This window comes from Pelodiscus sinensis, chromosome 15 (assembly GCF_052426305.1).
Source record: "Pelodiscus sinensis isolate ZL-2025 chromosome 15, ASM5242630v1, whole genome shotgun sequence".
NCBI lineage: Eukaryota > Metazoa > Chordata > Testudines > Trionychidae > Pelodiscus > Pelodiscus sinensis.
Window position 1 is genome coordinate 40,986,645 of NC_143066.1, and position 567,110 is coordinate 41,553,754.

Here is a 567,110-nt window from a genome sequence, read left to right on the forward strand (position 1 = left end):
CTACCGATATAAATGGAGAGAGGAGTGGGTGGGACTTGCAGCCTTGGAGGGGGTGTTGTGATAGCAGGACTGGATGGTGGTGGTGGGGAGGAGGGCTGTGAAATAGGCAAAGAAGAGATGGAGAGGTCCCGTTTGGGTGCCAGAGCTCAGGAAAAAAGGGGAGGATAGGCGGGGTGTGTGGCAGGTATATGCCAATAAGTTTGGGGTTTTTTTTATGGAAATCAGAACCTTGTGGATCAGTTTGCCGATCAAATCAAGGTGGAAGAGATGCCCGTCAGGAGGTGGGCAGGATTATGCAAATCAGGGCTCCGGTGGGCGGGGCTGGGAGCACTGCAGCTTTGTCGCCGAGGACCAAACTATGCAAATAAACGGGAGGGGGGCGGGTTTGGGGTTTGTCTATTGGAATGAGTGGAGTGGGAGGGGCTGGCAGCCTTGCAGACGGGGCTGGGGCACGTCGTGGAAGTGAGGGGGGAGTCGGTGGGCGGAGCTAGGAGCTGCTGGTGCAGGGGGAGCGGCCATATAATTAAAGATCCGGGGCGGGGCTCACCCTGGGGAGGAGGGGGCGGGCTCTATGCAGATGAGTGGGCGGGGCGGGCAGAGTCTCTCGCGCTCCGTTCCCAGCTGCAGCCAGAGGTGCCTGGCGGCTGCATCCGGCTCGCGCGCAGCATCTGCACCAGCTGCGGCTCGGGCTCCGCTAGCGGGCGCAGGATGGCGGAGCCGCCGGCCGCCCCCAGCGAGGAGGGCGAGGAGGGCCCGGTTCGCTTCGCCCGAAAGGGGGCCCTGAGGCAGAAGAACGTGCACGAGGTGAAGAACCACAAGTTCACGGCCCGGTTCTTCAAGCAGCCCACCTTCTGCAGCCACTGCACCGACTTCATCTGGTGAGTCCCCCCCCGGATCCCCCAGCCCCCCCCTGCAGCCACTGCACCGACTTCATCTGGTGAGTCCCCCCCCGGATCCCCCAGCCCCCCTCCTGCAGCCACTGCACCGACTTCATCTGGTGAGTCCCCCCCAGCCCCCCTCCTGCAGCCACTGCACCGACTTCATCTGGTGAGTCCCCCCCCCCCGGGATCCCCCAGCCCCCCTCCTGCAGCCACTGCACCGACTTCATCTGGTGAGTCCCCCCCAGCCCCCCTCCTGCAGCCACTGCACCGACTTCATCTGGTGAGTCCCCCCCAGCCCCCCTCCTGCAGCCACTGCACCGACTTCATCTGGTGAGTCCCCCCCCGGATCCCCCAGCCCCCCTCCTGCAGCCACTGCACCGACTTCATCTGGTGAGTCCCCCAGCCCCCCTCCTGCAGCCACTGCACCGACTTCATCTGGTGAGTCCCCCCCAGCCCCCCTCCTGCAGCCACTGCACCGACTTCATCTGGTGAGTCCCCCCCAGCCCCCCCCGCAGCCACTGCACCGACTTCATCTGGTGAGTCCCCCCCCCCCGGGATCCCCCAGCCCCCCTCCTGCAGCCACTGCACCGACTTCATCTGGTGAGTCCCCCCCCGGATCCCCCAGCCCCCCTCCTGCAGCCACTGCACCGACTTCATCTGGTGAGTCCCCCCCCAGCCCCCCTCCTGCAGCCACTGCACCGACTTCATCTGGTGAGTCCCCCCCCGGATCCCCCAGCCCCCCTCCTGCAGCCACTGCACCGACTTCAGCTGATGAGTCCCCCCAGCCCCCCTCCAGCCCCCCTCCTGCAGCCACTGCACCGACTTCATCTGGTGAGTCCCCCAGCCCCCCTCCAGCCCCCCTCCTACAGCCACTGCACCGACTTCATCTGGTGAGTCCCCCCCCGGATCCCCCAGCCCCCCCCTGCAGCCACTGCACCGACTTCATCTGGTGAGTCCCCCCCCCCCGGATCCCCCAGCCCCCCTCCTGCAGCCACTGCACCGACTTCATCTGGTGAGTCCCCCCCCGGATCCCCCAGCCCCCCTCCTGCAGCCACTGCACCGACTTCATCTGGTGAGTCCCCCCCCTAGCCCCACAGAACCCCCCCCCCGCCCACCTTTTGAAGCCATTGCACCAACTTCATCGGGTGAGTGCCCCCTGGGTCCCCCCAAACCCTCCTCAGCCCATCTTCTGCAGCCACTGCACCGACTTCATCTGGTGAGTGCCCCCTAGCACCCCCCAGACTCCCCTCTGACCACCCTCTGCACCGACCTCATCTGGTGAATGCCTCCTAGCACCCCCCGGCCCGTGCACCACATCGGGGAGCTCTCCAGCATATACCCCCTGGCCTGTGTACCCCCTGGTCCCATGCATGCTGCACAGGGGACCCTCTGCATGCATTTCTAGGAACCCTATCAGCCGTGTCTCCCATGGAGTGCTCCCTGTATCTCTTGGCATACACTGCCATCCCCTCTCTGCCTTGCTTCCTGGGGGGGGACCCCGGCCGCCCCCCCTCTAGCTAGGTATCCCATGGGAGAACACTTTTACGCCCTGCAGGCATTGCCAGGCGCCCTGTGGCTTATCTGCTCTCCTAGGGATCTGTCTGTGTGACTCGGTGCCCCTTTTGCAGCCGTATGAACGCTGCGTATTCCCCCGCTACCCCTGCCTCCCAGGGGCAACCTCCTGTGTGCACCCCAGGCATGCCCGGCTCCCTGGCACATTCACTCTGCACCTCCCTGGACCCTCTCAGGGCAGGTGGGAGCCAGATTTCACCTGGCTCTCACTTGGGAGCCCCCCATGCCTCTGCTACCGACTGGTAAATCCACCCCTGCTGCTGGGGAGCAAATGGTTAAGCAAGAGCCTCCCTCTGCTCCCAGGCCACCCGCCTTCATTCCTGGTGCACCCAGCCTCCCCTCTGGCAGGGCACAGACCCCACAGAAGGTTGCTTGTGCAGCATTGAGCCAGCTGCTGGGCACTTTCTTGCCTGCATCCCCACGGGTGCCTTTGAATGTCCCCGTGGGCAGCTGCTGGCGGGGACAGGTTGCCAGCTGCTGTCATGCTGTTTCACCTCCCTAGATGTGAGCAGCTCTCCCCGGGGAGAAGGGCGGGGGCGAGAGCGTGGGCTGGTGCACCGGGAGGCTCATTGTGTGTCTCTTTCCCTTTGCAGGGGGTTTGGGAAGCAAGGATTCCAGTGTCAAGGTAGGGTGCTTCCCTTGCACTGCATTTCAGCCTGTGTGTGGGGGGGGTGGGGGTGGGCGTGGGCAGAGTCCCCTCCCATGCATGCCTAAGTGGCGGGGGTGGGTCCCTGCCATGCTCGGTAGCGGGTGCTGCCAATCTCCAGCCCTCCGTATAGATGATCGTTGAGGTTCTCATATATGGCTGGGAAAAGGCAGCTCAGGTTTTTATTGGGCTGATGGGAAGCCCGAGTGGCTCCCAGCTCCCCCAGGGCTTCCCTTCCTGGGGCGGGGGCAGGAGCGTCTCGGCCCAGGCCTGGAGAAACAAAACCAAGAGCCCCCTTGGTTGAAGAGGCTTGAAAGTACTGGCAGATACTGACGAAAGCCAGGAAGTGTGGGCGGATGGTGTGACTGGAGGGGAAGTGCAGTGACAGTGTCAGCTCAAACCCGCTGCTTCCCTGCTCGGTTATTCCTGTCTCTTGGGGGCGGAGTGGGGGGCACAGTTGTTCCTTTTTGTGAACAACGTTCATTGATGACTTAATGAGCGGTGACTTTCCCCAACATGCCATGGTGACTCTCGTGCAGCTGTGTCTGTATTCAGAGAGGGAGGAGGCCACGCTGCCGCAGTGAGGGGCGGGTGCGACCTGCGCCTCCATCCAGTGCAACCGTATTGACTGAAGGCTGAGCCCTCCCTAGGAATGTGCACGTGGGGGCAGCGTGGCACTAGGTGGCTAATGGTAGCTCTGGCAGTGGACTGACAGCTGCTGTGTGTCATCAGTAGCTTATTACAGCTTGAACCTCTCTAGTCCAGCACCCTCGGACCTGACCGGTGCCGAACCAGAGAATTTGCCTCTGGGAGGTCAATATGGTCTAGCAGCATCGCCAACCCTTCCACTGCTTGCTGGGCTCTCAGAAGACATTTTGGGGTCAATTAGAGCTAAAGAACAGCCCAGAACCCTGAGAGCCAGGACTGGGGGCTGGAAACAAACTTTATGGGAAGGCAGGAAACTTGGCCACACCCATGATAAGGGGACCCCCGGCTCACTGACATCATGCCGGACCACGGAGGTTGCCGGGCCAGAGTTCCGGACTAGAGAGGTTCAACCTGTATTGTGTTATGCCTAGTGCAGGGTGCAGAGAGCTTAGCCTGAGTATATGATATCCTGGCCGATGCCTTTCTCCTCCTTCCCCCAACCCTCTCAACAGGTGTGTGTCTCTGCAGACAGGTGGCTGGTCATGCTGAATATGTATTGGGTAAAGGAACAGCTTTGTTCTTGCCTCACATGTAAATAGCCACTTGAGGAATATTACTATTGAAAGGGGTGTGGGTTGCGGATTGATGGCGGAGTCAGGCATCCAGTCGAAGCGTATGCAGAAGCTTCAGCGTTGCCGTTGCAATGAACTAACCTAGTCATTTCCCCCCCCCCTCCATATCGAAGGGATTGGTCAGCGCTTTTAAACTGAGCGCTAGTCGTGTGTCATTTTGTGAAAATCAAATGAGGTTCAAGGAAAACATTGGCGATAGGTAAACGCGCTTTTTATGTACCTAACCTACTATGCAAACGTGTGTCTCGTAGGCTGTCTGGTTCAGGGATTATTGTTTTAATTGTACTGGCCTGAAAAACTTGAAGGGCGGAGTTAAACTACATAGAAAATAAGGCTTTATAACCAAAAACAAAACAAAAAACCCCTTAACTGCATAATCAGAACTCTTCGTGTATTGATAATGCTGGTGACTCTGTTTTCAGGGATGTATGACGTGTTCTTATTGCATGAAATCCATTTAACTGCTGATCACTAAATATAAAATCAGGGTGTCACTTTGTTTTTCATCCTTTGGCAGGGAATACTTCAGTGTATTTAAGTAACATACGTACCCACGCCCATTGTAAGTAGGCATTGGCTGAGGCGGCTTGATTCAGGTCTGCATCAAGCTGGAGTTATTTTTTGAGTTTGTCAGGGCTGAGGGTTTTTTTTTTAAATTTGTAATGGCACTGAAATCTTGCTGTCATGAAATCGTATCCCCCAAAGAGCTATTGTCACTGGTGGCTTTCTCCCAAGATCAGCCATTTTGCATGAGACGGATGGCTCTGTGGAGTGAAATCTCACAAGAACAGCTAGTCTTGGCAGACTTCACCCACCGAGCTCCAGCCGACTTTGGAAGTGGCACAGATGCAAAACTCGAGGCGTGAGCTCGCTATCTCAAGATCTGAATCTAAGCTGACACCTGCCTTTCCACCACCTCTAGAAGCCAGGGGATGACAGAGGAGATGTTTTATTATGGCCTGTTTCTGGAATGTAACAAAGGTTCCAAAACACCGTGGTGAGGCCAGTTCTATTGCCCAGATATACTCGATGGGATTCCCAGATGTGAGGGGCCTGGAGTGATCACAGAAGTCCCCTGGGGACTGTTCCATAATGTGGTGATCATGCCACTGATGCCTGCTTTCTTGCTCTCTGGGCTCCCCACCTCCCTGTCCTGTTGGATCAGAGCCTCTGGTCTCCCCTGGCCAAAGCCCAGAGTCTGGGTTTTACACCGAGAAAGCTCATAGGTTTGCTCCCTTTATCAATGAAAGAGAGAGATGCATAGGGGTTGCTCTTCCTCTTTCCCCCAGGTAACAATTATTTACACTGGGCCTGATAAATGAACAGAAGTGTTTTTATGAAGTATAATAAGCCGGATTTAAGTGGCTGCCAGTGAAAACAGACAGATCAAAGTAAGTTACTAAATTAAAATGACGAGAACACACCTAGCTAATTTTAATCCGCTAAGAAAGGTGTTGCCTGCACAGTCTTACTTTGAACAGCTGTTCTTGTTTCAGGTAAAAGCTTCAAATCAGAATAAAACATCTTTTACTCTGACTTGGGTCTCCAGCTCTTCAGTTCTTTTGTGCCCTCCTAGGGTGTGCCAGGCAGTTTCAAAAAGCCAGATGAAGATACAGGGCTAATTGCTTCCCCGTGCTTAAATAGACTTTCCTTCAGAGTGGGAACCTGTTGTTTGGCCTCCACCCCTTCCCATGGACAAACACTAGGCTCGAAATGGATCCCAGTATCAGGTGACATGGTTACATGTCTTTCTAGGATCAGCCACCTTCTGGGCTTACAGGACAAACAAGGCTGTTTCCAGATGCTTGAGTCGATCACCAAGCCGTTAGGGCAGTAGGAATGGCTCTCGTTAGCATATTTCAAACCATCAGCAGGTCCCCACTTTATATGTCTGACTTCACTTCCAAGAATGATACATGCACAAACATAGGAGCCACATATCCAGCAGCTTGTAACGGTAACATCGATAGGTCACGGGGCCTGTTTTGCAGAGAGCATCGTTGAGTTATGCATATTCATGTCCCTAAGCCAATTTTCATAGGGCATGGTGGGGGGAGGGCCACTCACAGCAAAGTTCTGGAGATCCCTGAGTCCGACAGGCTTCCCCCCGCTGCAGAACACTTGCCACGTGCATGGAGGGTCTGTCTGGCTTAAACTAGGAAAAGCAGAGACACAGAGCACTCCTGCTACAGGCTGGGCCGGATCTCGCGCCGGTTTTTCCTCCGCTTGCCAGCGTGGCCTAGCCCAGGCCAACCAGTGATCTGTAGCTTTTGCTCTGAGGCTTTGTACGTGGGGTATCTGCCCCTCCGCACCCCTGGCATGTGTGATACCGGGCAGTGAAATCAAATGTACCCCTTTTCCTCTGGGGAGCATGGGGTTTAGGTTCCTCTACCGACTTTGTTTTGCCGCACTACACCCCTGCCCATGCCCCGGTGGCGTGCCAGTGTCAAACGCTAATAGAAAAGAAATCGCTGGACCCATCGGATGCCAGTGCAGGACGTCTCGTGCTTTGCTGCGTCCTGCCTGTGCAGCTCTGCCGCTGCCGAACGCACGCCTCTCTTGGCGCCATGGGGAGCTGTTGAGCAAACCTGTCGCGGAGCACTTGCCCCATGGTGTGAGCTGTGTGGTGGTCACCGGGGTTCAGTTGGTCTGCAGCGTGGGGGCAGCAAACAGGCCATGTAAAGACTGCCTCAGGCTTGGGAGCGTGCCGCGGCTGACCTGCCGGTGTGGCAAACGACCCCTCTCCCCGGAGTTTCTGCGGCGCACTTGCAGCTGGGAGTCTGGGGCAATTGATTCGGGCTGAGGCTGCAGGGCTAAAGGCAGCGTGACGCTTCTGTTCAGGCTGCAGCCAGGGGGGCAAGGGGGAGCCTGGCATTTCGGAGTGGCCCAGGAGCTGCGTGGGAATTGCCATGGCAGTCATGGGGCTCTGAGGGTTGGTAGGGAGAGGACAACCCAGCATCGTGCTCTGGGCAGTGTTAAGGGCTGACTGCCCTTGGCTCCGCCCCTTCCATACTTGGCCCCGCCCCTTCCATGGGCGTGGAGCCATCCCCCCCACACCTAGCTCCTGTGGCCCTGGTGGCTGTCAGCCTCGCTGCCCTGTCCTCTAACATCTGGCAAAGGGCTCATGCGCCAACCCAAGTGGGAACATTTGCACTGCTCTTTCTAGCTCCACGAGCCCCGGGTGGTTGACGTGAGCTCTGAGATTTGGTGCCAGGGGTTTTTCTTCCCCGTGTCGATGTGCGACTGCATCACTTAGGGAACAAGTGCCATCGACTCAGAAGGGTTTAGCCTCCTGCGTCACCCGGTCATTCCTGACAATCCCACCCCCTCTGTAAAGGTACGCGCGGGAAGACCTTGTTTGGCATTCCCGTAGCCCCGAGCAGCTCCCGACCGGTCCCAGGCTTCCCTTGGCAGGGTGCAGCATAGACACAAGAGGCGCTGCTGTCCCCAGATAGCTTCCCAACCATCACAAGCTAAAATCCCAGAGAACTTTGTGTCCCTTGGCCAAGTGCTTTGAGATCTGTGGATGCAAAATAGTCTCAGAGCTTGCAGAGTTAAACGTAATGATTTCCCTGCTGTAATTTAATAAAAGTGATACTAATCTTTATAAGAGCCAAACCCCCTCATGCTATGCAGGCAGGAAGTTTAAAGAGAGGCAATCAATATGGAGTATTTTGAGGTTAGAGACTGAAGGCCTAGAATTAACTGCTGCTTTTAGACCACGGAGAGTCCATGAAAACTCCAGAAAGAGTTCTCATTTCTTCCATGGCTGTAAGAAACAACTGTGACTCCTAGGTCTAGAATCATAGGGGCCAGTCCCTCCCCGTCCCACTCCGGCCAGTATTAGATATTTATCATTCCTACCTTGTTACCTGTCAATGAAGTGCTACATTTTCTATCCTCTTGTTTCTGGAGGCTAGGATGTTGCCTGACAGGTGTTTTTTTGGGCAGGTTCTTGCATTTACTAAGTGCTTTATGTCTAAGTGGCAGGACCTATCTGTAACTCAGGTCTTGTGAGAGGCCTTTCCTACTCTAAAATTATTCCATGATGTCTCATTTTAGCATCAAACCAACTTGGACTCTCTAAAGAGCTTTAACTTCATGAAGCACCCCCTGCAATAGCTGAAGGGCGGTGTATGTCTCTCGTAGCCTGTCGGGGTACTGAAATCTCTCGTATCTCATTAGTGGCTGTCCATGGGGGTTCACTGTGCTAGGGGCCTGGAGCAGATGACCTGGTCCCCAAGAGTTGGCTTTCTTAGACAAGACACACCCAGGGCTGGAGGGTTTATACCCGTCTTACCAATGGTGAGCTGAGACCTGGAGGGAGTCTACGACTTGTCCACCGTGAAAGAATCGAGGCAGATTCAGTAGTTGAACCTAGATCTCTTGGGTCTTAGTCCAGGGTCTAACCACAAGCCCATTCTGTCCATCAGCCTCACTGCTTAAAAGCTAAAATGAGGAGCACTTGGTACTTTATTCTGCCTTGGCCATACGAAGTTGCACGTTCTATTGCTGTGTCTAGGCACTTTGCTTTGGAAATCGATCTTGTCTTCAATAAAATGAAATGCTTGTTTCTATGGAAGTGTCATACAGCTGATGGAATCCGTCCTTTGTCACTTACGACTTCATTATTGCATAGGCCTGCCGGTCGGGATCTTGGTCCTCTGGGCCCTTAGGAACAGCTTGCCTTATGTCAAATGTCTATGCTATAATGAGTTTCCACTTAGTTCTGTTTCCTTTCTCATAGGTCTAGGTGCCTTACAGTAAACTGCTATTGAGGTTTTGAGACTCTCCATTTACTTGATACAAATTCAGTTCCAGGTTAATATTTCCCAACTATTTTTATTCCATTGTTTAGGAAACTTGGCTGAAGTAGATGCCTTTCACATTTCTAAACTGCCTCCTCCTGCCTGTACCTGCTTAAATAGGCTTTCATTGTGCCTTGCTTTCTTCTAGGACATCTACAAGCATTAGCTTATTAATTGCTGTGACTCGTCCTGTATTAAGTTTGGGGAGACTGACTAGTAGTAATTTGAATGTCTAAGAGATCATTAATTCCACACTAATTGCGGATCTTTTTCTTGGGTGTCTTAAACTTACTGGGTAACTTCCCCTTTTAGATGACAGAAGAATATATATTCCTTTAGCCAGCAGGAGTCTTGCATTCATGCTGCATCCAAGAAAAGAACATGGCCCATCGATACAGAGGAGCTAAGAATAAAGTTGAGAAATGGAAATATTGGAAAAATGTAGCCCTCTCTTGGGGACTCTGGATGTGTTTGGAGCTGCCAGAACGTGGCCAAAGTTCAGCGTGCGCTGGTTGTGTATGAGCAAAGAGACGATACAGATGGATATTTTGAGGCTGTCTTAATCTGTCGTTACTGAAATGTAGGAAAGCTTTAATCTGGCCTAGATTGTGACTTTTTTAGCACTTTGTGTTCCCGTTGCTTCCGACAGAGCTGTAATGTGCCTTTCTTTCCATGCCATGGCGATGGTGTAGGACGGGCTTGGAGGGGGGTGGAAAGGATCTTGTCACTGGTTTATTGATCCAGTGAGACCATCGGGAAGGGCCTTTCATTTGTGTTGAGTGGTTCGCGGCGTTGCCTTCAGGGATTCCTAACGGAATGGTCTGAAAGAGGTCACGTTAAGTGCATGGGGGTAGGCGCTCCCATATGCAAGTGGCTGAACCAAAAATTAAAAACAGGCGCCCGAAGTCAGGTGTATTTAGGCATCAGAGTTTAGGTTCCTATTTTTGGAAAGTTTTGGCCAGTGGTTTTTCTGGTAGCGCGGAGTTCTGCTAGTGAAACCGAGCTCCTCTTCTGACGGGGGCCGGCTCACATCACTCAGGGCAACGGTATCTGTGCCATGCAGAGTACGAGGCCCCGCCCCTTTGTTGGAGTTGCTAGGCCGTACCATAACATGCACGGAAACCCCGGTACAGTGAAAGCTTTGTTATCCGGCACTCGTGGGGAATTGGGGGTGGCCGGTGAATGGCATGTGCTGGATAAAAAAGCTTATTTCTCTGTCTCCACCTCCTACTGGCAGCTCCGGCTCCCGGCTGCTCGCAGCAGGCTGAGGGGGAAGGAGGCACCGGCTGTTGAAGCCCCGGGACAGCTGGCTGGACAGGCGGGAGTCAGGTGCGCGCATTTAATGATGCGGTGGTATTGTGGCCAGGAGCAATGAGTGGCGGGTCACCAAGCTTTCTCTGTGCTTCTATAGAGCTCGCTTGTAACACGGCTTCCCAGAAATTGCTGTCTTGCTACGGACGTTTCTCTTTCTGCCGAGAGTCAGATCTTCATCCCTTTTCAATTAAAAGAAACCTGGGGCTGGTTTGAAAGCCCTGGAGGACCAAACCTCTGTTTGTTCCCAGAGCGCCAGTGGCCTGGGCAGTGGCGTCTGGTTTGCTCTGCGTCTGTTTAGCTCACAAGTCTCAGATCTGGCGTGGAGAAATTGGAGAGGGTCCAAAGAAGAGCAACACAAACGATTAAAGGTCTAGAGGACATGACCTCTGAGGGGAGACTGAACATAACATCAGAACGGCCAGACTGGGTCAGACCAAGGGTCCATCCAGCCCCGTGTCCTGTCTGCTGACAGTGGCCAATGCCAGGTGCCCCAGGGGAGGGAACGCAACAGGGAATCCTCACGTGATCCCTCCCTTGTCGCCCATTTCCAGACAGACAGAGGCTAGGGACAGCATTCCTACCCATCCTGGCTCACAGCCGCAGATGGACCTAACCTCCATGAATCTATCGAGCTGTTTTTGAACCCTGTTAAAGGCCTGGCCTTCACCACGTTCTCTGGCAAGGGGTTCCAGAAAGAAAGAAAGAATTGAGCTTGCTTAGTTTGGAAAAAAGCAGACTGAGAGGGGCCATGATAGCTGCTTTCAAGTACCTAAAAGGGGGTTACAAGGAGGAGGGAGAAACATTATTCTCCTTGATCTTTGATGGAAGGACAAGAAGCAGTGGGCTTAAATTGTAGCCATGGAGATTGAGGTTGGACATTAGGAAAAACTTCCTCACTGTCAAGGTGGTGAAACACTGGAATAAATCGCCGGGGGAGGTTGTGGAATCTCCATCACTGGGGATATTTCAGAGCAGGCTAGACCGACACCTGGCAGGGATGGGCTAGACGGTGCTGGGTCCTGCTGTGGGGGCAGGGGACTGGACTCGATGACCTCTCAAGGTCCTTTCCAGGTCTATTATTCTGTGAGTCTGACTCGGTTGGTGCCCATGGCCCATTCAATCCTTGGTACCTCTGCTGAGACTGCTCACAGAAGTTGCCAGTTGTGCTGGTAGCCTCTAGGAACTGGACTTGCCTAGCAGCTGGCTTGTTGCCAGCCAATATGGAGCCATGTTTCTGTTGCTGCTGACCCCGGCAAGAATCAAACCACTGACCTAGAGCTGAAGAGCCAGGCAGGGGGGCTCTTGTTCACTTGTGGAGGTTAAATAACTTGCTCCATTTATTGCTTGCAGCCTTTGACTGTACAGAGCAGTTTAGGAAAGAAGAATCTCGATTCTTCTAAAACCAACAAAGCGCCTTAGTTACTCATAGAAGTTTAGCTCTGAGGCGGCAATTTTATTTTTCGGTGATTTTCTGTGACTGTGTAATTAGGCTGTCTGAGGTGTGCTCACTGAGTGTTTCACCTAGGCCAAGTTTGGAAGCAAAATATTCACTCTTCTTACCATTCAGCTTTCTCCTTTTGGCTTCGTTTTCAAACTGAGCACTTGGTTCAAAACCGAAGAAGCCAGATCGGACACGGAAGAGCTTACCTTCTCAGCGAGTGTTTCTCTCTCGTTATCTGCCTTTTAAAACCCACCCTTTCCTTCCCCCCTCTCCTCCGCTGCCCTCCAAACGGAAGTGAAACCCATAGTGTGTTCTAAATTTGCAGATCATACCGGCGCTATAGTCTGCCTTGTTTCTGTCTCTCTTAACTCCACGTCGCTACTCAAAATGTGTCTTTATTGACTGCGAGCGAGAAATAAAGCAAAACAAACTCCAATCATACAGAGCTGTCTTGAAACCAGCAATTTAGTTGTAGGCTGGAGAAATGTTAGTGATCATAAAGACTAATTAAAAATGGTACGACAATTACTTTTGCCACACAAACGATGGTAATTATGTAATGCTGCAGACACTGAAAACATCATTTTGAAGACTGTTGGGATGCCTCTGTAGTGGAACAATTCTTAATAGGCTGGGATCTTGCAACAAGGAAGTCGGCTTGTGCAGAAAGGGGGCCAACTTTTTTTGCTGCTAGGGTGCAGTTGAGCAGGTAGAAATAGAAAGGGGAAGCTGGTCTAGTCCGCTGCCTGCTTCTCCAGATGGCGCTTAGTTTTTTTTTGCAGCATTTTGAATAAAAATATGGTTGACAGACCCAAAAGCAGAAGATAACCTTCTGAATTTAGGTCACAGAGCGAGGCCTTCTCCAAAGTCAGCTTTAGAACAGGCGACAAATGGGGGTTCTTTCTAATTCTCCCCTATTTTTGCCGTGGTTCTTGTGCTCCCTAATTGCCTTCGTTTTGGGATGTTTTGGGATGGGGAGGGAATTCTGGACCTTCAAGCGTCTGCAGATGCCTTGTCGAAATGCTCCTTTTGTTGCGGTATATATCACTTGGGTACATTAAGAGGCTGTGACTTAATTAGCACCTTTCATCTTACAAAGGCACAAAAATCCATTAAGTTCATCAAGGAAATCTATTTTTCCCCCCCTGTTGCAATTTAATGGTGATGGATTTTGCTTTCTACTCTCCTGAGAACAGATAGCTGTCACTTTAAAAAAATGATTTTAGCTGCAGTAATCGGGTATTCCTGCTGGAGCAGGGGGCGGTAATAGGACTGAGATAAGGTCCATTGAAAGCAACAGGAAAAACTCGCCTTGCTGTCCATGGGTAGTGGGTCGGGCATATCCTCTGTTTCTTTGTTTCTTGCTGCTCTGTCCCAGTAGGGATAATTTCCCATTCCCTGAACCGTCCCCGATTGCTGAGTATGACCACTAGTTTGGCGATTAAATTCTTCTACAGTTACGAATGCTGGCGGACGGATAATCGAATGTTTCATGTAGGCTCAAACCTTACGTCTCAACGTTTGGGATGTTGATGCCCTGGTTCTGTTTTCTCTGAGCTGTTCCGAAATGTACTTACTAAACAAGAAAAATACAAATGCCTTGAAATCAAAACTCTTCCTGGCCACAGGTCAGCTTTGATGACACGCTTCCTGCAATTGGGGTACTTCCTCAGGTGGAATGTCAAGAGGGACGTCTCTGGAGTCTGGTGTTCTGTGGACGCACCTCCGAGACCATCCTTGCTCCAAATCGGTTGGAGTAAGGACTTGAGGTTGGGTGTCCCACATCCTAGTGCCGCCCCAAACCACCAGGCTGTTCTGTGGTGGGTCTGTTGCTTTCTCGGTGCTTTTTCAAATAGAAGGGGAAAATGTTGGAAACCTCAAATGTTAGTGGAACAATAAAAACGTGATCCTAGGAACAACTTTCGTGTGTCAGGCCTGGTCTACACTAGGACCTTCATCTGAAATAACCCCCCAAGGTCGAATTGTCCACACTACCAAGCCCGTTATTCTGGAATAAAGGGTTGTGGAATTCGAACTCTGCAGTCCTGCTTTTCACAAGGAGTAATGCTATTCCCCAAATTGTCTGTCCAAAATAATCTTAGTGTGGATGCTCTGGTGTTGCTAATTTGAACTAATTGGTCTCTAGGAGGCCTCCTGCAGCTCCCCAGTGTGCTTCCTGGGGCTCTGAGTCTGAGGTAGCACGTCTGCATGAACAGAGCCTGCCTCGGACTGCATTTGATTCGTCCCCGTAGGGGGGACACAGAAGTTTGAATTTGTAAAATCGAGTGCCCAGAAGTCGAATGTAGTAAATTCGAAATAATCTCCTACTGTAAACATGGCGTCAGGGAACTGGCGCAGGGACATAGAGTAACATCTTGCTCACTTCCGGGGTCAGTTTGTCTCCAGCTTCTAGCTCGTCTGAAGGAAGTGAGTTTTGCCCACAAAAGCTCCCAATACTAAATATCTATATTTGTTAGTCTCTACGGTGCCACAGGACTCCTCTTTTTTTTTTTCACCCTTCCTGTTGAATAGGGAAAGCCAGAACCCTAGTCACCAGGTGTGTTGAAGTTAATACTTCTGAAAACAAGCATTTACACACACACAAAACGCTTGATTTTTAGACCAGTAGAGTGTTGTGTATCTTTGCAGAAACACAGTTTTGTATTAGCATTTAGTCTTCCAACTTACTGTGCCTGCCAGCAAATCGAGTAGCTATTATCTCAGGCCTGGATCTTGCAATCTGATCTGGGTGGGTGGATGTTTGCGCCTACCCTGGCTCTTGTCAAGGTCTGTGGGGCTCCACAGGGTACAAGGCAGGGGTGGGGAAACTTTGTTTGGGTCGAGGGCCACTGACCCATGGAAAAATCAGTCAGGGGCTGCACAAAGGTGAAAAGCAAAAAATACCCCCCCCAACTTCACTGACGTGGCCCCCAACTGAGAAACAAAGACACTTCCCTCGCACACCGTTGCCTAAGGGGGGCTTGAGCTGGTGGATTTTATGGACCTCCTTAGCGGGGGTGGACTGGCCTGGCGGGAGACCGGGAATTTCCCGGTGGGCTGTCGTCTCCGCACGCCGTTGCCCTTCACGCCGAGTGGCTCCGCATCCACGGTGTATGTGGCACGCAGAGCCCGACCTGCCGCCTGTGCTGGAGATGATACGGGGGCGGGGCTTGAGGGGCACGCAGGGGTGATGTCATGGGGAGGGCCATTCTCAGCCCATTTCCCGGGCCTATTTTGAGTGCCAGTACGTTCCTGCGCCTTAGGCTCTGGGATGGGGCCAAAATTGAGGGGCTCGGTGTGTGGGATGGGGCTGTTGGGAAGCGAGCTTGGGATGTGGGGCCTGGGCAGGAGGGAGGGTGCAGAAGTGGGTTGGTGGGTCTGGTAGGGTACAGGAGCAGTGTGTGTGTGTGGGGGGGGGGGTCTGGGCAGGAGGGAGGATGCAGAAGTGGGTTGGTGGGTCTGGTAGGGTACAGGAGCAATGTGTGTGTGTGGGGGGGGGGGTCTGGGCAGGAGGGAGGATGCAGAAGTGGGTTGGTGGGTCTGGTAGGGTACAGGAGCAATGTGTGTGTGTGGGGGGGGTCTGGGCAGGAGGGAGGATGCAGAAGTGGGTTGGTGGGTCTGGTAGGGTACAGGAGCAATGTGTGTGTGGGGGGGGGTCTGGGCAGGAGGGAGGGTGCAGAAGTGGGTTGGTGGGTCTGGTAGGGTACAGGAGCAGTGTGTGTGTGGGGGGGTCTGGGCAGGAGGGAGGGTGCAGAAGTGGGTTGGTGGGTCTGGTAGGGTACAGGAGCTGTGTGTGTGGGGGGGCTGGGCAGGAGGGAGGGTGCAGAAGTGGGTTGGTGGGTCTGGTAGGGTACAGGAGCAGTGTGTGTGTGTGGGGGGGGTCTGGGCAGGAGGGAGGGTGCAGAAGTGGGTTGGTGGGTCTGGTAGGGTACAGGAGCAGTGTGTGTGTGTGGGGGGGGTCTGGGCAGGAGGGAGGGTGCAGAAGTGGGTTGGTGGGTCTGGTAGGGTACAGGAGCAGTGTGTGTGTGGGGGGGTCTGGGCAGGAGGGAGGGTGCATGAATGGACTGCGGGTGAGGGGTGTGCTCTGGGGGTAGGGTGCAGGAGCAAAGTGGGGGTGTGAGCAGGATGAAGGGGCGCAGGATTGGCGCGCCAACACCGATTCTCTGACGCTGGAGTGGGGAAGCCCCAAGCCTCGGGCTGGATCCAGGCAAGCCGGGGGCCACATCTGGTCCCCGGGCCTTTGGCTCCCTACCCCTGGTGTAAGGCTTGAGCTGTGTGGATCGGATGCCAGGAGTGGAGGCTGGGCCATATCTCTTCTTAAAGCCCGAACCAAGTTCTGTTGGGAGCCTTCATGCAAATGAGCGTTGGATGACGGGTGACTTGGATCCAGTCTTGCCTTCGCCCAGCCAGTCAGGGCAGCGTTGTTTTTTCTAACGTTTGGCCCAGATCAACTTTCACTGCCCCCTGCTTGTGAAATGCTCAGAACCTGCCTTCTCTGCAGCTTCACCCTTGACCCAGGGCCCTCCTCCGGCCCGTGCTCCCGGCGAGTGCCCTTACCTTTTAATTCTGCCCCTCCGTCTTGCCCCACAAGAGCTGGAGTGACATGCGGAGCATTTATTTAAGAAGTGCACAGTCGAAATTAAAATGTTACTAGGCCACCTCCTGTTCCTGCCTGCGGAGATGTGCCGTAGCGAGAAGGGACATTTTGCTAGTGGTGGGTGGGATGGGATTGTGCCAAAGATAAATGTTTGGGTGTATTTCTCTGCAAAAGCCAGCTGCGAGAAGAATGAAAATGTTGCACGGGAACATAAACACAGCTCGCGACCTGCCAAGGTCCCGACGTGGGCTCGGAGACGTGGGCCAGGGCTCCGGCGGGAGGGACAACACAATCGCAGCGGAGGCTGAGGGAAGCGCTGCGCAGCTAAAGCCTGCCACGCTGGAAGTCGGTGAAGTCGAGACGGTTTGAAAAAGGGGAATAACGAGCCTGAGGGGAGAGGGGGAACGTTAGGTCTTGTGTGCAGCGCGTTCCTCGTTGGTTCACAAAATGCAATGCCAGGCGGAGCTGGGATGGCTCATAGCACTGGCAGCAGTAAAATGTCAAGGCAAAAGTCTGAGGGAAGTCGTGTGAGTCCGTGGCTAAAAAAACGAGTGGTCCTGTGGCACCTAAGAGACTAACACAAATACCCGTGTCGTATCATGAGCTTTCGTGGGCACCACCCACTTCTTCTGGCCAAAATAGAACTTCTGAAGGCCACAAAGACTTTCTGTGGTGCCACCATCCCAGCAGACCTGGCCCCTGGCGTGTCTGGAGAGCTCAAGAGTGACTTTTCTATTGTGCCTGTAATAACCAAAGGGGAGGAAAGTCATTCTTCACGGATCCTCTTCCGTTCAGCGTTGGCATCACGACCGACAAAGCCAGTGAGGTCGCTGATGGGCACATCTTGAGCCTGGAGGTTGCGCTCCCCCTGGGTGTGGCAGAAATCTCTCTTTGAGCGCCAAACCACTGGGCTCGCAAGAGCAGGAGCTAAGAGGGAGGAGCAGACTTGAGGTGTTGCTCTCTGGGATGGGAGCATCGCCTCTCCGGCTCTGGCATATCTGAGGGGGCTTGTGAGGAGAGCGCTCCTCTCGCTTCACCACAGTCGCAGCGGAGGAGGAGGAGGGGAATCTTGTGGGGGATGTTGTTGACCCAGGCCAGGGACATGCAGGTGAGCACCCCTCTGCTGTTAGAAGGGGACAGGGTGTCGTCTTCGCTGTAGCCTCTTGAGCCTTGTGCGGGGCCATGGAGACTGCTTGCTTAGCCCAGTGGAAGGAAGAGCAGGTCCTACCTCACCACCGACTCCCCACATTGCACGCTGCCCTTAGCCGACATGGAGTCGGTCTCGGTGGCTTTCCAAGTCAGCAGTGGCTCTCTTCCCCAGGCAGACTGGCCAGGGGACAGAGCAGATGGGGGTCAAGCGGAGAAGGGTTAGGAGGCAGCGAAGTCAAACAAACTGAGGTAAATTAAACGTTCTCCAAAGAGTGACCCTGTGAGTGAATTTCCCTGCTCGCACCTCGCACGGTGCACCTCACGGTCCCTGGGATGTGCCTGTGCTGGCTTCCCGGTCTTGGGGAGGGCTTAGGGGTGAATGATCCCGGGGTGTGGAGACGCTCGGAGACAGAACACCCGGGTCTCCCCGGCCTTGGCACTGTGCTGGTTCCCCACAGATGCCCAAGGGCCTGAGTGAGACGACTCACGGCGCTAGCGCCACACGTGTGCGTGGCATTCTACAGTAGGCAAAACTGGGCCCTACAAATACTCCTTGCCCTGGAGATAAGGGCCTAAAGCAGGGGGGAGGGGAGGGGGAATAATTTTTGGTGGGAGCCACTCCCAAGATTTTGGGCTGCACTTTTCTGTGGCGGGGGCGGGGAGGGGTGCGGGGTTTAGGGTGGAGGTTGGGCACACGGGGTAAGGGACTGGGGTGCAGGAGACGGCGTGAGGTCTGAGGGAGTTTGGGTGAAGGAGGGGTTGTGACCTGACTGGGGGGCAGGCTCTGGGAGAGTGTTTGGGTGCAGGAGAGGATTCTGGCCTGGGGGAGGGGTGCAAGAGGGGGTAACAGGGAGGTATGATCTGGGGCAGGGGGGTGCAGAGGGTTTGGATGGACCTGGGGGAGGGAGTTGGGATGCAGGAGGGGGCGGGGTGTCAGAGGCAGGCTCTGGCTGGGAGGTACTTACCTAAGTGTCTCCTGGCCAGCAGGCTGCAGCCCTCCTCCCCCCTCCCCCCAAGGCAGGCTGGGCTCCCTGCCTGCTACAGCCCCAGCCCGCTTGAAACTGCAGGCTGCTCCCTCCACGTGGCTCTCCGCTTCGGGAGGGGGAAGAGTCTTGCACTGCCCCCACCTGCCCAGCCAATCTCTCAGCTCCTATTGGATGGTAGTTTCCAGCCAATAGGAACTGAGAAATTAGCTGGGATCAGTTCCTATTGGCTGGTTCTTTCCAGCCAACAGGAGCTGAGGATTGGGGTGGGGAGATCACATGAAGCCTCTGACTCCCTGCAAAGTGCATGGACTGAACTTTAAACTGCAACAGCTGCATGGCTGAGGGTCCCGGCAGGGTGGGCCTGATCTGGTGGCTTGGAGGGCCGGATCCAGCCCCTCGGCTGGTTTTTGCCCAGCCCTGCCCACGTTCAGCCAGTGGTTGCACAAATTCAACGCTCACCCCAGCCTGGGTCCCCAGAGAGCTTCACAAACTCTCTGTGGCTTTCTGTACCGTGCTCCTAGGAGCCAAACAGCCAAACATCCACGGGGCCCAGGTCTCTCACAATACAGGCAGCCTCCGCTCAGGGCGCTAAACTCAAACAAGAAGTGACTGGCAGGAATTGAGTAGAAGCAGCTGCCGTCCGCGTGCTGTGAAATATTTGTACCTACGCTTTTTGGGCCACATCCTCAAATTGTGTCGTTCTCCACCTTCGGCAAAGTCAGCTGTCATGGGATAAGAGGGAAGGTTCTCCCATGGATTGACAACTGGTTACAAGATAGGGAATAAATGGTCAGTTTTCAGACTGGAGAGAGGCAACTAGTGGTGTCCTGCAGCGGTCCATACTGGGGCCAGTCCTATTCAACATATTCATGATCTGGAGAAAGGGGTAAGCCAGCGTGTGGCAAAATTTGCAGATGATACTAAACTGCTCGAGATCGTTAAATCCAAAGCAGACTGTGAAGAGCTTCAAAAGAATCGCCCCAAACTAGGTGATTAAGGCAACAAAATGGCAGAAGAATTTTAATGTGAATAAAATACAAAGTAATGCACATTGGGAAACATAATCGCAACTATATGTATGAAATGATGGACTAAATTAGCGGTTGCCACTCGAGAGATGTCGGAGGCATTGTGGCCCGTTCTCTGAAAACATCCACTCAATGTGCAGTGACAGTCAAAAAAGCAAATAGAATGTTAGGATTCATTAAGAAAGGATAGTCTTGGTTTTATTCTCTAGCTCATTGCCTCTCTCTCTATCCATGGCATGCCCACATCTTGAATACTGCCTACAGATGTGGTCACCTCATCTCAGAAAAGATATGGTGGCATTGGAAAAAGTTCAAAAAAGGACAACAGAAATGATTAGGGATATGGAACAGCTTCCGTATGAGGACAGATTAATAAAATCAGGACTTTTCAGCTTGGAAAAGAGATGACTGATGCAGGATATGATAGAGAGCTATAAAATCATGACTGGTGTGGAATAAATGAATAAAGAAGAGCTATTTACTCCTTCCCATAAACCAAGAACGAGGGATCAGCAAATTAAATTAATCAGTAGCAGGTTTAAAACAAACAAAAGGAAGTACTTCTTCCCACAACACACAATGAACCTGCGGAACTCCTTGCCAGAGGATGTTGTGAAGACCAGGTCTTTAACAGGGTTAAAAAAAGAGCTAGATAAATTCATGGAGGACAGGTGGATCAATGGCGATTAGCCAGGATGGGCGGGTTGTGTGTCCCTAGCCTCTGTTTGTGACATGATGGTTCCCTGTTCTGTTCCCCTCCTCTGGGACATCTGGCATTGGCCACTGTGGGAAGACAAGACACTAGGATGGATGGAGCATTGTTCTGACCCAGCGTGGCCGTTCTTATGTTCATCACTGACTTAAAATCCACAGAGCTACAACCAAGTCCGTGAGCTTCTGACCCTTCCTCTTTAATCCTTCTGGAGGCCATCTCCTTGGATTGTCTTTCTGTCCTCTGCTCTCCTCACTCATTGCCTGCTCTTCATGCTCAGCACCTGCCCTGGGCAGGATGGAACCCTGAAAGGCCCTTCCTTCCCCACACAACTTCTAATGCCCTAAGAGGCATATGTGGAATATCTTGAGGAGGAGACTATTTCCGCATGCACGTGTCCTATTAAAAGGCAGGCGTAGGGTGGGGTCACTCGGGCTGTGTCCTCACTGGAGAAGTTGGGCAACACAAGTGTTGTTGACAGGCAAAAGTTGCCAAAAGTGAAAACCGGTCAAACTGGTATTTCTGCCTCTCATGGCCACATTGCTAGCCCCCCTGGTGACAGAGCAAAGTATTGTGGGGGAGCATCCCACAGGGCAGTGCAGTGGGAAGGCAGAGCTGATCCCTGCATCTCTTGGGATCCCCTCCTAGCTCTGGGAGCTCTCTGTGCTAGGGAATGTCACAGCAGCCTCACCAGCCCTCCCCCGGCAGCAGCAGCTGGCCTGCTGGGTTCCTAGCTGGGCAGAACAGGAGCGCTCCAATTATTTGCTCTTTGTTTGTTCCCCAAATGGAGCAGCTCACTCAGCTGTCAGATATTTCCCAGAGCTTTGAAAGGGGCGGGGTGCATGCCTGCAGGGAAGCAGAGATCACCGAACACTGAGCAGAGCCATCAGAACAGGCATTGTGGGAAACTGGCGGAAGCCAGTTCTCTCAATAGAACCAATAGCAGAGTCCACGCTGGCTTTTTGCCGACAATAAAGGGAGGGGCAAAGACAAAAGTCTCTTGCAGGGGTGGAAGTGTTTTGTTGCCAAAACTGGGTGTTTTTCTCGACAAAAGTCAAATTGTGCTGTGAACGCTCTCACTGCTTTGCCGCCAAAAGGCAGGTGAAGGTCTTTGTTTTCCTTGGAGGTCCGTAGGAAACGACGGGGTGTCTGCCAGTGTAAAATGAGTAGCTGTTCAGGACTTGGCAGCTTTGGCTATTGGAACTTCCGAGGTGGTGGGATGGGCCCTTGTGAAGGGGAAGCAGGTGCACCCTTCTACGTGACTGTTCAACGCTAATTGTTCTTTTTCAACATCTTCATTGGTGAACCTGAGTGCAGGTGGCAACTGATTTCTTGGCTGGGGAAAGTGAGTTGACACTTTACACTTCTCTCTTGTTCAAACACAGCCCTTGCAAACACTTGCTTTTAGGATGTGGAAGTTCTGATGTTCTGGGCATTCATGTGCTTGGGTCCTGTGTGGTACAAACAATGCCTACTGCTTATAAGCGATCCACATTTTATAAAGCTAGGATTCCTTGTTGACTATTTGCTGGGATGGTAGGAAGTTACTTCCACCTGTCCTGCTGGGTTAAGTCAGCGGAGGTGTCCTGCAATGCCTTAGCTCTTTCGATTGCGTACCGGGGTGACCAGCTCGCTGCTTACATGGAAAATTTGTTCCATGAAACAATGCCTCGCATCTGTGTTCGGTTTCGCTGTGCAAATTCAGCTGTCAGTGACCTTCTGCCTTGTGTCTGCTTGCTGCCTGTGACGGGCATTGTCTATTGGCTGCACGCTGAACTGCAGTCTATAAATCACTCCAGGACCATTCTTCCTGCAGCTCCTTCATCTGCAGTTTTTTAACTCTCTCCCTGCAAAAGACAATTGGACTTCGCCGTTAAGGATGCAGCTCTTCCGTGTATTGTCTAAGCCCGTTAGCGTCTGTCCAGCTCTCGCATGCTCCGTGCAGTACAGTCTCCTTTCCAGGTCTTTCTAAATCTATTGAAGGCTTCTTCCCTTCTTTTAAAAGGCGCCTCTGTTTCCAAATGTACAAGGTTGCAGTCAGCAAATCTCATATGAAAAGATGCTTCCTCCAGATTCTGCCTGATGCAGAGACTCTCCCGGAAGATGATTTGGAGTCAGTGCACTGAGTTACTATTACTACCGCAGGGCAAGTCTGCACCACCGGGAGGAACGACACTGCTGTGGTTGATTTTTCCAGGGTTTGATTTAGCAGGTCTAGTGAAGTCCTGCTAAATTGAACCCAGAGGACGCCCCCCCCCCCCCGTTGATGTCAGTATTCCTGCTCCTCATGAGGAGTAAGAGAAGTCAACAGGCGCAAATGCTCTTGTCGACCTCCCACTGCGTGGACGGCATTTTAAGATACATCGACTTCAGCTCTGCAATTAACGTAGCTGAGGTCAATCTTCTGCTCCAGTGTAGACCAGGCCTCAGAGTATTGAGTTACGGGAATCAAAGAGCGTAGGAGAATGGGAACTGGCCATAGTGCATGTTTACATATAGTCAGACACCTTGTGCATTGCAGCTGGTTGGCTCCATGTGATCATAGCTGAGCGTAGGCTATATTCATGTCTGCACGTGGAATTCTTGGCTTTGGAGGGATTCCGATGGACTTATTAGGCTGCCGTTATGGCCACAGCTGTCCCCATGGTGCTGAAAACTGATCTGGGAGAGTAAGGTAAGAGTTCCCGGAGCTTGCCTCAGCCTGCGTGAGCTCCGCTCTCCACGGTGTGACCGCTGACAGGGCATGAACTCTGTTTCGAGAGTGTATTTCCTTGGCATCGAGAGGCGTGGATGAATTCCTCACACAGAAGCTAAATGGTATCGATTTGAGTATTCTAGTGGGTTTGGCCTGTATTTTTCTCTGTTTAAATGCCCTGCTTTCATGTCTGGCTTCTCAGCCAAGTTTGTGTTTCTTGTCTGTTCGGCTGGCGGCATTTAGATGCAGGCTTCCTGTTTAGACTCCTATTGCAGGCTATGCGAGCTGAAAGGCTGGAGGGATGTGGCAGCTAGTGGACTTCCTAGCCTGCTGTGCATGAAAATACATCTTGCCAATTCAATCGGCTGTGTGCATTCAGATGCTGTCCCGAATACCCTGACCACCTTGAACTTCTAGACCATAGGTTCCCAAACTGGGGGGCGTGACCCCCTGAGTGGGGGCATGTAGAAATTCCAGGGGCGGGGGGGCGTGAAGCATCCTGGGCAGATTTCAAAATGGCCGTCTTAAAAGGGCAATGCCTGCTCGGCTCTTAAAGGGCAACTTTTTTTTCTCAAGTTTTGCTGCTATTTTTTGGGGGGGAGGGAGGAGTGGAGCATGAGGGTTTCTCAAAAATCAAAAAGGTGTGATGCCAAAAAGTTTGGAAACCACTGTCCTAGACTAACGTGTGGGCCGGGCACACCTGGCCTTTCGGGCAGGTAGGTCTTGCTAGCAGAAAGCAGGATCTGAGAGGATTGAGGCTGCCTGGGTTCGTGGCTCAGACAGCGCATGCTCTTTTGCAACACTTGCTGCGAGGGGAATGACAAGATGTTGGAGTTACTGGTAAAGCCAAACCCGAGGAAGGGCAGGAGAAGCTTGTGCTTCTGTACAGCTGGGGCATGTTCTGTCTGGGGCTGAGTGGGGTTGTGGTCAGCCTCTCGTTGGCGGGCAGGGTCTGGTGACAATTCCCATGCTGTTTTCACAGACCCCTTACCTGCCTTCTGAACTGGGCTGCTTGGGTTTAGTCAGTCCCCGGGTCGCCAAAAAGGCTCACGTGCTCAGAGTCCTGGCTCGAAAGTGAGTGAGGTGCAAACCCCTCCCCCCCCGGCCGAGCTGCAGGCCTCCTTTGGCCAAGGGTGCCGGTGGCGCGCTTGTCGGTCGGCGTTGTGTTTCAGCAGAGCCCGCCAGCGATAGCGGCCTCGCCACAGAGAACGACTCCCTGCCTCCGCGGGGGAGGTCTGAACAGTCTGCGGTGCCGAGGTGGCTGATGCTCTGCCGCACGCGCCTTCGTGAATTCCGGGCCTAGCGGCGGAGGGCAGGCGTCTTCAAGAGGAGCAGAGCCCCCGTCCGGGCGTGCTCGAGTGGCTCACTAATGTTCTCCAGGGGCACACGCCCCTGCCGTCCAGAGCCAGCCTGGGCCTTGTTCCTGTCTGGAGTCAGAGCTCCCGGTTCGGCGCGCGTGGACTTTCATCCTGCTCTGGTGCTCGGTGCGAGTCGAGCTGGAGCCCCACGCCCTGCTGGGGAGCTCCCGGAGCTGTTGGGCTGCCGTGAGAGCTACAGCAGCTGTCCCAGGGTGGGGGAAATGCCGACCCATCCCTCCATCCCCGCTGCGTGTGGACCTTGAAGTCGCAGGATCCCCCACGGTGGCTGCCTTTGAGAAGCGCTGTCCCAGGGCATCGAACGCTCCTCCTTTGCTCCTGGGGCCCTTTTATCAATGCATTGCTGGGCAGACGTGATTCCGAGATCATCCCCTTTTCATTTGCTTGGCTTCATGATACTCCCACCTCAGCAAACCGGTCGTCCTGCTGCGGTCGTGAGACTCGTATGCCTGACGTGCGCCGCCTCTGGAGAAGGTGGCGGATTCGTTTTAGCTTTCCCAGCCAGTGCGCTTTGGTTGATTTGCATTCGCCCAAGGAGAAGCATTCGCTCTTGCCACCTGAAAATCCCGCATGACTCAGTATTCACGCATGTCGTATAGGAGAGAAACATAGGAGTCTTGTCCAAACAATCAAAATAATAGCGCACACGTGCTCCCCTCAGTACCCGCTGAAAGAGCGAAATTGAGCGTTGCCTCCCTACATTAGAAACTGTCATCGCTTGGCAGTCAGGGTGATGGGCTCCCTGTAAAAGACGAACCATCTCCCGGATGCTTGCTGCTTTGCATCTAAGGCTGCGTCTATATTTCCTTGTGGATCGACAGTCGCGTGGCTGATTTTTCCGGTGTTCAATTTAGTGGGTCTAGTGAGGATGCACTAAATCGAATTCAGTGGGCACCCCATTGATGCTGGTACTCCTCCTCCTCGTGAGGGGTCAGGAAGTCAATGGGAACGTTTCTCCCACCAACCTCCCACTGTGGGGATGGTGTCAAAGTTTGAATTAAGCTGTCTTGACTCCAGCTATGAAATTAAGGTAGCTGGTGTTGAATATCTTAATTTGAACGTATTTTAAATTAGACCCTTCCTCTCTCAGCTGCCAGGAGTTACCATTGAACAGCACCTGGCGAATGTTAGAACAAAAGACAGAACTATGTAGCACTTTAAAGACTAACAAGATGGTTTATTAGGTAGAGCGCCTTTATGTTTAATACGTCTAGGTCAATGTATTGTGATTTCTTCCCATGTTCCTGCTTAGCCTAGAACAATCCTCTAGATTCCGTTGTAATTCCTGGTTGGCGCAATGAGCTGGAATGGCGTGGAGAGGCAGGGAGAAACCAGTCACGTTGTGGATCTGTAGCCGCTATGTTGTTATCCAGTTGAATAGCTTACGCTTAATTTGACACACCTGTTCCAACTTGTGCACGAGCTGCTCCTTCAGGAAAACCATTCTGAAGGGGGAGAATCTGGCATTTATTGAACAAAGAGCTTGAGATCAGGACAGCTGGCTAAAATTTTCCCGACAGGGGTTTTTAAAGAGAAAATAGCTTCTTTTTTTTTAATCAGAATTATTATTTAATTGAAATGCTCAGGGTTTTTTGGGGCGTATGTAAGAAATGGAGATTGGGTGGGAGAAATGGGGAATAAACGGATTTAAAACCCCCAAAATGTCTTTGGGGTTTTTCATCAAAATTTGGACTTCGATAGGAAATATTGACAGTAGAATTGTTCAGATTCTCCATGGAAAACAGCAGAGTAAGTTTTGAACTGCTCTACAGCTCTGCATGCCCACTTTACATTCCCGAGTACCTGCATTCGTAGATGTGGGTGTGGATAGCTGCGGCTCATTTTCGCAGGTGCAGATGTGGATACAAACGTTGCATCTGTGCAGGGCTCCAGAGCTCCGTTTGAAATGGCCCGGCGACCCACTGTCGCTTTTAAATGCCAGCCTAAACAGCGCATTCTGGTCACGTCCCTCGTCCGCTCGTGTGTCTCTGGGATGGGAAGGCTCCTCAGGATGACAATCTCCGGGAAGTCTGGTTAGTTCTTAACCTGCATCTTGTCGCAGAAAAGTCCAACCCAACTCCACCTGCCACAGGGCTGGAGAGAGACGCTGCCTCGGGGCTTCCCCGGCAGTCAAACCTGTTTGGGCCTGTCGGAGTTTCTCTCCCAATGAGCTGCCTCGTTGGAAGTGCCGGAGACAATCCGCTGGGATTGGTAACCCTGCGTGTCCCCAGCAGCCCGGGGAGTGCTTGCCTTCCTGTAGGTGCTGGCTGTTGAAGTCTGGAACAAAATGGCTTTAGTTCCTCTGGCCAAACTTCAGTATGTCTGTCCTGCCCCCTTTCCCTGCCAGATGCGGGTTTCAGACACACACACTCACTCTCGCTCTCTCTCTGTAGCAGAAGCAGAGCTCCGGTCAGACTCCGGTTCTACTGGAGCGGGTGAAACCCTGGCCCCGTTGGTGTGAATGGGCCATTGACTCAGTGAGGCCAGGATTAGCCCCATGCATCCTGGGACATGGGTCTGCCTGATTCCCTGTCCGCTCCGAGAACAGAGGCTGCCATGGAGAAAGAGTTGGTTCTGTTCGTGCTTCGCGTACCAGCGCTTCCCGTTCGGTGCCGAGGCCTGTACGCTGGCAGTGGGTACAGGGCAGGCGGGGGTGCGATGCTCCCTCTTGCATGCACTCCGGAGCTGGCATGGGTCTGGCAAGTTCACTAACAATCGCCCTGACATGGCGACAGCCGCCTAAGGGTGTACGGAGGGTTGTACTTGAGTGGCCAATGTGTGCCGCCTGCTCCCCACGCCGCAGTGGCTCTCCTGCTGTCTCGAGCTATGCTAGTTCCCAGATGTGTGGGTTGTAATTGCGCCTCCTCACTGCCGTGTGGACACGGTTGCTATAGCCTGTCCCCAGGAGACTGGCGCCTCTGAGTGGTATTGCGGGAGGGGGCCAGGTTTATTTTGGAGGGATTTGCTTTCTGAATCTGTCGTGCATCCCTGCTTCCTGGCCTCACCCCCACTCCAGAAGGGCCCTGGCTGGAATGAGGAAGTTCAGAGTCACACAGAGAGCTACTGGAGCTGGTGGGGAACCTCTGATCCTCTGCAGTTTTTAAGCTTTGCCGGTTTTCTAGCCTCATTAACCGCACCCGCGGAGGCCATCAGCTCGGCAGGAGCAGGGCGAGAAATGCAAAGTTTATGCCATAACTCCCGCAGCGCTGATGAGCACCATCGCGGTGACTTCGCATTCAAGTAGCGAGTTTCTTATTTCAGGCTGACGAGAAGCAGCCAGAAACTGTATCTACACGGGGAAACACAATCATCAGTGCTGCCGGGTAGCATTTAATCTTGTCCTATAACCTGCCCTCTTGCAGCACGTCTGTGATGGGCAGGACTCATTTCATTCCACCTCGGTTTTTTGGCTGCAAAGAGCCTTTAATTAGCCTCCACTCAGTCGGGAGGCTGCTCAGTGTTGAGATGAGATGTTACTGGATTTTAAAAAAACCGTCAGGAAAGGTTGTCTTGCTGGGTGGAACTGTTCCGGCGATTAGCATTTGTGGGGTTATGAAACCCTTTCAGATATTTAAATATGTTTTATAAAAAGCACGTTTCTCAGCCGGGGGATTCAGAGACTTTCCCCTTCCCGAAAGCCCGTCTGTTCAGCTCTCTCTCACACAACGCTGCAGAGCGTCAGGTTTTTTATTGGAGGTTCAGAGACTCCTAGAAGCATAGAGCTGGCAGAGACCTCAGAAGGTCAAGTCCAGCCCCCTGCTCTAGGCAGGACCAATCCCAACTAAATCAACCCGGCCAGGGCTTTGTCAAGCCGAGACTTAAACACCTCTAGGGATGGAGACTCCACTACTTCCCTAGGGAACCCATTCCAGTGCTTCACCACCCGCTAGTGAAATAGTTTTTCCTAATACCCAACCTGGACCTCTCCCACCACAACTTGAGGCCATTGCTCCTTGTTCTGCCACCTGTCACTACTGAGAACAGCCTCTCTCCAGCCTCTTTGGAACCTCCCTTCAGGAAGTTGAAGGCTGCTCTCAAATCCCCCCTCACCCTTCTCTTCTGCAGACTAAACAGACCCAAATCCCTCAGCCTCTCCTCATAGGTCATGTGCTCCAGCCCCCTAATCATTTTGGTTGCCCTCCGCTGGACCCTCTCCAATGCGTCCACATCCTTTTTGTAGTGGGGGGCCCAGAACTGGACACAATACTCCAGATGTGGCCTCACCAAAGCCGAATAAAGGGGAATGATGACATCTCTGGATCTGCTGGCAATGCTCCTCTTAATGCATCCTAATATGCCATTAGCCTTCTTGGCTACAAGGGCGCCTGTTGACTCATCTCCAGCTTCTCATCCACTGTAACCCCCAAGTCCTTTTCTGCAGAACTACTAGGTTTTGCTGCTCCAGTTCGGTTCTGGTGAAGAGAACACGCACTCCAGCCATGGACGCGGTCCATCATCAAATGCTGCATGAGAAATAACTTCTCTTCCCAAGCTGGGAGTGGAACCAAGCCCTCAAATGGCAGGACGTTAAAAGTCGTTCTGTTAAACAACAGCTGCTCTAAGAAGTTGAATGTTTAATAAACACACTTCTCGCTATGGAGGGCTTCTGGCCGGTTGCAAGCCAGAAGATTCCTGTCTCCTCTGCAGTCTAGTTTTGCCGTTGCTCTGATCCTTGCAGATTTCAAACCTATTCTTTCAAACTCTCTCTTGTCCCCCGAAAACAAGAAGATCCCCTTGGCTTTGCCGTACAAGCCAGCTGATGCGTTTGCCACCCCTCTGAAATCTCGTGCGGGGGGCGGGGTCAGGGGTTGCAGGCCTTGAATGAGTACGCTGATTTGTGCCAGGCCTATGAAAAAGTTAACTGACTCGCAGCAGTTGCCGGGTAACAACCGGAAGGCAATCCCGGAGGCTAGCCGTGGCCGTGCATTGTGACTTTTGCCCTGTGTGTCATTGCTGGGGCGGGTTGTCACTTCGTGCTCTGGGCGAGCAGCGTTGCTGTAGCAAAATGAGTGTGCGGTGTTTTCCCATGTTATTGAACCCATGCGTGAATGTTTGCCTAGAATCGTCCCTCTCCAAATCCAGTTGTTCTCCGTGTGCTCGTGGAGCTGAATTTGGTGTTTCATATAAGGAAAAATTTCTCTGTCTAACCTGCAAAAATGGGCTGATTTGCTTCAGGGACCTGCTCCAGATCAGCCCCATGTTGTTGGGATCAATGCAGGGATGGACGTCTCGGGCCTGTGTCCTGCGGCACGTCTGACGAACTGATCCTAGTGGTCCTGTCCAACTTCCAAAAGCTGCTCCTGGAGAAGCCACGAAAACACTCTTCCTGAGGGGCAGTGGGTTGGCTCCGATCAGTCCCTGGCCTGCTGTGTGAGGGAGGCCTGCCCTTGTCGGCGAACGGGGCTAGCGAGAGTCTGGGCTCCGTTACCTTCCAGGGCAGCGCAGTGGGTTATCAGGGTGGATTTGTTTTGGGAGTAGCTGGGCCTTCCAAAAGAAGGAAATGAGAGTTGCCAGGGGGAACTCAAGGTAGAGAAACCAGGACCGAGGCGCTAGGGAATTCCCATTCTCCGGGAGGGGTCTGGGGGAGGCAGAGGAAAGGGATGGAATTAATCCCGGTGACGGGCCTTGGAAGCAGGTGGAGGCACAGAGGTGGCCGAGAGAGGCTGCTGTTCCCGTGGAGAATGGAGGAGCTAGGAGGCCCTGAGCAGAGGACAGAGAACCCCAGGAGAGGCTGTGTTAAGCACAGGCTGCAAAGGGCTTTGAGGCTAGGAAGAGGCCTGGGAAACAGCCGCGTGTCTGAAGGGGAAGGCCTAGCCTATGAACGTAAGGCCGCTGGGCAAAATCCAGAGCACAGGGCAGATCTGAATTGTCTTGGATCCCTGAGGAATGGGCGTCCGCGCCCGCCGTTCAGATGGTGGAGTCCAGGGTGGGCAGAAGCATCATTTGTGGGGGAACGTTTTGGGGCGTCGAGCTGTCTTGTGACCCTGGAAGGGGGTGGAGCTAAATTGTGACCCTAAAGAAGGGCTGAATCACGAGAGAGGTGGCCCACCGTGGGCCGCTTGGAGCAGCAGTCTGTGAGGGCACTAGAGAGAAGAGAGCATGCTCCCCCAAACCCAGCCCTGAGGGGGCACTTCACTGATGAGTCTGCTCTTCACGCTCTGTTTTCCCCCTTCTCCCAGGCTTTTTCTGGTGTGAGCCTCTCTTAGTGTGAGAGCAAGTGGAGGCAAAGGGATGAACTGCCTTTACAGCTGAAAGGGTTAACTTTATAACCAGATTCCCCTTTCGCAAGTGAAAAAACAGACTTGGGGAGTGATCTTTATTTTTTACCTTTCCCCTTGGAGTAGGGTTGCCAGATACCTTCACAAAAAATCCTGAATAGGCAGGGAAAAATTGGTTGAGCAAAAAAAAAAAAAAAAAAAAAAAAAAAGAGGTCACTGTGCCTTTAAATTACCACACTCCTCGCTCCCCCACCCTCGCAGACACCGCCGACCTTCCGTCCAAGAAAAACAGAAAATACTGGATTCTTTTTTTATTTACTGGACGGAAGGCCAAAATACTGAATTCTCCAGGCAAAAACCAGACACCTGGCAACCCTACCTTGGAGTTAAGTTGCTTTAACGTGGCTTGATTTAGCGGCTAGTAAAGTTACGCTAACTTCACCATCCTTGTTTGCGGCCCTCCGCTGCAGGCTGAGTTAGTGGCGCTTTATCTCTTCTGACTTGTGGGCAAACGACTTTCCCCCTTTCTGGAGAGTCCCATTCTGGAGTTGTTAGTCAGGGAAAATTGATTTCTCTAGCTTCAGTATTAGCTGAATTAGACCCAAAAGGCTCCATTCGACTGTTGAAAGACTAAGACTACCCATTGCAAAGAACAGACTGACTTTCATTCTAGCCATTCTGTAGCTTTTTCTATGCAAGTTTTAATTCCTGCTCTGGTAGCAGGGGACATGGCTAGTAATAAAAAGAGATTATGCGGAGGCTGACACAGATCTCTGCCTCTCTAATGTGTAGGTCTACAGCTTTAATTCTCGTGAAGGGACAGGCCATAAAAATCTCTCCTTTCCTTTTGGATGATCTATTTCAAAACATCCCTAAAAACTTGTTGGCTTTCAGATCAGTTTGAGGTGTTACCCAGGGCTTAACTGTATTACATAACTCTCTTTAATCTTCCATGTGCATGTACCAATAAAGATCTGTAACCAGGGCAACACTGAGATGGTGGGTGTCTGATAGATTGAACGGGCTCTGCTACCCAAAGTTGGAGCTAGGGAGAAAGGTGAAGAATTAAATAATTAAACCCCAAGAGTGCGTTGGCCTGCAGGAGATTTGCATCCCCAAGTATGTAACGACCAGCGATGGAGATAAAAGATCAGTGCAGAAACAAGGGCAGTTATTTCGAAGTAAGAAACCCTGAAAGAACTATTTTGAAATGAGCTTATTCCCTGAAGAAAGCAGGAGGACAGATTTTGAAAGAACCAGCCAACTATTTGGAAAGAATGGGCTTGGTTGTGTGGGTGCTTCATTTAGTATTTTGAAATAAGGGGGGTTATTTCACGGTACGGGGTGTTGCATGAGAGCCTACATGGCTAGGTAAGATGTGGCCCGGGGGCCAGATCCGGTCCATCTAATGCTTGGATCCGGCCCGCAGACAGCATCTGGCTGCTTTCTGTTTGTATCCTGCTGCCCGAGCCCCTGGATTTCCAGGCGGTGGTTCGGACAGCAGGATCCTATTGAAATGGTTCCTGGCTTCCGGTCATGGGGCTGGGGCTGGAGCCATGAGCCCTTTAAATACCTGGCAGCCGCCCGGGTGTGCTGCAGCTAACGCAGTAGCAGTGGGGCTGGGAACTGCGAGTCCTTTGCTGTGTTTTTAATTCAAAATTTCTGGCCCCAGACAACTCTGGGGGAAAGCTAGTCCCCAGGCCCCGCCCCTTCCAGGGAGGGGGAGTGTGGAGCCAGCCGGTGATGACCCACCAAAATTGATCATGGCCCCTCTGTGAAAATGATTGCCCACCCCGGGCTATATGATCATTTCTGCTCTGGGACTGCATTGGGAGTCTCCAGGTTTCCATAGTAGCTGAACAGTTGAAGGTGGCTCCTAGAAAGGTAACTTTTTTTTTTTTCTGGATACAACCAAGCTGCTTTGTCACAGGATCCTCAAGTCCTGGCCAATCAAGCTGATCCCAGCAAAGGGGGCTGGATCCATGGGAGCCAGTGGCCTCCAATCCACGTGGGGTAGCCCAGATGGCTCTGCACCCGAAAGTGGGCGGGGCGTTTTGGTTTTGAACACGACCCCTGATGGTTCCAGGTGATGCACGAACAGGCCTGCCTGTAGGACGGAGCACCCTGGAGGCGAGCCTTTGAGAGGCACGCGGGGTACGTCCTGCGACGCTGCCAGACTAGGTGCCCAGCGCCTCATGCCTCAGTTTCTTAGTGTTGTTAAGAGGTATTGGAAGGGTCAACATGTGCTCAGACTCCATGGAGGCCTGGTGAATTGCCCTGATCTCTCAAGCCATAGTTTGGCTTGCCAGCTGTCTAATCCACCAGCCCAAGGGCCCTTGCTCTGCCCCATCCCACCCCTTCCGCAAGGCCCTGTGTCTTTTCTCCACATGCAGTCAGGGGGCGCAGCAGGGCTTGGGAGGGAGTTTGCTGGCTGCTTTGGGGAGGGTGCACGGCCAGAATGGGGGTGAGCCTGCCTTAGCCCCACTGCACCACCACCCAGGGGCCACCGGAGGTAAGCAGGGCCCAGCTGGAGCCCACATCCCAAACTCCTACCCCAGTGGTGAACCCCCTCCTGCGCCCCAAGCCCCTACCCTACCCAGAGCGTCCCTGCAGCCAAACGCCCCCCCAGGCCCTCCACCTAGAACCCCCTCCTGCGCCCCAAGCCCCTACCCTACCCAGAGCGTCCCTGCAGCCAAACGCCCCCCCAGGCCCTCCACCTAGAACCCCCTCCTGCGCCCCAAGCCCCTACCCTACCCAGAGCGTCCCTGCAGCCAAACGCCCCCCCAGGCCCTCCACCTAGAACCCCCTCCTGCGCCCCAAGCCCCTACCCTACCCAGAGCGTCCCTGCAGCCAAACGCCCCCCCAGGCCCTCCACCTAGAACCCCCTCCTGCGCCCCAAGCCCCTACCCTACCCAGAGCGTTCCTGCAGCCAAACGCCCCCCCAAGCCCTCCACCTAGAACCCCCTCCTGCGCCCCAAGCCCCTACCCTACCCAGAGCGTCCCTGCAGCCAAACGCCCCCCCAGGCCCTCCACCTAGAACCCCCTCCTGCGCCCCAAGCCCCACCCTACCCAGAGCGTCCCTGCATCCAAACGCCCCCCCAGGCCCTCCACCTAGAACCCCCTCCTGCGCCCCAATCCCCTACCCTACCCAGAGCGTCCCTGCATCCAAACGCCCCCCCAAGCCCTCCACCTAGAACCCCCTCCTGCGCCCCAAGCCCCTACCCTACCCAGAGCGTCCCTGCAGCCAAACGCCCCCCCAGGCCCTCCACCTAGAACCCCCTCCTGCGCCCCAAGCCCCTACCCTACCCAGAGCGTCCCTGCATCCAAATGCCCCCCCAAGCCCTCCACCTAGAACCCCCTCCTGCGCCCCAATCCCCTACCCTACCCAGAGCGTCCCTGCATCCAAACGCCCCCCCCAGGCCCTCCACCTAGAACCCCCTCCTGCGCCCCAAGCCCCTACCCTACCCAGAGCATCCCTGCATCCAAACGCCCCCCCAGGCCCTCCACCTAGAACCCCCTCCTGCGCCCCAAGCCCCTACCCTACCCAGAGCGTCCCTGCATCCAAACGCCCCCCCAGGCCCTCCACCTAGAACCCCCTCCTGCGCCCCAAGCCCCTACCCTACCCAGAGCGTCCCTGCATCCAAACGCCCCCCCCAGGCCCTCCACCTAGAACCCCCTCCTGCACCCCAACTGCCTGGCCCAGGCTCAGCTCAGTGCCCCTCACCTCTCTAAATCCCTTAACCCAAGACCAGAACCTGCCCCCAACCCTCTGCCCCAGCCTGGTGACAGTGAGCGAGGATGGGCAAGAGAAGGGGGATGGAGTGAGCAGGGGCGGGGCCTCGGGGAAGGGGAGGGAAGGAGGCGGGGCCAGGGGATTTATATTTGAGGTAGATCTTGAATTGCACTTAAAATCAAAAAGTGATCTCGTGCTTAAAAAGGTTGGAGAGCCCTGCTGTAAAGTAACCTCTCAGCCGGTGTGTCGGCCTCTGTGGCTGTGTAAATCGCTAGACAGGAGAGAGCTGCTGACTAGTGTAATGTGCTGCCCGCCAGCAAGGGGCCTTATGTGCTGGCCACCAGCAGAGGCCCATGGGCAGCAGACGGTCTAGAGGGGAATGGTGGAGGACGAAAGACTTAGTTACTCACTACCGTTTCTTCCTCCCCCCGACCCCACTCCCGATGAGTCTCAGTGAATTCCGCCCACCTGCTGAGTTTGCAGCTCAAAGCAGAAGGGGGAAACCGAGGAAAAAACCTAGTAAGGAGGAACTGCATTTGTATGCTACTTGGAATCTAGAGGACATGGTGTTCCTGGCATAAGCAAGAGATCCCCAGTGCTTAGCCTGGGTTAGCCCTAAAGAACACATCCATCTTGCTTATAGAAGCTTCTGGTTTTTGAAACACAAGACGGAATTATCACTGTAATTCCTTGTGTAAGGGCCATTTCGCACACAGGCCAGCCCAGCTGAGTGGCAAGACACACCGGAGTACCCCGGGGACTGTCTGTGATTTTATCACTCTCACAGCCTAACCACAAAGTCATTTTGTGTGGATTACACTTTTAGGAAAGTTCAAGAAATTAAATATATGCAATAGAATTTTTTATTCATGTGCTTGCAAAAAGCAAGTAAAAAAAAAAAGGGTTTAAATCTGTAGGATTTCAACTTCAAATATGATTCATTGTATTGAATAATTACCACACAGAGGACATTTGAATCAGAAACTCAGTAAAGCTTCCATTACTCTTTCCGTAACTAATTTGAATGACTTTGTGATTTGTAACTGTAAAGATGTTCTTTGCCCTAAAATGACAGTTGTATAGGCGAGTCGATTTTAATTTGGTTAGCAAATATTTTTTTATGAACTCTAATCATCATCGTCATGGCTTTTTTTCCCCGATGAAAAATAAAAATGATTTAAACCTTTCACCTGGCATAGTCCGGTGCAAAAAGTAGTTCACTCAGCTGCATTAAGTGGCAGCATGGTTTATGCAATATTTGGTATCTGTAGGTAATCGGGAAGTAGGACTTCGTTTTGTACAAACAAATCCACATACAAACAAACTCTTCAAAATAGATACACGCGAAGGCCGGTCACACCACTTGTGTACAGAGCCAGGAAAAGGTTCCTAAACAGATGCCCAGGATCTCTGCTTAGACTTGATTTATGGAAATGGATCTAGTTGCCTGTGCAAAAGCAAAGAAATACTAATAGTAAGGCCTTGTTCCCATCTGCCCCTCTATTTTCCCTCACAGGGGCCTAGTTAACTGATCTATCTACTTGTGGTTCCTCTTTAATCCTTGAGTGCTCGGCTTGGCCTCTCGGGCGGGAGGAGACGGGCTGGGGGGTTCCAGACCAGCCAAAGGCAAAGGCCCTTTCAAACAGGTCATTGCCGCGGTGTTCCGAGTTAGCGGCGTAGGCGAACGTTTTAAGCTCTTGGGCATGTTTTGTTTCCACCCCCGAGGATGGGACTCCTTTGATGGGTTCCAGCACATCTGGAAGCGAGTGGTACTTACGGGCCCCCCGGGCTTACATGATTTCAGTGCGACAGGCCTCATTACATTCAAGAGCAACGGGAAGATTAAAAATTAAACTGGGTAATAAAGGCCCTTTCTGCAGAGCGGTTAGACAGCTTTCCCAGAACACGCTGCCTAAGAACTCGCCCTTGTGTCTAACAGGGACTCCAGGTTAAGTGATGTTACGGCTTCTCTCCGAGGAGATGGATGTATAGAGGGAAGGCAACTTGGCAACATTTGGTTAAAATGTTGACTGATAATATTGATTATTTTAAAGCATTTTTCTGATCTTGATTGACTTCAAAAGTTCACCGTTGTGGGAACTGGGGGCGGAGGTCTGACAGTCATTACGACTGACAGGACACACTGAGATTCGAAAGGTTAGATTTATAACTGGTAATGTACACATGGAATATTTTGACCTCTGTTGCTGACAGAATAAATATCCTCACATCGAAACCCAATAAGCTCTCAAGCCGCAGTTTTCTTATTTTGCCTAGCTGTAAATAAATGTTGATGATCACTGGAAATATTTTTTGTTGGCTTGGGGGTGTACAGTGAAATCCGTGTTTATTGACACTTACCGATAAAAATCTAATCTTTCTCTGTGTGTGAATGGGGGGGAAAAAGGGTGTTTTTGTTTGGAAAATGAACAATGGTTAAAAAAATCATAGGATCACACCTAATTACACCCCACTTTCTGCATAACAGTCTAGTTGGAGAGCGCTGCTTTTAGTGTTTGTATTGAAGTAACAGCTAGAGGCTTCTCATACTCAGTGCGCTACTAAGATCTTGTCTACAGTGGCACATTTTGTGACCACAAACTGCCTTTTGCTCCTACCCCCCCCCCCCCCGTGCTTGCAGATAGATGAGAGATTCTTCCCTTCAGATGAGATTTGTGAAGGCCGTGGAGAAAAGCCCTCAGTGAGCTGGCAGGAAAGTCACTCCTGTCTCTAGAGGAAAAGTGTCTACCGCCAAACGCACCATCTTGCCTGTGGCTTCTGACTGTCTGTCTAGCCCAAGGAGCAGTGAGCTGTAGCTGGCTGTTGTATAGTGCACCCCCGGGGAAACTCTTAGTGGCCTAGTGTTTGATTCTGGCTCCCCGGGGAAGGGTCCTAGTTCAGAGATGAGAGTGCTGCGCCTATGGAAAACCTGAGCGCTCGGCAGGGAGGGCTTTGCTTGCGGCATGCACCAGACGGGGTGCCTGTCAGGATGCTGGGGTGCTCCTCTTGGGCAGGCTGGGGACCCTTGGCAGGGAGAGGAGGGCCCAGTCTGAGAGCGACAGGACATGACCCCAGCGATTCAGCAGGCGCCATTTCAAATCGGCACACTTGTGGCACGGTACCATGACCTGTGGGGGGAGGGGTAGCTCAGTGATTTGAGCATTGGCCTGCTAAACCCAGGGTTGTGAGTTTGATCCTTGAGGGGGCCGTGTAGGGATTTGGGGCAAATCTGTCAGGGATGGTGCTTGGTCCTGCTGTGAGGGCAGAGGACTGGACTCAATGATCTTGCAAGGTCCCTTCCAGTTTTATGAGATGGTATAATCACCCCTAATCTTTGCCACTTGCGTGGTGTATGCAGGGAAGGGAGCGGCATCTCGTTGTGGTATGGGGTAGACAAACCACCCCCCAGAGGTGTCAGGTCAGCACTCAATGGCAGTGTTGTGTGGGTTTTTTTTTTCTTTTAATTCTTTTTTTCCTCTGCAAAGAAACAAACCCCCTTGAATCTATGGAATCGTCTGTCTCATTAAGAGGTGCGTTGTTTGGAGTGCGATGTTTTGTGTTTTGCACACTCTCAATGAAGCACTGGGGGGTGGTAAAAGGGAAATCCAGACGTTAGAGCTTTTGCAACAGTAAACTGCTGAATACCCTGCTGCGCAAGGCTCTGTTGTTTATCGAGCATGGAGGAAGAGAAATTCCCCTTCTCCTCAGCCCAGCCGGGTTGAGGAGCTGAGCCCAAGCTATCAGCCAAGATGTCCTCTGCCCTACCCCCCTGTGGTGATTTACCCCGTTAACGGATGCTCTGGGAGTCCGAAATGACACATCGGCTGTGGTGGGGAGGGTTGCATGACTGCTCTCGTGGCTTATCTTTGTGTCACTGTCCACGTAATTTTGCTGCGGGGAAGCCAAGGAATCTGCAGGAGCCATGAATTCTGTGCACGCCCAGTGGTACAGAATTCCCCCAGGAGTACGTGACTGAGCACTGTTGGTGTTTGGACCCGATTCAGGAAAGCACATATGTGCACGCTTAACTTGAAACATTTGCTTTTGGCCCAGTGATGTCAACGTGCCTCATAAAGCTAAGCACGTGCTTTCCTGAATCGGGGCCTAATCTCTGGGTGTTTTGGGCCACATACAGATGTATGCACAGAATCCTTGTCCTCCCCCCCCCCCCCCCCCCCCGGAGAACCTGGGACTCGAGTTACTCTGCAGCCACCTTTTGGAGGTTTGCTGCAGGAGGCCACAGTTCCAATTAAATTGCTACAGTGAGTTTCGGTCCTGTCCCAATTAGGTTTTATTTGCTTCCTTGGGCTCTATTGTATTCCACCTGCCTGGCCATTCTATGGAAAGTGGGCAGCTTAATTGAGAAGGCGGGTGGCCCAGCATTTCAAGTAACCCCTGTGGTGCTTCTATCAATAGAATCCACAGCTACAATCAGCTGTTTTTGTCCTTTAATAGAACAGGCTGGGCTTGTGCCTGGTGCAAACATCTGTGTTGCCCTTGTAGTCAGACCAGGATCCGTTCTTCGCTGCGCTCGTTCGATACCCTAACAATACCGTCACACCTACAGCCATGGGGCACGGCAGAGACTGAACGGCTTCCAACGACCCTCGTCTCTTCGGATGAAATGATTTAACCTCTTGGTTTTTGCATTTGGGGGACGTGGCTGCCCGTTCCCTGCCCAGCTGGAGAGAGTCCGCTCCGGGTTGGGAGACGTTGCAGAACGTACGTTTGGCGAATTCTTCGCGTGGGGGCTCTGTGCGAAGCCCGCCCGGCGGCCTCGCGGCCCGTTTGGATGAGCTGTGACAGGGAGGCTCGACAGCGGCCGTACGGGGTTGCTGAAACGTTGTAGCGAGGCTCAGCCATTTTGTAAAAGCCACGAGGAGCCCCGTGGCGCCTTGGAGACTTACAGATTAGGGCTCTCGGTTGTTTTCTGCAGATGCAGACTCGCACGGCAACCTCTCGGAGACGTCGCCCCTGCTCTGGGTGTTGGCGTTTTAAGGCAAACTCAACTCTGGCCGGGAGTCGCGGAGTTCTGGGCATGCAGGCCTCGCTTCCCAGCACCTTTCCGTTAACCCGGCTCCTCCTCTTTGGCCCACTTGCTGCAACAGGCCCTGACCTAGCTTGTAGACTCCTGGGGTCTGTCTAGACTGCATCCCTCTGTCGGCAGAGGGATACAGATTGGGCAGGTCGACATCGCAAATAAAGCGGGGATTTAAATATCCCGTGCCTAATTTGCATAAAAATGGCCGCCGTGTTTGCCGACTCAGCACTTTGTCCGCAAAAAGAGGTAGTGTAGAGGGGGATCTGTCGAGAAAATGGCGGCCACTTTGATGCAAATTAAACACGGGATATTTAAATCCCCGCTTCATTTGCCATGTCGACCTGCCTAATCTGCATCCCTCTCCCGACAGAGGGATGCAGTCTAGACAGACCCCGTGGGACGGGAGCTCTCACTCCGTTTGCACCTACTCCAGACCGTGATGGAGAGACTCCAGGTGCCAGCGGAGCATTGATGATGGGTACTGCTTTATCCCCATCAGACTGGCTTCCTGGGCAGCTTTGTGGGCACTAAAAGGACATGACTGTCACTTTTCCCTGTAAGCAGAGTGCTTGTGTGCACCCAGCTAATTGGCAGAGCACCCACAGCTGGCAGCATGGGTTTCTCCTGGTGGTGCACATCAGCACATGCCTTGGTGCACACAACAAAAATTATTCTGCACCAGGGTGAAAAATAACCAGAGGGGACATCGGTGTGCGGGGGCAGAGCTCAAGACCTGCTGTCCGTTATGTAATTACTTTGAGGTAACTAATCTGTCCCTGCTACGGAGCTGAGTCTAGCACTTTTTCCCCAAGGAGAACCTCTGGCGGGGAAGGTAGATCTGTCGGTTATCCAGGTAGGCGAAGAGAGCTACGGGAACCCCTCTCACTCCGAAGGGGCTGGGTCCCTTACATCGGAGCTCAAGGTGCTGCCGGGGGTTTGCCTGGAAACACTCTCCTCCCGGGACGGAGGGCACTTTACCTGCTGCCTAGAAACTGACAGTCTGGCCCCCTGCGTGTGGATAATGCATGAGCGGGTGGTTGACAGTCGCTCTATGGAGCTTGTTCAGAGCAGTGGCCTACGTGGTCCTCCTGTCTGTGGGTTGTCGTGGTCCCTTCTCCTTTTCTCTCTGCGCGTCCCCAGATCCCCCTCCCCCGGATACCAGCAACAGTTCCTTACTAAGGACATGAATTGCATTCCAAAGGTTGCTGCTTTTGCTGCTATCCCACTTCATGGTGCTGGGTCGACTGGCCGACCTGTTCAGCACAGTATTGCTGGCCTGGGGCACACATCTGAGAAACGTGCACGAGCGGTGACTCCAAACGGACGTCACCAGCAAACGCATCCACCGCCTCATGCTGCAGCCCTCTCCCTGCGGTCTGATGGTGTCTCTGCCGTAGCCTGTGAAGTTCCTCTGTTGCTTTCACTTCTCAATACCAGCTTCCCCTGCTCTCCCGCTGTGTCTCTGCCCGGGGCGGTGCATTAGGGAACATCCGTGTTCTGTTTCAAAGCTGTCCCCTCGTGCCTCCGGGCTGGGCTCTTCCTTCCTGGCGATGGGGTGAAGGGAGGTTTGAAAGAAAGCCCCAAACTTTTGAGGTTTGCCCCTCACTTCCTCATTGAAAAGGAAGTGAAAGTGGCTTCACTCTTCTTTCTGACCAGGTTTTGCATAGAGGGCCGTCTTCGGGATGGGGGGACGGAGCTTGGCCTTATGAAAAGAAAATAGTCTCGTTTTTCTCTCTCTCCTGGTTCCAGGCAATACTTTAAAGCGGCCTCTTTACAGAAAGCACGGTGTTTAGCGGCTCAGGCATGCTGCTAGCTTCTGATGAGCGTCCAGATGGAACTAGTGAGGCTTAAAAAAGCGAGTGGTCCTATAGCACCTTAGAGACTAACAAAAATGTGTAGCTGGTATCATGAGTTTGGGTGGGCACAGCCCACTTCGTCAGATGGGTGGAGCAAGAGGCACAGAGAGGTACAGAAATCCCAAACTTTAAAGCAGAAAGAGAGGGGAGAAAGGGAGGAGAAGCGGGGGGGGGGGAGGGGGTGTCGGACCCCTGTCAGTTACAGTGCCTGTGCTAAATGAGGCTAATTGAGTGGGTTGTAAGCATCTGATACTTTGATGTCATTTGGATGCTGACTAGAACGGCCCATCCAGTTCATGTCTTTGTTCAGGCCCTGTGGGAAGGTGTCAGATTTGCATCTGAAGGCCAGTTCCGGGTTTCTCTCTCTAGTTGGTTCCTGAAATGACTTTGCCAAAGACTGGCCACTTTGAAATCCATTGCTGAGGGCCCAGGCAGGTTAAAATGCTGCCCAACCGGTTCCCATGTCTGGTGTCTGATCGGTGCCCATGTGTCCGTTGGCGCAGAGACTGTCCGGTGTGGCCGATATCCCTGGCAGAGGGGTGTTGCTGGCACTTGCTGGCATAGATCCTATTGGAGGCCATGCAGTGGTACGCGCCCATGATGTGGTTCTGTCTTGCGCTGGTGTCGCTTTTGTAGCTGTGTGGACAGGGTTGACACCAGAGTGTATTGCAGGGGGGCTCTTGGGGGAGTGTGTTTGAGGTGTGGGGCGCGGTTGCTAGTGAGATACGTAGTTTGTGGACGTGCTCTTCCATATGCTGCTGCTTTTGCAGGCTCCAGCCCGGCAGCCACACTTGGCCTGAGGGTCTCTGCCCTTGACAACAGGCTGCCAACGATTGGCAGAATTCGGTTTGTGTTTGGACCTTGCGACTCTTCTCTCAAGCTTAGGAATGCAGATTCGAGAGCCCCCTCTCTGGTCCCAGCTCCTGTTTTCTGGTGCTGCAGTAGGTTGGGTCTCCACACTCCTCCTCGGTGGCAGGAGAGGGGGCCCGCTCCTCTCTAAGGAACTGTGGTCTAGTGGTTAAATGACTGGACCCAGACTCAGGACGTTTCGCTTGGCTCTGTCGGACTCCATGCCTCCTCGTGGGCAAGTCGCTTCCTCGGCAAAAGGGGGATGATCAGTTGGGTCTGCTTAGACTAACTTCATTAGGGCAGGGAGTGTCGTTTACATCTGGCCTGGACAGATTCGGGTGCCAGGGGGCCGCTATCCTGGGTTGAGCCCCTTAGGGGCTACTGTAATGCAAACCACGGAATGACGGCACTCCGCTTGGATTTTAAGCTCTCGTGGTTGTGGGAAAACACCAGAGTTGTTGACTCGAGTCCCACAACTTGAACTCGAGTCCGACTTAAGTCGCCGAGGTGACTCGACTTGAGACTCGACTCGGGTTCGTTGTTTGTGACTTGAGACTCGTTAATTTTGTTAAATCGTCTCGGTAAAAAAATTGTCCGAAAATGCCGATATTGATGGCTTGTACAAAAGTGACTTGACATTTTTGAAATTAAGACTTGAGACTCGACTTGGGGCTTGACTCGAAAGGGACTTAGGGACTCGAGACTCGACTTGAGACTTGAACTGTAGTGACTTGAGACTCGACAATGATGACTTGAAGACAACACTGGGAAACACGTTCCAAATATGATCCCTAAAGTCTCAAGCCGGAAGGGGGGAATTCCCGCCTGCTCCGTTTGTGTTGTTGGAGCCTGACTCAGGCTTTTGCATGTTTGCAATTGGCAACACGGGTTGAACCTCTCTACACGGGTTGACCCTCCTATGGGAGGTCAATGTTGTCTAGCAGCATCACCGACACTTCCCCTGATGCTGGACTCTTAGACGACATTTCGGGGTCAATCAGAGCCAAAGAACAGCCCAGAACTCTGAGCGCCAGGATTGGGGGCTGGAAACACTTTATGGGACTGTGGGAAACTTGGCCACACCCATGATAAGTGGACATCTGGCTAACTCAAATGTCGCTGGACCACGGATGTTGCCAGGCCAGAGTGTGCCGGACTAGAGAGGTTCCACCTGCACTCATTTTCAAGAGTAAGTTCTCCCCTGTTTTGTGCTGTGAATACTACAGAGATTTAGTACTCTTGATACCTGGGTAACTTACTGGCTGTGTCTAGACTGGCCGCTTGAATTTCCGCAAGAACACTGACGATCTCATGTAAGAAATCAGTGCTTCTTGCGGAAATACTACTCTGCTCCCGTTCGGGCAAAAGTCCTTTTGCGCAAAAGGGCCAGCTGAGATTTGTTTTCCGCAAAAAAGCCCCGATCGCGAAAATGGCTATCGGGGCTTTTTTGCGCAAAAGCGCGTCTAGATTGGCCATGGACGCTTTTCCGCAAAAAGTGCTTTTGTGGAAAAGCATCCGTGCCAATCTAGACGCTCTTTTCCGCAAATGCTTTTAACGGAAAACTTTTCCGTTAAAAGCATTTGCCAAAAATCATGCCAGTCTAGATGTACCACTATGTTTTCTAGAACCGGTCTCTTTGGCCATGGCGCGTTTGCCAGTTCGCGCCGTGCTCTTTGAGTTCAGTGTAATGATGCGTTTGGTTCCCGACAGACCCTCGGAACTGGAAGGGCTTTTTGCAAAGGGCAGGGTGAAGGTGAGCTTTATAAAAGCAAGGCGGTGAGGAGCGGAGACGCAGCCTACAGCACGTACGTTCTGTGAAACCTTGGAAGCGATTGTCCCTTTCAAGGGCAACTTGCTTCTGAGCTGCATGGCTCTTGTCGGCTTGTTCCGAGCCTGGGGAGAGAAAGCAGGGTTTGATGTGTAGGTTATCGGCATGGCTTTTTGGGGGTGCTCTGTATGGCAGTCGGGTATCAAGTGCCTGTTCGCTGCCAGGCTGGTGTGGATACAGCTGCTACGTTTCATTCTGCTGTAACGTGGTACTGTGCGGGCGCCACAGTGTGTCCTAAGGAACCTGGTCCCGTGCAGTGTGTTGTGATGTGTAACTCTGTCCTTTGTACGCTGCCCAGCAATGTGAGCCATAGGACGCGCAGTGTAAAGTGGGGGGCCTTTCTGCAAGGCACTTATACCTTCCTGTCTTGTGCATGGAGGTCACAGTCCAGGTAGCTAGTTATGGGAGCGCGCAGGTCTTGAAGGGCCACTGCCGTTATTCTTTCTTAGCTCAGTCAACCTGTGGAACTCCTTGCCAGAGGATGTGGTGCAGGCCAGGACTTGAACAGGGTTCAAAAAAGAACTAGATACATTCATAGAGGTTAGGTCCATCAATGGTTATTAGCCAGGATGGGCAGGAATGGTGTCCCTAGTCTGTTTGTCAGGGGCTGGGAATGGGTGACGGGAGGGATCACGTGAGGATTCCCTGTTCTGTTCCCTCCCTCTGGGGCACCTGGCCTTGGCCACTGTGGGCCGACAGGACACTGGGCTGCATGGCCCTTTGGTCTGCCCCCATCTTGCCATTCTGATGTCCTGAAGCCCCTAGTCTTTCCCTAACCCATCACTGCCTGGCCTGCAACGGAGCCACTTTCATGCCCCAGACTGCTTGGATTAGGGCACTTGCTCCAACTCCAGTGGCTCCGATCCAGAGGCGTCCAGGCCGAGCTGTGAGCCAGCGGCCGTGCCCTGTCTCCATGCCGGTCGGGGGGTGTAAGATTGTGGAGCCCTGTTGAGGATCTCGTGACGTTAGCGAAGCTCCAGTTCTAAGTGGTGCGTTTTTGGGGGGACTCCGGTGCCTGGGTGCTCCCATTCGCTAGACCCGTGGGGGACTGTGGAGTCCCAGCGTCAGCCTCGTTCACTTGCACGCAGGGCAACGCGTTCGGAAGCCGCCCGCCGGGGGGTGTTTTGAAGAAGACCAAAGAAACGCTGCTGAATCCGTCCGTGTTGCAGGGATTCCCCTCCCCCCCTTGTGTCTTCAGACCTTTTGCCCAGCAGCGTTTTTGGTCCTGTGGGACTCGTTGGATGGAACCGTGGAAAAGCCATTTCCTGGCAATATCTGCCACTCTCCCTGTCCTGTCCCATCTCGCTCGCGCCAGCTGCGAGTGCTTCCGCTCATCCATGCTTCGTCCCCGGCGGGCAGCAGGGCATCGAATGAGCCGGAACGTCCCAGAGCAGAAACACGACCCTTCAACTAGATGCTGTGTTTCCCCCGGCACTGGCGCTCCCTGAAAGACTCCCTGGGCAAGCCCCCTCATTTCCTGCCGTTTGGTGCAATTGCTCTGTTCCCGAAGCCCGTCGCTGTTCCATTCCAGGTGGCATCGATCCCCTGTCGGCCGCGCGTGGAAGGAGGCGATTGCTGTGGATGTTCGTGTTCTCGCTGCTTCGCCCAGGTCTTTGACGTCATGCAGGGGGTGATGGAGCTTGCCTTCCACAAGGCAGTCTCTCCCCCGGGGGTGACCGTTGGGAGGAACTCCCAGCCTTCATTAGGAAAACGTTTCGTTTTTATTCTCTGCACCAGTTCTAAGCGCGGAACTCCTCTTTTATCTAGGCCAGTGTTTCTTAAACTTTTTAAGATCGAGGAACACCAAAGAAAAATATTTTTAATGAGGAACACCAAGGATTTTTTGTTGAGGGGGGAAAAAAGTGGGGGAGGGCTGGGAAAAGTTATTGAGGGGGAAAAATAAAAGAAAAAAGTCGCCTGCCCCTTTAAGGGTGGCCATTTTGAACTGTGTGGTTCTCCGCAGCGCACCTCCGACTGCCTCAGAGGGGGAAGCATCTTTCTCCTTTTCACTCAGGCGCTTCTCACTTGTGTGTGGGCCCCCAACTAATTTTTCTGTGGGGCAGCGGTCCCCGACCCAAAACAGATTCCCTACACCTGGTCTAGCAGCTAGGACACTGGGCCACTCATGTTCAATTCCTTGCAATGCTACAGACTCCCTGTGTGATCTTGGTGGGGGTACACCGGGCCTCAGTTTCCCATCTATGCTGCGGGATAGCGGTGCTTCCTTGCCTCTGGCGTGCTGAGCGTAGAACTGCCATGCCACCCATGAGGGGGCAGATACTCAAGCCATGTAATGGCTAGAGGGGGCCCTACATTTGATGCTTGCTTGCTTTATGTGCTGCGTGTGAACAAGTCACTGATGTATTCAGTACAGGACAGGCTAGTCCTTCCCCCTTCCCAAATCCTGCTTCCTCGACCATTTCTGCCCAGCGGGCTTTGTTTCTGCAGCGATTCTCAACTCGGCAAGACTGCAGCCAAATTGCCCTGCGGCTCTATTTCAGCCCCGCTTAGGAGATACTCGGGGGATGTGGTTCCTCACTGTCCGAACCCTGCTTTTATTAGTGAGGTCTGGCCCCCCCAGTGTGCACAACACCCGCAGTGCTGTAGCCGTGCATGGCCGTCGTGTTTCTGGATTAGCGGCTGCCTCCCGCCTATGCCAACGGATTGCTTTGAGACCCGCAGCCGGGAATATTTTGGCGCACGCCGCAGGTCGGAGCGCATGTCTTGCACTCGGAAACGCAGCCCTCGTTGCACGCCTGGCCTGCGGTTAACTTCTCTGCTGACTCACTTCCAGGGCCAATTGCTTGAGCACGTGACTCCTATCAAAGGGCCGAGCTGGAGAAGCCAGAGGCGTGAGATTACTAAGTTGGCTCGGTAACGCTGACTTCTGGGGAGCAGCTGTTTTCAAGTGTAGAGTCATGTGTGGCCTGGGCTTCCCCCCAGCCTGCGGTGAGGAATGGAGGCAGGTTTGAAGTCGGGCGGCGTGGAGCACTTGTGTAGGGGCGATGCACTTCAGACAAGCCCCGACCCGAGAGCCCCCGGCATGAGCGGCTGCAATCCAAGATAGCAGAGGCTGCCTAAACCTGCCCCCAGCTCTAGCTCGGGGGCAACTAGAGTGGGTCTCTTCCCCCACCCCATGCTCCTAGAAGCTTCTTAAATTTGTTAGCTGCCTGCAAGGCAAACCCATGTTGGAGGCTTGGTGCTGTAAGTCCCCGGGGAACTGAATTTTTGAGCTTCTGGACTGTCCTACGTAGGAGCTGCCCAATGGAGCAACCCTCCAATCCAAGCTTGTGTCTTGGACAGGGGTGTAATTGTGTAGTCGATTAACCGATAAGCAAAAGCTCATAGGTTAGTGCTATAGACTGCATGCATCCTCCCACCAGGACATTTTTAGCAGACGGGCCAGCAGCCCGGCTCAGTCCTGGCTTGTGCCGGGTCCGGGTCCGGGACCTACCCCTGCTGCGGCTCTGCATTTAAAGTGTATGATGACCCCGGCTGTTTCGTGGGGCACAAGAGCGGCTTGGGAAGAAGTGGAGAAGGCTCTCCGCGGAGTCTCCAAAGAGGAGGCTGGATATGAACCTCATGTCCAGCAAAATGGGAAGCCAGAGGAGGAGCTGGGAAGGGGGAGGGCAGGAGACCAGCTTGTAGGAGTCAGGCCCCCACTCCCGGGGCCAATCTCTGCAGTTCCCATTGTCCGGAGCGGGGCCTGGAAGGAGTCTCCAGCTGTTTTCAGCAGCCTGGGGCTGCGGCAGGAGGGCCGGGAGCCTGCCTCGGGGTCCTGCAGGGCTGCTGGTTGGGAGCCACCTAAGATAAGAGCCTCCCAGCCGGAGCCTGCCTCTGGCACCTGCCTCCTGCTCCCCCCAACTCCCTGCCCCGTGTCACCACCCAAACCCTCTGCACTCCTCCTCCCCTGCCCCACCTCATAACTCCCTCCGAGAACCTGCACCCCCCTCCTACACTCCTCCCCAAAATCCACTGCTGCACCCCAAGCTCCCGGCGCAGGTCACAACCCCTCCTTCACCCAAGCTCCCTCTCAGACCGTCCCTTGCATCTCAGTCCCCTACCCTGAGCTCCCTTCTGCACCCAGCCCTGTCCCCGACCCCGCACCCCCTCCATAGAAACGTGTGGCCCTTCACCACTTTCCAAAATCTCGGGGTGGCCCCCCCCATAAAAATGATTGCCCCCTCCTGCCCTAGAACACGGGGTAGGGAGCCGTCCTGCCCTCGGCCCGGGGAGGGTGGCACTGGGCTTGCTGTGGCTACCTTGGCCCGCGGAAGGAACGCTGAGGAAATGCCACACGTGTCGCCGAGAGCGCTCATGACACACCCGTGCGGCTGGGAGCGTGGCTCCAACCGGCCTTTTCGCTTTCTGGGCGGCGTGTACCTCGGGCTGCTCGGCCGGAGCCGGCGGCTCGGATTCTCGGGGTGCCAGTGGCTGTAGCTCCGCCGCCGCTCCCTGTTGGCCTCAGTGGAGCTTTGCCAGGCGAGGGCGTGGTGCTCTGTCTGAGACTGGCTCGTGGGGCACAGAGATGGCGTGGTAACTCCTTCCCTCCCCCCCACGGACCATCAGCAGGGCTTGTGCCCGGCGCCCTTAGCCGCACGGCGTGGCACGCCGGTCCCTGGGCCTCCAGGGCAGTGCCAAAGGGCTGATCTCTAGTGCCCTGTAAATCTGCAGGTGTCGGCTTAATACCCTCGGTGCTCACAGCTCGTTGGTGCGGGCATCAATTGTGTAGCCGTGCGGGACGCTACTAGTATCTAGTAAGGCCAGCCGCCGGCCTGGGCCAAAGCACACAGGCGCCGTTAGGCGGATGGGGCCGCAGAGGGGGATTTGGAGTTGGGACCACGCCCTTCGCCTCCCATCCCCCCCCGCCAGGATTCTGTGACCCCAGAAATGACTTTTGTGACCCCATGCTGGTCTGTGTAGAAGTCACACGGGGACAGCAAATCTTTGTGTTGGTCTTCAGCACTGCCCAGGCCGGCATCATGAACTTCTCCAGAGAGGACCAACCTGCTGGAACCACCTGTTTTAAGCTCGTTCGGAGTTTGGCTCCCTCTTGCTTTCGTTGCCCAACATTCTCGTGGGCAAAGGTGTAGGGTAAAAGTTAGGCCTGGTCTACGTGGGCAGAGAAAATCGATGTAAGATATGCGATTCCAGCTATGACGTTTGCGTCGCTGGAGTCAATGTACCTTACATCGATTTTTTTTTTCAGGGGTGGCCCCGTAGTGGGAGGTCAGTGGGAGAAACTCTCCCATCGACTTCCCTTACTCCTTGTAAGGAGTACTGTGGTCAATGGGGGCGCCCTCTGCATTCGATTTAGCGGGTCTTTACTAGACCTGCTAAATGGAACCCGGAGGATCGAGTGCCAGAGCCGAGCCTCAATCCTCAGGAAAATGGAGACGTAGCCTTAGCGAATGTACTGTTCTTTCCTCTCAGTGTGAATGCTTCAGCTGATGGGATTCAGAGCCTCATTTTTCAAATGTTAATGCTCCAGTTGGTTTCAGGGTGTTTTTTTCAGAGGATTCCAAGCAATCACACCATAATGTACGTTAATGGCCTGTCAGTGTGTTCTAATTTTTAAATCTCAAATGTCTAGTTAAACTCGTGTCACGAATTCCTCTGTGGCTTCCCAGCCTCTTGAGTGAATAAATGGATTTAAAAAAAACCTTGCAAGCTAGGAGTGGAGGCGGAGAAGAACACTTTCTCCTGGTCAGAAACACGCAGTGCCAGTGTCTGTTCTCGGTCCCTACCTGGGTGAAATGGGGAGGCTAAAGGTGTTATAAGAGGAGTGCGAGGCCTTTTTCTACCTGCTGGGACAGGTTCCCGTGCTCTGTATGCTGAAATTGCATGTCTGTATTTAGGAACGATGGAATCAGCCCCAATATCCAGCTAGTTCAGTATCCTGTCTGATCCTGGCCAGCACCAGCTGCATCAGAGGAAGGTGTAACTACTCTGTGGTAAGCAGAGCTGGGGTAATCTGTGAGGACAACCCTGAAAGCTGAGGCTGAGTAGCCCTACCAACAGCCTTATCGCTAATTGATAACTGTCCAAGCCCTTACTGAATCTTCCTGATCGGTTTTCCCTCTTGTTGTCCAGTGGCAATGAGTTCCACTGTCCCAGTTCCCTGGCAATCAAGGCCATTTCATGGAACTTGCCTTGCTTGCCCATGGGAGGTGAGGATGGGTGCTTAGGTGATACATTTGAGGACCTAACTGTTGGAAAACAAGGCGGAGAGACCCCATCACAAGAGCAGAGCCCATGGTTGGCATAGATGTGGAGGAGGAAGGTGGAAAATATATAGGATCCTCCTGTCCAATTTAACCTAGCTGTCAGTTAGGGGTACCTTTTCCTCGGGCAGAAACAACATTACAGCCACCCGAAGGCAAGCAAAGTGAGCCCAAAAGAAAGAGGCACTAATCTTTGGGGGGGAGGGGGCATCTGACAGCGGGCTGGTACCCCCGTAGTGCTGGGGAGAGAGAACTTCTGTGAAGACGTGGTAATGGAGTCCGAGAGAACCCAGGGGAGGAGGAGCCTCGTTCAGTGGTCCGTGTAGTAATAGGACGACTTGAGCCAAGGGAAGACTTGGAGAGACAGGATGGTTCTGTGGTGAAAGCACTGGACTGGGATATGGGAGAGTCGTTCGGTTTGCAGTGCCACCACGCTCCCATATGTGGCTTTTAGCTCTGGCCACGTCTTCACTCTGCGGAAGATTGCCGTTGCTGCGATCGATCTTCCGGAGTTTGATTTAGTGAGTCTAGTTGAGACTCGCTAAATCAGACTCAGAGGGCTCTCCTAGCCGTATCTGGAGTAAGGGAAGCTGACAGGAGTGTTTTCTCCTGTGGGCCTTCCACTGTCGGACACCGCCAAGCTCAGCTGAAGAGAAGCCGCCTCCAGATACGTATTCTATGTAGCTGGAGTTGCGTACCTTAAGCCGAGCTGCCAGGGCCTCGTGTAGCCGTGGCCCCTGTGTGCTTCAGTTCTCCCCATCTCTAAAACGTCAGTCCTATTGCTTTGTCTGCTTGGAGTTGGGTTTGTTTAGTCTGCAGAAGGGAAGAGTGAGGGGGGATTTGAGAGCAGCCTTCAACTCCCTGCAGGGGGGTTCCGAAGAGGCTGGCGAGAGGCTGGTCTCAGGGATGGCAGGTGGCAGAACAAGGAGCAATGGGCTCAAGTTGCAGTGGTGGGGTTTCTAGGTTGGAGATTAGGAAAATCGATTTCCCGAGGCGGGTGGGGAAGCGCTGGGCTGGGTTCCCGAGGGAGGGGGTGGAATCTCCATCCCTAGAGGTTTTGAAGTCTCAGCTTGACAAAGCCCTGGCTGGGCTGATTGACTTGGGGTTGGTCCTGCCTTGGGCAGGGGGCCGGACTTGATGACCCCTGAGGTCTCTTCCAGCTCTAGGATCTGGGACGTGGCATGCCCAGTTTTTAGCCCCGTGGGGCGCCTGGTTGCTGCTTGTTGGTACCATACCCCTGTGGGAGCCAAGGTGATCAGGAAACGCTTCCCTGCCCAAAGGCCGACTGGACTGTGTCACAGGCTGGCAAAGGAAGTCATGGAGATGCCGTCGCTTGGAGCTGTAACACAACGAGCAGGGACAGAGCTCTGTGATCAGTTTCTTTTCATTGCTAACTCGTGTGCTTCTATCCAGGGTAACTCTCCGAACACAGCGGGGAGTCCTAAGAACATCAGAGAAGTTCACCTAGCCCAGTGCCCTGTCTGCCAGCTGTGGCCAAGGCCAGGTGCCCCAGAGGGAGGGAACAGAGCAGGGAATCCTCAAGTCACCCATTCCCAGCATCTGGCAAACAGAGGTTAGGGACACCATTCCTACCCATCCTGCTAATAAATATTGATGTCCCTAACCTCCATGAATTTATCTAGCTCTTTTTTGAACCCTGTTAAAGTCCCGGCCTTCATCCTCCAGCAAGGAGTTCCACAGGTTAACTGCATGCCGTGTGAAGAAAAACTTCCTTTTGTTTGTTTTAAACCTGCTATCTATTCATTTCACTTGGGGTGTGTCTAGACTACATGCCTCCGTCGACGGAGGCATGTAGATTAGCCAGATCGGCAGAGGGAAATGAAGCCGCGATTAAAATAATCGCGGCTTCATTTAAATTTAAATGGCTGCCCCGCTCTGCCGATCAGCTGTTTGTCGGCAGATCGGGGCAGTCTGGACGCGAGCGCCGACAAAGAAGCCTTTCTTGATCAGCACAGGTATGCCTCGTGAAACCAGGTTTACCTGTGCCGATCAAGAAAGGCTTCTTTGTCGGCGCGGCGCGTCCAGACTGCCCCGATCTGCCGACAAACAGCTGATCGGCAGAGCGGGGCAGCCATTTAAATTTAAATGAAGCCGCGATTATTTTAATCGCGGCTTCATTTCCCTCTGCCGATCTGGCTAATCTACATGCCTCCATCGACGGAGGCATGTAGTTTAGACGTACCCTTGGTGACCCCCGGTTCTTATGTTATGGGAACACGTAAATAACTTTTCCTTGTTCACTTTTTCCACGCCAGTCATGATTGTATAAACCGCTATCCTATCCCCCCTTAGTCGCCTCTTTTCTAAGCTGAAAAGTCCCCGTCTTTTTTCATCTCTCTTCACATGGGACCCGTTCCAAACCCCTCTTCTGAGCCTGACTAGAGCGAATAGGGGCTGGGAATGCAAGTGTCACTTTTGACTTCTGGAAGAAATGCACTGACTGTTGGCTTGTTTTCGGGGCCTATCCCACTTGGGCGGTACAGTTGCTGTCAGGTAGAGGCTATAAACCCCCCTCCCCCTGCACCCCAGGAAGTGAAGAAGTGAAGTGAATTTGTATTTCTCTTTTGACACTAATGGACCAATTTAAGGCAATTTCCAAGAGAAATGAAGCCTCTGGTTTAAATCGGGAAGCTTCCGAGCACAGCCCATCCCACCGTGAGTGGGAGCTGGGAACGCAGAGAGCCGGGTGGGCTCCGGGCGGGGGGGAGGAGTGGGAGAGAGCCAAAGTTGCCGCTCGGAGCAATTGCTCAGCGTTTGAAGTGGTGGAAGGCGGCTGCGAGGGAGCGGGCTTTGGGAAACAGGCTCAAACGGCGCCTCCTAATTAATCTCTCTCTTCAGTGTGCTGATTGGCAAAGCACTCCCTGGAGCTGCCATCCCTGGGGGAGCTTTCTCCATCCCTCCAGCTGTTACGACTTTATCAACCGCTCCCTTCCTGAGGCCTCGTTCACGCCAGGTCTTTTGCTCCTCGGATGGCCAGTTTCCATCCGGCGGATTGGGGCAGCCCCGCTCTCCAGCCAGCTCGGAGCCTGTCTCCGGCCCTGGCCAGCACCAGCTGCGTCCGAGGCAGCTGTAACTACAGGGGTTGAACCTCCTTAGTCCGGCCTGACCGGTGCCAAACCAGAGAATCTTCCAGACTATGGGAGGTCAGTTTTGTCTGGCAGCATCACCAACCTTTCCCTTGCCTGCTGGGCACCTAGGAATAAATGAGAGGGAAAGAGCAGCACAGAACACGGCGCGCCAGAACTGGTGGCTGGAAACACACTTGCCAGGACTGCAGGAAACGTGGCCACGCGCCTGCTAAGTGGACATCCGGCGAACTCCAGTCGTGCCGGACCATGGATGTTTCTGGACCAGAGAGTTCTGGACTAGACTGAACCTGTACTCCATAGCAAGCAGATCTGGGGCAGTTCTGGGGCCTGGCACGTCTCAACAGCCTTCGGGGGGGTCTGGAGAGGTCTCCTCTGACCAGCTCCAAGAGGAAAGCCGGGTGGGTTTGGCGATAGGAGCGATTCCCCAGACGCCCTTCGCTTGCTGCGTGACTCTAGTCACTAGACACTGAGGCCAGAGCCTTGGGAACTGACCGCTGAGCTTCTTTCACGAGCCCTGAGGCCTTGTAACGCACCCCCGGACTGCAGAGGGCCTTAACGAGGGGCTGTCCAGGGATGCGAATGCTCTTGCTCCAGGCAGGAGACTCTGCAAGAAGCCACAACTTCTGTGGGGTTGGACACGCCTTGCAGTAGTATTACAGGGGTGCGACTGGAGGCTGAGGTAATTGCCCCCCCCCTTTTTTTGAAGATGAAGCAGCAGTTAAAATGTGGCTCCCCCCCTCCCGCCACACCACCCCTTGCGAGCACTGAGTTAGCTGAGACTCACAGGGTTTCTTTGTGGTTTCTTCTTACGTGAGCTTGGGAGTCAGAAGCTGACTCGTGAAACAAAACTTCCGTGGCTGAGCGAGGCTGCGTGTCTGACAGTAGCTTTGTCTTCGAATCAGCCAGAACCAGACCCTGTCGTCCCATTTCTCAGTTGCTGTGGCTTCTTCCTCCAGCCGCAGGTCCGTCTGGCCTAGTCGGCCGGGAGTATCTCAAAGGCTTCATTGGGGGCTCGGTGTCCAGCGCCGGAGGGGCTGCGGGACTTGACCTCTTCTGAATGAGATGCAAATGGATGGTCTCCACCGCATCGCGATCCTGTGACGTGATGCAAGAGTGAGGTGTCCGCTCTGTGTCCCGGATACAATTCCAGGTGGATAAGTCCCCCCTCCGCAGCGCAGGGAAATCTGTCCCTCGCCCCCACGTTGTGTTCACCGGGACTTTGAGTTTTGAGGTAAACAAACCAAAATGCATGTCCTTGTCTGCCTTCGCCCGTCCAAAATGCATTTCGTCAAGGAGCTGCTGCTGTTGAAAACCAACGTCCTCCGTGGGTCTGGGTGAGCTCGAAACGATGACGCGTTAGAACCTAAAGAGAGGCTTTCAAACAAGCAGGGATTCGTTCGCAACCCGCGCGTTACTGTACCCTTGGGAACGACTCTTACCCCTCTCGAGTTTTCTGCTGTCCACCGGAAAAAAAAAGTCTCCTGGACTGAAGGCTGGTTTAAAACTCCCCCCTCGGTGTCCTTCTCCCGCCTTCTCGCTATGGTGGTCTCTGTGACTGTCAATTTGCAACACTTCAAATGCTCACTGAGTCTGTAGGAGGCCAGGGTGGCGGTCCCTGCAGGTTTTGTGGCATGGGCAGACTCTGGGTTAATTTCTCTCTTCCTGTCTCTTGCTGTACCATGCCCAGCTTGCCATCTCTGTTAGGTGACTCTTCCCAGGGCATTAGCAAAAACCTCTGTGCAGAACACCACGGCCATCTCCACGGTGCGAGGAACGGTGGGGTGGGAGACCGCTGTCATTGGTGGGGTTCCAAAATAGCCATTCTTCTACCAAGGAATTTTACTAACTAATTCCAGAGAGAGGCTGCAGAACTGGAATTCACCCCCCGATTTGACACCCTTACCCTGGGCTTGAACAGAGACATGAACTGGTTGGCGCATTACAAAGCCAATTTCTCCTGCCTTCAATACCTGCATTTCCACATGAAGAGCTATGTATGGGACCCATCCGGCCCCTTAATTAGCCCCGGTTCCACGGGTCCTACAATTGGCAGGTACTTCGCTGTTCTATGGATCTTAGTTTCTGTTGTTTCCACTCCAACTCATCTGAGGAAGTTCGTTTTGCCCACAACAACTGGTGTTTCTATACATTTTGGTTAGTTTCTAAGGTGCCACAGGACCACTGGTTCTTTTTAAAGTTACAAACTAACACGGCTCGTCTTCCGAGACGGGTGGGTCGGATGCCACCGTGCATCCAGAGGGCAATGCATTTCTTTTCCACACAGGTAACTCCCGATGCATTGATGTTATGAATATGGTGGTGTCCTTCAAACTGTGTATGGAACTGGGACACACCTTCCGTTTAGATCAGCCCAGGAGGCCTCTAAATCCCATAGATGGCATGAGATTTTTTCAAAGCTTAGTGTCTTCAGACCAGGTTGAACTGCTCCGTATTTTAGTCTCCTTGTGGTGGGGGGGCCCACAGCTACCTGGGGCCAAGGGCAATTCTGCCTTTTACCCCATCAGCTATGAAGGCACTGTCAGGTTGGAGGTATGACTTTAGGAGTTATTTTACTGCACCTTCCCGTGCCGATTGACTTTATATTTGGAAGGTTTTCTTCATCACCACTACGGCTGGAAGCTTCGTCTTTATAATGTATGGATGTACAGGTTGAACCTCTCTAGTCCAGAACTCTCTGGTCTGGAAACCTCCATTATCCGGAATGCTTTTAGTTCGCTGGAGGTCCACTTATCATGGGTGTGGCCAAGTTTCCCGTGATCCCATAAAGTTTGTTTCCAGTCCTGGCGCTCAGGGGTCTGGGCTGTTCTTTAGCTCTAATCGACCCCTACATGTCTTCTCAGAGCCCAGCCAGCAGGGGACATGTTGGTGATGCTGCCAGAGAATGTTGACCTCCCGTGGTCCAGAAAACTCTCTTGTTCGGAACCGGTCTCGTCCGGAGGGTGCCGGACTAGGGAGGTTCAATCCGTAGTAATCAAACTACATGGAGAGACTTCAAATCTGTTGACAGTTATGGTTCAAAGAAGCCCCTGATCCTAGAAGGCAAGAGCATTTGGCACATCTCTTCTTACAAGCTGGTAAAATCTCGCTGATTCCTCCAGCTCCCTAGGGCTTGAATATCGAGTTATAACGCCCCCCCGTTACTTCCTGCCTGGTGAAGGGGACTTCCCCTAGCTGTGCTGCTCAGACCAAGTGCTGGTGGGTTTTCAGGGCAGTGTGCGATGTGACTACCCTGCTGCCGTAAAGTGCCAAGTGCACCAGCTCCCAGGACTGTGTTCAGGGCCGCCTTGAGGCCCAGGGCTGTATGTAAATGGGACTGTGCTGAGGCTGTGGGAAAGGTCTGGAGTTTCTCGCTGCAAGCGCAGTGGGGCTGGGGTGCCCATCATGCTCTGACTGATCCCCGTGTGCAGCAGCCCTGGACTGTGCTCCCTGGGAAAACGCGCCATCTGTCCCGGCCCAGGGCGCGTCTCTATCAAGTGAGGCAACCAATTGCCATCCTGAAACCCTGGAATCACAGACTGCTAGGGCTGGAGGGGACCTCGGGAGGTTGTCCAGTCCCCTGCCCTCACCACAGGACCACGCACCATCTAGATCGGGGGTGGGCAACAATTTTTAATGGGGGGGGGGCGCTCCAAGAATTTGGTAAGTGATCAAAGGGCCACAGTCGTCCATGATATTAATAGAGGAGGTGCAAGGCCTGGGAATGAGGTTGGGTGAAGGAGGGAGCATGGGGGAGGGGTTTGGGGTGCAGGCGGGGGTGAGCTCTAGGATGGTTGGGTGAAGGAGGGAGTGTGGGGGAGGGGTTTGGGGTGCAGGCAGGAGGGTGAGCTCTAGGATGGTTGGGTGAAGGAGGGAGCGTGGGGGAGGGGTTTGGGGTGCAGGCGGGGGGGATGAGCTCTAGGATGGTTGGGTGAAGGAGGGAGCGTGGGAGCGGGGAGCAGGAGAGGGTGTGGGTCTGGGGGCCAGTGCCTAATCCTCCCGCCATAGGGGCTCGTGGTGTGCAGAGCACACGTCTCCTGCAGCTGGCTGCTTTTCAGCAGCGTGTGGGGTGTGGAAGGCAGGGAGCCTGCCCAAGGCACATGCTGGGCTGCAGGATGGTGGGGGCCGTCCAGATCTGGCGGTTTGATGGGTCAGATCTGGTCCATTTTGCCTACCCCTGATCTAGAGCATCCCTGCCAGGTGTGTGTCCAACCTGCTCTTCAATATCTCCAGCGATGGAGACTCCACAACCCCCCTGGGCAATTTATTCCAGTGTTTCACCCCCCTGACAGGCAGGAAGTTTTTCCTAATGTCCAACCTAAACCTCCCTGGCTGCAGTTTAAGCCCATTGCTCCGTGTCCTGTCCTCAGAGGCCAAGGAGAATGATTTCTCTCTCAGTCGTACATAGCGACATGTGTTTTGCCTAGGATCTGACACAGCACCACTTTGACACCGTCCGTTCCCTTCGAAAAGTTACATAAAAGCTTGATGAATGTCATCTGCTGGTAAGTGGCAGGTTCGGCTATTTAACGTGACTGTTTGTCACATTGTTTCAAGGGCCTAAAATTAGATAGCCCCCTGTAACCTCTGCAGCACTGCTAGATCTGGGGCAGTCCCTCGCCTCGCTCTGAAAGTCACTGCAACCTTGTACGTAAAAGGGGAAGTGATTCTCCTACCGTGATGGGCAAAGTGGAGGAGAGTTTCTAGTCTTCAGGTATTCATAGGCACTTGAGTACTGTGTGTGTGTGTGTGTGTGTGTGTGTGTGTGTGTGTGTGTTTAAACGCTAACTTTGCTGAACAATGTTCTTTTTTTTCTTTCGAAGACCGAAAAGCAAGTGTCCGAGGATGAATCCAATATGCCATTGTAGGGCCAAATTCTGCGCTCTCTCGATGTAAATGGAATTCGGCCACGGTTGCAGTGATGTAGCTGAAAACCGCTGTACTAGAAACAACATTTTCTCAGATCCTAGGAGGGATCCCCCCCCTCGCCCCAGCCTGTCTTACTTCCCTTCCCTGGCTTTCGGACAGTTTGGGTTGCGATTTCTCTAAAACCGCTTTACGACTGAGCATTGCCGCCTGTGACGCTAGTGGTGGCAGATCAGCCGCTGCAACACGGTCTGGGGTGCCAGAACCCTACAGTGAGATGCAAAGCTCCGTCTGCTGACTTGCCCCATCAGCCAGACCTGCTGACAGCTAGTCAGCTCCAATCCAAGAGTTCGAAAAGCACGGCCGAGGGACACGTTTCCATGGAAGCATTTTTATGGCAAAGGACTTTTTAATGACATGATGGTCTTGTGCCCATAATTGCTTTATATCTGTCCCCCAAAAAAAGTTTTCCATGTTCACTGAAAGTTTTTGGGCTTTCCTGAATGTCTTTCAATGAAAACGAGAACTTCCTGCAAAACCCATTAAAACCGTTTTCCTACCCAGCTCTAAGAAGAGGTCTGAGGCAGCGGGACAGGAAAACAGGGCTCCCTCAAGCTGCAGCTCCTCAAACAGCTGACCTCAGGTGGAAGCGTAGGTTGCGGATTTTGTTAGGCGGGTTTAGCGTGGGGGGAGGAGGGTTGGTACTGCACCCTGTGTGAGAGGGGAAGGGCAATAGAACCAAACGAGTCCCCCGGCAGCTGCTCGCCGGCCTCAACGAAGTTCTGCTCCTGGTGCTGGCCTGCGCTGTTAGGCAAGGGGAGTAGGAAATGGATCGGCACTGGAAAAGGTTCAGAAAAGGGCGACCAAAATGAAGAGGGAGGGTTTTGGAACAGGTCCCATGCGAGGAGAGATTAAAGAGACTGGGACTTTTCAGCTTAGAGAAGAGAAGACTAAGGGGGGATAGGAGAGAGGTCTGTAAAATCATCAGAGGCGTGGAGAAAGTGAATAAGGAAAAGTTGTTTGTTTGTTCCCACAACACAAGAACTAGGGGTCACCAAACGAAATGAGTAGGTGGCAGGTTTAAAACAAACCAAAGGAAGTTTTTCTTCACGCAGCGCACAGTCAACCTGTGGAACTCCTTGCCAGAGGATGTGGTGAAGAGGAGGACTTTAATAGGGTCCAAAAAAGAACTAGATACATGCATGGAGGTTAGGTCCATCAATATTTATTAGCAGGCTGGGCAGGGATGGTGTCGCTAGCCTCAGTTTGTCACAGGCTGGGAATGGGCGACAGGGGAGGGATCACGTGAGGATTCCCTGTTCTGTTCCCTCCCTCTGGGGCACCTGGCACTGGCCACTGTGGGCAGACAGGACACTGGGTGCATGGCCCTTTGGTCTGACCCCGTCTGGCCGTTCTGATGTGCTTATGAAATGGATTTTAATTGCTCTTTCCTGGTGCTTTGGTTTCCCCTCTGGAGAGACATCGGAGCCCTTTGTGGCAGAAGTGAGGGGCTGCCTGTATTGCCTCTCTTGAGGGGCAATAGCTTAGCTATTCACAGCTGGTTTAGCGTGCGTCCTCTCCTTTCTGATGCTCTTGCTGTCTTGTCCTGAAACTGCTCCTTCTCTGCCACGAATCAGATTCTTGTAGGAGAGGCCAGCCCTGCCTTCAGCCCTGTGTCCGTGTCTATCTGCTGGTCCGCACCAAACCTTGTCTAACGCACGAGTCGGGCTACCCCACAGCCTCCTTCTCGCCGCGGCTTACCTTTGAGTGGCGCATTTCAAGCTAGGGATGGGCTTTGTACCTGGGCTAACGGTGTACTGTGCGGCCGGGGGGCTGGCCCGCCGCTCCAGGCAGTCAGCGGCGGGCACGGAGGGTGCCGATGGGCTAGCAGAGAGCAGGCGAAGGATTCAGCAGCTTGCAGTGGGGAACGGGGCTGCGTGGTGAACCCTGCCGAGTTGGCTGAGGAAGAAGGCGGTGGGCGGTGAGGTGGCCGGTGCACAAGTCGGGGTGCAGGGGGTAACGTGGAAGAAGTGGTGCAGATGAGACTTAAAATTGGAAAATGCAAGCTGCAAGTCGTGGGGAGCGGGGAGGAGGGGACGCCGCCTCCCCACACGCCCCCGTGCAGGTGAAACCTTGCCGTTCCTTTTTTTTGTGTTGGTGCAGGAAATTTCAAAAGCAGCTGTGACGCAGCCACAGTGCAAAACCAGACGCCTTCCCGGTGACCTTCCCAGTCAGCAGGGACCCCGTGCAACATTTTTGCCACAGGAACTAGGTGTTTTGGCCCCAAATCCCACTTTTTATCTGGAACGTTTCTGATGTGCAACCAGCTCCATAAGTGAGCATCCTGAAAGCCCCTCCCTCTCCGCCCCCCATGCCTGTGTGTGTGTGTGTGTGTGTGTGTGTCTGCTTCTAAAAGCAGCGTGGACTTGTTTTTGGTACGCTCCCAGAACCACTCTTCCTTCTGCCAGGGCCCATCAGAGGCTGCTAGACAAAGTCACTTTTGTGACACTTCTGCTTTTCCCCGGGGCCCTGTGCAGCGCGTTCTCCGGTGTGTCTGCGGGGTGGGGGATGAGCAATGCAGACGCTCTGTTCTACAGCTCCATGGCTCTTCTGCGTGCTGCTCGGAGGTGGCGCGGTGTCCTAGAGGGAAGCCAAAAAACACCGTCTGGTAGCATCCTTTGGTCTGGTGACAAGCCCTGCCTGCTGCCTCTTCTGCCTGCCCCAGCCAGGCAAGCAAGCAGGCGATTGCTCAGCTGTAGGTGGCGGACTCAGAGAAGCAGAGCTGAGTCCAGGAGGTCTGTTTGCAAACATTCCGTATTTAGCGGGTGCAATCAAGAAAGCAGAAGTATCGCCAGGCTGGGAGTTCATGGAGTCATTCTACCTAAGCAACACAGGCACCTTGAGAAGGTTGCTGTTTACTGGATGGGCCGGTGATGCGAATGTAACCGCTGCATAATGCAGCCCAAGTGGATTCCAGAAAGAATGGTTCAAGGAGGTGTAATGAATCTGTTTTACCGCTTTCTTTTCCCAGAGAAGTAGGCACTTGAGTGCATTAAGCAACGCGACGGTTGCATGGCTGTTCGAGACGGCGGGTTTAAAAAAAAGGACAAGCCATTTTTGTGTTCATTTACAAGCGGGCAGGGAAAAGTGGCATAAAAGAGAGCAGTCAGGTTTGAATTAGACTCTTCAAACCTGAGTTCCAAGAAGCCTCTGGTAATTCTGCTGCTCTTGAGTCCTGGTTCTACCTTCCCGGACTCCACAATGAACCTTTTCCAGCTTCATTAAAAATGTATTTTTTTCCCTCCTTCTCCTCCCTTGTTGCGGTGGGAAAGACCAGAATGAACAGGGGGAACAAGGAGACCTTGCACAAAGCAAACGGAAACAGACAGCTGTGTGTGACGGTGACAGTCCCCTTAGGTGTAATGACAGGTGATGGCATTTCATGCGGAAATGAGGTTTTCTTTACAGTGGTTTTTTTGTTGCTTTAAAGGTGCCCTTTTTTCCTTCCCTGCTTTTATTCTAAGGAAGAGACCTAAATGCAAAGGCTGTCTCTGGGGTTTCCGAGGATGGCCTGCGTTTGTCTTGTAGAAGAAACAATCGATGGAAACCATGCCAACGACAGCAATACAAACATGATTCAAAATTGTGTCCCTCGGCCGACAGGCTGCGGCGTCCGACACCTTCAGTGGCTTAAAAGATAAATGAAGGCACTGCTCATAGATGTTCCTGCAGGACGCAGATTGTCTGCAAGGATTACACGGGCTAGGAAGCTGGAGGGATGGGTAGAGCTGCCTATCAAACCTCCATTAAAAATGCAAATGGACTCTTTCACCGGGACAGCGATGCATTAAAGAAGTAGGCCAGATCATAAACAGGAATCAAGTCGTATTGCCCAGCAGGGACACAGCTCTGGAAAGCAAGCCAAGAAAGCTCTCTGCATCGCTCTGTGTCACTAAAATGAAACTCTTCCCCCTCCCCTCCTCCCCGCCTAGGAAGGCTGGCAGCCTTGGCAGCGTTCTAATTAAACACCGTAGCATGTAATTATATGGAACCGTTGCCCCAGACGAACAAACCCAATCCGTACCATGCCGACATTTTATTAACCAAGCAGAAGCTGAATGCGCTGGGCACTTATGGGTTTTTTTTTTTTAAAAAGGTGCTAAAACAAAATTCACTTGAGCAGTAATTGTTAAAAACCAAGTCGAACTGATTTCTCCTCCCAGTAGAATATGCCTTCAGCTGCCTCACTTAAAGGGGGGACATTAGATACTGGATGATTCACACCCTTTATACGGACCATGAAGAAGTACTTGAGGTAACAGTGCTCAGTACCGATCCCCTGGGCATCTTGGCTTATTGCAGGATTTCTGGTTGAAGGGGAGAACTTTACCCAAAGTGCCCACTTTTGAATTGGTTGGTTTTTAAGTTTAGAACTGGGCTTGTTTAGTTTGGAAAAGAGCAGGCTGAGAGGGGACATGGGAGCAGCTTTCAAGTATCTAAAAGGGTGTTACAAGGAGGAGGGAGAAAACTTGTTCTCCTTGGCCTCTGAGGATAGGACAAGAAGCAATGGGCTTAAACTGCAGCAAGGGAGGTTGAGGTTGGACATTAGGAAAAGCCCCGCAGGGTTTCCTGTAAGCTGGGCACTTGGGCGGCTGCCCTGGGGAGATTCAAATGCCACCCAGCTGACTGGCAGAGCACTCTCAGCCGGCAGCATTTGTTTCTACTGGTGGTGCACATCCGCACGTGGCTCGGTGCAGGTGACAAAATGTATTCTGCACCTGGATGGAAAAAATTAGAACGGGGGGGTCTCCCTCCCAGCCTGTGGGCCATCCCCCTGGCTGGAGCCATTGTGCAATCCCGTGTGTGTGTGTAGGGGTAGCCGGGGGAGCGTGACTGCTACTGCTGCAGTGTGCCAAGCCCCTCCCCCCCGTTGATCCCCAAAGGTGCTTCCCTCGGGCACAGGGTGCCATGGGAGGAGAGTGCGGGGCAATGGCAGGAAGGGGCGGGGTGCGGGGACAGTAACGCAGGCCTGCCCCCGCCGTGGATTGTGCAGTCGCTCTGGCCGGGGGTGGCCTGCGGGCTGGGCGTGTGAGATCCCTGAATTAGCAGGAACATGTGCCCTGGTCTCCTCCATGGACGTTAGGAACTGGCCGCCGTGTGTGTGTGTGTGTGTGCGCGCGTGCGTGCGCTCCAGGATCTAAATGGTGAAACTGATTCTTGGCCATGCCTTTATTAAGGAAACTGACAGGGCGAGTCATGCAAATGGCTTCATGGAGCAGCCCTGTCACGAAATTGGCAGGTTCCGCAGAACGCGTCTCAGTGAGACGTGGCTGGAATCGGAATGCGGCGTGGCGTCCCCGTTCTTCCGAGGAGAGGGGAGTGAGGCGTGGGCCCAGAGCGCGTGGCGGAGAACTGTGCACGTGGCTTTTCGGCCTGTGAAACGTCCTGTTCTGAGAACTCAAACGGAATCTCAGTCCTTGTTTCAGATGATTTCTCTTCCTGGCCCGCGCCAGTGACGTGTGTGCGCACGTGTGTGAGGGGGATCTTCGGAGATTGTTACTAAGAGCTAAACCCATCAAATGAAGATGGTCTAGTGGGAAACCCGATGGAACACTTGAGTGCGAGTGAAATGAGATGGAAGAGGATGAAAAGCAAACTGCTCCCCCCCGTCCATCTCTCCTATCCCAGTGCACGCCGCCGTTCTTCTGGTGGTACAAGGTTAAGCCCCTGGCTGGTTGCTGCAATGGATTAGTCTGAAGAGCACTCATCAGTTAAATACATTTATACATCTTTAAAGGGACGCTGATTAGTGATTGCAGCTGTTAGTTGCTGGGCTGGGTTTCTGCGCTTTCTCCTTCATGCTTCTGTTTGCGTTGTATGATCTGGCAGCAGTCTCGCGTCTGCGCCTGCAGGGAAAAGGATCCCTAGTAGGCAATTTCGTCCACCCGTGTGCGGAATAAATTTTTCCATGTGCACCAGAGCATGTGCAGATGTGCATCACCAGTAGAAACGCACGCTGCCAGCTCTGCTAATCAGCTGGGTGGCATTTGAATCTCTCCTGGGGGGTCGCCCAAGGGAACACGGCTAGTAGGGAAGCCATAGATACTCCCACAGATGCAAATTGCATACCCCTATGAGATCCTGGACCAAAGCTGTTTAAAAGAAGGGAAGACTTTTTTTGTCCACAAAGACTTGACTTCACATTCTCTCCTGTCTCTTCCTCCTTGTTTCACGGTTGGGACCAGAGGTGTTTAGATGCCTAACGCCTGTTGGAATCAGCGAAGATTTGGAGCCTAAGTACTGTTAACAGGCTGATTGGCACCGTAATTTTGTCCCCCCCCCCACCTTTTCCCAGAGCCTAACTTGGGTTGTGTTTGGATGCCTCTTTCTCTGCTTAAGCCCCCCCGCCTGCCGCCGTTTCATCCGTGAACCAGTTAACCGAAATGTTTAACCGGGTAGCTGGTTTTCCGTCGCTAACGGTGCCTAGCTGTTGTGCAGCAGCACTGGCCCCGCGGTGCTCAGGGACACGTCCCGGTGCGCTAGGGGCGGGGCGGGGCGTGACGGCTCTTCCACGGGAATCTTCGGAAGGACCCTGGGAAGCGGGGGTCTTGCAGGAGCACCTGGACCCCCACGGGCTGGCGGGCGGTTCTTCAGCCGCACCCACTGGCTGATCTGGCCAGTCTGCCCCCCGGGCCCCTTTCTCTCCTGGCGCCAGAGGGCAGCGCGGAGCCCGTCGGGGAGCATGTCGGCTCTGATGGGCCACAGTGGGGGTGGGTGGGCCGCTGGAGGGCAAGTCCTCGCCTGCCGGTCTGAAATCCTTGGGTCTGCAGCAGCCCCACAGCTGCCCTCTCCCAGGGTGCCAGGGGTCGCTGGCCCTTGTTCAGCCATTCCCAGCTGTTTGCTAGCGGCCCGTGTGCCGTCAAGGCTGCCTCCAGTGCATGGTGGTGCTGGAATCCCTGTGCCAGGGCATCATGGGCCTCTACCTCCTTTGTCTCCCTGTGCTTGTTCGTAAGCGTCAGGCGGTGGGGGACTCTACCCCGCCCCCCTTCGTTTGACAACCGCCGGAGGGAGTCAGCGAGCGTCAATGAAAAAGGAAACACCTGCTGCTCTCTAGATTTGTGTTCGATCAACCTGCTGTGCTGCCAGCAGTCGACAACAGGAAGCGGTGCACAAGAGAGGCCATCGCACGTTTTTCTTCCCCCGGGGGAAGGGGGACCAGGCATCTTCCTCAGCTGAGCTGGACTTGCGGGGCCGGCGCGGCGCGGCCAGGGCCAGGGCCAGCGGTGGGATCACGAGGTGCCCTCCTCTCGTCCCACCTGGCAGAAGGCCAGTAGATGGCCCAGTTGTCTCTTCCCTCTCTTCGTCTGCCAGGCCCGGCGCCCTGGGGTGGCTTTTATAGGCTGATTAAACTCAGAAGAACATGCTGGGTGACCGGGGTGATGAATCTCGACATGGAGGTGCCAGCACGTTCATGGGGGGGAGCGCGACCATTGCAAGCCACGGCTCTGAGAAACGCCTCTTCAGCAACGTGACAACCGCCCTTGGAGCAGGCTGGTGAAGAGGCAGGGCACAAGCTCCAAGCTGACTGCGAGTTCCAGCCTTGGGTGTAAATGGGCTTAAACTGCAGCCAGGAAGGTTGAGGTTGGACATTAGGAAAAAGTTCTTTCCTATCGGTGAAACACTGGGATAAGTTGCCTGGGAGGTTGTGGAATCTCCATCCCCGGAGAGATTTAAGGGCAGGTTGGACAGACACCGGCCAGGGATGGTCTAGACCGGGGGTGGGCAAAAGGCCCTTAGTGAGGCAGTTCCAGGCCCCGCCCCGGCACGTTGCTTCGGAGTGGGAGGGGGCACGTCTATTGACAGGGCTTGTGTGGTCCCCGCGGCCGCTAGACAAGGTGCGGGGAAGACGCCAGCCCTTGAAATAGAAGCGGTCGGAAGGGCTGGCGTCTTTTTCTCCCTAGCAGCGCGCTAGAGGCGCGGGGAGCTCCGAGCCCTTCCAAGTGCTTCTTGTTAAAGGGCTGGCGCCTTCCCTGCACCTGTCCCTGTTCAAAATAGAGCTGGATACATTCCTGGAGGCCAGGTCCATCAGAGGCGATGAGCCAGGCTGGGCAGGGATGGAGTCCCTGGTCTCTGTCTGTCAGACGCTGGGAATGGGCGACGGGAGGGATCCCGTGAGGATTCCCTGCTCTGTTCCTTCCCTCTGGGGCACCTGGCCTTGGCCACCATCGGCAGACAGGCCCCCGGGCTGCATGGCCCTTTGGTCTGACTGAGTCTGGCCCTACGGCTACAACTGCTCAAATATTCCCGCACAACGTGGGATGTGGCTGTCCTAAGTTCCATTAATACAGGCAGAAACTCGCCCGCAGTCAACAAAACCTAAACCCAAACCACGTCCGTAAAATGTGAATTCCTGTTCTCTCCCACCTCGCTAGGGAGGTGGGCCAGAGCGAGTCCAGCTGCTTAGTGTCCATCTGAGACGCAGGGGCCTTGATGCGAGCTGGCATCCGGCCTGCCGGCCTCACACATGGTCCAGCTGATTCCTTCCCGACCCTCCACTAAGGCACTTTCCCACGGGGCAGATTGGCAGTGACCGGGGGAGGGTTTTGCCTTCCTCTGCAAGGCGTGGGTACCGTGTCTCTTGCTAGGTTCATCAGGGCATCGCTCGCTCTATTCCCCACTGACACGGGATCTCAGGACCTCATGCATCTCTGCCTGCAGCAGCCATTGGGTGAGTCCCCTGCAGGGGGTCTGATCCCGGTTCTGGGCTTGGCGCTGAAGGGGTGGGGTGGGGTTTGGTGGCCTGGGATATACAGGAGGCCAGATCATGGGGTCGCTTCTGGCCCTAAACTCTGCCTGTTCTCAAAGGGTCTAACTGGCCCCTTCCCATCCGTGACCTTCCTGTGGGCCTTGCCCCCACCTGCCAGGAAAACAACCTCGGATGCTTAGACGCCCGTCCGGCCCCCATGTTAAGCACCTGGAGTAAGACGAGGCTCCCCTCAGCTCTGGATGGGTCCTGCGTACAGCAGGTATGCTCGGTAGTGCCTGCCTTTGACCGCATCGCCGGCATGACCTGGTGCTTTTTTGGTGCCTTTGACATGGATGGACGCCGGAGAACATTCTGTTCCGGATCAGGGGTTACTCGGGGAAGCGTTGTGCTTCTGAGAGACCAGCAGAGAGCTGAGGGCAGACTGGAGAAATGCTCCGAATTCTGACCATGGGAAACCTGGAACCAGCCCCCCTTGTTCCCCCCTGGCACAGCAGCGCAATAATGTGAAACTTCCTCCTTCCGAGTGAGTTCAGCAGGGGCTGGCTAACCTCGTCACCTCCGAGTGCACTGACAGTTGCTCTTTCTTTTTCATGCAAGAAACCTCAAATATTTTTACAGCCAAGATCAAACGCCACCAAAATGCAGCACACCAAAAATAAACCACAAGCAGTAACAGGGAAGCCAGGAGTTCTTTGTAGCTATAAAAAATACCAAGTGACACATTTTTGGAGCTTAGTCTCCTCTTAACATGCCTTGAAAGCCAAAAAGGACCCAGGAACACTTCTGATGCGCTCAGTCGTGCTGTTAGCCGGCTGCTTTGATCGCCGGCCACTGCTGGCCGAGTGGCTCCCTGGCAGGGTGGGTCACTTACACTAACGAGGGGATGTGTGGTGAAGCCTGGTTTGCATACAGAAGGCTGCCCAGGCCTGGGGTATCTTTAGTAGCTGGAGGACGGGGTGAGGATGTTATGTTCCTTTGCTCAGGCTGACTTTATGAATGGTTCTGTCTTTGAGGTTTGTCTCCTCGTGTGTGTCTAGACTACAGGGTTTTATCGACAAAAGTGGACTTTTGTCAACAAAACTATCCCTGCATCTACGCTACCGCCGAGTTCTGTTGACATAACGTTGACAGAACTCGGCAGTTTTGTCGATGGCGGTAAACCTCATTCTACGAGGAATAACGCCGTTTGTCGACAGAATTCTGTCTCCAGAAGGCGGTATTGCATCTCCACTGTCCTTTGCGTCTACACTCCTGTGTCGACAAAGCGGCTTGCTCCATCGACAGAACTGGACGTTGTCTAGATGCTCTTTGTCGACAGAAGCTTTGTCGGCAGTATCTGTCGACAGAAGCCTGTCGTCTAGATGTACCCCTAGAGAAGGAGCTTAGTAGTTAATAGGCAGAAATGACCCTTTGATGTTTTATTCTCTGTAAGTACCTGGACGCCCATTGTGCTCGGGGCTGTCCAAACCTATAACCAAGACCATCCCTGCCCAAAGGAGCTAGGTCTGGAATACAAGGTGCCATGTCAGGCCTCGTGACAGCAGGACACACCGGGAAGCAGTGAGAGAGTCGACTGGTGGAAGGAGCCTTCTCGGGACCTAGGCGGGTGGGGCGTGAAAGCTACACGCGCAGCGTGGCACATGCCGTGGGCGCTCAGCTGGCTGAGGTGAGTTCCGTGCCCGCTGTCGCCATTTGACTCTCGTGGCTCCTGAAGACCAAGGCGATTTGGGGAGACGGTGTGGACAGGGACTCTGAAGTTGCTCCAGAGCTGTTATGGCGCCATGGCCTGGGTTTGGCCACCCACCATCTTGCCTCCCTGCACCGGGCCTTGTGCACTAGCGTTGCCAGGCTGCCTCCATAGTGAGCCAGACAGCCTGAGATTTTTCCCTCCTGGCCAGGAAAAAATCAGAAAGTACCGGACATTTCAGGACGTTTCAGGTGTTGGGTATTTTCTGAATTTTTTACCAGACAAGAGGAGAAAATCCCGGACTGTCCGGGTCAAGGCCGGACACCTGGCAACCCTAATCCATACTGAGTTTACCAGGGGTTCCAGGTTTGGAGCCAGCTCCCTTTGCTTTGGCCTCCGGTGGGTGCTTCGTGTCACTGGTTTTAACACAGGCCCAGCGCCCTCGCGAGCGCCTCTCGGCGTCTGGGTGAGCGTACGGGTGCGCTGAGCACAGATCCGTCATCCTAGTGGCGTGGCGCTGTTACCGCGATCGGGGCCAACTGCAGCGAGGAAGAGAGGCCAGCAAGTCGGCTACTTCAGCCACGTGCTTCACACAGCCTGCCCCGGGACCGATTCCTGGGGACGTGGCCCATCCTTTACCTAGTGGCACCTTCTCCAAATCGAGCTCGTGTTGCCCTCAGTGAAACCCTAATTTGCATCGTCTTGAAAAGGCATTTCCACCGAACATGTTGGATCAATAGGAAAAGGCCCAGGGCTCTGTATCGTGGGGCAGACGTTCCCGGTTGGCGATTAGGCCTTGAATTTTGCAGCTGGTTCCACGCCGTGTGCCTCCCGATGAGGGTGTGCAAATGGGGAGGGGTCAGACAACAGGAGGTCACTCCCTGTCCCCGAAACGTTCATCCTGAAAAGGATCGGGATATTTCCCTATTGCTTTTCGAACGGCCAGCACTGTGGGTGGGGGTCTGGAGTCCTGGGTGCTGTTTCCTGTCCTTGGGCAAGCCACTTCCTTGCCTCAGTTTCTCCACTGCCAAAAGTAAAATAATGACAGTGGCCTCGTTTGCAAAGTGCGTTGGGATCAGGGGGGAAGAGCACTAGGCGAGAGTTAGGGACTCTTATTGTCACGGCTCCAGGCACGAACCGCGGCACACATCCCTTGGAGATCAAGGCCTGTAGGAAAGGCACAAAAAAACCCAGAGCCCCTCGACCCTGTGCTCACAATGGGATGCCTGCTCCGCTGCCAGCTAATGGCTGATCCTAATTACAGATCCTAGGAAACGGCTGCTTTTGAATCCCACCTGGGAAAGCCGCCCGGAAGGTTACTTCTGGCTGTTGCAGGCAAATCTTCACCTTGCTGGGGGTTTCAAATACTGTCAGGCCGGGGGGGGGGGGAGGGGAAGGGGCAAAGCCAGGGTGCAGGGAGGCTCGGAGGGGCAACGCTCTGCAATTTGTCTTTTCCGAATCCGCCAGCGGCGTGGTCAATCGCACACGAGCCAACCCAAAAAGAAGCGGCGGGAATGGAATGACAGTGGGGCGGCGGCGCGAGGGGTAACCAAGTGTTTTCCTTGTCGGGAACTGAAAAGCCAACACCTGTTCATTGCTGTGAGCTCTGGATGGCAGTCTAAGGCCTTCCCCCGCCCCCGCCCCGCCGCTTTGGGGGCTCTGCCGGGCAAGGCTCTGTACCGCTGCCTAGCCAGACTCTGCGCCTTCCCTAAGGAGTTCACAGCTGAAACCAAGACCTGCTGCAAGCAGGGCGTGTAGAGTTGCCGTACATGGTTACACAGTTGCGCCGTGTGTGTAACTTGCAACTTCGGGATCATTTACAGATAGCTGAAAGTCCCCCGTCCCCCCCCCCCAACTAGAATCCCCTGTAGTCTCCTCATATTTTCTTTCACCTCCTCCAAAAAGTGCCAGGGAGGGCTGGCTGTTTGGCATACGTTATTTATCATCCCTCTCTCTGGAGAGCAGGGCTCTCCAACCTTTTCAAGCAGGAGATCACTTTTGGAATTTAAGTGCAATCCAGGAAACACCTCAAACCCAAATACCCTGCCCCGCCTCCTTCCCACCCCTTCTCCCAGGCCCCGCCCCTGCTCACGCCATCCTCCCTTCCCCATCCTCACACACTTTTATCCGGCTGGGGCAGGAATTTGGAGTGCCGGAGGGGCTCAGGACGGGGGCCGGGGTTTGGAATGCTGGCTCCAGCTGGGCACCGCTTACCACAGGTGGCTTCTGAGTGGTAGTGGAGGGGTCCAAGGCAGGGGGCTCACCCTGGCCCTGCACTACCCCCAAAAGCAGCCAGCAAACTCTCCATCCCTGCCCCCCTCTGCTCAGGGTAGAGGGAGGGGCACCCTGAGATCAGTGTCCCTCTTTCCTGTGCACAGCAAGCAGTGGGGGACAGAACGGCGATGCTGAGAGGGGCAACTGACGTGCCGGTACTAGATAGTCTCCCGGCCAAACCTCTCAGGATCTACTGGTTGGTGACCTCTGCTGTAGAGGCTATGCCCCACCCCCATGAGGCTGACCAGAAATGCAGCATTCACATACTTTGTGACATGGAAGTGTGTTTGCCCAAATTTGATAGCCTTAATCCGGGTCTGCGGTGGCAGAGCAAACCAATGCAAGATACACAACTCCAGCTACGTAAATGGCGTAGCTGGAGTCGACATACCTTGCACCGATTTTGCTGGGGCAGTCCCCCAGCAGGAGGTTGATGGGAGAAACGTCCCTTTCGACTTTTCGTACTCCTCATGACAGCGAGGAGTACTGGCGCTGATGGGGGGCACCCTCAAAGTTTGATTTAGTGGGTCCTTACTAGACCCGCTAAATCAAACCCTGGAGGATGGATCATTGGAGCGTTGATCCTCCAGCGGGTGGCGACGTGGCCTTAACCCCATGCTGACTGGCGTGGAAGCACACTTCTCGGATCACTAGTTTTCTTGGAAATTTGAAGATGCAGAAGTGTAAAAGAGGCCAGGATGACAATCAAGGTGAAAATGATTTGTACCTGGATACCTCGCTCTTTCATTTTCAACCTGTTCTTTGTGCAGGGTGGCACCTCCAGAGACGCCTTTTTATATTTTTACCTGTTCTCAGGAGGTCAACCCGGAGGTAATTTGACATCGTAATTGAAACCTGATCACTTGAGTTAAAAGTAGACCTGCAAAGGTTTTAATGATCTTCTTTATGTGCCCCGTGGGGCTTCCTTCTTTTCTCCAAGCCTCCTTTCAGTCTATTAGGTTTTAATTGAACCATCTGTAACTTAACACATTGTGACAGTGAGACCGAGAAATGAGCAAATGGGTTAGTTGTGTAACTTCTGCTGGGAAGGTGCAGTGTATTCTAGATGACAACAGGACTTGGCGTTCAATTAGCCATCTCAGGTGGCAGGTTTTCCAGTGCCCTGCAATGTCTGCCTGGGAGAGCCAGAAGTAATTTACAACCCCCTCTGATTAAACCAGTCCTTAAGAACCCTAATACAATAGAGAGTGTTTTATTTTCAAGGCCTTGCTAGTGACAGGGAGAGACAGGGTCTGAGTTCTAGGTGGAGTGGGGGGGGGGGGGGAAGGGGCCTGTTTTGAGCTACCTAAAGCAAATACATTTACAAGTTCCTGGCCTGCGGTGATATTTGGCCCCTTTTGGTAGTCCTGGAAAATAATCTCTGATGCTTTGGCCTATGGGAGAGTAGCCCAGGGAGCTGCCTGATAGAAATTGGGGCTGACTAGGAGCCCTTGCAGCCTGGACGGAGGGTTGGGTGAGCGCTGACGACTGAAGAAGCATGTTTTGTTTTGTTTTTCGTTTCGTTGATGAGGCGGCTCGTTCAGATCGAGGCAGGGGAGCGTCTGTGCTGGGGATCCATCCACAGGCCTGTCAGTCCTGCACGTCCCGCTGCCTCCACGCTCAGTTCAACTTCAGAAGAAACCTCAATCTTTTGCCGTTTTGAGAAAACATCCCCCGCGGTGTCTAACGTGAGCGGCTGAAAGTGCGGTCTCCCTGGCAGCGGGTCATTTTGTCACTCTCATCCTATGCCCCTGAGTCCCTCTGGCACTTAAAATACGAGGAATAGGAACCAGATTAGGATGGGGTTGGATTTGGAGACTTCTCTGCACCTGATGACCTCACTTAAATACTTGCACAGGGTACCACCTTCTCTCCCGAGACAGGTTTAAAGGGACACAGTCAATTGGTCTGAAAAATTACCTTCTGCTGTTTCAATTACAGCCGCCTTAGGCACTTGTAAGAGCCTCGAGGAAAAGCTGCTTCCTTTTCAGTGTGTTTAGGGTCCCTGAGACACTCGTGTGTGACCAGTTTCCTTGGCTTCCCCAGTCTTCCAAGCCATCCGGGGAGAAGTGACCTCTTGGGGGCAGGAAGGGGGGGAAGAGATGGTTGTAAAGCTCAGAGATTGGCAGGGCAGGTTCAGTGCTAGAAACGCCTCTAAACGGCCCGTGTGAAATTGACCGGGGTCCGCGTTGCTTTTCACCGGTGTCTCTTGTGAATGGCTCCGTAAGTTTCCTTTCGGTGTTTACACTTGGGATGTAGCCAGAGGATGCTCTTTTATGTCCTAGCACTAATTCAGGTCCGTAGCAGAGCTTGATTCCTTCTCCCTGAGTCCGAAAGGGAGCCTGCTGCCGTTCCAGGAGTGACTTACCCTCTGGAGCACTGAATGCAGAGACGGCGTAAAGCAGGCCGGAGCCGTTCCAATACTCGGCGCAGTGAGCTGTGTGTGTCTCTGCAGACCCGGCCCTAGTGGCTCACTGTGCTTTTTTAACTAATACATTTTCTAGTGTTACATAATTTACACTCCTCCCATTCCCCCCTGCAAGGGCTCGGCTGAAAACCAGATTTCTTGCCATCTAGGTACATCTGGCCCTGGGCCCAATTCACTCTTGTTGGTTCCGAAAGTGGGGAACTGCTCCCTTCCCGGGGCCAGTGGGGTCTTTGGCACCCCAGTGAGCACTCACATCCAGCCCAAGGGAACTAAGAACGGCCACACGGGGTCCAGCCCAGTGTCCTGCCTGCCCACAGTGGCCAGATGCCCCAGGGAGAATGAACAGAACAGAGACTCAAGTGGTCCCTCCCCTGTGGCCCATTCCCAGCTTCTGACAAACAGAGACCAGGGACTCCATCTGTGCCCAGCCTGGCTAATACGTACTGATGGACCTAACCTCCATGAATGTATCTAGTTCTTTTTTGGACCCTGTTGAAGTCCTGGCCTTCACCACATCCTGTGGCAAGGAGTTCCACAGGTTGACTCTGCACTTTGTGAAGAAAAACTTCCTTTTGTTAGTTTAAAAGCTGCTACCTATTCATGCCCTAGGCTACCCTGGCGAGGGACAAAGGAGCAGGAATTCCAGTGGTAAAGGCTGCTGAGGGCACTCCGTGATGAGGGCCTGCCATCTTCTCTGGCCCAGACACTTCTGAGAGGAAGCAAGAGCTGGATCGTTGCTGGAGCGGAAGTTCGAGCCGCTTGCAAGGACTGAGCAGTGTCCCGGACCAGGCGGTTCCAAGGGGAGTTTGGTGTGTACCTCTGCAGCACACTGGGGATGGAGTTCTGACCACCCCCCCCCCCCCCCCCCGTCTCTGAGTTCTAATGCTGTTCTCCTTCCCTTCCCCTCCCACACACCTTATACTTCTATGAATGATTGATGGCCCTGCTCTCGCTGGCGGTGTTCATTGTCATGCAGAATACATTGTCAACCCCTTACTACATTTAAAAGCTGCAGGCTATTTTTTGAATGTTTTGTTCACATGTTCTCAAACCCTGGCAATCTGATGCATAATTATTTTGCGCAGAAATATTCCCCCTGTTTCAGAAAGTGAATATTCAGAGGAGCTGAAGGGTGAACTGCTGGAGCACAAGACAACTTTTGCCCTTCACTGACTGCATAGGATCCCCCTCCCCTGTACACACGTGGATGTGTGTAGGTGTATCTTGGTCATAAAACTTGTACAATAATATGGGAGCGGTGGGATGAAGAGTTGCTGTGCACTGGGGGAAGAGTTAAGGTGAACTTTTTTTTCCAGCCTTAACGCCAGTGCTGGTTGAAAAACGGCAGAAGAGTTTTCCATCAGAAATGTGGTTTCGCTGCAATTGAAATGTTTCCCTGGAATGATCAGCCGTAGATGGGGGAGAAGTTGGAAATGATCTGTTTTTTGACTCCCTTGTTTCAATGTCAAAACATTTCAAGAACATCAAAATGACGGTTTTGAATATAAATTGTATCGTGTTTTAGGTACATAATATCAAAATAACATGTTTGGCGTTATCCAAATTATGCGCTTCTGAATCAGTATTTTTATGAGCTTCCGATCCAGGGGAAACTTCAGCTTTTGCCTCCCGATGCGAGAGGAGAAAACCATAAAAATGTCAGAATGTCTCGGGGCGTAGAAATTGTGTGTTCCAACCAGCCTCGTCTAACGTTGCTCTCACTCCTTCTGAATGTCTGTCTCTATAACTTAATATTGCATTAGCATTACAAAGCATTGGGGGGGGGGTGTGAATAGTTAATGAGCGTTTGGGGGTTTTTTGCACTAGTTACACGGCTGATGCATCAATGCATGAAGGAGGTACCAAGTAACCAGGTCTTTGCTGAGTTTGTCCCAGTGCAACTAGAAATGTATCCCAGGTTGGGCAGGCGTTTGCTGGAGGTAGAACTTGTGCAGACACAAGGTATCTGACATGTTAGGGAACAGGGGAGTTATGAGTCTCCAAAGCCCCTTGAAGAAGCAATGGGTGGGAAGGCTATTGTGCCGTGTGGCCTTTGCTCTCGGCGAATAGCTGCACGGCTTGGACGTAGGCTAGTGCTGGGTCCCAGCAGGTCTTTCGAATGCCCTGTAATGCTATACGGAACCGTTCCGCTTTCTGCCGTCACCGAGAGTGAAACAATACTTAATTTAAACTCTTTAAAGTAATGCTATACGCCTGGCCGTGGTGGGGCGGGAGCGGGCATCCTTCCCTCTAGAAAACTAGCCCTGAAAGCCGACGGTTGTGCAGCTTCCTTGTAACCCTGTCAGCATCGAGCAAGCGAGGGTTTCTCCTCAGGAATGGGGAACAGACCAGTCTCTCTCTGTCGCCGGGATGGCAGCGAGAGGGGCGGGGGCGCTTGGGACAACGAGCTCGGGACCCCGCGCTCTCAGAAAGCTGTTAACGCGCCGGAGGGAGCTCGGAGCGGCGTGACAGAAATGAACTGGCTGAGGAGGGGAGGTTAGGAGAGTGGAATCTGCCCGGCGGTGGCTAAGCAGCGCTGAAGCGGGTGCTCGCGACGCGGCCTCCCGTTATTAGACGCCAGGGAAAGGCATTATCAAGGAGGCATTCAGGCTACGTCTAAGCTACACCCCTCTCTTGGCAGAGGGATGTAAATTAGACGTATCGAAAGTGCAAAGGAAGCTGGGATTTAAATATCCTGCACTACATTTGCATAATGGCGGCCGCCGCTTTTTTTTCCGAAACGGGGCTTTTTGAAAAAAACCCGGCAGTTTAGACGGGGCATACGGGACTGGGAGTACAGGATCTTTCGAAATGGGGAATTTCTGCCAAAAATGCCCCATCTAAACTGCTGATTTCTTTCGAAAAGCCCCGTTTCGGGGAAAAAAGCGGTGGCCACCGTTATGCAAATGAAGCACGGGATATTTAAATCCCGGCTTCATTTGCCCTTTCAATATGTCTAATTGACATCCCTCTGCCAACAGAGGGGTGTAGTTTAGACACAGCCTCAGGGAGCAGCTAGGAGGGAAGGGAGGAAATTTAGAAAAATAAACTTTGTAGGTTGTATGTTGCGGAGGAGGGGGGAGGGGCTGAGTGGGGGCGTGGCCTTAGCCTCTCTGTGCCTCGGGTCCCATGTGGCAACAGCACTGCCCTGCTTTACAGGAGGGAGATGAGGAGGCTAAATACACTAACGGCTGCGACGTGCCCAGATATTACAGTAACAGGGACCCAGGGGCGGATGAGAGTGCCGCAGGGCCCAGGGCAGCACCGCGGGGGCCTGGGCAGCGAAATTTTGCGGGGCCCCGTCTTTGACACGGCGCATGCGCAGGGCCTCAGGAAGCGCGGGGCCCGGGGCAGCCGCCCCGCTCGCCCTGCCCTAAATCCGCCGCTGCAGGGGCCACTTAGGTACCTGAGAGTTCTTGAGGGTCTGGGTCCTGTCTTCAGTGTGTGGAGGAGAATCACGTGTCTTCTCCTTGCCATACCTATCAGAACAGCTGAAGCATCTAAACATCGGGTCTCCCTCTTCCAGACTGATAGTCGCCTGGAAACTCTTCTTTTGACCGGTCCTGTGACGGCTCTGACTCATTTGTGTCCAAGTCTCCATGTACAACGTGGCCATGTGTGGGTCCGACTGCACCAGGCCTTGCCTAAGGATATCCCGTCTGGGGGGGGTCTCCTTCTCCTGAGCTGAGCTGTCCACCACAGAGCTCATTCATGTGCTGGGCGAAGGGCACCATTCCCTGTTGAGCCTGGGTGTCCTATCCTCCGCGAGTGCCCTCAAGCTTGAGTCCCTGCTCAACAGCACGACTGAGGCCAGATCTACACTTCCCCTGAGAGAAACATTCTGGAGATCGATCTTGCAGAGTTTGATTTAGCAGGTCTAGTAAGGACCTGCTAAATCAATGACTGCTGGTGTCCCCATTGATCCTTGAACTCCATAGGATTGTGAGGAGTAAGGGAAGTTGACAAGCGACCTCCCACAAGGAGGATGCCACAGAAATTCAACTTTCTGGCATGGTGTAGACCTGGCCTTGGACACAACTGTGCTGGCTTTTGGCTTGAATACCTCCACATGGTGTGACTCAGACGAATACCCTAATAATGTCCAGGATCCCTGCATTGGCCAGACGGCGTTAGTCAAACGTGCTGGTGAAGTAATTGCTGGTAACGCTTGAGCGCACGGAGTATTCCGTGTGCATGGAGCCTGGATGTGGCTGAATTATTCAGTTTATAAAAGTGAAAGCTCCATTCACGCTTGAGACGTATGGGATCATGGTGAAGTACTTGAAATTCTGCGCTGTGTTCCTCCGAGCTAGGGCGAGTCTCACTGGTGTCAAATTAACATCTTTCCACCTCTTTAAATATAGCTTGCTGTCTTGGCTCCTGAAATAGCACAGCTCGCTGGTCCCACCTGCTCCCCTGTGTCTTTGCTGTAGGAGTGGAACACAAACTCCTTGAGAATGGTCGGCTTGCTTCAAAAAGCTGCCTTTGCCCATTGGCTGTTCAGAGAGTTAAAAAGCTCTGCTTCCAAGTGACCATGCAAGGTCAAATTTACCGTTACTCCTCGTGAGAGCAGGAGTACCGAAATTGACTTTACCGGCTCTTAAAGTTGATGGAACGGGCTTGGTGGTGTGGACTCCATGGCCAGGTCTATGCTAGATCCGGAAGGTCGGGTTAAGGTACCAACTCCAGCTATGTAAAATATGTAGCTGGAGTCAACTTACCTTAAGCTGAGCTTGGCGCCGTCTTCACAGTGGGATGCCGATGGGAGCAAAAGCTCCTGTTGGCTTCCCTTACTCCTTGCGACGGCTGGGAGTACGGGTGCCAACCGGAGCCACTCTCAGCATTCCATTTAGTGGGTCTTAACTAGACCTGCTAAATCGAACACCAGAAGATCAATCTCCAGTGGGGCAAGTGGACACGTGGCCCTTATTTAGAAATTCGATCTAGTGTGTCTAAGTTCGACCTACTCTCCCAGTGTAGCCCAGGCCACTTAAGATCAGGAGAGAAGGTGGATGGTAGTGAGCGGTCTGCAGGGGGGTGGCCCAACATCTCAGCTAATTGGAGCAAAGAGGAGTGCTGCAAATGGCTGTGAGCTGGCAGAGCAGAAGGGTTTCTACAGACAGGGGAAGGTTTCAGTCTTCCCTCCGTGGCTTTTTAGGGTATGTGCACGCAACCAGCATCCCCCTTTCTTCGGCGTTTAATCTTCTGCCACGTCCTTCTCACTTGAAATGCTAAGCCTTTCTCTTGACACCGCGGAGGTGAAAGCGCCTTCAGGCGAGGGGAAGAGCGGCAGACTCCGGGGGCAGGGTGCGACGGGGAGAGTGAGACAGAGTCTGACTTTGGGAAACTGACAAATGTTAAAAAGAGCCACGCGATTAGGCGGCTCTTGCAGACCCGGGGGATCGCTCGGGAGGGCCGTGGCGCACGTTTGCGGGAGAGTGAGTCCATCAACACGGAACAAACTGCTCTGAGAAGGTCATGACTTGGCCTTGTGCATTCGTGGTGCTGTGAGCGTCTTCGTGTGATGCTCTTCCTCCCCAGCGTCACTTCCGTCAGACTGTTTACTTTCTGGCTGTAGCATGAGAGGTGCAAAACCAGCAACGAAGCGAAGGGCCTGAGCCTGAAATGAGCGTCGCTTTGAAGGTGGGAGAAGAGTCCAGACTCAGCTTGGGGAGGTGTTGGGTCCTGGGAGCCAGATTAGCACCATAACAAGGACAACTTTAGGTACAGCAGTTTTGCTTCAAAATCAATAGCATACAGCTCCTGTATTTCTCCACCATGCTGCGTTTTGAGGGTGACATACAGGCAGGGCAAGGTGATAAGGGGAGTATGTTATGTGGCAATGGATTTTTCCTCCTTTTAAAATAAATTGAAACAAAACCCCTGTGTGCCTTCCACGGAGCAGCACAGAAAACAGACTCTTATCTGCCTAAACCAACATCTGATGCTGCAGCAAAATCAACGGGTGTCAATGGAGCTCTGTGAATTGAATTATTGCTGCCAGAGCCCTGCAGGGGAAGCACATAAATATTTTTGCAGGACCTATTGAATTCAGCTGAGGAAACAACATTCTAGCAAGTGTCAGAGGGGACTCCGGGCGCGTCGGTTTCAGCCCCTGAAGGACTGGCACGTTTACGAGGGCATCGGCTTTCCTTGCTGGGAGCTCATTTGCATCTTGCCTCTGAGGAGGTGCGTGGCGGCCCTGGTACCCGGATAAACGTGTGGGTCTTTCAGGTGGCCCCGGATCCCTGGTTGGTTTAATCCCTTGTGAGAATTTGAGTCCTTTTAGCCAGAGCCGGGGGTTCGACCCACAGAGCTGCTGCCAGTAAATTCTGAGGTTGCCTCTGTCCTAGTTGTTAAAAGAACCGCGAAGGGTTGGGAGGAATCTGAGACGTCCCTTCCCACGCAATGGCCCCTGGCTCCCACCTCAAAGATTCTCACGCCCAGCTGGTTTTGTGTGCGACGGGCATGGGAACGGGTAACCGGTTAACCTTACGGGGGGATGGTTTACCGGCTCCCTGGGGTGGAGGGCTGCTCTTACCTTGTGGCGTTGGTGGCTGGGGCCAGGAGCAGGCAGGCAGCTCCCGCCCCAGTGAGGCTGGAGGGGGAGCCGGCAGAGCCAGCGTGTGACCCTAGTGTGGGCGCTGGAGACCGGCATCCAGCAAAGCCGGACCTAGCTCCACCAGAGTGTGGGAGCCGAGAGCAGGCCACGGCTGGAGCCATGAGTCCCTGTTAATGTTTAACCCGGGGTGGGGAACTTCAGGCTCTGAATCCGGCCCCTGGGTTGCCTAGATCTAGCACCCGAGGCTCAGGGCTGCCCCCCCCCCCCGCATTGGGGGGCTTGCATTGATGCTCCAGGCCCCCACTGCTGGGCTGCAGTACACAAAATCTACAAGGCTGGTGTGCAAGGGGAATGTGCGGAGTGTCTGCTTCTCACTCGTATGTGCTCCCCCCGACTGGTTTTTCTGTGGCTCAGCAGCCCCCGACTCAAAGAAGGTTCCCGCCCCTGGTTTAACTGGTTAACCGGGTTTTCCATCCCTTCTCAGACCTGCCAGGCGGGATGGGCAGCGCCAGGTGTGTGCCGGAGTATTGCGCAGTGCCACTGGTTCTCCAGCGGGGCCTCGTCTAGAGCGATCCACCTACTCGTTAACCCAGCCCAGCTCGCCGGCCTGGCGCCAGTCCCGAAACCCAAAGTTACTCCCTGCCCAGCCCGATCTTTCTCCCTTTTTATTTCTCCCCATCCTGGTACTTTTTATTCATTCCTCCAGTCTCGCTGCTTGAATTGGCCTTTGGCATTTTATGGCCGGGAGACCATCGCTGATTACATGGGAGTGGCAAAACCAGCGCTAAGGTGTCTCATTGTCCATGAAATTAACTAGGTTTTCAAAGGACCCCCCTGCACCTGCCTGGCTTCTCCCTATGCCACGCTGCTCGAAGGGCCGTGTCAAACAATTCATCTGCTGCCACAGGAGGAGCGCAGGGTCCAAATGTCGGTGACATCGTCTTGAAAACTTGTGACTAGTCCAGCGAAGGACATGAAGAGAGGGCGCGGGGCTTTCATCTAAGCCCCTGAGAGCGGCCAGACGGGGTCAGACCAAAGGCCCATGCCCCCAGTGTCCTGTCTGCCCACAGTGGCCAGGGCCAGGTGCCCCAGAGGGAGGGAACAGAACAGGGAATCCTCACGTGATCCCGCCCGTCATAGAATCCCAGGGCCGGCAGAACCCTCAGGAGGCATCGAGTCCAGCCCCTGCCCAAAGCAGGACCGACCCCAACTCCATCCGCCCAGCCAGGGCTTTGTGAAGCCGGGACTTAAACACCTCTAGGCTGCGTCTACACTCGCGGCTTCTTGGGCCAGAAATATGCCAACGAGGCTGTGTGGAATATTGCCAAGCCTCATTTGCATACCTAATGAGCCACCATTTTTGCAGAAGAGGCTCGCTGTCTACCCTGCCCCTTCTTGCGCAAGAAAACCCCTCTTCTGCAATGCCGTTATTCCCGAAAATAATGGGCGTAGCGGCCTTGCGCAAGAGGGCTTTTGCTGCGCGAGAAGGGGCCGTCTGGCGCAAGAGCCTCTTCTGCAAAAATGACAGCTCATTAGGTATGCAAATGAGGCGTGTCGATATTCCACGCTTAGCCTCATTTGCATATTTCTGGCGCAAGAAGCCGCGAGTGTAGACATAGCCCTAGGGATCAAGATTCCACCCCCTCCCCCAGGGAACCCATCCCAGAGCTTCCCCACCCGCCTAGGGAAATCGTTTTTCCTGATCTCCAACCTAGACCTCCCCCCCTGCAACTTGAGCCCATTGCTCCTTGTTCTGCCACCTGCCCCCACTGAGAACAGCCTCTCGCCAGCCTCTCTGGACCCCCCCTGCAGGGAGTTGAAGGCTGCTCTCAAATCCCCCCTCACTCTTCTCTTCTGCAGACTGAACAAGCCCAAATCCCTCAGCCTCTCCTCATAGGTCCTGTGCTCCAGCCCCCTCAGCATTTTGGTTGCCCCCATTCCCAGCCCCTGGCACACAGTCTAGGGACACCGTTCCCACCCGTGCTGGCTAATGGCCACCGATGGACCTGTCCTCCAGGGGTGTCTAGCTCCTTTTTGACCCGTGTTGGCGTCCTGGCCTTCGCAGCCGCCTCCGGCGAATGGCTGGGGACAGGGAGAGTCCGAGGGGACTCGGTGGAGCTGCCCGTCCGTTTGCGAGGGGCCCAGTGCAAACCGAGCCGCGCCTCTGTGGCGTCCTCTCCCGGCGTACCAGCGCGGGCGTCAGGCAGGGCAGGCGAAGAGGACGCGCTGGGGATGGAGTCGGCAGCGCTGCCGTCGCTTGCAGCTTTCAGACAGCGGGCAGGGCTTGCTCTCCCGGGCAGTGAGCGGGCACGGGGCTGGATTTTTAAGGGGGGCCGATGACTTCCTGCCGGCTAAGGGCATTTGTCCGGGCGAGGGGCCAGGCGACGCTCGCCCCGCAGGCGCCAAGTGGCAGTGCCCGGGGAAGGATTCTTGTCGAGGCGCAGCGCATCGTAGGGTCGGGCTCCCCGGTAGTTCTGCTGCGCTGGGCGTCGGACGGTTCTGTGGGCAGCGTACAGGAGGGCCGGGATACTGGTTGTGAGTAATCGAAGTGCGTCTCCAGGCTCTTCTGCCTCCACCCCCGTAGTGCTGCCTCCGTCTCTGCGGCTGCGTATGTGGGGGCGGCCTGCCCGCGAGGCGGCCCACGTCGGAGGCTCTGCGTGCTCTGCACAGCAAGGGCAGCCTGTGCTGGTTCGCGAGTGGAGAAACCGAGGCCCGGAGTGGCTCTCCTGGGGCACGCGGAAAGTGTGGTCCGACCGCTCCTGCTGGCCCAAGCCCTGCCTGGGAGCGCTCTCGCCCCCCGCTACTACCCACTGGAGCAGCCCCAGAGCGAGTGCAGTCATGGGGGGGCCCCCTCCCACGCCCCCAAATGCTCCGTGGCCAGCACCCAGTAGCAGGGAGGCGGCCCTGAGGCTCCCGCAGGGGTCTGCTGTGGGATGAATGCCAGAGGCGCTTGGCTTCCGGCCTGGACGGGTGTTTCCGCTTCCGAAGGGGAGAGCGCGCACTGGTAGCTAACGCTCCTGAGCTTGGCGCTGGGTTTTCGCTAGTTGTAGTGCAGTGGGGAGAGATTTCCCGAGGAAGCGTAAATCCCCCCCCAGCAGCTCCCCTAGTAGGGTTGCCAGGTGTCTGGTTTTCGCCTGGACTGTCCGTTACTCGGGTCTCCCGGCCGATTAAAAAAACCAGAAAATACCGGACATGTGAAATGTCTGTTATTTCCCGTTTCCCTCGGATGGAAGCCCGGCAGGGACAATTTTCCCCTTCTGCGTCAGGCGGGGGAGTGAGGAATGCAGGGATATTTAAAGGCACAGTGCCCCCCCCCTTTTTTTAACAACTTTGGTCTCCCCTCCCCCTTTTTTTTTTACCAACAGAATTTTTTCCCAGTGGTTTTTTTTGGGGGGGCGGGGTGGGAAGGTGTTTGGTATGTTTTGTTAAACCATCTGGCAACTCTGTGCCCCAGTGCCTGTGTCCATGGTAGCCTCAGGAGCAAATGGGTTTGCTATTTTTAAAAAAATGCGCTCCCAAATATCAGTCCGACCCACCTGGAACCTTGCGTTTCAGAACCTCTCCTGGGAGGAAATCAACGAGGAGTCCCAGGGCATGTGACAGGCTAACTCCTGTAGCAGGGTGTTGGAGCGTACGCTTTCGTGAGCTCCAATTAGGGATATGTCAGTATACCGGGTGTAACAGTGCATGCAAGGCTTCCTCCCACATTGCTGCCTCTGATACAGAGGCAGCAGTGCGGGGGTGGGGGGAGGTGGGAGCTGGCTTTTAAGCACATGCCGGTTTTCACCTGCCTCCCCACGCCACTGCCTCTGATAGAGAGGCGGGAGGGGGGGGCATTGCTTGCAGGAAACTGGCTTAAAAGCCAGCTCTCTGCTAACACTGGCTTCTTCCCCCCTCTCCCCGCAGGTAATGGTGTAACTGCTGAAAATTTCCAAATTTCCAAAATGACCCTCTTTTTCCCCATCCTGAGCTTGACTATCTTGGGAAATGTGTTAGTCTTGAAAGTGCCACCGGACTCCTTGCTGCTTCTGCTGAAACAGACTCATGCGGCGGCTACTTTTCCTGGGAGGCTACGTTTTGATTTCCCTGGGGGTGCCCCTTTCCTCGGGGAGGCTGCCAAATTGCTCGTGCTGCTGAAGGGGAAGGGTGTCTTGGGGGATTTTCCCCCGCGCGGGAGCCTTTGGAGAGTAGAAACATTTTGAAAGAAAAGCTTAGGAAAAATCCCAGGTTCCTGGTGTTTTTGGGCATGTTGCCCAAACTCTCTGCTTTCAGAAGAGCATCCGAACTGAGACAATGCCTGCATCTGGTGGGGGAATTCCTTTGTGTTGGTTTACACTATGCAACTGAGAGAACAAATATTGGGAGCCAGCACTAAGGGGTGTGGGGGGGGGGCGGTGAGGATGGGTGTCCCATTTGCTGTGTATAAATCTGGATTAGGTTTGCGGTAAACTGAGGTGCTGCCTTGCAGAGCTCCTGCCCTATGTCTTTGAGGGGCAGGGTGCTGGCTGCCGCACCATGCTGGCCAGGCAGGAGCAGTATGCTTGGAACAAGATCTAACCGCGGCCTCTTGCCGAGGGTCGCCACGCGCCAACAGCCGTCCAGCAGGAATGGGTTGCGCCCGCCCTGCTGCGCTTGCCATCTCTGCCAGCCACCCAGCAAGAACCCTAAAGGAGTCACGACAACACTCACCCGATCAGGCCCGTTTCATGCAGCGGCACCGTCTTCTCCCAAGGTGGCCCCTCACGGGAAGCGTTGATGTGACTGATTTCTGGCCAGACACGCAGGACGTGTCGAAGCTGCCTGACCTTCCGACAGTCCTTCAGGGGAGGCCGGGGGGAATGGGCTTACCTTGCTTCCAAAAGACCCTGCAGAAGAATTTCCTTCCACCCCTGTTGGTTAGGGTCATGGCAGAGGGATGGGCCAGCTGTGCCGGGAGCCATGAAGCTGTGAAGATCACAAAGGAAGCCACAGTGCATATTGCTGAGGGGTTGTGTGACACACACACCGCCTGGGGGTGCGTCGCGGGGCCGCCTAGTGGCACCAAAGCCACTTAGAGAATCGTGAGTCTGCTCTCCAGTGTTAGCACCCAGGCAGCTGCCTTGGAGCTCATGCACTAGACGTCAGTGGTCCAAGATGACCAGGGTCTGGCGGTGTTCTGTCTGCAGGGTGCCCCGCCAGCCTAGAACCTCGGCATCTGCAGGGTGCCCCGCCAGCCTAGAACCTCGGCATCTGCAGGGTGCCCCGCCAGCCTAGAACCTCGGCATCTGCAGGGTGCCCCGCCAGCCTAGAACCTCGGCATCTGCAGGGTGACCCGCCAGCCTAGAACCTCCGCATCTGCAGGGTGACCCGCCAGCCTAGAACCTCCGCATCGGCAGGGTGCCCTACCAGCCTAGAACCTCAGGTTGGACCCCATATCAACTAACAACTTCTAGTTAGTTGGCTCTAGCGCGTCCTACAAGATCCACAGTGACATCTGCCGAGACCTGGGAGAGGTGCGCGAGTCTGTTCAAAACCGGATCTCACCCGCCCTGCACCTATGCCGGGTGTAGCTGGATTTAGCTCATCAGTCCTAAAAGAACGTTAATCTTTTGTACTCTGAGCCACAAAATAATCTCCCAGAATCAGCATCGTCGCCGTTCCCACGCTGCTCGGTCTGGGGGCAAATGGCTCTTTTGGTTGCCAGGACATTGTCTTTTCTGGATTGGAGCTTAAACGTTTCCTGCTTCATCTGTCCGTGGTCTGTGTCTCTGCTGAGGGTAATTGTTCTAATTCACTTAGTCCAGAGGAGACCTGGTGGCTGTGGAGAAGCAGAGTCTGTTTGGAGGACGCAGCGTCTGACCTGGAGGAAGGAAATCGATGCTCTGCCGCTGCCTTGTGCAATGAGCACGAGCTGTGTCGCGAACGTGGGCATTTGGCTTTGACTCTGAAAGGGCTCCCGTGGCCCTGGGTTCTCTCGCCGGGGCGGGGCAGCGCGTCGCTGCAGACAGATGCGATTAAGCCCAGGGCCTGTCTCTAGGCTTGGAAGATACAGTGCGTGTTGTGTTCCTTAGGGGTATTGTTGCACGTTAGTGGACGCCTGTGCTCGGGCTGGTGCCCAGTCTGGCATGCCGAATGCAGAAGGTGGGGAGGCCCGAAACCTTGCCCCTCCAGGCGCTGGTTACAAAAACTTCCCCCCAGAACAGGGGCATAGCAAGGGGGAACGGGGACGGGCACCACACTCATCCCCCTCTGCTTCCCCGTCATCCCTCGGCTCGCCTGCTCCTCCTCCGCCCGCCACTGGCTGGAGCCGCCGAGCCGCCCCCAGCCCAACCCCTCCATCTCCGCCGGCGGGTTAGTGCGTGCAGGGGCCTGGCCTCAAACTGAAAGGGGCGGGGGAAGATGCGGTACAAGCTCCTCCCGCCCCCAGGGTCGGGCTCAGCCGGGCACCAAGTTCGGGTCCCCGCCGCCAGACGCAAATTTAGCCTTTGCCCCCAGGTGCATAACACCCTTGATCACAATACACAGATTTTGGGGACTTCACTGCCACCAGCAAGTGCTTTTTGATCCCTACAAAACCCAGGGGTGAACACTTGAAACCACCCCGGGTACCCCGAGCTCTTTTGCCCAATAGAGCTTGAAAAAGAAAAGAGAAAAAACAAGCTGCAGTCTCTGGTAGCTGACCCCTCTGTCCAAGGCCTGCGGACACGCACAGCCAGACCCTCCAGGACACAGGAATCCACCCCTTACCTTAATACAAGCGATTTGCAGTGTTGTTTTCAAGTCGTCATCATCAAATCCAAGTTGAGTCTCGAGTCCCTAAAGTCACTTTCGGTCAAGTCCCAAGTCGAGTCTCAAGTCTTAATTTAAAAACCGTCAAGTCACTTTTGTACAAGCCGTCACTATCGGCCTTTTTGGACAATTTTTTCACCAAGTCGATTTAACAAAATTAGCAAGTCTCAAGTTGAGTCTCGAGTCACAAACAATGAACCCGTGTTGAGTCTTGAGTCACGACACCTCGGCGACTTAAGTCGGACTCGAGTTCAAGTCGTGGGACTCGAGTCAACTACTCTGGTGATTTGTATTACAAAACAAGAGATGAACTTGATAAAGCAGCCTTGGTTGCTAGATGCTACAGAGCAACTAAGGAAAACAAATTAAAAACCAGAGAAAAGTCTCGGCACAATGCTTAGATGGCAGTAAAGGGGGAGGGGAGACAGATTCACACGGAGGAATTCAAACCAAGCTACAAAAGAAAGAAAAATGACCCTGAAAATGACTGGACCCATTTCCCAGGTCGTCACTTCTTATGTTCTCTTGGTTCACTCCGCTCCCAGGCCCTGAATTCCGGGGTGGGGGTGGGAAGCGGGTTGGGGGGGAAGAGGGCATGGCTGTCCTGCATCATTCTGTGCATCTCGACTCCTGGTTTAACTGTCCCCACAAAGAAAGCAGGCAGGGAACCTGTATCCAATTCAAATGTCAACCCTCTCCTGGCCACCTTTGCTAGGTACCTGAGTTAACCCCTTAGTCACTGGGGGCTGGTCAGTCCTCTGCCTGTTCACGACAGCCTGTCACCATCTGACTTCTCCCCTCATCTGGCTAACTCTTTACAGCAGGGTTTCTTCAACGTTTTAAGACCGCGGAACACCAAACAATCTTCTTTTGTATGCAGAACTCCGGGGGAAAGTTGTTGAGCCAAAAAAAAAAAGGGGTGTGTGTGGGGGGTTGTGGCCCCTTTAATTGCCACATGTGTTGTCCCAATCGAGCTTCCGCCTCCACTGGGGGAACGAGGGGGGAGTTAAGAGGCCTCCGCCGCACCTCCGACTGTCTCGAGGCACACCGCTGTGGTGCTGCGGCACACGGTTTAAGAAACATTGCTTTCCAAGCTTCCAGGAAAGCAGCGTCTGCGTGTCTGTGGGCGCTGGCCCTCGCTAATGCCGTGTGTTGATGGATGATGGCAGGCTGAGCGGGCCCTCCCAGCAAAGTCCCGCCTCACTGGCTACACTACTGGCCTTTCCGACTTCCTAAAATTCGTCCTCCTGGAACACGTTGTCGTGTGTTCCTTGGCCGCCCAGCCCGGGAGTTGCTTGGGAAACTGCTCCTCCGCTTTCTTGGGAATTGTTACGGGCTCGTCTTAGGCTGAGGGGCTTGGGAGGGAGTTTACTGCTTTCCACGCTTGCCGTCTTCCCTAGCACCAGAGTGACACAGGCTTGCACAACCCGGGGGCCTTGCTGCTGCTGCATGAGGGCCTTCTGCTGGGGAGCAGGACCTTGGCCCATGTGCTTTCTGGGCTAAAACCTTCGCTCTAGGGAAGCGGTCGGATGGATTACCGTGTTCTTGCTGTGTGTGAATAAACTGGCTGTGTGTGTGTGTGTGTGTGTGTGTGTGTGTGTGTGTGTGTGTGTGTTTTGTGAGTTTCATCTCAGTTCCATCTCCTTCTTGGCCTGCAGGCTTTTCCTGGAGCTGCTCATCTAACTCCTCACGGATGAAGCCCCCAGTGTTGCTTGTCTGTGGCTACCTGACACTGGCCCTGCAGCTGGCCAGGAAGGATCAGATGGAGTGGGGGTTAGGGGGCGGGGCTTGGCTCCAGGGGTGGGGCCTTGGGCAGAAGGGGCGGGGCTAGGGCTTGCCTTCCCCAGCTGGGCCTTCACCCACCACCCCTGGGGGCTCCCTTTCCTGCCCAGCTGACCTGGCCAGGCTTGGTCCTGTTGGGAGTGGGTACCAGCCCGCTGTCCGTCCTGAGCACATGGTGGTTCCTGCGCGTGATCCCCAAGCCTGCAGCTGGGCTGAAGTTGCCTCCAGTCCCCAGGAGCGACTTGAGCTGCTGGTTTGGGCCAAGGGGGCGTGGCTCCCGGCTTTCCGGAGCCTCCAGTGCGTCTCAGTCCACTGATATTCGGTCAGGGCCAGACGATGCAGCGGCTCAGATACACCTCCCGTGGCAGGCGCTGAGCTTGGCGGGTAGCCCGTTCAGTGCCAGGGATTGCCAGTCTATAGTGTGGCCACCTGAGCCAGGGCCACCTGAGCCAGAGCCCCCTGGCCCCCTCTGCGAGGCAGGCTCTGCGTTCAGAAACCGCGCCTGACGCTGCTGGGCTCCAGGGTTAACGCGATGGCCCTGCTACAGGGAAAGGCTCTTCCCTCCCGTCTCTCAGTACTGCACATGTGCAGGGCGGTGGCTTTTATCTTCTCACGAAGCCAGATGGAGAGGCTGGGGTGTGGGCTGGTACGGAAAACGGCCAGTTTCCGAAACACGATTTCTTAAAGCCCCTTGGGGAAGGGCGAGTGAGTGGGAGACGGCGTTTGCTGCCCCGAATGGCGGGATTCAAGATAACCGATGTTCCTTGAACGGGGATTCCAGACCAGCAAACATCCCTGCCTTGAGCAGCGGCAAGCGACAAGGAAACGTTCAGTGCGTGTTTGGTGTGGATTGTACAAACGGCTCTCGAGCTGTGCCGCTTCTCTCTGGGATTTGATGACTTATTCGCCATAGAAGAGCTGCAAATTAACGGCCTCATTAGAGGCCTGGGGAAGCCATTTCCTGAGCTGCAATTTCTAACCTGCCAAAGAAGCAACCTGACAGCGCCGAAGGGTAATGAAATTAACACACTGGCGCCACGGCTGTGCCTCCCAGTGGCACCAGCTCATCAGTAAAGATGGTGAGTTGCCGGGTTGGGCTTTGCGCTTGCGAAATGCTGGTGCCGAAAGCCAGCCCTTGGATTTTGCCCGGCACAGTGGAGACTGAGTAATTCCTGTCCGGTGTAAAGCTCTGGGTGAAGCCAGAGGGAAGAGCTGCTGATTCTCCGTCCTCCCGGCAGGGCGCAGCTGTGTAAGAATTCTGGCACAACTTGCAAAGGCATTAGCACCTGCATAACTTGCGGGGTGCGAGTAATCCCGCTCAGCAGAGCGGACTGGTCACCTAACGAGTCCCATTTAACAAGCAGGCCTGCCCGTCGACCGGTGCAGGTTTGGACCAAAGGGCTTTGGAAGGCAATGGAAAGCTTCCCATTTGCTGACTTTGGGTCGGGCGCTAGATAGGACGATGAGGGTTGGTAGGTCTTTTTCCCAATGGATTTCCATTCCTGCAGCCGGTGTTAGGGAGGCAACACTCGCTGTTCCCGTTGGAGAGCCTTGTACCGCCGCGTGCGACGCAGACGACGTCTCTGTTTCTCTGCACTGGGCTTCATGGAGCTGTGACATGCGCCGTGTGGAAGGCGCTGCGATTCCTTTTCTGCCCTTGCTCATGTGCCCTGCGGGGTTCCCGGACAGGCCAGGAGGGTGAGCGGTGCATGTGTATTTCATGACTTGCTTGCTGTGTAAACGCTGGGAGCAGGCTGACACGCCACCCTTGGGAGGCCTTGAACATCGGCGCAGACGGTGGCTCCCTCGTTTCTCGTGTCACTTGAAGAGGGTGTTTCGACCCGGCTGCCGGACGTGCAGGAAGAACTTAAAGCAAAGACATGGTGCTTTCCTGCGTGGCTTCCCAGGAGTAAGGGGCACAGGCCAAGGTGAGCCCCAGGTTTGCGTGCCTCAGTTTCCCTTCTGCTCGGGTCGGCTGGCTCCAGCCCGTCACAGTCTTTGCCCCGTAACCATCATTCTGCCTTCCGTCCATGATTCTATTCCTCTTGTGCGCTTTTCCCCAGGAAGCTGGCCCCTTTGTCTCCCCCCCTCGCCCAGCCGTGTCATAGTGTACGTTTGTAGAGGCCTTCTCGGTCCCGTATTTCCAAGGAAATGTCACCAAACCTTACATGTCGGGTTTCCATTCTTCACGTGGTTTGAACCCGGTTTCTGTCCTCCATTGTATCTGGCGTGTTCTGATGCTGCCGCTGGTGTTCCGCCATGGTTGGGGGGTCCGAAATGGGTTCCGGCAAACCTCTGTTGGCCCGGGGGAGTGGCGTGTCTCAGAAGATCGGCTTGCGAGGAGGAACGGCTTTGGACTGGCCTGGCTTGACCATTTGTTTTCATTTGTTCTTCGAAGACGGGCATAAAAGCGGGTAGTGATCAATGGCTCGATGTCAGGATGGCGGTCGGTTTCTAGCGGAGTGCCCCAAGGTTCGGTTCTAGGACCGGTTTTGTTCAATATCTTTATTAATGATCTAGATGAGGGGATGGATTGCACCCTCAGCAAGTTTGCGGATGACACTAAGCTGGGGGGAGAGGTAGATACGCTTGAGGGCAGAGAGAGGGTACAGAATGACTTAGACAAATTGGAGGATTGGGCCACAAGAAATTTGATGAGGTTCAACAAGGACAAGTGCAGAGTCCTGCCCTTGGGACGGAAGAATCCCAAGTATTGGTACAGGCTGGGGACCAACCGGTTAAGTAGTAGTTCTGCAGAAAAGGACCTGGGGGTTACAGTGGATGAGAAGCTGGAGATGAGTCAACAGGGGCCCTTGTAGCCAAGAAGGCTAATGGCATATTAGGTTGCATTAAGAGGAGCATTGCCAGCAGATCCAGAGATGTCATTATTCCCCTTTATTCGGCTTTGGTGAGGCCACATCTGGAGTATTGTGTCCAGTTCTGGGCCCCCCACTACAAAAAGGATGCGGAAGCATTGGAGAGGGTCCAGCGGAGGGCAACCAAAATGATTAGGGGGCTGGAGCATATGACCTATAAGGAGAGGCTGAGGGACTTGGATCTGTTTAGTCTGCAGAAGCGAAGAGTGAGGGGGGATTTGAGAGCAGCCTTCAACTTCCTGAAGGGAGGTTCCAAAGAGGCTGGAGAGAGGCTGTTCTCAGTAGTGACAGATGGCAGAACAAGGAGCAATGGGCTCAAGTTGTGGTGGGAGAGGTCCAGGTTGGATATTAGGAAAAACTATTTTACTAGGAGGGTGGTGAAGCACTGGAATGGGTTCCCTAGGGAAGTAGTGGAGTCTCCATCCCTAGAGGTGTTTAAGTCTCGGCTTGACAACGCCCTGGCCGGGTTGATTTAGTTGGGATTGGTCCTGCCTAGAGCAGGGGGCTGGACTTGACCTTCTGAGGTCTCTTCCAGCTCTATGATTCTATGATAAAAGGGACCGTCCTAAAGGATGCACTCAACTAGTGAACTTGCCTTCTCTTTCTTAAACTAAAGAAGCCTTTCACTATCGGTGGTAAATAAGCCAATGGAGGGATGTTAGGAGTTACTGTAGAGAACTTTTCCTGGGTGTCTGGCTGGTGAGTCTTGCCCACATGCTCAGGGTTTAGCTGATCGCCATATTTGGGGTCGGGAAGGAATTTTCCTCCAGGGTAGATTGGCAGAGGCCCTGGAGGTTTTTCTCCTTCCTCTGTAGCATGGGGCATGGGTCACTGCTGGAGGATTCTCTGCATCTTGGGGTCTTTAAACCATCCTTTGAGGACTTCAATATCTGAGATCTAGGTGAGAGGATTATTCTAGGAGGGGTGGGTGAGATTCTGTGGCCTGCACTGTGCAGGGGGTCAGACTAGATGATCATAATGGTCCCTTCTGACCTTAAAGTCTGAGTCTAAGCCCAGTTCCTTCAGCCTTCCCTCCTAGCTCATGTTCTCTAGACCTTGCCTCCTCTACGTTGCTCTTCTCTGCACCTTCTCCGATTTCTCCCCATCCTTCTTCAAATGTGGGGCCCAGAACTGGACACAAGACTCCAGCTGGGGCCTAATCGGTGCAGAGTAGAGTGGAGGGATGTCTGCTCGCGTATCGCTCACCATGCTCCCGTTCACGCCGCCCAGACTCGTGTTGGCTTTTTTTGCCACAGTGTCACACGGCTGACTCCTATTGTCACAGGGAAACTTGCATTCAAGTGCAGAGGTGGCTTTTTTTTTTTAAACTTGCCTTCATATTTGGGCTGCCGGCTGGGGAGGAAAGCAATCCAGCGAAGGGCCACTCAGTCCAGTGACCGTGTCACTTGTGATGGTCCCAGCACAAATTAATGAAACCACCCTGGGATTTGCTTTTCATCATGCGACATCCTGAGGCTGCCTGCCCTTGAGGGGGTGTGTCTAAACTACATGGCTCCGTCGACGGAGCCCTGTAGATTTGTTTATTCGGCAAAGGGAAATGAAGCGGCGATTTAAATAATCGCAGCTTCTGTGACCCGCCAACCAATCGCAGTCCCGGGGGTGCCGGTTCAGATGCATCGTTCGAGATGAGTGTGGGCACTGCCTTTGGAAGAACTTGCCGTAGGCACGTGAGTGTCTCCTCTGGCTTTGTGTGACCAGGGCCCAGAACAATCCTAGAACTCTGGGACTGGAAGGGCCCTCGAGAGCCCTCGACTCCAGTCCCCCAGCTCCCGTCAGGACCAAGCACCATCTAGTCCAGGGGTTCCCAACCTGGGGTACACGTACCCCCAAGGGGTACGAGCAGCTTGGCAAGGGGGTCCGGGGAATATTTGGTAAATAACTAGATTATCCTCATTGAAATATTCCAAAAGTAGTCGTGTGAGTGAAAAAAGTTGTGGATCCTAGAGTCTAGAATGTATTTCCTTTCATATTGAATAGGGGGTACGGGAAGCTTTACTAAAAGCCAAGCAGGTACGAGGACCAAAAAAGGTTGGGAACCCCGATCTAGCCCATCCCTGGCTGGTGTCTGTCCAACCTGCTCTGAAATCTCTCCAGGGATGGAGATTCCACAACCCCCCAGGCAACTTATCCCAGCGTTTCACCCCCTGACAGGCAGGAAGTTTTCCTCACGTCCGACCTCAACCTCCCTGGCTGCAGCTTAAGAGCTTGCCACTGACTCCAACCTTAGCGACTTTGCCGTTAGCTCCCGGGGAGAAGCCTGGGAATTCAGGGCTCACTGTCCTTGGTTGCATCCCTGCTGGCAGCTATTAGTGCAGGTTGAAGATTCGGCCCTGGGGAGGCCACATCTGGAGTGTTGCATCCAGTTCTGGGCCCCCCATTACAGAAAGGACGTGGGCGCATTGGAGAGGGGCCAGCGGAGGGCGACCAAAATGCTGAGGGGGCTGGAGCACATGGCCGATGAGGAGAGGCTGAGGGACTTGGGCTTGTTTAGTCTGCAGCAGAGAAGAGTGAGGGGGGATTTGAGAGCAGCCTGCAACTCCCTGCAGGGGGGGTCCAGAGAGGCTGGCGAGAGGCTGTTCTCAGTGGGGGCAGAACAAGGAGCAATGGGCTCAAGTTGCAGGGGGAGGTCTAGGTTGGAGACCAGGAAAATCGATTTCCCGAGGCGGGTGGGGAAGTGCTGGGCTGGGTTCCCGAGGGAGGGGGAATCTCCATCCCTGGAGGTGTCTAAGTCCCGGCTGGACAAAGCCCTGGCTGGGCTGATGGAGTTGGGTCGGTCCTGCCTTGGGCAGGGGGTGGACTCGGTGCCTCCTGAGGTCTCTGCCGGCCCTGGGAGTCGAGGATTCACAGCCCTCTGTGCCACGCGTCTCATAGAGCCCCCTGCAGAGCCTGGGCCTCTCCTCTCAGTCTGCAGCAGCTGGGGGTTGTACCTCCCCGGACCCTGGATTGTCCGCCCCGGGGGGGGGGGGGGGGTTTAGTGCTCATTCTACTCAGCCGAGAAGCCCGGGTCACAGTCCTCCCTTGACGCTCGCCCTGAGCGCCGCTGCGCCAATCGGAAACGTGCGTGAGCAGCCTCCACGGAGCCTCGAATGAAAACGCGGCTCTGAAGAAAGGCGAGACGACTGCAGCCTGGCAGCCGAAGGCGGCTGCGTCGCCGTGCCTGCTGGAGTCCTAGTAGGGGCCTGCTCGTGTTGCTCAGGCAGGAGAGGGCTTGCGTCTCAAAGCGCCTTCTGTGTCCATGGGGGGCCCAGACGCACAAGCCGCGCCCCTCCTGCGAGCGCCCACTCCTCAACGTGCCATCTGCGCCGGAGCCAAGCGCGCGGAGGCCGTGGCGGGGCTGCCCCGTGTCCCCAGGCGCATTGGCTGGTAACAGTACAGCCACACACTCCCAAGCCTGCTGTTTTCCAGCCCTCCCTCCATCCCGCCGCCTTGTTTGCCGTAGTAAATTAAACTCTGCCCTTAACGCCTTGTGATATCTCGGTTTCTTTTCCTTTGTGATCTGCCCGTGTTAGCACCTTGGGTCTCTGACTCAGCATCCCCGTAAGTCTCTGTTTCTCTTCCAGCCGTGCCGGTGTGAATGGTTAGTAAGAGGGGAGTAAAGATCCGTTATCTTCAGTCAGCCAGCGTAAAGGTTGGAGCTGTACAGAAAACCTTAGGCTATGACTACAGTTCAGTTAGTATTGCCTAAATCAAAGCAGCATTCAGCACGTTGGCCAGGGCACTTTCGGTTAGCTGCCTAGATGCAGCCCAGATCCAGCACCCCATATAAGTATAAAATCATGACGGGTGGGGAGAAAGTGAATAAGGAAGGTTGTTCTTGTTCTCATAACACACGAACTAGGGGGTCACCAAATGAAATGAGTAGGTGGCAGGTTTATAACAAACCAAAGGAAGTTTTTCTTCACACAGCGCACAGGCAACCTGTGGAACTCCTTGCCAGAGGATGTGGTGAAGGCTAGGGTGTTAACAGTTCAAAAAAGAACTAGATAAATTCATGAAGGCGTGGTCCGTCAGTGGCTGTTAGCCAGGCTGAGCAGGGAGGGTGTCCTAGCCTCTGTTTGTCACAGGCTGGGAATGGGCGACAGGGGAGGGATCACGTGAGGATTCCCTGTTCTGTTCCCTCCCTCTGCGGCACCTGGGCTTGGCCACTGTGGGCCGACAGGACACTGGGCTGCATGGCCCTTTGGTCTGCCCCAGTCTGGCTGTCCTGATGTCCTTATGCTATTTGCCTTCGCCTTTGAAGCTAAATCTCCATTATATTGTCCAACCCTCTTGCCTATCTACCGATGCTCTTTCTGTGCTGCGCATTCCCCTGGCAGAGGTGGAAGTTGGAGCATGGCAGGACGGTTTATACCCGAGGTAACTCCAGAGACTCCAGCATCAATGATGCCCAAGTGAATTGGATGTAGCCTACCCAGGCGCTTCGGGATGCTCGTCCATGAAGTAGTTCTGAGAGGTGACCTCCGTTGATACCACGCGGCAGGTTGTTCTCAAGTTCCACCGCGTCTCATTGAAACGCGACCTACCGTGGGAGTTGTGGGCGGCTTTTCGGGGAGACGTAACCGCCAAGGGCTGTTCCTTCTGACCGATGAGCGGGAGTGCAATTTTTGCGAGGCTTCCTTAATGAGCTAATTAGCCTGTCACACACAGGCAGGAAACGAAGTGTAACGAGCCAGCACAGTTCAGTGCCCCGGTGGAAAAGCCCTTCACTCCTGATGTAGCGAGGTGCAAGTCTTTGATTTACCTTTTGATTGACATGTTCACTGCGTTCTCTTTGCAGTTTGCTGCTTCGTCGTGCACAAGCGGTGCCATGAATTTGTTACTTTCACCTGCCCGGGTGCTGATAAGGGTCCTGCTTCTGATGTAAGTAAATTCAGCGGCCGATCTCCTGGGGGGAGGAGGGGGGGAGGTTACAATGTCAAGTCGCTGGTGAGCCAGCTTGCCTGTCAACATTTCAACCTCTGCTTGAAACTGGTAATTGTGCAGGCCAAGCCTGAAGATCTCCCCTCTGCAGCTATTCCCCTTGTCTCTGGCATGTGCAACAATGCTTTGGAGACGACCCCCCTCTCTCCCCCACCTTTGGTTGGGATTGGTTTAGCCCGGGAAGCAGGAACTGTGAATTTTGCCTCCGTGACGGTCGGGTGAGCCATCGGTGTATGTTGGAGGGTTTATTATAGAGACTTCCAGATTGGCAACCTCTCGAGCAAAAACCACCCGAGTGTCCCCAAAGAAGTGTTGAGGCTTGAGCAGCGGAGTCCAACCTGAGCTCTCCCCCCAGCTCCGCTCCCAGCTGCCTCTGGGACCTTGACTCCATCACAGCCTCAGTTTCTCCATTTGTCAAAGGTTCATATTTAATCGCGCTCCTGCCTTGGCTAACTTGTTCCTGGGGGGGCACGTCTAGACTTGCTTTCACTTTCGAAAGAAGATATGCACATTGGGCACAAATTTGCATATCTTTTTCCGATCACTTTTTCGAAAGAGGTTCTTTCGAAAATGAAAGTAGTCTAGACACGGTTCTTTTGAGAACAAAGCCCTTTTTCAAAAGAACCATGTAAACCTCATTTTTTTTAGGAAGAACATTTCTTTTGAAGAGGGTTTTTTTTTCTTGAAAGAACCGCGTCTAGACGACTTTCTTTTTTGAAAGAGCCTCTTTCAAAAAAGCGATCGGAAGAAGTTATGCAAATCGGCACGAATTTGCGTATCTTCTTTCGAAAGTGAAAGCAAGTCTAGACGTGCCGTGGGTAGGCTTGCCAGATGCTTTTACCAAAAATCCCAAACATGGGGAAAAAAACAACCGGGAGATAGGAGACCAGACTTGGTTGAGACCAAAAAAAAAAAAAAAGGTCGCTGTACCTTTAAGAATCCCCGTGCTCCTCGCTTCCCCACGCCAAATGCAGCAGGGGAAGAATGTCCCTGCCAGCCTTCCGGCCAAGAGGGACAGAAAATACTGGGACATTTTACATATCCAGTATTTTCTGGGTTTTTTTAACCGGACGGGGCAGAAAAAATGGACTGTCCGGGAGAAAACCGGACACCTGGTAACCCTAGCGCTTGCTGAAATAACTGGTCCTTTTATCTTTTGTCACATGGATGAAATAACAACGAGGGAGGAGAGTGATTTTTAAAACTACCAGTTGGTTGTTAATTGATAGGGTTTTCTCTGAATAATCTACTGGTCGCTACCCTTCTTCAGCATCATGTCTCAGAGGGGGGAGCTGTGTTAATCTGTAACTTTAAAAACAGCAAGTGGTCCTGTGGCACCTTAGAGACTCACAAACTACGTAGGAGCTTTTGTGGGTAAAACCCACTTCATCAGATGAGCTGGAGTGGAAATAACAGAATCTAAGACTCGTGTGTGTGTGTGTGTTATGTTCGTATATAGATATATAGCAGCAGAAGTACCTGTCAATTGTAGGACCTGTATTAATTAAGTGGGCTGGATGTGTCCTCTTTATCATGTTAATCATCATGCTACAGTCCAGTCTGTCTTACAAATGCTCGCCCTGTCCACGACACCCCTATTTGATGAGAATTAACCTTTAATACTATTTAGATTCTCTTGGTCATGAATAGACAAAATCATCCCAGATTATTTTAACTTCATGGATATTAGCAGCAAAACAAATAAACAAAAAACAGAAAAAAACCCAACTTGTTTTTTCGAGAATCTCAATCACAGTATTAGCTCTCAGATTTAATTAAATGTATGCATCTATTTGTCAAGCCTTCTTCTGCCTGGAGAAGAAAACGTTTGAATCAATTTCACACTCCCCTTTTGCTTTGCGCGGTCAGCCTTGCACCAAATCCTTGAGCATTCCCAGGAAGCAATGACATGAAATTAACAAGGCAACGATATCACATATAATTACTGACTGAACTACATCCGGGCAAGCACGATGCTGCACTGGGATGGTGCACGAGTCTGCCGCGTTTAAAGTCAGCCGTTCTGAAAAGCCGGAGTGCTGGGTGAATCCCGACTTCCATATTGTTCTTGTTCAGTCCTGGTGTGTCCAAGGAAGACAGGCCGGGCAGGGCACAGCCAGGCACGGTGCCATCATGTTAGATCCCCTGCAATGATTTTACCTTCTGGCCTGTCTGGAATGTTTAACCTTTTTACCGTGGAAGTTGATTAATTTCAGCAACTGCTACAGGAAACTAGGATGCACCAGGATGCTAGTTAAAAATAGAAACTGTGGTGGCTACAGTGTAACCAAATGGGGTGGCTAACCGTGTGTTCGGCCGCCGCTATAATCGTAGGTCACGTGCACGGATTTATAAAGGGCATCGTTCTGCATCGTGTCCTGGGGCTTTTCCAGTGAAGGGCTCTGTCTCTGCTTCTAACAGAGCCGTGTGCCCAGAGCACCTAGGTGGGTTACAGTCGGGCGTGGTAGTGACAGGTGGCATGCTGCTTTCTAGCTGTTCAGCTCCCCTGCTGTTTAATCGGAGGAGAAAAAAACCGTGCCGGGGGTGGGGCTGGCAGCCAGTGTGCTCCGGCCTTACTTTCGGGTAGCCCCTTGCCACGCTGGGCTGCTGTCTCTGTATCAGAAGCAGCAGCGCGGGGTACCAGGCGGGAGCTGGTCTGCGAGGGGAGACAGTTTAAAAACCAGCTCCCCTCGCGGACCGGCTGCCCATCACCCCACACTGCTGCCTCTGACACAGAGGCAGCAGCGTGGGGTGGCAGCAGGGGTGGGGGGGAGGGCTGAGCTCCCAGACCCGGTGCAAGACAGAACTGAGCCGGGCTGCTGGCCAGCCTGCTAAAAATGTCCTGGCAAGGAAGGCGGGGGAGGGAAATGCATGTAGGTGAGATGCATGTAGGTGAGTTACTCGGTTAATGCACGACACTGGCACATCCCTAGCTGGGAGAGGAGGCGGGTCTCTTGGCGCTTTATCAGGTTTCTGGAAACAACAGGATGAAATTCAATCATGGCAAATGCAAAGCACTTCACTTTGGAAGGAAAACCCAACTACACAGCTACGCAGTGGGGAGTGGCAGGCTAGGAGGTAGCACTGCTGTGTCACACATGGGAATGAGGCAGCCAGGTAAAGCAGCTGCGAAAAAAGTTCCAGTCGTTCCGGGGTGTATTCCTAGGAAGGTCGTGTGTATAAAGCAGGTGGTGAAAGTCCTGCCCTACTCTGCACTGTGGAGGCCTCAGCGGAGGATTGTCCAGGGTTGGGTGCCGCACTTTGGGGGAGAGGCACACAGATCGGAGAGAGTCCAGAGAAGAGCAACAAAAAGTAGAGGAGGTTTGAAAAATGGGACCAGTGAGGGAAGGTTAAAGAACGGGGCATGTTCCGTCTTGAGAACAGAAGACTGAAGGGGGATGTTAAGGGCTTTCGCAAAGAAGATTGTGATCGAGTGTTCCCCACCGAGAAAACTCCAAGACAAGCCATCCTGGGCCTAATTGCCAGCAAGGGAGATTTAGGTTAGAAAGCAGGAAAACTTGCAAGGTAGTTAAGCTATGGAGCAGGCTTCTAAGCGAAGGAGGAGGTTAAGAGCAGGTTAGACAAACACCTGTCAGGGTTGAAGCAGGTTTACTTGGTCCGGCCTCAGCAGGACTTGGTGACCTCGCCAGACCCCTTCCAGTCCTACATGAATATGTTCTGATGCTCATCCAAAGGAGTTCATATCTCTTTGGCTTTTTGTAATGCTTTGATATTGGCCTGCGCGCACAGTCGGACAAGCCCTAACCGTGCACAAAGCAATGTCATAGTTGTGCGCTTACTTTACATCTCGAATTGGGTTGCGTGGGCATAAAAGCCTCCTCTTTCCATTTCAGAACAGTGTCATAACACTTGTATTTAGTTTCCACCATTCGAATGATCCAGTGAATCATATTCATGATCGCTTCACAGAAGGGCGACAAAAAGACACGTGTCTAAGAAGACACACGAGATCTTTGTTAGAGATGGAAAAGACTTCTGGCTAATGGAGCGGTGGACCTTGTCAGGCTTTCTCATCAAAATGTTGCTCATCAGAAAGGCGCTGTTGGTCAAAATCTGAACATTGAGAAAAATGTATCAACTTTGACTGCAGGTTGAATGTGTCTAAGAACATAAGAACGGCCGTACTGAGTCAGACCAAAAGTCCATCTAGCCCAGTAGCCTGTCTGCCGACAGTGGCCAGTGCCAGGTGCCCCGGAGGGGGTGGACTGAAGACAATGATCAAACGATTTATCTCGTGCTATCCATCTCCAGCCTCTGACAAACAGAGGCCAGGGACACCCTGGCTAATTGCCTTTTATGGACCTAACCTCCATGAATGTATCTAGCTTCTCTTTAAACTCTGTTATACTTCTAGCCTTCACAGCCTCCTCTGGCAAGGAGTTCCACAGGTTGACTAGTCCGACACTCTCTGGTCCGGCAACATCTGTGGTCCGCAATGGTGTTAGTGAGCCAGAGGTCCACTTTATCATGGGGGTGGCCAAGTTTCCGATGGTCTCATGAAGTTTGTTTACAGCCACCAGACCTGGCTCTCAGGGTTCTGTGCTGTTATTTAGCTCTAACTGACCCCAAAATATCTTCTAAGAGCCCACAAGCAGTGGAAGTGTCAGTGATGCTGCTAGACAATATTGACCTCCCATGGTTCAGCAAATTCTCTGGTTTGGCACCGGCAGGTCCCGCGGGTGCCAGACGAGAAAAGTTCAACCTGTATTTCATATTAAAACTCCCAAGAACCACTTTCCAATAACGTCAAAAGTCCTGTTCTGACATTTTGGAATAGCACGTTTTCAAATACACTCTTGAAATAGAATTCATTGTTTTTCTGTGGAACACCCGTAAAACCAAAATGTTAAAAAGTCAGACCGAAGGGGGTGGGCTGACCTGAAATACAATTCTTTCAGGACTTCGCTTCCTGCGACGTTTCCAAATGTTGTTTTCATTCCACGCAAAACGTGAAAATGTGAAAACAAGTCAAATCACAGAATTTCCTGCGAAATAGAAAGTCCCGTTCCCGCTCCGGCCTCCCTAACCCTGTCTCCTCTGCCACTGCAGGCGTGTCCAGCCTGGCTTTCTTGTCCCTGGTGAGCAGACCACTTTTCCTTCTGCCTGTGGAATTTTCTCCCCGCTGTCTGGAAGTGACCTTCAACTCCCTGAAGTTAACTAAACTCTTACTTTTGTTTAACTTCATCCCCTTCCTTTCAACTCTTCTCCTCTTTGATATGGAGGCCGTTCAGATCCCTGCCTATTAACATGGGACTCGAGGAAGGAGAACTAGCGCGAGCGTGGGCAGTCGCCGATAACGTGTGTATTAAAATGATATTTGACATTTTTGCCCAGCATGAAAGTGACTCCTAATGGAATTCAGTCATCCGAGCAGCCTCACACAAACCTGCTCAGTTTCCTTTTAATTTTAGATTTAAGCAATGGGCAGATGAAATTGACCAGATATCTGCCACCAGCTTTTCTGTTCGTCTGCCTGCCTGATCCCATGGGCAGGGGAAGGCACCCGGTCACCAGCTAAATGCTTTGCCGTTGCATATCCAGTGCATCTCTAGCCAAAGCGGCGAGGAGTCCTGTGGCACCTTATAGACTAACCGAAGTGTTGGAGCAGAAGCTTTCGTGGGCAAAGACCCACTTCGTCAGATGCATGTAGTGGAAATTTCCAGAGGCAGGAATAAATATGCAGGCCAGGATCAGGCTGGAGATGATGAGGTGGATCCAATCAAGGAGGATGAGGCCCACTTCTAGTAGCTGATCTGGAGGTATGAATTCCAAGAGAGGAGAAGCTGCTTTTGTAGTTAGCGAGCCATTCACAGTCTTTGTTTAATCCAGAGTTGATTGTGTCAAACTTGAAGATGAACTGTAGCTCAGCAGTTTCTCTTTGAAGTCTGGTCCTGAAGTTTTTTTGCTGCAGGATGGCTACTTTTAGATCTGCAATTGTGTGTCCAGGGAGACTGAAGTGTTCCCCTACAGGTTTTTGTATGTTGCCATTCCTAATATCTGATTTGTGTCCATTGATTCTTTTACGTAGGGACTGTCCAGTTTGGCCGATGTATATAGCAGTGGGGCATTGTTGGCACATGATGGCATATATTACGTTGGTAGATGTGCAGGAGAATGTACCAGTGACAGTATGGCTGATCTGGTTAGGTCCTGTGATGGTGTTGCTGGTGTATATATGTGGGCACTTTCTAGCCAAGTGTAAATCTTTCCGTCTTCTGATCTCCTTGCGCTCGGTCAACCCAGAAGGCACCGGGAGGCACAGGGCCTATGTATTCTAACTCCCTGGCAGCCCCAACTGAGCAGGAGTCCTGTAAACAGGGAGAGTTTTACATATAAAATTAACTTTCAATGTACCTAGAGCAAAATCTTCAAAGGATTTTTGCCCATCTCACGTGCGGAGAAGCAGCTTCTTTTCCGTACAGAAAAGGACTTTACATGCACAGTATGGTACAGGTTGGACTCTCTAGTTCAGCACCCTCAGGGCCTGACTGGTGCCGAGCCAGAGAATTTGCTGGACCACAGGAGGTCAATATTGTCTAGCAGAATTAGCAACACGTGCATTGTTTACTGGGATCTTAGGGTGCATCTACACAGCAAGGTTTAACTGGAAATAAGCAACGCAAACTGAGCTATGTCAATGGCGTAGCTTATTTCGAACTAGCTTATTATCGGAGTGTCTACACAGCACTTATTTCAAAATAGAGCACTCTTCCTCCGCCATCTCTTGCTCCTCATACGATGAGGGTTACAGGAGTCGGAGTAAGAAGTCCTCCACTTTGACACCATTTCGATATTATTTCGAAATCACTGCCTGCTGTGTGGACATGGACTATGTTATTTTGAAATCATGTTGCTGTGTAGACATACCGTTAGAAGGCATTTCGGCGTCAATCAGAGCTAAAGAACAGCCCAGAACCCTGAGAGCTAGGACCGGCGGCTGTCAGCAAGCTTTATGGGACCGCAGGAAACTTGGCCACCCCCATGATAAGTGGATGTCCGGCTCACTAACATCATGCTGGACCATGCACGTTTGTAGGTTGCATCCCAGTAGGTAACGGCTGTCCCAGCTCGGATGCCAAGGACATCAATGCAATAGCTGCCGTATACAAATCAGTCAACATTTAGCACTTAATGGACCTTTACTTTTAAGCAGAAAGTGTTGCCGGACTAGAGAGGTTCAACCCATCTGCGGTGGGACAGCCGTTACCTACTGGGATGCAACCGACAAAAACATCTGTTGTGTAGCTCTTATCCTAAGGGGCTGTTGGCTAATTCCAACACCCGGAGTTGTTTGGAGCAGTCATATAGACAATGACCATATGCTTTTAAAAGAATTTGGAAACAAAGGCAAAATATTTGCCTCAAAATAACCTAGGAGGAAAACGTTGCAATCTGTGGCTTTTGTTGTTGGGATTTGATTTGAGAACAACAAGGCAATTTGAGCTTCCAGTCCCACGCTGCAAATCAAAATGGAGTTGCCCAACAAAGGGCCGCGATGGGGGAGGACGAGGCGTGAGAAGAACAGACGTAGGGTGCGCTGCCAAAGCGTGCGATTGTGTGGTTGGTAGGGTTTGCTGTTCTGGCAACCAGCAACTTGGCGCTGCTGACAGACAACAGCTGAGTCTTTGTGATCTCTGGAAGAGGAGCGAAGGTGGTAGAGCCCTTCTGTCGGGAGGCAGAAATCAGTGAACGTAGCCAGAGATGAATGGAAGGATTCGGAAGGGGGCGGTGAGGTTTGGCAATGGGAGAGCTGTGACTGCGTCAGGCCGGCTCCTGCTCATGAGCAAGGCCAAGGTGCATAATGTTCCCGCTGACGTTTTCCATGCATGTGCAGAATAAATTTTCTGTGCACCAAGATGTGCAGATGTGCACCACCAGAGAAGCACATACCGTTCACTGTGGGTGCTCTGCTAATCAGTTGGGCGGCACCCGAATCTCTCCTGGGAACCCTGCCATGAGCTGACCTATATGCACCAGGGAAGAGGGAGAAAGCAAACAGTGGAGAGCTCCTGGTTCCCACCTGGACACTGGGCATGGGCTGGGCCTTGGCTGCCTCTCCCCAGCCGGTGCTGCGGAGCCAGGGTGCAAGTTGACCAAGCGGTAGCAGGGAAAAGGTTCATGCAGCTTCCCTCTCCACCGGCCCTACCCGAGGCCCACCCTGCAGCGAAGGGGAAGGAGCAGTCCGGTCGGCCGACTGACCGCCCGGTTTGGTCTGAGGCAGCCTGGCGACAGGCCTCTTTACTCGGGGCTGGTACCAAGGTGCCAGTTTTCCCATGGGACGGCCCCTTGCTGTCGAAGTAGCCCCGTTGCTTTCATTTCGGGAGAGCTAGAGAGGGCTTGGGTGGAGGGGAAGCCGATACAGGCCCGGTCTGCTCTGAGGTGGAAGGGGGAGGTGTGGACACTGCGCGTGTGGAGAGCCTGGCCCTCCCCGGTAGGGGCGGGCAGCAGAATCGGCACAGCTAGCCGGTGAGGAAGAGGGAGGAAAAAGCGGCGTTTAAAGAGTCGCTCCAGGTTCTCCTGCAATTCCCGTCTGTCCCGACCTTGCCCGTCCTCCCCGCTCTTCTCCAGCCCCTCTCTCGCTTCCTCAGGGGCGTCTTGCTGCAGCGGCCCTTTGGCAAGTCGAAGCCGGGGGACTAGATGGTTCCCCGAGGTGCTTTCCTCACATTTGCCGAGGGAGGAGTCGGAGCAGCCGATTGCCGGCTGGCCGTGGCCTGTGTTTCCGCGCGTCGGGACGAAAACAAAACGGCTACATTTCGAGAGTCGCTGCTTCGGGCCAGGGTGACGGTGGCGAACGTTGCCCAAGTCTTCGGCTGCCTCCCAGACGGGGCCGTCCTATCGGGATCGCTGCCCCAGAGAGCGCAGTGGGCACATCGTCACGGAGAAGCCGGCCCGGCCAGCACGAAGTGCTATTTCCGGCGTTATTTCTGCAAAGGAAGAGCTGACGACGTCCGCGCGGGCTCTTCCAAAGGAAGTGACACTTCTCCTTTTGCAGCTGAGTTTTGTCCCGCGTGGAGCAGCCGTCGAGCAGGCTGCGCTGTCTGGTGTGTGCGTCCTGCCAGCTGGCACGGGGGGATGGGGAAGACACAGGGGGCAAACTTTCTGTTCCTTGTGCAGCCGGGAACCACGCTGCTGTGACAGCAGTTTCGTTTTGAAGGAGACGGGAGGTGGAGAAATCCTTCCGCAGCTGGAAACATCCCAGACTGGCCGGGAATCGGAGGAGGGCACCGGGTTCGTTTTGAGCCAGGGAAAAGCGAAAGATTTCCTCTTCCCTAACGATGTTGCCGATGGGCCTGGCATCGGTCTAGTGCAACCGACGATTGTCAGACAATAAGGGCTCCGTTGTACAGGTTGCACCTCTCTAAACCCGGACTCTCTGGTCCAGCAACATCCGTGGGCCAGCAGGACCATAGATGTTCCAGGATCAGCGTCCTGGCATGCGGTGGTTGGGAGGGGGGTCTGGTGCGAGATGAGGGGAGGGGCAGGGAGCCCGGCGCACGGCTCAGCTGGTCTTGGGAGCAGGGGCAGGGTGAGTGGCTTGTGGCCCCAGCTTCCCCCCAGCCCTGGAGGGTGAGCCATGTGCAGACCATCTGGCCCTGGAGCATGGCCCCAGTATGGGGGGCTGAAGCCCAGCCAGCCCTAGGAGACTGGGGGTGCCGTGGTGAGTGGAGGAGGGCGTGGGGGGCGGAGTGTAGGTGGGGCCAGCTGGGCAGTGTGGGAAGGCATTGCCTTCCCTCGCCTCTTATACCTGCCACCCTTGATAATCTGGGATGGAAAATCCCCATGACCCTGCGGAGATCGGTCCTGGCTTGAATTGCGTTCTCTGTCAAAAATGTGGCCTTATACCCAGCCGGAATGGATGTAGCTTAAACTTCCCGCGTTGGATCCTGTAAGATCCGTTTCTGCTAGACTTAGGAGCCCATAAATCAATATTTGTTCTCCAGGTCGGTACTTGCGGTGTGGGCTCCGCTCACCCCTGAAACGTCCCTCTGGCGAGCTAAAGGGCTGAGCGCCTTGAGCTGGTCGCGGGAAGGCAGGGTTCCGAACCCTTTAATCCGTCTTGTGGCTTTTCTCGGAACCCTCCTCAAATGCTCCATCCGGGCAGCGGGTATCACAGGCAGGGGGAGGCGTGGCCTTCCCAAACCCCGCCCAGACTCCACCCCCAGGGCGCCTGCTGTAGGCAGATGGGGGCAGAGTGTTGCTGTCTCCGAGCGTCCGTGCTCTGCGGTCGGGGAAGCTGGGGCCGCACACCGTCCTCCCTCCCCATGGAGTGCCGGGAGGAGGGGGTGGTCCTTGGCTCCCGTGGGGGGGCGGAGCCTGGAGCAGAAGGGGCAGGGTTGGGGCTGGTGGTTTGCCCCAACCCACCATCCTTCTGGAACAGAGCGGGACACCATATTCCAGCAGTGCCGAATACAGAGGCAACGTAAACTTACTCCTCCTCGAGGTTCCCAGGCTCCCGTTAGCTCCTTTGGCTACAGCAGCACATTGGAAGGCCACGTTCAGCTGCTTATCCACCACGGCCCCCCAATCTTTTCAGAGTCACTCGCTGCAGCACCCCTCCTCTTCCTGCTGGGACACGCAACGTACTTGGTTTGCTGCAGCAAAGCCAAACAAAAGCCTAAAACCTTTTGCTGCACCTGAGCCCAGATTTAGGGAACAAACAACATTGACAAGCAATTAAAATGGGTTGAAATGCCGTAACAAAACGACTAGCTCAGCAAAACACGTCGCCTTTTCCTTTGTGTACGATGCAGCTGGGAAGAATAAGTAGGTTAATTCTCCGGGAATTTGAATCTCGTCCCCTTTTCCATCAAGTTGTAGCTGCTTCTGCTTGTCTGAACCTCGTCTTTCTTCTTCCCAGCCTATCCAAAGCTAGCGTCCTTCTCCCACTCTCTTGCCTGCTGCCTTTTGCGATAATGGCAGCATGTTCCAGCGCCAAATGTTCTTTCTCTCCACTCAAACCCTTTCTTAAAACACGTTTTTTTCCTGATGCAGTTCAATTGTAGTGCCCCCCGAAGAGAGTCTGCACGTCCGTTTGTTTTTCTATCTAACGGGTGCGTGCGCACATTTCTTTGGGAGATTGGTGTGTGAGATTCTTATATTAATGGATCTGCACTAGGATGACTGTTGAACTGTATTTTCCGCTGGCTTTTAGATCTGCTGGAGGCTCGTGGGGGCCAAGAATTGTTTCCTCTGTGGCGCATGCAGGTCTGAGCAGAGACGGACTGAGAACAAACAGCAGAAGCCATGCCGATGAAAACAGCCCTCGGTTTAACCATTAGTCGACAGTGGTGGTGTGTTTTGTGTCCCAAATGCTTTTTGCATGTGGTTGGCCCGCTGCATTTTCATATTCGGTAGCAAACTCTGCCCGCGGTTTTGGATCTAGTGACAAATCTTAATCCTAAGAAGATTTCTCCGAAATCGGAAAGAGTTTGTTGGGATAAGAGCATGGAGGCCAGATGGGAGCATATGTAACCCAACGGAGTGACCAGCGCCGGAGAAGTGGGGAGGGCTTTAGAAGATGCTGCCTCTACCTAGGGATGTGAGTGGTTAACTGGTATACTGGTTAACTGATAAGTATCACCCTTACTAGGTGACCCAGTTAACCAGTGACCTAGCTGGGTTGAACAGATCCCTGCCTGCCCCCATCTGAGTGGTTAACCAGTTAACTGATTAAACATCCCTACCTCTAACAATACAGCGACATGTGCGTGCGAGTGTGTGTACGTGCGTGCGAGTGCACAAGTGTGTGTGTGTGTGTGTGTGTGTACTGTGTCGTGTTGCTTAGACCATATAGCTTACAACTGTGGTTCTCAGTGGCAAAGGTGACAGTGCCACATTGAATCCGTGAGGGTTTGTGTCTCTTTCCCGGTGTACGTTATGTGGGGTTTGGTGAAATGAGTAGAACACGTCCTTATATTTAGGATCCCAGTACCGAAGACCTTACAGATCGTCTCCTGCTGCGTGGTGCCCCCACGTGGTTCTACGCACGATGCTCTTGCAAACGGGTTCTCCGGGGACCATGTGTGTCACAGAGGCTCGTGCGAGGCTGGTAGCAGAGCTGGGTGCCAGAGAGATGCGTGATTTATGGCGAGTCCGCCCTTTAGAGGAGGAGGGGCCTCGTTTCCAGCACAGTACGTGATGCTGTCTTTCCGTTGACGCTAGGAAAACTTTTAGACGTGAATTTTTGCTTCTCTTGGTTCTGAACTCCCCGACCCTTCTGAATGGAAGAGGCAGTCCATTTTCTTGACGGATTTATGTATGGGTGTGGAGGGGGGTGGAAGTCGGCAGGAGGGCTCCTCTAGGGATATTTTACTATGCTGGCGGTTTGTATATCGTGGCTGCATGCAGAAGAGCAGACGCTGAACGCTCCCATCAGCGGTTCCTTCATGCTGTTACCAGCACTGGACGGAGGGATGTTGTGATGGTGGAGAGGGTCAGTATTTACCAGGGCAAGGTTCTTAAAAAGGCCTTTTTTGGGTCAGATCCCTCTGTCGTGGATCCCCTTCACCCCGGGACTTAACTCAGAGCTAACGAGGTCGGTGGGTTTGCTCTTAGAACCTGCTGCATCTCTCTGGGAAAGCAGCATTTTGGTAGTTACAGCTTCCGGGGAGGGGTGGTGGAGTTGTGTGTGTTTGTGGTTGACTCTCCCTGGCAGTTTTATACAGTAGCTCTAAACATGCATAAAACGCCTGACGAGTCGGCAGTGCACTACAGCCGAACAGTAACAAAACATTCATGAAGATTTGATCAAGATATTTGCAAACAGACCAGACCTAGAGCAAACTATTTCCTCTGGGCATGCTCCAGATCACAGAACTATAGGGCTGGACGAAACCTCGAGGGGCAATCTAGTCCAGTCTCCTGTATTCCTGGCAGGACCAAGCACCATCTAGACCATCCCTGACAGGTGTCTGTCTGATCTGCTCTTAAATATCTCCAGTGATGGAGATTCCACAACCCCCCTAGGCAATTTATTCCAATTTGTAACCACTCTGCCAGCTAGGAATTTTTCTCTAATTCTAACCTAAACCTCCCTTGTTGCAATTTAATCCCATTGCTGCTTCTCCTATCCTCAAGGTTAAGGAGAATAACTTTTCTCCCTCCTCCTTGTAACAACCATTGATGTATGGACTTGAAAACTGCTGTCATGTCCCCTCCTTCTTCTCTTTTCCAGACTAAACAACCCCATTTTTTTCAATGTTCCTTTATAGCTCATGTTTTCTAGACCTTTGATCATTTTTGCTGCTCTTCTCTGGATCTTCTCCAGTCTGTCCACCTCTTTCCTGAAATGTGGCACCCAGACTTGGACACTGGAGGCCTAATCAGTGCAGAGTGGAGTGGAAAAATTGTATCTTGCGTACAAAACTCTTGTTAATGCATCCCAGAATCACGTTTGCTTTTTTTTGCAAGTGTCGCACTATTGGCTCGTATTTAGCATGTGGTCCACTATGACCCCTAGATCCCTTTCTGTAGTGCTCCTCCTTCTCCCATGTTGCATGTGCATCTCTGATTGTTCCTTCCAAAGGGGAGTACTTTACGTTTGTCCTTATTGAATTTCATCCTGTTTCTTTCAGACCAGTTCTCCAGTTTGTCCGGATCGTTCTGAGTCATAGCCCTCTCCTCCAAAGCGGTGCCACCCCTCCCAGCTAGTACTGTCTGCAAACTTTGCTAGGCTCTTTGTCAGAGAGGGTCTGACAAAGAACCCTCTAAATCATGATTCTTTTAATGCCCTGCACCAATAAGGTGTCCTAGCCAATTACTACTTTAGCCAATAACTCATTTGAGACCGTTCCTCCTAATTTTCAATTTTAATTCACGTATGTTTGACAACCACCTTTCTCCCCGAGATCTTTCCTCTTTATCCCGTCCCCTCCTTCCCGCTGCTCAGCACCTGGCTCACATACACTTTACTTTTAAGAGAACACTGATACGTGGGGTAGGAAGGGTCTTGCTGGCTCCTTTAGAAGACAAATTCTTTTTTTTTGGTCTTATTTAAAACCATCTGCACTCACCCGGATGAGTCAGATGCCGTCTTTTTTAGAAACTTTCTCTTTTCTTGTTAATTATTTTTTGAGCCAGACAGCCGATCCTCCTCCATTGCTTCTAGCCTTGTAACTCGTTAGTTTCAAAGCCTTCCTTCAACTCAGGGTTTTTCTTTACAACACACATTTACTTGCCGAAACTGAAGCAAACTCTTTAATTTCATATTTATTCTACAGCTCGTGGGAGACTCACAGAGCCCCATCTGCTGCCTTAACAAAGAGGAGGTGAAGGAGTGACTTGATTACAGGGTTAAGTGTCTCCATGGGGAACAAATATTGAATAATGGGCTCTTCAGTCTATTGGAGGACGGTCTAATATGATCCAGTGGTTGGAAGTTGAAGCTAGACAAGCACAGACTGGAAATTAGGTGACATGTTTGACACTGGGGATGATGAACCTTGGGGCCAGTTTGCCAAGGGTTAGAATGGATTCTCCACCACTGACAACTTTTAAATCAAAGGAGTAAATCAAGATTGGATTTTTTTTCTCCCTAAAATATCTGCTGTGGGATTGTTGGAGGGAGGAACTTGAGGGCCGGTGCGGTACAGCAACGAGATGACCGCAAAGGTCCCTTCAGCCTCCAATCTGTGCTGAGGTTTGAAATCTGGGTCTGACCAGGGATTTTGCCAGCCCCTGGGAAATGCGGCCAGTGGATGGGGATGCAGTCTGGGGCTGGTGGGGAGCGTCGATTTTTCGCTCAATTGTCTCCTTAAAGAAATGCAGGTGCGGGAAAGACAGCGTGCCGGAAGGCATCAATGAGTCCATGGGTGGGCAGCTATTCCGGTACCGAGATCACATGGGACGGGTTGAACCTCTCTAGTCTGGCACCCTCCGGACCTGACTGGTGCCGAACCAGAGAATTTGCTGGACCATGGGAGGTCAATATGGCCTAGCAGCATGATCAACCCTTCCACTGCTTGCTGGGCTCTGAGAAGACATTTTGGGGTCAATTAGAGCCAAACAACAGCCCAGAACCCTGAGAGCCAGGACTGGGGACTGGAAACAAACCTTATGGGACCGTGGGAAACTTGGCCGCCCCCATGCTAAGTGGCCCTCCGGCTAAGTAAAATCATGCCGGACCATGGATGTTGCCGGATTAGAGAGGTCCAACCTGTAGTGCGTTTTCAGGCCTCTTCCCAGGTGGCCTCTCTAGTACACATTGGACTTACTTTCAGCTAGCCCTTCATTCTTCATGTAATGAAGTAAAGTAACAGAGGCACAAGTCTTGATTTTTAAATCCTTTCCCTGCATCTAACCAGAGATGGAAAGTGCACCCCTCCCATGTTGCGGGACGCGGGGCTGTTACGCTTCAAAGTCCTTCTGACATTTACTTTTTAAACGCTCTGCATGCGAGCGGCGTTAACTCTTCAAACGGCAGCGTGCCACACGATCCACCCAAAGAACTGGGGGATCGTTTCAAAGGAAACCTCTGCTGCCCTTTGCTGCGTTCCGCAAATTGGAACGTGCTGAAGATTAAAATCTCTCAGCCGGTCGACACGCGCTGGAACGGCACTAGCTTCCTCCACGCCAATTACGAGGGGAGGCAGACGGCTGGGAAAGGCCAGCGAGGACGCCTGCCGCGAGGGGTGAAGCGCTGGAAGCTCAGGGCGAACCTGCTTTAATAATAGAAGAAGCAGCAGAGAAATGTCAGTGTCTTTTAATATGTAATTTTGTGTTACTATAACCCGGGGGTGAAATCTGCAGACTACCTTAGACTCCTACTTTCCAGTGTTTCTGGTGAGTCTTGGGCGCATCTGGAAACCTGACCTAGATCGGGGCTGGGCAAGATGCAGCCCGGAGGCCGGATCCGGCCCACCTAACACTTGGATCCGGCCCGCGGACGGCGTCTGGCTGCTTTCTGTTTCTGTCCTGCTGCCTGTGCCACCGGATTTCCAGGCAGTGGCTCAGGGAGCAGGCTCCTATTCAAACGGCTCACGGCTCCTGGTCATGGCGCTACCCCGGCAGACGTCGGAGCCGCGAGCCCTTTCAATAGCCGCAGCAACCCTGGGCGGTTGCCAGGCAACGTGGAGCCGGGAGCCCTTTGCTCTGTGTTTAATTCAGAGCCTCCGGCCCCAGATCACCCTGGTGGGAGGTGAGTCCCTAGCCCCGCCCCTTCTATCCCAAACTCCGCCCCTTCTGGGTGGAGCCAGCCCACGACAAAATACCAACGTTCATTCGGCGGTCCCCTTGTGACCACGATTACCGGTGCCTACCCTAGGTGATCTCCAAGAATCAGAAAGTCGGAGGTTGGCGACTTGACACGTTGTGAGGAAGGTTTCGTTTTGGCACCGTGCCAACGCTAGTGCTGATGCCAGTCTCTGCCGCGGGCTGAGAGGTCCATGGCAGGGGCGTTCTGGGGACGGAGCGAACGCAAAGGCGCCGGCGTTGCACGGAGCGGTACGGAACAGCCTGCGCTCTGGGGAACTAGCTCATGGGTCCCGAGACCCGGGCTCTAGCGCGCTGCGGGGGTTGTGTGGGGGGGAGGTGGGGACGGGGATTCCTTGCCCGGTGGGGTGCCGCAGGAAATCCACGCGTCCTTGTCGTGTGCATCTGTGAAAAGCCTGCGGGGCGAGGAGCAGGCTGCAGGGATGATGACAGCCGGTCCCTTTTTACCTGGCTAGCCGGACGGCTGTCGTTACACCGTTAGGAGCTTGTGCTCCGGTTCTCTGCTTCCCACCCCAGCTTGCTGCTTGGCTGCGTAGGGCTTCAGTTAACGTAATAAATCAGGCACTCTCCTTAATGCCCCCTTCCCTGTTGCCCCGGTGGCATGGCGGCCTCCCCCCTTTCTTGCAGGGTGCCCAGCTAAACCACCCACGGCGGTGTCAATGCTTTGGAGGGGGCATTAAATACAGTGGAGGAGAGCCTCGCCCCAAAGACGGGCCATTTTCATCCCACAGTGCAACCACGGGGGTTCTGGGGTAGGGGCGGGGCTGTGAGCTGGGGCGAGCCCCTCCCCCTCGCGATCACGTTGCCACGGGCCGAGTTGCATGGAATCTAGCTGGGGAAGCCTCTCGCTCATCCCAGAACCCGGCAGCGTAAGGCCGGAGGAGGATCCTGCTTTCCGGACGCCCGCGTCTCGCCCTCCGACGAGGAGGAAGGTTCCCAGTGTGTGTTCAAGCGACGTGAGCAGCCAGGGAGCCATCCGCTTGCAAAGGCGCGCCCGTCCCGGAGCAGCGCTGCCCCGTTGGAGATGCGCTGCCAGACGCCCTGTCCTCGGGGTGAGTCCTGACCAGGAGGTTGATCAGAATAAAGGAGCGGGGTGGCAAAGAGCTGCCACTCGCGTTTGCTGGCTGAGCAGGGCTCGTGACCTTGCTGGGAGCGTCGCGGAACAGCCAGCGCCTCTTGTCGGTGTCTGTGGAGCCTGCAGCCTCCACCAAAGGAGCTGGGGTTCTGCAAGCCAGGCCTGCCCCTCGGCCAGGGAAAAGGGGACTCGGCGTTCCTCTTCCAAGCGGACGGCCCCGGGGCAGGATTCAGATATCTGCAGGGTTCGTTGGTGGCTGAAGCCCATGGTAACACTCCCCTGGGCTGCAGTAGTGCGGGCGTGGGGCCTAGCTTGTGGTAACCAGCCATGCCGGCGTCCTCGTGTGTCGCTGTCGAGAGGAACCCGGGCTGACGTGGTGGCTCGGGGGAGGGGGATGGGGATGGTCGCTACGGAAGAGACAATATCTAGCTGGGGGCCATGTCGACGGGGGCCTTGGTTGGGTGTGGCTGGTTCTGCTGGACCTTCCCGGGATGCGGTTGTGGCGCTATGCCTGCCTAGGGCCCGTGAGCTGTGAGGATGCTCCCCTCTCCTCCCCTGCATCCACACAGGTGTAACCGTCACTGGGCGGATTCGAACCTGGGACCTCTGGAGCTTAGTACAGGAGCCTCTACCCTCTGAGCTAAAAGCCAGCCGCTTCTCCCGCCCACGCTGTAGAGCTCTCTTGTTCTCCTCTGTTGCTGTGGCCTAGGTGCCACTGGATGGTATAGTGAACCACCCTAGATGTGTGGGTTACACAGCCCCCTCCTCAGCCCCCTCCCGGGTGACTGGAGCATCAGAGCCACAGTGGGGCGCCTGCCAGAGGCGTGCTCAGCATTGTGAGGCCCCAGTCTTGCTGTCCTGCTCCGGCAGGCCGGCCTTCATGCCCGGGCAGAGCTCCGCATTGCCAGCTCCACGTGCTCCAAACGTCGGGAGACGAGCCCTTGGAACCGAGAGAGGCGTGGAAGTGGTTGACACGTGGGGTTCGCCTTTGACCTTCCTGGTGTGTGAGCCAGCCCGGTGCCCTGCTGCCGTCTCCCCCCGCTTTCCTCTGCGATGCGGAGTCCGGACGGGGGAGCAATGAAATCCAAGGTTCTGATGAACTACCAGGACTCCAGGAGCTGGGTCTTTATGGAGAACACCAACTACAGCAAGACCCCCCACCTGGCAGCTGGGAACAAGCAGCGCCCCAATGACTGAGTGAGTCTCCATGCAGGCCTAGGGCTCGGTCCAGGAAAATACGACCGGTTGCACTTCTCTGGTCCAGCGTCCCCAGGACCTGACCTGTCCCAAAGGAGGGAGTTTGCTGGACCAGGGGAGGTCAGCCCCTCTGTGGGTGGACTCCAGGCTCTCCTGGGGTCTGTCAGCAGATGGCCAGGCCTCGCTACCCCCGGCCGCTGGGCTCCTGGCTTCACAACCAGACCCGGGGCCGCCGGGACTCCGTAGCCAGCTGTTCCCTGCCGGAGCTCTCTGGTCCCGGGGCGCCCTGCTCCAGCAACATCTGTGGTCCGGACCAGAGGGGTTCCACCTGGACCCCCCTTCAGTGCGGGTCAGCTCAGATCTGTGGTGAGTTCCTCCCCTCAGCGTGAGCAGGATCCGCCGCTCGCCAGAGGCCTCTTATTGTACTTACAGACGCCGCGTGAAGCTCAATTTTTTTATTAGCTGCAGCGGCTCATTTTTTAATTTACAGTATTTACCCTCCGGAGCGGCTGGCGGGAGCTGCTTTCCGCCGGCGGCTGCTTCCGAAAGAGGGTTTTTTACAGTCTGTTTGACCATGCTAAAAACGTCCCTTCTGTCAATAGCTGCTGTAGGCGTGAGCCTGGCCCCGCGGGTCAGCGGCACGGCTTCTCCGCCCCGGCCGATGAAAAGCGCACGCCGCAGCGTTAATTACTGCCCGCAGCAGGCCTTGGCTGAGAGCCCCGCGCCTGCCCTTTGTTCCCGAAGCCCTTCCAGAGGTTGGCAGGAATTGAAACGGGATCAAAAGATGAGGCCTCGCTTCCATGCTGCCACTGGCAACATGGAAACCAGCGGCATGGGGACGAGGCTTCCCGTGGGTGAGGGTCACGGTCCGTGCAACAGATGAGCAGTTATCCTCCTATTGCCGCTGACTCCGGCGACGTCTCCTGCCGTTCCGCAAATGGCTTTGCGGGCAGTGGGCTGGAATGCTACAGGCTGCCGGGCCGGGCTCTGAATCCAGTCCCGGCTCGGAGGCATTTTGCAGGGGAGGGAGCCTTCTGCGTGTTTGGCCCACGGCTCTGACTGCTTCCTCCAGGACTTGGGGATGGGCCCGTCTGGTGTGTGTCCTGGGGGTCTCTTTGATGGGTCCGTCCACTTGTGTTTCCGGGGCGAGCTCTGGTGAGGAAGCTATGGCACTGCGAGCGCTGTGCTGTCAGGAAGCTTTTCCTCAGCCCAAATATTCTTTGTGAAAATTCTTCCCCTGCACTTCTAGCGATTAGAGCTCGCCCTTTCTCAAGCCGTTCCCCCTCGGCGCCTGGGTTCATAGGATCCTAGAATCCCAGGGCAGGCGGAGACCTCAGGAGCCATGGAGTCCAGCCTGGGCCCAAAGCAGGACCAACCCAACTCAATCAGCCCAGCCCCGGTTCCTTATCCGCCCCCTCTGGAATCGCTGCTCAGTTCGCGGTGGCCTCACTGTTCAGTGCAAGGACCCGATAGGTCCTTGTTGTTTAAAATGAGGGATGTAAAAAGTTACCCAGTTAAATGTTACGTGTAACCGGTTAACCTGGCATCCTGCGGGCGGGCGGCTTGCTCCAACCTGGCTGGGTTAGAGTGCTCCTGCTCCCCACATCGTGGTGGGTCCCCCCAGCCTGCTGGGTGGGGGCTGTTCCTTCTGGGCTGCCGGTTAACTAGTTACCCCGGTAAGCATGATGCTTACTGGGTCACGGGTTAACCCTTTACATCCCTATTTCAAATGATGGTTTTTCCTCTCGTGTTTCTTTGGTTGCCTGATAATGGAAACGTACCGTGGGCCAAACCAGAATTCTCGTGTTGGTTTTGCATCTGAGAGCGGGGGCCTGGAGCTTTTCAGGGTGCCCTGCTGGCATTCCCTTACTCGTGTCTTCGGTTTCCTTGTGTGTATTGAGGAAGGACTAGCTTTGCCCTACAGACCTGAGTGAGGAGAGCAAGAGGCCGTTTGGTGGGCCCGATAAAGAGCGCCAGACTGAGACCAGAGTAACTCAGTAAATCTGGCTCAGACGGTAGCTACTCTGGATTCCCCCCCAGATGTCTGAGATTAGAAGCTGGCTCGCGAGCGGTGTTAAAAGGCTCCTGTGCTCCGAAAGATTCAGTCTTGCGCGGTATTTCGGGAGCTATTGCATTGACGACACGCAGAATCGAACCTAGGACCTCTGGAACTTAGTGCATGCGCCTCTACTGCAGGGGTTCCCAACCTGGGGTATGCATACTCCCAGGGGGTACGAGCAGCTTGGCAAGGGGGTACGGGGAATATTTGGTAAATAACTAGATTATCCTCATTGAAATATTCCAAAAGTAGTCGTGTGAGTGAAAAAACGTGTGGATTCTAGAGTCTAGAATGTATTTCCTTTCATACTGAAGAGGAGGTGCGGGAAGGTTTACTAAAAGCCAAACTGCACGTGGTTCCTGCCCCGGCCCGGTATGTTGCTCCTGGTCACGCTACTCATGGATGTTTCAAGGCTTTTTCCCTGCCAGCGTCCCTCTGAGCCTGAAGGCTGGCGTGCTCCCGGGTGGCGCCGTGGGTCTCCTCTAACTGCCTGGCATTGTCACTTCCCATGTGGCTGCTCATCCCTCCCCCGCATTGCTCCCATCCCCACCTTTAACAAAGAAGTTTGTCACCGTGAAATGCACGGCGCAGCTTCCAGCCGCAGGCCACGCATGGCTCACTCCTGCTTGCACAGGGCCGGATTCGTGGCAGCCCTCGAGCTAAAGCATCCACGACCCACCTGCCGTCATGCTAGAAGCCTCTGCAGCGTCAGCCCCCCGGGGCGCACAGCTCTGGCCTACTGAAAAGAGCCGCTTTGCCTTTAAAGGCACCTCCCCTTCTTTTGGATTACTCTTCCTGTTGCCATGGCATCTTGGTGCCATTTGCATAACGAGGCCAAGAAAATGCTTCTGAAAGCTGGCGACAACACAGGGCTGCCTGGTCCAGCCTCCTCCAAAGGGACCCCACCAGGGATAAGCAGCCAGGAGACCGCTTGGCCCAGGGATTCCCACGCCCACTGCTGCAGCGGAGGGAGGGGGCCCTAGAAGATTTAGAGCTCTGATGAATTACCAAGAAGTTTGCGCAGCACCTCTAAGGGGCCTGGCAGCCCAAGCAGAGCAGCTGAATACGTCCTCAGTTTGTCCTGCGTGAAGGGGGCTAGAAAACCCGGGTGGCGTGGAGAAGAACCAAATAAAGTAGGTCATGGTGGAGGTGACTGATACGGACCTGACCATATGTCGCCTTTCATCCTTGTGTGGAATACATTTTGTTATATGCACTGAGGCATGTGTGGATGTGTACCACCAGGAGAAACCCATGCTGCCGGTGCAGGTTGGGAGCCTGGGGCTAGGACTGGGAATTAGAAGCAGGAGACAAAGCTGAGTCAGAAACCAGGTATTGGAGCCAGGAGGCCAAGTGAGGTCAGGAATCGGGGATCGGAAGCAGCAGAGGAAGCCGGATTCGTAGCAGCAGCTAGCTGGGGGTGCAACTAGAGGTGGATCCAGGGTGTTCCCTGAGTCCCCTGCAGGCTTAAAGGGAACGTTTGGGCCCATCCACAGCTAGGGCTCCCAGCTGATTTCAACAAAAATACCAGACGCACTTGACATTCCATCACAATCGACATCACGTCGTAGTTAGAAAATCCCCGACCGTTCTATTTTCTCCGTGTGTTTCCCGCACAGAAAGCTCAAACACTGGACTGTCTGGTTCAAACCACAGATGTTAGGGATGCTGGCGGAGGGGGGGGGCTGCTGTACCCCCAGTTTGAAGTGGTTTCCTTCCTAGCCAGGGTTTAGCTTGGTTCCGTGGCTCCCAGCACCCCGCCCCACGCACATATTGTACCAGGACCATGGGCGGTGGGTGAACGTCGGGCTGGGGGAGACAAACCCCCGCCCTGCCCCTTCTGCCCAAGGCCCCACCTCCAGGGAAGCCACCCCCACCCCTTTTGAAGGGGCAAGCCTCCAGCCCCCCCACAGGAACCTGGGGAGGGAGCAGTGCTGCAGCATCAGTGTGGCTGATGCCTGGGTGGCGAGTGGCGCACGGCCCGAACCTTCCCGGCTCCAGAGCATGGGCAGGGAGGAAGACATGTGACCCCAGCCTCCCAGGCCCTGGAGCACGGGGAAGGCGGGTGCTCGGGGCAGCAAGACTCCGCCCACAGTTCACCTACAGCAGGTGTTCCAGGGGCGGAGTGTGGGCGGGGCCAGGCTGGTGCCTTGCAGACAATGACGCACAAGGGCCGGAACTGAGGGCGTGCGGGCGCCGCAGGAGGCAAGTGACCCCCCAGGAGATGTCGGGGGCTGGAGAGGGAAACGGGCACTAACCAACCTTCAGCCGAACAAGTCCTAGGAAAGTCGGTGTGTGGGGTTTCTCCTTCTCCCTGTGGGAACAACCCCCGGAGGGGAGAGAACTAGCCTGTGACTTAGATGATGAAGCTTTGGGAAAAGCACAGCAATCCTTGCCTATCCGTTTAACATCCGTGACAGGCCGGCATGGCTCACTGCCTCCCCTCTGCCCCCGGCTGCTGAGGAGACAAGGAGCACAACGGTACAGACATACGAATTTACGATGGCTGGCATCAGACCAAATCAGGCGAATGCGAGTGCCAGCCGCTGGGGGCAGAGGCGTGGTGACAAGGCGAGGACCCACCAGACGCTCATTGCAACCCAAAACCCAGCCCGCAAGAGGGCAACCTCTTCTCCCCCATGGCAAGGGGCGCTCGTTTCCTGCCGCAGCCGCTGTGCCAGCGAGCCCATCCGCGATAAGCGGGACTGCCTTTCCTTTCTCAGAAGATGTAGAAACAGCGCGGGAGTGGGCAGGGGTTTGAAGCCAGGAACACCACCCGGGCAGTTGCAGCTTGTGGTTTGAAATGTCACGTGCTAGTCAAGAGACGCTGTTTCCTTGCGTTGCCAGAGCCGGGGTCATTCAGCGGCAGAAATACGGCAAATCCTCCATTTCTGACTCTCTTCCAGACCCTGTTTGTTTCCTCTGCCTGGGGACTTAGAGCTTTAATGGGGGAGTGGGATTGGATCCTGCCAGAAGGTTGATGGGGGGGGGGCGGATTACAATTTTCCCCCTCCATTTCCTGGAGCAAGTGAAAATCAGACGTGCATAGGCCATCCTGGGAAACAAGGGGAGAGATTCAGCAAAGCCGGGTGTTGCGAGATGCAGGTGACACACAGGTCGACGTATGAGCAATATCTGACCAATTCCTTATCCTGGGGCTGGGCCAGAGCTCCGATGGCTTCAGCTCGTGGAAGAGCAGCTGCTTGGAGGGGAACCGAAGCAAGTTGGGGATGATGCGGGTAGCAGATGAAACACCCTCGGCTAGTCAGTTCAGGAGACGCCTGGATTTCTCCCCCGCACTGAGCTCTCACATGGCAGAGGTTTGCTGCCTTCTCTAGTTGGCTGGGAGACTCTGACCCATCCTGGTGGCAGATGAACTGGCCTTGGATCTCCATGCCCCGTCATCGGCCATCTGGCAGTGGAATGTGCCCGGGCGTGAAGTGGCCCGTGCGCTGCTCCAGCCTGCTCTCGCCAACGCAACCCCGAGCACCGGGGCCGGGGAAGTTGCCGTTTTTCAATCACCACCCTCCCTACAACATGGTCCTTGGGCAGCAGAAGAGAGACAGGCCTGTGGGTGACAGCCCCCTCACTTCACACATGGCTGAAAGGCACACGGCTGTCCTGGTAGGGTTGCCAGGTGTCCGGTATTGACCCGGCCAGTCCGGTATTTTCGCCTCCTGGCTGGTAAAAAAATTCAGAAAATACCGAATACCTAAAATGTCGAGTACTTTCTGAATTTTTCCTGGCCAGGAGGCGAAAATCCCGGCTGTTTGGCTCAATATGGAGACAGCCTGGGAACCCTAGTGCTTACCAGGTTCCGCAAGGGACGTGTCCGGCCCTGCGCAGGGAGGCAAGATGGTGGGCGGCCGCTGGCAGCCTGTTAGGCCCAAAAAGCCTCCCCACGTGTTCTTTAAAGGGGCCACACTTTTTTTTTTTTTCGGTATTTTTTCAGAAGCCGTCTGGCAACCCTATATCCTGGTGCCAGAGCTCCTATACCAATAAATGACGTGTCCTGTGGGCTGCAGCGGCCGCCCCTAGAAACCACCTCCTGGAGCGTGGCAGAGACCTCGGCACAGGCCGGCAGTGTGGCGGGGAATCCGAGCGGGGCTGGGGGCTGCTCTCCCTTCTCTCGCCCTGCCTGAGAGGGGGAGCCCCACATAGCACTGGCGGGTGGGCTTCCCTGGGGAAGCAGCTCTGTCTGTGCGGGGTGCCGCAGTGCCCGTGCCAGGCAGGGGCGGGTGCAGGCTGCCTGAGTACAAAGGAGGTGGCGTTCCTCCTGCCCCCACCTAGATACTGTCCCCGTCCAGCTCCCGCCAGGGATTCTGTCCCCACAGGGAAGCCGCCGTTCAGGGATTTGGGAGGCGCCTGGGTGGGCCTAGGCAGCCCCCGCTGAGGGGCAGCATGTGCCCGGGGCGCTCTGTGGGTGAGGGGTGCAGTACGTACCCGCGGGGTCCCGGCCTTGGCCTGCGTTCCTCAGGGGAACTCACAGGGCGTTTTAGCGTTCTCAAGTGCCTTGTCTCTCAGAGACGTTCTGTGCTCCTCTGGCTGTCGCAGGCTCTGCCTAACCCCGCACGGCGAGTGGCCGAGGGGTAGACGTCGTCAAGCAACCCTGTCAATCAGCTCGGCAAGGGCTCGCTCTCCAGCACGCGCACCCCAGCGGGGGCTGAGTGCTCGGGGGCAAGCTGGAGGAGGGGCTAGCGCAGCTCTCAGCTGCAGGCCCGAGGGGCGTGTGCGCCTTGCGCGGAGAGTGCGGGGGCGGGATCTCTCCCTGGAGTGGGCCTGTAAGTGGCCATTGTGCGGTGCTGCTCTGGCTCTTTCAGTGCAGCGTGCACAGCGCGTGTCCTGCTGCTCCTCCGGCTGTTCTCTTCCAGCAAGTCTCTCGGAAATAACGTCTGCAAGGCTCCTGCTCTCCCTGCGGTGTGTTAATGACAATGTACGAGCCTCCAGACGGCGTCACACCAACGGCCCATCCAGCCCAGTGTCCTGTCTGCCGACAGTGGCCAATGCCAGATGCCCCAGAAGGAGGGAACAGAGCAGGGATTCATTAAGTGATCTCACTCCGTCATCCATTCCCAGCTTCCGACAGAAGCTAGGGACACCATCCCTGCCCATTCCTGGCTAATAGCCATTGATGAACCTGTCCTCCGTGAATGTATCTAGTTCTTTTTTGAACCCTGTTAAAGTCCTGGCCTTCACCACATCCTCTGGCAAGGAGTTCCACAGGTTAACAGGGTGTTGCATGAAGAAAAATTTCCTTTTGTTTGTTTTAAACTTGCAATCTATTGATTTCATTTGGTGACCCCTAGTTCTGATGTTATGGGAGCAAATAAATAACTTTTCCTTATTCACTTCTTCCATACCAGTCATGATTTTATAGACCTCTGTCATATCCCCCTTGGTCTCCTCTTTTCTAAGATAAAAAGTCACAGTCTTTTTAATCTCTCTTCTTATGGGACCCGTTCCAAACCCCTCGTCATTTTTGTTGCCCTTTTCTGAACCTTTTCCAATGCTAAGATCTCTTTTTTGAGACGGGCGACCACATCTGTCCACAGGATTCAAGATGTGGGCGTACCAGGGTTTTACAGAGGGAATCTGTTATTCTGTCTTATTCTCTGTCCCTTTTTGAATGACTCCCAACATTCTATTTGCTTTTTTGACGGCCGCTGCGCACGGAGTGGATGTTTTCAGACAACTGCTTTCTGTCCTGACCACGGACAGTGAAGAGCGAGATCTGCGGCTTCTCGGGAACCGAACACCCCCACACCACCGCCGGCGCTCGATAAGTAATAGATTCCAGGTTCTTTGCTTGGAGAACTCACTCCCGTGATTGCCAGCCGTCTCCGTTCCGTCGCTCAGATGGACATGCGGGTTCTCAGCCCCGACCCCTCGCCCTGATGCTGACAAGTGTTGGTCCCTGCATGGTGCACACACAGGTATATAGGAACTGGAATGACCCAGAAATAGAGCCCCTTTTGGGGCAGGCCAAAGCTGATTACAGTGATTATTTTGAGCTTTTGCACAAATAGAGCTGAGATTAGGAAAATCAAATACGGGTCACTTGTAAGGACTTCGTGCAGGGGAAAGTTGGAGCTGACTAAATCCATAAGCTTCTTTACACAGTAAATGGATTTTTCAGGGTATTTTTTCTCTCCTCCATATTTTTGAGGGCCGTGGCTTGTGTTTACCCATTCATAGTCCTAGATTTATGGCCTGAAGGGACCGTCTAGTCTGCCCGGTACAACGTGTACCACATAATGTCACCTAGTTACTCCTCGATTGAGCCCAGTTACTTGGATTCGACCAAAGCTCGGCATCCCAAGAGGCTGCCTTTGCTGTTTCGTGGCCTACTTTCTCTTAAGCCATCCAGCCGCTCTGCTGTGAATTCGGAGTGGAAGGCGCGTGGTGTTTTCCTGTTGGCCGAGTTGTGCTGTAGGTACAGCATGGCTGGGGCAGGGGCAGAGGAGGCGTGTGAGAGAGACGGGAGCTGCCAGCTGGATTTTTTTGGTTTAATTTTCCCATCGCTAAGCTTTCACAAACATGTAAGTTTCCCCTTTCCCCTCTTTTGTGCTAAAATCCGGGTTTGACGTTCTCTCTGAAATCTTATTGCCTCTCCTGGCATGCGGCAGGGTTGCTTCATGAACGAGCTTCCTTGGTGGCAGGAGGTTAATTGCTGCTAACCCTCGTCCTCCCAGCCTTGCTTTTATCTAGACGACGAGCCTGGCTATTAAAAGGAAACGTCTCTTGTTATGCGTCTAAAAACGGTTTTCTTCGGCTAATGTCAGAGACCTGCAATCGGATTTGCCCAAGCAGGCACCCAATAGCTTGCACTGAAGCCGGCTGAATTACATGTCGTTCGGTTCTTGCCCGTCTCTGCGACGTCACTGGAGTTGTCTGGGATATCGGGGAAGGAAACTGGGACCAGCGTGATCAGTGCAACGGAAAGATTAACTGGCAGAAAGCAGAGAACATTACGTTAAGGCGCTCGGGCCGTGTTGACAGCCCCGCTTGGCTGAGGCAGGTTCTTGACTCCAGGCGTTTCTCTTGGGCGGTTATTGGAAGTGGCACTTAACAGTAACGGGGCCTCTCTTAGAGGCCGGGTGCTTTGCCCATCCGTTAGAAACAGGCTGGGTCAGGAGGTAGAGCCAAGGGCAGCTCCACACCCAGCCAGCAAACAATGAACCAATAATTCAGTCAGCCCCGTCTCTCCAGGAATGCTGCCCTTGCCCCTGAAATCCAGGAAACAGGGCTTGGAACAGGTCCCTGAGTGTTAACAGCGTCTGGGCTGTTTCAGAGCAGAGCAGGGGGTGGGTCCCAGCCTGGAGGACCCCTCCTGGGTGTAGTAGTCAGGTATCACCGGTGACACATCTCCGGCTCAGCTGGTGGTGATGACTGTTTGGCTGTGTGTGTGTGCGGGCTGTCCTGTGGGCGGTGTTGATTTTGTGCAAGCGTCAACACGGCAGACTCCAAGAGAGCCCCAAAGACCATAAAATCAGAGAAGGATCGAAGGCGCCGGCCAGGTTTTCCGTCAAACGAAGTACAGCAACGGTCGTCAGTAGACTGTACGGGACTGTACGATGGACGTGACTCAGTGGGAGGCCCCGCTGCCCCCTCAGCCGGGCAAAGACAGCCCCTCCACGACTCCGCTTTATAGGCAGGAACGAAGACCTGTTGCACCTCGCTCCTGACGTCGTCAGGTTCCCACCCTCTGACGGTACCTAGATACCACCCTGCGCCTGGTGGGTGGGTAGGACATCTCCATCCCGAGCTGTCGTTATTGACCCTGTCCTGACCCCGTGGGGGCGTGGCCCTTTGTAACGAGGGGGTGTTACCATCCGTCTGCAATGGGTCTGTGCCCAGGGCCAATTAGCGCTTCACAGCCGCCACCTGGTCCCCGTTGCTGTCCTGCCCCCGGGCCTAGGGCCAGTGAGTGTGTCACACTCTCAGCCCTGTTCCCGCCAGCTCCCGTGAGCTGGGCCTGCCTCTTGCCCACCGCTTAGCCAGGTGCTAGCCACTGTTAGCCAGGCCTCAGGCCTTGCACCCGGCCTGTGCTACGTGGGCTTCTGTTTACCCCACTGGGGACCCCGGCAGAGAGCTCCCCCCGGAGCCCTGCTGGGGAGCATTGGGGATGGCTGCCCAGAATCAGCCGGGCTCAGTGCAGCCCCGAGCAGGGCAGAGGGGGGTGCGCGTGCTGCCCCCAGACCCGGAGTTGTCCAGCCAGGCTGAGGTACCTGCAGCCACTGGGGCAGATGGCACAGAGGGCCTGTGTGTCATCCCTGCTGGCACTCCCACCAGGCCCTCTTCCCCTGGTGGTCACACGGCCGCCACGCGTCCAGGCCCTGCTCACTGGCCATGGGCTGGGTCCCCCCTCGAGATCTCACCGAGCCACCCTGGCATAGCGGTGCCTCAGTTTCCCTATGTGAGCTCGTTTGGGGTCGAGGGAGGCCAGTACGACCAGCCCGGTCCTTTTGCTGCTCAGCTCCATGCTAAGCCAGTAAGCAAAAGATGCTGGGAGCAGCATATAAAGTCTTGAGCAGCGTGGAGAAGACGGGGGAGAACACCCTGGAAATCGAAGTGGAGCAGCTGGCTTTCTCCAAGGGGAAACCAGCGCACAATACGGTTTCTTGTGGGATCGCGGAGTCCGGGGTTGGGGAGGGGGGGGAGACACGCAGCCATGCCAGGAAGGCAACTGCTGACCTTTTAGTGGGGGTTGCCAGTTGTAGATCCGGTGCCCCCCCCATCTCCCCTGGAGGGAAGCAGAGAAATACTTCCCAGCAAAGTGAGACAAGCAGGGAGGAGAGGCCATGAGCAGGGTTCCCTGTAAGCTGGGCGCTTGGGCAGCCATCCAGGAGAGAGCCACATGCCGCCCATCTCTCTAGCAGAGCGCCCCCAGCCGGCAGCCTGTGTTTCTGTGGGTGGTGCCCATCTGCACTTGCCTCGGTGCACAGAACACAAGTTATTGCGCACATGGGTGTTAGACATGAGAGGGGACATTGGCCATGAGTTGCATCTCGGCGAGGTGCAGCAAAGCCCCCAGCTCTGGCAGCGAGGCTCCGGGAGCAGTGACGCGGAGCCCGGTCCCAGCCGATGGAAAGGGGGGCGTGGCGGAGGGCGGGGGGCGGGGGGCAGGCTGCCAGCTGAGGAGGGTTGACACTGGTGCTCGGCAGGATACTCGCCATGGTAACAAGGGGGGTGGGGCTGGCTGCATCCAGAGATGCAGAGACTTGGCTGGGCTCCCCTCCGGGAGTCTCTGCTAAGTTCCCAGCCAAGGGTGCTGGGGGCGCTAGGCGGGGGAAGGAACTGACCAGCCTGGCCCCCCCATGCTCCGCCTCCTGTAGGCACACTGGGGACAGAGGGTTGCTGCCCCCGAGCATCCACCCTCCCCGTGCGCTGGGCTGGGGAAGCTGGGGCCATGTGCCTGCCTGCCCTCCCCGTGCTGGGAGGGGGGTGTTGCAGTGCGCTGCCCCGCCTCCCTGTGGTGCGTGGGGGAGGCGGGGCCTTGACCGAAGGGGCGGGGCTGGGGGTTTGCTTCCCTCTGTGCTATCTTCACCCCCCACCCATGTTTCCAGCAGTGGAACATGCTCCCTCTCCCCGCTCCTGCACCGTGGTGCCTCGGTGCAGGGACAATGCCTAGCAGGGTTGGCCACGGAGCATGGTTTGGATCCCTGGATTTGGAGGGGCGCACTGAGCTCTGGCTCTCAATCGGGGGGGAGGGGGAGCGCTCTCGCGCTTACCGTGCTAATACTAAGAGTTCACAAAGGGCTAGTGAGTGACACGTCTCCAGGACGGATTGCCGCTAAATAAAACTTACCAAGTGGGCTGGTTAATCAAGCGTCAATTACCCAGGAGGAGGCTGCAGAAAACCCGCCCTTTGTGCCGCCAGCGCTTGCTTTTTGTTTGCCAGTTGCTCTTGTTCTGTTCTTTGTTCTTGTTGACCTCAGGCCTCCTGCGGTGGGAGCCCAGGCAGGGAAGGGGGGGCCGGAGGCAGGGAGAACACAAGGCCCAGCCACAATTGGCTTGCACCGGGGTCCTCGCCCAAACGTGGGCACAGACCGACAATGGGCAGCGTGATGTGTAACGACTCAAGCCGTGGGAAGAATTCCAGCAACACATTTTCCTGTTGCCGTGGCAAATTTCTGCCTTTCGTTGACAACAAAACATTTTGGGGGGATTTTGCAGCGAAAGTCCGACAGAGCCAGGACAAATCTCCCTGCTAGCTCACCCACCTGGCTCCTGGGCATTTCAAATGCAGGTTCCCCTGACCTGGGTACCACAAGCACTGTGGGTTTGGGGATCCCGCCAGGGGACTGCTCCGGGGTCTGGGCTCCGTTCCCCGGTGGGCGAGAATCTCACCCGTTTGGTTCTCACGCCAAATTGGAACAAAACCAAACTTGGAATTGTCAGAAACTTGTGTGAAATGCGATTGCGAGTGCGACTCGTGATTTACCTTAGAGACGTCCACGTCTCCTGATTGGGGGGCCGTGAGCCACGCGAGTGCTGCTCCTGCCCCATTCCTGCCCCACCCGCTCAGAGCCTCCACCCTCATGATTTTGGCCTCCCTGGTCACAATTTGTGCCTTATTTCTAGCTGGATTTTGTCTGGCCTTAGCTTCCATAAGAACATCAGAACGGCCAGACTGGGTCAGACCAAGGGTCCATCCAGCCCAGTGTCCTGTCTGCTCACAGTGGCCAAGGCCAGATGCCCCAGAGGGAGGGAACACAACAGCTAATCCTCACGTGATCCCTCCCCTGTCACCCTTTTCCAGTGAAACAGAGGCTAGGGACACCATTCCTACCCAGCCTGGCGAATAGCCATTGATGGACCTAACCTCCAGGAATCGATCTAGCTTTTTTTTGAACCCTGGTAAAGTTCTAGCCTTCACCACATCCTCTGGCAAGGAGTTCCACAGGTTGACTGTGCACTGAGTGAAGAAAACCTTCTTTGTGTGTGTTTTAAACCTTCTGCCTATTCATTTCATTGGATGACCCCTAGTTCTTATATTGTGGGAACAAGTAAATAACTTTTCCTTAGTCACTTTTTCCACATCACCCATTGGTTGGAGTTCTGCCCATCTCTGCTTGATAGAAGAGCTCCTCCAGCCCCAGAATTGGAGTCCAGAGTGGATGAGAATATCTGTCTGTCTGTCTGTCTTTGTGCGGTTACTGGCTGTTGGGGAAAGTGGGTACAAACCTCCAGTTGCTAGAAGGAATCAGGCTGCGTCTTCGTTTAAGTTACGTGACTCCCTAAGAGGAGACGGGCGGCTCGTTGGCATCAGCACCTAAGGATGCTTATTGCTTGATTGTGACACGGACAGAGATCTTGAATCTCTTTCTCCATCTTGCTCCTAATAATTCACTCGGCCTAGCGGGTGCCGTGTACGAACCTGCAGCCGAGAGGACGGGCGTTGTGCTGGCTGTCTGCACGGGGGTGAGTTGCACCCTCCTGGCTCCCAGACTAAGATCTCAGATGTCAAATAACACACGTTGCTGCTTTTAATGAACTGTTACTGGGTTGTTGTGGATCAATGGGGAGGGGGGGGTGGAGGCGGTCTTGAAGCCCCTGTCTCTGCCGAGCCAGGTGGCCCATGAAATGCTGGGCTGGGGGCTACAGGCGGATGTTTGGAAGTCCATGCACTACCTGGCTTTCTCCTTTCTTTCCCTTCTAGGATCCCAGGAGCAAGCACAAATTTAAAATCCACACCTACTCCAGTCCCACCTTCTGCGACCACTGTGGCTCGTTGCTGTACGGACTCATCCACCAGGGGATGAAATGTGACAGTAAGTGCAGCTCTGTGTCCAGCCACGCCTGCGATAGAGGGGCAGGGCCGGTCCCGGTGATCCGGGGCACATGTCAGGGATGAACGCCTGCTCTCATTGGTGTCCGAAGGGCCACACTTGCGCTGCCTTCCGTGGGGCTGGGAGTCTGTGGCCTGTGTCCGCTCCCAGTGGGACCGCGGCGTAGCCGGGAGAAATGCTGGTTGCCGTAGACGCCGGGATGCTGGCCGGGCTCTTTCCTGACCTTCGGGGGGGTCGCTCTTGCCGCTGAGAGCTCGGGCTCGTCGACACACAGAGGGCAGAGCAGACAGGGGGCTACACCTCAGGGTCTCTCCCCCTCCCCCCGACTTTTCAGAATGGGAGGTGACCTCTGACACGGGGGGGGGGGGGGGGGAGTTTTTCCCAGTCCTGGTCAAAGCAAAGATCCAGGAGGGGCAGGCCCAAAACTCCCGCCCTGGCCCCGAGAGTCAGGCTCACGGTGTCACCCGGCTCCCACCCAGTGGCCCTGCCTCGCTGCGGGATGGGAAGGGGGGCATCGCCTCGGGCTCTGGAAGGGAGAGAAATGACCGAGCTCTCTTGCCTCCTCCAGCCTTTGAACTGGACCAGCGGCGAGAGAGAATTTCCCTTCCTCGTCCCCTTTCCCCGCTGCCGAGGGGGGCTGGTGTGCAGGCCCCACGGCGCAGCCTCCCCGGAGCGGGGTGGTTCAGGGGCATTGTGAAGTGCGGGGGAGGGGCTTTTGGGGCGAGGCCGTGGGTTCGAATCCCTCCCAGTGTGGAGTAACTAGAGGCTTGTCGTGAGAGAAGCTGGGAGGCTTTTAGAATTCCCTGGGGGTGGGGTGGGGGGTCTCTGTCCCCCAGGGCACTAATCAGCCCCCTTGTCTGCCTCCAAAGAGACTGAACTGCCCCGACCCTGAGGCATGTGCCGGCCGCTGGCAGGGCCAACGTGAGGCCCTGTGGGGCTCTGTGCTTTGTGTGGGTGCCGGGGAAGCGAGAGGGAAACCCGGGATAACGCCAAATCCTCGCAGCCGAGACCAGCTCCTTCATAGGCTGCCCTTTGGCGCCATCTTGTGGCGGTCCCAGGGTGGCAACAAAATGCGCTCTGCGTTACGCCAAGCCGAGGAGGAGTCCGCTGGCACCTTAAGGACCAAGGCCAGGTCTACACTAAAGGGGAAGGTCGAATCAAGATAGGCAACTCCAGCTGTGTTAATTCTGCAGCTAGTCGACGTACCTTGTTTTGAGTTTCCCCGCCGTTCCCGCAGCAAGAGGCCAACAGGAGCAAACGCTCCCATCAACTTCCCTTTCTCCTTGGAGAAGCAGGAGTACCGGCCGCCAGCGGGGGGGCGCTCTCTGAGTTTGACTTAGCAGGTCTTAACTAGACTCGCAAAATCAAACTCCAGAAGATCAATTGCAGCAGCGCCAATTTTCCGTTTAATGAAGACATGGACTAACAGATTTGTTTGGACATAAGCTTTCGTGGGTAAAAAACACTTCATCAGATGCAGCTGACAAAGTGGTTTTTACTTACAAAAACCGATGCCCAAATAAATCGGTTTGTCTTTAAGGTTCCCCAGGATGACTCCTTGTTTTTGCAGATGCAGACTCACACGGCTACCCCTATACATTAAATTAATGGAGGTTGCCTATCTCCTAGAACTGGACGGGACCTTGAAAGGTCATTGAGTCCAGTCCCCTGCCTTCACAGCAGGACCAAGTACCATCCCTGACAATTTTTGCCCTAAATGGCTTTCTCAAGGATTGAATTCATAACCCTGGGTTTAAGCAGGCCAGTGCTCAAACCACTGGGCTATTCCTACCCCTCTGTGCCCTGTCTTTATGATGTTTGCCACTTCCATGCCCCCCTTCTGGAGCGCATTTTCTCTGCGCTCCTGCGGATGTTCAGGTGCAGTTGTTGGAAGTTGTCAGAGAGGAATGACAGGAGAGCGTTTCATTGCTCGGATGCTAATTAAGTAAATGGCACGTCTGTTACGATGGGGAAATGCCGTAACTAATCGAACTGCTGATGAATACTGACAATCTGCTCTAGCGGGAAACCCGTCCAGCCGCTGGGGGATTGCACACTCCCATGGTTCTGATGTGCCAGTTTCCCTATAAATACAGAAACCTGCTGACAGGTGCAGGCACGGCTAAGCAATTCCCCCTTCTAGATGTCACCAGGTAGAAGTCATTTTTTTATACACGTTCCACACACCTGCACAACCTCTCTGCCTTCCTGCTGTTCGTGTGTAATGTTGCAAGATGGGCATTGTGGGGGAAGAAGCCGATCAGCTGATCGAAGTCCCACCACGGTGATTAAAGCCAGCAGAAAAGCACGACGATGTTTCTGGCCCCGATCCTGAGGACAGATCCCTGTGCACATGCTGAAGCTACCTGGTGGGGCACCACCCAAAGGTCTCTGTGCCGAACCGGAGCCTGGCTCTGTAGCGGGTTCCCCCACAATCAGCTTTCGGCCCTGGGAGGCGGCTGAGGGGAGTGTGATCTCGCAGTCTCCTCGCTGGGGGGTAAATGTTGCTCTTTCCTGCTCTGCAGCCTGCATGATGAACGTCCACAAGCGCTGCGTGATGAATGTCCCGAGCCTGTGCGGAACGGACCACACCGAGCGCCGGGGCCGGATACACATCAAGGCGGATATCGACAAAGAGGTTCTCACCGTTGTAGGTAGGTGCCTGGCTGAGGATGCGGACGCCGTCAGCCACTTTGTAACTTGCTGCTCTGGAAGCTTGGCCTGCACATCTTCTGGGCGCGTGCTTTTTAAGGGGGGAAGGTGCTGGAGCGGCTCATGCCCGTGCTAGTGCCCCTTAGGGAGCTGGGGAGACGCGCCCTCTCGATTCTCTGGTGAGCATTCGGCCTTTTCTTCCTGAGCCAGCGTCTTTAATAAACAATAATCAACTCCCAGCCTTCCCCCATCCGCTGGTCCTGCTGCTGGCTCTCAGACTTAGGCCACGGGCCGGGGGTGGTGGGTATACTAGGCAGGGGAAACCATCAGCCTGGCCCCGCCCACACCCCACCCAAGCTCCGCCTACTGTAGGCATACTGGGGGCGGAGTGTTCTGTCCGCGAGTGCCTGCTCTCCCCATGGTGCTGGGGGCAGGGAGGCTGTGGCCATGTGTTGCTACACCTCCCCGTGGTGCTATGAGGAGGGGCGGGGGGGCCTGGCTCCTGTGGGAGGGGTGGGGCCTGGGCAGAAGGGGCAGGGCTGTGGGTTCCCTCCCCCCCCCCCCACCCCTACTTTCACCCCCCACTCATGCCACGTAGGCCTCTAAGCATTAACACAAAGCAAATAAGTCTGCTAGTCCACTGGCTGCTTCCCAGGGCCAGCGGCAGCCTGCCAGGACAATCCGGTAACCTGGGTGGGTGCCAGATCTTCAAAGCCGTGCAGGTGCATTGTGGTCTGGCTCCGGGATCCACAGAGGGCCATGTATGTTCACAGAGCGGTTCCCAAAGACAGCGGGGAAAATACAGGTAGAAAACGTGAAGCACCATCGCCCCCTTGCGGTGCCGTGCACACAGGACACGTGCAAAGGCAGCCAGCGTGGGAGAGAAGAAAGGCATTTGGGCTTCAGACTGGGTTGTGTTCTGCCGCCAGTGAGCACCTGGGAAAACATTGGCTGAGTCTCCGATTCTCATCACAGAAGGCACCCAAATGTGTGTAAGGGCTCCTCAGTCCTGTGTGTCTGGTAGCTGTGGGAGAGAGACTAAGCGAGGGGGAGAGGTGGATACGCTGGGGGGCAGGGAGAGGGTCCAGAGTGACCTGGACACATTGGAGGATTGGGCCAAAAGAAACCGGATGAGGTTCAACAAGGACAAGTGTAGAGTCCTGCCCTTGGGATGGAAGAATCCCAAACATTGGTACAGGCTGGGGACCGACTGGCTAAGCAGCAGCTTGACAGAAAAGGCCCTGGGGGTTACAGTGGATGAGAAGCTGGATCTGAGTCAACAGGCGCCCTTGTAGCCAAGAAGGCTAATGGCAGATTAGGTTGCATTAGGAGGAGCATTGCCAGCAGATCCAGAGAAGTGATTATTCCCCTTTATTTGCCTCTGGTGAGGCCACATCTGGAGTATTGTGTCCAGTTCTGGGCCCCCCGCTACAGAAAGGACGTGGACGCATTGGAGAGGGGCCAGCGGAGGGCAACTAAAATGCTGAGGGGGCTGGAGCACATGACTTATGAGGAGAGGCGGAGGGAGTTGGATCTGTTTAGTCTGCAGAAGCGAAGAGTGAGGGGGGATTTGAGAGCAGCCTGCAACTCCCGGCAGGGGGTTCCAAGGAGGCTGGAGAGAGGCTGGTCTCAGTGGGGATGGATGGCAGAACAAGGAGCAATGGGCTCAATTTGCATGGGGGAGGTCTAGGTGAATCCTGCCCGTCAGGCTCCCCGGGCAGAAATCCAGTGGACTGGTCCCTGCCGTGCGGATCTGCCTTCCGGGCGTTTGTGCTGCTCAGAAACGTTGGGTCCATGGTCGGGCGGGAACCCCCAGCACGGGGGGCTGGATTTGAAGTGGATGGGGCTGGCTCTGGGGGCGCTCGGCCCATTGTTCCAGAGAATGGGGCCCTTCGTTTCTTGCTGGAGCCTTCGCACTGACTCCAGCTGGTGGGAGTCGTCTCTGTGCTGGGAGACTGAGATCACACAGGTCTGAAAAGACAAACTCTCTGCAGTGGAGAGAACCTCTCTCCTGCCTCCTGCACCCCAGTCCTGCCCTCCTTTCCCCACCCCCACACTTCCAGTTACCAGCATCTGTCATCAGAACAGCCAGACGGGGTCAGACCAAAGGGCCATCCCGCCCACCGTGCCGTCTGCCGACAGTGGCCAACGCCAGGTGCCCCAGAGGGAGGGAACAGAGCAGGGAATCATCAAGTGATCACTGTCACCCATTTCCAGCCTCTGACAAACAGAGGCTGGGGACACCATTCCTACCCATCCTGGCTAAAAGCCATTGATGGACCTAACCTCCATCAATGTATCTTGTTCTTTTTTGAACCCTGTTAAAGTCCTGGTCTTTAAACATCCTCTGGCAAGGAGTTCCACAGATTGGCTGTGTGAAGAAAAACTTCCTTTTGCTTGTTTTAAACCTGCTACCTATCCCTAATTCTTATGTTATGGGAACAAGTAAATAACTTTTCCTTATTCACTTTTTCCACACCAGTGATGATTTTATAAAGCTCTATCATAGCCCCCCTCAGTCTCCTCTTTTCTAAGATGGAAAGTCCCTGTCTTTTTAATCTCTCTTCATATGGGACCCGTTCCAAAGCCCTTATCGTTTTTGTTGCCCTTTTCTGAACCTTTTCCAGTGCCAAGAGATCTCTCTTGAGAAGAGGCGATCACATGTGTACGCAGTATTCAAGATGTGGGTTTGACGGGGATTTATACAAAGGCCGTAAGAGATTCTCTGTCTCATTCTCTATCCCCTTTTTAATGACTCCTAACAGTCTGTTTGCTTTTTGGACTGCCTCTGCGCCTGGAGGGGTTGTTTTCAGAGCTGTGCGCGGAGAGTTTTCTAAGACATTCAGGGAGCCCTGTTTGGGAAGCTTCCGGTGACTACTGAGTCTTGCTGTTTGTAAGTAAGAGGGCGTTACAACGAAGCAATTAGAAATCCCCCGTGTTCTAGAGTGTATGGAGGGGCACAGAAAAGCAGCCCTCTTTCCCCCGGTGGATATGCCTAAATAATGAGGTGGGAATTTTGACAGTGAATGGGAGCGGATGGGCGCCTCCTATGGAATAAAATGGGAAAGGGCCCTAGGAATGATTCATGGTTGGGGAAACCTGCCTTCAAGTGAGAAACTTCGGAAGCTCACTCCATTGACTTGTCCAAGAGGAGGCAGAGAGATGTCTGGGTGATGGTCCCCTGGTACTGCCAGGGAGAGTATTTCTGGCAGCAGTGGGTTCTTTAATCTACCGAGGTCACAACAGGATCTGGTGGGTGGACGCTGAAGCTGGAGAATTCAGATGGCGTGTTTCTAACCGGGAGCATAATGACCCATGGGAAGAATTTGGCTAGGGGTGGGGGGGACGTTTTGCCACTTGTCGCCTTTAAATCCGGGCCAGGGGCTTTCTCGAGGATCTGCTGTAGCTCCGCTCGAAGAGGCGGCTTTGAATCACAGGCTGAGTTCTCCAACCTGCATTGTACAGCAGGTCGAGCCGTGGTCCCATGAGTAAAGACTTGAATTCACCATGTCCCATTGCGTTTGAAGATGTTCAGGGTTATTGATTTATTCTTTTTTAGGACATCCCAGGTAGGTTTTGGGGGGCGGGTGCTTTTCAGTGAAACTGTAACGATTCAGGGAAAACTTTCGAAAAAATCTAGGAGGAAAAAGTCTCCTTCTCCGTGCGGCTACTCCAGAGCCTTGGGATGCAGGGGGTATACATTCCTCGATTTTACACTGGGGCGGGCTAGAAGAAAGAGAAATCTGTGGCCCTGTGCTCAGGGAAGCCTTTGACCCCCACCGTTCCGGAAATCTGTCCAAGGCTTTGGTGGACCCACCTCCGGCTCTTGCAGCCCTTTCAGCTGGTGCCGAGGAGACAGTCAATGGCATTTCTTTCAAACTGGTTGGAAAGAGGGTTTTATTTATAGCCCTTTCTGGAGGTACCAGCAGAAACCTCTCCTCGGCTGGCTCTGTTCTCTGGCGCTGCCACGTAGCCAGCGAAGGAGAGGAGCCCGTGGAGAGGGGTGGGGATTTCTGCCTGTCCTGCCGGCGCCTGACCTCCTGCCTTTGATGCAAGGGATTTTTGAACTTTTGGGGCTGTACTCGAGCCTTTCAGACCCCAGGCCATGCCTGAATGGGCCTGCATGAGGCGGGGGGACCCGAGCTGGCGGAGCGAGCGCTGCCGTGTGCAGAAGCTGGGGGGCGCGCTGTAATTTTCCCCACTATCGCCTGTGCTGGGCCCGCTCCCTAGCAGTGTCTGACCCTCCCCCGTGGCTGTTTGCTCAGGGCTTGGAAAGCCGCAGCGTGTCGCTGTTCCCGACAGAGCCTCGCCGGAACCCGAGGGACATGGCTACAGCCAAGGAGCGCCTGGCCCTCCGAGACCGCGACTGGGCTTTGGAGGCTGGGCGGGCTGAATTGGGGGCAGAGAGGTACGTAGAGGAGGCTTTCCAGGACACTGGAGAACTGTCCCTCCTCCAGTCAGACAGTCTCTGTGCTGATGAGGAGGAACTTCCATATCCTAGGGTGTGTCTAGACTACAGGGTTTTGTCTACAAAATGATACCAGCGTCTACACTGCCGCTGAGTCCTGTCGACATAACGTCGATAGAACTCGGCAGTTTTGTCGACGGCTGTAAACCTCTTTCTCTGAGGAATAACGCCGTTTGTGGACAGAGTTCTGTCGACAGAGGGTGTTATTGCGTCTACACTGTGCTTGGTATCTACACTGTCATGTCGACAAAGTGGCTTGTTTTATCGACAGAACTGGATGTCGTCTAGACGTTCTTTGTCAACAGAAGCTTTGTCAACAGTATCTGTCGACAAAACCTCTGTCGACAAAGCCTGTAGTCTAGACGCAACCCTAATGACTTAACCAACCAACCAATGGAGGTGGTAAGTGTTCTCCTCAGTCTCTTGTAACTTGAACAGTCTATTCACTGTCTTTTTTCTCCTCCCTCCTCTCCTCTTCCCTTATTTATACTTGGGTCAGGACTTCCAGTACTCCAGTCATCAGAAGAAGTGGGTTGTGCCCACGAAACCTCATGATCCCATCTCCATGTTTTGTTAGTCTCTAAGTGCTACTAGACTATTCGTTGTTGTTGACGTTTTTCAGGGAAGGAGAACAGAGGGAAATGATCCCGCAGTTGGGACCCTCCTTCCGGATGATGTTATGGTATCTTCTCACACTGAGGATACCTCTCCGGGCGAGGGAACGCCAGGCATTAGGAAAAGGCAGGTGTTCGTAATGGGGGATTCGATCATTAGAAACATAGACAGCTGGGTTTGCGATGACCGGGAGAACAGTGTGGTGACTTTCCTGCCCGGTGTGAAGGTTGCGGATCTCGCGAGACATCTAGATAGACTTATGCGTCGTGCTGGGGAGGAGCGGGTGGTCATGGTACATGTAGGTACCACTGACACAGAGAAGGAGAAGAGAGAGGTCCTGGAGGCTAAATTTAGGCTTCTCGAAAAGAGATTGAGATCCAGGACCTTGTATGTTAGAAGGGACCATTGAGTGTAACCCCCTGCCGGCTTTGAGCCATCTAAACCAGGCAAGACCGACTGTTCTCTGGCCTCCTTTTGAAAGCCTCCCATGAAGGACCTTCTGGGGCGTCTTCTCCGCTCTCTGACTGGTCTCCCAGTTAGGAAGTGTCTCCTGAGATTTCATCTAAATCCACCTTGTCTTAGTGTGAGCCCGTTGTCTGTGGTCCTGCCCTCCTTCCTGCTAGACGTGACCGGCTGGGAGGCAGCTCCAGGCTGCGGAGCAGCCAAGTAAGCACGTTTTGCCAGGAAGGCAAGTCCGCACCATTGAACAAGTCTCCTGAAAAATCTGCCAGCCCGCTGGGCCCAGCGGTGCTCCCCTGAGAACCTTGCTAGCTGTCTGCCTCTGTTCCCCGATCCGCAGGCTTCCTGGACCCTATTTTTCAGAGGCCAGAGCCTTGGGCTCCTTTAGAATGTCCCATGGGAATGATTTCTTTGTCACACAACTGAATGTTTTCAGAGAAACGGGTTTTATTTCCTCCAAAACCTTGCTGTGTCCAGCACGAAACTGGAAGTTTCGCTGTGGTTGTCTCCACCCAGAATTGAACTGGAAATCCGTTCCCGTAAAAAGTGCTGTGTGTCTGACTCTTTCCTCTTGATTTGACTTGATTTCCCCCCCAAAAACGCAACGTTTTTCACCAGAAGGGATTTCTATCTTCTGCTCCCATTGGGAGTGTTCCCTCGGTCTGGCACCCCAGGCCCAAATGTGTGTGCGGCGGCGCGAGTTGAACATCCCAGATGCTTAGGCTTGCCAGATAGTTTCACAAAAAATACCGAACACGGTGGGGAAAAAATTGATTGAGGAGGGAAAAAAAGAGCCAAAAGTTGTTGAGCAAAAAACGAAAACCTGCACCAAAAAAAAAAAAAGAGTCACGGCTCCTTTAAGTCCCCTCCACACTTCCCCCACCAAATGCAGCAGGTGGTCTTCCGTCTGAGAAAAATAGGAAATACCGGATATTTTACATGTCCGGTATTTTCTGTTTTTTTTACCGGACACATGCCACAAATGCCAGGCTGCCCGGTCCAACAGTGGACACCTGGCAGCCCTACGAGATGGTCCCCACTGTGGGGTGAACATTTGTGATCAAGACGGGCGTGGCCTCAGCACACTTATCGGTGCAGCGTGGGCCTATGGGCAGGCGGGGTGGTAAATTGCATGTTGCCCACTAGGTGGCAGTGCAGCCCTGCCGATAGCCTGTAACGTCTGTCATCATGGGCAGCATTAGGTGCCGGTTTCATCCGAGCTCTGCGGGGAGCAGCCAAGCGGCTCTTGTCGCCACCCGGAGCTGCCCCACCCTGCCATGATGGACGTGCCCAAGGCACGGGGAGCAGCTGGTGCCTGTAGAGAACGGGCGGAGCTGGCATGGCTGAGTTCGGGGAGCCGTGCGACTGGGAAACTGAGGCATGAGCCAGGGTGGGCACGGCTGCTCGTGGCTGTGATAAGAGTTGAGGAACGCTGCTGCTAAGCCCCCCTCCCCAGGCCTCTTCCCCTCCCGCTGGGCTCCCTCCTTTGCCCAGGGCTTGGGAGAGCCCCCTTTTCGGGCCTGGCTTTGCGGCTCCATCTGGGCAGAGCAGCCGCTGAATCCCCCTAAGCCGCACGGCCACGCAGCTTCTCGGGGCTGCCGCGGGGAAGGGAGGCCTCTCCCCACGCCCCGAAGCTGTTGCAGCTGTCTGTGGGGAGCCCTCCCTGCTGGCCCCAGCACGCCGCTGCCGGGGGACAGGGGCCCCAGCAGGGATGGAAGTGTCGTGGGAGCAGGAGAGTGGCGGTGAACTGTGCAGCACCCCTTCTTGGGGGGAGCACTTCCATCGCCAGCAGCATGGGCTGGGGTCGAGCGCTGCCCCTCCAGTGTAGTCAGCAGCCATTGAATTGCCAGTAGCTCTATCCGCTTGGGGGCCAGACAGAGCCCCTGCCGCCCTGTACGGCACCCGAGGGAGCTAGTGCAGGCTGCTCAGGCGAGGCAGGGGGCTGGCAGAGTTGCTGGGCCCCGGGCCAGGTTGGGTAGTGTCTCTGTGCTCCCAGAAGGGGCGGGGCTTCGACAGAAGGGGCGGGGCTTCGGCAGAAGGGGTGGGGCTAGAGCTAGTCTCTCCAGCAAGTCTGCAGAGTGCCTACCCGGGCTCCGGTGGCAATTTAAAGGGCCGGGGGCTGCAGCGGTGGTGGCTGGTAGCCCCAGATCTGAATTGCTAGTCACTGGGGCAGTTGCCCCCTTTGGTGGAGGTCCTGTTGGTGGGCCTCAGGGCAGGGCACCGAGGGCTGTTGAATCATTGCCATATTTCCACTGCTTGTTTTTCCTGCGGATCTAACTGCTCCCAGCAAATCTGACCCCAGCTTTTGCCTGCTCCCGTGATGTTGTGCAATTCCCCAAGGACTGAGGCTTGGGTAGCTCTTTATACATGTTAGAACCAGTGGGAAAAATTAGTTCTTCATTAGAAAAATGGCTCTGCCCCAGATCTAAGTATTCATGAAACCTCTTTGTTTTGGGAGTGTTCCTCTGAACGTGTGGGCTATGCCTACACTGGCAGCTACTTGTGCAAAAACTGTTTTGCGGAAGAGTTCTTGTGCAAAACGTCTTCCACAAGAGCGTGTCTACACTGGCATGTGCTTTTGCGCAAGAACGTCTATGGCAGTGTGGACGCGCTCTTGTGCAAGAAAGCTCTGATGGCCATTTTAGCCATAGGGGTTTCTTGCACAAGAAATTCATGTTGCCTGTCTACACTGCCTTCTTTTGGAAGAATAGTGATAGAAATGTAGCCGTGTTAGTCTTCTTTTGGAAGAGCTCTTGTGCAAAAGGGCTTATTCCTCATGGGGAGAGGAATAACTCTTCCGGAAGAAGCCCTGTTTTCCGACGCTGAACGGTAAATTTCCTTGCGCAAGAACGCGCATGCAGTGTAGACACCCGGTAAGTTTTTGCACAAGAACAGGTTTTCTTGCGCAAAAGTCCTGCAGTGTAGACGTAGACGTGTTGTTCCTGAAAAGCCATTGGTTTTTTATCGGTGTCTGTTCTCCAGGATGCCGAGTATTTTGATTTTTTTTTTTTAAATTGCAAACAATTTTGGAAACCCAAGAGCCGGGCCGGTTTCACAGTCTGTCCACGAGAAGCGCTGTGGATGGATTTCTGACCTTTCTCCTTGTAGTCCGCTCTGCAGTGCTATGTGCTATTGGAACCAGGGGGCTGTGCTGTTGTGTCTCAAATCCCAGATTCCAGCCAAACTCTCCCGCCCCCCAAATGCACGTGCTAGAAACCTGGCGCGGTGGGATCGGGCCTGCTTTCTGGATGTTCGCACCACACAGAGAAGAGAGCGTTGCAATGTGTTCTTTGTTCACACTGCCACGGTACAGGAGAGGAGCCACGGTGGGGAATACCTGCCTACCATGTTAGGCCGGGTAACCCCGGAAGGGCTCCGTCGCTACCATTTCTGGCGCGGTGCTAGGCCGGCTGTCTGGGTCGGGAGGCTGCCCCTCTGCTCCCGTTGTACCTACAGCCGCGAGCAGTTGGCGCGTGGGCTGTCGCCGGCACGGCAGCTCTTGAGCGAGCGAAACTCGAGCCCTTTGCTGCCAGCAGGACTTGACGGCGCTTATTCAGCATTTACACTTGTCACCGTAAGCAGAGCCGCAGCAGCAACCCGCGGAGCTGCCTCTCCTATGCAGTCGCCCCAGCAGGGCGAGTCTTTGCGTTTGTTCTGCTCATCGGTGGAGCTGGGGCTCTGTTACCGCTCCCCTTGTGCTGTAGTCTCGATGTAATTGGATAATGGGCATGCCCAGGCGTGGGGCGCTATCGAGTCTGGTTCGCTCTGGCGCCTGCTACGGCGTAGGCGGCTAGGAGGACAATGGTTTTCTGGAGTTCCCAGCGTACGCTCACTCTTCACTGTGCTGCTTTCTCTAATAATACAGCCCCCTGCATGCACCAATGGCCCCATCCTGATGCTGCTGCTCGATGAATCTCCCCAGTTCTCAGGAATGATTCGGGGCAGCGGGTGGGGAGAGACTGGGAAGTCCACGACCAGGGAAGCCCTTGAAGCAGCAGCCGGAGGGAAGCTCCAAAGTGTCGAGGGGTTTTGACGACCTGCTCCCGTCCGGCGCTGAGCTTTCTGGTCCTGCAGCTCACGAAGGCTCAGGGCAGCGGCCGACCCTTTGGACGCGGTGATGCTGCTGTGAGTTGTTTGGGGGTCGATCGGGCCCCAGAAGGGGATGAGGGAGAAGGGTCCCGAAAGGCAGCCTGGGCGTAAAGCAGGCCCCCAAGGAGCGGGGCGTCTGTCGGCTGAGCAGTGACCTGTTCCATGCGTTTGGTGCCCAGTAGAGCTGCGTTTGCCCTGTGCTGGCCCTTTAAGGGCAAAACCCCAGCCCTGAGCAAGGGCGGGGAGCGAAGCCCCAGCTGAGGCAGCTCTGCTAATGAGGGCCAAGCTGGGGGGTGTCTAAAGAACTCCTGGAGGCAGGGCCGGCCTGTGCCCTTTTGGTGCCCTGGGCCAGGGCACGTGGCGCTGCCTCCAGGCCCGCTTGTGGGGCACGGGCCTGGCCCCTCCCCCAGAGCGTATGGCGCATGCGTGGGCTGGCCAAGGTCGCCGGCGTGCAGCCCAGGGCCCGCTCCCAGGACGCAAGGTGCATGCGCTGCCCAGCCCGGCCCGGCTAGTGCTGCTGGCGCGCACCGGGCCGTGCAGGGCCCCGCGACCGTGGGGGAAGGGCGCTGCCAGTCGGCATTGCGGGGCCAGCGCTGCGGGAGCCGGGCGCACGGCGTCTGATGGCAGCTGTAAGGGACACCGTGCACCCCTTACAGCTGCCGTCAGGTGCCCCCCATCGGTTGGCGCCCTGGGCAGCTGCCCGGCTCGCCCATGCCTGGAGGGAGGGGAGAACTGACGGCTGCTCTGGACAGAGAGCAGGAGGGACCTGGATGCCAGGGAAGCTGGAGGTAGAGCAGAGCTGTGGGAGGCTCCGGCCAAGCAGCCAGGTCTGAAGCGGCCAGGGCTGTAAAGAGGCAGCCGTGGTGGGCAGGGGCAGCAGGTCCACACCCCTTTGCCCGTGACGAGTGGCCATTCCAGACGGCAGTGTGCCCTGAGGCAGGGGCTAGATGGAGACTGGTCGTGGGCCACTGAGGGGGGTCCGGGGGGACTGAGTGTTCCCCGGGGGGAGAACAGGGGGCCCTGGGGAGGGGAGGACCCTGGAGTGCAAGCAGGATAAACACCCCCAGAAGGGGGCTCAGACACTGGCATGGGCCCTCCGGGGGCCGTGTCCTGAAGAGGGCGCCGTGGTCAAGGAGAACACGGGGAGACACCAGCGAGAGGGAGGCGTCCCGCGAGTCAACAGCGAATTCCCAGAGCCACCAGCTGGAGGCGCCATGGGGGCGGGGCGGCCCCCTGACAAGCTGGTTGCAAGTTTTCCAGTGGAAACCGGAAATGTGCAGCTTCTGCTTTTCCAAAGTTTCCAGTGGAATGTGGGAGATTAAATCAAGCTGCTTGACGGGGGGTGATTGACGGGGGATGATTGACGGGGGATGATTGGCGGGGGTGCTTGGCGGGGGGTGATTGGTGGGGGTGCTTGGGGGGGATGATTGGCGGGGGGTGCTTGGCGGGGGGTGCTTGGCGGGGGGTGATTGGCGGGGGATGATTGGTGGGGGATGATTGGCGGGGGGTGATTGGTGGGGGATGATTGGCGGGGGGTGATTTCCTTTCCCCTTTGTTGTGTCGCTGGAATATGAAAACAAACCCAAATGGCCCCGTTTCGATGAGGCTGCTTTGCTCTTTCTTCTGACGTTTTGACTTTTCTTTCTGATTGGCAATGAAAACACATTTTAAAATGTCAGACTTTCCTGCCCTACAGAAGTTCTGATTTCTGGTCTGCTCTAGTTCTTAGCTCCGTTGGGGGCGTTATTAATGGCTTCTCTTTCAGCTAGTGTTAGCGTCACTCGTAGCTAAGAAACGCCCCCCCCCCCCAATTTCCAAGTGTAATGTTGCTTCTGCTTTTTCAGTGTCCGTTGTGGTGGTGGCATTTCAGCAGCGGCTAGAGCTGCAGCACAGATCAGACACGTTGTGTTAAGCACAGCCAGACTGGGTCAGACCAAAGGCCCATCTAGCCTGGTGTCCTGCCTGCCCACAGTGGCCAAGGCCAGGTGCCCCAGAGGGAATGAACAGAACAGGGAATCCTCACGTGATCCCTCCCCTGTCGCCCATTCCCAGCTTCTGGCAAGCGGAGGTTAGGGATAGTCGGAGCATGGGCGTAGGTACTATACATGTATGTAGCACAGGTTGAACCTCTCTAGTCCAGCACCCTCAGGACCGGACTGGTGCCGAACCAGAGAATTTGCCGGACCATGGAGGTCAAAATTTTCTAGCAGCATCAAAAACCCATCCACTGCTTGCTGGGCTGTGAGAAGACATTCGGGGTTAATTAGACTCAGAGAACAGCCCAGAACCCTGAGCACCAGGACTGGGAGCTGGAAACAAATGTTAAGGGAAACTTGGCCACCTCCGGCTCACTGACATCATGCCGGACCACAGATGTTGGTAGAGCCCCATTGCAGTAAGAGGTGTGAATACTTGAGTCTGTGGGTGGCGGGGCAAGAGGATGGGAAGCGAGGTCATTGGCTTGCCTTGAAGCCCATTAGTACTTCGCAGCTTCTGCTTTTCGAAGACAGCGAGTTGCACCCCGCGTGGAACCGGCTTTCTGGGAAAGAGCTATTAATGTGCAGCTATTAATGTGCGGCCCTATGCCGCTAACTTAGTTGCAATGGGATTTGCCTGCTGTTCGTGACGGTGTGGTCTCCAGTTCCCTTGGAGAGGGCTTTCTCCCCAGGGGTTGTTCACAAGTGGGGAAGGTCTAGGTTGGAGATTAGGAAAAACTGTTTCCCATGGCGGGTGGAGAAGCGCTGGGATGGGTTCCCTAGGGAGGGGGTGGAGTCTCCATCCCTAGAGGTGTTTAAGGCCCGGCTGGACAAAGCCCTGGCTGGGTTGATTGAGTTGGGCTGGTCCTGCTTTGGGCGGGGGCTGGACTTGGTGCCTCCTGAGGTCTCTGCCGGCCCTGGGGTTCTCTGATTCTATGGCAAGGCTGTGCTGGAGACGGGGTGATCTGCCCGGAGCGGTGGCAGCCCCCGAGAATGAAGGTGGCACCGATGTACGTGGGCTTGAAACGAAGAAGCCAGTTTTGCTGTGTGTAATGTGGGGAGTGTGGCACAGAGCGGGAACCAACAGGGCCTCTGGGTACCTTGTCCGACGAGTCTTAGTATCCACCCCCCTTTTGGGTAAACCCACATAAAACTTCCATTGGTAAACTGGCCCGATAGGCAACGTGTGTAGGGCTTGGATCCGGGCTTCCCCGTCTGCTGGGTGGGGCTTCGGAGCTTGGCAGGGTCTAACGTCCTCGCCAGGCCCGGCCTTTGGGCAAGGCAAACGAGGCGGTTGCCTAGGGCCCCGGCTGCCCAGCTCCCGGCCTCGCCCACCCGGCTGCTCACTCGCGGCCGTGCAGCTCAGCCATGCTGCCTTGGGCCCCGCACACGCTTTGGCCGGGCCTGATTCTCACCGTGTGGTGGTTGGGCTAGAACATGCGACGGAGGTGCACGGTGCGGTGCGCTGAGCCGAGGCCCATGCTCGCAGTCTGCTTTAGTGGTGCCAGAGCTCCTTTGGCCTGGGGTCCTTGTGGCCAGCCCCTGGGGATTCCCTCTCCGCCTTGGAAAGCCCTGGGTGCCCCTGGCCAGTGAGGCAGGAACAAAGCCAGTCGTTCAAAGCTGACCCTAGGCCGGGGCCAGGAAAATTGGAGGCTTTGCAAGTGTTGTGGGTTTTTTGTTTTCTTGTTGTGACAGGGGGTTGTTTTGAGGTTTTTGAATTTTTGTGATGGTGGCAAGAACGTAAGAACGTAAGAATGGCCATTTTGGGTCTGACCAAAGGCTCGTCCAGCCCAGCGTCCTGTCTGCCCACAGTGGCCAATGCCAGGTGCCCCAGAGGGAGTGAACAGAAACTGGTAATCATCAAGTTATGCCAGCCCCGTACTCCATTTCCAGTCCCTGACAGAGGCTAGGGACACCATTCCTACCCATCCTGGCTAATAAGTATTGATGGACTTAACCTCCTTGAATCTATCTAGCTCTTTTTTGAACCCTGTTAATGTCCTTCACCACATCCTCTGGCAAGGAGTTCCACAGGTTGACTGTGCGCTGCATGAAGAAAAACTTCCTATTGATTTCATTTGGTGACCCCTGGTTCTTATGTTATGGGAACAAGTAAATAACTTTTCCTTATTCGCTTTCTGCACGCCAGTCATGATTTTATAGACCTCGATCATATCTCCCTTTAGTCTCCTCTATTCTAAGGTGAAAAGTCTCAGTCTTTTAATCTCTCCATATGGCACCGATTCCACACCGCTAATAATTTTTGTTGTCCTTTTCTGAACCTTTTCCAATGCCAAGAGATCTTTCTTGAGATCTGGCGACCACATCTGTACGCAATATTGAAGATGTGGGCGTCCCAGGGATTTAGTCAGAGGCAGCAAGATATTCTCTGTCTTATTCTTTATCCCTTTTTTAATGATTCTCAACATTCTATTTGCTTTTACAACGGCCACTGCACACTGAGTGGATGTTTTCAGAGAACTAGCCACAATGACTCCAAGATCTCTCTTGAGTGGATACAGCTAGGTTATATTGTATGCATAGTTGGGATTATTTTTTCCAATGTGCATCACTTTACATTGATCAGGATTAAAATTCATTTGCCATTGTGTTGTCTAATCACCTAGTTCTGTGAGATCCATTTGAAGCTCTTCACGGTTTGCTTTATTCTTAACGATCTTGAGCAGTTTAGTACCATCCGCAAATTTTGCCACCTCACTGTTTACCCCTTTCTCCAGATGATTTATAAATAAGTTGAATAGGATGGGTCCCAGGACAGCCCCTTGGAGTACCCCTCTAGTTACCTCTCTCCACTCTGAAAACTTACCATTTAGTCTGATCCTTTGTTTCCTGTCTTTTAACCAGTTCTCAATCCATGAGAGGACCTGCCCTTTTATCCCATCTTACTTTACTTAAGAGCCTTGTGGAAATCTAAGTACACTATATCCTATGAATCCCCCTTATCCACATGTTTGTTGACCCCCTCAAAGAACGCTAGTAGATTAGTAAGGCAGGATTTCCCTTTGCAGAAACCATGTTGACTTTTCCCCAACAATTTATGTTCATCCATGTGTCTGACAATTCTGTTCTTAACTATAGTTCCAACTAATTTGCCTAGTACTGTTGTTAGACCTATCGGTCTGTAATTGCCAGGATCACCTCTAGAGCCCTTTTCAAATATTGGTGTCACGTTAGCTACCGTCCAGTCATGAGCTAATTTTAAGGCTAGGTTACAAGCGACAGTAAATAGTTCTGTGGTTTCCGATGTGAGTTCTTTCAGAACTCTTGGGTGAATGCCATCTGGGACTTGTTACTGTTACGTTTATCAATGGATCTGACCCGCCTAACACAGTGCTTCTCAACCAGTGGTACAAGTATCCTCAGGGGTACGTCAACACAACTGAAATTTAGAGAACTTCAAACAAAAATTAAGTTTTACAGAACTTTATTATTTTTGTACTTTTTACACCCAAAAATGTCATCGGCCACCTGGCTACGATTAAGTTGTTTAAACAAATGTGTTGCAATGGCAGAAAAAAATTGTGTCTGAAAACTGTAGGCACGGGGGGTACTTATAATGTTTTTTTTTAAGGGGTACCTTATTAAAAAAGGTTGAGAAACACTGGCCTAACGGACTGCACCTGGCCGCTTTCTACTTCTATCCTGCTGTCATCGAATTTCTAGGCAGTGGCTCAGGCAGCAGGATCTTATTTAAATGGCTCCCGCTGCCCAGTCGCGGTGCTTCCCTGGCAGGGTCTGGTGCCGCAAGCCCTTTAAATATCCACAGCAACCTCAGGCGGTTGCCTGGCAACACGGTAGCAGGGGGGCCGGGAGCCCTTGGCTGTGTTTTTACGGCAAAACCTCTGGCCCCAGCCAACTCTAGGGAGAGGCTAGCCCCTTGCCCCGCCCCTTCTGCCCCAGTAGGATTGCCGATACTTTCACAAAAAGTACTGGCCATGGCAGGGGAAAAAATTGGTTGAGCAAAAAAAAAAGATCAAAGTTGTTGAGAAAAAAAAAACGCACAAAAAAGAGTCACTGTGCCTTTAAATTCCCCACACTCCCCCCGCCACCGCCAGACGCAGCAGAGGAGGAATGTCCCAAGCGGCCTTCTGTCCGAGAAAAACAGAAAATCCCGGACATTTTCTGGGTTTTTTTACCGGATCGAGGCCACAAATAACCAGAACCGGCCCAAGCTACAGGCTGACCCATTGTAGGAGGCGCCGCATGGGGCTGCCAGGCCAGGTGGGGGTGGGGCCGCGCATGCGCCGTGCGCCCAGGGGTGGGGGGCACCGCGTGCGCCTGGGGCGGGATTGCGCATGCGTCGCACTCCCGGGGCCTGGGGCGCACGAATGGCTCGGGCTGGCCCTGAAAATAATGGACTGTCTGGACCAATACTGGACACCTGGCAACCCTAGCCCTGCCCCTTCTTCCCCTAGCTCCGCCCCTTCCGCCCCAGGCCACACCCCTTCCAGGGAGGAGGTGGAGTCTGCCGATGACCAGTGCCAACATTCATTAAGTGCCCCTCCCCCCGAGAAAATTATTGCCTCCCGCTGCCCTAGGCCCCCTGTTCGGACCGGACACCCTTCCATACTGCTTCACGGCTGGGTAGACACTGCCCTGGCTGCTGAGGTCTGCGGCTCCCTCCCAACCGCGCATGGTTTCTCCCCGAACTCGCCACATCTCCCTGCCTTGGCATTGGATTCTCGGCTGTGCGGCGGGGGTGCAGCTCACGAGGGACCGCTCTGAACCCGGTCTCCTGGCTTCCGTCCCCAGCGCCGGTTTCTCTGGGGCCAGGAACTGGCTCCTGACAGACGTATGTTCCTAGTCGGCTGCTTTGAGTCTCCGTCCCGGGCTGAGAGACCCCCCTTGGGGCTGGTCCCCAGTGAGTATGGTGGAGGTGTGTAAGACACACTTGAGAAGTGGGGTGGGAGGCTGTGGGCGACAGGGCTGGCTTGTCCCTGCTGCCACAGGCAGACCTGGCTAACGCAGCGCTAGGCCAAGTGGCTGGCCACCTGCCCTTCTGGGGGTGACTTTGAGAGTGGCAGCAACCCGCTGCATCCTCCTGAAGGTATTTTCTTTCGCTGTCTCCTTGGAGCCGGCGCGTGCTGTGGGGACGCAGCCCTTGCTATTTACCGAGTTGATGAAGTAGAACATTGACCACAACTGGAACCAATTATGCCGTGATTAGATAAACGAGCTGGAAGCGCATTAATTAATAACCACCCGCCCAAGAAAATGCAACCTTAATGAGTCCTGTGCTCCCCCTCTATTGTGTGGAAATGTAGTCTTCTGCAGCATATTAACTCAATGTTTCCTGCACTGGGGTGTTAATCGGATGCTGTAGACGTGCTGGGCGGCAGCCATTTGGGGTGCGCCTGCATGGAGGGGCGAGAAGCCTGCGGCAGTGAATGTCGGAGCCCGGGTCAACCCTGTGGATGCTCAGGCCCTGGCTGGCACCTGGGTTGTGAAATCTGGCAAGGCAGGAGGGTCGCGGGGCCCTGAGCCGCAGGTTTAGCTCCACGCAGCCTGAGCCAAATTGGTCAGCCCAGGCTCTGAGACGCGCTGCCCATGCTCTGTGCATGTCCTATTTGGGGTGGGAACAGGGGCCCATGCAGGAGATCAGCCTCTAAGCATTCCCCCACCCCCCACCCAAATCCTGTCCAGGGAGGCTTGTGAAGCAGCATCATGTGTTTCATGCTCAGCAGGTCAGTGGGCAGGAAAGTCCTGCTGAGTCGGGGCCAGAGTCTGCGAGGCCTGGGCAGCTCTGGCCAGGGAGTAGTTACAAGCCTCCCAAGCCGGGGAGCTGACATAACATCAGAGCGGCCACACTGGGTCAGAGCAATGGTCTCTGACACCTTTCCTGCCATGCCTGCCATGCCTGGCTAACAGTCATTGATGGACCTGTCTTCCATGAACGTATCTAGTTCTTTTTTAACCCTGTTAAAGTGCTAACCTTCACAACATCCTCTGGCAAGGAGTTCCACAGGTTGACTATGCGCTGGGTGAAGAAATGCTGCCTTTTGTTGGTTTTAAATCTGCTGCCTGTTCATTTCATTGGGTGAGCCCTCCTTCCTGTCTTATGGGAACGAGAAAATGGCTTTGCGTCTCCTTCTGCATCTGGATTTCCATGGACGTGCCAGCTCTTGTGTGTTTGTCTAAGGGGAAGAGCCCTTCGGATTCCAGCTGGGAGACAGTGGCCTGGCCCAGGACAGATGGAGATGGACCAAGAACCGGGCAGCTTACATTGCCGCTCCCACCGACCTTCACCTCCTGTCATGCGGGTTTCTCAAAAAGTGATTTTCCTTTTCGGCCGTTTTTTTTACCGGAGACGCAAGCGTTTGAAATCCGGGCCTGCTCCGGAGCCTTCTCTGCCACGGCCGCTGGCTGAGTAATTAAAAGATACCGGCTGAATAATTCATAGGGAAACGATTGCAAATTTTGCGGAATAAATTATTCACGTGCCCTTCGACCACCTCTACCTGCCCTGGCTCTGCGCGAGCGAACTGGGAACGTCTCTCCCCTTCCCGGGGCTACGGAGCGGGGCGCCGAGGTCAGGACTCTGTTTAACCCTGTGCCTCCCTGTCCCAGGGCAGAGCCTAACTGCCGAGAGCGCGCCCGCCCCCCCAGCTCCTGCTGCCATGCCACGCGCCTCACCCCGGGGTAGGTTTGGGCGTGGTTCCTCTGCAGAGCAAAGATGCATGGCAGCATGGGGTGGGGGAATGTGCCAAGTCATTTGCTGCTTAAAACAGCTGGCAGTTCCCTCCCCCAGCCAGGGGTGCGGCGCCTAGAGGAAGCCAACAGCCCTTTTGAACAGCGAATGACTTCGCACACACCCCCACCCACAGACCCTGATCGGCCTGGGGACGGGGAAAGCGTGTGAACTCTCCTCCCACCCACCAGGGTCACACGGCATCTAGAGAGAACCGCCCCTTTCCCCCAAGGCCCCGCCCATTCTGCACGAGGTCCCGCCCCTTCTGGGGCTGAGCCAGCCCATGACTACAATTTGTGAAGTGGTCCCCCTGCAGAAATGGTTGCCCACCCCAGTGTAAGGAATACAGGGCCAGCGGGGGACGCTCGTCAGCCTGGCAGGGTGTTTGCTCGCTGGGCGTCCCGAGTTCAGTGCTGATTCTCTCTGCTGCAGCAGGGCTACGTATGGCTGTAGACTGAGTGACGGGAGGGTGTGTCGGGAGCCCTCGTTCCAGAGCCATCCAGGAGCACACACTCGCGTCCCGCGGTGGTCCAGCAGGTGCCGACTGAACCGTAGCAGCGCTGTGATTGGCTGCAGAGGGAGCGCCCGGCTCTCCGTCAGCGTCGGGTGCGATCTACACGCACCTCCCTCCACAGAGCCTGGCTTTTGTGTATGTCACTGGAGTAACACCAGTAGGACCAAAACTACGCGGGTGAACACCAGCGGAATCTGATCATTCTGTGCACGAGCAGCAGTAAACAAAATGTCTCCCGGGCCACACGTGGAACCCCCATGGGCCACACGTGTACTTTGGGCCACAGTTTGCCCACCCCTGCTGTAGAGAAACCTCCTAAGTATGGCCCTAATGCCCTGGCTGGGAATGATTCGCTGTGGAAGGGTTTTTGCCTCGAGGCACGTAGCTGTCACAATTTGCAAGAGAGAAATAGTTTGTAATGGAATTTAATAATCTAAGCGGTGCTATAAATTTCCAGCACAAAGTACGTTGCTTCTCTGCAAATGCTACTCCAGTCCTGGTGGGATTGTATAGTGTGTCTTGCTAGGGGTGTGTGTGTGAGAGATATTCTTAAGAACGCTTTTCTCTTTAGTTCAATCACTGATTTCTGCTTGAAGTAGAAAGTTACTTAAGGTCAAAGGAGGAGCATTATGCAAAGGATTTTTTTTTATCATTTCATTTCAGCTAATAACATTTCTAGCTGTGCACACTGAAGTAATGACATTGGGGTAATCAAATCTTGAGCTTCCGGGCATACGCTGATTGACTGTAAGGGTCAGGCGTTGTATTTGCCTCTCCTGTAAAGCATTGTGCAGCGGCCCCGAGAAATGCAGCAGGGGTTTTGACTTGCCTGCCTGCGGAGGGTGTTGTGGTGGCTGGCGCTGGATGCCGGACTGGGAGCAGCATTGGTCTGGTCCCCTGGGGCGTGTCTGTTTTTTTCTTCCCGTGGCTGGAAGGCACGTGGGGAGCGTGGCTGGCGGGTGAAAGGAGGGGGGACGTTACCAGTGCCGGATACGCAAGTGAGCTCGTCACGACAGGTGTTAGCGGGGCTACTGTGCCAGCGCAGACACCACACAATAGGCGAAGCAACCCAGGGACATGGGGGTCTCCCTTGTGTTTTGGTGCATCTCCTCTTTACGGGTGGTGGGAAGCGCTCTCCCCAGTCATTACCCCATTGCCGAATGCAGCGGCGGCTTAGTAATACACCTCTGAGCTGGGGCAAGAGGCTGCAGCACGCCAGGAGTCTGGGATGAGGATGGGAGGCAGCGGGAGCGAATGCAGCCAGGACCCCATAGGCACTCAGGTTTGCTTGGTCTGGGAGGGCACTTTGGGGGCTGAGTGGGCGTCCCTTGCTCCTGTGGGTTGCACAGATGGAACCAGCCAGGGTAGGGCTGTCCTGGACCAAGTGAAGGGATAGAATACTGGCGCAGAGCGGAAGGAGGAAATTCGAGTGGGGAGCATTTCCATAAACACGTGGCCAGAGCCTGATTTGACCTCGGGAGGTAACATCCTGTTTTATCAGTGAGTCAGCTACACGTTAGGTCGACCCAGCATTTAACCGGTTAACTGACTCCATGGATCCCGGGCGGGAGATGTCTGTGGGGCTCTTAGCCCTGCCTCTGGCAGGCTGTGGGCAGGGGGCTGTTCCTGGGCATGGGTTAACCATTACCCAGGAAGCATCACCAGGTAAGGACCATGCTTCACGGGTAACTGATTACCCGTTCGCATCCCTAGTTTGACCCCATGATTTAAATCAGCGCTGGGCCACGTGACTGGCCTTCCTTCATCTCCGTGGGCCAGAAGATTGAAATTGGTCATGTGCCCTGTGCCCAATGAACACTATTGACCCCTTGCTGAGTGTTTCAGAACAAGTTCCAGAAATGCTTAATCATTCATTAACGGAACTGCCATCGACTTCCAGCAGTAAGTTACCTTACACCCTAGTCACATGAAATTACCAGCAAACGTAACACAAAAAGGAACAGCTGCTCAGGTCCGCTGGCGTCGCAGCCCAGATAACTCCCCCGGGATCGGGCAGCATTGCTCACTTGCGCGAGCGTCCCTCGAGTTTGCGGGCGGTGTGGATTGAACCGGAGCAGCGCTATGAAGGGACACAGAGGGAGCACACGGCTCTCACGGTCAGCGCTGTGTGCAGTCAGCACACACCTCCCTTCACGGGCCCTGGCTTTTACGTGCGTGTCACTGCAGTAACACCAGTAAGAAAAATCCTACACGGACAGAAACCAGTGGTATTTGGCAATCGAAGGCTTTGGCAGCGCTGAACAAAATGCCTCATGGGCCACACTGAGAACCCGGCTGGGCCCACGGATTTAAATGGTTGTAAATATTACAGCACAACACCGTGCTACTAATGCCCGCACCAAATAACCCTTCCCCTAGCCTTCTCGTGTGACCCCGTCTAGTCAGGGAAGGAAGCCGGCCTGGACAACTAAATTGACCTGGAAGCCCCCAGTTCAGCAAAGTACATGGCTACATTTGTTTTGCTGGAAACGTTTGTCCTTCCCGAAATATACGTTCTCTGGCTGGGACTGCATTGCACAGAGCACAGCTTGCTTTTGCCACCAAGTCCTGATCACAGGGGCTATCGTATTTGGGGCATCTCTCACTCAGAATTGTGACAAGTATTTGTTGGAAAAAATGTTATAGACCAGTGGGTCCCTCACTCTTCGGCATCACGCCCCCCTTTTTGATTTTTGAGAAACCCGCACACCCCCCCTCCCAAAAAAATAGTGGCAAAACTTGGGGTGGGAGTGAAGGGGGGGGTGTCAGGATCGCCTCACGCCCCCCCCTGGAATTTCTTCACACCCCCCAGTTTGGGAACCTATGTTATAGATCATGGCTGAATTATCTAATGGTAGAGTAATAGGTCAAAACCAAGGGCAGAGGGTGTGTGTGTGTGTGTGTGTGTGTGTGTTTGAGGGAGCGAATACAAGTGATCAAATTAACTGAGAAATTAATAACTGAGGAAAGGCACCAGGCTAAGGGAAGCCTCAGAGAAGAGATTCTTAGCTGTATGGGATTGGACAGTGCCACTTTTTTACTTGGCTTTTAATACAAAACACTTTCATTTTAGGAACCAGCATTTAGCAAATAGTTGGGTTTTTACGAATACGATAAAGCTTGCTTTCTTTAGACTTGTCTTTATTAGTCAGGTAATGGCTTGTTGGGACCTAGTTTTGGATTTTTCTTTTTTTTAAAATACATTTTGTGTTTCATTATTCAAGAATGTGGTTATAACAATAGGTTTTTTCCCCATCAAAAAAGCACATCACAATGATGAGAAAATATGTATTCTTCTCCCCAGATACGGGTGGGGTGGCGGAGAGGGAAAATCATTCTGGCTGTATTGGGGCCAAGCCTTTTTATGGCCCTTGGAAATTAAACTCATTACTTAGACTTCACATAGCAGATTTCCAGTACTCAAGCCATTTTCATGGGGTTGGTACAAAGCCTCCTCCAGAAGATTTTGACGGAGAGTCCAAATTAAGCCACGGAATAGCTACTGTGTATCTTCGGAGGCGCAGAGCTCGTATTAGTATTGGCTTAACAAAATGATTCATTTACTTAATGGCGTATGAAAGGAAATGTCTGAATGAGCATTGTCAAATAAATACAGTCTCGCTGTTTGTGTGCCTTGGTGAGCTGTTCTTGAGGGGAATATGGCCCTGCAATTAATAACTGCCCACCGTATTAAATCCCGACCCAGGTCTGTATTGCTACATACCCCCTACGTGTCCATGTGGATTATGTGCCCACAGTATTCAGACGGAGCCTCACCAGGTCAGTGTAAACGGACACAGACCATGCTCGGTTCCTTTCAGCTCTCCGGAGCCACCGTACACGCCACTTGAAAGGGGTGGACTCTGGCATGGCCCCCCGTGTCCCTGGGATGCTGGCAGTAGTTTGGAGAAGAACTTTTGCAATGATGTAACAGTCCTGAGCCACAAAGCTTCTTTAGAGTGCACTTTGGGGCTCGATTGACGGGCTGTTACTGGCAGCATGGTGGAGAGATTGCCCCGCAAGGACTGGTGCCCGTCTCTGGAGAAGTTATTCTGTTCGTGGTTAAGTCCATGCATGGACACCCTTGTTCCAGAATGAGGTTGGGATGTTAAAGACTAGTCGATTCCCCCCCCCTTGTTGCCTCTATCAGAGGCAGCAAAGGGCGGGGGGGGGGGGGAAGAGAGGGTACTTGAAAGCAGCAGCGCTGCACAGCTGATCCAAGGATCAGCTGTGCAGGACTGCGCACAAGGAGCCCGGCGTCAGCTGACTCCCCAGCTGATCCTGGGCTCCAGCGCGGCATTTCCATGGAACCCGGGATCAGCTGGGGAGTCCCCATTGACCCCGGCTCTGCGTGGCATTTCAAATATGCAGTGCAGCATGGAGTCTGGGGTCAGTGGGGGACTCTGAGTCCCCAGCTAACCCCGGGCTCCACGCTGCGCTGCCTCTTTGAAATGTACAAGAGCCCCCTCTGGGGACTCGTGTGCATTTCAAAGCTGGCACTTGCACGCAGCCCGGAGTCAGCAGGACTTCCCGCTGGCCCCAGGCTGCACACGGAGTTCCACATTCCTTCCCGTGGGGGCTCTTGGAATTTCCATTGACTAGTCGATAGGCATTTCCGCATTCCTCCTTGGAAATGTACATCGACTAATCAATTAACAGCCTTAGAATGAGGGTGCCTTATTCCAAATTGGTTTAATCCTCATTGGAAGTGGATTAAGCTAAGGATACGTCTACACTAGACGCTTGAGTTGATGGGCGATGGGTTGATGTACAGCCACTGCATTGGGGACAGAGTCACAGCAGGGGTGCCTGCCCCTTGGGTTGGTGACGTGCATCCTGGGCAGGAGCACTTCCACTGACCTAAGCTGGCAGGATGGGGAGCCGAGAGCCTGGTCTCAGTGCTCCACTGGCAGTCCCCAGAGCTGCCAGGCTCCTGACGGGCTGCCTGCCCACCTCCACTCCCTGTTCCCAGGCAGGAGAGGGGTACAGCCACCGTGGCTTCTTGCTCCAGCTCTCAGCCAGGAGTGGGATTCAACTGCCCCGCATGAAATTGACGAGACAACCAGCGTAAGGGACGCGGTGCCCTACAGAGTCTACACAGCCCTAACTAGAGATGTCAAATCCTGTTTGTTTAATTAACTGATTCAAACGGGGTAGGCAGGCGGCCCCTCTGCACGGGTTAAGAATCAGCATCTTTGCGGGACGAGGGGGGGGGGATCGGAAGTGGCAGCAGTGGGAAGGGGAAGGGCTGCCAACTCCCAGCCTACCCATGTGGGCTGGACAGCCCTCCGCCCGCCATGGGCTGCTCCCGGTTAACCATTACCCAGTAATTAACACCCATTAAGGGTGATTCTTCTTGGTTACCCACTCACATCCCTACCCCTAACTGCACCGATCTCAGCCCACACCTCTCTCAAAGGTAGGGTTATTTTGTCAGTGTAGTAGGTCTCTTCCATTAGCAGGAGCCAGCCTATCACGTCTACACAGACATCGTTAGCTCGACCTAAGCTGTCTTACACTGACCTAACGGTGCAGTGTAGACCAGGCCTCATTCAGAGTATGTCCTTATTCTGCAAGGGCGCGTCTACACTGCAACACTATTTGGAAATAACTAGCGCTATTCCGCTAGCGCTATTAGTCTGCATCTACACAACCGGCAGTTATTTCAAAATAGTGTCAAAATACTGTCAAGCTGGAGGACTTCTTACTCTGACTCCTGTAACCCTCATTGGTCGGAGGAAGAGGGCTCTATTTCGAAATAAGAGCTGTGTAGACGCTCCCTATTTCGAAAGAAGCTCCACAATTGACGTAGCTCAATTTGCGTAGCTCATTTCGAGTTAAGCCCTGCAGTGTAGACCCACCCCAATAAGAGCATCAGCATGGGGACTTGCTCAGGAATAGCCAATCTGCTTTGCGTTCACTTTAATGTGGATTCATTTGTGTGTGTAGACAAGTCCGTAGCCGGCTTCCTTACGCAAGGGATGGGATGGTGCGTTCGCAAGGGCAGAATTTGACTTGTATGTTTCTTATCCCTTTCCCGTTCCATTCCCCAAATCCGCCCAAAAGAAGCCATTGGAATAATACTGTCGAATTCTCAGGTGTTGAAATACCAGACTGTCTGATAGCTACAGGTTAAAAAACAAAAAACAAAACACACAAAGCCACACAAAAAAAAATCCGGCTGGATTTTGGAAAATATTTCAGTGCCAGTGTCCATCTGGTTCCCTGTGGGGGCGCTGGCTGGGTTTAAGGGGAACAGGCATGTCTGAATTTGTATTAAAGCATTTTTCTTTGATCATTTGTTCAATTAGCATTTAGCATCTATGCTAATGGAAGGCAACATGGCGAGAGAGAACGGGAAGTGGCATCCTAATGCTCCTGTATGAAGGGAAATGGCGCAGGCATTCCTCTGTCTACCTGCCCTTGCCCTAGGGAAGGTGAGGTTGGCCATCTGATCTCTAACCCATGCCGAGCGCTCTTTCTGCACAGGCTCATCTCCAGCGGTGATCAGGAGTTGCTGCAGATGGATCACATCTGGGAGCATCTTTTTTGCAGATGCTGGATTTGGGTGTTTTCTGAACTAGTAGCTGGAAGACTGTCTTTACAGTCACAGGAAGCTCCCTTCCCTTAATCAGAGAAATCATCATTAGTCTGCAGAAGAGAAAAGTGAGGGAGGATTTGATCACAGCCTTCAACTCCCTCCAGGGAGGTTCCAAAGAGGATGGAGAGAGGCTGTTCTCAGTGGGGGCAGAACGGGGAGCAATGGTCTGCCGTTGCAGGGGGGGAGGTCTAGGTTGGAGATTAGGAAAAACGATTTCCCTAGGGGGGTTGGGAAGCACTGGGCTGGGTTCCTGAGGGAGGAGTTGGCACCTCCATCCCTCGGGGTGTTAAGTCCTGGCCTGACAAAGCCCTGGCTGGGATGATTGATTTGGGGTTGGTCCTGCTTTGGGCAGGGGGCTGGACTTGATGACTCCTGAGGGCTCTTCCAGCCCTAGATCCATATTCTGCATCCATGGGAAAACAAAGCGGTTGTCTTGGCCAGCACCTGCCAAGAGATACTACACTGTAATATCTTGAATGCCCACCACGTTTCTTTCCACCTCTTCGGAAATACCTATGCAGAACCAAACAGTGCGGTGCAAACATTATTGGTGAGTGTTGAATGGCACCTACTCAACTTTGGTCTTTGACATGAGCACTTGTAACAAGGTGACACTCACCTCCCCCAAGCACCGCTGTCTGGCCAAGTGGGTATGCCTGCACTCCCTTAGTCCGTCAGCTGACAGCCTCTTTGGCAGCTCAGCCCTCCAGCTGGTCACACACGTGTGTGAATCACTCAAAACCCCTTCCGAGGTTCACCTTTACCAGGGGCCCATCTTGGTGCCCTCTGTATAATCTCTCGGTCTGTTTCTCCACTCTGGATTAGACTGGTGCCTCTAGCGCAGGGCTACTCAACTTTGGAAGCTCCGGGGGCCACAATAATACTTACAGCACATGCCGAGGGCCGCAACTTAAGCATGGTTGCATAGACATGCAAATATATATGCAAAGATATGCAAATAGCTTCTTTCACACTGACTGGCATGAATACAAAGATTAAGGCAAGACTCCACAACACGCAGGCCTCATATAAGACAGTCTGTTCATATTAATAAAATACAGTATTTACCCGACTTCCATCCATATCACAGAGCTTTTAATGATCAATGACAATCCAGGAATTTAACTGCTAAAATTCATCTCAGCATTAATGGCTATTAGCCAGGATGGGTAAGGAACGGTGTCCCTAGCTTCTGTTTGTCAGAGGGTGGAGATCGCTTGATCATTACCTGTTCGGTTCACTCCCTTTGGGGCACCTGGCGTTGGCCACTGTGGGCAGACAGGACACTGGGCTAGATGGACCTTTGGTCTGACCCAGTCTGGCTGTTCTGATGACCATTATAGCGACTACTTTTTTGTTTTGGCTTCCACCCACAGGCCATGTGTTGAGCCCCACGTAAACCGGGCCGCATGTTGAGTAGTTGTGCTCTAGAGCTTCCCCTCCTGAAGACAGCTCCTTGCAGGTTATTCAGGGCTTTACCTCAGTTCATGAGTCCCTCCATAGGCCACAATCTTTAACCAGCTCTCCCCTCAGAGCTGTCCGTGGTGCTGCTCCCTCAGCCGGCCAGTCATCCTGGTCTTCTCTCCTTGAGGTTTGCACTGCAACTGATTACTACGATGCTTTGCAGCCCCTTTTGTAGGCCTTCCTGGCCCCTGATTGGCCAGCTCCTCCATAGATGCTCTAGCCTGCCTGGAGGACTTCTCTATGGCTCCTCTTCTGTAGGAGGCTATAGCAAGACCACAAGGCTCCAGCAGGGGGCTCTGGGGCCTACTCCATTGTGTCACAGCCCTGTTGGCCTATAATCCTGCAGTAAAAAGGAACAACTTGAATTCTGGCCCTCTGTAGGTGCATGCCCACTATATAGTTTTCTTATCTGGCTGTCCATAATGGAGACCGTCCTCTCCCCCTCTCTGTCAAAGGTGCGGGAAGGCTCCTTGATTTGCATGGCTTGGTCATCTTCTGACTTTGATGAATATTTGGTGCTATGGAATCAATGCTGCTGCTCAGGTATCCGTGATTGGATTGCAGGCTGGTCCCTCACAGCTTTGCCTTTCAGTATCTCGCCGGCTGCCGTTGAAGGTGTCATGTTTGATGAATGAGCTCGTTTATAAATGGAGATTTGATTTTTGGCTATGAGTTGGAGTCCACAGAGCCGGAAATTGGGCTGTGCTTCAGGAGGACAACGCTAGATTGCAGAGCTGGAAGCAGTAATCCCCTTTGAAAAACAAACCGGCTCCCAGGCCTGCACTAAGAAGGCTTTGCAGGAGACTAGCGAGGCATATTTTAAAATGACTCGTGTCGGTACAAGTAATCCCGAATGCTTTGCATTAGCGTACAACAGAGCAAGTAGAATCCTGGGGGAAATCCTGGTGCCGCGTTAATGCATGGCCAGGATTTCACACATTGCTTTTTCTTTCCCCCCATCTGGATTTCTGGGGCCCGTCTCCTTTGATTCCATAATAGGCAGATCAGATGATCATGCTGCACAAGAACCTAAAAGGGTGGTACAGTAAAACTCCAATAGTCCGGCATCCAATAGTCCGGCACTCCTGATAGTCCGGCATCAAAATGGCAAGAGCCTAGTGAGTGAGCTTTGGCAAAAAATGAGTCACAAGGTAACAGTGGCAGCAGCTGAACTGAGCAAAAAGGGTAAAAAAGGCTTAAAAAAACTAAAACATTACAGTATACTGTATACAGTATGTACAATAAAAAGGGTTAAGATCACTTTATATACAGTATATAATGTATACAGTATATATATATATAAAACCAGTTTACAGTACCTCCTGATAGTCCGGCATATTTGATAATCCGGCACCACCTAGGTCCCATAGGTTCCGGATTATCGGAAGCCTGCTGTACAAGGAGGAAGGAGGAAAAATTGTTCTACTTGGCCTCTGAGGATCGGACAAGAAGCAATGGGCTTACATTGCCGCAAGAGAGGGAGGTTGAGGTTGGACATTAGGAAAAACTTCCTACCTGTCAGGGTGGTTAAACACTGGGATAAGTTGCCGGGGGGGGGGGGTGTGGAATCTCCATCGCTGGAGATATTGAAGAGCAGGTTAGACAGACATCTCTCAGGGATGGTCTACTCTAGATGGTGCTTGGTCCTGCCGTGTGGACAGGGGGCTGGATTTGCTGACCTCTCGAGGTCCCTTCCTGTTCTAGGATTCTGAGTGTCTATGGCTTATGGTGTGGCTGGGCGCTTGTTAGACAGCTGGAGGAGAGAGAGATCCCTGACCTTCCTTCGCAACCCATCGTCCCCGGCAGGAAATGAAGCAATGCACCATTCCGGCTCTGACATGTCGACTAGCAGCGTGGCTGCCTCATCATGATGGCTTAGCCCCTGCGCCCAGGATGCCGTGGGAGTCGCGTCTGACGTTCCAAGTTCACCCTTTCACTGGCATCCCCTGCGGTCCACGTTAGCCCCTGATGGAGCCTCTTGCTGAGGTTGTGTCCAGGGGTTGCAGTAGGTCGGAAGGGGAGGTGTGCTTCCGCTGGGTGGGTAGCTGCCGTCTCCTCCATATCTGTGACTCCTTGTGATCAGTGTGCAAGCCATAGGCACCGAGACCACCGACGGGCCGGGTGGCCGCCACTCCGCAGCCTTAGCGAAGGGCCAGTGTGTCTCCTCTGGAATACCTCCTCCTTGGCCCTGCAGCCAGAGCGCATGTGCGATCGTGCTTGGAATGCTCTGGCAGCTCTTCCGCATTGAGTGATCTAATCTGTTTCCCCAGACTCATTTTATTCTCTCATGCTGCAATCCAATTAGAAGCACTGGAGATCCCTCGCACACCTCCCCTCCCCCTCCTGCGTTATCTCCCCTGATGAATTCGTTTGGAATTCAGTTAGAATGATCTGTAGCCCAGGCTCGCCGCGCACCGGGGCTGGGACGGCGGGAGGCGATAGTTATCTAGGCGCTCCAGGAAATTGGCTGGTTCCAGAGATTATGTAACCTCGCTTTGTTCTGCAGCAGGTTCCCTGCACAGCCCCCCAGGAAGGCGAGAGGCCTGGTCTCGTTGCAGAGCTTAGAAACGACGTCCCTGCAGGCTGATTCCCGCGGCTGCCCTTAGCAAAATGACCTTGAGTGTTTGGTTGACAAAGAAGGTCAAAGGAGATGGGCCCTTTCAACCCTCCCTGTGTGTGTGGAACGCAGCTGCTCTCCCAGCGTACGCAGGGAGTAGACGGGTTACAGTTACGAAGGCAACTCAACGCCACCACCATGGAAACCTTTGCGGCCGCTTCCTCCCAGAACGTAGCGATTCATCGTGTTTCCCTCCAGCTCTCCTCTCCTCTGGCCCAAGGAGAGGGCCCCGCCCCCCTTTTGATGATCTGGCTCCCTTTGCAGCATGACTCAGTGTAATTATCCTTCAAAAACAACCAACAGTCTGGTAGCACTTTAAAGACGAACAAAATATATAGCTGGGATGATGAGCTTTCCTGGGCACAGCCCACTTCTTCAGATGACTGGAGTGTGGGAAATCCAGAACCAAGAATAAATAAGGGAAGGGGGAGGGGAGGAAAAACTTGGAGGGAGGCGGGAAGAGGACATTGGGTAGATACGTTTAAAAGGGATAGCCGAGCCAGTCTGTAACAGGAAAAACTTAAAAAACAACTAATAGTCTCTTAGCATCTTAAAGACTAAATAGTTACAAGAGGCTGATAAGAACCATTAGTTTGCAGTAGGAAAGGAAGAGTATTACACCAGATTCTACACGGACATCAAGAACCATTGGCATCTTCATTGGTTGGTTGGTAGATAATGTGCGAGCCGTCTGATATCGCGATTTAGACCATAGCATGAGAGTTAAATGTGAGAATGACGTGGAGTTCCAATCCTTCTCTGGGTATTTGGCTTGTGGAATTGGTCAGAAACGAAACAGCAACTCGGAGATCCCTGAATGAGTGTCCAGGCAGGTTAAAGTGTTCCCCAACAGGTTTCTGTGTGTTGCCTTTTCGGAGATCTGGTCTGTGTCCATTAATTCTTTCCCGACGGGACTGTCCAATGTATATTGCAGTGGGGCATGGCTGGCATTTGAGCATTTGTAATTATCCCGCAACTGAATGCAGCTGACCCTCGAGTGACTCCGCAGAAGAGCCCTGCATTAGAATTTGCCACTCTGATTAAACTTCCCTGATGTCTAATTTACCCTAGCAGCAGTCATCATCTTGCTAGTCTCCTGATCCTTCTTAGATAGTAGGGGCATCTGCTGCCCATGCGCTAATCTATATCCCGAACCTGTTTCCTGGTCCTCTTGTTCTTCAAGGGAAATCTGAAATTCAAGTAAATGCTGTTCTCTTCTACACTCCCCTGACTCTCGTTTCTCTGTGGTGTTTTACTGTTTGCAAGGTGTGGTTTTTCGTGACCTATTCCCAACACTAACATGTTCCCAGTGACTGAAGGGCCAGCTTTCTGCAGTGGTGTAGACCCGCAAGATGCTCGAAGGCAGTGGGTGGTAGCTACAAATGGACCTAAACAGATTCGGCGACAAACTCCCTCTGAAGTCAATGGGAACGGGTCTGTGTTTTGTAGAGTTCACTAACTGAGTAATTGTATCTGTAGGTGTCTAATTGCCTTTACACATCTAGCCCTAATTAGTTGAGGAGCGTGTGTGCCATCGATTGTTTTAAATGGGACGGGTGTTCATAAATCACATGTGCACTCTTGAAAATCTCTCCCTAACTATTTGTTTTTATTTAGACTGTTGGCAGGGAATCCTCGTATTGTGTCTGAATGTCAGACCCCAGGCTTGTACTTAAGTCCATCACGTTCTCGGGAAGCGGCCTGGGCCCTTGTCTCACACCAACTCATTGATGTACCAGGGAATTCATAGACCCGGTGGGCTAACTTTCCGGGGTTCCATGTCCTGCTTCCTATTGGCCACATGGTCTTGACTCTGATTGGCTGGTGACCATATATACATTGCCTGCTTCCTGTCTGGCCCTGCCTTCTGGTTGCTACTTAGACCATACTCGACTGCCTTGCTGCCTCACCTGAGCCTACCAGCAGCCTTGCTCTGCCTTCCCCTTGGCTTGCGTCTCCTGGCAGCTGGCCCACTTGTGTGAACTGTGACCACTGACCTGCACTGCCCTTCAACCTGCCGGACTCCTGGGTGTTGCTATTTAAGCAAAACAATAATAAAATGAAATCCTTCCTCTGAAAGGTGACGTAGAGTTGGCATGTGGGACTCATTGCCACATGAAGTCATTGAGGCTAAGGATTTAGCAAAATTCCGGTGTGGATTATATATTGATGTGGATGGCAAGAATAGCCACAGCTAGCTAATAGTTATTGCTAATGAAAGTTCTGAAAAGGGAAGTTAAACCTGGTGCTTCAGGACTTTAGCCAATCTCTAACGATTCGAAAGCTGGATAAGGCTTAATGTAGGTGGCAGATTATTCCATATCAGCTGCTGCATGCTTCTTCTACCTGAAGCTTGCAGCATTCAGGACAAGATGCTGGACTACACGGACCACTGTTGTGATCTGGGCTGTTCTTAACCAGACAAGGGAAGAGAGGGAGATTGCAGATGTTCATTGCAGGTGTATTTGCTTTGTATTAGCAATTCCTATTTTGATAAATGTCTCTCTTAGCGCCATTTTGGTGAGTGTTTCAATGCCATGTCAGTCATGTATGCAATGTCATAAGCATAATGCAACAGAAATATTTTTACGGAAGCTGAGCAGGGTTGCAGATATTTTTGTATTTTCCACATTGCATTTACTCTTTTATTTTTTTCCCTAGTAAGAGATGCTAAAAATCTAGTTCCTATGGACCCTAATGGCTTGTCAGACCCTTATGTGAAACTTAAACTAATCCCCGACCCGAAAAGCGAAAGCAAACAGAAGACCAAAACTATAAAGTGCTCTCTGAACCCTGAGTGGAATGAGACTTTTAAATTGTGAGTAACACCTATTTAATATTGAAAAGTAGCCGCTCTCGTCTCCAGGATGATTGCAAATGTGTTTTGCTGTGCGTTAATCCTCTGAAATATTCAGCTGATTCAATGGCAAATAACTTTTTTTTCCCCCCTGTCATCACAAATGTCTCGGAAATGCTTTAACTTCTGCTCCGTGCCCGGATCAAAGTCTTGCATTTCCATGAAAGAACTTTACATTCGCCGCATGAAATGTGCGCTATCAGCAAATGAAACATTAAAGGGACGCATTGTCCCCGAAGACCATCACTTCATTTCATATTCATGTATTTATTGAATGCACGCGCGGAGCATGTGGAATTCTGGAGATAACTCCCACGACAGACATTTTGCTTCTTCCCTTCCTTTCTTGCAGTCAGCTGAAAGAGTCAGACAAAGACAGAAGGTTGTCGGTGGAGATTTGGGACTGGGATCTGACCAGCAGAAATGATTTTATGGGGTCTTTGTCATTTGGAATTTCTGAGCTGCAGAAAGCGGGCGTCGACGGATGGTAAGACTCCATTTGTCCTAAAGCCACAGAGCTCTGCACGCAGCAACGTCACCTGGTACCCGGGAGGAACGGTCTGGCTAACTTGTCATTCGGGGGGGGGGCGGGATTTACCAGACTGCTCACACATCTTGAAGGGGGAGTCAACTAAAGTCCCCCGTGCGCCTCTCTCATTGTTGGCCACAATTTGCATCCACGATTAAGTGAAGGGGGAAATTCCCACCACTTTTTCCGTCCTGGTCACTGGGTTACTTACGTTGTATCCCCTTCGTTCTAAGGTTTTTTTTTTTATTGACCACTCTTGTTGTGTTTCACATTTGGGCTCTGGCGGGTTGTGAGCTCTGAGGGTTTCTCAGTTGTATAGATGGGGCAGCCAAACTTAGTGACGGCCCAAGCTGCCTACGACAGTCTTCGGAAGTTTGAGATCCTGCTTGCACCTGGCAGGGCCCGGGGCATCAGCCTGGCGGGAGGTGTCTGCTGGGGTCCAGGGCATCCACAAAAGTGCGGCCCTTGACCACTTACCAAAATCTTGCAGTGCCCCACCCAATGAAAACTATTACCCACCCCTGGGGTAACACCTCAAGGTGTTAAGAAGTGCTTAATGGCTTCTTTGGTTCAGTTTTTGTTAAGAAGATGGATGGTGACAGGTTGCCTAACATAGTGAATGCTAGTGGAAATGGGGTACGGTTAGAAGTTAAAACAAAAGAACAAGTTAAAAATTACTTAGAGAAGTTAGATGTCTGCAAGTCACCAGACCCTGATGAAATGCATCCCAGGATACTCAAGGAACTGGTAGAGGAAGTATCCGAGCCTTTAGCTCTAATCTTTGAAAAGTCATGGAATTCGGGAGAGATTCCAGAAGACTGGAAAAGGGAAAATCTAGTGTCCATCTGTAAAAAGGGAAATAAGAACAACCCAGGGAACTACAGAGCAGTCAGTTTCACTTCTGTGCCAGGGAAGATAATGGAGCAAGTAATTAAGGAATCCATCTGCAAACATCTGGAAGATAATAAGGTGACAGGTAACAGCCAGCATGGATTTGTAAAGAACAAAGCATGTCAAACCAATCGGATAGCTTTCTTTGATAGGATACCAAGCCTTGTGGCTAAGGGAGAAGCAGTGGTTGTGGTATACCTAGACTTTAGCAAGGCATTTGACATGGTCTCACATGACCTTCTTCTCCCAGGGGCAGCTCTGGCTCCATGTGACCGAGTGCTGTGGTGTCCTGAGTGTGGGCACTCAAAGACAGGACTGCTTTGCTGTCCCTCATTGAGGTAGACAAGCAAGTGGGGAACCCTGAGAACTGTCTGTCCGGGGTGGGGGTAGGGTCCCTTTAAGCACGGAGCTCAGTTAGCTTCAGGCGGCAGCCCCACACAGTAAGTCCTAACCTGATGCCCTGCCGGCACTGGTTCTGGCCAGCCTTAACTTTGGTTCAGGGTCCACTCAGTGTGGACGCGCTATTTCGAAATAGCAAAACGGTATTTCAAAATAGTTTTGTGTGTAGATGCATTAATTTGAATTAGCTTACTTCGAATTAAATATTTCGAATTAAGTTAACCCGAATTAACGCTGTACTGTAGACATACCCTCAGAGAGTAGTTATTAATGGTTCACAGTCATGCTGGAAGGGCATAACAAGTGAAGTTCCACAGGGGTCTGTTTTGAGACCGGTTCTGTTCAATATCTTCATCAACGATTTGGGTGATGGCATAGAGAGTATGCTTATTAAGTTTGCAGATGATACCAAGCTAGGAAGGGTTGCAAGTGCTTTGGAGGACAGGATCATAGTTCAAAAGGATCTGGACAAACTAGAGAAAGGGTGTGAGGTAAATAGGATGAAGTTTAATAAGGACAAATGCAAAGTGCTCCACTTAGGAAGGAACAATCCGTTTCACACATACAGAATGGGAAGCGACTGTCTAGGAAGGAGTACGGCAGAAAGGGATGGTGGAATCATAGTGGATCACAAGCTAAATCTGTGTCAACAATGTGACACTGTTGGAAAAAAAGGAAATGTGATTCTGGGCTGCATTAACAGGAGTGACTTCTCGTGTCTTGCTCACAACATTCTTCCGCTCTACTCCGTGCTGATTGGAGTATTGTGTCTAGTTCTGACCCAACCTTTCTTGACACAAGTCAAGAAAGATGTGGAGAAATTGGAGAAGGTCCAGAGAAGAGCAACAAGAATGATGAAAGGTCTAGAGAACATGAGCTAGACTGAAGACTGAAAGAATTGGGCTTGTTTAGTTTAGAAGAGAGAAGACTGAGAGGGGACATGATAGTGGTTTTCAAGTACCTAAAAGGGTGTTACAAGGAAGAGGGAGAAAACTTGTTCTCCTTGGCCTCTGAGGACAGGACAAGAAGCAATGGGCTGAAATTGTAGCAAGGGAGGTTTAGGTTGGACATTTGGAAAAACTTCCTCCCTGTCAGGGGGGTGAAACACTGGAATAAGTTGCCTAGGGAGGTTGTGGAATCTCCATCCCTGGAGATATTTCAGAGCAGGTTGGACAGACACCTGCCAGGGATGATCTAGATGGTGCTTGGTCCTGCCGTGAGTGCAGGGGACTGGACTTGATGACCTCTCGAGAGCCCTTCCAGTTCTACTCTCTGATCTATGACCTGGGGACTGTAGGGAGGGGATTCTGAGGTGCATGGGGGGGCATGACTCAAGCTGTTGGGGGTGGAGCAAACCTTTAAAATGTGCCCCCCCACCCCCGTCTCAGCAGGCACCAATCATCTCTGGCAGAAGCCCCTAACCCCACCGCCCTGCCGCAGGGCAGAAGCCCCAAGCCCCAGTCCCGTGTAGTAGATGGAGAATGGGTGGAGATGTGGGAGACTCCAGGAGCCGTTCTTTCACTGTGAAAGAGACACATGTGACTCACGAAGCACAATTTGGCCTCCCTTGGCAAGGCCCATATCAAAATGAGCCGGCGCGGAATTCACAGTCTCAAATTCCAGCATGTGTCCCAGTTAGCACCTAGGTTTCAAAACAGCAGCTGTGTTGGGTTGCCAGGGAGCAATGGGAGTGTGATCTGGGGTGATTTTCACCGTCGCCTCTCAGCTTTGCTTACCCAGCATGGAGCCGCTGTGTGGATCCCAAAGCGCGCGGGCCACGGAGAGCCAGCGCGGCCGCTAGTCCAGAGAGAGTAGAGAAGAATTATGACGGCGGCTGCAGCCCGTGGCCCAGCAGAAACGATGATTAGAGGTTTCCTTCGACAAAATGAGAACTCCTGCCCAAAGCGTGTCATTATTGTCACTTGTAACCGTACGAAAGATGAACACGCTGGGTTCGTACAAATCGTGGGGTCTGTTCATTTCCCTGTTATCTCCCCCACCAGGTTTCATGCCGTTTTAATTTCCTTTTGTAGTCTCTGAGGCGTGAGAGATCTGTTACCTTACCTTGTGAAAGAGAGTCATTTCCACTGCTATTGTGTGTGTCTTGGAAGCCAAAAGCCACGCGGGAGCGCTTATTAAAGGAGGCAAAGAGCTCCTCTGGATCCTCCCCTTTTTCCTTGAAGAAACTGCCGTGTGGCTAGACAGAGGGAATCATAGAATTCTAGAACTGGAAGGGACCTCGAGAGGTCATCGAGTCCAGTCCCCTGCCCTCATGGCAGGGCCAAATACTGTCTAGACCATCCCTGATAGACATTTATCTAACCTGCTCTTAAATCTCTCCACAGATGGGGATTCCACAACCTCCCTGGGCAACTTATTCCAGTGTCTGACCATCCTGACAGTTAGGAAGTTTTTCCTAATGTCCAACCTAAACCTCCCTTGCTGCAGTTTAAGCCCATTACTCCTTGTCCTATCCTCAGAGGCCAAGATGAACAAGTTTTCTCCCTCCTCCTTATGACACCCTTTTAGATACCTGAAAACAGCTCTCATGTCCCCCCCTCAATCTTCTCTTTTCTAAACTAAACAAACCCAGTTCCTTCAGCCGTCTCTCATAGCTCATGTTCTCTAGACCTTTAATCATTCTCATTGCTCTTCTATGGACCCTCTCCAATTTTTCCACATCTTTCTTGAAATGTGGTGCCCAGAACTGGACACAATACTCCAATTGAGGTCTAACCAGTGCAGAGTAGAGCGGAAGAATGACTTCTCGTGTGTTGCTCACAACACACCTGTTAATACATCCCAGAATCATGTTTGCTTTCTTTGCAACAGCATCACACTGCTGACTCATTTTTAACTTGTGGTCCATTATAACCCCTAGATCCCTTTCTGCCGTACTGCTTCCTAGACCGTCGCTTCCCATTCTGTATGTGTGAAATTGATTGTTCCTTCCTAAGTGGATGGGTTATATTTCTGATTTAACTCGGAATGGTTAGAGACGGAAGGGTTAGAAAGCAGGAGAATTGACATGTGGTCTACAACTTTAAAAATCGAGTAGTCTGTCTCGTGAGCTTTCGTGGGCCAAACCCACTTCCTCTGCCCACGGAAGCTCGTGCGATATAACTGTGTATTGGTTAGCCTCTAAGGCGCTACCGGACTACTCATTTTTGTAAAGGTTCAGACTAACACAGCGCCCCCTCTGAGCTGTCCTACAACTGTCATCTGTTCTTTCCAACTGGGGGGGCATGCCAGAAAAATACGCCTGGACATGCTTCTTAATCCCCCGTCTTGTCCACGATCCCACTTGATGTCTGCAGAAGGGCAGAGAGAGTGTCAAGAATCCTGGTAAATATTAAGCAGATCCCTGCCCTGGTTAAGGCTGAGGAGTGGGACACCCCCTTTTCCACCTTGGGAATCTGGGTTTCTGGAGAAAGATTCTGTCGGCTTGAACGGGGCATCCAGAGCAGCTCCCGGAAATGCCAGCCCCAGCCCCACCCCGCTCCGTGCTGCTCCGTGTTGGGTAACGCACCTCGCTCGCGGCGCGCCTGGCTGTTCAGCGGAGCAGCCAGCTGCATTAGTCCCTGCGCCTGGCAGGTGTTTCTGCTCATGAATCAGTCGTCCCAACTCCCCGCCTCTCGCTCGGGGCCAGGCGAGCATCAGCGATGTTAAGAGCTTCCTCGTGCAACTGGGGAAGCGCAGGGGTAGGGGCTGCATGCAAAGATGAGAACAGGAGCTAGGGGTCCCATCCCATGAAGCCCTGGTCAGGCCCCCAGGGCCTCACTCCCTTCCCATGTGCCGGAAGTGAGACCGGGTCTCTCTCCTGCAAGGAAACTACAGGTCAGATCCCTCCAGGGTGGAGTCCCCCGCAGCATAGTGTGTGCTGGGAGCGGGCCATGGCCCCGTCTAGTGCCAGAGAACGCACGAGACATCGCTTCCCACTGTTAAAAATCACGTAGCTGGAGATTGAAGTCATTTTCCTTGCCGGCGCATGTGGCTCGAGAGAAGGCGCTGCTGCATGTTTCATAGCTACGCAGCGGCAGCGCATGGAGGAGGAGGGGTCCTTCCCTGTATTATGCAAACGCCACTTCGTTCCTTCACTATAGACGCAAACCTCCCCACGGAGCATCCAGCTGGCTGCTGGGGAGATGCCCGGGCTCGCTAAAACCCCTCCAGTCTGAATGACAGCTCCGTGATCTCTCTTCTTGCTGGTTAAGCTCCCTCCCGCTACCACCCCAGTTTTGTGAAAATGTTTGCTTTCCCCTTGCTGGCTGGGGCTGTGTGAACGTAGTGGGGGCGCGGTCTGCTCTATAACCCAGTGTGGTATGGGGGGGCCTTGCTGGTTGCTGGGCTTGGGCAGTGCGTGACTCCACTGGTGGCTATTTGTAGCACGGCCCAGCAGGACTGTGGATGAGTCACTAGGCAAGGGGCTCCCGACCTGTCCGACAGGTCGCCTCCCAGGGAGACAAAGGCAGGAAGGCGGAGACCAACCCCTGTCTGGTGGGCAGGTCTGGAAGAGAGTCAGTTTCTGTCAGGGAAGCAGGGGAGAAGAGGCTAGGGAGGGGGGCTGGGATTGTAGGGCCCAGACACCCCCCATCTAAAGGGGGGGCCCCTGAGGCCTCCTAGCCCCAGCTCCTGTAACCAGATTACATCTGTGCTGTGCTGGATCCTGGAGAAGCAATAAACTCCCTCTGTTCTACTGGCTGGGGGAGTCTGTTCGTGCCACTACGGGGGTGCAGGAGGCGGGGGAACCCCGACGTGCTGCCACACTGTTCTCAGAGGCGGTGGAAGCTGGCTTTGAGTGGGGCGCCGAGCAGTGTTCCCTGAAAGCTGGGCACTTCTGCAGCCTCTCAGGAGAGAGTCCAGCACCACCCAGCTGATTAGCAGAGCGCCCACAGTGAGGGTTTTTTTCTACTTGTGGTGCACATTCACACGTGTCAGTGCGCACTCAATTTATTCCGCACACGGATGGAGAAGTTGTGAGGGAGCGTTGGTGCAGAGGAAACGGTGGGTTTCGGGGGGTAATGGGCATGCGGAGCTACTGACACTTGAGTGGGTGGGTAGCTGGCTTCAGGCTGGGGAGGCAGGTCTCAGCCATTTGCCTCCCTCACCATCTGCATCCCATTTGCATCCCTGCACCCAGCCCTGGCCTGGTCACTTCCCAGCCCGACTTCAGAAGCTTCAGCATGTGCTCGGGCGCCTCTGGGTCCTGCATTGCCTGCAGGCCGCTTGCAGGGAGCACAGGTTCCCAGACTATGCAGCAGAACAACACGCCGGAGCACACCCACCGGCAGGCCCTCCCTATCCCTCTGCAGCAGCGCTAGCCCCCGGCCTCCTGGGTTGCTACGGCGACAGGCCGCTGGCCTGGTTCTGCCCCCGCCCCCCGGAGGAGATAGAGACAGCAGTGCCAGCGTCGGGGTCATTGGGGTTGGGGGACTTTCCGGCGGGTCCCACCCCAGGTTTCAGTGCCGGGGTTGGCAGGGTTCAGCGCCCGTTGAAGTCAGTGGAAAGATTAACGAGCCGTCCTGTGGCACCGCCAGGACCCTCCGATGTGTCTGGGCACCCGCATGCGAGGGGACGTGGAATGGGAAGATTGACTTCAGTGGACTTTGAGCGGGGCCCTCGGTTAGACCTGGCTCCAGTGGCTCTGGGTGTCTCTACCGCTGGGCAAGCCCTCCCCCCATGAAGGGGCCCTGTTGAAGAGCACGGTGCTGTTGTCTGTGTGCATGGAGGGGGTGGGGGGCAGCCAAGCCTCAGAGGATGCCAGCTTGGGTTAGAGAGAACACTGCCGGCCTGTGTGGTGGGCCGGGGGCACCGCTGGGTAGCCGCGGATGGGGGCAGTGTAAGTATAAAGTGCTGGGCTCTTTCCAACCACGGGGATCATCGTAGGCGTGAGCCCGGAGCAGGACCGTTGTGTTACCAGCCACGCCAGAAAGGGGCTGGATCGTGCTCTGTCTTGGATGGCTCAGGCCCAGTGAGTCCTGCCACTTGGCGGGAGCTGAGACTCGCCGGCCCTTACGGTCCCGGTGAACTCTGGCTCCAGGCGTCTGTGCTTAGTGTCCGCGGCTCAGGCCTGCCTTCCTGAATGTGCTGTTCTTGCTCCGTCCACCTAGGTTCAAACTGCTGAGCCAAGAGGAGGGGGAGTACTTCAACGTCCCCGTGCCGCCGGAGGGAGAAGAAGGAAATGAGGAACTGCGGCAGAAATTTGAGGTGATTCGAGTTTTCTCCGATACCCTCAGAGCCAGTGCTGGGTGGGCCTCCTGGAGCCCTGTGGCGAAACAGCATTTCCTGCCTGCCTTGCGTTAGCGAGGAGGGAGGGAGGGAATATCAGTGAGAGCTCCGCTTCAGACCCAGGCTGTGCCCCGTCCCCCTTCCTGTCTGTGTTGCCATGGGGTGGGGCCTTGTTTGCTCGTGGGGGCAGCCCGCCCGCGTCCCTCGCACCCAGAGCCGTGCACGCGGCTTGTGGGGGGAAGTGATTTCTTCTGCATTTAATTACAACTCACTTCAGAGACTTGAAGCTGTTTTTTTGCGGGGGGCCAGGGGTGGCGGCATCCCCGTCTAGGGGGTGGCCTGAGCTCCTGGACCCGGCGTAAACCTGAACTGAGCTGGCTGCCTGCCCGCCCAGCTCCTAATACATTTGAAATGCCGAGCCGCAGCAGGGGTAGGTCCCAGACCCATCACAAGCAAGGACAGAGCTGTGCTGCTGGCCAGCCTGCTAAAAAATGTACTGGGGGAATGTGTGTAATGTATAGTATTAACCGATAAGCTTTTGCTTATCGACTACACTTTTACATCCCTAGTGCCACTAGATTGGACCATGCACCGCACCAGCAGGCATGTGGGTGACACATGCACAACATCCCAGCCTCGAGTTAGTGAGACTGAGGCCTGATCTTTAGAGCCCTGCAAATCCGCGGATATCTGCTTTACATCCCCAGGGATCCACCTCCACTGCCAGGGCTGCAGATAACTGCAGCTCATTTTTTGCAGGTGTGGATGTGGATACCAATTTTGCCTCCGCGCAGGACTCAACAGATCGTTGCGGGTGTAGATCGCCCAAGCCCCTGGTGATCGCCCCCTTTCCGACAGCTGAGTGGTACGCTGCAGCGAGCCCTTGGCTCAATTTTGCTTCAGCCGTGAGTGATGGCTGTGGAGCTGTGCTGGTACGCCCGCCTTTTCTCCATCAGAGCACGCAGCCCGTCTGAATTTTAACTAGGCACCGAGGACACTCAATACGGTTTTTACTCGACAACCTTTAATTAAATTCTGCACGTTGCTTCAAAGAGAGCTTCCGATCGCTATTGTTTGGCCCAGGAGTGCTAATGTTTGTCTTCACAAGAGCACTTAGCCTCTGTGGGTATTAAGGGTTGTCATTAGTAAAGCATACTGTGAATCCCATTTGATCTGAACAGAACCGTTTAGACCCTGCAGACTCGGGGACGCTGTGCGTGTCGACCCCCTTCGTGTGTTGCAAATAGCCGTTCAGATTTGTGGAGCCAACTGCAGTGGATTATTTCACAAATGAGATGGGAAGGCTGCAGAAGATATAGATCCAGTGTGTAGCGTGGGCAGGATGTTGTACTGGAGGGCATCAGCTATACATTCCCCACTGGGGACTGATGGGAGTTATTTCTCATTCATTGCACACGTTAGCCCCGTCGCTTCCCTAGAATATTGTAATTTAAACTGAAAAGACAGCCGCGCGGGTGTCTGGTTTTAACTTTTTTTTGGGCACCATGGGTTGGTCACCCATTGGAGAAGCTAGCTGTGCGGCTGAGATACAGGCGCAGGTTCTTTATGCTAACAGTGTCATTTGCAGTTCATCTAGAAAAGCATTTCAGCAAAGTAAAGTTTTGGATAGCTTTGGTGTGTAGTAGTTTGTGCGCTGCTGACCGTTCAATCCAGAGCCACAGATCTACAGGTTACAGGAGGCATGAAGCTGTGTGCCACTCAAGTTGTGTGTTTTGGTTTGGTTTTAATTGTTGGCAGCTTCTCTGTGTCTTACACACACCGCTTTATAATAAACTCGGCTTTATCGTTTCGTTCTCAACTTCTGAGGTTAGATCTGTGTAAGGATTTGGGATTCGACAATTTTTATGGTTGCCAGAATGTATATACGTGTAGCAGGAAAAGGAAATCCCAGAATCAAAGGACTGGAAAGGACCTCAAGAGGTCATCAAGTCCAGTCTCCTGCCCTCAGGGCAGGACCAAATCGTTACATGCTTTCTTTTCATTTAAGAAAGACAAAGGTCATGCCCTTTGATGGCCGAACACACACTTGATGTCAGAACAATGGAAGTGTTGTTTGAAATCGCAATTTTGCTCTGAGTTTTGTTAGTCTGTTTTATCTGTAGTCTGTGTGGACAGCTTCATTACCTAGAGTAATTTATAAACTAAGACATTGATATAATTGTGTTGGAGACCTAACTCAGAGAGGAATCCTTACGTTAATCTGCACCCGTTCCGTTTCCTATTTTGGGAATCTCCAGTATATGATGTAACATATTTAGGATAGGGAACTCTTTCATCTTTGAGAGGATGAGGTTCCTGTGAATTGACACTTGTTAGAAATTGATCCTTAATGGGCATGTTGTATGAAATTGTTAACTGACAGAAAATGCAGACAGAATTCTTGTCAGAGCGACAGGTCCCTCTCCGCAAGCTAATGAGTCACCCTTTAATACTGGAGCTAGCACTTCCCTTCCCTCTTGCTTGGGGTGCAGAACAGTTGCTCGAGTCTGCACAATGACGCAGTCTCGCATGTTAAGATCTGGAACTAAGTTAATTGGGCAGTAGACTGATTGGCAAGGCCAAGCGGCAGTGCAGGTTGCATTGGTTGTGGTGCCTTTGTACAAAATGTGCAGGCCAAGTGCAGTGGAAAACGGCCTAATGCGTCTGGCGGGAAGAGCCGGAAGGGAGGAAAGTCCCTCTTCAGAGAGAGGCCCCGGAGACGTATCTGAGAATCCTAGAATCCCAGGGATGGCAGAGACCTCAGGCGGTCGAGTCCAACCCCCTGCCCAAAGCAGGACCAACCTCAGCTCAATCATCTCAGCCAGGGCTTGGTTAAGCTGGGATTTAAACACCCCTAGGGATGGAGATTCCACCTCCTCCCTAGGGAACCCAGCCCAGAGCTTCCCCACCCGCCTAGGGAAATCGTTTTTCCAAATCTCCAACCTAGACCTCCCCCCTGCAACCTGAGCCCATTGCGCCTCGTTCTGCCACCTGCCCCCACTGAGAACAGCCTCTCTCCAGTCTCCATGGAACCCCCCTTCAGGGCGTTGAAGGCTGCTGTCAAATCCCCCCTCACTCCTCTCTGCTGGACCCTGGCGTGACACGCTGACTTGGCAGCATCCGGACTCTCTTCTGCAGCATTTGTTCCTTCACTGGGCCTTGCCAGTTCTTAGTCCCATCCAAAAGCTTCTTTGCAGCGTTGTGGGCGGGGGCATGTTCCCGTCCCGGGATGCGAATGCACCCCGCGCATTGGTGACTGTGTGGGGCAAAAGAAGGGGAAAGAAAACCTGATCATTCCGCAAGATCCCTGTGTCCTCCCAGCTGCTCCGTTAGTGCTGCGGGACCGGGTGCCGCTTGCTGTGCTGCTCCCAACTCAAACTTGTGCTCAGCACCTCCCAGAGGAGACGGGCTTTCCGCTGAATCGCCGCTCACGTGCTGGAAGCAAACATGCCGGGAAGTGCTGCCTAACCTCCCTCGAAGGTCCCCGCGGTTCCTGGAGCTGGAACGTGCACCAGGAGCCTTGCCTCATGGGTGACTTAGTCTGGCTTAGCCAGGCTTCCTGATGGGGGCGGGGAGGGAGAAGAGGAAGGGGGCGATTGCCCAGGGGACTGGGCGATTTAAAACAGTCCGGGGGCCCCAGTCACGGCCATGATCACAGCAACCGGGAACTTGGCCTGGCCCTTTTAAATTGCATGCCCACTCCAGCAGCCCGGGGACCTCCTTGTTAGTTGGTTTGTGGGCAGGTTACAGGCCTAGGTGCGTGGGCGGGGGCTGGAGTCCACATCCCCCTCCCGGCTCCATTCCTTCCACCTGCAGCCTCCCCCCATGGCCAGAGCCGTGAGAAACCCCCTGCCCCTCCCTTGACTGGAGCCACAAGCCCCACCCCCAGAAGCATCCAGCGCCCCCCTCTTGCAGAGAAGCCCCAGGCCAGCCGCAGCTGCCCCTCTCCTCCTTGCTCTGAGCAGTGTGTGGGGCTTGGCTGTAGCTGGATGCGGAGGTGGTGCAGTCGGATAGCTCGCAGGTCCCGACCCCCTCTCCAGGCTGCGGCGTTTCAGCATGCGGGCAGGGTGATCCGCCGGCTGGCAACAGAAGAAAAACGCGTGTAGGCAGATCGGGCTTGTACGAGGTTGGATCTGGCCCATGGGGGGCCCTTGTATTCGGGTGATTCTAGAGCCATATGGAATCCCGGGAGACTTTCCAATCTTTCCTGAACACAATGGACGTTTGCTATGGCAAGTTGATCGGATTCATCGATTCTTAAAAAGTCTAAGAGCAATTTCTGCAGGACTCCTGTGCCAAAAGTGGGGGAGGTCTAGGTTGGAGATGAGGAAAAACGATTTCCCGAGGCGGGTGGGGAAGCGCTGGGATGGGTTCCCCAGGGAGGGGGTGGAATCTCCATCCCTAGAGGTGTTTAAGTCCCAGCATGACACAGCCCTGGCTGGGCTGATTGAGTTGGGTCCTTCCTGCTTTGGGCAGGGGGCTGGACTCGGTGCCTCCTGAGGTCTCTGCCAACTGTGAAAGGTCATGGTGGGAATAGAGAAAAGCAAACTGCCGCTGGTTCCCTGGATGTGTTACAAGCAGGTTTCCTGATCGTCTGAATTTTCTTTTTGTCTCTACCTGGGAGGCGGATTTTCTAGAAGAAAACCAACGTTTCCAGCGGAAGAAGCAAAGCACGATGTTAAAGGATATTTTGTAATGTATCGAATGGTGAAATGTCAAACCCAGCTGTGAGCTCGGAGCCTATTGATTTCGGTCAGGTCTCCGATGTAATATAAAAACCAGAGGCGTGGTCATGCCGGGCAGCGACCCAGCCCTTTTCCGGCTACATGCCTCGTGGTGTTTTCTTTGACCGTACTTGGCTCTGACCTGCTGTCTCCTCCTCTTTCGGATTTTACGTGGCATCGGTGTGAGAGGTATTGTCCTGCTTGGAATGCAAGCCGCACCGGCTTGGTGGGTTCACCTCTCCAGCCCCCAGGCTTATGGGTGTCTGGCCTCATACCAGGGACACTTGCGCTGAAGCCAGTTTCTGATTGGTCGCTGTTACAAATGGATACGTGCTAGCCTCGTTACGTTAAGCGTCCTGGGACACAGAACTGATCTGTTTGGACACAGAAGAAACTCGAAAACTATCAAATCTTAGCTCTGGAAACTTAAAAAAAAATAGTTCTAGGGAGGTTGTGGAATCTCCATCACAGGAGATAGCTAAGAGCAGCTTAATCGAACACGTCAGGGATGATCTCGGTGGGGCTGGGTCCTGCCGGGAGGACTCGATGAGCTGTCGAGGTCCCTTTCAGCTCCATCACTCTGTCCTTGCTGGTCCGGCACCCTCAGGACCTGAGTGGTCCCAGACCACAGAGTTTGCCGGACCAGGGGAGGTCAAGGCTCCCCCTCCGGCCCTGTCGCCGGTCCCGCTGCCCCCACCCCTGCCAGGGCCAGGCTCCTCACCGCCAGTGGTGCCAGTCCAGCTGCTCTCCCGGCTTCCAGCCCGTTGCCTCCAGCCCGCCTGGGGCTCCACTTCCCACTGCGTTGGCCCTGGTGGGGCTGCACTCCTGCCCCTGTTGGCTGGAGCTGAGCTCCTCTGTGCCGGTCCCATTGCTTTCAGCCCGGGCGGGGCTGCGCTTCCTGCTGTGCCCACCCAGCTGGGGCTGTGCTCCCCTCCATGCCAGCCTCGCTGCCACCAGGGCTGCACTCCCACTGCCAGCCCAGCCCTCAGCCTGGCTAGATAGGCTCTCTGGACCAGCAATATCTGGTCCTGCTGGGCCATGGGTGTTGCTGGACCAGAGAGTCCTGGATTGTCGAGGTTTAACCTGTACTGTGGATTGGGGAAGGGAGGGGAGGTGCAGCTGCAACTGATGTGGGGATCCTCTGGGCAGGTGGGGGACGAGAGAGTCCCGCAACACACGGGACCTGCTCCGAAGCCCAGTGCAGTCTGTGGGCGTCTTTCTGCTGTATTTCCCGTGGGTATATAAGAGCTTCCTAGGGGAGAATCGTTAATTTTGTGGCTGGCAATGCCCCCGGGGTTCTCCAGAATGGGAGCTGACTTGGTCTCCTCCTTGTTTCTCATCCTCGTCGGAGCCTCCTGGAGGTTATGACCTACAAGGAGAGACTGAGGGATTTGGGTCCGTTTAGTCTGCAGAAGCGAAGAGTGAGGGGTATTTGAGAGCAGCCTTCAACTTCCTGAAGGGAGGTTCCAAAGAGGCTGTAGAGAGGCTGTTCTCAGTAGTGACAGGTGGCAGAACAAGGAGCAATGGTCTCAAGTTGTGGTGGGAGAGGTCCAGGTTGGATATTAGGAAAAACTATTTCACTGGGAGGGTGGTGAAGCACTGGGATGGTTCCCTAGGGAAGTGGTGGAGTCTCCATCCCTAGAGGCGTTTAAGTCTCGGCTTGACAAAGCCCTGGCTGGGATGATTTAGTTGGAATTGGTCCTGCCTAGAGCAGGGGGCTGGACTTGACCTTCTGAGGTCTCTTCCAGTTCTATGGTTCTATGATTCTATGAGGTGTGTGTGACACCTGGAGAGCTGTAATTTCTCCTGCCCTTGGGCGTGAAATGAAACGGCTGCTCGAGTGGACCTCGGTTTAAATGACACAGCTGTTGTCCGTGGCCTTGTTATTTCTCTGCTTGGATGTGCCGTGTCTCATCATGCTCCTACATGTAACTTGCCTGCACAGCCACGAGGAAAAGAACGCAGCTTTCCTTGGCGCTGGTTGACTACCGCGCTGCAGATGAGTAACACTGTCCTACACGTCAGACCTAGCGTAATTAACGATCTTCCTCCTGCTCTTGGCTTTGTTGACAGTTCAATGGGATCACATTAACGTTCAGTCCTGGATGTGTCGAGCATATAGATCAGAAATAAATCGGAAGAATCTCATTTCAGTGTGCGAGTCCATGAGGACCTCCTGTCTTTCTTCCATGCATCCTTACAAGGTAGATTTGCTAGGGACCGAAAATGTGATTTCAGACCGAAATCGCTAACTCGCCTGTCTGTTCCGCAAGAGCCTTCCTAGGGTGTCCGGAAAGGTCACGGGAATGCTCCGTGCCGCTAATTGTCATGCAGCTGGCAAGAGGCCTGTCATTGCATTTAAAATGATAAGGGATAAAAAGAATCCACCAATCGATTTGCATTAGGGCTGCTTGATCCTGCCTCTTTCTGGGCAGCACAAATCAATAAGACAAAGTTTCAGGCTTATGGTTTGCGATGCTGTGGAAAGCATTGCCTATGCGGAGCAACACGGAGCGCTGCACACTAGGGAAGACATGTTAAAATGCTCGTCAACATGCCTTTTTTCAGCAACCTATAGCCCCTCTGTCCTGCTTAGCAGACAGAGTTCTTACTTGCTGATCACCACGTGCCTTTCTATGGGCTTCCTCCAGACTCACTCCAGCTGTAAGTATCCCTTAATAAAGAGTTCTGAAACAGGCCTGGAGAGAAGCTTGCATTGCATGCTTTGCCAATTTTCCTTATCGCTTGCCAGCCACTTCCTGGGACACCTTGATTGATGGGAACATCAGCTGGCACGAGGTAGTGTCGGGTACAGTAAATTAACGATGACAGATTGGATTGGATGATGATGGGTAAGGGCTTTTTTATTTGTGTGACAACATTTGCAGTGATTTAGTTATAAACCAGAGAGAGAACATGAGCATCAAGAGGGCATTAAAAATACGTTAAAGGACTTTTCAGACTCGCTCCGACATGGGAACATGAGCACAATGAGAGAGAAAGCCAAGTCACCTCGAGGAGTGGTCAACTGTGGTCTATTATTGCAGGCTCTTGCTTGGAAGGGCTTTCTCCCATCTGGTTTTGCTAAACACTGGGGCTATGTCTAGACTATGTAGAATTTTCAAAAGAGGACATGCAAATTCCGATCTCACTCTCAAAAGAGGATCTTTCGAAAGTGAAAGTAGTCTGGGTGTGGGGGTTTCTTGGGGGAAAAAAACCCGTTTTTGAAAAAACCACTCTTCCTTAAAAAGGAGGTTTTTTTCGAAAAAGGGTTTTTTTCCCGGAAAAAACCTCGTCCAGACTACTTTCACTTTCGAAAGATCCTCTTTCGAAAATGAGATCGGAAGAAGATATGCAAATTCTGCGGGAATTTGCATATCCTATTTCAAAAAAAAACCCCAGTAAGTTTAGATGTGCCCTAAGCCTGGTCTTTCAGGAAAGTCATCCTGTATGTATAACCGCATTATCCGCTGTCCAAAAAGTGATGTGGCACCACAAATTCAGTATACACACTAGATGAAATGGGATGTGGGGGTCCTGCAAGCTTCAGTTATTAGCAACGTTGGTGTGGCCAGCAGCGAAAGAAAAGGCCTGCCACTCTCACCATTAAGGAGATAGTTGGGCGACGCGTTGTATTGATTTTCTAATAATACTTGAGACCATTAAAACAGAGCAAATTAAACCCCTTTGATTTGCTTTTTACTCTTTATGTTGTTGGCTTGTTCATTGCATTCTCCTCAGCCGTGAAAATCTCGCGTAGCCTGGGTCACGGTCGGGTTCTCCTGCACTGGCGTAAGGCTGCAGGGGTCAGACTGAAGGCATCACAAGGGAATACGGGTATTGTTTAAACGATGTTAAAACATCTTTTCAGCTGTGTCTAGACTGGCAAGTTTTTCCAGAAAATCAGCCGCTTTTCCGGAAAAACTTGCCAGCTGTCTACACTGGCCGCTTGAATTTCCAGAAAAGCACTGACGATCTCATGTAAGATTGTCAGTGCTTTCCCGGAAATACTCCTATGCTGCTCCCGTTCGGGCAAAAGTCTTTTTCCGAAAGACTTTGCGCAAAAGGGCCAGAGCAGACAGCACAGCACTGTTTTCCGCAAAAAAGCCCCGATCGCGAAAATGGCCATCGGGGCTTTTTTGCGGAAAAGCGTCCTGCCAATCTAGACGCGCTTTTCTGAAAATGCTTTTAACGGAAAAGTTTTCCATGAAAAGCATTTTCGGAAAATCATGCCAGTGTAGACGTAGCCTTCATGTTTTTTAAATGCCGTGGAATCTTCACAACTGGTCTAAATTGTGTAACCGCTTCTGTTCACAGACCTTACCGAGGCGTCAAGGTTGACTTTTAGGACTGCCCCCTGCTAGTTGGACAAGTTTTCCCCTAATCTGAATATGCCCCTTTATTGTGCCTATTTTTTAACCTCTATTCAAATGGCTGTGGAATGCGACGTTTTCTTTCCTTTCCGGCACGCGGCCTTCTGTCCGGCACTGGTAGGGGCTGCCGGTGACCTTGAGTGGGGAATTTTCCAGCAGGGAGAGCCTTACAAGAACCAATTAGCACCGGCAAGGTCTCGGTGATTACTCGTGAGCCTCCTATCTGGAGGAGCGGCGCGCGGCACTCCAATTGAACTGCGGGGATGGGGCTAATGGAATTTCATGCTAGACTGAGCCTTGGGCATGCTCTGCAGCGTGGCGCATTGCTAAAAATTAAAACGGAATAAATTGGGAGATGGCTCTGACTGATTCTGGTTCAGTACGTTCGACAGCGCTGGAGCCAGGAGGAGGCACCGAGCCAGCGATGAGCAGCGGGGCTTAAAAATGTCCTTTGCAGGGCTTCTTAATAAGCAGCTGGGATCCGACCGGCCTGCGTGATGGCGGGGGGGTGGGTCTGTTCTAGGAAGGTAGTGCGGTCTCATGCACACGGCTGGAGAGAGGCGCCCGGGTCTCGTCCAGATCAGATGTGACTCAAGGCTGAGCTGGCTACAATTTCCCAGCATGTTTGTATTGAACAGCCCTTTGCCCATCAGGGCCGGTGCACACGGCTTGCCTTTGTCAAAGAAGCAGATCAGCTAAGCCCATGTGGTTTGGTTTTTTTATTCCCTAGTAGGCTATGTCTACACTCCAGGGTTTTTGCGCAAAAACGGGCGGAGCGTCCACACCTCAAGCGTGTTTTTGCAGAAAAAAAATAACTTGACAGGAGAGAGGGCTTTTGCCGGTAGAGTGATTCCTTTCCCCACGAGGAAAAACTCCTTCTTGCGCTACAGCTCTTGCGCAAAAAGGCAGGTGTGGACGCTGCGCAGGGCTTCTTGCGCAAAAAGAGCCTATCCGAAAAAGTACAGATGCTTTTCAAAGAATGGCCATCAGAGCTTTCTTGCACAGGAGTGTCCATGCAGTGTGCTTTTGAGGTCTGGACGCGCTTTTGCACAAGAAGTTTTTGCGGAAGATCTCTTCTACAAAAAGCTTTTTTGCACAAAAACCCTGCAGTGTAGACAAAGCCTAGATGTTCGCAAATGTCTGGTGTTATTACTGGGCATTTCCTCGTGCGTCTGAGGGCAAGAACAGACCTAGGATGTTTGGTTCTCCCCACCCGCACCCCGGCGTGCTTGGAGATGAATTGTCGAGAGGCCCAGTTCTAAGGGAAGGCCTGTCCGGGGGGAATGGTGGAACAAAGGCATTTTAAGAGAGACGGAAGAAGCGGAACATCTGCCCTGTAGTGTCCCTGGGGGAGAGATCGAGGTGGAATGTTTCTTATTAAGTTTCGGGCACCTTCCCCAGTCGAGTTCGATTTCCCCGTGTCCCGAAGGCTGCAGGAGAGGAGGGAGGTGGCTAGGAGCTACCTGGGAGCTCACAGCGGAAGGTTGCCTTCCAAAGAGATTGGTTTGAAACCAGTGCGTGCCTAGAAATAATCCCTGTGGCGTACATTCGCCCGTGAAAATCGGTCTGCCTCGCCGTTTCACTTGATTTCTCCCCCTCCCCCCTCTTCTCCTTCCAGAGAGCCAGGATCGGGCCGGGCGCCAAGGCGGCCGAGGAGCGGACGATGAACGCCATTTCTAAATTTGACAACAACGGGAACCGAGACCGGATGAAGCTGTCGGATTTTAATTTCCTCATGGTGCTGGGGAAAGGCAGCTTTGGCAAGGTGCGGTGGGAGGCGGCCCACGGCTTCGTCCAGCCGGGAATGATGGCGGGGAGCGCTGGACACGCCTGCGCTCCCTTCTCGCTGGATGGCAGGCCTCGGGAGGGGGGTTGGCAGCCGCACGGAGCTCGGGGAGCACAGCTCGTGGCAAGGCTCTGCAGTCAGATCGCCAGGGCGGAGGAGAACGGGCCCAGCCAAAAACTGCCGAATCAGCAGGGATTCTTCTCCCTCTCGTGTGCCGCGCTGGGTGGAGCCGGCCCCTTGGAAACGTCGGCTCCTGCCTTTGAAGGGGACCGTGCCCAAACCAGCAAAGTACTTCTTGCTCCCTCAGGGGTGACAGTCACGTCAGGTCCTGTCCAATCACCCCCCCCCCCCAAGCGGGGCCGTAGGGCCGGGTTTGCGATAGGACCGTACCTGTAAGAAATGGTCAGTATCGGGTGGAGGGGGGCTCAGGGCAGGGTGTTGGGGTGTGTGAGAGTGGGGAGCGGCTCAGAGCGGGGGTGGGGATGTGGGGGTGTAGGAAAGTCAGGGTTGGGGGTTTGAGGAGGGGCTCAGAGCAAAGGGTTGGGGGTGCAGGAATCCAAGTAGACTGTTCCTCCACCTCCGTATAAACCTCTTGGCTGAGGCTGGGATCAAACCGGTGTCCTGCAGGATTCATCTGGTATTTCCCCTCCTGTTCTCACCCTGATGGGGAAGGGCTCTGTCCGGGCTAGCGCAGCGCGCTGCGAGCCCTGAGCTCTGCTCCTGCTTGGGCACCGACTCGCCCTCAAAGGCGCCACAGCCTCTGTTGTGCTATCTGGAAATGGAAGTGCTCCGCAGAGTAACTCATGTTGGGAGGGGGGGTTACCGCGTCGCTCTCCCTCCACCCTTCGATCCCCTCAAACCCTCCAGCGCGCCGCAAAGCCCTGGTCTGCGCCAGGGAGTTCTTTCGAAATAGCAAGCGGGCGTCCCCACGCTCACTCCTGTTATTTTGAACCAAGGGGCCGGTGAGTCCGAAATCGGCGTTCCTGCTTTCCTCGGGGAAGAAGCTTAGTTGGAAGTAGCAGCGGCATGTCCCACGGCCGCTGCCGTTTCTAAATAACGACTCCCCAGAGTCACTCGAGGTCATTACTCCCCAGCGCCGCCTGGGGCTAAAGGCGAGGAAGCGTGTCCACGTTCCTGGAGCCTGCCTCGGTCTCCTTTTGAGGCTCCCCTGTAGCGGGGACGGGCTAGTTCGGTTTTGTGACTCTGGGAGTTATTGAATCGATATTGGTTATTTTGAGAGAATTTGCTAGTGTAGACGTGTCCCAAATGACAGCTCTGGAGTTGGGTGTTCTGGGCAGTACGGCTAATAGCAGCGAAGATGCATGCAGGGTTGTGCTGCTGCTTTGGCTTTAAACAGCCCCCCCATAACAAGCTCTGGGCCCCCCAGCAATGAATTAGTGCCTGCCCAGCGGTATGAAATGATCGCCTGCAGATTAACGCGGACAGTCAATCCGTCGAAATCTCTCCCACACCCTGGAACAGTGGAACACGTCTCCACCTGTCCCGTGGACCCCGTCCACTCGATACGAAATGCAGACACCGAACTGCGCTCCGCCAGCTGGGCCATCTAAAAAACGCCTTCTCTTGCCTGGTCGGAGACCCAAGCAAACGGCAGTTCCGAACAACAGCCCTAGAGCCTTGCCAATGAAAACTAGCCGCTGCGTTTGCCCACCCCCTGCCCAAAAGTCAGCGCTTCGTCTCCTGCGCTGGCATCTGGGAATTTGGGAGGGTTTTCTTCCTCCTCTTCTCTTTATTTTGAGAAACGTTCGCAAGCCCCTCCGTTGGAATGGTGGCTTATGTAAAGGAATGCGACAGCAACTGTGCCTAGGAACAGACTGTTATAAATATGCTAATTAGAGCTTGTTAAAACAGAACATTGGGCTGTGCAATTAGCTCCTGCCCGGCTCTCGGGGCTCCTGCGATTCCCCGGGGGGGGGGGGGGGGGGCGTTTCCCTGCTAGTCTCCTCTCATCCCTCCTTCCCCTTTGTTCCTCTGCCACCCAGGCCTCCTGCTGCACGCGTCTCTGCCCGAGGAGAAGCGTGGAAACTGCTGCAGAGGCTCCAAGGCCTTTGCGGGGTTGGTGAAGAGAGAGTCGTTTCCTATTATGTATTTTCCACTGGGATGGAGCCGTTGGACAGTCCAGAATTAACCCTGGAGATCATGACAGCCAACCCGTCCCGGCTGCTTGCTAGCCAGTGAGGTGGGCATGTTGGCAGGGACGGACGGGGGCCAAGTCGACACCGGCACGTTCCTGAGCTGCAAATCGGCCCCGGCGCCATATCTTTCATGGTGTCCATGCTGGCTGGGCGTGTGTGCGCTCTGGACACAGCGCTGGGGGCTGGTGTGGCCTGGCTGGCCTCCGGCACCCTTCCCACCATGCCCGTCTGGCCTCTCTGGTCAGCGTTTGAACTCTTCTGCCCTGCTGTCCGGTGCCCAACCCGCAAACCCGCCCCGGGTTCTTTCTGAAATGGGAAAGTCCCCTGCTTGCTCGGCGCCGCACGGGGTGTTCCGGGGGCCTCTCTCCAGCCGGCCACGCCTGCTCCACGCCCCACGAGATCCCAGCTGGGAGCCGTGCCATGGGGCTGGACCTCAGCCACGCTTGGGGAGAGGAGGCCGCTGTCCAGCCGTTGGAATTCCAATCTCTACGTCTCGAGATGGGTCCAAGGTGACATCAGCACAAAACAATCATTTTCCCCACAATGGGCCCTCGTTTCCTGAGCGACATCCAGGCTCCATCGCTTGTTCCCCGGAGCTGCCCGGGGCGCATGTTGCGATGGCCGAGCTCTGCGGTGCAGATCTGAGAAACACATCCCGTCCTGGCCATGTGCCGCCCGTCCACCCATCCTTTGTAGCCGTCCCCGAAGCCTCCTCCCACAGCCTGGAACGGCCGCTCACGCTTTCTAGCTCCATCTTTCACAGTGCAGGGTCAACCTCCGATCCAGCCTTGGTTTTTAAAACAGCCGGTCGGAGCTGTTTGAGTTTCTTTGAACTTCTTCTAGTGAATCCTTGTCTGGCTAATAAGCCTGGTAGCTCCTTGGGACCCGGCGCCAGCTGCTACTGCTTAGTATTCTGCTCACTCGCAGGCTGTGCCTGGCAGGCATCTGGAAACCCTAGATATTGGCCTCGGTGGAGTTTAACAAACCTGTTCTCGCCTCATCCCGCCTTGGACGGCCTCCAGCTGTGAGGCTGGAACCCTCCCAAGCCCATCCAGTATATTACAGGAATAAATCAAGTTAAATATCAACCTCCCGTGTGCCAGCAAGGGAGCTGCAGTCCCTCTTCCCGAGAGCGCCTGCCGGGGCGGAGCCATTGCAGAGACTGGCGCGAGGCTCTGCATGGAACAGGTCTCCGCTGGTTTTGTTACTCGCGGGGAGCCTCCCATTTCGTGGAGAGGGGGCTTGGTCTCCACTTTAACGGGACCCCGGCTGAAATGGGCTTAGCAAGAACTTCAGGCCACCCACAGGCAGCGGGTATCATAGGCAGGGGGAGGCGTTAGCTTCGCAAACCGCCAGCCTGGCCCCGCCCACAGAGCGCCTGCTGTTGGCATACTGGGGGCGGAGTGTTGCTGCCCCCAGCACCCACCCTCCTTATGCTCCGGGGCCGGGGAGACTAGGGCCGCGTGCTGCCCACCCTCCCCGTGGTGCTGGGGGGCAGCTGGTGCTGTGTGCTGCCCCATCTCCCCATAGTGCTGAGGGCAGGGCCTGGGCAGAAGGGCTGGGGCTGGGGGCTTGCTCCCCCACTCCTACCTTCACCCACTGCCCAGGAGGGCACCCCTCGCTAAATCCAGGCATCTTGGCCCATTCCTGGGCTGGGCCCAGACCCACGCGCTCCCCCCAGGCTGTGCTGGTACCCAGGACCAGGGCAGACCCAAGCAGCTACCCATTCTAGCATGTCTCCTTGAGCTTGGGCCAGTGGCAGGGAGATGGGACCCATAATTCCCTGGGCCCATTTTCCACTGGCCGGTGTCATGTTGGCAAAGGCCTGCTCCGGTCTCCCCAAATTATGGGGAGCTAAAGGTAAACTGAGGCAGCTCGTTCGTATTTTGCAGCTCCCCAGCCTGTCACCCTCGGGAGCAGGAGTTTTATGCTCCTCTGAGTGTTTGGCTGCTGCCGCTTGGCGGGCTGGCAGGACCCCGGCTGGACGAGCTGGGCCGACTTACTCTTCTGCAGGTCTGGGGTTGATTGCTTCCCTGGCGTGGGGCGGGGCCTTCGTTTCGAATCCATCGCCCTGTGGTGCACAGCGGCCGCAGGCTGCTCGCCGGCGGCGGTTTTTCATCTTGGAACTGAGTCACGGCAGTGCCGGGAGACACGCAGCTGCCGGGTGGGGCGGGTCACGGAAGCGGGGAGCTAGATCCGTGTTAAGAGCAGGCCGCCGTACAATGGCACTGGGGACAATCGGATAAACCGCCGCAGGGGTTTCCGCTCCGGTGGCTGTAGGGCTTGAGTTGCTGTGGGTGCCGCTAGCGCGACGCAGGCGAGTGTAGCTACATCTGCAGGCTCCTCCATGGGCTGATTTCCCCAGGCCTTTCGCCAGCAGTCGGGAGAGGACCTTCCCAGACCCTCTGTGCAATGTGGCCGGCCTGAATCCAGAGTGGCTCCACTGACCGAAGGGGAATAAATCCACATTTGCGCTTGGGTGACCCCACGTGCCCGTCAGCCCGGATGTCCCCCCCAAGCCTCCTAGCATCCGCGCCGTGTGCGCCCCCTGATTTCTCAGGCAGCGGCAGAGGAGAAACTCGGCTCCTCTCCCCAGTGAGGTGGCGCTGCCTGGCTCGTGGTCTCGGTGCCGGCTCCCCAAGAGACACTCCGCCGCTTTCCGCCTGGGCACGCCATTGGAGAACCACGGACTCCACTAGCCGCAGCCCAAGTTAACTCCGGGGCAGCTTCTTCCCATGGAGTTGTGTGCGCCGGGAACCTGTCGCCTCTCGGCCCATCGCAGACACACAACACTGAGGTGGCCACCGCTGGGCCCTCCAGCTTGCGGAGAGAGGGATGCTGGCAGCGTCGGTCCCCTCTCCATCGGCGGGGGGTTCATCCTTGGGGGGCAGGCTAAGCAGAGGCTGAATCCACCATCCTGAGCCCTGCGCTCCCGTGGCATTTTATCTTGAAATGCAATCAGGGTTGGTGTTTGTCGCTCGGGGATAACGTCCCCGTGTGTGCATCCCTCGGTGAGCGCTCTTCCCCACAGAGGCGAACACGCTTTCCCGCAGGCTTCCAGGCACAGAATGGTTTGAAAAAAGCAGCCAGACACTCTCCAGCTTGGTAACGCCCCAGGAGTCCTCTGCTTGCTGCTGGGGCCACGCCAGGAGCCCCGTCGCGGCCTGACCGCTGAGACGCCAGGTGTGGAGATGGCCTTTCACAAAGGGGTGGCCTGACCCTTCCTGGTGGGAACCGCGCGGGTTAGCGCTCGCTGGCTTCCAGATAATCTCTCCTCTTCAGCTGGCTTTCGGGAGCCCAAGCCCAGATGAATGAGAACTCCACTCTGTCGATGAAAACCCAGTGGGGGTGCCTTGTAAGCCTGACGTGACAACAGGAAAACGTTCAGGGGAAACGTCACCGATCGGTGAAAACTGTTCCTCGGGCGGGGTGGACTTGTCGCGCGGGCACCGGATGAAGCGGTAACGCGATCGTGACGGCGCGCTGCTGTCGCCCTGGCCGCGGTCAGAGCACTTCCCGTTCAGTCCCCAGCTGGTAGAACGGTCCCAGTCGTGTAGATGGGGAGCCTGAGACGCAGAGGGGGAGAAGGCTTGTGGAAGTCCTGCAGCCAGCTGGCAGGACAGCTCTGCCTGAAGGCACCGAGGTTGCGGCTTATGGCACCTTGCTAAGGTGGTCTTGGGCCAACAGCTTCTGCTTCATTAAGAAGACAAGCTCAGCTCCTCACCCTGTGAAGCGATGGCCGCCTGGCGTGCCGAGCAGCAGTGTCTGCCTGAGTTTGCCAAGAGCCCTGAACTTGGCCTGTGCCCAGACAGTGGTAACACCCTAACCATTCCCTCTGCCTCCTGTTGGACACCTGACGCCACTCGGGAGCAGGCTGTCAAGGGAAAGTCCCTCTGAGGCTGCCAAGCAATGGCTGTAAAGATACTAGAGGCTGAATTGGTCTTTCCGCTACAAGCCACTGGGTGCAGGACAGTCACAAAATCCCAGGGCTGGCAGAGACCTCAGGAGTCATCAAGTCCAGCCCCCTGCCCAAGGCAGGACCAACCCAACTCAATCATCCCAGCCAGGATGTTGTCAAACCAGGACTTAAACACCTCTAGGGATGGAGATTCCAACTGCCCCCCCCCCCAGGGAACCCATCCCAGCGCTTCCCCACCCGCCTAAGGAAATCATTTTTCCTAATCTCCAACCTAGACCTCCCCCTGCAATGTGAGCCCATTGCTCCTCGTTCTGCCCCCACTGAGACCAGCCTCTCTCCATCCTCTCTGGAACCCCCCTGCAGGGAGTTGCAGGCTGCTCTCAAATCCCCCCTCGCTCTTCTCTTCTGCAGACTAAACAAGCCCAAGTCCCTCAGCCTCTCCTCATAGGTCATGTGCTCCAGTCTCCGGACACTTCCCTGAACCCTCTCCAATGTGTCCACACCCTTTCTGTAGCATTGTCCCTCGTAAGAAAGGGCACCTGCTGGTTGTCTTCTCCATGTTCTTGGCCTCCTGGCCCAATGAGTGCCTGTCTCCGTACACCCCTGACTGTCCGGCTGCTGAGGGTATTTGAACTTCAGTGTGAAAACTGGGGTCTCACGGCCACACACGCGCTGTCTGGCCAAGCACTGAGGTTCGTCCTTAGTTGGAAGCGCAGACCTGTTGATGTGACGCCGGCTGATGAGGTGGGACCAGCGCTGGGTCCGGCCAGGTGCCTGCAGCCATTGCTCGGTCAGGAGACCGAACCGTGGTCATCTGGTCAGAGCATGCAACACTGCGGTTCGTGTCCCAGCTGGGGTGAAGCCGTCTGCCCCCGTGCCACGCTTCCCCCATTAGCCTGCCCCGTGGGGAGCAGTGGGGCGCTGGATGGACCAGCCAGGTGGTGGAGTTACAGTAGCTAATCGGAGTAATCAGGATCGGCCTCCCCAGCCACGATTCTCATTTTAATGGGCAAATATTTGCCAAACCGCTTGACCGATGCTCCGTTGTCAGGGTTTTATCCATTAATCCTAGACGCCCAGTCTGCTCTGTTAGGCTTATTTGCATTGAAAACGGCGCACCGATGGAAATAGTCTGGATTTATGCCGCTGTCACGCAGCAGAATTCGACCCCGTGGATCCTCCTTAACCCCACCGTCAAACAAAGATATTGCCACTGGGTTTCATCTGCTTCCTGGGACTCTCCCTCGCGGGGCACCAGCCCTGCTTCCCCTTGGAGAACACTTGCTCTGAGTCCATGCCTGAGCCCCTTAAAGAGCACTGACTTGCTGTGGCTAGCCCAGAACCAGACACTCACCGGGTACCGGTCGCCGGCTCCAGAGAGACAATACCCGCCGGCCCCTTGGCTCAGCCGAGGAGTCGCACTGGAATATATTGTCCTGAGAGGAATGTAGAGTAAAGCCAAGCGCAAGCTTATTAGTAAAGAATAGGGATTCAAGTGATGCTAAGGGAGGCCAATAGGAACAGAAAATGGTTCTAACTAAAACGCAAGGCTGCCTGCTAAACACAACAGGCTAAAACTGCCTCGGACAAGGGTTGTTCACCAAAAGCCTCCTGTGGGCCCTCCAGCCCGGATAAATCTTTTGTGACTGTTAAAAAGTGCTGCTCTTTTCTAGCTCCTGCAGGGTTTGTGTTCCCTCTTTTTATAATCCGATACATCTATGAAATATATCTTAGGAAATGCACCCCTAGAAAATGTTCATCTCCCTCCCTGTCTGTCTGTTCTTCAGGACACACACCTCATGCTGTTCTCCTCCTGCTGCTGTTAATTTGCTCTGCTTGCTGACTCAATATGCAAATGTAATCCCCAGTGTTTGTGGCAAACCCTGCTCTGTTTACTTGTGAGGATGGGGTAGACAGCTTTATCTTTATCAACCTTGCCTGATTTAAACATATTTTCAGGATACACATGCAGCTTCTTAATTGTTATTCATACAGCCATCATGCAAGGATCATGATGATCAGCATGTTATGAGTTTTCATTTGATACCTTACACCGTATTTCTTGTAGATAAATCCCATGGCAGCAATGCGTTAGGTGTGGTGAGTTGCTTAGGCCAAGTAGGAAGTGCTGTGATAGATAATGGACCCTCTGCTGGTGCATTGTGGTTCTCTTATGGTCAATCTTCTATCGCCCAAACATCAGTATTTTTGCTGGAATTCCGTTTTCTTGCCTTTCAAAAATCCACGAGGTGCTGCCTCGCCATTTTTTTGCAACTCTGCGATGGTACTAAATTATTTCTGTTCCACTCTATGGCTGTTCATTTCCCCTAATTTATTTTCAAAACATCCTAGCGTATGTTCTCAGTGTGACTAAGGATTTTAATAGTCTCTTTTAAATGTAAAGTAATTCCGTTCCACTGCAGATTTGAATTTAACACAACGAGAAGGAGAGAAAATGGGAAGCAAAATGTGGCTGCTGTTGAGCGGTGTTTGTTTCGGAAGCAGTCCCATGCCAAATTGAAGCAATGTATTTTAATAATCGGTGGGGTGTCGGCTGGATTTTCAGGATGCCTCGATTGGGTTGATTTGATTAATGAGACAAAAATCACACTAGCAGGAGACTGCGGCCTTGTTTATTATAATAAATAAATCTGCAGATTGACACAACGGGCTTTAAAATATTAGGTGAGCAAATTAGGCTGCATGAAGCAAAGCAGTTGCTGAGTGATGGGTCGGCTGAATAATTGTGTTTGCAGTTTACCCTGGGGATATGAAGAGCGCCGTCTTTCATTCACTGCCAAGCAAAGTGGAAGAACATTGAGGAGAGTTGCGTAACTTTTTACTGCTGTGGTATTTGATGGGGACTGAATCAGAGCTCGTCCACTTGGGCTGCTTCCGTTCCGAGAGCCCCAAATATGGATGGGCACTGAAAGAAGCAGCCTTAGTCTTGCGGTTAAGTCCTGGACCGAGACTTGGATTTTTTCCTGACCTGGGTAAAGCACGTGGGGCCAGATGTTTAATGATACAGCTAGAACCTCTCTAGTCTGGCACTCTCTGGACCAGCATCATCCATGGTGCGGCACAATTGTAGTGAGCCGGATTCCCACTTGTCATGGGTGTGGCCACGTTTCTTGCAATCCCAAAAAGTTTACAGCCCCCAGTCCTGTCTCTCCATGTTCGGTGCTGTTATTTAGCTCTAATTTACCCCCAAATAGCCCAGCAAGCAGTGGAAGTGTAGGCAATGCTACGAGACAGTATTGACCTCCTGTGGTCTGGAAAATTCTCTGGTTCGGAACAGGTTGGGTCCCAACGGTGCCGGACTAGAGAGATTCAACCAGTGTTAGGCGCTTAAAGAAATGGCTTGATGCCTATTTGTATCTTTTGGGTGCAGAAATACCTTTGCAAATCTGACCCCTCGTGTCTCTGCACCCCAATTCCCCATTTGTGACACGAGGATTGAAGTACTCAACTACCTCGGTGGCTTTTTGGGAGGGGCGCTGTCCTGGAAGCCCCAGTAAAACAAAGGGCCCTCCAGGGGCTCGCCTGACTGCAGCAATGACAAGGTGGAAACGAGGGGTGCACGCGCCGTGTGAACCGTTCTCCCTTCCCCCCACAGGTCATGCTCTCGGAAAGGAAAGGCACGGACGAGCTCTACGCGGTGAAGATCCTGAAGAAGGACGTCGTTATTCAGGATGACGACGTGGAGTGCACGATGGTGGAGAAGCGGGTGCTGGCGCTAGCTGGGAAGCCCCCGTTCCTAACACAGCTTCACTCCTGCTTTCAGACAATGGTACGTGGCCGACCCTTCCCTTGCCACCTGCCTTGGGCAACGTGGCCCTCCGCGGAGCCGGGGGGACGTGGAGGTTTGTATCCGAAGCGCAAGTGAGGGGGGTGAGTTCCGGCCTGGAACGGCTGGGGGTGGCGGGAAGGAGGTGGCAGTCACTTCAGGCGGGAGGGGACACTAGAGACCAACCCCAGAGATACCTCGTCCTCTCCAGAATCCAAGGAGTAGCCCTGCCCCCGCTCCCCCCCGCCACGTTCTCTGCAGGCCCCCGGGACAGGGTCCAGAGAAGAGCAAAAGAAACAATTCAAGGTCTAGAAAACGAGCTGTGAGGGGAGACTGAAAGAACTGGGCTTGTTGAGTTTGGAAAGGAGAGGAGCGAGAGGGGACATGAGAGTGATTTTCAGGTGCCACAAAGAGAAGGTAGAAAAATTGTTCCCCTTGGCCTCCGAGGACAGGACAAGAAGCAAGGGGCTTAAACTGCAGCCAGGGAGGTTTAGGTTGGTGTGACGTAGTGGGGGTGCCTTGCTAGGGCTGTGGCGACCTCTGCTGTCTGTGACAGGAGTCATTATGCAAAGGGGGCTCCAAACCTGTCTGACCAGCTACCCCCCATGGGGAGGAACAAAGGAAGGTGGATGCCGCCCCTGGCTGGGGCATATGGGTGGTGCCACTGGGTGCACGGCGCATGGGCGCTGCTGGCTCTTGGGCGTGTGACACAGGCGCCGGCTCTGGGCATGCAGCGTATGGGCTGGAGGAGAGTTAGTTAGTTTTTCTGTCTGGGAGCATGGAGGAAGCATCCTCAGCAACAGGCTGGGGGGTTTAGAAGCCGAGACCCCCCCCATCTCAAGGGGGGCTGAGGCATCCTAGGCCTGCCCTGTAACCTGGTGACATCTGTGCTGTGCTGTATTCTGGAGGGCAATAAACTCCCTCTGTTCTACCGGCTGGTGGAGTCTGTTTGTGCCCTTTCAGGGGTGCAGGAGGCGGGGGACCCCAACGCGCCGTCACAGTTGGACATTAAGAAAAACTTCCTATCGGTCAGGGTGGTGAGACACTGGGATAAGTTGCCCAGGGAGGTTGTGGAATCTCCATCCCTGGAGATATTTCAGAGCAGGTTGGACGGACACCTGTCAGGGATGGGCTAGATCAGTGATCCTCAACGCAGCGCCCGCGGGTGCCATGGCGCCCACCGGGCCATTTCTGTGTGCCCGCTGAGTGATCCGGGCTGGCCCCGCCCCCAGGCGCGTGGCGCATGGGCAGCGCCAGCCCCGGGTGTGCAGCACATGATCAGTGCCGGACCTGGGCGCATGGCGGTTAGGCGGCCCCACCCCTGGGTGCACGGCGTAAGGTCTGTGCTGGCTTCGGGTGTGCGGCATATGGGCAGTGGTGGCCCCGCCCCCAAGGGCACGGGACATGGGCTGTTCCGGCCCCGGGTGCGTGGCACATGGGCAGCCTCACCCCTGGGCGTGCAGCACAGTTTCGGCGCCAGCCCCGGGAGTGTGGCACATGGGTGGTGCCAGCTCTGGGCACACAGCGTATGGGTGGCCCCGCCCCCAGGCGCGTGCATGGCCCCGCCCCGGCCGCATGTGTGGCCCCGCCCCCAGATGCCTGGCGTGTGAGCAACCCCACCCCTGGCGCTTGGTAGCTCCAAAAGATTGGGGACAACTGATCTAGATGGTGTTTGTCCTGCCCTGGGGGCAGGGAGCTGGACCCCATGACCTCTCGAGTTCTAGTGTTCTAGGAGTCTCTGAATATCGAGACACTGCCGGGTGATTTGGAGCACGATAGACATGCCTGTAAATAAATAGAGTAACTGAATGTGGGGCCAGATTTTCAGCCCCTGGATCTAGACTGCGCTCTCTGCACCACCCGTGACTCATGGTAGCACTCGGTAGGTGCACACCCCCGGGCCTCCCCCAAAATCTCAATTGCTAAATGGGGTGCCCCCACATGCTCCTTCCTATTCTCCTGGGTGCCCCTTCCAACCTATGCTCTGAGTGCACAGATAACTGCCTAGAGAAGGGCTCAGCTGTTTTCCCCTTGCCAGCTTCAAAACTTCCATGCAGAGATGGCTGCCGCCACCCAATATATGTACTCCGGGGTACGTGTTCAAACAAGGAGCAGGCAGGCAGCCTGGCAAATTTAGCAGCCACCTACCTCTTGGTCGAATTAGACCTCGTCCTTCAGCCTTTGGGAAAGACCCTGGTCTAGGACGGACGTTCCAGGCCAGGTAGCAACACACCCCTGTTGTCCGTGTTTGCAACTTGGAATGAAGAAGCTGAGCAGATGGTGAAACCTAATAAAAATCTGGACATTTCAGATTGAAATAGGCATTCTATTAACGTGTGTAAACAGTAAGTGTGGGGGGGAAGGGGAGCTTTTTTAAAGCCATCTCTGGCCGGCGGTTGAGCAACTTGAAAACGAAAAGGCCCAGGCACTTGTCAGCAGGAGCAAGGAACAGTAATGGGTACAGGCCTTTCGCCGGACGACCGTGACGTCCGGGAGGATTACGCTCCAGTGTCATCCCAGCAATTGGATTTGCCGAACACATTCAGTGTATGTAGAGCGTGTGGCCCAGCTTTGCACAACAGTCATCAAACTGCGGCAGGGAAAGCGCCTTCAAACAGCATCTTTGTGGCATGTGAAGTGAGTCCCGCGGGATTATTTCAAGGAGCGCTACAGCAGCTAAACAGGAATCCTGTTTGTAATGTAACGGAAACGCGTAGCCGAGTGGATTATCAAACGCAGGCACGAGCGCTCTCCCAGCCTGCGCGGGGAGTTCAGCTGACTCACTCTCAGATCCACCCCTGAAAGGAGGAGAGAATTACTGTGCAGGCATCACAAGGGGAAGAATTGCCAAATTTTGCACCATCAGCTACAAGCTGGTGGGTGTGAGTGTAGCATCTTTATACAGCAGTCCTAGAGCCTGGCTGCTACTGCCCACAAAGTGTAGAGGCCCCTCTTGGTCCATGTGAGCCAGGGTGGAGAGGTCCACTACCGGGATACAGGCTGAACCTCTCTAGTCCAGAATACTGGTCCAGCAACCTCTGTGGTCTGGCATGATGTCAGTGAGCCAGAGGTCACTTATCATGGGGGTGGCCAAGTTTCCTGCAGGCCCATAAAGTTTGTTTCCAGCCCCCAGTCCTGGCTCTGTGCTGTTATTTGGCTCTAATTGACCCCTAAGGGTGTGTCTAGACTACAGGGTTTTTTCAAAAAAAGTGGCCTTTTTTTGAAAAACCTTCCCGTGTCTAGATTGCTAAAGTAAATGGAAAGAACGCGGCAGTTTTTTTGACTGTGGAAAACCTCGTTTTACGAGGAAGAACGCCTTTTTTTGAGAGTGCTCTTTCGAAAAGCGCTATGTAATGGAAATGGCTTTTTCGGAAGTACTGGTTGTAGTCTAGACGCTCTTTTTCGAAAGAGGCGTGCAGTCTAGACACGGCCTAAATGTCTTCTCAGAGCCCAGCAAGCAGGGGAAGTGTTGGTCATGCTGCTAGACAGTATTGATCTCCCGTGGTCTGGCAAATTCTCTGGTTTGGCCCCGGTCAGGTGCCTGGACTAGAGAGGTTCAACCTGTAGTGAGCAGTAAGAACAGGGATCGTTCTGGCTTTACCTCCACGTTGCAGTGCGGAGCGAGGCAGAAGAAATGGTCAATAAAACCAGCAGGACCCCAACAATTGCACTGTTCCTGCCTCAGCCGCCGGGGGGGGGGGGCATGCCTGGTTTAGCAGGCTCCTCGAGACGTCTCGGCAGGCAACGAGCGGACGTCCGTGGCAGAGGCTGGCTCTCCGTGAGCTCAGTGAGTCTCCTGTCCCGGCACCGTCCTGGCTCTGCTCTCCCAGACTGCGCATGGGACTTGCTTTTGCTCGGCGAAGGTGCAGCTGTCTGTGCCAGCTGGCATGTAGGGTAACGCCCGCGTAAAGCACAAACATGCTGGTTTTCTAAGAATGACGGAGGCGCACGGCCTGGTTTCTAGCCCTGGCCGGGCTGTCCTGAGTAGGCACCTTGGTCATGCTCTTCCCCGCCGAGGCTGAGGACTTTTGGGGAGCCGCGCTGAACACTTACCTTGTGTTTCTTACACCACAGTTGTTTCACAAGGGGGCCGTGCTGGCAATGGGGCTGTCCCTGCGGCACATGCGTGGAGGGGCGTGTGCTGACCTTCCGGACCTCAGCCAGGTCTATACACATTTTAAACCCCTGCCGGGTCGTGTTTCATGTCACCGGCCAGGCCCACAGTTATCCTGTTTCCTTAGCCTCCAGGTGGCCCGTGTGCCACGGGGAGTTTGAGCGCAGAGGGCGTGTTCCCTGCTTACGGTTGGCACTGAATGGAGCCAGTAGGAGAGGGTAAGATGGGGGCGGTGAGGTCTACGCAGCTTCCTGTTGGCTCAGCTGAGAGGCCGGCTGTTTCTGGGCCAGGCCTGGGCTGGGAATCTCGGCTGAGGTGCTGCTGCGCTCCCAGAGTCGTGTTCGCAGGGCGGCGGCTGGTGCCAATTCCCGCCGGGCGGCTGCTCCCCAGCATGGCCGGGAACGTTGTATTTCAAGTGAGGACTTAGCAGGCAGGCGGGGTGGGGACCCAGGCAAGCCAGTCCCAGATGGGGGCGGTACTGAGCAGGCATGTGGGAGGACAGAGGTTCGGCTGCCTTTGCCGCGGGGCCGTTGGCTGTTCCGGGGCTGGTCGCTCACTTGCCTTTTGCAATATTTTTGCAAGGGCCGATGTTTCTTCCAAGGCGAACAAACCCAAACTACAAACCCCCCGCTGTTCCGATGGCTGGGTTCTCCCCTTGCACTCCTCCCTGTAATCCTTGTTCTTTCCCTCCCCAGTAATGGGACTGGAGTGTGGGCGCCGCGGTGGGGCTGAGGAGGAGAGGTTTGGGGTGCAGGAGGGGGCTCTGGCTTGGGGGGGGGGGTCAGGGCTGCAGCAGGAGAGGTTGACCCTGAGTGGGGGGGCTAAGGCAGCTTCCTGCCTCTCCTGGCCCCGCAGACCATGCTGTGCAACAATGGGAGTGCAGAGCTAGTGCTGGGGTAGGGGGCAGAGCCCTGTGCGCTTCCCCCCTGCCCCGTTGCGGGCTGCTTCTGGGGCGCAGCACAGTCTGTGATGCCAGGACAGGCAAGGGGCTGCCTTAGACCCCCCCCCCCTCCACTGCTCACCTGATCCCCCTGGAGCCCCGAGTCCCGGGGCCCGACAGTCCACAGCTCAGGGCTGGGGTGCACCCCGTCGAGTGAAGCCCGCAGCTCTGTGTAATAGAGCTGGGTAGAAGAGCCCCCCCTTAATCTTCACCCCCACTGACTTCCCAGCACGCCCAGCGCTGCTGCAGTTCTCAATTGTCACCTTTTTCTTTTTTTTAGGATCGCCTGTATTTTGTGATGGAATACGTGAACGGAGGGGACTTAATGTACCAGATTCAGCAGGTTGGCAGGTTTAAGGAGCCCCACGCCGTGTAAGTCCAGCAGCTGGGGCCCGTTGGGGGGCGGTGCTTCATGGGGCTGTGGCGGGTATCTGTGGGTTCAGCGCTGGCAGGTGTTGAGGTCGGAGACATGGGGCGGGGGTGCAGGATGCAAAGAGGAAACGTTCTCGAGCCAGCCTGACGGTCAGAAGCCGTTTCCCAGGGCTTGTTTTTTGCCTCGCGGCCTGAAAAAGCACCAGGGAGTGCTTGTCAATTTCTCTCCAATTAACCGTTGCGCGAGGCTGCAGACAGGATGCCTGGCCATCTCCCCGAGGTTTGCACACCAGCTGCAGACATGCTGCCGGGCCCAGGCCTCGCCTTGATCCTGGCCCACAAGCCAGAGAGCTGCCGAGCGTCTCACGGCGCCAGTCGATTTCCCACGTGCGTCCGAGGCCAGCCCACCTGCAGTTCTGTGCTGGAATCCCTCCATCTGTGGAACCTCCCAGCTGGAGGCTCCGTTCCGGAAGCTCGTGTCTACTGAGAGGATTTGGCTTTAAGCTGTGGCACAAGGTGTCCCTGGCACGGCGCTGCATCCCACTCCTGTCTCTGCCTTTCCGTCGCTGCTCCCAGGAGGCCCGGGGGGGAGCTAGCGTGCCGTCTGTGGTCGGCGTGCACCTCGCCCGCCTGCTGCTCCCGCCAGAGGCGCTACAGCCGGGGTCTGGTCCCACCTGTCGGTGGTTTCTGGCTGGGATCCCGCGAGGAGGAGCAGCACAGCGTGGCTTCCCACCGGCAACCTGGGTCAGGGCTCTCCACAATGGGTTGCTGTAGTTCAGGGGTGGGCGAGATACGGCCCGCGGGCTGGATCCGGCCTGCCAAGCCATTTGATCCAACCTGTAGCCGTCGCCCTGTCCCTGGGTCAGTCGAGACCCGGGGGCGGGGGAGTGCGCCAAGTCATTCACTCTTCAAAGCACAGCACCTAGAGGGAGCCACCAGCCATATTGAACAGCGAATGACTTCGTGTGCTCCCCTGGCCCCGATTGGCCCTGGGGGCGGGGGAGCGCTTGAAGTCTCCTTTCTCCACCAGCGGCACACAGCCCTTAGCGGGAACCACCCCTTCCTCCGGAGGCCCCGCCCCTTCCTCTGGAGGCCCCGCCTCTTCCCTGGAGCCCCCGCCCCTTCCTCCTGAGGCCCCGCCCTTTCTGGGAGTGGAGCCAGCCCACTACCCGCAATTCGTGAAGTGGCCCTCCTGAAAAAATTATTGCCAGCCCTGCTGTAGTTACTAGGGATGTGACGGTTTAACCGGTTAATGGGTGGGGCTTACAGGTTAAGGTTAACCGGGGGGCCTGAGCAGCCCCTGGCTGGAGTGGCCTCCCGCTCGCCCCTCTTTAACTGGTTACACAGTATGCTAAACGGTTAGCCAGTGAAATGGGATTTAACATCTCTAGTGGCACGTCAGTCACAGGCCTGAGTCTCCGAAGTGCGGAGTGTGCAGCAATCCCTCTTGGCTCCAGGGGGAGGCGCACTTTTGGGACGCAGCCCCTCTTACGTGCCTGCTTTTCTGTGGGCTCCGAGGCCTCACTTTCAGCCCCTGGCTCTAGCACATACCCTATAAAACCTCCTTGTAGGTAATTCGAGCTAGGTAGGCAAATGAGGCGACTGGATTGCAAATGAAGCCTGGAATTTAAATATCCTGGGCTTTATTTGCATGTTCCCGTCCGGTCTCCATTTTGAAATTTCACTAGCCCGAACTCACTGGCGCGCAGCTACACGTGACAGTAAAACATTAATTCGAACTACATCCTTAGTTAGTCCTTAGTTAATACTTCCATAAGGACTTAGTTCGAATTAATGTTTCACTGCCATGTGTAGCCGCGCGGCAGTGAATTCGGGCTAGTGAAATTTCAAAATGGCGACCGGACGGGAACATGCAAATAAAGCCCAGGATATTTAAATCCCGGGCTTCATTTGCAATCCAGTCGCCTCATTTGCCTACCTAGCTGGAATTAACGAGCTAGTGTAGACATACCCGTAGCGAGTCCTCCCTGCCTCACGTTTCAGCTGCCTGTCCCGCCCTGGCGCCACGTTTCCATCCAGACACGTGCCCGGGGCTTCTCTCTGGCTCGCCCGCAGGGCAGCACCCGGGATCCTTTGTTTGAGGTGAAGATGCTGCCTGGGCAGGCCTGCCCCTCGTCTGGGGCCACCGTTGGATTCTTCCCCTTTGAACCCACTGGCGAGGCCACAGTCCTTCCTGGGAGTCAGCAGGGAAGCTGTTTTGTCAAGTGGCACAAGCCTTTCCTTTAGGGCGGGTTGTTGCCATGGGCCGGCTTGAGAGACCCTCCGCTTTGGGACGCTGGTAAAAGGTGCCGGGCCTGGAAGACTGTCGATTCAGCAGGGCGCAGGCGGCAGGAACGGGAGCTTCCCCTCGCCCCGCCAAGCAAAGGCGCCTCAAACCCTGCCCTGCAGGGCTGTCCCCGGACACACAAGAGGAACGTTCAGTCTTTGGCCGCATCACTGTCTGCCGGCCAGGTGCTGATCGGGGCTTTGGCACCCGCGGATTGTAATTTAGTCCATGGATCGGATAAACGGACGGTAAGACGGATAGAAAGCTGGCTAGACTGTCGGGCCCAGCGGGGAGTGATCAACGGCGCCATGTCAGCTTGGCGGTCGGTGTCTAGCGGAGTGCCCCGAGGATCGGTTCTAGGGCCGGTTTTGTTCAACAGCTTTATTCGTGACCTGGCTGAGGGGATGGGTTGCACCCTCAGCAAGTTGGAGGATGACACTAAGCTGGGGGGAGAGGTAGATACACTGGGGGGCAGGGAGAGGGTCCAGAGTGACCTGGACAGATTAGAGGATTGGGCCACAAGAAACTGGATGAAGTTCAACAAGGACAAGTGCAGAGTCCTGCCCTTGGGAGGGAAGAATCCCAAACATTGGTACAGGCTGGGGACCGACTGGGTAAGTAGCAGTTCAGCAGAAAAGGCCCCGGGGGTTACAGTGGACGAGAAGCTGGATACGAGTCAACAGGGCGCCTGGTAGCCAAGAAGGCTAATGGCAGATTAGGTGCATTAGCAGGAGCATTGCCAGCAGATCCAGAGAAGTCATTATTCCCCTTTATTCAGCTCTGGTGAAGCCACATTTGCAGTATTGTGTCCAGTTCTGGGCCCCCCACTACAGAAAGGATGCGGACACATTGGAGAGGGTCCAGCAGAGGGCAACCAAAATGCTGCGGGGGCTGGAGCACATGACCTGCGAGGAGAGGCTGAGGGATTTGGGTCTGTTTAGTCTGCAGACGGGAAGAGTGAGGGGGGATTTGAGAGCAGCCTTCAACTCCCTGCAGGGGGGTTCCGAAGAGGCTGGAGAGAGGCTGTTCTCAGTGGGGGCAGAACAAGGAGCAATGGTTTCAAGTTGCAGGGGGGGAGGTCTAGGTTGAATATTAGGAAAAGCTGTTTCCCTAGGCGGGTGGGGAAGTGCTGGGCTGGGTTCCCTAGGGAGGGGGTGGAATCTCCATCCCTAGAGGTGTTTAAGTCCCGGTGTGACGGAGCCCTGGCTGGGCTGATTGAGTTGGGGCTGGTCCTGCTTTGGGCAGGGGGCTGGACTCAACGACTCCTGAGGTCTCTTCCGGCTCTAGGATTCTCCGATTCTAGCAGCTGGGCTGAGGATAACAAATCGTTTCACAGGGCCCCCCAAAAGCGCTTTTCCTTCACCAGCCTCTGTAGACAGCGGCTGGGTTTAAAGCAGCATCGTTTCCGAGGGCAGCTGCAAACCTCACACGCAATCCCCTGAGCACCGAATCTTCCTTCCCACATTACCGCCGGTTCCTCTATCTTCTTGGCCTCCCCATGCTGCCGTGGAACGTCATGTGTCATGGTCAATCACCCCCCAGTAGCAAACTGCCATAGATCTGGCCTCTTTTTTTTTTAAATGGGGATCTGTGTAATCCCAAGTGACAGTCCCACACTTGCCCACAGCAGCCTGATCGTGTTATTCCCCCAGCTCTGGCCGAGGGAAGCGACGTCGCTTTTGCGGGATACTTGTCCAGTGGTTTTCCAGCGCAATTGCCTTTATCTTTCGGTGCCGGCTGCCCTGTGTGTTTCATTCGGTGTAATTAGATTTCAAAGCTTTTCATTTTAATTTATCTGCTTTAATTATCAGCGTATTCCTGTTCAAATTTTCATTTCAGATTCTACGCAGCTGAAATTGCCATCGGTCTCTTCTTCTTACAAAGCAAAGGCATCATTTATCGGTAGGTGAGCAGTTCCTCTCTTACTAAAGAACGGGTGCAAAAATACGAGCCTATTCCTTACAGCGACTGGGCTTTGTGCTACAGGTTCAAGGAATCTTTTTTTTGTCAGCTAAGTGACATAGTACTCAGCCGCTGTCCCTGCCGGTGCAGCCCGCTCCACTGACTTGCAGGGCTGATTGGCAGCTGTCCATTCATACCCCCCCTAAATAGAACCAGAGGCCTGTTAATGTTAGTGCGGTAGAAGCCTGTAATTGTACTTTACTCCACTTTTGTAAGGAAGAGCGTGCAGAAAACAAACGTTTTGGTTAAAACAAACAAAAGATAGTGTTTTTCACTCGGCAACCTATGGAACTCCTTGCCAGAGGAGACTAAGGGGGAATATGAGAGAGGTCTATAGAATCATGACTGGGATGGAAAAATGAATAAGGAAAAGTTATTTATATGTTCCCATAACATAAGAACTAGGGGTCACCAAATGAAATGAAGAGGCAGCAGATTTAAAACAAACAAAAGGAAGTTTTTCTTCATGCAGCGCACAGTCAACCTGTGGAACTCCTTGCCAGAGGATGTGGTGAAGACTAGGACTTTAACAGGGTTCAAAAAAGAGCTAGATGGATTCCTGGAGGTTAGGTCCATCAATGGCTATTCGCCAGGATGGGTAGGAATGGTGTCCCTAGCCTCTGTCTGGAAATGGGTAACACGGGAGGGATCAGGTGAGGATTACCTGTTGTGATCCATCCCTCTGGGGCACCTGGCATTGGCCGCTGTCAGAAGACAGGACACTGGGCTGGATGGACCGTTGGTCTGACCCCGTCTGGTTGTATGTTAAAAGCAGTTTTGACTCTCCTCGTGCCTCCCTGTTTTACGTGTCTGTTTGCACAGCATGTATCCCGGTGGCGAGGGGGGGGGGGGAAGGGGATTGATGGGGAGATGCGTATTTTACTAGGGAGCATTGTCTTCTCCTCTTTGAGACTTAACCTGCTTGCTTAGGGGCGGCTTGTGCTGGGATTTGCAGTTCAAACCTGGCACGTCCAGCCCCGGTGCTTGCAATCTGAGAACTAGCAAGCTAGGTTAGCGAGGGAGGCGTCTGGCCAGGCACCGAACCTGCTGCTGCTTTGTAACATGCCGGGGTGTTCACGAGGCCCAGGGTAAAGCAGAACATGAGCCATGAGTGTCCGATGTCGTGAACTGCCCGGCGCAGTCCCGGGCTACCGCCCTCGCGGCTCCAAAGACGAAAGCAGCTGGGGGAACCTGCCGTGGGGGATTTTTGCCATTAGCTGTTGCAGAGAGACATTGAGCGCGCTCTGGTACCGTGTGCCTCTTCCCCCTGTAACACGGCACGCCGCCTTTGGCTCCTCTGCCCTTGGCCAAGCTGAGTTCCAAGCGCTGTTGCCAGAGAGAGCGAAGTCCTGAAAACAGTCCGCAGCTGCAGACGGTGCTGCTCCTGCGACTGCACGGCACAGCCGCCCGTGCTGATCTGGGGGCGTTGTCTTTGCCTGTGCGGTGACCCTGGCTCACAGAGTGATCGCTCCAGGGAGTCCGCGCCGCTGCGGGAGTAACCCAGTATCACCCCAACCGCCCCCTGGCTCTGTGCGCTCCCCAAAGGGTTCGGTGCTTACGCCAGGGAAAGCGGTCCATGCCACCTTTGTCCGCTTCAGAGCGGTCGTCATACGTGGGAACCGGGGGGTTGGTGGTCCAGAGTGCTTGGCTTGACACCTCCCCATCCTTCTGATGCATCCCTGTCGGAGGAGAGGTGAACCTTTGTCCCTGCCCCAGAGGCGCCGGCGCTGTGACACACGGTAGCCCAGCGGGTTTCACACGGCGGGGCGGCCCCAGCACTGGGGTGGGCGGGTGTCGGGCGCTGGGGCTCGGTGCTGCAGGGGGATCAGGTGAGCAGCGGGGGGACTAAGGCAGCTCCCTGCCTGGCCTAGCCTTGCTGCCTGCACTTCACCTTAAAAGCAGCGGGCAGCAGGCCTGGCTCTGGGTGTGGGGGAGAAGAGGCAGGAAGCCGCCTTAGCCCCATTGCTGCCCGGGAGCCACTCCAGGTCAGCGCCTCTGCCCCTGCCCCGACCCCCCCAAGCCAGAGCCTCCTCCTGCTCCCCAAAGCTCCACCCTCAGCCCCACCCCGGAGCCCACGCGCCAGCCCCCTTCTGTTGGGTCGCGGCACCAGCAACTGTCTTCATGAGAGAAGGAGTTGGAAGCCCGCCCAGTTAGCCGATGCGACATGACGGGTGCTCTGGGGGGCGGGCGGCTGCTGGGTGCCACGTCCAAGAGGCGGAGGAGGTTCCATGCGGCTACTAAACGTTAGCTGGAGGGAAACTGAGGCGGGGCAAAGGGTTTATTTCCACCCTTCCCAGGAACCCGAGGGGAGCTGGGGCTAGAGCGGGCTCTAGGCTGGGCGATTCAGCACACGGGACAGAGGCTTTGCGCGAAGGGGCAACCAAACCAAAGCACCTTTGCAGAAAGCGAGGGGAGCCTGCGTCCGGGCGCGGTGCAGCGCCTCTGGGCCAGGTCTGTGGCTGCCTCGCTCCCCAGAGCTCTGAGGCCCGTTTCCACGAGCTGGGACCCTGGCCCGCTCTGCAGGGCTGGTTGGCCTGAACATCTCGATGTGCCCTCCACCCGAGCCCCACGGCATCAGATTTGCATCCCAGCCCGTTAGCCCTGAGGCTGGTTGGCAGCTGTGGGCACCGCTGCACGGACCCTGACAGCAGCTGGCTCGAAGTTCATAGTTTGCTCAGTGACAAACGTGCCACGAGACGGCCTGCGTGGCGGCCCTGCTGTGGTCCTTGGGTAGAGGTGCAGCCCTGACCCGAGATGGAGACCTTGGGTTACTGTACCGCACCTAAACAAAGAAGGAATGACACCGCTACATAGCTGCTTGGCAATTACATGGGGAGGTAAAAACCAAGCGTTCCCTGAAAGGCAAGGCAAGGCAAGGCAAGCCTCCAACTGCTTTTTAGCATAATCCACTGGCCACATTTGGGCCAACACTGGAGAACTGACCTGACCCCGACCAAGATCATGGGCCACTCCAGCTTGGTCCAACAAGCCCTGGATAGGAGTCTCACATCTCTGTAGGCCAGGCACACACACAGGCTCAGTGGTTTGAGCATTAGCCTGCTGAAGGCCAGGGTTGTGAGTTCAATCCTTGAGGGGGCCATTTTGAGATCTGGGGCAAATCATAGACCATTAGAACTGGAAGAGTCCTTGAGAGGTCATCACATCCAGTCTCCTCCCCTCCTGGCAGGACCAAGTACCATCCCTGACAGATTTGCCCCACATCCCTAAATGGCCCCCCTCAAGGATTGAGCTCACAACCCTGGGTTTAGCAAGCCAAGGCTCAAACCGCAGAGCTATCCCTCCCCGCAGGGATGGTATTTGGTCCTGTCATGAGGGCAGGGGACTAGACTTGATGACTCTCGAGGTCCCTTCCAGATCTATGAGATATATGGACATATACCTTTTATTATTATTATTATTATTAGGAAGAGAAGTTTGGATAAGGCTTGAACCTTTTCTGACTTGGTACCATTTAGGGATGTGAAATGTAACTGTGTTCATGGCTAACTGATGAGCCAACATGTTCACAGTTACATACAGGCTCCTGGTTCACACGGGGAGCCCACTGAAAAGCCAGCCCAGTGTGCACCAGCTCCCAGGGAGCTGCCTCCACCCCCTCTCTCCCGCTGCTGCTGCTTCTGTATCAGAGGCAGCAGTACTGGGGGGAGGCGGGAGTCAGTATGCACAGGGAGCCGACTGCTGCCCCCTGTGGAACCACATAACCGCTGAAAACATCAGCGGTCACACGGTTACTTATTTAAACCCATTTTAACATCCCTAGTACCATTTACCTTTTGGTTACGTGTCAACGCCAAATGCAGTTGAGGTGCACAGATGTGAAAGATGAAAAACGACCTATTAAGTCGATCTCCCTGCTAGGGCAAGGTTGTACATATAGTATATTTCCCAGTGCCTTGTCCAGCCTGATATTCCTGTGGAATAAAACATTTAGAGCATTGGGCTCTGATGCTCCTGGATTTCATTCTGTTGGCTGGCTTGACCACCGCCTTTTCACGTGACCCTTTTGTGTAACTGTTTGTTTACTGTCCTGCTGCAGAGACCTCAAGCTGGACAACGTGATGCTGGATAGCGAAGGGCACATCAAGATTGCAGACTTCGGCATGTGCAAGGAGAACATCTGGGACGGGGCGACCACCAAGACCTTTTGCGGCACTCCTGACTACATCGCCCCCGAGGTGAGAGGACGTGACGCGCAGCCGACGCGCCGCGGCAACGGGCTTGCAAGGATAAACATCGCTTATGGGGACGTGTGCGCCATAAAACACCTTTTGCTTCTGGGACCAGTGGGGAGAGGCAGAGAAAACACAGTAGCTTTGGTGGCTTTTATCGCTCAGCAGAAGTACCGACTAATTTTTGTCGTAACCCTCTGACAAGAATTGCCAGTCGACAGCGTTTCCTGTGTGTCTGAGTCTGGGGGTAGCGCACGTTTTTGAAGCCAGACCTAAGGGAGATCCCTTTAGAGCCAGGCGAAGAATGCACGCAAAGCAACATGGGCAGTAGAGAGCATGGGGAGTTCTCCATGGAATGACTTTGCAACAGAAAAGGTAGTTTCTACCAACTTGAAATTTTGGGCGGAAAAATTTTAATTTTGCCAAAAAATAAAATTGATTTTTTTTTTGCCATTTCGAAAATCAAAATACAAGATTTCCTTTGGGGTTGGTTTGGCCTGGATTGAAATATTTCACTTTTTGTAGCTGACCCAAAATGATTGCTTTCAAATAACGTCATTAAAACAGAAATGACATTTTCTTATCGGGACACATTGCCTTAGTGGAGTTGTAGTTCTGTCCCTCTTCTCTCCAAAAGGTGTATATATGGTTGTGACAATTTTCTTCCACTATTTGATCTGAGGAAGTGGGTCAGGCCCACGAAAGCTCGTCACCTATTAAACCATCTTAGTCTTTAAAGTGCTCCACAGTCCTGTTTTTTGTTTCAGCTCCACTAGGACTACCTCTCCCATAAGGCAGTGTGCTGGTTTCATTCTGCCCAAGATGTGTGGTGCATCCTGGGAGTCACGTGACCCTGGAAATGTCATGTGGCCGGGAGCCAGGGGAGAAGGTGAAAAGTCTTGTGCTCCCAAACTACGACTCCCACAAGGCAGTGCACCCAACGTAAGAAAATACAGCTCCATGGTGAAACGACTCACGACAACGCAGTTTTGTGTCCTTTCCGGAGGCTGAAATGAAACATTTTGACTTGGGGAAGGTCTGTGTTTTGTTTCACAAACTTTTCAACACTTTTCCAAGTCAACATTTTTTCTTTAGAATTTCCTGCACCAGGAAAGTTTCAGCTTCCTGTCTCACGGCGGGATGAACGCCACTGCCGCAAGGTCGGGCATTCTCCGTTTTGCTTAGCTCCCGTCGCTGTAGCTGCCAGGGTCAAAGTGGCAGGCGGGTGAGGGAAGCCCCCCCCCTTGCTGCAAAACCCCCCATTGCCCTGCTCACAAACCGCCAGGCAGGAGGAAGATTCTCTTCTGCTTCCGCCAAACACCTGGCTCCAAATCAATCTTCTTCCTAGCCGCAGAGGGCTGATGCCTGCTCCACTTCCCTGCAGCATGGCTGGGTTTCCGTGCCTGCTGGCCAGCCGGCCTGGCCGCTCCCCCTCTGGCGAGGCCCCGCTGGAGGCTGCGGGTCTCGAGGCCCAACAGATGCCAGAGCCTGCTGACTAAGCCAAGTTCTGCTGCCCTCCCCGGGGTTCTGGCTTGGGCATCAGGACACGGGGTGCAGGCTCTGCCCTTTCTCTGGCAGCCCCCGTTTGTTTCCCCCACTCTGTCCCAGTGGAATGGGGTGTCTAGTGGAGTCCCCCTTGCTGCTGGAGATATGGGCATTGACCCGCCTAGGAATGTGGTCTCTGCCCCTCTCTCCAGCACCCCATGAGCCCTTCTCCCCACATCCAGGCTCCCTGGCTGGGGCAGCCGGGTTCCTCTCCTCCATCTTCCCTGCCTCAGGTGCCTTCTCCTGCTGGGCCTTGTCTCCGGGTCTTCCTCCTCTCCCAGGACCACCCCGCGTAGGGACCCGCCTCTGCCCCGATTCCCGAGCGGCGCCGCCGCTGCGTGAGCGAGAGACCTCCTGTTCCCACGCCCCAATCTTCCACGGAGGGGACCCCGTCCCCATCATCTCAGCTCCTGCCCGTTGGTTCCCGGCCGAGAGCCAGTAGCAGGGCTGGGTTCCTGTCTCACGAATGCCCCCTGACCAGGAAGGCAGGTGCCCCTTGGTTGACTCCCGCTGTTCTTCAGGGAGCCTGATGCAGGCATCTGTAGGGAAACTCAGTCGGCCCCCAAGGCCGGGCCCCTGTCGGGAGGCTGGCGAGGTCTCTGTCCTTTCGCGGCGTTGGCTCAGCTGCAGACGATGGAAGCCAAGAGACTTCGGCCTGCACAAGGGCCAGCGGACAAGGTGTGACGTCTGCAGCAATCCCCGCTCCGTTCGCTCTGTGGCCAGGCTCTTCTAGGCCCCCTTCTTATGGGGCTGCACTGACCAGCCTCAGGGACGGGGCATTCATAAGCTGCCAATCTTTGCGTCTATCCCCATGGCCTTGGGCAGCCGATTACATTGTCTCTGTCTCCAGCCAGCTGATGTTACTTTGCCGCCACGTCTCTGGGCGAGCGCTTCCTTCGCCCGGCTCCTTTCTTTCCGTCGGCAATGCCTCCCTGAGTACGCGCACAAAGGCCCAGGCCTCGTGGCCAGTCCCTTCCAGCTGGGGCATCCACGTGCTGTGTTTTCCTAGCCGGGGGTGATGCTCTTTCTGCCCCCCCCCCCCCGAGTCTTCGGAGCCAAACTCTACTCAAAGGTCTGTGCCCCTCTTAGATCGTGGCTTGGACACAGCTCCACCTGTCACCCTCTCCTGGGAATTTTCACTGGAGCTTGTGGCAGAAGCATCCATTTCTGAAATCTCTAAGGTGGCCACCCTGGTCCCTTCTTCATCTTCGTGTGCCCTGACCTGTTGGAAAGAGAAGACAACCCCCGCCCTCTCTCACCAGAGCGGGGGAGAAGCACCACTCCGTGGTCGCTGCAGCGGGGGTGGGGTGCATGTCCCCAGGCTGGGGGGCAGCCAGACGGACAGACCGACTCTCTGCAATGTATAGCTGATAGCTGTCCCTTTCTCCGCGGCATCTGATCGTGGGAGTCCTCCCGCACCGAAAGGAAGGAAGAACCGTCCCTGACTCGACGCGCCATGCGCCCGATTTGAAGCACACGGCTCGTTTGTTTGTAGTCAGGCATGCGTGTAAGGATTTAGCGGAATCCAGGCTCCTGTGACATTCGGGACAAGATCTCAGCCTCCGCGTTCGATGTCACGGACTGTCACTGCTTTTGCAGGTTTCAGATGGGCTGCGAAGAGGTCGTTCGATGAGGCCTGTGATTGACAGGCTGAAAAGACGTGATTGTCCTGCTGGGGCAGTAGTGGGCTATGGTAAGAGGCCAGAATTAGACTTTGTGTAGCAGACCAGAGAGGATTGTTGGTCTAAACCCTGCCCCATAGCCGGGTCTTGTCCAGCCTATCGGAAGAGAGAAGCTCCTGTTAGAACCTGCTCCCTTTCGTGGCTGGAAGCCAATGCAAGTGGCTCTTTGCACATGGCAGATTGACAGAGTCATCTGAAACCCAACCAGTTTCCTTTGCTTCTGCAGGGAAATTGTTCTCCGAGGGAGGGGGAGATTTCTGTTTAAGTAGGAGAGAAATGGGGCTCTGTGGGGCCCGGATGTCTGCCAGCGAGGATCAGATTCCAGGATTGGGGCCTCGGCTGAAGGTGGGGAGGTGGAAATCAACAGAAAAACCGCTTAGAGTTGAACAGAATCACCGTGTGTATTTTTCACTGTCATTAGCATGTGATTTGCATTCGTATTTGAATATACGAATCTATTCAGAATAGAATTCTGTAATTAGGATGAATAAATTGTGTAATTGTTCTGCGTTAAGTAACAGATGGCGCAGCCTCAGGCCTGTCAAACGCTGAACGCTGCCACGAGGCCCGGCAGCAGCCACGCACGCACATCAACTAGGTCTTGCAAGAGCCCTTCGGAGCCCACATCGGCTCTCTGCCGAGGCCGGATCCTTTGATTCCGGTGGCCAACCCTGGCTACAGCTCCGTGTGCACGGTTGCGCTCCGGCTGCCTTCCTGCTTCCTCTCTGATCCTTTGCAGATGCGGCTAGAGTGACGTTCTCGCTTGAAAATGGGGAAATAAAATGCCAGACACGTGCCCACGCCCACATGGGCCCGTATGCACCGTCATCGTCGGCCGTGGCCGGGCGAGGTGACGCAGCAGCTGTGCACAGTGCGGACGTTCCTCGTCTGCCCGGCACTCGCAGGAGGGCTGATCACTGGAGGAATTTCTTTCCGAGAGGTAGCTGGGAAATCCAAACACAGCTGAGCTGGGAACATCCCAGTGCTGCAGTGGGGTGTGAGCTTTTTCAGTGATCAAGCTACCGTGGGTTTATAAGCCATGTGGAGGTGTCTAAAAGTTTCCCTTCAGCAAGCGAGGCGCTTTGCTCATCCCGGACTCCGTCTGACGCTGAGCCAGCAAAACTCTGGCAGTGTGCGCTTACGTGTAAGTGCACGCGCAACCCCGTTGTCTGCGGGAACCTGGACCCCTAGTCAAGACACTGCAAAGTCACATAAACAGTCTGGAAACAAGCCTGAAGTCTGCTCGCAATGATGCAGATTGTTCGTGCTCAGAATGCTGAGCCCCTCTCCTTCCTGGAAATAATCTCTGGTCCGCTCCGGTGGCAAGGATGCTTCGCGGCAAAGTGTCTGCATGCTTCAAGCAGGCCCGACGGTGCGGTTGTAACTGCCGGTGGTTTCACAGACCGTGAAGTGGAGAAGACTTATTTAGGGAACGTGGGACATTCCCACGGGCTGGGCCTTTTTTTTCTCTGCTGAGCAACGTCTTTGGGAGAAGAATTGTACCTGGACCCGTGCGATGCGCCGGAACGATTTTGGAGCGTTCAGTTGATTACGCTAGGAGAGTTTCTCTGTGCTGGACAGTTCTCCGGTCGGGTTCAGTGGTTCTCTGCCCTGTCTGATGGCTGTTCGTGGACATAGGAGGAATGAAACCAAGCCATGTGCAAAGCTGGCAAACGATCTTGCCAGTTTCCCAGCATGGTGGTGCAGACTGGTATTTCACAGCCACAAATTTTCCCAAAAAGTGCCGTGCAAAAATGTGAAATTTCACGGTTTGAGGCAAGCAGTTGCCCCTGGTTCCAGTCAAATTTTGACTCTTGACATTTCAAAAACACAATGGCTTTCTGTTGACAATTTTCTGGGAGTTTGAGCTATTTTCGTCAAATAACAAGGCAGTCTAATCGCATCAAATGTTGAGATTTTTAATTACTAAAGCCCTTTGAAAGGCACACCTCTACAGAGGGTCACATTCTATACTGACACACCAGTGCAACTGAAGAGAGATCAGTATAATTAATCCAGTTTTACATCGGGGTGAGAGAGACGAATTTGGCCCAACTTTTCTAATTAAAACAACTATATACTGCTGGATTGGGGAGGAGGGTGCCGAGGGTCCTGTGCAGTTGTGAGCGAATCTGATCACATTATTGTTCTTTCTTCTCGTGCATTGATTTTTCAGCCAATATCTTGATTTACCTGGCTTCTTAGAGTTGATGCTCGTAACAGACTGTATTATAGACGCCACATGCTAGGTATGTTTTTTAAATATGTGCCACTTGAAAAATCCGAGTGAATGTTCTGGTTTTCCTGACGTCCTACCATGTGGACAAGGACCTGACTTTCCAACGTTCTGAACCTCGGCCGCTCTGTGCTATTTCAGCAGCGGCTGTGAGCGCTCCTCGCGTCTGAAAAATCCAACCACAAATACATATGCCTCTGCTTTGGCCCTGGCCTGGGGCTCGGAATTGCTTTGCATTGTCGTAATCCCGCTGTTTTGGTTGTTTTTAGATAATTGCTTATCAGCCCTATGGGAAGTCCGTGGATTGGTGGGCATTTGGAGTTCTGCTCTACGAGATGCTAGCTGGCCAGGTAATTGCATTTTAATTGGTTCCCATGGGATTGTGTGAGTTCCATCGGGAGCGGCTGTCGAGGCGCAGACGTGGGGAGCAGTGGGCGGGGCGGGGTTCCAGTCGGGGTCACAGGCCGGGGGAGGGGTGGCACATCTGGAAGAGATCCACCATGAAGCAGCCAGAGAAATGAAAGGGCCGGACGGCGACGGGCTGCCTAGCGGAAGATCAGAGGCCCGGCCGTTACGCCCAAGGCAAGGAGGCTGCCCCTTAACCGGTCTCCTTTCTGCCCCACAGGCGCCCTTCGAAGGGGAAGATGAAGACGAGCTTTTCCAGTCCATTATGGAGCACAACGTCGCCTACCCCAAGTCCATGTCCAAGGAGGCCGTGGCGATTTGCAAAGGGGTAAGGGGCAGAGCTTGCTTGCTGGGTGGGGCAGCGCGGGGGGGTTAGGGGCTCTGTGCAGAATTACACGTGCAGCCGCCTGCCTCATTCAGGGGGGTCACATTGCGGGACCACCCGCAGAGGTGGCTAATCCTAGTGATCGGCGAGAACTTGTGTTACTGCGGTGGGGCAGAGTCTGGGGCGACTGGACGCCAGGCAGGAGTGTCTGGGGGAATTTCCTTGGCCTCTTTCGTACAGGAAGTCGGACCAGACGAGCCCTGGGGCCTGTTCTGGCCTTTAAAATCTCCGAGTAAGTGCATGCACCAAGAGGCTGCAAAAGGGCCATTCTGCTTGCTTGCCCCTCAGGTGGGGGTTTTGCAGCTCACAGGTGCTGCCTCCATTCGTGTTCCGGGGCTGGAGCACCCACAGGGGAAAATTAGTGGGTGCCAAACACCCACCGGCAGCCAAGCGCCTCTTCCCCCCGGCCTCTCGTGCATGGGTGGCCCTGCTCATCAGTTCCTCCTCCGCTGCCTCAGCGCTTCCGGAGTGCCATGAACAGCTGACTCGGGGCATTCAGGAAGCTCCAGGAAGGCGGGAGAGAAGGGGGATGAGGTGTGCTCCAGGGAGGAGGAGGGTGGGGATGAAGCAGGGACAGGGCATGGGATAAGGGGGGCGGGTCTGGGGCTGACCAGGGACAGGAAGGGGGGGCAGAGGCCTGGGGGAAGCAGGGCTCGAGCAGCCCCCAGCTAGAGGGGAAGTCGGTGCCTGTGTTGCACACTGCTGGAGATTTGCACCGTCTGCTCAGTGAGCGTTCTGCGCTGGAGCGGCGTTCCTTCCGACCCCAGAAGCGCCAGGGCTCGAGCCTTTCCCTAGCGCTGAGGGCATGAGCGCTAGGTATGACACGGCCACGAGGCAGCCCCCTCGGGAAGGCCGGCAGCGGGAGTCCAGCCGCACACGGCTCCGGATGGAAGCGCCGGTGAGCGAGTGCCCGCCCCGTGCAGGAGGGGGAGCGCGCCTCAGAGCGCCGCTTTCCCCTTCCCTCCCCGGCTGCATCGCTTCTCCCACGCCGACTTCCTGCACGATCCTCGGAGGAGCCCTGGCACCTCCTTGGGAAAAGGCAGATTCCTCAGGCCGCTGCATTGGATGGATGAGGCGAAGCAGCGCCGTGCGGTGGGGGACCCGTTCCTACAGCACCTCTCTGATGTGGGGGTGCTGCAGGCTCGCCTCTTCCACGCAAGGGCCTCTTCGGGACTTCATACCTGTCTCAACGTGTCTTAACTACCTGCCGCCTTGTTTGTTCCGCACCCTTGTGCTGCTGCTGTCGCAGCAACGCTGGTGTGGGGACGCCTGGGGTCTAGATTCAGCACCCGGGTGTGGGGGGGTTTGCAGGATCTAGGCTTCATTTTACCGTAACAAATGCGCTTTTTAAAATGAGCCTCAGTATGAAGCAGTGAACTGAGAGCCAGCCCGGCAAAGACTCAAGCGCATGCCTCGCTTGAATTGGCCCTAAGCAATAAAAGAACATCAGAACGGCCACGCTGAGTCAAACCAAAGTCCAGTGTCCTGTCTGCTGACAGTGGCCAAGGCCAGGTGCCCCAGAGGGAGGGAACACAACACAGAATCACCAAGTGATCCCTCCCCTGTCACCCATTTCCAGCCTCTGACAAACAGACACCATCCCTGCCCCTCCTGGCTAATAGGTATTGATGGATCTAACCTCTATGAATTTTTCTAGCTCTTTTTTGAAACCTTTTCAAGTCTTCCTCTTCACAGCATCTTCTGGCAAGGAGTTCCACAGGTTGTCTGTGCACTGCATGAAGAAAAATTTCCTTTTGTTTGTTTTAAATCTGCTACCTGTTGATTTCATTTGGTGACCCCTGGTTCTTCTGTTATGGGAACAAGTAAATAACTTTTCCTTAATTACTTTTTCCGCACCAGTCATGATTTTATAGACCTCTAGCATATCCCCTCTTTTCTAAGCTGAAAAGTCCCCGTCTTTTTAATCTCTCTTCACATGGGACCTGTTCCAAACCCCTCATTTTTGTTGCCCTTTCCTGAACCTTTTCCAACACCAATATATCTTTTTTGACATCTGTACGCAGTATTCAAGATGTGGGCGTCTCATGGTTTTATATAAAGGCCATAAGCTATTTTCTGTGTTATTCACTAACCCTCTTTAAATGACTCCTAACATTCTATTTGCTTTTGTGACGGCCGCTGCACACTGAGTGGATGTTTTCAGAGAACTATCCACAATGACTCCAAGATCTCTCTCTCAAGTAGTTGTAGCTAAATTAGCCTCCATCATATTGTACGTATAGTTGGGATTATTTTTTCCAATGTGCATCACTTTACGTTGATCAATGTGAAATGTCTTTGCCATTTTGTTGCCCAATCACTTAGTTTGTTGAGAGTCTTGAGATGGAAGTTTTATTCAGGTTTGACCCATTCTTCGGTCAGCCAAAACGCAGCTGGAACCCAGACCATGAGAGCTGAGTGTCGAGCGGATTTTTTAAAACTCGGTTGTTATTTTAAAAAATGTCAAATGTCTGTCACGGGGACGTTGGCATGTGCACTGGCTGGCGCATAACAACACAACTTGCAGGTGCATTGCTGCGACAGCCTTGCATAGCCTGCTTTCCCGTTGCTGCAGGACTCGTAGCATGGGTGACAAATAGGCGGGCGGGCAGCTCTTTGGAGGGGAAAAGTTGAAGCGTTCAAGGGTTTAAATGGGTCACAGGGAGGCGGTTGTTTTCCAGGTCACTTGGCAGTCAGTTTCAGTACAAAGCAGCAGTAAAGTCTCCGTGTTAATTTAGAAGCCATCGTATTAATCTGAGTGGGAGTTAATTGTGCCAACTTTCGGGGGGGCGGGTGGATTGGAGGCTACCTCTCCACATCTACCATAAACGAAGTGAGGAAGATGGTTTCTAGTGTTATGCTAAACATCGTTGTCCCCGCCGTGCCCCAGGGCATGACACTGGCAGTGCTTAGAGAGGGGAGCCGTGATAAATCAAGCTGTCTGCTTTGTTTTCGGTCGCATCCGTCAAACCCTGAATGCTGTAAATCGACAAGAAGAGACCATGATTGAAACAGCTGCTGGATAGAGCCGTTGCGGCTTTTCTCACTTCTGGCAAATCGGAGGTTGCATGAAAGGGAATTTAGCTCTGTCTGTGCGTCCTGGTTTCCTTTGGAAATTCTCCTCTTTTTGTCCCAAGTATGTTGTGTAGACAACACGGTGGTGGTTCAATCTATATATTTTTCTGAACGAAAAAGATGCAGGAGGGGACATGGCATTTTGCTTGCTTGCCCTCCACATCCTGCCCCCCACAACCTGACTGCAATTTTAAGAAGCCCAGTAAGCAAAAAAAGACACAGAGGTAGGGATCTTCAAGTGCAGGAGAATCTAAGTCTTGTTTGTGGTGGCAAGTCATGCATTTTGCAGGAAAAAGTTTTGTGAGCTAAGTTCAATTCAGTGAAATTCAATTCAATGAAAACAGCAACCAGGAAAAGCTCTGCCTGTCAACACGAAAGGTTTTGTGTGTCTCAGGCAGGTTTTCCAGGAAAAATTGAAGGGCGATTTTGTTGCCCTACACAATTTTATTCCTATGTTCTGGCGCCCATCATTATTGAGTGTGGTTTTAAATCTTGCATTGGACAGCCTGGAGATGGGCAGTGATTCGGCACAGAGGGCCGTGTATCTGCACAGGCAAAATGGTAAATGTTCCCCAAAGATGCACTCACTAGGAAGCAAATGGGATACTTACCGGAATCTGCATTTTTCACTCCGCATTAAAAGCTACATACTAGATCAAATGCCATAATGCTTTCCTCAATTAGGGCATGTCTACACGAGGGAACGCTTTCAAAATTACTTAAATTGACTTAACAACTCTCGATTTAACAAAATCGGAATAGCATGTCCTCATTACGGGGAAGCCTTGAAATTAGTCCGAGGCAGGCTCTGTTAATGTAGACGCGCCGCCTCAATGTAGAGCCCTGCTACTGGGGAGTAATTACTTTGAATGACCTTGAGGAGTCGTTATTTCGAAATAACAGCAGTGAAGCGTCCACACGACGGCGATTTCGAAATAACTATTTTGAAATTAGCGTTATTTCTCGGGGAAAGCGGGAGGACAGATTTTGAAATAAGCGGCCCGTTATTTCGAAATAACAGGCTTGGTCGTGTGGACGCTCCACTTACAAATTCGACCTACGGGTGGGTTATTTTGAAATGAAGCCCTAGTGTAGACCAGGCCGTTGGAGTATCCGCTCTGTCTGGTGGGGGTGTTTGGGGAGGAGAAATCCGAGTTGTTTTGCAGCGGGAGGGGGGATGCAGATGTAGTAATTACCGGTTTTATTGTGCATAGCTTTCTTTGTGCCGTCCATTCATGAGAAATGCTGGTTCAGCTGCCAAAAGCAGGCGCTCACGTTGCACAAGCTCCGGAAATTAGGCTGGTGTCCGAATGACTCCCCGGCATGTGACAGCTAAAGTACTGTCCCATCTCTTCGTGAGGGGCACTTTCTTGTTTGTGACCTAACTGGGTTTCCTAACGCCTGTGAGTACCAGGTCCTCCCTCAATCTCTGTGGATAGCAGAGACAGGCAGTGCCGGGGCTGTCTCCATCACGGCGACGGGGATTTGGAAAGGCCATTTTCAACCGCTGAGATGCCGGGGAAGGAAAAGATCAGAGAGCAGGTTGTTTTAGGCCAGTTCAGTGGTGTGACTGACACGCCCCATGCCCCCTGGGATCTAGTGGTGACACAAGTGTCGAAGGAGCAGCCGGAGCTGATGTTTCCAGCAAATTCTTTATTTTTCTTAATTGAAAAGCAGAGAACTTTTAAAATTTTGTTTGGGGGTTAATAATCTCAGGGTTAAGTGGCCAATGGGCAGACGGCTTGGTAGGATGTGCCATCAGGGAGATGTGCAGAGCCATGCCAGAACCTGCCCTGCCAGTTTACCTTCGCGGCACCCTTTATCCCACCTCTCCCAGCGGGAGAAGGGGGGGACTTGAACCCCCCCCCTTTGCTCGCTCCAGATGAATGCCTTATCCCCTAAGCCATGCCAGCCCACCTTATCCACTATGCCACTGGGGGAGCCCCCCAACCTCCCTACATTCTGGGCCCCCCTTATCAGTCCTATGTCCCAAGGGTACCTGGTCCATCCATCACCGGTACATCCATCACCAAGCTTGTGGTGGCTGTCCTGGGAGGAGGCGGGGCTTGAGCCCTCGACCTCTGGCTCCATCGGCACCATATGCAGAATAGCCAGCTGAGTCAGGCACCCAAAAATTTGGGGCACTGCTGGGCCTTAATGTCCACCGACCCTTCCTGTCCTGGTTCTGAGGCTCTGCTTCCTCCAGGGAGGAGCGAGTTCCCTTACAAGCGAAGAAGCCGGCCAGAGCTCTTAGCAGATGCTGACCCTGCAAAAGAGCCATGCGAGTGGTAACGAAGCCGTTTCTGGGCATTTGCCAACCCCAGGTCCATACTGTCTGTTTCTGACTTTCCAGTCTGCGGGACCTTCTTTGTGTTAAAACTATTCCATGAGTGTGTTGCTGAAGATTATAAAATCACATCTCTAAAAAATCACACACGCAGCTCCTGGCTGCCTTCGGGCACAGTGTGCTAGCCCCACGTAGGGCCCCCTACGTCCTAAGGCCGGCCCTGGGGACGTGTGCGCGCCATGCTCTGGTGATTGGCTGAATGCCGCGGCACACCATAGCAGTGACATGTCTAATACAGGTTGGATCTCCCTAGTCCAGCACCCTTGGGACCTGATTGGCTGAACCAGGTGAAGTCAGTGCACCAGGATCTCCACTTTTCCAGCTGGCCACCCCGCTGCTGCATGAGGCTCTGCTCTCCCCCTCCCCCACGGCTCTGCCTGCACCCTGGGCTCTGCTTTTGCCCTACGGCACTGCTGCTGCCATGGGGCGGGGAGGGCTCAGCGCACTGTCCGGCCGCCCCACTTCCATGAGCGGCTCTCCCCAGTGCCCCCGCTAACTTTAGAGAGGCTCAGAGATCTGTTGGGGGCATTTCCACCTCCTGTGGCAGAATAATCTGCTTTAAAGAAAGCCCCTGGAGATGTAGCTGCATCTCCACGGGACAGTCCCATTGTAACTCGAGAAGTTACGCCCCAGATCTGGCACACGGGTAAGGACTTTGCTGCACTAGAATCTGAATCAATGGAAGCTGATCACATATTCAAGATGAGAAATTCTGGTTTTCCTGCACTACGCTACATAGCTGCTGTTTGACTTACCGTGTTAGTGTATATAACCCACACTCGTGTATAACCCGCAGTTTTTCTTTGCTGTGTAAAAAAAAAACACGTAGATTATCCGTGGACGTGTATAACCCGTGGGTTCTATAGGCTAATTCACGGTAATTGCACATACCGGGGGGAACGGAAAGCGCAGTGCATGCAAGCTGGCCGGCCTGCGGGAAGGGAGCCGCACTTGCACCCAGGCCCTGCGCAGCCGCAGCCAGGTGCAACCCACCCTCCTCCGGGCAGGGGAATGGAGAGTGCAGCGCAGGCAAGCTGGCCGGCCTGCAGGAGGGGAGCCCTCCCTGCAGCGGATCGGCGCTCACCCAATTCTAATGGGTAAAAATAAACTTGTATACCGTGCGGACATGTATACCCTGCGGGGGGCGAGGGCGGTGTTTGTAAAAACGTGTATAACCCGCCGGTTATATACGCTCATTTATGGTAACTCTTGAAATGTAGTATTGGCGTTGAACATGGGCTGGGCTCATGCAGGCCTCTTCATACAGTGTTGTGTTGTCTTCCCGGCATTAGTGTAGAACTTGTTCCTATGTGATACAAACAATGGCAAACGAGTCCCTTCTGCAAGCAGGGAGAATCAATCTGTAGGCTTCATGGGCTTCTGTCGAACCATAGCAGATGGTGCCTTCATGCTCACGCGAATACAAGCACAAAGATTTCGTTTCTGGGGGCACGTGCCAGCGATACAGGAGAATAGCTGCACCACGGTATTGGCCCTGCAGTGCAGCCGTGCAGACAGGTACCTCGAGTAGAAAATGAATCTGTTGTAATTGATTACTGAGGGGGAGCTGTGCAGAATGCGGTGTGGATTTGTGTTAACGCTGGGAAATTGTGGGGTTTAACAGTGAAACGTATGAGTGTGGATGTTTGTGTGTGTGTGTGTGTGTTTTGAAACAACCATCACAAAAGAAACCAGCAGCTAAACTAAGATTCTGGCCAGTAAAACCTATTTAAAGTTGGATATATGTTCTGCTGCATATGAGACGCTGACAGTCAAACAGCTGTAGGTGCAATGTCCATCTCTGCAATAATCGAACGTCTCTCTTAACACAAAGATCTGTCTGGAAGGAACACCCGTGTCCCAAGCTACAGAAACTTGAGCCCCATCAACTGTTTTGCTGATGTTCATGCATTGGGGAACGCTAGCTGGAGTTGTAGTACCCGGCATTCGGTCTAATACTTGCTGTGGAAACAAATCCGCTATCCCTCTGTCATGTATCGGCCACACCGGACAGTCTCTGCGCCAAAGGATAAATGGACACAAATCAGACACCAGACATGGGAATACACACAGATGTGGAGGGGAACCAGTTCACCTGCCCAGGCGCTCAAAAAGGCATTTCACTAACCCATTCCCAAGAGAGACTGCAGATCCGGAGTTCCTCTTGGGCTACGTCTACACTGGCATGATTTGCCGGAAATGCTTTTAACGGAAAAGTTTTCCGTTAAAAGCATTTTCGGAAAAGCGCGTCTAGATTGGCCAGGGACGCTTGTCCGCAAAAACACTTTTTGCGGAAAAGCGTCCATGGCCAATCTAGACGCGCTTTTCCGCAAAAAAGCCCCAATCGCCATTTTCGCGATTGGGGCTTTTTTGCGGAAAACAAATCTCTGCTGTCTACACTGGCCCTTTTGCGCAAAAGTTTTTCGGAAAAAGACTTTTGCCCAAACGGGAGCAGCACAGTATTTCCGCAAGAACACTGACAATCTTACATGAGATCGTCAGTGCTTTTGTGGAAATTCAAGCGGCCAGTGTAGACAGCTGGCAAGTTTTTCCAGAAAAGCAGATGATTTTGCGGAAAAACTTGCCAGTCTAGACACAGGCTTGGAGTTTGACACCATTATCCTGCACTTGAATAAAGACATTATGGGGGTTGATGCATTACAAAGCCATTTTCTCCTGCCTTTAACATCCTCATTTTCACATCAAAAGCTATGAATGGGACCCATCCAGCCCACTTAATTAGCCTCATTAACATGGGTCCTACAATTGACAGGCACTTCTCCTGCTATAGATAGCTCTTGGTTTCTGTTATTTCCACTCCAGTTCATCTGATGAAGTGGGTTTTGCCCACGAATGCTCAGGATTATATATGTATTTTTAGACTCTAAGGTGCCTGTGATGGAGTAGACTAGGCCCAGTGCCCCCTGCTGGAGGCTAGAGGCCTTGCCGCACCCCGCCCCAGGGAGAAGAGCAGAAAATAGGTCCTCCAAGCAGACTAGAGTGGCTGCTTCTCCAGCAGCCAATCAGGGCCCAGAAGGCTGGTATAAAAGAAGCTGCAGGGCCAGGGCCTGGCAGTTCCTCACTGGAGTGCGACCTAGCCAGGTCTAGCGACTGACTGGGACGACAGCAGCACCTGGGACAGCTCCGAGTGTAGCTGAACTTCAGACCTGGTTGAGACCCACGTCCAGTGGCAGAAGACCAGCCACAACCCACTACAGCACTTCACCGAACCCTGGCCGTGGTGTGCTGAGAGGCTGGTCTCAAAGCCCCGAAAGAGAGGGCTGGACGGAGCAGCCCAGGGAGCAGCAGACAGCAGAGACAGCTAGTAGGCAACTGCTACTTACAGGGTCCCTGGCCAGGACCCAGAGGAGTGGGTGGGCCTGGGTCCTCCCTAACCCCCCAGCAGCTACAGCAAGGGGGTAAGAAGGCTGGTCCCAAGCAACCGACCAGAAAGCCATCTGGCAGCCAGCCGGGGCGGAGACGTGCCGCCGGCCACACGGGTGGGCAACGAGAGGGTGACCCCTTCACAGTGCCACAGACCCACTTGTTTGTAAAGTTCCATACTAACAACCCCCTCCCCCCCCCCGAGCCTACTCATATCAGTTATTAGCTAGAACTACAGGAGAGCCAGTCAGTGAAGTGGAAAATCCCAGCCCCCTGTAAATGGTAAATTTGCTTGTGTGGGGAGCGCACGGGGCCTTGGTGTGAGAGGAAGGCGACGGGGGGCTCCGGTGACTGCTGCGTGGCAGGAGTGATGTTGAAAGGCGAGCAAGGTTGCCAGACAAACCCAGGGAGGTGTGGAGCCAGGAGATTTTTGTCCAATCTGAACGAGAAGCAGACTCCCTCGGTTCCTCGGCAGGGTGCCGCGTTGCTGCCATCCTGCCTCCACAGCATCTGATCCAACTCCGTGGGCGCCGCGTAGGCTTGCAGGTCTTCAGGGGAGCCACGTGGCTGAAACGTGGCTCGTTGCTAATTCAGTATTTCAAGTGACTCATCCCGCTGGGCATTTGCGCTGCTGAAGTGTACGTGTGGGAGTCCGGGTGCTAGATGTTTCGATCTCATCGTGCCAACGCACACGTTGCAGGGGCGGGTCCATTGACTTCAGGGACGTTAAACTTGGACATAAGCGTCTGCAGGATCCGGGTCTCAGCAAGAAGAGCGGCCATCTAGCTCTTTGTGTGTTGGCTGGGTGTAACCCAACTCCTATTGCAGGTGAAAATCAAATGCCAGCATGGCAAGAGGCAACCACTCGACTGACCAAAACAGGTGAATGGTTCTCAGAGGACGTGTTAGCGTCTCCAGTGGTTGTAGAGGGGGAATTAAGCGTCTGTGGCGTGTAGGCATTCGATGGCAGAGCACTGGACCTTTCTAGACCTTGCCCGCACCCCCTTCCCACTGCGCGGTCCCCAGCCTTTCCAAGAAGTGCCATGGGATCGCATATCTCAGGGGCAGAAGGGTCGATTTTGATCATCTAATTTGACCTCCCCCGCTGGCCAGGGGTTGGAGCCTGTGGTTCCTGCCTGGAGCCCAGTAATTTGAGCAGTGGCATGTGGCATGGCCTAGTGCCGAGAGGGAAGGGTGGTGCCCTTTTGCAACCCCCCGTGTGGTTCTCATTACCTGGCCAGCTGCTAACACAGCAGTCCTTGGTTGCAGGAAAGCTGCTCGTATTCTCCCTGCTTATCACCACTCTATAAACCTCTGCTAGCTGCATCTTGTGTCCAGACACGACCCAAACAAAACCCCCTGGACATTAACGTCTGCATGGCCTCTCCTGCTTCAGTTACGCTTCTCTGCTTTCCTTTTGGGTCTGTGAAAAGGAGACGTTTAAGGTGGCTACAGTCCATCCCTCCTCGCACCTTCCTCTTGGAACCAGATAGCTGTTGAATTCTAAGTCTTGGAGCTGTGTCTCTGGTCCCATGCCAAGGAGCGACTTTCTGGCGTAGACTGGTCATCTCTGCCCTGGGCGTGGCTTACCTGGCGGGGGGTGCTATGTAGCGTCGCACGTTCTCGTTCTCCCTCGTGGCCATAGCCCGATCCAGAATGACTGCTGTCCGGTTTGGGCGGCACCTGCTGCATGTCACTTCAGCCCAGCCGCCCCAGCCCAGCCCTCCTGGGATGAGCGCAGCCCCTCGCCCGTGGACTTCGACAGGCTCTGAGTGTACAGGCCAGGGCCCTGGGAAGCTAAGCTGGGGTCCCGTCCGTGTGGATCCCCCTCTTGGTTCTGCTAGTGCCCACCTGCCAATGTTCCCTCGGTTTTTTCCCACCCGTGTGCAGAATAAGTGTTGTGTGTGTGCACCAAGGCATGTACGGAAGTGCACCACCTGCAGAAGCACATGCTGCCGGCTGTGGGCGCGCTGCTAACCGGCCGGGTGGCATTTGAATGTCTATGGGGTAGCCGCCCAAGCGCTCAGCTTCCAGGGAACACTGGCACTTCCCCAGCAGAGCACTGCTTGCCCCTGCGTCGCCGAGGGCGCTCCCAGGGAGCAGGATGCCGTGAGGGGGGATGGAGCCTGGAGGGGGCGGGGGCCTAAGGCCCTGTGTGCTGTGTACGGAGCTTCCTTTTCCTGACGCCGGGGCTGTCCGGGGAGAGCCGAGCCGTGCGGGGGGAGGGCTTGGCGGGGCGATGGGGCAGGGGCACGAGGCCGCCATATTTCATGCTTAGGGCTTTCCACAAGGCCTCACTCGCTCTGTCCCTGAGGGGCAGCAGCCCAGCCCTGTGGACGGCAAAGCGGGGTGCCCGGGGGAGCGTTGCCGGGCCCGGACGTGGGGCTCTCTGTGAGGAGGGCGATGGCTCCACTCCAGGTTGCAGGGCCGCAGCGTAGCGCTGGCCTCAGCCGACTCGTGCGCCCCGACGGGGGAAGGGGAGTTGTTTGGCCGTTTGGCTCCCTGGCAACGACGGTCTCTTCTTTTGCTCTCTCTCAGCTAATGACCAAGCACCCGGGGAAACGCCTGGGCTGCGGCCCGGAGGGGGAGCGGGATATCAAGGAGCACGCCTTCTTCCGCTACATCGACTGGGAGAAGCTTGAGCGCAAAGAGGTCCAGCCGCCGTTCAAGCCCAAGGCGGTAAGTGTGGCCGGCCGGCCGCGCGGGTGGGGCTCTCTCCCTCCCGCTCCGACACGCGCTTTCTCGCACACGCAGGCACACGTGCAGCGGCTCCGGCCCTCAGCCGCCCGCGGACGGAGCCCGCCTCTCCGGTATATTTAGGCGCTCCCCCGCCCAGAGAGCTGGCACACGGCCAGCAGCCCTCCGGAGGGAAGCAGCCCACTTCCTCGCGAGGCCCCTCAGCCTGCCTGCAGCACAGAGGCGGACGCCCGTGTGCTTTGGCTCTGACTGCCTTGCCGTCCCTCTCCCCGCGGTGCTGCCCGGGTCCCTCCCTGTGCCGGGGGAAAGGTCTCTGTCTAAACGGCACTTTCACCTCCCGTTCAGCAGCCAGCCCCGCCCCGGGGAAGCCCAGCAAGTCTGTAGCCTGAATTGTGTCGGCGCATTAGCAGAAAGCCAAAGGGGAATCTGAGCTTCTCCCGCTGGGTCTGCGAGTGTTCACGGTGGACTGGGCTGGCTGGGGGTGTGGGTGTTAAATATCGGTCCATTGAATAGTCGAGTAACCTCACGAATTCTAATCGGTTAGTCGACTGTTCTGTAGTCCCCGGGGGTCTATTCTATAGTCCCCAGTGTGCTCCGGCCTCACTCCCCAGGAGCCCCCCCGTCACCCGCGCTGCTGCCTCTGTATCAGGGCAGCAGCGCGGGGCACCAGGTGGGAGCTGGTCCACGAGGGGAGCCGGTTTAAAAACCAGCTCCCCTCGTGGACCAGCTGCCTGTCGCCCCATGCTGCTGCCTCTGTATCAGAGACAGCACTGCGGGGTGGCAGCAGCCCCTGCCTGGGGGAGGAGGTCTAGGATCCCAGACCTGGCATAAGCCAGGACTGAGCCGAGCTGCCCGCCTGGCTCCTAACACACTTTAAAAGCCGAGGCGCAGCAGGGGTAGGTCCCGGAACTGAGCTAGGCTGCTGGCCAGCCTGCTGAAGAACGTACTGTCGGGGAAGGGGGGTATGCATGTAGTCTATAGCATTAACCTAGGAGCTTTTCCTTATCGGTTAATCGGCTACACGATTACATCCCGAGCTCCAGGTGCTTCCCTGGGGGCAACATGCGGCGTAGACAGCTCCTTTGTGGGGTGTGAGCTCTGAGAGGTGGGGCGGAGGTGGGCGTGCTCGTGGCCTGCAGACGGTTTAGCGATGGTGGGTAAGAGGAGCCCTCTCTCGGCTAGCCCGGGGCTGGCTTTGTGCGGCACGGCGGGCAGCCAGGAAGGTGGGATAGCTTCTCGCCAGTGTAGCACTCTGAGTGAGGTACGCGAGTGAGAAATCGGAGGAGGGAGGAGACAGTTTGACTCCTAGATCCGATAGTTAGAGCAGTACCCTAGCTCTCGGGGGACCTGCCGTGGTGTTCCTGTAGGGCCCTGGGCACAGCTCAGTCTCTCTGTTTCCCACCGTACAAGGGGGCCGACAGCAAGGCCCTGCCTGAGAAGAGCTGCGAGAATAAAACCGTCAGGATTTCGGGAGGGACTTGACTACAGTGCTGAGGGCCCCTCAGTGACGGTATCAGAGACGGACGAATCTCCCTGCCCCTCTGTCCCTTTCGGCAGTGACCGCCGACACTCACTGAGCCTAGGCCCTCGGTGTGGTGCCGAGAACCTAGCCGCAGAACAGCCCGGTGACCTGCCGTCTCCAGCTTGGTCCTTTCGGTGCTCGCTTCTCTCCCTGTGTGTGTGTCCGTGTGCCCTGCTCCTCACTCATCTGTCATTCCGGGGTCAGATACCAGCCCTCAGTATGGCCCTATTGGCTCAGAGCTCAAGCTGGTTTGCAGGCCTGGGGATTTGCTTAGTCACCTCATGTTGAGCCAGCAGGAAGCCGGCGTTCCTTCTCACCCTTTCCATCCATGTGCGGAATAATGTGCGCGTGCACCGAGGCATGTGCAAACGTGCACCACCAGCAGAAACGAAAGCTAGCGGTGGGCGCACAGCTGGGTGGAATTGGGACCTCTCCTGAGCGGCCGCCCCCGCGCCCGGCTTACGGGGAACCCTGCAGAAAGCGCCACTTGCTAGCTAGCCCGCCCCCTGCATCACGGCAGAAGTGATTCCATCCTCCCTGGCCAGCTCCGGACACGTGGGCATCTGGCTCTGGCGCGCGCCCGCAAAGGAGGGGCCCAGACTCCTTGGGCCATCCCCGTTTCAAAGGCTTTCCCCACGGTTGGCCCCGTTTTCCTCCCTGCTGCCGAGGGCCGTGTTGATCATTGTCCCCAGGGATGGAGCATCGGGACTCTCTGCTCTGGGAGGAACTCCCCCCGGTATCTGTGCACTGCCCTCCTAGCTCGCCCCCTGCCCCGGCCCGTGCCCTCTCCTCCGAGGTCCTGCTCTCCAGACTGCTGCCTATTCCTGCTCGTTGCACTGTCCCTGCCCCCGTTCTCGGCACAGCTGCCTCCTCCGGGGCCTGTTTCTTGAACTGAAATGCCCAGACTGGCTTTCCCCAGACTTCCTCCTAGAACTGGCTCCCTCGGAGGAGAGCAAAGGCAGCATGCCCACGCCTGGGACCCTGCACTCAGATAGCAAAGGCAGCTCACGTACGGGGGGACCGTTCACCTAGCTAGATGGTGCCGAGCATAAGGTCCCTATAGCATCACAGAACACTAGGACTGGAAGGGACCTCAAGAGGCATCGAGTCCAGTCTCCTGCCCTCACAGCAGGACCCAGCACCCTCTAGACCATCCCTGGCAGGTGTGTGTCCAACCTGCTCTTCAGTATCTCCAGGGATGGGGATTCCACAACCCCCCTGGGCAATTTATTCCAGTGTTTCTCCCCCCTGACAGGTAGGAAGTTTTCCTCACGTCCGACCTAAACCTCCCTTGCTGCAGTTTAAGCCCATTGCTGCTTGTCCTGTCCTCAGAGGCCAAGGGGAACAATTTTTCTCCCTCCTCGTGACACCCTGTTAGGTACTTGAAAACTGCTCTCCTGTCCCCTCTCAATCTGCTCTTTTCTAAACAAAACAATCCCAGTTCTTTCCGTCTTCCCTCACGGGCCACGTTCTCTAGGCCTTTCATCATTCTCTGGACCCTGTCGGTAGCCTGAGTAACAAATGGTGCACGTCCCCTGGAAGACTCTTGAGCGTTCTGGGTCTTTGCTAGAGAAGACTGGTGCTTAACCAGCCTCGTCCCCTTGAAAGCCCCTTGCCTGACTGTTCTGAAATGGAGACGTTGGCCCTCAGGTGGGCCAAGGTAGCACCTCCTCGGCTTGTCTGGCTCTGGACCCTCGTCGCTCCCTGGGTCTGCAGTGTCCATTTCAGGACACCGCCTGCCACTCCGTGCTCTCCCATTCCGGGGCGTCAGCCCCCCTCAATCCTGGCATAGCCCCTTGCCTCAGGTGCAAGCGTCAGCCTGTAATGGCCACGCTCCGTGGTGGCAAGGGGCAGGACAAGAGGCGGGACCCAGGCCCTCTCACTACTCTGAGTCCCGACCCAGGGACCCCCTGGTCCTGCCCTTCTTCTGCCCCTTTGACTGCTCCCAGTCCTGGGGCCACTTCTCCGTGACCCTTGCACCTTCGCAGCCCTTGTCTCAGGCCACAGCCTGGGAGGCATCTGGCTGGAGCGTCTCTCTGGCTCCCCATAGCCTGCCCGGCACTTCTTTCTCTAAGGTGCCGGGGACCCGGCTCCTTCTCCCTGGCCAGGGAAGGTGAGAATGAGCTCCCTCAGCCCTGCAGCCTTTTTATAGGGCCCAGCCTGGCCCTGATTGGCTGACAGCTCCTCACTCCGATAGGTTCATTTTGTGCAGGCTTCCTCTGCCCGGCTTTAACCCTCGCCCTGCTGAGTTAGGACACAGCAGTGGTTCCTGGGAGATGGGGTTCTGGTCCCGGCTCTGCCAGAAGCCCTGCCGCTTGTATAGTCTGCAGAAGGGAAGAGCGAGGGGGGATTTGAGAGCAGCCTGCAACTCCCTGAAGGGGGGGTCCAGAGAGGCTGGCGAGAGGCTGTTCTCAGTGGGGCAGAACGAGGAGCAATGGGCTCAGGTTGCAGGGGGGAGGTCTAGGTTGGAGATGAGGACAAACGATTTCCCTAGGCGGGTGGGGAAGCGCTGGGATTGGTTCCCTAGGGAGCGGGGGGAATCTCCATCCCTGGAAGCTTTTAAGTCCTGGCTTGACCAAGCCTGGCTGGGATGATGGCGTTGGGTCGGTCCTGCTTTGGGCAGGGGCTGGACTCGACGACTCCTGAGGTCTCTGCCAGCTCTGATCCCATGACCTGCGCTGACTCCGGAAACATCCCGGGAGCTGGGCACATTTCCCGGAGCTCCCTCCCGCTGCGGGTTCGCCGTTCCCGTCTCACGACCGTGCGAGCGCTGAAGCGCATAACTCACAGGCTCACCAGGGGCCTAACCTCCCCCTCTTCTGCACAGACAAAATAACCCCTGGCTGCCCCTCCCCCCAGCTCCGTCACCGCTCTGCACTGTCCCTGGGGCTGAAATGGGTCCCCTGGGGTGTCCAGGACCCTCCCCTTCTCCCCCACAGCCTTGCTTTCTGCCCCTCTCTTTAAAACCACGGGGGTAGAGTCCTCCCTTTGCCCGGTGTCTCCCTTCCCCCCACCCCACCGTCAGCCTCATCAGATGTTCAGAACGCCCCTGCCCGCTGATTCGGTTGCATGATTCCTATGCCCGGGTGAGCTGTTTTCCTGGGTCTGGCTGCCTGCTTTGTCCAAGGGGGCTTCCATTTGAGTAGAAGACGATCAACGTTTAACAACCCTCCCTTCCTGGCCTTGAGTCACCCCCTCCTTGGGGGGTGCCCCTAGGTGCAGGGGGAAAGACAGCAGGGAAGGCAGAATCAAAATGGAGTTGGGCATTTGCTCGAGAGGCAAACAGCGAGCTCATCATCTCAAGCTGGAATTGACACGTTGTACAGATTCCCCAAATCATCCCAGCTGCTGACTCATTTGGGGCGGTTTGTAAAGCCAGACCCTGATTTGCATGCGCAGGACAGGAGAGATTTCCGTGAATTGTGCTAATGTTCGACAATGAGAAGGCGGGCGGGGCCGCGAACGTGAGGCGAGGTGGGGGCCGGCCATTTTAACGTGTGTCCGGAAGCGGCAGCATCTAGCGCAGAGCCCCTTGCGCCCGTTTGGCAACGATCCATTGTTCCTGACATGTGGAGCTGCTGCTTTTCACCCTTTGTGCTCATTTGCTAACCAGACCTGTTTCTTCCTCTCTTGTGCCGTTTCCAGCTCCTTCCTGAGCCAGCGGTCCCGTGGCTGCCTCGGCTACGGGTTGTGTCTTTGGTTTGTTTGAATGCAAAAAGTTTTATTCTGTCAACCCCCCCTCTCACTGTGTTTGTTTTAAAAGTGTTGGCAATGTGTCCTGCTGTCGATGTGTTGTTTCTTGAAAATTCCCTTTGAGCGTGGACCTTGCAATGGAGAACGGTGAGCTATTGCCGGCTGGGCCTCATCTTCCCAGCTTGCCCGAGGAAATCTTTTACCATTTGATACGAAAGGGAGATTAGCATTAAGGTGGGTTCAGTAGATTTTTGGATTAGTGGGGATTAAGATAACCTCCTGATGGTTTACATTTCAACCGCCACGCATCTGTGCTGAAAAATGCATATTCGTTTCATGCCATCTGCCCAAAGGAAATCAAAGGAAAGGTACATTTTTTTTAAAAACAAATTGTTGTCTGCTTATCAAAATGCCCATTCGTAGTCACAGGGCTGCAGCAAATCTGGGTTTATACGACTTAAAATACCCTTGGGGAAGGAAGAGTTTGTGATCACTTTGAAAAGTTCACCTGCCATCTAGGGGCTTTAATAGCCGTGTTTTGGGGCATGTGGAGCAAGGTGCAGGCAGCCACAGCTTGTGCGAACGGGGTCTTGTTCACGGCCTCAGAAATCTTTCCAGTTTGCCACTGGCCAGTCGACGCCACGGCTGTCAAACCCCGCTGTGTCCGTAGGGCTATGTGCGGGCACGCGCCCAGAGAGCTAGTCTGCCTGCGCCGTTTGGCCATGTTCCAACCCGCATGTAACCAGCTGCTTGCAATTCGGTGGCCAGCCCAGAGCAGGGGCAATTGAGTTCAGCCTCTCGTCGGCCAGGTTAGATGGTTGGGGGCTTTGCCCGACCATGGTAAAATGGGTGCGTTGTCCACGAGGCCATCGGCTAAGACAAGTGCTACTTAAGGAGCTAACGGGAGCAGGCTGGCACGGGGCTGGGTCGGGTCAGGTCCTCACCTGCTGCCTTTCAGCTCCGGGGGCATCTTTACCACACTGGAGGGTTGTCTCTCTCAAATGATTCGGGGGCTGGAGCATTTGACCTATGAGGAGAGGCTGAGGGATCTGGGCTTGTTCAGTCTGCAGAAGAGAAGAGTGAGGGGGGATTTGGGAGCAGCCTTCAGCTCCCTGCAGGGGGGCTCCGAAGAGGCTGGCGAGAGGCTGTTCTCAGTGGTGAGGGATGGCAGAACGAGGAGCAATGGGCTCACGTTGCGGGGGGGGCGGGTCTAGGTTGGAGATTAGGAAAAGCGATTTCCCTAGGCGGGTGGGGAAGCGCTGGGCTGGGTTCCCTAGGGAGGGGGTGGAATCTCCATCCCCAGGGGGTTTTGACAGAGCCCTGGCTGGGCTGATGGAGTCGGGGTCGGTCCTGCTTTGGGCAGGGGGCTGGACTCGGTTCCTCCTGAGGTCTCTGCCAATCTTCTGCTTCTATGATTCTCCCGAGCTCTTTCTGGGATCTACCCTCACTAACCTCATCTGCATAAAACCCAAGAGCTCCTGGCAGTGTCTTCCCAGTTCTGCAGCAGCTCCGCACACACCGGGGCTGGATCCTAGCGAAGCTTTTGTTTGCTCTGCCCACGTCTGGCTGCCCGCAATGGCTGTGCTTCACTGCATGGAAAATTCTGTCATTTGAAAATGGACACAAGCGGCCGGTTAATTGTTCAGCCTGACTTGGGTCTGTTCTGTCCTTGGTGCTGAAAATACCTTCTCGAGCGCTTGCAGTCCGGTCTGCTTGCTGCTTGATTAACCTTTATCACAGTGACTGTAACGAGAGATGGGGGGGCAACTTGTCTTTGATATGCCGAAAGTCAGCCGTTCTGACAAAGGGCTGTGCTTCATAGCTCTCAGGTTTGGTCTCTGCATACCAATTCCCTGCCTGGCGGCACTTACCCTGGGCAGGGTGTTTACACTCGCGTGCTGTCTCTCATTGAGATAATGATTGTTTTGGGTGTCTAATTACTCCTTTACTTTCCATAAAGCCTGGTGATTTAAAAAATCTTCTCGTTCTGCAAGCGTAGAAATGAAATGGCAGACGTGCTGACAGCAAGTCAGTGAGGTTGTTGGGTTTTTAAAAAAAATCTTAATATAATAATTATCTAATTGCATAAATGAGGCCTTATTGGAGTCACTTTGAGTTAATGACTACTGAACTATTATGGACAGGCCCAGGGTGTTACGAAATCAGTCGGTTAATATGAGTCATTTTTGTCGCGGTGGCGAGGTGAGGCCAGGAGCCGTTTCCTAGTCAGAAAAGGTTTAGCGGGCCGGTCGTACATAGGCAAGCACAGGGACATGTGCAGTGTGACCGTATGTGCCCACTCAACAGTGCAGTACGGCTCAGGCACGTGGAGAACGGTTTTCTAGCTGTAATCCCCAGCTAGTCAATGTTTACAATTATTTCCCCCTAACAGAATGGACAGGCAGGAAACCTATAGTGAGGGGAAACGATGAGCTCTTCTACGTCCGTCTCAAAATCATTGTCTGATTTTGTTGTAATTATTTCGGGGATAGAAACGAGTTAGCAGCTCGGATTCAGCAAAACATTTCAGGAAGTGCCTAAGGGCCAGTGAAGTCCATGAGACTTAAGCACATGCCTAAAATTAAGGATACGCTATGCCAGATGGGAACCTCTATGATTAACCAGTGTTTTTACATACCGAAAATATTTACTCGGTCAGTAGAGAATCCTAGAATCATAGAATACTAGGACTGGAAGGGACCTCGAGAGGTCATCAAGTCCAGTCCCCTGCCCTCATGGCAGGACCAAATACTGTCTAGACCATCCCTGTTAGACATTTCTCTAACCTACTCTGAAATATCTCCACAGATGGAGATTCCACAACCTCCCTGGGCCATTTATTCCAGGGTACGTCTGTACTTGCCCCCTACTTCGAAGTAGGGAGGCAAATGAAGGCGACCGAAGTTGCAAATCAAGCACGGGATTTAAATATCCCACACTTGATTCGCATAGTCGCGTCCGGTCGCCATGTTGGAAATTGACTAGCCCGAATTAACTTGCCACGTGTACGGTAATGAGGAGTACAGTTAATTCAAAGTACGGGGTTTTCCCTCGGAGTACTGCGTCTACATGCGGCGAGTTAATTCGGGCTTGTCAATTTCCAACATGGCGACCGGACGCGACTATGCTAATCAAGCGCAGGATATTTAAATCCCGCACTTGATTTGCAACTTCAGTCGCCTTCATTTGCCTCCCTACTTTGACGTAGAGGGCAAGTGTAGACATACCCCCAGTGTTTGACCACCCTGACAGTTAGGAACTTTTTCCTAATGTCCAGCCTAAACCTCCCTTGCTGCAGTGTAAGCCCATTGCTTCTTGTTCTATCCTCAGAGGCCAAGATGAACAAGTTTTCTCCCTCCTCCTTCTGACACCCTTTTAGATCCCTGAAAACGGCTCTCGTGTCCCCCCTCAATCTTCTCTTTTCTAAACTAAACAAACCCAGTTCCTTCAGCCTTCCCTCATAGCTCATGTTCTCTAGACCTTTAATCATTCTTGTTGCTCTTCTCTGGACCCTCTCCAATTTCTGCAGAAGTGTCCCCAGTAGATCCCTCGATCTAGATCTGGAGGGAGAGGAGTTATCTAAGACTCATTTTCAAAGTGACTTAGGAATCTTAGGGTATGTCTACACTACCACCCTAGTTCAAACTAGGAGGGTAATGTAGGCAACTGGAGTTGCAAATGAAGCCCGGGATTTGAATTTCCCGGGCTTCATTTGCATATTGCCGGGCGCCGCCATTTTTAAATGTCCACTACTGCGGACTAGGGTGGTAGTGCGGACTAGGGTAGTTCGAACTAGGGTGGTAGTGTAGACATGCCCTTTGTTCTGACTTGGGCTCCTCATGGTCACTTATTCTAAGGTCCGTATACACCCCTCCATTAATATCTTCTGAGCCCGAGTCACTTTTGCAAATGAAATTTTGGCTACCAAGTCACTTAAGTCTTCAAGGCTTTTGAAAACATTCCCCTCTCCAGCATTTGCCCCAGGTTGGAAAGGGCACGTTTCAATCTTCTCTCCTGCAAAAATCCCAACTTAAATGGGGCGCTGGCCATTAGCAATTTGTAACAAACGCCTCTTCGGGGTAGGCTGAGAGCTGTGTGGTTTGTGTGCTTGCTAGGGGCCCTTTAGGAAAGAGCACCCCTGCTTCTCCCCCCCAACACCCTGCAGGGCCCCTCTTTGAAGGCCAGGCAGGAGAGAGGAAAGTCCACTCTGGGGAGTAAAGGGTTAGCAGCGCCCGGGGGGGGGGGGGGGGGTGTCTCTGTAATTCTCCATGACTGTCTCTGCTTCTCCTGACTGTGAAAAGGGGACGAGGCATGGGATCTGTTGCATCCAAACACTTCTCTGTCCCTGCATCGTTTCCACCCCACCCCCCCCCAATGCTTCGTATAATTTTTAGAAGTGAAGGAGACAGCACCATCCATACGGCATCTTGGCAGCCCTCGCCGCTGTCTCGTTCCCAAGCTGCTCACTTTCCTGCTCGGTGCAGAGCAGCCCTGGGCACGTGCCAGAGAACAGAGCACCATGGCTCTCGCACACCCCCTCGTCCTGCTGCGTGGCCCCACGGAGCTAGGGAGGTGCTAGGTCCGGCCGGTGGGAGCGTTTGCAGAACCGGGGCCAGCTGAGGACTCCTCCTCTCTTGGCGCTTCGTGTGTGCCAAGCAGGGGGCGGGTGCTTTGCCGTCTCCCGACGACGGGTGCGCCGAGGGGTCTGACGCAGAAGCAGCTGTTGGAGCGGGACTCGGCGCCGAGCCAGAACGCACCTGCCTGTTTGTTTTCAGGAGGCGCGGAGGTGATGGAATCGGGCAGGCTGTCGGGAAGCGAGGCGTCCCAGAGCCGCTGCAGGGGGGAACCCTTGCAAGCTCTGGTCCCTTCTCCCAGCACTGTGAAACAGCACTTTCAGTGTCAGCTCCCCCCGGCCCCCTCCCGAGCAAGTCCCTGCCCAAGGGGGCAAATCTGCCGCTGCTGTTGTAAGAGATCCCTGCTCCATTAAAATCAACAATGTGATCCCCAGCCAGCTGCCCAGAAGTCCCTGCCTGTGGCCGGCCTCGCAGAGCTGGAGCAGCCCCCCGGTGGGGTGTGGGCAGGGGGCTGCTCCAGCCCCTACTGGTTAACCAGACCTGGGGTGAACCGGTTACGTCCCTAGTCAGAGCTAAATACAAGCTTGAACAGATCGCGTCGCAGAAGTAGTTGGTGCATATTCTCAGGGTTCGTTCAGGGCCATTAACACCCCTGTTGCTAGAGGAGAAGAAGGGGGGGCTAGTGGGGTGCAGTTTGCCATCCCGCACCGTCAATCCAGTGTCTTTATCAAGACTGATTGGGGGGTGGGGCTAGCGATGTTATGAATGAAAGCGCCTCGGTTCACCTTCCAGAAGCATTGGGCAGGCTTCCTTTGCAGGTGAGAGCTGTTCGGCTACGTCTACACCGTAGCGTTGTCAGAGTCACTGACGTTGTTCCGAAATGACAACGTCTGCGTCTACGCTATGAGCAGTTATTTCAACACAATGTCTTCTCACTCCAACTCCCTTAACCCTCCCGGTAGGAGGAGGAAGGGGAGTTGGGGGAAGGGAGCTTTGGCTCAGACGTCCTGCTGTGTCGACGCAGTCAGACGCAGAGCGATCGCTTTGTGCAAAGTGGGCCTTCGAGGCCATTTGGTCATGAGCTGTAACCGCATCGGAGACCAAAATATCGGGGAGAGATAGAGGGGGCTGTCCAAAGCACCACCTGAGCCTGGGACTTCAGGGATAGGGGAATATGTTTGTCCTAAAAATGAAAATAGCCGTAATCAGCTTGATGGTTTTTTCATTGCATTTCAGGGATCAATGGGAAAACAGTTTTATGTCGTTGCTGTCTCTATTGGAAATCAAGCTAGCAATTGGTAAAAGAAAAGGGCTATCTTCTAAACTGGCAGTTTCATTTCTGCAGCTGTAAAAAAAAAGCTATTCTGCAGTGGTGATAAATACTAGACAGGCTACTTTGAGGGTTTGTGTAAAATAGCTTCCTACTTTCTCAGTTCAGGATGGAGTTTGTGCTCGCTGCATGTTCCTTTCTCGGGAATGTCTTTCTCTTCTTAACGAGCAGCTGTTACAGCCGAGAGCAATGTGAATCCTTCTCCAGTGGAGTACGGCTGTCTCGTTCCTCAACAGAGAAACCTGTTAAAGTGTTACTTGTCAGTCTGTTTGGAAAGGAATTGGCCTGTGCTCATTACCATGCACAGCTGCCTGCTGTATTAATTAGCGAAATGGCAGGAGATGGTGCATCAGGGGGCTAAGGTAGCTGGGGCTGGGATTGCTGGCTTGCTCATAAGCGCCTCTGTAACCTTTAAAGAAAGAAGGCGCAATTGTCACATCTCATTCATACAAGCGTGAAAGTTGCATTCGGATCCATGGAGAACACGGACCCTGAAGGCACAATTCTGTTATATGACTTTGACCTATTGGCCAGGAAACTTCCTTACATTTTTACAAACCACGGGAACAAAGTCACCTATTCAGAAACGTGGAACACAAAGTCTTAGTGTCTACACAGCTTTTCAGATAGAGGGGTCTTTAGAGAGCGGCTAGTATTACAGCAGGGTTGCTGAGACGGGTTCGATGAAATACACGCATCAAACACAAAACTTTGTTTTCCCATAGAACTTTTCATCCCAGGGTCTGAGAGAACTCCACAAATGTTAATTATTTTCAAACCTTGTCCAGTTAATCCTAAAGTAACCGATACTATGTGTTTAAAAGAACATGCGGCATATCTGAGGGTAGGACAAGACGCAGTGGGTTCAAATTGTGCAAGGGAGGTTTAGGTTGGACATTAGGGAAAAACTTCCTGCCTGTCAGGGTGGTGAAACACTGGAATAAGTTGCCTGGGGGGGGTTGTGGAGTCTCCATCCCTGGAGATATTCAAGAGCAGGCTAGACAGACACCTGGCAGGGATGGGCTAGATGAGGTCTGGTCCTGCCGTGGGGGCAAGGGACTGGACTTGATGACTTCTCAAGATCCTTTCCAGTTCTAGGATTCTATCGCTTCGAAGCAATTCAGGTCCAGTGCCCTCAGATGTTTCACCTGCGCTACCTAGCATCTCTCCACCGAGAACGTGTGATGCTAATGGGTAGTGACAGCTGTATTTTCCAAGCACTGCAAAACTTCCAATATTGAGAGTGGATGGCATGTGCAGGCAAGTGGCTTATTGGCAGGTCGCTCTCATTATGCTGTGTGTTCCGAGCTTTTTTAGTGACTTTCCTGATGCTTTGTTCCATCTTGTTGCTAAGGAGGAAAGCTAGTGACAATATGGCCTAACAAAGCCCAGGTCTCAGCTTTCCAAGGCAGGAGCCTCCAGGCGTTGGGTGGCTGGCAGCTTGGTGTTGGTGACTTGATTTTCCATTTGTGATGTTAATCTGATGGCTGTCAGGCAGCCAGCTTTCAGAATGGAAGCGTTTTCTCTGCTGGCACCAACGTGTCTGCCATCTAACACATCTTTTGTAAGAGTGCAGACCTGATGTTCCACAGCATGGCTTGGGATAGCTACCAGCTCCTGCCAGAGACACGGGAAGTCTGGATGGCTGTGGTTTATATGTTGGGGGATTGTCAGATCAGCATGAGACAATCTCTGGACAGCTGTGGCCTCTCCAGCGGCATCAGAGAGGCTGTGTGTCCGCGGGTTTTCTTCTGCTCCCTGGTTCGTTTGCACACGCAGCATCCTCCCACAGCCGCCTACAGTGCCTCTACAGCTAAGGTCCCACTCCAGCCGTGGCTGCAACCTTCTCTCTTTCCGGGAAGAGTCGGAGTGTGGCTGCTTGTGTAAAACAGCTGAGTCTTAGCAGAGATGACGGGGGCCAGCAGTCGTATGGACCCAGTCGGGGAGATGGTTTAACTGGGGAGGGAGGCCGAGAGGGCAGAGCAAACAGGAGGTCCACTAGCCACAAAAGAAGCCACGTCTCCTGCAGACGGACTCCCCCTCCTGGCTGCTCTCAGCTCTGTCTTCCCGAAGGCGCGTTGTGGGAGCTGGGGAAGAGGTTTCTCTCTGCCGAGCGGCGTGTTGGGAAGGAAGCACGTGAGGCCCTCGGATAGGAGGCCAGGAGTTGTGCGGGGATGGGGGACGGGCTCTGGTGGGTCCTCCATCCCTTGGAGCCTCTCATGGAATCACAGCAGATTTCTCCCCCTCCCCCCCCCCTCGTGCTGAGCTGCCTCCTCTCCCTCCCCCACACGGCTCCTGGGGTCGCTCCGGGGAGTCAGTGAAACAGGCAGGATTCGCACCAGTGCCTGCCTGGCTCCCAGCCCCACGCCGGCCCCCCGGAGCCTTTCGCCCGAGGGGGTGGGCTCCCGCCCGTGTCCAGGTGCTGCTTGTTCTCAAGGAGGCGCCTCGCTACCCAGGCTGGGGGGTTGCTCTGCTTGCCAGGTGACGCTCCTAGAGCAGGCCTGACACGCGGCGAGAAGCTACCCTGTGGGTTCGCCAGGCCACGCTCACTAAGAGACACCCGCGTGCAGCACCGGGCCGTTCCCAGACCTCAGAGCATGGGGGGCACAAGGACCGTTTGCAGCCCGGGTGCTGTTACCCCAGGGGTCGCTGTGCACCCTGTGCTGACGCAGGGCTTAGCTTTGCGGGGAGACTCTCTGCCCTGGGCAGCCTTTGGCACGTGTGGGGGGGCACTGGGTGTCCAGCAGGGGCGCTGGGGGGGGGCTGTACATCTCTCCAGGGGCACCAGGGCCTTGTCTGCACTAGCAGACAGGAGCGGTTCCCTGCCGCAGCGGAGGGGGCGCTGCTTAAGCATGGACGAGTAGCAACATCCAAGCTGTTGGTTCGTGGCCAAACCATCTAGTTCCCGGGCGGCGGAGGGGACGGCTGAGCAGGCCCTGCCGTGCCGGTTGGTAGACGCCAGTGCTCTTTGGTAGCAGCTGCCTGGTGCTTAGCCGCACAGTTCAAACAGACCCAGTATTGCTGTGTGCGAGTAGGGACAGTAACTGCACTTCATCTCATCCTGCTCCAGCAATCACTCGCCAGGCCGATGGCTGGTCGGTCTCTGGCTCCTCCCACACCGCAGCTTTGCAATGACCAAAGCTCATGAATATTTTGCATCTTTTCCTTTCTCTCATTTTCCTCATTGAAATAATCCGCCCTGCCAGCTGGGGGATGGGAGGGGATTGCTGCTGACCCCATCCGGTTTGTTTTGTTTTCTCCACCCACCACGAGTTCTTTTTTTCCCTCTCATAGTGCGGACGGAATGCTGAAAACTTCGACCGATTTTTCACCCGCCATCCACCCGTCTTAACTCCACCTGACCAGGAAGTCATCAGGAATATTGACCAATCAGAATTCGAAGGATTTTCCTTTGTTAACTCTGAATTTTTAAAACCTGAAGTCAAGAGCTAAGTAGCTGTGTAGATCTCATTCCTGCATCTATATCACCCAGTCCCGGGAGCTGTCGTGGTGACATTCTTCATTGCAAAAGTTGCATTCATGGTTTTTCTTTTGTAATGATACTAGAGTGACCAGGTTTCAAAGCCGGAAGTGTCTTCACAGAAGGTGGGACCACTCTGAATGACAGATGCGGTGTGAAAAGTACTGCAATTTCGTTAGGTTTGAATCCAATTTAATCATAGTTAATGGTATCCGGGCATTGGCCAACAGATCATGAAATGGTGTCTAAGAACACACCAGTCACAGCCCACGACAATTGGGAGAAATCGACGTGTGTGCCTAGCTTTCCTGTTCCTTCACTTATCTTGCCCTTCAATGTAAGCACGTGAAAGTAGCTGCTGTCATTTCAGTCTGCCAGTGGCAAAGAAAGTGGTTTTTACTGAAACTTTACTTGGGGATTAAGCGTGGAACACTGAACTTTGCAGGCTTCTAATTAATCTTTAGCCCCACCCCTAACCTCTAAGCAAATAAAACAGCAAGTGGTCCTGTAGCACCTTAAAGACTAACAAAAATATCGGCACAGTATCATGAGCATTCATGGGCACGACCCACTTCCTATTAGCAGACCCGGCCAAAGCCCAAGGCAGCTCGCTTCCCAGTCAGGGCAGAGAGTGAGCGGCCGAGTAGGCGAGGCCGGGCCTGCCTGTTAGTTTGTCCAAAGATTGGACGTGGGTCCTCTCGTCTCACGTGAGACCCTAAGTCCTTGTTTATTTAAATACATTGCAAAACCTCTTGCCTTTAAAAAAAAAAATTTCATCAAACACAGCGCTCCCTGCTAGCAGTAATAAATTACTGGGGAAACCAAATCCATTGCTCACGCAGATTTCTCCTGATTGTGCAGTTTCTTAGTAACTTCTTTTTATTAAAAGAAAGCGTGTCAGCCAGGAATCAAATGAAAGTTAGAAAAGAATCCTTGTAAATGCTTTCAAATCTATGGTCACCCTAGTAAACTCCATACATGACATGGTTTTCCATTATTTCATATCAAACCTTTTGTTTGTTCGTTTGTTTGTTCGGGGTTTTATTTTCAAATGCCAAAATGATGAACTCAGTTTGTTACATGCGCTTTGAATGTGTCAAAAATGATATTAATGGAAATGAGCTGATATTGAAAGTCGAGCCGTATTGTGAACTCTGATGAAGCCTGTAAAGGATTTTGTTTTCACTAATATTCCTACCTTAACTAATGTTGCTGGATATTTAAATAGTCTGACGTTTGTGTTCCTAGCATCCAAAACGGAGAAGGAAAAAAAAAAGCTTTGGGAAAGATGAGCTCCCTTCCTTTGTAGTGCTCTGCCAGATGTCTGTGGGCTGTCCCCTTGAACCAAGCTGCTTGGAGCTGTAATGTGCCAATCTTTTTCCAATACTGATTATAAAATAAAAAATAAGAAATCCTATGTCAAAGCAACCAACCCTGCATTTTTTTGTGAATGGTGACTTGCCTCACGGTTCTGCACTCGGATTGCCAGGGACAGGGAAGCGAGGCTCAGTCGGGACGGAGTAGCATTGGGAGTCAGACAGCTGCAGACACGTCGTCGCTGGGTGCGGACGGGGTTTGAGTCTCACCCGCACGACTCCTGGGTTTCCAGGTTGGCTCTAAGGCGAGAGGAGGTAGTAGCCCACATCACAATACCGTCTCCTCCGCTTTGGCTCCGCCCACGGTGCTGCCCCTGGGGTGTGGCCATAGGCCCAAGCTAAATTACCCCTTTCGCTCCCGCATGTGTCCCTCGAGGCATGAAGCTGTCATCTGACAACCGTCAGCAGCCTCACCAGTCTGCGGTCTGTATAGAACCATGCCTGTTCTCCCACCCTCATCAGAACGGCCACGCTGGGTCAGCCCAAAGTTCCATCTAGTCCTGTGTCCTGTCGGCCGACAGTGGCCAAGGCCAGGTGCGCCAGAGGGAGTGAACAGAAAAGGGAACCATCCAGTGATTCTTCTCCTGTCGCCCATTTCCAGCCTCTGACCAACAGAGGCGAGGGACACCCTCCCTGCTCAGCCTGGCTAATTGCCATTAAGGGATCTCTCCTACATGAATTTATCTCTTTTTTGAACCCTGTTACTGTCTCGGCCTTCACAACATCCTCTGGCAAGGAGTTCCACAGGTGTGCTGTGTGAGGAAATACTTCCTTTGGTTTGTTTTAAACCTATTCATTTCTTCTGGTGACCCCTAGCTCTTTTGTCAGGAGGAATGAGATCCAAGATCTCAACCGCTGATTGAGGAGAGGGCTTCCTTGTTCTGAAATCCAAGTCAAATTCCATCCTTTCTCTAGCGAGAGCTCAGGGAACCCCGTCCTCCTTGGCACCCTCCAGGTTGGCAGTGTCAGGAACTCCGGTTTTTGGTTCACTCTTTCACTGACTTGAACAGTAAGCAGTGATTATAGAAGAAGGCTTTGAAGCTTCCAGAACATTTTAAGCGACGCTATCTCCATCAGACAGTGCATGGTGAGCCGGTGACTCATTACTGCCTGTGTTCACTCCTGAGGAGCCGTTGTTCAAAGCCGTCGGTCGGCTTTCAGCTAAAGAGAGATCACAGGCGCCTGCTAATCTCGTTCTCCCAAATGCAGGCCGAATTCTTTTGCTTGCTCTGGAATGCCGCCGCCGCTGCTGCTGCGTTATTATCGGCGCGTTGGAACTCTGTGGGATTAAGCCGGGGGTGCCAAATGAAGTACTAATGCAGCAGGGGCTTCCTGCCAGCCCCCGCGTCTGTTCCGTCCCACCTCACGGAGCACGCTGCTCCGTGTGGAACGCTGCCAGGATGTCGGAAAGGGGCCCGGGCAGGCGCGGCTGCAGAAGGAATTGCCACCACCCCTCCAGCGGTAAGGGCGATGCAGCGGAGGGAGCGGTTTGCTTGTAGGAAGAAGGTGCCCACGTCTGACGAGACCTCTGTGCAAGACTCTGTGTGTGGCACGTGCCAGCGGGCGGCCGAGCGTTCGAGACATTCCCGTTGGAATACGCACGGGAGACTAAACAGGCTCCTCCGCCCCCGGAACTGAACATGAGGCGGCCAGCTCCCTCTTGGCCCAGAGTCACCGACATGCACCGTCAGAAATGCCAGCCCCCCCACCTGGCACACGTCTCCCGAGGGTCAGCCCCACTTCTTGTGCCCTGGCCGGCCAAGCTCTGTGCATCCCAAGGAACGGGGCTCCCCGGCCTTCCCTTAGCCAGGCGATTCCACAGCCTTCTGCACCCCACTGCCAGGAAGCTTTTCCTAAGGCTGCCTCAGTTTCCCTTTCCTTAATTCATTCCAGTGCCCACTTACAGCTTGCTCCACAAACCAGGAATCTTCCAGAGCAGAGGCCTAACTAGCGCATGGGTGCACACCCCGCTCCGTGTACACTCCCCTGTGCACATACACTTGTGCGTGCACACCCTTGCACGCGCAGGCCTGCACGTACACACCCCTCGAGCGAGAAGTTCAAGGCGAGTTCTACTTTTGCTCGTCGCTTTGCTGCTCTCACCGTCTGGGGGTTCTCTTACCGAATTTCTCTCGCAAGCCCCCGGGGTGAAGGAGAGGCAGCTGCCAAACGTCACAGGAGGCGAGACCCGCACAAGAGAGCGCCCTCTTGCTCCCGCGGCGTCGCCAAAGGCACGGCCGGGTCTCTGCTCTCAAGCAGCCAGCGCTCCTTAGGCAGGTGCCGCGGAGTCGTTCTGCGCAGGCCCTGGTTTTCCTTTCCCGCCCTCCCTCCCCCCTGGGCCGTTAGCGAACCCCATCTCTTGGCGGAGAGGCCGGTTTCCTGGGAGGGCCCCATGGCTTCTGGACCCGTCCATCAAGTCAGCTCCTCCCAGCTCTCCCCTCTTGGGGTCTGTCTACACTACCCCCTTAGTTCGAACTAGGGGGGTAATGTAGTCATACAGAGTTGCAAATGAAGCCCGGGATTTGAATTTCCCAGGCTTCATTTGCATGAAGCCGGCCGGCGCCATTTTTAAATGCCGGCTAGGTCGGACCCCGTGCCGCGCGGCTACACGCGGCACAGACTAGCTAGTTCGGATTAGGCTTCCTATTCTGAACTAGCTGTACGCCTCGTGGAACGAGGTGAGGTGGGGGGGGACACGTTCACCCAGCCCCCCACTTCTCTCAGCTGACCAAAGGCAAACGTGGGCGGTCCAGACTTCTGGAGGGGGAACGGGGAGGGGCAGAGTGTCTGGTCACTCGAAGGGTGCAGGACGCGTTGGAGCATCTGCTCGCCTGGGGCGGGGACAGACACGCGGTCGCCGTCTTCTCCGTTCGAGCCCTGACCTCTTGCCCCTCTTCAGCTGCCCCCGCCCCCGGCCTCTCTTGCGCCCGGCCACGTTCATCCCTCGTGTCCCTCCCCTCCTCTGTTCTCACTCCCCTCCCCCCCGCCGCCCCACGACTTTGTGTGGGCAGAGGCTGCCCTCTCCCCTTCAAGCGTCTCCTCCTAAGCTGGCTGCCCCCCCGTCGCCGGCATCGCTGGCACTTCCCATCCCAGGAGAAAGCCGCCTTCCCGGTAAGCGCTGGCTGGACGCGCCGGCGACGATGCGAGGTCAAGGAGCCGGCTGAGCTCAGGCACAGGGCAGCCTAGGCACAGGGCAGACTGTGTGGACCCAGGCCCAGGCATTTCCCATAAACTCCCCCCCCCCCCCACCACTCTGGGGGTACGTCTACACTACAGCGCTAGTTCGAACTAACTTAGTTCGAATTAGTTAATTCGAACTAAGCAAGTTCGAACTAACGCATCTAGAACTAAAAACTAGTTCGAACTAGCGTTTTGCTAGTTCGAACTAGTAAGTCCACATTGAGTGGACTCTGAACAGGGCTTAAGGATGGCCGGAAGCAGTGCCGGCAGGGCATAAAAGGAGGACTTAGAGCATGGAGATGCTGTCTCAGGCTAGCCGAGGGCTGTGCTTAAAGGGTCCCGACCCCCACCCCGGACACACAGTTCTAAGGGGTGCCCCGCTTGCAAAGAAGTTCTGGCTTGGAGTGCCCTGAGTGCCCACACTGGGCACATCACACCACTCGGCCATCAGCCCGGCTGCACTTGCCGCAGGCTGCCATCTGGGGAGAGGGGGCAATTGGGGGGCTGCAGGAGAGCTTCCACCCCCAGAAGCCTGCAGAGCCAGCCCAGTCCTCCCCATCGGGGGCTCGTACCCCATTCCTCCCTCACCTCCTTCCACTTACCCTTCCCTAGCCCCCCTTCTTATTGATGTACAAAATAAAGATAACGTTTCTTCCAACATTGACTCTGTCTTTATTGAACAAAACTGGGGGAGACTGGGAAAAGGAGGTGGGAGAGGGGAAGAGAAAGGCTGGGAGAGGGGAGGGCAACTAACATGATCAGGGGTTGGGAACAGGTCCCAGATGAAGAGAGGCTACAGAGACTGGGACTGTTCAGCTTAGAAAAGAGGAGACGGAGGGGGGACAGGATAGAGGTCTCTAAAAGCAGGGGTTGGGTGGAGAGGGTGCATTCAGAAAAGTTCTTCCTGAGTTCCCATAAAGAAGGACTAGAGGACACCAAAGGAAAGGAATGGGTAGCAGGCTTGAAACTAGTAAGAGAAAGTTGTTGTTCTTGACAAAGCAAATAGTTAACCTGTGGAACTCCTTGCTGCAGGAGGCTGTGAAGGCTACAACTAGAACAGAGTTGAAAGGGAAGTGAGATCAAGTCATGGAGGTTGGGTCCATGGAGTCCTATTAGCCAGAGGGTAGGAGTGGTGTCCCTGCCCAAAGTTTGTGGAAGGCTGGAGAGGGATGGCACGAGACAAATGGCTTGGTCACTGTCTTCGGTCCATCCCCTCCAGGGTCCCTAGGGTTGGCCGCTGTTGGCAGACAGGCTACTGGGCTAGATGGACCTTTGGTCTGACCCAGGACGGCCATTGTAAGCTCAGGGCTCAGTGTCGGGGGTCTCAGTGGACCCCCTTGATTTTCATGCACACCTGGTCCTGGGTGGCCAGGCTGGCAGCTCTCCTGCCCTAGACGGCCACTTTCCTGTGCCTAGTGCGGAGATCGTGGACGAGGTCCACGATGTCCGCACTAGCCCAGGAAGGTGCCCGCCTCTTGCAGTCCAGGGCAAGCTCCCGGGAGCCGCCAGCCTGGTCCCGGGAAGAGGGGGTGGGCTGGGGGGCATCGGGTGGGTGGCTCTGTGCCGTGCCAGGTGCAGGGTCTGCTAGCTGGGTGCTGGCAGGCTTGCACCTGGCACGGGCACCGTAGCCAGCCCGTGCCCCTTTAAGGGGTCCGGGGCCGGGAGGGGGGCATAGAGTTTCCCTGGTGTTGGCCAGAGTGGCCACCAGGGAAACCTGGGGAGGGCTAGCCTCCCACTAGTTCGAACTAAAGGGCTACACAGCCCTTAGTTCGAACTAGCTAGTTCGAACTAGGCGTTAGTCCTCGTAAAATGAGGTTTTCCTAGTTCGAACTAAGCGCTCCGCTAGTTCGATTCAAATTCGAACTAGCGGAGCGCTAGTGTAGCACCTATTAAAGTTAGTTCGAACTAACGTCCGTTAGTTCGAACTAACTTTGTAGTGTAGACATACCCTGACTGGAAAGCTGGCCTGGGGCCGGCTCACGGGCCCCTGGGGAGCGGGATTGTGATGTGGTGCTCCTGTCCTGCCTGGGGCGGCTGCTTGCTGGGCGGGCTTGGCGGAGGGCGGCTGTGGGGTTCACACGCTGACCTGGGGCTTCCTTTTGGCTTGCAGTAGGCTGCTGCCCCATCCCCCGCGCGGCCTGTGCGCCCGGCAGAACCAGCCCGCGGACGCAATCGAAAGCCTTCCTGGTACTTCATCAGTAAAGACAATATGAAGGCGAGTGGCCGGGGGAGGGGAATCCCCCTGGTCGGCACAGCCTGGCCAGTGCGTTTTCATCCAGGGAGGTTTCCGCCCCGAAGGGACGAGGCTCCTCCGGGTGCGACTGAGGGGCTGCGTCCCGCGCCGTGGAGTCGCAGCCCCGAAGGAGCGATGGGCCCCTCTGTGGCCTGAGCGGCCAGGAGAATTTAACCAGAGCTGCCAAAAAGGCCACGAGCCAGGAGAGCGGGCGGGTCCCGACCTGAGGAACCTGCCGAGGCAGGGAGACCCAGTTGGAAGGGGTTCAGCGCAGTCTGCACGACACCTGGTCCCGCCCCGAGCCCTCCGGTGGCCAACTGAGCCAGCGCGGCTGAGCACAGCACGGGAGGGAGTGCAGGGTCTGTCTCTCTCCAGCCCAGTCCCCGCTAGGCATCTCCAGGGCTCCTGCCACCCCAGACCTTCCTAGCGTGGCTCCCTGTGTGCCCATGGGCTTCCCACGTCCCCCTCTGCCGGGCCAGCTGTACGGGAGCGTGCAGCCACGCTGTGCTGAGGTTGGCGGTAGCTCAGGGTCAGGCTGAAGGGGAGGGCGTGCCCACTGGGCAACCCAGGCCAGGGTGTCCTGGGACAGCGGGAAAGTCCAGCCTGAAGTACGATGGACTCAATAGTATCTAGTCCTCGCTGGGCCTTAGACGCCTTCCAGCCCCCGGGCGCACCCTGGGACGAATGACCCCCCCCCCCCCATTCCCTTACTCCCGTATTTTGATACTGATGCAAAGTGCGATGTAAGAGCTAAACCTGATCACTCCAAGGCGTGGAAGGAGCTGTGGCAGGTACCCGTCTGCATCCCGTTTTCAGTCTCATAAGGTTCCTCCGCCTTGGATCGACACTGCTAGTCAGACCGCAGCTTCGGCTGCCGTTAGCCACCACCCGAGTCCCCTCTGGCTGTGTCTTTACTGATGAGGTATTTCAGGAGCCTATATTGCGTTTATTGATTGCTCTGTTGCGTTTTCACAGCCTACACCAGCTACGCTTTTTAAATGCAGTACATCTAAGATGTACCTAGTTTACACAGGTACGAGCCATTCCATAATGAGTATAAACACCGCATATATGTTTTTGTTTGATGAACTGGGTCTTACATGCCAATAGAATGCCAGCCTACCTGAGACTGTATAGATCTATGTACATATATATTTGCTTTGGCCTATAGGTTTGTGATCATCTGGATTTGGAAAAGGTTGCCTGTGTGTCGTTTTATTTTTCCGCCAGGTTTTTGGTCCCACTGTATATTTTGTACGTGACCCTGGAGAAAATCGCATACTCCTCTCAAATTAAATAGCTGAAACAGTGGGGAAGTCAAGAAGACGTAGCGGCTCATCTGAAAATGTCAGACTGTTAACAGAAAAAAAAAGGGGGGGTGGGACTTATCCATCACCAAACTTTGATGGCTGATCAGGTTTTTGTGTGTGCCGAAATCATAGGAAATGGTTTACTTCCAATATTGTGGCTTGTTGCTTTCTCCAGGGCTCTCTTTCTGTAGAGAACAAATCGGTGTTTCCAGTAAAAACTGTGTATGCTGAGAAACAGTTGAGTTTTCTTTAAAGCTGCCAGGTTGGTGGGTGAAGGGAGACTTTTCCATTTGTGAATGCCACGTCCTTCCTGTACCATACTGTGCGGATACCCTGTCACTGTGCAACTTTGGGGTATTTTACAGTGAGTGAGATAGCGGCTTTCCTCTTTTGCACACTGCACCCACCCTGATTTATGTGTATAAAGGCTGCTTCTGAGTATTTGAAAGTAGTGTATCTATTCTAATGTGTCATTCCAGAAAAGAAATCAGAATATATGTGTATGTACCATGTACAAATCCAAAAGAATGGGCAGCGTCGGCCGCTGTGAACACGCATATGGTATCACAGGCCTCCACCATGCTGGGATTTCTCTTGGATTTTTTCTCCCTTTTACTCGTGTTTAATTTTGTGCTTTCCGTTTGACAGAAAGATAAACGCGACACTTCCAACTTCGACAAAGAGTTCACCCGGCAGCCGGTAGAACTCACGCCTACTGACAAACTCTTCATCATGAACTTGGATCAAAATGAGTTTACTGGATTCTCCTACACTAATCCAGAGTTTGTCATTAATGTTTAGACAAGGTGCCAACGTCGCCTCCTGTGCTCGCAATCCACACCGTCCGATCGCCTTGTAAATATCGACACTAGTCTTCCGGGATTTACGGTGCATACATGCAGACATCCCCTCATTCGAAATGTGGAGATAACTTGTCTTAGGAGGCGTTGATATGTGTGTGTCACTAGCTAGCCTGGTTCCTCCACCTGGAAATATTTAGTTTGTGAGGTAACAGCAAGAGGTAATACTTCTAGACGCTACCAATAATGGTAACCAGTAGGATTTTTAAACAGGTCTGAATGTTGTCTCTCAATACCAAATTGCTTCAGTCTTTGTAATTTTTGAAATCAGATACTGAGATGCTGGTAAACGTCTAGTTATTCAAAAAATTGTTTTCTTGGAATGCCAAGCATGGTTGTTGATATTTTAAACTGTTGTGCTGCGGCTTGCGATGACTGTGACAATGTCTTAGATGCACCTTTTGTTCCAGACTTGAAACCCTGAAACCTGATCGGTGTGAAGACGTCGGCGTAGAGACATATTTCTATTTTTAAATGCATTGTATATATAGTCCAACGGGTTCGGCGAAGCGGTCTTCCTCTTTAGCCTACTGTAAAAGTGTGCATCCCAATACAACAGTCATTTCTGTGTCTTATTCCTCAGGCATACCGCTGCAAAATGAATTTCATTCCCGCTCTAGTAAATCGGAACAAGTCCTTTTTCTAAGTAAAAGGTGGGGATTTTTTTAAAACATCTGGACCAGTTTGCAGTTTTGATATACTCTGACAACACTCTTACAAATCTTTCTCTTGTTTTTTCACAGACACTCTTGCAAGTTAACAGCTCTGTGAAGGATATTAATAAACACACACATTTGCAAGCTCAGTTTACAGTTTTGCAACCCAAAACACGCCCGTTAAGAGGGCATTATTGAGGGCTATTTCTAAAGGTAACTTTTTTATACTGTACACCCTTTGCTATTATCAAGTTACGTACTCTAATTCATCTTCCAAACGCCCTGGTTAGCTTAGTTTTATTCCAAAATTCTGGTTCAAAATTCAACCCAGGACCATATATTATATCGTTAGAAATTCTACATTTTACAAGAATATTCCAGCTGATATTTTTAATAAACAGTTTCAGCTTGCATGTAGCACGGTGCCACACGGAAGACCAAAGCCAGCCACGGTCCACTGCTTGTCTTTCGGCTGGCTAGCTATTCTAACTCTTTATTTGGGCACAAACACGGGAATTTAATGTGCGTATATTGAGAAACACTGGCTCGTACTCCTCTCTCTGTATGCAAGTTGGGTTGGTTTCCAATAATTTTTTTGTTTTTAAACAGGACCGATTTTAATGTAAATACATATGAATTCATGAATATCGTGAAAAGTAGAGGAGGGACGCTTACGAGTGCTGTGGAACCCTCCAGAGAAAATAGTGGTTTGTTGGCCTTTTATAAACCTCAAACTTTACCTTTGGAATGTTTTTTTTAAAACAAGGATTTAAGGGGGAAAAAGCTGCTCGCCACTGATACCAGTTGGCTGCAGCGTACCCGTGGGCCACGAAAAGTGTCCAACCAAACCTAGGTTACTCTGTTCCATTCCATACCTGCTGCTTCTTTGGAGCAGAGCGCATTCCTGATCTCCGCGAGCGTGCAGCGGTCTGTATCCAAGGAAGCAAAATTTTTAAAAAAATTAAAACTGCAAATTGTGCCAGATGAGTTAAGAGGTACACGGGGAACTTGGCATCATGCCACGACCAGGGAAGGTTTGGTTTGAATGTATGAGAGAAGCCTCATCACCCCAGCATAGTTTTCAGAAGACGCCTCCGTTTCTTCTGCAGGTCACAGCTGACTTTTGAAGCCAGGGTGTTACTGCAACTGTCAAGTCTCTTGCTACAGAGTTAGCATTACGTGAATGGTGAATATTCTTTGCTTTGTTTCACATGTCTCTCTATTGCATTATAAAAATGTAATACCCTGCCCTGACCTAGTCAATAGTGGAATATCGCGGTTTACCTTACGACAAGAACCAGACCAGGGTAACTTTACTGTCACCGGCTTTTTTATGCACAGCCTAGAGAAGAGCCTTCTGGTTTAGATATTTCTGTTCGTTTGAGTGACAATTCGGCATGGAGTAAAATTGGCTTAAATGCTAAAAAAACACAGTCACCTCCTACCAGACCCCCTGCCCTTCTACAGACCCCTTGCTCTTCTACCAGACCCCCTGCTCTTCTACAGACCCCCTGCCCTTCTACAGACCCCCTGCCCTTCTACCAGACCCCCTGCTCTTCTACAGACCCCCTGCCCTTCTACCAGACCCCCTGCCCTTCTACCAGACCCCCTGCTCTTCTACAGACCCCCTGCCCTTCTACCAGACCCCCTGCTCTTCTACCAGACCCCCTGCTCTTCTACAGACCCCTTGCCCTGCAGACAGCTTAGCTGTGCTCAGGGATTGCAGGCATGCGTACAGCTGTGCCCCTGTATCCGTGTCTGCAAGACTCCCAGTTTGGGTCCCTTAAGACAAGGCCTGGTCCGGTCCAGTCAAGGCGTAAAGCCACCATCCACTGTGGCCTTTGTGTTTGCTCTGCCTCTCCTGCCGCTTCCCACCTATTGGGTCAAGGTTTGTTTTCTGGACAGCTGGGCAACGGGAAAACCTGCCCAGCCCCGGCACGGAGAGGAGGAAGGACGCTGGCCCGGAAGGACTGAGGGACAGGCCTCGACGTGGTGGATCACCGCTAGCTGCCTTGAGCTTTCTGGAGGAAGGGCGAAGGAAGCACGTTGGGAAGAGCTTCTCCTGGAGGGTTCAGCCCAGCCTGTCGGCTCTCGCGGGGGCTGGTGTCGGCAAAGCACTTTGTAAAAGCGGCGGCTGGACGTGCCACACCCCCGTGCACGTCAGGGGCGCTCAGAGAGCCGGGGGGAGAGAGAAGAGGCTCTCACCTGATGCTCCCACAGACAAACGGAGCAGAGGCCCACGACACCCTGAGACCAAAGGGAGACTCCCACGCTGCAGGCCCCTCAGGCAGTGGGAGAATTCGCCTGGGGAATTTGCTACAGCAAAGGAAGAGCCGCTTGTGCCTCCGCTGCAGGGCTGCCGCAGCGCGTCTGGGCCACGCCCGCCTTTCTAGTGCAGGCCCCAGTCTGGGCCCCGGGGTTGGATTTCACACGTCAGACTGGCAGAGGCAGGGCTCAAACAGAGTCGCCCCGGCGCTCAGAGGGCCCGATTCTGGCCTCACACTGGATTTACACCAGTGTACCTGGTGGGTTCGCGTCAAATCCCATTTACTTGGCTCACCGGTTGAATGTGTTGTGTGACCGCTTAGCTGACGACATATAGTGTGTCGTCTTCACACAGCACGTAGTCAACCTGTGGAACTCCTCGCCAGAGGAGGCTGTGAAGGCTAGAACTATAACAGAGTTTAAAGAGAAGCTAGATAATTTCCTGGAGGTTAGGTCCATAAAAGGCTATTAGCCAGGGGATAAAATGGTGTCCTTGGCCTCTGTTTGTCAGAGGCTGGAGAGGGATGGCAGGAGACAAATCGCTTGATCATTGTCTTCGGTCCACCCTCTCTGGGGCACCTGGTGCTGGCCACTGTCGGCAGACAGGCTACTGGGCTAGATGGACCTTTGGTCTGACCCAGTACGGCCGTTCTTATGTTCTTATGGTGACGGGGCAGGGGAGGGCGGGCAGAGCTAGACGGGTCTAAAGCTGGCAGCCAGGCTGAGCCGACGGCGGTGTGAGCTGCGACCGTGTTCAAAGGCTGATTCCGTGCGGGAGGTGAGCGTGCGCAGTGCCCACAGCCCTGAATGTCGCAGGCCCGGGCACGTCTAGGGCACTCGCCTGCTTTCTCTGGGCGCGCCTTATGCTGGTCTACGGCCCCTGGGTCAGCATCGCCGTAATGGGCACAGAGCTGTCCCAGAACGGAGCCCGGGGCAGTCAAGCGAGGTTTTAGGTTGGGAGACAGCTGCAGAAAATTGCCTGGCCTCGTGTAGCGGCCCCCCCAGGAGAAATGGGTCTGTAGCCCCCCTGCTTTTCCCTAGCCCCCAGGGCGCACTGCGATTCCATTGTCACTGTTGGTTGTTTCGTCGGAGAAGCAAGAACAGGGCCCCCTTGTGCTTGGAGCTGTACGACCCCAGAGCGCTCACCCTGCGGATAATCGCCACGGGAGGCAGAACCGAGGCACAGAGCAGCAACGTGCCTAAGGCCCGGGAAGGGGGGAGGAGACCTCAGCTCCCTGGTGTCTAGCTCAGGGCCCTGGCTACTCGGCCTCCGGTCTCGGCAGCCGAACTCTGAGACGTCATTCGGAGGAGCTACAGTCGGAACGCCGAGGCATTCGGCTCGGCTCATGGGCTCCCCCATCGCTGGGGGGCTGAATGTGCCCGGGCCAGCGCTCACGCGACCCTTCGCATCACCTCCGTGCAGCAGAGAGAGCTGGCGTGAGGTTAGCCAGCGGCAAAGGAGCCTTGCGTCCAAGTCTGGGGCCCCGTTGCAGAAAGGACGTGGGCGCATTGGAGAGGGGCCAGCGGAGGGCGACCAAAATGCTGCGGGGGCTGGAGCACATGGCCTACGAGGAGAGGCTGAGGGATTTGGGCTTGTTCAGTCTGCAGATGAGAAGAGCGAGGGGGGATTTGAGAGCAGCCTGCAACTCCCTGCAGGGGGGTTCCAGAGAGGCTGGCGAGAGGCTGGTCTCAGTGGAGGCAGGTGGCAGAACGAGGAGCAATGGGCTCAGGTTGCAGTGGGGGAGGTCTAGGTGGGATATTAGGAAAATCGATTTCCCTAGGCGGGTGGGGAAGCGCTGGGCTGGGTTCCCGAGGGAGGGGGTGGAATCTCCATCCCTAGGGGTGTTTAAGTCCCGGCTGGACAAAGCCCTGGCTGGGCTGATGGAGTCGGGTTGGTCCTGCCTTGGGTAGGGGCTGGACTCGGTGCCTCCTGAGGTCTCTGCCGGCCCTGGGGTTCAATGAAAGGGCCACGACCACCCATTTAATTCAGGGGTGGGCAAAAGGGCCTCCGTGGGCTGGATCCGGCTCGCAGACGCCCTGCCGCTCCCCCACCCCCAGGCCCCTGGCTGGGAGGAGACATCCCACACTCCCCTGTCCCCAGGCCAATCCGTGCCTGGAGGTGGGGGAGCGTGCAAAGTTTCCTCCACTCGGGCCTGTCCACCGGGCAGGAGAAGACCTGATTGGCTTGGGGACAGGGGAGTGTGGGAAGTCTCCTCCCAGCCAGGGGCCTGGGCACCTACGGGGAAAGGGGGGGCAGGTGGACAAAGGCACTCCCCCACCCCCCAGACCAATCATGGTCAGGAAGTAGGGAACCCAGAAGTACCCCAGCCCCGCCCCTTCTACTCGAGGCCCCACCCCTTCTGGTGCGGCCTGGGGCCACTTCCGAAATGTTTGAAGTGGCCCCCGGCAAAACCCCTGATTGAATTCCTGCTAGAAATCCGAGAGAGTCCCCTTCCCAGTGAGACGGCCCAGTGAAATTGGCGACTGATCGCAGCTTGCTGGGGTGAGCTAAGCAGCCAAACCGACCCAGAGGACCCGGCGCGGGGAGTGGAGCTGTGTTGCAGCCAGGTGCAGCTTTTGCAAAGTGCTTTGCCTCGCCAGATCCAATGCCTGCCAGGCCGGAGTCTCCGCTGCCGGTTTGCAGCATCCTTGGCACCTGTGCAAATCGGATGTAAATGCTGCCAGAGCAGAAATGGTGCTGCCCACCGCACCTGGGCGCCCTTGCGTACATCCCGCCCGGGGCGGAGAAGACCTGGGCACCGTGTGAGGGCCTTCATCTGCAGCGGTCCCGGGATCCTTCCTTTGCTTCGGAGCTCAGCCTCGTAGTGCCACCCATTTAATCCCAATTGGGGTTTTTTTAAAGTTACACCAGGGCACTGGGTGTCGGGGTAGCACATTTGGTTTACATGACACCTGTTCCTAACCCACTGAAGCGAATTGATGAGAAGCCGTTTGTAAACCGGAATAAAAGCATCCCTGTAGCCTTTTGCACGGGTTTAGCTACATCACATTTAAATTGCACCTTTAATTGAACTCAGGCGACCGTGTGTGCCCCCAGATTCGTAGCAGGTGTGAGAGCTAACGGGCTGTTGGCAGGAACTAGTCTGTGACAGGCATGCAGAAGCCAGGGACCCCTGTGCCAATGGGACCCAGTGCCAGTGTGATCGTGGCCTTTCCCGTAGGATAGATCCTGGGCAAATGACCATGCTTATGTTGGTCAAGCATCTAGAATTCCCTCCAACAAACAAATGCTTCAGCTTTTCTTGTGCTTGGTGGGAGAAGCTTCATGCATGGAAATGCCCCAGAGTCCACGCTGGTTTGGTTTAGACTCTTGTTCCCAGCGGCAATTTAAAATCACTTGTGGGGGAGGGGGGAGGTATTTTAATTTCACCTGCAAGTATTTGACAAGTTTTCTACACCGTGTAATACCTGCTGTGTGCTTGTCAGAGGATCCTCCTGAATACCCACTTTTAGATGGACATGTCATCTTTATCCTATTGGCTGCATGTACGAAACAAACAAATAAAATCTGTCATTTTAAAGAAACCCATGTGGCTTGGTTTGCTTTGCTGTTGGAGGACGTGTCGGGGGCGGGTTATTTTGCAGGAATTTGTGGAAAAGCGGCCGCTGTGTCACGGGGCGGATGCTCGTTGGACAGGAGGGTGAGGTGACTGTCCTGTCGAGAGCTAACTCCCGTGAATCAGAGCGGAGTCTCGCTGCACAGGTAACATTGGCCTGATCTAGGCCATTTCTGTAAAGAATACGTGTCCGGGTTATTGGGTTTCTAACAAACAGCCTCTTGCGCAGACACCAGCGGCCCCTCAGCCACTAGGTAGGTGGAAGTAAGAGGTTGGCCGGGGCTTGGCTGGGGGGGAGGTTGTGAAAGGGTGTGGTCTCGGGGGAAGGGGTGTGGCTTCGGGCAGAAGGGGTGGAGCTTCAGCTTCCTTTCCCAGCTGGGCCTTCCCCCCCCCCCGCCCCCCGCCCATGATGATGATTCTTTCTAGCAGGCGGCTGATGTCGGACGTGGAGTCAGGGAGTTTTTCCAACCCCATTTTTGTGCGTTAGCGAAGGGGCGGGTCTGGTGATGTTCATGCCAGCCTGTCTTCTAGTCTCCTGTGCCTCAGCTGGCTGAAACACAACATGCTGCAACCGAAGCCTCTTTTTCAACCCTGTAACGTACGAACAAGACCACTCTTTAAACGGAAATTGTGCAAAGAACGTTAATGAGCTAATCCCCCGACATCTTCAACTTCAGTGCGCTCCTTGGGTCGCCCAGACATTTCTCTTTTATGAACAGTTAGCCTGGTTCACGCTGGGCCACGATAGATAGCCAACGGGCTATCGATAGATAGTTGTCACTGTTGCTACATGTATGACCACAGCACCAGCAACCCTATTGTGGTGGATGCGGGACAAACCTCTTACACAAATACATCCCCGCATTTGGGAAGTGCTACCCCACAAAGAAGGGAAGTGAGGATGTGGTGGAATGGGGACTACCTGAGCTACTTAATTCTCCTCTGTTGCTTTAAAAATCAGCTATGTCCCCAGGTTGGAAGTCTGAGCTTGCAGAAGTGCCTGTTGGATGGGGCTGTGTAGACAAGGATCATGGGTTGTGACTAGAGCTAATTCCAGTTGAGTTAAATAAGAGCTAAAGAGGCCCCAGGTGTTTATTCCTGGGCTTGCAGCCCTGCATGGGGGTTTCCTGAGGATAAAGGATAGGCGAGGTGCATAGATGCTGCGGTGAACCTAAGGGGATGTCTAGTAGGCGAGGTGCGCAGATGCTGCGGTGAACCTAAGGGGATGTCTAGTAGGCGAGGTGCGCAGATGCTGCGGTGAACCTATGGGGGTGTCTAGTAGGTGAGGTGCGCAGATGCTGCGGTGAACCTAAGGGGGTGTCTAGTAGGCGAGGTGCACAGATGCTGCGGTGAACCTAAGGGGGTGTCTAGTAGGCGAGGTGCGCAGATGCTGCGGTGAACCTAAGGGGATGTCTAGTAGGCTAGGTGCGCAGATGCTGCGGTGAACCTAAGGGGGTGTTTAGTAGGCGAGGTGCACAGATGCTGCGGTGAACCTAAGGGGGTGTCTAGTAGGCGAGGTGCGCAGATGCTGCGGTGAACCTATGGAGGTGTCTAGTAGGTTAGGTGCACAGATGCTGCGGTGAACCTAAGGGGATGTCTAGTAGGCGAGGTGCGCAGATGCTGCGGTGAACCTATGGAGGTGTCTAGTAGGTTAGGTGCACAGATGCTGCGGTGAACCTAAGGGGATGTCTAGTAGGCGAGGTGCGCAGATGCTGCGGTGAACCTAAGGGGATGTCTAGTAGGCGAGGTGCACAGATGCTGCGGTGAACCTCTGGGGGTGTCTAGTAGGCGAGGTGCGCAGATGCTGCGGTGAACCTCTGGGGGTGTCTAGTAGGTGAGGTGTGCAGATGCTGCGGTGAACCTATGGGGGTGTCTAGTAGGTTAGGTGCACAGATGCTGCGGTGAACCTAAGGGGATGTCTAGTAGGCGAGGTGCACAGATGCTGCGGTGAACCTCTGGGGATGTCTAGTAGGCGAGGTGCACAGATGCTGCGGTGAACCTATGGGGATGTCTAGTAGGCGAGGTGCACAGATGCTGCGGTGAACCTAAGGGGGTGTCTAGTAGGCGAGGTGCGCAGATGCTGCGGTGAACCTAAGGGGGTGTCTAGTAGGCGAGGTGCGCAGATGCTGCGGTGAACCTCTGGGGGTGTCTAGTAGGCGAGGTGCACAGATGCTGCGGTGAACCTATGGGGGTGTCTAGTAGGCGAGGTGCACAGATGCTGCGGTGAACCTAAGGGGGTGTCTAGTAGGCGAGGTGCGCAGATGCTGCGGTGAACCTCTGGGGGTGTCTAGTAGGCGAGGTGCGCAGATGCTGCGGTGAACCTCTGGGGGTGTCTAGTAGGCGAGGTGCGCAGATGCTGCGGTGAACCTCTGGGGGTGTCTAGTAGGCGAGGTGCGCAGATGCTGCGGTGAACCTCTGGGGGTGTCTAGTAGGCGAGGTGCGCAGATGCTGCGGTGAACCTCTGGGGGTGTCTAGTAGGCGAGGTGCGCAGATGCTGCGGTGAACCTCTCGGGGTGTCTAGTAGGCGAGGTGCGCAGATGCTGCGGTGAGATCTCCAGTGGCCATGTGACACCTCTCTGAACGGGGGTGGGAGGGAGAGGCTGGGGGCCAAGGCGGAGGTTGGGCCAGGCCTGGACTGCGCAGGTGGGCCGTGGGCCGCAGGGCTATATATAGCCACATGGACATTCCCTCACAGGTGGGAGCCTGGGACTGGAACCTGGTGTGGGGAGCGGGGCGGGTAGCCCAGGTCAGAGACCCTCCCCCTCGCTGGGTTTCTGAGCCCGGAGCCCCGCCCGGGTGGGAATGACTGAGCAGCCCTGCAGCCAAGCCCCACGCCGCACAGTCAGTGGCCCTGGGCTGTGATTCGTGGCACCAGGGGTTCCCTCGGCAGCAGGGACGTAGCCATGGATACGGAGCCACGCCGCCTGGCTGGCTAGACGCACCGCTGGCCTCCTGCTGGTGCAACCTGAGCCCGACACCCGACATCAGCCTCCCGCAACCCCCGGCTGAGACCTGCACAGACACCCCCGTCTCCCACCCCGTCTCGAGAAGTGTCGGGTGGCCCCTGGATTGCGGGGGGCCAGCCGGAGTGAGGCAAACGCTCTGTCTCCCGCTTGGCCTATTCAGCAGAGGCTGAAGGAAGCCCCATTGGCATGGGGGTCTCTCTGGGTCCCCAGTATCTGGCCCTGCACTTTCCTATGCTCAGGAGAGGCAGTCACACTTGTCCTCCTTCCTGCAGACCCCTGACTCTGGGCCACCCCCAGGGAGCCGCTGGAGGACAAGCCACGGGGAAGGCCACGTTCCCGGAGCTCCCCAGGAAGGCTGCAGGCCCCACTGTGCTTGTAGGGCACGTGAGTAGCCAGGCAGGGTCACGCAGGGGCACCCGTGCTCGTCCCATGGCCCTGCTGGGCTCCACGGCCCTGTGGTGGCTTCATTGAACCACGAGCTGGGAGAAGGGTGCAGCCATGAAGTGTGGTGTGCCAGGCCAGGCCCAGCGCCTGGAACGGGCTGGGAAGCATCCCCTGTTAAGGACGATCACCCAGGGGCAGCCCCCCCACCCACAGCCCAGCTCTGTGGGGCTGCTGCCTTCCAACCTGCAGTGCTGGGAGCCAGTGGCCTCATGGGGCAGCAGTGGCAGCAGGGGAGGGGTGGGCCGGCCTGCTTCCCTCACACTCTCCGGGGAGCCACCTCCCCCACATGTGAATATGGAACCCCTGACGGGTTCAGCAGTTGCACATTTACACAAATGCCCACATTTCACCATCCCGCGCCTCCGCTGGAGGCCTGTGCCCAGGTCTGGGCCCCACAGTTCAGGTAAGATGTGGAGAAACTGGAGAGGGCCCAGAGAAGAGCAGCAAGAACGATGAAAGGTCTAGAGCAGAGTTTCTGAAACTTTTCAAGACTAAGGAAGACTAAACAATCATTTTTTTTGAAGGGGAACACCAAGGATTTTTTGTTGAGGAAAAAAAAAAGGTCGGGGAGGGGGAAGGATGGGGGGGGGGAAATTATTGAGAAAAAAAGGTTGCCTGTCTGCCTGTCCCTTTAAGCGCGGCCATTTTTAATTTGGTTGTTCTCTGCGGCACACCTCCAACTGCATCATGGCACACCGGGGTGCCACGGAACACAGTTTAAGAAACACTGGTCTAGAGAACATGGCCTCTGAGGGAAGGCTGAAGGAATTGGGCTTGTTTAGTTGGTAAAAGAGCAGACTGAGAGGGGATGTGACAGCAGCTTCAAGTACCTAAAAGGGTGTCACACGGAGGAGGGTGAAAAATTGTTCCCCTTGGCCTCTGAGGACAGGACAAGGAGCAATGCAATGGGCTTAAACTGCAGCCAGGGAGGTTGAGGTCGGACGTGAGGAAAACGTCCTGCCTGTCAGGGGGGTGAAACACTGGGATAAGTTGCCTGGGGGGTTGTGGAATCTCCATCTCTGGAGAGATTTAAGAGCAGGTTGGACACACACCTGCCAGGGATGGGCTAGATGGTGCTGGACCTGCCGTGGGGGCCGGGGACTGGACTCGATGCCTCTTGAGGGCCCTTCAGTCCGAGTGCTCTGTGATTAGATCTAGCCCCCCCCAACTCAGCTCAGTGCCCCTTGTGCCCCGTGCTGCTCAGACGCGGAGCAGAGACAAGCCCCGGCTCACGGTGCAGCCAGCAGCAGCGCGGCGAAGCCAAAGCAGCGTTATTGACAGGTGGAGTCTCAGGCATCACGCGCCTTTCCCAAGCTCTCCCAAAGAGTCGGTGGCAGAGCTGGGGCCTGACGGGATCTCGGCCTAGCGCACGAGGCACACGGCCAGCCGCCCTGTCCGTCCAGGAGCGCGGGGCCACGGGAGGGGGAGGGGGAGGGGAAGGGGGGGCGTGCATCCCCCCGCACAGGCTGTAGCCTATAAAGTGCATTTCCCGCCAGTTCCGGGCAAATCCCTTTCCCTAACCCATGGGCCCCAAAGCCTCCTGGGAGCCATTCTGCCCACAAACAGGCCCCCGGCGGGGCAAGGGGCTTATTCTGCCCTTTGGCACAGGGGGCCGTGGCCGGGCCGTGGCAGAGCAGCTCTGCTTTCCAGCGTGGGGCCGAGCCGCTTTTCAAGCCGGTCCCCAGCGGCATGCAGACCCTGGCCGAAGGTGCGGCTGCGGCTGCCGGCAGGGCCCAGCATGTGACGGCGCCATCAGGGCTCCAGGACGGACGACATTCCACCCACTTCCGCCCTCGGCCCGTCCTCTGAGCAGCGGTGACGCCCGCCCCTCTCTGTGGGGCTGAATTAGCACTAATTATCCAGCAGTGAGCATGCCCATAGGCCATGCATTTAATACCCAATGTGCCTCTGGCAGGACTTGCAACCTCTCTTGGGATAGAACTTTTTCCACACCTTGTGTAGGCTAAAATGTTGCTCCAAGCCTGAGAGCGCTCTCTCTCTCTCTCTCTCTCTCTTTGCCCCAGGCCTTATTATTGTCATTGCTTTTTAAATTGAAGTGTCTAATTACAGTTGCTAAGCTAGCTCCAGGCTTTGCGAGTGTGCCGCCGTTCTCCGGGTTTTGCCGTTGCTCCGATTCAGACTGCTCTGCTGAGAACTAGCCGTGGCTCGGATTAAATCACTCGGTTGTAGCTCTTCGGAAAGGTTTTCGCCTTAGCCCATCAACCAGCCCGCCTCTGATACGTCCATGTTTTGCATTCCCAAAACCACAGTGCTCCGCCAGTGTAGCCAGACATCCTATAAAACATTCCGCATTGTCCACCTGGGGCTTGATTTCTCTAGTGGAAACCACATTTCTCCGAAATATGAGGGATGCGTCTCACAGACCCTGAACTCTTTGACAGTAATCTGTGTGACTGTCTTCAGTAAAGTCAAAGGCTTCAAAGATATTTTCTGCTTGCTTGCCCGGAGCATCAATTAAAGAAGATATGAGGATCTCTCCAGTTTCTTTGTGGCACTTTCTAGCAAAGCGGTTCACAAGCCGTCCTTCCTGAAGGTTTGTCAAAAGTGAAGTTCTCTGGAGCACTGAAGAATGACATATTGATGAGATCCTGCCATGTGTGTTGCTTTGTTCCTTCTGTCTGGAACTCTGGTTGCGGTTTTCCTTCTTTTTGGTTCTTAACTTACTCCTGACACCATGTCATGTACTTCTACAGCCTACAGGCTTTCCCATCCCCTGGGCAAGGTGGGGGGTAGCTCTGTGCTCCCAGATGGGGCGGGGCCTAGGCAGACAGCCCTCAGCGCTGCCGGGAGCATGCCACGTAGTGGCCTGGACCCTTTTGAATCACTGAGACCTAGAGCCACCGCCCCCTTTGCCCCTTCTGGCTGGTGGGCCTGTCTGTACCAGGTGGAGCCTGGCTACAGAGCTTGTTTGTACATGTCAGATACGTTCACCAGAAGATCCTTCAAGCATGACCGAGGTCGGTTTAAAAATCGGGTATTTTACACATAGGGCCACCTACTGGCCAGATGAAGCTTATCTACTCACTCTCTTTTTTCTTTCTCTCCTCCATTTTTTTCCCTTCTCCACCCTACCCCTTCCTTCCTTCCCTTATTTATTCTTGGATCTGGACTTCCAACACTCCAGTCATCTGAAGAGGTGGGCTGTGCCCACGAAAGCGCACGACCCCAGCGACATGCTCGTAGTCTCTAAGGTGCTACTAGACTATTGTTTGCTGTTTACGTTTCTCTTGTTACAGACTCGTCTCCCCCTCGGAAGCGTGATGACACCGACCAGCCTTCGGTTACCCTGGCTAAGAACCTACCTTGTCCAAAGTTGAGTCTCGTGGTGTTTTCTAGCAGCTCTCACTTCAGGCTGAGCCTGTCCGGGCTCTCGGACCAGCCTTTGCATCTTGCCACTGAAGGAATCCCTAGGTGGTTCTGTTCTTTGTGGCAGCGTGCCCTGGAGAGCGGGGGTTGTGGGGGGCCTCTGCCTTCGGCTTTGGGATCGACAACCTGCTGCCTCGGAGCTCATCAGAGACATCTGCCTGTTTCCCTTGGGCTTCTGTGCCTCGGTTGGTCAGGTTTAGCACTGTGGATCCCGCAGCTGATGGCTTCCCCTTTCTTCTCAACGCTGGAGCCGCGCTGCCGGGAAGACGTTAATTGAACTTGGTGCTGACTCGGCCATTGGCATCCGTGGATTACGGGTGGCCACAATGAAGTGGCGGGCGGGTGGTGGCAGAGAACGTGACTCTTTGGTCCGGGGTGGCAAACCAACTTCCCAGGAAAACATTTCGTCTGTGGCCACTGCCACCTTGGGTGACCGATCAGATTTTGTTACTTTGCCGGTGACTATAAAACCAGTGAGGCGTGAGGGGAGGAATTTAGTTTGAGGACAATTCCTCTCCGGCTTCCACCACACAAAAACACTCCCTCCCCCGCCGGCCGGGCTGCTGCAGTGCTGGGCCGTGTCTCTGGGAGATGCAGCAGAGACGAGGAAGGGCAAAGATGAATCTGCCATTGTCCCCTCGGGGGTCCGGGCTGCCGGAGCGGAAAGCTGCTCTGTGTTAGAGCCTGACGCGGGCTGGAAAATCCTGTGGAATTAGTTAAACGTTGTGTTTAACCGGTTAAGCCGGATCCTGTGGGCGGGGGCTGGGCCTCGCTGGAGCAGCCCCCTGCCCGGCTGTGGGCCTGGCTGAGCTGGAGCGCGGCTGGTGGTTAACTGTTCGCACCCTAGGCCTGACTGCAGTATTTTGCTAGGACCCTACCTCTCATCTAGGGCAGGCTCTTGCCCTAGATCCATTGCTTGTCAGACAAACTCCAGCCCTCTGGAAGATGCTTCGTAGCTTTCACAACCAGGGGTCCTGTGGCCCCTTGCGGACGCACCGATGTATCTGGCATGTGTGGCTCAAACACTACTTTGTTGCACACCCGGCGTGCCGCTGATGCAGCGGGTTTTACCCATGAAAGCTGGTGCCCAAATAAATCTGTTCGTCTTGAAGATGCCACGGCGCTCGTCAATGTTGCAGATACCGACTAACACAGCGCCCGCCCTCTTCCCCTCCCCCCGAGACGTGTTCTTAGCTTTAGCCAGTTTGGCTTCTGCAAATAAAATGTTTGGTCTTCTGACACTTTTCTTAATTACGGGAACTAACGACAAAGCCTTGGTGACGAGCGATTTAGCTTTTGAATAGCGCGTTTAATTAATTCTGAAGTTCGATCCTCCCTCGGGGTCACCCCAAAACCTGATTAAGGAGTCTGCAGCCATAGCGAAACGTCGTGGGCTGGGGAATCAAAGCCCCCGCAGCCTGACAGGTAAAATTCTCCCCAGCTCTGAGCTGCCTGAAAGGCGGCGTGTGAAGGATTGGCAAAGCCAGGTGCCATCCGTCAAAGCCGGGCGGAAGAACACGGCCTCGTTAACGCTGGGAAGAGTGACCGACCGCCGCTTTGCTTCCATCTCTGACCTTCAGGAGCCGTCTCCCCGAGGCGCCTCTCATGCATTTCATTTGCATGACAATCCTGTTTGCCTCATTATTCCTTATCCGCTCCTTCATCAGCGCCTCGAAAGCCGATCAATTACAGCGTGGCGGGCTGGAGCAGCACCAGCCTTTGGATGGTCGCTCAGTCAGCTCCTCATGGGCTCGGGACATCTCCCTTCTCCTGCCATGAATTGACCCTTCGTTGCTTCTGGGGCAGCGACGCCCTCCTTGTGATCTCGCCGCCTCTCACTGGAGGGTGGATGGGCTCCTGGAGAAGCCCATCCTGAATGAGCTGTTGCTACCTTGGTGTTCCCATCTGTAAAATGGGCACAGTCGCTACCTCGCCAGCCTGCTGGCAGAGTGAATTCATTGCTGCTCAGGCAGGAGGCAGGACAGAAAGGGTTCCTGTTCCCCTCCATCCCTGGTCTGAGCTCTAACAACTGTTAACAAAGAGGTTAGATCCCCGCAGGCCTGAGCCAAAGTGCAGGGAAGTCAACAGAGAGACTACAGCCCCCCTCCTTACAGAACGGGATAGAATCCAAGATACCCACGTCTCACTATTCTTCTATCAGATTTTGCCCTGGGCTCGACTTGGGGGGTCCCAGAAGGGGCGGGGCCTCAGGTGAAGCCACGGACAAGTGTGTGTCTCACCCCCCTCTAAGGCTGGTCCACATCCAGAGTGACAGTGCTCTACCGCTAGCATCGACTCCAGTCCCGCTAATGCAGAAGTTTGTGCCGGGGATCTATGGGTTCTACCCCGACTGACGAGGGACCTGAGGGACTTTCTGGTTTTCCAGTTTCTTGTCTAAAACCCTGGGAAATGACACTCCCTCGTACAAGTTAAAATGACGTGATTACAGTTGCAAAGGCAATCACTCAAGAGTTAGGACACATCAGAGTTAAGGTTGCCCATGTAACCTTAATTCACCCCCTTACACATATACGTTAGGGCACAGTCTTTAATTATAGGGTAACATATTGTCTTTTCCACGGGTCTTTGGCTCATTCAGTGCATGGGATGGACCTGAATAAGGCTTGTAGAGGAAGGGCAGCTGTTAGCTGTAGGCCCCCTGCCTTATATGTTGAAGCAATGGGAAAGCATGTGGGGTCTGCCGAAAGAGAAGTGATGGTCTCATGGTGAAGGCAGTAGAATGCTGCCCTGTACTGGGATCTATCCCGGCCTCTGCCACAGTTACTATGTGACCCTGGGTGATTCACTTAGCCTAAACTTTTTCGTGGAGGGTCACTAACTGCACAGGCCTCGTTTACTCCATGCCCAGCGCGGGACCTGGCACTCCCAGCTGCAACCAACGTCGGTGGGCATTGTGCTGTGACCATGGCCCTTGCTATAGAATGTAGAGTGCTCTGAAAAACCAGCTCCTACGGGCTTCGGATTGGCCCCCCAAATTAGCGGATGCTTTTGACCTTCATCTCTCTGGGCATCAGCTGCAAAGTGGGACTAAGCCTCTGTCTCCCCTTCCAGAGGGGCTGGGAAGATACCTTAATGAATAGGTGTGACATGCTGGGATACCGCAGCACTGAGCCCAGGAGGAAATGAATAATTCTGGCTTCAGAGAGGGGGTTCAAGGTTGTGCAGCAAGAAGGCCTAGGGCCGGCCACTGAACGAGGAGGAGACAACAAACCCATCAATAGCTGCTCGCCGCGCACGGAGTTAAGCCTCTGGAAACAGCAGTTTGTGATCATGTCATTAAAGTTGGGACCATATTCAGGGGCACCGACATCCTCACTGGGCAAGGTGGGAGAGGGCCAGTTCCTTCCTCCTGGAAGGGGCGGGGCATCAGGCAGAAGGGGCGGGGCCAGGGACAGCCAACGCTCAGCACCACCTGGACCGCAGCATGTGCCCCCCCATCCTCAGTGCTGCCTAGAATGTGCCGTGCGGTGCTCTGGTAGCGATTGAATGGGCCCTGGGGGAGTTACTCCCTTTGCCCCTCCCCCATCAGTGAGCATACGCCCAAGGGTCCAAATTAAGGTTGCACCGGCATCCTTAATTCTGGCATTTCCCTAACTGTTATGTGCTTGATTTTGCAACCTTGATGACATCCTTTGAACGGTTGTATGTGCATGGGACACACACACACTTGCACGCATGTGCATCTGTATCTCACAACCACCGTGTCCGCTGCATGGAAGCAGCCTTCACCAGGTAAATCACTGGGTGTCCTTATCTCACACGCACAGCCCTCAAACAGCGCTTCGTTTTACTGCTAGAGAGGCTAGATGGTGGGTTTTAAAGGTTGCATGAGTCATAATCTCAGGCAACCAGCTGCACAACCCCCCCCCCCCATGTTGGAGAGATCTGAGCAGCAGAGATGAGCGAGCTTTGTAACGAAGGGCAAGTAAACAAGCAAGCGCTGTATGACATTTCTCAGTGTCAGGCCCATGCGTGGGAACTCGGCTTTGGTTTGGGGCTGAGGTGCCATTTGGGGGAGATGTTAAACTGAGACACTCCTAGGACCTGGTGGAGTAGCTGCTGGTAGATGCTCTCTCTGAGCTGAGTGTGCCGGAAACATGGACTTGTGGACAAGGCACTAACCTGGCACTCGGGAGAGTTGGAGTCAGTGCCGGGCTCTGCCACAGATGGCCTAATTGACCTTGGGCAAGTTACCTGCTCAATGTATGGCTCACTCCTCTCGTCTTGCTAGTTTAATCCAAAAATTGAAACGTTAGGAAAATGTGTTCTCAGACCCGTCTAGACCTCACAGTGCCAGTAATGTTAAAATGCAATTAGAAAATGAGCTTCAGAATGAAGGGGAAATGCAAAGAGAAGCACAAGGGAATGCAGGCCTTTCCTACAGCAATAGGCAAATGCCTTCTTAGCCGAAAGTGGATGGTCCCATGTCAGGCTCTTATGAAGCACATAGGACTTGTCACCCAACATCCATCTAGCCCAATGTCCTGTTTCGTGCAGTGCCCAGAGCCACAAGGAGTCCTGTGGCACCTTATAGACTAACAGACGTATTGGAGCATGAGCTGTCGTGGGCAAAGACCCACTTCTCAGATGCATGCCCAGAGCCAGTTGCTTCGGAGGCAGGAGCAAGAATAGGTTTTGATACAGAGCGTTGGGGTCCAGTTTTGTTCAACATCTTCATTGATGACCTGGAGATGGGGATGGGTTGCACCCTCAGTATGTTTGCAGATGACACTAAGCTAGGGGGAGAGGTCGATACACTGGAGGGCAGGGACAGGATCCAGAGTGACCTGGACAGATTAGAGGATTGGGCCAAAAGAAAACTGATGAGGTTCAACAAGGACAAGTGTAGAGTCCTGCCCTTGGGAGGGAAGAATCCCAAACATTGGTACAGGCTGGGGACAGACGGGCTAAGCAGCAGTTTGGCAGAAAAGGACCTGGGGGTTACAGTGGATAAGAAGCTGGATCTGAGTCAACAGGGCGCCTGGTAGCCAAGAAGGCTAACGGCATATTAGGGGGCATTAGGAGGAGCATGGCCAGCAGATCTAGGGGAGTGATTATTCCCCTTTATTTGGCATGGAGAGGCCACATCTGGAATACTGCATCCAGTTTTGGACCATCCCCTACAGAAAGGATGTGGACAAATTTGGGAGAGTCCAGCAAAAGGCATAAAAATGCTGCGGGGGCTGGAGCACATGACCTATGAGGAGCGGCTGAGGGATTTGGGTTTGTTTAGTCTGCAGAAGAGAAGAGCGAGGGGGGATTTGAGAACAGCCTGCAACTCCCTGCAGGGGGTTCCAGAGAGGCTGGCGAGAGGCTGTTCTCAGTGGGGGCAGAACGAGGAGCAATGGGCTCAAGTTGCAGCGGGGGAGGTCTAGGCTGGAGATTAGGAAAAACTTTCCTAAAGAGGGTGGTTAAGCCCTGGGCTGGGTTCCCTGGGGAGGGGGAGTCTCCATCCCTGGAGGTGTGTAAGTCCCGGCTGGACAAAGCCCTGGCTGGGCTGATGGAGTCGGGTCGGTCCTGGTTCTAGCGGAGGGACGGAACTAGATGACTCCTGAGATCTCTTCCAACCTCACTCTTCTATGATTCTGAGCTTCCATGGATACTGCATCGGGCAAGGGTGGAATAAGCATCCCTCCACGGTAGGTCCCCTCCTAGCCTTGATATTCAGACCCCTTTCGAACATCGCGGTGATTCACACACACCCTGTTCCCCCGGCCTCTCAGGACGCCCTCGTGCCCCTCACCGCCACCTCCTGGCTGCAGGGCGCAGAGAAAGAGGACCCCGCCGCCTCCAGTGAGCATGCCCCACTGCGACTGCAGAAAGAGGAGGGATGCAGCCTGCCACCCTCCCCTAGCGCCAATCAGCCGACCGGTGAACCCCCTAGAAAGCGAGGGGGTGGCAGGCTGCTCCAAGGCACCCAGGCAGGTGGGTGAGGGGTGGATGCAAAGGAAGGCAAAAGGCCTGGTCCCTCCCTGGTCCCTTGCCCTGAGACCACAGGGAGGAGGCCGTGTCCTGCTGGCTCGGGCAGGCAAGCCCAGCAGCTGCGGCTGTTGGAAGCCGGTAGGACAGGCGCGTGGGACAGTCGGCTGCGGACGCTCTGCCCGGCTGTGGGTCACACCCTCCCCTGGTGAATCTGGTCTCCTGGACGCCCCCAGGGCCTCTCCAACTCTCCCCCTTCCCTTGCTGAGCACCCAAGTCTCCCTGTGGAAACTGGTTCCCAGCAAAGAGGCCCTGGGGCCTGACCAGCTCCGTATCCCGCTGCCCTGGAGCATCGACCCCACAGCGGGTGAGCTGCGTGACTTCGGGCAGGACGAGGAGGCGGCTGCTGGAGAGCACAGGCAAGGATGGCCCTGGGGCAGCGCGCTGAGGTCTGGGCTGGGTTCCCGGGGGTGCAAGGACAGGGAGAATGTGGTTCCGAAGTGGGTGGGAAGTGACGCAACGCCTGGGCCGGGGCCCGGACTACAGGAGGGGGCTGGAAGGGAGGAGCATGAACCCCGCTGTACAAAGGTCTCTGGCCCCCGGGGCAAGGGGCAGGGCCTGGCCTAGAACTGGCAGGAACTTTCCAGAGCCAGTCTAGATAACGGGCCAGTGGGGACACCTGGCCCTAATTAGGAGCCCAGGGAGCCAGGCTAATCAGGCCACCTGAGGCCAATCAAGAACCAGCGGAGGCTGGGTTACAAGGGCTCTTTGTCTGTCAGCTCAGCCGTGTCCGAGGAGGGGCAGCCGAAGGTCTGAGTCCCAGCAGAGTCCAGCTGGGAGCGAAGGGGCAGGACAGGCCCCTCGGGGCCCAGAGGGAAGGTACCTGGGAGGCCTTGTTTGGGGAAGGAGCCAGGGGAAAAGCTGCCTGATGGGGGCGTAGAACAAACTCCAACTGCTGCCGCTGCCTTGGAATGCCTGGGCCAGAACCTGGAGTCGTGGCTGGGCCTGGGTTCCCCCCCCCCCCCAGCTCCAGAGGGGCTGCCCCCATGTTCAGGACTAGCCTGGGGTGAGGACGGCTCCGGCAGCTGAGCCCTGCCTCTAGGACAGAGAAAGGGGCCGCACGGTGGGCCGCAGCGAGGCTGACCCCATCCGCCAGCAGGGCTGGGCCCAGGCAGAGCCGCACAATGGGGTTAGCTTCACGTTGGCTTCATTTCCCAGGGTAACCCAGAGATGGAGGGGCAGGTGCCCCCCAGGGTGTCCGGGCAGCCGGGGGTCAGGCCACTCACCCGGTGCCGGGGGTGGGTGTGACGGCGCGTTGGGGGTTCCCCGTCTCCTGCACCCCGAAATGGCACAAACAGACTGCACCAGCCAGTGGAATTGAGGGTGGTTTATTGCTCCTCCAGCTCAGCGCAGCACCGATGTAGTCTGGTCACAGGAACTGGGCTAGGATGCCTCAGGCCCCCTTGGGATGGGGGAGACTGGGCCCCTAAACTCCAGCCCCTTCTCCTAGGCTCCCCTCCATGCCCTCCGACAGCCAGCAACCAACTCCCTCACTTCCAGCCCTGCCCCCCAGCCAAGGCAGCATTCCACCTTCCTTTGTTCCTCTCCATGGGGGGTGTCTGGCCACTGGTTTGCATAGTGACTCATCCTGTTTTGCTGGGTCGTGGTACCCACGGCAGCCAGTGGGGGATCCCCCAGAGCCAGCAGCATAGAAACCAGCCAGGTACCCCCACTACGTCACAGTTCTCCCCCCTCCGAGAGCGAACTGAGCAGGGTCACTCCGCTCGTGACCTGGGGAAGTTCGGGTCCTCTGCGTGGGAACCCGCCCCGGGGACATGGGTGCTCCCCTTGACTCAGGCCGGCCATGGCAAGGCCCCATATGAGTTGGTTTCCTCCGTCCACTCGCCGCCCCGCTCCAGGGCGACTGGCACAGGCCTGTCCTCGGGGGTCACACCCACCCTTCCACTGGCCTTGATCTCTGGCCAGGGTCTCTCGGGCCGGGGCCATGAGCCCAGCGAGCCTTCTCTGGACAGCCAGGGCGGCTTCCACCCCCGATGCTCCATCCAGGGAGGACTTCCCCTCCCATAACTCTCTCAGCAAGCCCAGAGGGTCTATCTGGGGTAGAGACCCCCAAGCCGCTTTCCTCCTGTCTTGGGCCTTCCCGCCCCTCTGGCAGGAGTCACAGGACCGGCAGTACCGCTGCACGGCTGTAAAGATTCCCGGCCAATAGAAGTGCTGGAGCAGCTTCAGCCGGGTGCTCCGGATCCCCCGGTGGCCCCCAACGGGGGAATCGTGGGCCAAATACAGCAGCTTGAGGCGATACTTTCGGGGGACGACCAGCTGCCGCTGGACCCCCCATGCCCTCGCCTTCCTGGGGGGGAGCCACTCACGGAACAGGAGCCCACGCTCCCGCAGGAATCTCTCCTGGCCACCTCTCCCCCGGGGCTGAGCTGCATGGAGGCCAGCCTGGTCCCTCAGCCTCTGCAAGGAGGGGTCTGCCTGCACCTCAGCCTGGAATTCAGCTGCTGAGGCAGGGATCGGGACCTGTCCCCCACCTCTGCCTAGGTCCGGAGTCCCAGCCTGGCTGGACCCCGTGTCCACTGGGATGGGACCCTGAGGATGCTGCCAGGAGTCCTTCCCTGGACCCACGTTGTCAGCCCCCCGCTGGCTCTGGCTCCGGGTAGTGACTAGAGCCCGCTGGGATTCATGGGGCCACTCCTCTAGGTCATTCCCCATCAGCACCTCGGTGGGCAAGTGCGGGTGCACCCCCACTTCCTTGAGGCCCTCCTTGGCCCCCCATTTCAGATGCACCCGGGCTACAGGCACCTTAAACGGGGACCCATCTATGCCCTTCAGGGTCAGCTGCGCGTGGGGTAGTATCCGCTCCGGGGCCACTATGTCGGATCGGGCCAGAGTCACCTCCGCCCCCGTGTCCCAGAAGCCCGTCACCTTCCTACCATCCACCTCCAGGGGTATGAGGCACTCGCTCCGCAGGGGCCGTCCTGCCCCCACCCGGTACACGGAGAAATCCGCCTCCTGAGAATCAGACCTCCCAGGGGAGGTGCACTGAGCATCCTTCCCCTCTCTCTGAGCTGAGGTTTGCCTGCCAGCCCCTGCCTCTGGGGCAGCCTGCCCTTCCTCCCGCCCCAGCCAGTTAACCCTGGACAGTCCCCGGTCCTGGGACCTGGTGCACTGAGCCCTCTTGTGGCCTTTTTGCCCACAGCGATGGCAAGTTAGGCTTTGGGCTGTCTCTGTCCAGGCCCTGGCTGGTTCTCTGGGGCGCAGACGACCTGTTCCTTGGTCTCGCCCCGTAGTTGACTCCCTCCGTCGCTCATCCGAGATCCGGTCTCTGCGCGGTTCCCTCTCTCTCCGGGACTCCCGTTCACACCCGGACCGGCTCTCCGTGAACTCATCCGCCAGTCTCCCGGCCTCCTGGGGGTTCTCTGGTCTCCGGTCCTTGAGCCACAGCCTCAGTTTGGGTGGGCACGCTTCATAGAACTGCTCCATCATGACCAGCTTGAGCAGCTCCTCTGCGGTCTGGGCTCCGACTCCAGACACCCACTTGCGGCAGTATTGCGCCAGGCGGGAGGCCAGATCCACATAGGTCTCCCGTGGCCCTTTCTGTACCCCCCGGAACTTCTTCCTGTACATCTCGGGGGTCAGCCCGAACTTGTGCAGCAGGGCCTCCTTGACTCGGTTGTAATCCCCTGGCTGTAGGTCCTCCAGCTGACTGAGCACTCCGGCAGCCTCCTGGTTCAGTGCGGGGACGAGCTCCTGCAGCCAGTCAGCTGGGGGAACCCGTTGCAGTCCACAGGCCCTCTCAAAGGAGCTGAGGAACCCGTCTATGTCACCCATGTCCTTCAATTGGGCCACCACGAGCCTCTCCAAGCGTCTGGCAGCCCCGGGACCCTGGGGCCCATCCGCACTTGGCGCAGCCGGTGCCCCGCCGGTTCTCCGCTCTGCCATGGCCAGCTCATGCTGCCGCTGCCTCTCTCGGTCCTGGCGGTCCTTCTCTCGGTCCTCTACTTCCAATTTTCTGATCCGCAGCTGGATCTCCAGCCGCCGCAGCTCCGCTGGGCTGGCCCCTGCCCTAGATGGGCTATTACTTGCAGGCCTCCCGGGAGACGCTGTCTCATCTCTCCGGTGGGTTCCAGCGCTCCTCCCCCTCTCTGAGCCTGACACACTCTCAGGGGGGGTCTGGCTGCTTCCCCTGGGGACAAGATCCTGGCCCTGTGGCTGGTCATTATCTTCCAGCTGGGCAATCAGCTGGGCCTTGGTTGCTTTCTGCACAGGCAAGCCCCTCTCTCTGCACAGCCCCACCAGCTCTGCCTTCAAGAGTCGGGCGTAGGCCATCTGCCCGCTGGGCCCCTCGGTGCAGACTCACCAGTCTAGTGCTGCAGCGCCCCACGATTCCCAGGAACCGCTTCGCTCTGTCTCCAGCACGCCTGGCTCCAGGGCTCTTGCTTCTACTGCGCCTTGTCGCTTGCCGCTGGAAGCTCCATCCACGGGGTGCAGTGCATCCCACTTCTGACACCAGTGTGACGGCGCGTTGGGGGTTCCCCGTCTCCTGCACCCCGAAATGGCACAAACAGACTGCACCAGCCAGTGGAATTGAGGGTGGTTTATTGCTCCTCCAGCTCAGCGCAGCACCGATGTAGTCTGGTCACAGGAACTGGGCTAGGATGCCTCAGGCCCCCTTGGGATGGGGGAGACTGGGCCCCTAAACTCCAGCCCCTTCTCCTAGGCTCCCCTCCATGCCCTCCGACAGCCAGCAACCAACTCCCTCACTTCCAGCCCTGCCCCCCAGCCAAGGCAGCATTCCACCTTCCTTTGTTCCTCTCCATGGGGGGTGTCTGGCCACTGGTTTGCATAGTGACTCATCCTGTTTTGCTGGGTCGTGGTACCCACGGCAGCCAGTGGGGGATCCCCCAGAGCCAGCAGCATAGAAACCAGCCAGGTACCCCCACTACGTCACAGTGGGAGTAGCTGCGGGTGATGTGGCCGAGATTCAATCGCCAGCCCGTGGCCTCGCAGGGGATGCGCGTGTACGATACGGGGACACGAATGGCACTTGGGCGCGAGGCCTGTCCTGGGGGGAGCTCAGGGCCTGTTACCAGCCACGGCCTTCGCTGCCCTGCCCTCCTGGCCTGTAGGGTCCTGCGCCATAGAAATGCTTTACACCCACAGCCCAGCTATGCCCCCTGCGATGCAAGGGCCTGGCTCTTCATCCTGCAGAGAGGGGGTGCAGGGAGTCTCCAGGTGTGTGTCAAACGCACCCACACGTGTCGGGAAGTGTCTGGGTGCCTGTAGCTAATGGACAGTTTACCACCGATGCCAAAGGGCACCCCCATTTCGGCTGACAGTGACTGGAATTGTACAGCCAGGAACCCCAGAAAGATCGACTTGGGGTGGGGTGTGGGGTTGGGGGGTTGGGGTGTTGTGGGGTTGGGGGGTTGTTTGGGTGGGGGGGTTGGGGTGTTGTGGGGTGGGGGGGTTGGGGTTGGGGTGGGGTTGTAAGCGGTGCAGAGCGTTGGCGTTTTGAATCAACGCCTCCCCTGCCCTTACATAAATCCTGTTTTTTTTTACTCCCCCCTCCCCCAATTTCCTTGACTGCGAATGTAACATCTGGAGCACCAGTGAAGAAGCGTAACCACGTCGCTGCGCCCCAGTCCGTCTGGTCGCGGTGCTGCCAATGGAGCCATCGCAACGTAGCAACACAACACCGAGCAAGTCCCGCCAAGTCCCCCCTCGGGAGAAGCAGTGTCCAGGGTTGATTCTGGGGCTCTTGTGCCCAGGGCTGGCGGGACACCCGGCTGGGGCGCTCCTGGCTCTCCACCAGTCCCGCCTCGCCTGGGCCAAGTCCTGCCGGGGCGGGGCAGGGGCCGGGCCCTTGCCGGGGGCAGACTCTCCTGATGGAGAGGGGGAGCAGCGGGTCCCACTGGGAGCGGAGCGAGCAGCGCTGCCCCGGGAGCCCGGCCCGGCTCTGCCCCCGGCCCGGGCGGGGCGTTGCGCGGGCTGGCGGGGGGCGCCGGGTCCCTGCCCGCACAGCCAAGGCGGTTCCAGCAGCCGGAGCTGTGTGTGCGGGGGGAGGGGGCGGGCTCGGGGCCAGCCCGGCGCTTGTCCCTGGGGTCCCGGGGGGTGGGGCAGTAGCCGGACCCGCGCCGCGTCCGCCAGCCGCTCCCGGGGCAGCCCCTTGAAGGGCGCCGGGCCGCTCCTTGGCTCCCGCCCCTGCATCAGCCAAACTCGACGGGTTGGTTGGCGGGCGGGAGCCGGGCGGAGCGGTCCCAGGGGCAGGAGGCTGGCGAGCCCCTGGTGTCGGGGAGAAGCGGGTCCCCCAGAACTCCCCGGCCAAGCTCCGCGGGGCTCAGGGGAAGGGGGGAAGGCGGTTGGCTGTCGATCCAGGACCCCTCACTTATCTCCAGCACCGTGCGCCCCTCACCCGGGACTTGTGCCTCCAGCACCCGGGGCCCCGCACCAGGAGGTGTCCCTGCAGCACCGTGCGCCCCTCACCCGGGACTTGTGCCTCCAGCACCCGGGGCCCCGCACCAGGAGGTGTCCCTGCAGCACCGTGCGCCCCTCACCCGGGACTTGTGCCTCCAGCACCCGGGGCCCCGCACCAGGAGGTGTCCCTGCAGCACCGTGCGCCCCTCACCCGAGACTTGTGCCTCCAGCACCCCGGGCCCCGCACCAGGAGGTGTCCCTGCAGCACCGTGCGCCCCTCACCCGGGACTTGTGCCTCCAGCACCCGGGGCCCCGCACCAGGAGGTGTCCCTGCAGCACCGTGCGCCCCTCACCCGGGACTTGTCTCCCTCCAGCACCCGGGGCCCCGCACCAGGAGGTGTCCCTGCAGCACCGTGCGCCCCTCACCCGGGACTTGTCTCCCTCCAGCGCCCCGGGCCCCGCACCAGGAGGTGTCCCTGCAGCACCGTGCGCCCCTCACCCGGGACTTGTCTCCCTCCAGCGCCCCCCCCCCCGCGCTGTCCCTCCAGCACGCCCTGGGGTGGGGGCGGCCGCCGTCCCTCGGAGCCGTGCGCGCCTTCCCCAGGGCGCTGGCTGCCTCTCCCCGCCCCCGCGCCGGCGGTGGGTGGGCCGGGCCGCTCCCGGCGGGGCTGGAGCCGGTCGGTGTGAGCGCTGCGCCTCCTTTCCCCGCCGCCCGAGCGGAGCTATTTGTGCAGCGCCCCCCCCCCCCCCCCCCCCGGCTGCCTCTGCCTGGATCGCGCCGCGCCGCCGCCACCGCAGCCAGCTCCGCCGAGCCAGGGGAGGGAAGCGGCTGCGCCCGGCCGGGCTCCGCGCCCGGGGCCAGCGATGCGCGCCCGGAGCCCGGCGGCGGCTCAGCCCCCTGGGCCCGCGGCGCGGGGCGGGCAGCGCGGAGCCGGAGCGGCCCCTCGCTCCCCCTAGGGCAGGGGCAGCCCCGAGCCCCCGCGCGGCTCCCTGCCCGGCCGGCGGCGCCGGAGGATGAAGCAGCATGAGGATGTGTGACCGCGGCAGCCAGATGCTGGTCACCACCGTGGGCGCCTTCGCAGCCTTCAGCCTCATGACGATCGCGGTGGGCACCGACTACTGGCTCTACTCCCGCGGCGTGTGCCGCGCCAAGGCCACGAGCGACAACGAGACCAGCCGCAAGAACGAGGAGGTGATGACCCACTCGGGCCTGTGGCGGACCTGCTGCCTGGAAGGTGGGTCCCGCCCGCCCCGTCCCGCTCCCCGGGCATGGCCCCGCGCCTGCCCACACGCCCGGCGAGCCGTGCGCTAAAGCCGGGCCGGGCCGAGCCGCCCCCCGCAGACGGGCCAGGTCCCCCCTGCTGCGAGCCCGCGTTTCCCTCTGGCTGCTGGGGGTCGCGTGAAACTTTCCGGCCTGGCCCCGGCTCGCCCTGGGGCGCTAATTAACCTGGGGGGGGGCTCTTCGCCCTGGCTGGGGGGGGGGGGGCTAACACTTCCTGCCCGCAGAGCCAGCGGGAAGCTCGAGGGAACTCCAGGGGCAGCTTCTGTCTAGGGGCGTGGGGCTCCCGGCTGGGGGGCAGGGGCGCTCTGGTAGCTGGGGGAAGTTGTGGGGCGCGTTTGGGGGGCCGTGCAGCGCTGCCCCTAGCACGGGGCCTGGCCCGGCCCTGTGGCCCCACTTCCTTCCTTCTGCCCCTCTCTCCACAGTGTGCTGGGCCTCCTGGAGCTCTCAGGCCCCCACCCTGCCCTGGTATGTTAGGGCTTCAGACCTCCCACGGGGAGCCTAGGGGCAGACCAGATCCTGCCCCCCCCCCCCCCCCCGTTTCAAGCCATGAATCTGAGGGCTGGGAGAGGCTCTGCCCGGGCTAGTCTACAAGTGGGGGGGGGGGGCACTTCTTGAATGCTGACCCCTCTGTCCAGATACCAGCCCCCCCTCGCCCTGACAGCGTGAGTGGGGTAAGGCAGGACACCCCCCAATTCAGGCCAGGCTGCATTTGAAATTCTAGGTGGCTCGATGCACCCCCCCCTTTCCTGCCTTCCCACCGGGCTCCCCACCCCCTGCTGGCATCCAGGCTCCCCGGTCCCCAAGTGGCTGCGTGAGAACATCCCTCTGTGGGGGGCTTCTGCACCACCCCACAACCTCCCTGCCAGCAGCTGGGGCGGGGCTTTTCCCTGCATTCGCCATGGCTGCAAATGGTTCCATCGCCAACCAGCTGCCAGTTTTGCATCGGCCTGGTGCTGCACCCACCTAAGATGCCCCTTTTCAGGGGGCTTTCTACCCGAGCGAGCGAGGGAGAGAAAAGCACAAAGTGTGCGTTTGGCCTTAGCCCAGGCGCTAATTCCTGAGCACTGATGAGTGAAGGGTGCCAGGCTGGGAAGTAACTTGAAACACTCCGCAGCAGCTGCTTCCCTAGACGCGCAATACGCGTGTCCCCTGGCACCTAGACATGGATGGCCCTTTACAGCGCCGAGCCCTGCCCTATCCTGCGAGGCACCGTGTCATGAGAGTCTCTGGGATGTGTAAAGCTGCCTGGGGTTGGGAAGTCTGCAAGCCGTGCTGGCAGGTGACCAAAAAAGGTCTCTCTGTGTTCCGGGGCTGTGGGCACGCACATCAACATGTGTTCATCGGCATCAGCGGGTGCATTTCTGCCAATTTCCAGGGGCTTCGTCGCACGCCTCAGTTGCATAGAAACCAATCAGCGGCGCTCTTTTGGGGGTGGGGACCAGCAAAGGGGGAAGAGGCCGGTGTGTGAAAAGAATTAGGGAGGCCCCGGGAACTTCTGAAATTCTGTGTGTGTTATGTGAGTGTGTGTGAGCTTTTTTCAATGCCTGGTTTTGTGGGACCCCCGCTGTTGTGGCTCCCTGCGTTGGAACAAACCCAAAGGGAAGACAGGGTGAGGCTGGTCTTAGAAACCAATCTCCAGTGAGAAGAGCGCAGCTCGCTCCCCAAAGACCGGAGATGAAATCTGGGATGACTGATCAGTGCCTGGCACTGCACTGATCACAGCTGGTTGCATTCCGGCCTCCCACCCTTCCTCTTGGCTCTTGAGGCCTGAGCCCCCCAACTAGCGGCTTGGCAGTGGGTTGCTGCACCTGGACTTGGGTTTCCATCCCCGGCTGTCTACGCATGACGGCTTGTGGGGCCTTTGCTTGTAGGGTCTCTGTCTGCTGCTGTGTTTGTGCAGCATCTACAACCAGGCCGCTTCTATTCTGTGAAGGGCCCTGCTGCCTTTGGCTGGTGTGGAGCCATAAGCTGGGCTGCAAGGGACCCGCCAGGGGTAACCCCTGTCAGTTCCAAACGCAGTGGAGTCGCGGGGGCCGCACGGCCCTCGGTGCTGCCGACACCCCCTGGATTTTGCCTGAGAAATTAGATTGTGCTTTGCGCTCTGTGAACTGATCCGATGCGCGAAACGTCAAACGTGCCTCCAGCCAAGTGCGAGGGGCAGATCAACCGTCTCCGCTAGCGAGAAGGGGACATTTTGCTGAACTAAAGGAGCGCTGCATTTCCAATTCAATTCATTGGGTCCAGCTGTTAGGTTAGTCGCTTTGAAACCCACCTACCTGTGCTGTGCAATCAGATGGCCTTAGATGCTTTTTAGGCACAGGAAGTCCTGGTGCTAAGGGAGTGCGCTCCTCAGTCATACCTGGAGGTAGACACGTTTATTGTCCTGGAGTGGAAATACTTGAAGTTTAAACGCTGACTGGGAATGAAAATGGCGAGTGTGAAGGGGCAGTGTGTGCAATTAACATTGACAGGTGCTCTCCACGCGGGAGGGAGACAAGCTGACCACTTCTCCCGCCTGGCTTTTTAATGTTTTGGCAAATTGTTACGTGTTCGATTTTTCTCTACTCTTAGCCGTTGGAGTGTTTGTGGCAGGTTATTAAAATGGACAAAGTCTGTGTTGTGGATACTGAATTTCGGATGCCTTTTAAATACATGTCAGCAGCTGTGTGGGAGCAACTCACACCACAAGCCCAGAGAGCCCCTGGGCAAAAGATGCCTAATCCTGAATGAACCAGCAAAGGACCTATGCAGAGACACTCGCACTGGAAAAATACAAATTAATGGTTGACTTGTTATCTCGCGTCTCGGCAGGAGTTTGCAGACTACCATGCTAACGTGGCCTTTGTTTTCGATTGCTGTGTTTGAATTGTAATGATCACTTGTAGAATATGTGACTATCTTATTAAGCTACCTTATTGTGTTTCTTGCTCAAGCTTGACAAATATATTTTGTTCCTGGGTGTCCTCTTTGGTGGTTCATGAAAAATAGTGTTTCCTCTTCTTTGACCTCATCTAGAAAGGAGAAAATGCAGAACTTTTATGGAGAAAGTCAAGGAAATAGTTGACTTGGGCTTTGGTAAAAGTAACAGCTGTTTGGTTTTTGTTTGATTTAATTTAACTCAGCAACATTAAATAGTGTTCCTAATTGTTCTCTTCCTTAAGCTGTGGTCTATCTGGAGGAACTCCACGTTATTGCGGAAGTGTGAACAAAGTGTGAGTGAGGCACCAATCTGGCCTGATTTGTTTGAATTGCCTAATTTTTAAGCTCTGTCTTGCCCCATTCATCTTTCTCAGGCGTCCTCGTTGTGCCTAATCCCGAATACAGCTCTCTTCAGATGTAACCCTGAGGATCACCACCTTCTTTCTAGAGAGCCAAAATCGCTGCCCATCTTCTTGAAATCAAGGTGGCTAAGGCCAGGCCTACACTAAAAGGGAATGTTGATGTACCTTGTTTCAAGTTTCCATGCCGTCCCCACAGCAGGAGGCTGACGGGAGCAAACGCTCCCATTAGTTTCCATTCCTCCTCACGGAAGCAGGAGTACCGGCCACCAACAGGGGCTCCTTCTGAGCTCAATTTAGTGAGTCTTAACTAGACCTGCTAAATCAAACTCTGGAAGATTGATTGCGGCAGCATCAGTCTTTCATTTCGTGAGGACATGGCCCCAGTGACCTTTCTGTAGCTGACTTTGTAGTAGCACTTGTGCCAAAGGTCCTCACTTCGCTGTGTCTTATACTCACTGCGCTAGGAAGCTGAAGACATAGGCTGCTCATGGACTGAGGTTGTACATCTGGGTCAGTGTCTGCTCCTGGAAATAGCCATTGCCTCAATGGAAGACAAAAGCCTTCGTAAGGTACCCTGGTGGGTACGAGTTGTTCCTGACCAATGAGGGTGGACGGCGGGGCCTTCTCGATGGCGGGGTGCCCCTTCTTCATTTGCTCCTCTGACACCACTGGGAACGCTCACGAATGGCCATCAAACTATCTCGCCCGCGGCGGTGCGGCAGTACCCTCCCGGCTCGGCCCTGAGTCCCACTGGCGGCTGGTTCTGCAGGCAGGTGGCCCCCCGGTGATTAATACTTTGTCATCATGCCATGTGCAGCAGTCTAGTGCCAACGTCCTTCTGCTGCTGGTCCTCTCCCTGCCCTGACCCCTTTGAGCCTGGACTCAGCTAGCCGGTTCCTCTCTCCACCCCCTGGGGCTTCCTTCCTGTCCCTCTTTGCCGGACTGGACCTGGCGGGCCATCTCGTGACCTCCTGCGGCCCACCGGCCTCACTAAAGGTAATTCGCTAACTATACCCATCAGCTTTCTTCAGAGGAACTAATTGGAGTCAGAGTTCAGGCCTACTTCTTAATTCCCTGCACTCCATCCTGGCACCCCACAAACGCATTGGGAGAGACAGAACCTGCTCCACACAGCTCACAGGCACAGAGAGGGAAAGGAACATGCCCAAGGGTATGCAACAGGTCAGTGGCAGAGGTGGGAATGAAACTTAAATTCCAGGGGCCCCAGTTCAGTAAAGACACTGAGTAGTGCTGAGCCCTGCGGGATCCCACTAGAAAATGTCTCCATAGGGTGACGATAACTCACCGACAATTTTTTCCTCTCTGGTGTTTCATCCAAATTAATATGTGCTACATCAATGGTTGTATCGTGCGGATTTTTTTTACAAGGTCATGTGACGCTGAGTCAAATGTCACAGAAGTCTCAGTACGTTATGTCAGCAACTTCCATTATCAGCCAAACTTGTAATCTCATCAAAAAGGTAGGAAGTTTGTTTGACGAGCCCTATTTTCCTGAGCCCGTGCTGCCGATTATGCTTCCGATCTTTAATTCTTTGGGGTTGGTGACCAGTCTCTGGTTTCACCCCAATCAGCGTCCAGCTCACCAACTGAGAGTTACCCAGGGTATCCTGTTATTCCGCTTAAACACGGGCACCATGCTAAGCTTTTTCCCTGTCTTCTGGAAATTCCCCCTTGTTCCAACAGTTGCTAAAAATCCACTTTAACGATCAGGCAGCTCCTCAGCCAGTTATTGTAATACTGGTCAGGGGAAGCTCTCCAGTCCTGCCTAGGCGAAAATGTTTTACTTTAATAGATGCCATTTAATAGCCTTCCTAAGTACGCGTGGAATAGAAAGCATTTCTTTCTCACCGTACGATACAAACACCTCATCCTGCTTCTTTCCAAATACAAACCAGAAATATTTATGGAACAGAGAATTCTGTTTCTGTACCATGATTAACTGTTCTAACGTTCTTATCTTGTAATGAACCTGTAACTTTATTAGGACTTCATTTTCCCTGATATATTGAAAGGATTCCTTCTTTTGTCGTTAGCCCTACTGGTGATACATAACAACAATAATAATAATAATTAATAAATTTAGTGTCATTCATCTGTTATCTGCAGTCCTAGCTGCTGATTTGTTTTGATCGCTATTCATCTCCCTATTTTTTCCTTTTTTATTACATTTTTTGGAATTGCTATTTTCACATCTCCTCTTAACGAGGATGCTTTCTTACCGAAAAGCCTTATTGTGGTGTTCTGGAATTGAGGGAAGTTTGGGGGGCATCTCGTACACCGTTCTTGAACAAACCCCAATTATCATTCACCTTTTTTGTGTTTAATTTGTTTCTCCCACTCGCTTTTGCTCATGACTGTTCTCTGCTTTGGAGGGTTGGTCCTTAAGCATGAAAGATCTTGGTTGCGGCTTTGGGCTGTCTGCTGTTTGCAGATAGCAAACAAAACTAGCTTGCACCTCGGTGACTCTCCATTTGCCGTTCTCCATCAGCTCCAATGCTGAACTACTCTGAGCTGGTTGCAATGGTGTCCGTGTTAGAAAGCTCTCTCTGACTGGAAGATTGACCCGGCCTGGCTCGGGTCCTTAACTCATACATTTTGTTTTTCTTCATTGCAGTCAGTGCGCAGGGGCGGAGCTGGGGAGGACGGGGTCCATAGGACACCCCAACCCCTCTCTCACCGCAGCAGCTTGGGGCCTGGTAAGAAGCACCAGTCCATACAGCCAGGGGAGGGGTGCATGTCCCCGAGCTAGGGGACAAACAGACATAGACAGACAGACAAACAGACTCTCTGAAACAATCGATTTTTTACAAGGCAGCACGAGAGCTTAGACTGAGAATCCTTGTGACACAAGTTTTCTTTCTATACATGATAGATAGACGGTTGAAGCGCTGCTTAGCCTGTTCCTTCATCCGGTTTGGTGTCTGGCCTAGTCTAGGACCTTAGTCCGAAATTAGCCCCCAACATTGATTTTGTAAGTGATGCATCCACAACCCTATGATTCCGGAATAAGGGGCCATGGAATACGAGCTCTGTAGTCCTGCTTTGCACGAGGACTAACGCTATTCCCCAGCTTGTCGGTCCAAAATAACATTAGTGTGGACACTCCCGGGCTGCTCATTTGAACTGCCAGGCCACACCCATGCTGGCTGCTCTGGGACCAGGGCTGGGGTACGCCCTGGGCGTGTGGCAGGTGGCTGCTGCAGCTGAAGCCAACGGTTCATGGCAGCTCTGGGGGGCCACACAGCAGCCAGCTTCAGATCCGGCAGCCGCTTGGGCTGCCAGCTGCCTGAGTGTTCTGCGAGAAGGGAAGGGGAGCGCAGGCTAGTGGTTAGAGCAGGGAGGGGCACCTGTGTTCTACCCCCCACTCCAGCCAGACTCCTGCTGAGCAAGTCGGGGTGTGTGTGTGTGTGTGTGTGGGAGAGATCACCCTGGCCTGCAGAGTGAGTGTGTGTGTGTGTGTGTGTGTGTGTGTGTGTGTGTGCGCGCACACACATGAAGTTGGGTTCGACCAATTCTGATGCAAACTGCAAAGAAATGTGTGAAAAGATGCAGCAGCAGAAGTTCCATTAAACAACTGTGAGTACAATGTTTCATCTATGCTATTATTAATCATGTCAATTACCAATAATGTTGCGTTGTCTATTTTCAGTCATGCAACTGGGGTTAATGGCTTAAGAAAGGAAAGGATTCTTTGAACAGAATTGTTTTAGTCTTGTAGACATCTGCAAATTCTGACCTTAATTATTAAATGAATTTGCATAATGACTATGCAAATAAAATGTTACCGGTCCGCCAGAAGTTTGTGAATAGGTTTGCCAGTCCGTGGCTGGAAGTTCAAGGTTGGGAACCGCTGCTTCAGGCGGCAGGGAAGTAGCCGATCAGAGCGCAGCAGGCTCGGATAAAAGGAGCTGCAGGGCCCGAGCCAGCCTGTTCCTGGCGGGGGCCGCAGGGTGAGGAAGGGGGCCATGGCTCCGGCAGCTTGAGCCAGAACCCAAAGCTGAGCTCTGGCTCCATTTTGCTTGCTGCAAGCAGCGCGTGGGGCTCGACGCTGCGGCCCGACGGGGCGGCGTGGGAGGAACATGCTCAGTGGGAAGAAGCCCAGGGAAAATAGCTGCAGTTGACTGAAGCCAGGTGGGCCGGGTGTTCATGGGGTCCCCGGGGTGCGACCTAGCGTGGTGGGTGGAGCTGGCTTCTCCCTCCAGCCCCCAGGGGAAGTGGCCCAGCACAGGGCTGGAAGTTCAAGGGGTCAGGGCTGGGGCTGCCGATGCAGGTAGGGACAGACAGTTTGGTGGCGTCTTAGTTACCCCCGGAAGAGACGTGAGCTCTGTGAGACGACCTGCCTGGAGATGTGGGGCAGCGAGAGCCAGCGAAGCCAAAGGGGCCCCCGGAGAACCCCCTGAGAGCGCTGCCATACCAGCGCAGGGGAGGGCTGTCGCTCCGCCTCCGAGGGCCTGAGAACGGAGCCCAGCGACCGCCCCTGCCAATAGTCCTAGTTAGACCATATTGACTGGGAGACTCAGGCAGGGGGCTGAGCCCCTGGAGACATGTGTGGGCAGAGCAGCCGCCGACGGGGCCCCCGAGCAAAAGGGAAGTCTTGCAGTACCACAGCCAGCCAGCAGGAGGCACTCACTAGGGCTGACTCAGGGCCTTTGCCCCGGCCCCACCCCACGGGGCACTGCAGCAGGGGCAGCCTGGCTAGGCCGCTCCCAGCCCCTGGTCTCCAACACGCAGGAAGCGGGGAAGCCGCAGGGCAGCAGTGCAAGCCGTGGGAGTGCAGTCAAACAGCAGGAGGCACAGGCCTCGCTTTGGGAAAGCGACAGGTCCCGGCCGGCCAGACCACTGCCCTCCAGCCGGCCGTGCCCCTCTGTTTCCAGCCTGCTTTAACTGCCCCCCGGAGCTGAGAACCCGCCCTGCACTGCTGCTGGCAGCCTGCGGCATTCTCCGTCCTGTGCTGTCGCAGCGCCAGTGCCTGCCTTCCCGGGCTGCGCAAAGCAGCAGCTTCCGCACAGCCTGCGAGCGGTGCAGGCGGCGGGGAAGAGCAGTCCCTGCGGGGGAGGGAGGGGGGACGTGTGCGGTGAAGCTGCTCCGGCAGAGCGGCATCCGCGCTGTGTCGTCTGGCATTCCCCGAGCTGTGACTCTCCCCGCGCGGAGGAAGCCTGCATGTGACTCAGGCTTAGGTGGCACTTTCCCCAGGCAGGGCGCTGCTTCCATTGCCGCTGGGAGCAGTGAGGGGTGGGAGCGACGGCCACCCGGTGCCCAGTGCGGGCTGGGGGCTGTGGGATGGAGCACCGGGCTTAAAGGGGCGATGCCTTGGGGAGGAGACAGGGAGCCTCCGGGCGTTGCTATGAGTGGGTCGATATTGTCCCCTGGGGGGTAAGGCACGAACTTCCCAGTGGTTAGACTGAGAGCGTCGGGGCAGTGGGAGTGAATGGTGGGAGCGACGCCACCCTGCCTCAGGCATGGAACCAGGCACATCCCTGCACTTCGCCGTCCGGAAAACGGGGATAGTGGCGCCAGCCTCCTGGGCGGGTCACTGCGGATTTGACACGGGCTTTTGAAACCCGTCCAAAGTGACAACTCTCGGAGTCACCCAGCGATGGTGAGCTCAGGCAGAGATGGGATCACCCATGGGCAGTGGGCAAAGGCCCAGTTGGGGAAGGCAGCTGAAGCCACGCCCCTTCTGCCCCCAAGCCACACCCCTTCCCCAAGACTATGCCTCTTCCCCCTCCCACCACCAGCCAAGCAGCAGGGCCCTAGCCCCTCCCGGGCGGCTGGGCAGTGTAGGGAATGTTGGGAAGGCAATGCCTTCCCTTGCCTGCATCGCCAGCCATGCATGGAATCCCCCCACGCCCTCTGGACACGGTGCATTTCATACTGGCACAGCGGGGCCCCAGTCCCTTCCCCCGGAGCATCAAACACTTGCCAGTTACCCAGAGCGGTGTCAGTCCCAAAACTGCCTTGTGGAGGCGAGGCCCCAATTCAGGCCGATTGAACTCTGAGTCCAGCAAACGCCTGGATCGAAACTTGCTGCTATTGGAACGCCACTGCTGGCCGGGGCTGACGCTCAGCCCCTGTGTCCTGCCCCGGGTGGGAAACTGTAACTTACAAAGGCACAAGAAACCAGCCTGAAATGGACCACCCAGTTCTAGAGAGGCTGTGTGCGGGCGGCGTTCTCGGGCGCCCAGGGCACTAGGCCTGGAGTCAGGAGATCTGACGTCTATTCCAGCTCTCCCTGTGACCTTGGGGGAGTCGCTTTGCCTCTCTGCCAATCTGCCTCCCTCCTCCGGCTGTTCAAATTGCAGCCTCTTCAGCACAGGGATGGTCTTGCTGCCTATATGTGCAGTGCCTATGTCGTAGAATTATATCTTCTTACGTTAGAGTCCTAGAACTTGAGTCAAGTCCTGCCCCCGGCCCTCCCGGCAGGACCCAGCACTGTCTGGACCACCCCGGACAGGTGTGTGTCTAACCCGCTCTTGCATATCTCCAGCGACGGAGATTCCACAACCCCCCTGGGCAATTTATCCCAGTGTTTCACCACCCTGACAGGTAGGAAGTTTTCCCTCATGTCCGACCTAAACCTCCCTTGCTGCAGTTTAAGCCCCTTGCTTCTTGTCCTGTCCTCAGAGGCCAAGGGGAACAAGTTTTCTCCCTCCTCCTTGTAACACCCTTTTAGATACTTGAAAACTGCTCTCGTGTCTCCTCAATAGAGCCCTGACCTTGTTAAAGGGGTCTCCAAGCTCCGGCAGTATTAATTAAATATGGGGAGACATAATTGGTTAAACCACTACAAACAACGAGTAACTATTAATGGAATTGTCAGTTTGAGGGAGGACTCACGCAGGGGGCCACAGTCTACACTGCACACGTATTTCAAAATAGCGCGCCCACAGGGAAGCTTCAAAACGAGTCCAAGGCAGGCTCCCCTAATGTGGACGTGCTACCTTGAATTAGGGCACCGGGGAGAAATTAGTTTGAATGGCCCCGGGGAGGAGCTATTCGGAAGTAGCCGCAGGGGAGCCTCCACGCTACCGCGATTCCGAAATAGCGGTCTCAGAAGAGGCGTTATTCCTCGGGGAAGGCGGTTTACAGAAGTCGGAATAAGCCGTCCTTTGTTTGGAATTGAGTTCGGTGTAAAGGAATTGCTGTGTAGACGCTCGCGTTGTTGTTGCTAATGAGTGTCCGTGGCTTGGAAGTAGCTGTGCTGTGTAGACACACCCCTGTTGTTTAACATCTTTATTCAAGACCTGGATGGAGGCAGAGAGCAGACTTGTCCAGGGCAAAGGGACGTTGCCAGCACTTTGGTCCCTGGTCGACACTGGGACGTTATTTCAAAATCGCTACATTTGACATAACTCCCCCGATAACGATTTTGAAATAAGCGTATTCCCCCAGGAAAGCAGGAACACAGATTTCAAACTGACCAGCCTGCCCTTAGGGAAGAGAAAATAAACACACCAATATAGAGCAGGGATACCCTGCTGGGGCGGATCTGGGGCTTGGGCGGCTCTCAGGCTCAGCACGGGTCAGCAAGGCCGTGCGGCGGGAAAACACGCACATGCCGGTGTAGCTTGCAGCAGCAGAGACGTAGCCTGCAAGCCATGGCGTGCGACAGTGCCGCTCTGCCTGGTGCTGGGTGGACCTCAGCTGGTCCCGTTTCGTTCTCCGGGTGGAGAAACTGGAAAGGATCCAGAGACAAAGAGGATCAAAGGGGCGGGAGGCAGCTGCCCAAGAGACGGCTGAAGGGACAGGTGTGATTAGCACGCAGGGGGCATGAGAGGAGTCTGTAGAAAGGCGGCCCCAGCACAGGTGGAGAAAAGTTGTTCTGTTTGGCCACAGAGGGCAGGACGGGGGCCAGCGGGTTCAAACTCAAGCCCAGCAGATGTAGGAAAAACTCCCTACCCTTGGGATTCTTGGAGTGTGGTGCTCTCCGGCAGAACCCAGCGTGGACTCCAGTAGGAGTGGGCGAGGGAGGCTGTTGGGTTTGCCTCGGGGCCCTTTTGCAGTTGTAATGTGCGGCTCTTGCTGGTCAGTTCCTAGTTTTGCTCCTGCAGACCACCTCTGGTCCTAGGCCAGCTGCGCAGACACAGGCGCATGCAGAATATATCTTGTACGTCAGACATTCCTAGATGTACGTTTTCAGAAGTGACTGACTAGTGCTTTGTGAGTGCCTGTCACCCATTTCCAAACAGAGGCTAGGCACACCATTCCTACCCATCCTGGCTAATAGCCATTGATGGACCTAACCTCCATGAATCTATCTAGCTCTCTTTTGAACCGTGTTAAAGTCCTGGCCTTCACTACATCCTCTGGCAAGGAGTTCCACAGGTTAACTGGGCACCGAATGAAGAAAAACTTCCTTTCATTTGTTTTAAACCTGCTTCCTATGAATTTCATTTGGTGACCCCTAGTTCTTACGTGGTGGGAATTAGTAAATAACTTTTCCTTGTTCACTTTTCCACACCAGTCATGATTTTATAGACCTCTATCCTACCCCTCCTTAGTCTCCTCTTTTCTAAGCTGAAAAGTCTCCGTCCTTTTAATCTCTTCATATGAGACCCCTTCCAAACCCCTCAGCATTTTTGTTGCCCTTTTCTGTACCTTTTCCGATGCCAAGAAATCTTTTTTGAGATGAGCCGGCCACATCTGTACGCAGTATTCCAGATGTGGGCGTGCCATGACGACCCTTTCCCTGGCTGATTCCCAGCTCTGCCATGCTGTAGTTAAATTCTATCAGCGCAAATAGCATGTGGGGTTTTCACAGATGCCTGCGTAGGCAAAGCACCTACCTCCAACTCCCTTCCGCCGCTTTGGCAACTCCAGCCTCAGCGGGTGGGAAAGCGACGAGGAATATGGAATGAAAACTCAGCTTCTTCTCCCACCCTCCCTCTGTCGTCCGTGCTACAATTACCCATGGACCTGAAAGGCATTTTCAGAGCCATCTAATAGCCGGGACATAGCATGCGTGCCCAAGGAGAGAGATTATCTCGTGGTTAAAGTACAGGCCCAGCAGCCAGGAGTTCTGATCCCGTTCCCCCGTCTCTGTTACCGACTCCCTTTGTGTTCCTGGGGAAGGAGTTGTAATAGGGTTGTAATAGAGCCATTTGCACTCTTTGAAACGATTTCTTAGACAAATGTCTTGAAGTTTTCTCAGACTACAATTAAGTTTTATCGTTGGCATTTAGGCAGCGTTTTTTTCAAAAGCATCCTTCAGAGAACTCACTGTGGTTTGCGGCGGCATGCTTCTTCCGGAAAGTTATTCGTATCTTTTCTTTTCTTTCCTCCGGGGTTAAATGTACAAATTGAATCCATCTATTTTGCCATTCCTTTTGTGAACTCCTCAAGCTCAGACTATAATGAACCGGGGCTCAACGTGAACCCAGACTTCAGGGAGAAAGTCAGGTCTCAACAGGCATTCAGAGAAATTCCTTTGATTAAGGAGATGCCTGCTGTGACCAAGAGTGACAGTGTCTGTTTGATTACTGGCGTCTTCTTTCTTTGCTCATGTGTATTGACAGAGCTCCACAATAGCCCAATAAATAGACGACATTTCAGAGTTTGTGCAAAGGAACACTATTGCATACCTCATTAGATCATTTAAAATTGATTATATAACAAAATAGTGTTAACATCCTTGATCGGGGGGCGAGACCTGATGATTCACATGCAAGTCTTTACAGTCTTATCTTCTAAGCTACGTGCTTAGGTAGATCGGCTCAAACCCTTTAAATTTAATATTTAAAAAAACATATAATCTGCAAGCCAGGCTGTGCTTCATTGTCAAGCACTTCCATGTCCTGATGAATATTTATATCCTTGGAAAACACAAAGTAGCCTGCTTGAAAGTATTAACCTCTTTTTGGCATTACTCAACGCAACCATCAGTGTCACTTGATGAGATGCCACGTCTGTTTGGGGTCAAATAGAATTTTGACTGTTGGCTTCACGTGCGCAACCTTGCTTGACACATGTGTGAAATGAACATAAAGGGATGATTCTCTGAAGTGAAATTAACCGGGGCCCGCCCGGCACACATCAAAAAGATTTCAGAGCCAAATCCATTTCTGTACTCGAATTACCATGTATTCTGTGATGACAAATGTCTGCAAAATGCAGCCAGAGGGGAGGGGGAAGGAACGTACCTTATCCCCCAGAGCAGAAACCGAAATCCGTATTGACACTAAGACAGAGATTTCCATAATGGGGCAAAAAGGCAAAGTTTTGTGTGTGTGCAATGCAGAGACTGTACACCAACGCCCGGTCCTGCTGCGCACACATTCTGCACAAACGTGCAGTTTAAAAAAGGGGTCTCCCTGTCCAAATCCATTGGCCCATCTCCATGGAAACCACTCTTGCCAACAATTATTTTTGTAGCCCTCCTTGGAGAGCTCAGAATCAGCTCTGCATCTGTGCTCAGTTGCCATGCTATGGAGTACTAGATGAGCCCTGGGGATATAGAGCTCCAAACCGCACAAGGCAAGAAAACACAGTGTTCATGTCTTGTCAAATAACAGCAGGATCGTAATGGTGCTGGGCCCCCACGTAGAGGCTTGAATACTCTCCAGCCAGATTCCGTGTTTCCTTCTCTGTGGGTGCAGTTTGAGCTCTTGGCTGTCCCCTGGGAGCCATGAACTCTCTAGGCTCTGGTAACTCTGGTCACTTTCCCATGGACTCGCGAGGCTCTGGTAACTCTGGTCACTTTCCCATGGACTCGCGAGGCTCTGGTAACTCTGGTCACTTTCCCATGGACTCACGAGGCTCTAGTAACTCTGGTCACTTTCCCATGGACTCGCGAGGCTCTGGTAACTCTGGTCACTTTTCCCGTATTCCATTCTGCGCCTGCCCACTCGCTCGTGTTGACTGCTGGGGGTTGTCCTTTGCAGGAGCACAGGCAGGGCACCTCCCACTAGAGCATCTCTGTGGCTATGTCTACACTATGAGTTTTCTTGGCAAAAAATATGCTAATGAGGGAATCATTTGCATGAATCGCGATCTCAGTTGCCTATTTTCTGCTGATCTGTTTTTGCACTGGGGTTTTTACGCAAAAACAAGCAGGGCGGAAAAAGAGGGTTTTGCTCAAAAAGAAAACGTCCACACTGCTTATTTTTGCATGAAAACGGATTGGCAGAAAATATGCAAATGAGATTGTGATTCATGCAAATGAGTCCCTCATTAGCATATTTTTTGCTGAGAAAATTCGTAGTGTAGACGTACCCTGCCTGTGGAGCTGACTTTCCCAAGGTCCCCACCAGAGGCCAACGCGGATGTGCGTTAGGGCACAGGATGGAACTTGCGCTTTTACACAGAACTTTAACATAGGGGCTGTGCCTTGTGCTCGGGCGGATAATGAGCCCTGCTTTCATCAAATCATCTGTAAATGCAGCTTGACATTTTGGATGGGTTTGTCTGCAATTGACTGGGAGACTCCCAGATGCTACCGCTAAGCACAGCCCACATTAATAACCATAGCGGTGATTCCAAGTTCTGTATCTTGTCCTGCATATAGCCTACAGCGCTGACTGAGTCATCCAATCTCTAGCAAAGACAGAGGGAAGTCAGACCCTATTCTGCTCTGGATTTGATGGCTGCCATGTGAGTGGATTTCACTTTCTCACCATGTTTCACTGCAGACGGCCTAATAAGTGAAACTAATTGGCCATTGTGCTATTATAATTTCAGTCCCAGGGCCACGGAACAGCGCTAGAATTTTAAAGGTTCAGACAGGTGAATTGCAGCTGTCGGTTCTTCTGTTTGAACTTTTCCAGTAGTTTGTGGTGTGGTGGTTGTTCTGTGTCTGCACCGCAACTAATTCCCATCCTCAGAGGCACCTCGCCTGTAGCTGTTCCATGGCTGGCATTTCCAAATAAGGACCAATAGAATGATCGCATGAGTGTGGCATATTCTTCCCACTTACAACATGGTTCCTTTAGTCTGTTTGCCTCTCTCTGTCTTGCAAACGTCACCCCGTCACCCTGGGTGAGTTTGATGGGTTTGAAAAATATACGTATTTTTGTTATCACAATGGTAAAGGACAGGCAAACAGACAACATTCTCGGGTCCTATTTCTTTTCTCCCTGCCACCTTTGTATTTAGGCATCAAATATAAAATGAAGAGTCTGCAGAGGATGGTCATTCCTAATCAGCCATTGCTGCTCAATGATACTGAGTAAATGTTTTTACTGAGCGGAGAAAACACACCTCAAGCAGTTACAGTGATGTCGGAAAAGCCCATACGAACAAATTCAAGGTGGGCCATATCCGTCTTACTGCAATGGATATTTTACACTGGGTTTATGCTCAAAGAAGAAGAACCACAGTTTTTGCGCAAAAACTTGCCAGCTGTCTACACTGGCCGCTTGACTTTGCACAAGAGCACTGACTTTGTAATGTACAAAATCAGTGCTTCTTGAGCAAATACTTTCTCGCTCCCGCTCGGGAAAAAGCCCTTTTGCGCAAGAATACTTGCGCAAGAGGGCCAGTGTAGACAGGGCAGAACTGTTTTGCGCAAAAAAGCCCTGATGGCTAAAATGGCGATCGGGGCTTTCTTGCGCAAAATCGCATCTAGACAGGCCACGGATGCTTTTGCGCAAAAGCACTTTTTGCGCAAAAGCATCTGTGCCAATCTAGATGCGCTTTTGCGGAAATACTTTTAACGGAAAAGTTATTTCTGCAAAATCATGCCAATCTAGACGTAGCCGTCATGTTTTGGCAGGCAGAAGAAGCCCAGCATAGAGTCCGAAACTCTCCATCATATAGTAATAGCATTAGTTGGCAAGGCCAGGTTGTTTTAAAAGAGTAGCCATGTTACCTAACGTAATGGCCCTGTGATGGGGTGTGTACATCCTGCATTGGGCCAAGAGGGCTTAATACCCCATGGGTGGAGGAAGTCCCGCCCACCAGCCACACTGAGCATGCTCGAAGGGCTGGAGCAGTGTAAGAGGGAGCAGCTTAGCTCAGTGTGGGCTGGACACCGCAGCCAGAGACCCGGGAGACAGCCTTGAGTTGCCAGTGCTGGAAGAGCCTCCGGGAGAGGCTGTTGCTGCGGAACCAGAGGACCTGGAGACCAGGTGAAGTGTCTCTGCGTAGGACGTGCCCCAGGGAGGGGTGGGAGAGGTATCTCCCACCTGAGTGAGCTCGGTGTGTTGTGGTTGGATTCCCCGCCCAGTGAGGGGTGGAGCACTCTGCCGCTAACAGGGCCCTGGGTCCGGGCCCCCATGGAGTAGGGTGGGTCCAGGCCCCCCTACCAGGGCTATTGCCCCATACTACTGACTCTAGCCATCAGACTGTGTTACCTGGTACCCCTGGCCTGTGTTATTAACTCTAGCCATTAGGCTGTGCTGCCCTATACCCCTGGTCTGTGTTATGGACACTTCTTGACTCTAGCCATTAGGCTGTGCTGCCCTATACCCCTGGTCTGTGTTATGGACACTTCTTGACTCTAGCCATTAGGCTGTGCTGCCCTATACCCCTGGTCTGTGTTATGGACACTTCTTGACTCTAGCCATTAGGCTGTGCTGCCCTAAACCCTAGAGCTGTGTTATAAGCGGTGGCCTTTGGGCTGCACTATCTCAGGACGTGGCGTGCCCCTAACCATCCCATTTTGCTCATGGGCAGGTTGGTGACCTTTCGAAGTTGTTCTTATTTAGTGCAAAAGACTAGGAGGTGCGCCAGAAATGTCACGTTGTTCCAGACCTGCAAGCAGAGAAGAGCAAAGTGGGGGAAGAGGTACCGTACCTTCCATGCTGCTGTAGTTCCCGGGAATGCCACACAGCGTGAGGCTGTCGGCGGGTAGGCATCCCTTGTGACTGTTCCCCTTGGCAAGAGGATAACAACAGGTTTTGCATCTGAGGGTGATGTGTCTGTGGCTCCCAAACACTCGTCGTTTACATTTCTCTGGGGGGATGGGCGCTTGGCGTGTCATTCTACTTTTACTACCTATTTGCGGCTTTGAATTGCAATGGAGAAAGGAAACCCTGACTAGCCAAAGGGCTTGCTGTCAAGTGGCTACCGTCACGTACGTTGGTCAGATCACCTCTTCAAAACGACTGTGCTGCTCCTAATCCTCCAGGAATAACTCCTCATCGGTACATGGGATAAAGGCTTTGCCACTTGCTGGCTGGACCCGTTCCCATCTCAGGCTGTGTCTACGCTGTGGAGGTTTGGTTACGAAAGAGCTGTCAACAGGCAAAAGTCGCCAACAGTGAAAACCAGTTGTGACGTAGTAGGGGTACCTGGCTGGTTTCTATGCTGCTGGCTCTGGGGTAACCCCCACTGGCTGCCGTGGGTACCACGACCCAGCAAAACAGGATGAGTCACTATGCAAACCAGTGGCCAGACACCCCCCATGGAGAGGAACAAAGGAAGGTGGAATGCTGCCCTGGCTGGGGGGCAGGGCTGGAAGAGAGTGAGATGTTGCGGGCTGGGAGCATGGAGGAGACAGCCTAGGGAAAGGGGCTGGAGTTTAGGGGCCCAGTCTCCCCCATCTCAAGGGGGCCTGAGGCATCCTAGCCCAGCTCTGTGACCAGATTCCATCTGTGCTGTGCTGTATCCTGGAGAGGCAATAAACTTCCTCTATTCCACCGGCTAGTGCAGTCTGTTTGTGCCATTTCGGGGTGCAGGAGACGAGGGACCCCCAACGCGCCGTCACACCAGTCAAAACCGTTTTTTCTGCCTCTCGTTGTCGACATTTCCTGGCCATGTTGTTAGCTGCCCTGTTGACAGAGCAAAGCATTATGGATAAGCATCCCCCAGGGCTGTGTTGCGGGAAGGTAGAGCTGACCCCTGTGCTTCTTGGGATCCTCTGAGTTCTCCCACAGCCTCCTCAGCTGCTGGGAGCAGCATCATGAGTAGCTCTGGGAGCTCTCCATGCTGCAGAGTCAAAGCACCACAGCAGCCTCTAGTCTGCCCCCTGCAGCCGTAGCCTGCCTGCCGCTGGGTTCTTAGCCAGGCAGAACAGGAGCAGTCCAATGATTTGCTCTTAGTTCCCCAAAGGGAGCAGCTCCCTCAGTTGTCTCATACTCCCCGGAGCTTTGAAATGGGGGTTGGGCTCATGCCTGCAGGGCAGCAGAGATCACAGAACACTGCGCAGAGCCAGTTCTCTTGACAGAACAAACAGCAGAGTCCACGCTGGCTCTTCGTCGGCAATAAAAGGAGGGGCAAAGACAGAAGTCTTGCAGGGGTGGAAGATTTTTGTCACCAAAATGGGGTGTTTTTCCCAAAAAATTGCATCTCACTTTTTTGTCAACAAAAGGCAGGTTTGGGGGACAAAACATGCCAGTGTAGACAAGGCCACTGGGACATTTCTTTGGTCTGTTACGGCTGCTGCATTGAGCAGCCAAGTGTCTCTCTTTACAAGCAGAGCACCTCTTGCAGGGACATGGCTGGCAATTGCTACAATCTTCCCAGTGTCGACCAGTCCCCGCAGTGAGTTAAACAGGGCTCCTGTGACGCTCCTAGGCTGATGGGCCAGTTTGCTCTTATTGTGACTTGGGGAGCTCCTTCTTGCGCCAGTTCCTTCCCTCTTGGTGGCCTGTCCGGCGACCTCACCTTTGGCTCTCCATCGGTACCTGGGATGGCAGGTGGCTGATTTGTACATTAGGGTATGTCTACACTACCCCGCTAGTTTGAACTAGCGGGGTAATGTATGCATACCGAACTTGCTAATGAAGCCCGGGATTTGAATTTCCCGGGCTTCATTAGCATAAAGCCGGCGCCGCCATTTTTAAAAGCCGGCTAGTGCGAACCCCGTGCCGCGCGGCTACACGCGGCACGGGCTAGATAGTTCGAACTATCTGTACGCCTCGTGGTTCCATCACTGGAGAGGCTAAGGGAGAAACAGTCAAAGCCGGGTCCGTGTTGTGGGCTGTCGCAGCTGTTCCAAACCTCAGAAAAGCCCAGCGTTACCGTATGGGGCGATCCGGGCGATAAATGTCACAAAGTTGCTTTAAACACTGGAAAAACAAGGAGTCCGGTGGCACCTTAATGGCTTAACAGATTTATTTGGACCTCGGCTTTTGTGGGTCAAAAACACTTTGTCCGCCGCGGCAAAGTACCTCTGAGCTTTATGAAACACCGAGTCAATATCACCCCCCTCCAGTACAGCTGGAGTCCACCCTATTGCCATAAAACCGGGAGTGCGTGAAGGCACCACAACTCGGTTTGACTTGCGACCGTCTGTCTCAGACCACCAGTTAGCGGCTCAAAACTGCAAATAACTGGACAGCAAAGGAGCGTCTGGCTGGTTTTGCCATTGTCCTTACCCCTTGACTCCCCAAAGCAGCCTGCAGATAGTTCAACCCAGACAGCTTCTCTGCGCGTGGCTGGGATTACAAAGCCGTGATTGTCTTTAAAAGGGCCAATCGGCCGATGGGCGAATCCCAGAAAGGTAGGACCGGAAGGGACCTCATCGAGTCCAGTCTCCTGCCCCGAGGAAGGGCTATGTGTCACCTGGACCGATCTCTAACCTGTGCTTAAAAAGCTCCAGTGACGGAGATTCCACCACCTCCCCACGGTCGTCCGTCCCCATCTTTACCTGCCTTTGCAGCTAGGAGGTGTTTAAATGTCCTTTCTTGCAATTTACGCCAACTAATTTTTTCTATCCTCGCTGGATAAGGAGAACAATTTCTCACCCTCCTCTCTATACCGGCCGCCAACAGGGGAGGGCAGCGATTCAAAAGGGCCAAAGGCCCCGCCCCTTCTGGCAGTGTGGACCCGCCCCCATCCTGCCCAGGGCCCGCGGAGGCTGTGGGCTCCCCTGTCTCCACAACGGTGGGTTTGTGCGGGAAGCCTGCGCCCAAGTCCCCCCCCAGACTGAGCCGTCCGTCCACGCGGGCGTCCCCGGGGCCGGTCCTCGCCTTTGCTGCTCCGCTTGGGACGCGCTGCGCTGTGTCCACACGGGGCCGGGCGTGACTCCGCTTGCGGCCTTGTCCGCTGCCAGCTTGTGTCTGGGGCAGCGCGATCCCAGCGAGACCCCCCCCTCCGCCGGGCCTGTCCCGCCGGGGACGAGTACAAGGGGGGCGGGGGCATTTCGGGAGCATAACCCTGGGGCGGGCGCCTGGCTGGTCCCCGGGAGGGACTCAGAGCCGGTGTCGCCCCCCGAGGGGCGTTCTGCTGCTGAGCGTTTGGGGCCAACTTCGGGTCGCTCGGAGGCAGCTGTGTGCCTGGCGGAGGGGTCAGCCCCATGCTGGGGGCAGCCCTGTTCCCCCAGCCCAGGAGGGCCTCACCTGAGGGGCCACGAGGGCCCGTCCTTAGGCATACGCAGCACGTGCAGCTGCACTGGGGGCCCGGTGGGTCGGGGTGCTCTGTGCTGTGTATGCCCAAGGCCACCCCTGCTGCAGGCAGCACCGCCTCTGGCGGTCCCAGCCCCCGGCCCCTGCTCCACCCCCCAGCCCATGGGACCCAACCCCCCATCTCCCCCTGCTCCGCCCCCCAGCCCATGGGACCCGACCCCCCATCTCCCCCTGCTCCGCCCCCCAGCCCATGGGACCCAACCCCCACCTCCCCCTGCTCCGCCCCCCAGCCCATGGGACCCGACCCCCCATCTCCCCTTGCTCCGCCCCCCAGCCCATGGGACCCGACCCCCCATTTCCCCCTGCTCCGCCCCCCAGCCCATGGGACCCGACCCCCCATCTCCCCCTGCTCCGCCCCCCAGCCCATGGGACCCGACCCCCCATCTCCCCTTGCTCCGCCCCCCAGCCCATGGGACCCGACCCCCCATCTCCCCCTGCTCCGCCCCCCAGCCCATGGGACCCGACCCCCCATCTCCCCCTGCTCCGCCCCCCAGCCCATGGGACCCGACCCCCCATCTCCCCTTGCGCCGCCCCCAGCCCATGGGACCCGACCCCCCCATCTCCCCCTGCTCCGCCCCCCAGCCCATGGGACCCGACCCCCCATCTCCCCTTGCTCCGCCCCCCAGCCCATGGGACCCGACCCCCCATCTCCCCCTGCTCCGCCCCCCAGCCCATGGGACCCGACCCCCCATCTCCCCCTGCTCCGCCCCCCAGCCCATGGGACCCGACCCCCCATCTCCCCCTGCTCCGCCCCCCAGCCCATGGGACCCAACCTCCCATCTCCCCCTGCTCCGCCCCCCAGCCCATGGGACCCAACCTCCCATCTCCCCCTGCTCCGCCCCCCAGCCCATGGGACCCAACCCCCCCATCTCCCCCTGCTCCGCCTCCCAGCCCATGGGACCCAACCCCCCCATCTCCCCCTGCTCCGCCTCCCAGCCCATGGGACCCAACCCCCCATCTCCCCCTGCTCCGCCCCCCAGCCCATGGGACCCAACCTCCCATCTCCCCCTGCCCCCCAGCCCTCTGCTCTGCCCCCCAGCCCATGGGACCCAACCTCCCATCTCCCCTTGCTCCGCCCCCCAGCCCATGGGACCCAACCCCCAGGCCCATCGCCTAGCCCCAGGCCCCCGCCCCCTGCTCTGCCCCCCAGCCCATGGGACCCGACCCCCCATCTCCCCCTGCTCTGCCCCCCAGCCCATGGGACCCAACCCCCCATCTCCCCTTGCTCCGCACCCCAGCCCATGGGACCCAACCCCCCCATCTCCCCCTGCTCTGCCCCCCAACCCATGGGACCCAACCCCCCCATCTCCCCTTGCTCCGCCCCCCAGCCCATGGGACCCAAACCCCAGGCCCATCGCCTAGCCCCAGGCCCCCGCCCCCTGCTCTGCCCCCCAGCCCATGGGACCCGACCCCCCCATCTCCCCCTGCTCCGCCCCCCAGCCCATGGGACCCAACCCCCCCATCTCCCCCTGCTCTGCCCCCCCAGCCCATGGGACCCGACCCCCCCATCTCCCCTGCTCTGCCCCCCAGCCCATGGGACCCGACCCCCCATCTCCCCCTGCTCTGCCCCCCAGCCCATGGGACCCGACCCCCCCATCTCCCCCTGCTCCGCCCCCCAGCCCATGGGACCCAAACCCCAGGCCCATCGCCTAGCCACAGGCCCCCGCCCCCTGCTCTGCCCCCCAGCCCATGGAACCCAACCCCCCATCTCCCCCTGCTCTGCCCCCCAGCCCATGGAACCCAACCCCCCATCTCCCCCTGCTCTGCCCCCCAGCCCATGGAACCCAACCCCCCATCTCCCCCTGCTCTGCCCCCCAGCCCATGGAACCCAACCCCCCATCTCCCCCTGCTCTGCCCCCCAGCCCATGGGACCCAAACCCCAGGCCCATCGCCTAGCCCCAGTCCCCCTCCCCCTGCTCTGCCCCCCAGCCCATGGGACCCAACCCTCCATCTCCCACTGCTCTGCCCCCCAGCCCATGGGACCCAACCCCCAGGCCCATCGCCTAGCCCCAGTCCCCCTCCCCCTGCTCCGCCTCCCAGCCCCATCGGAACCAGTCCCCCGATCGTCCCACTCCCTGCTTCACCCCTCAGCCCCATCAGATCCAATCCCCTGGTCCCTGGTCTCCTCTCCCCCATCCTCTGCCCTTCCCACCTCTCCCTCCCACTCCACCTGCCAGCCCGCTGCTCCAATCAGCATCTGCCAACTCCCCCACCAGCCTCCCTCCTCTCCTCCTCCTCCCCTGCAGGAGATGGAGGGGCAGGTGCTGGGCTGGCAGGGCAGCTCTGGGTGCAGGTCTGGCTGGGGACCTAGCCCTGGGCAGGGCGGTGGCCAGGCGTGGCAATAGGCACCTCTCCCTGGCCTCCCTCGTGCCAGGCCGGCGTTAGGCCTTTGGACGTCCTGGTGCCTCAGGCCCCGCCGCTGCGCTCCGCCCGCAGGCCTCCAGAGCAGACCCGGAGCCGTTCCGGACCCAGTCCGGCGGCTGGGGACGCTGACGGCACCACAGCCACCGGGCTCAAACACAGGGACTCTGGGATAAGAATGGCTGAGGGGCAATCGGCACCCAGCCAGAACGTGTCCGTCCGTCCGTCCGAGCGTCTCCCTCCCCAGTGGCTGCCTGCCCGAGCGGCGCCGCTCCGTGGGGGTTGGTCTCAAAGCCGCAGGGCGAGGGGCGCGCTGCTTTGCGTCCGCTAGCTCTGAGCGACCTGGGGGCACCTGATGCGGTGAGAGCCCCCGGAAGGGCACTCGCTGGGGCAGGGAAAACACGGCGGCGGCGCACCAAGCCGGCGTCAGGCTGGCCAGACCCTTGACTCCGGGCCAGGGCGCCGAGCGCCGAGGCAGAAGGGGCGCAGGGGACGGGTTCCTCGCGGCGGCAGCAGAGGCCTCGGGCCGTGCCCCTCGGAGCCAGCTGGGAGAACGACGGCTCCCTCCCAGAGCCATTCGGCACCAGCGTCCTGTTCCGGACGCTCAGCGTCTCCCCCGCTAACGTGCCCGCTGGGCCCCTGGCCCAGAGCACAGCGGCTGGGTGTGGGGGGAGCGCGCTCTGGAAAACCCGACAGCCCCGAGGTTCTCAAGTGTTTGGGCCCACAGCCCACCTGGCTCAATGCAGAACTTTCCACCAATCAGGAGCGGGCTGGAGGTGGGGGCCTGGGAGGGAAGGGGGGTGCAGGACCAGGCTGGAGGTGGGGGCCTGGGAGGGAAGGGGGGGTGCAGGACCAGGCTGGAGGTGGGGGCCTGGGAGGGAAGGGGGTGCAGGAGCAGGCTGGAGGTGGGGGCCTGGGAGGGAAGGGGGGTGCAGGAGCAGGCTGGAGGTGGGGGTCTGGGAGGGAAGGGAGGTGCAGGAGCAGGCTGGAGGTGGGGGTCTGGGAGGGAAGGGGGGTGCAGGACCAGGCTGGAGGTGGGGGCCTGGGAGGGAAGGGGGTGCAGGAGCAGGCTGGAGGTGGGGGCCTGGGAGGGAAGGGGGGTGCAGGAGCAGGCTGGAGGTGGGGGTCTGGGAGGGAAGGGGGGTGCAGGAGCAGGCTGGAGGTGGGGGTCTGGGAGGGAAGGGGGGTGCAGGAGCAGGCTGGAGGTGGGGGCCTGGGAGGGAAGGGGGGTGCAGGAGCAGGCTGGAGGTGGGGGCCTGGGAGGGAAGGGGGTGCAGGAGCAGGCTGGAGGTGGGGGCCTGGGAGGGAAGGGGGGTGCAGGAGCAGGCTGGAGGTGGGGGTCTGGGAGGGAAGGGGGGTGCAGGAGCGGGCTGGAGGTGGGGGTCTGGGAGGGAGGGGGTGCAGGAGCAGCAGCGTGCAGAGTCACTTCCTTCCCCTGCAAGCCGGGTCTGGCCCATAAGGCTCGGGCCCCACCCCACAGCAGTGAGCCCTGAGCGTGCGGCCCACCTGTACGATGGAGCACCCTTCAAGAACCGCTGTTATGGCATGTCCCAGGGGAAACTAACAGGGTTCTATAGACGTTACCTTAAAACAACAGCAAGGGGTTTTGTGGCTAATGAATTTCGCAGGACATAAGCAGATGCTCTAATTCGTTTGTAAGGCTTTAAGGTGCCCCCGGACTCACTTTTGCTGGCGCAGGCTAACGCAGCGATCCCTTTAAAATCTCAAAACTGACGACTTTAACAGATAATGAGCCTCTTTCTTAGCTTGGGGGGCGGCGAATGCACCCTTTAGAATAGCTATTATTCTCCATTTGATCCAAGAAAATGGACCCAAATAAACCCTACAAAGAGATTCTAATTTTCTTTTACATTACATAGGATTTTTGCCCATCAGGGATTGTTCTTAAATCAATTTTCTAGCTGAAATTAACTGGGGCTTGCCAGGGATAGACAGCAGTTGGTGAGCAATGACACGGCGGTTTCCTTCGATGGCCGTTCGCTCAGACTTGCCGTGCTATCGTTTATTTCGCTACAGGTTGCTAATGTGACATTTTTTTAAAATGCCATTTGTGGGCTGATTCAGTAGAACATCTCTCCATGTTACGACCATTTGGGAGACATTCTTGAGTCAGTAAACACATTTGGGGGCATGGCAAGAGGGTTCCTTCAAAAATGCTAGACCCAAAATACACCAGTGAAATATGTCAATAATCAGACCACAATCAGGCCACCAAACCAGGGTTGTTTCAAGGGGGCAGAATGTAATCGGTCTTTCAAGTAATATAGTGGAGCTCTGCTTTGCCCCTCTTTATGCAGTTATAAGCATCATCAAAGTGAGAGTATGGGATTTAGAAGGTATGGAGTCAATTCTCTGCTCTGCCACAGGCTTCCTGTGTGATCTTGGGCATGTCACTTATGCTGAGTTTTTCAGAAGTGGCTAATGATTTTGGTTGCCCAGCTGAAAACACCTTTAAAAGGAGCTGATGTTTAGCGGGTAGGGGCTTGACACTGTGTGCTTTTAGGGTGCTTCCACCCCCAAATCACTAGTCACTTTTGGAAGTTTTGGCATTAGTCTCTCGGGGCCTAAAGAGGGGATAACCTCACTGCCCTGCCTCCCTGGGGGGCTGGGAGGATCCATACATTAGAGGGGGGCGTTCAGATACGTGCCTAACATAGATAAGAGCCCTGGACAGGCTGGGCTTCTGATCTGTGGAATGACACGTCCCTCTGAAGAAAGAAGCATTACATCATTCTGGCTTGCGAGTTTTCAATATGAATTTTTGGCCCTGAAGCTGCAGTTCCCAACCAGCGTCTCAGTGAAGGCCCAGTGTGTTACACGCCAAATTCCCCGCAATAAACAGGCTTTGAGAGCGACACTTTCTTTGGGCACGCAAACTGTAAACATCAACTAGTTATGCTGCTAAGGAGATGTGACGAGTAAAAAAAGGCTGGCGTTTGAGTGACAGCCTCGTGTTTGACCTCTAAATGCTTAGCGTCCGATGCACGGCGCAGATGAAATTAAAAAGCAGCCGACTAGTGTTTGCGCTGGGGAAAAGTGCTGCCGAATCTCCTCCCCGAGAAAACCCGCTTTCCAGATTGACTGCGCGGTCGTAAGAACGATTGCTGAGCTGTGAATAGGAGACGTGCCCCCCCGACGGGGCCTGTCAAAGGCACAGCGCTGACAGTGCTCGAAGCACCTTTCCCGCTTGCCTCGCCGAGATGCCAGCCAACGTGTTTGTGTGCACAGATCCTTATTGCCGGGAGCACTGACCTTTCGGAGCGCCTGCCGCCGCGAGCGTTGGGATTCCAAGCGCCTTTTGGCAACCGCTTAGCCCGGCGAGCGCGCCGGCAGCGGGATCACCATGGCGACGGGCAGACATTTAGCCGTGCGATTCCATGTGGGGCGGCGGCTTTGAGAGCCCATGTCCTGGGGCTGCGTGCGTGCGAAGAAGGGCAGCGATCCCGTAGGCCTGGGCAGCGGCCTCTGCGTGCTGTTTAAGAATAGAATCGATATCTAACGCAACACGGCGCCGCTTTGGAACTTGCGATGCATCGGTGACAGAGTCGGGCCAGAGGGCTACGGGGAAATATATTAGCCCCAGATCGAATAGGTCCCTGTTCCCAGGGGGCAAACGAGCAAGGGCCAACCCAGAAGCAGCCGGAACCTGCTAGAATCACTCAGGGCAATCAGGCCAATGGAAGCCTCTGGAGCCAATGAGGCAGTTTCCAGAAAGCCAATCAGACTTCTCAGAACCCCTGGGGCCAATGAGGAGCCAGTGATTGGTTAAAAAGGGCTCCACTTCTATTGGCTCGGCACGCGCGAGGAGTCTGAGGAGAGACGGAGCTGTGGAGAATCTGGGAGGACCAAGCACAAGCAGGTCCCAGGAGGAAGAACCCGTAAGGAAGGTACGTGGGAAGGCTGTGGGGAAGTGGCCCAGAGATTCGTTGTTGCCTCGCAGCTGATCCCAGCGACATTGCCGACAGCTGCTCTCACAGCGTCCCTGGGCTGGAACCTGGAGAGGGCAGCCCCAGTTTTCCCTCCACCCCCCAAACTCTCCATGCCAGGGCTAGAAAGACTGGCCTTGCGGCAAGGGTTTGTCCTGCCCTGGGCCACTTGGAGGGGCCACAGAGACTATGGAGTTTGGTTTCCTGCATTTCCCCATGCTGGCCAATGAGAGTAACTCAACAGATCGGTGTCTAAATTGGGGGTTGCTGCGAGCCTCAAGGCAAGTCATCCGCCGGAAACCCTAGGACCCACCAAGGTAGAGGAGGAGCTTTGTCACGTGGGGATACACAATCCCTGGTGCAGGTCAGGGAGGTCTTTTTGTAACCAGCTAGTTCATAATGTCCCCCCTGAAAATCTTCGGTACGGGTCTAAACACTAGCCTCCGGTGCGCAGCCGACGCTGGCGGCTCAAACTACCGTATTTTCCGGCATATAAGGCGACTGGGCGTATAAGACGACCCCCTAATTTTCCAGTTAAAACATAGGTTTTGGCCTATACTCGCCACATAAGACTACCCCCCCTTCCGAGGGGGCTTTTAGGCCGCTGGATGTGCGGTAATACAGTACTGTAGCTTCGGCTACATACAGAACGTCCCTGTGCTGATACTGTATGTACCGCGCTGAGCCAATCCCGGCAAGCGGTGTATTCTATTAATGCATACAAAGCCTGCTCGGATTGGCAAAGGTTGTAATAGCCCGCCTCTCTGACTCAGCCAATCCGAGCAGGCTTTGTATGCATTAATAGAATATACCGCTTTCCGTGATTGGCTCAGCGCGGTACATACAGTATCAGCACAGGGACGTTCTGTATGTAGCCGAAGCTACAGTATGTTTATACCCGGCGTATAAGACGACCCCCAATTTTTGGGGGATGTTTTTTAGTATAAAAAGTCGTCTTATACGCCGGAAAATACGGTAGGTTCGATCCCTCTGTGTCTTCCTTATCCAGACACACACATTCCATCGGTAAGAAAGTTCAAAGAACATTAAGATTCCAGGCAATGCATTTTGCGGGGGGGAAATAACAAAGTGAGTGTGGATCGTTATGTTCAACTCTAGCCCTGCCACGTTTGTGTGTGGATGGGGCATGCTTGGCCATGCTACACTCGAGGGCTAGCTGCAAATAACCCCAAACAATTCACTACTTTTACAGCTCGCGACCCAAGGTCTGTTTTTGTCACTCTTTTCAACCTACACTGCGATAGATTCATTGATTCTGGGGCCAGAATGGGTCAGCGTGTTCATTTGTCTGAGCTAGAGCAGGGTTTTTAAAATCTCATCTTGATTGTAAAATTTCGGGGGATGGAGAAACCACAACTGCCCTTGGTAAGTTGCTGTAGTGGTTAATTACTCCCTGTTAAAAATGTGCACCTTATTTCTAGTCCGGATGCATCTGCCTTTGGATTCCAGCAGCTGGATCTTGTGATGCTTTTGCCCGCTGGATTGAAGTGCCCTTTGGTATGGATATTCTTGTCCCTTTGCAAGCCGTACAGGCTTTGATCAAGTTGCTCCATACGTCACTTTCATTCTAAGCTAAATAGATCCTCAAGCTCCTTGAGTCGTGTTCTAAGGGATGTTTCTTCTGGTCCTTTCATCATTCTGGTGGCTCTTCTTTGAACTCTCCAGTTTGTCAACATCCTGCTTGAAATTGTGGACAGCAGAACCGAACGAGCGATTCCAGTAGCGATCACACCAGAGCCCAACCCAGCGGGAATACGACCTCTGCATTCCTACTTGATATTCCTTTATGCATCCAAGGATTGTGCTCCCCCGTGTTCATCCTGCCTGCCTACCGATCTTTTCCAGAGTCCCTAATTCTCAGGGTAGAATCCCCCATCCTGGAAGCATGACCTACATTCAATGTTCCCAAATCTCGGACTTTACATTTGACCAGAGTAAAACTCCCCTTGTTTGCTTGACTCGCGATGACCAAGGGATCCACATCTCTCTGTCTCAGTGACCTGTCCTCTTCACTAGCTAATCTCCCTCAAACTTTGGGTCGCCTGCACCATTTTTGAATGATTTTTTGTTTTCTTCCAGGTCATTTTAAATAGCGTAGGGCCAAGAACCAACCCCTCCCCCCCCCCCCAGGAAACATCTGCTCAGAAAGGATCCTGCCTTTACAATGATATATTTAACCAGTTGTAACATGTGCGCTGATGAATTTATATCGTTCCAGTTTATTCATCAAAATGTCATGCAAAAAACCAATCTGTTGCTTTGATAGGATCTATTTTCCATTAACCTGTTAGGATTGTCATAAATTATAGCACCCTCCTTTAGTTCTTTCTTAGCTGAGTCCTATCTAAGCCATTCCATTATTTATCCTGGGCCTGGTGTCAGGCTGACAAGTGGAGAATTACCTACGTCATCCCAGGCACCTTTGGAAAATGTTGGTCCATTTGCTTTCTTCCATCCTCTGGAACTTCCCCAGCATTCCGGGAGGTGTGAAAAATCAGTGTCAAAAGAGGGAGCTACAGAGCTCTCTGGACGGGTAAACACTCAGATGTGGGTGATCCATACCTGCTGCTTTTCAAATGTCTGGCTGTGCTTGCTGCCGGTTCACACGCTCCTTAATTAACGTTGGACGGGAAAGCATTTCATCCCCATCTGATCTGAATACACCTGGCTAGTTCCCAAACAGGGAACAGAAATATTTACCGAGCACGTCGGCCTTCTTTGCATTATTATTGACAAGCCTGGCATTTCTGCCACAGAAATGGACCGATAGCATTGCTGAGCGAGGCTTTGGATGCAAATAGGCTTTTAAAACCACCTTCTTGTCTATAACTCTGCTGGACACAGAGTTTTCACCACTTTGCTTCCCATGCTGTGTTTTTTTTTTTTTTTTTTAACAGTGCTTAAGTTTGGATTTATATTCATTACTGTCAACATCTCCTTCCTTCCGTCTGTTATACATCGTGCTAGATGCGGTTATTTCATGGCTGTTTGCATTTCCCCTTTGAGCCAGGTTGCTTTTTAACCAGCGTGGCCCTTCCTAAGTGGTAGGGTTGTGGCTTTTGATACCAATGAGTGAAACGTTCTTAACCGGTTCCCAGTGATCTTTCCAATTTGCCTGTTAAAATCCCTTTTCCCCACCAATTTGGTTCTCTTCAGCTTTGTGAAACTGACCTGTTTGAAGCACCAAATAGAGAGATTACCGGTCCACCCAGAACACTTTTAGTCAAGTCGTGATGCCTTGCACCGAAGCATCCGGTAATTTAGTTCTGTGCAAAAATTCCTCTTTTTACGTGTGAAGGTGTGGGCTAATATAGAATTCTCCCGTGCTGGATGCAAGATTTTTTGTGACAGGGAATTGTTGCCTATGTTTTGAGAAATTCCAAGGACTTTATGGTTATGTTGACACTGCGGCACTATTTTGGGATACCACAAGTATCCCGAAATAGCTATTCCGCGTCTAGTGAAGCAGCCCATTACTTTGAAATAGCTTATTTCAAAATGCCCCTTAACTCTTGTGGAACGAGGGCTACCGGGACGTCGGAATAAGCTGCCCGTTATTTTGAAATCTATTTCAAAATTACCTCAAAATAAGCCATGCAATTTGTGTAGCCTGTTCCTTAGTGTGATTGGTGGGTCAGTAACAGACACCAACTAATCTCCCGCCCCGCGCACACACTTGTGTGTTTGCTGTTTGGACACTGAGCCATAAACATCCAAGCTCCTTTTGCTTCCAGGTCGACAGCGACTCGGACACAAGGGCACATTTTACAGAAAGCCGACCAATAGTCTTGCAGCACTTAGGAGACTAACAGAACATGGCGATGGGATCATGAGCTTTGATGGGCACAGCCCACTTCTTCAGATGACTGGAGTTATTAAAGGTCCAGTTTCTAAATAAATAGGGGATGGGGGGGAGAAGGAAAAAAACGGGGAAAGAAATAGTCAATACGAGTGTCCATGCTACATGACGCTGACAGAGAAGGGGCAAATTGCTCTTACGTACCCATGGTTGGGTTTTTTTATGTCATTAGAGTGTGAGATGCAGCCGGCCATCCAGCCAATGTCTTTATTCATGCCTCTGTGATAGGAATCAAACCTGCAAACAAAGTTAAGTTCCGTTTTCCGCAGAGAGCCCCGCCTCCTTCCCTTTGGCCCAGCTGGGCCTTCCTCAGCAGGCTGCAAGCCTGGCTGTCAGCATTCCTTCTCGCCAGGTTTCAGCAAGAGGCACTAGCCTGGATCGATGCTCCTAAATGAATCATTCCCACGCCTCTTGGTTACGACCCGGGCTCCTAGCACTGGCATATCCACGACTAGAGAAAAGAATCCCCTTCCCTTCCCCTTCCCTCCCTTCCCCTCCCCTCCCCTCCCTTCCCCTTCCCCTCCCCTCCCCTCCCCTCCCCTTCGCCTCTTCTGCTGGCTTGGTTAATGTTGCTCCCAGCCTTGTGATTTTATGCTAATCAAGGGCTCACTGGTTCCCTCCTCTCACTTTCTCCTTTTGTTATTGAGTTAGTCTAGTGCCCCCGCCTCCCTAGCCAATGGAAGTTCCCAGCCAATGGGAGTGCGGCGCTAGTGCTGGGGGCAGGAGCAGGGGGCAGAGCCCTGTTTGCTCCCCCCCACCTAGGAGCCAGGCCTGCTGCTGGGGCGCAGCACAGCCTGTGGTTTCAGGACAGGCAGGGAGCTGCCTTAGCCCCCCCCCACTGCTCACCTGACCCCCCTGCAGCACCGAGCCCCAGCGCCCGACACTCTCCCCCCCCCCCCCAGTGCTGGGCCGCGTCGTGTGAATCCCGCTGCCTGAAGCCGACCTTGCGGGTCTAGTGTAGACCTGGCCTGACTGGAGAATGCGAATACGCGGGAACTCTGACTGAAGGGAGGGGCCGCTCGGACGTCGCCGAAGGCCCAGTTTGGCTGTAGCTTGGAGAAAGGGCCAGCTGCTGTGTGTGTTCAGCCGGGCAGGACACGCAAGTCACCTCTGTGTCCCCTAGACAGACAGCAGGGCCTCAGAGGGGCGCTCAGAGTCAGGAACTGTCTGCCGCCGGCCACAGGAGCCGGGGAAAGTCGAATTTTGCACATCTCGGCCTGGCCGTTGCACGGCGGTCACGAGGCACTGAAAACTGATCCTCTGAAAGGAGCATTGCCTCTCGCCAGGGAATCCAACCTGAGCCTGCGTCTTCCCCTGCGCCCCGAGTTACAATGGAAAAGGGAAACGGTCCCTCACCCAGCTTCTAGTACGTCCCCGTCGCAGCGCCTGGCCGGTCCGCTTGGGGACACCACTCGGCAAGGGCGTCTCCTCTTCTCCTTCCCCGTGGGGGCAAGCTAGCAGGGTTGGGCTCCAGTAGCAGGCCAGGCGTGGGTGGGAATCGGGTATAGCAGCTGCCCACATGGTGCCTGGGGGCTCTTTGCTTTCTGGAGCCACCAGCGCCGGCAACATCGCTGAGCCCCGTCAGACACGCACATGGCCCGTGCATGCCTAGCAAACGTTTCCGAAGTGCGCTCGATGTGGAAATGTGGCGCCGTGCAGACAGCGCCCAAGGAAAGCAGGAGTTGTTATTTCGAAATACCCAGCCCTGTATGTCGAACTAACGGGCGCGGTTGTGTGGACCCTCCGCGTGTTCTTTCGAAATAACTCCCTCGTGTAGAGAAGGGCGCTCAGGTCTGCCATGCTGGGCACCCCGAACAGAGGGAGTGTTGACCCCACTTTCTCCATGGAGTCTGCATTCCCTCCCCAGGGCTACACCCAGTCCTGCTCCTAACCAGATGTACCTGATTGCTGCCTCGCTACTGTGTTTCCAAAGTCCACAGCCGCCAAATCGCCCATCAGCCCGCCGTTCCAAGGGAAAACGGGCAGGATTTCTTCCTTGAGCATGTCCGAGAGTTACAGGTTTGACCGGGAGGTATTAGCTATTGATTTGGCTGCCCCATAAATAAGACATTTTCTTACCCACTACGGCCAAGTCTATTCAACGGGTTTTGTTCTCTTCTCCCTAGCGCCAGTTTTACATTGGCTCGGCGCCAGTAATGCCTCGTCCTCAGCGGGATGAGAGAAGGGAATCGGGGCTGACCGCAGCCATTTCTTCGCTTAGAAATCGGAGCCAACAGCACTTGGGCAGGTCCTGCTCTCACACTTACTGGTGTACACCGGGGAAACGCCTGTGATGTCCAGGGGATTATTTTGGGGGAGTGGGTGTGTGAAGGAAGCATCAGACCTTTGGGGTTCTGGGGGCCTTCTGACTTCACCCGTGTTGAGCATCATTCCCCCTAATCTTTTCCATCCATATGCGGAATAAATATTTTCGGTGCACCGAGGCATGTGTGGATGTGCACCACTACGAGCAATACAAAACCGACTTGTGGGCACTCTGCTAATCAGCTGGGTGGCATTGGAATTTCTCCCGAGTGGCTTACAGGGGAGTCCCATCCTGTTTGTATGTTACCAAGACAATACGCGTCAATTACCTTTGTGCTCACTGCACAGGGACTAGGTGTCAATCCGGAGTGAGTCCAGTCAGTCAGGAGAGCCATGTCCATTTACACCAGTTGACATTTTCTTCTAGGAATAACGGGGCCAGCCTGAATTTTCAAATCCTTGCCGTCTCATGGCCGGTACTCGTGCATTGACCGTGGGTCTACAATGGGGAGCGATGGGCGGAGAAGGGTTTGGGGCCGGTGATTCAAACCAACCCCAGTGAGTGTGGCTGTGCAAAAGCTCCCCCTGGAACTCTGGGCAGCTGTTCTAACCTCTCTCCCATGGGTGGCCTTGGGGTGAAGGTTTTGGTGTTTGGTCCTCAGTGGTGCAACTCCCGGGCTGATCTGAGCTAGTCCCTCTCTGTGCCTCAGTGTCCAACTGAAATGAATGCTCGTCCCCACACCCCACTCTTTGTTTTGTGTAGTTAGAATGCAAGTCCTTGGAGGGAGAGCCAGTCTCTTCCCATGTCTGTACAGGACACGGGTTTATCCTGAGTTTGACTGGCACTCGCGCTGGCCCAAGACTACCAAATTCTGAGCATTGGATAAAAACGTCCCTCAAATTTTTATTTGGAAAAAAAAATCCTTTTCAACTCAAATGTTTGGGGGTTTCAACCAACGATGAAGCTTATTCAACTGTTTTGAGGCTTGCAACAGTTCTTTGACATTTCAAAAATATCAGTAAAAAAACCTTCAGCGAAATCCCACGTACTTTTTACTCCACCGCCCCCATCAGCTGGAGTCGGGACTGACAAGTGCTTACAGGCAGCATAGGGAGTGAGGCCTCCAGGGAAAGCTGCCAGACATGTTCCATTATAAGACCATGTTTACAGTTGCTTGAATTTTGTGAAACTTAAATCTTCCAGGCTAAGACTTTCCTTGCCAGCTGTCGGCCTCAGGCCAAATTTTTCTGGAAAGTTTCAGTTAAGAGGATTCAGACAGTTCTGTGAACAAGATTTAAGAAAAAGATGTTGGTTTGCACATGTCAAAAAGACACTGGGAATTGATTCAGCAAGCTGTTGCAGCCCCTTTAGAGAAGAGGCTTGAAATTTGGCCAGGGGTCACAGTGATGTCCAGCATGTGCCTTTTGCAATCCTCTGACACGATGCCTGAATTTTGCCAAGTTACAGACATGTGACTAAAATCTCATTTTACTCAGGCTTAGTAGAACCATACTAGGCTGTGTCGACACTGGGATGGTTTGGGGACGAAAGAGCTGTCGACGGGCAAAAGTCGCCAAAAGTGAAAACCGGTCAAACCGTTTTTTCTGCCTCCCATTGTCGACTTTTCAAGGCCGCATTGCTATCCCCCCTGTCGACAGATGAAGCAAAGCATTGTGGGAAGACAGAGCTGATCCCTGCACTTCTTGGGATTCCTTCGTAGCTCTGTGAGGTCTCTGTGCTAGGGGATGTCAAAGCAGCACGGTGTCTCTCCAGCCCACCCCTTGCAGCTGCAGTCTGCCTGCTGCTGGGTTCCTAACCAGCAGGACAGGAGCAGTCCAATGATTTGCTCGTTTGTTCCCCAAAGGGAGCAGCTCACTCAGCTGTCAGATGCTTCCCAGAGCTTTGAAAGGGGAGGGGCACATGCCTGCAGGGCAGCAGAGACCACAAAATACTGAGCAGAGCCATCAGGGCAGGGATACTGGCAGAATCCAGTTCTCTCTACAGCACAAACAGCAGAGTCCACACTGGCCCTTTGTCGACAATAAAGGGCAGAGCAAAGACAAAAGTCTCTGGCAGTGGTGGAAGTTTTTTGTTGCCAAAACTGGGTGTTTTTCCCAATGCTCTTGCCAGTGTCAGCAAGGTCTTACTGTTTGACAGGTAAATTCTCTGCTGATTGTCTGCACCAAGCATGCTCCAGCATGGCGGGGAGAGATGCAGGGTGATGTAGCAAGGATGGGAGTGGGGCGAGGGAATAGGGACAAGGGAGGGGAGAGGGACAGGAGATGGGGATTGGGGGGTGGGCATAGCGGAGAAGAGGAGGAATTGTAAGGGGCTAAGACAGGAGCAGGAGGAAAAGGCCCAGCCCCTCCTGGCAATTGGAACAGGTGCGCACTTTCTAACTTCTGCAGCCAGTGAGAGCAGGGTCCTACAGGCAGCAGCCTCTCTCTGTACCAGCCCTGAGGGCTCCTGTAGAAAGACGCACCCAGAACCATCCGTGTCTCTTGGAAGAGGATTTTGGCACCGAAGTAAAGGACTAAACTCTCCCAACGCTGTATCCCTCCGGGGGGGGGGGGGGGGGAGGAGGGGACGATTCATTCACTGGCGTTCTGCCCAACAGTGAGTCGCGCCCTGCACGGCGCTGACCATCCCTAACGAAGATCTGGAGGTGGGGCCATATGGCGGTAACGTGCATTTAACTTTAAGTTAATGATCTCCACGCAGGCAAACAAATGAGAATTAAAAAAAAATTGCTAGCAATATATAATTTACTGTTAATTTTAAGAGAGTTCACTCACTGATCCCTCTCTCATCATTTAATGTTGGAAATATAAGTTCCTGTTTGTGGGTTGTTTAAAGCTACAACACCACGTGGGCGCCACAGAAATGCTGACTCACGGCTCTTCTTGGCCTTGATGCCAAAGCGCTGCAAAGGGGCAGTCTTGCCTTTGATTTCAGCGGCTTCCAGAGGAGATCCCCAGTCACCGTAGAGATAACGTGACACTTCCAACATGCCCTGGCCCACCCTCTGGGGCTGGGTGTCGTGTGTCTAGCCTGGTGCTTTCCAGAAAGAGGCTTTCAGAGGCGGATTGTGTGGTAGTTGTGATAGGGCGGGGAAGCGCTGGGCTGGGTTCCCTAGGGAGGGGGTGGAGTCTCCATCCCTAGAGGTGTTTAAGTCCCGGCTCGACCAAGCCCTGGCTGGGCTGATTGAGTTGGGGTTGGTCCTGCGGTCTCTGCCAGCTCTAGGATTCTATGACTGTAAGTTCTCCTCATCCTCTGTATTTTCATTTGACTTCAGAGTGTATTAAGAAATAATTGCAGCTGGAACGCAGATGGGGGTGAGGAGCGGCACGTTTTAGCCACGCCCTCTCGTAGCAGCTTTGCATTGGGGCCCCACATCTCATCTCTCAGCGCCTGGGCCTTACGCGCCTTTGCTGCGATTGCATTGGCTGGGATCAGACGCCAGCTCCTTCTATGACGAGCTCTCACCTGTTCCAGGGCCCCCTTCCTCCCTGGCATTGAAGTCGGTGGCGCTAAGTTGGCCCAAATCCCTTTTGCGCGGTGGCTGTCCCTCACGTTGAAGCTTGACAGGTTCTCGTCCCAAGATCAGCCCCAGGATTCGTCAAGGCCGGTGGCTTCTGCGGGTTCCGCCGTGTGCTTTGCCTGGGGGTTACAGATGCGTGAGCCCAAAGCAAAACCATGATGGCAAGGCACTGGAACAACCACAGGGTAAGCCAGGCAAGTTCAGTGCGACGGGTCCCCCTCGCCTTTAGCTCACTGTAGAGCCAAAGAGCAGGGACCTCACTGAGCTGTACTCATTGCACCGTTGTTAGCATGCAGACCAGGTACTCCATGCACAGACATCGATGGCATTCTCTAAAGAGAACGAGGGATGTCCAGTCTAAAAAGCTGCCGTAAGGTGGATGCAAAACTGGTTGAAAGATCGTTCTAGAGTATGTAGCGAGTAGAGTAGTCTAGATCTCGCAAGTTAGCTGTTGAGGGGGAGGGCGCATTAGGCCTCACTTGGAGTCTTGTGTCCAGTTCTGGACCCCACATTCCAAGAAAGATGTGCAGCGATCAAAGAAGGGCCAGAGAAGAGCAACAAGAATGATGAACGGTCTAGAGAACAGGAGGTAGGAGGGAAGACTGAAAGAACTGGGCTTGCTTAGTTAAGAAAAGAGCAGACTGAGAGGGGACATGAGAGCAGTTTTCAGGGGATCTAAAAGGGTGTCACAAAGAGAAGGTAGAAAAATTGTTCCCCTTGGCCTCTGAGGACAGGACAAGAAGCAATGGGCTTAAACTGCAGCCAGGGAGGTTGAGGTTGGCCATTAGGAAAAACTTCCCACCTGTCAGGGGGGTGAAACACTGGAATAAATTGCCCAGGGAGGTTGTGGAATCTCCATCCCTGGAGATACTGAAGAGCAGGTTGGACAGACACCTGCCAGGGATGGTCTAGATGGTGCTGGGTCCTGCCGTGGGGGTAGGGGACTGGACTCGATGACCTCTCGAGGTCCTTGCCAGATCTAGGATTCTCTCTCTGCAGGGGTAGTTTTGGGTCCAGTACTAGTCAATATATTCACTAATGACTTGGATAATGGTGGGACACGTAGTCCTGTGTAAATTACAGATGACACCAAGCTGGGAGGGGTTGCAAGCACTTGGAGGGGGAGGGGGATTTCCAAACAATCTTGACAAGATAGAGAATTGGCCGGAATTCAGAACATGAAAGTCATTAAAGACACAGAGGAAGGCCCAAGCAAACACACCACGGCAAAAATGCGAAATCGCTGTCTCGGTGGCCGTCCTGCTAAGCAGGGCCCGGGGGGTTATAGTGGGTCACAAACTGAATATGAGCCAACAGTTTGATGCAGCAGCAAAAAAAGGCTCCTCTCAGTCCAGGGTGCCGTAAGAGGAGTGTCATATGTAAGACACAAGGGCTACATCTAGACTGGCATGGTTTTCCGCAAAAGCTTTTAATGGAATTGTTTTTCCGTTAAAAGCATCTGCGGAAAAGAGCGTTTAGATTGGCACGGACGCTTTTCTGCAAAAGCACTTTTTGCGGAAAAGCGTCCGTGCCAATCTAGACGCGCTTTTGCGCAAGAAAGCCCCGATTGCCATTTTCGCCATCGGGGCTTTTTTGCGCAAAACAATACCGTGTTGTCTACACTGGCCCTCTTGCGCAAAAGCATTTGTGCAAGAGGGCTTTTGCCCGAACGGGAGCAGCATAGCATTTCCGCAAGAACACTGACAATCTTATATGAGATCAGCAGTGTTCTTGCGAAAATTCAAGCAGCCAGTGTAAACAGCTGGCAAGTTTTTCTGCAAAAGCACCTGCTTTTGCGGAAAAACTTGCCAGTCTAGATGCAGCCCAGAAGTAATTGTCCTGCTGTAATTGGCCGTGGTGAGGTCCCATCCAATTCCCGGCACCACGATTTAGAAAAGAAGTCGACACGAGAGAAAGAGTCCAGAGGACAGCGACGACAGTGATGGACAGCCTGACCCATGAGGAAAGATGAAAAGAACCGGGACTATTTAGTCTCGAGAAGAAAACAGTGAGACGGTGACTGGACAGTCTTTCACTACATTAAGGGCAGCTAGAAAGAGCCCAGTAAGCAATTTCCCTCCCTGTATGCTCAAGGCAGGGCAAGGAGTTAGGGGCCATAAGACTGCAGCAAGAGATGCTTAGGTTAGATGTTAGGAAACCCTTTCTAACCAGAAGGACAATTAAGCTCTGGAACAGGCTTCGGTCAAAGCTGTTCCCCACTCTGGCACTCCGAGTGCAGAAGGTGGGAGCCTGCAAGAGTCCTTAAAGAAACCTTGCCTTTAAAGGCTTCTGTTTTAAAAACTCCCCAAGGTCACAGATTCCTTGATATTGGGAGGCAACTGCCACCAAGTAAAAAGAAAAAAATCCTTTCTTCTTGAACCCAGGAAGAAATCACTCGGGAATGTCTTCCAGAGAGGTTCCCCGAGCTCTTTTACCGCAAGAGAGCTTGAAAAAAAAGAAAAGAAAACAAACTGCAGTCTCTGGTAGCTGATCTCTCAGTCTCAGGCAGGCACACACCGACCCCCTGTTACCTTCCAGGACACTAGAATCAAACCACCGCCTTCAACAGGGGATTGTATTAACAAAACAGAAAGATCTCCTTGGTAAAGCAGACTTGGTTGCTAGGTGTTACAGAGCAACTGAGAAAAGAACAGATTAAAACCCAGAGAAATGGTATCTCTGGGATACCGCTTAAAGTTACAGCATGCGGGAGGGGGGACGGACAGCACATGGATTTAGCACACAGGAGATTAATCAAACAACAAAACAAAGAAAATAACCTGATTACATCTAAATAACATTCCCTATCTACTTACATATCCGTGTCCTCAAGGTTCAGTCCAGTTTTAGGCCTGGGTATTTCTTTTCCGGGCATGAGTATCCCTATGGCTCAATTTCTCTTCTGCCCCCCACCCCCAGCTCCTAGTTTAAAACCTTTCACTTCAAATCTCAACACTTTTTCCCCATTGGTTCTCTGGCTCGCTGCCAACACTTCCTAGCAATCTGGGTGTGAGCCTTTAGTTCCTGCATGCGGGATGTTTAGAAAAGGACGGCACCTCTCCCATCCATCACAACTTCCAGAGGAGACTGAAATCCGCATCATTGCAGGTTTTTAAGAACAGGTTGGACAAAACCTGTCAGGGATGGTCTAGGTTTACTGGGTCCTGCCAGCGCATAGGGACCTGGACTTGTTGACAGCTCAAGGTCCCTTCTGGCCTTGCATTTCTATGGTTCTATGCCAGCTTTCATTGTACCAAACACTGGGCTGAGCTTTCTTATCACCCAAGTTCCCTGTAAGCTGGGCACTTGGGTGGCCACCTAAGAGAAATTCAAATGCCACCCAGCTGATTAGCACAGCGCCCACAGCCGGCAGCATGTTTTTCTCCTAGTGGTGCACATCCACATATGCCTCAGTGCACAGCACAAAATTTATTCCATACACCGATAGAAAAAAAAATTGAGGGAACATTGCTTATCACCCTAAATAAATACCTATGAAAACCCCATTTGCAAGAACAATTCACCACCCTTTCCTGTTCAATTCAACAGACACAGAGAAAAAATTGGATGGGGGGGGGGCAGAACCCTTTCATAGAAAGCAGCACCAATTTATTAGCTGATCCCTTTTAGAATGAAAGCCGTAAGACTAATGCCTGGCGCAGGCGTCCTGGAACCTACCCATCATTGTCAAACTCTTTTTCGGCCTCCTTATTACTCAGAGTTGTTTTTTGCTTTTCTAAACTACCTTGTGTAGGTTGTAATTATCCCACGGATTCCAGAATGGGGGGACGATGAGTCACTGTCGAAATGCAGATTTGTTTCAGACGTGCGCAGGGAGCAAAGCGTTTCCCTGACACACTCGGCGAAGCAGCGCTGGCACCCTAGAATTTAGCAACGGCCTTGGTGTAGCTTAGCTCTGGCTCTCCTGCGGGGGGGAGGGGCGTGTGTCTTCCCATCACTGAGCTGCACGACCAGGAGAGTTTCCCTGCTGTCTTGTCCACACTTTCCATGGTTGGCTCCAGTCCTGAATGGCCCGGACCAGTCCCCTCTCTGCAACGGGCATCTGGCTTCTCCCCATGGCGGGGAAGGGCAGTCGCCCTTGAGCCAGAAAGGCAGGGAGGAGTCTGCCTGACTAGGGACAGCGAGACAGTGTCAGCAAACGGGACCCGACTGACGGAGCGAGTGATGTAACCCCCATGCGGGGGATGGGGCAGGAGCTTTGGGGGAGCTCTTCTGTAGGCTCCCAGGGCTTCTAGTTCACGGCCTCTCGTAACCCCCCTTCCTCTACTCGGGCGCTGTAGCTTCTGGCTGTTTCTCCACAGGCAGCAGGTGAAGGCGCATCTGGGGAAGGCAAGCCCAGCCCCACCCCCTTCTGTCTGAGGCCCCGCCCTTAGTGCCAAGCCCCGCCCACTCCCTTGCCTACACTACCCATGTGTTTCCCTCTCCTTGGCTGGGAAGGGGGCTGTGACGCAGGGACTGGAGCACTCTGTGACGGGTACAGCAAACCTGCTCTCACTCGGTTTTGGAAAACATCGTCTGAGTGCCCTCTGGGGAAAACGCTTCCCCCCGCCCTCCCGGAGCAAGGTGCATCAACAGCGTAGCCCCCGCGGAAATCCTCATGCCTGCTCTGCAGAGAGGCGCTTTCAGCCGGCCTTGTGAGTGCGCTGGCATCATGCGCTGGCGAGCTGCTCCCTCTCCCGCGTGCAGCTTGCCCTGTGCACGTCCACGGGCTGCCAGACGCCTTGCCACGCACTGACCGCGGCAGCTTCCGGAGGAAGTGAGCAAAGCTGCGTGTGAAGGCACGCCGAGCCGTGATGATGCGGCCCAGCATCGGCTTGTCTGCCGTAGCAAGTTTGGTCTGATTGGCTCTGCCCCTCGGGCTGGGGTGTACGCTCCTGGCTAGGGAAGCTGCAGCCCCCCCACTGCCCCTCTGCTCTGTGCCACGGCGGAAGGCACGATTGGCGGGAGTTGATCCTGCAGGCCCCCTGCACAAATCCGGTTTCTAGGGCTTGGGCCAAAAGCTGCAGGTGAGCAAAAGTTTACGGCAGACACTCAAGCCTCCTTCTGCCACTTGGCTTTGCCTTCATCCCCACTAGCCCTCGGCCTCAGTGCGATCTGCTGCTGCTTTCTGGCTGAGGCTGCCCCCTTCGCTCCAGTGCACCCTGTCCCCCCGCGCCTTTGCCCAGACGGGGCTGCATCACCAAAAGGGCATGTGCTGGTGTCTTGATTAGGTGGCACTGTATGGTCCCCAAAAAAACAAAACTCAGTGCAAAAGTGTGTGAGAGAGAGAAAATAGTACAAAAGTGTGTGTGTGTGTGAGATAGAGCAATTATGTGCAAAAGTATGTGTGAGAGAAAAATTCAGTACAAAAGTGTGTGTGAGAAAAAATCAGTGCAAAAGTGTGTGTGTGTGTGTGTGTGTGTGTGTGTGTGTGTCAAACCGTTTAGACTCAAAACTGAATCATTGCACAGAGATGCCCATATGGGAGAGTGGGGAGAGAGAGAGAGAGACCGTGAGCCCGTGCCAATGACTTGAACGGTGCCTTAGCCACACTGGTGTCACCGGGAGTAAGGTCCCTGTGAATGGCGCTGGTCTGGACCCACTGCTCCGCGTCCACGTTGACCATGCGTGTGCATGGGAAGCGAAAGGAGGAGCGCGAGCGCAGCGCGTAACAGATAGTAACAGGGAGGCTTTGTCTTTTCAAACGCTCTCACATGGCTCGTCTTATTTTAGCTGCTCCCCAGTGTAATTTATGCAAGCAGCTGCATATGGAAAGAGGCAGCGAGCAATGCGCTGAAGCATGCAGACAAAGCCATTTCCATCGCTAGGACAGGTGCTGCCCTGTGTCCATGAGCTTCCCTGGGCTATGAGGAAGACTGAGCCATCACAATTCAAGCCACGTCCTGCTCCTTCCCCGAGGCCTGGGCGTGCTCTGTTTTCCGTGGCTCTAGCAGCTGCTCTGGCTTGCTTGCTCATGGCCGTGGGCTGGGGGCACTTGCCACTCAGCCTCGCTTGGTTTTTGCCTCATGGGTGGTGGGTGTAAGAGGCAGGGGAAGGCATTGCCTTCCCAAACTGCTTGGTTGGCCCCGCCCACACTCCAAGCCCCGCCCCCTTCAGCTCTGCACTGAAAACCCTCCCAAGGCTAAAGAGGCTGGGGGGGGGGGTGCTCTGGGAGGGCCAGGGCTGCATGCCTTCCTTGTGCTCGGGGGGAATACCCCTACAGTTGGAGGGGTGACGGGAGGGTCTCAGGGGGCAGGGGCTTGTCTCCCCCAGGCCTAGGTGCTAGGAGCTGGTCTGGCTCGCGGGAACACCGGGCAGGGAGCTCAGACTCTGCCTTTCGGGCTAGAAAGAGGAGCCGCAGGGAGCCACGTTGCTTCCCATCTCGGGATAATTGGTATCGCTAACTCGGCAGGGGCTGGCCAGGCGAGCCCACGTCTCCCGCATGTGCAGGGGCAGGGCCGGCTTCTGCTCCGCCCAAAGGGCCCTCGTGGAAGCTGAGGGGAAGCACTGGGGGACGTGAGAGGAGGTTCCAACCCAGTGTCAGTGCGGAAGAGCAATGCAGGTAGGACAGCACGAGGCATGCCGCTTTGTGCTCTGCTCCAGCGGGGTTTTGTAGGGGCTGGCAGGCCCGGCTGGTTCACGGCTGCTTGGTGTCGCTCTGTCCGTGTTTATGTATTTTACTATTTCCCCCAAACCGCTCTGTCCAGACGCTCAAACACGGTGCTCGTGTACCAGGTACCAGAGGAAGGCTACAAAGATGCAGCTAATCCCCGAGTATCCAAATCCCGCCAAACCAGTTTGACTCCAAATGCCCCTGGGTCTCCCGGTAACATGGATCTTAGACAGGGAAAGCGATAATCGTTGTCTTTCTGGCTTTCTGTCTCCCCAGGCAGGATGCAGGGGAGGCGCGGGAGAGAAAGAAAAGATCCAATAACCCAACAGTTTGGCATTTAAGCGTCTATTTGCAGACACGGGAACAGATTCCATTCCGAGTTTATTTTCAAGCAACTAAAATGAAGGTTGCAATGTCTCCTTCTTGTTGAGCAGCGGAGGCAAGAAACCCTGGATGTTCTCCTAGTTGTAAACTAAGGGCCTCGCAGAGACCAGAGAGGACTGGGGCTTGGAAGAATGGGTTCTATTCCCAGTTGGTCTGCGGGGTGACCTCAGATGGTTCCCTTCACCTCTGTGCCTCAGTTTCCCCATCTCTACAATGGGGACGATGCGCCTGATCTCCTTTGTAACGTGCTTTGCGATCTCCTGATGAAAAGAGCTGAGCATAACTATTGCTGTCCTGCACTCGCCCCAGTTTGGCATGGTGCGCAGGGACCTCAGGTCTCAAATTCAGGCCTTCCTGGAAGGTTTTTCCTCCGTGCTAAGTCTTTGTACCAGCATGCGGGAGGAGAGTGATTTTCTCGTGTAGGGAAGATCTTACCCTCCTCGTTCCACGCCCGGTTCACGGCTTTGCGCTAAAAAACAGGACCAGCAACATGGCGGCTCCCAATGCTAAAAAAATCAAGAATCCAGGGTCCTGAAAACCATGAACTCAGGAAGTTTATCTTTAAATTGCACCCCTACAGGTCTCTTTATTGGTCTTCTGACCTTTGACCCCCCCCCATAGGGTTTATATTTTCAAGCTTATCTATCTCCACCGCCAGAGCTACAAATGTATGTTGGTCTGTTAGGACACAGATATTCGGGCCTGCCTGTAAAGGCCTATGCTTTCCTCCTCTCTCTATTGTTCACCTGAATGGTCTCGATCTAGGTCTTTGTTTCTGTTTCCTGTATAATTAATTTTGTTGGGTGTAAACTAGTGAAGGCGGTGGGTCATAACGGTTAGAGAATCGTGTCACACTAAGCCTGCGTCTAGACTGGCAAGTTTTTCCGCAAAAGCAGCTGCGTCTAGACTGGCCGCTTGAATTTCCGCAAGAACACTGCCGATCTCATGTAAGGTTGTCAGTGTTCTTGCGGAAATGCTACGCTGCTCCCGTTGGGGCAAAAGCCCTCTTGTGCAAATGCTTTTGCGCAAGACGGCCAGTGTAGACAACACGGTATTGTTTTGCGCAAAAAAGCCCCGATCGTGAAAATGTGATCAGGGCTTACTTGCGCAAAACCGCGTCTAGATTGGCACAGACGCTTTTTCGCAAAAAGTGCTTTCCGTGCCAATCTGGACACTCTTTTCCGCAAATGCTTTTAACGGAAAAACTTTTCCGTTAAAAGCATTTGCAGAAAACTATGCCTGTCTAGTCGTAGCCAACGGGTTGGTTAGTTAACTTTCAGGGCTGGAGAAGGCGTAGCTGAGAATGGTACTACCTATATTAGGGACACACATGAAGGGGGGAAACAAGAGGAAAAGGAAAGGAAGTTGAAGTCGTGTTTGCTGGCAGCAAACCCCAATAAACATCACGTTGTCTCTCTCTCCTGATGTCGGGATTGCTGTTCGCTGGCCACGTGAGACCAAGGAGTGGGAGGGGGAAGGAATAAACCCTCTAACCTGGTTAATGAAAAAAGTTTATTTTATGCTCATTTGGAACCCATAGGGCCTTGACTGACTTCCTCTTGTTTCCCTACCCGGGCCCTCGCTTAAGCAGGCTCCGACGTCACCACAGAGGTGGGCCCAGCAGAAGCTGCCAGAAGGGAAAAGTGGGGATTCCGGGGTGTAGACATAGCTCCAGAATCTAGGGCAGTATGAAGCCCAGTAAATATCACCAGCCTTGAGATAAAATTGTATAACCGCTAGCAACCCGCTACTCACCTGCCCGTCTCTGAGGCTGTGTGTAGATTACAAAGTTACAGTGGGAAAAGATACGCAAATTGCGAAGTTCAATTTGTGTATCTTTTTCCACTTTTCTTCCAAAGGAGGCTTTTCTGACAATTGGCCTGTCTACACAGGGCCAAATGTTGGGAAACCCCTCTTTCGGAACATCCCTTCTTCCTCGTGGAACTAGGGTTACAGGGATGCCGAAAAAACACGTCTGCTTTTCTGAATTTTTTTGGAAAACAGACACGTTCCTTGGATGTGGCAGAGCTTTTCCCGGATACCTCTGGTATCCCGGAAAAACTCTGCAATCTAGATGTACCCGGAGCTGAACACAATGCGAGGGCAGTCCTCCAACAACGATCGTTGCGAACCGACTGAAACAACCCCAGCCAAAGCCTGACCAAGCAAACCACGGCACTGCAACACCCAGTGCTCCTGGAGAGCCTGAACCACACATGACAGCAGGAGGGTAGCGTTTAATGCACAACTGGGAATTGTACACACGCCATAGGATTCGGGCAGGGAATTGCAAATTGCATGGCACGCGTGCTCCCATCTGAATGAAAAGCCCCGCTCCTCGCCGGCACGCCTCACTGGCGCAAGAACATCTGTAGCAATCGGGTGAGTTTACTCTGCCGCCTCTGCTACCCAGAGGCTCCAGCTGATGTGCGCAGCGGTTGGAAGCGAGAGTCCCACAGGGAGGCTACTGGGCCTGTCTCGCTCAGTGTCTCCGCCTATTTGATAGCAGGGACGGGCTTGCTGCTTTCCTAACCTGGGTCAGGGATCTCAGGGGCCGGCCATGGACTGGGCATCAAGAAACACCGCTCTTGCACACAAAGGACCCGGGGAGCACCGGAGTACAGCAGGTGATTGTTAATATATAAGGCCTCGTCCAATGCCCATGGAAGTCAATAGAAAGTATTCTTTGGGATTTCCCTGGATGTCAGTGGACCTTGCATGAGGCTGTTGGGGGCTGCGAAAGATGCTGGACGCTGAGGGTGCCTTTGGAGCCTGGAACCCTCCCCATTTCCCCAGAACCAACACAGCACAGACAGCGCAAGCTGCACATATTCCCCGCCGGAGGACCCGGCAGGACCCAGCGGCCCGGATGTTCAAAAGTGCCTTGCACGTTGTCAAAGGAACCTGACTCTGAACAACTGGCTTTGATGGTATCTTAAGAACATCAGGGCGGTTGTACCGGGTCAGACCAAAGGCCCATCCAACCCAGTGTCCGTCGGCCAACAGTGGCCAAGGCCAGGTGCCCCAGAGGGAGTGAAGAGAAACAGGGAATCATCAAGTGATCCCTCTCCTGTGGCCCATTCCCAGCCTCTGACAAACAGAGGCCAGGACACCATCCCTGCCCAGCCTGGCTAATCGCCATTGATGGACCTGGCCTCCAGGAATGTATCTAGTTCTTTTTGGAAAGTCCTGGTCTTCACCACCTCCTCTGGCGAGGAGTTCCACAGGTTGACTGTGCGCTGCATGAAGAACGACTTCCTTTGGTTTGTTTTAAACCTGCTGCCTATTAAAACCTGCCACCTTGAGCGGAGAACCCCCACTCCAGTCACCAAGGACTACAGCTCATGTCTGAAAATCTTCGTCAAAGGCTCCGCCACACAGGGCAAGAGGGCAGCTGAGTCTCCAGCGCCTTAGCCTCTCCGCTGAACTCGCCAGCCGGTTATGATGCTGACAACAGAGTGAAATAACGTGAGCTGCTCTCATCCCCTTTACCGCTTGCCGACAGGTTCCTTTCCCAGCCCTCTGCTCGGTGTTCCAGCCAGCTCCTCCTCACCCATGCACAGCTAATAGCCACTTGCAAGGTGGCCAAGCGGAGCCGGAACGCAGAGCAGGACCAAGGGCAGGCGCTGCTGTGTGGGGAGCAGATACCCTGCCTCCGATTTAATGCGAACTGATGGGAGAACATAACGCCACGGTGCACGGCCAAGCGCTGCAGGGACGGCGCCGCATTCCCAGGCTATCCGGCACGACGGGGGAGCAGCGGAACCGGGATGAACACTCAGCTGGAGATGGGAGGAGCCATCGGTGAACTCTCTGTGCCCCCCGGTTTGTAAATGTCACACCAGCAACTTTAGGCCGTTTTCTTCGTACGGCTGAATTGATGGCATTTCAGAGGCCGGGGCTTTCCAGGGGATTCCTCCTGCGGCAGGCAGAGCCCAGGTCTGCAAAGCACTGCAAAATATTTCCTAGTGCCTGGGTAGCTAGCACGCTCGCCCCCACCTCTCGACACCCGGGTCACGGTTGTACGGAGGCAAAGAAAAGCACCATGGAAAGTCATTGGACTCCGCAAGTGACTTGTGCAACGCCCACCAACGCTCCTGCTAGTCTCTTCCATCCACGTGCAGACGTTTTTCCAATTCATGTGTGGAATAAATTTTATGTGCCCCGACGCATGTGCTGATGTGTACCACCAGCACTCTGCTGATCAGCTGGGCCTCATTGGACTCTCTCCTGAGTGGCCTTTCTGGCACCCACCTACTCTGGGCAAAGAAGGGAGGGGTCTGTCCAAACTACCCGTCTGCCTCCGGTCTCACGGGTGTCACTCGGCTCTTGTGCACTACGGTGGGGCAGTTGTGGAGCTAGAATTTGTAGCCCCTTGCTCCCAAGTACCGGTCCCTTGTCCTAGGGGAGCCTCAGGAGAATCACCCTTAGTGCTTTCCAGACAGATGCCCTGACTCACAGGTGAGCAGTTCTGACTGCACCCAGTAGAGGGCAGTGTGTGCACACGCACACAGACACACCCGTGTGCATGCACACACGCACACACACGCACACAGAAACACCCGTGTGCACGCACACACACGCACACGCACACACGCACACCTGTTCATGTCACTATGCCCATGCCTATTTGTGTAGCACGTGCAGCGTCACCTGAAGGAAGCTGGCTGCCGGCCCTTGGCCCAGGATTGCATGTGGGTGTTACATTTGTCATAGTGAATGCCCTCTCCTGCAGTGTGCCCTGCCACGGGTGCTAGCAATGGAGATGTTCCTTGTTGCGGAAGAAACGCAGGGCCCCCGAAGTACACGTGTGGCCAGTACCCAGCCCTGGGGAGGGGTAAGGCTGCTCCGGATCAGGTGCGTTCTTGTATGATTGTCCATTTCTCCAAGCTCTGTGGTTCACTTTGGAGCCTCCCCCCTTTCTCCAGCGGTGCCCCAGGCCCCCAAAGGGGCTTGTGATGTTGCCGAGGGTGTTACTGCCGCGTCAAGTTCGGCAGCTCGTGCCAAGCCCTGATCAGCTGTCTCTACCCCGGGATAGGGGCCTTGTTAGCCTGTCTGACACCAGAGGAGGAAAACGCCGGGTGTCCCCCTTTGATTGTCTGACAGAGGCTCCAAAGCCCCCGTGGGCGCAAGCCGGTCGCGGCATCGCCTTCGGATTCGGCCTCGCTGGGCACAGGCTGGGCCAGCTGTGGCCACAGGTCCACCGTGGGCGGGAGAATGGACCCGGATCCCCGCGGGCGGGAGAATGGACCCGGATCCCCGCGGGCGGGAGGATGGACCCGGATCCCCACGGGCGGGAGGATGGACCCGGATTCCTAAGCCTCGTGTCCATGGTGATCCAGCAGAAAACGCCCGCTGGTCGTGCCGGAGAGCCATGGCAGTGGTTGTGGGAGAGTGACGAGCGCCGGCCCCAAGCCAGACTCTCCCAGGCCCCCTGGCCTCCTGCCTTCCCGGCACACAACACGACTCGCAGCCTCAGGGGAGAGTAGGGGCCCCGACCCGGAGGCCGAGGGGAGCTTTGCAGGAGCGGAGAGGCTTTCTCTGGAGAGCAAGGAGGCCCGTGGGCCCTCGCCCATTTGTCAGTCAGCCCCCAGGGAGCCCGCGGCAGCAGCCAGTGGGTGATGGGCTCCTTCTCACCATCTGCAGCTGGCTGGCAGCGGGAGCCTGCATCGCTGGGCCCAGGAGCTGCCACGGATGCTGCCGGGGGAGGAGTCCGTGGGTTCTGCTGAGTCACGGAGCCCAGCTGCAGAGTGAGCGCCGCCGGGACGGGAGCCCGTGCCAGAGAGCCCCGCTGGCGGCCCATTCACACGGGCACTTGCAGGGCAGACAGCCCGAGGGCGGCGCCGCTATCCGCACCCCCGGAGGCTTGGGAGAGCGAGGCAAGTGGAGCCCTGCCCCGCCCAGGTACGGGGGAGCTGGGAGTGGCTGTGTGGGGAGAGAGGATCCAGAGTGTGGGCTGAGCAGCCCTGGCAGAGGAATGCTCCTTCGGGGGACGGTTCAGGCTGCTGCTTCTGTGCTCCACACCCGGCAGCTGTGTCTGCTGAATAGACAGGGGCTACACCTGACAGACCGTGACGCGCCAAATCGCTTTGCTGGGAGCCCGCTCGGCCAGTGTGGCCCCGGACACCATGTCGCTCGTGCCAAGAAAGGCCGGGGAGGAGGCCTGCTGCGGCAGCAGAGGAAAGCCCTCGTGTTCTCTGGAGTGCGTCGCACACCAGTGTGCCGGTCCGGAGCAGGCCGCTGCCATTGCCAGAGGGCTGGCCAGGCCCGGGTGGTGCGCCGTGATAAGCCAAGTTACCTAATCAAAATTCACAGGAAGGCGGCGAGAAAATTGCGGCGATCCAACACGGGGACAGCTGAGCAGAGATGAATAATGGCGGGAGGCGTCGGCCTTCGCTCGGTCCCTCCCGGCCCGGGGATGAAATCAACGCAGTGCGACGGGACTCAGCTGGGAGCAGCGACAGTGGCGGCTCCGACGCCTGTGCCATGTGTGGGAATGACAAGCCCCAGAATGGCAGGCAGGGGGCATCCCTGGCATCCCTGGTTCCCCAGCCTGGAGCATGGGCCCATGCGGTGACGCTCTGATCTACCCCAGGGAGGGGGGCAGTGCCTCATGGGGTGAGGCCAAGTCTGACCTTACAGCCTCACACATGGCCAGTCATTTGGCTGTTGCATGTGGGACCTGACTGTCAGAGGGACTGTGCTCTGGCAGCTCCCTTGGGGCCCACTGAGATCCCTCCACGGCCGCATCCCCCACACCCTGTGGCCACTTGTCCTATGCAGCCACCCAGGAGAGATTCCAGTGCCGCTCAGCTAATCAGCAGCGAACCCACAACTGGCTGTGTTTCTACTAGTGGTGCACATCTGCACAGGCCTCGGTGCACAGAACAATATTTATTCTGCACATAAATAAAAACAATGCGAGAGAATGCTGCCAGGGGCCCATGTTAACTGGAGATGAAGTCAAGCTGCAACATTTGGATCCAGAGCTACATCTCAGCCACTGCCAGGGTCAAGGACGATGAGAACTGGAGGGAGCTCAGGGACGTGGGTTTGGGGTTTGAAACGCCCAAGCTTTGTGGTGTTAATTCTGGACTCCCTGCGGGGTCTGTGGCCAGGCATTGCAAAGCGGCTGTGATACATCCCCACGCGGGCGCAGTGTCCCGAAGTGACAGTGAATGGAGATGGGCGCCGAGCAATGGCTGAGCTGACGAGAGTCTTTCAGGCCTTTACTGCAGTGCACTGGTCTCCCCTGAGTCCCGGGTGCACAGGAATTGTCACCCCAACCCCGCGATCCAGCCTTGATCGTGGCCAGGACTAGCTGCATCAGGAAGAAGGGGTGTGAAACCCTGCGGTGGGGAGTTTGGGAATAGACTACATGCAGCAGACGCTCCTGCCTCCTTCCCAGTGCCTCAATGGTCAGTTTAGGCCCCGAAAGAGACTGGTCTGTTGCCCTTGTTTATCCCCCCTTCAAGGTAGGTGAAAACCCTAAAATCACAGGGTAACTGCTTTGCACTATGGTGGTGCTGGTGCCACTGGGGAGCAGCAAAGGAAACTCAGTGGAGAACTGTGTAGCAGTGTAAAGAGGCACACTGTGAGGGGAAGCAGTGTGCAGTGCGAGGAGATTCAGTGTTCATTGTGAGGGGAAGCAGTGCGCAGTGTGAGGGGATGGAGTGTGCAGTGTGAGGGGAAGCAGTGTTCACTGTGAGGAGAAGCAGTGTGCAGTGCGAGATTCAGTGTTCACTGTGAGGAGAAGCAGTGTGCAGTGTGGGTGAAGCAGTGCGCAGTGTGAGGGGATGGAGTGTGCAGTGTGAGGGGAACCAGTGTGCAGTGCAAGGAGATTCAGTGTTCATTGTGAGGGGAAGCAGTGTGCAGTGTGGGTGAAGCAGTGCGCAGTGTGAGGGGATGGAGTGTGCAGTGTGAGGGGAAGCAGTGTTCACTGTGAGGAGAAGCAGTGTGCAGTGCGAGATTCAGTCTTCACTGTGAGGAGAAGCAGTGTGCAGTGTGGGTGAAGCAGTGCGCAGTGTGAGGGGATGGAGTGTGCAGTGTGAGGGGAACCAGTGTGCAGTGCAAGGAGATTCAGTGTTCACTGTGAGGGGAAGCAGTGTGCAGTGTGAGTGGATGCAGTGTGCAGTGCAAGGGGATTCAGTGTTCATTGTGAGGGAAGGCAGTGTGAGTGGATGCAGTGTGCAGTGTGAGTGGATGCAGTGTGAGGGGAAGCAGTGTTCAGTGCAAGGCAATTCAGTGTTCATTGTGAGGGGAAGCAGTGTGTAGTGTGAGGGTAAACAGTGCCCAGTATGAGGATTAGTCTGAAAGGATGGGAGAGGGCCAAGCTGCTGTCAATCTTATTTGATGTTAGTTTTTCAATCCTACAGAAATTCCGGGAGATGCCTTAAATCCTACAGGTCCAAAAGATGTGGGAGTGTTTCTCCATCCAGAGAAAGTCACTTACAACTGGGGCGTGTTCTCGGCACCTGCTTTGCTGAGTTAGGTGCGGAACTCCCTGCTGCAGGTTTAGCTCCAGTGGGCCAAATATAAAATGGACGCTTTCTACAGTTGCCCCACCTGGGGTAAAGGCTGGGAAGCCTCTGGCATGAGCTGATTCCCTCGGGAACACGTCCTCAGTATTATGGGGGCTTGGCACCTTCCCCTGGGTCCCTGCTCATTGTCAGCGACGCGCAACGGGACTCGGGGGTCTCACCAGTGGCTGGAGAGGTGGGTGGAGAGCTCTCTGTCCTGGACCGAAGGAGTGGGGGCGGGGGCAGGGTTGAATTTGTAGCACCGATTTATTTTCTCCCAAGTGTTGTTTGGGCTGTGGACTTAAATCCCCACTCAGAAAGCAGAGGGACCGGTGAAGCGGCTCCAACAGCCGGGTGACCCGCCCGGCCTGGCGCTCCACATGTGCCTCGCTGCCGATGGGTGAGGCCGCCTGTCCTCGGGCGGCCCGCGGGCGTCCGAAACGGCCTGGATTGCTGGAGCAGCCAGAGACGCGTTGGCCCCAGGCTTCCCTGCTAGAGGCCAAAGGAGCAGGAAGGGCCGAGCTGCTCCGACCCCGGCCGCTCTGGGTGGGGAAATGCCCGCCCGGGGGACAGGACTGCCCCGGGCCCGGGGGGAGCAGGCCAGGGCTGGGCGCCGGGGGCCGGCCTGTTCCCTCCGGACGAAACGCTCTTTGTGGCGGGTGCTCAAACACGGGGCCTTTTTTCCTCGGGTGTCATGTGACATCACGGTTGCCGCGGTAACGGTCTTGGGTTAATGAATAGCGTGGCGGAAAAAAAAATCCTAGAGAAATGTCAGCGCATAAAATAGATGCGGCGTGGGGTGGGGGTGGGCTGGGCGGGGGGGCGGGCCGCCCAGGGGCGCGCTGTCTGTCCGTCTGTCTGTCTCTCGCCCTCCCTCCGCTCCTTCCCCGGGCTGGCCCTTCCTCACCCCTTCCCTGCCTCCCCTCCCTGCTCTCACGCCCCGTTCCTCGCCTCTGAGCTCGCCCTTCCTCCTGCGGGGACACAGACCCCTCCAGCGCCTCGGCCCTCGGCCAGCAGCTGCAGGTGGGCATGAGTCTCCCGCTGGCTCCTAGCAGCCCCACGCTGACTCCGGCTCCGGCACTTGGCTCTTTCGTCCGAACCAAGCAGGACGCCAGCTCTCCACCCAGAGCCCCCCGTGGTGGGGATGGCAGCAGGGCGTGTCCGGAGCCTGCTTGTCCTCCGTAGTCTCACCAGCCCAGAAACGGCCGCTGACTCCGTGTCCACGTGCCAGTGCAAAGTAACGCACGGTGGGAAATGTGAGCCCAGTTAGACATGTACAACAAGGGGGCCTAAATGAGCTGTTCCCGCTCCAGCGAGAGATCTGGGAGGCAGCGCGGCGAGTCCTCTGCAAACATCCACTGTGCAGCTGCTGTCAAACAAGCCAACAGAACGTGGGGAATCGTTAAGAGAGGGGTAGCGAATAAGCCAGGGAATATCATATCGCCGTGCTACAAAGCCGTGGTACGCCCACATCTCGAATACTGTGTGCACACGCGGTCGCCTCCTGTCAGAAAAGAGGTATTGAAATTGGAAAAGGTTCCGAAAAGGGCAACGAAAATGATTCGGGGTATGGAACGGCTTCCGTCTGAGGAGAAATTAATAAGACTGGGACTTTCCGGCTTGGAAAAGAAACGACTAAGCAGGGAGATAATGAGCGAGGGCTAAAAAGTCAGGGCTGGTGCGGGGAAAGTGAATAAGGAAGTTTGTTATTTACACCTTCACATGACACAAGAACTAGGGGACACCAAATGAAATGAACAGGCAGCAGGTTTATAACAAATAGGACATTTTTCTTGACTCAGCGCATAGTCAACCTGTGGAACTCCTTGCCAGAGGATGTTGTGAAGGCAAAGACTATAACAAGGGTCAAAAATTCATGGAGGTTAGATCCATCAATGGCTATTAGCCAGGATGGGCAGAGAGGGTGTCCGTGGCCTCTGTTTGTCAGGGGCTGGGAATGCGCAACAAGGGAGGGATCCGGCCTCACTCCCGAGAAGCCCCCAGCCACTGTAGCAGAGGCAGCAGTGCGGGGTGCCAGGTGGGAACTGGTCAGTGAGGGCAGCCACTTTAAAAACCATCTCCTCTTGAGGACCGGCTGCCTGTCACCCTGCGCTGCTGCCTCTGATAAAGGGGCAGCAGCGTGGGGTGACAGCAGCCCCCGTCCAGGTGGGATCTGAGCTCCTGGACCTGGCGCAAGCTGGAGCTGAGCCAGGCTGCCTGCCCATCTGGCTCCCAATACACTTTAAATGCAGAGCTGGAGCAGGGGTAGGTTCCAGACCGGATGTGAGCCAGGACCGAGCCAGGCTGTTGGCCACTCTGCTAAAAAATTAACTGGCAAGAGGAAGGGGGGAAATGCGTGGAGTCTATAGCATTAACCTATAAGCTTTTGCTAATCGGTGAATCGGTTAACCGACTGCACTATTAGATCCTTAGTTCAGGACAGACAGGAAAACTTTCCTGCCTGTCAGGGGGGTGAAACACTGGGATAAGTTGCCTGGGGGGTTGTGGAATCTCCATCACTGGAGACATTGAAGAGCAGGTTGGACACACACCTATCGGGGATGATCTAGACGGTGCTTGGTCCTACCGGGAGGGGGGGGCAGGGGACTGGACTCGAGGTCCCTTCCAGTTCTAATCATCTACGACTCTGCGATTCTATGAAAGCCATGTGGGTAACCCTCTCTCCCTCCACCCTTCCCTCCCCGCACCCCGATCCTGTGTCCTTTGGCCAGTCACTGAGTAGGCTCCCCTCGCTGGTTTAGACCGACAAAGAGCCCTTCCGCAGAGATGCGGCCCCGAGGAACGGAGCATTCGCACACGCACGCTGGATCGAGCGCTGAGGGTTTTTTCTTTCTAATCAGATAATGAGCGCCGGCCCCGTGACCCTGCCCAGGAGTTTATCACAGATGGAGATGTTCAGTGCTAGAGTGAGTCAGTGCCTTTGGAAAATAATCTTGTAACGTTCCACACACTGGGCACCGCACGCTCCACTAATAGGCACTTTCCAGCCATTAAAAGGCACGAAGGGCAGCTCTGTATTGAACAGACTGGAGCTCAGACTGCTTGTCACTTTCAGACACCCAGGAAGCTGAGTGGGCTTGCAGGAGCCGTCAGGAAGGTGACAAATTGATTTCGAAGTGCAGCCAGTGTAGTGTTTAGACTCGTGTGATGCAGAAGCCGTCTTCCTTAATCAGCAGCGAAGAATCCGGCTCTTTTGGTGTGAGCCCTGTAGGACCCGCTGGCGGGTGAACGATCCTCCCACTTTGCACATGGCCCGTGTGTTTCGCAGTGTGTGCGTGTGTGGTGGGGGCAGGCTGTGCACTGCGTATGTGTGGAACGAATTCCAATTTCCCTGAATTTATTCGTGATTTGACAATATTTGCATTTTTGACAATCTGGATTGAATTTGGCTGCTTGAAACGTGAGTTCTGCTGTGGGAAAGCAATTTCTAGCTAGTCCCGCGGCATCTTTTCTCCTCTCGGCTTGGACGCGCACATGCCACACTGAGGCTCAGCAAACACGTGCGTGTATGGCCACAGCATGGGCTCTCTGTGAGCAGTCAGGCCGGCACACCGTAATGGTACACCACAACGTTTCCTCTAAATTTTTCCATCCATGTGCGGGATGCATTTTGTTCTGTGCGCTGAGGCATGTGCACCACCAGTAGAAACACTTGGTGCAGCTGTGGGTAGCTGTGGAAGCTTTGCCTGTCAGCTGGGTGGTGCCCAAGTGCTCAGCTTACAGGCACCACTAGTGCAGCGTGCCCCACGGCGCACGTCCCATGGGCCGCACGCACAGGGACAGCCAACGCGGTCAGGGCATGCACAGCACAGTCCTGGTAACATTAATGGTTATACCGGGTCAGACCAATGGTCCAGCTAGCCTGGTACCCCGTCTTCTGCTAGTGGCCATCCAGGTTCTTCTGTGAGAATGAGCAGAACAGAGCAACGGTGGCGCGATCCATCCCATTGCGCTATCCCAGCATCTGCCAGCCAGAGCTATGGGGACACCTGAAGCGCAGGGTTGCATCCCTGACCATTGTGATTACTAGCCATTGAGGGGCAAGTCCTCCATGAACTCAGCTAGTTCTGGTTTGAACCCAGTTATCCTTTGGCAAAGAGTTCCACAGGTTGCTGGTGCCCTATGTCAGGAAGCACGTCCGTGTGTTGGTGTTAAACCTGCTGCCTGGTGATTTCAGGGGGCGCGCTCAGGTTCTTGTGTTATGCGGAGGGGAAATAACAGCGTCCTTGTCACCAGGCATGCTTTTCTAGCCTTCTGTCACAGGCCCTCTTGCCAGCAGAACGGTCCCAGTCTTTTTATCGCCTCTTGCTTGGCAGCTGTTCCAGCCCCCAGATCACTCCCGGTGCGCGTCTCAAGGCTCTTTCCCGTTCTACTACCTAGCTGGAGAAGGGGGTTCCTTGTCTGGCCGTGGGGAGGGGGACCCGGCCTCCGCCGGCAACGTTCTATTAACGTCCAGTCACCCCTTACTGTAAGCCCCCTTTGAAATGGACACATTGACACGCATCACGGGAGCATTACTGGTATCCTGAATGTCGCATCTGGCCATAGCAATCAGCGAGCCCTCTAGTCCCCCCTCCATCTCTGTGTGGAATAAATTATGTGCACTAAGGCACGTGCAGATGTGCACCACCAAGAGAAACACATGCTGCCAGCAGTGGGCGCTCTGCCAATCAGCTGGGTAGCACCAACCTCTCTCCTGGGCAGGCACCCAGGTGCTCTGCCTATAGGGCCCACGGCCAGCAATCCTCGCTTGCTGATTTCCTGCCACACGCTGGGTAGATTCACAGCCTGTAAATACTCTTTGATGTCACTGGCATGTGGCAGGAGCCCTGGGGAACACAGGCAGAGCCGTCCCGTCCACAGGCTGGCCCAGGGCACCCCCGGCTCTGAGCCAAGGGCTGTGCAGGCAGTTTCGTGGAAGCCAGACGGAGCCCAATGAGCCCCCAGCTCAGAGGCTTTGCTGCCTCGGCAGCCATGGGCGGGATGAGACCGTGGGAGCGCTGCGCTCCGTGCTGCTGTTCTACCCTCCCGCCACCGAGCTGCTGCGAGAACAGCCCTCCCTTTCCCGCGTGAGGGGCGAGGGAGACGCACGCACGCCCGTTACCAAAGGCCCTGGCAGACGGTAGCCCTGGGAGAAACCTCCCCTGGAGGAGCAGCTGCGTGTAGGGGGCTCGTTTGGCCGGGCGTGAGGGCTGTTTGGACTGGGGGGGGGAGGGGGGGAGGACGGGCTGTGTTTGCGCTGGAGGCCTGCAGGGATGGGTGTATTGGAAGGGACCTACCGTAAAACAAACGACTGCCCGGCACACGGCCATTGCTCCCCCGGGGGGGGGGGGGCTGCTTTTTCAGGTTGCTGCCCGGGTCCCTGCAGTTACTGGCTGATTTTTATGATTATTTATTATTGATCCCGGAGTGGGGCCTCTGGTGAGCGACAGGTGCTGTACAGACACACGGTGAGCGTCAGGCCCTGCCCTGGAGAGTTTAGAGTAGAAATAGACCAGGGGCAAAGAGGAAACAGAAACCCAGCGAGCGGGAGTGACTTTCCCAGGGCCGCCCAGCAAACCAGTGGCAGAGCCAAAAGTAGAATCCAGCGCTCTTGCCACCCCCGGACAGCACCCCGGACAACCCTGCCTCTGGATAGACACAGCATGGGCTAGAGGTCAGTGCAGGAACTCCCTTCTCGCACGTCCGCCGTGCACGGCGCGGTCTGTCGCTTGGCTGACGGCTCCTTCCCAGCCGTCCCCACAAACAGCTACAGAACACCCCTCCCCAACGCTGGCCAGCACCACATCTGGGCCGCTGCTGCCTTCACACGACACGAAGCACACGGAGCCCCGTGAAATAGCACGTGAGCTGTCTTTGGCCTTTCCCACGTGTGGCATGGCCGTCGCTGCAGTGGCAGAGGAGAGGGAGCAGGGGGGAGGCAGGAGTAGCACCCTGTCCTGACCACGCTGCCCAGCAGAGAGGGACAATGACCCCCCGCGATTTCCCCCACCCGAGCGAGGCGCGGCGAGGCGGCCTGCTGCTGCACAGAGGCGGATGCGGCTGCACACACAGGCAGGGCATCGATCGCGGGTCTTTCCAGCGGACACGGACCCACATTGTTACAGCTGTGCAGGGCTCTACCCATGAGGCCAGCTTTTCCCACGGATTCTCTCGTCCCACACCTGGCCAGGCGGCTGTCCTGCTGCCGGTGCCGTTCCCAGCCGCTCTCCCAGGAGGCAGCCCCGTGCAGGGGCAGTCGCCGGGCCTTTTGATCGGTTCACGTTTGCGGGAATTGCTCTGCACCCAAACACACCTGCATGCCAGGTGAGGCATCGGCACAGGCCTCCTTTCAGTCACGCCGGGGGCCGTGAATCTCTGGCAGACAGATACTCACATGCGAGCCCTTCGTCGGGGGGCAGGGGAGGGGGGCTGGCCTCCCCCGGCCTTATACCCACCACCCCAGCTCCAGCACTCTGCCTGCCTGTCTGTCCATTGCAGGGCAGCAGCGAGACACGGAGCCCTGGGGTGGGGTGGAGGGGTGGCCCGTTTGCTGTGGGGCTTGGGGCTGGGCGGTCGGTGTCTTTGCGGGGGTACTTAGCACAGCAGACCTGGGCCAGGAAGGAGCTAGCACCGCCTGCCCTGGATCGGATGGGCACCGCCCCAGGCGGACGGGTGGGTAACCGAGGGGCTCGTCACTAGGGCTGTGACGGTGTGACCGTGTACGCGGTTAACCAATGCGCCTGGGCTTAGCAGTTTACGGTCACGGTTACATGCAGGCTCCCGGTACATCCCATACGCACTGGCTCCCGGGAAGCTGTCCCCACCCCCCCACCACGCTGCTGCCTTTGTAGTAGAGGCTGCAGCATGGGCGGCGCAGCGCCGGTGCGTGCGGCGCGCCAGCGTAACAGCGCTTACACGATTCCGTCCGTACACGCCCTCTCACAGCCCTACCGGCACTCGGGGGCTTTCCAGGCCTGGGAGGGTTTTAGCTACGGGCACCGGGAATTGCAGGGCAGTTCTGCCCCGCCCGAGCGAAGGGCAGGGAGCCAGCCGTGGCCAGCCCCGCTGGGTTGGACGGGAACGGAGGAGAGCAAAGGCGTGTTCCTCGGCTGCGGGCGTGCGCCGGGCGGCAGGGGTGGCACCGCCTGGCTGCGGGGACGAGTGTGTCACGTCGCACGAGGCAGCGTGCGAAGGTAGCCGGAATGAACTGCTGAGTACTACCAGGGCTGAGGACAGACCCCGGTGCGGCACGGCCAGCCAGCCAGAGGGCAAGCGGCCCAGCTTGGAGCCAGTCCACAGGCCGGCTGAATCCCTTAGGGCAACCGAAGGCCCAGGGGTCGGATGTGGCCCCCGAGGGTCAAGACGTCCTTCCCCCAGCATTGGGGGCCCGGTGTTGGCACTCCAGCCCTGTGCTCCCTCTCCCACCGACCCCCTACCGCTAACTCCTGGGCAGACCCCTCACCCCAGCCTGCACCCACCTGCAGCCAGACCTCGCACCCCCACGTCGCTCCTGCCACAACCCCCCCACCCTCACTTTGCTCCTGCACCCCACCGCCCACCCAAGCCCCCCACCCCTGCACCCTACCACCATCCCAAGCCTCCCAACCCACTTCTGCCCCCTCCCTCCCGCCCAGACGCTACCCCCTAAGCCTGCATCTCCGCAGCCCCCTCCCACACACTGAACCCCTCATTTTTAGCCTCACCCCAGAGCCTGGGAGGGGGGGGCCTCAGAAAATCTACTAGCCTGGCCCCTCCGGGCAGTGGTGCGCGAGGGGCGTGGGGAGGGGCTTTCTCCCTCTCAGTTGGGGGCCGCACCAGTGAGGGGTTGGGGTTTTTTTAACATATTTTTGCTGCTTAGCTCTGTGCGGCCCCAGGCTGGTTTTTCAGCAGGGCAGCAGCCCCCGGCCCCACCAGGGTCCCACCCCAGCTGTCGGGGCGCGGTGAAGGAAGCAGAGGCCCTGCCGCTCACACAAAAGGAGCCCCCCCCCCATTTCCGGAGCGGCTGCCAATATACCCGGGGAGCGGGGTTGTGAGCCATTGAACCAAATTGCAAATTTTGCTTCAGATGGAAACCACTTCAAGTCGGGGAGCGGGGGGGGGGGCAGAACCCTGGTTCCAGTGTGTCCCAGCATGCTTTGCAGAACCCCGAAAGGAGCGCTACCGGCCAGGGCGCAGGGCCAGCCAGGCAGGGGGCACACGAGAGCGCGGTACCGACGCATGCAGAGGGGCAATGACGGAACGTGACCCTTTCCACTGATCGCCCTCCACCCCTGGGCCAGGGGCCTGGGATTCCCGCCAACGGGCCCCCGGCCCCAGGGAGACCACTGGGGCGCCACAGCCCGAGAGGGGCCCGGTGCATGGTTGGCTGCGCACCCGACCAGGACCAAGGCTTCCAGGGCAGCCCAGAGACATGGCTGTTGCGGCGCAGCAGGGCTGTGCTCCTTGGGGGACAATCACAACCCCGAGCATCCCAGGAATGTCCAGGAGCCACTGTGGCCTAGTGGTTAGCGCAGCAAGGCAACAGCCCCACATGGTCCTGAAAAGCCGCATCTTGGGGCCTGCCCCCCACGCAGGCCCTGCAGGGAAGGGGGGCGTTTTAAAGGCAAATCCTCAGAGACAGGCCACGGAGGCAGGTCCAGAGTCATGCCCAGGGCAGCCTTGCTGCTGGTGTTAGACCCGACGGAGGCCTGCCCAGTGGTGACCATGTGCAGCCCGGAGGCGGCTTTATGGCCCTCCAACGCGCCATCTCTGCTCATCTCCAGGGTGGGGCTGGAGAGCGCTTGAGCCCGCCCACTGACGCCCCCCGGCTTTGTGTTTCCCTAGGAACGTTCCGAGGAGTGTGCAAAAAAATCGACCATTTCCCGGAGGATGCGGATTACGAACAAGACACGGCCGAGTACCTCCTACGTAAGTCTGCCCCCCGCCGACTAGCCTGGCCCACGCCCAGCCTGCACGCGCCCCTCGGGGGAGAGCGCGAACTCACGGAACATGAACGGCATCGCGCTCCCAAGGGGTGACACTCCTGGGAGCGTGGCCGTGCCTTTCCTTTCCACCCAGCGATGCCCCCTTTGTGAGGCCCGGAGCAGGCTAGGAGCTGAGCTTTCTGCTGCCTGAGCCACCCCCCGCCCTCGTGCCGTTTGGCGGCAGATCAGTAAGGGCCTGCGAGGTTTCCTGGCCTCCCCCCCAGTGGAGACTGCACCTCGTTTGGCAGTGCAGGTTACACCTCTAAAACCCATGGCAACACTCGTGGCCTGTCTGGACAGGGTCAGAGGCTGGGCGGACAGCGAGAAGTGCAGCTGCGGCGGCAGTGGGCCAGCACGGTGGAGAACACAGCCCTGGTCAGCGCAACCCTGGCAGGGCTGGGGGCAGCCAGGAGGGGAGCCTTGACCTCCCCTGGTCTGGCAGACTCTCTGGTTCAGGGCCGCTCAGGAATCATTCTACAGCTGATGAGCATCTTTAAACATCTCTCCTGTGGCCCTCCCAGGTCTATCCAGGACTCCCGCCCAGGGTTCCCTGGAGGCTGCGTGGCAGCACGGCCCCGCAGCTGCTTAACAAGCCCCACCCAGCCAGGCAGCACCGTGCGCGGAGCTCTGAGCCCCTGGCTGGGCGGGGCTCATTAAGCAGCTGCGGGCGGATCCCACTCCTGGAAGATGCCTGGTATCCTCCGCTGCAGCCTCAGGAGCGAGGCCCTGGCCGTGGTGCAGCGAGAGGGCTTCTTTCTGGCAGCGTTTCCTCGCCGTTGGGCCCGGCGTTGCTGCAGCCGGCTCGGGACGTTGTTGGCATTCCGGGAGCCGAGGCGCTGAAGCCTCCGGCAGCTCTTCTGCCAACAGCAGTCGATGGCGAGGAGGCGGAATGAAAACAGACCTGGCAGCCCTCCCAGGCAAGGCAGAGCCCTGCAGCTAGCCAGGGGCGCCGAGTAATCACTGCAGCCGGAAAGCCAGCAAACGAAGGGGTGTTTATACGAAAGGGGCCTAACAGTGGAGGTGGGAGGCCCTTTTGCACCACCACAAACGGGTGTGCAAATACACACAGCAACACACACGTGCAAGTGGAGACCCGTGCGTTACAAACTCACAGCTGTGCACCCACACGTGCAGACGTGGTATCCATGTGCACCAAACACCCATGCACAAGCATGCACGATAGCCCGTCTATACACACCTGCAGTGCAAGCCCATGCATGAGAGCACGCACACCACTTGAACACACACACACACTGCAAGAGGTTACTTTACCAATTCCGTGTCTAAATACAAAGGAAATCAGCAGGCACGGGTGTCGCACTCTCAGGTATTAGCACCTCGGTGGAGCCTTTCTCCTGGCCTCCAAGGAGCACAGGGGGACAGGGAAGAGCTGAAACCACGCCCGCCCCCTCTGCACAGCTGGCAACGTGCGCCGAGAGCAAGCCCGTGCCCTGAGCCAGTTGGGGAGCTGGGAAGGGGATTTTTCTCCATGTCTCCGTAATTTTCGGGAGCCCCTTAGTCTAGCAGGTTGCGCCTCACTGCTGCCCGGCGCTGAAATGGGCCAACCCTATGTACCAGGACTGCCCAGGCAGCGGGCCTCTACCTCCCCTGCCAGGCCTCCCGTCCCTCGCAGGCTGCTCCCAAGGCATGGCTCTGTAGCGCTCCCAGGAACGCCGTCAGTTCTGCTCAGGGGCTCGGCGGGGGAAGAGTTCAGTGGCAGAGGAACCCACTGCAGCAGCTTCAGCGAGCCTGGACACTCGGACTGTTCTTTTACCAATTTGCTTCTCCTTTCCCTCCCCATCCCCCCTTCCTCTGCTATTTCTGTGGAACCCCACAAACTCCAGGCCGCTGAAGAAGTGGGTTGTGCCCATGAAAGCTCATGAGCCCAGCGCCGTGTTCTGTTGGTCTCTACGGCTACGTCTACACTGCAAGGGTTTTGCGCAAAAACCTGCGGAGCATCCACCCCTCAAATGCGCTTTTGCGCAAGTAAATCAACAGTAAGGGTGTGTCTAGACTACAGTCCTCCGTCGACGGAGGCATGTAGATTAGACAGATCGGCAGAGGGAAATGAAGCCGTGATTAAAATAATCGCGGCTTCATTTAAATTTAAATGGCTGCCCCGCTCTGCCGATCAGCTGTTTGTCAGCAGATCGGGGCAGTCTGGACGCGCCGCGTCGACAAAGAAGCCTTTCTTGATCGGCACAGGTATGCCTCGTGAAACCAGGTTTACCTGTGCCGATCAAGAAAGGCTTCTTTGTCGACGCGGCGCGTCCAGACTGCCCCGATCTGCCGACAAACAGCTGATCGGCAGAGCGGGGCAGCCATTTAAATTTAAATGAAGCCGCGATTATTTTAATCGCGGCTTCATTTCCCTCTGCCGATCTGTCTAATCTACATGCCTCCGTCGACGGAGGCATGTAGTTTAGATGGCAGAAGAGAGGGCTTTTGCTGGTATAGGTAATGCTCCTTCTATGCGGCACAACTCCCTTTTGCGCTACAGCGATTGCACAAAAAGGCAAGTGTGGACGCTCCAGAGGGGTTTCTTGTGCAGGGGGTTTCCCTAGTGGAAAAAGCAGAGGTGCTTTCACAGAATGGCCATCCGAGCTTTCTTGCACAAGCGCATCCATGCAGTGTGGACGCTCTCTTGCACAACAGCACATTGCTTTTGCGATGCGCTTTGAGGTGTGGACGTGCTCTTGGGCGAGCAGCCTGCAGTGGAGACGTCGCCTACGGTACTGCGGGACCATTCGTTGTTTTTAAGAGGCGTTTCAGGGTGGCGGGTTAGTGGTTAACTTGTGTTCTCCCGTGTGTGTGGTTTTTAAAAAAAAAACTCTTTAAAAAACCCCAGAACTGCATTTTCATGGGGCAGCTCTGTATTCCCCAGGTTTATTTTAACAGCTCTAATGGGAAGAAGAAACCCTCAAACCTGAGCATGGTCCATTAAATGCCTTTGCTTGAGCACCAGATTGGAGCTGGGTGAATTAATTCACGTTGGCCCTTTTGGCGGCTTGACCCAAAAGACCAGCTCTCGGGAGCTGTCTCGGCTGAACGGCTCCACAGCGGCTCCTGAAGCGGCTGGGCTGACGAGGTATTCTGCAGGAGAATTAAAGAGGGGCAAGGGCTTTTTTTCCTAGAAAGCCCCATCAGCTGGAGTCATGTGATTATACCAGCATCTCAGCCTTCCGTTTAACATACAACGGTACATTTCCAGCCCCGCTGGTGATGGGGCGAAAGCTGGAAACCAAGCCCCCTCAAGGCGCAAAGCCCAGGAGGCAAAGAGAAAGAACCCGGCTGTGTTCGCTTTCAGATCTCCTGGGCTTTAAGGCACCTTCACGACTTGCGGGGCCTGTCTCGCCAGGCTGGTTGGCGCTGCTGGCTCATGGACCCTGAAGTGGGGCCCAGGGACCTATCTGCCAAGCTAGCCCCAGGGCGGAATGGAACTGGGGAGGGCGGGCCAGGGAGGGGCTTTTGCAGGAGCTGGCGAAGGAGCAGACGGGGCTTGTCACCGTGGGCAGAATCCGGCCCGTTCCGTGGGAATGACCTTCGGCCCTGATCCTGCAGCTCTGGGCACCACTGGGCTTCCGTAGTATTAGCAGCCTCGTGAGACACCGGAGGGCTCGCACACGAGTAACGCTCCGGCCGTGCGACCCGCACAGAGCTCACCAGCAGGGAACAGGCCTTGCAGAGGGGAACGCTCCTTTGGGGTCAGCCCTGGCCCCACCCGCTCACGGCAAAGGCAGGGTGTCCCGAGACAGGGTGCCCTGGAGGAAAGGGACCCTCCTTTGCCCTGCACCCCCTTACTGGCAGAAGTGAGAGCGGCTTCTAGGCTGCTCTAACTCACACCAGCAGCATCAAGGAGTCAGAACCAGCTCAGGGCCCCCCCAGCACCCCAACCTTCGCTGTCCTGAGCGCGTGGAGAGAGCCCGAGGAGAGCTCCACGCAGGACGGAAGGTTTGGGGAAGCTGGCCGAGGGGGAAGCAAGGGGGCCGCTGTAGCCTTGAGCAGGGAAGGCTGAGGGGGCACCCGGGAGCTGACCTCAAAGGGTTGGTCTGAAGAACACGGGGCCCAGTGCTCTCCATGCCAGCTGACGAAATGGGCTCCGTCTGCAGCAAGGGCCCCTGAGGGGAGATAGGAGGACAGGCGCCAGGAGGGTAGCTCCGTCCAGGGGAGGCGGGACCCATCGCTGGGGGTCTCGGGGCACGTTGTCTGGCCCAGAGGGCTGAGGGTGCTAGGTCCTGCCTCAGCAGGCGAGGTGGGCCCAGGCGAGCTCTCGAGTCCCGCCCAGAGCGCGGTTTCTCCGATCTTAGGGTGCGTGCCATTCATTTTTAAGGGGCGCAGGATCAGCGCCTCTGGCCTGACCCAGACGCCAGGCTCCCCGGGACGTAGCCCTTCCATCGCCAGCCTGGGACGCGCCCCGGAGCTGCCGGCGCATTTTCACCGGGCCCTTGTCCTCTCCCCCGGCTAGGTGCCGTGAGGGCGTCCAGCATCTTCCCCATCCTGAGCGTGGCCTTGCTGTTCTTCGGGGGCCTGTGCGTGGCCGCCAGCGAGTTCTACAAGAGCAAACACAACGTGATCCTCAGCGCCGGGATCTTCTTTGTCTCGGCAGGTAAGCGCCCGCCCAAGGCACAACGGCTCAGGCACGTGGCGAGACGCCGCCCCCCCCCTCCACCCGCTAGGCCTAAGAGCTGGGGGTTGCAAACGAGCCGAGGGAGCGAGGAGCAGACCGAGGGGGCGGGAGTGGGGGGTCAACAGGTTGCGGGTCAGAGGTGGGGTTCGGTTAAGGCCTCTAATCCAGAGATACAATTCCGGTGGCGTTCCCAGCTGGCCCCGGGCCGGGCCATTACTGGAGGGCACGGACCGAGGCCTTGGGTAGGAGTGGGCCGTAGGGAGGGATCGGAAGGAGGTGGAGAGCGCTGCTTGACGCGTCTGTCCGGGCAGGGGAGTCCACGGAGACTGAACTCCCCTCCGGCCCAGAGGGAGACCCCGGGAGGCCAGGGCGTGCCAGGCTAGGGGTTCCCGTCTGGCTCGGTGCGCTCAGACCTCAGCAAATCTCTGGCCCTTCGTCCCCCAGGCAGGGACACACTAGTATCACCCCGCCCCCCCGGCTGAGACTGGGGTGCCTCTGCCCCGGCAAGGGGAGCGTGGCCTGTCGGCCGAGGCAGCTGACAGGTTGGTTTTGTAGGGAGGTTGCCACCAAGGCACATGCAGCGACGTCGGCTCATTCCCGGCCCTGGCTGGATCTGAACCGCTGGATTCGGAGCCGCTGGTGGGGACTAACCCCGGCGGGTGCCTCAGAAACTGAACCGGGCTCCGTAGCAAATAGCCTGTAGCGGCCGAGGGCCGGGAGAGATCGGCTCCCGGGGCTGGGTTTGGAACCCGTCCCTCAGGCGCGAGGCGCGCTTGCTCCCCTGCAGGGCTCGGGGACTCTTCGCGAGAGGGGCCCTGCCTCTTTCCGGCTGGTTGGTACCACATGGGCCACGTTTGCACAGCTCTTAGCATCCCTCTCCCTGGGTCCGTCTACGCTGCAAAGAGGCACCCCCGTCACCACGCCCCAGGGTCCAGACCGATGGACTCGGGCCCATGCCGTGGGGCTAAAATTAGCCGTGCAACGTCCCTGCGTGGGAACCCGCGCGCCCATCTCGGAGGGGACCCAGGGCTCCGGCTGGCCATGCACGCTGCTAGTTTGACTCCTGCCACTCACGCTTGGCGAACGAGGCGCCGAGACTCAGCACCCCGGAGCTCAGCACCAATCAGGCCGGTTTCCAGAAGGGGGGCTGGGCTGTGGGTCACCCCGGGCCCGGCTGGGAGCGGAGCCCTTTTGAACCAGCTGTGAAAGCCGAGCGCTGGGGAATGTGGGCATGAGGCCGGGGTGGGGCGAGGAGTTGCAGTTTCTGGAGGAAAAAGGGGCTCTTTTGACGAGCAGGGCCCTGGGGTTCATTCTTTTCCGGGTGTAATGGTTCCCGACGGGTTAGCAGATCAATTTCTGACAGTATCTCGTCCTCTCACGGGGACGTTTAGGGGCTTTTCTCTCCCCCTCAAGAGACAAATCAGTCTCCTTCCTTTGGCTGCCAGGAGCACGACACATAGACCGGAAACCAGCAGTCAGAACGTAGGCATGAAGTAAATCCGAATGCCAATTGGCCCTGGGTCTGACAGCACCACGCCTGCTCCGCTGCGGAGGCAGAAACCCGCTCGGCTCCCCCGGGAAGCCGCCAGGCAGAACTCGCGAGCGCTGCACCTGCACGCGGTGCCGAAAAGTCCCTCACTCCGAGCACCGCTGGTGCCGTTATCGGTGTCCCCGCAGGGCCCTGCCTGGCGTGGGCCTGTGGAGTGGCCCGTCTCCATGGCGACCTGGAGGGCAGCACGCATGGCAGATGGGCTAGTCCTCCCCCATCCCAGTTTATGGCCAGGGGTTCAAGGCAGGTCTGCTCTCAGGCAGCCAGTCCCAGCCACCGCGTGTGTATCCCTGGCTGTACTGCGCGTGTTGCTCAAACTAGAGCGTCTGTCCGCCCACACTGGGACACGCCCAGGCCGCAGTGTGGACATGCCCCGTGGCTGGCTCCTCTGATGGCAAACAAGCAAGACGTCCTAGAGGGGACTCCCAGAAGCTTCCCAGGGGGGTCTGGCGTCACCCCAGAGAGGCAGCCCCGAGGGAGAGACCTGGCCTTAGGCCACGTCTACGCTCCACAGAAGGTGGACGCTGCCGCGGTCGATCTTCCGGAGTTCGACTTAGCAGGTCTAGTGAAGAGCCGCTAATTTGAACTGCGAGGGCTCCCCCGTTGGCGCCGGCAGTCCTGCTCCTCACAAGGAGTAAGGGAAGCCAATGGGAGCGCTTGCTCCTGTGTAGACGGCGCAAAAACGCGATTTAGGATACGAAGCTGGGTTTGCGTCTCTTAAGTCAGCTTTCCCCTTTAGTGTAGGCCAGGCCTGAGGGTCTTACCCAGACTCAAGAAATCCTGACGTTCAAAAAAAACCAAACACCCCTGCCACCAGTGCCAGGCCTCTGGATTCAGGACAGGCCGGAGCCTGAATGCCAGAGACCAGAGATAACCATGTGGAGAGCAGGGGGCTCCTAATCCCCTCCCTGCTCGGTGTTTGCCCACGTTGTGAAACACTCCAGCCCCAGTGGACCCGGCCCTCCCTAGAAGGCGGAATGAACGTGGCTGTCACTCCGGACTGCCTGGTGTCGGGCCCAGGGTGACAAGTCCATTTTGTGACAAGGTTTGAGGTTTCCAGACACGTTTTTGCTCCACCTCAAACGTTTTCACAAAATTGTGGTGAGACCGCCATTTCCAGAGCGTAATGGCCTGGCTGTGGAGGCGTCTCGCTCGCCGTCTCGTCAAGTGACCAGGGAGCCGGCGGCTCAGAACCCTCCCGCTGAAGTTTGTCAAAGCTGATCTGTCGCCACCACGTGGTTTGGCTTTCGCGGAAATACACCGAGACAAAACCGCTCTGAGTCTCTTCCCTGCTCTGGTTTGAGAGGTTCTCTTAGCCCACCACTTGTACAGCTTGAAAAGGGAGCCCCTCCTTCCTTCTCTCTCTCTCTCTCCCTCTCAGGTCTCAGTAACATAATTGGGATTATAGTCTACATCTCGGCAAACGCTGGGGACCCGGGGCAGAGTGACTCCAAGAAGAGCTACTCCTATGGCTGGTCCTTCTACTTCGGCGCCTTGTCCTTCATCATCGCCGAGATGGTGGGCGTGATCGCCGTGCACATATACATTGAGAAGCACCGCCAGATCCGTGCCAAGTCCCACTCCGACCTGCTGAAGAAGTCGGCCTTCTCTCGCCTCCCCACCTACCGGTACCGGTTCCGCAGGCGATCCAGCTCCCGCTCCACAGAGCCCCGGTCCCGGGACCTGTCCCCGGTCAGCAAAGGGTTCGGCACCATCCCCTCCACCGACATCTCCATGTTCACCCTCTCCAGGGATCCGTCCAAGGTGACCATGGGGACGCTGCTCAACTCGGAGCGGGAGCACACTTTTTTACAGATCCATAACTCCATCCCCAAAGAGTTCAAGGAGTCGTTGCACAACAACCCAGCCAACAGACGAACCACGCCGGTCTGAGCCGGCTCTCCGCAGGACGCCCTCGGGCGCTGAGCCAGCCAGGGGAGTAGGGAGGGGCGTTTTGTCTGGCTGCATGACATGGTCCTTGTGATGGTGTTACCAGTGAAGCTCCGTTTTTAAAGAACAAACCCAAGTGGCTCCTTGCCTCACCCCACCCCTTAAATGCCACTTGCCAGGCCATTGTGTTCATGGTTGAACTGTGTTTGAATCCCAGAATCCCGTTTCTGTGGCAGGACAGGGACCTCGGGTTGTTGTGTCTCCCGGGGTCGAAGGCCCTTGCGGACTGGCAGGGTGGTTTCCAGCTGCCTCTGGGACAGTGACATCTCAGCCACCTGTGTTCATGTTGATCATAACAGCCACCGTGTTACCTTCGCTCTCTGTCCCAACGATAACGCTGGAGACAGCCTCATGCGTGAGAACCATTCATCCGGTAGTTACATTTCTGCGAAATTGCCTAGAAGTTCCGGGTACGAAGCACTGAACTGGCTAACATCGCGAGCCCGCGCGCCGTTTTAAACATTTGGCCTTCTCGTAAGGCAGGGCTTCTTTCTGGCATTTCGTGCATGCATTCAATCGCTTGGAGTCCAGTTTCGTCATGGTGGGTTGGAAGGCACGGCCTTGGGAGAACGGTCGGGGGCTTAGGATGAGCTGTTCAGTGGGGAGACGTGGGGGCAGAGCGCAGTCCATCCCCATCGGGTAAATGGACTCAGATGCAGATTCCCTCCAGAACGGCGGCAACCAGACAACGTTTGATGACCCGCTAGTGTTACACAGCGAGAAATAGCTCCCTAAAATGAACACACGCACGCACAAGTGAACGTGTGGGCACAAGGGAGGGAGGGGTGGCCTCAGCTGAGTTTAGCAGAAACTGGGTTTGAACCGGAGCCTCTGGGGGGGGTGTGGGTCACTGGTGTATGAGTCTGTAATGAAGAATGTCTCAACCTGACTGGGAGATTAAAGAGAAAAACAACAATAAAGAAAAGTCCAGTCCGGCTAATCCGTTACTTGGCTCCGAGGGCAGCGCTCTCGCACGTTGCTGTGAACAGCTGGGAAACGTGTCCCACAAAGCACTCTGCACTAGCACCTCAGACGTTCCCACCCGCCTTCCGAGACGGCGCAGCAGAGAAAGCAAAGGAACGCATGCCACACATCTGGGGCCCCCCATTACAGAAAGGATGGGCACGCACTGGAGAGAGTCCAGCGGGGGGCGACCAAAGTGATTAGGGGCTGGAGCGCATGACCTGCGAGGAGAGGCTGAGGGATTCGGGTCTGTTTAGTCTGCAGAAGAGAAGAGTGAGGGGGGATTTGAGAGCAGCCTGCAACTCCCTGCAGGGGGTTCCAGAGAGGATGGAGAGAGGCTGGTCTCAGTGGGGGCAGGTGGCAGAACGAGGCGCAATGGGCTCAAGTTGCAGTGGGGGAGGTCTAAAGGTTGGAGATTAGGAAAATCGATTTCCCTAGGTGGGTGGGGAAGCGCTGGGCTGGGTTCCCTAGGGAGGGGGTGGAATCTCCATCCCTAGAGGTGTTTAAGTCCCGGCTTGACAAGTCCTGGCTGGCCTGATTGAGTTGGGGCTGGTCCTGCCTTGGGCAGGGGGCTGGACTCGGTGACTCCTGAGGGCTCTGCCCGCCCTAGTCGGCTTTACCATCCTAGGATCCTCAGCTCTCCCAAGCTGAGTGAGGGGCTAAGCCCGCAGCAGCACATGGTGGTGGTGAGCAGGGGGCTTTCTGACCAGAGCCCAGCTCTGCCGCTGCAGCCCTGTCGGGAAGGCGTGAAGCACTGCGCCCTGGAGTATTCCACTGACTAAGCCTTCTCCGGGTCGTTCTGCGCATTTGTTCCCAGCGCCTCTCAGTGGCTGAAGCAGCCCCGTACAAGAAATAGATCCACTCCCCTAGCACGGCTGCGTCCCTGCCACCATGAGTGCTGGGGTTCTCGGTACTCACTCGAACTCTGAGCTCTCTCTCTAGGCCCCCCCTGTGATCTCCGGCAGCTCCATCCTACAAAGCCACTCACCCCTGTGTGAGGCGCTGCCGCATTTCATGGCTAAAGGGAACGGTGGGAGGCACCTGTAAGGCCTTTGGCACGGAAGCACACCGCAGTTTGATCAAACCACCAGAAAGATCAATAATGAACATGGGGCCCCGATTAAAAGCTGCTCACTGGTTGGTCTCAAAGCGTCGTCGTGAGCGGGGCGTCGTCACAGCGTGCGGGTCTCCAGCGGGATCCTGGAGGGCCCTGTTCTTGGCTCTAGGCTGTTTAACACATTTATCGGTGAGCTGGCAGGAAACATTCAATCCTCACCGATAACGTTGGCAGGTGGTGCAAAGCTGGGCGGAGGGGTCACTGAGACCTGCAAACCACGTGCGTGGTTTACAGTGTAAACACATACATCCAGGAGCAGGGAATGCAGCCACACTGGCAGGATGGGAAACTCGATCCCAGGGAGCAGGGACTCTGAAAAGGGGTGGCATGGAGATCACAGTCCGCTCAATATAACTTCCCCTCTGTGTTCCCCATAAGCTGAGCTCTTGGGCAGCCATCCAGGAGAGATTCAAATGCCGCCCAGCTGATTAGCAGAGCCCCACAGCCGGCAGCCTGTGTTTCTACCGGTGGTGCACATCTTCACATGCCCCAGTGCACATAAAATTTATTCTGCATGTGAATGGAAACAATTAGAGGGAACATTGCTCCCCAGGCAATGCTGTGCCCAAAAGAGCTAATACGATCCTGGGAGGCATCAACAGGGAACCTTGAATAGGAGTCGAAGAGTTGTTTTAACCTCTCTATTTAACCCTGGGTGACCGGCGCTGGAAAATCGCATCCCTTTCTGAGGTTTACAATTGAAGAGTAGGTTGCTCTTAAAAAGGGGAGTGTTCGGGGAAGAGCCAGGAGAACGGGCTCAGGAAGCCTGCCACAGGAGACTCAAGGGCTCAGTCGGTTTTACTTTAAAGCGAAGGTTCAGGGGCGACTTAAATAGAAGCACCCGCATGGCGGGGGGGGGGGGTATATTTAGTTATGGGCTTCCATGTACCGGAGAACGGCCTAACACGAGCCAGGTCCTGAGGCTCTACTGCCGCTGTGGCCAACCAAGCCCCACCCCTCTGTCTCAGGGGCCAGCCACAGGGTGCATGGGCCACGCTTGGTGGCCAAGTGTGATGTAACGTGGGGGGAGGGGGGCGGACCCAGGCCTGTCCACTACTCTGGGTCCCAACTCAGTGAGCCTCCAGCAGCAGCCTTGTCCTGCCCCCTCTGCTCCCTTCACTGCCTCTTGCCCCCTGAGCCACCGCCCCTGGCACGCCTGCACCCTCCTGGCCCTTGTTGTGAGGCCACAGCCCGGCAGGGGTCAGGCGGGAGCCTCCCTCGCTAGCCCCCTGAGCCGAGCCGAGCCGAGCTGAGCCTGGCCAAGGTGCTCCCCTGGGAACCACACCCTGCCCCTTCCCTGGTCAGAGCCTAACTAGCTCTTTCTGCTGGGCAGCTCCTTATATAGAGGACTGCCCCAGCAAGCTACACCCTGATTGGCTCATTGAAAGCCTCTCCCTCATTGGCCAGGGCTCTACACAGGCTCCCTCCTGCCTGCATTCACCCCTTCCAGCCAGTGTGGGGCAGTTGCCCCACCACAGGAATTTATTTGCCCTTGGAAATTAGCCCTATGGGCTTGGCACTCCAGCTGCATCCAAACCATCTCCAGCAAGCAGGCATCTTCCAGGGCCAGGTGACGCAGCCCCAGGGCCATGCAGGCTGCGGCTCCTGCACGGGAGAGTTGAAATGTGCACGGAGACGCCCCCATCAGCATCTTACTAGGGCCAAGCCAAGCACACGCCGAGCAGGGCTTGTGCAGAGCGGACACCACCTGCCCCACCAGCCCAGGTGTACACAGCAGTGGAGACAGCCCCGGGTTAGGGGCTGCAGTACTCCCCCAGCCTGAGCCCTCCCGGGATGCTCCCTGTGCAGCGCTCTGCTCGCCCAAACGCTGCCACCCACGTCTGCACTGCTAGTCTCAGCAGTACAACGTCCTGCCGCCGGAGCCTCTCCCTGCCGCAGGGAAAGGGCCTTCCCCTGCCCCGCGTAGCTTTAAACAGCTGGTGTTTGCACTGTGCTCTGCGCTGCACACAGAGCCGGGGGCTCCCAAACTGTAACGGTCAAAGCACTCCAGCCCCTGGCGAGACAGAGAAGGATGATCACACCTACCATCCACTAAGGCACAGAGAGGGTAAGTGACATGCCCAGGGTGACTCAGCAATGCAGTGGCGCAGCCAGGCAGGGAACCCTAGCTGCCAGTCCCACTGGAATCCCTGCTGTGGAGACGCCAGAAAGCAGCAACCAAACAGCAACAGTTCGGGGATCTGTTTAGACCAGGAGTCTCCCCAGCCCAGAACTGCAGCCCCTTGTGCTGAATGCGTGTCCCCTGCCCCACCTGCCCCAAACTTGGGGCATTTAGCCAGGACACAGGTAATGCACATCCTGCCCCATCTGCCCACCCCAGAAAGATGCGTGGGGGGAATGACCCAGTCACTTGGAACCCAACGTGGCCAAGTGTGGGGTCGGAAGTCCCAGCACACCCCGGCTCTTGCTGTTCTGCCCCGTCGAGATCCTCCCGGCTCGTTGGATCCCTTGCAGCTGAAGACATGGTGCCCAGGCTCAGTCCCTCGCACGGGGAAGCAATGCCAGGATTTTCTGATGGCGAGTTCAGCCACTGAGCATTGCCCATTTACTTGTGTGGGACAGGTCTGATCACCATGGTGCATGTTTCCAGACAATCAGAGACTAGAGACACCATTCCTACCCATCCTGGCTAATAGCCAGGGCTCGACAAATTAGTCAATCTACTCGCCTATGGCGAATAGATTTTAAGCCGGCACAGCACCGTAGCACAATCAGCGTATGTGCAGTGCGGTCTACGCATGCGCAGCGCGCTAAACCGCGCAGCTGGCGAGCAGAGCTCGCCGCCGCTTAGCAAGCCCTGCTAATAGCCATTGATAGATCTAACCTCCATGAATCTATCTACCTCTTTTTTGAACCCTCTTAAAATCATAGTCTTCACAACATCTTCTGGCAAGGAGTTCCACAGGTTGACTGTGTGCTGAATGAAGAAAAACTTCCTTTTGTTTGTTTTAAACCTGCTGCCTATTCGTTTCATTTGGTGGCCCCTCGTTCTTGTATAGTGGAAACAAGTAAATAACTTTTCCTTATTCACTTTTTACATATCAGTCATGATTTTATAGACCTCTAGCCTATCCCCCCTTGGTCTCCTCTTTTCTAAGATGAAAAGACCCAGTCTCTTTAATCGCTCTGCATATGGGACCTGTTCCAAACCCCTCATCATTTTCCTTTTGCTAACAGCGTGCACATGAACGCATGCTGCCCCGAGAGCCTGGCCCTAGGAGTGCACACGCTGCGGCCTTACCCAGCCTGAACCACGCCAAAGCAGAACTAGAACAGACCTGGCATGCTCTCGCAGGGTATGTCTACACTACCCCGCTAGTTCGAACTAGCGGGGTAATGTAGGCATACCGCACTTGCAAATGAAGCCCGGGATTTGAATTTCATGAGGAGTAACGGTAGTTCGAACTAGGAAGCCTAGTTCGAACTACCTAGTTCATGCCGCGTGTAGCCACGCAGCCCTGGGTTCGAACCAGCCGGGATTTAAAAATGGCAGCACCCGGCTTATGCAAATGAAGCCCGGGAAATTCAAATCCCAGGCTTCATTTGCAAGTGCGGTATGCCTACATTACCCTCCTAGTTCGAATTAGGAGGGTAGTGTAGACATACCCTCTGTTTGGTGAGATCTTTTTGGAGTCCCTCACAGTCTGCTTCTGTCTTGACTATCCTAAACAGTTTTGTATCATCTGCAAACTTTACTACCTCACTGCTTACCCCTTTCTCCAGATCATTCATTATGCAGAGCACAACTCTCCCTTGGCGCAGAGTCCAGCCTGTTGGAATCTGGTGCCAGTGTTCGCTCTAGTCCATGTGCAGAATAACATTTTTACGTGCACCGAGGCATGTGTGAATGTGCACCACCACTAGAAACACAGACCCTTGCTAGGGGCTCTGTGCTAAGCCGCTGCTAATTTGAATCTCTTTGGAGCAGCCGCCCAGGGAATGCTGGGTGTGTGGCTATGTTCAGGGCACACTGCTTAGCATCTCATTTTTAGCTCTGCATACAGAAGCATCCCTCGAAGAGCTATTCAAACAATCGAACGCGAGGGAAGTTTTTACAATAAAAGATCATGATTACAAGTGGATGTAGACTCTAAAGATTTTTTTTTGTCTTCATTAAGGTTTATTTGCTACCATTGCAATGATTTTTTGTGTGTAAGAAGAACTATTCAGATGCTAATTAAGCCTCTTAATTGCAGTAGTGGCTGATTGCATGTATTAAAAACAGTTGAGGAAGTGGAACAATTAGATCTGGTGGAAATATTTAAAAAACAAAGGAGGGAGAAGACTTGCAGGGAAAAAAGACACAGAAGAAAGAAGCATCTTAATTTACCTGCCATGTAAAGTCAGTCTGTGGACAGAGGCATCATACGACTTCTTCCATTGGGTGGTCGGCTGTGTAACATCTAAGGAAATCTGCTATTGTTTCTGTCTTTCAATTGACACAGGCACAAATCTTAGGTCTGCGCACCCTGGCCAAATATTGAAAATTCCATCCTTATCAATAATAAATCCACAAGTGTGAGAAAGGAAAGTCGTCTCGCTTAAATAGAAGCGGCTTGGGAAAACCTTTCCTTCCGCCCTTCAGCCGTACTGGGGGTGGGTTTGTGACAAAGGGCTTTCCACAGGACAAGGTTGGCCTGGAGGAAGCTGGTTATACAGTGGCTGAAGTCAAGAGTGGGGATAGAGACCCTAGTGCTAGACTCAACGGGCCTTCGTGTGGGGCAGGTACACCATGGGCACGGTCATGGGCTCTTAGCCATGGAGCGGTTACACTAATCGCAGCAGGAGACTGCTGATGCGGTTGACACACTTGGCCCATGTAAGGTGGCGGGATGGGGCGAAAGGATCTCGTACGGGGACGGCGCTCACCTCTTGTGAACACCCCGAGCGTGTTGAGCCTGCACTCCTGGTTGGAAGCCGCCTTTGGCGACTCAGCCCTCTGGCCGTGTCACACACCCCGTGTGCGCTCAAACCAAGCCTTCCGGGGGACACTTTAATAGGGCCCTTTCTCGGTGCCTTCTGTGGCGTCTCCGAGTTCAGTCTGTTCCCCACTCTGGACAAGAGCGGTGCTCCCAGGGCTTCCCCTCCTGGAGGCAGCGTCCTCACCCTTCCCTCAGGGCTGCGTCTCAACGTCCCAACATAGCGCATCAGTCTCCAATGCGATCTCCCCTCAGAGCCATCTGCGGTGCTGCCGCGCTCTCTATCAGACAGTCTCCCGCTCTGCCCAGCTTGAGGGTTCCAGAGGCACTGAACTGCCCGAAGTCTTGCAGCTCCTTTTATAGGGCCTTCCTGGCCCCTGATTGGCTGCTTCTGCAGCCTCTCTAGCTGGCTCAGAGGACTTCTCTATTGCCTTTTGGGGTGGGATGTGGCAGGACCACAAGGCCTCCATTGGGGGGCCTCAGGCCCTGGTCCACTCCATCACAGATCTCTGACAAAAAACGTAACCATGCCCCAAACCTATTCCAGAAACTCAAACTGGGAACTACTGGATAGCTTCATGTGCACTGTGACAGGTTGGATCACAGAAATCCCCTTGGGGTTGTCCACCAGTGTGGGGCTCAAGCCACTGACACCCACCTTCTTGCTCTCTGGGGCTCCCCACCACCCTGTCCTGCTAGGCCAAAAGCTCTGGTCTCCCCCAGCTAAGACGTAGACTTGGGGTTGCCTCCCCCAAATGCCCGTAGAGCAACACAGACAGTGAACCAGCTCAGTTCTGAGAGGGCTCAGCTAAAATGGCTAAGCTCCCAGGACACCAACCCCCCAAAGGAACCGAAACCCCAGACAAATCCATCTTACTCTGTAGAAAAGCTTTACGCTGCATCTAGTCCATAAGGTCAGCCCTCTTTAGCAATAGAAGAGAGAGATGCACACTGGTTGCTTCTCCCCTCCCCCGCCAGGTAACATTTATTTACATTGGGCTCGATACTAAACAAAAGTGTTTTTATGAAGTATAAAAAGTGGGATTTAAGTGATTGCAAGTGAAAACAGACAGATCAAAGTAAGTTACTAAGCCAAAATAAGCAATTGTGTCCAATTCTGGGGCCCCCACTACAGAGAGGATGTGGACACATGGGAGAGGGTCCAGCGGAGGGCAACCAAAATGCTGAGGGAACTGGAGCGCATGACCTATGAGGAGAGGCTGAGGGATTTGGGTTTGTTAAGTCTGCAGAAGAGTGAAGGGGATTTGAGAGCAGCCTGAAGGGAGGTTCCAAAGAGGCTGGAGAGAGGCTGTTCTCAGTGGGGGCAGGTGGCAGAACAAGGAGCAATGGGCTCAACTTGCAGGGGGGGAGGTCTAGGTTGGATATTAGGAAAAACGATTTCCCTAGGCGGGTGGGTGAATCACTGGGATGGTTCCCCAGGGAGGGGGTGGAATCTCTATCCCTAGAGGTGTTTAAGTCCTGGCTGGGATGATTGAGCTGGGATTGGTCCGGTTTGGGGCAGGGGGCCGGATTCAATGACTCCTGAGGTCTCTTCCAGCCCTAGGATCCTATGAAAAATGCCAATTAAGCCTAATACACTAAGATAAATTGTTTCAAAGAGTATTCCTCACCCCTCTATCCCTGTTTCAGGTAAAGTGCTTCAAGGCAGAGTTGATTTTTCCCCCTCTTTGTGGCCTGGGTCTACAGCTCTCTGTGCCTTTAGAGTTCTTTGTTTTCAGGTTTCTTCCTGTGTATCCGCTATGGGCAGGGAGGCAATTTCAAAAGCCAGTTGAAGACTAAAACCTGGCTGCTTTCGATCCCTAAATAGACCTTTCCCCAGGGCGAGAGCCCTTTGTTTAATCTCCCCGAAAAATACCAGATTCAAGATGGAGTCCAGGACCAGGTGTCATGGTCACATGTCTTTCTAGGGCCAACCAGAGTTTGGGCTTACAGGAAAAACAAAACCAATCACACATCGTTACCTTGTGCACAGAGCCATTACGTTTCTGGAGCGTCAGTAAGGGCCCTCGTTAGCACAATTACAATTATAAACAGACCTGAGCATGGTGCCTGCACAGAGACAGAGTGTGCGCATCCAGCAGGCTGTCACTTTGAAAACCTCCCATCGCATGATGCATTTTACCTAACGCGTCTTCGCACTGATGCGTCCTCACAAGCCGAGTTTCATAACATGGGTGGGGGGAAGGGCATGACACATGGTCTATGGCACAAAGGGTTGCACGAGATGCCACGCCTGAGCACAAACTGAAATGGGAGGCGGCCCCGGGGAAGAGCAATCAGACCGGGCTGCTCTGCCCGTTCGCTTTGGGCATGAGCGGGTGGCTCCCAGGCAGCTGGTCCTGCAGCGGGCGGAGTCCCGGGACTCAGATGCTGCTCTGCTTTCTATGAAGTAGGGATGTGAGCGTGTAACTGGTTAACCAGTAGCCTCACCCTTAACGGTGACATTAACTGGCAGGGCTGGTGCAGTCCCTGCCTACAGTGAGTGAGGGGGGCCGCTCCAGCCAAGCGGTGGGTGGTGGGGCCACCGCCCTGCCCTGTAATTGGTTAACCGGTTAACAAATTAAACAGGATTTTACATCCCTAATACGAAGGCCAAGCTCACCACAGGCCACGCAAGACTCCCTTTCAGCCAAGTAACCATCTGCGAGACGCCTGGGGGTACTGGGAGCCCGAGAGCCCCACCCTGCTCGAACCTAGCTCTCTGCACAGAAGAGGCCCCTGTCACGCGCTGGGAGCCATGCAGCACACGCACAGAACTTCAGCACACGAGGAGTCGCTGTTACCTCGGCTCGCAAGAGGGGAATGTAAAACAGGTAAACGTCGAGCTAAATTACGACCCTACCCACAAATCCAGCCCAGCTCCCCAGATATTCCAACAAAACTGCCTAGCCTGCAAGATCCAAAAACCCGCCTCTGCTCACTGACAGGATCAATGCACTTAGAGAACCTCTTTTAAGTAAATCATTAGAGACTTCTGATCATAGAAACTTTGATACTCTGCAAGTTGAAAGCCACCCTGAACCCTTCATTCAATATTCACTCCTGCTTTCGTCTGGTTGCTTTCAAAGGCGACAGACCCTGTTACAGGTTTAGCTGTTCAGAATTCTAATATGCGGATGGAATTCTCATTCCAGCTGCTCTTCCTTAAAGTTAACACCAACCACCCAGCAGATCACCATAACTTTCGTATCTTCTTCCTCGTGCATTTGACCAAACAAATGAAAGTTGCAAACGCCTCTTTCCCTCCATAATTTCTCTACGTATTTTGCATTTAAAGCAAGGAGACATTTCATCACTACATTTCTGAAAAGAAAGTAGAGCTCTGAGTAATTCGCTGGGTATTTCAGATAAGACAACCAGGCTCCTCACTCAGGAGAAGGAGCAAAAGACAGGACTATGCAGCACTTTAAAGACTAACAAGATGGTTTATTAGGTGATGAGCTTTCGTGGGCCAGACCCACTTCCTCAGATCAAATAGTGGAAGAAAAGTGGCATGACCATATATACGAAAGGATACAATCCAAAAAAGTGAACGCATATAAAATTGACAAATCAGATTTTAGAACAGGGTGCGGGTGAGGAGGGGAGGTTAGTGTCCAGGAGAGAGAGAGAGTTGCGATGCTGTATATTCGTAGTCAAAATCTACATTTTAAAGGATCCTCTTTTAATGGACCACAAGGCCTAGCTACCACGTAAGCCCCACCACTGTTTGCAGGGCTGAACTGGGAGCTTGGCCTACTATTGGCCCTCTGCAGAGGGATGAATTTTCCCAGTGGCACATTTAAATTATAGCTGTTGATTTGCATTGCAGTAGCTGCTAGGAGCATCAGCCTTAGACCCGGACCTCATGGTGCCCGGTCCTGTGCAAACACCCCATAAAAATTGTCCCTCTCCCAAAGAGCTTAGTATCTTAGTAAGCCGCCTCAGTTTTCCTCTCTAAGCAGGGGGATTTTTTATTGTTTTGCTTGGGGAGTTTGCTTGCTTGTGAGGTTGATTTTTAAATGAACCCAAATCAAATTAAATACGTATAAAAGAGCTACTGTATCAGAATATGTCCATGCTCCATCTAGCCTTCCGTCTAACCAATGACACAAAATGCAGAGGAAGGTGTAACTCATCAGTGGCATGCAAGATTGAAACCTAAATTAGTGATACTTTACAATGGGCATAGCAATTTCTTCCTGACCTTCGCTAAGGCTCAGCTGGTGCCCTGAAGCATGGGAGTTAATTCTCTTTACATTTTCATCAGTAACTCCGGAGGCCATTCTTTTTTTAACACAGCTGCCTAATCCTTTTTTAAAAGCAGTAAGCTATTTGCTTCAATAATAAAGTTGGATAACCAGTCTATAAGCTCAATATTTTGTACATGCAACGTTTGAAATAACTGTTTATGCGAATCGTTTCTGTTAATATTTCTGTTAAAATCCATTAAAAATACACATCTCCTTAAAGCTACCAATATTCAAATTAAGGGTCCCTAGAAATTAAATCTGAATTATGCACAACCATAAAATACTTGGAGTTTTTCCCTCCAGCACTTCAGGATAAACTATCGCTATTAGTGATTTGCAAACATCATTTAACAGAAGCTGGCTTTTAGTACAGCTGGGTTCATGTTCTCTTTGACTGATAGCTTAGACTAGAGAGTAGCATGTTTGCATCACTTTATTTAAGTGCAGATTCATAACTCCACATTCTCAGAACAAGATTTATCAAACACGTTAAAGGATTTTCTGTAATAGTGTAACAGACTCCTTTGCTTGGGTCCCAAGGTGCTTTATCATGAACTCAACCAAAGAAGCCAACTTTAAAGGGATCCCCTAGATCTGTTTCCGTCACCTGGGTAAGCACATGTATACATGCGTACCATGTCAGGAACACAAACAGATTGCAAAGTCCTCCAGTTTTACAGTGTCTGCTCTTGCACCTTCCTGGTTTTTTTCCGCGCATGCTTCAATTTTTACCTTTTCCACAAGCAAACGTAGTTACCCCTGGAATTGGTTCCAACACATTCCTGATCTTCCGTCCATGTTTATTATCCTTTGTCTGAAGAAGAGTTGTTGGAAGTTCCTGGCTACAGCGGTTCTAACTAAAAAGTCAGCCCTCTGTGATGGGGTGGACAAGGCCCTAACCCAGAAAGAGAAGTCTTCCAGAAAGCTACAGTGGCCAGAAAAAACTGGCCAATCAGAGGCCAGGGAGGCCTACAAAAGGCATTGCAAAGCTCAGCAGCAGTTCAGTTGCAGTGGAGTCTTGAAGGAGAGAAGACCAGAGAAGAGCAACAGAAGTGATGAAAGGCCTAGAGAACATGAGCTACGAGAGAAGACTGAAAGAATTGGGCTTGTTTAGTTTAGAAAAGAGAAGACTGAGAGGGGACATGACAGCAGTTTTCAGGTCTCTAAATGAGTGTCACAAGAAGGGAGAAAAATTGTTCCCCTTGGCCTCTGAGGACAGGACAAGACTCAAGGGGCTTAAACTGCAGCCAGGGAGGTTGAGGTTGGACATTTGAAAAAACTTCCTGCCTGTCAGGGTGGTTAGACCCTGGAATAAGTTGCCTGGAGAGGTTGTAGAATCTCCATCCCTGGAGATATTTCAGAGCAGGTTGGACGGACACCGGCCAGGGATGGTCTAGACGGTGCTGGGTCCTGCCGTGAGGGCCGGGGACTGGACTCGATGACTCTCGAGGTCCCTGCCCGTCCTGTGACTCTGTGACCGTGGGCAGTGGCGTCTGACCTGTGTGCAGCTCGGGCTGAGCGCGTGGGACTGCGGCCGGGGAACGAAGAGCCGCCCTGCTGAGTGCCAGGCACCGTCAGCTGGAGCAGCAGCAATTCTCCCAGCATCCCCAGGAACAGGTGTCGGGGAGGGGGGTTCATCAGTCACTGCCTGTGGGCTGGTGTTCGGTTAAAACACCCAACTGCGAGTGGAGACAGATAACCCCTCCCCCTCTGTTTACAGCCAAAGAGGCATTTCTCCGGGCCCCTTGGTCTCGGAGCCCCCTCTTCCCAGGGACTCTTCCCGACACGACGTTCTGCGCCGACACAGACTAGATGCCACCGGTCAGTGAGGAGACAACGCGACGGCCCCATCCAGGGGAGCCAGGGCCCCCCCACGGAGCTCAGACACCACCCCCACCTCCGCCCGGCTCTCCCCTCGGAGAAGGGGACAGCTGGCTCCGCGAGGCCTGCTGGGAAGGGGTGGCCAGGATAAGAGACAGTGTCTGTCACCCAGCTGGGGAGGGGCGCTCACCCGGGCATGGGGCTAGGCCCAGGCCTGAGCTGGTGCAGTGTCCTGCAGAGAGGGAGCAGGGGAAGTAGACCGGAGGGAGGGGGTCTTGCCTGAAGCCACTGAAGAAGGTCTAGGAGACCTACAAGGAGTGCCTCTCCCAGGACCAGGGCTCTGGCCCCAGACCAGCAGGATTTCAAAATAGCCACGTGGACATTCCCCCTGGAGCGGCCATCCAGGCTCTGGGACCCCCCTTCCATGGGCTTCAAAGCCAGGCCGGCATCTGGGGAGACTCAGAGAATCACAGAGCACTGGGGCCACCTCTAGACTGCACCCTTCTGTTGGCAGAGGGATGCAAATCAAGCACGTCAAAATGCTAATGAAGCAGGGATTTAATATCCCGCGCTTCATTAGCATAAACATGGCCGCCGCTTTTTTTTTTTAAACAGAGCTTTTTCGAAAAAAAAACGGCAGTCTAGACGCGGATTCGTTGAAAATAAACCCTGTATGCCTCAAAAAATGAGGTTTACGGCTCCGCGTCTAGACGGCCGCCGCTTTTTTTTGAAACGGAGCTTTTTGGAAAAAACCCGGCTGTCTAGATGCGGATTTGTAAACCTCATTTTTTGAGGCATACAGGGTTTATTTTCGACAAATCCGCATCTAGACTGCCGGTTTTTTTCAAAAAAAGCTCCGTTTCGAAAAAGCGGCAGCCATTTTTATGCTAATGAAGCATGGGATATTTAAATCCCTGCTTCATTAGCAATTTCGACGTTCCTAATCTGTCAGAGACGTGTAGTCTAGACACAGCCTAGAACGGGAAGGGACCTCAAGAGGCATCGAGTGCAGTTTGACCTAGCACCACCCCTGACAGATGCCTGCCCCACCTGCTGTTAAATATCTCCAGTGATGGAGATTCCACAACTCCCCCCCCTCCCCCGCCCCAGGCAATTGATCCCAGTGTTTAACCACCCGGACAGGCAGGAACTTTTTCCTAATGTCCAACCTAAACCTCCCTTGCTGCAGTTTAAGCCCATTGCTTCTTGTTCTATCCTCACAGGCCAAGAGAACAATTTTTCTCCCTCCTCTTTGTGACACCCTTTAGATACCTGAAAACTGCTCTCATGTCCCCTCTCAGTCCTCTCTTTTCTTAACTAAACAAGCCCAGTTCTTTCAGTTTTCCCTCACAGCTCATGTTCTCTAGACCTTTCATCATTCTTGTTGCTCTTCTCTGGATCTTCTCCAATTTCTCCACATCTTTCTTGAAATGTGGTGCCCAGAACTGGACACAATACTCCAGTTGAGGCCTAACCAGGGCACAGTAGAGCGGAAGAATGACTTCTCGTGTCTTGCTCGCAACACTCCTATTAATGCCTCCCAGAAGCATGTTTGCTTGTTTTCCAACAGTGTCTCACTGTTGGCTCATATTTAGCTTGTGGTCCACTATGATTCCACAATCCCTTTCTGGCGTACTCCTTCCTAGACAGTCGCTTCCCATTCTGTGTGTGAGAAACGGATTGTTCCTCCCTAAGTGGAGCACTTTGCATTTGTCCTTATTCAACTTCATCCTATTTACCTCAGACCATTTCTCCAGTTTGTCCAGATCATTTTGAATTCTGACCCTGTCCTCCAAAGCAGTTGCAACCCCTCCCAGCTTGGAATCATCTGCAAACTTAATAAGCGCATTCACTATGCCATCATCTAAATCATTGATGAAGCTATTGAACAGAACCGGTCCCAAAACAGACCCCTGCAGAAGCAGCTACATGGCTGTCATTAGACCCATATGTCCGTTGGGCCAGGCTCCTAGACTCGTTGCCATGGGGTGGGGGGTGTTTGCAAGGTAAATGTCACTTAACTGAATTGTCCAAGGTCACAAAGAGAGGAGGGAATCCAAAGTCCTGTGCTGGGTCCTAACCACTGGACCGTTCTTCCCCCATGGTGGCCCTGCAGCTGAACCTCTCTGACACGTGGTCTATGGTTTTACTGACGATGTTAGAGTTAAGCCAGGATATAAATCCACACGAATGGCTGGATGCAAGGGTTGAGATCGAACCCAGAGAGTTTTCGCTTAGGCAGCCAACCGAGTTTATAGATCGGTACACATCTCTCCGTCATGCACACCGAGCGCGTGACTCTTCCACACGCCTCCTTTTCGTCTCTCTCCACACTCACTTCATGCGGTTCGGAGCGTATATTTATGGCTCTAATTGACTCCGCAAGAGGCAAGAGTAACAGCTTGTAGCCATGGTATCACGTGGAGCTGATGGGAAAATAGCCTATTTTCACAAAACCTGGTGATATTGACATTTGGGTTGCGAAACAGTCAAAACGGACCCATTTTACATTTGCCAACCTTTGGGCAGATTTTACAATTGCTTTCAAAATGTGTACCGACACCCTGGGTTTTTTCAGCCACCGTTTCAATTTGTGCAAAAACAAATGTTTTGGACAACGTTGCCTTTTTTCCTCCATGCATAAGGTCATGTTTGAAAAGAGGTGCTTTTTCCCCCCAAAAAAGGCATTTTTGTCACAAACGTTCACCTCGCTTTAGCGTGAGGAGGTCCTGGCTTTGGTGTCCAATCTTCTGCTCCTGCCATACATTCCGGGTGGGCTGTGAGGGTTGTATTCCTAGATCTCACTGTTGTGTTGCCATTGGGTTACAGCATTCCAGCGCTGGGAGGGACGTGGTGGCGGGGACCATGTGCGAGTTGGTGGATTGAAGGTGCTCCCAAAGGGCTGTGCGGAGGGGGAGGCGTAGGATGTGCAGGTCTCGGGTGTGTCAGGGTGTAAGGCGCATGGGGGAGGGGGCAGCCACAGGGTTCGTGGGCTGCAGGTGAAATCCCGGGCCACAGGTAGCCCACTAGTGGGCTACACCAACATGCGACGGTGGCGCAGCTGTTGCAGCATGTGAAGAGTAGACAGACCCTGGGCAAATACCGTTCCTTTTTGAGACAGACGAGAGGGTGGTTTTAAACCTCCCCACAAGGCGACAAGCATGAAGGGTGAGAGAGGAGAGCAGCGGAAATGGCTGAAGCAAATCAAGACAAAACAAAGGCGCCAGCCGGGGAGAAGAGATTAAGGAGCGAGAACGACATTTCATCTCTTTACTGGCCAACAACCGAAATAAACTCCCAGGGCAAAGGTCACTAACGAGTCTGCTGCTCCAATCTGTCGCCCGGCTGCCTAGAATAATAAGTGGCGCGCGGAGCTGCTGTCGCTGGGTCGGGCCCAGGATATTAGCAGCGGCAGGGGGAGAGATGTCTCTCCCCAGGAGAAGTTGATCTAGTAAAGGAGGCTGCCTTGTCTACCTGGTCTCTAGAATACCGGAAGGGTGAATGGGCCGCCACATGCGGAGGAGGGTTCAAACGTGAGGAAGAAACGAAGGGGACGCGCATACTTCCTGTGGCGGAGGAAGGCGCGTGCTAGGAACAAGGCGCGAACGGTGGCTGAGAACTCACAGCCAGTCCCAGGGACCTCTGGGAGAGGTGACTTTACTGAAGTGAAAGTGGCGTTCAACGCGCTCGCAGCGGAAGACAAAGAGCAGCTGTTGGCGAGACGCCTAAACCACGTCTCAATAGGAGAGAGGTTGTGAATCGCCCGAGCAGAAGGGCTGGGATGGAGGAAGCGACTGTCTCCAGGAAAACGGGGGCATGGAAAATAGCTTCAGAAAGCAGGAGTGGGAACAAGAGCTTTCAGACCAATGGATAAGAGCCGAACGTAGTCTCGGCTGCCCTGCGGTCATTCTCTTTCTGCCAGACCCCTAAAAGGAGGAGCCGAGGCCTGGAAACCAAGGCTATGGGACGTGGAAATTAACTGGGAAGCCACACAGTGAAAAACACCCTCACAAGTGGGGCTCGGGAGAAAGGACAAGAACTGAACGGGGCATGGGGACTGTTCCCCTCTGGATGAAACAGATATGGATAAAGGGAATAAGGAAAAGTGATTTACTTGTTCCCATTAACACAAGAAGGGGGGTCACCAAATGAAATGAATAGGTAGCAGGTGTAAAACAAACAAAAGGAAGTTTTTCTTCACACAGCGCACAGTCAACCTGTGGAACTCCTTGCCAGTGGATGTTGTTAAAGACCAGGATTTTAACAGGGTTCCAAAAAGAACTAGATACATTCATGGAGGTTAGGTCCATCAATGGCTATTAGCCCAGATGGGCAGGGATGGTGTCCCTCTCCTCTGTTTGCCAGAGGCTGGGAATGGGCGACAGGGCGGGATCGCTTGATTCCCTGTTGTGATCCCTCCCTCTGGGGCACCTGGCATTGGCCACTGTGGGCCGACAGGACACTGGGCTGACCCAGTCTGGCTGGGCTTGGGTTCTTATGTTAAACATGCCGGCAGAGGGGCCAGTTGGGACGAGGTGAAAAGCAGTGTGAGGCAGGCAGCTCTCCCCAGCATGAATTCATTACTGAACACTAGAACCGGAAGGCTCTGGGTTCCGGGGCAGAGCGGCAGGGCCCTGGTATCTCTCGCACAGAAACCGTCACCATGCAGGGAACGGGGGAAGCTGCCAACTCATGTGCCGAGCGCCAGCGAACCCTACTCACGGAGTCTGTTCCAAACCATCAATCTGTGGGCGAGGTGAGAACGAGGAGTTTGCTCCAATGCCCAGTGAAGCTAGCGGGAGCTTTCCCATCGACATGAGCAGGCATTGGGCCAGCCCCCAGGGTAGGATGAGCCTTTGGGAGACGGCACAGCAAGCTGGAAAAGGACCTTGGCACCCTTGGGTGACTCTTGTTCACCTGGACTGACCAGGAATGTAGGCCCTTCCCAAGGATAGAGCAACATGGAAGTGGTGCAGCAAATGTCAAAAAGACTACGGCACACAGAAGCGAGAGACCAATTGGACAATGAAAATAAACTGCCAGGCTTCCATAGTTAGCTAAGAGCAGAGCTTGGACACCCTGTGGCCCAGCAGGGTTCTAGGTGTGGCCCGCGAGATATTTTGTTTACCGTTGCTCACGTGCGAGGATTCTACTGGTTTCTTTGTGTCGGTTTTTTCCCCTACCGGTGTACTAACGTAACACACCGGTAAAGCCAGGGCATGTGACAGGCGGTGCCTGCTGGTTGCGCACAACATTGCCGGTGAGATCTGTGTGCTCCCTCTGCGTCCCATCACAGTGCTGCTCCAGTTCAATCCACACCACCCGCACATTCCAGGTACTCAAGCGCAGCGAGCACACTGCCTTATCCTGGGGACTGTCTTGGTTACAACAATCCCGCAGCCCACTGGGATGAAGGAGGGCCTCCCACATGGCCCACTCACTAGCCTCGTTTGCCCATCGCTGGCTTAGATGGTCCCTTATCTTGTACCATATAAGGCCACCTAAGGGTTCCACCATCTGTCTAGTGCAACTCTTCATGCACCATTGTAGTCTGTTTCCATGACAGCAACATCTTTCTCTGTGATTCTCTTATATGCCATCGGTTTTCTGTCTTCCACCAGGTGATGGCTACTCAAGGGCTTGTCTAGCCCGACGTTTTCTTGGAATTAGTACAATCTGTCTAAACCGCTTCAGCCTTCTCTCTCCACTCTCTGGCTCTAGTCTGTTGGCCAGGGTAGCACTCAGGCTGCAAGTGTAAACATTCCCAATTTCGGAATAGTGCTGCAAATGTAGGCATTCGGAATTGCAAATCAAGCCTGGGATTTAAATATCCCGTACTTGATCTGCATCTTCCCGGCCAGCCGCCATTTTATTCCTCCTGCAATGAGGTTTAACAGGTAGTTTGAAATAGGGCTTTATTTCAAACGCCCATTTCACTGCCGCATGTAGACGCGGGCAGTTGTTCCAGACTTGTAAATTTCAAAAATGGCGCCTGGCCAGGAAGATGCAGATCAAGCGCGGGATATTTAAATCCTGGGCTTGATTTTCAATTCTGAATGCCTACATTTGCAGCCCTGTTCCGAAATAGGCTGCAAGTGTAGACATACCCTCTGGTACCTCTAAATAGCATCCTGTAACGTCCATATTCATCACTCGCATACGGGCGTGATGTTTCATACCAAGTATGTCATGTTAGATGCCATAGGAAAGGTCATGGGGCTGGTGAAACCCCGGGTCTGACAATATGTCAGTCGTTGGCATGTGTGACGTTATGAGATTTCGCTGTACGACTGTGACGGAAATGCGTTGTACGTTTTGGAGTCATCCATTGCCAGGGCTGCAGTGAAAACCAAAGAGATGAGCCACACCCACGTGAGCAGCGGGGCTTGTAAACTGGGGATTTACTCAGCGACGCAGCCCACAATGGGGGTTGCTCAGCTCGGTCACTCGGCAAAGCCACCACGTACGTCCAGGCTCGTGGTAAAGGCCGGACAGTGGCATTGTGCTTTTTCCTTCCTCCTCCGCCCCTGGAAGACAAGAACACTGAACTGAGGAGACCGGGCCCGAGGCTGAAGGAGATGCCCATGTATTAAGAACTGTGACCTACCTGCACTATCCAATGGGAGGAGGGGAAACTGCTTGATCCAAAGGCGGCTTAGTCTAATAAGGTGTAAAATGTAGATTGCGAGCTTACCTCTTATTCTCTTTGATGGTTGTTTCTGACGCTTCTTGCGCCCACCACGTATTAGCGTCAGGAAGACAGACTTTAAATTCTGATTAGATTTTACTTAAAGCCGTGTCTTTTGCTTGGGAAACTCCGTTCGGGTTTGAGGCTAGAGTGTGTCCTCTCCGCAGCGAGGGAAGGGCTAACCGGGCAATACATCGATACTGACCAGGGTGAGGTGGTATACGCCGGGGAACGCAAGGGCTTGGGAGACTGGCTGGTGCCTTCCTCTGTGCGATTCCTGGGTGGCTCAGAGGCATTCATGCCACGTAGCTGTGTGTGGGGCTCCACGTGCCGTGCCGTGGAGTGAGAACAGCGCCGGAGGAGTTTGCTGCTTGCCACGAGCGCAGCACTGGGAGACACAGCCCTGGCTGGGCAGGGAAGGGGACGCAGCAGTACCCAGTTCCAGGCAGCACCCTTCACAGCCAGTTTTGTAACATTGGTTACTTTAGCCCACTAGCACAGTGGGCACCGACCGCCAGTCCGTGGACTGGTGCCAGGCTGCGAACTGCTGGCTGCCAGGCCACGCTAGGGAAATTAATGACTTGTCGACTATTCGATAAGCAACTGCACATCGGATAGTCAGTCGACTAGTCAATCCTCCCCCCCACACACACACACACGCCCCCTTGCTGCCTTTATCAGATAGAGGCAGCAAAGGCGGGGGAAGAGGGAGTACTGATCCCAAGCTCCAGTGCGGCATTTCTGCCGAACCCGGACTCAGCTGGACAGTCCCCCGCTGACCCCCAGCTCCACGCGCTGCACAGCCGAGCCCAGGATCAGCTACGTGGTGCTGCGCACACGGAGCCCAGACTCCCCAGCTGATCCCGGGTTCCACGGAAATGCCGCACTGCAGCCCGGGAGCAGCGTGGCATTTCAAAGCGGCAACGTCGTGGGGACTCTGAGTCCTCCGCTGATCCCAGGCTCCACGCTGCGCTGCCACTTTGAAATGCACAAGAGCCTCCTCTGGGGACTCTTCTGCATTTCAAAGCAGGCACCTGCATGCAGCCCAGAGTCAGCGGGAAGTCCTGCTGGCCCTGGGCTGCACGTGGAGTTCCACATTCCTCCTTTGAAATGTACAAGAGTCCCGGCCCATCCTTATGCCATGCCCAGGGCAGCGCCATAGAAGGCTCTGAGCCCACCCCCTCCTTCAGCTTGTTTTTCCTGCCCTGTTAAAATCCTGGTCTTCACAACCTCCTCTGGCAGGGAGTTCCACAGGTTGACTGTGTGCTGCATGATGAAAAACTTCCTTGTGTGTTTTAAACCTGCTGCCTATTCATTTCATTGGGGGACTCCTTGCTCTCCCTGGTCCAAGCATCTCCCCGCCCTTTACAAATGCGCAGAAACAAACCCAGGAGAGAGAGACGACCCAGGCGTCATTCTGTAGCAAGAGGAAGAGGAGCTGAAATCCAGACCTCGTCGCAGCAGGCAGATGGCCGCGGCGAGGCTGGCGCCGCGAGGGCAGACAGAATAGGATTTGGAAACTCTAGTGTGGGCCTGCTTTCCTCGGCAGCAGCCCGTCCTTAAAACTCTCCTGCTGCCTTCGTTTCGCAGAGGCTGTAACAAGGCTGCCATGCCCGTTGGGGGGACCAGGGGTGACTTGTGTGCAAATGGGAAACAGACTCGCCTGTGATTTAGAGTGTTTATTGCCTTGTGTAATGTCTTTCCTCCCGAGCCTACGGCTCCTCTCTGCAGAGAGGCGATCGATACCCCGCTACTCGGGGAGCTGGCAATATTTCTGAGCGAGGTGCAAATCAATAGGCATTTCTTAACAAGTTTTAATGTAAATACCCAGAAGCACGGAGCCTGCGCGTGCACTGACCTTTCCAGCCAGGCGCGCGCACAAAGTCCTGAAGCAGCAATGAGCCTATTATTTTATCCCCTCCCCCAAGCCTTGGCAAACAAGCTGCCAGCTAAGAATGATCCCCCGGCTCATCATGCCTCTGCCGACGCAGTTCTGGAAATGAGCCCCCTCGTGTCCAGCCGACCAGCCAGGGACTCCAATCTCTGTGACCACTCATCGTCACGCCGTGCCACGTGGAAACAGCAGCTCCAAACCACAGTGACAGGAGACGTTTGCGGGAGCGTGCTACAAGAGGACAGACCCTCTTTCCCTTCGCTGAGCCCCGTCATCCACCCGTCGAGCCCACGATGCAACGTGACTGCTCTAGTCACACACGGATTGGAGGAGACGACAGGATCCAGGGATCTAGGCTTCTAAACGTAGCCAGCCAGTGGCGTTGTGCAAATGTAGATCGCCGTGGGATCATCGTAGATGGTGCAAAAGGCTGGCAACTCTTCAGCCTCATGCAATTATTTTCATTGGCACCAAAAAGACTTAAAAATTCAATTTAGTCCTTGCCCTTGGAAGGACCTCGGTGGGCTGGAATGAAAGCCTCACCTCTCGTTCTGTTATTAATGCAAGAGCGACTGCTGGGGGCAGAGCCGATCCTGTCAATGTCAAATATAATAGTGGCTGTTGCCATTGGTTACTTGCATCTCATCATGTAGAACAGGGAAACTTGGGTAGGCAGGGTGGCACACACATAACCACATACATCCCATGCATCCATTCATGCCCAGCCAGATCCAGAGACGGCCCATGCAGCCGGCACGCACCAGGTTAAAACCATGGGACGGATCCTTCATTATCTACTGTTGCCGTGCCTGGCTGTTGCTTCGGTCATTTTTTAAATTTACCTTGAGTGCTGACACTATGGACAGGAAATCCCCGACTTGGAAGTGCTAAAAGCCCTCCTTCGAGGGGCTTCTGGAATTGCATCTTTTTCGTGGCCCCACTGATAAAACCCTAAGTGACAAGGAATTGACTGCCATCCTGCAAAAGTCTGAACACATGAGAAGGGAGGGGGAGAGACACAGATTAAATGTCAGATGCATCAACACAGCCGTGCCAGAAAGGAACAATTTTCCTTTTGACTTAACAAGCTTTATTTTCCAGTCTCAAATCTAGGTGTGTAGCAATAAAAACATTAAACACTCAAACCACGTCTCAGAGGGGTATCCATGTTAGGACTGCTCCCCACTCTGGCACTCCAAATGCAGAAGGTGGGGGGTCCCCAAGAGACATTAAATATCTTGCCTCTATAGGCTTCTGCTTAAAACTCTCCAAGGTCACAAATTCCCTGGCCTTGGGAGGTAGCTGCCATCACCCAAGCAAGGGGGAAAAAAACCCTTTCTTGAACTCTGGAAGAAAGCACTTGGGAACTTCTTCCAGAAGGGTACCCCTAAGCTCTTTCACCGCAAGAGAGCTTGAAAACTCCCCTGCAATCTCTGATAGCTGACCTCTCAATCTTAGGCAGGCACACACAGACCTCCCCTTCCAGGACACACGAATCAAATCATCACCTTAAAAAAGGTGATTTTATTAACAAAACAAAAAGATCTCCTTGGTAAAGCAGACTTGGTTGCTAGGTGCTTTAAAGCCACTGAGAAAAGGACAAATTAAAAACAGAGAGAATTCCATCCTTGGGTATAGCTTAAAGTTACAGAGTATGGGATGTGGGGGCACACCAACTCAGCACAGAGAAGTTTAACCAAACAACAAAACAAAGAAAATAACCTGATTGCTTCTAAATAGACATTCCCTGTCTACTCACATACCTGATAGAAATGTAGCCGTGTTAGTCTGGTGTAGCTGAAACAAAATACAGGACTATGTAGCACTTTAAAGACTAACAAGATGGTTTATTAGGTGATGAGCTTTCGTGGGCCTGTGCTTCAGAGTCCAGTTCATTTCTATGTCCGGTATTTTTCGTAGGTTTGGTAGTCATGCCTACTTCAATTCATCTTGCTCCCCCAGCTCCTGGCTTAAACTCAGACAAAGGAAAACAGCAGGCAGGTATCCCGTCCCATTCAAATCTCAACACTTTCTTCTTATTGGTTCTCCTGGCTCCCTGCCAACACTTTCTAGCTACTTGGGTTTAATCCATTGGTTACTGAATGCAGGAATGTTCAGAAAAGTCCAGCACTCCTCCTAGCCATCAGTCGGTATCTGCAAAAACAACAAGGAGTCCTGTGGCAACTTAGGGTACGTCTACATTTGCTCCCTATTTCGGACGAGGGATGCAAATGCAGTGTACTGAAATAGTTAATGAAGCAGGGGTTTAAATATCCAGCATGCTAGTTCAAATCACAGCTGATTTGAACCAGGAAGTGTGCGCCAGGATGCGTTAGTAACGTTAGTTCGAACCAAGGGCTTTGGTTCAAACTAACGCATCCCGGCGTGCACTTCCTGGTTCGAATCGGCTGAGATTCAAACTAGCATGCCGGGCGAGATATTGCTAATGAAGCGTGGGATATTTAAATCCTCGCTTCATTAGCTATTTCGGTACACTACATTTGCATCCCTAGTCCGAAGTAGGTAGCAAATACAGACGTACCCTTAGAGACTAACTGATTTATTAGGACATAAACTTTTGTTAGTAAAGCCCACTTCATCAGATGAACTGGAGTGGAAGTTACAGAGGTAGGGGTGTCTATAAGGAAGAAGTTGATGGTGTTAATGAAGCTAACCGAGTCAGGGTGGAGGTGGGTCGTTCACAGCATTTGGTCTGGAGATGTGACTATCTAGAGAGGGGAAATTGCCTTTGTAATGCGTTAACCAGTTGAGATCCTTATTCAATCCCAAGTTGAATGTGTTGAATTTTGCAAATGAATTATAGACACTCAAACCACATTTTTCTATCACAGAAATTCCCCCCCCCCCCAACCTCCCAGTAACTCTTCAAGATTGTCAGTAGTTTGGATGCATTTTTCCCCCACGTGAACACCTTTTGATTTTTTGTATGTTGTTGTTTGGACATTTTATATTAGAAATCATTCATGAGAGACTAGGAGAATGCTAGTAATTTACACGCATATGTATTGCTTACTTGACAGATAGTAATGGCTTCTCTGGAGCATTACTCTATGTCATCTAAATCCATACTCTGAGATGTTTGACAGGGCAGCTTTTCATTCACTAGATTGGATCCGAAGGACTCCAAAGATGCTTTCTATGGTGAGCTCTTAAGGGTCCTTAAATCCATGGATTGTCATAGTCTCTAAATCCACTTGTTAAAGTTCATTCCAAAATCTCACTGGGGACCATTCTTACCGGCTTGTAAAACAACACTTCTGTCTTAAGTGAGACACTCGGGTTGTCTGCAGTAGCCTCCTTCCTCTGGCAGCTGAAAGCATCGCCTAGATGCATAATGGACACCATCGCCTAGATGCATAATGGACACCATCGCCTAGATGCATAATGGACACCATCGCCTAGATGCATAATGGACACCATCGCCTAGATGATAATGGCATTGCTGATATGAAAGATTGTTTGAATATCAGGAGAGTCTTAGGGTCAACTCTGCAACTAAATTGAACCCGCAAAATCTGGGCCATCACTTTGTGCACACACAGAATTTGCAGCTGTCCTGCCAATGAGCATTTTCATGAGCACGAGGGGGCGGCCCGGGGTCAGTGGTGCCTGCGTATTTAATTGGGGCCGGTTAGAAGTTTGGGGGTGTTGGGACGGGGTTCCCAATGGGGAGAGGCAGGAATGGCGAGGAAAATCATGATGAGCAATGAAATATTCATCATCGCTGCTGCTCTGTTTCCTCCTCCCCGATCAGCCTGAAGAACCTGAGGGGCTGCTGTCCAGCGCCAGTGCCTATGCACCAGCCAGAAAGCCCCCAGCAGAGACCTCTGCAGTTCCCCAGTTGACCCCTCTGCTGCCACAGCCCTGATCCCTCCCCCCACCTCCTCTGGACCCCCCCACTCCATTCTGCCCCCCCCCCATTCTTCCCCTCCTTCCCAGCACCTCCTGCCTGCTCCTGAACAGCTGATTGGGAGGACAGGAGGGCTGGGGGAGGGGGAGTAGTTGGTCCATGGAGCTGCTGTGGGGTGCTGAGCACCTACTCTTTTTTTCTGCAATGCAAAGGGCAGATCACAGCATCACAGAACCACAGATCTGGGAGGGACCTGGAGAGGCCTCGAGTCCAGTCCCCTGCCCCCATGGCAGGATCCAGCACCAGCTAGACCATCCCTGCCTGGTGTGTGTCCAACCTGCTCTTCAATATCTCCAGAGATGGAGATTCCACAACCCCCCAGGTAACTTATCCCAGTGTTTCACCCCCCCTGGCAGGTAGGAAGTTTTTCCTAATGTCCAACCTCAACCTCCCTTGCTGCAGTTTAAGCCCCTTGCTTCTTGTCCTGTCCTCAGAGGCCAAGGGGAACAATTTTTATCCCTCCTCCTTGTGACACCCTTTTACGTACTTGAAAACCGTTGTCACGACCCCTCTTTCGCACACAGGCCCAATTCTGTCAGTCTTCCCTCATGGCTCATGTTCTCTCGACCTTTCATCATTTTTGTTGCTCTTCTCTGGACCCTCTCCAATTTCTCCACCTCCTTCCCGACATGCGGTGCCCAGAACTGGACACAACATTCTAGCAGAGCGGCAGGCTGACTCCTCGCGTGAGGGAGAGAAGACAAAGGGAAGGAAGTGTCGGGAGGAGCACTGGGCCCACGTCCCGGGAACGCAAGGGTCTGCGCTAGGCCGGATTTGCACCATGGGGCAATTGGTTTGGTCCAGTCCGGAGTCAGGCCACACTGGTGATGTCACCAAACGTGCAGGGTCTTGGGGGCAGAAATTCAGAGGGGCGGTGGTGGGGAAGGGGGAGTTAACGGGCAACTTTCTGCCCGGGACCGAAGTATCCAAGGATACCAGCCTAATACAAATGCAGTTATTGACTGGGGGTGGCGGAAGGGTGGGGGTGGAGTTATTTTGAATACAGATTATGCAAGTCCCATAGTGTGGCTCCCAGCTCATGAGGACCCAATTAATTAGTGATTGGATGCCATGGCGAGAGCTCTGTATTCGTAACGGCGTCCCCCTCCTACACATGGATGTTCTCCCATCTCCATTTCTGTCTCTACCCCTTTACCTGCTCTGCGGCCTCTTTCACTAGGAAACTTTCTCCCTGTTCTGTTTCCTTAGTTACTCTCACTCCTTCTAGCCTCATCAGTATGCGAAGGCTTGTCACGACACCGACTCTTCCGCGCTATTCTAGATACAGGCAACGACAACAGATTTCTCCGTACACAGCGGGATGCAAATGGTCCGGTCATAGTGGAGCCCGGAATTTCCTGGCGCTGGGAGGTGGCCCTGTGCTGTACCCCCTCGGGGGAGTTGTGTGGGTACTGTCAGGTCTTTTCGCTGCCAGTGGCCATAAGCTCTTTTAAAAGAGCTTAGTGCTCTCATGCTGTCAGGGGTGCTGATTGTAAGGCTGTAATGCACAGCTCCCGCTCGAATGCTGCAGCGCCTCGTGGGGCCGGGGTGGTGGGGAGAAAGGCCCCTTCCTGCCCGTTTTGGTGCTCGTCCGGACATGCCTGCGGGCGTGTGGTTACACCCCCCGGCTGTAAGCCACCGACGCGCCGCCAAAGTGACACCGGAGTTGCCTAGACAAAACCTAGCCCGAGAATGAGTTCCACAACCCTGGATTGAACCCCGGGTGCCCGGCCTGTCACGCGCTGAACGGCGAGGGGGGGTCTAGGCCCTAGCAAATGCACCAACGCACACGTACAAAGGATGAGCCCGACTGGGACCAGCCTGGCCCGGGGGGGGCAAGATTTTCCACGAGTCTTTCACCAGCGGGGCTTGTTTCCACGCCCCACCCGCCCAGCTCAGCCCTGCAGCTGGGCCAGGGAACAGGCAAAGCAAAAGGCAACCCCCAAGCTGCAGCGGCTCTCATTGAGCTAACTAGAGACCCGCCCAGGAAACCTCTTTTCCTCCTCCCCTTCGCGGGGTGTGGGGCCACTCACGCTGCAGCGCCTCCTGCTGGTCACATGGGGAACTGGCGCCGCCTTCTGGTCCGTGTCTCGCCCATTGGCGCTCTGTTCCCTGGCTCTAGACCCACATCGCTACCTTGGCCCACAGCATCCGCTCCAGGACACTGCCCTCTGGCAGAGCCCACCGCCCCTTTCTGCCGCCTCCTGGGGGTATCGGCCATCCTCAGGCCTGGTACCCGCCTCCGTGGCTGACAGCAGCCCCACAGCCTAGGTCTAGCCCCTCCCCTCAGGGGCTAAGAACCGGAGCACCCCAGTCCCCGAGCCCTTCGGAAGCGTTCCCTTGTCTCCAGCCCCTTCCCCTCTACACACCCACAGCAACACCAGCCCCAGAGGACCAACGCTGACACCGACACCAAAGGACCAGCTCCCAGAGGGCAGCACAGCACAGAGCTAGGTTGATGGTGAAAAGAATCCCAAGTTTTATTACCCAAGGTTAAGATTAAAGGGACAGTGGATAAGGATCATGCACCCAGGACCCAGCCACCCAAAAGAGATTCAAATGTTGCCCCCCTGATTAGCGGAGCACCGATAGCTGATCGCCGCCACAAGCCTGTGTTTCTACGAGTGGTGCACATCCACACATGCCTCGGGGCACAGAACAAAATTTATTCTGCACATGGGCAGGGGGGAAGAGAGGGACCATTGCAAGTGCGCTGTCTGCAATTCCGCCTGACTGAAAAAACAAGGAATAGTTCTGCAGCACCTCGCTCTGCCTTGCCCCTCGGAGCTGTCTCACCAGACTCGCAGCACGTTTAGACAAACTGGCGCTAAAAGGGCCTGATCCCTGGCTGCATCGACACCTAGACTAGAAGCGCTGCAGGGCAGGGATCAGGCCCTGGGAACGAGGGCGCTGCAGGGGGTTGATGATGTCGAAGGCCAGGGGCCAGGCCTAATTTTACCACCACCAGCATCTCGCTGCAGCAGCTGCTTCCTCCAGCCTCAGGCTGCAAGCAAGGAGCAGGCAGAGGGTGCGGGGCTGGCGGTGTGGCTGGTGCCCAGAACCCAGCCGTTATGGGGGAAGGCACTTGCACACTCCAAAGGCAGCAAACTGAGCAAGAGTGTCAGTTGTCACTGCCCTGCCCAGCACAGCCACTAGGCAATTCATGCTAATGGTATCCCCTGAATTCAGACACTTGGCTCCAAAAATCCCAGGGGTCTTCAAACTGTGCTAAAGGAGAATCTCCTGTGGCTGGGTACAGTCTGGGGGCTATGACACACAGTCAAGCGGTTCCGATTGCATCCTGTAGAGGGCCACATTAGCCCACATGTTACAGGGCAGCAGACAGCCAAGAAGTGCTTCCGTGGTTCTGGGGAAACGCTCCCTGACGGTGGGTACATCGTGTCCTGATGCTCAGCGCACAGCTCTTGGGACACAGCAGGGGCCTGGTGGCAGGGGAAGCCAGATTTAAGGGCACTTTGTGATGGAGGGAAGATCTATATTAAATAGCAGCCCCGCCCTGGTCACCGGTCACGCACTCGGAGGAGCTCAGAACACCCTCTCAGTGCCCCAGCTTTTATTGAATATGGGCCACGTGAATTTTTTCTCTCTAGATTTTTAATAAAAAGGCCTCACAGAAGACTAAGTGTATTACATCACCGCTGTTTCCTTTGCCAGTCGAACTTGCAACCTCACCAAAAAAGGTACCAGCACAGTCTGACAGGATCTATTTCCCAAAAACCCATGTTGATTGGCATTCATTACATTCCCCTCTTTTAATACTTTACTAATTGTGCCCCGTGGCAGCCACTCCAGTCTCCGCTCTGATGCTAGAATGACAGGCCCATAGTTACCCTGTTTACCCTTCTTAAACACTGGCACAGCAATAGCTCTCTTCCAGTCTTCTGGGACAGTCCCAAGTACTGCAACATTCACGGGCCAAAGATATCCTCGGCCAGCTCTTTTACAACTCTTGGATGCAAGTTCTCTGCATTACAGTACTCCTTCCATGCTGCTCATATCACTGGAGGAGATCACATGCTAGGACTTCATATTTTCCCCAGATATTCTTCACTTCTGATTTACATTCATTCCCATCCGCTTCACCTTCCTTTCGTTTGTTTATACACAATGTTTTACAACTGCCGTCACCTCTCCTCCCAGCCTGGTGGATTTTTTTACACAATGGTGGCCTCCTTCCTCAGTTGTGCCTTTTCGGACACCTAGGCTATGTTTACACTCGCGGCTTCTTGAGCTAGTAATATGCAAATGAGGCTAAGCGTGGAATATTATCGAGCCTCATTTGCATACCTAATGAGCCACTATTTTTTTCAGAAGAGGCTCTTGCGCAAAAAGGAGCATCTACACTGCCCCTTCTCGCACAAGAAAAACCCTCTCGTGCAACGCCGTTCTTCCTGAAAAGTAATAGGTGTGACGGCATTGTGCAAGAGGGTTTTTCTCGCGCAAGAAGGGGCAGCGTAGACACTCCTTTTTGCGCAAGAGCCTCTTCTGAAAAAAATGGTGGCTCATTAGGTATGCAAATGAGGCTCAGCGATATTCCACGCTTCGCCTCATTTGCATATTACTCGTGCAAGAAGCCGCGAGTGTAGACACAGCCCTAGTGACGTGTCCCTCAACCATGCCCAACGAGCCCTTCCGTTCTTCTGATTCTATTCACCGCTGAGCCTCGGGCGCCACCTACGCTGAGATCCGAGGCCTGAGCTCTCCAGGGGCGGACGTGGGGCCCTGGACTTCGGGAGCAGCCTCCTGCGCTGCGTCCGCACGGCACGGGCACTTTCTGGGTGGGCACCAGGTCTCAGAGCTCTAAGCACAGCCCTGCCCAGGCCCCTCTGCCTGGCAACCCTAATGAGCAGCCTCCGCCAATCTAGAGCCAGCCCCTGTGCACAGGGGAGCAGACTGCAGAGCAAGATTCCCCAGGACAGGCCTGGAGACCCAGGGTCGCTCCCCCACTCACCCGGCCTGCCCTCGGGAGAGCCCCTGGTGGCTTCAGCCCTGCGGACGGTTCCTTGCAGAGTGGAGGGAACTGCAGAGCATCGCCCACCCCCATAGAACAACTCCAGCCTCTCCCGAACACGGCTCCCTCCCAGCTCCCCCAGCGGGGCCCCGCAGACTTTGGGCACGCGGCGGAGCAGGCCCTGCGCAGGGCAGGCTCATAGGGCCTGGTGCCCAAGGCCAAGGCAGAAAGTCCTGCATGCGATGGGGAACCCGATCCTGCCCCACTAGCAAGCTGCTGCACGGCCGCCAGGTCGCTCCTGCGCCGCGTGGAACTAACCATTCATCAGCGCCACCAGGCACGTGCGTAACCCCGGCCACGTGAAACACCCCCTTCGCCCACCACACTCTGCTCATGTGCTACCCGCCCGCTGCACATGGCCCGGGCTGGTGAGAGGAACGATCCGCCCCCAAGCGACAGCCCAGCCCTGTCCGACCACACAGAACAATGCTTGGCTGGGCTCCAGCACATCTCCCAGGGCCTGACCAAACAGGGCAGAGCCCTTCTTCCCATTGCCTAGCTGGGCCCAATGAGGGTCCGGGAGGGGAAACCACTGGACCAATAGGATTGCCAGATGGTTTAACCAAAAATACCAAACACCATCCCCTCCCCCGCAAGAAAAAAATACCGGGGGAAAAAATTCTGTTGAGAAAAAAAAGGGGGGAGACCCAGTTTGGTAAAAAAATTCAGAAAATACCAGACACCTAAAATGTCCAGTGTTTTTTCCCCTGCCAGGAGGCGAAAATACTGGACACCTGGCAACCTACGACACTCCGCAACTGGGCCCACCCCCCGGACTCCCTGCTCACCTGTGCTCAACCTCTCCCTCTCCCAATCCCTATTCTGACTCCGCACGCACTTAAAGGGGCCATGCGGTTTTAATTTTTTTTCTTTTTTGCTTAACTCTCGGGTCCTTTTTTTTTTGCTTTGGTCTCCCCCTTTTTTTCTCCCCTGAACAGAATTTTTTCCCTGATGGTTTTTTTTGGGGGGGCGGGGGGAGAGTGTTTTGGTTAAATCATCTGGCAACCCTACCTGTCCTGTGGCCACCCACTAGGCCGCCACCAGCACCCTAGGGGTTTCCATGAAACCTTTAAAAGAATAAATTCCAGGAGACAGCTTCAGACCCCTCAGCCTCACCTGCAGCCTTCAGCGCAGCTTCCTTGGGCTAGTCCCTGGCCGCCAGGCCATGAAACTGACTGGAGACAAAGAACGAAACTGACTCATGCACTCTGCCCCTGCAGGAGGGGATACATGCCAAGGACACTAGTGAGAAACTAGCTTTGAAAACGGCCGGGAGTGTCAGCGAGGCTGGGAACGCAGCATCCCGGGCTGGGGACCAACTGAGCCACAGGCTCTGGCAGCACAAGGCAGCTGCAGGCCCCATGTGGCTAGCGGATTACGCTGGGGTTTTGGTGCATCTTTCAGCAGAACAAGGTGGGGACACAAAGCCCGTTGCTCCTCCAGTCACAACCAGTGATACCACCCGGCTCCTTCCAAACCAAACTCACCAGCGTCCTGCCGGGGTCAGATCCGGCTGCGTTGCAGGTCCCCTCTGCTCAGCGTCCCACACAGGGCTCCGGCTGATCACCCTCTGCATCTGCCCTCTGCCCCCTTCGTTCTCAGCAAACATCTGCTCCTGCCCTCACTTTCCCCTTTTATAGGCTCCATCTGGGCCTCTGGCTGGCTGACGTGCTCCAGCTGATGGCTGTTCCTATCCCTGAGTCAAGGCCAGGTGCCCCAGAGGGAGTGAACAGAACAGGGAGTCGTCAAGTGATCCCTCCCCGCCCATTCCCAGCCTCTGGCAAACAGAGGCCAGGCACACCCTCCCTGGCTAACAGCCATTGATGGACCTAACCTCCATGAATGTCAGCAGGAGGAATTGCAGCTTTAGGGGCTAAAGAAACAAGCTGCTACCGCATGCACAAAAAGACAACTCGCGCTCAGCTAAGGCTGTAGAGGAGACTGCTCGCTCCCTTATCAGCAGGCTCAGTGCCTCTGGGTTAGAAATGTATCTAGAGCTTTTTTTTAGCCCTGTTATAATCTTGGTCTTCACAACTTCCTCTGGCAAGGAGTTCCACAGGTTGACTGTGCACTGTATGAAGAAAAACTTCCTTCTGTTTGCTTTAAACCTGCTTGTGACGGACCGGGCTGTGTCTGGGCACAGCTGAGGGTGTCCGCTCAGGGTGAATTGCTCAAATCCGGGGCTTCTTACAGCCCCCTGACTGGTGACCTTTCCAAACCGGTCACAAACCAGTCCCACCGAGCGCTTCAGCAGCCTGCCTGAAGCCTCCCAAGCAAAACCCCTCCGACACCCCAGCAATATCCGTGCCCCAGATGGCCCCGGGCCTCATACACAGGTGGGGGGTCCTAACACCCAATCCCGCTTACCCCGAACAAGTCCTGACGGTTCCAAGAAACCAGCCACAGATCCCTGGTCAATTTACCCTCTGGATCTTACCCACAAATCACGCTGGGCCAATCCTTTAGAATCTATATCTAAAGGTTTATTATCACAAGAAAGAAAAGCATGAGAGTAAGGTTATTAAAGTACAGTACGTTACATGCATCGAATCTCCCAGTCCTCGACGCAGGCTCTAGCAGAGATGTTATAGCTGCTGGTTTAAAAGTCCTTGTTGCACATCCTTGCATCAGGATGGGTTCACAGGTCTTCCGGGCTCTTCGATCCCTGCAATGCTGCCTCTGGGATGAAGTGCTGAGCTGAGAACAAAATGGCATCGACCACATGGCCTCTTTATACATCCTTCCTGGCCTCTTCTTGTATGCAGCAGGTCACCAGGTCAGAGGCCAATCTCTGTGTTTCCTGCTCGCTGCTCTCAGGTGACAGCCCCCATTCTTTGGGTGTGTCTTTGGCCCATCAAGTGCCATTGTCCTACAGGGCCTGGCTAATCAGCCTGTCCATAGCAATGCTTAACCACATTCAGAGAAATATTCAGCTTCCACACAGATTACAGATTCCTACCTACACACACAGACATTATACACTCACATAAATAGCGTACATAAGATCAGCAAACAATAAGCTCCCATTCAATACCCCACATGGCTCCCTTTTATACCAATTTCTGGGGCCAACACCCCCACCTAGGGGTGCAGCAGCGATCTGGCTGCTTCCCTCCAATTCGGTAATGTGACACTGCTACCTATTCATTTCATTGGGTGACCTGTAGTTCTTGTGTTATGGGAAGGAGTACAGAGCTCTTCTTTATTCACTTTTTCCACACCAGTCGTGATTCTATTGACTCCTATCATACCCCCCTTAGTCGTCTCTTTTCCAAGGCAAAAGTCCCAGTCATATTAATCTCGCCCCATATGACAGCCGTTCCAAACCCCTCGTCATTTCTGTTGCCCTGTTCTGAACTTTTTCAGTAGCATTGAGCAATCTGGATCCCTCGGGAAGCTGGACCCATACGAACTAAACAGGTGTTCACGGAGCCTAATGCAAGGTCCTGCCTCAGCCCCAAAGCCCGCAGGCCCCACTCCCAGAACGGGAAGCTGCACCCAGACCAGTGGGGACTGGTAAACCTCGTTGCAGGAGGAATAACAGCTCATTCGAATTAAGGGCTTTACTTCCAACTCCCGTTTCACTGCCGCATGTAGACACGGGCAGTTACTCCGGGCTAGTCAATTTCCAAAATGGTGACCGCCCGGGAACATGCTAATGAAGCGCGGGATATTTAAATCCAGGGCTTCATTTGCAATTTCGGTCGCCCTCGTTAGCCTCCCTTGTTCGAACTAGGGGGCTAGTGTAGACATCCCCCTAGAAAGGCTGGCCACGGTTAGGACACCAGCCTTGCAGGAAGGGGTGGGCGTGGCAGTGACATCACAAAGGCGTGCTGCAGGACCTCAGCCCATTGGGGGACAGTTGTAGGTCGGTGGTGACCTCACAGAGAGACTCTGACACCAGCCAATCAGGACAGAGGTGCAAGGCAGCGGCAACCTCAGAGACTCCGGCGGCTCTGCAGCAGCCAGGTCTCTCCTGGGGCACGGAGAGAGAATGAGTCAGTGGACGTGGGCATGAGGAGGAGCCTCGTCGGAGTTTCCTCCCTTCCCTGCTGCTGATTTTGTCGTCCCTGTTTAGAAGGTAAGAGCCTCAAAGAGGTTTGGCCCTGTTCAGTCTGACCCACCTGGCGCCAGCTGAATTCTAGGGTGAAGGTGGTTTGATTTCCTACCCAGGACTTTGTCCTGTAGAATTACTGGGGGCCTTGGGGGTTTGTCCTTTTAGGTTTCCCCATTCCTCCTTCCCTCCCTTTCTCTTCTTCTCTTGCTTCTTTTCCCCTTTCGCCCTGCCTCCACCAAGGAGAGAGAGAGGGAGGGAGTGTCAGGGGAGGGGCTGTCACTGTGGGAGGCCCTTACAAAGAGGTGGGGCTGGACGAGTGTTTGCAGACTGATCCCTCCACTGGTGACCTGGACCATCCTTCTGGATTTCTGCTGAGACCCCTCCGCCTCGCAGCTCTCAGAGTCTCGATGCCGATTGGCCGCTCAGGGGGCTATGGACGGGCCCTTTTGTTCTCTTTAAGACCCAACCAGGAAGTCCCAAACCGTCGTGTGTTGGGTTGATCGTGCTGCTTCTCTGCAGTGTTAGTCTCTGCAGGGTTCCTGAGTCTCTCTCACGTGCCAGGTCTGCTCACGCCCTTGCACAGTGACCGGGAGCATTGTTGGGCTGTAGCGCATTCGGGAGCACTGTATTCCAATCCGCCTGTGTGTCCCGAGGGGCGGGCTGGGGGCAGGACACCAGCTGTGCAGGGGAGGGGTGGGCGTGGCAGTGACATCATAAAGGCCTGTTGCAGATCCTCAGCCCATTGGGGGACACTGGTAGGGGTGGCAGTGACATCACAAAGGCCTGTTGCAGAACCTCAGCTCATTGGGGGACACTGGTGGGGGTGGCAGTGACATCACAAAGGCCTGTTGCAGGACCTCAGCCCATTGGGGGACACTGGTGGGGGTGGTAGTGACATCACAAAGGCCTGTTGCAGGACCTCAGCCCATTGGGGGACACTGGTGGGGGTGGCAGTGACATCACAAAGGCCTGTTGCAGGACCTCAACCCATTGGGGGACACTGGTGGGGGTGGCAGTGACATCACAAAGGCCTGTTGCAGGACCTCAGCCCATTGGGGGACACTGGTGGGGAGGCGGTGACCTCACAGAGAGACCCTGACATCAGCCAAGCTGGACAGAGGCGCAAGGTGGGGCAACCTCAGAGAACCCCCCCTTCTGGCTTTGTGGGCGCCCCTCCCAGAGAGGCAGGGCTGGAATTGCTCGGAGACTCTGGGGGTGACCTGGGCCGTCCTTTGGGACATCTGCCGAGACGTCTCAGCCTCCCACCTCGTCGAGTCTCGATGCTGATTGGCTGAGCAGGGGGCGAATCGCAGGGAGAAGTTTTCCCAGTTTCCCCGCTGGGTCCCCCGTCTCCCCTTCCTTTGCAGGCTCTGCACAAGGCCTTGTCTGACCCCGGGCAGGCCCTGCTGGGGAACCCGCAGGCAGAATCCCCCACACAGGCAGGATGCAGTACAGCTTGGCGGTGAGTGTGGGCAGGAGGGGCCGGGGCTGGAAACCCATTTCCCAGACTTTGCTCCTAGCCTGCACCCCAGGGGCCAGCCTCACAGCCCCTCCCTTCTTCTGGCCAAAGATCAAAGCCATGGAGGGCCCAGGGGCCTGTCTCCATCCCATGAGCTGTCTGTCCGTGGGTCAGGAGTCCAGGACGGACGGGCCCAGACCAGGCGCTGAGCAGCGTCGCAGGCTGGAGAGACGGACACATCGCGACAGAGGGCAGTGCCCCCACCAGCAGCCGCACAGAAGGGAGGGTGGCCCCCAACGGCCCTGTCACTCGGCCTTCTGCGCCACGGCTGGCAGCGGCTCTGCCTGTCAAGCTGGGCTGCCCGGAAAGGCAACGTCCTCCCCAGCCGTGGCGGAGAAAGACGGCTGGCCTGGCGGGGCGTTGCCTCCCTTCCTTCTGCGCCACGGCTGCTGGCATCCCTGAATCCCAAACAGAGCGGCAGCCTCTGGCCAGGCACCAGGCTCGGAAGGCAGCACGGCCAGCAGCAGGGCATGGCAAGGGGGCAGGACGTGGCATTGCTCCTGCGCCTCGCTGGCGGCAGCTCTGCCAGTCGGGGAGCTGGAAAGGCAGCACCACCAGCAGCCGTGGGGAAGGAAGGGAGGCCTGGTGTGAGATTTGCTTCCCCTCCACTGCTGGCGGCGGCCCTGCCTTCTAAGGGGCGGCTGGGAACCGGGGGCAACTGGTCAGGGCCCCAGCCTGGATGGCATCCCAACCGCCAGCAGCAGGGCAGAAGGGAGGGAGCCCGGTCCGGCATTGCCCCTTCCCTCTGCGCCGCTGCTGGCAGCGGCTCTAATATCTGAGCTGGGCAGCAAGAGAGTGCGGGCGCCAAATGCACAAGGCCGTCTGCCCCCAGCAACAGCACAGAAGATCTGCAACGGCCCCCCTTCCTTCTGCTGCCACTCCAGCCGCCCAGCTCAGAAGGCCAGGAGAAATCATGGACCTTTCTTCCAGTCTCCAACGTCTGCCTGGACAGAGACCTGAGGACTAGAGAAGAGGTCAGGGCGACCCTCTGAGCGACCCGCCTGCACTGACCCCCTTTTGGGTGGGACCCCCCGTGTGAGCAACGCTGCTCTAGGGGATTCCTCTCCAACCCTGAGGGTCAACATGGCCAGTTCTTGGCAGACCCTTTCCCTCCACTTCCACGGACGTGGTTGTCAGTTCTCAGGGAAGGTTTTCATAGTTCAAGTCTGTCTGGATGGAGTCTGAAGGACCAAAGAGGCCAGGTCCAGGAAAACCCAGATGCACGGGCTGTCTCTCAAACATCAGCACCCCTTGCGTAAGTGGCTATGCACTTCTTTGCGCAAAGAAACCGGTTTCTTACCCAGGAACAAAAATAGCGTGTCTACCTGCCGTGTGTATCAGCCAGAATGTATACCGCCGGCTGCTAACACTGTCGTCTCCTGCCGCCTGCTGTCTGAGTTCCCTGGAATAGCCAACATGAAACTTAGCCTCCGAGAGATGCTAGGTGAATGCAAAATTCTCTGTCTTGGGAACGCGGCCAACCTCAGGTGCACCAAAATCAGGAGCCAAATTAAAAAATCATGGAACTGGCTTAAAATAATGAGATTAAAGAGAAATAACCAAATAATTCATTCTGGGTCTTTCCTTTCTGAGTCTTGAGGACACACTCGGGCCGTGTTTTCAGCCATTTCTCTGCAAACCTGAGGGCTTGAACCATGTTTTCCATGAAAGCCGAGGGTGCGTCTACACTCCCGAGCCGATGCTGACAGAGCTGCGCCAGCAGAGCCCCCCAGATTCGATGCAGCCCACACACAGAGGAGTTTTTCTGTTGGCATAACACCAGCTCCCCAAAAAGAGCCCCCTTGGACTCCCAGCTTGGGCAGTCATGCCTGGCAGTCAGAGCAGTACAGTCAGAGATGGGTCAGGAGTCCCAGAGCAAGCCAAAAGGCAGGTCTCATTGACTCAAACGTAGGGCAGAAGGGACCATCATGAACATCTGGTCTGACGTCCCGCAGGCCACCGAACCTCCCCCCTCCCCCCCGTCCTAGAGCCACCAATGCCGGCTGACTGACTGACGACCTCAAATCCCGATTCAACTGTGTCACGTGATGGAGAATCCACCATTTACACTAATTAAAGCCAGCCAGGGACCCGGGCCCCTTGCTGCAGAGGGAGGCAGCATTTCCCACCCATCCCCCCCGGTCTCTGCACATCTGACCCACTGAAAATTCCTTCCCAACCTCAAACATGGGGCAGGCAGGCCAGGAGTGTTGTGGCGAAACCCACCCTCCAAGCCCCCGGGGGAGAAGTCTTGGGGGTAACTCAGGGCGAGGGGGGCCTGTTCCCCTCTGCTGAGCGCAAGGCACTTGGCGACAGGACTCGTCCTGCGGTGCGCCCCATGGCAGTCCAGCAGCACTGCGCGGGACGAGCGCCCTCGGAACAGCCCCTGGGAAAAAGCAAAAGTGCCGATTTCAAAAGTGCTGGAGTCTGTTTATTCACCTTCTCTTCTGTGCGGTTTGCACGGGGAGAAGTGACTCGCACGCCCGCCTGACCCCCTCCCACAGGCCGGGGGGGACTGACCGACCGGACCCAACCTTCCCCACCCAGTGCTCTCTGCCCTCCAGGCCTGGCTGGGCCGCCGGGATGGACCCACCTCTCCCAGTTCCTGGTGCCGCGTCTTCCCAGGACAAAACGGGGGCACTCAGGGTTACAGGCTCCCCCTCCCAGAGCGTGGCCAGCAGCAGCCTGTCCGGGGAAAGGCTCGGAGCTGCTCCCAGCCGCAGGGATGGCCTGGCCTCAGTGCTGGAGGGAAGGAGAGAAAAGGCCCCTGGTAGCTGGAGGGGGCTGAGGGGAGGCAGAAGGTCCCTGGTGTCTGGGGGGGCTGGAGGAGGAGACAGAAGGCCCTGGCAGCTGTGGAGAGGGGAAAAGACCCCACCGTCTGGGGGGAAGATACAGCCTCACCAGATGGGACTCCGCCCTGAGCCCCTCCTCTCCCCCGACTCTCATTCTCACCCCCGCATGCCTCCAGCCTCCTCCCCCTCACCCCTGCAACCGCAAGACCCTGCCCTGACTTCTGCACCCCTCACACTGCCAGCCCCCTGCCTTGAAGAACTGGGCAATGCCGGTTAAGAGCCACACCAGAATTGTTGAGCAAAAAAAAAAAAAAAAAGATGCTGCCCCTTTAAAAGCCACGAGTTGGGCTTTTTGGCCACAGGCTCCCACAGGCCGCCAGCATCTTGCCCCTGTTTTAGAGAGTTTGTTTGATGAAGACGGTAAGAGCCAGGATCACCAAACTCGGTCTATAGCTTTCTTGGATCATAACGTGAGGGTTTGGTTATGCCAGGAAAACAGGATGTGCCTGGAATGGGATTTGCTTCCATCAAGCCAAAGAGAAAAAAGACAGAATCACCCGAGCAAGTACAGTCCTCAAACTGTCAGAACTGAGGGCATGCTGAGAGAGACTGAACCAAGATGAGCCAGAAAAATAGGAGGAGCCTGGAAGAGGATTGCTCCTTAAAGAACAGAGATGGAGCACAGCATTTTGGAGTCGTGCTCTGGTTTGGCACTGCCGGGCAATGCCGGGTAAGTCTGCTGGTTACTAATAAGAGGCGCATTCAGCACCCTTTTTTTCAATTTTTCCTGTCTGCTACAGCAGGACACAGGTGGGGCTGAAAGTCAGGCCTAGGTCAGGTAACGTCTGCACCCTGCTGCTTTCGCTTCATGCCCTTGGTGTCAATTCACAATCGTCGGCTGGGCGATGCTTCCAGGGCACCTTACACCCCCCTCATTTGTGCGCGTCTCGTTGCATCTGCAAAACCAGCCCAGGGCGACCAACTTCCGCGGATGCCAAATAACCGGGGCAGACTGCTGGATCCTTCCTCCTGCTCCACCACTGAAATCCGCGGAGATTCCCCCTGCCTGCCACCAGACAGGACGTTCACACACAGCTCTTTCCCGGCTTTATTTTTTATTTTTTGTAGTACCTTTCAGCTGTGCACACTGCCTTGTTTTGACTCACGGCGGCGAGATGCCGCAAATCATGGTTTTTTAACCTGCAGCCCAGTAAGTTTTGTGAGACCTACTGAAAGCAACCAGCAAAGAAGCCAGACACAGGCACGCCTCCCGGGCGCCCGCAGAGTGCTCGAAGGAAGAACCTTTAGGATGACAAAAGGTGACGACTCCTGTAAGTTTCATAATTGCATTGACCTTACGTTCCACCGGGCATTCAAGCAGCCACTAGGAAACTAATGACTGAGTTTCTGGATCTGTCGTATGACAGCATCTCGTAAAGGGGGAGCGGGAGGGGCGTTCTCAGCGCCTAGAAGCCATGTGACGGCAGAAGCGGAGGTTGAAAGGGGAATTTCGTTCGCTGTCACTAATAAAGCTGCCATCAGGGATCCCAGGGCAAACAGCCGCCCTGAGAGACCAAGCTGTTGCTAAGGCCTTGAGCCTCAGGAATGAGCATATTAAGGCTGTTTGGGAAAGTCACAACAGCGGACGGTCAAACCGGCAACAACCAGGACAAAGTAAGCCGGAAGATTCGAAACTAGCTCCACGCATCAGGGCTCGGCCGTGCAAGCCTTACACGGCTGCACGTGCCCCGGAGTAGCCTCCCAGCGTGAGCCCTCGTGCCGGCGTGAGTGAGGAAGGTTTGCACAGGCCAGCCCTGGGAATTCAGTCGGCTGCCGCAAAGGGTTAACGGCCCTGCCGCCTATTGGCTCCCAGCGCGGCAGCAGGTTTGACAAGTCGTTAACTCGAGCAACTCCCGTCAGACGCTTGGCTCGCACGTCAGCTGTCTGGGGGGAGACGTCTGCGCGAGTGGCAGCGTTTCTGTTCGCTGGGAATAAATTAACGGGCGGGGGGAAGGTGTTTGGGCTGGTTTGTTTGTTTTGGTTTGGGGGTTTTGTACGTGCCACACGCCGCCCAGCCTCCCCTCGATGCTACACGGAGAGGAGGCGAGACAGAGTCCTATTGGGCACTGTACCACGGCGCCACTCCCCGCCACGGCGCCTCCTGCTGGTCACACTGGGAATCGTCTCCCCAGCGCCCTCTTCTAGTCGGAGTCGTGCCTGCTGTTCCCTGTTTTCTGTTAATGACCCCGCCCCCTTGCTGTAGGACCCACGTCCCTCCCAGACCATGGCGGTGCCCCCTCACTCTGAGGTCCTCCCCCTCAGAGAACCTCCATATTGCCTCAGTGTCCCTCCTGCCAGTCGTCATCTAGCCCCTTACCTCAGGGGCAAACTGCAGTCGGACATGGCTGCTCGTCACAGGAAGGGGGTGGGGACCAGCTGCCTTCACCTGCCCTGGTTGCCTCCCTGCAGCCCTAGTGCCCCTCAGGCCCCATCACTGGCCCTCAGCCTGGGACAGCTCAGGCCGGCGCTCCCCTGGCTCACCCCTGCACTGCTCTGTCCTGGAGACCTCAGCTAGCAGGCAGCGAGGCCCTACCCCCACCACAGCTGGAGGAGCAGTGAGTTCAGCTAGGCCAGCCATCTCTTTTATACAGCCCTCCTGGGCTCTGATTGGCTGCCACAAGGCCTCTCGTGATTGGCCCCTGGCTACAGCCCTTTCCCAGGGTTCTTTTAACCCTTTTTATGCTTGGAGCGGAGTGACTGTCGTGCTACAGCAGGGGTGGGGAACCTCTGGCCCCGGGGCCAGATGGGGCCCCCAGCTTGCCTGGATCTGGCCCCTGGGGCTCAGGGCTCCTGCACACACGCATAGGGGAGCCTGTGTTGTCACTCCAGCCCCCTGGCACCCCACTGCGGGGCAGGAGCACACAGAATCTACTAGCCTACCCCCCCCCCCCGGCTCTGGTGTGAGAGAGGAAAGTGGGGAGCGTGTTTCTCCTCAGTCAGGGGCCACATCAGTGAGGGGTTGGGGTTTTTCATTTTGCTTCTCACGTGTGCAGCCCCCGACTGATTTTTCTGGGGGTCAGCGGCCCCCGACCCAAAAACGGTTCCCCAGGCCTGTGCTGCTGGCGTCTGGCCAGAATCTCCCCCATTCTTCTCTTTGCCATGCCTGGGCGTTCGCCCTTGGGTGACACTCAGCCTGCTGAGCGCCAGGGCTGTGCAGGAACTGCCCTTTCGGCAGGTTCCAAGGCCGGCCATGGGGCTTTGAATTTCAGGTTCAAAGCCCACACGCCCACGTCTGCCTCCGAAACGGGGCACCTTTGATACGGAAGCACAGAAGGCCCCGTTCCCAGCCAACCTCCTCAACTCGAGCCCCGCGGTTGGAGGGTCAGTCCGTGGGGCAAACGCACTTTTATCGCCGGGCGGTGCTTGAAAATAAAGAAACACCTGGAAAACGGGCTCGGATGCAGGGGGACTGACCAGCTGGCTTGGTCTACACAAGCTGCCCAGGGCTGATGGGAAAGGAGCGGCAGAAGGGGGTGGGGCCAGGGTGCTGTCCCTAGCTCCGCAAGGATGGGGAACACTCATCCCATAAGAAGACATGAGAATGCTCCGTCTGCAGCCCTGGCTGGGGGTTGCGCAGCCGAAACAGCAGGGTCCCTTTTTGTTTTCTTTGCTGCAAACAATGACAAGCAGAACAATCGATTCTGCGGCTCTTGTTAGGGAAACAGCCGCATTTCCCTTCCGTCCTGTGTGTCACCAGGCCACCAGATCTACCCTCTTGGGGGCTGCTCCCCGGGGACCCTCTGCCCCCCCCCCCCCCCGCTCAGCGGGCCCTTGATCTCGTCCTGGCTGGGCTTTCGAAGGTCCCGGCCCATAGCGCCTCCGTTTCTAAAGAGCTGCTCGAGAAGGTGGCCGGAGAGGTGTACGCTGGAGGGCCGGGAGTCCGCCTGGCAAGAGGCCAGTCCTCCAGATAGCCGCCGCTACAGGCGCTGTGTGTGAGCTGCTGACTAAGGTGCGGCTGCGCTGTGTGCGTGCACTGCCCCGGCACAAAGGTGTGACTCTGTGTGTGTGTGTGTGTGTGTGTGTGCGCGCGTGCGCATACTGCCCCTGCACACAGGTGTGACTGTGTGTGTGCATACTGCCCCTGCACACAGGTGTGACTGTGTGTGTGTGCATACTGCCCCTGCACACAGGTGTGACTGTGTGTGTGTAGGGATAACATACATGTGTGCATACTGCCCCTGCACACAGGTGTGACTGTGTGTGTGTGCATACTGCCCCTGCACACAGGTGTGACTGTGTGTGTGTGCATACTGCCCCTGCACACAGGTGTGACTGTGTGTGTGCATACTGCCCCTGCACACAGGTGTGACTGTGTGTGTGCATACTGCCCCTGCACACAGGTGTGTGTGTGTGTGTGCATACTGCCCCTGCACACAGGTGTGACTGTGTGTGTGTGCATACTGCCCCTGCACACAGGTGTGACTGTGTGTGCATACTGCCCCTGCACACAGGTGTGACTGTGTGTGTGTGCATGCACACACATTGCCCCTGCACACTGGTGTGACTCTGTGTGTGTGTGTACGTGTGTGTGTGTGCATACTGCCCCAGCACACAGGTGTGACTGTGTGTGTGTGTGTGTGCATGCATGTGTTCACACACATTGCCCCTGCATATGGGTATGACCGTGGCTACGTCTAGACTACAGGCTTTTGTCGACAGAGGCTTTTGTCGAATGCAGCGGTAGTGTAGACGCGGCGGTAGTGTTGACACTTTTGTCAACAAAACCGTGTAGTTTAGACACACCCTGCGTGCATGTGTGCGTGTGTGCGTGCGTGTGTGCGTGTGTGCGTGCATGTGTGCGTGTGCGTGTGCGTGTGTTCTGCATGGCCTTTGATGCTAGCTAAGCTATGCCAATTTTGTTGGAGTTTCCGTAATCCACCAGCAGGTCGGAGGCCCTTTGGCCTGCCTGCCGGGGGAAGCAGGGAAGCGGGGCGTGCCACAGCTGAATTCCAGCGGCGGCGAGAGTCAGCGAGCGGGATCCAGCAACCTGCTCGCTTTTCCAAGAGCAACCAGAATGTCTGCTGGGTGTGAGCCTGGCGCGCCCTGAGCCGCTCACAGCCGGGCTTGAGAGGAGACCTGAGTGAGGGAAGAGATCAAAACCGCCCCCCTGCTTGGACAGCGCCGGCGAGAAAGAACATAAGAGAATAACAAACATCAGAACGGCCACACTGATCCCAGGGGCCTGTCTGCCCACAGTGGCCAAGGCCAGGTGCCCCACAGGGAGTGAACAGACCAGGGAATCATCCAGTGATCCCTCCCGTCGCCCATTCCCAGGCTCTGACAAACAGAGGTGAGGGACACTCTCCCCTTCCCTTTCTGGCTCATAGCCATTGATGGACCTAACCTCCATGAATCTATCTCGTTCTTTTTTGAACCTTGGTAAAGTTCTAGCCTTCACAGCATCCTCTGGCAAGGAGTTCCACAGGTTGACTATGCGCTGTGTTTGTTTTAAACCTGCTGCCTATTCATTTCATTTGGTGACCCCTAGTTCTTATGTGATGGGAACAAGTAAATCACTTTTCCTTATTCACTTTCTCCATGATTGTGCAGACCGCTATCACATCTCCCCTTAGTCTCCTCTTTTCTAAGCTGAAAAGTCCCCGTCTTTCCAATCTCGCGTCGTATGGCGTCGTTCCAAAGCCCTGCTCGTTTTTGTTGCCATTTACAAAGCACCTTCGAACTGAGACGGACCCGCCTCTTCCCTTGGACCCCAGAGGAGATGGGCCCATCTCGGCGGAGGGGCAAGCTGTGGTGTGGAGGGGCTGTATGTAAATAACGTGACTTTAAAGCAGCATGGGACAACAAACCAGCCAGAATTGAAAGGCTAGACCGCCCCTTAGCAAACACCAAGATTTCACGTCTCAGCTCAGCCTGCCTGTGCGGATTAAGGGGGGGCTAGCTGGGCAGCTGCCCGGGGTGCCAACCTATGGGGGGTGCCTGATGGCAGCTGTAAGGGGCACACAGCGCCCCTGATAGCTGCCATCAGGCGCCGCACGCCGGCTCCTGGATTGCAGGTTGCAGCAGCTCCCAGCGGCCACCCTGCAGCGGCCACCCGGGGCAGGGGCTGCATTAACCCCCGCAGCGCTGGCCAGCAGCGCCCTTCCTCTCGCAGCTGCGGGGATCTGCATGGCCAGGCTCGACTCGCCCCAGGCGGCCCCGGGCTGCGCGCCAGCGGCGGTAGCTGGGCTGGGCTGGGCTGGGCCGGGCACATGCGTCTTGCCGCCAGCTCTGCGCGCTCTCCCCGACATGCCGGCGTGGGGGCGGGGCCGTGCCTGAACCCTCCCCCATGTGCCGGCGTGGGGGCGGGGCCATGCATGCACCCTCCCCCATGGGCCGGCGTGGGGGCGGGGCCGTGCATGCACCCTCCCCCACGTGCCGGCGCGGGGGCAGGGCCGTGCATGCGCCCTCCCCCATGTGCCGGCGTGGGGGCGGGGCCGTGCATGCGCCCTCCCCCATGTGCCGGCGTGGGGGCGGGGCCGTGCATGCGCCCTCCCCCATGTGTCGGCGTGGGGGCGGGGCCGTGCATGCGCCCTCCCCCATGTGCCGGCGTGGGGGCGGGGCCGTGCATGCGCCCTCCTCCATAGAATCATAGAATCATAGGACTGGAAGGGACCTCGAGAGGTCATCGAGTCCAGCCCCCCGCCCTCAAGGCAGGACCAAGCTCCACCTACACCATCCCTGACAGATGTCTATCTAACCTGTTCTTAAATATCTCCAGAGAGGGAGATTCCACCACCTCCCTTGGCAATTTATTCCAATATTTGACCACCCTGACAGTTAGGAATTTTTTCCTAATGTCCAATCTAAACCTCCCCTGCAGCACTTTAAGCCCATTACTCCTTGTCCTGTCCTCAGAAACCAAGAGGAACAAATTTTCTCCTTCCTCCTTGTGACACCCTTTTAGATATTTGAAAACCGCTATCATGTCCCCCCTTAATCTTCTTTTTTCCAAACTAAACAAGCCCAGTTCATGAAGCCTGGCTTCATAGGTCATGTTCTCTAGGCCTTTAATCATTCTTGTCGCTCTTCTCTGTACCCTTTCCAATTTCTCCACATCTTTCTTGAAATGTGGCGCCCAGAACTGGACACAGTACTCCAGCTGAGGCCTAACTAGTGCAGAGTAGAGCGGCAGAATGACTTCACGAGTTTTGCTTACAACACACCTGTTGATACAACCTAGAATCATATTTGCTTTTTTTGCAACAGCATCACACTGTTGACTCATATTCAACTTGTGGTCCACTATGACCCCTAGATCCCTTTCCGCCATGCTCCTTCCTAGACAGTCGCTTCCCATCTTGTATGTATGGAACTGATTGTTCCTTCCTAAGTGGAGCACTTTGCATTTCTCTTTATTAAACCTCATCCTGTTTACCTCTGACCATTTCTCTAACTTGCTACGGTCATTTTGAATTATGTCCCTATCCTCCAAAGAAGTTGCAACCCCACCCAGTTTGGTATCATCTGCAAACTTAATAAGCGTACTCTCTATCCCAATATCTACATCATTGATGAAGATATTGAACAATACGGGTCCCAAAACAGACCCTTGAGGAACTCCACTTGTTATCCCTTTCCAGCAGGATTTAGAACCATTAACAACAACTCTCTGACTACGGTTATCCAGCCAATTATGCACCCACCTTATCGTGGCCCTATCTAAGTTATATTTGCCTAGTTTATTAATAAGAATATCATGCAAGACCGTATCAAATGCCTTACTAAAGTCTAGGTATATGACATCCACCGCTTCTCCCTTATCCACAAGGCTCGTTATCTTATCAAAGAAAGCTATCAGATTAGTTTGGCATGACTTGTTCTTCACAAACCCATGCTGGCTATTCCCTATCACTTTATTACCTTCCAAGTGTTTGCATATGATTTCCTTAATTACCTGCTCCATTATCTTCCGTGGGACAGACGTTAAACTGACCGGTCTGTAGTTTCCTGGGTTGTTCTTATTCCCCTTTTTATAGATGGGCACAATATTTGCCCTTTTCCAGTCTTCTGGAATCTCCCCTGTCTGCCATGATTTTTCAAAGATCATAGCTAAAGGCTCAGATACCTCCTCTATCAGCTCCTTGAGTATCCTGGGATGCATTTCATCAGGACCTGGTGACTTGCTGACATCTAACTTTCCTAAGTGATTTTTAACTTGTTCTTTGTGTAGCCTATCTTCTAAACTTACCCTCTCTCTGCTTGTATTCACTACGTTAGGCACACCTCCAGACTTCTCGGTGAAGACCGAAACAAAGAAGCCATTGAGCATCTCCGCCATTTCCAAGTTCCCTGTTACTGCTTCTCCCTCCTCACTAAGCAGTGGGCCTACCCTGTCCTTGGTCTTCCTCTTGTGCCGGCGTAGAGGCAGGGCCGTGCATGCGCCCTCCCCCATGTGCCGGTGCGGGGGCGGGGCTGCGCATGCACCCTTCCCCAACCTAGGGCGCAATTAACCTGTCTGCTCAGGGTGCCAGAATGGGTCGGTTCAGCCCTGCGTGCGTCCTGTTCTCTTCCCGGACGTGAAGGGGACGACGGGGCTGCCTGGTATGCTACCAGACACACCCTGCTGGGCCTTTCGCCCACTCCCCCAAGTGGTACCCATCTCTCGCGAGCACAATGAATTGTGGGAGGAAATGACGTCATGGAGACTGGGCCAGGTCCCCATCTGGCGTCAGTCGGCGAGGTTCACAGAGCGTCGGTTGCATGCCGAATTTGCCCCTCGACAATTGAATCAATGCAGAGTGTAGCTGAAAGCGCGGGAATTCTCGGAGTGGATTAGCTTACAGTCAGCTCTTTTCCCTCAAATTTCCCTTCCATGATTGAACAGGACGGGCCGCCAATGCTCCCTCTCCCTAACCTACCGACACACAGTTCACTCTTGTTTTCGTTTTCTCCGAGCGCTCGTTACAGATCGAAAGTTTCCATGTTCTTTAATAACACTCAGGGCCACTGGAAAACTGCAATGAGAAGCATTAAGAAGCAACTTGGTGAGTTTATTTTGATGAAATACAATAATTATCGTGCTTAGCAGCTGCTGCTATTTAAAATAAGAAAAAACGGGCCGTGCATTGAAAATGTTTTGTAAACCATGTGCACCAACAATCTGTTCCAACGAAACCAGCCATTAGGAAAACCGTATAATGGCAGGAGCTCATTACCGAAAGTTAAATTGCAAATCATATTTTGTTTCAAATGAGCTCGATGAATGCATAATTTGCCTCAAAGAAATCGTTTTTTCGTTTTGATCCGGCTGCCAAGAGCTGGAATTCTCGGGCTGCAGCTGCTGGTACAGACTGATTGTCCATTTCAAACTACAGGAAGTTTCAGTTTCAAAGGAGGAATTTGTTGGGGGGGAGGGGGAGACCGAACTATGAATGTGCAAAATAAAACCCAAACCCACACGCCACCTCCCTCTCCCAGCGCAATCTGCTGCAAAGGCTCCCAACGGTTGCTAAAGCAAACCCCAGAGCTTGATGCATTTTGCATTTAGGGTTTCACAGCAAATACGCTGGAGCAGAACCGCGCAGTAAATGGGGTGGGGGCCGGGATTCTGCTCCGGAATTCCGCCTCTGGTGGAATACGCACAAGTCAGACCTGCCCTGACCACGGTGAGGGCCAGCTCCCAGACTAGGCCTCTCCTCTGGATCCTCTCCCTGTTCCACAAATATCTCCCCGGAGCCGTCTTGCTCCCTAGGGGTGTTAGCACTTGCTCGGCCTAACCCAGCAGGCAGCTCCATTCCGCATGCCCAGGGTCGGCCGGCTTAGGGCAAACACCCAAAGCTAAGAGTCACCCCAGCACAAGGCAAAACGCTCGGGGCCTTGGTTTCCCGCCGATCCGCTGGATCCCTGGTTCTGGTTTCTGAGAGGTGCCCGGCAGCCCCCGCCGCTCCGATTTCACTGGGAATTGTGGGGGCTCCGCACCTCTGGAAATTCAGCTGAATGTGAACCCCCTCGTTAAATACACCCCCAGGCCGGACACTCCAGTGTGAAATCCATTTTAAGCACTCGCTTAACTCTCACTGACTTCTATGGAACTTAGACACTCGCTTCAAGTTCAGCGCCCATTCAGGGGTTTTGCTGGGCCAGGGTCTAGGTCCGTGGGGTGTGACGTAGTGTTGGTACCTTGCTGGTTGCTATGCTGGGCGGTGGGCTGTGGGTGACCCCCACTGGCTGCTGTCTGTAGCACGGCCCAGCAGGGCAGGGGATGAGTCATTATGCAAAGAGGATCTCTCAACCTGTCTGACCAGCTACCCCTCAGGGAGAGAAACAAAGGAAGGTGGATGCCGCCCCTGGCTGGGGGCAGGGCTGGAAGAGAGTTTTAGTTTCTGTCTGGGAGCATGGAGGAGAGCCTAGGGGAAGGGGCTGGAATTTAGGGGCCCAGTCTCCCCCATCTTAAGGGGGGCTGAGGCATCCTAGCCCCAGTTCCTGTAACCAGATTCCATCTGTGCTGTGCTGTATCCTGGAGGAGCAATAAACTCCCTCTATTCTACTGGCTGGCGGAGTCTGTTCATGCCACTACGGGGGTGCAGGAGGCGGGGAACCCCGACACGCCATCACACGGGGTCTAACACACTAGCCACATGTGGCTATTTGGCCGGCTGCGCGCGGCTAGTTGGCTCACAAAATTATTTACATTTACAGACTGATGTGGCTACTTGGTTCTAGAAGTAGCCACTGTCCTATAGTGGCGACAGCTTCAGAACCAGCTGGACACCACGGGGCTTGGTGTCTCCAGCCAACCACCCAAAAGCAGAAGCCACTTTGAAAGTGTTGGTCTTGACTCCTCTCTGCCATGGTGTGTCCGCCTGTAAAAACAGGACTCATACTAACAATTCCTATCCAAAAACTATAGATAGCAGCAGAATTGTGCTTAGTTGCTAAGGTGCTGCAGGACCGTTTGTTGTTTTTAAAGTTTTGTTAGTTGCAGATTAATACGGCTCCCCCACTGAGACCTTTGAACAATTAGAGGTCGACCTTCTCTAATCCAGAACTCCCTGGTCCAGAAACATCCGTCGTCCGGCATGATGTCAGTGAGCCAGAGGTCCACTTTTTATGGGGGTGGCTAAGTTTCCCGCTGTCCCATAAAGTTTCTTTCCAGCCCCCAGTCCTGGCTCTCAGGGTTCTGGGCTGTTATTTGGCTCTAATTTACCCCGAAATGTCTTTTAACAGCCCAGCAAGCAGGGGAAGGGTTGGTAATAGGGATGTAATAGTGGAGTCGATTAACTGATTAACCGATTAAGCAAAAGCGCATAGGCTAATGCTATCGACTACATGCATTTCCCCCCCCCCCCCACCCCCTCACCCCCCGCCCCGCCCCTTGCCAGGATATTTTTTAGCAGGCTGGCCAGTAGACCATCTCAGTCCTGGCTTGCACTGGGTCTGGGACCTACCTCCACTGCGGCTCTGCATTTAAAGCGTATTACAAGCCAGGCCAGCAGGCAGCTCGGCTCAGTTCTGGCTCATGCTAGGTCCTGGAGCTCAGACCCCTCCTCCCCAGACAGGGGCTGCCCGTGGACTGTAGAATAGTCAACTAATGGGTAAGAATTCATGAGGTTTATCGACTATTCAATTAACCGATATTTCACATCCCTAGCTGGTGATGCTGCTACACAATATTGCCTTCCCAAGGACTGGAAAATTCTTTGGTTCGGCACCGGGCAGGTCCCGAGGGTGCCGGACTAGAGCGGATCAACCTGTACTGTCCTACTCCCTAGGCTGTGGGGGGCTGAATTCATGGGGGTCTGGAAAGCAGCGAGGTCCTTGCACAGAAGCGGGTGCGGAGGAAGTGTGCCGTTTCAGGTGAGTTTAATCCCGGCAAGTCCTTAGCCCAGGGGCAATGCGGGTCCCAGCTGAGCAGCACTAGAATCGTTACATGTTGAACCCCAGGGGGGGTCAAACGCTCTCATGCTGGCCCCCTAGACCAGCCTCTCGCTGTGCCCCACGGCGCCCGTTGAGCACGTGGCTGATTATTCCAGCACGTTCGCTTCACCGCTTCTGAGCCAGAGGGTGTTAGCACCATGTTCCAGCCTAAAAATATTCGTCTTCGGCACCGCGGAACAACTTCTTTCGGGTTTATAAATTAACTTTTAATCACTGCCTTTGTCCTAGCAACTCGGAGCAGCCTCTGTGTTGTTAACAAGCACAAAATAAATGTCATTGCCGTTATTTTTAGTTTCGCCCACTTGCTCCAGTTAAGAATAATCCTAAGCTCGTCTGTAGCATTTTGCAAACCCTCCCTACGCCCCCTCGGAGGCAAGTAAGTATGGTTGCCCCTAGGCTACACCTGGGGAAACTGCGGCAGGGATGTTCGGTGACATGCACAAGGCTGCCTAAGGAGTCAGTGGCAGGGCCATGATCAGAACTCAAGTGATGCTCAGAGCACCTCCTCGCCTAGCCAGCAAAAATTTCCAGTTTCTGGGTTTTTCCAGCACCAGCCCCAAATTCAGTGGAATCTGTAGCTACGGGAACATCACGTGGGAAAGACGAGCAGACGTTCGTGGCGGGTCAGCGGGAGCCGTCTCACACCAAGCGCATGTGCGAGTCTCTGTGCACGGAAGAGACACCCAAAACAGTCTCACGTGGAGCAGCCACACCCCAGCCACGCGTGGAGCCAGCTCAGCTCTGGGTCGCGCTGCGCCACACCTCCTCCTGCAGGCAGCGCCACACGTCCCTTGGACGTGAGCATCCCCTCTGCTGCACGCCGGGAATGAGCCACCGAACATGCTCCCTCTGGCGCCAGCGCCGCGTGCAGCTCCAGCAAGAGTCCTTCAGCGCCAGGGTCCTTTTCCAGTTCAAGAACGAGGAGCAAAGAAACCAGACAGGCCTCCTCGGCAACAAAAACGAGCAGGGCTTTGGAACGACGCCATACAACACGAGATTGGAAAGACGGGGACTTTTCAGCTTAGAAAAGAGGCGACTAAGGGGAGATGTGATAGCGGTCTATACAATCATGGAGAAAGTGAATAAGGAAAAGTGATTTATTTGTTCCCATCACATAAGAACTAGGGGTCATCAAATGAAATGAACAGGCAGCAGTTTTAAAACAAACAAAAGGAAGTTTTTCTTCACTCAGCGCATAGTCAACCTGTGGAACTCCTCGCCAGAGGATGCTGTGAAGGCTAGAACTTTACCAAGGTTCAAAAAAGAACCAGATAGATTCATGGAGGTTAGGTCCATCAATGGCTGAGCCAGAAAGGGAAGGGGAGGGCGTCCCTCACCTCTGTTTGTCAGAGGCTGGGAATGGGCGACGGGAGGGATCACTGGATGATTCCCTGGTCTGTTCACTCCCTGTGGGGCACCTGGCCTTGGCCACTGTGGGCAGACAGGCCCCTGGGATCAGTGTGGCCGTTCTGATGTTTGTTATTCTCTTATGTTCTTTCTCGCCGGCGCTGTCCAAGCAGGGGGGCGGTTTTGATCTCTTCCCTCACTCAGGTCTCCTCTCAAGCCCGGCTGTGAGCGGCTCAGGGCGCGTCAGGCTCACACCCAGCAGACATTCTGGTTGCTCTTGGAAAAGCGAAGGGGATGCTGGATCCAGCTCGCTGACTCTCGCCGCCGCTGGAATTCAGCTGTGGCACGCCCCGCTTCCCTGCTTCCCCCGGCAGGCCGGCCAAAGGGGAGGGGACCGAGTTTTCTTTCCTCCGCCCAGTGTAAACCTACCCCCTGCTCCGGATTGACACCCCACGTAGGGCCAAGGAGAGTCAGGCCTTGAAGCACTGGGCGCAGTGTTGCTCATCTCCCGGGGTCCGTGGGGGGATGGTCCCACAGCGCACGGCACCCGGGGCGCAGGGCAGCAGGCGGGAAAGATGCTGCGTCGTGGCACCGATGCAAATCCCTCCTCCAGGGCGAGCTCCAAGCGGAACGGCCGGCTCAGTCGTCTCCACCTGGCTCCCGCGGGATGGCTGCGATTCCCTGCCCGCCCCGTGGGAACGTCGGGACCCGTGGGATGAGTAGAGACCTGCGTGGCCCGGAAATGGCCCTGTCACGCCCTCAGAGCGGCGGGAACCTGAAAAGCGAGACGTGGGCAGTGGGAACGTTGCTGCCGCTAGGCCCCATAAAACAGGAGCGCCCGCCCGCTGGAAGCCAGCTGAGCGACCCAGCTCCCCAGGGACGGGACGGACGCTTTGCAGCGCTGCCCCAGGTATCGCCACTGAGACCTGCGAGCCAGTCCACGGAGCAGCCGCGTGCCAAGGGGACGGAAAAGGCGACGGACGTGCTAGGACCTTAGACCCAACACGGACGCCACCGGCCCTCGTCCCTTGGCAGGGCCCTGGCGCGTCACGGGGATTCTTTCATCTCGCTCCCCGGTCTCGGGCCCATTGGCGGTGACGTGTGGCCGGCTAATTCCTCAGCTCTGGTGCTCCTCAGTCCCCAGCAGCTGGACCTGGACACCCCACTCGCTCCCCTTCACACGCTGACCCTGGTAATGGCCTGGCGGGGGGGGCAGCTGCCCCACACTGGCCAGAAGGGCTGAGTGCAGGCTGGAGGGAGCCTGCGCTGAGCCACGGCCAATGAGGGAGATGCTTTTAAGTAGCCAATCAGGATGTTGCTTGCTGGGGCAGCCCTGTATAAAAGGAGCTGCCCGGCAGAAAGGAGCCTTTGGGTCCTGATGAGGGAGGAGGCAGGACCTGCTGAGCGAAGGAGAAGGCGCCTTGGGCAGAGCTGAGCTGGGCAGGCTCAGGGGGCTAGCGAGGGAGGCTCCCGCCTGACCCCTGCCGGGCTGTGGCCTCAAGACAAGGGCCAGGAGGGTGCAGGCGTGCCAGGGGCAGCGGCCCAGGGAGCAAGAGGCAGTGAAGGGAGCAGAGGGGGCAGGACAAGGCTGCTGCCGGAGGGTCACTGGGTTGGGACCCAGAGTAGTGGACGGGCCGGGGTCCCTCCCTGGCACCTCCCCTGGCACCAGGGCATGGCCCATACGCACTGTGCCCCCCGAAGACAGAGGGGCGGGGCTTGGAGGCCACAGCGGCAGTAGAGGCTCAGGACCGCCGATACCCCGCCGGGGGCGAGAGCACGGGGGAGGGCGCTGCTGGGGGGCAGTGTCCCAAAGAGGACGCCGGGGTCCAGGAGCGACGCGGCTCTGGAATAAGAGCGTGGAGCACGGCCCGGGGCAGACACCAGCCAGAAGGAGGCGCCCTGCTGACGAAAGGACTAGTTCCCTGCAGCGACCCACAGGAGGCGCCGTGGCACGGCCCCCTCTCGCCCGTGGGCACACGCCGGACCCGTTGCATTCCAGCTGCAGCGCTTGGCCTGTGTTCCGGCCCCTGGCCAGGCGGCTGGGTTTGGAGCCGGCTCCGTGTCAGCCCCGGCGAGTCCAGGGTCCATCACGGGAGATGCTCGAAGCTCAGAGTTGTCTGGCCCAGCGGGACCGGCACTGGGGGGGAGACGGAGCAGAACGTGGCTGCACTAGCCAGGCCATGCCCAATCCCGCGCGGCTGGCCTGGTCGCTTTCTGCAGCCTTTCCCATGTGCTGCAGGTCGGTGGCCCATGAGACGCGGGAAGGGAGCAAGCCCCGTGCCTGGTGGCAAGGCGGAGGGGGCTGCACCATGATCGCTGCCTCCATTTCTCAGGGGCAGCTGGCACCTTGAGCCAGACACAGCGCGAACCCCTCGCTGCTCAAACGCAGCTGCCTTCCCCCTCGAGCCAGGCGCAGGGACACTCCCACTGCCAAAATCACGGTATCAAACCAGACCCATTTTCCTGCCTCTAGCCGAGGGGACACCTCCCTCCCCAGCCTGCGCGGCTGCCCCGTGGGCCTGGTTTTGCAAGACACACGCTCGTGTTCGACAGCCCTGCCCTGGCACAGCTGGAGCGTTCTCCGGGCTCATCTGATCTCCAGGCACGGAGGGATTAAGGCCCCGCTCTGGCAGCCTGAGCCGGGCACCCCGGAGACCTGCCCTACAACAGGCAGCACATGAATCACCGCGTGTTAACAGCGTGTCAGTCTGCAGAACGGCCTGCCCTGCCAGCCCGTAGCATGGGAGGACAGGCAGAGGCCAGGGGATTGCGGTGCCCTGCTGCACAGTTGTGTCCCTGGAAACTGCTCAGCAGGGAGGCGGCCTGTGCATGGGGCGGTGCCAAGAACACGAATCTTGCCCTAGAAGGAGCTGTCGGAGCACAGCCCGCCTGCGCCCGCCTCTCCTGCCTGCCCTGCCCGTGAGGCTGCGCGCTGGGCGGGAAACCGGCTGCTCTCTAGGGAGACTTCCCAGGGACCATGGAGAGCGGCACTGTGACGTAGTGGGGGTACCTGGCTGGTTTCTATGCTGCTGGCTCTGGGGTAACCCCCACTGGCTGCCGTGGGTACCACGACCCAGCAAAACAGGATGAGTCATTATGCAAAGATAACACCAAACCTGTTGAACCAGACACCCCCATGGAGAGGAACAAAGGAAGGTGGATGCTGCCCTGGCTGTGGGGCAGGGCTGGAAGAGTGTGGGTTAGTTGCTGTCTGGGAGCATGGAGGAGACAGCCTAGGGAAAGGGGCTGGAGTTTAGGGGCCCAGTCTCCCCCCAACTCAAGGGGGCCTGAGGCATCCTAGCCCAGCTCTGTGACCAGACTACATCTGTGCTGTGCTGTATCCTGGAGAGGCAATAAACTTCCTCTATTCCACCGGCTGGTGCAGTCTGTTTGTGCCATTTCGGGGTGCAGGAGACGGGGGACCCCCAACGCGCCGTCACACTGGTGTCAGGAGTGGGATGCACTGCACCCCGTGGATGGAGCTTCCAGCGGCGAGCGACAAGGCGCTGTAGAAGCAAGAGCCCTGGAGCCAGGTGTGCTGGAGACAGAGCGAAGTGGTTCCTGGGAATCGTGGGGCGCTGCAGCACTAGACTGGTGAGTCTGCACCGAGGGGCCCAGCGGGCAGATGGCCTACGCCCGACTCTTGAAGGCAGAGCTGGTGGAGCTGTGCAGAGAGAGGGGCTTGCCTGTGCGGAAAGCAACCAAGGCCCAGCTGATTGCCCAGCTGGAAGAGAATGACCAGCCACAGGGCCAGGATCTTGTCCCCAGGGAAAGCAGCCAGACCCCCCCCTTAGAGTGTGTCAGGCTCAGAGAGGGGGAGGAGCGCTGGAACCCACCGGAGAGATGAGACAGCGTCTCCCGGGAGGCCTGCAAGCCGTAGCCCATCTAGGGCAGGGGCCAGCCCAGCGGAGCTGCGGCGGCTGGAGATCCAGCTGCGGATGAAGGAATTGGAAGTAGAGGACCGAGAGAGGGACCGCCAGGACCGAGAGAGGGAGCGCCAAGATCGAGAAAGGGACCGCCAGGACCGAGAGAGGCAGCGACAGCATGAGCTGGCCAAGGCAGAGCGGAGAACCGGCGGGGCACCGGCTGCGCCAAGTGCGGATGGGCCCCAGGGTCCCGGGACTGCCAGACGCTTGGAGAGGCTCGTGGTGGCCCAATTGAAGGACATGGGCGACATAGACGGGTTCCTCAGCTCCTTTGAGAGGGCCTGTGGACTGCAACGGGTTCCCCCAACTGACTGGCTGCAGGAGCTCATCCCCGCACTGAACCAGGAGGCGGCCGGAGTGCTCAGTCAGCTGGAGGACCTACAGCCAGGGGATTACAACCGAGTCAAGGAGGCCCTGCTGCACAAGTTCGGGCTGACCCCCGAGATGTACAGGAAGAAGTTCCGGGGGGTACAGAAAGGGCCACAGGAGACCTATGTGGATCTGGCCTCCCGCCTGGCGCAATACGGCCGCAAGTGGGTGTCTGGAGTCGGAGCGCAGACCGCAGAGGAGCTGCTCAAGCTGGTCCTGATGGAGCAGTTCTATGAAGCGTGCCCACCCAAACTGAGGCTGTGGCTCAAGGACCGGAGACCAGAGAACCCCCAGGAGGCCGGGAGGCTGGCGGATGAGTTCACAGAGAGCCAGTCCGGGTGTGAACGGGCGTCCCGGAGAGAAAAGGAACCGCGCAGAGACCGGATCTCGGCTGAGCGATGGAGGGAGTCAACTCCGAGGCGAGCCCAAGGAACAGGTCATCTGTGCCCCAGAGAACCAGCCAGGGCCTGGACAGAGACAGCCCAAAGCCTAACTTGCCATCGCTGTGGGCAAAAAGGCCACAAGAGGGCTCAGTGCACCAGGTCCCAGGACCGGGGACTTTCCAGGGTTAACTGGCTGGGGCGGGAGGAAGGGCAGGCTGCCCCAGAGGCAGGGGCTGGCAGGCAAACCTCAGCTCAGAGAGAGGGGAAGGATGCTCAGTGCACCTCCCCTGGGAGGTCTGACCCTCAGGAGGCGGATTTCTCCGTGTACCGGGTGGGGGCAGGACGGCCCCTGCGGAGTGAGTGCCTCATGCCCCTGGAGGTGGATGGTAGGAAGGTGACGGGTTTCTGGGACACGGGGGCGGAGGTGACTCTGGCCCGATCCGACATAGTGGCCCCAGACCGGATACTACCCCACACGCAGCTGACCCTGAAGGGCATAGACGGGTCCCCGTTTAAGGTGCCTGTAGCCCGGGTGCATCTGAAATGGGGGGCGAAGGAAGGCCTCAAGGAAGTGGGGGTGCACCCGCACTTGTCCACCGAGGTGCTGATGGGGAATGACCTACAGGAGTGGCCCCATGAATCCCAGCGGGCTCTAGTCACTACCCGGAGCCAGAGCCAGCGGGGGGCTGACAACGTGGGTCCAGGGAAGGACTCCTGGCAGCGTCCTCAGGGTCCCATCCCAGTGGACACGGGGTCCAGCCAGGCTGGGACTCCGGACCTAGGTAAAGGTGGGGAACAGGTCCCGATCCCTGCCTCAGCAGCTGAATTCCAGGCTGAGGTGCAGGCAGACCCCTCCTTGCAGAGGCTGAGGGACCAGGCTGGCCTCCGTGCAGCTCGGCCCCGGGGGAGAGGTGGCCAGGAGAGATTCCTGTGGGAGCATGGATTCCTGTTCCGGGAATGGCTTCCCCCCAGGAAGGTGAGGGCATGGGGGGTCCAGCGGCAGCTGGTCGTCCCCCGAAAGTATCGCCTCAAGCTGCTGTATTTGGCCCACGACGTCCCCGTTGGGGGCCACCGGGGGATCCGGAGCACCCGGCTGAGGCTGCTCCAGCACTTCTATTGGCCGGGAATCTTTACAGCCGTGCAGCGGTACTGCCGGTCCTGTGACTCCTGCCAGAGGGGCGGGAAGGCCCAAGACAGTAGGAAAGCAGCTTGGGGGTCTCTACCCCAGATAGAGGACCCTCTGGGCTTGCTGAGAGAGTTATAGGAAGGGAAGGCCTCCCTGGATGAAGCATCGGGGGTGGAAGCCGCCCTGGCTGTCCAGAGAAGGCTCGCTGGGCTCATGGCCCCGGCCCAAGAGACCCTGGCCAGAGATCAAGACCAGCGGAAGGGTGGGTGTGACCCCCGAGGACAGGCCTGTGCCAGTCGCCCTGAGGCGGGGCGGCGAGTGGACAGAGGGAAGCCAGCTCATGTGGGGCCTCACCACGGCCGGCCCGAGTCAAGGGGGGCACCCATGTCCCCAGGGCGGGTTCCCACGCAGAGGACCCGAACTTCCCTAGGTCACGAGCGGAGTGACCCTGCTCAGTTCGCTCTTGGAGGGGGGAGAACTGTGACGTAGTGGGGGTACCTGGCTGGTTTCTATGCTGCTGGCTCTGGGGTAACCCCCACTGGCTGCCGTGGGTACCACGACCCAGCAAAACAGGATGAGTCATTATGCAAAGGTAACACCAAACCTGTTGAACCAGACACCCCCATGGAGAGGAACAAAGGAAGGTGGAATGCTTCCCTGGCTGGGGGGCAGGGCTGGAAGAGTGTGGGTTAGTTGCTGTCTGGGAGCATGGAGGAGACAGCCTAGGGAAAGGGGCTGGAGTTTAGGGGCCCAGTCTCCCCCCAACTCAAGGGGGCCTGAGGCAGCCTAGCCCAGCTCTGTGACCAGATTCCATCTGTGCTCTATCCTGGAGAGGCAATAAACTTCCTCTATTCCACCGGCTGGTGCAGTCTGTTTGTGCCATTTCGGGGTGCAGGAGATGGGGGACCCCCAACGCGCCGTCACAGGCACGCCCAGGAGGGACACTCCACTGGGGCAGGGGATTGGGGGGAGGGGGGGATACTGCTTTGTTTCTTCTGCGCCCAGGAAGCCGAGACGCCTCTCGGAGCCCACAGCCCGTATTCTCCATCCGTGGAGCCTCTTGGACTGAGCTGGGGCCAGTCCAGCGGATGGGGCAGTCCTAGGACAGTTACACGCACCCGCAAGCTTTTGTGTCTCTGTGGGATGCTCCGAGCTCCCCATTATTCCTCCTGCACGAGTTGAACCTCTCTAGTCCGGCGCTCTGGCCCAGAAACCCCCCTGGTCCGGCACGATGTCAGTGAGCCAGAGGTTCACTTCACCCGGGGGGTGGCCAACTTTCCCGTGGTCCCGTAACGTTTGTTTCCAGCCCCCAGTCCTGGCTCTCGGGCTGTTCCTTGGCTCTGATTGACCCCGAATGTCTTCTCAGAGCCCAGCAGCAGGGGAAGGGTGGGTGATGCTGCCAGACTATTGACCTCCCGTAGGCTGGAAAATTCTCTAGTTCGGCACCAGGCAGGTCCCCAGGGTGCCGGACTAGAGAGGTTCATCCTGTACAAGGCTGGTTGCTTTAAGCCAGAGCTCCTGGAAATTGTTGAAATAACTAAATTGAAATAGCCACTCCCGAAATAACGATTTCAAAATAAGCGTTATTCCCCGAGGGAAGCCGGGGTGGAGGGCTGGAAATAAGCAGCCCATCATTCGAAACAATGGGTGTGGCTGTGTGGACGCGCCGCTTGTTACTTCGAAACGAGGGGTCTATTCTGAAACAACTCCCTGGTGCAGACCAGGGCGCAGCGACGTGGCTCCTTTGGGAGGGTGAATGCTGCTCCAGCTCAGCCCTCAGCACTGAGAGGCCCTGGCTGCCTTTGGGGGTAGCGTTGTCACTCGCGGTACAGGCCTTTCTGTGGACTCTCCCTGCCACCTCACCACGGAAATATCGCACCCAAAGGGTTAATGGGTCCCAGTGAGCAGCTTTCCGGGCTATCTGAGCCTTTCTGACAGTTTCATTAAACATGAAGAACAGCTGCTCCCCGTATTCGGGGCTGGGGAGAGACGGCAGAAGCAATTTGCAATTAAAATGTGCTTATCGTAAAAAAAAGCCCCGCAAGCTTGTAATTAAAATGTTAGCACCGAGGCCACGATTTCCTGCTCTGCGCCTGAGCGACGCCGCTGCTGCCCCGTTAGCAAGCACAACGGGCCGGGTTACGTCGCGGCTGGACAGCGGAGTCCGGCTGCATCGCCGGGCGGTGCGGCTCATCCACACGCTTGTGCCTGTCGTGCTGGCGTGGTCCTGCCCTGAGGAAGGGGGGGCGATCCCTGCAGGAGGCGGGTGCACGCTGAGCAATCAGTCTTTCCTGGGGCGAGATGCAGGGAGCAGCCGCATTACAGCATCCTTCTTAGGACCAGGGGCTGAATCGGTCAGCTCAGCGGCCGCGGTCCGATGCACCCTTTGTGCAACCCACCAGCAGCCTGCGCTGCTGGGCCACAGACCTGCGACCTGTCTTCCGCTCTGGCTCAGCGTGGCCCCTCGTTTGGGGTGGGGATCCAGGCCCACGTTAGATGGGGGGAATTAAGGTGCAAATTCAATTTGCAAGCAGAGCATCAGTGATGGGCCGCAGGCGTGTGACCAAACAGACTGAGCTCATGAGAGAGGAGGGTTGTTTGTGTTCAGTGCGTCACGGGCCTTCGAAATCTCTCTCGTTTCATGGTTGGAGCTGAGGAAATAAGGTTAACGGGGCACTGGCTTAAGGGGGCAGGAAATAAAGGGTTAGAAATGCTTAGGCAAGTAAATGGGAAGAAATATGGCAGAGTAAGAGAAGACCTTGAGAAAGGGGCCTGTGACGAGGTGTGGGTACCCCGCACTGAGCAGAACGGCTAAGCCAGTGGTGGATCACTCCCTCGCTGACGTGGTGAAATGCTGGGGCCCGGGGGAATTGGATGGGCCTGGGCCCCTCCACTAGGGCTGATGCCCCAACCCAATAGACTCTGGCCATTAGCCCACGCTGCCGTGCCACGCAAGGGTCACTGGGCAGACCCTGGCCATTAGCCCACGCTGCCGTGCCACGCAAGGGTCACTGGGCAGACCCTGGCCATTAGCCCACGCTGCCGTGCCACGCAAGGGTCACTGGGCAGACCCTGGCCATTAGCCCACGCTGCCGTGCCACGCAAGGGTCACTGGGCAGACCCTGGCCATTAGCCCACGCTGCCGTGCCACGCAAGGGTCACTAGGCAGACTCTGGCCATTAGCCCACGCTGCCGTGCCACGCAAGGGTCACTAGGCAGACTCTGGCCATTAGCCCACGCTGCCGTGCCACGCAAGGGTCACTGGGCAGACCCTGGCCATTAGCCCACGCTGCCGTGCCACGCAAGGGTCACTGGGCAGACTCTGGCCATTAGCCCACGCTGCCGTGCCACGCAAGGGTCACTGGGCAGACTCTGGCCATTAGCCCACGCTGCCGTGCCACGCAAGGGTCACTGGGCAGACTCTGGCCATTAGCCCACGCTGCCGTGCCACGCAAGGGTCACTGGGCAGACCCTGGCCATTAGCCCACGCTGCCGTGCCACGCAAGGGTCACTGGGCAGACCCTGGCCATTAGCCCACGCTGCCGTGCCACGCAAGGGTCACTGGGCAGACCCTGGCCATTAGCCCACGCTGCCGTGCCACGCAAGGGTCACTGGGCAGACTCTGGCCATTAGCCCACGCTGCCGTGCCACGCAAGGGTCACTAGGCAGACTCTGGCCATTAGCCCACGCTGCCGTGCCACGCAAGGGTCACTGGGCAGACCCTGGCCATTAGCCCACGCTGCCGTGTCACGCAAGGGTCACTAGGCAGACTCTGGCCATTAGCCCACGCTGCCGTGCCACGCAAGGGTCACTGGGCAGACTCTGGCCATTAGCCCACGCTGCCGTGCCACGCAAGGGTCACTAGGCAGACTCTGGCCATTAGGCTGCACTGCCTCAGGGTGACAGGCTGACTCAGGTCACCAGCAGTGGTGCAAGTGGTGACCCCACACCTGGGACCTCCCCTTGCGGGGTGGGCTGTGCATACACCGTGGCAGGGCCCAAGCATTAGTCCTGTCGGGGCTGGGCAGAGAGCAGCGCTCAAGACATGAGTCCAGAGTACACGCTCCACTCTGGAGATTGAATAACCTTTGCCAAAGAACCGCCTTGTCGCAGGGCTGTCCCCCTGCTCCTCCTCCTGCCACCTGCCCCGCCTCGCCCCCACCAGTGTTGCATCCCATCTAGATGGGGCAGGGACCAGGCCCTCGGGTCCATGCAATGGAGCACCCAGGGCCCGCTTGGGGGCTCACTAATAATCATGCAGACTTCCCGCCTGGGGGCAGGTTGGCTTCCCCTCCCACCAAGCCGGCAGCAGACCCTGCCTTGACCTGGGAGGTGAACCCCAGGGAGCCCTTCCAGACCCGCCAGCCGCTCTGCTCAGCTGTGAGGACCTGCAGGCCACTGCACTTCAGTCCATAACGAACACAAAGGCAGCTGGGGCCGCACTGAATTCCCCGGCCTTGTGGCTCAATTTTGGGGACCCCCCCTCTTTTACAGCCCCCGGGCCCATGTGCCGGCTGGGCATGGCTCTGCAGCGTGACGCACTGGCGGGGAGAGCGCCCCTCACTCCAATGGGGAGCCTGGCAGGTCGGACCGGCCAAAGGTTAACGGGTCCCACGGCTGCTCTCCTGAGCTCTCCGTTTCTCTGCAGTGTCTCTGCTCCGCCCCGTGCACGCCTGCCTGCTTTGAGTGTGGTTCTGGAGCGTGGCTTTCCCCACCGAGCCCTGTGCTGATGGTTTTCAGGTGACGTCGCTCTGGTCGGCTGCTTCCAGGGTAATCGAAGCAGCAACAAGCCAGGATCCCACCCGGGGCCGGAAAAGGGTCGGGAGAGCCCAATAGTTGCCCCAAAGTTGAGCCGCTTTCTCGGCTGAACTGGCCCAAGCACTGAGGGCTGCCAAACGAGGCCCCGGACCATGTAGACGTCCCAGTCCCCACGTCCGGCTCCCAGGCTTGTGAGAGCCCTTCCTACGCGTCGCGATTCACTTAGCGCCAGTGGCGGTTTTCAGCTCCGGATCACGCTGCTGCGCCGCCATCGGGCCCTGGAACGGAGCCAGGTCACCGTCATGGCGCCTCCTGTTGGTCACACCGGGAATTAGCTCAGCCCAGCGAGTGCCAGCCGCCAGGTCCACTCCCCTTGTCTCCACCTGCTGGCTCTGGACCTGTGGTGTCCGCGTCAGCGCCCACCCGTCCTTGCTCCCGCCTGAGCGGCCGACTGCAGGCCTGAAGTCTAGCCCCTCACCTCAGGGGCAAGCCGCAGTCTGGGGTGGCTACAGGGGGACCCAGGCCCACCCACTGCTCTAGGTCCCAACCCAGGGACCCTTCAGCAGAAGCCATCTCCTTCCCTCCTCTACTCCCCTTGACAGCCACTGCCCCGGGACCCTTGCACCTTCTCAGCCCTTATGTCAAGGCCGCAGCCTGGGAGGTATCACACTGGAGCGTCTCTCTGGCTCCCCAGATCCTGCCCAGCACTGCTGTTTCCACCGCGCTGCTGGCTCCCGCCCCTTCGGGGAGCCAGCTTCTCCCTCGCCGGTCAGGATGAGAGTGAGCTCCCGCGGCCCTGCAGCCTTTCTATAGGGCCCAGCCTGGTCCCGATTGGCTGACAGCTCCTCGCCCTGATTGGCCAGGTTTGTGCAGGCCTCCTGGGCCTGCTTTCAGCCCTCTCCCTACTATCGGGGGCTACAGCATGAAACAGGCCCAAATGGGGGGTGATTTGTGGTGGTGATTCGTTACATATTTTTGTCGCGCCTCCTCTTGTGTCTTTGTCCCACTCGTGGGTTTTAACGGAGAGGCAGCTTGTGAGGGAGGCGCTGAATAACAACAAACTCCCTCCTCCTCCAAGCCTCTCCCTAGGGAGCTCAGGGCAGCAGCTAATGGAGAAAATAGGATGCAGTTCACTAAGCAGGACTAGAGAGGAACAATCCATTTCACACACACAGAAGGGGAAGCGACTGTCTAGGGGAAAGTCCTGCAGAAAGGGATCTAGGGGTCAGAGTGGACCACAAGGTAAATATGAGTCAACAGTGAGACACTGTGGCAGAAAAAGCAAACATGCTTCTGGGCTGCGTTAATGGGAGTGTTGTGAGCAAAATACGAGACGTTATTCTTCTGCTCTACTCTGCACTGTTGGGCTGCATCTAGACTGGCAAGCTTTTGCAGAAAAACTTGCCAGCTGTCTACACTGGCCGCTTGAATTTCCACAAGAACATTGCCGATCTCATGTAAGATTGTCAGTGTTCTTGTGCAAATACTGTGCTGCTCCCACTCGGGGAAAAGCCCTCTTCTGCAAATGCTTTCGCGCAAGAGGGCCAGTGTAGACAGCTAAAAACCGTTTTGCACAAAAAAAGCCCCGATGGCGAAATGGCGATCAGGCCTTTCTTGCGCAAAACCGCGTCTAGATTGGCACGGACGCTTTTCTGCAAAAAGTGCTTTTGTGGAAAAGCGTCCGTGCCAATCTAGATGGTCTTTTCCGCAAATGCTTTTAACGGAAAAACTTTTCCATTAAAAGCATTTGCGGAAAATCATGCCAGTCTAGACGTAGCCTTGGAGTCTTGTGTCCAGTTCTGGGCCCCACATTTCCGGAAAGAGGTGGAGAAATTGGAGAAGGTCCAGAGAAGAGCAACAAGAATGATGAAAGGTCTAGAGAACATGAGCCATGAGGGAAGACTGAAAGAACTGGGCTTGTTTAGTTTGAGGAGGAGAAGACTGAGAGGGGACATGAGAGCAGTTTTCAGGTATCTAATAGGGTGTAACAAGGAGGAGGGAGAAAAATTGTTCCCCTTGGCCTCTGAGGATAGAACGAGAAGCAAGGGGCTTACACTGCAGCCAGGGAGGTTGAGGTTGGACATTAGGAAAAACTTCCTGCCTGCCAGGGGGTGAAACACTGGAATAAGTTGCCCAGGGGGGTTGTAGAATCTCCATCCCTGGAGATATTGAAGAGCAGGTTTGGCAGACACCTGCCAGGGACGATCTAGACGGTGCTTGTCCTGCCGTGAGGGCCGGGGGCTGAACTTGGTGACCTCTCGAGAGCCCTTCCTGTTTTCGTGGTCTAAGAGTCTATGACCCTATGTTGGCTCTGTACAGCCCATAACAAGAAGACGGGTGGGGAAGAGCGAACTGAAAGGCTAAGTGAGTGAACCAAGTTCACGCAGGGCGCCTGTGGCAGCGCTGGAAGAAGAACTAAAGCAGCTGCTGGGCTTGTGCGGCCAGATGGCGACAGGAACGGCGTCCCTAGCAGCAGGGCAAAGGCTCATCCTCTGTGGGGACCGGGGCAGACTGTGCCCCATCTACAGCCACAGGTGTGTTCTGAGGGGTTGTGGCCCGGCTCTGACGTGCCTGGCGCTGGCCGGTGCCCAATGGGGAAGGGGGTCCCAGATGTGATGCAACATGCCCCTCCTCGGCTGCAGAATCTCCACCCGTGGCAAGTCCTGCCCCCCACTCCGTGGCCACCGTGCGGGGCCTGGCCTTCCAGCAGCCTGCGGGGGAGAAGGGCCCTTTGGCCGTGGCGGAACGAGCCAGCGCTAAAGCAGGAGTCACCACCTCCTGAGCCCGAGAGCCCGGCGGGCCTGCAGCTGAGGCGCAGAGCAGGATGGGGACACGCTGACCCCCACGTATCGCCATGGAGAAGGGCGAGTAGTCATCTCTTCACTGGCCTCTGCCCCCCGGCATTCTGCTGGCCACTCCCTCCGCGCTGGGCTCCAGGGAACTCCCCAGGGAACTGGCCCGTGGGGATCGGGGTCTCCGCCGCCCCGCTGGGACCTGGGGAGGTGCCCTGATCGCTCTTGGCCAGTGAGCCCGTCTGAGTCGCCGAGCAGAGATTCCCTGAGCCTCGCGGGAGCACAGCCTCCCTCCCCCCCTGCCGCTGCAGATGGGCGTCCCAAGCACCCAAGATCAAAGGGCTGCGTTGGGACAACAGGCGCAGAAGAGGCAGGCAAGGGAGGCTGTGGCTGAAATCTTGTCTCTGAGGCTTTCCATCCTCCGCTGACCGATGGACGCCTCTTCCACGCCGCCAGACAGGACTCGTTCACTGGCGTTATGGGATGCCTCGGTCTCCTTTCCCTTCTCTGTCCGGGACTCGGCCTCATCTCTTGGTGGTCCCTCAGTGGACTGCTGGGTTCCAGCGTCTCCATCGCCGATGGAGAGAATAGAAGACCCCAAACTCCACCTGGCCCTAGGCACGTCAGTCTCCATGGAGAGGGCGACCCAACAATGCGATTTTCAGCAAGAAAGGAAAGTTGGGCTCCTTTGGTTTCCCTTTGGGTTTCTGAGACATTCGGGTGAACAAGAGAAGAGCTTCTCGTGGGATCGCTTGGCTCCAGGAGTTGGGACTTCAAGAAAAACACCAAGGAGGGAAAGACTCAGTGAAATCGTGAGCTTGACAACACTGCAAAGCACATGCCATTTGCGCTAGGGCTGGACTGGGACCCGTTTCAGGGATGCCGCCTTTCCGGGAAAGCTGAGATGTTCAGTTCATGGTTGTATTTATTTCCTAGAAGTGACAGGTTGAACTTCTCTGCTCCAGCAACAACCGTGGGCCGGCATGATGTTAGTGAGCCGGAGATTCGCTTTATCCTGGCGTTTCCCACGGTCCCATAAAGTCTGTTTGCAGCCCCCAGTCCTGGCGCTCGGGGTCTGGGCTGTTCTTTAGCTCTAATTGACCCCCAATGTCTTCTCAGAGCCCAGCAGGCTGGGGAAGGGTTGGTGATGCTGCCAGACAATATTGACCTCCCGTGGTCTGGCAAATTCTCCGGTTCAGCACCAGCCAGGTCCCCAGGGTGCCAGACTAGAAAAGTTCAACCTGCAGTGAAAAAGAGTCAGAGCAGCTGCGGCAAACAGGCTCTGGGCTAGCAGAGAAATCAATAAATCACTATCGCTGCCAATCCCCTGTGCTTTTACCTTGACGTTCAAGTGCCTTTTTACCTCCCAGACGGCCGTGTTCCCTGCAGGAGCTCTGAGGCTGGAGATGTAAAAAAGAAACGTGGTGCCCGAAGAAAAGCTGCCAATCCTAAATCCGAGCCAGCTGGGGACCCGGGGAAGACGATGCTTTAGCGATGGTCCAGGGGGTCTAATGGAGGGGACGAGGGCTATTTTTCAGTGTAATCTTTTTAGACACCCCAGAAAATGGGGAGTCCCAGCTCGGTTCCGAACGGTGCGTGGGCTTTATACAGATCCCGTCTTCCTGGAGAGGGAAAGGAGAGCCCTGCGCATTCGGTGATTTATAGCCACAAACAGAACGTGAAGGAGAGAGATTTTCTCTTAAGCAAGGCAGCCACAGAGTGAAATAGTCTCGGCGCCGGACGAGCTGCTCCCGTTCGCTCCCCGCCTCAGGCAACGGTGCCCAGCGCTGAACGGACTGACCACCCACGGGTCCATCCCTGCCTCACTCGGGCTGCCCTCAGCGAGCAAACCTCCACCTGGGAACTGATGTGGCCTCGCCGTGCTGGTTCTGAGCACCTGGCCTCGGACGGGAGTTTCCTCTTGGGATGGTCTGGTCCATATTCTCAGGTGGCCTCCAACACTGGAATACGTTGCCATGGGGGGTTGTGGAACCTCCATCCCTGGGGATATTAAGGGCAGGTTGGACACACACCTGGCAGGGATGGGTTAGACCAGTGTTTCTTAAACTGTGCCGCGAGGCAGTTGGTAGGGTTGCCAGATGGGCTCCCAAAAAATACCGAACACACAGGCTAAAAATGTGTTGAGCAAAAAAAAAAAAAAAAATACCCACCCACACTGAACACACATCCTATGTTTAATACTTCACTTTATTCCAAACAATCAGCAGTCTACATCCTACAGCAGATACTTTGCGTTAGATTGTGCAGCTTTTATCAATTTCTTATTTTTCAAAAACTCTTCTTTGACTGCCAGACAAGTAAAAGGTATATTAAAAAAAACAGGACGGGAGTTCTCCTCCTCCCCAAGGCATCACTCCTCCTCAGACACAATCAGCTGAGGGCTCCCAGCGCCTATCGCGGCCCTACCCCAGCCACTCCCCCCACCAGACTTCCATCCAGCGCCCAGCCGGAAAAACAGAAAATACCAGAAATTGCACGTGTCCGGTATTTTCTGAATTTTTTACTGGACAGAGGGTGCAAAAACCGGATTGTCCAGTAAAATACCGGACACCTGGCAACCCTAGCAGTTGGAGGTGTGCCACAGAGAACAGAATTCAAAATGGCCGCCCTTAAAGGGGCAGGCGACTTCCCCCCAACTTTTTTTTTTGCTTAGCAAAAAATCCTTGGTGTTCCTCGTTAAAAAAAAATTACTGTTTGGTGTTCCTCCGTCTTAAAAAGTTTAAGAAACACTGGGCTAGACGGTGCTTGGTCCTGCCATGAGGGCAGGGGACTGGACTCAACCTCTCGAGGGCCCTTCTAGCTCTAGTGCTCTGTGGTTCTATGTAGTGCCAGGACTGACATTCTCATTGAAAGCCAGCGCCCTGGCGCAGCCTTTTGTCCCGCTGGCCTCGACTCCAGACGCTCTCGGAGCTAGAAATGGGGCCAGACCCCTCAGGCAAGTTGCAGAGCTTGAGAGAAATGTACAGCAGGTGCCACGGCAAGAACACGGGACTCGAGTCTCTATTGGCTTGTAGAGACGAGCCCAAGAACATGCTGTGATGTCTCAAGTGATGCTTCCGTTGCCTTGTGGCTGACTCCGGCAGTGTCTGGCATGAGGAACTGCCCTGGGCGCATGGCTAGCCAAAGGCTGCAGGTTGGTCAGATTACAGGGGGCTACCACCTCTTCCCAGGCGAATTTACCCATAGGCCTTACAGCTCTTGAAGGGGGCCGTGTCCTAAAGACCCCGGCATTTATTTTATTTCGATTTCGAGAAGAATGATGCAAAGATGCCTCCGCGCCTCTAGGTGTCTCGGTACATCACTAATACCACAAACTCCCAGCGGCATCAAGCAGTCATTTCAACAGGAACCCAGCAACCCCCTTTCCACTCCTGTGGGGTTCCCTCAGCCTCCCCCAAACCCAGTCCAGCCCTGGGCCGTGGGCAATGCTGGTAAATGAGGAGGGGTCTGTACACTCCCTGCTAGGCAGGTTAAAGGCGCAGGGCTGGGTCAGGGCACTTTGGGTAGGGATGTTAAAAAGCAGGTAATTGGGTAACTATGTATCAGAGGCAGCAGCATAGGGTGGCAGCCAATAGCAGGCAGGAGCTGGCTTAAAACTCACCTTCCAGTGCTCACCAGCTCCCAGGGAGCCAGCTGCACTGCGGGCTCTGCAATATGAGCTTTATGCTGCAGAACCCACAGCATGGGGCAGCAGCCGGCTCCCCAGGAGCTGGTGTGCACTGAGAGCTGGCTATTAAACACTGGCTCCAGCCTGCAGACTTGCTGATACAGAGCCAGCAGCATGGGGTGGCAGCCGGCTCCCCGGGAGCTGGTGTGCACCGAGAGCTGGCTATTAAACACTGGCTCCAGCCTGCAGACCCGCTGATACAGAGCCAGCAGCATGGGGTGGCAGCCGGCTCCCCAGGAGCTGGTGTGCACTGAGAGCTCGCTATTAAACACTGGCTCCAGCCTGCAGACTTGCTGATACAGAGCCAGCAGCATGGGGTGGCAGCCGGCTCCCTGGGAGCTGGTGTGCACCGAGAGCTGGCTATTAAACACTGGCTCCAGCCTGCAGACCTGCTGATACAGAGCCAGCAGCATGGGGTGGCAGCTGGCTCCCCAGGAGCTGGTGTGCACTGAGAGCTGGCTATTAAACACTGGCTCCAGCCTGCAGACTTGCTGATACAGAGCCAGCAGCATGGGGTGGCAGCCGGCTCCCCGGGAGCTGGTGTGCACCGAGAGCTGGCTATTAAACACTGGCTCCAGCCTGCAGACCCGCTGATACAGAGCCAGCAGCATGGGGTGGCAGCCGGCTCCCCGGGAGCTGGTGTGCACTGAGAGCTGGCTATTAAACACTGGCTCCAGCCTGAGGACTTGCTGATACAGAGCCAGCGGCATGGGGTGGCAGCCGGCTCCCCGGGAGCAGGTTGGGAGCCTGCGTGTAACGGTTAACGGGGAACCGATAAGCCCAGTTACCCGTTTAAACGGTGATACTTTTACATCCCTAACTTTGGGGCTAAGCTCAGGGAGTTGTCAGAGCCACAACTTGGGGCTTGGATTCTCTTGCCTCTGTGCTTTGAATCGCGTTGCCCGTTAGCAAGGCACGTCTGGGCCTCGTTTCCCCTGCTTTCTCCGGAGCCCTGCCCTCCGGTTTGGCAGTGACTGCTCTCCCCAGCCACCGCGGCAACGGAGACGCGTCTCTCTCTTTTCGCCAGCCTGAATCTGCTCCAGCAGGTGGCTGCCGTGGCCGGGAGCTGGCAACCGAGCTCAGGGAATTCTCCCCTGTCAGTCGCTCTCTTCATGAAGCCGGCGAGGAAGGGAATTGTGTGAGCGTCGCTCCTCGCAGGGCCAGTGGCTAATTGCACCGACTGTGACACTTCCATGCCCCCGGCCCCGGGAGAGCCTGCCACTCACCGGGCACAGGCACTAATTGGCAAGTGCATTTCCCGAGGGAAACGGGTGGGATGAGCAGCCCCGTCCTTGGCCGTCTTAGCCCCTGAGAGTGCCGGGGGAGCAATTGCAGTCCATGGGACTTTCCCTTTGATGTTCGCTCGGGGGTCTAGCCATTGGGGAGTGTCGGGCAGGGGGGCAGACCCCTCCTGTGGGTGCCAGCCACCCCCCATTAATCCCTCCAGTGGCTGCTGGTCAGTTCCTCCTGCCTACAGCATGTGGGGCATGTGACCCCTCGTGTCCCCCATGCATCGCACCTGACTTGCAGGACCTCGGGAGGTTGAGTCCAGTCCCCTGCCCTCCCAGCTGGACCCAGCCCCGTCTAGCTCATCCCTGACGGGTGTGTGTCCAACCGGCTCTATAAACCTCCGGGGACAGCGACTTCACAACCTGCCTACGCAAGCTATTGTCTCCCAGCCTTCTCTTAAAATGGCAACATCTCCCTGGATTGCCCGGCCATGTCTGGCAATCGGTTCGGCAGCCCCATTGCGTTGACTCTAGGAGGAAGAGATAGGGGGCAAGGATGGTCTTGGGGTTGAGACCCTGAACTTGGGAGAAGGCACTGCCACCGATTTCCTCTGTGTGGCCTTGGGCAAGTCCTTTACCAGCCTGGTGGCACAGTTCCCCATCTATAACCCAGGGATAAGAATTCCTGCTTTCTCTGATGATTTGTCTCTCTCTAGCTTGCAAACTCTTTGGTGCAGGGACTATCCAGTTTCTAGCACAGTTGGGCGCTGGTCTGAACGGGGACCTCTGAGTTACTGTCTTGCTAATAATAAATAATACCCGATGGCTATTGGGCTTGCAACGTTTTCAGGCCGGAAAGGGCCCCCTGGTGGCTGTGCGGTGCGTCAAGCCGTGCAGCACAGACTGGCCCTGCCACTGACGGGGATTCAAGTTTGGGAAGGAGCAGATCCCATTTTAACCTTGCCTGGAGCTCCTAGCGCGAGACGCCGCTACGCTGCCCCCGCATTGCTGTGCGTCCCACGGGCCTCCTGTGGGTTTTCCTTGGCTCTGCTCGCCGCTCCATCCAGCGTGGGCGCTCTCTGTCGAAACAGCAGATCGCTGCGCCAATGTGCTTTGGCAGTGTGGAGAGCTTCCGAAAAACCGTCTTCCGGAAGAGCGCGGCCACACTGCCAAAGCGCATCGGGACAGCGATCTGCTGTTTCGACAGAGCGGCCACACTGGACGGACGCTCTCTCGCACGTAAGCTGTGACTACTATGGGCGGAATGGCCATCGGCACCTGGGCTTTTGCCTCTTTCCTCTTCTTCCAAAAACATTCCCTCTTCCGCGTCCACACTGGCCTTTTCCCGAAAGAGCTCGTTCGGAAAAGTCTTCTTCCTCGTAGAAGGAGGTTTACCAACATCGGAACAACCCCCCCGTTCTTTCCATTTTCTTTCGGAAGAACGCAACTGCAGTGTGGACGTAAGTGACGTTTTTCCGAAAAAGCCCTGCAGCCTAGACGCACCCCGCGTGGTCGCTTGCGTTACGCTGTGGCCTTGGTCCCTCCGTCTCACAGGCTGACTCGGCAAAGGCTTTGCAGTCAAGCGGGAGGCCCCAGGTCCTGAGGAATGTCGCGGGCTCGTTCTGGGACATGGAGCTGCCTGAACGGAGCGACGTCCCAACGCCCCACTGCTTTGGCTCTGGGGTCCTAGGTGTGCGGACGGGAACACCTGTTCCGGAGGGCGTGTGCGTCTCCAGAGGGAGCCTTCGCAGACCAGCATCGACTGACTGCTGAGCAACGGAGGCCTACCTGGAGCCGGGGCGATTAGCAGAGGCCTTGTGGATGCAGGCGCTGAGATGCAAACCACGCCAGAAATGGGAGGCAAGGCGCCTCCGGGAGGATGAAGCGGTCTCTCCCGGCGCATTGCTCGGTAACGCCCAAGCGCACTGATTCCCAGGAGCACGGTGACGACTCCATTCGAAGCCCCAACAACTCTGTTCAGCTTCTGCTTCGTGCGGCTGCGCGCTGGGAGTGGGTGTGTGCGCAGGAGGGAAACGCCACTTCTGATGGAGGGGAAGTGACGAAGGAAAGTTGCACGCGTGTATTGGCGACTGTCCCATCGCGTGCGTCCTCGTGTCATTTATCACCAGGTCGCGGTAGAGTCTCTGCCTCGGACAGATTTTCTTTTCCAGTGGCAGGGTTAGAAAACTCCTAGGACAACATTGCGCAATGGAGCAGAACCGGCTTTCGGTGACTGACCCTGCGTGCCCGCTGCATGGTGCGATGCACTCTGCACCCCGCCACAGCTGCAGCTCGCACTGCCACCTCCAGGGGGCGCCACCTTTCCAGGGGTGCGCCAAGGACCTGAGGTGGCAGGCGCTGGACTGGGCCGGTCTCCTCTGGCAGCGTCTCTTGGCGAACCTGACAGCCTTCTGCTCCCGGGGCCCTGGCAGGGCGTCCGTCCTAGTTCATTGCACAGCGGATGCTGCCGCTGGCTTCATCTCCCTGTAACTCTCCAAGGGGTTTTCTTCCCCAGCGGCCGGGGCTCCAATCGGCTGGAGCTCTGCAACCCGGCGGAAGGCTGCTGTGCTTTGCTCGGCTTGTTGGCTGTTGGAGAGGCTGCGGTTCCAAAGGCAGAGCTGAGGAATCTGGACTCTCGCGGACGCCGCTCTCGGCGTTACTGATTCAAACACAGAGCGGGCGGGGGAGGGGGCTCGTTTCCCCCCCTCCCCTCCCCTTTTTAATGTGCATGTGAGTTTAGCCAAGTCAATGGGGCTACATTCCCAGCTCCCAAGGCTGGCTGGACACAGCTGGCACTAAGAGAGGGCTACGGCCCGTCTACACGGACCTCTTCTGTCGTATCTCGCCGCTGATCCAAAGGGGCTGCTGAAGCAGGAAGAGGGTAGCTCCCCCTTAATGGCCGAACCAGCCTGTGGCGGCCCGGCTAAAAGAGCCAGGGCGTGTGGTGATGACTGTAGAAATGGACAATTGTCTCCACTAGGAAATGGACTCCGACCCGTTTCAGAGAGAGGAGGCCAGATATACCTCCCAAGGAGCAAACCAGAGTTAGGCCCGCTGGGAAGTTGGCCAAAAGCGATCCCGTTCGGGAGTGGAACCAGGGACTGAGAGTGCAAAATTCAACTGGGTTTGGATCCCGGTTTGAACACAGAGCCGAACACGCCCGTTCTACATCCGCCCGTGTTTGTGGCTCACACGCGTCTCCCTGCTACCGGCTCGCTAGGCAGCTGTCGCTCTGCATCAGACTCCCCTTGCCCCGTTTCTCATCGCTCCCAAGCGAGGGGCGCAGGCAACACCCCGCTGGTTGGACCTGGCAGGGTTGGCGGCTTGACGACCGTTAATATCAGCCTGGTGGCAATTGCGAATCTGTGATAACACTGTCATTAGAGTTCCGTTCAATCACCCGGTGACTCTCCCGCATTGGGCCCAAACAAAGCTGCTTTGGGACCAGTGATAGAAAGTGACGTTTTAATAGTGTGAGCAGTCCTGGCTGAGCACCTCTCGGGAAGGGGGGCTGGATTGGGGGGGCCTCATGCAGAGTCCCCCACCCCAGCTGTGCCTCTCCATCTCTGTGCCTCAAAGACTGAAATGAGCGAGTCTCTGGCAGGTACAAATTAGAAGCTGTCTCTTCCAATCAGAAACATTTTGAGGTCCCTTGTGGCTCAAAGGCTTTTGACGGCCATCGGCACGGTGCCGCGTGATCTCCAGCGTGATCGAGTCCTTCCCCTCACCTATGACTCACTGGCCATGTTCAGAAATGTGGAAGAAGCTGGGATACATGGCGACAGTACGTGGCAGTGGGTAGTGTGACGTAGTGTTGGTACCTTGCTGGTTGCTAGGCTGGGCGGTGGGCTGTGGGTGACCCCCACTGGCTGCTGTCTGTAGCACGGCCCAGCAGGACAGGGGATGAGTCATTATGCAAGGGACGCCCAACCTGTCCGACCAGTTGCCTCCCAGGGGGAGAGACGAAGGAGGGCGAGGCAGGGCTGGAAGGGACAGTTGGAGTTTCTGTCTGGTATCATGGAGGAAGCAGCCTAAGCCAGGGGCTGGGATTTAGGGGCCCAGTCTCTCCCATCTCAAGGGGGGGGGCTGAGGCATCCTAGGCCTGTAACCAGATTCCATCTGTGCTGTGCTGTATCCTGGAGAAGCAATAAACTCCCTCTGTTCTACTGGCTGGTGGAGTCTGTTCGTGCCACTACGGGGGTGCAGGAGGCGGGGGAACCCCGACGGGCCGCCACAGGTAGGGAGCCAGCTGAAGTGAACAATGTGCCACACAAGATTCAGGTGTGGGCTGTGGAGACTACCAGTGTCAGCAGGCAGTGCACAAGGGTGATCCATCGGAGCAGTGTGGAGTGCACGCTGGAGCTGTGCATGCTGGGAGCCCTAGGTTCCATATTGCACGGCATGCTGGGAGCTCTAGGTTCCATACCATGTGGCATGCTGGGAGCTCTGGGTTCCATATTGCACGGCGTGCTGGGAGCTCTGGGTTCCGTATTGCACGGCGTGCTGGGAGCTCTGGGTTCCATATTGCACGGCGTGCTGGGAGCTCTGGGTTCCGTATTGCATGGCGTGCTGGGAGCTCTGGGTTCCATATTGCACGGCGTGCTGGGAGCTCTGGGTTCCGTATTGCACGGCGTGCTGGGAGCTCTGGGTTCCGTATTGCACGGCATGCTGGGAGCTCTGGGTTCCGTATTGCACAGCATGCTGGGAGCTCTGGGTTCCGTATTGCACGACATGCTGGGAGCTCTGGGTTCCATATTGCACGGCGTGCTGGGAGCTCTGGGTTCCGTATTGCACGACATGCTGGGAGCTCTGGGTTCCATATTGCACGGCATGCTGGGAGCTCTGGGTTCCGTATTGCACGGCATGCTGGGAGCTCTAGGTTCCATACCATGTGGCATGCTGGGAGCTCTGGGTTCCATATTGCACGGCGTGCTGGGAGCTCTGGGTTCCGTATTGCACGGCATGCTGGGAGCTCTGGGTTCCGTATTGCACGGCGTGCTGGGAGCTCTGGGTTCCGTATTGCACGGCATGCTGGGAGCTCTGGGTTCCGTATTGCACGGCATGCTGGGAGCTCTGGGTTCCGTATTGCACGGCATGCTGGGAGCTCTGGGTTCCGTATTGCACGGCATGCTGGGAGCTCTGGGTTCCGTATTGCACGGCGTGCTGGGAGCTCTGGGTTCCGTATTGCACGGCATGCTGGGAGCTCTGGGTTCCGTATTGCACGGCGTGCTGGGAGCTCTGGGTTCCGTATTGCACGGCATGCTGGGAGTTCTGGGTTCCGTATTGCACGGCATGCTGGGAGCTCTGGGTTCCGTATTGCACGGCGTGCTGGGAGCTCTGGGTTCCGTATTGCACGGCGTGCTGGGAGCTCTGGGTTCCGTATTGCACGGCGTGCTGGGAGCTCTGGGTTCCGTATTGCACGGCGTGCTGGGAGCTCTGGGTTCCGTATTGCACGGCGTGCTGGGAGCTCTGGGTTCCGTATTGCACGGCATGCTGGGAGCTCTGGGTTCCACAGGAGACCCTTCTGAAGTCAGGCTGAAGGGAGCTGCAATCTGTAAGTTCCCGCAGCTCTTGCGCTCCCGGCAGTGACTGTGCTGGACAAGGTGATATTAACATCGTGGTAACTAAGGGATGCAAGTCACAGGTCGAGCGGCTGAAGCGCCTGAGAAATGCGTCCGTCCCAAGGCAACGGTGAACTCATCAGCATCTGCTGTTGCATGTGGGGATGGTGGCACTGGCCCAGAGGATGCAACAGTTCAGGAAGCTGCGTGGTTCTAGCAGAGCCACCCCAGACACTGACATTCATGGGATGGAACCTTCATCCGCCATGGCCGAGCTCCTGGGTCTTTATCCCTCGGCAGGAGCCCTGCTCCGGGGGCACCGTTCAGCAGCCCCAGCTCAATGCAGGGCACGGGAGGGTGGGCAGAACTGACTGGAAAGGACTCGCCTGGGTCCGTTCTCTCCTTCACCCCAACTACGAGGAACCGACTGCACGTGGCAGAAGGCGACACGGCCCCAATGCCCAATAGAGGGAACCTGGGGGAAGGGAAGAAGAGGCCACCGCAGACGTGGGGGTCAGTGTGGGTCCCAGTGGCTGGCAGCTTGTGCCCCTGCGCCCCCGTCTGCTGTCACCTCACTTCAGTCCCACCCCTCTCCCGTGCAGACAGCAGTTCTCTCCTGGCGTGTCACAGGCCTGAGACCCGCTGCCTCAGGGGTCAACAGGCAGCTCGGTAGTGCACAGACTCAACCACGTCACCCAGGGCTGGGGCAAGTCCCACGGCGGGGCCTCAGCAGCGTGGGAGAGACAGGGAGTGTGTAAGGCCAGAGCGACCCCAGGCCTGGCAGCCCCCCAAATTGCTGCCCTGAGTTAAAGGGCCATCCTATATTGACTTTGGCTACTAGAACAGGCTGCCCTGAGTTAGAGGACTACCTCCAATTGACTCTAGCCATTAGGCTGTACTACCCTGCACCAAGGGTAAGTGTAAATAGACAGTGAGAGAGACTGCCAATGATTCAACAGCTGACTGGAATTAGACTTCTGTAAGGTGTATGACTTGGTAGTGTGTAACATTTTTGGCTTTAAAGAAAACTAGCATGTGTGGCAGACTCAGACCAGCTGGCTGCTGCACTCTAAGGGTCTGTCTACACTACAGCGCTAATTCGAACTAACTTAATTCGAATTAGTTAATACGAACTAAGCTAATTCGAATTAGCACATCCAGACTTAAAAAGTAGTTCTAATTAGCATTTTGCTAATTCGAACTAGCTTGTCCACACAGAGTGGACCCTGAACAGAGGTTAAGGATGGCCGGAAGCAGTGCCGGCAGGGCATCAGATGAGGACTTAGAGTGTGGAGCTGCTGTCTCAGGCTAGCCGAGGGCTGTGCTTAAAGGGACCCGACCCCCACCCCGGACAGACAGTTCTCAGGGGTTCCCCTCTTGCAAAGCAGTCCTGGCTTGGAGTGCCCAGAGTGCCCACACGCGGAACATCACAGAACTTGGCCATCAGCCCGGCTGCACTTGCCACAGGCTGCCATCCGGGGGGAGGGGACAATCGGGGGGCTGCAGGAGAGCTTCCACCCCAAGCAGCCCGCAGAGCCAGCCCAGTCCTCCCCATCGGGGGCGCGTACCCCATTCCTCCCTCACCTCCTTCCACTTACCCCTCCCTAGCCCCCCTTCCTGATGTACAAAATAAAGAAAACGTGTGTTCAAAAATAGAATCTCTCTTTATTGAACAAAACTGGGGGAGACTGGGAAAAAGAGGTTGGAGAGGGGAAGAGAGAGGCTGGGAGAGGGGAGGGCAACTAAAATGATGAGGGGTTTGGAACAGGTCCCATATGAAGAGAGGCTAAAGAGACTGGGACTTTTCAGCTTAGAGAAGAGGAGACGGAGGGGGGATATGATAGAGGTCTATAAAAGCAAGAGTGGTGTGGAGAGAGTGCATCAAGAAAAGTTCTTCATTAGTTCCCATAATAGAAGGACTAGAGGACACCAAAGGAAAGGAATGGGTAGCAGACTTCAAACTAGTAACAGAAAGTTCTTCTTCACAAAGCAAAGAGTCAACCTGTGGAACTCCTTGCTGCAGGAGGCTGTGAAGGCTAGAACTAGAACAGAGTTTAAAGAGAAGTTAGATCAAGTTATGGAGGTTGGGTCCATGGAGTGGTATTAGCCAGGGGGTAGGACGGTGTCCCTGCCCAAAGTTTGTGGAAGGCTGGAGATGGATGGCACGAGACAAATGGCTTGGTCACTGTCTTTGGTCCATCCCCTCCAGGGTCCCTAGGGTTGGCTGCTGTCAGCAGACAGGCTACTGGGCTAGATGGACCTTTGGTCTGACCCAGTACAGCCATTCTAAGCTCAGGGCTCAGGGTTGGGGGTCTCAGTGGACCACCTTGATTTTCATGCAAACCTGCTCCTGGGTGGCCAGGCTGGCAGCTCTCCTGCCCTAGACGGCCACTTTCCTGTGCCTAGTGCGGAGTTCGTGGACGAGGTCCACGATGTCTGCACTAGACCAGGCGGGTGCCCACCTCTTGCGGTCCTGGCCAGGCTTCCGAGAGCCACCAGCCTGGTCCCGGGAAGAGGCGGAGGGCTGGGGGGCATCGGGTGGCTGGCTCATGGCGTGCCAGGTGCAGGGTCTGCTGGCTGGGTGCTGGCAGGCTTGCACCTGGCACGGGCACCGTAGCCAGCCCGTGCCCCTTTAAGGGCTCCGGGGCTAGGAGGGGGGCATACGAGTTTCCCTGGTGGTGCCCAGAGTGGCCACCAGGGAAAGCTGGGGAGGGCTAGCTTCCCACTAGTTCGAATTAAGGGGCTACACAGCCCTTAATTCGAACTAGTAAGTTCGAACTAGGCTTAGTCCTCGTGCAATGAGGTTTACCTAGTTCGAACTAAGCGCTCCGCTAGTTCGAATTAAGTTTGAACTAGCGGAGCGCTAGTGTAGCGCCTATGAAAGTTAATTCGAACTAACGTCCGTTAGTTCGAACTAACTTTGTAGTGTAGACATACCCTAAGGGAGGGTAGAGATACAGGGAACTGGATAAACAGTTTTCTGTGCCCTGAATAAACTCCCAGTGTCTGCTGCCCTGTAATTAAGGCAGGCAGACACCTGAGGCTGGTTAATAGCTGGCCTGAAGAATCAGGCTAATCAGACACCTGCAGCCAGTTAAAGCCGGGGGAGCTGCTATAAAAGGTTTCCCTCAGGTAAGGAAGGGGGAAGGAGCAGAGAGACGGACTGAGAGGAGGAAGTGTGCTGCAGAGAGCTGAGAAGGGAAAGATTCGCTCAGGTACCAGGGAGAAGGTGCTAGGGGAGCGTTTGGGGAAGTAGCCCAGGGAAGAGGCTGCTGTCTTGGGGGCTAAAGGGAAAATCCGAGCAGTTGCCACTGCCTAGGTCCCTGGGCTGTAACCCGGATTAGTAGGTGGGCCCAGGTTCCCCCCAAGCTCCCCGCACCACAGAAAGACCTAGTTCTGGCTAACTGATAGATCTCCAAAGGGATTCTAAACAGCAACTCATCACCAGCTGGGCGTGGTCGGTAGTAGGGCCCTGCAGGGATCTGTTCTTGGCCCATCCATCTCTTTTCCCATCGTCTGGAAGCAAATGTAAAACCATTGCGGGTAACGTTTGCAGACGACACACAAAATGGAGAATTCCGTAAGGACTGGACAAGGCGGCGCTCCAAGCGATTTGGCTGATTTGATAAGGTGGAGCCACTTGAGCAACGTGCATTTCAATATGGCCAGATGCAAGATCACAGATCTAGGACGAAAGTCTGCAGGGAGCTGTCTCAGTGAATCTGGAATGGACTTAGCGGCCATGGTGGACGACCAACTGAATAGAAACTCCCGGCGTGATGCTGGGGCTAATGTGACCCTCAAATATCTAAAGAGAGATATTGTAAGAAGGTGATATCACTTTGTATTTGGCATTGGTAAGACCATGAGTACACTAGTGTGCCCAATTCCGGTGTCTGCTCTTCAAATAAGATTAAAAAATTGGAAGGGGTTGAGAAAAGAAACGCAAGAATTATTCAAGGCCTGGGGAAGCTGCCTTAGGGTGAGAGACTAGAGATATTCGATCTATTTATCTCATCCAAGACAAGGTTAAATGTGCCTCCCCCACAGTCTTTAAACACCTGTCTGGAGCACACGCGAATGGTCGTAGTGAGTCAAGGCACAGAGGGGCCGCGTGAGTCTGTTTCAGCAGAAGCAATGAGGAGTCCGGGGGGACGTTCAAGACTAACAAACGTACTTGGCCAGCAGCTTCATGTGCTTTTGTGGATGGGCTCCTCAAAATCAATCTGTTCGTCTTGAAGGCATCACAGGACTCCTCGTCTTTACAGTAAGTCAGACCAGCAGCCCGTGTAGCCCGATGTCCAGAGCCCTGCGCAGATACAGAATTTTGTATCCGCACAAATGAGCTGCAGAGATCGGCACCGACATCCCCGGATGTGGATCCCCAGGACTGTAAAGCAGAGATCTGCAAACGGGCAGGGTTCTAGAGACAACACTTGCATCCGCATCGGTAGCCACACCCATGAGCCGGGGCTAGCCGCAGATTTGCAGGGCTCCACCAATAGCCAGTGACAGGCGCTTTCAGAGGGAATGACTAGAAGAGGGCAATTGGGAGCGATCTGTCTTGGGATATCCAGGCACGGCTTCCAGCGGAGGGGCACTCGGGGCGTGGGGCGTGGGGTTGCACCCTTGGCCTCACTGGCTAATGGCCATGGACAGATCTCGCCTCCATGACCTTGTCTCCTTTTTTTCACCCCCTTTTACTTTTGCCCTTCACACGCTCCAGAGCAGGGAGGTGCCCAGGTGGCTGCGCCGGGTGAGGAAGGATTTCCCTCCGTTCGTGTCAAACCTGCTGCCTCTTCATTTCCTTGGGAGCTCTGTGGTTATGTGAAGGGGGAAATAGCCCTTCCCGCCTCACTTCCCTCACACCATGCATGATTGCATAGACCTCTCCCCTCCACTCGGCACTGGGGAGGCCACATCTGGAGTACTGCCTCCAATTCCCCCCCCCCCCCCACCCACACACACACTATAGAAAGGATGTGGACGCATTGGAGAGGGTCCAGCGGAGGGCGACCAAAATGCTGCGGGGGCTGGAGCACATGGCCTGCGAGGAGAGGCTGAGGGATCTGGGTTTGTTCAGTCTGCAGAAGAGAAGAGTGAGGGGGGATTTGAGAGCAGCCTGCAACTCCCTGCAGGGGGGGTCCAGAGAGGATGGAGAGAGGCTGTTCTCAGTGGGGCAGAACAAGGAGCAATGAGCTCAAGTTGCAGTGGGGGAGGTCTAGGTTGGAGATTAGGAAAAACTATTTAACTAGGCGGGTGGGGAAGCGCTGGGCTGGGTTCCCAAGGGGGGGTGTGGAATCTCCATCCCTAGAGGTGTTTAAGTCCCGGCTTGACAAAGCCCTGGCCAGGTTGATTGAGTTGGGGCTGGTCCTGCCTTGGGCAGGGGGTTGGAGTTGGTGACTCCTGAGGTCTCTTCCAGCCCTGGGATTCTAGGATTCTCTCCTATCTCCCCCCGGTCATCTCTTTTCTAAGCCGAGCCGCACCAGGTTTTCAGATCTCTCCTCATTTGGAAGCTGTTCCCTCCGATCATTTCATTGCCCATCTCTGTATTTTTGCCAATTCTAATATCTCTTTGGGAGACTGGGTGACCAGAACGGCATGCAGTAGTCAAGGTGTGGGCGTACCAGGAATTTATATAGTGGCATTATGGTATTTTCAGGGGGCGGGGGGAATCTATCCCTTTTCTAGCACTTTTTAAACGTTCTGCTAGCTGTTTGTTAAAATGCCGCAGAGCTGAGTGGCTGGTTTGAGAACCAGTGACGGTGACTCCCAGAGCTCTTTCTTGAGAGGTAACAGCTAAGTTAGACCCCCACCCTTTTGTAAGTGTAGCTGAGATTGTGTTTTCCCACGTGCATTGCTCTGCCTTTATCGGTTGTCCCGTTTTAGTGACTCTTTGCAGGCAGCTTTGCATTTAACTAGCCTGAGTAATTTTGTGCTGCCTGCAAATTTTGCTCCCCCACGGTTCATCCCCTTTTTTCAGATCATTGAACATGTTGAACAGTGCTGGTCCCGGCGCAGATCCTTGTATTTACCTCTCTCCATTGTGAAAACTGGCCATTTATTCTCACCCTTTGGTTCCTGTCTTTTTATCCGTTATGGATCCATGGGAGGCCCTGCCCGTGACTGCTCACTTTTGCTGAGGGACCTTTCGCAGACTTTCTGACAGCCTAAGTGCACTGTCCATTGGATCATGTGGGTTGATAGCCTGAGCCCTGGTCCACGCTAGGACTTTATTTCAAACTAACCCCCTTAGGTTGAATTAATAAGCAGAGTGTCCACCCGACCAAGCCTGTTATTTTGAAATAACGGGCCACTTATTTTGAAATCTGTACTGCTTTCCTCAAGGAACAGCACTGATTTATTGCTAAATAGCAGCAGTGGGGATGCTCCGGTGCCGCTATTTTGAAAAAACGATTCCCCAGAGTCATTCGACGAATTACTCCCCAGCACTTCCTGGGGCACTAAGTCGAGGTAGCGCGTCCACATTCACGGAGTCAGGCTCATTTCGAGACTTCCCTGTAATGAAGACACACAATTTCGATTTTGTTATTTCAGGAGTTATTAAATCGCTTTTGGCTATTTCGAACTAGTTTCCTAGTGTAGACATGCCCTCAAAGCATGCCCGTCGATTGAGGAGGCAGGATTTCCCTTTATAGAAACCTTGCTGACTCCTCCCCAACAAATGTGTTCCTCTGTGGTTTTGAGAATTCTGTTCTTTACGATCGTTTCAGCCAACGTGCCTGGTACTCAAGTTAAGTTTACCAGCTTTTAGTTGCCGGAATCTGGAGATTTTTTAAATATCAGCTTCACATTAGCTACCCTCCAGCCGTCTGGCACAAAGGCTGATTTATGTGATCGTAGTTCTGCAATTTCATGTTTGAGTTCCTATGGAACTCTGGGGCGAGTGCCATCTAATCCTATTGACTTTTTATTGTTTCATTTATCAATTTGTTCCAAACTCTCCTTGGGGCCAGTTCCTCAGATTTGTCACCTAAAAGAATGTGGGAATCTCTCTCACATCGTCTGCCGTGAAGGCCGATCCAAAGAACTCATTTCGCTTCTCAGCACCAGCCTGGTCTTGCTTGAGCGCTCCTTCGGCACCTCGATCGCCCAGCGCCCCTCAGGTCCTTTGGGAAGTTTCAGGTTGCTGATGTATTTTTAAAAAGTTGCTGTTAGTTTTTGTATCTGTAGCTAGTTGCTCTGCACATTCTTTGTTGACCTGCCTTGTTCTGCTTGTATCCTTGTCTTGGCCTTTCTATTCTCCTCGCTAGAATCTGATTTTCAATATCCAAAGAATGTTGCTTCGCCTCTAGCTGCCTTTTTCTCTGCTCTTTAGGCATGGTGAGATTTTTCTTTATCCTCGTGCTGTTCTTGTTTTTTAATTTGGGGTGTACATTACGTTTGAGCCTCTATTATAGTGTTTTTCAGTAATTGCCATGCAGTTTACATGCATTATACCCTTCTGAGTGTTCCTTTTAATTTCCCTTTAACTAACGTCCTCATCTTTGTGTAGTTCCCCTAATAGAAGTGAAATGCTATTGCGGGGGGGAGGAGGGGCATTTTTGCCCCGACAAGATTGTTAAATTGCATTACATTATGGTTGCTATTGCTGAGAGATTGGTCTATAGTCTCCTCTTGGACCAGCTCCTGTGCGCCACTTAGGACTGAATCAAGACTTGCCTCTCCCCTTGTGGGTTCCAGGGCTAGCTGCTTCGAGGGGCAGTCGTAAGTGGTGTCTGAATTTCCTCTCTGCAGCCCATCCTGAGGTGACATGTACCCAGTCACTATGGCTGCGTCTAGACTGGCATGATTTTGCGGAAATACTTTTAACGGAAAAGCTTTTCCATTAAAAGTATTTCCGCAAAAGTGCGTCTAGACTGGCACGGATGCTTTTGCGCAAAAGCATTCGTGGCCAGTCTAGACGCGATTTTGCACAAGAAAGCCCCGATCGCCATTTTAACCATCGGGGCTTTTTTGCGCAAAACAGTTCTGCCCTGTCTACACTGGCCCTCTTGCGCAAGTATTCTTGCGCAAGAGGGCTTTTTCCCAAGGGGGAGCATGAAAGTATTTGCTCAAGAAGCACTGATTTTGTACATTACAAAGTCAGTGCTCTTGTGCAAATTCAAGCGGCCAGTGTAGACAGCTGGCAAAATCTTGCAGTCTAGACGCACCCCTCGAGGATAGCTGAAATTTGCCATTATTAGTGCATTTTCTGCCTTTGTATCCTCTCTCATCTCTCTCATGGCTGCACTAGGAAATTATTTTGAAATAATAACTCCCAAAATAACTGTTTTGAAATAGCACGTCCGCACTACAGGGGAGCCTTGAAATGAGTCTGAGGCCGGCTCCCTTAGTGTGGACGCGTTACTGAGGACTTAGAGCCCCAGGAAGCACGGGGGAGTAATTAGTCTGAATTACTCTGGGGAGTCGTTATTTCGAAATACCAGCAATGACGTGTCTATGCTGCTGCTATTTTGAAATAACCATTTTGAAATGAGCGTTATTCCGCGTGGAAAGCAGGAGCTGTTATTTCGAACTAACCAGTCCCTGATTTTGAAATAACAGGCTTGGTCGTGTGGACGCTCCGCTTGTTATTTCGAAATGGACTCCTGTGGACGAGGGCCCGGGGACTTTCACATTTCTAAGAGTTCCCACGGTGTCCTTTCTTCTAGCCCACAAAGGCAGAGCACGAGCCAAAGACGGGAAGTTTAAGGGAGACACATTCAAGCTGCAAATCGAGGTTAGGGAGGATCACTCACCACGGGATGTGGTGGATTCGCCGTCATTGGACTTTTCCTAACATTCAATGAAGGTGCCAGCAGCTCTTTGTCTGTGTAGATTCTTGCCTTAGTACCCTTCCTATCTAACCGCTGTCCTATGATCCTTATCTGCTTCATTTAACTATCCAATCTTTAGGCACTTCTAGGTTACCAGTTCTGCCTACTTGTTTTTCCCTTTGATATTTTCATACCCTCTGCTCCTGGTTTCCTGCCCCTTCCTTTTTTTTCCTTCCCCCCTATTAATTTTGGGTCTGCATATCCTAAACTCAATACTCCAGTCATCAGAAGAAGTGGGCTGTGCCCACGAAAGCTCATGATCCCATCGCCATGTTTTGTTCGTTTATAAAGTGCTACCAGACCATTGGTTGGTTTTTAAGTTTTTCTAAACATTTACGCTCTTGCTCAAGCAAAAGTTACTGAGTTTAATGCACGAATCAGTGGGTGAAATTCTCTGGTTGGTAGGACACAGGAGGTCAGGCTCACTGATTGGAATGGTCCCTCGTGGCCTTGACAGCTATTAATCTTGCGATGCTCTTGCGGGTGCTGACGGGGCGTGTGGCTAAAGAGAGAAGATCGGTCACTTGAGATGTCCCTCTAGAGCCATCTCTTCCCAGGGCACGAGCCACATGGACGAGAGTAACACTGCCGGGCTCGAAACCCGGGGACTAAAGTCAAGTTTTGTAGAAGTCCTGGTGGTGACTTTTAACGTCTTGCGGTGCCCGAGATCTGTGCGCAGCGAGAGGAAGGGAAGGGGTTTTACCTCCACCGGCCTGACCAGCCCCCGCCACTCTGAACTCAGGTGCCTCAAAGGAAGGCAGCCGCCAAGGGCTGAAGTCGGCTAGCACCCCTGTCCCGGGCAGGTGAGTTTCCCAAGCTCGGCAGGGTGTGCTGAGAGATTAGTGCAATCGCACGAGGAGCTGGCTGGGTTCCCGCTGGCGCACACGCTCCCGCAGTTTGGCATGTCTCTTGTGCCAGCCAGGCAAGGCTGGGGCAGCCTCAAGAGGCTGTACAGAAGGGGCCTTTGATCCCCTCGTGAACTTGGATTTCAGCTGTGCGGGGAGGAGCGCAGGCCCGGGGAGATGTGCCTGGAATGGCGAGCAAGCTGCTGGGAAGCGAGGTGCTAGCAGAGGCAGATCCGGGGGAGCTGAGAAGGGGGAGGGGCGAGAGAAAGTGGGGGATCTTCCCAGGCTGCCCCTCCCAGAGTTCCTGGCATTAACGCCCAAAAGGAGGGGCTCTCCCTTGTGGAGTGTCCCCACCCGGAACAAAACCACCGAGGAGCCCAGCGGCCCCTTGGAGACTGACAGGCTGACCAGGGGAGACGCTTTCGTGGGCCAATCCCACAAATGCCCCCCAAGAAATGGGTCAGTCTCTGAGGTGCCCCCTCGCTGCGGCAGATCCGGACGAACACGGCGCCGCCGAGAGGCAGGACACGATGTTTGCAGGGGCGGCTCCGGAGCCGGTGAAAAGGAGGGCGCATTGCAGAGCAGCCCAGACACAAACCGGGGCTCCCTGTTCATTCTGGAATTCTGTTTTTCAAGCCCCCCCCCCCGTGAAACTTGCACCCCGCTGGCCGTGTGTCCCTCCCGCCTTCTGCCCAGACCCCTGCTCGTCTGGCAGCAGCCTCTTCTCCCTGGTCCTGAGACGTGTTCTCACAACGCCGGCGCGAGGCCCTTCTCCTCTGCAGCTCCCCGCTCGGGAACAGCATCCCTGAACGGCTTCATCTCCCTGGCCCCCCTCCAGGCACCGCCCTGCCTCCACGTGGACTCAGGCCTCTGCCCTGTACCGCACGGCCTTGTCCTCTCTCCGTTCTGCCCGTCCCAGGCGGAGCTGCCGGCAAGCAGCCTGGGCCGGAGAACGCCTTGCTAGCCGGCTCGTTCGGGTCCCAGACGCGCCCTGCCCTGGGTTTGTTTGCCCATCCCGGGGGCCATCTGCTCCCGAGCCCTGCAGCTCGCGGAAGGCTGGAGCCGCTATCCAGGGAGGCAGAGCTCGCTGGGCCTCGCCCAAGGCCGAAGTCACCCCCTTCCCCTCCGCAGGGCGAGCAGCACCAAAGCGCAGGCAGGGCTGGCGCCGAGGAACGTCCATGGATGGCTCCGTCCTGGTGGAGAGCGGAGGCCGGTCCCAGGCACCCCCATGGGCGGCTGTACCAGCCAGCTCCCCCCGTCACAGCTCTGCCTGGCAGCGGCTTCGCCCTCCAGCGGGCATGACGCACAGCCGGAGCCAGCTGGCAGGGAGCCGGTCCTGTGGCCAGAGAAAGGGGGCCCACCTGCCCTGGGAGAAGGTGGGGCCCCTGGAAGCAGGCCCTGCACGTGTCCCCCCTGCGATGCGGCCTGCGCCCCGCCTTAGCATTCCAGTGCTGCCCGCTGTGAGCCGGCACAGCTGGGCCCGAGGCCTGGCACATCCGGCCGCCCGGCCAGGGCTGGGAGACGCGGTGTCAATCCCGTGCGGGCAGAACGGCGGCATGGGCCGTTTCAGGGGAACCGCAAGACTTGTTCCTGGGCGGGGCTGGAAACCTCTGTCTGCCCCTCGGGGGGTTCTGCGGGCTGGCGGGGCGACTCCCTCTCCACGCGCTCGCCCCCGGCAGGCGTTCGGATGCAGACGCCCGGACCCACTGGGGGCTCGGCCCGGGGGCAACGTTTCACCGGCCTGGCTCTGTGATCCGGCAGCGGAGCAAACGGAGCCCCCGCCCCAGAGCAACTGGACCTGGATCACTGCTGCTAGGGGTTAGCAGGCAGTCATTCATGGGGGGTGGGGGAGGGAGAGGACCGGCCAGGAAGGGAGTGGTGCTGGCTGGGAAGGGGAGGGCCTGGAAACAGCTAACGGGGGGGGGGGGGGGCAACGGGGCTGGTAGGAGGAGATGGGGGGGCCAACGGGAAGCAGAGCTGGTCATGGGGGGGTTGGGTGGAACGGGGCTGGCCACAGGATATGGGGCGGGGGACCGGTTGGGAGGGGGCGAGGGTGGCCGGGAGGAAGGGTGGGTGGGTGGGAAGCAGAGCTGGCGGGGGGGGGGGGGTGCAGCGGCGCTGGCTGGGGAGATCAGGAAGAGGAACCGGCCGGTGGGAAGCAGAGCTGGGGGGGTGCAGGGGGGGCTGGCCGGGGAAGATCAGGAGGGGAAGTGGGGGAGAACCGGCTGGCCAGGAAGGGGGGGTGAGCAAATCGGCCAGTGGGGAGCGGGACTGACCCGGGCACTTACTGCCCGTCCCACGTAGGTTCCCGGCGACGCACGAGCGAGGAGGCTTCCCCTCCCCCTCACACTCAACCGACTGAGGGCTCCTGGCGGCAATCGCGGCCCCGCCTCCCAGCTGCTCCCCCCACCCACGCCAGGCTTCCCTCCGGTGCACAGCCGGAAAAATCAGAAAAGACCGGACATTGCACGTTGCACCTTGCACGTCGCACCTTGCACGTTGCACATGTCCGGTATTTTCTGATTTTTTTTACCGGACAGAGGGCGCAAATACCGGACAGTCCGGTACAACGCCGGACCCCTGGCAACCCTAGGTGGCAGAGAATAAAAGGCCAAGAGCGCCTCCCTTTGGCTGGTGGAGCTGGGCCCTAGATTAACTCTCTGGTTCCATTAATGAGCGAGGCTTCCCCAGGCCCACGGGGGGACATTGAATTCCTGCCCTTCCTCCCGTGACCCGCTGGACTGCACACGCCCGCCAATCATAGAACCATAGAACTGGAAGAGACCTCAGAAGGTCAAGTCCAGCCCCCTGCCCAAGGCAGGACCAATTCCAACTAAATCAACCCGGCCAGGGCTTTGTCAAGCCGAGACTTAAACACCTCTAGGGATGGAGACTCCACTACTTCCCTAGGGAACCCATTCAAGTGCTTCACCACCCTCCTAGTGAAATAGTTTTTCCTAATATCCAACCTGGACCTCTCCCACCACAACTTGAGCCCATTGCTCCTTGTTCTGCCACCTGTCACCACTGAGAACAGCCTCTCTCCAGCCTCTTTGGAACCTCCCTTCAGGAAGTTGAAGGCTGCTCTCAAATCCCCCCTCACTCTTCGCTTCTGCAGACTAAACAGACCCAAATCCCTCAGCCTCTCCTCATAGGTCATGTGCTCCAGCCCCCGCAGCATTTTGGTCGCCCTCCGCTGGACCCTCTCCAATGTGTCCACATCCTTTTTGTAGTGGGGGGCCCAGAACTGGACACAATACTCCAGATAATGGGGGGCCCTCCTTCCCCTCCGCGAGGCCCCCCCACACCACTGGGCCCTTGCTCCCCTCTGCAAGCTCCCCCCCCCCGAGCCACCGGGCCCTCGTTCCCCTCCGTGAGGCTTGGGGCTTGGCTTTCCAGGGAGTCCCTGGGCCCTCCAGCACCCCCGGGTGTGGGAGGAAGCTGCATGCATTGCGCGCTGGCACCCTCCCGTGGCCAGCTGCAGAAGAGCACTGCAGAGGCCCCGCTGTGGTGCCGGCAGACTCTCTGCCCTGCAGGTGCCAGGACTGCGGCCACTGGCGCTCGGCCGGGAAGGGAGCACGGGGGGCGGGTGGGGGAGGCTCTTGGCCTCGCCTGCCCTGGGACGAGTTTGCAGGTCGAGCCGGCATCGATGTCGCTTGTTCGCTTTCACTGGCGCAGCCAAACCCCGCGGCCCGCACCAGGCCCGCAGAGCCGGTTCTGCTGGCACGACGGTGTCTGGGGGGGCTTTTCCCGCCCCGCTGTGTCTGTCGGCAGAGACGTTTCCACGCAGGCTGGCGTCCAGACAGAACTCAATGGATGCCAGGCCCCTGCTCTGGGGAAGAGGGGAGACACAAACACCCCGGCACACCACGCCCCAGGTGTCCTCGGCGCAAGACCCAAGGCCCGGAGGAGTCGGCCCCCGGAGAGGAAAGGAAAAGGAGTCCTGCAAAGACGCAGCTCAACTCCCGCCTTGGCCAGCCGCTAACCTGCTCCGTAGCTTGGTCTCCACATGACCTCTAGTGGCAAACCAGAAACAGCTGACGCTCCTCTTTCCGCCCAGGCAGGGCGGTGCGCAGGCGCTGGGGAGCCCTGCCTGTGTCCCCAGCTCCCCTTTCCCACGGTGGAGCCAATTCCCCAGCAACGCCCACTCTCCGGCCGCAGGGTTTTGTCCTGCCCGAGCCTCAAGCTGCTTTCAAAGCGGCGCCGCGGCGCCGAGGAACACGGAGCTCTTGCTACCGCACAATTCAAGGAGGAAAAGGCACCATCAGATGTGCGGCCAGGCTAACACAGAGCCTCCCTCTGCGCTCGCCTAGTCTGGGAGCCCCCTTTGGCTGAGCCGCTGCCCTGGCGGGGGGTCCCCACACCCCCAGCCCAAGGCGCTGCGCACCGAGCACCGGGCCGGAGTTGGCACGCGCCCAGAGGCCCGTTCCCTTCTCGGGTGTCGGCCCTCGGCTCGCAAAGGAAACGTCGCACCTGGGACGCGGTGCCTGCGGCTGGAGAGTCGCCCTGGGAGCTGCGCGCCCGGCCCGGGTGTCTGAGCTGGGGGCTGGCTCCCTCCCCGCCGACGGCGCTCGTGGGAACCCCGATGCTTGTTCTGCTGCCGATGACGTTAGCAGAGCGGCCCAGCCAGAGGCCACCGGGAGCAGGGCCCGACTGCTTTTGTCCCGTTCCCCTCCCGTCACCCCCGCCTGGCCCCTGGCCCTCAGTGGGGGGGGAGGAGGAGCCGGCGGGGAGGAGGGTGCAGGGTGCGAATTGGCTGGTGCTTGCCCCACTCTCCCCTGCCAGTGCGGGAGGCAGGGAGCCCGAAGCCGGCCATCAGTGGGGCAGGACGGGGCAGAGTTCCCACTGCTCTGGGAGCCGGCTGCGGCGCCCGCCTGCTCAGACTGGCTCTGTTCTTTCCAGGGCCGCCCCCCGGGTAGGCCCAAGGACGAGGCGCCGCCTCATGCCGCTGGCTCTTGCTTGAGGGGCCCGAGAGCAGGGTGGCACAACGGGAACAAGCAAAGAGCAGAGAGGGGTGAGGACGTGCGGCCCGACCCCCTGGACAAAGCCAGAAGGCTGCTCTCCTTACGCTTGTGCCTTCAAAGCCCTGCCACAGTGCCCACGGGTACCAGCCACCGTCCAAACCGCTGGGCTGAGGGGCGGCGCTGCGTCTCTAGAGCTCTAGACCGGGAAGGGACCTGGCCCTCCCGGCAGGACCCAGCACCGTCCAGACCAGCCCTGATCGAGGCCTGTCCAGGCTGCTCTTACAGATCTGCACTGTCTACTGTCTCTGTGGATGTAGAACACGGTGCCCAGCCCCCGCCTCTGCTGCTCCTGGAGTGTGAGCGCTCCGCGGGAGGCCCCCCCAGCTCTGCGGTTTCGTGGTGCTCTGCGCACGGGGGTGTGGGGCTCCGGGTGCCCTGCGATAGCACTCTTTGTCAGTTAGCGAGGGGCAGGTGTTGCAGCAGGAAGATGAAACGGGTCCTCGGGGAAGGCAAGGGAGCAGCCCGGGCGCCACCACAGACGTGGCTTTTCGGAAGCGAGGCTTCGCTCTGAAATAGGTTCTGCCGCACACTGGTGCTGGCGCGGGGGGGTGGCAAGGCAGGGTGGGGCCGGGTCTGGGCGTGAGTTGGCGCGTGCGCTCATTCTGTGAAGGACCCCCCCTGCGCTGATTAGCGACGTGACGTAGGTAATGACCAGGATGGTGGATTGTCACTGCATGGCTAGAAGGAAGCCCGTGGAACATCAGCAGAAGGGGCCAAGTGCCCTGTGCTGCCACGTCTGCACCAGCGTTCCCTCTGACCTTCTCCATCGATGTACGGAATAAATGTTTTATGTGCACGAGGCTTGTGGGAATGTGCATCACCGCCAGGAGAAACAAGATCCTATCTGTGGGCACTGCGAATCAGCTGGGCCGCATTGGAATCGCTGCTGAGGGGCCGCCCACGTGCACAGCTCACTGGCCTGCAGCTGTCTCTGGGAAGGGAAGGGAAGGGAAGGGAAGGGAGGAAGGGAAGGGAAGGGAAGGGAGGAAGGGAAGCGAAGGGAAGGGAAAGGAGGAAGGGAAGGGAGGGAAGGGAAGAAGGGAAGGGAAGGTCTGGGATGCAATTTGCTCTGGCCGTGGCACTGTACCGGGCAAAAGGGAGTTTGCACGGGTGTAGCACAGTGTCTACAGCAAGGCTTGCACCTGATGCACACCCAGCCTACAAATCACACCCGGCTAGACTGGCTCTGGGGAGCCCGGCCTGGCCAGACCCTCCCGGCATGACCCTGTCCGTGTGAACGGTTTGGCTGCCGTTCGGAGCGGTGTCTGGGGCTGAGGGAGGCAGTGGGGCTGGGTTGCTATAAGGATGCAGCCGCTCTTGGGGTTGGGTGGAAATGAAAGTCACATGACAGCAGGGCGGCCGGTATCATAGGCGGGGCGGGGTGTTGCCTTCCCCAATCCCCCTGCCTTGCCCACACTCCGCCCCCAGAGAGCCTGCTGTGGGCATACTAGGGCGGAAGGTTGCTGCCCCCAAGTGTCCTCCCTCCCCATGCTCCAGGGCCAGGGAGGCTGGGGCACGTGTGCCCACCCGCCCTCCTCCCCTCCCCACGATGGGGGGGGCAGCTTGGCTCCAGTGGGGGGTGGAGCCTCAGCAGAAGGGGTGGGGCTGGGGACTTGCCCATGCATGACAGCATTAGAGGACAAAGGAACGGGCAGGCTGGTCCCTGCTGACCGGCCGGCCTGGGAGCCTGCCATCAGGGAGTGCGGCACGCAGAGCTGGCGGGGAGCGGCTTTCTAGGCTCGCCGAAGGATGCCAAGGATGCTCGCTTGTTTCCATTTCCATCGGTCTAGGTCGGGATTTCCTCTCCCTCCTGCATGCGGTATCGGAGCCCCCCATGCACAGGAAGGAATTTATCCTCACAGCCCCCAGCAGGGAAGGTTCTGTGCTCCGGGGCCAAGCTAGGACTTCAGTGTGTGAACCAGAAGACCCTTTGTGATGGGTGTGCATACCCCACGCTAGAGCAGGAGGAGTAAAAGCCCTGTGGGTGGAGGAAGTCCCGCCCCTTCAACCAGACTGGGCATGCTCCAAGTGCAAGGGCAGCATAAAAGGCAAGAGAGCAGCTCAGTCCGGGCTGGCCAGTGAAGGGGACGGACCTCCAGCCAGATCTCCCGAGCTGCAGCAGCCAGCGACCCAGGCAGCAGGAACCAAAGTTCCAGGATACGGCTGCTACGCGGTCCCAGTGCAGCTGCCAGGGAACTGAGAGACCCAGCCACTACGTGCGGCGATGCCCCAGCTGCACGGGTAGGAAGTGACCCCGGGAGGGTGCAGGAGCAGCCTCTCCTGCCCATGTACACTCAGTGGCTGTGTCTACACTGCACCCCTTTTCCGGAAAAGGGATGCAGATTAGACACTTCGGAATTGCAAATCCGCGGGGGATTTAAATATTCCCCGTGGCATTTGCATTTACATGGCTGCCGCTTTTTTCTGGCTTGGGGATAAGCCGGAGAAAAGCACCAGTCTGGATGCGATTCTCTGGAAAATAAGCCCTTTTCCGGAGGATTTCTTATTCCTACGTGTTTTGGCTGGATTCCCCCGGAGAGAGCGGTAGACCGATCTGCCACTCACAGGGCCCTGGCTCGGAACCCGGTGGAACAGGGTGATCCCGGGTCCCCCTACTGGGCCGCTACTCTCCAATACTACTGACTCTGGCTACTAGGCCACACTGCCCTGAGACAAGGGCTGCCTACAGACTCTGCCTACTAGGCTGTACTGCCCTGAAACTAGGGCTGCCTACAGACTCTGGCTACTAGGCCGTACTGCCCTGAGACGAGGGCTGCCTACAGACTCTGGCTACTAGGCCACACTGCCCTGAGACGAGGGCTGCCTACAGACTCTGCCTACTAGGCCGTACTGCCCTGAGACGAGGGCTGCCTACAGACTCTGGCTACTAGGCCACACTGCCCTGAGACGAGGGCTGCTTACAGACTCTGGCTGTTTGGCCGTTCTGCCTTATGAACAGGGCTACTAACTAACCCTCGGTGCTGCCCTTAGACAAGGGCTATTTGCTGACTCTGGCCATTGGGCCAGACTGCCCTGCGACCAGGGTTGCTTACGGACTCCGTTCCCCTGAGACAAGAGGATATGTATGGACTATAGAGCCAGGCGGTGTCCTCACCCCGGAATATTCTCACACCTGTGACGGAGGGTGCTTAAGCCGCCACAACCTCCATCGTCACTGGCTTCCTCTGCAGCAGGCCCGAAGCGAGGGGCAGCTCCCGGGGAGCCAGGCAGCCCTGCAGGCGCTGCTGAGACGGTCAGACTGCCCCTGGCCTGGGTGGAGGGGATTGTTCATTCTCCTGGAGCTGGGTAATTAGCGATGAGGGATTCGTTATGTGCAAGGTCACGGCGGGCGTTCTCCAGCGCAGCTGCGGGCTGGGAACAGAGGGGAGGAGAAGCGGAAGGCAGAGGCATGATGGCAGCACCCTTGTGGAGCCAGGAGGTGCTGCAGGTTCGGCTGAGCTCTGCCGGGCACCTGGCCTTGCTACGCTGCGAGGGAGGGGCCCTACCCACCGGTGGGGCGGCAGAATTCCCCACTCACCCCATTTCTAATCGCTGGAGAAACCGTGAGCCTGGGCAATGCAAACAGGGCTGGGTGGAGGGGCCGGGCCCTGGCTGATGCTGGAAAGAAGGACACATGATGGAGCCAGAAGATGGCCACAAAGAAATGCTTCCAGAGAGCTGCCGGCAGCTGGCCAGGTTCTGCAAAGGGAGTAGGCACAGCAGTAAGGGGGGAGACAGGGAGCCAGCCGGGGGGGGGGCCATAGGGGGCTGGGTGGAGAGGATTGGGCCAAAAGAAATCAGCTGAGGTCCAACAAGGACAAGTGCAGAGTCCTGCCCTTGGGACGGAAGAATCCCAGGCATTGGTACAGGCTGGGGACCGACTGGCTAAGTAGCAGTTTGGCAGAAAAGGGCCTGGGGATGACGGTGGATGAGAAGCTGGATCTGAGTCAACAGGGCGCCTGGTAGCCAAGAAGGCTAATGGCAGATTGGGGGGCATTAGGAGGAGCATTGCCAGCAGATCTAGGGGAGTGATTAGTCCCTTTTATTCAGCACTGGTGAGGCCACCTCTGGAGTATTGTGTCCATTCTGGGCCCCCCACTACAGAAAGGATGTGGACACATTGGAGAGGGTGCAGCGGAGGGCGACCAAAATGCTGAGGGGGCTGGAGCACATGGCCGATGAGGAGAGGCTGAGGGATTTGGGTCTGTTTAGTCTGCAGAAGAGAAGAGTGAGGGGGGATTTGAGAGCAGCCTGCAACTCCCTGCAGGGGGGTTCCAAAGAGGCTGGTCTCAGTGGTGGCAGAACAAGGAGCAATGGGCTCACATTGCAGGGGGGGAGGTCTAGGTTGGAGATTAGGGAAAACTATTTCCCTAGGAGCGGGGTGAAGCGCTGGGATGGTTCCCTAGGGAGGGGGTGGACTCTCCATCCCTAGAGGTGTTTAAGTCCTGGCTGGACAAAGCCCTGGCTGGGATGATTGAGTTGAGGCTGGTCCTGCCTTGGGCAGGGGGCTGAAGTTGGTGCCTCTTGAGGTCTCTCCCTGAGGTTCTATGAGCTCGTGAGGTTGGATAGAACCCCAAAAGCTCGTGAGAAGGACTGGGGTGAGACAGGAGGGACCCCAGCAGCGCAGCGGGGCGCTGAGTGCCAGGGAGAATCACACAGGCTCTGGTCTGTGTAACGCAGGGCAGAGATTCAACCATGCGACTGCTGACTGGGGGCCGCCTGCCTGCTCCCCCTTGCCAGCTGCTGGAGCTGAGAGGGGCTGCTCCGTCCCCCGTGAGAGCTGGGGCTGCTCGGCCTGCTGACCATGGGCACAGCCTGGTCTTAGCGCCTCAGCCTGGAGCAGGCGCCCTCGGTGGGAAAGTGTGGGCCCCGCTCGTTCTCCCCGGGGTGCTCTCGTGAGCGTGACGAGGACGCCGGGAGCTGTCTTCTGAAGATCAGCTGGGAGGCGCCCTGTGCTTGCTGCCTTCCTGCCATGGCCAGGTCTGCTAGAAAGAGCCTCAGCAACGCTGTGACCCGCGGAAGCGATGCCTGTAGCTAATGTGCAGCAGCTCCCAGCAGGCAATGCTCCGTCAGCAGCCAGGCTGCACAGTTCAGCAGGGCCACGTGAAGGGCTTGTCTGCACTGGTCTCCTCCTGCTGCACTTCTGCCAGGGCAGCTCCCTGGTGCCGGCTGGGGGCTCCGGGAGCCTTTTTCTCCAGCGGGTGGGTCCAGAACAAGAGCCAGGCAGGACCGGCTGTGGTGGGACAGCTCCTTCCGCAGGAGCTAGCCCAGCCACTCCCCTTGCGTGGCCCAGCCAGAGGACGGGCCGTGAGAATTCCCTCGCTGCTAGCTACTGGTGGGTTGCCGGGCAGGCCGAATTCACAGGACATCGTCCTCTGAACGGCGCGTCTGCGGGGGCTTGATCCAAAGCCCACTGGCCCAAGTGGGAGTCTTTCTACAGGCTTCCATGGGTTGGGGCCGGGTTTTAGCTTCGCTGCTGGCACTCCAAGGTGCCGAATCCCTGCAGCTGCCTTTGACTTCAGTGGGGTTTGCGGGTGCTCAGCACCTCTGAGAATACAGCCACGAAGCAAGGCCGTCGTAAGTGACGGTTTGGGGAGCATTGCAGGGGGCGGCTGGGATGGTGGAGACGCTCCACAGAGTTCCCTGTGAGCTGAGCACCGGTGCGGCCAGTCAGCAGAGAGTCCAATGCTGCCCAGCTGATGAGCAGAGCACCCACAGGTAGGTGTTGTGTTTCTGCAGGTGGTGCACATTCACACATGCCCTGGTGCACAGAACAAAATTTATTCCACACACAACATAAGAGCAGCCAGACTGGGTCAGACCAAAGTTCCATTTAGCCCAGTATCCTGTCTGCCAACAATGACCAATACCAGTTGTAGTAAGTTGAGGGTCAGTAACATGGAGTCAGCAGGCCTAAATAGAGGCCTGTAACATGAAAACAGCAACAGGCCAGCAATCTAGTGAGCAAGACTTTGGTTCAGTAACACAGGAGCCAAGAAAGAAGCCCTACTGATAATTGTGTGATTGTGTAAGTTAGGTCGAGCATGGAAGGACACAGGGAGGCACTGGGTACAGACTGTGAGCCAAAGGGGAGTATTGGAACATCTTAATAAGAAATGTCTTGGTACAAAAACTCCCTAAAAACTCCTAAAAAACTAAATGCGCATACCGACCTAGGCTCAGGACCGGGTCGAGATTGACAGCATGAAGGATAGTAAGTGAGCCCCCCTTCCATAAGGTGAGGGGTGGTAACTAGGCAACAGAGGGTGGGAACCTGGTATGTAAAGAAATGATGTACGTTGTTTGTACCTGTCTATAAAAGGACACCGCAGAGGGTGCTCTCCAGCCGACCGGGGGGAGGGGGGGAGCGCACTAGGCGCCTGAACGGCAGGTGTCATTGCCTGAACTTACAGAGTGCACAGTAGCTTAACTTTGACTAACTGCTGTTAATATCTGACATATGGCAATAGGCCTGCCTGGTGTTGGTACCTTGTCAACGCAGGCCATAGTGCCCAGTGGTGTAACATTGGACTGATCTCTGTTACCAACTGGTAGAGCTTCGCATTTGTCAATAAACCTGCTCGATTGATTTCAAACCTGGCCTGCATCTGTCGTTTCCGGAGCCTCTCAGAGATCTCCTGTGTTGACCCAAGTGCACGGGGTCTAACACTCTAGATAAAGGGAGCACCGATTGTTACGCGCGCAGCTGAAAGTTTATCACCACCAACGGAGTAGAGTTCCTGTCAGGAGCGCGCCAGGACAACCCTGACCAGACGACGCTGACACTGACAGTCCAGACCACCGAACGTACTGAGATACGAAAACACCGAGGTATGACACCAGATGCCCCAGAGGGAGGGAACACAACAGCTAATCCTCACGTGATCCCTCCCCGGTCACCCTTTTCCAGAGAATCAGAGGCTAGGGACACCATTCCTACCCAGCCTGGTGAATAGCCATTGATGGACCTAACCTCCATGAATCTATCTAGCTCTTTTTTTGAACCCTCTTAAAGTCAAAGCCTTCACGACATCCTCTGGCAAGGAGTTCCAGAAGTTGATTGTGTGCTGAGTGAAGAAAAACGTCCTCTTATTTGTTTTAAACCTGCTGCTTATTCATTTCATTTGGTGATCCCTAGTTCTTATATTGTGGGAACAAGTAAATAACTTTTCCTTAGTCACTTTTTCCACACCAGTCATGATTTTATAGACCTCTGTCATATCCCCCTTAGTCTCGTCTTTTCTAAGCTGAAAAGTCTCTCTTCATATGGGACCCATTCCAAACCTCTCATCATTTTTGTTGCCCTTTCTAAACCTTTTCCAATGCCAAGAGATCTTTTTTGAGATGAGGCAACCACATCTGTTTGCAGTATTCAAGCTGTGGGTGCCCCATGGTTTTATACAGAGGCAATAAGATGTTCTCTGTCTTATTCTCTATCCCTTTTTGAATGATTCCTGACATTCTGTTGGGTTTTTTTTGACGGCCACTGCACACTGAGTGGATGTTTTCAGAGAACTATCCACAATGACTCCAAGATCTCTCTTGAGTAGGATGGGAACATTGGCCCTCTGCTTGCAGAATACGCAGGCGTGTTGGTCGGTTGGGTTTATCATTGGCTCCTCTCCTGGATGCTAAACTGGGAGACCTGTGCTGCATGTGTGCCGATGACACGCTTACTGAAAAGAGGAGCCCCTGAGCATGTCAGGCGGGCTGGAGAAAGTATGCAGCAATGTCCCAGACTGGGAGAGGTCTTCAGCAAACTGTTTTTAAAACCACCAGTAGAACATGCCGACAGGGCAGCCCAGGCATCATTTTGCAACCCTCTGTGACATGCTAAAATTTCCTCTCCATACCTAGAAAAAGCGCTAGGCCTCCAGGAGTGCTCTGTCCAGGCCAAGTTCCAAACTACAGGTGTTCCTTGTTCTAAACGTGTCTAGCTGTAACGTGTGTTGTGTGTGTGCACACTCACGTGCGCCTGTATAGTGAAGAGGAGTTTTTAAATAAGCATGTTGTCTTTCCCACCCTCCATGGATCTGGAACGGTAATATTCAGTTTTTAAATGGCAAACATAAAGAGCTTTTTTTACTCAAAATCACAGAAGAAAACTATTGGCACTCCAGCCTGAATTCCTGTCAGATGAGTTGTGAGCATCTGTGTGGTTGCTGGCAACGCTGATGCTTAGAAAAGGATTCTAAAATACATTTTTAAAGCATTATAGATGCCAATGTCTCCCTGTCAACAAAATGAGACCCGTTAGGCGGATGATAGATGTTCAAGTGAGGATGTTCTGTCTAATCCTTTGATGCCTGCTGGTGGACAGTGACCTGGGTGATGGCAAATTGATTTCATGTGTCTGTTGCTGTCTGTGCCAAAATGATTTGGTGTTTGAATTGCTGAGTGTATTTTTGCCTCTTTGTTTTATTGCCTCTCGGGTATTTCTTGAAAAGCTTTTTTGGGGGGGGCAGGGGGGGATTGGGATTTTTGTGGTGAGGGGAGTCTGAATACTGTGCTCTCTTCCTTTGTGATTGCCCCTCGTGTAGTTTCATTTAAAGATTAATGAAAATAGCCCCCCAAAGATCTAATTTAAACCCTTCTTTAATTTACAAATGATCCCTGTTTATGAAGCAATGTTCCACCAGGCCCCTCCCCAGGGCGTGGGAGAAGGCGCTGCTGTATGTCACAGCCAGGTTAGGGCGGTTCAGAACAGCGCTCCAGGGCGTCGCTCTTTGAAGAGGTGCCGGTGAGAGATGAACCGGGATCAGCTGGCCAAGTCCCCACTAAATCATTGTGGGGCAGAGCCAGCCCTTGCCCGTTGCTGTGGGGTGAGCTCCGGTTTCCCGCACAGGGCCAGGCCTGTGGATGTGCAGCCTGGTGGACACGCAGGGGCCTGGTGCCCTGATGAACGGGGATTCTCGGGGATTAGTAACCTATGCAATGCCGTGGTGGGATAATGTGACTCTGCCAGCCTGGCCCTGCCTCATCTTACCCCTCTCCCTGAGCAGCCCCAGCCACAGCCCCTGCCCCTGCAGAGAGCTTTCTCCATGGGTCCATGACAGCACTGATGGGAGACCCCAACGCCTGCACCCAATGTCTCCCGTGCAGAGCAGGGACGAGCCGTAGGCACCCTGCGTTGGGAGGCCTCCAGGGCATGATGGAACCCAGTGCGAAGGAGGAAAACAATCCAAGCTCCGACTGCAGTGGATCGGCTCCTGCTGAGCCCTGCACAGCTATGGCCTATAGGTGGGTCTCGTGGAGCACAGAGCCTGCTGCCCGCCCTCTGCAGACTTTGCTTCTTCATGTAGAATTATTTTTCCTGGGACATGGGCTGCTCTAAGCCCCTAGATGGCGATCTGTCTCCAGCTGGGGAGAGAATCCACCCGCCTCTCATTCACTGGGGGGGGCACACACATTTCAGCCTCCTAATGCTGCACCATGTAGGAGGTGTGACCAAGTAAGGGGCTTTCTCGGTCACCCCCTTTTGGGGGAGGGGGTGTCAGAAAGCCACCCCCGGGGGTATGATGCTTGAGGAGGAGGGATGCCAAAGTGAACATGTGGATGAGAAAGAGAGGCTACCCCCGCTGGCAGAGCGGAAGTGGGAGTGAAACAGGGTCCAGGATCCTCCCACGCTACTTAGGAGGCTGGGTTTATAACCTCGGGGCTTGATGTAGCCCTGGGCACACACTCAGTGGAGAGAGAGAAAAGTACAGTGGCCAGGTCTAAAGCCATTTAAAGCCCCTAGCCCTGGACTCCAGTCCTGCCTAGGGTGACGGGTCATCCGAATACTATTGGAACCGTCCCAATATTAGAGGTAAAACCCACCTCATCAGATGAGTTGGAGTGGAAATAACTGTTGTTATTATTACTATGATTAATAATGGTTGTTTCCACTCCAACACATCTGAGGAAGTGGACTTTACCCACAAAAGCTCACGATACTAGATGTGTTTTTGTGAGTCTCTAAGTTGCCACAGGACCCCTCATTGTTTTGAAAGTTACAGACTAACACAGCTCCCCCTCTAAGACTTTTTACCGATATGTGGGCATGTCTACACTGTGCAGCTATGTGGGGATACTGGAGGTAACCCGAAATAGCTACCCCGTGTCCACACAAGCTGCCCGTTATTTTGAAATATTTTTTGAAATAACGGGTGCACTATTTTGCCATCCCAGTAAACCTTGTTGCACGAGGGTTAAGGGATGGCTCGAAATAGCGCCTGATTTCAAAATTTGGCACTGTGTAGATGCACCAAATTTCAAAATAGCTTATTTCAAAATAGATTCAAAATAAGATACGCAATGTGCGCTATGCAAACTGTGTATCTTATTTCAAGTTTAGGGTGCTGTGTAGACGCACCCTTAGAGGCTCTGTCCTACATAGGCAACTATTCCCCCCACACACGCCCTGAAAAAAATGTGTCCGATCCTTCACACGTGGTATCCGGTCACCCTAATCCTGCCTCTCAAAGCGCCCAGTGGTGGGGAGACTAGACACAGACACCGGCAGGCAGGGGAGGCCGAGCAGTGACACAGATCAGCGTAGGCGATGGGGAGCCACAGGAGAGACTCGCAGTGGAACAGAGCTAACTGACAGAGGCACCTTGTGACTGAAATAAACACCCCCCTTCTCTGAAGAGTGGAAATGTACCAGTACAATCCAAGCATGATGTTGGCAATTTTAGCTCCATTCTGGATCAGAACTGAACTATTCCTGCAAGACAGCTGACGCCCAAGGAGAGGGATGGGCGTGGGGTGACGGGTTTGTAAGGTCCCTGCTCCTGAACAGGAGGGACATATCTATACCTGGAAGGAGAAGGAGTGTTATGTAATCCATTGCCAGCTACAGCAAGGAAAGGAGGTGAGACGGGGCGGAGGATAAAGGAGGAGATGATAGGAACTCATTCCTGGTACGCTGAGAACTGACTTCTTCTGTCCAGATCCTCATTGGTTAGTGCCTGATTGTGGACACAAGGACTATGTCAAGCGCTACTGTAGTACCCTGAAACCGCCTGGGCTCAGTTAAGGGCATGTGATGAAAAGCAGCCGTGTTGCCGGCCAGAAGAGAGATGTGATCTACACTGGCTTTCTGCCACAGGCTCTGAAACTGACTGGCAGCGACCTCAGACAATCCACAGGTACCTTTTTTTTTTTTAAAACTTCTTTTTCTGTTATAAATTCTGCGTTCCTGTTATTTTCACTCCAGCTCGTCTGAGGCAGTGCGTTTTGCCCACCAAAGCCATGATACTAGCTATATAGTTTTGTTAGTCTAAGGTGCCAGGGACTCCTCATTTTTAAAGGGACAGACTAACACGCCCCATCCCCTCCAGACTCTCAGGCAATCAGGTCACCTCTGTGCCTCGCTGCCTGCCCCAGCATTGGAGGTGACACGTGCCTGCCTTCAGGATGTTACTGCAGTGGAGGAGGGAAGCATGTTGCTCTCAGGATCTTAGAGAGACAATTGATCCGATTTCCGGGGCTGAGAGACCAGCTTTCAAGTCTGTGTAGACGCGCTCTTCTTCAGGCTTAATGAATGATGGCAAAGCAGTTTAAAGACAAAAAGCACGTGGCACAATCGTTAATTAAAGTTCTGTGCCTGCCCCCCAATGCCAACACAGCTCGGCTGGGCCCCTGCAAGACAGAACAAGGAGCGTGTGCGGTATGCCCTTTTGAACAGAAAGAAGAAGCCGTCCTTTGCACTCAGATGGTTCAATAAGGCCTTCAGCACATGGGATGGTGTGAAATCCGTGCCAGATCTGCGCCCCCGCAGACCATGCTGCTGGAGTCCAGCCACTTCATTAGTACGTTGGTCCGTGCCCCACATAGCAAAGCGTCCATAAGGAAGAGGACCACAAGCCCTCCGAGGGGGCTTCACTTTTTGCCGCTCTAACCAGAGGACAATGCCAAATGTGTGTTGCTTTGTGAAGCCCTCATTCATCATGGGAGAGAGGCACAGCCCTGCCAAAAACAACACAGCTGCTCCCAGTGAAATCAAACTGCTATTCAGCATCACAGGGTTTCTGGGTCCCTCTCTCGCTCTATTAATTATTTCTTCTTCCTTGCACTTCATAAACTGTAGTGCAGTTCTTCAGAGATATTTATAATATTTATTAGTAATTATAATAATAAATAACCCCTTACTAGGGCCCCGGGGCCCATTCTTCCCAGTCAGTGCCACCCTGGAAGAAATAAATCACCAGCATAATGGCAATACGATGATGTACGGGGCTGATACATCAGCCGAGCGCTGGCATCTCACCCCAGCGCATTATAAAGGGATAGCACTCGGATTATAAGTGACTGACTGCTGATACAGCACTGGCCATGGTGAATAAATCAAAGGGATCCTAATTGTTAATGAATTAGCCTGCAATTAGAATGAACCCTTCCATGGAAAAGTAACTGGACAGTGTGCGGAGGGTAGAAAGATATGAACAGACTGGGAGTCTCCAATGGGCTTGAACAAAAATGGCTTTCCCACCAGGCTCATCAGTTTGGATTGAGAATAGGTCGGTGCTGGTGAAACACCATTAGCCCATGTGGTCTCTGTCCAATTTGCAGTGGACAAGCCTACACCATAACTGGGCTCCCGGAGAGGCCAAATGAGGGGGATGCGCCCAGGTGGGGCAGGATGAGAGAAGCTGCTCTTTCTTCATTCCCTATGGGATCTGCATTGCTCTGCAGATAAAGAGAGCACTCCAGTCTCCCCAGAGGATCTGTCAATCAGCACCTTCTGTAAGTACTCTAGACCAGTGGTTCCCAATCTCTTTGATACTGGGGACCAGTAAACCCATTCACAAGCTTTTGGAGGACTGGTAACATTTATTTGCATATTTGCATATTCATTAAGCAAATGATGACTATGCAAATAAATTGTGTTGCTGGTCTTACCTGTCCGGTGGGTTGTTCCACCCCGTCTCCTGGTCCCAACCCCGGCCACTTTATCAGCCGGCACTGGCTTCCCCAGCTGCAGCCAGTGCTGGGCGTTCTGCGTCAGTGTGCCCGGCGCCTGGCGGGTTGTTCTGCCCTCCCTTCTGGCCCCAATCCCGGCCGCTTTATCGGACGGCGCCGGCTCCCCTGGCTGCGTCCGGTGCTGGGCATTGTGCATCGGTGCACACGGTGCCCGGCCTTCTCTCTGGGTCCTACCGCCTGCCAGATCTAGCCCCGCCACCAGGGAGCATGCCCGGCAGAGATGCTCTCTCCCAAGAGGGCCGTGCCGCCACGCTCAGCAGTGTGGGGTGCTGCTACCCCATCACACAAATTAATAGGATCATGAGCAATAATTTTTCTAAGGACCAGTACTAGGCCACAGACCACACTTTGGGAAATGCGGCTCTAGACAACCTCCAAAACACCTCTGGGACTGGAGATCTGAAAGCCTCACTGTTGCCATCTAGAAAATGCTGAACATATTCTAGGTAGAAGCTCCGCAGAGGAGTCCTGCCCGCCCCAAACACTCAAGAACGTGTCTTCTGAATGTCACAAACGGAAACCCAGTTTGCTATGATGAGTGTGGTTGTTGCTGCTCCTTTTCCTAAACAGGAAAAAAATCTTGGAGTCATCATGGATAGTTCTCTGAAGACGTCCACTCAGTGTGCAGTGGCAGTCAAAAAAGCAAACAGAATGTTAGGAATCATTAAAAAAGGGATTGAGAATGAGATGGAGAATATCTTGTTGCCTTTATATAAATCCATGGTACGCCCACATCTTGAATGTGGTCTCCTCATCTCAAAAAAGATATGCTGGCAATAGAAAAAGTTCAGAAAAGGGCAACTAATTGATTATGGGTTTGAAACGGGTCCCATATGAGGAGAGATTAAAGAGACTGGGACTTTTCAGCTTAGAAAAGAAGAGACTAAGGGGGGATAGGATAGAGGTCTATAAAATCATGAGTGGTGTAGAGAAAGTGAATAAGGAAAAGTTATTTACTTGTTCCCATAATATAAGAACTACGGGCCACCAAATGAAATTAATGGGCAGTAGATTTAGAACAAATAAAAGGAAGTTTTTCTTCACACAGCACACAGTCAACCTGTGGAACTCCTTGCCTAAGGAGGTTGTGAAGGCTAAGACTATAATAGTGTTTAAAAAAGAGCTAGATAGATTCATGGAGGGTAGGTCCATCAATGGCTATTAGCCAGTATGGGTAAGGAATGGTGTCCCTCTCCTGTTTGTCAGGGTATGTCTACACTACATGCCTCTGGCAACAGAGGCATATAGATTAGGCTACCTGGAATAGGGAAATGAAGCGGCAATTTAAATAATCGCCTCTTTATTTAAATTAAAATGGCTGCCGCACTGAGCCGATCAGCTGTTTGTCGGCTCAGCGTGCTAGTCTGGATGCTCCGCGGTCGACATCAAAGGCATTTGTCGACTGCCCCGGTAAACCTCATCCCACGAGCCATTTTAATGCCACGAGGCATGTAGTCTAGACGTACCCCAGAGGGTGGAGATGGATGGCAGGAGAGAGATCGCTTGATCATTACTTGTTCAATTCATTCCCTCTGGGGCACCTGGCTTTGGCCACTGTCTGCAGACACAGTACTGGGCTGGATGGACCTTTGGTCTGACCCAGTGTGCCCATTCCTATGTTTATGTTCTTATGAGAAGAATTAAAGGAGGGGTGGAGAAACTAAGGCCTGGAGGGGGGAACTAGGTGTGCTCCCTGGCTTGCCTGGATCTGTCCCCCCCAAGGCTTGGGGCTCCCCCTGCAGCATTGGGGAGCCCAAGCTGGCACTCCATCCCCCCGCCATCTCACAGCAGGGCTAGAGCACACAAAAGCTACTAGCTTGGGCTCCCCTAGGCTCTTTTGTGCGAGGGGAATGTGAAAAGTGTCTTTCTCCTTCTCAGTTGGGGGCCCTGTCAGTGAGGGGTGTGTGACGTAGTGTGGGTACCTTGCTGGTTGCTATGCTGGGCAGTGGGTTGTGAGTGACCTCTGCTGGCTGCAACACGGCCCAACAGGGCAGGGGATGAGTCATTATGCAAGGGGGCTTCGAACCTGTCTGACCAGTTATCTCCCAGGAAGCGGAACAATGGGAAGAAGGGGAGTGGAGCCCTGGCTAGGGGCAGGGCTGGAAGTGAGGGAGTTAGGTTTCTGGCTGGTATCATGGAGGAAGCAACCTAGGCAATGGGCTGGGATTTAGGGGCCCAGGCTCCCCCATCTCAAGGGGGGCTGAGGCATCCTATGCCTGTCCTGTAACCAGATTACATCTGTGCTGTGCTGTATCCTGGAGAAGCAATAAACTCCCTCTATTCTACTGGCTGGTGGAGTCTGACCGTGCCATTACGGGAGTGCAGGAGACGGGAAAACCCCAACGCGCCATCACAGGGTGTTTTCTTCTTTCTCACTTGTGTGCGGCCCCCAACTGATTTTCCTGTGGGTCAGCAGTCCCGACCTTAAAGGTTCCCCACCGCTGAATTAAAGGATTGAAAACATGCCTTACGCCCGGTGATAGATTGAGCTCTTGAGTCTGTCTTATCAAAAAGAAAGTTAGGAGTGATTTGATCATAGTCTTTAAGTAACTACATGGGGAACAGAAATTTGATGATACAGGATTCTTCAGTCTGGCAGACAAAGCTATGATGAGATCCAGTGACTGGAAGTCAAAGCTGGACCATTTCAGACTAGAAATAAGGTGCAAATCTTTTACAGGGAAGGTAACCCCTGGAACAAGCATTATGGTAGATTTACAATAAGTGCCGGTCAGGAGGGCCGACAGACTTGGCGTGCCCCTGCACTCCCAGAAGGGGTGGGGCCTCAGGTGGAAGGGGCGGGGCAGTGCTGTTGTAGCCAGCCTTCAGTGCCACCCAGAGCATGCTGCGTGGTGCTCCAGCGGAGATTTAAAGGACCTGGGGCTCCAGCCACAGCTGCTGACACAGTAGCAACAGTGGTAGCCAGAAGTCCTGGGCCCTTTGAATCACCCGGTCCTGGGGCAATTTGCCACCCCCTTTCCTCCCATTGGTGGGCTTGCTGGCAATTTTTATATCAAAATTGGCTTTTTCTTCTAACATCTGTGCTCTAAAAAAGGCAGCAGTCTCGCTGCTGTGAATGTGCCTGATGTTAGTGTTATGATGCTCGATGCAGTGATCTTAGCTCTAACGATCGAAATGGTAATTGCACATATCTGATTGGCTGCCACCCATAACTCACTTAACCACCTTGAACTGAGTTTGCATATTAGCACTAACTCCTGCTGTGATGTCCCTTTCCTCCCCACAATCTGAACTGACAAACTGCACAGGTGTGTGTAGGACTCCCCAGGGTTCAGGTCTGAACAGAATTGTTTTGATTATCAGCCTTCGGTTCTCCATCTTGACAAAGATGCCCCAAATGTAACATCTTCCCAAAGGCGATGGGTGCTGGGTGACGGTGATGAATCAAGTTCTTGTTTATTAATGCCACAGTGTCCACACAGGGTTGATAAGGATTAGGAAGGGAGAGGCATTCACAGTTAAAGCTTGACTCTGAGTAATGCTGTGCTCACAATAGCTGGGTGACCTCAGTCAGGACTAGGGATGTAAGAGACTAGAAGCCTAGGGATGCGGCTAGTCAACCCTCCCTCCCCCTATTGCTGCAGCTACCAGAGAGAGGCAGCAAGGGAGGGGAACAGAAGCCGGTGCTGGGGGCAGCTGGTTTAAAAGCCAGCTCCCCCCAGCACAGTCCCCGTGGGAGGTAGTGGACTAGAGGCACAGCGGGAAATGGGGTGAGCAGAGAGTCCCCGCTACTTCTCCTGTGATTCTGCTTTTGAAATGTACAAGAGCCCTGCTGCTCTTGTACATTTCAAAGGCTCAGGCATCACAGGGAGTGTAGGGCCTGCAGGATCCCTCGCTGGTCCCACGTTCCCTGCAGGGCTTCCGCTTTTAAACCGTAGCAAGACCCTGGCAGGAGGCAGAGGTGCCATTATAGATTAATTGAACAGTTGATGGATATCCCATCGACTATTTGATTAGTTAATTAATCTAAATTTAACATCCCTAGTCAGGACCCCCCCAATGACAGAACATGCCTTGGCCCTCTGTGATGTCACAGGTGGAGAGATTTGGACATTCCAGACCTAGCTCAGCATGTCTCTGGCTCTCAAATTGGTCATTTGCCCAGGTTCTCAGGGTAATGCAGAATCCTTTTTGCCCTCACACAACCCTGGCCCCACTCCACCCAAAGTTCAAGAAAGAGGGAATTAAAGAACCACCCAATAAAACAAACTCAGGATACAGAGAAGCCAATGCACAGCAATGCACCAAACAGTAACGGTCCTACCTATCCGCTGGTCTCTTGCCAATAGGCAGCTGCTGCTGCCATTCCAAAAGGTTGAAGATGATTTACTTAATTTTTCTTTACACTCAAGTCTATTATGTACTAAGTAGGCACTTTGCAAACACTCAAGCTCACTCCCTGCTCCAAGGACCTGAAAACCAAAACATGCGGTTTTGTACAACTTAAGAGTTAAAGCAGTACCATCCCCAGTGTGGACCCAGTTATATTAAGAAAAAGATGCCTCTGTTGGAAATTAGCTTTCTAAAACAACATAGTTAAAGTAAAGTAATTAGTTCTCTAAGCGGTTCCTACTGATCTATAAACTAACTGGAAGAACAATAAAATATATCCTCATCAACCTCTTCCTTTTCCTCCTCTTTCCTCACTAATCTGCAAATATAATACACAACAACTAGCAGTATGCAAATTAGAAGATTTACCAATGAACACATCATCAAGCAAAAGCATTAAGCATTAATGAAGTCACAAATTAGGGTTACATTAACCATCAATTGGTGCACATTGAATAATGCTCAGGCACAGGTCACCAACCAGTAGGTCGGGATCTACCGGTGGATCGTGGAGCCTCTGACCGGTGATCCTGACTGGTTTGGCCAGGAAGCTAGCAAGCACTGGCACTTCAGTTGCTGTCCACCCACTGTCATGCTGCTCTTGCCCTCTGCCTCGGAGCTGCCTCCTTGGGAACTTCCTGCTTGTTGTGAAGGGTATGGGAGGGTTGAAGAGGGGTGGTGGTTACACTAGGGTGTCCCTCCTCCCCCTCACTCCTATCTCCACACAGGGAGAAGGGGTGGAGAGAGCTTGGCAATGCAAATCTCTGTCACTCTCACACACTGTGTGTGTCTGTCATTCTCACAAACACACACTGTCCTTCCCTCTCCTCTCCCGACCCAACACATATGTGGGTTGTTGTTGCTACTTCTTTTACTGCTCGCAAAGTGGGTTAGTTTTGGGTTCTGACTGGTCTGTGCATTTCATCATTTTCATTTCTCTCTTATGCTTAAATGTAATTCTTTGAGGAGTGAGTTCTAACATGCCGAACCTGGTGTGGCAGGAGTCATTATCCCGAGGGTAATTGCTGCTCCTGGAAGTGGCTGGCATGTCCCTGCAGCCCCTGACAGAGGCAGAGCAAGGGGTCTCCATGGGTTGTCCTTGCCTGTAGACACTGCTCCTGTAGCTCCCATTGATCAGTAATGGGAAACCATGGCCAGTAGAAGCTGTGGGCTCAGTGCCTGTAGATGAGGGGAAGCACATGGCGCCATGGAGCCGTTGCTGTCCATGCCAACTGCTTTCAGGAGTGGGGCAGGGCCAGGGCAGGAGTGAGCCTTCCTTAACCCCGCTGCTCCACCACCCAGAAGCCGTCTCAGTTAAACGGTGCCCAGCCAGAGCCTGCATCCTGAACCCCATCCCTGCCCTGAACTTCCTCCTGCCCCAGAAGTGAGGTCCCCTGCACACAAACTCCTTCCCAGGGCTTGCTCCTGAATCCCCTACCTTGGGCTAAGCCTAGAGCCCCTCCCTCACTACAAACTCCTTGGCCCAAGACCAGAGACTGCACCCCAGCCCTCTACCCGAGCCTGGTGAAAGTGAGTGAGGATGGGGGAAGAAGGGGGAATGGAGTGAGCAGGGTGAGGCCTCAGAAAAGGGGTGGAGCAGGAGCAGGGCCTCAAAGAAGGCATATGAAGGAAACAGGACAAGGGTATTTTGGTCTGAGGGAGATCTTACATTTCACTTAAATTGAAAAAGTGACCTTGTGGTTAAAAAGGTTGGAGACCCCTGTGCTAAGGAGAAAAAGAGTCCCCAAACCACTAACCAAACAACCTTAACTCTGCGCCTGTATTTATATTGCTATTCTAGAGCACAAACCAGCTTCTGTTGAAAACAATGACAGTCTTCCCACAGACTTTATTAGACCTTGCAGTTGCTGTGCTTTGTAACATGGATAATATTAATAGTATCTGTGTGCTGATCACAGATAATTGTTTGTTGAGTAGCGTGTATGTTAAGGTGGGTGTTAGAATTGATTATGAAACTGTAGCTAGCGAGTTCCATTTTTTTTTAAATGTTTGAGTTTACTTAAAGTTGCATTTTTAGCTGCATAGTGCATTCTTAACTGTAATTTAGCACAGTTCTGGTTTTTAAATTATGTTATAATGTATTTTCAATGCAATTAAAAGTTGGATTACAGTTACAATGGGAAGTGATTGTGTATCTATATATATATATATATATATATAATTAAAAATATTTATTCTTATATAATGTTTTTCAGAGATCTCAAAGTGCTTTAGAAAAACCCAATGTATCCACATACTTGGTGGTCCTTATATACATTATAACTGTCATATGTGCTATAGACCCAGTTTGCCTTATAGTCTATGAAATCATTGTAATTTTTCATTTGAGGTTATAGACATCAATAATTCTGTTTCAGTGTAAGCTTGAAATCTTGTCTCTTTCACCAACAGAAGCTGGAAAGATATTACCTCTTCCACCCTGCCTTTGGAAATTCATTCATTCATTCAAGTTTTCATTGAACATTCTGACACACAGTTTGCTTTTATTTTATTTGGTTAGGCCAATAAATAATAAAGTTAATTTCCTTTGGCAAGCCTGTCATCTGTGTCCAGCCTCTGAGTGATACCCGCAGGCTCCCAAAGGCTTGTTCTTCTCCAGTGTCAGTTATTTTATTAATACCTTATGAAAATTACTTGCATTGTGTAACAGATTGCTTTTCAGATCTGGTGATTAGTGGTCTGTAAATAGAGTATTTTCCAATACTTTTACTAACAATGTTTTTGCCATTGCTTGGGCCTTTCCTTTTTGGGTACCTCTACACAGCAGGGCTAAAGTTGAATAAGCTACGTCAATTGCGTAGCTTAAGTCAAAATAGCTTAATTTGGCTTTTGGCACTGTCTTCACAGTAGGAAGTTGAAGGAAGAATACTCTTCTTTCGACTTCCCTTACTCTTGTGAAATGAGGGTTACCAGGAGTCAGTGTAATAAGTCCTCCAGATCGACATTATTTCAAAATAAAGGCTTGTAGTGTTGATGCGCAGTGTTATTTCAGAATGACATCAGTTATTCCGAAATAATGCTGTTGCGTAGACATACCGCTTCTGAGCTTCCTAAAAACCACAATGCCTTCTTACGTATGTATTTAACTAGGGAATAGCTGAAGCCCATGGTCAGTGGCAATAGAGCGCAGTAAGGATTTTTGCCGAAATCTGAGTAGTTTGCTTCCAAATCAGCATGATTTTCACAGGAATTTTAGCCAAAATCATCAGCATAAGGTTATAAAGTTAACAGCTTGGGTAACTGCATTAATACAGACTTGTCTACACTAGCCTTTCTTCTGAAATATTTCCTCCATTATCACCAGTTGCTGTCCCTTTCTAGAAATGCTAATGTAGACAAGGTCATACCATAAGGGACCACCAGACATTCTAGATGCTGATGTTTTTACTACTGTGGTCTGGTGGTAGCAGTCCTTCATGGGGCTGGAGGCATCTATCCTAAAGGGTCACCCTTTATTGCTAGCAATAAAGTCAAACTTGTGGTACCAACAGTGGGGTTTTTTTGTAAGAAAAACCCTTGTTTAGACTCAGATTAGCACACTCAGCAAGGTAACATAGATTAGAATCTCTTCAAAGTATTTTCTTCGCATGCAGAAGGTCTAGAAACGGGACGGGGGGGAGGTTGATGAAATCTTATTTTGTGTGGAAGTTAAGGGGTGCTAAATCTGCAGCTCGAGGGAGAATTCCACACTCTCCCTGGGACTGATGCTGCCACACTCTTTCCAGTGGGGTCTGGATGAGAAGCTTCCCCTCATTAACCCTGAGGGTGTTGAGCAGTTAACCTGCTGACTCTGCTGTGCTCAGCATGGGGGGCCAGGTGGAGCACATGGGAGTTAAAGTAGGGACAGCAGTAAGTCAATACACGAAGGGAGGTCAGGGAGCTCCTAGGCGGACTGGAATTTCAGGAACTTTGAGGAGCACACCTCCCTCTCTATGCCCATTCCTCTCTCGCCCTGCTCCTGGCTGAACCCCATATTTCCTCTCCCCTGTCCTCCTCTTATCCCAGGGGCAGGGAACCTAAGGCCCAGGGGCCAGATGCAGCCCCCAGCTTGCCTGGATCCGGCCCCTGAGGCTCAGGGCTCCCCCGGCATTGGGAAGCCCACACTGCCCCACAGGGTGAACCACAATAATCTACTATCCTACACCTCAACCCCCCCCCCCCAGCTCTCATATGCACAGGAATGTGGGGAATGTCTTTTTCATTCTTGGGGGGATGCACTTCAGTGAGGGTTTGATTCTTGTTTTGCTTCTTTTTTTGTGTGTGGCCCTCAACTGATTTTTCCGTGGTTCAGTGGCCCCTGACCCAAAAAAGGTTCCTGACCCCCACCCTACACTCATAGATCCCCCTTCTGTCCATCCCCTTGCCCTCCTCTACCCCTTCCTATCTCCTCTCCCATTCCCCACTCTCCCCAGCCCCATGCTCCCACCCTCACTGTCCTCTCCTACTCTGCCCCCTCCCCCTTTCCCCCTCATTCCCACTGTCCCCGCCCCTCCCCGCATCACGTGACGCTGGAGCGCAGCGGCTCCTTTTGTCATAATACGCTGGGTCACGTGCGGCAGAGTGGGCGGGCAGACCCGTGGCGCGCAGGCGCAGTGCCGCGCGGCTCCCTTCGCCCGTGCGGTTCCCGGTCGGGAAACCCCCTCCGTCGAGCGCTGAGGCAGGGCCGCTGGCGCCGCCATAGCGAGGAGCCGGGCCTCGGAGGCGCTGCGTGAGGAGGCGGAGGTCGCGTCCGCCCGGCCGGGCCGTGAGCCGGAGGAAGCGGCGCCGATCGGTCCGTGCGGGGCCGAGCCATGGAGGCCTGAGGCCTGCGGCCGCCGAGCCTGCCTGACAGCGCGGGGCCGGGCCATGGCGGCGCGCGGCGGCCTGTGAGCGCCAGCCGGGCCCCGAGCGCGCGCCGCCCCCCCCCGCCCGCCGCCCCGCCCGGCGCCCCCGGCCCCGCCATGTCCTGCGTGCACTACAAGTTCTCCTCCAAGCTCAACTATGACACGGTCACCTTCGACGGGCTCCACATCTCGCTGTGCGACCTCAAGCGCCAGATCATGGGCCGCGAGAAGCTCAAGGCGGCCGACTGCGACCTGCAGATCACCAACGCGCAGACCAAAGAAGGTAGGAGCGGGGGGGGGCACGCGGCGCCCGAGACCCTCTGAGCCCATCCACCCCCCCCCCCCCCCCCGCCGTGGTGGGTCGGCCCGGGGGGAGGGGGGCTGGGCCCCGAGGCTGCCCGCAGCGGGCTGGGCAGTGACCGCTCCCAGGGGCCCCTGGAAGACGCAGTCGGATTGTGGCTGTCGAGCCTGGAGGCCTGAAATCCCGAGGCGTGGCTCGGAACGCGTCCGCCGCTCGCAGCCTCGCCTGCTGGACGATGCCATTGCAGAAAGTGGGCTCATTGTCACGGCTGCCAGCTCGGGCTGCTCTGGCAAAATGCCGCGTTCCGTGGCACCGGAGTCTTCATTTCCCAGAGCTGTTCTGGGTTTCTTGCTGCCCCGGGCTGGCAGGGAGACATGGGGCAAAGTTTTATAGCAACAAACCACCCAGATTCTACTGGCAGCAGCAGGATTGAAAGATGCAGCGCTCTAATACACCCAGCAGGGATTACCTTTGAGATGTATCTACCCCCTACCCTCCGCACCCCCTTTCCAATTTTTTCCCCTACCCCTTCCCTTATTTATTATTGGTTCTGGACTTCCAATACTCCGGTCATCTGAAGAAGTGGGCTGTGCCCACGAAGACTCATGATACCATCTACATTTTTTTTAGTCTTTAAAGTGCTCCCAGACTATTTGTTGTTGTTTAAGTTTTTACATACACACTGTCATGATAGATTATTTGAATTAGTTTTGTCAGAAAATGGTTAGTTTTGTCTGCTATGACATTACAAATTTCAATGAATGGTGGTTAGATAACAGTGATACAGAAACTGGGCTTGTTTTTAGACTTTTGGATAAAGTCTTATACTTCTGTTTAACTTTTTTTAATCTATATTGTGTTGTAGTGTTTACAAAACCCTTATAAGATCATTTCCAAAGAGCAATTCACACACAGATGTGGAGATGTTTGGGAATTGCCTATTAATGCAAAATCTTTTTTTTTTTTTCTTAAACATAAGACTGGGTTATTCCGAAGTTCTTTGAACTTAAACTGTCAATCGCATTTTCATTGTCTGTCTACTTCTGTGTTGCTACAAACTGATTGCATGTACTCAGTTAAATCCCATATGGACATTTGAACCCTGATATATTTGGTACATGACCTGTTCCGTTGCAAATGGTTTTGCAATTAACATACACTTATCAAAAGTCTATAGAAATCTCATTATTTCTATTCAGTGAATAGAGCTTCTGGCACTGGGGAGATTATTACTTCTAATTACTCTACAGGAGTCTTACATTGGTGTATCCGCCATATGCATACATTTAATATCTGATTACATTTAGAATTCAACTTTTAACAACTTTAAGAAGTACATTTTTAATATGCAATATTTTACTTTTAAAATATCAGTTTAGTCAATTAAAATTGAGAGGTTTATACATCGGCTGCTTTATCTGCCCCATCTGCCAACCATTTTTTGTGAGTTTTGACTACTGCCTGTGTGTGTGTGCTCTCCCTGTTGCTGTGTGAAAGAATCTGAGACAGAATATGCAAGTGAAACAAAGGGCTGTCAAATGCACAGGAAACTGCCAATAATTTAACTAAAAATTAAATATTAGGTCCTGATCTTTATAAAATTGGGCCTTATGGTGGTGGTTGCAGTAGAGACAGATAAACAATCTTCAGGGAAAAGTGTGGCTTTAAAGAGACTCTGACAACTTCAAGGTTAGAGTTCATGGCTTATTGAATTTGAATTTATATTGATGTGATGAGTTCTCTGTAAAAGGTTGATGTTTTCTTGAGAGAATAAAAACAGAGTTCTATAATGTTTCACCAGATTAAGTAAGTGTTTGCCTTCCTAAAAGGAAGGGTTAATTGAAATGGAAGAAACAATAACTCCAGTTTCATTCATGGACTAACACCAGTCTGTTCGTCTTTGTCTGGCGATATTAACTATAGTTTATTTGTATAAATGTGTAAGCTGGAAATTTTAGCTGTTCCATGATTACATGGGGGGGGGGGGTGTGGAACAATTGCTCAACTGCATAGTTGCAGTGAAGAGAGATGTTTTAGCAACAGCAAACAAGAAGTTTTCCTGTAACTTTACCACTGTGTGTGTATAAACAGAATCTAACTCAATTTATGTATCTTGCCAGATGCATTCAGTGATATCATAACCTAGTGTTTGATGTCAGCTAGGGAGTTAGTGTGTAGTTGTTTACATGATCAGCTGATAAGTCTGGTTTTATCTGTTAATCCTAATCACTGCATGCATCCCCACCTTGCTGCCACTGTATCAGTTTGGGTGAAGTTAGGGGTGTGTGACCTCGGGCAGGGGATTGGGCTGTAGAGTCCTGGAGGGGGTGTGGGTTCAGGAGAAGATTGTGGCATGAGGGAGGGTCTAAGAGGGGGTGCAGGATCTGGGAGGGAGTTGGGGTGTGGGTGGAAATGGGGTGTGAGAGACAGACTCTGGCCAGGAGGCGCTTACCTACGCAGCTCCAGGCCAGTAGCCCAGCAAGACCCAGGCTTCCCTATTGCCAACAGCCCCAGGCCGTTCAAAGTGGCTGGCTGAGTTCGTCTACACTGTGGGGAAGGAGAGAGGCCCCTACCCCAATTAGGGATGTAATAGTGTAGTTGATTAACTGATAAGCAAAAGCTTATCAGTTAATGCTGTTGACTACACACACTTCTCCCCACAGTCAATAAATTTTCAGTAGACTGGCCAGCAGCCCGGCTCAGTCCCAGTTCGCACCAGTCCGGGAGCTTCCCCCCCCCCCCCCCCCGTGGCTCCGCATTTAAAGTGTATTAAGAGCCGGATGGACAGGCAGCCCAGCTCAGTCCTGGCTTTTGCTGGGTCTGGGACCTACCTGGCGTGGGGGTAGGACCTGGCGCAAGCCAAGACTGAGCCGGACTGCCTGGCTTCTAATACAGTTCCAAAGCAGAGCCACAGCGGGGATAGCTCCTGAATCCACTGTAAACTGGGATTAGAGTTCTTTCCCTGCCTTCCCTTATTGACTAATCGTTTAGTTGATACAAAATCTATAGATTACACAATTAGCAAATTAACCGCTTCTTAACAACCCTAGCCCCCACCACAGTCTCTTAGCTCTCATTGGCTGGATGTTGGCTCACCAGCCGTATCTTGCCCACCTGTCTTGCACTGTGGTGTCTGACCTCATATTTGAGTGAATCCTAAGAGCTAGTATTTAGTCACACTTCAGTGATGTGTGTTAGTTGTGGAGGATGTTCTCTCCTTATTTCACAAGTTGTCAAAAAACATTCAGTTGCAACTTTGGCACTAGCTGTCATATTCAGCAGATTAATTCTATGTAGACATGCGATGAATTTGTTAAACTGTCTGGTTAACAAATAATAAATATGGAGTTTACAAGTTCATATGCACAGAAGTTGAGTACTGTCAACACTTTCTTGGTAGCAAACTTATATATGCACTGTGTGTAATGCACTTGAAAAGGCAACTGGTAGAATGTGGAATGGAAATGAAAGGATTAGTTAGTTTTTTTTTTTTGTTTTTTTTTTAAGCTAGTCTTCAAATTGGCTCTAAAATCATAGAATACTGGAACTGGAGGGGACCTCGAGGCATCAAGTCCAGTCCCTGGCACTCAAGGCAGGAGGGCCATCTAGATCAGTGGTCTCCAACCTTTTTACAGCCAAGATCTACCCCATCCCTTCCCCAAGACTCTCCCCCCCCCCCCCCACTTCCTTGAGGCCCCGCATTCTCCATTCCCCTCCTCTCCATCGTTGGCTGACCCCAGGCCTTATTCACTCTCCCTGGGTTGAGACAGGAGGTGTGAACTCTAGGGTGAGAATGAGGGATTGGGGTAAGAGTCAGTGGAGGCCGTGCTGCTTTAGGGAACTGGCAGCCAAGGGCAGGCCAGGGTGGGGGCTATGCTGGCTGGAAGGTGGGTGAGAAGCTTACTGCCCCTCTGGTGCTCCGATGGGGTTATAGCAATCCCAGTCCCCATCTCTGGCTCCTTGCTGCCCTTCCTGTGATCATTATTAGAGATGTTACATTTAGATTGATTGATTAATTAATCGAATAGTCAATGGGATTTCATTGATTACTTGATTGATCTGTAAGGGCGCCTCTGCATTTGAACTGTAGCAAGAGCCCTGCGACATGTCACCTCCAAATTGGTGCACGTAATAGAGTTCATTCTCATATAGTGTGGGTGAACGAGCGGGGAAGAGGGGTTAAGAGCTGGGGGATGAGTTTGGAGTGTGAGAGGGGGCTCAAGGCTGAGGCAGAGGGAGTCTTGTGTAATCTGGGAGTAGCTTCATTAGAAAAATAGAGAATTGGCATGCAGGATCACCAGAAATACAGTGAAGGGAAATGCAACTAACATCCCTATCTACATGTTTTGTTAGTCTATAAAGTGCTACCAGACCATTTGTTTAAGTTTATCCTGTACAGATAACTCGGCTACCCCCTGAAGCTTCTATCACCATTGTAGTCATCTTCTGCCCATTTTTGAGAAGTCCAAAATTGAAAAAAATGTACGTCTTGCAGTTTGGGCAGCTCTTACTACATTTAAAATGCAGAGCCGCAGCAGTCCTGGACCGGCGCGAGCTAGGACTGAGCTGGGCTTGCTGAGTCCCGGCTCGTGTCGGGTCCAGCAGCCCCTGCCTGTGGCCAGTCTGGGCTGCTGCGAACAGGGGCTGCTGCCAGAGCAGCAGCATGGGGTTGGGGGAGTGAGGGAGGGCAGGTGGCACCGCCAGTTTTTAAGAACTGGTCCCCCCAGCACTGACTCCTGTCCCACCCCCTTGCTGCCTCTGATACAGAGACGGGGGATGGGAGCGAGTAGTCTACTCGACTACCTGATAAGCTTAAGCTTATCAGGTAGTCTACTGCTCACTTACATCCCTAGCCCCGAGTGCTTTTTGTCTGATAATTGAAATGACCAAATGGTTTTTTCATTTAAAAAAACTACTAAATCACCTGCGGTCTGAAAGCTAGCATAGAAATCTTCAGACACAAAGGAGAACTGCAGAAAGTTACAAGGAAGCGAAAAAGTTATAACACTCTACAAAAACTAAAAAAATCACAGTGTGTTTAGTACTATGAAAGTAAGAATAAAAATGTTCCTTTCATCCTGAGCAAGCTAAAGTAGTCTTGGAAATTCAGTTACTCATTGTTACACTATAGCTAGGCAGAGCTAGGGCCAAAACTCACACCTTGAACCTGAAAGTAACCTGGTGTTGAGCATTGTCGTGTTTTAAAGACTTACTGGCTTGTAAGCCTGAGGTTAGATCAAAATATAGCACAGTTTAATGAAAACAAATGCAGCACTATGTAGAACTGATTTTAAATGTTTAACTTCATTTTTGTTGTAGGGTTTTTCTTTTTGTTCCACTTTAAGACAAAATCTTTTTGCTTTGCCAAATGATCCTGAAAGGTGCATTGTGGAGTTTTTCCTGTTACTCCTATGACAGCTGCTTAGGGAAACTTGCAACTTAAGTTTGCTCCCAAAATTATATTTTAGTGTTTTTTCAAGAAAGAATAGACACTTCCACAATTAAAATAAATCCAAATTAAACAGTTAATACAGACCTTTTTTCTACTTTGGTCTTCAATCTAAACATCAGAGCACTGAGAACCTGAAAATGAAACTAATGGTATTGATTTTTATTGGTCTTGAAGAAATGCCAAAAATAAACACAGTGGTGACAAACTGACTTTTAAAAAAACATTCATTTTTTCCTAGTCAAACATGTTTTTAGTAACTTCAGTAAATAAATGCATCATAGCATATTAAGTTGGAAACTAAGATGGCTATTCCTAATGGCCTTTCCTGCAAACTCTACCTCAAACTCTATGCATTCATTTTAGCATTTGCATTGTTACCAGTTCAATTATGGACCATGCTGTCCTCACTTACATCACTGTCTTCAGTAGGGATATAAAATCTTGTTTAATTAGTTAACCAGTTAAACTTCACTTTATCCAATGGGGGCTGGAGTGCCTTCCTGCCTGCCATGAGCTGCCCCTGCTTAGGATATACCTGGCCTGCCATATACAGGGACTGCTCTGCTGCTCTCGACCCCAGAGCAGCCCCCGTCTGCAGCAGACAGGGGAGCTGCTCCAGCTCCCACCAGTTAACTGCAACCCATTAAGGGTGATGCTTACTGGTTAACCTTTCACATCCCTAGTCTTTGGTGGGGTAGTGGGTATAACAATGTAAGTTACAATTCTTCTTGAGTAATATTATGCACAGAGTAAAATACACTATAATCTGTTCTTCCAAAAGATTAATTGGTTTTGAAGACTAATAGAGGAGAGACGGTGAAAACCTAAATTTGCCATGGGTTGGATCTCTTGGATAAGAAAGTAGCTGTTTAGTCATATTCCTAGTTATAACAACGTAGAATTTAGTTTACCTCAACAGCACTCTGTTTGGTGGCCAGTGAATAGAAATCCTATTATTAATTTTAAGCTTTCAATATTTATTATAAACATTCTGGGTTTGGTTTTTCTCTGTTAAATGAATTCTTCAAAGTACCTAACAAAATGAAGATGAAAAAGAGAAATGTAATTTTTAGGACTGGAAATAGGTGTTTCTTACCATGTTTTTCCTTTTTTCAGAGTACACGGATGATAGTGCCCTGATTCCCAAGAACTCATCTGTAATTGTTAGAAGAATCCCAATTGGAGGAGTTAAATCTACAAACAAAACATATGTCATGTAGGTATTCATAAAATCAAAAACTCTCAGGTGTTGCAGCTGTTAGAGTTGGATAATGCACAGTTTGCTAAAAACATTCAAACAAGTCTAGGTTTTCTTCCTTTCATAAGAGCTGCTACTGAAACGTGAGACCTGTAACCTTCTGATCTTTGTCAAGAGGAGTGGCTTGAATATCAGGGCTTCTTAGGAGTCCAGATTCTAAATCCCACAGTTAAACTCTGAAGTAGATAGAGTTCTGTTCAGTTAGCTCTGTGAGTTGGTGTTTTGATTATGACCTTAAACTGAGGTCCCTTTTGCTCTTTATCAACAGGAAAGATTTCATAGCACCTTTTTATAAGAGAAACTTTATAATCCTTGGCGAAAATTTTTCTTGCCCTCATCTCTTATGCATGTTGTGTATATTTACTGACTCACTCCCATGTTAGAGGTGGCTACTTGTCAGTAAGTAGGTGTGTGTACTTCTATTATGAAACATGACAGGGCAGGTACTTTATAAACAAATGACAGATATTAGTGTTGCCAACAATCACGGAGTGTTGCAAAGAAGATACCTTGGAGAAACCAAGGTCTACCGTTCTGCATGTATTTCAAATACAGGGGGTTTTATGGGATATGCCTGCCAGATTGCAAAAGACAATCACTGCTTCAAAGGGAGGCAAAAAGAACAAGGCTGCTAAACGTGTGTCGTGAGTGGAGGTGATCATTTCAGAGTGGTGAGGGAATTCAGTAATCAGGTCAGCCATTTTGTATGTGAGCAAGATTAAAAGATTCTTTTATTAATTGTTTTATACCATGTTTGCCATTGAGCTCCAAATGTCTGTTCCCCATTAATCCCAGTGTCAAGTAACAAATGTAGTGTTAACTAAAATGTCAGAAATTCCCCATGAGTAAAGGTCAGGATTGCAGGTGGCCTGTTACCCATCTGCCATCCTGTATTATCTCCCTTCTACATTAGTTGTACTAGCTTTGTTTGAATGAGTCATTTTACTTTGTGGCTGAGCAGATACAATCTTCCAAAGTAAAGTATTGGTAACAGTGATGAGGACCAAATAAGTATCTGCATGGAACTGTGCATGCGGTACAGAAAGAATGGTGCATCTTGCTCTCTCAAAGGCTGCCCGTTACTAGGCTGCCAGAAACCAGCCAATGGGAGCTGCTTGGGCTATGCTGTCAGCACAGGGAGATGTGGGAGTCCCCTGCTCAAGGGGTCCATAGTGTGCAGAGATACATGTGACCCCCACAAGTAGGCTGCTTTGAAGGGCGTGGGGAGGCAGCAGGCAGGGAGCCTGCCTGAGGGTCCTGCTGTTTGGGAGCTGCATAAGGTAAGTGCTCTCTGGCCAGAGCCTACACCTGACGTCCCAACACCTGCCCCAGGGTCACAACCCAACCCCCTGCACTTCATCCTACACCCCTCCCTGAGGTCAGAATCTCTCCTGCATCCATATCCTCTCCTGCACTCCAAAGCCCTGTCCCAGGTCACAACCCCTTCCTTTTCCCAAATTCCCTCCTAGGCACTCCCTCCTGCACCCCTGTGTACCCTACCTTGAGGTCCCTTCTGCACCCAACCTCCATCTCAGACTGTGCACTTCTCCATTAACATCGTGGAAGAGTGTAGCCCTTGTCCTCCAGTGTTCCCTGTAAGCTGAACGCTTGGGCGGGCCATCCAGGAGAGATTCAAATGCTGCCCAGCTGATTAGCAGAGCAACCACAGTTAACAGGGTGTGTGTTTACAGGTGGTGCACACCCACACATCTTGGTGCACATTCAATTTATTCTGTACATGAATGGAAAAAAATAGAGGGAACATTGGTGCCTCCTCCATCAAAAATTGTTGTTTGCCCTAGGCTAACAAGTAGAAGGAGAGTGCAGAAGTGACTCTTGAGTAGTTGTATACTGTGTGCCAATTTAATTATTAAGCTGCTCAGGAGTGCAGTTAACTTAAAAATAAGCAACTTTGAGATTTCAGGTCCAGAACTACAGTATTGTTTGCAAAGCCTTTCAAAAGTTACTGTTTACCTTGAAGAACATTTTATAAGATAAACACATTGAGAAACAAATCTATGGTGCATAGCTTCAAGCACTTCCTCACCTATCCCCACCTTTGGGATGTACTTCGCTCCGGTTGTGAGCCTGGAACAGGTTTCTAGTAGTGTCTGTTGGAAGCACAAGTCCTACATGTATAAATTCCAAGAGGGGTTTGCTTCTTAAACTCACGGGAGACTTTTTGCAGCTTCATTAATTAAATATACAACTCCTATTAACAATACCAACAATTGCATGCCTAGTTCTCTATAATGGGTTGTGCATCTGCAAATTACTATGTGGAACCTCAACACATTTTCAAATGTAATAAAAGCATTCCTAAATACTGTAGAATATTCAGGATTTATTTTAAGCAAATTCTGGTAATTAAGACTTTTTTTTTGTCACAGGACTCCTAAACCGCACAAAATCCTAGAAACTTCTTTCAGGTGATGTTTCTACTACTATTTTAGTCAATGTAGTGTAAATATAAAAAATTATTATCTTGGCACTTTTGGGGGGGCTAAAAGCAGCATATCCCTCACCTGGGTGTTTGGGCTTCCACAAAGAAATCCTATATGAAGGACCACATTGCTGAGGATTTACACTATTCACTATACATCACAGTTAAGATGCATATTTCAGAATAGCAGAATACAATAAAATTTCAGTATTGAGACACATTTTAAAAAATAGTAGTGTAGGGTTGCAGAGACCTTGAGGAACTCTAGCCCATGCTACCATGGACAGGCAGGACCCAGTACACCTAGACTGTCTCTGAGATGTGTATGTTTAACCTGTTCTTAAAAACTTTTGAGTGATAGGGATTCCACAACTTCTGGTGGTAATCTATTCCAGTACTTTCCTAACCTTATAATTAACATTTTTTCCTAGCATCTAACCTGAATCGTCTTCACTACAGATTAAGCTTCCTGTTGTACCTAAAGTGGACATTGTGAACAGCTGATCATTGTCCTAGTTATAACATTCCTTGACACATTTGAAGACTGTTATCGGGTCCCCCTGTCGTCTTTTCTCTATCATTTTTGTTGCTCTCCTCTGGACTAATTTGTCCACATTTTTCTTAAAGTGTAGCACCCAAAACTGGGCATAGTATTCCACCCGAGGCTTTTCTGTGCGGTGTAGAGTAGGGCAATGATCTCCCCGTCTTATGTATACACCTGAGGATATTAGTCTTTATTTTTTTTTTTTTTTTTTTTTGCACCTGCATCATGTTACTGGCTCGTATTCAGTTTGTGATCTATAATCCATTAATCCTTTCTGCAATACTATGGCCTAGCCAGTTATTTCCCAATTTGTAATTATGCACTTTATTTTTTCTTTCCTAAGAGTAGCACTTCATTTCCTTCCTTGAGTTTTATCTTGTTGATTTTTAGATTGATACTTCATCAAGGTCACTTTTCGTTTTAGGCCGGTCTTCCAACAGCTTGTTGTCATCCCCACGTTCTATAAGCACACTCTGCATTCCATTATCTTATTCCTCATTAAAAGTTGAAAAACACCAGCCCCAAGACAAACACTTTCAGAATCCAGCTAGGTATATCCTGCAAGTTTGATAGTAAACCATTAACTACTCTGAGTACAGTTTTTTTTTTTTTTTTTTTTAAACCCTTTGTTCACCCCATTATAACTTCATCTAGAGCATATTTCCCTAGTTGTTGGATAATGTCATGTGATATTGTCAGAAGCCTTATTAAAATCCAAATCTCTCATCTACTGCTTCCTCTCCTCCTCTCTCTCCCCCCCCCCCCCCCCATCCCCTAGGTCAATAGCTATCTAGAGTACCGCTTTTCTTTTCCAGAAGTTAGAATGATCATATATAACCAATGAATCTCAGTGCTGATCCTTAGGGGCATTAGGTATCTGAGAATTGCTTGGGTAACTGTAAGCCCCTGCTCTAGATAGGTGATACAATTTTGTATACCCAGCCTGAAGCAGTTCATATATTTAGGATCATTAATATGTTGCAAGTCAGTTCTCCAAAGACAGATTTGTTGAATTTTAAATTCAATTTTTACTAACTAAATTGTATTCCATAAACACAAGTCTTTCAATACTTTTTGAAAATGCAAACTGTAACTTCAAAGTAATGCTGAGAGTCCTGAGAGAGAACAGTTTCTGTAGTCATCTAAACTTCCATATGCACTAAATTATCAGAACAGATTGTATTGATACTCATGGGATAGTTTGTTTTCGCTGTTTGTATAAAGGATATGAACAGTGTTCTTATTCTGATGACTTTTATTTCTTCTTCTAGAAGTCGAACTGAACCAGTGAGTGGAACTTCAAAAGCAGTATGTAAAAACACAATCTCACACTTTTTTCCTACACACTGCACTTAATTATAAACAAGTAATGTAGAAAATTAATTTTCTAAACATTTACTTAAAATTTAACTTCCAACAAAGCACAGTATATATTGTAAATACAATGTATTTGATGCAAAATAGTAAAAATACTGAGTAATGCCGTCATTTGCACACTTTTAATGTGAATACTAGTATTTGTGCCGAGTAAAGCATTGTATTTCATATTGAATATGCTAGACTACTTCCTGTATGACTTTGTGTTGTACAGATAATGTATGATCATTTTCAGATCATGTAGGTTCAAAGTTTGCCCAACTGAACATGATGCCATGTTCTACATCTGTCTGTCTATAGTTAGTAATATGTATGTTTGTACAGGTTGTTGTGTGCTTTTTGTTTCTTGCAATAAAGATGTTTGGAGTGTATTTTTGCCATTTTCACATTGTATCACTTAGCTTTTGTTTTCAATACTTTTTTTGCCTAATGGTTTTTGAAAATGTCAAAAACCACTGAGAAACCATTATTGTTAAACTTGGTATTGTTTCTTACTTGGGGTTCAAACAAATGCTGAACCAAATATATCCCACCATTTCTTGAGAGGGCATTTCTGTGCGCCTCAATGGCTCGTTTTTTGCTGTCATTAAATATTTGAGCACTTACATTCCCTAAAACTGTATGATTAAAAGGGGGTATTGTTTGGGCATCTCTGAGTACATAAATGTTTTGAAAAGGTTGCCATGAATATGAATAACTTTTGGTACACACACAGTGGTATTCTAAAGTTCTGTATTTCATTCTTCCACTTCCTGTGATAGATACCATTTGTCTGCAGACTAAATTATAAGAAACTTGACATAGGAATTTAAACTAATTAGTTGTCTTGTCTGCTAGACCCTTGTGCAGCTCAGGTGAAACCACCTACCGACCTCCTTAACTCTTATCTGCAACACATTTTCTGATGTGGGTAACATCTGAGTTGGAAGTTTCTTAAGCTATCGGTGACTAAGCCTGCCTTTAGTATACCACCACTTCTAATTTTGCCATTGAAAAAGGGCAACATTTTTCTTTGGGTTTGACACGTTAATTGTTAAGCTTGCTAAATATAGATTTATAATTATACAAATATTTAATCAATTATGGGGTAGACTTTGACTTGCTGATTGGGTTGAATATTGTGCATAATCCAAGCATTTAAAATAGTCTTAATTAGTATTCAGAATTATTTCTTGATGTTCTTTATTTTTTTTATTTTTATCTAGAATGGTATGAGGCATTACACTAACCCTGGATCATTGGATCTGATTGCTTGATAGGAATTTCTAGATTCTGTTGTTCTAAATGCTTAACTTTGAGTCAGTGGTGTATGAAGAATATAGCCTCTTGTTCTTGTGAAATGTAACACAATTCTGAAATCCTAGTCTTTTGTACTTATGGCTTTATATCTTTAAAAACCTAATCTGCAATCCAAAATTCTATTAGCAGTTGGTTCAAATTGGTATTTAGACATACATGTGTCTGAATGCTAGCTCAAATTAGCTCAACTGGCCCAGTGACCCTAGAAGTTAATGTAATGCATTTATGTGAACCACATTTACAGTATTTGATCTAATCCAGATGAGTTTTTATTTCTTGAAAACAGTTTTTCCTTTTTGTTTACTAGCATGTGTATGAACACAAATCACATGTTCATAAATAAAGTTAACATTCTTTTAGCCTTGTGTGTTCCCTGGCATCTCTGTATTACATTTCTAAGTAGCATCTTATTATGAGCTGATATAGATTTCTCATAAATTTAAAAATACATACTTTAAAGAGTGGCTGTATTAATTCCAAATAAAACTATTTAAATTTAAATCATAGGAAAGCAAAAATATTCTCTCATCTTGTTGGCACGATTGATGCTCTGTAGCTTGCGGGCAGAAAAACAATCGGTTTGGACCTGATCTTGCCAGCCTTCCATATATGCAGCTTCTGTTAATGATAATACATAGCTCTTATTTAATCTCAAAGACTTTAGGGTTTCTAGCTGTACAATGTACAGGATGAATCATGTCCAGTGATGTGGGCATAGTTATTACCTTTAATTGCCCAGCACAACCTAAAATTAGGGACCAAATCGTGTCCTCAATAATATGTGCACAACTCCCATTAAATGTATTTGAAGTTAGAACTTGGCTCCAGTGCACCAGGATTAAATTATTTGAAGACTGATACACTGTAAAAACAAAGCATAGGGTGGGTAGCAAGTTTTAAATGGATTAGTATATCTGAGATTAATTCAGGTAATTTGATAATCTTAACTGATTTATGTCTGCATTGCCTTTCTCTTGTGTTACTATCCTCCTACACTTTGTGCACATTTTAACATTGTCACAAACAGAATTAGGGTTCTGACCTTTAGTTTTTAAATTGGCGACTGACATTAGGATCAGTATGTTAGTAGCAATAAGAAGCGTTAATCAGAATTGGTACTCCCACTGTTTTAGGTACTATATAAATACACAAAATGGTCCTTTGCTTAGAGAAGGAGTCACTGTAATTCTACTTAGCCATTTTTTCCAGTGGCCTACAATACCCAGGATTCAAATGGTCATTAATATTGAAATCCATGTAGTTCTACAGTGGTCTTTGTGTAAAGTTTACAGTTGGAGGGGTATTTTTTTTTCCTGGCTTTTTTCCCTGCTTTCTCTACCCTACTCCAGTTCTCTGGACAGTCTTCTGTATGACGTGGGACCCAATATAGTTAAAAAAAAAAAATCTACCTTTTTGATGATGTAAGTTCTTCTACACTATTGGGTCTGTTCTTTTGCACAGTCACCAGAACCCTGGACATGGAGGTTCCGCATGCCTGAATCCTGTGGCTGGCAGGAAGCTTGACCAAATGCTATTGTTGAAATTTTTAAAATGTTAAAAGCAAAAAAGAGTACAACACAGGCAAGAGGCCACCAGGAGTTACACTCACTAAGTACATGTCTACAGTAGGAAATTATTTCAAAATAACTCCCGAAATAACAATTTCAAAATAGCACTATTCCTCAGACAAGCAGGAGTTATTCTTTCAAAATAACAAGCCCATTATTTCAAAATAACAGGCTTGGTAGTGTGGATGCTCCGCTTGTTTTTTGGAATAAGGAGTTGCATCAAAATAATTCCCTAATGTAGATCAGGACTAAGATATTAATCAGCTATTTGCTCTCTGGTAATTTAATGTTCAGGAATAACAACATTACCTCCTTCCTTAAGAAGTTACATCCGTGTCTAAACCCATTAGTGCTTTCTCATCAGAAAACTTTAACTACTGTCACCTCACTGTACTTAAGTAGAAAATATGACCCATTTTAAAAAGCTACCATTGGACTCTTGCAATTATACTAGCATTGACAAAAAAAGATAAAACATTCATAACACTTAATGAGCTGTTAAAATTATTTTCTGGGCTTTTGTGTTTATCAGCTGTAGTGGTAAAACATCTATTTCTCTGTATTTCCACATGTAAAAAGAGGCGACATCTAGAACCTCAGCTTTCCGGTTATTTTCTGAAATAGACTGAATTTCAGTCAAGAAATATAAAGGAAAAGGGGGCTTCTAATTCTTCCTCCATAGAATATCTTTGGGAGAGTCATAAGATTCTTTTAGGGAATTGCTTGTAACATTAAAAAAAAAACCCACTACTTTCTTCTCTTGAGAGAGGTTCTTAACTTGTGAAATTTTACTCAGTTTCTTGAGACATCTTAATTTTAAGACCACATAACCAGTGAGCCCAAAATCTGTTTATACAAATTGTATTTTGATAAATGGCTAGAATTTGATTTACTCATTTCATTCTTGTTGATAGTGGCATGTAGCAAATTGATATCTCTACAAAGAGCTCAGGAATTGTCCTTTTCATGTGTGGAAAAATTATGTATAACCAATGGTTTTGAATAGGTAATCTAACTTACACTACAGTCTGAAGCCTTTAAAACAGCCACTTTTCTGCAAGGTACTTTGTTCCAGCAGGCACAGGGGTCTGCCTACATGGATGAGCAGCTTGCAGGGCTGAGACACAAGTTCTTACCTTCAACAGGGAGAGTTTGCTTTCTTGGTTTTGTTCATAATGGAGTCCATAACCTCTTCTCATGATTGTTCTCAAAAAGGATCGTTTTTAATAGGTAGGGGAAAATCTCTAAAGTCAGTTGCATGTATTCAGTTCAATTTTATAATATGCCCTTTTGTTTTAATAAAATGGACTTGTTTCATTTCTTCCCTGTTCTAGTAAACTCCTGTGATGCATAGAATTATACAGTTTTTTTACTAGTCCTAATTTGATCCAGACAGTTTATTTTACAATTTGTATGTCAGTGGAAGGATTACTTTTATTAAATGGATTTTTGACATGTTTCTATCTCTCTAGACTGCTATGCTTGTTCTTTCTTTTGGCAACAGCCTACTTCACAAAAGCATAATTACACCCTTTCATGATTAAGTGTTAAATTACAAAATATATTAAATGTACATTTATATATTAACACACACTTTCTCAAATTGACTTTTAAAAAATACTTTAAAAATGTAACCCAGTTAGCTACAATGTGAGAATTATTTGTTCTCTCTGTAATATATTAAATCATATAGATTTAGAGAGTTATGGGGTCTCATCAAGGGGAGAAGAAGCTTTGAGTCAATAAATTGACTTAAGCAAATTACTTCGCTATTTTACCATCTTCCCCTCAAACTGGCCTTTCTTGATCTCAACCCATTTTTAAAGCTGCCATGGATTTGGGCTCCATTTCTTCTTGTGCAAGTAAAATTGCACTGCTTTGGAAAATGCCTCTGTCAGTGGTACACACAAAATACCCAGTGTAGATGTTCAAACTTCGAGAGGCTAAATATGGCTATGTTTTGATTGTGGAACTTGAATGTGTGTTTAATTTTTTGTGAACAGATTGATGACTCTTCTGCATCTATTTCTCTGGCCCAGCTTGCAAAGGTATATATACATATATATTCTTGTCAAATTATAACTGAATTGTTGTTTGCTTAATATTTAAATATCTTACATTGTGATCGATCTCTGACTAATTTTTGTAATATGAGCAAAAAAAATTTTAGTAAAGTGCTGACTCAAATTTGAATATTTGTGTATAAATTGATTAATGCTATCCTGTAAAGAGTAGTTCCCAGTTTGGGAAGATAGAAGGGGAGTACCTTATCAGCCTCAGCATAATGTTGCAGTATTACTCATCTTCAAGACACAAGGAAGAAGCACTTCAGAAGCTGTTTACCGTTACTTTCAAACGTTTCGTTAATTTTGCATTGGAAACTAGCACAATTTTTAAAGAAGAATTTAATATATTTTGGCTGTAAGTTATGGACTTTCCAGATTTTTGGTTTTTTGCAACAGCCAAAATAGAAGCTTTTTGTTAACATGGACAATTGAACAATTATTTTTGGATTTCTAGACTTTACAGTGGTAGACCAATTCTTTGAGTGTTGCACATAATTTCATAAGTTGTAGACTTGTAGTATATATACAGTGGACAACAATTATAAATCTAATTTGTTTGAACACAGACTTGTAAATTGTGTAAATGTATCAATTGTTTATAGGAATATACCAATGTGCATTTGTGGCATATTGGCAAATGTGACCTGAAACTGTTGTATATGCCATGTTTTGCTATGAAATTGCTTGCATTTTCTGCTCAATAATGTGTGACTTTGTTTGGGAAAGCACTAGTGACTACACTTACTAAAAAGATATTACAGTATCAGCCAAGTAAATTATTATTGTTATAAAATGTAAAATATTAGAAAGGCTAGGACATAATATAGAGTAGTTAACTTTTCTTTTGAGGGTAAAAACTGGAGTTTGACTTCCAGGGAAAATATAAGTATTTCCATCTATAACTTCCCCTCCACTATAAACATGACAATCTCTCATGCATTTGGCAGCTAAGAAATTTATCTTGAAAAATAGCCATCTAAAAAGATTGGCTTCCATTAGTGCTGTCCCTAAATCTGTCCTCGGTTTTGTAAGCTCATGTCAACTTTCTTATTCTAAGATGTGAAAAACTGTCCACGTGGTGTATTCCTTTTAAAGTTTTTGAGAGAATTTGAAGTATTTCTGAAAAATGCAGAAACATAACATAAAGCAGCTCAAAACTGTTACTTACTTTAACCTCTTCAGCACAGACTAGCTAAGCATGGAGGCAATGTGTTTAACAGTTTTCTGTTTTATTCCTATTATGTATTAAATGCCATATTGGAATTTTGGTCTATTCCTACTAATGTTTTGTGCTTTTGGATGTGTTTGTAAACTGTTTGGGTTCAAACAAATTAGTTAACTATCTGTATATCACATTTTCTGTAAATGTTAATGGAAATGGTTTCATAGCTGTCAATCTGGATTATGTTGTTAAGAAAAGCTATGTATATGAAACAACCATTTAATAAAATGTTGAAACTAGTTGGTTGCTTTTGTGAATGAATGTATAAAAAGATAAAATACTTTGAGTGGTTGATCTGAATGTTAGGTGCTTGAAGATCCAAGTAATTAGCAGTCACTCCCTTAGACCCTGCTTGTATCTGGACTAGTGTGTAATGAAATATTTTAAACAAGTACTGATACATTTTGATTTTTTTTTCCCAGTTGGCTTCAGTATTTTTGAAAGGTTAGCTCCACATATATGAGGATTACGTTTAAGTTTCCATATTAAAGAGACAGTCAACTTGAAAATTGTTTATCTACAAATTTTGTACCAGCTATAGTTAAACACTTCATAGTATAAAGTTAACAAATTCATTTTTTAACCTCACACATGACAGCCCTCTGTAGTTAGCTTCTCCTTCACTAAAAAGATCCTTCTAAAAACCTTAGGAAGGGAACACACGTCCTTATTTTAAAAACTAAAGGAATTTTTAAAAACATATTCTCTTCCAGGGTGCTGTTAGACACCTGGACTTTTTTTAATCAGTTTCAAATAATTCAAGTTGAGTGTCCTTTTAACACTGTGAAATGTGAATACTGCTGTTTATTTTGTGTTCAGATTTCTGAATAAACACAAATACAGTGAATGTATTTTTCATGTACTCTGGAGCTTAACATTCAGTTTCTTTAACTTAAAAGTACCGAAAAAAAAAATTTTTTTTTTTTACACTTAGCTTAAGTCCAAGTCCTCTTTCGTTTTAAAGAAAATTGGAGCACTTACACAAGTCTTTATGTAAGGTACAAACAGAGCCTAAGGTTTTGAGTGTCCAAGAACGCTTTTCTCAAGTAGGTTAACAGGCACACAAACATCATGTAATGGCTTAAGGACTCCCCAGAACATCTTCATAACCATATTATATAATATAAGTAGCTATTTTGAGGCAACTTTAGTTAGATTTGTGCTGCTCTTTACAGGATTGGATGAGTGGTGTTGTCTTTGGCTGTGTGGACTTCAATGTGTTTCTAATGTGTGTGTCAAATAATTACCTATTAAACAGACTGCCAATCTGGCTGAAGCCAATGCTTCTGAAGAAGATAAAATAAAAGCTATGATGTCACAGTCTGGCCATGAATATGATCCAAGCAAGTAAGTATTAATGTAAAATCTATTCCTTGAAGATTATGGAAAAATTAGAGAGATGCTTATGTTCTTTTTAAAAACTGTAGTCAGACCTTTTTTTAAACTTTTTTTAGTTACATGAAGAAACCTTTGGGTCCACCTCCACCATCCTATACATGCTTTCGTTGTGGAAAACCTGGTCATTACATAAAGAATTGTCCAACAAATGGGGTAAGAGACTCGGGAGGGATTTTCACTACTATATTTTTAGTAGCATGAGTTAGATCATAAAACTGAATAAACTTAAATACATAGGCAAGATAATTCTGCCCAGAATTTCTTCTTTTGTGCCTATGCGTTGCAGCTGATTATGTTTAACTGTACAATTTGTTGACAAGATGTCCATCCTGGTAGAGTGGGTTGGAGTGTTAATGATTCCGTTTTTTGTATGGATTTAGTTTGAATTTTAAAAAATTAAATTAATTTTTAATTCTAATTTTCAGAGCTAGTATCTTTTCCCATAGTAGGAATGCACTGTAAAGATAAAATCTCTCAGAATTGAATGTTTATGCCTTGTGTTCAATGTTTGCAATGATTTATCTTTCTGATCTATTTTTAAACATCGCAGTTTGGACGTTTGAAGTAAGGAACAGAGGTTTAGTTATGTTCATGATAGCCTCATTTCAGAGTGGGGGGGGGAGTATATGAACGGATTCTACAAACTGTGGTGAGGTGTCAAAAATTAAGGAAAATTTAGAAGAAAGATTATCACGAAAGAATAGGAGACACATTTTGGGGAGGGGGGTATGTCCTGTCCTTTGCAGTACAGGCAGTCCCCGGGTTACATGGATCCGACTTACATTGGATCCCTACTTACAAACGGGGTGAGGCAACCCCGCACTAGCTGCTTCCCCCCAGAAGACCAGAGAGACGTGAAGCTAGCGCCCCCCCCCCCTCCCCCCCAGCAGACCAGGGAGACGCGGAGCGGCTTTTCTCAGCAGACACCTCAGCTTGAGAATAAAGGACTGAGGGAAGTGACATGTGGGAGAATAAAACTGAGCTCTGGAGAAATGTTTGGCTAGAGTTTCCCCTACAATATGTACCAGTTCCGACTTACATACAAATCCAACTTAAGAACAAACCTACAGTCCCTATCTTGTACGTAACCCGGGGACTACCTGTATATTGGCATTGCAGATTTCCTTAGCTCATCCCAGTGCACCCTGTACTTTCATATTGCAAATTGTGGCATGTTTCATGCTTACCTGAGACTTTTGACACATCCTTCCTTTTCAGCATAGATTTTATATAAATAAACCAGTTCACATTTGAATGCTTTATTATTTTAATTATGTACATGAGTGTAAAAGGATACATCTTTTAGCCATTCTTTCATAGATTCAAATATGTGTGACACACACTTTATTATAGCATAAATATTTTACAGCTGCTATTACGTGAATGGAGAGATTATAACTTTAGGCTCTAGTAATGCAAAGATCTGCATTTGTATTTGACTTCAAGCACAGATGTTGTCCCATTGAGTTTAAAAAACCTGCCTCATACTTTGTAGTGTCTTAGACAGTTAAGGAATTATATGCATTAATCATGCAGTTATCATATTTGCAAAGAAAAATAATTTAAATAGTTTTTTTATCTCACTAAGCAGTCGCATATCATTTTAAATGGATTCATTTAAAGCCGAAATATATCTGGATTCTTTCTTAACAGGACAAAAATTTTGAGTCTGTTCCCAGGATTAAAAAGAGCACAGGAATTCCCAGGAGTTTCATGATGGAAGTGAAAGATCCCAATACAAAGGGTGCTATGCTTACAAACACAGGAAAATATGCAGTACCAACTATTGATGCGTAAGTATTTAGTACTTCAGAGGTGGCCAAAGTATAAACAGACTAAAAAATGCTTTTTCAATAATTGTTTACACTCATTTCATTTTAAAACAAACACAAATAAATTGTTCAAAATGCTATGAGTCAGTATCTCTGTTATAGGAGTGCTGTTGTAGTTTTAAATATTTGAAGCAATAATTAAAGCACTTTTTTGAAAAGATATTTTTAGCTTGTTACATCTATTCCATAGGTATAGCTTCTTTAGATGAAATTTCCAGTTTTAGCCGAGACATCAGAGTCTTAATATCAGAAGGCCTTTAGTGTTTTTAGGTAACCTGGTTAAGATGTACCAAAAATAGTAATAGCAAGAATTAATTTCTTTCCAAAATCATAGTTTTCAAGACAGGGAAATGATTGGCCTTGCAGTAAAGGCACTGGGAGTTTAGGAAATCTGAGTTCATCCTATTTATTTTAGTGCCCATAAAACACAGATGAAAATAGTTACCTTGTGTAAGGTCCTACCTAATCCAGCAAACACTTGGGCAGATAAGTAATATGTTATTGAAATATACAGGCACTTTAGATCCAAAAGATTCCTCCTCCTCATTGAAGATGGTGATGGTATAGATAAGGATTACAAAAGTGCATCAAAATGCAGGACAATGGAGCACTTTAAAGACTAACAAGATGGTTTATTAGATGATGAGCTTTCGTGGGCCAGACCTACTTCCTCAGATCAAATAGTGGAAGAAAGTAGTCACAACCATATATACCAAAGGATACAATTAAAAAAATGAACAAATATGAAAAGGACAAATCACATTGCAGAACAGGAGGGGGATGCGGGGGGGGGGGGAGGAAGGAAGGTAAGTGTCTGTGAATTGATGATATTAGAGGTAGGGAGAGTGGGATGTTTGTGAGTTAATGGTATTAGAGGTGATAATTGGGGAAACTGTCTTGGTAATGGGTGAGAGAGTTCAAATGTTTAAGTCCTTGTTGGCAAGTGTCGAATTTTAACATGAATGACAGTTCAGAGGATTCCCTTTCAAGTGCAGATGTAAAAGGTCTTTGTAGCAGAATGCAGGTGGTTAAGTCATTGAGAGAGTGCATCAGTGCAAATACTTGAGTTTATATAGACATTTTGATGGTAATAGCAGATGTTATGAATGTGATTGTACTGGCTGTATTTTGCATCAACATTTGTCCAAAAACAGAAGTACTTAACCTGATAAAAATATCTATTAAATCCTTAGTGTGTGTGTGTGTGTGTGTGTGTGTGTGTGTGTGTGTGTGTGTGTGTGTGAAACGTTTTGATATCATATTTTATGGGTGTTAGAAACCAAGAAAATACTAGTGGTGTGGGTTGGGGGGGGGGGATCTACATAACCCTTATATTTAGATAATGCTGTAATTTTAAAAAGGTACGTATTATACAGCTAAATGTCCGTTTTCTTAACTTCCGTTCATTTTTCTTTATGTACCTCCTCCTGTAGAAACAGTATCATGTTTGCTTTGTGCTAATTGCACAATAAATAATCACTTACCTGTTGAGAGACTAAATCTCTGCTGTGTGCAATATTTATATAATTGAATTATATTCTGGAAGTGTTTTCTGGATGTATTATTTCTATAATAAAATCTGAAAATGTAATGCCACTTCTTTAAACAGATAGTCTTAAATTATTTCTTTCAGGGAGGCTTATGCTATAGGGAAGAAGGAAAAGCCCCCTTTCCTGCCAGAGGAACCATCCTCCTCCTCAGAAGAGGATGATCCTATTCCAGATGAATTGTTATGTCTAATCTGCAAAGATATAATGAATGATGCAGTTGTCATTCCCTGCTGTGGAAACAGTTATTGTGATGAATGTAAGTGCCATAGTCTGACATTAGTTAATTCATAATACAAATGATCTTGTAAGATTAACAGGAATCTGAATTCACAGAATTTGCTATCCTACTCTTCAGTCTGAAACATGGATATCTGTTAACCAGAAAATCCTTGCATTTTGTCTTTGGGTAAAGGAAGAATACTGGGGCTGATTTTTAACTGGAACTTAGAGGAATTTTTATATAAGGATGGAGAAACATAAGTGAATGTTTGTGTTCAACGTCAGTAATTAAAAAAAAAATACATCTAGATTGATTAAATGCTTTCTCAAGCTCTCCTCCTCCTTTGTTCCTATTTGATTTGGCAGTAGTCATCGTCACTTTGTCTTATAAACTGTTGGTATCCCAAATTCAACATTGGCAATTTACTGGAGGCTCAAACAAGAGGAAAGATAAGCTGTTGTTCAAGCTCCTCTTCTAAAGAGACAGTTGGTTAAAAATATAGTCTTAACCTAATTTACGAATGCTTTCTTAGAAATAAAATGTACCTATTAATCTAGAAGTTGATTACCTCTTATATCCCACTCCACTAGACAATAAAAATAAAATAGTTTCATTGACTGGTTGTCATGTACTAACTTTATCTTGTAGTTTGTGATTTGCAAACACTAAATAATGTTTAAACCCAAACAAGGTTGTTGGGTTTTTTTTTAAACTGAAATTTTCAAAAATCCATGAAAATAGTTCTCTTCCTTTACGATCTGTAAATGCTTTTTTTAACAAAAAAAATGCTTTGTGTAATCAGCCCATCATTGTTCATCTGTTAGTAAAATAACTGTTAATTGTGAGTGTGGTCACCAAATTTGTTTTAATGTCTAATATCTATACCACATATTAGACCTTCTCAATTGGTACATCTTCAAATGTTTTCCCCCCAGTCCATGTTTCCCATGGACCCCAGTGTTAGTTGTGTACAGGAATATGTGTAAAGTAAGATCCAAATATTTTTAGCTCAGATACTTCTGTTTTTTCACAGGTATCCGAACATCACTACTGGAATCAGAGGAACATACCTGCCCAACTTGTCATCAGACAGATGTTTCCCCTGATGCTTTGATTGCCAACAAATTCTTACGCCAGGTAACTTCACTTTTCGTTTAATGCATGTAAAAAAATCTCATCTTCTTTGTAAGTAGCTAAGAGGGGGAAAAAAGTTCTGCATCATGGAGCCATTACAATAATTACAGCTGGATGGGATTTGCATTTTTAAAATCTATTAATTGCTTATTATGAAATGATCACTTAAAAATACAGATAGCAAATTCCTGATTTGAGATTAGAAAATTAGATCACTTGCAGATTTTACCAAAAATTGACAAATATTTTCATTGTTGAAGATGTTCTCCAGTTTTCGTTGTGAAGAGAAGCTTGAAAATATGAAGCGAGTGCATCAGACAATAGTTGTGTAGGGAGTGAACTTCCTTGTTTATCTCAATATAGTTGTTGGCTTTGAAAACTAGAGATAATATTCAAACAGCAGCCCTGACCATTTCCTGCTTATTTGTTTTATCAGAAACACAGGATAATGTAGTCAATGAAGTGTATCTAAAAGTCTGCGTGTACTTGAATGTTGTAGTAGAAGAAAATACATCTGAACAACCTTCACGCTTAGTGGTGGAAGTTTTTTATAGAGAACATACATAAAAATTATGATGTACATTTAACAATGATTTTTCTACCTCTAGGCTGTAAACAACTTCAAAAATGAAACTGGCTACACAAAAAGGCTCCGTAAGCCGATACCACCCCCAAGACAGCCAGTTCAGCGGAACCTGCAACCTGCAGTAAGGCCTCCAGTTTCCAGACAACAGGATCCTTTAATGATTCCAATCACTTCTACACCTTCCCTAACATCATCATTGACTCCTGGTCAATCATCTGTGACAACTACTTTGCCAGTAAATCAGTCCTCTGCCACTGCACCTGCTGCTGATATCGCTGCAAAAATGTCCATATCTCTTCACTCTGAAAAACCAGAAGGACACTTTCAGTAAGTAAACTTGTCATTTAACACAATTAGAAAATAAACAAACATGCTAATGCTGGCTTTCCACTTCCATTTACTTCTAATATTTTATCTTGTCTGGTAGCTGTTGATAAATGCTGGTTGACTGACCAACTTCTCCTTTCCAGCTCGAAGAGCAGCCTTGGGGGTTCTTGTTTATATATTGTATTTCACTTTCTCTGCAGTAACAGATCTTAAGAGTCATCCAGATGTCCATTAGAACTTTTGTTTCATTTACCTTCTATTCTGATAGTGGAATTGATGCATTTTATTTTTCCCATCTGCTCCTTGAAATCAATAATGTGGACTTTGACACACTATGTATATCCAACATATCAACACTTCATAGCCTTGTGTGCCTTTATCAGTGTTTCCACAAAGTATTGGGAGAATGGTGTTTAAGCATTTGTTTCTGTATACTTTTCTTATCTATTTGAGGTAGGGCACACCAAGTTCTTATTTCATTCATTTATATCTGCTTCTTTGTAGAAGAATTAGCTAGTTGGTTTGTTCCTCTGAAGATGCTCGCTATTCTTTTTAAATAAAAAACTCAGTTTGTGATATGTTGGTGACATGCATCACTCAAGAGTAACCAGTTCATCAGAAGCACCTGTCTTGGTGACTATTTGGTCACTGTTAAATCTCTCCCAGTGCAGGATTACCTTCTTATGGGAACTCTTCTCCCAGTGACTTTTCTTGGGGAATACTCCTTACATTTAGCAGAGAACAGCAGCTGCTAAAGTTACTATTTTACTACAGGTTGAACCTCTCTAGTCTGGCATCCTGGAGACCTGACCGGTGCCTAACCAGAGAATTTGCTGAACCACAAGAGGTCAATATTGTCTAGCAGCATTACCAACCCCTTACACTGCTTCCTGGGCTCTTAGAAGCATTTAGGGATAAAGTAGAGCTAAATAGCAACACAGAAGACTGAGAGCCAGGACTGGTGACTGTAAACAAATTTTATAGGACTGTGAGAAACTTGGCCACACTCATAAGTAGACATTCAGCTAACTAAAATCATGCCGGGCCGCGGATGTTGCTGGACCAGAGTATGCTGGATTAGAGAGGTTTTACCTGTACTTGGTATGTCAGTCTCTTCCAGTTGGAAAGGATTCTTGGTTGCTGTTAGATTTGGTTTTCTTACTGCTGAAGAGAGACAATGCATTTTCTTAAACTACAAAAATGCACATTGAGGTTAAAACTTAATGTTTACTTTCATATCACCCCTTCTAAATTTGTCATCTATTCTGTATACAGGTTCTGACCTAACAGCAATAAAATATATAATTCAAAGTAACAGTGACATATGTATGTTTGAGGCATAGAGGGTCAGAGCATTACTTGGAAGCTATGTAAATTCCCTCTGTACATATAAGATTCAAAACTACTTTCCATGAAATTGCATTAAAATAAACTTAAGAAACTAAACTGTAGTTAAAGGCTTGCATTGCTCTCTGATTTGAACCTAGCAGACAATTCCTCTGTCCAAGAAAGTGTCAGCCTACTGACTACAGAGGCAGGCTGAATGACATAATATCTTTTACTGGGCTGTCTTCTGTTGGTAAAATAGACGAGCTTTTGAACTTACACACATCTGCTCTTCAGTTCTGGGAAAGTACTAGCAGTATCACAGCAAAATCCAGTGATAAAGTATTCAATGTCAGAGTATCATATCATTTTAGCCTGGGGGCCATATTTCAAAATGATCTCATCCTGGTCACTAAACTTGTATTTGGAAGTACATATATATTAAATTTTACACACCTTGGAATTGAGATTTGTATGTTTTAGTCTAAATGTATACATTCTGGAAAATGTACACCCCTTCTGACCCTCTCCCTCAGTAAACATGTATTTTATCTTTTTTACAGTCCTAATTCTGCTTTTATGCCACGTTTTCTTAGTTTTGATAATTAAAATGTGTGTAGCCTTTTTGTATATACCTCTGTCCTTTTTCTTTCAATAACTTAAAATACCCTATCAAAATATGTCTCAAACCTTGTGTTCTTTGTTTTTACCAGTGATCCTGATAGCATGATGCCTCCTGCTGCTATTGGGACTGCCTCCGAACATTCTAAAACATCTTCCTCTCTGTCGATTAGCACTGTGATGGAAGAGAAGGTAAATTTTACTTGAGGATATATGATAACTTTCGTGATTTGAGAAGGCTTCTCTTCTGATTTTTCACTATTAATCCCTAAGGGCTACCAGGTTCCTGTACTAAGACAGACAGCGTTACAAGGCCAGTTAACTTCACAAGGACACTCAATACCCACTACTGGTGAGTAACTGCAACTTCAGCTCTGTTCTTATAGAAATAGCTCTTCAGATAAATTGAACAGAAAAAATGTTTTTCCCCAAATAGGTCAGCCAATAAGAACCAATACAGTCCGTTCTGCAGGCAACAGGCCAGGGTGGGAACCGTAAGTATATTTACCAAAAAAAAAAATCATTTTGGTGCTTTTAAGCATGTTGCTAATTTGTTAAATTTAACTGTGACTTGGTTGTTGAACATATTTCATTCTAAACCACCTGTTATCTAAGAATATGTAGACAGGTGTGGTGAATGTACACTAAATTGTAATCACCGTTTTTATGTGGTTTAATCTGTATTTTGTTTTAACAAGTTGGGACTGTAGATTCCTTTGGGATTACCTAAAGGAAAAGACGAGTGTAATCTAAAAGTTATTGGAAAAAATAAAGCCACTTTCAAAGAATAAATCATTAAAAATTTAATTTTTTTTTTAAATATAATTTTAACAAATCAAGTGGAGAACTGCCCTCTAGACAGATTGCCGAATACGGCTGAAGGAATTGGGTTTGTCACTTGAAGCCATTAGAATTTCAGTTTCAAAATTATAAATTCTATTTATTAAAGAAATTGACATTATTTGTATAATGTAGTCATCTTAACTAAAAAACCCATACCATTAACCTGACAAAGTTGGTGTTCTCTTAGTGCTTTCAGATGGTGAAGCTGATTCCTTTCAGTCCTGTATGTTCTCAGCCAGCTGATGCTACTTTCTGAAATGTATATTCATGTATTCATTACTGTTGTGTTGTAAGCATGAATAGTACTTTACAAACACTTCCCCCAAAAGCCCATGCCATAAATATCCTAAACTCTCAATCAATAAAGAGGACAGCGGTTCAGGCACAAGAAAGTGCAGATGCCGCATTGTGTGATCAACAGCATAGGAAGGTTCTAAGAAAGAAGTTTAAAGAAGTTCAAGAGAAGATTAGTTACGTTTGTTCAGGCATTGAAGATGAGATGTGCTCAAAGTGCAAAGTATTAAATGTCAGAGATTGGCAGAGGAGCAGTGGGCATTTGGTACGTTCAAAGTGGGAGAATGTTGTTAAAATAGGGAGCATCTGTCCAAAATTGCAAAATGAAGAGTGAGGAAAGAAGATTAAGGGAACAGCTGGGGGTGAGACTATGAAGGGGGAGAGTCAGGAGTGAGAAGAGTATAGGAAGAAATGAGCAGACAAATAGGCTGGCGTTGAAGAGACTTAACGTGATGACCAGGACAGGAAATGTCCACAGAGGGACACCAGCTTCATTCACTTTCCTCTTTTAAAATAAAGGCAGAGTGTAACAATCAGTGACACGTGTTTTTGGGTTTCTTTAGAAGTTCAAATCGAGGACGCCCGCATAGTGAACGTACACAAAGGACTCAGGGCCCAACATTACCAGCATCAACACCTGTCTTTGTGACTGTGCCTCCACCTCCCCTGTTTCCTCCACCTCCCCATGCACTTCCTCTTCCACCGGGGGTACCTCCACCACAGTTTCCTCCTCAGTTTCCACCTGGTCAGCCTCCACCTGCTGGGTATAATGTCCCCCCACCGGGATACCCCCCAGCTCCTGCAAACATATCAACACCTTGGGTACCAACAGCAGTACCAACGGCTCATTCAAATGCCATCCCAACGACACAAGCACCTCCTTTATCTAGGGAGGAGTTTTACAGAGAGCAGCGGAGACTTAAAGAGGAGTAAGTATTTGGTTCTGAATGAAGTTGCGTTATTTTTCATTATTCTATTTCAGTAGCATATTGGACAGCAATTACACTGAAGTGCATCTGCCATAAGCAAAAGAGACATAAAAAGCAATTTTTCCAATGTGCTTTGCATTACGAGGTTGGGAATCTACAAAACTAAAACAAAACAACTGTAATTCTAAAGTTTGCAATGAAACTCATAAGAAATATTAGCGTTTTTCATAAAAATAGGATTTTTGTGTTTGCATGCATGTTTTAGTATGTATGTATGTATTTGTTTATTTATTTGTCTTTTGTGTATATGTTCAAACTATCATAATTTTATTTTAACAGAGAAAAGAAAAAGTCCAAACTTGATGAGTTCACAAATGATTTTGCAAAGGAATTAATGGAATACAAGAAGATTCAAAAGGAACGTAGACGCTCATTTTCCAGGTAATTGTTTTACATGTCTAATGGAGAGCCAAATCTAGCAGATTTAAAGAGTTCTAGTCCACCCCCCTTCTCCGCCCCCGCTTTAGAGCAATTAGCATTATAATACAAGTTTCCTGGTTAGATCATTGGCTCAAATTTAGGTCAGGTTGTGATTGAATGGGAATTATTACCCTGCAGCAGTTTGACCCCTCTGAAATTATGAGTGAGGGTGTGTCTAAACTGAACCCCTCTGCCGACAGAGGGATGTAGATTAGGCACATCGCTATTGCCAATGAAGCGGGTATTTAACTATCCCATGCTTCATTTGAATAAAAATGGCTGCCACTTTTTGACAACACGGCACTTTGCCAGCAAAAAGCGTCAGTCTAGACGGAGATCGGTCGACAAGGAAAGCCTTTTCTGACCGATCCCTTATGCCTTGTGCAACGAGGTTTAGGCTTTCCTTGTCTACCAATCCCTGTCTAGACTGCCACTTTCTGCCGGCAAAGTGCTGCGGCGGAAAAAAGCAATGGCCATTTTTATTCAAATGAAGCATGGAATATTTAAATCCTCGCTTCATTTACAATAGCGATGAGCCTAATCTACATCCCTCTGTTGGCAGAGGGGTGTAGTTTAGACACACCCTTAATCGGGTTTGGTTGAGAGAAATCCCTACATCTATAATGACACCCTTGTTGGATAATCTTATCACAGGCTAAAAACTGAATAATGTATACGTACTGAATTCCCTAAGTGATCCCGTAGGTGATGTGTGTGGTATGTTTGGTTTAAAAAAAAAAATGTGGAAAGACTCCCCTACACCTGCCTTGTGTGTCATCTAATCTTCAATACTTTGGAAGAGTTGAACTTCCAGGACTATGTATCTGGTGCCTTTCACTAGCATTATGATCACTTTACTTCATTCAACTTGAGAAAAAGTGCATTGGCTGTTGTATTTAATATTTTTTAAAACATTTATGTTAAATTATGGTTGAAGAGCTAATAATGCACAAGGAACTAATGAAAGTAATACCTAATTTAGCATGCTGTCTTTTTAAAGTTTCTACCAAGAGACATCCTTAGGGTCCTGAAATTCGCAAAAAGCTTTTTACCCTAATAGTACAGATCTGTTCTGCAGCGTTGATCTGGATAATTCTTCATTAATAACACCATACAGATCACAGTACTGATAGCAATACTGGTTCCTTTGTAGTATTACTAAAAGTTACAAGTTGGAAGCTAGAAGCTTTTTGATGTGATTTTACTTGAAACATGGTCACTGTTCTTAAGCTTCCTCGTTTGTACTTATTTGCTGTGAGGAGGCCTAGCTGAAAGCATTAGTTAAATAATACTGTATGTCATGTTGCAGTACAGAATCTTATGCACACTACGCAAATTAGCAAATCAACAGTAAAGTGAAATTAACTGACTGAGCTGGCATTTCATTATGATTTAGTTTTATATCTTCATGTTAAATCACGGTCTTCTAATGCTTGGTTCTGCACTTTCTAATTCTTGGCTCTGCACTTCAGTCATTGAGACTTGCCCTTTTAGCATTATGTTGTAACATAAATGGTCTGTATAGACTGATTTGCTGAGTAGTGAAAGAGAAGTATTTGCCTGTGCTTTGATATACCAGCAGAGGCCACTATATACCACCTTAACTCTGTTAACAAACATGGGTAGTTAATATGATAGAAATGAGTGATGGGACTAGTCCATGGGCCTGTAGTCTTCCTGCACAAATTGTTATACTAGCTGAAACAAAAGAACAACTTTTTCATGTCCTGCATAGAGATGTTTTTACAGAACCAGTTGCTTGTAAGAATTTGCATTATGACTGTGTTACCTGCCTACAGTGCTTTTGGTAACAAAATATAGAAAAGGGAACAATAGTTTTTGGTGGATGGGTTGGTTTGGTTTTGTAAAGCAGAGTGAAGAGGCTATTTTACAGTAAAAATGTGTTTTTGTTTTTAAAGGTCCAAGTCACCCTATAGTGCTTCATCTTATTCAAGAAGTTCATATACCTACTCCAAGTCAAGGTCAGGTTCATCCCGCTCCCGTTCCTACTCTCGATCGTTTAGTCGCTCACATTCTCGTTCATACTCACGATCACCTCCGTATCCAAGAAGAGGCAGGGGGAAGAGTCGTAACTATCGTTCTAGGTCCAGGTCCCATGGATATCATCGTTCGCGATCAAGGTCACCCCCATATAGAAGATACCATTCTCGATCGAGATCTCCAGTTTTCAGAGGCCAATCCCCCACCAAGCGGACTGTACCTCAAACGGAGGGGGAGAGAGAATATTTTAACCGTTATAGAGAAGTTCCACCATATGACTTGAAAGCATACTATGGGAGACCTGTTGATTTTAGAGATCCATTTGAAAAGGAAAGATACAGAGAATGGGAAAGGAACTATCGAGAGTGGTACGAAAAGTTTTACAAGGGCTATGCTGCTGGAGCCCAGCCTAGACCTCCAGTGAATAGAGAGAACTTTTCTCCAGATCGATTTGTTCCACCCGGATCCAGGCGTGAGAATTCCCCATATGCTCGATGTCGTAGAGAGGATTTTGCTACTGGACAAAGCCATAGAAGTCGCAACATAGGTAGCAGTTATCCAGAAAAGCCTTCAGGCCGAGAAGGCCACAACATTAAAGATCCAACAAAATCAAAGGAAAAGGAAGCTGAAAATCCACCAGGAGATGGAAAAGGAAATAAACACAAAAAGCATAGAAAGCGAAGGAAAGGGGAAGAGAATGAAGGCTTTCCCAATGCTGAGTTATTGGAAGGCTCACGGAAGCCCAGAGAGCCTGGTGGGGGGGAAGAAATTAAAACTGACTCACTGTTCATGCTCCCAAGTAGGGATGATGCTACACCTGTCAGAGATGAGCCTATGGAAGCAGATTCTATTGCTTTCAAACTAGTGTCTGAAAAGGAGAAAAAAGAGAAAGATAAACCTAAAGCAAAAGTTGACAAGACAAAACGGAAAACAGAAGGAACTGCCACTACTAAGAAAGACAACTTAGTAAAACCATCTAAAACATCCCAAGAAAAAGCAGAGGCTGATCGTGAAAAGTCTCCTCGAACTGAGCCTCCTGTGAAAAAAACAAAGGAGGAGTTGCCAAAGACAGAGAGTACTAAATCAACTTCATCTCAAAAGGATGAGAAGGCGCTCGGCACGCCACGGAAAGTTAACCCAAAAGTGACAAAAGAGCATCCTGAAACCAGACCAGCCAAGGATGAAAAAGCAAAGAAAGAGCATCCAAAAGAATCCAAGCCAGAAAAGCCATCAAGCAAGGAAGAGAAGTCCAAAAAACCTATAGAAAAAAGCAAACCTACTGATACAAAACCTGAAAAAAGAAAGAGAAAGGCAGAGGAAAAGGAACATGAAACCACTTCATTAAAAACCTCTAAAACAGAAGTTGAAGTGAAACCATCACCAAAGGGGAAATCTGAGCCTGATGGTGAAAAAACAGAGAGATCACCTGAAAAAGACAAAGCTGCTTCTCTGATTGCCCCAGCAAAAAAGATTAAACTAAACCGAGAAACTGGCAAAAAGATTGTAAGTGGAGAAAATGTACCTCCTACAAAAGAACCCGCTGAGAAACCAGAGCCACCCAGTAGCAAAGTTAAACAAGAAAAAGTGAAAGGAAAAATGAGAAGAAAAGTAACAGCAGCTGATGGGTCCAGTTCAACTCTTGTAGATTACACCAGGTACCTTCTGATTTCCTCTTTCCTTGTTTTGTCTCTTCTGCTACCCATAAACTAAAATCTTGGGCTGCGTCTAGATTGGCATGATTTTCCGGAAATGCTTTTAACGGAAAAGTTTTCTGTTAAAAGCATTTTCGGAACAGAGCGTCTAGATTGGCACGGATGCTTTTCCGCAAAAGCATTTTTTGCGGAAAAGCGTCCGTGCCAATCTAGACGCGCTTTTCCGCAAAAAAGCCCCGATCACCATATTCGTGGTCAGGGCTTTTTTGCGGAAAACAAATCTGAGCTGTCTACACTGGCCCTTTTGCGCAAAAGCTTTGCGGAAAAGGGACTTTTGCCTGAACGGGAGCAGAATAGTATTTCCGCAAGAAGCACTGATTTCTTACAGTAGGAAGTCAGTGCTTTTGCGGAAATTCAGGTGGTCAACGTAGAGAGCTGGCAAGTTTTTCCGGAAAAGCGGCTGATTTTTGGGAAAAACTGGCCAGTCTAGACACAGCCTTTTGAGTTTCCTGGAACTATTAAATCTATAGTAAAATGAGCGTATGAACCACAGTTATGCAATGGTAATGTTATAGAACAAACACTTGTTGTGTGGGTTTGTCTACTCAAACCTGCAGTTTACAGCAAGCTGGGGTCTGACCCTGCTGAGGCCCTTTAATGGTTTGTTAATGCACTTTGATCTAATCCTCTTTGAAATGGATCTAGATCAAAGCACATTAATTAACCATTAACGCATGGGACAATTAAAACTTGTCTACAGGTAAACTTCTACAGTGACAATACTACAGAGTACAGCTTCAGTGAAGATACTACCTTTGCTGATAAGAATTCTCACATCTGCATATATACTCACATCCCCATGAGGCAGTGGCTAGACCCTTGGCAGAATTCTCCCTTTCACCTAGCATGGTTCTACACCTGGGGTGAGGCCACTTTAATTGGATTGCACAGGGTGTGAATTCTCTCACCACTGAACAAAGTAGTTGTGCCAACCTAATTTCCTCATACAGACCAGGTCTTAGTCTGTGGCAGGTTAGTGGGAGGTAGATTTATGCTCCGCTTGCTGTGAACTAATGTTTCCAGTAGCAACTCCTTAAGCTATAATCTAAGCTGTTAAAAATCTCTTATGGAACACGAGCAGCTGCTTTCAGCTAGATTCTCGAATTCAGCTGAAGTTTACTCCGCATGAAACCAATGTTGAGGATGCAGAGGTACACCACCTGACGCTGCAGCTTCTCCCCATCACCTCCTCATCTATAGTAGTGCCCAGCTGTCTGTGTGTGGGCTGGGAAGAACATGTTTTCATTCTTTGTTCCATGAGATATGGCCACTGCTAAAAGAGGTGGGCAAATACCGATCCGTAGGCCAGATCCAGTCTGCCAGAGTTAGCCCCTGGTAGGGCCCCAGGCCACCGTATTTACCTGCACCTTGGCAGGCATGAGGGATCACAGCTCCTGTTGGCTGCTGCTTGCCTTTCCTGGCCAATAGGAGCTGCGATGGCCCATACCTGGGGAGGTGCCGGTAAATATAGTGGCAACAGCCCAGCCAGGGCTAACTCTGGAGAGTTGTTGCCATTTTATTGCCTATTCCTGCAATAGACTGTGCAGTTTGGAATTAAGGTTACTGTAAGAGGCATTTTAAAAATAAATGCAATAGCTAGAAAAAATTGTAACAAAAGGTGGTGGGGATCAGTCAGACAGATGAAAATTAGAAACTTACCTGCCAGCTGAAGAGATGAGGAACTAAGTTACTTGTTTAGTACCAGTGGAACTATGACGCACAGGAATGATCAGATAAGCGATTCCCCAATCGGATGGTCTCACGCATAAACTAATTAAATGTATTAGTAGGGAGATGTTCTATTAATTTATTACTCATAATTCTTAGCCTGTGGGATCATCTTCTTGCCCGGTTTTATAATATGTATTTGTTTAGAAGGAATATTAAAGGCTTAGAGTTAAAATTGTGAAATTAAACAAAAACCACTTTACAGAGTGTTTCACTTTAACAAAAATAATTCTGCTGTAACTGGATTTTAGGTTGTTGTTAAATGTGTCTTTTTACTTCTTCCCTCCCTCCCCCCACTCCTGTCTTAGCACTAGCTCTACTGGAGGCAGCCCTGTTAGAAAGTCTGAAGAAAAGCCAGACACCAAACGAACAGTCATTAAGACCATGGAAGAGTATAATAATGATATAACAGCCCCTGCTGAAGATGTCATCATTATGATTCAGGTTCCTCAATCAAAGTGGGATAAAGATGACTTTGAGTCTGAAGAGGAAGACATTAAATCTACACAAGCACCTTCAAGTGTAGGAAAACCTGCTAGTGTTGTAAAAAATGTCAGTGCTAAGCCTACAAACCCTGTGAAACATAATGAAAAAGAAAATGAGCCTTTGGAAAAAACACAGAAAACTGCAAAAGAAGCAAATTATGAGAGTTCCCAGCATGAAGCAAAAAGTTCAAAAACTTCTGTGTCAAATGAAAAAGGGAAAACCAAAGACCGGGATCATTCTGTGTCAGACAAGGACACTTCTGAGAGAAGGAAAAGCAGTGTTCAACCAGAAAAAGGCCACTCAGAACGAGGAACTGAACAAGGAAACCTAAAAAACCTTTCTCAATCTTCCAAAGACAGCAGATCTTCAGATAAACATGATACTGGGCGTGGATCATCTGCCAGAGATTTTACTCCTAGCAGGGACAAAAAATCTGACTATGATAGCAGCAGGGATCATTCCAGTTTCAAGCGGAGAGATGAAAAGAATGAGTTAACAAGGAGAAAAGACTCCCCTTCTCGAAACAGAGACTCTGCATCAGGCCAGAAGAGTAAACCAAGAGATGAACGTACAGAATTGTCCAAAAAGGGAACTGTTGAGTCCAAAAGGAGTGGCCACAGTCCTCAGAGGGACAGAAGACAGTATGACCACAAAACGGCTTATGATTCCAAACGTTCATCAGATGAACACAAATCTCTAGATAGAAGTTCAGGTAAAGAGAGAGAGAAACACACATCTGAAACAAAGAGCAATAAAGACAGAGACACAAGTGGCAATAAATCGTCTTACAAACATGGATCACCTGATGCAAAAAATGAGAGAGAGCATGCGAGTGGGCAAAGCGACAAGAGCACCATCAAACCTAAGCCTCAGTTAAGCCACTCCTCTCGGCTATCTTCTGACTTAACTAGAGAAACGGACGAGGCTGCATTTGTACCGGACTACAATGAAAGCGACAGCGAAAGTAATGTGTCAACAAAAGATGAAGACTCTCTGGGAAGAAATGCTAAAGAACTGAAAGAAAAGGCAGTGGATAAATCTAAAGAGACTGCAGTTAAAGCAACGCTTGGCCAACCTGGCGTAAGTAGAATTCAGAGTCAAAGTAGTCCCAGTGTTAGCCGCAGTCGTAGTCAAAGCCCTTCTGAAAGTCAGACTCGAAGCCACAGCAGCAGTGCAAGTTCTGCAGAGAGTCAGGACAGCAAGAAAAAGAAGAAGAAAAAAGACAAAAAGAAACACAAGAAGCATAAAAAACACAAGAAGCATAAGAAACACACTGGGAATGAATCTGAATTGGAGAAAAGCCAAAAACACAAACACAAGAAGAAAAAATCCAAGAAGAGCAAAGATAAAGAAAAGGAGAAGGAGAAAGATGACCAAAAAGTGAAATCTGTCGCTGTATAAAATGACAGATAAGAAAAATTGACTTAATTACTAAGTCATCTGTATTAAATTTTGTTATAATGTAAACAAATTCAAGCTTTGTAAATAATGACATGAAAGACCCTGTGCTGCACTTAAAATATTGCTGCTTGATTATTTGATTTTTACATCAGAGCTTTATAAAGTGAACATTTTGTACAGAATTGTGAGTTGTGACCATGTAACATGAGAGGTTTTGCTGAGGCATCTTATTTTTAACCACCGTTAATTAGTTTGGGTGGAGTTTACTGTACTGTGAAAATTTTCACATTTGAATTTTTTTTAATTGCCTGGCAGAAAAAGCTGGTATCAGTTCTGAAATATCAGCAGAATGATTTGCAGAATACATTACAGCCCTGTTATGTCATTTTTTGATTACAATAAAAAGTTTTCAGTAATCTTTATTCAATGTGATGGAATTTGCAGTAGTAGCTGAACATAAACAGGGTATCGATAAGAACAGCAGCAGACAAAAATGATAAATGAAAGATTTTTAGGCGGCTGAAATTTACGGAATGTAATTATAACAGTTTTAACCTTTTAAAAAAAAAAGTAGAACTTGAAAGTTTTGAGATGAGCTAATAAGGATGGTGATGCAAAAAAGAGCTTTTTTTATGTCAGGTTATGCCAACTAGATGTTTTTATATTTAAAAAGGTATATTACCTTAAAAAATAGCCACTATACATAGCCGGTACTGACTTTTTAAAATGTGATATATATGAAGCTGTCACATGTCAACATGGTTCCAATTTATGTTAAAGAGCCATTGCCATGCTCTGGCTAATGTTTACAAATGTATTTTAGAAAACCTGTCCTATATTCTGTATTTCCTTTTGTATCATTGCTGATCTCCAAGGTACATTTCTTTAAAACTGAAGCTTTTGCTTTAAAATGAACTGTTTCATACTGTGATGACACAGTTCCGTGCATATCACCATGGAAGTGACTTATCAATACATTGAATTTGGGGTAAATAAATAAGTTTGGTAAGAGGAGGAAGCCAGTTAGAAAGGCAAGCTTTTTTTAATAAACATTTCTGAATGATGAGAGGAAATACAGACAAAGTGTAACTGTAGTGATTTTGGTAATTTAAATAAGACATAGTGACACTTTTTTATTAAAGTGACAGCAATGTTGTTCAACAGTTGGAGAGTTAACATGGTAATGAGAAGCATTTTTCACTGTGAATTAAGAGCCATCCTGATACCAGTGGAAGCTGGTAGCAAAAACCCTTGACTGCAGTGGCTCTGGAATTTGATCTAAACTGAGTTTTGTTTGAAATTATTTAAATTAAAAGCGGCATTTCAGGGCTTCCTGCTTGTGGAGACTATTTTCTTCAAAAGTGACATTGCGTGTGGTGGAAGCAATTTGACCACCTTGTTAACAGGTGGGTGGCCTTTATTTGGTAATCATTGGGATAAAGAAGAGCATTCAGGTGCTCAAGATAAAACAATAGTTTAGGATGAATTTTGGACTCCTGTTTCTAGCAGCAAATTTCCCATTTTTATAGTAAGGCATTTTTCTCGTGGTGTACTTCAAGGGGCATCTTCTGCAGTACAAGGAGTAGCAGATTTTAGGAATAAGCCAGTCACATTTTTGCTTTGAAGAACTAAAACAGTAGAGTTGATGCGAGCACCTCTTTCTAAATATTCCCAGATTGCAATCTAGTACAGCTGTTTCAGAGCTAAGCAAGCAGCAAATGTGTTGGTATTTGAATCTGTAAAAATGCCCCCTTCTGTTCCCTGAATTACCGTATTTATTACTAATTAGAATGATGCCACTGGAAAGAAGAAAGGGTTCACTTCTATGGGCCTGGTGAAAACATCAACATCCTTCAAGCCTCAGTTAAACTCTTAGAATTCCAGTGAGAGGAAAATGTTAACATGCCTCTCTATTGCCGGGCTCAAAATAAGACCTTTGTTTAGAAATTGCATTTTTTTAATTGATCACTGCCATGTGCCTTCACAAAAAGACAAAATGTGTAGTACTGTATTCATAACTCAATGCTTTAAAAAAAACAACCCCTCAGTGCCTTTGGTTTTAGAACTCAGTTTAAATATCCTTTGCTGTCAACTGTAAAGCCTACATTCGGGTTTTTGAGAAGACTTTTCACGTCACCAATTAATTTAAAGATATGTGCAGAATCTCTGTGATCAACTATCTGTCTTTCAAATTTCTTGGTGAGGAAAAGGCTGAAATCAGGTTTGAACACAACAGCTGTAATATAAGAGAGTGAGAGATCACTGTCACTTTTGAAGAACTGCTGTATATCCGAAATGTGATTTTGGTATTAACGTGTTCAGTTTTCATAAGGTCCATATGTGCTATGACTGGAGTTGCTTCAAATCAATCTCTGGTGCATTTCCAATTTCATTCTAGTGAGACTGAGATGTCCTTAACCAAGAATGGCATGAGAACTGGATGCATACAGCAAAAGATGCTTGTTTCTAAACCACCTTTTCAAATGGTAACATAATCACCAAGTCCCCTTGATATAAATCTCTTCCACTGACTGCACCTGTGAGTTTTCCATCCGAGGGCATCCTGGGAAAATCCACTAGTGTTCCATCTGGTCTAGGGTTTCGTTTGATGAAGGGTCTCTCCAGTTGATCAAAATGTACAGGAGGAATAAGATCTTTGATGCTGTGATTTGAGCTGGAGATGGAAAGGCCTGTCAGAATGAAATACGGTACTGTAGGGCATTAGCAAGGTTCAGCGATGTGGAGATGGCTATCATGAACTGCAGAGCATCTATCTGCCTCTGTGACCTATTCAACCCAATGTAATTATTGAAAGCTGCCTTGTAGTCAGTGATCCCTTCAGTTTTACAGGCTGCTAAATGTTCTCTTTACAGGGCACCTCTGTCCTAAAAGCATCCAAGATGCTAACAGTAGCAAACTGGGATTAGAGCTTTGAACAGAATGGGTCAATTGACTTGTTTCTAAAATGAGACTTTTACTATTTCTGTCAAACTTACAAGTTCTGTGTTAGCCAACTTGCTAATACCCTACAGCACCGTATTTCATTCTGACAGGCCTTTCCATCTTCTTTGGAGAAACAAGACCATCTGAGTGGCTAATGTAAAATCAGCTCTGTCTCCCACATACACAACCCATGTGGGGGGGCAACAAAAATCTGAATGCACCGGTCATATCCACCCCATTGGGCCTCTCTTGTACACAGTGTGTGGTGTTGCTACTACCTAGCCAAGACAACCAGGGGTCAAATTTCATGCAACAGCTGGATGAGCTGGAATTGGGCTGGTGACAACCATTGGCTCTAGAAACTGCAGTCATGTTCCTTGAAATACAATGCTGCAACAGAAAGACCCCAGAACATTGTCATCTGCCCAGTCAGATTTATATTGATCCTGAAACTGGGGAATTGATATGTTTAAAACCACTACCAGAGCTGCACAGTGGGAAACGTACAATAAATGGTCATTGCCAAATGTACTGCCTCTGGTTAAAGGTTTTACAGCCTTTTTGCGATCTCCAGAAACAATGACATTGGTTTCCCAAGTCCCAGTTTTCAGCAAAATGTGTACCTGTTCTATTTTGCTGCTTCTGAGAGCATGATACTAGGGAAGATTTGGTCAGTGTAGTAGGGTGAGGGCTACTTCTCACCCTCCCCCACACACTCTTCCTACACCCTCCCCCAGAAGAGAAATATGCACAAGTGTTTTAACCCATTACAATGTATATTATGGAATTACTCAGACACCAGTCAGAAGGGTAGAGTTGGGGGACTGAAAGAACGGGCTATTCTGTAAGAAAGTATGTTATTGGCTCAGACCTTCCAAAGTCCTCTGTGGCGCACCAATACTGACTCATTTTGGTACTAAATTTGTGCTAGAGTTAGTTGACTGCTTTTGGAACTCATGCCAAAGGTGCCTCCACTTGAAGGTGGTTTTGTACATTTTTGTAAATGAATTTAAACACTCATAATACTGGTTTCTATGTAAATACTTGCAGTTGGCACAAGGATGTTTAATTGCCAATAACAGATGATCCTTAAGGCAATCTCTCTGTAGATAGTCTGTTGTGGGAGGGGTGGGGGATTGTTCTTGTACTGGAGATAATGCTTCCAGGTCGTGCCTCCACTGTTCAGAAAGCTCTGGCCAGCAACTCTGCATCTTGGTTTGTTACAGCACTGAGAGCTTACCAAAGGGTATTCTGAAGAGCTGTAGAGATGGTATAAGTTCTTGATTTCTCCTCTCCTCCTCCCCCTCCCCATTTCTTACAAAGCATTGGAATGTTCTGACATTAGACCTAGGAAAGCATTTAATCCTCTCGTCACCCTTTGCTGCTAGATATGTATCGTAATGTGCTGCTGCAAAAATTAAAACAATCCCAAATGGTTTCTGTCTCCTCTCTGACCCTCATCTCCATGCTAGCCTAAAAAGAGAATTGGAATTGGGTGGTGGAATTTCAAGCAAAGATTTGAGTCCCACAGTATAAAGCCTGAAATTTACACTGGGGAAGGGTCTTCTGGCTAATTAGGAATTTGATGTACAACAGGGTTTTTGTCACTTCAGTAGCCTTCTTGTAATTACATGCATTGTTTATTTTTATGGCACCTTTTGTTTTCTTCCGTCTCTGGGAGTGGTCAACACCCTTACAAGGAGCAGGCAGTGCAACTAATTCCATCCAATGTTGTTTTACGTAAAGTTATAGTTGCTGGCCAGGAGTTTATTCTCGCGGCAGTCAAATGTAAGCCAGGAAGTACAATGGTTGAGGAACTCCTCTGAAGAAGTGGGGTTTGCCCACAAAAGCCCATGATACTCTCTCTAATTTATATTTTGTTCTCTAAGGTGCCACAGGACTCTCATTTTTTTAATGTTTGAGGAAGTCTCGTGGGTAGTGGAAGTGAGATCTTGGCAAAAGCCATTCAAAGCCTGGGGTCTAATGGAGGGGGAACATTTAAGCTTTGCTGTGAGTGTCATCACTGTATACCCAAGAATGGGAAGAAATCTGGTGTAAAGTACGGTAGCCTTTGTCAGCATTATCCAGCCCTGCAATGCGTGGGCCTCTATGAACAGGCTCCATTTTACTGCTGCAAACTCATTGGTTAGAAGCCAAATTAACCCTCCGCTGGTTTCTTTACGGAAACGTGTGACAAACATTCCAAGCAGCAAGGATTCCACTTGAAACTCTTCAGTTCTCAGCCGTGCTCTCTCTGTTACTAACCCACCTCCCCGGGAAAAATAAGGCCTACCTTAAGTTCTTGTTCACTACTCCTCATATGAGCTCCCACCCCTCCCTCTTAGCCAGTGCAGCATGGATTGGGCTTAGTGTGACCAAGTGAGGGTCTGGCAGCTAACAGAACTATGAGAGCATGTTTGAGATTAGAAACAAGCTACGATAGCAGCTGAAGGAGGTCCGGACAGCCCTTGCTTTATTTAAAAAGTGGGAAGGGGGTGGCAAAGCTTCCCTGGCCTAGGATCTAATGCAGCCTCATGCCCTCTGGTTGCTATTCTCTAGTGCACTAGTATTTGTAACACTCCTGCCTGGCATCTGAGTGGGGCCAAGGCTCAGCTGTTCTCTGCGGGCATGCCCCTCCCTTTGCTTGCGGGGTGGCTGTGCTGCATTGCTGCCTGAATCCAACGGTGGGTGTGGATTCTTTGCACGGAGATGGGGCGCTTGTGTGTAGTGCATGGCCTGTAAAGAGAGGCATGGGCCCTGCCCTGAGGACCTTGCTCTCCACCTAAGATTCCGGATGTGAAGGAGCCCAAGCAGGGAGGAGCTGGCAGGGACTGGGACACGTGGCTCTGGGAGCTCTGAGCCGTTCCTTTCCCCTTTGGACTGCAATCCTGGGGGGGGGGGGGGGGGGGGAGGAGCAGGGAGCTTTGCAAAGAGCCACTTGGCCATGATGATTTCCTACTGGTTCTTGTAAACAGGTGCTGAGTGGCTGCTTGGGACCTGTGCCAAGCCTGATTGGTGCAGGGGGGGGGGGAGCCTGAGTGGGCAAAGAAGGTGCTGGTGTTCCTTCCTCCCCCACCCCACCCCCAGGTCTGATGAGAGATGCCAGGGTCTGGGGCAGCTGTTTTCTCAGTACCCTAGGGACCCTTGTGTTAGAGAAAAGAAACTGCCCCCCCAGTAAAAAAGTTTGGCCAGGCCGCTCTTGTTACAGTGGGCTGCAGTGCTCCTTGAGAGAAACCGGCCGCACCCTTCCTGCATACCATTGCCTTTAGAAAAAGGGAAGGTGTAAAAAGGGGAAAATAGCCTCAGACTCTCCCACCATCACCTTGGTGTGAGAACTGCGGGGCTTACCTGGTCGCATGAAACCTGCACAGTTTCGGCCCAACCCCTGGGACACAGCCCCCCCCCCCCACTTGGTGACCATTGGGCCATATATGGTAATATGAAAGCATGGGAAAGCGATGTGCAGATTTGGGGATAAATACCGATCGCACAGTTCGCTCTAGCAGGTCTTCGCAACACGTACCACCGTGCGTGTGCCTTCCCGTATACTTCAAAGCGCTGCCGGCCTGATCAACCGACCAGCCACCTCCCCCGACTCTCGGGCGTAACCAAGGCCTTCACAACCGAACCGATATCTGTGAAATGTTCCGTGTGCTGTGTAAGTTGGTATGTATGATTTGATTTTTTTCTTGTTGTATAAGCTTGGTGTTGTAGTTGTTTTGGGTAGTACATAGTTTGTAGTTATCACTGTTATTTAATTAGTGTAGCTGGATATTTTAAGATTAGAGACTATTCCCCTTGCCGTTCCCATCCTCATATCTGACACGTTTAACTAGAAATCATAGAATAAATATAATAAATACTGTAAATTCATTATTAACATGGTCTATTAAAAATCTTAGAAGAAATACTATAAATTCACCACTGTCATAAAAAATATTTATTTGATAAAACTGTCCACTGTTCTGCCCTTCCCCCCCCTTGGGCATTCATCATCGGACCTGTGATTCTCGCGACGCCTTGCCGCTCTGCTCCATGCAGCAGGGTCGAGGGGGCCGGCTCTGCAGCGCAGCCCTCGGGGGTGTGCTGGGGCCTGACTGGCAGCTGCCTGCGTGTGATGCTGTTTGCAGGGCGGTCAGAGCCCAGTGAGTTCCCCGCCTGGCCTGGCAGGGCAGACTGACTGGAGAGGGGCCAGAGGAGAGATGGGGAGGCCCAGCCTGGGGAGGGGTCCCCTGGGCCAAGAACTGTAGGGGGCAACTGGCTCTAGGCAGCACCCCTCCCCCCCAACCCATGCCTTTGCTGGAGATGCTGGTTAGGCTGTAGGCATAGACAACACCCGAACCAGCCCTAGTGTCTGGGGACTGCTGGCCCCGCCCTGACACTCTGGGGTGTTGGTTGGCTAGTGCCAGCTTCAAAAGGAAGGGGGAGGGTCCATGAGGTCAGGATGTTGAGACTGACAGCCCCCAGGACCAATGGGGAGAGGCTAGTTCTGGCCCGATTGACAGGGCGGGCGGGCCAATGAGGGGGTGAGGAGGCTGGAGAAAGTCCCGTCCTCCGTGCTGTGTGAGCTGGGTCAGACTGAGGGGGGCCAAGCTGAGGAGAGCGGGGCTGGAGCCGGGGTGCGGGCTCAGTGCAGGGCACGCCACCAGCCAGGAGGCCTGGCACCCAGAGCGAGCGTGTAGCCAGGGCCGGAGGGGGAGGCCTGGGCCCGGCCCTCAGCAGAGACGCTGTCTCGCCGGGCTCGCGTAGGAGCCAGGACCCAACCCCGCATGCAGCAGGGGAGCCCCGTGCCCAGCACCGCCGTGGGCCCGGGCCGGCCGGCCACGTGGCATGGACACGGCCCGGCTGCCCTGCTCGCCACGGCGGGAGTCTCTCCCTGGGTCCTGCCCAGAACACGACGCTGCCCTGAGGCGGCTGCAGCAGCAGCAGCTCCCGCTCCACTGCCCTGCCGCTGCGCGGGGCGAGCCGGGAGCAGCTGAGCTCCGAGGCCGGGCCTTTCCCCTCCTCCGAGGCGCTGCCCTCAGAGCTTAGATACCAGTGGGAGAAATTAGCCCTGGAGTGCGCAGTAAAGTGAGGCAGGGTGGAGTCAGCCGGGTCCCGTAGCTAGTCTGAACTGTAGCTAATGTCATGTCAATCTCTCTCTGAGCTGCTGTCAGCCCATGACAACCCGTCCTGGAAACCACCACAGGAGCTGCCTCGGTGCCCAGAAAAGAGCGAGTGCGCTCCTGGGCGCTGGGTTCCGCGCTCGCCTGGCCGTGCTCTCCCTCGCTGTGCGAGCCCGCAGAGCTGCCGCCCGCGTGAGCCGTTCCTGGTAAGTGACACCACAGCGGAAAGCGGCTGCAAGGGCTGGGACGCTCGATTCTACTGTCGATTATTTCTCGAGCGCTCCCGTAGCCCTCGGCTCTGTGCACAGACACTGTCCTGGCCCAAAGGGCTGCCAATCTGAGCAGACGGAGCCGTGCAACGATCATTCAACTTCTGCCCGCAATGGGCGGTTGCTCCTGAGTTATTGCTTCCTACTTTCTTCTTTTATACCTCACCTAGGGGGGTGGGAAATGTCCTCTTGCCGCGCTAGGAGACTCCTTCTGCAACAAGCAGAGGGCTTGTCTGCACTGGGAGCCCAATCCCTGGTGTGGCACTACCTGTGCAAACCCCGGCCAAGTGTGACTACTGCGTGTGCCAGGACAGTCTGGTTTGCATGGGGGTGAGCTGCACTGGGGTAAATTGTGTCTACATTAGTGCAGTGCTGCCAGCAGGTCAAACCCCAGGGTAGGTGAGGCCTCACAGTCTAGGGCCCTGATTCTGCAACTTGACCTATGGCTGCAGATCTTTGGCACCGATGCTGGCCCCCACTCATGTAAGGCACTGCCTGCACCGAGCCAGCGGCAGGAATGGGGCCTGGGGTTAGATGTACATTTGAAAGGTGCATGGGGAAGAGGACGGCACATGAGGTGACGTCCTGGAGCTGTGACAAGGCACCTGGAGACCTGCCTGTCTTCTGACTCGGGAGAGATTCTCAGAATCTGCAAGTCCTCAGACCCCTCCCCCGAATGGGACATGCTCGTGGCACACCCAGGCGGGTCCAGTTTATACCTTCAGTGGCGCCAGCCCTGTTAAATGTGGTATCCCCAGTGCCGCAAGTTCAGAGAAACAGGCTCCTGCCTCGAAGGGTTCATGCTGCCGATCAAAATGGCCACCCATGACCGAGGGAGACCACAGCTTCTGCCTGCTGGGTATCGTTCTGCAGCTCTGTGCGTGCCAGCCCACAGCGTGTCAGCTCGTGGCCTTGTGCCCGCCTGGCTCATCAGGCAAGAGGTGGGGCTGCCTCCGTACACGCCTGGCTTCTTGCAGCTGGAATCGCATCAACAATCCATCCCGTCCCACAGGTGTGGGGCTCTCTGAAAAGGCCGACTGGCCCTGGGGCTGAGGCACAAAGGGAAGGTTTTTCCACAGAGGTGGCTGCACTTAGGGGAAGACTCGCTTTCTGGAAAGCATGTTTGAATTCACACACTAATGCATGTGGGCCCGTGTAGGCAGCCCATTCAGCTTTGCTTCCTGGGAAGTGTGAGCAGCGGAGCCCCAGACTGCACTAGCACAGAACAGGCTGCTAACGCACCTCATTTACGCTAGTATCCTCTCGTTGTCCAGACATATACACCCCTGCCTCTGTAAACTCCCCTCCGGTGCATCTGATGAAGTGGGCTTTACCCAGGAGAGTTTATGCCCAAAAAAATGGTTCGTCTCTACGGCTATGTCTACACTGCATGTTATTTCAGAATAACGTCCGCATCTACATAGCAAGCAGTTATTTCGAAATAATGTCGAGCTGGAGGACTGCTTACTCCGACTCCCATAACCCTCATTGTATGAGGAGGAAGGGAAGTCGGGGGAAAAGTGCTTTGACTCATACTTTTGACAGCGCCAAAAGCTGAAATAAGCTCTTTCAACTTAAGCTACACAATTGACATGCCTCCAGTTGCATAGCTTATCTCGGCGTTAGCCCTGCTGTGCAGATGTGCCCCAAGGTGCCGCAGGACACCTTGTTGCTTTTGCAGACACAGAGCAACATGGGAACCCCTCTGAGACATTAGAGCCTTAGATCTTGATGCGACATTCTCACGGCTGGCCTGGTGCTACCGATTCATTCGCTAAGGCAGCAGATCAGAAATTGGAAACCATGCCACGTGACTCAGGTAGCCTAGCAACACCTGCAGCCTCAGTCCGGCGGCGGACGAGCCGTGCTGGGGGGCTCGTTGCAGGGGGAAGTGCTGTGATTCATCCTGTCGAGCACATAAGAGAAGCCCAGGGTTTGTGCCGGGAGGAGTCAGCCCCAGGCCGCTGAATGGCTGCTCTTGGGTGACCGGCATAGTGCTGCGTGGAATGCATAGCAAAGTGCCCCCCAGGGTAAAGCACCTTCCATCCAAAAATGCTTACAAATGAAGGCTCCCAACCCAGAGGTCCTGCCCTCCAGCCCCGTGCGTTAGCTGCCAGACCATCTCCATGTGCCAGCGTGTGGACGGAGTCCCCGTGTACGTCAGCGGGGGAGTGCAACGTTTCAGTCTTCCTTCCCTCGACGCTGCGACGTCCCTGGCGGAGAGAGGAGAGCCAGTGATGGGAGCCCCTTCAGATCGGGGCTGGGGGAAGCCAGGGCCGTTTCTCCTCCTTTACCTTCCCCCCATGTCCATCTCTCCCCCTCCTGCCCTGGCAGAGCAAGGCTTGTGCTGGGTGTGAGGGCCGGCTTCAAGTGAGGTGTGATAGCAGCAGTGACAGGCGCTGTTCCAGACTGGCCAGGGAGATCGAGCTGATCTAGAGGTGACCGAGGACAGCGCCGGAGGGGAAATGAGCCTCCAGTTTCCAGACACAGGATTTGGTCCCTGGTCCTGCTCAGTCAGTGCCCGACAGTGGTTTGTGCCCTCACCAGGCCTGGGCGGGGCGGGCAGGCCAGGTTTCTCCTGGTGCTGGTGTTTGTCTCGCTACAGCCAAACCCTTTTGGAGTGGGCAGTGCTGCCGAGCCAGCCTCCCTCCAGAGAGTCCAAAATGGAACAAAACCGAAATTCCCCATGAAACGAAAATAACAAGAGAATAGTTGGGTCAATCCAAACATTTCGTCCTGAGCGTGACTTTTTATACGTTCTCGTCAGTTCTATCCCGTAAAACTTCCAAAGACCCTTTGAAATGGAAAATTAAAGGATCGTTTGCTGAAGGTCAAGGCGCAACATGTCGACCTGCACCACAAGCGTCCTTCAGATGTTTTTCTAGAAAGGCATTTTGTCAAAATGGACAAGTTTCTATGAAATGTTTTGACGAAATGGCATTTTCTGCTGAAAGTGCATTGTCAGACCAGCGCTTCCTACTGTGACAGGGCAGGTTAAAGGGTGGATGGAAGGGGAGAGAGGCAGCTCTTTAAATTAAAAAAAAAAAAAACAGCAAGGGCCTTGGCTAACGAGGGCAGCTGGGGGGGGGGGGGCTGCTATAATTCAATTAAGATGAGCTGATTTCAGGTGGCCACTCCATGTGGGGTGGGGTGGGGAGAGGGAGGAGTGTGGAGACTGGAGGTGGAGAGGAAAGAGCAACTGATAAGGAGACTCCAGAACAACACCAGCACTGCCAAAGGCTGCAGTGGGAGGTGAGAGGCTCTGACTGGGAGCGTTTGGAGGCTCCCTTCCCCCCAGGTGGCCAGAAACTACAGCTAGTGGCTGAGGATTGTTTATTAGCCCCGACCGGCCGGGGCATTGGCCCCAATACCTCTTTGCTTTGCCAAGGGACAGAAGGCCAAACGCCGAAACAAGGTGAGTGGGACTTCTACCGTGGCCCCTAAACTGCGAGACAGTGGGCAAAACAGGGATCTGGGCCCCAGGATTGGGACTGACCCTGCCATACTTAGTGTCAGGAGTGGGATCGTTTCGCTGCAGTGAGACTTCGCAGCAGACCCACCCAGGGCAGGCTAGGCCACCCTGGTGAGAAGGGAGAAAAGCAAGATGGAGGCTGTAGCGAAGATGCTCGTACAAGCCACTGCAGCTCAGCAAGAAGCTACCCAGGTTCAAGTGACTGCCCAGTGGGAGTCAGTGCGACTACAGCAGGAAACGAACCAGCTGCTGATGAGCCAGGCCACCCAGGATGGAGCCACCCTGCAGGAGGTAGTAATGCAGCTGAGGGCTCTGACCACTCAAGTGCATGGCCCAGATGGAGCTCGGTCCCTGAAGGCCAGTAGTTACCTCCAGAAAATGACAGAGGAGGATGATATGGAGCCGAACCTCCTGGCCTTTGAAAGGACAGCCCTGCAGGAAGGCTCGTCCCAAGCCCAGTGAAGAGGCCTATTTCAACATGCCCGAGGAGACAGCTATTGAGTACCCCCAGCTGAAGGCCAAGGTCCTCGCCAGGTTGGGAGTAACCACTGTCAGAGCCCAAAGGTTCCAGAAGTGGAGATACCGGGAGGGTAGAGCACCAAGGTCACAACTACTTGACCTGATCCACCTGGCCTGAAAATGGTTGTGGCCGGAGACCTACAGCCCGCTGATCGTGGAAATTGTTGTCCTGGACCGTTATGAGGGGCCTACCGCCCGACCTACGAGTATGGGTCAGCTAGAACAACCCCTCTTCATTTGAGGAGCTGGTAGCCTTCGTAGAAAGACAACTAACGGCTAAAGAACTCTCGTGACCCCTCAGGAAAGAAGTCCGGAGGGGTAAGAGAGCTGGCCTGGCCTCAAGGACCCATGTCTCTGAACAAGACTTGGCAGAGTAGGAGGGAGATGGAAGAGGGGCCGGAGGCCATGAAGGGACTTGGGGACCGGGGAAAGGAAGGTTGGGGGGTAAGACCCACTAGCCCAAGAAATAGGGGTGTCCCACGCTAGATATCAATGCTACGCATGCTGGGAGGTAGTGCACATTGCAGCACACTGTCCAGACATGGCACCCATGCAGTGCGACCTTGGGGACCTGGGTGGCCCCTGCAATCTCATAAATTTGGTAGGCGTAGCAATGCTTCCTTCCCCCCTCCCCTCCCCGTCAGTACACCTGGCCAGTTAGGATGAACGGCATAGAGACCATGGCATTGGTGGACTCAGGAAGTGCTGTCACATTGGTCTCAAGGCAGCTGATGGGACAGGACCAGCTGTCCCATGCCAAGTGCACGGGGATCTCCTGTGTGCATGAGGAGGTCAGTTGTTACCCTGACATCCCTGTGCAGATAGCGATCCAGGGGAATGTCGCATGGGTGCCAGCAGGGGTGGTCCCGAGGCTCCCATACCCGGTCATGATTGGGCAGGACTTCCCTGGCTTTAGTGACCTACTCCCTACAGCCGCGGTGAGGGTAGAGAGCCTGCTCCAGATCTTTCACGAGTTTTCCCAGGACCTGTTCCCTGAGCCTGGGAAACGCTGGAAGTCGAGGTGCGCAGCCAAGCTACTGGGCACTTGGATTCTGACCCAGAACCTAAGGTAGGCCCTGGCCGGTGCAGAAACCGAGCCAACCGATATTGGAGCACCACAGCAGGTAGATGAGCCTGAAGCTGGGCCTAGCTCAGCAAGGCCCCCAGGGATGGAAGGGGCCGAAGGTCCCCCAAAGCTCAGGCATATTGGGCCCTTGCTCAAAAATTGTGGACAGGACCAGGCCAACTACCTGTTGTATCAAAACATTCGTAAGGAGGTAGTTGAAGTAAATGGGGTCCCCATAGAAGGAAGGACCAAGGGCCCTAGACCGTATTATATAATCATGGAGGATCTACTGTACTGGGGAGTGCCAGGCCAGGAACCTCTTGGTGTCCCAGAAACACTGGTGAGCCATGCTGGACCTGACCCACAACCATTTATTCGGGGGGTTACCTAAGAGTTGAGAGAACCCTGGACCGGATTTTACGGAGGTTCTACTGGCCTGGGGTGTATGTGGAAGTCTGGCGGTATTGTGCCTCCTGCCTGAAGTGCCAACTGCATGGGGCACAGCCACACCTAAGAGCCCCACTGGTGCCCCTGCCTATAATTGAGGTCTCCTTTGAACGCATTGAAATCAGCCGGGGGGCACCAGAGCACATTAGTGGTCCTGGATTATGCCACCCGATACCTGGAGGTGATTCCCTTGCGGAATACCCACTCTAAGACAATAGCGAGGGAGTTAGTTCAGATCTTTGAGGGTGGGGATACCCAAGGAGATCCTAACGGATCAGGGCAGTCCCTTTGTTTCTAAGTTAACGAAAGACCTGTGTGCACTGCTCCACAAACGGGCCCTGAGGACGTCAGTCTACCACCTGCAGATGGACGCACTTTGCTGCATGGTTGTTGACAGGAAAGGTGAGGAGGCAAAAGTCTCGTGTGGAGGTGGAAGCTTTCTGTTGCCAAAACTTTATGGCAATTTTTGTCGCTCCGCAATGTGAACGCTCTCCGGGTTTTGTTGCCCAAAAGGGGGCTTTGGTGAGAGAACTTGCTGGTGTAGACAAGGCACAAAACCGTTTCTTTGAGCGTTCTGGTGCTGCTGTCCGCTGCCCGTTTGCAGGGTGGATGCTGGCTACCCCACAGCCGTGCCGATACTCTTCCTGTGTTCCCTGATAGTCCCGCTGTGTGTCCTGAAGGACAGACGGGTTCTCCCAAGGTTCCCTGGGGAGAACCAGAGAGCAGCTCAGCTTTCTGCAGTGCAAAGAGCTGTGGGATGTGGCCCCAGGCGTCCTAGGGATGCCCCCAGTGGGCTCCCCACCTGCGAGGATGCAGCAACGTGGGCCAAGCTTTGCAGTGTCTCTGCTCCCATCCGGGGCTCAGCGCCAGCGTCTCTGCAGCAAAGACGTGCCCTGGCCCAGCCGAGCCCTGCTGCGAAGGAGCAGACCGCCGCAGAAGCCGGGGAGGTGGCCTGCTAACGGCAGAGCAGCCATTGGCTTTGGAGCCTGGACTTTCTGTTTTGGGCAAATTCCCCGGCAGCCTGGATGGCCAGGGGGTGGGTGCTCCAGTCCCAGCTGTGGGCAGCAGGGGCTGCTCTGGCCTTGGCCCCAACCCACCGTGACCAGTGGGGGTAGCTGCAGGCCGGGGTGGGGAGACTGTTCCAGCTGGGTCCGCCATGGCCGCAGGCAGGGTCCCAGTGGCCAGGCCAGTGAGCCGGTAACGGTGGGAGCAGGCCAATAAGCCATCCACCTACTGGCTAACTGGTTAGCCTCTGGGGGAGAGGTGCAGTGTATAGGGTTGCCAGATGGTTTAATCAAAAATACCAACCCCCCCCCCAAAAAAAACTACCAGGAAAAAAAGGGGGGGGACCAAAGTTGTTAAGCCCCGCACGTCTCACTCCCCAGCCCCCGCCAGGCATGGTAGGGAAAAATTGTCCCCGCCGGGCTTCTGTCCGGGGGAAACAGTTGGTTTGTTGGTTTGTTTGTTTTTTACTGGACGGGGGCCCCATATAATGGACAGTCTGGGCGAAAACCAGTCACTTGGCAACCCTACTAGTGTGTGTTCCAGGAGTTCAGCAGGGGTGGGTGGCCATGCTGGGGGGCACGCCAGGGTAGCGTGGGAATTGCCATCAGCACACGGGTAGGCCCCACACTTGGGGGGCAGGCCTGTTCCCCTCTCCTTGTGCTGTGCCCAGCAATGAACTCCTGGGGGGCCATGGCCTGCTGCTCTGTTGCAGTCACACACAGCCCCCCAGGCTGGGGGCAGCCGGCCAGCGCTGCCCCTCAGGGCCCCAGCAGCATGCTGCGGGAGGGGGCTCCAGGCCCTCGCTGCCCAGCCAGGGGCAAATCTGCCACAGACATGCTGCCTGGCTCAGCGCCTGCAGGGCCCCCAGTACGGCACGGAGCTGCTGGCTCTTGCTCTGCACCCTGCTCGCTGCATCCCCCAGGAATCAGAGCCAGCTGTGAAAACACGGTCAGGCCCACGCCAGAGCGAGGTGTTTCCGTTGCTCCCTCCCCCGCCTGCTCCGCCGCCTTGGCTCTCGGTGGCCCACGAAGCTCCCCGAGTTCAGAGCAAGCACCGGGGGCAGGCTGCAGGGCTGGGGGTGGCATTTGCTTCCTGGAACCTGCACAGGCCAGGTGGAAGCAGCAGCTGCACCTCCCACCCTGGGCTCTTCTGTCCCCTCTGTGGGGCTGGCATATGGCTGGCAGCCTCACCTGACAAGTGCCCCCCCCCAGAGTGAAACTGTCCAGTGGGGGCCTGGGCTGGCCTGCTGGGGCCGGGGTCTGGCACCAACGTGCCAGCGGCGTTAGTGCCGCGTTGCCGTTTCTGCAATAAATGTCGCTAGGATCGTGCATTGGTTTCCCTGTGGCCCCCAGAGGCCCTGCGGATATCAGGCCCCCTTGAGCCGGGCACTGGCCGTGGGAAGAGACTGAGCGTCCAATGCAAGCAGGCAGGCCAGACGCAGGGAGGGCGGGGCTGGGACTTGCCCATGGTCGCCCAGCAAGTCTGTGGCAGAGCTGAGGCAGTAACCCAGGTCTCCTACGTCCTAGGCTGCTGGTTTTGGGAGGGGCCAAGGGTGCCCGTCAGAAGGGCTTTAAGCAGTATAAAAACCCCTTTTCTGGACTCTTCGCTGCTCCTGGCCTCTGGGGAAACTGACAGAGCTACCCTACGCTTTATGCCCCTGAACAGCACTTGGCTGGATCGGTGTGATAGCACCCTCTGTGAGGAGGCTGTGACCTCCCCAGGTTCCAGACAGGGAAACTGAGGCACGGACGAGATCAGTGACTTGCCTCTGTCCACACACTGAGTGATGGGGGAGGGGAGGGGTGGCCAGCACAGACCAGTGATGCTTTGCTATAGGAAAAGCACTTGATTCGCTGCAGAGCATCTGGGTGGACTGCAGCCGTTGGGCTGATCGGCTCGCCTGGCTCTTCAGCCGCGCCCAGCCACGGAACAACAAATCGGCTCCTCCCATGTGGTCCCTGCACCTTCAGCCAGAGCACTGGCAAAATGGAGCGCTGTATGGCGCAGACTGAATGCCTTGGTCGGCTGGGACCGGGGAGAGAACCCCTCCCCTGCCAGCAGTAAGCAGGGAGTGCCGTTGAACACGAGCAGGCAAAGCCGTGGTGAGCAACCTGCTGCCCGTCGGCTGCTGTGCGAGGCCTGCGAGACGTTTGTCTGTCGCCCACATGCAGGGTTGCCAGTCCGCTGATTTCTGTCCAGGCTGGGGGGTTTCCTCCCAGTGTTACTAAAGCGACGCGCTCGTAAAGTCAGGACACAGGAAGTGAGGTGCAGGCTGATTGCACACAGCTGACTTCTGTGCGCTCCCTTTGCAGACGGTCACGGTGCTGCTCCGGTGCAATCGGCCCCCGCCAGCTCTAGAGCCACACGTGCATTTAGCAAAACGACCCTGTCCCGAGAGACTGTCTTGGTGCGACGGAGGCCCCTTGTGCAGCCTTCACTAGCCCAGGTCGCCCGTCGCTGAATTACAGATGGGAAAGAGCCATTAGAACAGTCAGTTCCCCTTCTCCAGCGATTCCCATCTTCCCTACTGCAGGGCCCTCTTCTGGGCTTCTCACACGGGAGAGCAGGGAATCCAGGCCGGGCCCCTTCCTACGCTGCTTTCTCAGAGAGCTGGGGCCAGATCCCCCGCTCGTGGAAGCTGATGCAGCACCTTTGGGCCACAGCTGCCCCTGTTTACTGCAAAAAGAGCTTTGCCATTGACCCCCGTGAGGCTGAAAGGTCACCCCTTGTGTGTATCCTGGATTGAGGCGAGCGATGCTGGTTCACAGTGGCTGGCCCTTCATTTCCACTCTGCTTGCAGTGTAATCTGGTGGGATTAGAGTGACTCCGGCACCTCACAAAAACTGCATGTGAACGGGGCTGGAAGTGGATTCAGACTCTCAGCTACACTTGATTTGCTCTGGTCCAGCCAGGCCCCTGCAGAAATGTTCTGTGACCTTTGCTCCAGCCATCAAACCCACCTGGGCGTATCTATCTCTGCTCTCCCAGATTAGGGGCTCTCTGCCAAACAGCTGCAAATGGTCCCCAGAACAAAGTGCAAATAACTTGAACAATTAAATCCACAAAAGTCAGGAGGAGTTTGCCAAGAGGGGAAAAGGCTCCTTTTGTCAAATGACTTTTGTGAACTATTTGTTCAGCTTTTCTCATGAATAGTGATTACCCCGTGTGAGGACACACTCCCTTTTGATGCAGAACATATGCTGGCTGTACAGAAAAGGAGTTACTCAGCCCCTTGATTCAGTGTTTATCTGGCTGTGCTGCATTTGTCCCCTGTAAAGTGCATCCGGTTTTAGGTTGTCAAGTTTTTTGTTTTATTCTAATTTTGAAGATGATTAATGTTTTGTTACAATTTACACTTCAGTTGTGATATAGGCGAGTATTTTAAAGTATCTTTAGGGGTTTGGGTACAATGCTGCATAGCTCGTGCTTTTAAAGTTTTTTACTAAATTTTACAGCAACTGCATTGATAAATTGTCTTAGCTGACCATGAAAACCCATCAAGCGAATAAACCAGAACCCCCACCAAACCCATAGTCCCATGCCTGCCATAGTCTGGCAGGGACAAGAAGATTTACCTTCCTTGTATCTAATGTGGGTTAGTCTGTAATTTCCATAAGGATCTACTTTGTGTTGCTGATTACGAATCTCTCTCTCTCTTTTTTTTTTTTTTTAATTGTTTCTATTTCTGTAGTCCAAACAACTCCTCTCCACTCCCCTGTCCCCCCGCCCTCCTTTGGCTCAAATTACGTGTAAATAAAATCTGATAGGAAAGTATTTTCTGAAGATAACACCACTCTCTTATCTCTGTTTGCAGTATGTTGAATGGACTGCAACTACTCAGCCCAAACGGGAGATACAATATACTCTTACTGAAATGTGTATTTATCTGGGTCTTTCCTTTCTGTCTGAAAAATATGCCACACATGTGGGAACAGACCTCAAAAAGAAAGCAGTCTTGTTTCCTGAAATGTGTTTCATGTTTTAAATAGAGGCAGATACATTTCACCTTCCACGGATGCTAAACAGGGGAAAGGAACGTTAGCAGAATCCGGGAACTTCTTATCTGTCACTTGTGTTTCACACAGTTTGATTTGAATGCATTAATTACACTATTATTTAAACCGCCTGGGAGATCTAAACATTCAAATATCTTTGCTTGTTGCTGAACTAAAGCTGGTCATTACGATTTTTCCGCTTTATCTGCAATATGCACATACATCCCATCCTGTCTGAACAGATGTAAATAAAAAGTTGTCTTTGTGTTCAAGATATTACTTTGGTATTTCCTTAAATCAGTATTTAGAGGTGTTTGCTTGGATACAAGTTGTCTCATTTAGCTTCCCAGGTGTATAATCTTGAACTAAATTTCAATTAAAATTGAAATATTGCACTAATCCTATTCTTAGATTAATCCCCCTCTGTGTAGATTATACTACAAATGGATAAATCATAAAGTCAGGCAACTCGAAAGCTAACATCCATTATTTTTTACTTTAAAAAGTCATTTATCTATTTTCACACACGTTCAAAAACTAACAGACTACAGTTATTTTTGGCTAAATGTTTGACCAAAAATCCAAACAAGTCTAGAGCCATGTACATGGCATTCAGGTCTCTGCAAACCAAACAGCCTCCTTCTGAGAAGGGTTAATCAAACTGACAATAATTTCTTCTGCCTAAAATCCAAACAAACCCCAAACAGTTGGCCTTTGACTTAAATCTCAACAGTGTCTGTTCACAGGCCCAGGTCTAGAAAAACAAACTCTAAAACTCAAATTTCTGAAGATTTTTAATCCTGTCACTCCAACGGCAAAAATCTCTTTCCGTGGCTCTTGGCCATTCTGAATAATGTTAGCTATTTCTGTTTGGCCGCACTTACAAAATACCTTTCATGCTCTCTCCTCTGGTAGTGGCAATTCTGGATTCGTTCCGATTTTGTTTTTATTTATTTCAAATAATTTTTCCTTAAGTGCTGCTCAGTGGGGGAAAAATGTTTAGACCATTGCAATGGTTTTAGTAAGAAAAAATGTTTTCATGTTTCTAAATCAACGCTACTTTTTTTTAAACTCAGCCCCCGCGCGCCGACATTTTAAATCCGCCTCTACCGTTTGCTTCCTTCCGCCATGATAAGTTTCTCCTTTCTTGAGTATGTGGCGTGTATTGGGATGCGAAAGGCTCTAGATGACAGATGCCTCCCTTCATTCTTCAGGCTGCAAGCTTCCAGGTAAAGCCCGTTCCCCCGAGTTAGGGCTTGATTTTCCACGCGTGTGTTTGTGCCGCTTCTTAAAAGCCATTTTTGTCCTGGCGTGTGCATCAGTTGTCTGGCGCGGTTGCACAGAGTGTGTGAATTGGCGCTGGCTGAGCCGAGGTGGGTGCATGCGGGGGATAAAAATGCCAGCGTGCCAAGAGTACAGATGCTGTGTGAACTGTGGAGCCCTTGCCGGCAGTCCCAGCTCTGCAGTGGGTAGAGCAGTGGCAGCCTTCCAAAGCCATCGCCGCTTTTATTCAGAGTCCGTGTAACAACTACACAACGTCTGGCGGGGCAGCGCCAGGCATGGCTGGGTGAGGGGAGAGTTTTGGGGGGGTGGGAGAGCACAGCTTGGGCAGTGGGGTTCTTGCTACTATTCAAGCTTGTTGTTTGTAAGGGGGGAGAACCATTGAGTAGAATCTGCCCTGTCTCGGTGCAAATTTCCGCTGAGAGTCTGCTGACGTCACTGCCACTCACGATGGGCTGACTATCGTGTGCAGTTGCAGAGCGTTTACTGCGGAGCCTGTGACCTGGTTTCCTTCCCTCCTGCAGCAAGGAGTTCTCTCATAAATTCTAAGTCGTAACCCAGCAGTGCTCACAGAGCTGGGGCTGCTGTCACAGACCCCGTTGGTCCTCAGTTTCCTAGTCCCTTTTTCTTCCTCCAAAACTCCTCTCTTCGCCTTTGAATGGGAATGCCTCTGTGAAGTCGATCAATGCCTGCTCGCTTGAGAGGTAAACGAGAGTTGGATAATTGGGAATGATGCATTCGAGGGCAAAATTCCTCTGCGTGAATTGATATCAACTACGCTCTTGCGCATTGCATCCGGGCCAGGCTTTCGCTGCGAGCAGTGGCGCTGAGAGGCAGCACAAAGCCACAGTGAGACAGAAAGCGGGAGCTCCAGACAGCATTTGGGCATCTTTTCTGGCATGGGTTCTTTCCCTTGCGACAGCCTCCTTATTTGGGGGAGGGAGGGGCATTGGCGCAGGATTAGTCATTTGCAGGCAGTTTGTTTTTCCATCAACATTGTGCATGCGTGTGTGTGTGTGTGTGTGTGTGTGTGTGTGTGTGTGTGTGTGTGCGCGCTCACGCTCGTCCAGGCTTTTGTTGCCCCTTTTATGAGTGGAATGGTTGTTTGGTAGCAGCGAGCAAGGGCGCCTTGCCAAGTCTGCCTAATTAAGATTAAGTATATGCAGATTTGCCTTGTTTTCAGCTAATGACAGCTGCAAACAATTATTTGTCATGCTTGCTGACTGTTGATTGGTAAAGGGAAGGCCATGCGAGACTGGTGTGCGTTCTTCCTTTGTATTTCAGCACTCCCGGTTGTACGGTCGGGCGCGGATGTGTGTGCAGGCGGCGGCTTCCCTTTCAGGAGTCTGGGGTTTGCTTAGAGTCCGCCTCTGCCCTTGGCTGTGTGTGGTTCTAGGAGCTGAGGTGCCATGTTAGATGTGTCCGAAAGGGGCGACGGGAGCCAAGTTTGGCATTATTTGTGCAAGTCTGTCTGTGCCGGGGTATTGTTATTCATGGATTTGTTTTCAGACACATCTCGATATTTTCCACGGGAAAATAATAAAGATGTTTTTAAATGGATCTGATGAGTTTGGTTTCCAAGCCAGCAGCCTTCATCAGTTTTCTACCAACCGGAAACTTAAGCGCCAGCTAACCGAGTTAGGGCGCTGAAAGCTTTTCCCTTCACAACAGGGAGCAACTGCTCCCAGTAAGCGCCTTGGCATGGCTCCAGAATGCCTGGACTGCTTTAGGAACGTCTCCTAAAGAGCTTGATTTTGTATTTTATTATTATGCTGATGAAAGGAGAGAGCCATTTAGACAAAAGAGTGTCTGAGAAAACTCACAGCCACTGGGCTGCAAATGGGAACACTCCGCATTGTTTTAAGCATGACACGGAAAGGAAAACCCATTGGAAACAATGGTGTTTGCAGGGATACGGTTACTTTTAGTGATAAATACATCTTTCCCTTTAGTAAGTGCCGCCAGGTTTTGTACTTTGCTTGAGATATTCTCCCTGTTCTTGTTTGTAGCCTCTCACCGCACGGAGGGACTCACTGAAGGCAGGAGATGCATGCGTCTGCCGTCAGATGTGTCTGATGTTTCTCACGGGGCGTTTCGAGTCTCTCTCGGCTGGTTTCATTCCAGATGCAATTTCAAACACATCCGGGAAAATGGAAATGTTCTGTGGGGGGGGAATTTTGAAAATGTGTCTCCCAGGTAACTCCTTGGCTGCAGCCAGGTGTGTGGGACCCGGGAATTCCAGCCTCCTCTGAAAACCAAAAGAAGAGTGATTTGCTTGTTGGTTTTCAGTTGGAGTTTATAGCTCCAGAAGTTCCTGCCAGTTTTCAGGGAGCTGGTGGATCTCAGTGCCTGCCCAGGGCATCTCTTGCTTTGGTCAGAGATCGCGTCACGTGTTGGCGTATTTGAGACAATTTCAGTGCTGAGGACACACCTCGCCCGTGGCGACAGACATGCCGTTGTGCACCACGGTCCTGGGAATGAGTCAGAGACAGAACAGGCTGCTAGGGGAGCTTCACGTTGTAATACTTTCTTACAGGCTTTGAGAGCAGCTAGTACAAAGGAGACCTGTGCATCCCCTTCCCTACGGCTTGCAATCCGACGGGCATTACCCCGGCTGGATTTCGTAGCTATGAACGACAGAACTTTCGGGCTGCCCGCAGGTGACAGTGCATCCCTTTAACAGCTCACTCTAGAAAATCCCTCCCAGCACCTTTGGTCCCAGTGTGCCTCCTCATCCAGGCACTTTCTGGATTGCTGACTAGCTGGGAGGTGCAGGGTAATGGGCGAGTTTGCGCGTGGCAGGCTCAAAGTTATGCCGTGGAAACAAATGGTGACCAGCAGCTGTGCAGACACCACTCTCCAGCTACGTCCGATCTAGATCTCAACCAGCCCACAGCGATTTGGGATCAAGTGGTCAGGTCTCGGGTGGGCTTTTTCCTTGGGTTCTACCACAGCCAACTGCACGTTGTGAGCCAGGAGCATTTGTAACCCAGACCAACAAGCCCCAGGATCCTGCTGCTTCTCCCAGATCAAGGTGTGCTCACTATTTCGGGGTGCTGCCTGCACAGGGCTTAGTGTAGATTCCCACAGGAAAGGAATTGAGTGCCAAGAGCCCCTTGGCGGGGTCCTAGGAACCTAGGTGCTCCCCACAGCCCATGTAGAATTGTATCTGCTCCTGCTGTCCCTGTAGAGGGTTCCTCGGGCACAGGATGGGGCGTTTGGGGTCAGCTGGATGTGCAGGAAGAGGGGAGAGCTCATGGTGGGATTTTGGGCTGGCAGGAAGTAGGAGAGAGTTCCAGATCTGGGTGGCAGCAGCCCAAACTCTGGAGACGTGCTGAGAGAGAGGAGAGGTGAGACTTGGAGGAGGAGAGGGAGACCATTCCAGGCATGATAGGAGGATTCTAGGGGCACGAGGCCAGGGGGGGGCAGGAGGAAGAGACCCATGGAGCAGGCTGGGAGAAGGTCATAGAAGGGAGCAAAGAGCTAGGTAGGGGCTGACTTGCATCAGATCTTCTGCGTCTGTGGGGAAAACCCTAGTGCAGAAGTGAATCCTCCTGTGACTGCTGCCTTCCCCATCATCCCACCTCCTGGAGGAGGCAATCAGCCAGGCTGCTGTTTGTGGGCAGGACAGCCTGGCCCCAAAGACTGGCTGTCCTCGACCTCAGCGCAGAAATCTGCTGTCATGGGGCAGAGGCCAGGAGAGATTCAGCCGGCCCACACTGGCCAGCAGCTATGGGGTGCAGGGGTAGGATGCTGTAGGGGGCTGCCGGTGGGCATTGTAGAATTTATTGGGGGGGGGGGGTGTGAGCATTATTTAAAGGCACTGACGGGGCGTTGGTGCAGAGCAGAACTGGTTGCTGGAGTTGTGTGGGTGATAGCTTTACTGGGGGGTCATTGAATGAACTGGGAACCATGGGGGGATATTGTAGAATTAGCTGGGGGCCTGTGTGTGCCATAGAGGGATCTGTGCTGAGACCAGCTCGGTGGCCCCTGGCAGGGAGCATGTGCAAGGGGAGACACTTTCTGGGGTCAAAATTGGCCCAATTCTTGTGAGCATTGGAATCGGGGTGAAAGGGGGCGACTTTCCTTCTAGCCGAGATGCTTGTTGCTCTAACATCCTTGTCAGTATTGCTGCCCGTGGTCCGAGAGCCGTGCATCGAGGGATCCCTGGGCTCTGAGCGCTAAGGCAGGCCCAGCTGCACTGGGGCAGGGATACCCTGACAGGCTGTGAGAGCAACGTCCCTGCTCGCTGGCAGGCCGTACGTGACCCCGCCAGGCCGTCCTGTCTGGCGCCTCCCTGCATTCTCCTACGCGCCCTTCCCACCATTGCCGCTGGGGGCAGCTGGGCCGTGAAGCCACATTCTGTCTGTGGCAAGGCACTAATGCTTTGGTTCTAGGCATTTGAGACAAGTGCAGGCTGACTCTGGGGTTCTCTGAGAGTCCTGTCCGTTCTGGAGAGTGGGTGGAACAGTGTCCTGGTGGACACAGGCCCTTTCGCGTCGGCTTGTCGCTGGTCCGTGGCTTGCCCTTTGCTCTCACAAGGAGCTCGTCTGTGAGTTCTGTCCAGCTACATCCAAAGAGGAGGGATGAGAACGGGCACGCGTATTGTGCCTTGGTAGCACATCCCACCCGAGCATCTCTGAGCCTTTTGCAAGCCCTAGTCGTGCCTCCCAGCTCCTGTCCCATGGACAGCTACTATTAGCCAGGCTGATCAAGGTGATTTGTGGTGTGTCTAAGGCCCTGGAAGAGGTGGGTAGGTGAGTCGGGCCTGCTGCCCTCTTCCCTTTCAGCCAGCGATGTGAAAGTATAACCATGTAAACGGTTACCCAAGAACCCTGGGCTTATTGTTTAACGTTCACAGTTACACGCGGGCTCCTGCCCTGCTCCTAGATCCTGCCGGAACAGTTTACCCAGATCCTTCCCTCTGGGGGAAGGGAATGGGTTGTACAGAAGCACTCAGGTACCTTGGTCACCGCCGTCCAACTGATGGAGAGCTATCCAGAGGCCAGGTCCCCAGGGAGGACACACTCCTTGGGCCCTAGAGTGGAGAGAGAGCCCCGCTAATTCCCCTCCTGCTCATGAGTGTACCCTCAGACTGGAGTTGACATAGTCGGCCGTTTGGAGAAGAGTGCTGCTAGATACTGGTTCATCCTCGTCATAGTCGACTATGTGACCCGGTACCCTGAAGCGGCTGTGCTGATGAACATCTTTGTCCGCATTGGGGTCCCTCAGGAAATCCTAATGGCTCAGGGTCTCAGACAGTGCAGCAACTCTGCTGATTATTAAAAATCAAGTGTCCATCTCCCACCCCCAAACAGATGGCTTAGGAAAGCGTTTCAACAGGACCCTGCCGGCCATGCTCCGTAAGTGTGTCCTGACTGATGTGCATCACTGGGACCAGCTCCTCCTGCCCCTCGTGGGCAGTCCGGGAGGTCCCCCAGGCCTCCACAGGGTTTTCACCTTTTGAACTTCTGTATGGGAGGCAGCCATGTGGGTTTGGACCTAGTTTGGGAGATGTGGGAGGAACAACACTCCCATGCTAATAGCATAGCGCAGTACTTACTTAACGTAGGGGGGAGGGAGAGCTCAGTGATCTGAGCATTGGCCTGCTACACCCAGGGTTGTGAGCTCAATCCTTGAAGAGGATCCAGCGATCTGGGGTAAATCTATCAGGGATGGTGCTGGGTCCTGCCCTGAGGGCAGGGGACTGGACTTGATGACCGTCCCTCCCAGCTCTATGAGAGAGGTATATTTCCATGTAATTTAAACCTCCGAGAGAGACTTGAAGCATTAGGCACATTTGCCTGAGAGAAACTTACCGGCCCAGGAGGCAACTTGTAACAAATAGGCCAGACTCTGCGTTCCAGCCTGGGGATTGTGTCCTATTGCTGCTGCCCAGTTTAGACTCAACTCCTTGCCTGCTGGCAGGGGCCTTGTGAGGTGGTTCAGCGAGTGGGTCCAGTAAACTAAGAGGTGCACCAGCCTGACAAACACAAAGTGTGACGGATTTCTCATGTAAATCTCTTAAAACTCTGGAGAGTCCAGGAAGGGTTACTAATAACACCCTGGAACTGGGACCCCAGGTAGATGATGCATCAAAATCTGGAGAGATCCAGATTGGATCCAACCTCACCCCCGAACAGAAGTGCCAGGCAAGCAACTGGTCACCACATTCTCCTCTGTCTTCTCGGCTAAACCAGGCCGAACTCACCCAGCCATCCATCACATCCAGAAGAAGCCAGGGGTTAAGGTCCAGGAGAGCCCTTGGCCCCTTCCCCAAAAACTGAGAGAATTTGTGAAGCAAGAACTCCAGTTAATACTGGCATTGCGGGTAATCGAGAAGTCCTTCAGTGACTGGAAGAGCCCAATGCCCTAGTCCCCAAACCTGATATGAGCATTCAATTTTGCATTGATTTCCAGAATGTGAATGCTGCGTCCAAATTTGATGCTTAAGCCGTGCACCAGGCAGATGAGCTGCTGGATCGGCTTGGGAAGGTGGAATGTATCACCACTCTGGACTTAACAAAGAGCTACTGGCATCCCCCTCACACCTGAGTCCAAGAAGAAGATGGCTTTCTTCACCCCCTTGGGACTCTTCCAATTCCGAAGCATGCCCTTCGGGTTGCACAGCGCCCTGGCCACGTTCCAGCGGCTAATGGACTATGTTCTGCACCCCCATGGCCAGTACACTGCTGCTTATTTGGACAACGTAGTAATTTATAGCCACGATTGGCGGACCCATTTACAACATGTGGCAGCCGTGTCCCTTAAGGAAGCCAGCCTGACAGCGAACCCTACAAAATGCTACCTTGGGGGGATGAGGCCACCAACCTGCGCTGCACATTGGGGAAAGGCACTGTCTGCCCCCTTGGGGGAAAGGTCCAAGCCTTCCAGCAATGTGCCTCTCCATCCTCAAAAAAGCAGTATGCCAGTGTTTAGGGCAGCTGGTTACTATTGCCTCTGCATCCTGGGCTTCTCCTCCTTCATGGCCCCGATTACTGATCTCCTCAAGAAGGAGCATCCAAACCGGATCCAGTGAACCAAAGCCTGTGAGGAAGCTTTCCAAGCCCTAAAGGCCCAGTTCTGTCGAGAACCCATCCTGTACAGTCCCAACTTATCAAAGGAGTTCTTGCTACAATCGGATGCCTCTGACGTGGGCCTAGGAGCCGTTCTCTCCCAGGTCCTCGGAGGCGACGAACACCCGATCCACTACATCAGTAGGAAGCTGTTTCCGAGGGAGAAGGCCTGCTCCGTCATCGAATAGGAGGCTCTAGCAGTGAAATGGGCGGGGGGTTCACTCTGCTATTACCTACTGGGCAGACACTTCACCCTCGTCACAGACCCCCCCCTCCCCTTTGCTGGCTACACGCAATGAAGGACGCAAACCCCAGAATCATGCTGTGGTACCTCTCTCTCCAACCCATCTCCTTCCGGGTCCAGTGCCGGGCCGGGAGGGCTCACGTAAAGGCAGACTTTTTCTCTAGGGAAGGTAGAACTCAGTGGGGGAGGCAACCCCAATAGGGGATGGGGGGGGTAACGTGTGAGGGAGTGAGGAGAGGAGGGTCTGGTATCACAGGGGTTAAACAAAGCCTTTTGGCCCCGCTAGTCCCGCCCTGCATTATCTGCAGCCAATGCCAGGCCTGGAGGGAGGATAAAAGGAAGGAGCCAGGCTAAGTTGGGGGCTGACCAGTAAGGAGACAGGAGCTGGTTCTGCTGCCTGCAGGACCTGAGCCAAGGCCTGTCTGCTTGGCCAGCCACAGGAGCAAGTAAGCCTCCAATCCCATCCCTCTGGGGCAAAGAGGAAACCTGCTAGGGGAAAATCTGGACTCTTGGGGCCATGCCCCAAACTTAAGGACTATACTCATATAGTGGGCTGGAGTGTCTAGGCCTGGGCAGCAGTGGCAGGGTTCTGCACCCTTTTTCTGCCTGCTAATTCTGGGACCTAACCACTAGGCCACACTGCTGCCAGGGAAACCCAGCGACACTCGGTTAGAATCTAGGCACATTTTTACTAGCCTCTGGCTGTATACTTGGCACACCTAATTTTCACCCTTTACTGTTTGGATGGTGCATTGTTTATACTCCATGTCATTTATCCAAATACTCAGCTGCTTCTGAGACTATATTTGGAAAGTTCCTATTTTTACTTGGATTTACGTTAATAATTATTTGCTTTGACTGAAGGAACGGTTCTGTTTACGTTTTTTTGCCAAAAGGCTGTCACAGCAAAGCTGCTTTCCCCTTAGGAGCCTCCAAACATGGGCTTCCTTCCAAACCCTTCACCAGTCTCATTTTCTTGGCTTTGCGTGCGCTGTCGTCTTTATTTCTGTTCTTCCCTTCGAGTGATGTGATTGGAGGGCGAATTCTGGTTGCAGGATTCGAGAAGAGAGATGGGGTGGATGGTGATTTGTCATTCGATCACGCGGGAGGGCAGGGCAGTCAGAAGAGAAGATCCAATAGGAGGTTTTAACTGACACCAAATTAGCCTTTCATAGACTTTATGAAGCCTTCGATAGTGTGGACAGGCAGTCCATCTGGATCATCATGCAACATTACGGAGTTCCAGGCAAACTGATTACCATCATCAAGAAACTGTATGAAGTATACTCTTGCCAGGTTATCCATGATGGAAAATTGTCGGAAAAATTCCAGGTCACAACAGGTGTACGCCAAGGCTGCCTTCTTTCTCCATTACTCTTCCTGATTGTCCTAGACTGGGTCACAAAAACAGCGTATGCTGACTCAGGAAGGGGACTCCAATGGACTCAAACTAGGAAACTTGAAGATCTAGAGTTTGCAGACGACTTAGCCCTGCTTGCAGACAAATTAGAACACATGCAAGAGAAGACAGATGCCCTACAGGAAACAGCTGAGCGAGTGGGCCTCAAGATTAGTCAAGAGAAGACCAAGTTGATGCGTATTAACAACAGACAAGAAGGTGAAATTACAATTGAAGGAAAAGCAGTGCAAGAGGTAGATCAGTTTCTATACTTGGGGAGTGTTACCAGCAAGAATGGGGGAACTGAAGAGGACATCAGTGCAAGAATAAGAAAGGTGCAACAAGCTTTTGCCATACTACGACCAGTCTGGGGTACAAGAGCCATTTCAATAAGAACTAAACTACGGATTTTCAATTCCAATGTGAAATCAGTGCTGCTGTATGGCTCGGAGGCATGGCGCATTGTCCAGAGCAACACTAAAAGAATTCAGACATTTGTCAATAAATGCCTTAGACACACTCTCCAGCTAAAGTGGTACGATAGTGCCAAATGAAACCTTGTGGACCAGAACAAATCAGAAGACAATGGAGGTCCAGATTAAGAAAAGAAAATGGCAAAGGGCAGGCCACATCCTGCGAAAGGACTGTGAGGAATGTATCACAAGACAAGCGTTAAATGGAGTCCAAAGGGAAAGAGGAAAAGGGGACGTCCCAAACAAACATGTCGACGAAGTTGCCTGGATGAAGTAAAAGCAGCTGGCTCAACGTGGGATCAAAGCAAGACTATCGCTAAGGATCGCAAGAGATGGAGAATGAGAGTGGAGGCCCTATGCGCCATTAGGAGCCCAAAGGACTAACAGATAGAAATTAGCCTTTGCTCTTTGTGGTTAGGTTTAGTGGCACTGAGGGTGTCTGCGGATTACTTTTCCAATATGGAGTACCCTGTTTCCTTTTCTTACTATCTGTCACAATAAAAAAGCCCCTGCCAGGGAAGGACATAGCAACACAAAGATTAGGATGATTTCCTATCTACAAATGTAGGAAAGAAAAAACAGCATTAACAGTGACAGCAAAGGAAACATCAAAGTGCCACCCAGAATCACAGGAAGCCACACTCACCGGCAGTGGTGCCGAACTGCAGACAGCTAAGCCAATTGATGGTCGCATTGAATTATAGACAACAGCCATGTCCTTATTTCAAATCAGACGGTAAGTTTCCATCTCGCTCCCTGTGACCACCAAACTGCCCTGAAAATTGGGCATCTATGCCCCTGCCGGCTGTGGCCTCCCGGCCCATTACCAGCTTCTGGGGAGGGAAAGACAAACCGTCATTTCACGTCAGTGCTGAGCCAGTCAGTGCACACACCCGATGAAACTACCTGCTTCACTCCCGCTCCAAGCAAAAATTCCGCCCTGCCGGGATTAACTGGCCTCTTTTTGGTTGGATGCAGCTGGCAACAGACTACACAGGAAAACTGTGCTGTGCTAGGGAGTCAAAGAGCCTGAAGAGAGGTGGTGGTGAGGAAGGATGGTCAGGCCTCAAGTGCTAAAATGGTCTGACCTCTTCTGGCCCTTTACCTTTGCACTGTCTTTGGCCAGGGCTATGAGGTGGGGCAACTGTCCCCTCTCCGGGATATAAGGGCTTAAAACAACCTTGGAGAGGCAGCCAATAAGGAAAAGTTTTGTAAAGTCAGCCAGTTAGGAAAAGCTATATTGGAGGCAACCAATCAGGGCCAGGATGAGCCATATAAGGAGAGGCTGCTGAGCCCAGCAGTCACTCCCTGGAGCCTGAGAGAGGAACACCGGCTGCCTAGAGGGCTGAAGCACCATGCACAGAACAGTGCTGGGCAGGGTCAGCAAAGTACGAGAGAGCGCTAGGCTGGCTGCTGGCAGGCTGAGGCCCTGATACAAGGGCAGAGGGGCTGTGGCTGCAGGGAAGTTGATCCAAGGAAGAAGACAGCAGAGCTGGAGGAGGCGCAGTACATGGCTGCAAGCTATAAGGTGCTTGGGTCGGGACCCAGACTAGTGGCTGGGCCTGGGTCCCATCTTTGCAGAGGGGAGTAAATGGCTATTTGTCACACAGGCAAGTGGCTGGACTGAGGACTGTTGGTCCCCGAGGAGGGAGGAGAGTTTGGAGTGGGGCATGGCTGGAGGGCTGTGTCCCAAAGAGGACGCTGCAGTCTGGAGAGTCCTAGAGGTGATGGCGAATGAGATGCCGCTAAATGAAGGCACATTGGTGGACCTGAGCTAATTTCCAAGGCAGCCGCAGTGGTGAGTTCCACCCCGTTACGGCTGCCACTCGAGAACTGGACGTTTTAGCCACTCCCGACGCTGCTGAACGACTCCTAGCAACTGGACTGCCAAGGCGTTTGCACCATCCTCATCTGAGCTGGGCGGCTGCCACTCAGTAGACTTTGACGCTGTTTCAAACTGCAGAACAAACAGAGAAACTCTCTGTCCCGAAGGCCTGGCTTTGCAGTGAGACCTTGTGCAGTGCAATCTGCCAAGCTGGGGGGAGAAACAGGGAGGGGAGAGAACAGGGTTAGGAATCTCACTGTCATTCTTAACAGTGCCTGCCTCCTCAAAGCCCTGTACAAACTCAGCCACCTGTTTGAAACGCAGCCACCTCTGAGGCTGGCCACGGGGGTGAGGGGATAGGGAATGAGGAGACAGAGGTGGTGTGGTATGTAGTGATAGAAGGACACTTCCTAGCTCTAGCAGAGCACCTGATTGCATTAATCACAGCATTTCTGGCTTTTTCACTCTCGGGTTTTTCTAGGGTAGCCACGGTTTTTGCTCTTAAAAAAACTCGTAGCATCTGCTTAATGTCCAGTATGTTCACACCAGTGTTTGGTGTTAATTAAAGCACAGGATCACGCTGAAGATCAGACTTAACCCTTCAAAACGCCATGGAATTCAGTCTAATGGCCTGAATGCTGGGTGAGAGAACCACATTTCAAACCGCTGTCTTGCGGTTCTCCATTGGCCCAGCTGTCTTGGATTTCCACCCCTCTGGGAGACTTCGTATGGACATGATATTTGACAAACTGCACTGCTGGTTTCACCCTGTCTGTCTGGTGAGCTGGCAGCTGTGATGGAATTTAATGTGACATTGGCAGGCTCCTTTGCTTAGCTTGTAACAATTAGCACACACCTGACACCTACAGCAGAACGGACACTGACATTTCTTGTACCACCCTGGCTGTTTAGACTCCTTGAAACTTGAACTCCAGAGCTGGTAGGCAGATTAAGGGTGAATGCAGTAGAACACAAAACATTGAATAACTCCAATGATTTCTGTACATCTGAGGTTTTTGAGGATCTTAAAAACCATTTACTTTCACTATTAAGTCTTTGTTCTTTCACTATTAAGAGTCTGCCTTGACTGGGGGAAAAGCAATCGCTACCAAGCTAAGATTTTCATCTGTTTGAAATGCTGAGGATCCTACAGTAAATGGCTCATTAGGAATACATCTTTTTCCAAAGACTAAACAAGAGAGCTAACTGGAAACATTTCATTTCATCTGCAAATGTTCACAGTTGTCTTAGATCTTCCTTCTGGGGAACTACCCATTCCTCTCCAAGCCAAGAGAAAATGCAAAGAAAGTGGAATTAGGACCATGAGCCTGATCCAAAAGGTTGAGGGGGGTCATCAGTCCCCATTGGTCTCAAAGAGAGTGAAGATGTGGGGACCAAGTCAGGGTTTTTCAGGATTCATAGATTCATAGCACACTAGACTTGGAAGGGACTTTGAGAGGTCGTCAAGTCCAGTCCCAGCCCTCACAGCAGGACCAAACACCATCTAGACCATCCCTGACAGGTGTCTGTCCAACCTCCTCTTAAATTCTCCAGCGATGGAGATTCCACAACCTCCGTGGGCAATTTATTCCAGTGTTTCACCATCCTGACAATTAGGAACTTTTTCCTAATGTCCAACTTAAACCCCCCTTGCTGCAGTTTAAGCCCATTGCTTCTTGTCCTATCATCAGAGGCCAAGGGGAACAATTTTTCTCCCTCCTCCTTGTAACACCCTTTTAGATACTTGAATACGGCTCTCATGTCCCCTCTGTCTTCTCTTTTCTTAACTAAACAAGCCCAATTCCTTCAGTATTCCCCTGTAGCTCATGTTCTCTAGACCTTTAATCATTCTCATTGCTCTTCTCTGGACCTTCTCCAATTTCTCCACATCTTTCTTGAAATGCGGTGCCCAGAACTGGACACAAGACTCCAACTGAGGCCCAATTAACACAGAGCAGAGCAGAAGAATGACTCCTCATGTCTTGCTCACCACGTTCCTGTTAATGAAGCCCAGAATCATATTTGCTTTTTTTGCAACAGTGTCATGCTGTTGACTCATGTTTACCTTCTGGTCCACTCTGACCCCAAGATCCCTTTCTGCAGGACTCCTTCCTAGACAGTCACTTCCCATCCTGTATGTGTGAAACAGATTGTTCCTTTCCAAGTGGAGCACTTTGCATTTGTCCTTATTAAACTTCATCCTGTTTACCTCAGACCATTTCTCCAGTTTGTCCAGATCACTTTGAATTCTGACCCTGTCCTCCAAAGCACTTGCAACACCTCCCAGCCTGGTATCATCTGCAAACTTAATAAGCGTCCTCTCTATGCCAATATCTAAACCATTGATGAAGCTATTGAACAGAACCGGTCCCAAAACAGACCCCTGTGGAACCCCACTTGTTATACCCTTCCAGCATGACTGTGAACCATTAATAATGACTCTCTGAGAACGGTTCTCCAGCCAGTTATGCACCCACCTTATAGTTGCCCCATCTAGGTTGTGTTTCCCTAGTTTATTGAGAAGAAGGTCATGCGAGACCATATCAAATGTCAAAAGGCTAAGTATACCACATCCACCGCTTCTCCCTTAGCCACAAAACTCGTTATCCTATCAAAGAAGCTATCCGATTGGTTTGGCAAGATTTGTTCTTTACAAATCCATGCTGGCTGTTTCCTGTCACCTTATTATCTTCCAGATGTTTGCAGATACAGTCCTACAGTGCAAAGGATTGGGCCCTTTGGCCCTAAACTGGGTTGACGGAACAGGCCTTTATGTTAAAAGCAACTCCAAAGGGTGTGCTAAGCACTTGTTATGCCTGATTCGGGCTCTTTAACTTTGGATATGCTGGAGCAGCAGCATGTGTTGTGAGGTTGTCTAGTCAGTACCTTGTGCACACCCCAGCAATTGCTCCCTGGTGCATTGGCAGGAAAGCTGCAGCGATTAAACAGAGGCGAGAGGAAAAACGATCCATTTTGTACATGACTATTTACTGTTTCCAGCTGCTGAATATTCAACACAAATCACTTGTGACCTATATTCAGTGTAATTGCTTTTATTGCAGGGTAAGTATCCACGGTGTCAGTGCAAGCAGGCACCACAAACGCAGTGCACACCGCTGCCTCGCTCTGCACTGCTCAGAAGGCAAGTAGGGAGGAGGAGACATAACTCAGGAGTGGGAGGTTTGTCACTTGCCAATACTCCCTGGTGCAGCGGCTCCCCTCCGGGAACTCTCACACCTGGACACTTTTGTTTCAAATACTTGTCTCTGGCAAACAAAGGCGAGTGCAAAGGTGACACGAGCGAACACCCAGGCAGGGCGCTGGCTCCACCGAGCACCCGGAGGCACAAAGGGCTTTACAACTCGAACCTGCCATGTCCTACCCACTGGCTCTATCGGCTCTTTCAAGCTTTAGCGTCTCTTGCAGGTGGTCAGAGGATCACAACCAGCGCCCTCCCCATGATCCAAACAAGCTTTTCTCTCTCCACCACGTCCCCCTTTTTCACCCGAGGAAGCCACGTGTCTGCCACTTTGGCCCAACTCAATACCTGACAAAGGGGCTCCCGTCTCCTCTTGCCCTCCCCTTTCCCTCTGCAGAGCCCCCTGGAGGTTTTCAGGCTACACACAGACTCCTGGGCATGTCTAGACTACAGGGATTTTTCAGAAAGTGTCCTTTTTCGAAACATCTTTACCTGCGTCTAGACTGCTGCCGCGTTCTTTTCGAAAGTAAATCGAAAGAACGTGGCAGTTTTTTCGACTGCGGAAAACCTCGTTTTACGAGGAAGAACGCCTTTTTTTTAAAGTGCTCTTTCAAAAAAAGGCGCTATGTAATGCAAACTGTGCTTTTTCAAAAGAGAGCATCCAGACTGCCTGGGTGCTCTCTTTCGAAAAAGCGGCGGGTTGTAGTCTAGACGCTCGTTTTCGAAAGAGGCGTGCCGTCTAGATGTAGCCTGAGAGAGCTCTAGGAGCAGCATTTCTACGCAACTGCTGCTGGGTTCCTTTTTCACTCTAGAATCCTAATGAAAAGCGCCTCTGTGAAAATGTCCCTGCCTGCAGCATGTGCCAGTGACTTTTCTCCTCCCTCATCCCCCTTTTCCATCCCTTGCTCTCCGTATTTGGTATTTCTTTAATCGTTAGTGGCAGCTTTTGTCCTTATGGTTGCAATTCTCTGGATGCCTTCGGGACCCGTTCTGCCAGATGACTGGATTCCCTTGGTGTATGAATGCACAGCTATGGTTAGTGAATGCTGGCCAGACCCCACAATGTTTGGTGTCCTATGAAGATGCGTGAGGCCTGTTCCTTTTAAAAAACTAATAAAAGTAAAATATTTGCTTCACTGTTCTCAGCAAGAGCCTTGCTAGTTGCCAGCACAAGGCCAGCCTTGACGAGGGGAAGGCATTATCGGTAATTAACCGGATGTGTATTTTAATTCTATCTCATGTTGCTTTCCGGGGTCTCAGTTAACCCTCCACGTGCCAGAGTCATAGGTGTAGCAACTAATCCCGGGACAGAAGCATGCAGAGCTCCTTAGCCCGTCTGCTGGTGCCAGGGCAGAAGTGCTGCATGCTTTCTGCTGCTTTGCCTAGCCCGGTTGGAAGAGTCCTATGTGGTCAATGCATCCCCCATTTCCCTGGGGATGACTGCGCTGCAGCCTGGTATATTTTGCTCCTGGGGAGCGTCTCCTGCTATTCCACCTAAAGTCTCTCTTTCTAAGCTTCATCTCTCCAAGTTACCTCTGGGGGGGGGGCCCTTATCCACACTCAGTTTGTTTCCCGGCCCTTTCTTAGCACTTCATTGGGCTCTCTGCGCGGCCAGTTGGTTGGACTTGGCTGTTCCGTACCTTCTTTGGCCCGGCGGCCCTTGGTTCAATGCATGGGCTCCCCGTTCTACAGCTGGGAAGCCCGTCTGGCTTCAGACCGGAAGGCGAAGAGTGGAATTCCCACCCCGGGCCGTGCTCCTCTCTGGGCAGCGCCTGCTACTAGTGGGAACCTGGAAATTGGATCTTGGCTGCTCTTTCCTCCTGATTTCTCTTTTTGCCAGGTAACCCCAAAAAATATTTTAAGCTAGTGTGTGATTTAGGCTCTGGCCGGGGAGGGGGCGAGTCTCCACACAGAGCTGGCTTCTCTGTAGCCGGACACCCCACCCCCTCTGCTCTGAGCCGTGTTGCTCACAGGGTTGCCTCACTGGTATCCTGAGACTCGGGTGGGCGATATAATAGAGGAGGTTTCTGGGGGTATCACTGAGAGGGTCAAATCAGGGTGAATTGTTTGGGGAAAAGGCTCCTTACAGCCCAAGACTGGAGGTCCTCCACTGTAGAGCACCAACCCAGTCACAGAGAGCACTGTGCAAGAAGTTGTACAAGCAACCCCCTGAGGCACCCCCGCTTTACCTGTGCCACAACCAGCACAGCCCCTCACTGCTATGAAAGTCAATCTCACCAAATCCAAACAGGTTCTGCCAGTCCCAAAGGATCAGCCATATTCCCAGGTCAATTTATACCTTTGGTCTTACCCAAAAAAGCCGCTGTGCCGATCCTTTAATTTAAAATATAAAAGTGTATTAATAAAGACAGAAAAGATTGAGAGTAACATTGTTAAAGCAATTAAATTACATCCACCCATGCAAAGTTCTTGAGGCAAGCTCATTGCAGAAATGGATGAATCTGCTGTTTTATAAGTCTCTGGAATACGTCCTCTGTTAGGATGGGTCCTTTCGCACTCAGTTCATAGCAAAGATGCTCCAGAAGCAGTGACCTGATATGAAGACAAGTGGAGGAACCTCAAGGGCCCATTTTATCACCTTGCCCATGTGGAGGGAATCCCGTTGTTCTCCTTGGGTGTGTCTAGACTACAGTCCTCCGTCGACGGAGCCATGTAGATTAGGCCGATTGGCAGAGGGAAATGAAGCGGCGATTTAAATAATCGTGGCTTCATTTAAATTTAAATGGCTGCCCCGCTCTGCCGATCAGCTGTTTGTCGGCAGATCGGGGCAGTCTAGACGCGCCGCTGTCGACAAGGAAGCCTTTGTCGATCGGTGCAGGTATGCCTCGTGAAACCAGTACCTCCCAAAATGGAGTTTGCCAGGCATGACCCAGTCCCTGTTCTTCGCAGCTACGGTTATTAGATGTGGACCGACACCACGTAAGGTCCACTAAAGGCCTGTGAAATGAGAACCACTAACCAGTGGGGGCTGGAGCAGCTCCCTGCCTGTTACAGGCAAGTCATCCAGAGCACCCCGGCCTGCAACACGCGTGGGCCCACCGCAGACAGGGCTGGGCTGGAGCAGCCCCTGCCTGCGGCAGAGGGGGAAAGGGAGGGGGCTGCTCCAGCCAGCCCTTGGTAGGCAGAGGGGGCTGCTACAGCCCAGTGCTGCCCCCCCCCCCCACCATACCCCTTTTCATTGGTTAACTGGTTAACCAATTGAACTGGATTTTACATCCTTTGTCCATTGCCAGTCAGACGCTCCAGTTCTCTGGGCTTTTCACAATAGGCTGGCCAAACCCGCTGCTGCCTCCCTGAAGCAACTATTTGAAATCCAGGAACAGAGCCAACACCCATCACTTCAAATACAAAAATGACACGTGCCTATGACTAGCCTGACCAGAGCCAGCGCATCCTCGGCCTTTGCTAGACACCCCCCTTGGCCCGCTTTGGGCATGATTTGGTGCAAACATGCAACGGTGGTTGCAACAGTGGTTCATGTGTTTCTATCCAAACCCACTAACGTGCCGGGGGAAGGCCTGAGTCCTTGGGGACCCCACAGAAGCCTGAGCTGCAGGGAGAGCTGCCGTCCAGGTACAGGGTGGCTCCGCCGATTGGCTTGAAGAATGGCAACATCCCAGCAGTGGAGCAAAACTGCCCCTTCTCCTGCGTGGTGTTAGCTGTGCCCTGAGGTAAATGAGAGACTGAACCTTCTTGCAAGGGGCTGCCCGTGAGCGGAGCAGCCTGGCTTCCTAGCGGCAGAAGCCAGTGTGAGAAAACGGGCTTGTGGTGAGGCACTAACGGGCCACTTGCTGCCGGGACCAGTGCGGCCGACGGGGCAGGTTGGCTGCGTGTAGCAGTCGGGGGGGGGGGGGCAATCCCCAAGGAGGAGACTTTGAAAGGGCTGCTGCCAACCCCCAAACTCCGATCCAGCGGGGGGCTCCAGGGAGTCTCAGGTCGTCTCCTGAGGGGGCAGTTGGGAAGCGGGATTTCTGAGAAGTGGTGGGGATCTGTGTGTAGGCTGAGTGAGGGGAGCTCATGCGGGGAATGGCTGTGAGATCCATCTTTTGTACCCAAATCCCTCTGGGCCTGCCCTTCCACTCGGCGCCCGGCAGTGAGAGCCTGTCCGCTCACTCCTGCGGGCGCTTTTCCCCACACACTCAGCCCGCCCTGGGCACAGGCAGCTTCCCCCTTGACTTGGAAGAACCCAGTGCACCCCACTGCGGCACAGACGGCCTTCACGTGGCCCTGCCCGTCCCTGCGTGCTCCGGACCCCACAGCTGCACTGAGCCCCAGGATGGTCCAGAGCAGCTGCTGGGAGGAGCTGCTAACCTGCCACACAGCCGAGTGAGACAGGCGGCTGGTCCCGGCTGCAGCTCCCTCCTGGGGCGGTGACCGTCCCCCTCGCCGCCCCCTCCAGCGGATCCCATCTGTGCTGGCTCTCTCGTCGTCCTTGTCTCAGGGTGCTTGGGCCCTGTACCTGAATGATGACATCCCAGCATGCCTGGAGGCCCAGGTATCTGCTTATAATCGTTGTCTTTTTCTGCCTTAGCTGATGACGTCGGGATTTAAAGTGCCAAGAAAGAGAGGGGAACTCTCCCACCCGAAGTGCCACCTATGAGAGTGAGTACGATGCTGGTCGCCTCCTGGGCGCCTTGAGTTACTGAAAATTACGTTTGCTCCGTCAGCAGCCTTCCCTCCTTGGGGCACCAGCCAGGGGGCAAGGGCAAGGGCTCAGCCCTTCTTTGGCACAGTCTGAGAAGTAACCGCAGCGCCTGCGTGGGCCTGGCACAGCAGACTAGGTGGGCAGGGGCTCCCACTGAACTTCCCCGCCAGACACCTGCGTGGCTCATGGAGAGTGTGACACTCGTGGGTAGAGACCTGGGCGAGTGCGAATGAGAACGCGGCTTTTCTGGCCCCAAACGGTCTTGTCTAACAGCCTGAAGCCAAAGGATCATTGAGCACCAGGGACCTTTGCTCCCTATTCGAGCTGCTGTGATCTCGCTGTGCTAGTGCAAACCGCTGCACTGGCGTGAAAAGTGACGTGCACTCGGGGTTTGCACTGAGGCAGAACTTCCCCTGCTCCATGCCAGCCAGGCGGGGTATCAGCGCAGAGGTGGTGACCCCTGCGGCAGGAGAGGCCACATCAGATTGCCGGGGAACAGCCCTCAGCCGGCATTTCTTCTGGCCTCGCTGAGCGAGTGGGGAAGGAAGCCGGACAAACACAGGCACCAAAATAGATTTTCACTCCCTTTCTACAGCTAGTGTATATGTGCAGCTGCTAAAATCAGAGGAACGCGGAACCGTGAGCAAAACGCTGCCGGCTGCCGGCCCCCGTTGGGAGAAATGTGCCATTCCGACCAGCTCTGCAAAGGGCTTGAGGCTGGGTCTTCATCCCTCCGCCACAGGGAAGAAAGGAACTTCCCAGAGCCCAGGCTGGGTGGGGAACGTTCCCAGCTCCGTGCGGGCCTGTAAGCCTGGCTGATGCCCATGGGGAGGGGAGCCCCAGAGCGCTGACCCCTGCTAAGGTTCCCGTCCGGCCCTTTGATCCGGTCCCGCCCGGCGCGCTCGCTGTGAGAGAACGCAAGCACTTTCCAGGTTGAATTCTCTGGGGAACCCTGCACAGAGCCGGGGCCGAGTAACGCCCGGTGTGCTCCGTTGCAGGTGATGGAAGAGCGGTCACACCATGCCCAGGAACATCTGAACAGGGATCTCCAGAGTGAAGAGAAACAGGTAAGTGACGTGAATCCTCCACCTGAGAAGCGAGGGGTGTGAGCCGCCAGCCATTGATCAGCATGGCTGCGAGAAGGAAACCTTGGTGAGAATCAATGCTTGGTGGCCCTTCCTGATGAGCAGAAATACAGCAAAGGGAGGAGCACAGATACAAGGAGAAACGTCCTTGATGCATTTAACCTGCTGCTGTGTTTGGAATTCTGACCCTTTCCCTTTGCAGACAGTAAAAGGGGCTTTTGTAGGGTCTGTAGGCAGGTGAGCGAGGTTCTTGGCTTTTTTTCTTCCTTTTTTTTTTTTTTTTTTAATTAAAGAGAGCTATGGAGCCTGATTCTCAGCTGCCCCGAATGTGTGGTGGGCGCTGCTGGGGAATGCAGCGAGAAAGGGGGGGAGGGGTCTAGCCCTGCCTTCCACTGGTCCTGAAACAGTCCCTGGGGATGGGATAAGTTACAGCATCCATGGGGCTGCTTTAAATGATACTGTGCTAGCTGGAGCTCAGGGAAAGAGCCCCCTGCTCTGCCTCCGCCCTGCCCAGTCCTGGCACTACCCTGCCACGCCCTACCCAAGGGGCAGGAAGCAGATGCCGCAGAGCCAGCAGTGTGTGGTAGGGCAGTCAGGGATCTCTTGTGCCAGGGTGAATCCTTTCCACCTACTTTGTGCTGTTCTGTTTCTGGAGGGCTCCTTGGCAGACTGGAGAGCTGGTGAGAGGGTGGCATTGTAAGAGACCGGACTGAAGCCCAAGCTGCTGAGAGGGGAAGGACTTTTACTTGTTTGCTTTCTTAGCAAAGACATCTCCATGGGGCTGTCCTGGGGCCGTACCCTGGGAAGGAAAGCACGGGGGTAGCACCTCTGCAGGACTGAGGCCCAGGATTCTCCAGGAATTTCTGTGGTTTGCTGCCTCGAAGCCGGGAGGGGGTGTCTCTGAATGGGGTGCAGGGAAGGGATTTTCAATGGCAGCTGATTCCAGTGCAACTGAGATTCTTGGGCAGAATGATTTAAAACTGAATTTCTTAGAAGGATAACATTGCTTGGCAAATACTTAACACGTCCCTCTGTTTTCCATGGTTGGGGCTGATTAGCCCTGGATCCCACTGGCTTTCTGTCTCTCTGATGCTGATGGGAAGCTGGTTTTTAATGGTTTCATTCGTATGCTGTTGCTATCAAGCACTAGAATGACACGCAGAGGGGGTGGACCTGAGATACTGAGGTGTCGCTCCGTGTGGCGAGGGCCGAAAGTGCAGCGTTTACTAAATCAAGACTCCCCCACAAGCCCACTTCTCACCTCGAGATAGGCCCATAAAACCATTGTTGCCCCAGGGTGACCCCCTCTAGCCTAGCAACACCCGTGGCCCAGCAGGACGCTAGTGAGCAGGATGTCTGCTTCATGGGGGTGGCCAAGTTTCCCGTGGCCCCATAAAGTTTGTTTCCAGTTCCTCGTCCTGGCTCTGTTCTGGGCTGCTCGTTAGCTCTCATGTACCCCAAAATGTCCTCTCGGGGCCCATCAAGCAGGGGAAGGGTCCGTGGTGCTGCTAGACCATATTGACCTCCCGTAGTCTGGCAAATTCTCTGGTTTGGCACCATCAGGTCAAAAGGGTGTCAGACTAGCGAGGTTCGCCCTGTATCAACGGTGGCTTTTATGGTCCTATTAAAAGCCGATAATGTTACATAAGGCAAGTAGGATTGGCCTCCGGGCCGGCCCATAACATTTTGGCACCTGAGGCGGGGAGCTCAAATGACGCCCCCTCGCTTGGGCCAAAACTTTGAAAGGTCTCAATTCTGCCTCCTTCCTGTTCTACTCCTCTCATGGTACGGCAGAGAGAATCCATCTGCACCAGCAGCAGACACAATTCTCTACACTCTGGGTCCTAGTGGCGCCCCCCACAGTCTGGCACCTGAGGCGGCCGCCTCAGTTCCCCTCATGGTAAGGCCAGCCCTGCTTGACTCTAGAAAGAACCTGGTTTGTGTGAGCTGAGCAGCCCCCAGTGAGAAGTCCAGTGTGGGTAGAAGGAGCAGCAGGGTTTTTTGTTTCACTTTGGGCTTCTCTTGTGAATCTGAGCAAACCCGGGGTCCCTGCCTCTGGGGCAGTGCGAGGAAGCTGCCTGCTCACAAGTATCTGTATGCAGATCTGATTTTTGTAACCCGCAGAGAGAAATCAATACGAATCAAATCCTAAAAAGAATGAATATGTTAAAAGGACAAGCTGGCTCTATTTCCGCACTAATCCAGCACTGCCGGCATTAAAACTGTCTGCTCTGAATAATGACACTTCAGGAGTACGGAGTCATCTTTGGGTTGCCATGACTATCCGTTCTTTTATGTTACTTCTTTCCCAAATATTGGATTTCCTCCTTGTAAAATGCAGCTGCAATTTGCTTCATGCCTCAGTCGTCCCTACAGCCCTGTTCGATAGCAGAGCTTTGTTGGGTGACCCCTTAGATGCTGTAGGGCCTCTCTAGCAGACTCCATTGACTGTCGCTGAGTGCTCCAGGCATAGGCAGGTGGAAAGGTGCCAGCTGAGCTGCGGAATGAATGCTGCAGGTAGAATGGGCTCGCTCAGTGGGTTGGAGGGAGTGTGTCCTTTCTTGCTACCGACTGGTTTTCCCTGGCCTGTGACCAGGCAGCGGTAGCCCGGTAGGTGTCCCTGCAGGGGGGCCGGCCAGGAGAATGACTGGCTACAGACGCGTTGGCTAGAGTCTGAAATATTGGTACATCGGGTTTTTCCATGTTTAAGGCTCAAGGTTCCCATGTGATCTTACAATGGTGCCCCCTAGTGCTCAGTAGCTGAGATTGCGGCCACATTTCGACAGGCGCGGACCAGCCAAGCGTTTAATGAGGATTTTCAGGAGCCTTTCTAATAGCCAGGGGTGGGCAATCATTTTTGATGGGGAGCCACTCCAAGAATTCGGAAAGTGGTCGAGGGCTGCCGCCTTCTATGTGAATGCAGGAGGTGCAGCATCTGGGAGGAAGTTAGGGGCAGAAGGGAGCTTGAAATAAGGGATTGAGATGTGGGATCTGGGAGGGAGTTTGGATGAAGGCAGTTGTGACCGGGGGCAGGGGAGGAAGGTGCAGGGTTGGGTTGTGACCGGGGGCGGGGGAGGAGGGTGAGGGCTCAGGTTGTGACCGGGGGCGGGGAGGAGGGTGCAGGGTTGGGTTGTGACCGGGGGCAGGGGAGGAAGGTGCAGGGTTGGGTTGTGACCGGGGGCGGGGGAGGAGGGTGAGGGGTCAGGTTGTGACCGGGGGCGGGGAGGAGGGTGCAGGGTTGGGTTGTGACCGGGGGCGGGGGAGGAGGGTGCGGGGTTGGGGTGGGGGCGGGGGAAGACTGGGCCGGCTAAGGCCAGGAGACCTCTGCATACAGGCGCTGCCATGGAAGCGGTGAAGTGAGCACCCACAAATCATAGGACTGGAAGGGACCTCGAGAGGTCATCGAGTCCAGCCCCCCGCCCTCAAGGCAGGACCAAGCTCCGTCTACACCATCCCTGACAGATGTCTATCTAACCTGTTCTTAAATATCTCCAGAGAGGGAGATTCCACCACCTCCCTTGGCAATTTATTCCAATATTTGACCACCCTGACAGTTAGGAATTTTTTCCTAATGTCCAATCTAAACCTCCCCTGCTGCACTTTAAGCCCATTACTCCTTGTCCTGTCCTCAGAAACCAAGAGGAACAAATTTTCTCCTTCCTCCTTGTGACACCCTTTTAGATATTTGAAAACCGCTATCATGTCCCCCCTTAATCTTTTTTTTCCAAACTAAACAAGCCCAGTTCATGAAGCCTGGCTTCATAGGTCATGTTCTCTAAATCCAGGAGGTCTGTGCATGAAACCCCCTGGCTGCCGTTCTCTGCCTGCTCTTTTCAGGGCCTCGCAGCACGTCCGGGTGTTTCCTGCACCCACCCCACAAAGCTGCCCTGAAACTGGTGCGTGCGGCTCCTGATGGACAGCCTGGAGTCTCTGCAACGGCTACTACACGCCGGCCTCCGGGCTGCTGGGAGAGGGGCGTGGCCCGGAGAGGGAGGGGTGGTCTGCGGGCCCAGCCTTCCAACGGGGCCTGGGACTTGAGGCAGCTGGTGCAAGTCAAAGCTGCCCCCGGCTGCATTATTCAGCCCCGGGGGCCCAGCGCAGCCCAAAAGGCTCCGGAATGTCCCCAGATCTTCTGCATGCCCACGCGTCCTGGCACGTGGGGGCGTCCAGCTGCCCTGTCTTGGACGCTGGGCGTTCCCCGACCGCTCTGTGTGCCCTGGCTCAGGACCCCCCACTGCTGGACCTGCCAGAGGGGCCAGTTTGTGGCGCCCGCCTGAGCTCCTGACAGCGTCACTGCGGAGTGGCAGGGGTTAACAGCGCCACGCCCCTGCTCCCCGTTCTGCCATCTCCCTCCCGGGTCTGCCTGCGCTGCCCGGGCTTCCTGTGCGTGGACTGCAGCCGTGCCCTGCGCTCTGCAGCTTTCGGATGCGGAGTGCCGCTTCCCGGTCTCCAGGGAGCTCATGGCATTTTGCCCAGATGGCATCCGTCTGCGGCTCAAGGACACAGCCCCGCGCCGCCCCAGCGCCGCAGCAGGAGGCTTAGCGACAGGTGAAGCTGGGGCCCTCTGGGCTCGGTGAGGGGGGTGGATCCTTCAAATGCCAGCGGCACCCGCCAGCAGCTCCTGGGGATGTAAACCAACCCTCCTGCACCTGGCTGGAGCCGGGGATTCCTTTGTGCAGAGGCGAGCCAGCTGGGGGGGCAGCCGCCCGTCGCTCCAGCAGAGCTCGCTCACTTGGCTCCTGCTCCGGCCGCCGGCCCTGCAGGTAGGGTGGAAGCTCCCTTCGCGCTGAGTGTCCGGGGGGCTGCTCAGGCCACCGAGGGCACCTAGAACCGTCCCTGATTCGTTCGTGTGTTGGCTGAGATGACGTTAACCCTTCCTGTGCTGGGGCCCAGGCTGGCTGGCGGGCACAGGGATCCCTTGCCTGTGTAATAGCTGTCGAGTCCCGCTTGGATTTTCCCCCTCCTGCCCCACCACTTGGGCACCCCGAGGCTTGAGTGGCAGAGAGGGCAGCAGGCTGCTGGTTACTGGTATCTCAGGTCCCGGGGCCGCAGAGCAAAGTAGCGTGAGCAGGGGGGGCCAACAGCTCCGTGGGCCCCTGTGGCACCCGACGCCTGGTGCACCCTGACCCTGGCGCTCAGTGCTGCTCGGCGCGCACCATGTGACGCTCGGGTGCTGAGATGAAGGCTCCGGGGCGCTGGCTGCAGTAGCGGCGGCTGGGAGCAGCGGGTCCCTTTCAGCTGCCAGGCCCCGGGGCAGCTGCCCCCTGCACTCCCACCCTGTCAGTGGGCCTGGGCGGATACCGGTAACGGGCCGGGGTGAGCTGTAACCCCACGGCGACCAGACTGAGTGGAACCGCAGGCAGGGCTGGGCAGAGGACCCCGAGTGTGGGGGAGTTTAGGGGTTTTCACCCCATCCGCAGGCAGGCGGGAGGGCGTTTTCCCCCTGCCTTACGGCCCTGGGCTGGGGCTCGGGAGAGTGGGCGGGCCCGAGCCCCCTACTCCGCCGCTAGCGGGGGTAATGCCTGTCGGTACAGCCGTGCACGGCAGCCATCCAAGTTGGGAAGGGTGAGCTGGGTTGTAAGGTTGGCCCGCGGGGCTTGGTGGTAAGAAAAAACATGCAATAAAAATAGGCCCCCGGCCACGACTTTGGGTGGCCTTTGTACACGAGCTCTGGGGAGCCGCGGCGGGCAGGCAGAACAAAGCCGATTGCTAAGGCGATGATCAGGAGCTCACTCTGAGCTGGGGACCCGACCAAAGCCCGTCAGTTCTTGCCCTAAATGTGGTTTCATAACCAGCCCAGGCCCAGTTCCTTCCCACCGGTCAGGCCTGGTTCCCAGCAGTGACCGTGGGGCGTGGCCGGGCGGGAGGACTGATTGCTTGGGTGGCTCCCGCCGTAGGCATGGCACAAGGCAGGAGAGTCCCTTGTTCCTAGTGTGAGCCCCCAGCATCTGGTGGGGATGTACCGCATCCGGGGCAGCTGACCTGGTCAGCGCTGGATTCCGGAAGGGGCTTTAAGGGATGCGGCCTGAGACCCTTTAGTGCGGAGCCCTGGGACGCGCACACACGAAAGCCCCTGCGTGGAGCAGCTTTGTCTGGTGGGGGGCAGGAGGCAGCACGCTCTGTGCGCTGCCATTACCCCTCTCTCCTGCCCCCGGCCAGAGCAGCAGGCCTCACCGCTAGCTTGCTCACCTGCAGCTTCGCCCCATTGCCGGGAATTGTGGCCAATGGGACCAGTGCCTGCTAGTGTAGGGCTGCGCAAAGCCTCGTGTTCACCAGTGAAATGCCCCTGTCCACTTCCGCATGCTCCATCCCAGACCCTGCATCCCCCCAGCCAGCTCCTGCACCCTGCCTCCTGCCCAGACCCAGCCCCCACCCCCTCCTGCACCCTGCCTCCTGCCCAGACCCTGCATCCCCCCAGCCAGCTTCTGCACCCTGCCTCCTGCCCAGACCCCGCCCCCACCCCGTCCTGCACCCTGCCTCCTGCCCAGACCCAGCCCCCACCCCCTCCTGCACCCTGCCTCCTGCCCAGACCCTGCATCCCCCCAGCCAGCTCCTGCACCCTGCCTCCTGCCCAGACCCAGCCCCCACCCCCTCCTGCACCCTGCCTCCTGCCCAGACCCTGCATCCCCCCAGCCAGCTTCTGCACCCTGCCTCCTGCCCAGACCCCGCCCCCACCCCTGTCCTGCACCCTGCCTCCTGCCCAGACCCAGCCCCCACCCCCTCCTGCACCCTGCCTCCTGCCCAGACCCTGCATCCCCCCAGCCAGCTCCTGCACCCTGCCTCCTGCCCAGACCCTGCATCCCCCCAGCCAGCTCCTGCACCCTGCCTCCTGCCCAGACCCTGCCCCCACCCCTGTCCTGCACCCTGCCTCCTGCCCAGACCCTGCCCCCACCCCTGTCCTGCACCCTGCCTCCTGCCCAGACCCTGCATCCCCCCAGCCAGCTCCTGCACCCTGCGTCCTGCCCAGACCCTGCATCCCCCCAGCCAGCTCCTGCACCCTGCGTCCTGCCCAGACCCCGCCCCCACCCCTGTCCTGCACCCTGCCTCCTGCCCAGACCCTGCCCCCACCCCTGTCCTGCACCCTGCCTCCTGCCCAGACCCCGCCCCCACCCCGTCCTGCACCCTGCCTCCTGCCCAGACCCCGCCCCCACCCCGTCCTGCACCCTACCTCCTGCCCAGACCCCACCCCCACCCCCTCCTGCCCAGCCCCAGCCCCCACCCCGTCCTGCACCCTACCTCCTGCCCAGACCCCGCCCCCACCCCGTCCTGCACCCTGCCTCCTGCCCAGACCCCGCCCCAACCCCCTCCTGCCTCCTGCCCAGACCCCGCCCCAACCCCCTCCTGCACCCTGCCTCCTGCCCAGACCCCACCCCCAACCTCCTCCTACACCCTATTTACCACCAAGACCCTGCCCCCAACCCTGCACCCTCTGTTGCGCCCCCGTCCATTCTTCATGGGCTGACTCACATAGTCCGAGAAAGAGGAATCTCTTCCTGCCCATGGTCTCTTGCTTTGGCTGTACCCTAAGGGCTGGTGGTAGGGTTCACCCAGCGGGAACATGCAAATCTACTGCCCTTATTCCTAGCTCCAGGTACAGCAATGACACATGCACATAAATGGGAGTCCCCTATTCAGTAAATCGCCTCCTTTCCGATAAAACACCGTGGAGGCCTGCGGCACCTTAGAGACGATCAGGTTTTGGGGGACACCAGCTTTCATGGGATGCCTTGGAGGGGAGTTGACAGAGGCAGGGGTGTGAATAAGGACGAGGAATAAAGAGGGTACTTGTGGGACTGCGGCCAATCAAGTCAGGGTGGGAGTGGCTCATTCAGGGCAGTGGATGTGGAAACGTGGATCTCCAGAGACGGGAAATTGCCTTGGGACTTCATAAGCCAGTTCAGATCCTTTTTCAGACCTAAACTGATGGTGTTGAATTTGCAAATGGACACCAGTTCAGCTGCCTGCTTTGGTCATCAGGCTTTGAAATTCTTTTGCAGAAGGATGGCTACTTTCAGAGCCATTACTGACTGCAGGGAGGTTGAAGAAGTGTCCCCTCCGCAGTTATGTAGCGTAAAGTGTATCTCTGCTGTGTCCTGTTGGTATCCTCAGCATAGTTTCACGCAGCAGATGGAGCGCCCGGCCCAGGTAGGAATGTTTGTTTATGGTAGGGCCCACTGGGTGCCTGCTCTGAGGATATGGCTGAATTAGGAGGGATTTGAGCAGGGAGAAGGGGATTGAGTTCCACCCCTTGGGCCCATCACTGCAGCCACAGAGGCCCGGTCTACACTGCACGCAGCAACTCCAGCAAAGAAGAACATGTAACTGGAGGCGGCTTTCCTTAAACCGAGCGTGGCGGTGCCCCACAGCAGAGGACGACGGGAGCAAACACTCCTGGCAACTTCCTTTACTCCTGACAAGAGCAGGAGTACCAGCTGCCGGCGGGGCCACACTCTGAGTCCAATTTAGCGAGTCTTAACTAGACCCGCTAAATGGAACTCCGGAAGATCGATCGCGGCAGCGGCACTCTTCCATGTCATGAAGTAGTGGCCAAAGGCGCCACCATCTGCCTGCAGCAACAGAAGGCTAGTGCATGGGGCAGGTCCTGCCTGCACATGGGACAGGGCTGGCCCCTGGAAGGGGCCGAGGCGAGGTCTTAAAGCCACCTCAGGGTAGCAAGCATGAGTGAGAGTGATGACCCCTGTAGGCCCAGAACAGCCTGACCACGGGCTGTGCTCACGGGGTCCTGGAGCCTCACGCGGGGGCAGTGCTGGGGTTGCCAGGTGTCTGGTATTGACCTGGACCGTCCGGTATTTTCGCCTCCTGTCCAGTAAAAAAAATTCAGAAAATAGTGGACACCTAAAATGTCCAATATTTTCTGTTTGGTTTTTTCCCTGCCAGTAGGCGAAAATACCAGACATCTGGCAACCCTACGACACTCCGCAACCAGGCCCAGCCACCGGGCCCCTCCTGCCAGGCCCCCCCAGACACCAACCCCCCCCCCCCCCGCTTACCTGGTTCTGCAGGGGCTTGTCTTGTGGCTGGAGCAAATCTACTGCCCTTATTCCTAGCTCCAGGTACAGCAATGACACATGCACATAAACAAAAAAAAAAAAAACCCAAAAAACAAAATGGCCACCACCAAAAAGCCTTTATCTTAAAGGGGCCATGCTGATTTTTTTTATTTTTTTTTTCTCAACTTTGGTCTCCCCCTTTTTCTTAACAGAATTTTTTTCCTGGGGTTTTTTTTTTTATTTTTTTTTTGGTGGTGGTGGGGGAAGCGTTCGGTATTTTTGGTTAAACCCTCTGGCAACCCTAGGCAGTGCCAAGAATGTACTCTGCAGCAAATGTGAAAGGCTGTCTCCTGCAGGCAGCATTCAGCAAGTGCACAGGCTGGGGCGATTGTTACTGCTATCACAGATTGCTGTGTCGCTCGCTGACCATCCACTCCGGTGCACGGCCCAGAGGTCAAATGGTCTTAAAACACTCACTCCCAACATGCCTCAGAAGTCTCAGTAATAAGCTGTGGACTCCAGCCAAGCAGCAGCAAACACTTACAAGCAGTTGCTCAAGATGCTTACAAAGAGGCTTGCCCTGGAGATGCTAAGACACACACTGCTTGGCTCCCGTGCGGTCAGGCAAGAATTAGCAGCCTTTTTATACCCTTTAACAAAGAAGCGGTGTCCGTCCCAATCACTGGACCTCAGTGAGGGCCAGAGAAAGCAGTTTCTTAATAGCCTGTTAGCGGTTGCACCTCCCTAGTCCGGCACTCTGAGCCAGCAACACCCATGGTCCAGCACGATGTTAGTGAGCTGAGGTCCGCTTATCATGGGGGTGGCCAAATTTCCTGCAGTCTCATAAAGTTTGTTTCCAGCCGCCAGTCCTGGCTCTGCGCTGTTCTGTAGCTCTAAGTGACCCCTAAATGTCTTCTCAGAGCCCAGCAAGCAGGGGAAAGGTTGGTCACGCTGCTAGACAATATTGACCTCCCGTGGTCCAGCAAATTCTCTGGTTCAGCACCGGGCAGGGCCTGAGGAGACCGGAAGAGAGAGGTTCAACCTGCATTCACTGCATCTGGTATTCAGTTCGCCGTGTTTTATTTCTATTACTTCAGCCCAAAACTGAAAGACGAAACCCCTGGTATTTCAGAGTCACATCACTCTGCTTTGTTACGATTTTATTCTTTTTGCTCACATGCTTTGGCCTTGCTGCTGATAGCCAGACTCCATTTAAAACGACACTGCACCTGTGTCTAACGGGGGGAGGGCTGTCTTCCTACATTCCCTATCTGGAAACCCTCAGCACGTGTGTTTTCCTATATCCAAGCATTTCAAACTACAGTTTGGCCAAGTTGCAGAAGTGTGCAACCACCAAACTCTGCAATGTGAAATCAACACAATAATTGCCATGAACATGTTAATGACCAAAACTTGAAATGACCGCCTCCACCAGGAATGTAGCCCCACGTGATATTCACACGCTCTTCCTTTCAATCATTCCACTGCAATGTTAACTTTGCCTAGAATTTAGTTACGTTCTGGAGAACTGGTACAAATGAGAAAAGATCTTGTCCTTTAACACAACAGGAAATTCAGGTCGGAAACAGCACAAAGGGCAGCGACAATAACATCCTCGGGGTTTGTACCGGTCGGGGTCCCTTCCAGTCACCACACAACACTGGCCATTCCACTATAGGAAGTTTCCACTTTACTAACTTCCCAGAATTCTCAGCCATCATGTCCAGCTTGTAGACTGTTTCCCAGAGTAAACCCACGAGATGGCAACTACTCCTTACAAGTATGTGGTGTCCCCGCCCCTCCCCCTCCCCCCCCACCAGCAGCACAAAGTTTGGGGCTTTCCCAGATCTTGTCTTTGTCTTCCAACCGTATATTAGGAGGAAAAGCAAACTCCTTCCGTCCATATGCTTTGCAGGGATTTGACACAGAACTTCATGGTATTTGGGCCGGTGTTCATTTCTGTAGGCTGCACTAATGCATATGACCTCCCTTACAGCAAATGTGAACGTTTTCTGCAGTAATAACAGAGGGCAAACTTCTGTGTCACTTAAAGCTGCTTTTATTTCATGGAACACGTTTCCAGTATAGGATACGTTATTGCTTTTGCTTTTCTCCTTTTGTAATAGCAAATTAACGTTATCTCCTACGTTTAGAAAAGCCACTTACAACATCATGCAAAAAAACAATTAAAAGCTCTTTATCAATACATTCTTTGCTTTATTGATTTTTAAAATGCAATGCAAATCTCTGGGTGCTAATTCTTGCTAAAGCACTTGCTCATTTAATAGATGCCATACTTCTGCGGCTGGCTTCTGTTAAAATGCTTGCTTGTGTTCCCACAGCATCCCTGTCACTTGGTTGCAGAGTGACATCCTGGTCTCAGACAATTCAGACTCCATGCCAAATGCTTTAAGTTCCCTGCAGTCCTGTGGCTGCCCCACCTTAGCTGTTTTATGCATTTTAAAGTTTACATTTTTGTCCATAAAGTTCTTTTAATAGTTTTAACCATTTTTGTCCAAACTTCAGTAACAGCAAATTACTGAAATTCAGGAACTTTGGCACATGCACAAACTAAACGGTATTGTACAGTATTTCTGTAATAGTTTAAACCCTTAGCCATTATTTGAATCTGTTTCTAATTTAAGGTGTTTCCGTTTTTCTATACTTACATTTTTATGCAATTGGCCAAAAATTAATCTTTTCCCATTTATAAAACAGGTCTACAGTATATAGGTTCATCACTCCCTTGAATGCATCTTTTGGATAGTATTTTTAATGGTTAAGCTCCACTTCTTTATACTTTGTGATCTTCCTCAGTGCTGGATTGGTTCCTACTTTCAAAGCACACAAGTGTATGAAAAAGAAAATACAACTTTCTGTGGCTGCTTTGTAGATTTTAATTCAGTAACATATCTCGTTTAGATTTCTTTAGCCCTTTTACACTATATATTCCATGAGAATGCACATTCCTTTTATAGCTTCAGAGGGGTAGCTGGGTTAGTCTGTACAGGATAAACTTAAAAAACAACAAATGGTCTGGTAGCACTTTAAAGACTAACAAAACATGTAGATGGTATCATGGACTTTCATGGGCACAGCCCACTACTTCAGAAGACCAGAGTGTAAGATGTTCAGAACCAAAATTAAATAGGGAAGGAGGGAGGAGGGAGGGGGAAAGAGGGAAGAGGAAAAAAATGGGAGGGGGGGGAAGAGGCAGTGGGTATATAAATATCAAAGGGAAAGCTGAGCAGTATGTAACAGGCAAAACTGATAGTCTATAAGCACCGAAAGACTGGATAGTTAAAAGAAGCAGATAAGAACCATTAGTTAGCAATTAGAGAGGAAGAGAACTAACACCAGATTTTACACAGACAAAGAACCATTGTGATAGAAATGTAGCCCTGTTAGTTTGGGGTAGCTGAAGCAAAATGCAGGACAATGTAGCACTTTAAAGACTAACAAGATGGTGTGCCGAAAGTGTCCGTCTGCTATGTACATTGGACAAACATCTCAGACACTTCGCCAAAGGATTAATGCCCACAAAACAGATCATAGAATCATAGAATAATAGGACTGGAAGGGACCTCGAGAGGTCATCGAGTCCAGCTCCCCGCCCTCAAGGCAGGACCAAGCTCCGTCTACACCATCCCTGACAGATGTCTATCTAACCTGTTCTTAAATATCTCCAGAGAGGGAGATTCCACCACCTCCCTTGGCAATTTATTCCAATATTTGACCACCCTGACAGTTAGGAATTTTTTCCTATTGTCCAATCTAAACCTCCCCTGCTGCACTTTAAGCCCATTACTCCTTGTCCTGTCCTCAGAAACCAAGAGGAACAAATTTTCTCCTTCCTCCTTGTGACACCCTTTTAGATATTTGAAAACCGCTATCATGTCCCCCCTTAATCTTCTTTTTTCCAAACTAAACAAGCCCAGTTCATGAAGCCTGGCTTCATAGGTCATGTTCTCTAAACCTTTAATCATTCTTGTCGCTCTTCTCTGTACCCTTTCCAATTTCTCCACATCTTTCTTGAAATGTGGCGCCCAGAACTGGACACAGTACTCCAGCTGAGGCCTAACTAGTGCAGAGTAGAGCGGCAGAATGACTTCACGAGTTTTGCTTACAACACACCTGTTGATACAACCTGGAATCATATTTGCTTTTTTTGCAACAGCGTCACACTGTTTACTCATATTCAACTTGTGGTCCACTATGACCCCTAGATCCCTTTCCGCCATGCTCCTTCCTAGACAGTCGCTTCCCATCTTGTATGTATGGAACTGATTGTTCCTTCCTAAGTGGAGCACTTTGCATTTCTCTTTATTAAACCTCATCCTGTTTACCTCTGACCATTTCTCTAACTTGCTAAGGTCATTTTGAATTATGTCCCTATCCTCCAAAGAAGTTGCAACCCCACCCAGTTTGGTATCATCTGCAAACTTAAGATGTCAGACAAGATCACAAAGAAAAAACAGTTTCTTGCCGTTTTAACCAGAAAGGACACTCTCTCAATGACTTAACCACCTGCATTCTGCTACAAAGACCTTTTACATCTGCACTTGAAAGGGAATCCTCTGAACTGTCATTCATGTTAAAATTCGACACTCTCCAAGAAGGAATGAACAAACACTCAAACTATCTTACCCATTACCAAGATAGCTTCCCCAGTTATCACCTCTAATACCATTAGCTCACAGACATCCCACTCTCCCCACCTCTAATATCATCAATTCACAGACACTTACCTTCCTCCCTCCCCCCCCCCCGCATCCCCCTCCTGTTCTGAAATGTGATTTGTCCTTTTCATATTTGTTCATTTTTTTAATTGTATCCTTTGGTATATATGGTTGTGACTATTTTCTTCCACTATTTGATCTGAGGAAGTGGGTCTGGCCCACAAAAGCTCATAATCTAATAAACCATCTTGTTAGTCTTTAAAGTGCTCCATTGTCCTGCATTTTGCAAAGAACCATTGGCACCTTCATTGATTGGTTGGTTGATAATGTCCCAGCCAACAGGTATCTATTCAGACTATTGGCATGAGAATTAAAGTGCCCAGGAAAGCTCATGATACCATCAGCATGTTTTTTTAGTCTTTAAAGTGCTACCAGACTATTTGTTGTTTTTTAAGTTTATTCCTTTTATAGTTTATCCCCACCATTTATTTGCCATAGACATGTTAGCAAAATTAATTTTCACACAAAATGTAGCTACTTGTTTTGTGCTTGGAGTACTTGTGTACCGAGTGTCGCCGACTCGCATGATTTTGCCCTGAGTCCTATGATCGTTACTGTTTTCCTTAAAGCCCCGGCTCCCGGAGTCAGGTGGATGTTAGATGATTTCACCCTTCGTTCTTAAAGAAAAAGCAAATTTCTAGCCCTTGTGGCTGGAGAAAGCTTCAGAACGTGGCCCTCATGCACCCTAAAGGCTCAAAAATCAGAAGGCAAATAAAAGGACCTCAAATCCCTTAGTTTTTCAAAATCTCATGATTTTGAAGCCAAACTCTTGATTTTTGAGCATCTGTGTTTGGCAACACTGTCTATGCCTATTGACATGATTGTCTGGTCACCAAGTCTCAGTGTGGCCAACGGTCCTTCTCTTGTGCCGGCTGGTACCGTCTTTCCATTTTCCATTCGCCAGTAGCTATTTTTGCTTCTTTTGTGTCACTAAGCAAGGGCTAGTGGGTCTCTCCCCACCATTCCCGCTCTGGCGGGCGCCGTCGCAGCCAGCACCACATCCTTTGGGAGCCCTTCTTTAAAACCATATGCAGCCTTATAAAAGCACTAGGGGCGGCACGGAGCAGGTTAAAGGCTCAGTAACAAAGCGACACAACGCTACTTCCCTTTGGGCTGAAAGAGAAGACTGTAGCCGAGGCTGCCAGGAATCCCTTAGGCAGCTGCCCAAAACGTGTCTGTCAGTTTTGTAACTTTGAAAGAGGCAAAGGGGTTTTGAGTGGGATCTTTTAAGAGCCAATTTATTTTACACATACGGAGGAGGGTTTTACAAGCAAGAGTCGTGTGGGTTGAAACTCTACATAATTACACACAAGTATTTGCTTTGCTTTTCAGCGTTTTTGCTCAATGCTCCTTGCGTTCCGCCAGTTATTTGGTTTTGTAAACACAATTCGCCCCAGATTACATTCTCCCCTTGGACAGTCGCAGGCAGGGGGGCCCACAGATTGACTGGGCCCCTGGGCAAGGGGGGAGGGTGACCCCTTGCATGGGGAGGGCAGGGGAAGGGCCCGCCCCCAGCAGCGGCGCTGCAGCGGTGATTTAAAGGGCCCAGGATTCCAGCTGCCACCACTCCTGTAGCACCAGCATGAGCAGCCCACAGCCCCGGGGTCCTTTTGTATCACTGGGCCCCAGCGCAACTGCCCCTTTGGCTCCCCTGTCGGCAGGCGCCTGTGGGGAAAGAGAGCTGGGAGGATTCCTCTCTTCCCGCCATACCACCCAGGCAGCCTGCACCCCAAGGCCCTCCTCCCAGAGACTGCACCCCCAGCGGGAGCCCTCTCCGCCTCCCTGCACGCCAACCCTGTGTCCCAGCCTAGAGCCCTTCGTCTTCAGCCCCGCACTCCCATGCCCCAAAACCCTCTGTCCCAGCCCTGAGTCCAGCCCCACCCGCATCACATGAGTTTTGTTATGTGCACCAGCACGGAGGTGATGGGTTACAAAATTCATTCCACACTGGAGTGGAGAAAATGAGAGGGTGCACTGTTCTCCACCATTCCCCCCCTCCTTTTTTATTTTTTATTTTTTTTAAATCCAGGACATTTCAGGGCAAGTCACTTGAAAGGAAGAAAGCTGCCTGTAAGGAGCACCATTTCTCTGCTGTTAAATCTATCGGGAGGCATTTCTATAACACTTATCGCTGTACCATTCGAGAGGTGTAGGTAAAACAGCATTGGTGTTTTAACTGGGTTCTGGGATCCTTTTATCCCTATGTCTTGAGGGGAAGATCATATCATACTGCACCGTATCATGCATATTTATGTGCACACTTGTGTCCTCCACCCAAGGAAATTAGAACGGATCATCTGTGTGTCATATGTTCTATATTGCTAACAGGTAATGGAGAGTCTGACGTGGTTCTAGTGGTAGGGAGGGACTATGTTTTTAGAAGAAGGTGTTGAGCTCTGTGGTTCACAGAGCAGAAGCCGAAAGGTGAAAGAATGAATGGATTTAGTTGCCGTTTGAGCCACTCTCCCACCATATCCACAGTGTCTCCTACAAGTCGTGGCACTGAGCCTGCGGTCTCTTTTTTATTCATCTCTTCAGCAGTCCTGCCCTGCAGCCCCTAGGCCTGAGAACTGTGACTTGCTCAGACTAGGCATGTCCATATGCCACTTGGCACCACTGGCGGCTAGTCCCACCCCCCATGTTCTGGGAAGTTATTGGGGTACCACCGGCCACAGCCTGAGCTGAACTCACTTAACCTCCTCCCCAGCGTCTAACTCGCTGCTTTCCCCGCACTCCTGATGGAGTGGCTTTAGTGGGTGTGGCATTTGGACTCCCACTCTTAGGGTACCTCTACAAAGCAACATTATCTCAGAATAACATAGTCTGCGTCTACACTGCAGGCAGTGATTTTGGAATAATGTCGAAGTACTGTCAAGCTGGAGGACTTCTTACTCCAACTCCTGCAACCCTCACTGCCTGAGGAGGAAGGGAAGGTGGAGGAAGAGGGCTCTCTCGAAATCAGTGTGTGTAGACGCTCCCCATTTCGAATAAGCTGCGCCATTGACATAGCTCAGTTTGCGTCGCTTCTTTTGAGTTAAGCCCTGCTGTGTAGATGCACCATGAGTGACTCCTCTTTGTGGGCTGGGCTGCAGCCCGGGCATCTGAATCCCCTCTCTGCTGACTCCCTTCTGACTCATCTTGCGTCTGATTGGACGGGCTCCATTTCGGGGTCACTGCTGCGTCCCCGCCCTGAGACCTTGCGGAACAACCTCGTTCAGCTCCGCCCCCTCGCCAGGGAATCAGGCTCTCTTCCCTCCAGTCCGTGTGCTGCACTTTGAAGGTTCTGCAAGTCCGTTACGTGAGTAACTGCAGGAGGAATTCACTGATGCAAACGAACTTTGCTCCTCTTAGGAACATGATAGATGCCTCCTCAGCAGCATGACATCCACTCTTCTGCCCTCTGCGGCCCGCGGGCCCCGGGACCTGCTGCTTGCTTGGCCTCGCAAAGTGCATAATCGGTATAACCCTGCTAGGGCGAGTGCTACCTGGCAGATCAGTATTTCCCCGAAATGCATGCGGCTGATTTAATACACAATGAAAATTGGATCCCCCCCCTTGGTGTGCAGCCAGTCGCCTGTTCCCTTGGCTGTGTTTCATTACCGCCTCAGCCCGGCTTCGCAGACACCTATTTCCAGCGTCTGTCGGTGTGCCAGGAATGCAAATGAACCCGTCTGCACAGGCTTACTGCAAAATATATTTGTCCTGCATGTGAAGTAATTAATGGTTTAGGGGAATCAAGCGAATTACATCGCCACTATAGCCCAATTAGTTAAACTAATTGAGAAGTAAAGATGGCTATCGGAGACTTGGCATCCTGGCTGTTCTACAGCAGGTTCGTTGCTCTCTGCATTCAGAACCAACCCCCTTGCACAAACTGGTCCAGATCTACATTTCCCCCGGGTAGAGAAGAATATTTCTGATCTGACGCTTGGTTTTCACAGGGAGAAATGGGCTGCGTATAGCTTATTAATTGATGTGATTGGCGTGCATGGGTCCACATGGAAAAATTAAAATGTTAATTAAAAATTGTAAGTGCCGAGTGAAGCGGGTGTGTGTTTGTGCAGCCTGGTCGCTGACTTGTGGAACACGTCTCCTGTCACCAGGATTCCACTCCCTGCTTTGTTGAGTTCACATTCATTGTGTTACTGCTAGTTTTACGGTGATTGTTGTATAGATTGTTGTCGCCAGACCAGCAATCCTGCAAGTGTCCTGGGGTTTGTAAGATGAGGTGATTTTGAATTTGTTGTGGGATTTGTTGATGTCGATGATCAGGATATTTTAGGCTTTTGTTATTTTTTTTAAATTAAAAACTTACAAATAATATGTTAAAAATTCCACCTTTTCCTGTTAATTTGCTTAGTTACCATCCATGTGTTGTTAAATCAGTAGGGGGAAAACACTGTCCCCTCTCCCCCCGAGGACAGATGTGCCTGTGCTTTGTACGGACTGGGTGCTGTAAAGGTTGAGAATGGATGTGCGCTCTGCTGAGTTATGCTTTCTCCGGTATTCTGTGTGACAGATTACAGCTTGATAGAGCGGCAAACATTGAATAGCAACAGAGGCGTCAATTTAGTTATTAACAAAGGATGGTATTCAAATGACACTGGCACGGCTCCAAGTTGCAGGAGCTTACGAGGAGCGAGGAGAGTGTATTAAATATTCATCGAAATCTTGGCATTTCATTTGCGTCTTCCTCTCCGCCCCTCCCTTCAGAAAATTATTTAGTTCTAAAGGTTAGACGTCTACTTCAAAATTAATTATTTCATTAACCTGTTATAAATTAAATTTTTACAACTAAGTTTTTAGGGTTGATTCTAAATGGTTCTTAGTGGCACTTCATCAGGTTTGCTTGTCATGTGACTCATGACCTTGATCATGTGACAGTACAGACTGATGCTAAAGGCAGCATGTGACCCTAAATGCTACGTGAGCTCAAAAAAAAAATTTAAATACAAAAATATAAGCAGGTCTCTCTCCTTTTTTTCACCAGCCCTTTTATAGCTCAGTCCCTACCTTTAGTCTTGAGAGATCCTGTAGGTTTAGAAAGCTCCCTGCCACAAATTGCCTGCCAGACCTGGGTAGCAACGTGCCACAGAAGTGCGCTACAAAATCCTGCCCTCTCATTTCGCATCACGACTCCCAATTTGGTAAGTTAACGGATACTTTGAGCAATTAATTTGCGCAGCTTTCCTGGAGTAACTCATTAGTATGCATGGTGCAAAGCCAAGTGTAAATATGCGTGCAATCTCATCAAATAAATGTGAAGGCGCCCTCTCCATGGAGTCTGCTGTCAAGCCCAGGAGAGAGGAGAGCATGCCTCACTGCAGATGAAGCATTTCTTTACATTTTAGCAGAAGGCTTTGGGTTGGGGATTTTAATTTTGTTTCAATGTTTTTGTGCCTGTTTTCGGTTTTCTCTCTCCGTGGAGGCTCCGTGCCACGGTCCTAGTGACTGAATTAGTGCCGATATTGTGAGACTGTAATGGAATGCTTCCATCTCGGAGTCGGGCAGACGGAGGCTCCTGTCCCTTGCCTGTTAGCGCTTTAATGTTGTGATCAAAATTATTCTCCGGTGCGGGGCTTGTGTATTTTGCGTCCGGGTGCCGGTTGGTGACATGTTGTTGGAGCCGGGGGACGGGAGGGGTCTGTGTCGGTCACCGATATTGTTGTGCTCCGTCAGCGCTGGGCTGTGGTCCTGAAGCGGCAGTTCTCAGACAATGCCAGTTTTATGTTGGCGTTAAAACGGTCCCAGCAACACCCAAGTTCGTCAGTGTCTCAGCGCTCCTGACTAGTGTCCCCGCGAGGGGTGGGGCTCCTCGTTTGCTTCAGCAGAATAACGAACTGCCCTGCAAACGTACTTGGCAGTGAGCAGAGGGCTGAATCTTTAATTACGTGAGTGCCATTTCCAATGCTGCTCCAAACCCAAGTTTCAAAGGACCCGGAGAGACCCAGGTCCCGGGTTTGAAGGCTTGCGGCAATACCAGCCGCCACTTCATTAGGATGCAAGTCCAGTGCCATCTCCGTGGAGACCATGGGAAAAGAGGGCTCGGCGGAATTAGCGTCTGGTACAACTGGCAGCCATGCTGAGAGGCGGGCAGCTGCGTGCAGGCTCTGAAGGGTGCTGATGAATTACTGCTCCTGCTCTGGCATACGCCTTTGTTCCCCGTTTATTGTCAGCAGAGGAATCGGAGAGAAAAGTAAAATTAGTCAGGCGCAGTTAGTGAGACGGGGAAAACAAGGGGCTGAGCCCTGTTCTGAGAACAGAGCAGCCGCCGCCGCCGCCGCCGCCACCGTTTGGGTTTTAGTAACGTTTTTTTTTTTTTTTTTTTGGTCCTTGTACTAATTATCAACAGAAGCTCTTTGGCGCGGATGCTGAGCGTGAATTGTCTTTCTGGGGAGGCATTGTAACTAGTGATCCCATATTTAATACTTGGGACATTCCTGCGCAAGAATTAGCCCCTTTGTGTCATGGAGAGAAGCCATATGTTCCGGAGGCATTTCTAAAGAGGCTTGCAAAAAAGAAGGATTTCTCCATGCGGCTGAATGCTCCTGCCAATCAACTTTCTTTGCTCAGGGCTTTGGACTGTGTTTTACATTCACTTCCCTCCAACGCAGGCTGCCACTGCTTAGGTAAATAAGGCTCCATGTTTGTAGTCAGGGTTTTCCATTTTGGAGTATGAATTATGCAAGTGCTTTAATTGGCATAAATGTCCGTCCTGCCTCTTCCTCGCACTTGCCAGCCACCCCAAACGTAAGCCTTTGCATCAGTCGCAGAGGAATGGCTTTCATTGCTTCACTGCTACAGAACCGTTTCTTTCTGCTGCTTGCACGAAGCGGTGGAATTTCTGCATTGTGCCAGTGAACAAAGGGTAGCGGCTTCCCTCTTGCCTCCAAAGCCCCCCAAGCACACCCCAGACCTTGCTTTCCCTTATATGGCAGAAATCCCCCCAAAACTCCCAGGCATGGGCTGATTTCCTGAGCTTTCCCAATAGGATGTTGTTCAAATCCAGCGTGTTCCTGTGCTGTTTAAATCTTGCTGTAATTCTTTGGGAGCTGAGAATTCTCCTTCCATTGAACCTTTTGTCTGAACGTTCCCTGGCATGAGTGAAAAACTGCGGGAAGTTAATTTCCAGTTAGTGCCCAGGGTAGCACTGATGGGGGGAATAGCCCAGGTCAGACTTGCTACAAGCCTGGCAGGACTTGGGAAAAGCCCCCAGGGACTTAGTTCATTGCGTGGGTAACATGCGGGTCTTTGCAAAGCTTGGCTTTGGTCTCTGGCTACAGACAGTTTGGGTGTGTTGAGATCCGGACTCTTCCAAAGTGCAGCGGTGTAAGTGGAAGTGCAGCAGGAAGTCGGGCCCTCCTGCAGCTGTCGGCCTGCCAGACTGGGCCTAGGGGTGCAGCAAGAGGCGCTTGAATTGTTGCCTTTTTGCTGGGCTCAGTGAGGCATCCAGCCAGCTGAGAGAGTCTAGGTGCAGCTCAGGCTGCCCTCCCACAGGCCGTGTGTCGAGCCCTTTCACACCAGTGCCCATTGCTAGGGCCCGGCATGGTTCCAATCCGCCTCCACCCCCACCCGCAGCCCCAGCCCCCGAGAGCGGCGTCTGCGTCCGTGGCTAGCTGCAGGTACAACGCGGGTAGTCGCTATTTGCAGGGGACGAGGGGATGGCTGGTTCTCCCCCCGCTCTCGGTCAGAGCCCGGTTGGGGCATCAATGCAGGGCTTTACGAGCGCCCGCCTCCCGCGCACACGAGTGCCTACGGTGAACGAGGCAGGGGAGGTGCTGGTAGGAAGCAACAGGAATTAATACGTCAAGTTTGCTCCCCCGCACTGGGGCGAGCAGGGCACTGAGCACCAGGCAGGGTGGCCAACAGACTTGGCCAGGCCCTGGGCAAGGTCGGGGGGCTGGCTCAGGGCCTCGGGTGGAAGGGGTGGCCCTGGGGCGTTCGCCTCCCCAGCCAGCCCTTCAGCGCCGCTCGGGATGTACTGCCCAGGGCTCCGGCAGTGTCTGGCTGCTGCTGTTTCCATGGTAGCAGCAGCCAGGAGACCCAGGCCCCAAGGCAGCTGCCTCCTGTGCCCCATGTCAGTGGGCCTGGCACCAGGGCACCCGGCTGCTACTCTGAGCTCTCCTGTGGGCTTGGGACGAATCACTCGCCTGCCCGGAGCCTTTGTTACTCGCCCCCCCCCCCCCCCCCCCAGCTGCCCTGCAGATACACTGTATGGGGGGAGGGGTTCCCCGGGCGAGGTCTCATTATCCATGGGGCAAATTCAAAGGGTCCTGGCCAGGGGTCACCTCTCATTTGTTTCAGGAGGCCCTGGGGCCCCGTTCTGCAGGGCCAGCTCCCGCAGCCAGTCCCCCTGGGGCCGCTGAGTTCAGAGACTTCCCTCTGGGGCGAGCCTCTCCCTCAGCCTCCCTCTCGCTGCATGCTCACGGCAGAGCCAGAGAGCGGGTTTGGGAGAGACCCACGCCAGGGATCAAAGCAGGGGAGGCCCATGGCTCTTCGCTGGCGCCAGTCATCCCGTACAGTGGAAGGCAGGAGCCAAGCGAGCCGCCCCCCTGAAGCCCGGCTGGGGGGGAGGGTTCTAACCCTGCCAAGGTGGATGGTCCTTAGCACCGCTCCTGCCGCGGACCACCAAGTGAGCGCTGCGAGAGGGGCCAGAAACGTTGCCCGTTCCCCTGCACTTGCCTTCGGGCCCCATTGTTCCTTGTCGTCACAACCTGGCTTGGGGGGCAGCAGGAGGCTGCGGCATCCCAAAGGCGGGACCGTTGTGTAGCAACAGCCTCCTGCGTACATGGCCCCTCCATCCGCTCCCCCCGGTGCATCCGTCGGGCCTCTCTCAGCACCATGGGCACCCCCGGGAGTAGGGCCTCTCACCGTGAATGGGAACGCGGCCTGGCCCCGTGGCAGGCTATGTCCCACCACTTCCTGGCCACGTGTCCTGCAAACCGCAGGCCCGAGTGAGGCCCTGGCAGGGTCTGCCCCGAGCTGTGCGGTGTAAATGACGGCTCTGCCCCAGCCTGCCCGTATTGACGGGGCCTTCCCCACGGTTGGCCCTGCCCTGGGTCTCTTTCCTCCTGAGCGGGTTGCCTCTTCCCCAGCTGCGCCGGGCAGGATGGCAGAGGGGATGAGAGTGATGCTCAACCAGAGAAAGTGGCTCTCTAGGCTCCGGGGGTGTCTGGGTGTCCTGGCTTGTGGCCAGGGGCTCTCATCGCGCTCTGTTAGCTGCCAGCAGGGTTTGGCTTATTGAAATGACCATCTGAGACCCACAATTCCATCCTCCCCTTGGTTCCCTCTGAGACTGCCAGCCGTCTGCTCCAGCCAGGCCAGGCACCCTGGTGTGAGGATCATCTCCGTGAGCTCAGGGTCACTAGTGGGATTCCTCTCCCTTCTCCTCTATGGTGTTGGGCCGCTCTAGGTGGCTCTGTCCCTGAGTGCCTGCGAGGAGGAGCTGTTCTCTCCCAAACCCCCCTCTCTCTCCTGGTTTGTGCTCTGGCTCCTCTGCTGTGGAAAACTGGGGTTCCGGCTCTGTCCTGGAGCCTCGTCTCCTGCCGGGACAGTCGCCGCGCGCATCCGCGTTGGAGGTCACGTCGGTGCAGACCACACCGGTGGCAGAGCCCCGTTCAGAGGGTCTGGTGGCAAACGCGCAGTGGCGCCTGTCCCTGAAACGGCAGCCAAGGCGCCCCCGGCACCATACTCCCAGGCGCTCAGAGTCCCCAACCCTCCACCACGTGACACAGACGTTCGGTGCGTTCTCGAGAGACCCCTGTTAGCGAGTGGAGAACTGGTCTTCCCCGGAGCAGCGGGCGTTGCCTTTGGTGAAGCTCTGCTGAGTACAGCCTCCCGCCCCTTGAGGCCCAGAGCGGTTTCCTCTAGGCCCAGGATTTCCCTGCTCCTCTGGCCCTTGCGGGGGGGGGGGGCGAGATGATGAGGGCCCCCATTCAGGCACTAGGAGGTCTTCATAGTCTGTCTCACCTCCCGTAGCCTGCGGGCACCAGAGCATTCTGCAGCTGAGGGCGTCACATTCTTCCCCCAGGCCTCTAATGCCCCTTTCACGCTCTCAGTCAGAATGGGCATGTTCTTCCAGGGCCAGAAATTTCCTTCCTCCTACTTTTCTGTTCCCTGTCAACCTCGGCCTTCAGCATGTGGCTAGCATGTGGCTAGCATGCGTCTTGCCAAACCCTGGCAGATGCTTTTCTTGTACCTGGTTTCCTAATGATCTTCCCTGTCTTAGGGAAGGTGAAGTCTAATGTATCCAGGTGTATTCCCTGTATTCAAAGCTCTGCATTTTCCCTCGCCCTGACACCAGGGACTGAGTAAATCTCTGTTGTATTTTAAGTCTTGTCCTTTTTGGGGAGACAGAACATTTTGACAGAGACATGGGCTTGTTTAGTTTGGAAAAGAGAAGACTGAGGGGGGACATGAGAGCGGTTTTCAAGTATCTAAAAGGGTGCTACAAGGAGGAGGGAGAAAAATTGTTCCCCTTGGCCTCTGAGGATAGGACAAGAAGCAAGGGGCTTAAATTGCAGCAAGGGAGGTTGAGGCTGGACATCAGGAAAAACTTCCTACCTGTCAGGGTGGTTAAACACTGGAATAAATTGCCCAGGGAGGTTGTAGAATTTCCATCGCTGGAGATATGTAAGAGCAGGTTAGACAGACACCTATCGGGGATGATGTAAATGCAGCGGACTGGACTCAACCTCTCGCGGTCCATTCCAGTTCTAGTATTCTATGATTCTATGATTCTATGAATTTGCAGTCTCTCTTATAAATGAAATGGTCCATGAGGTGAACCAGAGCAAGGGGAATGATAAACTGAACAGTAAAAAGTCATCGTGACCAGATGGTATTCACCCAAGAGTTCTGAAAGAACTCAAATGGGAAATTGCAGAACTATTAACTGTGATTTGTAACCAATCCTTTAAATCATCTTCTGTGCCTAATGACTGGAAGATCGCTAACGTGACACCAATATTTAAAAAGGGCTCTAGAGGTGATCCTGGCAGTTACAGACGAGTAAGTCTAATGTCCGTACCGGGCAAATTACTTGAAACTATACTAAAAAATAAAATTGTCAAACACGTAGATGAACGTAATTTGTTGGGGGGAAAGTCAACATGGTTTCTGCAAAGGGAATTCATGACTTACTAAACTGCTAGAGTTCTTTGAAGGGGTCAACAAACATATGGACAAGGGGGATCTAGCAGATATAGTGTACCTAGATTTCCAGAAAGCCTTTGACAAGGTCCCACACCAAAGGCTCTTAAGTAAAGTGAGTTGTCATGGGGTAAGAGGGAAGGTCCTTTCATGGATTGATAACTGGTTAAAAGACAGAAAACAAAGGGTAGGAATAAATGGTCAGTTTTCAGAGTGGAGAGGTAACTAGTGGGGTCCCCCAAGGGTCCATACTGAGACCAGTCCCATTCAACAAATGATCTAGAGAAAGGGGTAAACAGTGAGGTGGCAAAATTTGCCTGATGATACCAAACTGCTCAAGGGAGTTAAGACCAAAGCAGACTGTGAAGGGGTTTAAAAAAGATCTCACCGAACTAAGTGATTGGGCAACAAAATGGCAAATGAAATGTAATGTTGATAAATGTAATGTAATGCACATTGGAAAAAAAATCCCAACTATACGTACAATATGATGGGGACTAATTTAGCTACAACTACTCGAGAGAAAGATCTTGGAGTCATTGTGGATAGTTGTCTGAAAACATCCACTCAGTGTGCAGCGGCCGTCAAAAAAGCAAATAGAATGTTAGGAGTCATTAAAAAAGGGATGGAAAATAAGACAGAAAGTCTCTTATTGCCTCTATATAGAACCATGGTACGCCCACATCTTGAATACTGCGTACAGATGTGGTAGCCTCATCTCAAAAAGATCTATTGGCATTGGAAAAGGTTCAGAAAAGAGCAACAAAAATTATTAGGGGTTTGGAACAGGTCTCATATGAAGAGAGATTAAAAAGACTTGGACTTTTTAGCTTAGAAAAGAGGAGACTAAGGGGGGTTATGATAGAGGTCTATAAAATCATGACTGATATGGAAAAAGCGAATAAGGAAAAGTTATTTAATTATTCCCACAATCTAAGAACTAGGGGTCACCAAATGAAATTAATAGGCAGCATGTTTAAAACAAAAGGAAGTTTTACTTCACTCAGAGCACAGTCAACCTGTGGAACTCCTTGCCAGAGGATGTGGTGAAGGCTAAAACTTGAACAGGGTTAAAAAAAGAGCTAGATTGATTCATGGAGGTTAGGTCCATCAATGGCTATTAGCCAGGCTGGGTAGGAATGGTGTTCCTAGCCTCTGTTTGTCTGTAAATGGGTGACAGGAGAGGGAACACGTAAGGATTCCCTCCTTCTGGGGCACCTGGCATTGGCCACTGTCGGCAGACAGGACACTGGGCTGGATGGACCTTTGGTCTGACCCCGTCTGGCCATTCTGATGTTCTTATAAATATTTACACAGCCCTCCTGCTAATTTATGCTTTCTAGTTCCATGGAAGTCACAGTCTGTTGGGCCGTGTATTCAGTGCATGTAGTTACTGCTGGTACTTCTGACTGGCAAGCTTCCCTTGTGTGACGGCGCAGAGGGCTTGGGGTTTTTGTGGGGTTTTTACCAAGAAATTTTAAATTTCTGGGAAAACGCCCTTGAACTCTAGGGCAAGGCTGCGGTCTGGCTGTGGCATTTCTGGCTACGGGAACTGGCCACCATGTAGAGACCCAGCAATGTTTTAGCAGGCAGTGGCTGGTAATGTCATAGAACGCCAGGCTCTGGGTCCCAGCGCAGTTGTGGATCTCAGCAGGGAGGCCAAGCATGGAGGCCGCGCAGGCAGCAAGGAAGTGGCGTGGCTGTTTTTAAACAGCCCGGGGTTGAAAGTTGCCGTGTGGCAGGCGTGCCCTGAGGGAGTGGCTTTCCGCGCCGCTGCAGTCTGCCAGATTGGCTGGGAGAAACGGACACTGTGGGGAGCTGTAAGCTGCAGGCGTCTCTGGGAGAACGACATTCCATGACGAGCATGAGGAATTACGAATTAATTTGTCAAAGGCTGTTAACAAATGGTCAGTAATTAAGAAGGCAAGCGGCAAATGGTGTGTTTGCTCAGCCAGGCACCCCTGGGGGTTAGCTGTGGGATTAGGGGCTTGAGACCCGCTGAGACCTTCCTGTCTGCTGCCCAAGCCCTAGCATGGGCTGGGGAGGCCGGGAGGGGAGGCCGGGGTACCCCACGCAGCATGGCAAAGGGGAGAGGTACGAGATGGATGAGGAATTGGAGAGTCCCATTTTCCCAGGGGTTGCTTTTTCGCTGTTGTTATTTCAGCTGCTTTGCCGTGGCCCCTGCTCTGCAGGGTTCTAACCGGCTCCTGGAGATCTGCTGGAAAAGGCGTCTTGACAAACTGGGTCTGCTCCTGGCCGAGTTTTCTCTCTAAGCGCAGAACACTGGCCGTGTGGCCTGTGAAGTAACAGGCGGGTACACAAGGGCTGTGGAGAGCGAGGGCAGGCCGGGGTCCAGCGTGCCAGGGAGTGAAGCGACTGTCCCGGGTGCCGAATGGCGTGGAGCTGTGGCACTTTTATACCAGGAGTGTGGCTGTCCTGGGCCTTGCGCTGATCTGACACCAGGGGAGGAATTAACCAGGCAACAGCTGGATTCTCCATCACGGGCCATTTTCACACCTGCGTTGGGGGATTTCGGAAAGCTCGGCTCTAGATATCGTCAGGGGCCATTCTCTGGCTGCGCTCTGCTGGCGTCCGACTGAAGCCAGCGTAACACAGTGAAGGATCAGGCCGTAATGGCTGATACGTTGATCACCAGTCTTGCGGTTTCTCTGCTCAAGGAATGGGATTGTTGCCTTTGAAAATGGAGGGGCGATGCTACAGACGCGTCTCTCCGTGGCCTGAGGGGCGTTGGTGCAGCCCTCCGTGCTGACGATACTGCTCACCACTGCGTGGTCCTAAACTCTCCCAGCGAAGGTCACCCAGAAGAGGTGGCAGGTCAGCCCCACCTCCTAGCTAAGACCGTGCTCAAACCCTGGTGGTGTGGGCATGGGTCCAGGGCTCGTGCCAAGATTCCTGCGCCTGCCAGCAGCTACTGCCGCTCTTGGTTGCAAGCGTGCAGCGCACCTGACATGGCAGTGACCCTCCGGCCAGTCACTGTACCGTGCCAGGACCGAGAGGGAGGTGACGGATCTTTGCTGCTGTCTCTGGGGTCCCTCGCGAGTGGAGACTTTCCAGTCTTGCCGTTTGTTCAGCATCTGTGGGGGGTGCCAGAGAGAGGCTGAGCCTCCCCGATATGCGAGGGGTCCTGGTGCTGTCTCTTTCCACGCGCCTGTCAGCAGAGGGGTTTCCTGCTGTCTGCACGAATGGGGGACCTGTGGGGGAGCTGTGCCCAGACTGTCCCGGTCACATGGAAATGACAGTGGTTGGCTGGAGTTGTGAGCTCTGCTTCCATTGAGAGTAATGGGGGACGTGGCCTCAGGATCCGACAGGAAACCTCACAGCTCCTGGACATACAGCCCAGCAGCAGGGCTGCAGAGACCTTCCTTCCTGTGCAGCTGCCGGCCGGCCGCCTCTCTCTGTCCTGCCGCCGGGAGCCACGTGCTGGCCTGAGGCTGCACTCTCCCTGGGCTTCTACTGACGGCCACCCAGGGCCTGCGCTCGGGGCTGCAGCCAGCAGCCTTCCCAGAGTGCCAGGCCCCTCAGAGCCCCTCTGCCAGGGCCACGCTGTGCTTGGCCGCCAGTTCCTTCCTGGGGCTAAGCACCCTGCTTGCTCTTCCCCATCTTCGAGGGGCCATGGCCCAGCAGTCTTGGAGGCTGCCCATTTCTCGGCATCACAGCAGCGGTATCCAGTGGGGGGGGGATCGGCTGACAGCAGCGGGGTTGACAGCCACGGTGGGATGGGGCAAGGCGTAGGGGCACCAGTCCACGCCCTCAGAAGGGGTCTGGGATTCCCTTCAGCTCAGGTGGGGCTGAAACCTGGCCACTGAGGGGTTGTGCTGAGCCAGGGCCTGCTCCCCCCAGCGCCCTCCGTGGATGTGCTGGCCTGGCCCGCCAGCACTTGGAGCAGGGCAGAGGACGTGGTTAAGCGCTAGCAGCTGCTTGGAGCCTCGTCTCCACCCGTGCTCCCAGTTTATCCCCCCGGCTTCTCCGCAGGTGCAGCCGTGGGCCAAGAGCCCTGACCGTTCCCAATTCACCATGATGGCCTGAGCCCCCACAAAGTCCCCGGGGACCAACCACGGGCAGAGGAGCCTGGGCAGGAGGTGGGTGGGTGGCTTGGCACTCCTGGAAGGGGGTCAGCCAGCCCTCAGCGCTGCCCAGGCGGCGGTGCCACCCCCCAGACTTCAGTGCTGCCTGGAGCGTGCCGTGTGGCGCTCCAGCAACGATTCGAAGGGCCCGGGGCTCCAGGTGCTGTCACGGCCGCCAGAGCAGCAGCCTGTCCCCCTCTGCCCTAAGCAGGCACCCCCGGGGATTTCACCAGGCTGAGAGCAGCGGGAGCTGAGCCAGAGGAGACCCATTCGGCGCAGAGAGCTGCTGAGCAATGGCCTGGTTTCTGGGGAGCGCAGCCCATTTGCCATGCTCCCTGCAGACACCGGTGGTCACAAGAGGGAGCCCAGGGCAGTTCTGTACCTTGCGTCCCCTCGCCTGCATCGGGGCGTCGGGCAGCACAGCTTCCAGGGCGGGGCAGCTGTCTGGCACGGCACGTGAATCCGCCTCGCTGGTCCTTAACCCCAGAGCTGTTTGCCCAGCCCAGCCGTCGGCCTCAGACAGGGTGCAGGCCGGTGCGGGCAATAGGGCGCCTGTCACTGTAGCACCCATTCAAATCCAGGCCTGTGGGTGGAAAACGGTTGCCACCTGATGGAGCCATGTGCGGTGTATTTGGCGTGACTTGTGTGAGGCCCCAGTGAGCCAGGGCTCCCCTCACAAAGGGCACTTGCCTCGCCTGGAGCCTGAACTCCCCCACTCACAACTGGAGGGCACCGTGGGGCTAACACCAGGACTCTCACCAGCCCCCCACCTGGGGGAATCTGCAGCTGCACCCGCGCTGAATGTGCCCGAACAGCATTTTGGCTGTTGGAGAAGAGGAGCAACTTTTTGGTGCTAACCCACTAGATGCCGGCGCGTCAAAGGGAAATGCCCCGTTCTGTTTGGGGGTGTGTGCTGGCCCCTCCTGGCCTCGTGCAATCCCAGCTCCCGCAGGATTCGCGCTCATCTCCGTGCACTGGGCCAGGTTCTGATCTCTGTTTGGGGGTGTGTGCTGGCCCCTCCTGGCCTCGTGCAATCCCAGCTCCCGCAGGATTCGTGCTCATCTCTGTGCACTGGGCCAGGTTCTGATCTCTGTTTGGGGGGGGGGTGTGCTGGCCCCGCCTGGCCTCGTGCAATCCCAGCTCCCGCAGGATTCGCGCTCATCTCCGTGCACTGGGCCAGGTTCTGATCTCTGTTTGGGGGGGGTGTGCTGGCCCCGCCTGGCCTCGTGCAATCCCAGCTCCCGCAGGATTCGTGCTCATCTCTGTGCACTGGGCCAGGTTCTGATCTCTGTTTGGGGGGGTGAGCTGGCCCCGCCTGGCCTCGTGCAATCCCAGCTCCCGCAGGATTCGCGCTCATCTCCGTGCACTGGGCCAGGTTCTGATCTCTGTTTGGGGGGGTGAGCTGGCCCCTCCTGGCCTCGTGCAATCCCAGCTCCCGCAGGATTCGCGCTCATCTCCGTGCACTGGGCCAGGTTCTGATCTCTGTTTGGGGGGGTGTGCTGGCCCCGCCTGGCCTCGTGCAGGCCCAGCTCCCGCAGGATGCGCGCTCATCTCAGTGCACTGGGCCAGGTTCTGATCTCTGTTTGGGGGGGTGTGCTGGCCCCGCCTGGCCTCGTGCAGGCCCAGCTCCCGCAGGATTCGTGCTCATCTCTGTGCACTGGGCCAGGTTCTGATCTCTGTTTGGGGGGGTGAGCTGGCCCCGCCTGGCCTCGTGCAATCCCAGCTCCCGCAGGATTCGTGCTCATCTCTGTGCACTGGGCCAGGTTCTGATCTCTGTTTGGGGGGGTGAGCTGGCCCCGCCTGGCCTCGTGCAATCCCAGCTCCCGCAGGATTCGCGCTCATCTCCGTGCACTGGGCCAGGTTCTGATCTCTGTTTGGGGGGGTGAGCTGGCCCCTCCTGGCCTCGTGCAATCCCAGCTCCCGCAGGATTCGCGCTCATCTCAGTGCACTGGGCCAGGTTCTGATCTCTGTTTGGGGGGGTGTGCTGGCCCCGCCTGGCCTCGTGCAGGCCCAGCTCCCGCAGGATGCGCGCTCATCTCAGTGCACTGGGCCAGGTTCTGATCTCTGTCCTTCCCGGGCTTCATCCCAGTGCGAGGGATGGTAGAATCTTGCCCAATATCCGCCAACATTTTCCATCTCCCCCGCTCCTTTTTGATCGCTTGGGATTCGCTATTGGGCGCTGCACACAAAGCAGCAAACCCCAGTCTCGATTTAATAAGTATCTGAAAATGTCATAAGAGACGTGATAATAAAACATCAGATGCAAGAAAATGACTAGCCAAAAGGCATTTTAAAAAGCGCGGAGCGTAAATGCACTAGATTAAGACACTAATTTCTGTCCCTTGTATGTTCTCCATCTTTCCCGTGTCTTGACAGACAGAAATAAATGCCTGTCTTTCTCCAAAGCACTCTGCCTCCTCGCTGTATTGTAACCACAGGGTGCCCAGAGCGGTAACAGCCCATTTATTTTCCAGATTTGATGCTTTATCACTTTCAAAGGAGAGGCTCAGCTAGTTCATCATGCATTTCAATTGTGAGCACTTACACTCGCAGGCAGCTCGAGATTCTAATGGTCAGACCTAAATTTGATTTTCGACAATCCGAAGCATCGCTGCAAATGGAAGACCTGCAATCTGTGCTTTTGTTTACACCATGTAAGAAAAGCACAAAACCAGAGTGGCTAGAGGACGCCCTGAGAAATGAGAGACTTCCTTTGTAACCGGCTCAATGCAAACCTCTCGGCTGGTCTCTTTGTGCTGCGAATGTGGCTGTGTACCAAATAGAATCCCAGCACCTCCCCAAGCACAACACACGGTGCAATAAAGACAGAGGCCGGAGCAGCGTCTTAAGTAATGGATGTGTTAATGGCTTAATAGGCTGATCACCTCCTAAATAATTTTCTCAGTTCTAGAGCAATTGACCCTGGTCACCGTGGCAATAAAGGACTGTCCCCTGGGTTCTTGTTCAGAGGTTCAGGACGTCCTTCCAAAGGAAGCCGTAAGTGGCTTTTAACAATATCTATTTGATATTGTTACAGTCTAGTACTCTGCTCATCCAGCAGGCAGTGCAAATACCATCCGTTCAGGTCCAGGGATATTTCAATTTAAAAACCAGAAACAAAGCGGAGCCATGGAACTGAATTTTGTCAGATTCACTCTGTGTGCTGTCCTGTGCCAGCGCTGCCTCTTGGCATGGCGGACATGTCGCTTTGCTGTGTAAACACACACCAGATCCCTTTGTTTTGCCACGCGGGAGCCGGGAGAGAGGTGGCAGGGAGCCAGCCGGGGCTGGCAGGGAAAGTGTTGCATGTGGGGGCCATCCTGCTAGACCCTGGAACGGTCCCTGGTGTGCAGAATTAATCGCCAGTCCTAGATCCGGAGCCCAAAGAGGGGCCCTTCTCGCTGCCATGAAAACGCGAGCCGAAGCTGTTTGGCAGCCCAGCCCAGCTCTGCCCAGGCTGCCAGCCGGAGGGGATGCTTATGGGACAGAGTCAGAGCCCGTAAAGGCTTAGCTCTGAATCAGACTTGTCCAGTTCCTGCTTATTCAGGGGGTCGCTTGTACTCCTTAGCCAGCAGCTCCTTCCTGGTGACATTTGCTAAAAAATGTGCCAGGGCTCTTGTGTGTCCCGAGAGTGTTGCCTCTAGGGCCCAGGTGCCTGGCACGGCTCCGATTGCTGCCGACGTCCTGGCTGTCACTCGGCAAGGGCCAGCCGGCTGTTGTATTTTAATTGTCGCTACCTGTGCTTGGAGTTCTCAGGGCCCATCCTGCGTTCCGAGTGCTTGGCCAGATGGGCCAGGTCCCCAGGAGTGTCAATCTGCACACCCAGTGCCAGAGATCAGACGGTTTAAACGAGGGATGTCGACGACTAGTCGAGAATACGATTAACCGATAAGCGTATCGGCGGCCGGATCAGAGGCAGCAAGGGGGTGGGGAAGCAGGAGCCGGTGCTGGTTCTCTCATTGGCTCTGCAGTGTCTCCTCCCCCCCCTGCGCTGCTGCCTCTGTCAAAGGCAGCAGCGGAGAGGTGGGGGCACAGGAGGCTGCCGTGGGCCTGAGCTCCCCATGGACAGAGGCTGCTGCAGGCAGAGGCTGGTCCCTGGCAGCATCCCCTGTCCGCAGAGGGTCCGAGCTGTCTGCAGACAGGGGCTGCTGCCTCTGGCTCACAGTATCAGAGGCAGCCGCCCAAGGTGGAAGGCAGCCAGTCTAAGCGGGAGCTGGTTTTTAAACTGGCTCCCCTTGTGAACTGGCTCCTGCCTGGCACCCCGCGCTGCTGCCTCTGGTGGCAGGGGGCTCCCCGGGAGTGGGGCTGGAGCGCACTGGCTGACAGCCCCACCCCCGGGGACCATCGAATAGTCAAGTAACCGGGGAGAATTCAAGCTGTTACTCGACGGTCCGATGATCTGATATCTCACATCCCTAGTTTAAACCAGCTGGCGACCTGACCCATCTATTTGAAACCCCTGAACTCAGCACATCGTGTTGGTTTGAATGTAACAAACCCCGTGACCCCTCCTCTAACAGGTGCATGTTGCTTTTCACCCTGTGTGACGTAGTGGGGGGCTGTCTGCCCTGGGACCAGGGGTCCCCTGCGCTGGGCTGTGCAATTCCCACTGACATGTGGATTGGCCCAGACACCTAGCCCCAGCCTGAGCAGATGACAAGGCGCTTCCCAGGGGGAGAGACAAAGGGAGGGAGGGGGAGACGAACACCAGGTTTCGGGGGAAGTGTCAGTTGCTGGCTAGGAACCATGAAGGAAACAGCCTAAGCTGAGGGTCTAGGGAGGGCGATGGACCCCATAACCCAGGGGGTCTGAGGCATCCTGGCCCTACTCCTGTAGCCACATCCCGTCTGTGCTGGGCTGTATCCCAGAAAAGCA

The 567,110-nt window shown here is 53.7% G+C and overlaps 3 protein-coding genes across 6 annotated transcripts; all 3 read left to right on the forward strand.

Annotated features, from left to right (window-relative positions):
- The first annotated feature begins 601 nt into the window (after positions 1-601).
- PRKCB (protein kinase C beta) lies at positions 602-249,862 on the forward strand. Of its 2 annotated transcripts, none has more exons than XM_075899914.2 (17): positions 602-878; positions 3,047-3,078; positions 96,150-96,232; positions 128,516-128,627; positions 131,171-131,299; positions 163,471-163,627; positions 164,019-164,153; positions 171,596-171,692; positions 182,429-182,575; positions 192,288-192,461; positions 197,793-197,884; positions 202,011-202,073; positions 206,191-206,329; positions 212,056-212,136; positions 212,412-212,519; positions 223,921-224,061; positions 247,427-249,862. In XM_075899914.2, the coding sequence occupies exons 1-17, from the start codon at positions 709-711 to the stop codon at positions 247,577-247,579; spliced, it is 2,013 nt and encodes a 670-aa protein (XP_075756029.1). In that variant the 5' UTR covers positions 602-708; the 3' UTR covers positions 247,580-249,862. The 2 variants fall into 2 exon arrangements, with proteins under 2 accessions (XP_075756029.1, XP_075756028.1); XM_075899913.2 differs by lacking the exon at positions 247,427-249,862 and adding an exon at positions 238,493-240,107 and having other exon boundaries at positions 605-878.
- Positions 249,863-274,147: 24,285 nt separating this feature from the next.
- On the forward strand, positions 274,148-344,759 carry CACNG3 (calcium voltage-gated channel auxiliary subunit gamma 3). Its single transcript, XM_075899915.2, has 4 exons — positions 274,148-274,550; positions 335,522-335,605; positions 340,127-340,267; positions 343,219-344,759. Exons 1-4 carry the CDS (start codon positions 274,340-274,342, stop codon positions 343,728-343,730), a joined length of 948 nt encoding a protein of 315 aa, XP_075756030.2. The 5' UTR covers positions 274,148-274,339; the 3' UTR covers positions 343,731-344,759.
- A 111,771-nt stretch (positions 344,760-456,530) lies between these two features.
- RBBP6 (RB binding protein 6, ubiquitin ligase) lies at positions 456,531-494,509 on the forward strand. Of its 3 annotated transcripts, XM_075899916.2 has the most exons (18): positions 456,531-457,065; positions 463,652-463,751; positions 466,184-466,222; positions 468,052-468,088; positions 473,028-473,072; positions 475,571-475,659; positions 475,767-475,863; positions 477,364-477,503; positions 479,176-479,348; positions 480,346-480,449; positions 481,055-481,359; positions 483,399-483,498; positions 483,580-483,658; positions 483,743-483,800; positions 485,007-485,372; positions 485,712-485,813; positions 487,772-489,508; positions 491,602-494,509. In XM_075899916.2, exons 1-18 carry the CDS (start codon positions 456,900-456,902, stop codon positions 493,178-493,180), a joined length of 5,316 nt encoding a protein of 1,771 aa, XP_075756031.2. In that variant the 5' UTR covers positions 456,531-456,899; the 3' UTR covers positions 493,181-494,509. The 3 variants fall into 3 exon arrangements, with proteins under 3 accessions (XP_075756031.2, XP_075756035.2, XP_075756033.2); XM_075899920.2 differs by lacking the exon at positions 485,007-485,372; XM_075899918.2 differs by lacking the exon at positions 466,184-466,222.
- The last annotated feature ends 72,601 nt before the right edge of the window (positions 494,510-567,110 follow it).

Coding starts and splice junctions, on each gene's coding strand:
- RBBP6 (XM_075899916.2), top strand. CDS start 456,900: ATGTCCTGCGTGCACTACAAGTTCTCCTCCAAGCTCAACTATGACACG. Junction 457,066..463,651: donor CAACGCGCAGACCAAAGAAG/GTAGGAGCGGGG, acceptor TCCTTTTTTCAG/AGTACACGGATGATAGTGCC. Junction 477,504..479,175: donor GCAGTACCAACTATTGATGC/GTAAGTATTTAG, acceptor TATTTCTTTCAG/GGAGGCTTATGCTATAGGGA.
- CACNG3 (XM_075899915.2), top strand. CDS start 274,340: ATGAGGATGTGTGACCGCGGCAGCCAGATGCTGGTCACCACCGTGGGC. Junction 274,551..335,521: donor GCGGACCTGCTGCCTGGAAG/GTGGGTCCCGCC, acceptor GTGTTTCCCTAG/GAACGTTCCGAGGAGTGTGC. Junction 335,606..340,126: donor CACGGCCGAGTACCTCCTAC/GTAAGTCTGCCC, acceptor TCCCCCGGCTAG/GTGCCGTGAGGGCGTCCAGC.
- PRKCB (XM_075899913.2), top strand. CDS start 709: ATGGCGGAGCCGCCGGCCGCCCCCAGCGAGGAGGGCGAGGAGGGCCCG. Junction 879..3,046: donor CACTGCACCGACTTCATCTG/GTGAGTCCCCCC, acceptor TTCCCTTTGCAG/GGGGTTTGGGAAGCAAGGAT. Junction 206,330..212,055: donor CTGACTACATCGCCCCCGAG/GTGAGAGGACGT, acceptor GGTTGTTTTTAG/ATAATTGCTTATCAGCCCTA.